The sequence below is a fragment of the Phodopus roborovskii genome, unplaced genomic scaffold (assembly GCF_943737965.1).
Source record: "Phodopus roborovskii unplaced genomic scaffold, PHOROB, whole genome shotgun sequence".
In the NCBI taxonomy this organism is placed as follows: Eukaryota; Metazoa; Chordata; class Mammalia; order Rodentia; family Cricetidae; genus Phodopus; species Phodopus roborovskii.
This window is the reverse complement of record NW_026126603.1, coordinates 90882-667597: the sequence shown is the minus strand read 5'-3', so window position 1 is coordinate 667597 and position 576716 is coordinate 90882. Positions and strand designations below refer to the sequence as shown.

At 39.5% G+C, this 576716-nt stretch overlaps 5 protein-coding genes across 9 annotated transcripts; 1 reads left to right on the top strand and 4 right to left on the bottom strand.

Moving 5' to 3' along the window:
- The first annotated feature begins 16244 nt into the window (after positions 1 to 16244).
- Positions 16245 to 41450, top strand: Pter (phosphotriesterase related). Of its 2 annotated transcripts, XM_051205842.1 has the most exons (4): positions 16245 to 16695; positions 18249 to 18514; positions 34174 to 34314; positions 40708 to 41450. In XM_051205842.1, exons 1-4 carry the CDS (start codon positions 16264 to 16266, stop codon positions 40916 to 40918), a joined length of 1050 nt encoding a protein of 349 aa, XP_051061799.1. In that variant the 5' UTR covers positions 16245 to 16263; the 3' UTR covers positions 40919 to 41450. The 2 variants fall into 2 exon arrangements, with proteins under 2 accessions (XP_051061799.1, XP_051061800.1); XM_051205843.1 differs by lacking the exon at positions 34174 to 34314.
- A 2431-nt stretch (positions 41451 to 43881) lies between these two features.
- On the bottom strand, positions 43882 to 50883 carry C1ql3 (complement C1q like 3). The gene is made up of 2 exons (XM_051205866.1): positions 49772 to 50883; positions 43882 to 44231 (listed from the first exon to the last, which is right to left on the bottom strand). Exons 1-2 carry the CDS (start codon positions 50357 to 50359, stop codon positions 44052 to 44054), a joined length of 768 nt encoding a protein of 255 aa, XP_051061823.1. The 5' UTR covers positions 50360 to 50883; the 3' UTR covers positions 43882 to 44051.
- Positions 50884 to 115368: 64485 nt separating this feature from the next.
- Positions 115369 to 299156, bottom strand: Rsu1 (Ras suppressor protein 1). Its single transcript, XM_051205833.1, has 9 exons — positions 299031 to 299156; positions 298749 to 298860; positions 267722 to 267772; positions 250913 to 251033; positions 245539 to 245657; positions 243597 to 243679; positions 243208 to 243322; positions 197141 to 197273; positions 115369 to 116117 (listed from the first exon to the last, which is right to left on the bottom strand). Exons 2-9 carry the CDS (start codon positions 298855 to 298857, stop codon positions 116015 to 116017), a joined length of 834 nt encoding a protein of 277 aa, XP_051061790.1. The 5' UTR covers positions 298858 to 298860; positions 299031 to 299156; the 3' UTR covers positions 115369 to 116014.
- A 3815-nt stretch (positions 299157 to 302971) lies between these two features.
- Positions 302972 to 505110, bottom strand: Cubn (cubilin). Its single transcript, XM_051205896.1, is given in 70 exon segments — positions 302972 to 303317; positions 304627 to 304862; positions 306534 to 306699; positions 309145 to 309326; positions 310150 to 310294; positions 312854 to 313059; positions 313419 to 313581; positions 318881 to 319089; positions 328661 to 328878; positions 331698 to 331839; positions 333895 to 334095; positions 337591 to 337740; positions 339607 to 339763; positions 345010 to 345197; positions 346286 to 346511; positions 347077 to 347198; positions 349006 to 349155; positions 351304 to 351510; positions 352573 to 352744; positions 358829 to 359010; positions 359728 to 359868; positions 360494 to 360703; positions 361829 to 362007; positions 363058 to 363232; positions 368936 to 369119; positions 369256 to 369446; positions 371924 to 372070; positions 375820 to 376017; positions 376338 to 376407; positions 376409 to 376534; positions 377775 to 377891; positions 377893 to 377960; positions 378815 to 379020; positions 381936 to 382068; positions 382857 to 382985; positions 384110 to 384220; positions 386348 to 386461; positions 388151 to 388310; positions 402575 to 402744; positions 404212 to 404386; positions 409153 to 409334; positions 426466 to 426616; positions 444816 to 445003; positions 447002 to 447158; positions 447837 to 448018; positions 448603 to 448763; positions 450834 to 451023; positions 459112 to 459242; positions 462019 to 462235; positions 462617 to 462782; positions 463464 to 463540; positions 463543 to 463641; positions 464511 to 464655; positions 473388 to 473578; positions 474362 to 474524; positions 476796 to 476977; positions 484815 to 485049; positions 487249 to 487361; positions 488391 to 488577; positions 489197 to 489315; positions 491659 to 491790; positions 492252 to 492383; positions 494046 to 494208; positions 495128 to 495254; positions 499598 to 499701; positions 500334 to 500435; positions 502566 to 502604; positions 503160 to 503255; positions 504178 to 504307; positions 504690 to 505110. Coding segments are annotated over 70 exon segments (10908 nt in total). The 5' UTR covers positions 504803 to 505110; the 3' UTR covers positions 302972 to 303209.
- A 16642-nt stretch (positions 505111 to 521752) lies between these two features.
- Positions 521753 to 568792, bottom strand: Trdmt1 (tRNA aspartic acid methyltransferase 1). 4 transcript variants are annotated; one of them, XM_051205854.1, is made up of 11 exons: positions 568710 to 568792; positions 544077 to 544186; positions 538318 to 538394; positions 536387 to 536458; positions 535792 to 535857; positions 535450 to 535519; positions 534384 to 534467; positions 532618 to 532961; positions 529400 to 529457; positions 528793 to 528922; positions 521753 to 522123 (listed from the first exon to the last, which is right to left on the bottom strand). In XM_051205854.1, the coding sequence occupies exons 3-11, from the start codon at positions 538353 to 538355 to the stop codon at positions 522023 to 522025; spliced, it is 963 nt and encodes a 320-aa protein (XP_051061811.1). In that variant the 5' UTR covers positions 538356 to 538394; positions 544077 to 544186; positions 568710 to 568792; the 3' UTR covers positions 521753 to 522022. The 4 variants fall into 4 exon arrangements, with proteins under 4 accessions (XP_051061811.1, XP_051061812.1, XP_051061809.1 ...); XM_051205852.1 differs by lacking the exon at positions 568710 to 568792 and adding an exon at positions 556104 to 556288 and having other exon boundaries at positions 521754 to 522123; XM_051205855.1 differs by lacking the exons at positions 544077 to 544186; positions 568710 to 568792 and adding an exon at positions 556104 to 556183.
- Between the last annotated feature and the right edge of the window lie 7924 nt (positions 568793 to 576716).

Here is a 576716-nt window from a genome sequence, read left to right as displayed (position 1 = left end):
AAAGCAGTTACCTATGTATCCATAGATGCAGTATCAGAAAATGTAGACATGTGAACTGTTTGGGACTAAATAAGATGTCCCATGTAAGTGACCGAGTGCTACACTTGGCAAAGAGTGATCACTTAGTAAGGATGCTATTGTGTTCATCATAGGCAAACCTCTGGATAACTATGAGCAAACCTTCTATGAACTACTTTTTATAATTGACACTGACATTCTTCAAAATATGTCTTAATGCTGCTGGCCAGCTCTTTATAAAATTTCTTAAATTTCCCTGGCCTCGGTTTCCTCATGTCACATCAACCTGGAAGCATTAGCAACAGTTCAAGGTAAGAGAAGTACTGGGCTGACTTGTAAGGGAATTTGGCACATGGAAGAAACTCAGTAAATGTGGCATAGAAAATGGGTAAGAGACACTACTGTTGTCTCAGCATCTGAGTGAGGGTGGGGCTTCCCTCATCCATTTCATCAAATCTACCATTCTCTGTCTACTACAGCACATAATAGATGCTAAATACATTTTATCAACCCTGTAACAACTGTTGTTTATAATCTTTTTGTTTTTGTGCTGATCTACCAAGGATTCCCCATACTTAGGCAAGGATACTCTGTAGTTCTGTCCTTACATAGCTCATCTTGATTTGAAATTTCTTTCCTTTGATTTCTCTTTTTCATTACACTTCGTCTTTCCTAACAATTTTGTTTGAAAAATGTCTCCTTGACAGCTCCCATTTCTACTGTTAGGTCCACACAGGAGTGTATTCAAGTGGAATCTTAGCTCTTGACTGAATTTATTGTGATGTAGAAAAAAAATGCTATGGAAATTAAAATATATCTTCAGAAAAGTGATGGTGGTCTGTATTAGAGACAGAAATTGATTAAAGTATGTAGTAAGTTAAAACTATTCTGTATAATCAACAAAAAGAATTTTTTTTTAAATTATCTGTCCTTTAGAAGAAAAAGAAGGAATTACTCACAGCATTGGATCTTTTCCAAATTTGCTGCCAGGCTTCAGAATTTCCCTCCCAAGTCCTGGACTTTTATGTGAAAGCCATTCCGAGGTCATACCACTGAACACTCAATGAAACCACTAGAATTTAATCAAACTAACCCACAGCCACTGGAAAGTATGCTTGAGACAATACCAAACATCAGGCAAGAATGGCTCTTGCAGTCACTTATTTCTATCTGCCTTTGGACCTAAGTTGGGACCCAAGCTGTTTGATTTTACATGTGATTTCAGTATAGGTGTTGACCCTTTCCTACTTTATTTTCTTTTACTGATTATAAATATAAAAGATAAACATAAATGCTAGGGAAAATATTGTGATGAAAAAAATATGAATTCTCTTTGTTTATTCTACCAGCCAACAATAAGCACAAAATTTCAGTATGTCTAGTTTTAAGCTCTCATGCAGATGTGTATATTGGGCATACATTTGTCTTATATTTTTGGTTGTGAGCCTATCTTTAATGGCTGAGCCATCTCTCCAGCCCAAGCATGCATTTATCATACTTAGTATAGTTTTGCTTTTTCATATATTATGATATCGGCATCTTTCTAAGTCATTGAATGTTCTTTGAAAATGTGATTAAAGGGCTGGCTATATAAGCATGATGATCAGAATTCAGATCCCCAGATCCTGAGTAAACTCTACATAAGCATGGTCGCTTCCCTTTTAATTCCAGAATCAGAAAACAAAGATGGAGCAAGATAGCTAGTGAGAATAGTTGCATCAGTGAGCCCTGGGTTTGATTGAGAGACCTTGAACTGGTAAATAAGGTAGAAGAGTAATGGAGAATCATTGCTGGCATCAGACTTGAGCCTCCACCTGTACATGCACATACATCACACACGTGCACTCACTCACTTGTGCCTCCACACAGGCATACACATGCACACACCACACCAAACACACACACACACACACACACACAAATAAATACATTTTTAAAAAGCAACAAAAATACCTTGCAAGAAAGTGTGTGTGTGTGTGTGTGTGTGTGTGTGTGTGTGTGTGTGTGTATAATGTTCATGCAGTGCCTGGGGAGGCCAGAAGAGGGTTAGAAGTTACAAGCAGTTGTCTCCATATGCCATAGCTGGGAACTGAGCCAGGGTCTCTTGCAAGAATCACAAGTGCTCTTAAGTAACGCTGTGCCATCTCTCCAGCCCCCAAAATTTGATGCTGCTCTAGATAATGACATAATGAAACCTTTGTATGTCAATATTTTTACATGTGCCTAGACATCTCCTTGAATCAGATTCCTAACATCAAAGTAACATGCTTCAGACTGTGATTCACATAATATTGCCGAAATGAAGCCGAGGAAGCCTTCACTTCTGCAGCCTTACAGGAAGAAGGACTTTGACATTCCTGCTTTCGTTGCAGTGGGATTTATTTTCATGAACTACTCAATGAAATGGCAGGTGTGTTGTAACTGTCATCTAAGGGAATTTTTTTCTGAAAGAACCCTACAGTGTCACCACTTCTGCCCACTTGTAAGGACTGAGTTACCATTTCCAATATAAGCCTGTTCCCTGATGAGTGAAGCAAGATTTCTATTCATGAAAATCACTGAGGGTCATCTAGTACGGCTGCTGCAGATGTAAGTTGGGATCTTTAAATGATAGACTTTAAATATCGTTATATGCTAAACAGTGCATTTTAGTTATTGTGTGTATGTACATGCATGGCAGTGCACAAGTAGAGGTCAGAGGACAACTTCTAGAAATCTGCTGTCTCCTACCTCATGAGTCCCAGGAATCAGCTCAGGTCATGGGGCTTGCAGCAAGTGCCTTTACTTGCTGAGCCTTCTCAGTGGTCTGTACCTTTATTCTTTAGAAATATTCATACCACACTGAAATTGCATGGCCTTTTCTCCTATCATGTTTTGGAGTCTTATCTGGTGGCATCAATCCCAAATAAATGCCCTACTTATCTGCCAATAGGACATTTAGACAGCTATTTGAAATAAAGAGGAGTGTCACATTATATTGTGCTACTCTTTGGAAATTGTTTTTAATATAACACGTCTCTTAAATGCTACAACAATATTATGTTCATACTATGCAAAATGGTCTGTCCAGTCAGTGCATGCCATTTTTAAAAAGACCAATTACCAAAACAATCCTGAGCAAAAATAATGAAGCAGGGGGCATTACTTTGCTTGGCTTAATACAGTACAACACTATAGTAATTACAGTGCCATGTGCTTGTATAACAGCAGACACATAGACCACTGTGAGAGCCTGCCTGATCTTCAACAAGGCTGCTGAGAATGGTGTACTGGGGAAAGGAAGGTCTTCAATAAACAATGCTGTGAAAACCAGACACTCAAGTATAAAGGGGGCATAGCAGATCTCTCTCTCTCTCTCTCCCCACATTCAAAAAGCAACTGGAAATGTAAGACCTCAAATTACCATAAGAAAATACAGGGGAGACAGGGGAGATTCTTCAGGACTTTGAAATGGGAGAACATTTTTTTTTCTTTTTTTCTTTCTTTTTTTTTTTTTTTTTTTTTTTTTTTGTTTACATTCTAAATGCACAGAACAAAAGCAAAAATTTACAAGTGAGATGATATCAAGCTTAAAAGCTTTTTTTTTTCATAGTAAAGGAAACTATCAGCATAATAAAGAGAAAGCTTTCAAAGAAACAGGAAGTATTTGCAAACTGTGTATCTGATGGGGATTGATACCCAGAATGTATAAGGAATTAAAGACTTAAAATATTTATTGAAAGTGAGTGATAGAGCTCAACAGGTGTTTCTCAAAACGTGATGAGCAAGTTGCTAACAATGATGAGAAAATTTTCTCCATCTCACTGATCATCAGGGAAATGCAAATGAATTACAATAAAATACTACCTCTCTCCAAGCAGAATACTATCAAAAAGAAGAAACAAAAGCTGGCAAGGATGGGGAGCAAAGGGAACTCTTGTTTACTGTTGGGGAAATGAAAATTAGTCAACCATGATGGAAAACATATGAATAAACCCAAGACTAGAATTAGCATGGTCTTACTGTTGGGTACATATTCAATGAAAGTCAAAAACATGCCAGCACCCTATTTTTATGGCAGTACTGTTTGCAATAAACAAGAAATAGAAACAACCCAAGTGATTAATGGATGAAGAAAAGTCATGATTACACATATGAATATGGATGTAGAGTAAAACTTAGATACCCAAACCTAGAGGAATCAGAGTACAAGCCAGACATTGAAAGGGGCCAATCCCTTTCAAGGTCTGTGAAGAACTGGGCTGGGATTTTTTTATGGGGATTGCATTGAAATCTGTAAATTACTTTTGGTAAGATTGTCATTTTTACTATGTTGATCCTACCAATCTAAGTGCATGGGAGATCTTTCCATTTTCTGATATCTTCTTTAATTTCTTTCTTTAAATACACAAATTTCTTGCTATACGGGTTAGAGCCACAAAGTTCTTGCTATATAGTTCTTTCACCTGTTTGGTTAGTGTTACCCCAAGATATTTTATGTTGTTTGTGGCTATTGTAAAGGTTGATGTTTCTCTGATTTCTTTCTCAGCCCCTTTATTGTCTGTATGTAGTAGGGTTACAGGGTTACTGATTATTATTATTTTTTTTTTTAGTTAATCATGTGTCCTGCCACTTTGCTGAAGGTGTTTATCAGCTGTAGGAGCTTCCTGGTAGAGTATTTCAGGTCACTTATGTAACCTATCATATCATCTGCAAACAGTGAAAGTTTGACTTCTTCCTTTCCCATTTGTATCCCCTTGATTTCCTTTTGTTGTCTTATTGCTCTAGCTAGAACTTCAAGTACCATATTGAAGAGATATGGAGAGAGTGGGCAACCTTTTCTTGCTCTTGATTTTAGAAGAATCACAATAAGTTTCTCTCCATTTAGTTTGATATTGGCTGTTGGTTTACTGTATATTGCTTTTGTTATGTTTCGATATGTTCCTGTTATCCCTGATCTCTCCAAGACCTTTATTATGAAGGGTGTTGGATTTTGTCAAAGGATTTTTCAGCATCTAGTGAGATGATCATATGACTTCTTTTTCACTTTGTTTATATGGCGGATTACATTGATAGATTTACATATGTTGAACCATCCCTGCATTTCTGGGATGAAGCCTACTTGGTCATGGTGGATGATTTCTCTGATGTATTCTTGGATTCGATTTGCCAGTATTTTATTGAGTATTTTTGGATCAATGTTCATGAGGGTGGATGGGGGATGGGACTGGGGGAAGGTTGGGGGGCAGTTGAGAGGGTTAGAAGGATGGAGAGGGAACCGGGATCAATATGTAAAATAAGAAAAAACAAAAAACAAAAAAGAAAGACAGAAATAGAGGAAGAAAGAAAGAGAGAAAGGGGCCAATGCCTCCTGTCATTTGCATTAACAGAGGTAGAATCATATATTAAAGCCAAAAGCAAAGACAAGTACCACAGTATCTCCCACGAACATATGGAATTTAAGAGAATTCCTCTCATGGGAGTTGAGATTAGAAGGGGGAGGTTAGAGGGGAGGAGAGAGACAAGAAAAATACTGGTCATTGAAGACTAGGCCACAGTGAGATGAGAGACAATCTGTGGAGAGCGGTTGCAGTGGTGTGCTAGATATAGCAGCAGTCTAAAGTATATTTCATAAGGCTTGAAAAAGGGATGTTGACATTTTCACCATAAAGAAATTATAAAATGTTTAACCAGACTTAGATATGCATACATGCATCACATGTGTATGGCACTGCATTAATGTGCATATTTTGTTTTATTTTATGTATATGAGTGTTTTGCCTGCATGAATGTGTATGTGCCACATGTGTGCCTGGTGCCCCAGAAGGTCAAAAGAGGACACCAAATCTCCTGAAACTGGAGTTAATGTGCCGTCATATGGGAGCTAAGAACTGAACCCAGGTTCTCTGTAAGAATGAAATGTGTTCTTAAATGTTGAGTATGTTTCCAGCCTCCCTTTTTGCTTCTAATGTGTAATTTACAATATTTAAAATGGATATAAAATGAGCAAAGCTTTACAAAGCTTACCCTTTTCATCAATGACATGAATAAGTTAAGAATTTAATATCACAACCCAGTCACAAAAAGAGGAACATAGTATGTGCTCGCTCATATATGGATTTTAAACATAGAGCAAAGGATCACCAGCCTATAATTCACACCGCCAGAGGAACTAGGATACAAGGTGGATTCTAAGAGATCCATACAAGGTCCCTCACAGAAGGGGAAAGGGACAAGTTCTCCAGAGCACATGGGGAGTCGGGGGACAGAGAGTGGAGAGGGAACTAGAAGAAAGAGAAGGGGAGGAGAGGGAAGCATGCGGGACTAGGAAGATTTGAGTCTGGGTAGGAATAGAAGAGAGAAAAGGGGGGAGAGAGAGAGAGCATAAAAGAGGGAGCCATTATAGGATTGAAGAGAAAACTGAACCTAAAGAAATGTCCAGAGACCTACAAGATTGACCCTAACTAACAATTTGAGCAACAGTGGAAAGGCTATCATAAATGTCCTTCCCTGATAATGAGATCAACAACTAACTTATCCACCATCATGGAGCCTCATCTAGTACCTGTTGGAAACAGAAGCAAACACCCATAACTAAACACTGAGATGAACTAGAATCCAGATGCAGAGGGAGAACACAAGACCAGGTTATAGAAACACATAGAGACAGCTGACCTGAACAAGAAGGAGCTAACAGGCCCCCAGACTGATAGCTTGGAATCCAGCATGGGACTGACTCAGACCCCCTGAACATGGGTCTCAGCCAGAAGGCCTGAGCAGTCTTAGGGACCTCTGACAGTGGAACCAGGATGTATTCCTGGTGCACAAAAGGACCTCTATGGAGAGACAGGAGAGAAGTCCTAGTCCCTACTTGAAATGACTTGACAGATTTAGATGACCCCTCCTGGATGGCATCACCCTACATGTGGAGTGGGGGGAGTGGGAGGGGAGGGTGGTCATGGCGCATGTGGGGGGGGAGAGAGGGAAAGAGGGAGGGAGGAAGGAAAGGAGGGAGAGGGAACTCGGATCGATATATAAAATAAAAATTTAAAAAAGAAAGAATTAATATCACAAATATTTATCAGAAAAATTACCTCAACCCTTTTTCACACCACTCAACTAATCTTCATTGTAAGTAGGAAAATTATAATTATGACTTAATTTGAATAATGTTTTTATTCTTCTAATTCAAAATATTTTTCAACCATTTTGTTGATTTGTTTTGTTTTCTCCAGCAAGCCCATGTTGTCCTCAGTTTCCCCAGACCTAGGAATCTGAACGTATAGCTTGATTAAATCTTTTAAAGATTTACTTATTCAGCATTGCTGTCCACATATGGTATCTCTTGCAGAATCACATTCGGCCTGTGTCCATTCATGAGGTATACAAGTATCAAAGAGTTTCTGTCTTACATGACAGACATGCAGCTCACATGATACTTCATAGTTCCAGAGCCCTAAAATCTAAAACAGTCCTTGCAGATTCTCTACTTCTTTGTGGATCATAAAAGGCCTGTTATCTTGTTATGTCTTACATGGAAACAGTTGCAAAGAAACTAGGAGATAAGCTGATCTCATTGCAAAGGGCCCTGCTTTCATGATCTCATGGCTTTTCCAAAGCTCACCATATCATAATACCACTCCTAGTGATGAGTATTCCATTGTATCGGTTTGGCCTGATGAAAGATTCAAGGTTCAGCCCACAGCACTACCTTAAACCAGGAGTTTCAAACAAAAGTCACTTTATAATCTCCCACAACTCTCTAGGTGTACCATGCTCTACTGAGTCATGTGGTTCTGGGCTTGTAGTCACTTGGGATCTTTGAGGAACAAAAGCATTGAATGTGGTCTCTCAATACTCTGGTACCTCCTCAGGGCTGACAGGGGCTGAATGGCTGGGAGCCTTCTCTTTCCATATACTTTCAGGACTCTCCTTCACATGCAAACATACAGAGACTTCTTACACTGTAATTCAGTTCCCCAAAGCACAAAGGAAGACGCTACTTCTGAATATTTTGGTCTCAGACTACCATCCGTTGGTCCATCATTTCCGCCATACTGTTTTAGTACAGTGAGTCACAGGTGAGCTCAGGTTCAGGGTGTCTGGGGACTACACAGGATTGGTGATGTTGGAAGGCACAGTGCTCACTGGTGGCCATCTGTGAAGACTAACACACTGTATTATGCACATTCATTTTAAAAGGCATTCTAGTCGCATTTCCCAATGGCTAATGAGGACCTCCCACAGCTTTAATCACTTTGGTGGGCATTTCCAAAAACCTAATGAGCTCTGATGTCAATCGCAATAGTCAATCTACTTTTAACAATGCTGGGTCTCAAGTGCGGGAATTCATTTATAAGCAAATTAGAGCTTCAGTTTGATTCATAAACTTCAACCCCCTATTGTTAGTTTTTAAAAAGAAAAGTTCAGGTCCATTTGGCTGTGAGTACTAACCAAATATTTGGGAAATAATTCAAAGTTTGTAATAATTCCAAACATTTAGATGGTGCTTTATAATTTGAATAGTGCTTTGGGGTATTCTCTTACTTGCCTTTCCCTTTTGATCTTGTATGGTAGTTCAGAAGAATGCTTGAGTTTTCAAGTGAGGAAAATAGCTCATCACAATCTGTTAAGTTTTCCTCAGAGAAGAAACATCAGAGCCAGGACCCATTCTCCTTGTGTTCTCTTAAATGTTGAAGGGACTGAATATGAAGTCCATCTTCCTACACTGTGTGTGTGTGTGTGCGTGTGCGTGTGTGTGCGTGTGTGTGTGTGTGTGTGTGTGTGTGTGTGTGTGTGTGAAAATACATACATTTTAAGGTCTTCCCCTTAAAGAATAAACATTAAAGCTTGGACTGCCTTGGGAATTCATCTTTCCAACCCTTCATTTCACAGTTAGGAAAACAGATTCAGATTGGTTATGCCACTTGCCCAAAGTGACACCATCATTTAGTGAAACAGCCAAGAACTATGGACTCTGAAACCTGCTAATCTTCCAGCTTCATTTGTGCCCTTCAAGAATAGATTTCTAAGTAGAATTGTGTGATGCTGCTGGGTGTGATGGTTCATTTCTGTAATCTTAGCACTCAGACTCTGAGACAGGAAAGGTAACCATGACTTCAAGACCAAACTAGGCTTCATAGTTAGTTCCAGGCCAGCCTGGGATGCTAGGATTCTGTCTTGTAAAACAAAGGAAAGAAGAACAAAAAATAAGGGAGGGAGGGAGGGAGGGAAGAAGAAGATACTGATTTGTGGTTTTCCAGGGTTTAAATATAAACACTTTAGTTCTTTAGTGATTGAGTACAGGTCAAAACCAGGTTTAATATTTGTTCAGAGTGTTGCAACTTCTGGGTGACAACCTCTTGCTGCAGAAGGCACTTCTATGAGTGAAAATCTAAGGACTAAATTCAATAATTCAATGCAGATATTTCTTTCTTTCTTTCTTTTTTTTTTTTTTTTTTTTTTTTTTTTTTTGCTAGGGAACCACCCTATGAAATGTGCTCTGTGATAGAAGTGAAGTTGTAACTGGCCTGTCTGGTGACTGGTGTGTGTTTTGCTTTCAGGACTATTGTTAGTATTTAAATCAAAGTGTTACTCAAGTATTCTCGAAGTATCCAGGGTGGAGCCTTCCCCTGAAGGAAGGGCAGAAGATGAGACTGCCATACAGTATGGACTGTTACATTTCCCCAGACTCTAGGATGTAACCAGTGCACACCACACTTCGTTTTAACTTAAGTAAAGATACCACTTTCTTCCCCTTTCCTCCTCTTGCCTGTCATTGCCTCCACCCACCACTTCTCCCCTTTTCATCTTGTCTTCATAACAAGAGTATGGCTTTAGTTGTTTTGCTAACAAAATCAACAAGGCAGTGACCACAATCTGCACATAGTGTGGTATAAAGAGTTGCCCAAGTGGCCCTTTTTAATGAATCTAGAATTAGTTAAGCCCAAGCTACATCCTCAGTCTTGCATCCCCATATAGTTCCAGCTTTCATAATATTCTACATTGTCTGTCAACTATTTTAGCCTAAAGGTAGAAAGAAAAAAAAAAACCTTGTAAGTGAAACAATTTTCCTCCAGTGGTGCTCCTTTGTTCTCCGAACCACTTTGTTGTATCTATCTCACAGTTTGAAGAATGTACTGATCTTATATGACTGAATGACTGATAACATTGCTTTCCCTCCCTTCCCCCTCTGTCTTCTTTCCTGTACAGGATATCATGCCCAGGCCTCATCCATATGCATGTTAAGCAAGAGCTCTACCATCAAGCTGCCTCTCTAGCCCTTTTTGATTATTAGCCTGAGACGAAGTCTCACTGAACAAGCTAGCCTCGAACTCACACTGCAGTCCAGACAGGACCTGAACTTAGGATCCTCTTGCCTCAACTTCTTGAATAGTTTGTGTCACTATGCCCTGCTAGATCTTTCCTTATTCCAGCATGAGTGCATGGGATAGAGAAAAAGCCATAGTTGTATGCAAGACGGACTTCTGGGGCCGCTATCAGCCAGATCCATGCTGTTTCAGAGAAGCTGTGTCACAGATTTGACCCTTTCTATGATGGAAGTATTCAAACAAGCTTTAAAAAAATATTATATAGCTGTTAAAATATTTTTATCACAAATCAAATGTCAGCTTTAAGTGCTGTGTTTATAGAGTACTGCTATACTGTGATGTAACACATAAAAAATAGAAGTGTTGTTATATTTGGGCCATTTATTTGCAGGGTATTTTTTTTAGTACCAGCAAGTCCAGTCAGAAGTCCCATCTGCTCTTCTGCTTTTTGCAACCTCAACTAGTGTCATTTCAGACCAAGCCACCATCTGATTTTTTCTTTCTTTCTTTCTTTCTGCATTATAGCGATACCCTACAGGTCTCTGCAGGGACATGGCCTTGGTTCCATTTCTTATACCTGTTCACTGAGGGTTTATTCATGGAGAAAAAAATGTTTGAAATTCAGCAGAGGGTTTCATAAAAGGCATTAGACCTTTCACTATTGTGGGAGAAGTCAGGGTAGGGAATTTTAAATCATTTCAGGAAAAAAAAAGTCAGTTTGCCAGTTTAACTGTTATATCTAAGTTAAAGTACTAATGGCTTCAATCAGCTCTAGGCTAGCACACCAGTATAGAAACAGGACAAAGTATGATGTCTACAGCCTGCAGAGGGTGTGTGTTTAAGAGTTCCCACTTGCCAGCACAAAGTATCCAGACTTCCGGATGTCTTCTCTCTCCTATCAAATGTGAAGGCAACTGTGTCAGTTACTTTTCTGGCCAATGTGGCAAAATATGACATGAATTGCTAAACGGGGAAAGGGAAACATTTCTTTTGATGCATTGTTTCAGAGAGTTCAATCCACATAGTTCCTGGGAGTCTTGATTTGGAAGTGCTGACCAACATGGCTGAGGGAAAATGTTCTAGAGGAGATTGTTCATATTTTGTGGTCAGGAAGCAGAGGGAAAGAGCTGTGGGAAGGGGGCGGGGTAAGCTATGACTTCTAAGGACATTAACCGTAGCCTTCTTTAATGTCGGCCCCACCCCTACCAACTCCCCCAAGTGACACCATTTATGAATCCTTCAGGGCTTAATCTGCTCACTGGATCAGTGCCTTTATGATGTAATTGTTTCTGAAACATCCTCACAGACACAACCAAGTGTGTGATTTACCAATATCCTAGGTGCATGGAAGTCAACTTAAGTTGATAAATTAACCATGACCATAACTGAAAATGATATTCAACTTAGACAGAATATGCTTAAACATAATAGCCAGACCAAAATAAATGTCATAACCAAAGTTATATCCAGACTTATTCCTCCCCACCAGATCTTATGCCATGAAGCATTTTTTAAATATATTTTATAAAAGTTAGTAATATGCATGTGTTTGTAAGTAATCAAATCACACTATCTGATTTCGGCTGTGGTATGGCAGTGTTGTTCCATTCACTTCCTTCTTGTCTTCCTTTTCTTGTCAATGTTCTGTTTTTATTCAAGGAACAGCAAGACTATAAGGGTTGACAGACATAGTGGCTCACACCTGTATTTCCAGGACTTAGGAGTCTGAGGCAGGAGAATCACCAAGAGTTCAAGATAGCATTTTGCTAGCTTGAAACATACCATGTTGCTCTTTATGAGACCAAGTGATACTTGGTCTCATAAAACAGAAACAAATTTTAAGAAAGATTAGAGGGGAACTGGGCAGCAGTGGTACAGGAGGCAGAGGCAGGCAGATCTCTGTGAGCTTGAGGCCAGCCTGGTCTACTGAGCTACACAGAGAAATGCTCTCTTGAAAAATAGAAAGAAAGGAAGAAAGGAAGGAAGGAAGGAAGGAAGGAAGGAAGGAAGGAAGGAAGGGAGGGAGGGAGGGAGGGAGGGAGGGAGGGAGGGAGATAGGGAAGGAGGGAGATAGGGAGGGAGGGAGGAAGAGGGGAGGGAGGAAGGAGAAGGGAGGGAGGGAAGGAAGGAGGTTAGAATGGTTATGTGTTAGTTACTTGTCTTATTGTTCAGACAAAGCAATCTGAAGAAGGAAGGATTTATTTGGGGTTAGAATGATACCATCCATCAATGCAGAAGCACTGGGACTGTGTCTGGTCAGACCACACCAACAGCAGAGAAGCAGAGAGAGATGAATGATGGTGTTCAGCTAGCTCTCCTCTATGCTCTGTGGTATCCCAGCCCATGGCTTGCCTCTGCCCACATTTTGGTGTGGGCTTCTCAACTCAGTTCAACTGATTTAGGTAGTCCTTCAGACACATGCCTGGAAGCTTTTCCCTTCCATGATTCTAGATCCTGTCAAGTTGAGGCAGTATTAACTACCAATAGGCAGTTGGTTCTGCCTGGGCTATTGTAATACTTGCAGACTATCCTTTTATACATTATTCATATTTCACAGTTGACATGGAACCAAGCTTTTGTCAAATGTGTTTATGGATCCAGCTATCCTTTTTCAGTGCAGGTGCATATAATGTGGAAACTTTCTGTGGGGGGGCTCTGGAAAACACTGGGTGCCTCCTTTTGTGTGGGTGGGCACCCCCCTCTGCCCACTGATGTGGGCACTGTCACCCTCATCCTTTACTTGTCATTCCTGGTGAAACAAGTGCTCATCCTTGTGATGGGAGATCATGATCTGCCTGTGTGCTGGCAGTGACCTCCAGACAGAACACAGGCAGAAATGGGCTCCTTAGCCACACTGGAATGTGAATTCCTTGTCTGCGCCTTGCTCCACTCAGAGATGCCTTGTCGCTTAAAGCAGTGTTGCCTGCATTTTGTTCCTTAATCTTTTCTTATCCTCTGTGTGTGTGCGTGCCATTGTATGTAATCACGGAAGAACCAGCCAGCTCTGTTTGAGAGCATTAGAGGAGTTTCCCAGAGGGGATGACATTTCTTAAGCTTTTTTTTTTTTTTTTTTTTTTTTTTTTTTTAGCAAAGACTCACAGCTTGTAAGCTTGAAGCATACCATGTTTCTCTTTCAAATACGCATCACGCATCAATTAATTATGTAGTTCGGTACTTTTCTAGTAGACATGGTGGTGTTTTATCAATGCATCCTAATTTCTGCCCCCACTCATGACTCTCCCAAACACATCTGTAATGCTATCATCCAGAAGGAAAGAAACAGAAAGTTAACACATGTAGAGGGATTGAATCTATTATTAATAGTGCGATCTCATCAACCAAAGAAGTAACTACACATTGTTTATTTTTAGTACCAAAGAATAATGCTTTGAACAGTAAGTTCCAGTCTATAATCACACCACCTCCTATGCATCTCTCTTCTGAACAGAGAGACCATCAAGAAAATATTACCTATGTGGGGACTTGCAAATGAATGGTGATTGGCTGAGTAAATACCATGTGTTCCTCATGACCTCCATGAGTGCAGTCTAATGTTGGAAACATGGTTTGCCCAAAAGCACTGTCAAACAAAACTCATTGGTCACATTGGTTACAACCCTGAAGTTCTCCATGAAAAGTATAAATCAGTCACTGATAACTGTCAGTAAATCTTCCCAAACATCCAAGTTCAAGGTCATTGAAGTGACTGAATAAAAATTGACCTATAGTTTGTAAACCTTTTCCCCTGATCTCTGACTTTGTTTTCAAACTCTGTACTGTACCCATTACATTTTTTGAAGTTTCTTTTCTTTTATTACATTTTTTTCATACAATATATTCTGATTATAGTTTCCTTTTCCCCAACTACTCTCAGCTCTTGCCCCCAAGCCCACATCCAGGTCTGTAACTTTTCTCTTACAGAGAAAAGTAATACTCAAAGTGCAAAATAATGATACCCTTCACTAATTACCAACCATGTGTCATTTTTACCAGTGTTTTATATATAGTTTCCTATCGAGTTTGACTTAATTCCTTCTCAATGTGATTCTTATGCAATGTAGAGACTCTAATTTACTTGTGAGAAACAAGACTCTCAGAAAATGATAGAATGGAGCTAGAAGATGCTTCTGTGGGTTAAGTGCTTTCCTTGTAGGTATGAGGACCTAAGTGCAATCCCCTGAACCCACCTGGGTGTTTTAGTAGGCATTAGTAATGCCATAATTAGGTTCAGTCATGGGTAGATTACTGGAGCTTGCTCTCTAGCCTTCTTTGTGAGCTCTAGGCCAAGGAGAGATCCTGTCTCTAAAAACATGGTGGATGGCTTCAGAAGAATGTCACCTGAGGTTGACCTCTGACCTCCACATAAATAGGCTCAAACTTAGGCACCAACTTCACATATACAGAGAAGACTTCCAAAGATATGGGGGGAAATAATTTTATAATATTTATTGTAGGAACACTTTGAAAGCTATTCTGTTATCAGTTCCCAGCCTGTTTCTTCTGGTCCTGTGAGCATTTCTGGCTGGTCCTCTGGGTGGAGTTTCACTTCTGGTAATGCCACAGTGGCCCTGCCCTCAGCTATGGGTACCTGTTCACCAGGTTCCTGTCATCTTCTTCTTCATCCCTTCTGTCCATCCCAGTCCCTTCTGTTAGGGATATACATTGAACATGGGAGTGCTGAAATAGGAATTCTTTGTCATTGTCACTGAAAGAAATGTAGGTGAGCACTTAATCTGTGTCTGAAAGTAAACTGTGTAGGAGACAAAGTGGTCTTTGCTTTTTTAGAGATAGCAGCTGATTTCTGTTTCAGCAGTGTTCTAGCTTCATGTCTGTTGCTGTGATAAAATACACTGATACAAAGCAACTTGGGGGAGGAAAGGTTTCTTCTAGCCCTGATTCCAGGTGATAGTCCATCACTGCAGAGACGTCACAGAGGTGGGTGCTGAGACAGTTGGTCACATCGCACCCAGTCGAGAGCAAAGAGAAATGAACACGTATACAATTGCTTGCTTCCTTGTGTTCAATTCAATTTCTATACTCTGATACAGTTCAGGATCCCCTGCCTGGGGAATCAATGTTGCCACTCGGCTGGGTCTTATCATGCCAATTAATTCAATTAAGATAATTCCCTACAACACACACACAGAGACTAACCCAGTGTAGACAATTTTGCACTGAGACTTCCTTTCCAATTGGTTCAAGTTGACATTTAACTTCTAAACATCACCAATAGCATTGTAGTCACTTTCGTTATAACAATGATAATTTATTTCTAAGCATTTTGAAGGATTACTTTCTGTGTGCACTAGATGATAAACTCTTAAAAGTGAAATGGTTTCTTTTTGACATTAAAAAAAAAACTAGTTATGCATTTCTTCCTCCCCCGATCATTTTGAGGTCATCCCCCAATGAAGCCATGAGGGTTAGGGATTTCATGTTATATTTCTGACACATAGCAAGTCTCCAACAGTAGTTCATTTATTTCAGTAACAAATGAGTAGCACCATGAGTAGAAGCCTCTGTATGTTTCATTTGGGTGAAAAGTGATGAGATAATATTAACAAATGACTAGTGTTAATGGAAGTTATCGATTATGAAGGAGAATGGCTTTTGTTGAAGTACCCAAGAAACGTAGTTATAACTGGGACAAAAATAAGTAAAATATAAATGTGAACTGAATATCAAGAAATTTTTCCAGTAAATAAATTTGGAATTGTTCCATCAGAGGAGACCTGGTGGAAGCCACTGGGAATATCTTGTCTATGCATCTCCCTTGAGGCAGATGACAAATGAGGTCATATCTCTAGTTTCATTGATTCTCCAGACTGGCACATTCACGACTCTGCCCTCTACAGGTGGATTGCATGTTTGTGTTATATGCTCTAATTCTGTTTTCTATTTCCTCTTCAGGGCAAATCCTTTGCCACTTCCAGAAATGTCTTCCTTAAGTGGAAAAGTGCAAACCGTTTTGGGCCTTGTAGAACCAAGCAAACTGGGACGCACCTTGACCCATGAACATTTAACAATGAACTTTGACAATTTTTACTACCCACCTCCTCCATGCCATGAAGCTACCTCCAAGGAACCTATCATGCTGAAAAATTTATTTTGGATTCAGAAAAATCCTTATTCCCATCAGGAGAACCTTCAGTTGAATCAGGAGACAGAAGCCATAAAGGAAGAGCTGATATATTTCAAGGCTAAGGGTGGAGGCGCCTTGGTGGAGAACACAACAGCTGGGCTCAGCAGGGATGTGCAAACACTGAAGTGGCTAGCAGAGCAAACTGGAGTCCATATCATAGCTGGAGCTGGATTTTATGTCGATGCAACTCACTCAGCAGCAACCAGGGCCATGTCAGTGGAGCAGGTAAGAAGTACTACTTATGACATTGTTTGCTTATAGATTCAGGACAGTCTTAATCTTGGAAATGCCATTGGCTCAGAAGTAACTGGATATGTGACAAAAAAAAAAAAGCTAGTTCAGAAAGACAGCTGCCAACTAGGACCCAAATTAGTGAGATTCCGTGCCTTCCGAGCGTTGAGGAAGGAACTCTCAACACTTGGGTCCTTGACAGTTCCAATGTGTTAATGCTTAGTTTGTACAAATTCTATCAGAGCTCAGTGGTTCCTCTTCAGTCTGTTTGTAAACCTTATTTTCCCATCATAAGCTTCAGCTTTCCCCTCGGGTTTTATAATAACCAGCAATGAAAATTCACAGTAGGGTGAGACCTGGCAGGCAGAGACTTGGTATGTTTGCAAATACAGCTTCTTCTCTTATTACAAGCTGGGAGGAAGGGCTATTCTCTTGTTTATAATATTAAGTAAGAATTGGCAGAAGGAAGCTAGGCTTGCAGGGCTCTGTTGCACATGTGTGCATTCTCTTGTTAAACACACATGTCAATTTACATGTGTTTATATTCAGTATGTATCCCTGTATATTTCCCATAGCCTGTTTCACAGTTACAGACTGTCAGGTAAATTCTTGTTGAAATACCTGTTAGTACTTAAAATGATTTGTTTTACATTTTCATCGGCATTATGTTCCAATAAACTTTTAAATGTATGCACTTACATTAAAGACTGAAATAATGACAAGAATTATGTACTTGTCAAACTAAGTAATGTGGATATTCTGTGCTGTGAATTTTCTAGGCCAAATGAAGGAGAGAATTAAAGAATTACTGGATAGAGTTGACAGATTCAATGGCATCCATAGATGCTGTACCCATATTGAAATAAAGACCCCCCTTTTCAGTCTGAACACACCGTCTTCCTCCTTGTTCCTACAGCATCTTTAAGTGATGGGTTTCTCAAATAGTCTCAGTAAGATACTTAGAATAACTTATTGAATTTGTAAATTAGCCAAAAATGGGTGGTTCATTAGCCAGTACTCACTAAATGAAGGTTGAGCTTTGTATGTGTGAGGGGGAAGGAAGGAGAAGAAAGGAAAGAAAGAAGGAAGCAAGGAAGAAGGAAGGAAGAAAGAATGAAAGAAAGAAAGGTGTTAATATATCTCAGGGCATGGCAGGGGATGGGTTGTTTGGAAGCTGGAGAACAACCTCAGATGCCATCCTTAGGAAAACTGTATATCTCCTTTGAGATGGGGTTTCCCATTGATATTGCACTAGAGCAGCTGGCCAGTGAGCCTTTGGCATCCATCTGTCTCTGTCTTCCCAGTGCTGGGGTCACAAGAAGGCACCACACTCCCAGCATTCTTATGTGAGTTCTGGGGGGGGGTGGAACATAGGTCTTCATGATGGTGAGGCACACTCCTTACTCACTGAGCCATCCTCTCTGCCTGCTGGCTCTGCATACAGTTTTAGAAGACTACGTTCCTAAGTAAATTTCCATTGTATAGTATGAGTTTATTTGGATGTATTTCACAATCTATAGGATGGGCTCATTCATACTCTCCCTCAGCTTACAGATGTCCTTATTAATGAAATTCTCCATGGAACTGATGGAACGACCATCAAGTGTGGAGTTATTGGAGAAATTGGCTGCTCCTGGCCTTTGACGGACAGTGAGAGAAAGGTACTTCAGGCTACAGCTCATGCCCAGGCTCAGCTTGGTTGTCCTGTCATCATCCATCCTGGAAGGAGCCCAGCTGCACCCTTTCAAATCATCCACATATTGCAAGAAGCAGGTGCAGACATCTCTAAAACAGTTATGTCCCACCTTGACAGGTAAGCGGGGTACCTTACAAATCGCTGTAAACCACTGAGCAGCTAAGGGGTTATCAAGAAGAAAAGGCAGGGATGAGATGAATGAAATGCGAATCACATAAGAAGATGCAGGGGCTACCTGGAGGGTGATTTTTTTTTTCAATTCTGAATATCAAGCATAGGGCTTCACACACATAGCTGTCACACACTCTACCACTGATTATACCCACAGTTCCTGGAAAGCAGGATTTATGAAGGCTTATAGTGAGCAGAAATTAAAACCTGTGCGCAAAGTCAGGCGTTGGTGGTGCACGTCTTTAATCCCAGCACTCGGGAGGCAGAGACAGGTGGATCTCTGTGAGTTCGAGACCAGCCTGGTCTAAAAGAGCAAGTTCCAAGACAAACTTCAAAGCCACACAGAGAAGCCCTGTCTCAAAAGAAAAAAAAGAAAGAAAGAAAAATAAAAGGAAAGGAAGGAAGGAAGGAAGGAAGGAAGGAAGGAAGGAAGGAAGGAGGAAACCATATCTATGTGTATGTAATCCTCTTCCCTCTTTTGTGTCACATTCTGTCTGAGACATTTTGTACAGTACTTTCTTCTTTTCCATAACACTTCAGCACAGGTTACTACTGTGGGCTTCATTTCTTTTTCTTACGATATCATGCATGTGCCAATTATACCTGTTCAGTATTTGCCAACAAGTGGGGTGATAAATCCATCTATAAATAAAAATAAAGAGAAAACAAATGGTTTCACCCTGAAAGGAAAACCAAAAATGTAGGTCTTATGTTTCTGCTACCTTTTTTTGGTTCACACCTGAATTTTGGAAACTGAAATTATTAAGATAATGGTAAATATGGTATTTCTGATATCGGCATATTAGAATCTATGGCTGCTGTAACAATTACAGCACATTAACCAACCCAAAACGGTAGAAAATTAACTCCCTCATGCTTCTAAATGTGAAAGTCTGAAATCCAAGTGTTACAAAGACTATGGAAGCTCAGAGGCTTAAGGGGGAACCCTCACTCGCTTATTCCATTGTCTGTCAGACCTTGTCGTTCTTCGGCTTGTGGCTTCGTAGCTAGTTTCTGCCTCTGCCTTCCCAGGACCTTGGGTTTAGGTCTGTCTTCTCTTCCATTTCTAAGGACATTTGCTATTGAATGAGCTAGAGTAAAGATCCTTAATTATAATCTGCAAAACCCCTTTTCTCAAAAAAGACCAGAGATTCCTAGGGTTAAAACAGACATGTGTTTTCAGAGTGTGCCACTCAACTTACTACATGTCACACGTAAAATGATGTTTGGCTGCTGTTAATACACAAACATGTAACAATGTTGCCAATGCTTATCCTAAACCTTTAGGTTAACTGTATTAAAATGAGCATCAAATTGACAAGATTCATAATATAATTCTACCTCTTTTTAAATATTTGTATTTCTCCTTTGGAAATTTCATGCATGTCTATACCCAATCTTGATCATATCCATCCCTCAATCTCCCCTCCAACACCTCCTCCCAAGGACATTATTTTTAATTCCTTCAGTAAATATCTGTGTTATAATGTTTAGCTTTTGTTTGTCTGAAAATACCATTATTCTGTTTTTTGTTATGGATAATATGATAGACTCAATTATCTTCAACAGAGATTCTATTTGCAAGTTACTTCCCTAAGTCCTTCAGTGATCGTCTCTTTTTAACTTTTCCTTTTGCTTGATTGACAAAATCTTTTAAGGCCATTGTTTTTAGTATTCTATGTTTTTGCTATGACTTGGCTCATTATGGTTTTTGTTTGTGTGGTTGGTTGGTTGGTTGATGTGGTTTTGGGTTTTTTGAGAGAAGGTTTGTCTGTGTAGTCCTGGCTGTCCTGGAACTAGCTTTATAGACCAGGCTGCCTCAAACTCAGAGATCCACCCACCACTGCCCCTCCATTGTGTCTTTGTTATTGTGCACTTAAAAGTCCTTGAAATTCCTGATTTAAAGATGTATCTTCCATTACTTCGGAAAAGCTCCATCATTAGCTCTTCAAATATTGTTTATTGCTTATTGTCCATAGCATACCTCCTGCCCGATTCCAGCAGGACCTTCACACCTGTCCTTCTTATCCCTGAACGTCTCTCTCATTGTTTCTCCACTTCTTTCTTTGAGTTGTAATTTCTTCAGTTTCATCTCTTCACTACGGTCTTTCCAGCAGAATCCATCTCTCTTTGGGTGTTTTGCTTATAGTATTAACATAAAGTTTTCTTATTAAATTCCACTTCATTACTTTTCAAATCAGTGTGGTTTAATTTAAGATATGTTATTGCTTTCAACACATTTTCAGTTTCTCCTTGGGGAAAAAAATGATAATAAGCATAAAGCCAGGTAGGTGGTGTGTGCGTTCAATCTTAGCAGAGGCAGGTGGATCTCCATATATTCATGGACAGCCTGATCTACACAATAAGTTGTAGGCTAGCCAGGGCCACATAGCAACATACTGTCTCAATAAAATTAAGCATGCAGGCTCTCTCTTATAACTGATTAACACAACTGTCTTTTTTTTTTTTTTTATTGGCGTGGTTCGCTATTGACTCACTATAGATGGGTCCTTCCTAGGAAGTGTTTCCATGTGTCATAAAGCAAAAATGTTTTACTATGAGCATATCTCACCCTCCTTGAAATGACAAGTGAATTATTTTTCTTCTTCTTCTTCTTCTTCTTCTTCTTCTTCTTCTTCTTCTTCTTCTTCTTCTTCTTCTTCTTCTTCTTCTTCTTCTTCTCCTTCTTCTTCTTCTTCTTATGTGTGTATTTGTTTGTTTGTTTATTTTCCAGACAGAATCTTGCTGTGTAGCTCAGGCTGACTTCAGAACTCAGACCCGCCCACCTGGGCCTTCCAAGCGTTAGACTGCAGGTGTGCGCTTCCATTCTTGGTCCTTCTGCCTTGCTTTTACTGGGTTATTTTGCTTTTATTATTGTTTGTTTGTTTTGATTGTTTCTGGCAGGCAGTTGGGTGCCACTCTCAGCTTATGCCAAATTTAAGTTAAATTTAAATATATTTTCTTTTTATTTATTATGATAAAATACATGTAACATAAGATTTATCATCTTAAATATTTGAAGCATTCAGTTCAGTTGTGTTCAGGACACTGTCTCCCCTGTTCCACTTTCCCTCTCCATGAATCTGAACACCAAATACTTCACATGAATGGGAACACACACAGCTTTCTGTGGTTGTTTACATTTCTGACAGGAGAGCCTATCCAGCGTCACACAGCCGCTGAGTTCTCGCCCTCACAGGTGGTAAGCATATGGTTATGGCTATCCATTCTCAAGACTTCCCTCCCATCTTTCCAACCTCATCAGCTGAGATGAAGACACTCTTGAGAACTCTGAAGCTCAAGATTTCTCCCTAAGCATGAACAGGGATGGATTTTTCTTTTGGTGGTAGGGCATCTCCAGACTAATCTCACTCCCTGTTTAGTCCCAAGCCCAGGCTCCCTTAGCTCTCCACACCTGTCCCACAGTACTTGCACTGCCCGGCCTTCCTGCTCATTTTCTCACTGCCTTTGTTACTTCTGCCCCTGAACTAGTCTTAACTTTGCCAGCAGGCCCAACCAAGCAGTTAAAAGCATGAGACCTTTTTTTATTTTCCTCTTCAGAGTTATTCAGTATTTTTCATGGACTCTGTTGGAAAGGTTTTCTGTGAACGCTTAGTCTACCACACTGCTTGAAACTGGATCAAGATGCTCCTTCAAGCAGAATATGACTATCCTTCTTTTTTTTCACAGTTAGACATGAAGTTAGAAAAATTATGCTTGGCACACTTAAAAAATAAGTTTTCATTGTAAATTGTGAAATAAAACTGAACTACTACAATATTTCCTGGTGTATAAAAATTAAACAATATAAAAAGTACTAATATTTATTTCCTAGTGGTATGAACTATGTTTTTCAGTAGACCTATATACATATTACATATACACACATATGCATGTATATGCTCTCCATATTAGATAATAAGAATATATTGGCTAATTTCCATTGGCTACAAGTTCATTATTTCCCTCTTAGATGGTTCAGAACTGAATGGGATTGACCTGATCCCACACAAGTCCCAAGCATATGGGTACATCTTGATCCAATTGTGCATTACAAAGAAATACATGGAAATATTTCTATGGGAAAGCAACCAGAGAAAATGGCTTTTGAAAACAACTAAAGAAAGTACCAGAAAAAAACCTCAGGCGGCAGATGTAGGTAGTGGTGGCTATTTGAAGTGACTGTTCACAGCAATCCAGTTCCAGGCTGGAGTTTCACTAGGTCAGATTTCCACCGGCTGGCTGAGCTCTGCTGGGCAGTGCATGCAATCTGATCTGTGCTGAAAGAGCAGGGGCTTCAAGCTCTTTGTAATGAGGACAACTCACCAAAGAGCTGGACACACACAATGTGGAAGACATAAAAAGGAGAGAATTCCCTAAAACAAAGCCTCTAAAACTCCCCAAACCAAACATGACGTTACCTCATTTTCCCACCATGTTTCAGAGCATAGCATAGAAGTTTTTAAAGCTGTGATTTGTTAAGTTTGGAAAGTGGCAGCTTGGAATGGCCTCTGTGCCTTTTGGCTCACTTTGGAACACAAGGGCTTTGGGCTGAGCAGAATGAGCTTCAGCCTTGACTACCTATAAAATTATTTAGTTTTCCCTCCCATTGTAGACTTCATTTGGAGGAACCCAAACAAAATATTTCAGTGTGGTCACAATCCTATGGAAGCAGTTGAATATTTCTGAACATTTTTGAAATCTACATGAGGATTTACCCAGACAGAGAGATAGGCAGCAAGGCAAGCAGACAGACAGACAGACAGACAGACAGACACACACACACACACACACACACACACACACACACACACACATCCCAGTACAACAATAAAAACTTTTGCCTGATTTTCCAAAGGGGGCAGTTGAGATGCTGAAAAGAAAGAGTTACTGGATGACCATCTCCTTGAAGACCTCTAAATCACACTATTATCATGTGACAATTGGTTACCCGCTTAAGGTCATTAAACAGGCAACAACTTGATAAAATAAATCTGCTATGTTCCAAGTCCTCCCCTAACCATCTGTTTCCCTTAAGGCACATGACTCTGCTGAAGAGCAGTTTAACTTCTATGAATTTAACCCTTAGGGACATCAAAGAGGGCTGTCCTTGAAAGTGATAGCCACCCAAAGTCAACACATATTAGAAAATAACAGCATCCCTGTGTTCTTATTTAGGCTTTTAGTGGGAAAGTCTTCGTGCCATTAAACGTTTATAATAATTTTACCACCTGCAGAAAAATGTAGCCACATGTCCAGGTGGTAGCTATCAACAGCACCACCTTGGGGCAATAGAATATGGGCTATGTGTGCTTTAAAGAATGTCCCCCCCAACAGCTGTTCTTTTTGTCATCCATTTTCAAACAGGGCTTACCAACCATGCACTATTAGAGTAGTTGTAACCATGCATATACAACAGAATTATTTCTTTACTAGAGAAAGCTCAATGGAGGAAAAAAATATGCTTCAAATATCAAATATTTGGGAACAATTTGCAAATTCAAATTTTAAGCTTGTGGAGGGCCACAGACAGGTACTATAAATGTTTTATTTTCTTGGATATCTATTTAACAAGCCAGAGAGTTTTGATGGACATCCAGGGTTTGATTAGGGGCATGATAATTAACTGTTGGAAGATAGCACATCACTCTCTTTGAAAATTGCTCCCTGGGGAAGGGAAAGGAATTTGACCCAAGGGTATATGAAAGACCAGAAGGAAAAACTCAGGAATGATCCAAAACACATTCTGTTCTATTTGCCTTTGATCACGCATGCCAAATTGGCCAAACTCTTGGAAGGATACAAATCTGACACTTTTTTCTCATGCAGTTAATTAAATCAAAAGAGTGGAATATCACTTCATTCATACAACAAATATTTGAGTGACTAATTACCATATGTATATATCAAACACTGGGCTGCAATTTTGTCAAAGTGATTATTTAATTATAATTATGGTGACTTTTAACCTCAAGATTGTCTTTGAAAAGGCACAAAAAAAATTCTGCAGGCTCCTTGGAGCTGTACACTTTTAATTTGTATAAATTCTAATGAATTAATTTGAAGTCATTCAGAAACAGTTCCAAGCAAATGTCTGGCAAATGGAAATTGGACAAAAACATCTTTGTATTGCTAAATGGTACAGTAGCATTCTTAAAAAGAATAGTTGGAGCACTGTGCACTTACAGTGATGTGCAGTGTTCAGAAGGCTAAAATGCAGCTCCATTTCTTAACAGATTGTAGTTTGGATGCATGTACATGCATTGCAGACATGATGTGCAAAGTACATGAAGAAGAATTGTGTGCATTGTGTATCATGTGCACTATGTATTTAATGCACAAGAAAAACAATGTCAGTCAGTTTGGCTGAGATCCAACCAGAGTGAGAAATTAAATAAATTGGTGCAGGCAACAAAGGATGAGCAAGTGAGAACTTTTAATAGAAAATATTTACTAATAGCACTTTCTTTCCTGCAATGACTAATGCTCACTGGTATAATACTCTGTTTTCTTTATGACAGAGGATTGATTCGCTGTTTAGTATGTAGTGTGGATATCACATGCATGATAACCTAGGTGCTCTTTAACATGGCATCTTTGCTGCTTTTGTGTACATGTGGCAACACATTTTATACAAAATATGCATTTTAATAGAGTCCTCACAGATACAAACATTGAATGTATTTTAAGTTAAAATTATGTGATGATGGGCTGGAGAAATGGCTCAGCCACTAAAGCCTAGGCTCACATTCAAAATCATGCGATGACATTGGCCACAGTGATTCTTTCATTAGTATAGCACAGACTGGACACAAGAGAGAGGATATGTAGTTAGGTTCCCTGGTTTCATGTTTTATTCACTTGCTACATGACTTTCAATAAGTTATTTAAGCCTCCAAATCTATTTGTTCAAAGGGGTTAAAAAATTATTTGTGTATATGCAGGTGCCATATGCACATGAAGGCCTCAGGAAGACATCCGGTACTCCTTGAGACAGGATCTCTCACTCAACCTGGCACTAGGCTGGTGGCCAGTAAATCTTGGTAATCCTTTGGTCTCAAGCTCCCACAGAACTAGGGATATAGGTATTGCCACACCTAGCTTTTTTATACTAATTCTTGGGATTTGAACTTGGGCCCTCTTGCTTGCACAGCAAGTATTCTCCACTGAGCCATCTCCCCAGCCAAGAAAAAATATTTTAACCCTTAAAGTGCTGTGCAAATGTCTTTCAATTATTGCTTAGCATGGGTTTTCTTTTAAGGTGAAAAGAAAGAAAAAAAGAAAGAAAGAAAGAAAGAAAGGAAGGAAGGAAGGAAGGAAGGAAGGAAGAACCCAGCCAAGCCTTTCACAAACTGAAAGGCAGCTTAACTTCTATATACAGATACTGTCCAATAAACTGTAACTTGCGATTATGCTACAATGGTATTTATAGGATATTTGATATTTTCAGTATCCCAAATTGCTGTTGGTAGATCTGCCAATATCACACCAAAAGATTGCCCTGGTCATGTGTTCTTCCCAGCCTCTTCTACCATCTCAAACCTTCCACTATTAATTTTTTTTCCTGAAGCAATTTGTCATGACTCTGACACCATTCACATGAAAGGTGATATTTTAACAAATAGGATTGTCATGTCTATGAGATTTATCTTCACTGCCCTCAACACCGTCATCCCCTGAACTGTATGTATTGCCGAACATGAAAAATGCAGCCTCCTTTGTGCTGTATGGAAGCTAGAAAGTTCCTGGTAAAAAGCTCTTCCTGGGGTATATATACTGTAAAGTATCTTTCAAAATAAAGTTTAATTTACACTTTGCAATTTGGACCCACCTTCTGGTTTTAGTCTCACAAACAAGTGTTTTTCTTCCTTGTGGCTTTCTGTTCCTTTTACTGAAAACTGAAGTCATAATATTTAAAGTGTGACATAGTTTCTTCCTATGATCTCATCAAACAAGGACTTGATCAATCAGAACTTGCAAGTGTGGGAAATGTTTATTAAAGAATAAATAATAGCAGTTGGAATTATTTTCCTCTTGGTTTTTATTCCCAATTAATTACTAGCATTGAAATCTGGCCCATAAAAGGATGTCAAAAAGAATCTTTCAAAACATGTACATTGACATTTCAAATACCTTCAAATATAACCATAAGATAATATTAATTGAACATGCCATGCTAAATTATAAGTTTGAATGAAACTCAAAATTCTTGGTAAACATTTAATTGAAATACAAAATTGTCTTAAAATTTGTTGGCAATATTTGCTTCCCGTATTTTTTGACATTTACTTTTAATTAATTAAAATTCATTATCTGGTATCTTTCATCCCTAAGGTGCCAGGAGCAGAATAGAGATTACTTGTGAGGTTCTGGGTTCGATCCCCAGAACCTTCCCCAAAATTAAAGTTTTCCAGTCTTTTCATTGAGGTAAAGCCACCACAGGCAGTGTAGAACATATATGAGGAGAGTGTTTGGAAATTTAAGTTGGATTTTTTCTTTCAATTTTTGAGACGGGTCTCATGTTGTAACCCACCCAACCTACCCTAAAATCAACAATGTAGCCCAGAGAGGTCTTGAAATCTTAATCCTTCTGCCTCAATCTTCAAAGTTCTGGAATTAAAGACATTGGCCATCAGGCCTGGATTCAGTATTAATTTGTTAGATTATTATCTTTGGGTTATAATGTTTTATATGTGCTTAAAATATCATCAAATATATTAAAATTCATTTTAGGGTACTCAATGAACATTTCTAGTTGAGTTTAGTAATTTAAAGTAGCTATTGAAATTTTTCTATAGCATAATTAAACATCCCACATACTCTATCTATACAAATATTCCTTAGCTTTAAAGTGAAAAATTCAAAGGGCCAGGGGAATAAATAAATTAGTTTTTACAATGGGCTTTCATCAAAATTTAGTTTTTAATAAAGGAGTTGTTTATATGAATGTTTATCTTTGCATGTGTGTGCCAACTTTTAAATTTTTACTTAATCAAGAGTATATGATTTTGTGGGAAATGTAGCCCACCCTTCCTCAATATGCTGTTTCAGTTAGTGATACAGAGCCCATCCACAGTTGCCACCCTCTAGCCTCCTGACTCCATAGATCCCAATGCCTGCTGACTAGGTCACTGCCCAGCATAAGGAATGAACACTGAACTTAGGTACTGGAAGACCAGGCTTGCCTGTGCTTTGCAGGATCCACACTTCAGTTTCTTTTTTGTATAATGACATTTTCATAATGTGGCATAATTATATCTTCAGTGTATTGTGTGCTTCAGAACCTGTTCCTCCCATGTTCTTGGAATCACTTAATTCAACTAATTAGCTGCCCTGGGTTCATCCCCATCCCTGTCATTGTACTGACAGCCCCCATGGCTCACCCCACTGCTTGCTGCTTTCCTCATTGGGACCAGTGTCAGTGCTGTTCACTCGGAACACTAGCCTGAGTGTTCCTCTCTTTGGAGTCTGGGCGTGCCACCTCATGAAGATCTCCAAACAGTTCTTCCTATTCACTCCTCTCTTATTGCCTGAATTCAGGCCTTTATCTGTCACCTGAGCTACTGTGAGTCTCCCCAAAAGAACTAAATTTCTTAGCCTCTCTGCAGAATCTGGTTTCTACAATCAACTAGACACATCTTCCCAAATACAACACTGACTACATTACTCCCTCTGACTTAAAACCCTTCAGTGAATACCCTCTGTGTACACACAAACTCCAAATACCCTGTTTCTTTTGGTGCCTACCTTATGCTCTACCTGATCTCCAGTAATTCTCCAGGAACTGTTTCAAGTGTTCTGTGCCTCCAGGCTCTCATAGAAATATGAGACTTTATTGTAATATCTTATTCTATTCCTTGTGTCTATTTTGGAAGAGTATTTCCATCAATATGCAACTCAACAGAGTTTTTCCTGAACCAGTCAAGATGACTTTTTGCCTTTTTCTATTTGCTAACCTCATTCTTAGAAGTACTGTTATCATGATACTGTAATTCTGTAAAACAGTTATTTGTATAAGTGTCTCTTTTCCTTAATAAATACTAATTTTTCTGAAAGACAGGACTGTGAGCTATTTGTCTTTGTTTTCCAGCTCATGAGTTATGCTAATGGGAGACCAATAATTTCTTATTAGTTAGAGAGATGAATGGATAGTTATCTGTGTATTTGTATGTATGTAAGTATGTATGTATAGATGTTTCCTCTCTCCTGTACTTCACCCCGATAAGCTATTGCCTTTCATTCAAGAGCAATAAATGCCTTTCTTAACTCTCAACAGGTGATCCTCTGAATTGAATACCTCTTATGCAACCCCTGAACCCTACCTAACTTTATGTAAATGAGATACTTCAAGACTCAGCTCAAGTGAATCCCTTCATTCACTGTTCTTTCATAATATCTTGTATTTACTTGCACTATAAACACTACAGAACATTTAATTATAATTATTACTTTAAAACATCTGTCTTCTTCCACAGACTTTAAGTTACTTTAGATGACAGCTAAGGTTGTTATTCATATTTGTATTCCCAACATAAAGGATAATACAAGACAGGTAACAGGAAATGTTTTCTAAGCTAATTCATAAGGTGTAATTGGATGTATGAAATGACATAATGTGCTTGGGAGTTCTTTGAACTGTCAGCCTTCAAATAGGAAGCACTGTTGCCATCTTTGTGGTTCCCATGAATCTTCTATGCAAGGCCCCCCAAAACCTTGTCCAAATTGTTATTTTATGCAGACATCCCTACCCCTATTCAGGATACATTTTGACATTACATCAAATCCCTCAGAACATGACAAAAGCTAGACTACAGAGGGAACAGGAAGAACAGAATCAGTGATCACTTACATGTTCACACCAGCCTTGAAACACTAGGTAAATTGTAAGCATGTTTTGAAAATGAAGGCAGGTCACTTCAGATGCCACTTCCTAGGAGGATACATCTTTTATTTAATATATATTTTATTAAATTGATGTCTTTCTATAGATATGTTACTTTGTAATATATAGTATTAAGTTACTAGCTGAAAAACAAAAGTTTGAAGTATGCAGCAGATGAAATTATAACCAGAGGTGACAACAGCAAATACTTGACTGAAAAAGGTCTAATTTTCATGCTGGAATTCCCAAGACACTTTATAAATGGCATGGAATTCATTTAATTAATCAAAAGATGAGTTTTTCATGGTGAATTCAACAGCTCATTTAACAATCACACACACTCAGTGATTGAGTGATTGATGTGTGTTTTATGTAGGCATGTATGTTTATGGACATATGCATGTCATGGTATCTGTGAGGAGGTCAGAGCACAATTTCTGGGAGCCATTGATTTCTACAACATGGGTCCCTGGTATCAGACTGGTCTACATAATGAGTTCCAGGTCAACCAGAACTACACAATAAGATACTGTCTCAAAGATATAATTTGAAAGAAGAGAGGGAGTAGAAAACAGAAGAGCAAGAAAGAAAGAAAGAGAGAGAGAGAGAGAGAGGAAGGAAGGAAGGAAGGAAGGAAGGAAGGAAGGCAGGGGAAGATTGATGGAAGGAAGGAGGGAAGGAGGAAGGAAGGAAGGAAGGAAGGAAGGAAGAGGAAGATGGATGGAAGAAAGGAGGGAAGGAGGAAGGAAGGAAGGAAGGAAGGAAGGAAGGAAGGAAGGAAGGAAGGAAAAAGGAGAGTGTTTTTGGGTCATAGTTGTGGAGTCCAAGACTGGGAAGAAACTTGAAACTCCTCTGTGTTTGGAAATACTGAATGCTATGCTGGGATTACTTAGCAAGACAAATCTCTTCAACTCAAGGCCAAACTGGGAAAGAGAGGAAGAAGGGACTGGAATTCAAATTTACTCCTTTCAAGGGGATCACCCAGTGATTAGAAGACCTGCTGTGTTCTAGTTATCTAGGGTTCTACCTGCTAATAGTACCAAGAGCTGGGGGGCAGGTGTGTCAAGCTCTAACACATAAGCCTTTGCTGAGCATGCCCTAGAACTAAACAATAGCATAGTTTATATGAACTGAGGTAGAGAAGGGTGTGGAAGCAGCCAATATGGATGGTAGATCACAAGCAGCCATCTTGTCTGACCTGATAAAAGAAGATGCCTATGTGTCCCTTAGCATGTATAAGGAGCATAGAGCAACGTGAGGCTCATGTGAAAAAGCAAAGCAACAGTCATAACTAAGGTTGTTCTTCCCCCTTGAGCATGTTATTCATTTTGTCTAAAGTAACTGGAAAGCACAGTGTTACCTATTATACTTCTCATATTAATTGTACTCCTACCTAGGAATTAAAATACTCTACAAGCTAATTTTTTCTTGCCCTTCTGGAGTTTGCCCTTCCTTATTCACATCTTCCCATTTGAGTCCCATTTTTTTTTCACACATAGTTCCAGGATAGTATTGGAGAGGAATCAGATGCCTAGCTTTAAAATGACATATACTGGGCTGGAGAGATGGTTTAGAGGTTAAGGGCATTGACAGGTCTTCCAGATGGACCTGAGTTCGATTCCCAGCAACCACATGGTGGCTCACAACCATCTGTAATGAGGTCTGGTGCCCTCTTCTGGCCTGCAAGCATACATGCAGACAGAACACTGTACATAATAAACAAATCTAAAATGACATATACTATGTGTATATCCAGGCCACCTAGTTTTTCCATTGAGTGAAAAGAATGGCAATGGGACAAGTTATGCAGTGTGATGGTTAAGAGAATGGCTTTCAGCTTTGATATGAGTTTAGCACTTTACCTTGATATCACTTCTCCAGTTCATCATTGAAATCAAGAAGTGATAGGATTATGGGAAACATTAAATGAGATAATAAAACAGCACAACTGCTGGGGAGTACACATGTGTGTAATCATGTTCTTGTGTGTTCATACATATGGAGGCCAGAAGTCAATCCTAGACATTGTGCCTTAGGGGCTTCTTGCCTTGCTTTTTGAAACTGGTCTCTCACTGGAACTTTCCAATTAGAGGAGGCTAGCTGGATGGCAAAATCCAAGCATCTGCCTGCATCCACTTCCTCAGCACTGAGATTACCAGCATCTGCAGGATACATGGATTTTTGATGGGTGTTGGGGAATTAGACCCAGGTTCTCATGTTTGCTCAGCAAATACTTTAGCAGCTTGAGCTACCCTGCCCTCACCCAGCCCCCCAGTTTTTACTTCCAATTGGAACTAAAACTAAAGATTTTCTTGTGGCTTTATACCTACTTTAGTTTTTAAGTGTATGCCTTAATGAGGTACTTAAAATGTAGAAACTTTGTTTGGGGGCATTGGACCAAAGGAAAAATGGTAAAAAGTATTAGGAACAGAGAATCTAATCTGACCTGTCATTGCCTCCTTCCTCCTCTGGCCTTCCCATCCAGTAGTTTGTGCATATTGGGTAATTAACAATTCAAATTTCACTCAAAAGAGAAAATACTAAACTTAATCTCGTCTCCTTCCTGTTATTTTTAATTGTGTATATTTTGTTTCTAAGCATGGTTCTTTGGGAAAAACAGAATATGTTTACTACAGAAAAACATATATCCTTTTAGCTTAGTAAATTTGGAAGCAAAAGTTTTGTCTCCATGGTAAGAAGATGGATAAGGAATAGTATTAATAGACCTTAGCACAGTGGTAATTTGCATTTTAAAGTATAAAGGAAGGCCTCCTCAGCCTCCCCTGCAAAAACAGTGCCATGAGCTTTAAGTTGTATTAAACTGGTGAACCAGAAAGGAGACAACAGAGTGAGTCAGTGGTCAGCCTCCTGTGTGGGAAGCAGGCACCGATTGGCCCCACAGCACAGAGAAGCTTAATTGATCCTCCTCCTCAGTTGTTTGGGAGAAAAGCTTTGAAGATACTTCTGATTGCTAAGTGGCAGAATCACAGACAGAGTCTTGCATTAATCCTTGGATCCTGAAGTTGCCAAAGTTGTAGAACCTCGGTGCACGTTAAGAACCTACAGGATAAGGATAAACTTTTTTATTTCTTCTCCAGGCCAGGGGCTCCAAGCAATCACTTTCTTTCTGTCAGCTTTTTCTCTAGGCCTTCTTGCCATGTCTAAGGCAGTTCCTCCCCCTGTATTATTTTTCACACTGTATTCTGGCAGGATCTGTTTATTCTTTCCTATTTCTCCAAGTGATTGAAAGTCTACAAAGTTACTAGGGAGTAGGATAGTGCATCCCTTCTTAGTTGATATAATCTAAATTTTTTGTGATTTTTTTTTACTCAGTTCCTCTGTTGTCCTATCTGTATTTTCTTATTTTTCCTTTCCGTTCATTTACATGGTTATATTCTAAAATAGAAAGACTTTTTAAATACATCTATTAATTTGACAAGACACTGATAAATAATATTTTTTTACAAAAAGTTGATATGCTTATATTTGTTCAAATTTTTAAGAATATAGTCTATTCCTATTAAGCTTCTAGAATGGATTTAAGTAGGTTTCCCTCATTTTTAAAATAAATTTTATTTAAAGAACATACATACATATATAAGTATACATACACACACACACACACACACACATATATATATATATATATAATGTATGTACATGTTGCTGTGAGTATGTTCACATATGTGTGCAAGTGCATAGATGGACACATGCATATGGAGGGCAGTGGTTGATGTTGAGTGTTTTCCTCAGTCACTCTCCACCTTATTTTTTGAGACATGGTTTTGCATTGGAACTGGACCTCATCAATTCAGATAGGCAGACTGGTCACTGAGATTCCCAGAATCTACTGTACCTCCTTCCCTCCCTGCCCACCCCCCAGGTCTTGGGTTACAGATACATTGTGTCTGCACTCTGCACTCAGCCTTTTATGTTGCTGGGGATCTGAACCCAGGTCCCCAGGCTTCTGTTTCAAGCACTTCACAGACAGATCATCTCCCCAGCCCCCTGAACATATTAATTTTATGACTATTGCCCCTTTGGAAAGTGTTGGAATGATACTCACATAGGCTTTGGAATTAATTTCAGAACCATTTCTCAAGAAAATCACCCTGCTTCCTCCAATGCAGCAAGAGCTTCCTGCTTTGGCTAGATTGGCATTACTAACCTAACTCGTGTGGTGAGAGACCTGATACCAAATGCCTTTGATAGCTTTCATAGCTCATGGCAGTCCTATGGGATGAAAATACAGGCTAGTAAAGATTTTTAGAAGAACAAGGAACATATCCTGAAAACATTCTAAAGGGGAGTTACAAAATTCTGCTTGGATAATTGCAGAAAAATTGATGTAAGGGCTAATTCCTAAGGACTTTAGAACTTCATTTTTTAGGTAGATTTCCATATTTCTGGTAATGAGTTGAACTTAGTTTAATTGAACGCGAACATAAAGAAGGTCATAGTTTTTTTAAGACATTTGTTTTACATGCGTATGTGGACATGTTGTTCCATTCAACAGGTTCCCTGTAGGAACCAGTTCTTTCCTTACACCATGTGAATCCTAGGGATTTGAACTCAGGTAATCAAGCTTGGCAGCTGGTACTTATGATACACACTGAATCTTCTCTCCGGTCCTCAAATATATATATATTTGTATCCACAGGATACAAGAGAGAATATGTTTTTAATAATAGCAATAGCAATATGTCTGCCTTATTTTCTCTAGGTCTATACTTAATAAGAAGGAATTGCTGGAGTTTGCTCAACTTGGCTGCTACTTGGAATATGATCTCTTTGGTACAGAGCTCCTTAATTACCAGTTCAGCCCTGATATTGATATGCCTGATGATAACAAAAGAATTAGAAGGTAAATATACTGGAGTCTCTCATCACATTCTCTTCTGCCAGCCCTTTTGGCTTGTCATATCTGGGTGAGTATTAGCAAAGATTTGGAAAATAGTAAGTAGGCTGAAGCAGCCTTGGCAGAGGAAAATACATCTGAGCTATTCCAGGGAGAAAAACTCTATAAATTATTTCAAGAAGAAAATGAGTCATAGTAAGTAGGCTAAAGCTATCAGAGCCTTAGAAGTTCAGTTCAGATGGACAGCTGACAAGAAACAGATAATGCCATACCTTTACCATGACAAGGAGAGAATGAAAGCCATTTCCCTCTTTTATCCATAGTGGGATCAGTACTTCCTTCCTCAGGTTTATCTCACTAAAGCCAAGATCTTCTGAAATTATCATTTAAAAAGCTTTATTAGATACCATTAAGGTGGTGATTACAAATTAAATGATAAAATGCCACATGTAAACACCATACATCACAACTTCCCAACATTATCTAATGTGTGAAGAAGCAAATCAATACAGTATTTATTCTTTGATGGAGTAGAAGAAGGCTATGTTGATTGGTCTTGGTCACAGGGTGACATGAAGACTGAAGACTAACAGAACCAAGATGGGGAATGAGTGAGGAGAAATACATCTGAGATTGACAAAGAAGACTTTAGCTTAGGAACATCTAAGTATTGTTATCCCTAAAATAATAACTAACATCAGCGTGTGAAGCTCAGAGCAGGGATCTGAGCTGAGACATAAAAGTAGACATAATCAGTTTATATGAACTTGTTCAAATCTTGGGAATACCCGAGATCATGGAGAAAAGAAAGAGGACAGACACCTGGAGACACAGATATTGAATAGATGGAGTCAATAACAGAATCTTAGGAAGAGATAGATAGAGATGTTTTCATCCTGATGCCATCAGGGGAAATGTAATATCTCAGTGAGAGGAGAGGCTTAAAGCCAAAGGCTTGAACATCTACAATAGACAGCGTATCAAGAAGCATCAAGGCTGAAAGATAACAACTGGGTTGCAAATTAGGAGACTCTCATAGTCAGGAAGTGTGGTCTCCGTAGAAGGCTTGAGAAATGGATGGAAGCTAAGGAAGGGGCCAGAGAATATGAAAGTTACTCTTGGCAAAACTATAGTAGTACAGGGAAACAGGGAGGAGGGCTGGGGCTAGAAGATAATAGGTGTTCCAGGGAAACTTTTTCCAAAGTTCAACAGTTTATGAAGCTAAGATTAGAAGTAGAGAGGGATAGACACAAAGAGAATGGGTCCAAAAAAGAAAGGTAATCCTAAGAGATGAATACACAATTTATATTAAAAACAGTTTGCAGAGTTTTTATATGAATGTGTTGTTCTAAATATGGAAATATTTAATGAATTTTCACACAAAAATATATAGAAAGATAATATAGATCCAGGTGCCTAAAGAGACAAAGGGGTAGAATTTGGGGAGTAGGTAGGTACCACATTATTTGAGGGAGAATTTCTCCTTTGCATTGGGAAAGCAGGAAGCAAACAGTAACGTTGATGCAAATAAATGTCTTAGCAAGAAGATCCAGAACTGAGACCAAGTGCCTTTGTGACCTCCAGTCTTCATGTGAGGCAGACATGATGGTCTTGTGGAGAACAGGGAAGAACAGGAATGGCTGCTGAGTTGGAGACGTGCTTCTGAGATCCATCCAAGCCTGGAAATCATGGCTGCATGATTGTGTTGGCACTAGTGCACAGGGTTTTCTGAGTGTTTTCCCAAAGGATGTTTTTAATATTGATAATAGTGTTAGTGAAGCATTGTGGGTCAAAGAACTAAATGTGAACACACAAAGAAATCTAGGATTGGGATTTTCATCTGAAAGATGCAATTGCTAGGGGATCAGAGGAAGGAATGAAATGAGGGACAGGGAGTATAAGCCGGGGGTAAGACATATGAAGAAATGTGCACATATTTAGAAATAATGTAACAGAAAGTTAACCTATAGACTTTAAAGATATATGTGAGTATATACAGTAGGATGAGTGAAAAGAGTATCAAGAGGTTGAATGAGGAGCATGGGAGACTGAAGATTAAGATTTCAGAGAAAGCAGTCCCGAAATAACAAGGACCCAAACTCAAGGGTTTTGTGCAGAAAACTGATGGAATGAGCAAAACTAGAACTGAGAAATACTGTCCACAAACTGAGACAGGTATCAATAGTTGAACATGCATACAGTGGGACTCAGAGGGCCATCCCAAGCCTGTTTTCATTTCAACCAAGCTGAAGATTGCTCCCTCAGGAATGTGACCTTTATATCTCTGTGCTTTCCTAGACTACTATATATTGACATTTGTCTACAGTGATCCCAGTAACAGTAAAATAATCTTCCACTTCAATGTCATTAGGTAGAGAGAACTAGCCGATATTTGCATTAGTTGTGCAAAGTGAAGACTATTCCACATAGTAAAGTACTTTCTCCAACCTGACCAATGAAGCTGTCATTTTTGTTTTTGATATTTGAACTAGTTCTTTGGAAAACCAATCCATTGCCTCTTTCTGTTCCTTTTTGTATGTCTGTGTAGTGTGCAGGCATCTTTGAGGCAATGTATGCATGAGCATGTATGCATGAGCATGTGGAGGTCAGAAGTTAATGAGTGTCTTCCTCATAGCTCTCCACCTTATATACTGAAACAGGTCTCTTGCAGATCACAAAGTATGCTGATTCAGTTAGTCTAGCTAGCCAGTGTGCTCCAGGGATCCCCTGCCACCACCTTCCAAGGCTGGTATTACAAGTAAGCCACCTTTTTTATGTGGGTGTTGAAAATCTGAAATCTGATCTTCACTCTTACAGAGCAATGCTTTATCTGCTGAGACATCTCCCCAGTCTCTATTGTTGCTTATCACTTATTTTGTTTCATGATTTTAATTTTCCTGGTCAGGAACACTGTTAGTATGGACAAACATGTTTCTGTAAGACTCTACCAATTCATGCCATACTCAGGAGTAAAACTTCTTTGTCCATAGACTTGGATTTTAAAATTATGTCCTATAGTAAGTTATCATCTTTCACTATTTCAAGACAAGACAAACCAAAACATGGGGCTAGACAGATGACTCAGCAGTTAACATCACTTCTGTTGGTGAGAATGGAACTTGGTTCCCAGCACCCATCTCAGGGACTTACAACCACCTATCTGATGGGATTTAATGCCCACCTTTGGCCTCCACAGGCACCTGAATGCACATGCTGTGCCTAAACACACACACACACACACACACACACACACACAGAGAGAGAGAGAGAGAGAGAGAGAGAGAGAGAGAGTGTGTGTCTCTCTCTCTCTCTTTCAAATAGGTCTTCAATAACTCTTTCATGATAAATGCCTTCAATGTATTTTAAATTCAGTTGGAATGATAATTTTCCACTCTTCAGTTAGGAATGAGAGGTCTCCACTCTGGATGTGCTAAAGCCATCTTTGGCCAGTGGTGTGTGTCTTTGTGTCACTGTGCCTTCTGTGAGACCTCCAGACCCCCTGCAACAAGAAAGGGGGCTGGTAAAGAGGGGATATGATAATGGGTAAATGTTTGTTGGCTTTAATTCAAGAACAAAAAAATAATAATTGTTTATCTCTTACTGTGCCAATGTAATCATTCTTTATGTGTCAAACATTGGATAATGTGTATATGTATGAATATAAAATATCTGTATATGCTGTCTGTATGTGTGTATATCTCCTGCTTATTTACCCTTAAATCAATTCCATGCATTTGTTCACTCTTCCCAGCCAGTGATCATAACTGAATGACCCCATGCACTGAGCACATGCTTTGTATCATTCATCAGTAGTCTTTTCTCAGCCATGGGAATCTGCAGTTCCCAAGTGCAGGAATATAGACCCGCGCTTCTGCCTACCTCTGGTTCTCAGAACCAGAAATTCTGTGTCTAACACCTGTTTTCAATCTTATGCTCCATTTCTCAAATCTTATTATATCTCTGCCTTTTCACACTTTGTAGTCTCTCTCTAATATTTGTTTGCAAAACATGAACTCATTTGTGTTGCTATAATTACTGTGATTTTTTGTCTTCTCATCTGTAGTGGTTCTTCCCTTCTGGCAGTGTCTTTGTAACTCTTGTTCTTCTGTGAGGTTCCATGCTATCAGAGATGAACTCTCAGGGCAGACATGTCCAGGCATCTTCCAGTCATGGCCAGCATATAATTATGTTTCTGCAACCAGAACATTATCATGTTCATGAGATAACACAGCTGTTCAGCCTTGACTTCATTGTGATTTCTAAGAGTTTCCTCTCCCTGCCCTCCCCAAAAATAAATTTATTCAGAGTTTAGACAAAATAAGATAAGAATGACTCCAAGTTTCTATTCTCATTTTTTGGGGGGAGGGGTGTTACAATTTTCAGGGTTCTCATTTTTAATTACAAGCATTTAATCCATCATCTTCTGTCCTGTGACTTCCCAATGTAAGAACTGTGTGTTTCAAAGTGGGATAAAGGTATATTATAGAAAGTTTTCTGTGTGAATGTCATTGTAGTAATGGCACATAGAAGTTCTCAGAAAAGCAACCACTCTGCCACTGCACAACAGCATCAGCTTGAAGAGGAATGGCCCAACTTTTATTGTTTTGGAAAAAATAAAATTTCAAAAATAGCCCAGGTAGGTGAGCTTGGTGTCCTGAAGCCAAGGGTAAGCCTGAAGTCCTGCTCCAGCTCTTCCAACTTCACCCTCAGGGATGCGATTACATTACAGACCTGTGTGGCTCACCATACCTTTTTAGGCAGTGCTAGAGATTGAGTCCAGAGCCCATGATGCACTAGGCCTAAGGTCTACCTGTTTTTCAGAGCTATAACTGCAGCAGGAGATACAGTCTCAGATAATAAGAAAATATGTAAAATCTTGAGAACTACTCTGGAAAATCAATCAGGTGGCCCCCAAAAGCTCCCCTTCTGATGGATGACCTTCCATTCTACAGTCATCCCGGGGACCAGCACCGCACATGTGTTCTCTCACATTTTCCCTTTGTATGGCAAATGATCATATGACTTTCTTAGCTAGTCCCACTGAACTATAGTTTCTTCAAAAGGTAACTGTAGATCAGGACTTCAGGACCAGTTTTAACAAGCCAAATAACCTTAGAGGCATAAATCTGGTTGCAGATGCCATGCCGCTGTAAGACAGACATGGCATCCATGTACCCTTGCTGAATGCTGGTTTCTTTACCAAACACCCAGATTGGCTGCATTCCATGGCACTTCCATTCCTTTGACCTTCAGGTAGGTATAGTGTGCAATTGTAACTTATTTTAAAGGTGTTCAGAGAGCAGACTTTTGTAACTTGCATTTTTGTGTGTAGTGTTCCATGAGTACTACAGTAGTTATTAAATAGAACTTATGCCTGAGAATAGCAAGAAATGCTCCTGTCTGTCTATTAAAACAAGACTTTTCAAATAGCCCCCCCCCCCCCCCGGAGCAAGAGCATGATCCACCCACCTATGTCCATTTGGTAGTCTTGATACTCAAAAGACTGTACAAGAATCCCAAAAAAAAAGTCATTGTTTGCAAGTTGCACCTCTGACATCAAATGCCATGGTGGTCAGGGATAGACACTGCCCAGAGTGCAGACACATACAGATGGTGGCTGTCAGGAGGTGACTCATGCTGAAGATTATAGCTCTTAACTAGGCAAAGAGGATTACTTTTTTTTTTTTTTTTTACAGCCAGGAAGCTTTCTTTTAGTCAACTGACTATGGTCATTTAAAGGAACAGCTTGCTATTTTAGCAGCCTTGTTGACAAGGAATATAGACTGAAAACTTTTGGTCAGTTTCATCTAATGCTCAGAGACCACCACTAAGTCAGAATTCCTGTAGACTGCAGAGGAACAGATGGCTTGAATCCAGAGAACTTTGCCAACCCACCTTCATCAACTGTATAACCACATAGCATGGACCTTGCACTTGAAAATCAGCTGATTTTACTCTAAGCACTTTATTCATATGAAGAATCCTTTTGTTTCTGTATTGTAATCGCAAACACCTACTGATTTTAAAAGAGAGAGAGAATGGTATTTCAAAATTGAGCCTAAGACAAGCATTTTAAAGAAGAGAGCCGAACATAAAATTGTTCAGTGAACTGCTATTCTGGCCATTCATCCAAATGGCCTAACCACAGTAAGCTCTAGTGCAGCATTGCCAGACACTGTCAAAAATATCACTGGGGAGAAATTTCTATGTGTGCAGAATAAGGATCTCATTCATCTTGATGTGAAGTTAACACCTGAATCGTCACCACACAGTATTCATTTAGAGTGTCCTGGTTTATATGCCACACAGCTAAAGACAGAATCTTTACGTACAGGAGTGAAAGGTAACATCTAAAATGTGAGACTGATGGCATGTCATGAGTTAACGTTTTTCTTGTAGGGTTCGTTTCCTGGTGGATGAGGGCTATGAAGATCGGATTCTCATGGCACATGACATACACACGAAGCACCGACTCATGAAATATGGAGGTCATGGCTACTCACATATTCTCACCAACATTGTTCCTAAGATGCTCCTCAGAGGAATAAGTGAGAGGGCAATTGATAAGATCCTCATAGAAAACCCTAGGCAATGGCTAACTTTTAAATAGGATGACTGTTTATGAACACAGACCTAGAGATTAAATTTGCAGAGCATATTTGGTAATTTCAAATCTACTCTGAGACATAAATCCAGTCTACACAGAACCAATGACTGATCACTTCCCTCCTGTGAGGAATTCGATAAATGTCACAGGGAACTCTCTGGTGGGGTCTGCTAGGCTTAAGTGAGTCCTATTGTTTTACCTTAATAAAACAAATACAAAAGAGTGTGTTTCCAAACAATAATTTAGAGATGTATCTCCCGAGTCATTTTGAATCTTTTTTTCCCGTGACTCTATCATCTACACTACTTGAGAAAAATTATGGTGTTTCTAGTTAAGTTGCCCCCTTCTGGAGCAATCTAATGTTTCTTGTGCTATTGATGATCCTACTAATTATCCTGCTGTTCCTTAATTAATGCTTAATGAATAATATGGCATTTTAAAATCACTTTTGCAACAAGGGAAGTTAAATTTTGAGACTTTTTTCTCCAACGAAGACTGCAATAAAATTACCAATTCATAACAATAAAAATATTTTGGAAGGTTAACTGTGTTTTGCACCTATCTATTTAAACTTATAATAAATCATTTTCACCGTGGCTTTCTGGTCACCATTTTTGCTGTTAGTTGTGTTTCATTTACAAAACCTATCTAAGCACATATAACAATAGTGAATTGTAAAAATGAAATCATAAAAGTAAAAATATAATACATAATATAGTTTAATGAATCATTACAGTTTAATAACAAAGGCCACAATTTAATTAAGTCGTAAGTTAGAATGCAAAAAAAAAGAGAAATGCTTGCCTTATATAGTCCCTTTATTTCATTTACCTTTATTTCTTTTTTCCTCAGGCCTAAACAGAGAAAATAATACTTATTTATCTAAAGAAAAGGTCAGATCTATTGGCAATGACAGTCTGTTTGTAAATGTTACTCTTTAGAAGAGATCCAGCCATGAAGTTCTTTGCTAATAATGCCTTTTCAAAAATGTTAGTTAAGATGTTTAATTGACATACACTGTTGTTTATAAGCTAATCCCTTGATCCTCACTACCAATCCATCTTTGAAAAATATATGCTGTGAAATAGAAATTAAAATTATGGCAATTCATTTATGAGTTACCTTACATATCAGAAAGGCAAAATCGAATCAGTCACTACTTTTGATGAATGGTCTAAGTGTTTTTTATCATATAAATCATGACAGTTACTCAGATCAAGGCATTTAAACACAGTGCATACCACCTTTAGATGGGAACACCATGCATAACTCTTGGAAAGTTGAAGTTTTGCTAAACTAAAGCTATTTTAGTTGAACATAGCTGATCAAGCTCTCTGTGTATTAGAACAAAAAATACCAAAGTGAAATGAGCCAGGGGAACAGCCCGTTCCTTTAAGGGGGAAAATGCAAATGTCCTTCACCAGTAAAGCAAGCAGATTTTTAAATCTCTGGTTTTGAAATCTACTTGTCAAGGAGTGTTTAAAGGCAACTGAAAGGGGAACAGATTTTCCATTGTAAGAGGGGAGGTTATGTGCTAGTAGGATGTATTCTCTTGCATTTTGATCTTTCCCTTAGATTAAAGAGATAGCTCTTGGCAGTGTGTTTTAACTAGAGAGAATGGGTTTGCACTATACTGTCAACTTCAATTCACCAGAAAGAAACGAAAAAATTGATTACTCAAATGTATATGTTTCATAAACATTACCAAGGACTCTGCTTGCTTCCTGAAGTCCCTTACTAATGGTGTGCCAGAGAATGCAATTAAAATATAGATTGCAAATGGAATACAGTGACCATGGATCAACTAACACACATGTACGATGTGGGGCATTTGAATCTGCTGAGGTTTCATTTTCTGGATAACTCTTAAAGAGAAGTCACTTTTATATTTTGCTACTCTATATATTTGTATCATCTAAAATATATTTCAATCTAAAATAAATCAAATAATTTGTGCATGGTTCTGTGTGTATACATATATACTTTTAAATTAGTTTTTTGAGCTATACAGCCACTATGCCTAGTGGACTGAAGCCTTGTATATATAATATGTCATCTAACACATATGTATATAAATAAGTGTGTGGCAGATATTTATATAAAATATATACACTTTGTTGTTATATTGGTTCTATGTGAAATGATTAATTTTGAAATAACCTCAGGCCACAGATCTGTGGTAACTGTTTGAAGGCCTTACTTACTGTCCCCTTGATGATGCATGCATTAGCTCAGATTAAACCTTCGTGCCTTAAATTATGAACAACATTTTGTTCCAAAGAAGGTAAAGCCTCTATCTGACTTCATACCAAAGAATAAATTTTTCTGACTGGTCAAGTGATTCTAAATGTATTCTATTGACAAAATGAACACACAGGGTTTTTATAAATACCGTACATAATTACATATTTTCCATACTTAGAGGGTTATCCTATATGATACAGCTTCAATCTCTAGTTTCTTAAGACTATCACCAGAAAAGAGAGAAAAAAAATTCACATGAAAAGAAAAAAAATTGTGAAAATGATCACAGGCTTGGGAATTCCCACAAATCCAGAAAATTCCAGGTTAAGGCTTGAAGTTGAATCATTCCCAGGTCTAGCTCTAAAGTTAACAAGAATACAAGGCAAACAATATCTTTGGGGACAAGCAGCATTACTTCAATTAGACCTTCTCCTGCAGGGTAAAATGACTCCTCCCCACACTACAAATAGACTCTGAGTATCTTAATAAGCAGGGAAACTCACAAGAACCAAAGCTGACACATGGATAAAAGCAGCAAGATCACAGTACACCAAAGTATCATAGATATTGAAGAAATAATTCATTGTCTTAGATTTTTCTATAAAAATTTGTGGTCTATATAGGACTTCATTCACATGGACACTAACAATAAGGAGTATTTGCTTTGGCGGTAGTGGATCACACATCTGCTTATCTTGCGTTAAATACTTTTTTTTTTTTTTACATAATGTGTCTGAGTGATACAGATGTGAGTCAGGTAGCATTTGATCTCCCCACAATTACACAACCGAGATGCCCTACGATTGGCATCCCCCGGGATCCTTGATTCACTGACGTTAGCCATATGAATTCAGCGTTCAAACTCAGAATAGCAAGCTCAGTTTCTGCATTATCAATCAGCATAAATAATAAATCCAGAAAATGTGCTGTATTTGTTGTTGTTTCCTCCATGGGCTTTCCCACCATCTAATTTAATGTAGACTTCATCTCCTGGTTCCAGGTGAAGGACCACACTGTTACTGGCATAGTCGTAATTCTGGTCAGCATCTTGGGCAATTGCACTAGCACGAACCTATGTGAAACAGACAAGAATTAGAGTGTGTAAAAGAGAATCCTCAAGTTGCCCCTTTTGCATAATAGGAGACTTGCAGCCATAGCATAGACTGTAGCACAATGATGTTGTCTTTGGTCCCATAGCTTTAAAAGGAATTGTTGTAAAAACTTCAACTATGTTACTAGAAAAGAGAAAATGTTGCTTTCATAAGGGACATTGCAGCAATCTTTTCTATTCCTTGCAAATAAAGCGTACCAATCCAATTTCCTCTTCGATTACAGCTTTTTCTAATTCCTTGAGTCTCCACTTTCAGTTACTTTTTGAAATGGAAATGGCAGTATTGTTTTGCATTTTAATCTGAGCCAAATAGCAACATCTCAACCAACTGTGTACTTCAATGGCTCATCATAATTATTAGAAAACTGGTATCCCAAGTGACAAAAAGACCCAGGGAAATACCACTCTGCTATTATGTAGAAGGTAAGGGGGAAGGTTTTTTGGTTTAGATGTCTAGAAACCTAATACAAACAAAGTCCCTGTTAAACAGGCTTCTTCAGAAGAGCTTAACTCATTTAAACATCTTTGTTTATATCTCCCACATTTCCAAATTTCCTTTTATTTTTTGTGCCTTTTTGTCATTTAGTTATATGCACCTTTAAATAGATAATTTAATCTCACCAGATCCAAAAGTTTTAGAAGGAATTAAATTTGTGACCTGACATTACAGTTCTCTAGGAGTCTGCAAGGTATTGTTGCATAGCTTTTCCTATCTGTGTGATTGTAAATGTGTCTGTTTTTGAGGATGGGAGCTGACTATAATCTGATTATGTTCTGCCGTTAGTCTCATTAGAGAGTTGATCAACATTTGCAAACAGTCAAATTGCCTATCATATCGTGTCATATGGACATTCTGTCACACTCTCTCCTTCAGCTTCATTTAGACATATTTTGATTCTGCCATGGGAAAAAAAATCTTTCAAAAGGCAGGCTTGTGTGTGATTTATTTCAGTAACACATCTTCTACTCTGTGGCTTGTTTCTGTTCCACTATAATGATATTTCCCTGAATAACATAGCAAGTGATTTAGTGGTTTTTGTAAAACTGCACTATGTAATAATGTATGACTTGGGGTATAATATGCTAGGTTTTATCACTTGGCAAAATGAGAGAAATGAGACATAAGTCAAGAATTTCCATGCATGTCTTTCAAAATCTAACTGATGGGCTTTCGAATTAAATTTTCATGGGAAGATATGTTCTCACATTAATGCTGAAATGCCATAAAAGGAGAAGGCACTTGGACACCACCGAACTTGCAAAGTAATTTGAGTAGTATTTTAACATTTTTTTTCTTTCTGAGTGTCATATAGCAAAAGGAGAGAAGGGCTTAAAGGCTTTAGAATTACTTATCACTATGCTAGCTGGCATTAATATAATGAAACCAATATGCTGCATGATTATACTGAAAAGCCTACACTCAAATGTGTGCACCATAGTGAGGTGATCCATTTTAACCATTACATAATAATGCATTTGCACTTCATAATATTTCCTAGAAATTAACCTTCAGTTTGTAGAAGCCAAAGGCTTTAGCTCATTTATTTAATCTAGTTATTAATTCCCAATTAAAAAAAAAAACTACACGACGAGAATAGCAACATTATAGTTTGACTTTTAGAACACATGGACTTTTAATGGATGTGAAAAATTAAAATACAAACCAGCAAATATCTACATAAGCAATATGTTTACTAATCATCAAAGTAATGTACTTCTCAGCTATTACTAATGAGAATCAGTTTATTTCACATTTTGGATATTTAGTATATGCTCTATGAATGTTGTCCATTATCATTGTTTTCTACATGAAACCTTTAGGAGCCAGGACCCATTGAAATCTTTGATCTGTAATCCTTTGAGACTGTAATCCTTTAAAAATATGCAGTGGTGTTTAATTCTATAGAATACAGCCTCAAAACAAAGTAAATGTTACCACAGAAGCCTGCTAATGCATTAGTGTGAATCCACACACTAGAAGGTTATCCTTAGCGTGTTTTATTTCCTTTGTTGGAAAAAGCCAATGTGGTGACTTTATAATAAAAAAGCAGTTCCCTAATATTTTAACCTATGCAGCACTAAAGGACTTTTTCAATTAAATACCCACCACCTGCCAGTGTCCATGATGTCAGTATGCCTGTCACCCATCACACTCTAAGAGTATAATGGGACTTGGAATTTCAAGCTCTGATATGTATCCCACTGACTTCAGCAATTCGTCTTTGAAACCATCAAACTATTGAGGAAGGTAATGTGTTCTCCCTGAAGGCTATTTTCAGATTCCTAAATGTGCACCTATTTCAGCATTTTGTCAGGGAGTATAATGCATCCTTTCTCAGCCTGATATACCTATTTCTTCCTAAATTCTCTTTAACATCTTTTTCTTAGTATGCTAACTGTATGGTCTCTGCTTTATCTTTAGTATGTATTTCTGCTTCTCAAGAGATAACTAATTTGGCATGGCACATCATTATTCTTTCTGACAAATGAATATAAAACCACTCTTTCCGATATAGTTCACGTCCACTGTTACCATAACTAATAAATTTTAGTAAGTGAAAGGCTTATCTCTAATCATTTTATATGACTAATCTGGCAATTTAGTTTTTATTATGGTGGCTTACGATAATGACATTATAGTAACTATACTCAGAAACTATTGTTTTCAGGTTTCCAACTAAAAGTATAAAAGCATTAGGAATTCTTCCTGTATCTATATAAAGCTATTTAAGCTCCATTTTTTTACCTTTCATATGCAATGTGATGGCCTCTCAACAATAGATACAATTAAGTGTAGGCTAATGGTTTCATGGGGAATATGAAAACCATGGTCCTTTATAGGACGTGATAGGTTTCTGAGAATATAATAGGCTGTATAGTTTTAGCATTGTCTTATTATTGAGGGATTATCATTATAGAAAATATTTACAGTAACATTTGCTAATTCAATTAATTGCTGCTGATGTTTTGGTAATTTCATTTTCATTGTACTCCTTTGGAACCATAAACAAAAGGTTAAGTGGTACATCAGGTTAATTTATTGACCTAAGATGTTTCCATCTGTGACCCTACATTCAACACAAAACATAAACAAGATGGCCCTCATATGGTTATGACCCAGTCACTGCCCCCTCCCACAGTGAAAGACTGCATTCTTCCCTTGGTGCTTCGTCTCTGTGCTTCTGAAAATCCACTTAATCCATAGAATATCAATCTTACATGGCTCTCTGAGTTTCCGTTTTTATAAAAACAAATCAGGTCAGTTCAGAGAGGGAACTGTCATTCTAAGAAACAACCTTACAGACTATAATTGAAAAACTAGGATAAAATATTTATTTAAAATAAATAATAAAAAAAGAGATTTTAGGGGATTTTCCACTTGGCACTGCCTGCGGCCAGACTTTATGAAACTTTTATTCTAAAGACAAAATTCCTTAGCCAAAATATTGCAACAACCTTTTTCTAAGACTGTCCACAATGAACTCAGAAGGATGTATATTTTTCTGAATTATCTGTTACCAACTTTTTGAAGAAGCAGCAACTGGATAAGCAGCCAGTGTTTTGCCCACTTGCTTTCCTGCTCCCCATAGAATCTATATGCTCAAGAATTTCTATACAGAATGGTTTCTTTTAACTCAAGGGTACATGCCAGGCTCTGGCCTCTAACCACCAGCGTCTGAACTAACTCCATTGTGCTGCTTCTTAAGGCTTCCTGCATTTGCGATCTTCAAATATTTTTAAAATTTCTATTTCTATATTTGTTGACAAAACAGGAATTTTAGTATATTTTAACGGATGGCTCTAAAAATATCTCCCCAGTGTTTTACAGATCCATCTTTTGAGTCAGACAGAGTCAATGTATAAATAAAAAGGTATCCCATGGCTGCCAGCTGGAGGGTTGGGGGTGGCATTCCTAAACCATTTGGTCAGCTAGACACAATGCCTCTATTTTGGTATAGTGAGCCATACCCTTTGTAGCCACATACCTGCAACTACCTAGCCTGCTGTTCAGGGAACATTTTTTATTTATCTTAGTGTTATTTGCATACATATTAACTATAATGAACAACCCAGTCAGTGCCTCCTGGTGGCCATGTTTCCTTTTTTTGTTGTTCCTGGTATCTTAAACGTTATTTAAGGGGTTTGCAGAAAAGAGGAATCAAGGGACTTTGAAAATGTGTCTCATACATTTAGGACAATCATCTTTTACCTTTGAAAAAATTCTGACACTAAATTGGGTCTTGAGGTAAACAAAAAAAACAAAACGGCCCTAAAGGTGCTCAATTGAAAATTGGGCTTTAGCTAAAATCGGAATTTCCAGGGAACCAAAGACCTGCAGCACAATAGCCCTTGTTAAGTCCAAATTACCGCCCAGAATGAGGCATCTTGAGGGCAGTGACAGGGTCGCTGGGTCTTTCTTCCTGTCAGTGAGTAAAGTTCAGGACTCCAGAACTCAGTTCGCAGAGCAGGCTACAAGCATCAAGGCCTCACCCTGGTGCCAAGGACTCAGAGTGTGCACAAAGTCCGATTACATATTTAGGTAGAAATGTATTTTTCTTCTGTGGCTAAAAGATGAAAAATGCTTTGGTTTCTCACTGACTTGCCCTTGGTTCTAGCAAAGTATCCCTGGCCCATACTGCAAACCAGTGACCTCTGTGGCACCACCCACCAGCTCTGAAAAGCTGGTCGGGTTTGGAGCTCACCTGAGGATATTTTACAGCCAAGGCAGGGCATCTGTGATCAAGAAGGCTAGGGTTAGAAAACCTCTACAAGTGTGGCCCCAGGGGCTCCCGAGTGGTGACTCTGACCTATCACCTTCCCAACAACCTCCTTGTGTATTTTCCTACTCCAAACAGCGAAGTCGGGGGTTCCGGTGTTTGGATGTAGGCTGCTGTACTTCTACAGCCTAAACCCAACTTTTCCTTTTCCCAGCAGTCCCTCCTTTGGAAACTAGCTGGAGTTTCACTGCCTACGACCTCTCGAGGACTATGCGGTTTTGCGCGCTAGGCAGTGTTGTCTAAGTCCGGGATGGTCCTGTCTGAGACTCACTCTTGGGGGCCCTTCCTTTCTCGCCAGGGTCCTGGTCTATCTTGAAGGAGTCTGGAGCCCCGACACGCCCATTTTGGGCTCCGGAAGCCTTCTACACTCTCTGGAAAGCTGTACAGGACCCTAATCTGCTCAGGATCTCACCTGCCAAGGATTTTGCTCCAGGAATCCCCTAGTACACGAGCCGTCCCAGGGCCAGATTCCCAGTTTCTCACCCCTCGAGGGTCTTGCTCACAATTCAGATTTGACACCCTAGACTCACCCTTCCCGGGCTCCTACGCGTACGACCCCCACCACTCAAGCATGTCACAGAGTCCCCCTCGCCCTCGCTCCCGGGAGCGGGTTGCCGCGCCCTTCCTCCGCGGCCTCCCACCCCCATTTCCGGGGTCTCCTCCCTCTTGCTTGCACCTTCCCGCACTCGCTCCCCGCCCTCCCTACTGCCTTCTTGCGCTCACCTGGTTGTTTTTGCAGAGATCAGCCCACATGCTGGTGCCGTCCCCTCCGCGCATCAGAACGTGGTAGGTGAAGAAGTAGATACCCGGGATGGAACAGGTGAACTTGCCCGTAGTGGGATCATAGTGGTTTCCGAGGTTGGTGACCACGTCGTCGAACTTGAGCACCTCATAGCCTTCATGCTGCCGTTTGAGGCCAGCGTAGAAGGCGATCTTGGGCACCGTGCTGTAGGTGGCCGCACTGATGGCCCCGGCCGCATTCAGGCCAGGCGCCCCAGGTGGGCCTGGCAGGCCTTGGCGGCCAGGTTCGCCCTTCTCGCCCGGGGGCCCCACGGGGCCCGGTGGTCCGGGCTCTCCGGGGGGCCCACGCGGGCCTGCCTTCCCCGGCCTTCCCGCCTCGCCTTTGGGACCCTGGATGAAGGTGGGGAGGGACTGCATGAGGCCGCGGTCCGGAGTGGCGGCGGTGCTAGGTGCCTTGGTGCCCCCGTAGGGGTCGCAGACCATGCGGCAGGTGCCCAGCATCTCGTAGTGCGCCGACGTGCCGGCCGAGCTCACCAGCACCGGGATGAGGATGACCAGCAGAAGCACCATCACCACCCCCAGCGCCCCGGCGGCGATTAGGCGCCTCCTGCTGCCCACGAGCCGGCTCAGCGCGGGCCGATCCTCTTGTCTGCTTTTGGACAAAATTTTGAAGGTTGGGCGGGGACCTCCTCAGAGCCGAAAACAATCCCCCTTCGAACCCCAACTCCCCTGGGCGGGTGAGCGCCGGTAGTTCTTCTCTGGCTCCTGCTCCCCCCGCTGAGGCTGCGGCTGGGGAGGGAGCTAGGGCGCCAAGTGACTTGATCTGAAGTCCCGACTGGGGGGGTGGGGGCTGGGGGAGGGGTGCTCAGGGCGCCCTCTCGCCTCCAGCCAGCCCCTTCGCACCTGTGGCTGCAGCGGGTGCCGGCGCGGCCACCCGGAGGGCAGAGCCAGCCGCTGCCTCCTGCGCTCGCCTCGGGCAGCTCACACTTTTATGCCGCTGCTGCCGGCGATCGACTTTTCCTTTTTTGCAGACTGCGCCAGTTCGCACCAACTTTCCGTCTGAAGTTGCCTTTTTTTCCCTGGGCCTTGCTTCTTTTCTTTCTCTGGCTGGGATCGTCTCTTGCCCCTTTTCTTCCTTCCTTTTTTTCTTCCTCTTTTGCAACCACCACAACTCTAATAGAAGCGCACCCCCAAAGCCCCTAGTGGGCTAAGGGAGCTCTGGTCGGGTGCCCCCGAGATGCGCTGAAAGGCGGTGGTTCGCAGGATCAGTGGCTCAGAAAGGCTCAGAGCTGGAGATTGGAGCTAGCCAGCAGCGGCGAGAGCCGAGCGGAGCTAGAGAGGCTGAACGCAGAATTCTGCCTGGGTACCACCTGCCAGGAGAAGAGGAGGCTGACAAACGCGCGCCGGAGCAATTTATAGGAACCCAAGGCACAGAGGAAGGGGAGCCGCTTTGGCATCTCTCTGCAGCATCTGCTCTGCTCATCCCACTCACACAGAGTTTGGCATTACTCTGACAATGTGGGATTTTTTTTTTTTTCGGCCTCTCTCTCTTTTTTTTCCCTCTCTGCAAGGGATGAACGATGAAATCCTGAATACTCCCTTGTCTAACCCAGGCGATGGCAGCTCCCTAGCTGGACATACTAGGGGAGGGACACAGCTGTGCAACAGCTCCAGGACTCAAGGGTCACACCTAAATCTATGTCCCCAGAGCCAGCAGCCCTTGTTGGAGGTTGAAGTGAAGGTTGAAAGGGGGGAGCTTTGGTGACAATATTTCTCTCCTGGCTCATCCACAATTAGTGCTTCAGGTGTTTTTCAAAATGCCATTTTTAACATAAGGAGGGCCCTTTCCAATTTTCCAGACAGTAGATGTGCGTTTTTTAACCTTAGCATTTGCCTCCACAGCCTCCTAAATGAAATAAGATGTTACCCTAAGAACAGTAAAGTGTATATTTAAAAACCAAGAGACATTTCTTGATTTAAATGAACTAGTCCAGCGTCCAAAAGGAGGAGGGCTGGTTCTTACAAGTGCCACACAATGGTGAGTGCATACAGGAGCATTTGACTGAGGGGCTTCCAATTGCAGCTGCCCTTTAGAAGATACCATCATTGCACTTGAAGTTGCATTTGCTTAAAGTTGCAACATGCAGGAGAAACAATAACTTGCCAGTATGCCTCCAAAGGTCTTACAACAAAGCAAGTGGCATTTGCATAGTGTCAGGTTCATAAGACACAGAGAGAGTTCTATAGGTGCCATAGCAGATTTTCCAGATGTGGGAAATTGGGTGAGGGGAAGTAGGGAAATTATGACAAAGAAAAGCCACCCCTAACAGTGGAAGAGCTAAATGAAGAAACCACTTGAATTTAGAGTATCAATAGATGGCCCCCAGAGTGGGTATTGGGAGGGTTATTCCACCAACAAATACATTTGACACATAGGAATGGTTTTAAATAAATAAGTAGAATTGATTCCTAAATCATACTTCTGCATTCAGGAGTAATAGATGTCAATCAAACACTGGTGACATTTGCTTGTCAATACACAATGATGGCTGGGAAGATAGTTACTTATTACAACAGTGGTAGAATCTGAAATGAGATTCAGGAACAAATAATAATATAGCAAGCAAGTAATAAATCCTAGGTGACTACCAGCAAGCAGTGGTTTTGCCTGTAGGCTCCAGGCATTCCATCTCCTTCAAGATTCTGCAGCCTCTCCTTACTCTCCCTATCCCAACAGTTAAGTTCCTTCTTCTCTGATCCAAAATTATGTAAGGTCAAGTGAGCAGACAGATAGAAATGGATTCATTGATTCCTTGGAAGGAAATGCCAGCAGCTCCTTGAGGGCTTTCTGGGAGAGTCATCACTGAAGAACTGGGCTTACTTTCCAATGGTACAGCTACCCCCATGTTCTCTCACCATCAGCCATGTAGCTGATGTGCCTTTAGCTACTGGTAATGAGAAATGGACTTCCAACTCTCAAAACCTTAACATTCATTTAGGATAACATATATATATATATATATATATATATATATATATATATATATATCAATACCTTTGGCATATATATATAGTGCAAATTTTTGTTTGTGAGCCACCCAATTTCTGTATTTTTAAGTAACAAACACAGAAGCTGATCACTCCAGGCCATAATACCACCAACATCTACCTCCCTAACACACCTTGTTCTTGTTTCCCAAGGATCTTTTTCTGAGGTGAGAAAATGGTTGACTATGATGCTTGCCCACAGTGGAAGGAATTGTACTAATAAAACAAACTTCTTTCATGTTTCAAAATGCCCCAATTCATAAAACCTTCTGAACTACTAAGAAGAGTTTGGTGGAAGAGATGTTTGAAATAAAAAGGAGTTTTTAAAAAACAGTGATAAATAAATGCTCATCAAATGTCCAGGACACAAAGGCTTTCCTGTTAAAGATGCTCATTTCATGAGAGAATTTATCATTGAGAACGTGACATGGTAGAATCAAAATCATCCCTGAGAAATCAGTCTTCATCTTCTCATGCAGATGGGAATACCCAGACCTGGGCAGTGTTGGGGCCATTGGATGAGTTCACTGGAATGATCTCTACAAATTATTAATACATCCAACCCAGCCTGAGAAGGGTGGTAACATGGGGCATTCTTCGCCCACTTCTTTTTATGACAATGCAAAGTTTGATATTGCAGGCAAGTGTTCTGACACCCTAGAACTCAGCTGAGGTTAACAAAGATGACCAGTGCTGCTTGTTCAGAATGAAGTCACCCCCTCCCAAATCACAGGCACATTTCTGAGAGCACACATGAGCATTGGGCTTTTTTGAGAAGTGAGTTATTGCCCTCTTTCCTCTCTTCAAGAAATACCCCCATCTGCACTTTGGGAGAAAACAGCTTCTGCTTCCCTGCAGTTTTCAGGGATGACTGGTAGTAAATGAACGTATGCCTGCTTAACTGTCATTTTGTACTGCTCCAGTCCACAGAAGCTTCTCTAGAGAGTTACTCATGCTTCGTCTCTTGTACTGACAGTTTGAATAAAGCATCTGATGTGGCTTCTTACTCATCTTCTTTATATATACAATGGAACCATAGAAAATGCGTCGATTAAAATATTTAGTTTTCTGTAGTGTTCATCATAAAAGCAAGTTTTCTCGTGTTTGATATTAGTCTTGGAAATGGCTATGGAGTCTCCTTTTCACAGTGTTTCTGGACACACAGAGAGAAACACGAGTAGTATTCTAGCCACTGTGTCTGAACTCTTGGGATGCTTCAGCTGAAACCTACGATCTTGGTGGGGTGGTAATCTGTGGTCTTCATCTTCCCGCCTCATTTGTGCTGCTTTCGAGGAGCTGGGCAACTCCCACACAGATGTACACAGCCATCCATTAATCTTTATTGAGCACCCACTGGCAGCATAGCTCTAGCCTGTGCTCTTACAGGCAAACAAATATTTAGTCATAAGAATGACTTCCAAATCTAGCAGCACTTAAACAGAAATAGCATTTCTTATAATAAGGAAGAATAACAAATTAATAGGTCCAAGCTAAGAAAACAGGCATAAAAAATTGTTTTTAAAAATTGGGACAAGATCAGCTATTTACCTTAAATGTCTGAGTCTTCAAATTATGTTTCCCAACATATGCTCTTTTGACTGAAAAATACTATGTTTCTAGCTTTCAAGGGTCTGTTTGGAAATATGTAAGGAATCAGTATATCCTTATGGTTTGAGAACTAGATGGCTTTTAATGTGTTCCCTGGATGTCTTCATTATGTAGCTGTGAAGTATGCTTAATGGCTCTGAGCTTCAAATCCTTTTTCAATAAAATGAGAATAAAACTAATATCTAAATTACAGAGTTGCAGAGATTGAAGAATTAATACAGATAATCACAATGGTACCCAATTTGTGAGCACTCAATAATTTGCAATTTGTCTATTATAGGGATGCTGAGGACATGCATCTATAAATTGGATGGTAGAATTTATGGTGTGGGGTGGAATTTAAGTGCAACTTAAGAGAAATGGCATATAATGGACAATTACTGTTGTAGACTTAGATAAACTTGAAAAGACCATGAAAATTCTCAAGTAGAATTGCCATGTGCTACTTCGTATCACCTATCAACATGTGGTCTAATAATTCTTTAACAGATATCCTGATTATCAGATGTTTAAATTACATTTCATAACAGTAGCAAAACTGAAGTTATAAAGCAGCAATGAAAATAATTTTATGGTTAGAGATCACCACAACATGAAGAACTGTATTAACAGGTTGCAGTATTAGGAAGGTTGAGAACAAAGAAAGACAAAACTCAAAATGAGAATAACTTCTCCAAGGTAAGAAAAAAGAAAGTTTCACATCAAGGTTATTTAGATTCATTGAAGGTTTCAGATGGAGGGTCTAAGAGGATGTACTTTTTCTCTGTAGGAAGGCCCTTTCTGAATAGCTGAGCGAGGAGACCAACCCTGAACATAGGTGGCACCATCCCATGCATTAGGAGCCCAGAAGTGATAAAGGTGGCAAAAGCATAAAGCCAGCACAGAACCTACCTTTCCCTGTCCTCTGCTACCTTGGCTCAATGGAGTGTGACCAGTGTCTGTTGTACATTTCCACTGCTCTGAACAGAGCTGTTCTGCCATGCCTTTCCTGCTATGCTAGGCTGAAACCAAGATGAAAAGTAAATAACTCTTTCCCTTATGTTATTCTCAGGTATGTTGATTTCAGCAATTCAAAAGCAACTAATATATCCTCTTAAGCTGTGGTCACATGAATACAGTCATCCAAAGATGAGGGGTGGATTCAAGAAAGCAAAATTAGCTGACTCTCCAGCAGAAAAAAACAAACTGTGCATCCAAAGACTGCTCTCATGGGAAGGTAGTAATGAAAACTGTAGTGTTCTTATTGTTTCATTTAATAATCTAGGGATGCCGTACATTTTGAAAAGAGAGATCATAGAAGGGTTTCAACAGAGTTACATTATGACAAGAGCAGCTGATATTCTAGAATCTGGTCCTAAGAGTGGTCAACCCAGAGAAAGTGTGAATGTCAGTGGTAGATGCACTCAGTTTCATACCTACGTGAGTATAACCTCATAACAATGCATGTCGCTATGTAAAAAAACATGACCCGTGAACAAATAAGATGCTTTGGAGTGCCCATGTAACAAACAGAAATAACAGCTTTTCCTAATGAGGGGAGAATTCTCAGCTGTATGCAGAGGAAAGTGGGGACAACAGTGGCAGCTTTACTGTGGTGTTTGCCTTTCAAAGTAGTTATGCACTTCCTAATTTAATTAATTAATGAATAACTTTATTTTAGGCTCCAGATTATGGGGGGTTTCCATATGAATCATACTTAAATCATAACTTTGTGCTTTTCTTTGCCTTTTTTTTCTTTTATCTCCAGAGTCAAATGGCAATAAGCTTCTATTTATCAGTATCCAATGAAGAGAATGGTTGTAACACAAAAAAGAAAAGACCAGAGACTGATATTGGAGTTCAAGCTTCAAATTTAGTATCAGAAAAGCAAAGCAGCTGGCCACTAGCTCATTCAGGTTGAAAGGGCTGATCTATGCACAAGCTCTTCTGCTGCCTCCTCAGATTGGCTGGAGAATGAATGCCTCTCTGAGACATTGCTTCTGTCTTATAGACTTCCCTAATATTAGGATTAAAAGAGTGAGCTATAAGCCAGGCATTGGCAGTGCATGCCTTTAGTCCCAGCACTTGGGAGGCAGAGGCAGGCACATCTCTGTGAGTTTGAGGCCAGCCTGGTCTAAAGAGCTAGTTTCAGGGAAGTCTCCAAAGCAATACCAAGAAACCCTGTCTTGAAAAAAGAAAAAAAAAATGTGAGTTATAATTCTCTTTTAGACTAATTCACTAATTCACTCTTGTGTAGATTTGGGTGGCCTTGGACTCACAGAGATCTGTTCATCTCTTAATCCAGAGTCCTAGGATTAAAGGTATGTACCACTACCTCTTAGTTTCTGGCTGTTGGATTAAAGATGTATGCCTGGTTTTCTATAGCTTGTGGCTGACTTTGCTTTCTGAATTTTTAGACAAGCTTTAATAAATCATAAATATATCACTACAAATGGTTCTCCCTCAGACCCTTCTAACAAGATGTCTATAGCTTGGGTTTCCAGTATGAGCCTTGTCTGATATGTCAATGGTTCCAGGTGTTTCTGCCTATCTTGGCATATGTATCTGTGTGGTATATGTACATTTGTTTGTACATTTTTTGCATGAATGTGGGCACATGTATGAACATGTTGCTATACTTCTGTGTGTGCATATGTGTGGATGTCAGAGATTGACATAGTGTTTTCCTTTATAGCTCTCCACCTTTTATATTAAGACAGCATTTCTGGATGAACTCAGAGCTTGTTATTTTGACTAATCAATCTATCTAGCCAGCTTATATAGGTGGCTCCTGTCTCTACTTCCTTTTTCCTGGGAATACAGGTGAGCCACTGTGCCCACTCAGTTTTTGTGTGGGCTTGGGGGCTCCAAACTAAGATTCCTAATGTTTGCATAATAAGCACTTAGCCAATAAGCCATCACCCAAGACCTATTTTTGTCTATTATAGCTTGCTATTGCTGTGTTTAAACCATTCCTGTGAAACAACAACTTCCCAAGGAGGGAGACAGAAGTCAGTGTTATCAGTAGATGCTTTTGTGAAAAACTATTAAAATCATCTATTAAATTAGGAGTTGCCTACACATATATATTACACAGTAACTTCCATTATGTATCTATTTATGTGTCTCCCATTATGAATTATCTAATCATGCAAATCAGTATTAAACATTTATGTGGTTGTCTCTTTTTATATATGCACATATATGATTTTTTATATTTAATCTTATTTGTATTTATAATGACAGAAGGTCCAAATGGGAAAGTAAAGAAAGCCAAATACTGAATATCTATGATGGTGTCATTTGGTTGAAATCCAATAATTTGGGCATGTTCCCCTAGAAATGAGCATATATACTGCCATGACAACACCGAATACCGACTAGCCCTTTCTGTCCATTGTCCCATGGCCAAGCATGGTGTGCATATACCTCTTGGTTTAAACTCCTAGAACAGAACTAAGGGCCCATAGAGGAACCAATTAAAATAAATTTTACAAAAAGTATATTTTTCAGGGAAAAGAAAATTACATGACAAGACTAGACTATATGTTGGCTTTTCCTTTTGAAATTCTAACTGGCTCAGAGGTCATAATCTAATGTTTTATTTAGTGTTTGACTGCATGGGTAAGAATGAGTTCTCTGGATAAGTCAGTTCTATTGTTTTCTCATTAATACATTCCATTCAATTCAATTCAATTTAGTATAAAACATGTGAGAAGAGACCCAAACACAGTCCATGTCACCCTCCACCCATTTTTTCTCATCACCTTCAGCAATTGTTCAACACCTACAATCACGGCTCAGAAATTAGGACTTGCTGGCTGTCCTTGAGGTCAGCGACTCTAATTCCCTAAGCCCCAGTGACTGGTGCAAAGCTTCTTTAAATTCCCAGGCCTGATTTGCATAACTGTCCAGTCTTCCATATCATTGGCCAGTCATCAGTTAATCGTTCCTGAAATAGCCTTGCCATTTCCAGGCTTTCCTGAGTACCCTTTCAACACCTTCCTCTCTGCTCTCCCCTCTGGACACCATTCCATCTCCCGTTGCCCCGAGTGCCTTGCCTCACTGGACCTTCCTCTGGATTTCTCAAGCATGGTCCTCTGAGAGCACCCACCTCACTGCCCTTCATTCTATGCCTTGTCTTCTCCCCTGCTATCTTGAGCAGTACCAGGTCTTTTAACCTCTGGTCTCAGGCCATGTTTTTGTCACTTGGTGTTGTTATAAAGGAATGGTGCATACTAGGAAATATATAGAGAAGAGTAATGTATTTAATCACAACTCTAAAGCTTGGAAGTCCAAGGCATAATGCTGCTATCTGTTTGACATCTAGTGAAGGTCTTCCTGCAGCATTATCCCATTGTAGAAGACAGAAGGAAAAAAAGAAGGAAGCCAAGTTCAGACTTAGGAAGGGAGGGAGGGAGGATGGGAGGAAGGGAGAAAGGGAGGGAAGGGAAGGGAGTTAAATCAGTTGCAGATTTATTCCCATACCATGCCTACAGTATCTGAACCTGTTAATTACTACAGATATGAATGTGTTACTACTTGTATTTTGTTGTTGTTTTCTTAATCTTTGAGCACATAAGAAATTTACTACTCATATCAAAATATCCAGTTTTTAAAACAGAAAGGAAGGGCTGGGGAGATGGCTCAGTGGGTAAATGACTGTTACTCAAGCCTAAGGTCCAAGCATTGAGGTATTGGACACACCAAGGCTTGCAATGCCACAAGGACAAATGAAGAGGTGTTGGAGAGTCAGAAAAGATGGAGGAGTGAAGAGGGTTTTGTTATTTTTTCCCTCTTTGTGTTTGTTTGCTTTTTTGTTTTGTTTTAATTTTTTAAATATTCATTGGGAGGGCACTGCAGGGGGGGGAGAGGAGGATATGGGAGGGACTGGGAGGTGAGTGGAATTGGGGTGCATAAGGTGAAATTCCCAAATACTCAATAAAGAAATTACATTAAAAAAGAAAAAGTGGACCTGGTGCTGTATTAACCTCAACATTGGGGGAAGGTATAGAGACTGGTCCTCCTCAACCAGATGTCTAGCCAGTTATCGAGTCCTGGACTCCATGAGATACCTTGTCTCAAAAACATTAAGATGGCATGGTGGTGAGTTATTTTATTTTTTAAAAAATATTTTATTATTTTATGTGCATCAGTGTTTTGCATACATGTATGTCTATGAACCACACATATACCTGATGCCCAAAAAGGACAGAAAAGGGCATCAGATCCCCTGGAGCTAAGTAATAGACAATCATTAGCCACCAAGTGGGTGCTGGGAGTTGAACCCAGATCCTCTGGAAAAGCAATAAAAGCTCTTAACTGATGAGGCATCTCTCTAGGCCCCATGATGATTAGTTTCAATAGTCAGCTTGTTAAAATCTAGAATCAGAGTGTGAACAAGGAATTCTCTGAATTGTGTTGACTTGTGAGCATGACCATAAGGGGATTTTCTTAATTTGGTTACTCTGAATATGGGTAGCACTGTTTCAAAGGCTGAGCCTAGAACTGAATGAAAAGGGGGAAGCCAGCTAAGCACAGCATATATGCATTCATTCTCTCTGCTTTTGACTGCAGATGTGACCAGTAAAGTCCCTACCACCTTGACCTTTCTATTAAGGTAGACTGCAACTTGGAATAAACCTCTAAAATAAACTAAATAAAGTAAACACCTCTATCTTGCTTTTGCCAAGTATTTTATCATTGGAACAGGAAAAGGATCTGAAACAGGTGGAGAGTAAGGGAGGACAAGGCATCAACCCCAGACCTCCATGGACAAGCACACACACCCTCCTTCTCTCTCACTTTCCCTCTCTCATTCGTCCTTCCCCATACAAGCGTGATTGCATCCTTTATTGGGTATAACTACATAACTATTCAGTTAACAAAAGTCCTAACAACTGCAGGCAGATGAGCATTTGTAAGGACAGATCTATTCACTACAAATGTGAATGTCACATTTCCCCCTTCACACTTTGATTTGTTACTTATAATTAGAGCATGTATTTCAACCCCAGTAACTACTTCTGTCTGTCTATATACATTGTCACATAACTAATCACCAGCTCTGGAAACATAGACAATGCATTCCAGGTAAGACACCACAACACACTTGAGACAGTCAATGAATTTTCTGAAGTTTTAAGCATGGAGTATAGTTTGAATTTTAATGAGTTTTGGCTCTTCTTAAATCCACACAAATATAGAAATACATATTGTATGATGCAAATGAACTTGAAGTGGCTTCAGTGGATGATAATGCCATCCCTGTGATGGCTGCATTAATACCCACAGCCAGAAACCACTCAAAAGGTACCACTTTCCCACCCATGAAAGATAACAGGCAAGCTGCTTTTCCCAAGCAATAAAGAGGACATAATTCAGCTGCAGAAATAAATACTCTTACATGACACAAAAGAGAATGGAACTGGGGAGATAAAGATGCAAGAATAAAAACAGGTGGTTCAAACTAGTGAAAAGGGAATCTCAATGAGAGAAAAATGATTTGCCGATTTCCTTTCTTTGAGTGCTTCACATACCGGCTTTCTTGGAATAACTCAAGTTTTAAACATGGCGGTGCATTTAAGTTCAGCCTTCAAATAGCTTATCTTCAGGGAAGGGTTTTGAAGCTGTGGAAATAGCTGAAGAACTGGATTCTCTTTTCAGTGCAATTAGAGATGACTCGTCGGCAATGGGGCAAGGAACAGTGAAGATGTGCTGTACATTCTGTGGCTGCCATTTCCTTCTACCTGGTGGGAACATGTTGTTAACCTCACTCAGGGCTTAGCTGGCATGCTAAACCACATGGTATTTTGTCTTCATCAGAAACTTGATGGATACATACCATCACAGCAGACCTGGGTATGACATAGCTCCAAATAAAAACCTGCACTCTTGGCAGTCCGGGGAATTCATTTGAGGCTGTTAGGTACTCCATCCTTTGTTTCCTGACTATTGACTCTGGAATTATTGACAACTTAGTTTTTTAACCACAAGTGTGATTGTTTTAATTATTCATTTGTGAAACTTTTAAAATTTAACATAGAAGAGTCTTTAATTGAAACTGAAATGAAGTGGCCTCTTTGTGGGAGCTGGAGTATTTTAAGGTCTTTGTGTGGCATTTACCTGCCATCACCAGAGCTTGGGGTTAGGGGATGATTGAGGTGTATATACACTGACTCAAATAGAATGTGCAAGATTGAAATTGGAAAACTTCTTTTAGATGAACTGTTCGTGAAAGTGGAAAATTACAGGATTTGTCTCAGTAACATAATATTTGGGGCTATGAGAAGACACTTCCATATTTTATCTTGGCAGTAAGAGCTTGTTACAGAAAATAAGGTGGCTGGTTTGAAGAGAGGGTCTCAAATTTGAAAGCTATTTGTTTTGTTTTTCTTAATTCTAAAGTAGGATTAAAATTATTAAGAAGGCTAAAGTAAGGATCCAGAAACTAGGGAGCCTACACCCTCTTCAATTCTCAGATTGCTCTTTGGATGGGACAAACTTGTTTAATGGGCTAGGGTACTTCAAACAAAGCTGACCTTTCCCTCTAATGTCCCTACAGTGTCTGGTAGCAGCATCTGTGTACCCAAGAAGTTGTCAGGAACAACTTTTCTAATGAGTGGAGAGAAAGGTATTTGATGCTGTTGCCACTCTAAAAGTAAAGTTCAAAGTATATCCAATGGAACATTCTGGACCAACTAAAGAGACACAAGTAGCTGCAGCAGAGGAACCTATATAGCCTCTTCATTGGGAAGACCCTGGGATGGGAGACCTGTGGCTATTTGTCCCTGAGACTGCCACCTTTATTTCAGTCCCATCTGGCCAGGTAGCTCCTCATCTCCACATGGGTCAGTCAAGTTGGGTTCTCTTTCTTGATTTTCAAAATTTGAATATAAAAGTCATGGGCTATCCAATAACTCTGGTATTTAGAAGGCAGAGACAGGAGGATCTCTGTGAGTTTAAGACTAACCAGGTCTCTGCACTGCAAGTACCAGGCTGGCCATAGCTACAAAGTGAGATCATGTCTTTAAAAAAAAGAAATAAAGGTATGGACCATTCCAAAGTGAAATAGCCACAGAGGCCTTCTGCTGAAGTTCTTGAAGCTCTCGCCAGTCCTTCAGACCAGGTAGGATAAACCAATGAGGCCCACCACTACCTTCTTATCCCACTTATTTTCTTAGTATACTACCTAAAATGGTTTTGTTACTTACAAATGCAGACCCTAACAATACAGCCATGATGGGCTTTAAGGGCTTTAATAGGGATTTTTATGCTTTCTTCTCTATCTGTGCAATGCTATCTATTAGAACTTTCTAGTAGACATGATGGGATGCCCTGCACTTGCTGTGACCATTAAGGCAGGCTCTAGTCACAAAAGACTGTTCATCACTTTAAATATAACTAGTGCAAACAAGAAAATGAATCTACCATTTTATTTATTTCATTTAATTATGTTAAATTAAAATAAGTAACTAGTGGCTCTATGTTCAGAGGTGTGTGTTCAGATGATAAAGTTCTTTTTCTCAGAGAAGGACAAAATGGGAAAGAACTGCACATAAACTGAAACAGTAAGTCATTAGTTGGCTATGAGCATATCTCATGAAATGAGGATCCAGAAGGCCTCCTGGTAACATCACACAGCGAGAAATGGTCACGAATAAAGCTGTATATTGTTTAGCTAAGAATTTATAACAATGTGTCACACAGAAGGTAGCTTAATGGAACTTGGTTTTCTCATAGTTCTAGAAGCCAGAAGTCTGACACCCAAATAACAGCGGAGTGGTTTGTGACTGTCATTCACTTTGGTTTGTAAGTAGTTGTTATGATAGTTTAAATCCAGAATGCTCCCCCGAGGCTCATGTGCTAAAGGTTTAGGACTCAGCTTGGTACTATTGAGAAGTAATGGAAACTTTCATGATGTGGGCTGTGATGGGAGGCTTTAAATCTTAGGAGCATGCCAAGAGAGGAGGAAGTTGTAAGATCTTCTTCTCTCCCTCTTTCCGCCCCCCTTTTCTATCTTCCTTTCTCTTTCCCTCTCCCTCTCTCTCTCCTGGCCTTGGCCATGAGATGAATTGTTTTTTGTTCCATCAAAGAGGATGTGATGGTTTGGATGAGAGGAGATGTTCCCCCATTGTCTGTGGCATTTGAACACTTGGTCCCAGGTTGATAGCACTGTTCATGTGGTTTAGGAGATGTGGTCATATTGGAAGAAGTACATCAATGGGGGTGATGCTTTGAGAGTAAAAGGAACGGCACCACTTTCTGGAATGATCTCTCCAATTGGTACCTATGGTTCAATATGTGAGTCCTCAGCTTCTACTCCACCTGCTCTGCAGCTGCTGGCTGCCACACTTCCCTACCTTGATGGACTGTTATTCTTCTGGAACCAGATGCCAAATTAATCCTTTCCTTTGTTAGTTGCATTGGTCACAGTATTTCATCACAGCAACAGAAAAGTTGCTAATAGAATGAGTGTATCTCTTTTTCCATGATACACTACCTCATAATACACCTAAAGCAATAGTGCCAATCAATTATGGTCATGAACTTCCAAAATTATGAGTCAAAATAAGCCTTGTCATTTTTCCAGATGACCATCTCAGTTATTTTGTCACAGTAAGGGAAAGCTAACACAGCTTTTTTTTTTCCTTTGTATCTTCCCATAGTTTTGTCCATGCCAATATCCTAATCTCTCCTCTTACAAACTCCTAGACCCATCAGATTAGGGCCCACCCATAAGTAATCATTGCACTTTAGCTGCTTTAAGTATGGTCATATTTAAAGAGTTGGGATTAGAGTTTCAGCTTATGGATTTGCAGGGACAGAATACAACTGAGCTAAAAGAAACAGTGACTTAAATATGGATATGCATGAGAGATGAGGGCAAAGAAGAAGGTTCTAGTTGCTAGTGCAGCTAGACACCTGCCATCTACTGAGACTAGGAACATTCAATCAGGATTTCCAGTCCACGTTTGCAGCACCTCATGCATTCTAAATGCAGAGTCAAATGAGCTGGAGATATGACATAGCTTTCCTTCAGGTTACCATGTCCAGGGAATTTAATGAGTGTGACTGATTTCTTGTAACTAAGAGATTTCAATGGTGATCTTCTGCTTTTTCAGATTCTTGCTTTGAAATTGTTTCTACTTTGTCTTTTTCTGCTTCAAAATGGTTTCTAGAGCACAGCTTTATGGCTACAGGGCAGGGCCTTTGTAATAGCTTCCAGCCTGTTTGGTATCCTGGCCTCCAGCTCGTCACAGTTCTCATCTTATATACCAAATTGAAATTCTTCACCCCAAGAGATGGTAACATCATTCCTCCCACTTTCTAGAGATTTTAAAGGCCCCATCGTCTCAAAGTCTCAAAATAAATCTCTAATTCATAATGTCACACTAATTATACTTTATGCCTTAAGACTTTAATTTCTATTACCACTGAAAATCCATCAGTCATCACCAGGTCCTTCCACTGACACATCTCATACATGTTTCCAGGCATGGCTCCTTGCTAGTGTTACCCTTACTTAGCATGCCTTAAAGACCACCTACTCTGAAGATTTACTCTTTTTTTTTTTTTAAACAAAACTTTCATTTAAAAGTTTTGTTTCCTCAGAAGCATCCTCTCTGTCCATTTTGTCTGAAACAGTGTCTCATCAATCAAGATCTGTGTACCTTGAACCTGATCTAGTGCAGGCTTATAATCCTAGCTACTCAGAAGGCTGACTCAGGATGTTCAAGCTCAAGATCAGCCTGAGCAACTTAATTATCTGTTGACTAAAACATTAAAAACAAAAACAAAACAAAACAAAAAACAGAGCCACCAAGATGACTCAGTGGACACAGGAGCCTGCCATTGAGTTCAAAGACCAGAGTTCAATCCCTACATGGTGGATGGAGAGAAAAAAAATCTGTTAGTTGCCCTCCATTGTTGGTCTTATGCACGCATACACACACACACACACACACACACACACACACACACACACACACACACACTTTAATTTAAAGTTAAAAACAAGAATTCTAGTTCTCTGGTAGAATGCTTGCTTAGCCTGTAAGAGGCCCTAGGCCCAAGACCCAACACTAAAATAAGGTGGTGGTGGTGAACCTGTTATATCTTCCTTGGTGGTGTTTCTGACTGAATATTCATATGATGGAGCCTTAATTCCAGTCCTTGAGAATATGTCCTTATTTATAGATTCTTTAATAAAGTCAGTAAGTTAAAATAAGTCAAGTCGATGGATCCCAAGCTAGTATTACATATGTCCTTATGATGAAAAAAGATTAGGGGATAGAGATATACTGTGGAATTAAAGAAATCACATCTTAAGTACCAGAAGGAAGAGGCCATTCATACACCAAAAGAAAGATCTAGAATAGATTGTTCCCTACAGTCCCAAAAGAATTCCACAAAGGTGACGCCCTTGTCTCAGACTTTCTGCTTCTAAAACTGTAAGAAAACCAACTTGTGTTGTTTTTAAACCACATGATCCACTTTGCTATGGTAATCCTCGGCATGTAACTCGGGTGAGTGAATCAGTATTTCTGTCTTTGTTCCCCTGCAGGCAGACAGTTTACAGCTTTATCTTAGAAGTAGAGCATTACCTGTCACATGATAGGTATTCAATAGTTGGGATGGCTCCATCAATGCTAATTCTTTGTTTTTTTTTTCCTTTCTTTCTTCCTTCCTTCCTTCCTTCTTTTCTTTTCTTTCTTTTTTTGTTTTTGTTTTTGTTTCTTGAGATAGGGTTTCTCTGTGGCTTTGGAGACTGTCCTGGAACTAGCTCTTGTAGATCAATATAATAATTTCTACAATTTGGTTGCATATAAAATTTGCAGCTCAGATCCATCCAGGCTTGGTTGGTGATGAAGATACTACTTTGATCTAGCTTTTTCTTATTTCTCAGTTGGCTCCAAGAGACTTGGTCAAGGAGGAAGGATGCTGGGTAGGTATGCTTTTAATTTCTCATATCACTCTTCATCTTGGAAGTAGTAGGGACTCTGTCAACATTTTACTAAATAAGACTTTATTTACATGTTTGCTGAAATTTTTATGATGGATTTTTTAAAGTTGTATTTATTCCTTGAAGACTTCATACATGTGCATGGTTACTTTTATTCCCCATGCTTTCCTATCTGCCTTACACTTTTATCAACACCCTCCTCTATACAGTTTCATCTCCCATGTTCATATCTTTTTGTTTTGCCTTGTGACCCACTGAGTTTAACCCTCTGTTAGCCCTTGGTATGGAACTGTCTAATGGGGCCTGGTGGGCTCACTGGTGGATACTCATTGGAAGACGTAACTTTGCCTCCATCAAAACCCACCAGTAAGTATTTAGTTCAGTAGGCGAGATAGGGTCCAAGAGCCTCTCCTTCATACACAAGTGGCTATTTGACATGTCCAGTCTGGTGCAGGATCAGTACAGGTAACCACAGATGTTGTGTGTTCATGATTGCATAATGCCTGGTGTGATCTCCAGCTGGAGACCAGGTCTCTAAGGGGCAGGGATTTTCCTAAATGATTGAAATTCTGCCCTCTTGTAGTACAGGTTTAATACATTTGCCCATGCTTCCATTCTGTGGCCCTTTTGTAGAATGTGGATGTGGATCCTGGCAATTGCCTTTGTCTGAGATTCCTCTCTCTGTACTTCCATGTCTCCTCCATGGTGCACAGAGCACCAGTGTGGAAGCAGTAAGCACCAGTGAAGTTTGTACCGCATGTTTTTGCATCCTCCTCTTGGTTGCATCCTGGGACACTGATAAACATTATACCTTGTAAAATACTTCTTCTGGGAATGTGGATTGTGACTGAGAGACATGTGACAGCATCTTTTGCTGCAAGATTTATATCCGGTGAATCTAGACAATAGACAGAAACAATCAATGCCCATGTTATAGAAAAGAAAAGGCAGATAACTGGTAAGAAAAGAATGGGTCAGGTTGATGGAAGCAGCCCTCAAGGCTTTCTAGAAGTCTCCTGGAGCCAGCTTCTGTTCCCACTCCTTCCTTTCTACTTCATACCCCTGTGTCCTTGCCCCTTTCTCTGCTTAAATTGGTTTGATTGTATTTAATTTCTAAAAACTAAACAAAATTAACATAAAAACAAAGCAGACAAAAACCAAACACAAAGCCATAGCTTTTCTCACTTCTTTGTGTTGTTTGGTTGGTTGTTTGGCTTGGTTTGTTTTTTCTTAGAAATTGTGGTGATTTCCTTCTGAAAAAGAAACGTCAAAGCTTTACTCCATGGTTCCCCTCTTGAATCACCAATTAAAGCCTGTTTACTTTGAAATAATTGACGAGCCATCCCCTGCATTAGCTGATCTGCAGCTTTGGACAGCATTTCTTTGCAATTCTTTCCAAATGGAAGGTTCTACACCTGTGCTCCAAACTCTACCAGGACCACTCAACGCTTTCAATGCTCTCTCTTCTAAATTGCCTCCTAAATTCTCACTGTTTTCAGCATCACTTTCCTCAACTTTCCCAGCTGAGATGAACTCAGGTGGTTAAACCTACAGTTCCAGGATGCTAAATCTGAAACAGGTCTTTATGGGAAGAGGGCATTCATATGTTTAAAGCAACATTTCCCAGGAAGAGATGTTGGAAAAAATAGCATGCCCGTGCTGTATGGAGTTTAGTTATAGCTTCTATTTGCTGCCATTTGACTTCAAACATTATAACTACCTCTGTCTATCAAAATGAGGTCAACTGGCAGCAAGCCCAAGTCTCATTGGAGTGATAAGAGGTAGTCAGTGTGAAATTGGTGAGATTGGGGCTTCACGAAAGAAAAAAAAACTTATAATGGAAATGGAAACTTTACATACCAATGAGAAACTGTGTGAAGAGCCTATAAAAGTGGGGGCCAATATATCATCTTTTCTGTGGATGAGTTATAAAATGTGAAAACTTGGAAAAATCATGGAGGAAAAAATTTTTCTAGGAGGAGGGAGCAACTTGCACAAGACTTCCCACTGTGAAAGACTTAGGATGGTTCTAGGTCAAAAGGAAGGTCAGAGTGACTGGCACAGAGCAGTGCCAGGGGCTGATGAGGCCTCAGAGCAGGCAGCTGAGTGACTCCTCTAGGCTCTGGTTATGTGCAGACAGCAAAGGTCTTTGACTTTGTTCACCTATGGCTTGCCTTTCTAAAAACTAACAAAACTTTAATAGGTCGTCACAAGTTGGCTCAGTTGGTAAAGTGTGTGTCATACAAGCATGAGGACATGAGTTCAACTAGTACAACAAAGTTTAAAAAAAAAAAGAAAAAGCTTCGCGGTGGTATACGCTTGTAATCCTAAGCAGGGGAAGCAAAGTCAGGGGATCCCTGAGGCTACATGGTGTTGGTATGGTCTAAGTGTCAAGGTCTGAGCTCATGAGAAAACCTGCCCCCGAGTCCCTCCCAAAAATGATGATGACACTTGAGAAATGACACCTAAGGTTGTCTTTTGTCCTCTACATTCAGATGCTCATGTGTGTATGTGTATACACATGTAGAAACATACACACACACACACACACACACACACATTTATGTACACAAGTTAATAGACCAATTTTAGGAATACCGTACACAACAAAACAGGACAGAACACATAGACTTCCAATATACTCCTCGTTCCTCATATCATTTCCCTGTTACATTTGTTATAATAGCAACATTGGGTGAATCATTACACTAATTGGACTAAGTAGGTTGTGGGGTGTGTGTGTGTGTACAACAGTTACACAGTTACAGAAGAGAATACAAATTTGAGAGAGAGATGATGGAGAGGACATGGGAGGAGTTGGTGGTGGAAGGTTAGAAATTATGTAAATACAGTGTTCTAATTATAAAATTCTCAAAAATGGTTCATGAATATAAAAATATGAGGTCATACTGGAGTAGGGAGGGATCCTGATTCAACCTCACTGTGGCCTTACAGAAAAGGAGAAATAGAAAGAAAGGAAGAGGGTTAAGTAAGCCCCAATGACACCTCAAGCCAACGACAGAGATCAGAACAAACTGCTTGCTTAGAGTTTCAGTAGCAACCAACCCAGTTGTCACTTGTACTTCTGACCTTGAAACTAGAGAAAACTAAGTTTAGGCCAGTCTGTGTGGTGGTCTGTAACAGTGTGAGGTGGTCTGTAACAGTGTGTGGTGTCTGTAATAGTGGTTCTAGGAAACTGATAAATGTGCAGTACAGAATAATTTCATCCAACCATGCAGTTTTCAAAAATTAAAATCATTTGTAGGCTACTTTTTAGGAATCCTCATCCAAAATACAAACTCCAAGAAAGAAGGGAGAAAGGAATTTGTTTTTATCAGTGGAGATAGTGACAGTCAATAAGTATTTGTCAAATAAATAAGCTATGCATGTGACTGTGTGTTTTGTCCACATTGCATGTCGGTATCCCATCACTTGGGATTGCCTTTCCTGGAGTTAAAAGTGGGAATTGCTTCCCAATGTCCCTTCCTTCCTTCCTTCCTTCTTTCTTCCTCCCTCCCTCCCTTCTTTCCTTCTTTCTTTCTCCCTTCCTTTTTATCTTTCTGTCTGTCTTTCCTTTTTCCCCTCCCTAACCCCTTCATCCTTCTTTCTTTTGTTTATCATTGCTTGTTTTTTTTCTATTTATTTTATTTTTTACTGATGTGTTAAAATGTGTTTGCTTGTTTCATTTCTTATGCGGCGGCCAGAACTCACTAAAGTAGCCCAGCTGGACTTGTACCCCTGATCTTCCTGCCTTGACCTCTTGAGTATTGAGATTGTATAAATATGCCATCATGCCCTGCTCCTTAATTTTTGTGAATAAAAAACAAACAAACAAACATGATCATGATGTGACAACCTGTAATTACAGCACTCTGGGTGGTGAGACAACAGGATTGTGAATTCAAGGCCAGCCTAGGCTGTGTAGCAAAAATATGTCTCAAAGCTAACAAATCAGAAAAAAAAGCCAGGGGGCATTGGGGTCAGTGTAATCTAAAATGAGTCCTATGTGATGCTCATATCTTCAATATGTCTCAAAAATGCTATGTGTTCTTGGGTGTTTCTGTGCCTTTAGCTTTGCCAAATTATGCATTCTCCAAAGTTGTAAAGAAAAACAAACCAAGAAGTTACATTGAGAGTAAACTCATCTCAGCTTCCTTTTCTTCACCATTACCTCTAGAGAAATCCCCAGTGCATCGGATGCTCTAGAAGAGACAAACTAGGTGATGTATTCCCTAGATACCTGTTTAATCATCTATGGCATAGTCATTGGCAGGCAGACTCTGCCAAGAAATCAAGTCTACAGAGTATTAAGGGACAATAAAAAGTGATATTTTTTGTTCTGCAGCATTAAAGGTATATTTGTGAGATATTTAAAGACAACAGTATTTATCCGTGTGTGTGTGTGTGTGTGTGTGTGTGTGTGTGTGTGTGTGTTCCCTGCTGAGAGGAAGCCAGAGATTTGTATATGTTAAACAAACGTTCTACCTCTGACCTACAAGCCCAACTCTATTTTTGACCTTAAATTACACTACATCATTCTCCATTTCTGGTCCTAGAAGTATTGAAGAACAGTGTCTCTCAAGCACTGTAAGTAAAAGTGTGTGTATCTTTGATGGGGGATGTCCTGCTGCGTCCTGTGAATATATGTTTCTATTATTGGCTGATGAATAAAGGTAGTTCAGCCAATGGACAGGCAGGATATAGCCAGACAGAAATTATAGGCAGGGCTACCTGATTAGGAGAATTCTGGGAAGAGGAACATGGAGAGTGAGTCTGGAGGGAACATGTAGCTACTGGGATGATAGGGCTTCTGCACATTGGCCAAACAGTGTATAATTAATAGAAGACTCTGTGTGTTTATTTGGGACTAAACAACTGTGGGACCTGCAGGACAGAAACTTCCATCCACATACCTTAAATACCTTCAGGAAATCAGGCTTTTTTCAGAGACTTACTGGCTTTGTTGCTGAGTCTACATATTCATTCTTTTCTTCTTTTAAAAGTTTTTTCAAAGACAGGGTCTCACTATATAGCTCTGGCTATCCTGGAACTCATTATGTAGACCAGGCTGGCCTTGAATTCACAGAGATCAGCCTGTCTCTGCCTCCAGAGTTCTGCGATTAAAGGTGTATGCCACAATACCCAGCTACTGTTTGCTCTTAAGTGTAGTTGACTCCTGTTTTGCTTTGCTTTCTGACTTTTCAGTTACTACAATCAACTTTAGACTGAAAAAAATATTAAGCAGAAAATTCTGAGTAAACAATTCATAAACATCAAATAAAATTATACTATAGTTAATTTGCTCCATTTTAATGTTAGTTACTATTAATCTAAAAGTATAGCTAACTAATTTTTTTAAGATTTATTTATTTAGTATGTATATAGTGTTCGGTTTGCATGTGTACCTATAGGCCAGAAGAGGGCACCAGATCTCATTACAGATAGTCTTTAGCCACCATTTGGTTGCTGGGAATTGAACTCAGGACTTCGACCTCTGGAAGAATATCTAGTGCTTTTAACTGCTGAGCCATCTCCAGCCCATATAGCTAACTTATAAACTAAGCTTTGTCATAGGTATGCATATAAAGGGAAAACATCTATTGAATTCTCTATCATTTAATGCTCATTAGGTATCAGATAGAAGCTCGGAAAGTATACACACACACACACAGGATGGGGGGGAGGGAGGTAGGGAGGGACAGAGAGAGAGAGAGAGAGAGAGAGAGAGAGAGAGAGAGAGAGAGAGAGAGACTTTTCTCTTTCTCATTCCAGGATTCTATACAGATGCAGGCTTCTTTCTCCTCTAAGTCCTAAGTGACCATGTACGTACATATGCTCAGGTTCTCAGTACACAGAATGAAATTTTATATGACTCTTCAAATTTGATAACTAAAAGTACTTAAATAAATTGAATATAATATCCCAAGTATGATTTTAAAATATAGAGATCTTGTAAATGAAAATCTGAGTAATTATAAAATGTAACAAGAAAGCATTGTGAGGAAAACCATCTTCTAAGAAATTAGAATGAAAACTGACATCCCTATTTCTCTTGCCACATCAGTGTGAGTCCTACAGTGGCTCACAGGACTGGAAGAAAATGGCAAGTTTCCAGGACAATTGGCATGACTCTCAGGTCCTCTCCTGTCCTTTCTACTGCAGAAGGACATACTGTCACTGTTATTGCACCTCAGACAAATGTCCTCATCCAAGTCTTTTGGCTCTATCTGATGATAGCCAAGGAGGAATAAGCCTGTCTCCTGATAAACAGAGGTAGAGGATTTCCAAAGGTATCTTAGAGCAATGAATCTGTTTCCCCACAACCTTTCTTAAACCCAAGGGCTCCACAAAGCCCAGCAAAAGGGAAACAATGGGCAAAGTACAGGCATTTTTTTAATGTAAAATATTTCACATTTAGAAAAACTGATGCTGACAGTATTCTATGGATGTGCACGTGCCTTCTACATGAGATCATCTTAGTTACTGGAAAGGAAGAAGGTGGCAAGCTTGGGAAATGGCAGTTTCCACCAAATGTGTGAACAGGAGAAAAGCTGGTTCCTTCTCCCTCCTCTCTGGATCCTATTCCCACCGGGAAAAGGCTGTCCTGTTTCTCTTTTCACTGAACACTTAGCAGTTCCTGCAGCCAGATTTCTTACAGAGGAATGAGGGAGAAGGGTGAGAGGCAAATTGTGGGATTTCCAGTCGTGTTGTTGGCACTGTGCTTGTTAAAATGGATGGCTATGTTACTTCTTCTTTTCCCAACTTTCTGAATCATCTATTTAAAAAGGATGAAAGCTAAGACAGCAACCAAGTTTTTGTTTTTATTCCCAAAGGACTCTTAGGAAACAAACCATCCCATAAAGAGACTTGTTTGCATACCCATGTTTATTACAGCAGGTTTCACAGTCATGGAATCAGCCTAGGTATGCCTCAACAGACGGATGAAGAACATGTGGGGTTTTCAGTCATAATGAATAAATGTGCAAAGCATAATGATACACATTTGTAACCGCAGTCTCTGAAGGGGAGATAAAAGGATCAGAAGTTCAAGGTCATTCTCAACTACACACCAAGTTCTAGACCACTCTGGCCTTCATAAAACACTGCAAACAGCAAAATGAACAACGACAAAAATGGGATTATGCAATTTTCTAGAAAACAGAAGCATCTGGAGATCACATTAAACAAAATAAGTCGAACAACACATTTTCTCTCACTTATAGATTTTAGATTTTATATATCTTAAACACATATGCCATGCCTCCCCCCGCCCAGCATGAAAGTTGAAGACCAGTAAAAGGAGAAGGGACTGTGGGGAAGGAGGAGAGGTTATGGGTGTGAAGAGGAGTGTTTATGAAACTCAGAACTGTGTGAAATGCATACTCACCAATAAAATAAGTAAATAAACAACTTAAGTAGGCAAAGGTCTTGACAGCCAAGGCTAGTAAACTCAATTTGATCGCTAGATGCCATGTAAAGGTGCAAGGAGAGATCTAAGCCTACAAAGCTATCCTCTGACCTTCACACACATATGCCATGGCCTGTGTGTATATATACACATCCTTCAGAGAGGGGAGGGAAGGAGGAAGAGAGGGAGGGAGGGATGGTGAGAGGGAGGGAAGGAGGAAAGAAGAGAGGAAGAGAGGAGACACAGGCAGACAGAGACACTCATGTATATAAAAAGACCATCAATAAGAAGTACTAGGCTTGCATCTTTGAGTCTAGGGCTTTGATCTTGGACTTCCTTTACTGGGACTAGGAACTGAACATTGGGCATTATGCATTGCTAAGGTAGTTTTGTTGCTGATTTGTTTTGTTGTGACCACTGAGATACCTCCTTCACACACAGAGGTACTCCTCAAACTCACAATGCTCCTGCCTCTGTCTCCCCTCAAGTACTGGAGTTGCAAGCATGTATCAGGATTATTTTAAGGCCACTCATGTTGTAGTGCTGGGAATAAAACCCACAACCATTGTCACAGTCATGCATGCTCTGTGTGAGAAGTCCACCAACCCAGCTACAGTCCCTAGTCAAATACACGTGCTTTCTTAATTAAAAAACAAGTAAAATAAAACCACCCAGCAAAAGTGAGGAGTCATGGTTTTGTCTCCTCTCTTTCCTATTCAGCCTGAATCCCTTTGGCAAGCACTTGTCTATTTCCCTTGGATCCTGTAACAACATATGCCTACTATGGTTTTCCCAGAGTATCCTCCTGGCTGTCAGAGGCTATGTTGGTAGATTCTATCTTCAAGCAGCAGTGTTGTGTTAAGGAAAAGGGTTGTTGATGGAAAAAAGGACGTTCCCTCTGCTGGGCGTGTTCCTTCTGCAGGAAGGAGAAACTGAAATCCACTCAGTGGCTGGATACTTTCCTTACTGCCCTGCTCTGGCAGTCTTTCCCATAGTGGACAAGAAGCTGGTCATGGAGTCTAAGACCTCAGAGAACTCAGTGAGGAAATGCTGGAGCAGGGCCCTCTGTGGATGCTTTCTGAGGTTGAATATCCAAAGCCTAGGACTCCGGACAGAGTTAAATTACAGTGCTCATCACTCTGAAAGGGACAGATGGCAGACCTGCCCTGAAATAGCTTTTCTGGAAGGCTAACACATGGTAAATTGCATTAATTGTAATAATTGCTTTTTATGCCTTGATGAAAAAAAAACTGGCAAGGACCTTCAAAGATCTTCTAATCATGGCAAATTAGCAGAGCTCCCTCAGCAGACAGAGCTCTGGAGTTGTGTTTTGACTTTTGTTCAGAGACTGAGAAGAACATAGGAAGCGCTTGCTACAGAAAGAGGTGGGAAGCTGAGACCCTGGACATAGCACCAGGGAAGTCTAGTTGTGGGTATTCCTTTAGTCACTAAGTTAACTGATTCAGTAATGAAATGCCTGAAGATTTTGTCATGTCTCCCTTAATAATACTGTAAAAAAGGAATGTGTTGCCCTCATGGCTTCATTCCTTAAAACTCACAGGAGCATAGATACAGAATGGTCAGACTTCCTACAAGATTTTTATGGTTTTCCTCTGATTTAAAAAAAAAAAGATACTGTGTTAGAGTTTGGATAGTGATTTTTCCCTCAGGATCGAGGTTGTGGTCTCCATACCAAGCCTGATGTGCATGGTGGAGAATCTAAGGGACAGGAATAGTGTGGGAGTTATTTTCTGGAGGGGTACACGAACCCTGGTCCCATCCTTTCTCTTTTACTTCATGGCTATAGTAAATAGGATAGTTCTTTGTCTACTATGTGTCCCAGTGGGGATGGTCTGTACTGCTCAGGCCCAAATCAGTGGCTCCAAAGGAGCTGGGTTGAAATCTCTGAATTGGAACCAAAAATCAACTGATCCTTCTTTATTTTATTTGGGTATCTCAGGTATTTTGCTACCATAGTGAAATGATGACTAACACAGAGACCATGGAACACAAGGAGGATTTACATTACCTAAAAAAAGCTTTCTAGTCTTTCCTTTTCCCACTTTTCCATGACAATGTTTATATTTTCATTTTATTGTACCTCCTGTAAGTATGTTGAGCCAAACTTTTGCTTTATACATGGTATCAGTCTACAACTTTGGATACTTGCCATTATTTTAATCTTCTAGGAATATGCATTTTCTTTCTATTTCAGCTCTTCTGCCAACAAATGCAAGAAACCTTTATGGAGAACGCAGTGGATTCCAGGTACTGTGATAATATGGAACAGTTTATGGAATGCGGGGTGGAAAAATCACTAGGAGATAACATTATCTCATCCAAACACTACTGCAAGTTCTTTTGTAATAACTAATTTAACCCACAGTACCACAGAGGTCATTATTATCCCAAGTTATGCAAACGAGAAACCTAGTTGTCCAGACATAAATTATTTACTCATGATCATACAGTACATGAGTAAGAGAACTGAACCTTGTAACTATGTAGTCCACCATCAGAGACCTTGTTCCTTTTAGTCTATATGACAGGAAAAAGTAAGATTATGACTATGTGGGTGCTTTAAATAGAATTTACATTGCTGTGATGAAACACCATGACCAAAATCAACTTGAGGAAGAAAGGATTTATTTTAGCTTACAACTCTCAGGTTACTCTGTATCACTGAGGGAAGTCAGGGCAGGAACTCAAGGCAGGAACCTATAGGCAGAAGCTGAAGCAGAGGAGAGCTGTGTACTAGCTTTCTTATGTTGTCTTATACAACATGCCCCAGGTGCCACAACCTACAGCAAGCTGGACCTCCCACCCCATATCACTCATCAATTAAGAAAATGTTTCACCAGCTTGCCCAAAGACAAGTCTTGTGAGGGCATTATCTCAATTGAGGTCTACACTTCTTAAGTAATTCTAGCTTGAATTATATTGGCAAAAGACGAGTGTGTGAGTGAGTGAGTGAGTGAGTGAGTGAGTGAGTGAGTAAACTTAGTCTCATCTAACATCCAGATTTTATTAAACGAGAGCACATGCTTTAGGGCAGTTGACAGCAAAGTGTTTATGTCAGAAAATGACTAACCAGGCTATGTGGACAAAAGGGTCTGTGGAGCAACTACTCTACATTATCAATAACACATTATCAAGAAAGGCCCATAGACAACATGCCAGTAAGTGAGGAGGCTGTATTCCAATAAAACATTATTCATAAGGATAGATGTTCTTTGTTTTCTGACAACTTGGTGTCTTCTGGGAGACTGTGGTTTGGTGTCAGCCATAAAGAGTAACCTAATTGAACTAAATTTGGACAGCAGGCAACAAGGAAGGAAGGCAGTATGCTAAGCAGATAAATGCTTAGGATTCAGGAAAGTCTATAGCAAATGGACAGATGGAAAAGTTGCAGATGTAGGGATAGGTACATATGACTTAGGCAGAAAGTAGAGAAGAGGATTTGTGCCTGGTTAAAAATTAGTGTCTTGCACACTGGGGAAGGCCTAGGCCCTTGCCACGAATGATGTGACACACTTTGATGATCCCCCATAGAAGGCCTCACCCTTTCTATGCAGCAGAAGAGGGATGGGATGGGGGTGGGTGGGAGGCATGGGAGAATGGGAGGGAACTGGGATATATATATATATATATATATATATATATATATATATGTGTGTGTGTGTGTGTGTGTGTGTGTGTGTGTGTGTGTATTTGTTTCGAATTTAAATAAAAATTAATATCTTGTAAAATGCCTGCTCTGTAAGTTACGCATTTGTTTGCAAGCTTTTAATTTTTCACTTTCTGACATAACTTTGATATTTTCCTCATAACTTAAAGCATGGAAAATGTTTCCCTATGAACCAGGAATAGTGCCACAAACAAGTAATCACAGCGCTCCAAATGCTGAAGCAAGAGCATTGAAAGTATGAGGCCATCCAGAGATACATAACAAAATTCAATCTCATAAAATACATATAAAATAAATAGCTAAGTAAGTAAAATGTGTCCATATGTAACTTTATCAACAAAGTAGGAAGAAATTATAGAAGGTCTATCATGCATTGAAAGATAGTCACAGAGAAATGTGCAATTTTAGAGATAATACACTGAAACTTTCTAGAAGATAAACAGGAGATGAGGACAAATTTTTGTCTTTTGCAAAACCCTGTGGGTGTAATTTTGCCATTAGTCAAGATGGATGTGTCCGTTGAAACATGACGGATCTTCTCAACACCAGTGGCATAACAAGAAGGCTGCAGGGAAACATCATTGCTGGTGCCATTCTTTTTCTTGGGCTGTAAGCCAACTAAGGTTGCTCGTGACAGGTTACTGATGAAACAGGATTTATTTATAATGTTCACAGCCACTTGTTCAGGTTATTAAGTTTATTGGGATGGCTACATAAGTGTGAGGGATATTAAGTTGTGTTGCTAGATTCTACTCCATAGAGTCAGGCAACATTCCCAGGGCATGTCTGGAGCTGGAGAAGATATAGTGTAGAAGATTCATCAGAGTCCCTCAAAGCATGATTAGGTTCTCTATACAATCAGGGTATTGCCTTAATTTAAGAACTATATATATTGAAGTGTTCATTCAAGTTTTAGGTAAAATTCTTAAGCCAAGATCCAAGCCAAGATGATACAAGTGCATATGAATGTGCCAGGATAGAAGACAAGGGACAGAAAGCAACATGTGGGATTTGGTTCTTGAGTGCTGTTTTCCAAGTTTCCCTTGTTGGAATGTCACCAGCTCCATCCAGCTAGTACAGAAGTTCTCAATTTGTGTGTTTTGACCCCTTTTGGGGTTAAGCATCTCTTTCACAGGGTTCACATATCAGATATCTTGCATACCATATATTACATTATGATTAATAATAGTAGCAAAATATGAAATAGCAATGAAATAATTTCATGGTTGGGAATCACCACAACATGAGGAACTATATTAAAGGGTCAAAGCATTAGGGAAGTTGAGAACCATTAAGTGAGTAGGAGGTGTTCCAGAAAAATGAAGAGAGAAACCAAGGCATCTTTTTCTCCCTCTGCTGTAGATGATTTCAGTCTGAGATCAATATACTGAGTAGAGATTGTGTCTTAGTTTGAGTTACTATTGCTGGGATGAAATATGACTAAAAGTTAGTTGAAAAAGAAAGGGTTTATTTGTCTTAAACTTCCACATCACTATTCATCAATAAAGGAAGTTAGGGCAGGAACTAAAACAGATCAGGAACCTGGAGTCAGCAGCTGATGCAGAGACCATGGAGGGGTGCTGTTTACTGACTTGCTTCCTATGGCTTATTCAGCCTGATTTCTTTTATAGTCGGGGACTACCTGCCCAGGGGTGAGGCACAATGGGCTGAGCCCTCCCATATCAATCACTAATTAAGAAAATGCCCTACAGTCTTGCCTGTAGCCTGGTCTTATTGAAGCATTTTTTCAAATGGGGTTCCCTTCTCTCCAGTGACCCTAGCTTGGGTCAAGTTGACATAAGACTAGCCAGCCTAGACTGTCTGCTCACATCTTTTTTTCTCCCTTCTAATGGTTAGAGATGTTAAATATCACCATTGGCAAAAAAGTATCCAAGCAAAGCTGTCATAGTGTGGATAGGAAACAGGTCAGAACAACATCATATAGTTGCTTGTCTTTCACTCCACTTCAAGATCCAAGAAAACCACACTCCTTCCCTCTGCCCCTGGTGCTCTCTGACATTGCCAATGTCTGCCTTCACTACACCACTGTCTTCTTAGCTTTGCATCAGTTACATATTTGGGTAACCACTCCTTTCACTAAAGACCATATTCTTTTTCTTTCTTTTTATGCTTTTCAAGACAGGGTGTAAAGAGTATGGTTTTTCTGCCCGCCGCCGCCGGTCTTGTCCCGCCGCCGCGCCAGCCCCAAATAACACACTGAGACTCTGTATTAGATATAATTCTGTTGGCCCAGGTACTTGTTTCTTATCGGCTAGCTCTGCCTTAATTATTAACCCATTTCTATGTATTTCCACATGGTCTCCTTACCGGGGAGTGAGGCAGGCGTCTGGTCACCCCGGTCTCTCCATGCTGACTCCTCCTCCCTACTTCCTATTTCCTCCTTGTCTCCTTATTTTAAAACACACTGTAAACCTTTAGATTCTTAATATGAATCTGTCTTTACTGTAAATTTTTATCTTCGTCTGGCCACAAGTCTTTATCTGTTAAACAAGAACATTACTAAAATGAAATTCATAGTTGTTTCTGCGGCAGTTTATCAAACATGGAGGCAGCTATTTTACCTCCAGCAGTGAGAGCTGTGCTTACTGCCTTGGTCTGCACTGCCATCCAGCAAGGATGCTGCCAGATTGGAAATGTGGTCACTGCCATTGCATGCTCTCGTACACACCAATAAATTGTTAGTAGTGCTTCTTAAAAGCCGTGCGGTTTTTTGCCGCTTATGCTGAGTCAGGAAACCTCTCTTAAAGGAGCCGCACAATCTGCTTGTCTCTCGCAAGTAGAGTTCAACCAAGAAAAATGCTGCTACCAAGAAACCTTGCTTGTCCCTGTTCTTTTGTTTCTAAAACCCTTTTTTAAGCTTTTGTTAAATTTTAAGTGGAAGTTTTTATTAGCCACGTGGGCGCCATCTGTAAGGAGTATGGTTTTTCTGCCCGCCGCCTGGTCTTGTCCTGCCGCCACGCCACCAGCCCCAAATAATGCACAGAGACTCTGTATTTGGTACAATGCTATTGGCCAGGTGCTAGTTTCTAATCAGCTAGCTCTGTCTTAATTATTAACCCATTTCTATGTATTTCCACATGGTCTTACTGAGAGAGGAGGAATAGCGGCTCTGTTTTCTCCAGACTCTCCATGCTGACTCCTCCTTACTACTTCCTCTTTCTTCCTTGTCTCCTAGTTCCTCCTCTCTTCCTTTCCTATTGGCCAACAGTGCTTTATTTATTAACCAGTATGAGAAACATATACAGAATGACATCTCCCATCAGTTGGGTTACTCTGTGTGGTCCTGGCTGTCCTGGAACTGTCTCTGTAGATCAGGCTAGCCTCCCATTCACAAAGATCTGACTGCCTTTGCCTCCTGGGTGCTGGGATTAAAGGTGTGTGCCACTACAACCTGGAGAGGACCATATTCTTTAAAAATTTCAAATCATTTTTCAAATAATTTCTGGTTTTCTGTTTGACCTCTGGATCTTAATTGATAAAGCATCATAACACTCTTGTGTGTATGTGAGTGTGTGTGTGACATGCACACTTGCCTCATTTAAAATATATGAAATTGTCTTTGTAAAATATGACTCAAATAAGAATAATCGGGCTATTTAAGCCATAGTGCTTTAGTACTTTCAGGTTAATAATGAACTGCTGAGATATGCTTATATTTAGTAAAATAACACATTGAAAGCATTGGGATACAAATGTTGATAGAATTTGGAACATCCAGCAAAAGTTTACTATTTAATCTATGACACAACAAATCTTAGATGTCTAGATCTCAGCACTGGATGCTGAGCTAGTCTGGGGACCCTGAGGGAGAAGTCTACATCTTCTGCACCAATCTCCCTATCTTTGAAAGGAACTTGCACCACTGGCCTGAATCCACCAATTTCAGTGTAAACACAGTGACACATGCTTGTTGTGCTTATGCTACAATGGAGACAGAGCATTTCACAAAGCCACTCATTTGTCCATGCTAAAGAATCCTGCATTAAAGTAGAGGCATTTCTTCAAAGGAACTACACTCTACAGCTGCTAGAAAAAATGTCAGCTTCATTGCCCCTTGATGGTAGAGTTTGACTGCAGTCTTAAACTTACAAATAAAACTGTTCAGGTGAAGAAGTTCAACAATCCAGCTAAAAGGAAAATGCTGTCTTTTATTCAACATTTCTATGAGTATAAAAAAATCAGACAGGGGCCTGAACTTTGGGTTAATACTTCAGGTAGGCTCTTGGTTTCTTATAAGACAAACTGCTTGGAATGGGACAGGATCTTAAGAGATAACCAGATGCTTTACCCATCAGTAGCTGTGGGCACAGAGAAGGTGAGACCCATCAGTGTGATCTACCTTATAATCAGAAGGCAGGAATAAACAGTGACAGAGGATACACAGTGGATCAGTATAAACTTGTCCTCCTATGAGTTCTAATGTATACTAACTCCCTGTCTTGGTATCACTTGAGAAAATCATTAGGACTGTCGTGTAAACAAGCATCTGCTATGATTTACCTTCAGGCAGGAGCAAGATGATCACTTGAAAATAATGTTCAGTTACAAACCAACATGTGGTGCAGAACATCCACCATTTGATTCTGAACTCACGATGATTCTGTAAGGCGAAAAGATTCACACTTAGACTCAGTGATTCTCTGCGATGCCATTGACGGAGCCCCCTGTCTATTCCCAGAAGTGGGTGTGAAAGGTGAATGAGCATAGTTCTGAGACAAATACCAGTTTTTGCTTTCATTCCTATTAATTTAGTAAGTGAAACAGCAAACAAAATATATGTCAGAGTTTTATTAATTTGTCAATGGTATGAATGACCTGCTTGCTCAATAACTTCTAAATACTACAATATTCCTTCAACTTTTTGAGATGTTTGCAACGTGCACTGTTGTAGACACACACATTTTAAAAACATGGTAAGCACACAGTTCAAAGTCTATACTTGCTTAAGTCTGGAGGACCAAGAAGCAAGCAAATTAAGCTCTGATTGTAGTGTCTGCACATTCCTGTGGTGTAAGCATTGCTTGTCATCTTCAAACATTAGATTTGACATGGAGAGGAAATAGCCATAGCTGTTATACTCAACACAGCACTTTCAGGACCCTGGATAGTTCAGAGCACAGGAGATCCACATTGTTTATCAAATAAATTAGTAGGAACTGGGGAAATGACTCAGTCAATAAGGTGCTTGATATGTAACCATGGCCTGAGTTCCATGCTCAACATGGATGTTGAAAACAAAACAAAAACAAACAACAACAAGCATACATACATACAAAGAGAAACCCAACCAAAACCAGATTTGGCAGGATATGCCAATCCTAGTGCCAAAGAGGTAGAGTCAGGCTCCCTGAAGCTTCCTGACCAACCAGTGAGAAGAACTGTCTTAAAATATAAGGAGGAGTGATATAAAAAAAAAAGGGGGGTCAAGATCAGGCTTCAGAAACCCACAGAGACAGCTGACCTGAACAAGGGAGAGCTCATGGACCCCAGTCTGATAGCTGGGAAACTAGCATTGGACTAACTCAGACACCCCAAATATGGGTCTCAGTTAGAAGGCCTGGGAAGTCTAAGGGACCTGTGACAGTGGAACCAGGATGTATTCCTGGAGCACGAAAGGACTTTGGGTGCACATTCCCCATGGAGGGATACTCCCTTAGCCTAGAGGCAGGAGGGAGGGCATAGACCCTACTCCAGATGACTTGACAGATTTTGATGATCCCTCCTGGAAGACATCAACCTCCATGTGGAGCGTGGGAGGCTTGTGGGGTGGGAGGGGGATCAGGGGGCATGGGAGGGAGAGAGAGCGAACTGGGATTGTAAAATAAGGAAAAGTAATAAATATATAAAAAAGAAAGAAAAATATAAGGTAGACAGCAATTGAGGAAGAAACTTGATATATATATATATACATCTCAATAAAACAAGGGCTGAAGTGTGGTTGGAAATAGAGTGCATTTGTTTGATGCCAAGTACTATGAGAGAAAAACAGGTATTTTCTTAAATGTTACTTTGCAGGGATTCCCTGACACTATATTTATCAGTCCCTGATTCCTAGCACACCCAATGACCTTCCACCAGATATCAGCCTGACATATGGTGCTTTAAAAGTGAGTCTTTACAGGACTTTAAGATTCTGTTAATTGACCTTCACCTTTCATTGAAATTACATGATTGTTATAATTAGTAAATGACCTGTGTGACTTTGGTTAAGGCTATAATCCTTATCGCTTTGTCTTTAAAATACTGTAAACAAGGTACATTTCATGAACTTTTGAAGTTTTATATTTTTTCAAAAACACCGACATACAAGCATTTTGACAATATACACAAATATAGAGATATATAAAACATCATGACTTTTTTCTAAAGCACCCTATGTATGCTGTGTGTTTATTTCCAGTTGTCTCCATCAGAATATGATTCATAGGAAGTCAGTTTTGGTTGCTGTTTTCTATTTATATTTACTGCTAGTACTTCAATTTCTTAACAGTGTTTATTAAACAAATAATTAAATGTAGTGTGCTAGGAGCTACTGGAGACTAGTCAAGCAGGACAATAACCTTGAAGAGAGATAGCTTATCATTAAAAATTAAACAAAAAATAATCATCAAATGATAATAGCTACACAATTGTATGTCCTTTCAATGAAAAGCAAGGGTTGAGGAATCTTGTCTTTTATTTATTTATTTATTTTATATAACCAAGTCCATTTAAATGAAAACAAACATTTATAGAAAATATTTGGGAATTTGGGTGTCGTTCTTTCCAAACTACTTCCTGCTGGTAAGGGGCTCTGTCATGGGGGATTCTAAGAAGATGCAGAAATCCTGGCTGTAGTCTGTAAGGCTGCTTTGTCCAGCTGTTTTGAATGTAGAATCACCTGGTACTCTGTTTCAGGCGGTCTGGCTTGATCAAACCACATTAGTCTGGAAAGAATCCACAGCTTTTCATTTTCTGTGGAAACAAATATAGAAATCCTTTTCCCCAGTAACTTGTCCTTGAACTTAAATTTTGGAGTCAAAGCATTTTTTTATTTAATTTATTATTTTACATGTCGATCCCAGTTCTTTCTCCCTCCCTCTCTCCCTCCCTCCCTCTCTCCCTCCCTCCCTCCCTTTTACCCTCTCTGCCCTCTCACATGCACCCTAACCACTCTCCCCTCCCATCCCCCACCCCAATTCCATATGTAAGGGAACACCATCCAGTTGGGCTCCCTCTTTTATGTTCTCTCTCTCTCTCTCTCTCTCTCTCTCTCTCTCTCTCTCTCTCTCTCCCTCTCCCTCTCCCTCTCTCCCTCTCCTGTCTTCTATTCCTAACCAGGCTCAATCTTCCTGGTTGCATGTGTTTTCCTTTCCTCCCCCAAGTTTTCTCCTACTTTTCTTCTCTCTCCATTCGCTGCCCCCCCCCACTTTCCCTATGTTCTCGGGGACTTGTCCCTTCCTGGTTCTGTGAGGGACTTTATATGAATCTCTTAGAATCTACCTTGTATCCTAGTTCCTCTGGTTGTGTGAATTATAGGCTGATGATATTTGCTCTAGGTCTAAAATCCATATATGAGTGAGTACATACTATGTTCCTCTTTTTTGTGACTGGGTTACCTCATAAAGGATACTTTCTTCAAGTGCCATCCACTTGCCTGCAAATTTCAAGATACCATTATTTTTTTCTGCAGAGTAGTATTCCATTGTGTAGATGCGCCACATTTTCATTATCCATTCTTCAATTGAGGAACATCTAAGTTGCTTCCAGATTTTTGCTATTACAAATAGTGCTGCTATGAACATAGTGGAACAGATGTCATTGTTGCATGGATGTGGATCATTTGGGTAAATGCCTAAGAAGGGGATTGCCGGGTCCTGTGGTAAACTAATTCCTATTTTCCCGAGGAACCGCCATACTGATCTCCAAAATGGCTGTATGAGTTTGCACTCCCACCAGCAGTGGAGGAGTGTTCCCATTTCTCCACATCCTCTCTAACATGAGTAATCATTGGTGTTTCTAATGTTAGCCACTCTAGCAGGAGTAAGATGGTATCTCAAAGTTGTTTTGATTTGTATTTCCCTGATAGCTAAGGATGTGGAGCACTTTCTTAATTGTCTTTCAACCTTTTTGATTTCCTCTATTGAGAATTCTTTCTTCAGTTCTGTATCCCATGTTTTAATACGGTTATTTGGTGTTTTGTTGACTAATTTCTTGAGTTCTTTGTATATTTTGGAGATCAGCCCTTTGTCAGATATAGGATTGGTGAAAATCTTTTCCCAGTCTGTGGGCTGCCATTTGGTCTTGTCCACTGTGTCCTTTGCCTTACAGATGCTTCTAAGTTTGAAGAGGTCCCATTTATTAATTGTTGATCTCAGTGTCTGTGCTACTGGAGTTATGTTCAGGAAGCAGTCTCCTATACAAATTTGTTCAAGGGTACCTCCTACTTTATCTCCTAAGAGGTTGAGTGTGGCTTGAGTGATGTTGAGCTCTTTGATCCATTTGGACTTGAGTTTTGTGCATGGCGACAGACATGGGTCTATCTGCAGTCTTTTACACACCATCATCCAATTGTGGCAGCACCATTTCTTGAAGATGCTGTCTTCGTCCCATTGTATAATTTTAGCTGCTTTGTCGAAAATCAGGTGTTCATAAGAGTGTGGTTTAATATCAGGATTTTCAATACTATTCCATTGGTGTACCTGTCTATTTTTATGCCAATACCAGGCTGTTTTCAGAACTATAGCTCTGTAGTAGAGCTTAAAGTCAGGAATGGTGATGCCTCCTGAAGTTCTTTTATTGTATAGGGTTGTTTTGGCTATCCTGGGTCTTTTGTTTTTGCATATAAAGTTGATTATTATCCTTTCAAGGTGAGTGAAGAATTGTGGTGGGATTTTAATGGGGATTGCATTGAATCTGTAGATTGCTTTTGGCAAGATTGCCATTTTTACTATGTTTATCCTACCTATCCAAGAGCATGGGAGATCTTTCCATTTTCTGATATCTTCTCTTATTTCTTTCTTTAGAGCCACAAAGTACTTATTATATGGGTCTTTTACTTGTTTGGTAAGTGTTACACCAAGATACTTTATGTTGCTTGTGGCTATTGTAAAGGGTGATGTTTCTCTGATTTCTCTCTCTGTCTCTTTGTCATCTGAAAAAAGTAGGGCTACTGATTTTTTTGAGTTTAACTTGTATCCTGCTAGTTTGCTGAAGGTGTTTATCAGCTGTAGGAGTTCCCTGGTAGGGTTTATTGGGTCGCTTATGTAAACTATCATATCATCTGCAAATAGAGACAGTTTGACTTCTTCCTTTCCAATTTGGATCCCCTTGATCTCCTTTTGTTATCTTATAGCATTAGCTAGAACTTCCAGTTTGATATTGAAGAGATATGGAGAGAGAGGGCAGCCTTGTCTTGTTCCTGATTTTAGAGGAATTGGCTTAAGTTTCTCTCCATTCAGTTTGATGTTGGCAGGTGGTTTGCTGTATATTGCTCTTATTATGTTGAGGTATATTCCTGTTATCCCTGACCTCTCCAAGACCTTTATCATGAAAGGGTGTTGAATTTTGTCAAAGGCTTTTTCAGCATCTAGGGAGATAATCATATGGTTTTTCTTTTTCAGTTTGTTTATATGGTGGATCATGTTGATAGATTTTCGTATGTTAAACCATCCCTGCATTCCAGGGATGAAGCCTACTTGGTCATGGTGGATGATTTCTCTGATGTATTCTTGAATTCGCTTTGCCAGTATTTTGAGTATTTTTGCATCGATGTTCATCAGGGATATTGGTCTGTAGTTTTCTTTCTTAGTTGTGTCTTTGTGAGGTTTGGGTACCAAGGTTATTGTGGCCTCATAAAAAGAGTTTGGCAATGAACATTGTGTTTCTGTTTTGTGGAACAGTTTGAGGAGTAGAGGTATTAGTTCTTCCTTGAATGTCTGGTAGAATTCTGCACTGAATCCTTCTGGCCCTGAACTTTTTTTTGGTTGGAAGGCTTTCGATGACTACTTCTATTTCATTGAAAGTTATAGGTCTATTTAAGTTGTTTGTCTGTTCTTAATTTAATTTTGGTAAGTGATAGTTATCCAGAAATTTATCCATTTCCTTTGAATTTTCAATTTTTGTGGAATACAGATTTTCAAAGTATGACCTGAAAATTGTCTGGATTTCCTCTTTATCCCCTTTTCTTTTCTGATTTTGTTAATTTGCATGTTCTCTCTCTGCTTTTTCATTAATTTGGATAAAGGTTTGTCTATCTTGTTGATTTTCTCAACAAACCAACTCTTCATTGCATTGATTTTTTGTATTGTGTTCCTGGTTTCTATTTTGTTGATTTCATCCATCAAGTTGATTATTTCCTGGCATCTACTCCTATGGGGTGAGTTCACTTCTCTCTGTTCTAAGGCTTTCAGTAGTGCTGTTAATTCTCTTATGTGACTATCCTCTGTTTTCTTCATATGGACACTTAGTGCAATGAACTTCCCTTGTAGCACTGCTTTCAAGGTGTCCCATAAGTTCAGGTATGTTGTGTCCTCATTCTCATTGAATATTAGAAAGTCTTTAATTTCTTTCTTTATTTCTTCTTTGACCCAGGTATGGTGAAATTGCACATTGTTCAGTTTCCATGAGTTTGCAGGTTTTCTGCTATTTGTGTTGTTGTTGAATTCCAATTTTAAAGCATGGTGGTCCGATAAGATACAGGGGAGTATTCCTATTCTCTTGTATCTGTTGAGGTTTGTTATGCCACCTAGTATGTGGTCAATTTTAGAGAAGGTTCCATGTGGAGCAGAGAAGAAGGTATATTCTTTTGTCTTTGGATGGAATGTTCTATAGATGTCTGTTAACCCCAGTTGAGACATAACGTCTGTTAGTTCTTTTGTTTCTTTGTTGAGTTTCTGATTTGTGGTCTTGTCTAATGTTGAGAGTGGTATATTGATGTCTCCCACTATAAGTGTGTGAGGTTTTATATGAGCTTTGAGTTTTAGTAGTGTTTCTTTTACGAATGTGGGTGCCTTTGTATTAGGGGCATAGATGTTCAGAACTGAGACTTTGTGTTGATGGTTTTCTCCTGTGATGAATACAAAATGACTGTCTTTATCTCTTTTGCTTCATTTGGTTTGTAGTCTAACTTGTTAGCTATTAGGATTGCCATGCCTGCTTGCTTCTTGGTTCCATTTGATTGGAAAATCTTTCCCCAACCCTTTACCCTGAGGTAATGTCTATCTTTGAAGCTTAGATGTGTTTCTTGTATGCAGCACAAGGATGGATTCTGTCTTCGTATCTATTCTGTTAGCCTGTGTCTTCTTATAGGTGAGTTAAGACCATTAATGTTGAGGGTGAGTAAGGACCATTGATTGTTGATGCTTGTTTGTTTTAGGTTTGTTGTTGGCAGTGGTATTGTGAATACATTTGTTTTGCTTTACCCTTGGTTTCTGGTGTAGTTAGATTATCTGTTGCCTACATTTTTGTGGGCGTAGTTACCTTCCTTGGGTTGCAGTTTTCCTTCCAATACTTTTTGTAGGGCTGGATTTATAGATAGGTATTGGGAAAACTTGGTTTTGTCATTAAATATCTTGTTTTCTCCATCTATAGTGATTGAGAGTTTTGCTGGGTATAGTAGCCTGGGCTGGCACCCGTGTTCTCTTAATACTTTTAGAACATCTATCCAGGACCTTCTGGCCTTGAGGGTTTCCATGGAGAAGTCAGGTGTAATTTTGATAGGTCTGCCTTCATATGTTACCTGTCCTTTTTCCTTCGCTGCTCTTAATATTCTTTCTTTATTCTGTATGCTAGGTGTTTTGATTATTATATGTCTAGAGGTCTTTTTTCTTTGGTCAAGCCTATTTGGGGTTCGGTATGCTTCTTGTACTTTCATGGGCATGTCCTTTTTCAGATTTGGAAAGTTTTCCTTGATGATTTTGTTGAATATGTTTTCGGCATCTTTGAGCTGGGCTTCCTCACCTTCCTCTGTGCCTATTATTCTTAGGTTTGGCCTTTTCACGATGTCCCACATTTTCTGGATGTTTTGTGTTAAGGATTTGTTGGATTTATGATTTTCTTTGGTTGATGAATCTATTTCTTCTAGTTTATCTTCTGCGCCTGAGATTCTCTCTTCCATCTCTTGAATTCTATTGGTTATGCTTGAGTCTTTAGTTCCCAATTTTTTGCCCAGTTTTTGTATTTCCAGCATTCCTTCGGTTTGTGTTGCCTTTATTTTCTCTATTTCAGTTTTCAAGTCTTGAACCGATTACTTCACCTGCTTAATTGTTTTTTCTTGGCTTTCTGTACTTTCTTTACTTTCCTTAAGGAATTTGTTCATTTCTTCCACTTTTTTGTTTGTTTTTTCCTCCATTTCTTTAAGGGATTTTTTCACATCTTCTTTGAGGGTCTCTATCATTTTTATGATGGTAATTTTTAAGGTGTTCCCTTCTGCTTCCTCTGCTTTGTTGTTGTGTCCCGTTCTAGTTGGTGTAGATTCCCTAGATTCTGGTGGTGTCATGCTTGTCTTTCTGTTGTTAGGAGTTTTCTTGTATTGATGTCTTCCCATAGCTTCTTCCAGTAGGTCTTAGTGGGTTCTCCCCCTCTCTCTATGGTACTTCCCTGGTGGGCTTATGTGGGTCAGAGATTCAATATCTGTAGCTCTGGGTGGTCCAAGCTCTATAGGAGGTCTCTCCGCAGACAGGGACCCAGGGATGGTGTCAGGGATGAGGATCCAGTAGATGACTCTAGCCAATGGCTCTAGCCAATGCTTGGCGGAAGAGGACAAATGCTGAGCTGAAACTTGGGAAGTTTCTGCATGATAGTCTGATCTCACTGGAAACTGGCACTCTCCAGCTGAGGCCTCTTTCTTTAGCAGAGGCCCTGCTTTGGGGGGTCAAGGATCTTGCTGGCAGGAACTCAGAGTGGACTTGCAGAGATAGGCAAATCTCTGGGAGGGGCCGGAGACTCCAGCAGAGGACAGGAGGTGGGGGTCAGAGACCAAGCAGGTGGAAATTGCAGGTGGTCCCGGGTGGATAGTCAGGTCTCCTTTGTTCAGAGTTGCTCTGAGAAGTCTCCGAAGTTGGGTGGACTGTTGGCTCCATCCTCTGTCCCAGTGCTCAACCAGAGCTGTGGGACAATGGGCAGGGGGGGGCAGGCTCACGATGGGGATGGGTGTATCAGAGCTCCAAGGGTGCTCTCGATGGGGACAGGACACAGGAGCAGCGGGATCAGGGGCCAACCCAGGGAGTTCGGCGCGGGGGGGTAGGTTTTAGGGGAGAGGCCACCCCAATTGGGCCCAGACTCATCTCTAGCCAATGGCTGGCGGAAGAGGACCGAGAAATCTAGTCTTAAAGCCTACACATGACTAACTTTCAAAATACCTGGCTGAGATTTCATGGAGGCATGTGCATAGAACTAAATAAAGAATGAGCTGGACTCAGTGACACACACCTAAAATCCTAGCTAGTCCAGAGGCTTAGATAGGAGGATCATAAGTTCAGGACTACCTGGGCTATAGGGAGTTCAAGGGCAGCTGAACAACTTAGTGAGATCCTGTTTCAAAACAATGAAAGCAAAAGGATGGGGAGAGGGGGCTGGGGTATTGCTCAGTGGTAAAGTGCTTTCCTGGTAGGGGCTTTCCCAGGGTTCAGTATCCAGTACCATACATGCAAAAGAATAATAGCTACTGGAAGCTGCGATTAAGAAGGAAAAATGTAGAGAACAGAGTATTGTGAGCCCTTCTCAAACAAAGCAGCTTACTGAAAAGAATCTGGCAGGTGATGAAAAGTGAAAATTTAAGATGTAAAAATAGAAGTGGTATGGAGGAAAAAAAATAGCCATGAACACCATTTCAAGAAAAGATACACATATCATAATATATACATATATATATATATATGTGTGTGTGTGTGTGTGTGTGTGTGTGTGTGTGTGTGTGTGTGTGTATATATATATATATATATATATATATATATATGCGCTCTGGATATTGGCAGTATAAAAGCAGTAATATAACAATGAAAAAGGGGAAGGAGGAAGTATAGAAGGGTAATTAATTGCTAACTCCCTTATGGACAGCAAGAAGTCACCAGATTCTGTTGAAAACAATAAACAATATATGTAGTTTAAAATCATGATAGCTCTTTTCTTATTGACTTTGTGGAAATCTCCATATATTCTTGATGAAGCCTGTTTAATCAAATATCTGCTTTTAAGACCAAGTCTGGTCTTAAAAGAACTCAAACAACCACCTACAGGTATGATAAACAGATTGTGACACATAGATACAATGGGATAGTGTGAGAGAAGAAAAAAGGATAAACTGAGCTTTGCAATAACTCAGGGGACCTCAATATGAACATGCTAATTGAAGTCAGGCAAGAAAACAAGGAAGAGCACAAACTGCAATTAAACTGTGTGAACTCTGGGGAACATGACCTGATCTATTAGAGACCATATGTGCTTGACCCACATGTGCTTGACTGGGGCCAGGAGGCAGGGAGATGGAGGAAAAGGTATTTACAGCAGTACCAGAAGGAGTTAGGAGTAAGTTTACAATCTTGAATGTGACCAGTTTGTTAGGTATTTGAAATGCAAAATACCAATATGATATTTATACACTTGAGTATGTGCAGATCCCTGTAGGACTACTATAGCTCAATAAAGCTGCTACACTTGTCTGTGGGTATAAGAACAAGTGTTTACACAGGTTGCTGTTAGTGATTATGCTGCTTTAGTAAATTAGTGGTTGTAGCTTTTCCTCCAATACCATGAGTTCACTGAGTATTTAGCTAAGTTTCTAGTACCAGACATGGTCTACCTCCTATTGATGGGAGTCATATGTACAATTAGGGAGCTGTTAGTTAGTGTCAAGGTATGTGTGCCACTTCTATACCCTTATGGTTACTGTATCATGCGTGACATTTTGCCCAGGTTTTTACAACAAAATGAAGCAAACTTAAGACATTTCAACAACGTATAATATAATACCCTGTTAAACCAGTTTTTAATTGGTCATTTCCATAAAAATATATTCACAAGTGCTTTTTTTTTAAAGTAAGAGACTTGTTCAATACCCCCCACACTCATGCTGGTCTGAAACTCACTATGTAACCCATACTGGCCTCAAACTTATCAGTCCTTTGCCTTAGTTTCTGGAGTACTGAGATTACATTTGTATGCACCACACTTGACTACACAGACTTTTATATATGTATTAAACATAATATATAGGATATAATATAGGATATATATATATATATATAAATGTTCATGATATATAGGTACATGTATGTAAATGTATTTTGTAGTATGAATACCTTTTATTGTATTTTATAGATGTTTATGTATTTATGTGTGTTTATTTAAGCAAGGTTTGAAGTAACATTAAATGTGAAGGATATTATTTCTGAATTTTAGGTTAGTTGCTTTTGAGTTATTTTCTAAGCTCTATACATTTGAGTTTATTTCAAGCATCTGTTCATTTTCTTTCTTTTGGTAAATAAAATGGTTATTATGTTATAACTAAGGTGGAGAAGGATTGGGGAGTCAGCTGAAGAATAGAAGAAAACATCTCCAGCAATGGGCTTGCTGGGACAACACTCAAGAAACAACAATGAAAATGAAGCTCAATTTGTGAGTGAGTGAATGGACAAAGACTAGCCAGGGCAGAGGGCAGACCTAATTCTATATGTTCTTGCCAGTGCACTTAGGATTTGGTCCTTTATCCGTGTTAGAAACAGGGTATTTTCTATGTGATTTGTATGAGTCAGTACTTTAGATCTTTCCAGGCAGCTGCTGTCTTATCAAGGATTTGGTAGGATTAAAATGATCGTTTCTAGCAAATTGACTATAATAGAAAAATATTTTGAGCATATTTGAGTTTCCCTGAAGTCAACAGTATATTTTCAGTGTGGACAGAGCTCTTCAGGAACCTTAGCCTACACCAGGACCTGCACCAAGTGGATGCTGGGCTTTGCTTTTGGTTCCACCACAACCAAAAGATTGTACAAACCTAAGCAAATGCACATTACCTGCACAACATGAAAAGCAGCTTCAGTTAGTAATAAAAGAAAGGGAAAGGAAGGGGAGGAAAAGGAAGGAGAGGACAAAGAGGAGAAAGAGGAAAGGGGAAAGAGAGAGAGAAAGGACTGCAAACCAAACACACCTGAATGAAGACACACAAATAGACAAAGGATTCAGTAAAGGAAAGGGGTCTTACAAAGAAGCTAAGCAAGATGAAGAGAGTCCATGGCAGCGGCTCTGGGTTGATCCCTTCAGGCCCCAGCCTCGCTGTAATTATTTAGCTCAGTGGGCTTGAGCACTAGGCATGGACCCCAAAGGGCTTGGATTAGACCCATCACTGTGAACAATTAGTCTCGCTGTGCTTCCTTCTCTGCTCTGAACCTTTTCATTACCTCAGGCCACAGTCTTCCGTTTTTGACCCCTCAGATTATTTCCTTATAAAATGGGAACAACAGTTTTTTTCTTTTTCTAATATGTTTTCTACCTCATGTCCTGCTTTTAAATATTTGCATAATTTACATGAAGGAATCAGAATGCCAACCTTTTAAAGAGCTCTAAGTTCAGAGATAATGTGTTTATTTTTTTCCCTTCTCAGTTTGTCAATAAATGAAGACTCACTATGGGGTTGACTTTTGTGCTCAAACAGCTGTCTTCCAAGTTTGAAACTGTGGGAGAGACAAAGAAATAGACATTATATTAAAAAAAAAAATTCCCTCTAAGTGCACAAGCATTGGCATTTAAATGACAATCTTAAAAAAATTAAAAGGCAAGATTCAACCTGAAGAAAAATTGCAATATAAAGTATATAGCTGACATATTTGACTGCGCCCTTTCTTCTTAAAGAATGAACTAAAAATATGAGCCCTTAGCAGAAGGTATATGCATGATAAATAAAGACATGCCTGAAGTCCTTCATACCCATGATCAAGTACCACACTGCCTTGAGAATGACCAAAATAAAATTAAACTAAATTAAAAGTGGCAGCATCAAGCATACGCAAATATGTATAAAATAAGTGAGATTCTGTCCACTGCTGATGAGAATATTAAATTGTTCACTTTCTTATAAAGACAATTTGAAATTTTCTTATGAAATTAAGGCTATGGTTATGCTGTACCCCACTGTGTTCATTGCTTTTCTGTCCCTGTGACCAAATTACTTGACAGAAACAATTCAAGGACAGAAATATTATTTGAACTCATTGTTTCAAAGGTAGAGCTCAGCCCATCCCTGCAAGGAAGGCATGGTAGAGGAAGCTGCTCTGACATTGTCTGATGGCATGGGATGAAGCAGAGTCTGTTCCTATGGCCCAGACAGGAAGCAGAGAAAGTGCAAGCCTGGACCATTAAAAGTCTGCCTCAGGTGATCTGGTTTCATCAGTTCATCAGCCAGAACCATCTTCCAAAACTCCTCAGCTTCCCCCAAGAGCCATCCACTAGAGGACCAAGTGTTCAAAACATGAGTTCACAGGAAGCATTTCAGGTTCAAAGCAAAATTGCACTGCACTATTTCTATATATGGAGAGGTAGAAACATGCACCCATGCAGAAACATACTCATTGTGAGTATGATGAAGCTTGCCTATAACCCCAGCACTTGTGGGACTGATAGGAGAGTTTTACAAGTTCAAGGCCAGACTGGGCTACTTGTCAAGAACCTTTCTCTAACAACAACAACAAATCCTGGTCACACAAGACTTAGTGACTGTAGTGGCATCTTGCCTTGCCAGTTAACTTGTAGTAGTGGCCATACTCTTTGGGTGTGGTTTTAAGGTGCAGACCTCACCCCTTCTGGAGAAGGAAGATTGCAACAGTTATTTACTCTTATCTTTGTAAGCTGTTCCCCAATAAACCACCTATTTATTATTTATTTTGGGTCTGGTGAACTTATTTTAACCCTGCCTTCAACTGACAAATATATAATTTTATTTATAATAACCTCCATATGTAAACAAACCAAGTGTATTGACAGTTGAAAAAGGCACAAGCAATTTAAACCTAATAAACTACTAAAAGTCTTCCCACCCCAAGAAAACCCTACTCATCCATTCAGTAATGTGGGTGAATCTCAAGAGGATTATGTTGCATGAAAGAAAATAGCTATCTTTATATAAAACTCCAGAAAAGAGAAACCCAATTTATGGTGACAAAAAATAGTTTACTATTTGGTTGGTTATGACTAAGGGAGAATGAGAATTGGGACTAAGGAGAACTTTTAGGGTAATAAAATGTTTTATACTTTGATTGTGATGGTAGTTACACTGGCATATAAATTTGTCTAAAGTTATTGAGATGTATACTTAAAATGGTCACATTTTATTGTATATGAAGAATACTTCAATAAAACTGATTTAACTTTTTATTTTTTTTTTAAAGAATGCTTACATCAAGTGGGTTAGAAATCCTCAGAAGCATTGTATCCTTAGGGCATTTTATTCCAAATTATAGCAATTTGAGGAAGGGGAGAATCCTTGGGTAGGGAATCTTAAAGCCTGCTCTAATATTAACATACTTTCTATATTAATGTTGTCATCAATCAAATATCAATCTATAAAGTGACAAAGATGCTAAGTAAATCAAGCTGCACACGAGTCCCTTCCTGACATCCTGACTACACTTTATAATGTCATCTGCCTTCAAACAAATCAAATTGTGTCCTAAGAGGTACTACTCATAATGTTTGTGCCATCAGTTTTACATTTACTGTGTGGACCGATTGATGGCAAGGTTTTTTAAGCTTAAGAGGCTTACGTGACATTTGAAAAATATCTGAGATGAAAAATATAGTAGGTGAATAATTTCCTTAATCAGTATAATCATCAAGAAATTGATGATCACAGTTTATAACTGGCTCATGGGGAATATTTTTAAAGTCTTGGGATACTATCAAAATATTCCTGTTACAGTGATCATTTACATTACAAAAAGAAGAAATGTAATAATAAAAGCTACTTTTGCATGTCCCTTCTACTCAAGTTGCTTACAGTTATGATCACCCATTTTACTGCAGAATTCTTGCCCACCCTAACATCAACCCCACCTGTGACTTGTGAAGGGGAAGGGGATGTTCCTGCAGAATGATAACTGCAGAATCCCCATGACATAGGACAGCAGCAGTATATCTGAGAGGACTTTTTGAGAGGGTCCAGGGATGATGGTGTTCCAGAGGCTTTGAACCAGACCAACATTGCAAGGAACATTTGTGAGTAGGGCTGACTGGACAAACGGGTACACTTTGTGACACACCACAACCCCCAATGCCACTCAATTGAATGAAGATGTGTTACATACCTGGAGAAGAAGAGCTAGATGGTTTGTTTGTTTTTAATTATTTTTGGCAAGTGTTTCTTTGGGGGGTTCAGAGCAGGGGTGAAGAAAAGATATGGAGAGACTTGAAGGTGAGAAGAATTGGGGTGCATGGTGTGAAATTCACAAGGAATCAATAAAGAATTATGATATACACATATGTACATACTCACTCACACACACACAAAGATTATGTTCCTGAGAAAAACATCCTTTGCTCTAGAACTTGGCTCCATCATCTCTCCTGAATGAATTAGGTTGGACTTGGCTCCATGAACCATAAAATTATTTGTTCTGGCCACACAGTATGTTTAGACATATAAACAACCGACAAACAGACAGGAAATATCCTTAGGCACCTATATGCAGGTATTGCAGGAGTTATCAGCATAGGTTATGGTCCTTCAAGGGAAGGTCAGGATTTAACCAAACTGAGAGGAATTCACATGAGAAACAACACAAAGAATAAAAGGCATGATATCACCATGTGATTCTACATTCAAAACAGCTGGACAAAGCAGCCTTGCAGACTACAGCCAGAATTTCTGCATCTGACAGTGCCCCTTACCAGCAAGAAGTAGTTTGGAAAGAATGACGCCCAAATTCCCAAATATTGTCTATAAATGTTTGTTTTCATTTAAATGGACTTGGATATATATATATAAAGGCATGACATCTGAATGTTCAAAGTGTGTACTGCAGATTAACAAAAACTTTAGGATGAGAAGAAAGAATCCAAAGAGTTAAGGAACTGAAGAGTTCATGGCGCTGTGGCTACCTTAAGTTACCTAACACAGGAGTTCAATTATCAGAGATTCAGGCCCACTAAGATCATCTCATTCATGCTTCTCCCTTTATTGTTTTCTTTCTTTCTTTTTTAAAAAAGTTTTCTCCTTTCTCTTTGTGCTCCCTCTCCCTTCTCTTTTTGGTATTTTGAGGCAGGGTCTCATGCAGTCAAGACTAACCTCTACCTCCTTGTGTAGCTGAGGATGACTTTGAACTCCTGATCCTCCAGCTCAGCTTCCCAGACGCTGGGCTTGCAGGTGTGCACCACATGTGACTTTGACTCATGCTTCTTTTATTTATTTTAATAGGTCAAGGTTTCCTAATCATAACATAATTAACATTCTGGGCTAGATAATTCTTTGTTGCTCAAAGCTGCCTCATAACTCAAGCACTCATAGTCAACTCCCTGGGCACCAGCCCCACAAGGAGCAACTTTCCTTACCTGTCCTACTGAGCTATAAAAAGAAAAAACATTTTTGCCAAGCATTTTCTGGGAGACATCACCTCCAGGAGTACTACAGTGGCAGAAACAAAGTCACTACCACTGTCCAGCCCACACTGATTTCAATAGGTCAAGAAGCCAAAGGGGACCATTTAATCATGGGCTTAAAAAGTAAAATAAGCTATCTATTTTGGGAGAATGACCAGGAAATAAGCCAGACAGAAGGAAATATGTAATGTTGAAAACTAGAAAATATGTTTACACAGACAAATTAGTGTGACCCTGAAAATGTAATATACTTAGCCACAAAAGAGATTAGGGAAGTACATTCCAAAGAGCAATATATGGGAGGTGATTAGGTCATGAGGGGAGAAGGTTCACAAGCTCATGGAAGCAATCCCAGAGACATCCATCGCCCCTTTCAACATGTGAGGTTACAGGAAGAGACACTGGCTACAGACCAAAGGGTAACCCTGCATATGTCAGTGTCTCATTCACACATTATGCTTCTCAGCTTCCAGAATGGAAGAATAAACTTCCATTGTTTATAACATACTCAGTCCATGAGCATGTGAATAGATTAGGACCATCATTAGAAGGTTGTGTTGAAGGTAGAGTGGCTTGCTTGGAATTTCATGGGAGACAGACTGGGTGCACAGAAGTAAGGTGGGGGTGGCAGTGACAGCCACAGAAAAGTATTGACAGACTGTGTGTATTTGATCAGGAACAGGACAGGAATCAGCTTGATAAGGGAGGTGAAAGAGAAAAGGAACTAAGGGTCAGCTAAAGGTTTTCCCATGACCACATAGATGTGATGTGATCTGGGCTGTCAGAGAGGAAGCCAGTGTTCTCAGATGAGATCAGACATGTCCTCATGAACATACCATATTTGTGGTCCTAATGAGCCATTCACAAAATAACTGGGCTGGACATTTAAAAATAGAAGCCAGAGTTTTACTCTCTCTCTCTCCCTCTCTCTCTCTCTCTGTCTCTCTCTCTCTCTTTCTCTCTCCTTCTTTTCTCTCTCTCTCACATACACATGCATGCACATATGTGTATATAGTTTTTATTAATGAATGTTCATTGTACAAACTAGTGGGTCTCATACTGACATGTTCTTTTCTTTCCTTCTTTCTTTTTTCTCCCCTCCCTCCTTCCTTTCCTTATTTTTTTTTTTTTTTTTTTTTGTGTTTTTTTTTGTTTTGTTTTGTTTCTTTTCCAGACAGGTGTTCTCTGTGTAGATTTGTAGACCAGGCTGGCCTCAAACTCACAGAGATCTGCCTGCCTCTGCCTCCTGAGTGCTGGAATTAAAAATATGCACAACCATCATCCAGCCCTCATACTGACATTTTCAGTCAGGCATTTTGTCCATATTTATTCCTAGTATTCTTCTGCCCCCCCTCCCCAAGTCTACCATTCCTCCTTCCAGATAATCCTTCTACTGTTTCCACATATATATGTGAGCATATAATATATACATGTACTCATGCATATAAAAATATTAAATTTAAATTCCACAAAGAAAATTCATCTTTCTGAGTTTAACTTAATTGCCTATCATGATGGCCACCAGTTGTATCCACTTACTTATAAATACTATAATTTACTTCCTTTGTGGGTGAATAAAATTCCATCATGTCTCTGTACTCATTTCCTTGTCCACTTATCTGCTGATGAATCTCAAGGCTGTTTCTAGCACATGGTTTGAAATCCTGCTTAAGTCAGGAAGCATGGGTATGTAGGTATCTCGGTGGAATACTGCTTCTGAGTCCTTTCCATACATTTCCAGGAATAGTACTGCAAGATTATATTAGGCCAAGTTTTAAGATAAGCATGCCATCTTGTCTGAGTTTTGTTCCAATGTTTACACTAGGTTACTCACAATCAACTGTAATTCCATCTCCAGGGGATCCAATGCCTCCTTGGATATTTGGGCCCTCCGGTGCGCACACACACACACACACACACACACACACACACACACACACACACTTAGAGTTAAGCTCTGAAAAGGGGAGGGGGTTCTATGCAGTTCAGACTACATGTTTGAAATATGTCAAATCCATTAATTTTCCTCCCAGAAGATATTGGCTATGGTTATGTATTTTTCAGATATCACCATAAGCAGAGAGATTTTCTTCTTCCTTTCTTTTTTTCTTTCCTTTGTTTTTTGAGACAGTTTTTGTTTTGTTGTTTTTGTTTGTTTTATTTTGTTTTGCCTTGGCTGGCCTCTGACTCACAGAGATCTGTCTGCCTCTACCTCCTGAGTGTCGCTGTATAAGCATATGACACTACCTTCCAGGCATTTTTGTAATGCCAAATTCCACCTGAGCTGTATCAGGCACTGCACAGAGAGATCATCTCAGATATGACCGTTGGTTCTAGAATTTTTCTTAAACACAAAGGCCAAGTATTTACTGACAAAATAAAATTTTTAAAGGATCCACAAACTGGGAGTGTATGCATCAGAAACAGATTGATGGAACCTAGGAGGACAAGGAGGAGTGAGCTTCATCATTACGTCAAGTAGTGCAGAAGGTTGTGCAGTGTGGAAATGTGGCCAGGGGCTCCATCACAGCACTGATTCACTGTGTGATCGTCAGCAAATCACTCCAACTCATAGAGTTTTCATCTCTCCATCTGTTAAATGTCACTGGTATCTGTTAGAGGGAGACTCACCTATTTGCTTATCCAACAAACACTGGTTGAAGTTTTACCCCCATATGTTGGTCCCTGTGGCTACATCTACAAATGCAAAAAATGAAAGTGATAGAGCTTTCACTTTCTGAGGAAGTTGCTCAGAAACAACAACAGACATTAATAGCAAGGGACGATGTCCATTAGTATCTCACTGACTGCAACTCACAAAACTTCTACTAAATTATGGCTTAATGATATGACGATATTTTAAGGAACATCTCACAAGAAAAGTTCCTAGGGTCAGTTAACTCAGTGGCTATTATTCTGATGTTGGCTCAATACTTTTCCTTTTAAATCTGATGTACTCAGTATGTTGGTTTTAGATACTAGGTTTGTCTCCACTCACGGATAAAGATGACAGCTATAGCTCCAGCCATCATCACATCTTGATACAACTAAAGATAGGGACCATGTAGGCAGGAGAGATAGATAGCTCAGTTGTTAAAATGCTTGACTCCCCCAGTAGAGTTCCCTGGGTATGGTGGTACACACTTGCAATCCCAGTGTTAGGAAGGCATCCTAGCCTACAATGAGAGTTTCAGGAGCAAGAGATCCTGTCTTGAAAGAAAGGTGAAGAATGAATCTTGAGGTTGCCTCTGGCTTCTATTTGGATTCTCACTCAGGCATACACGTGCATGATGATCCCACACATGATGGGAGCTGTGATGTGATAAGAGGAGTAAAGTGTGATGAACTCTGATACACAGAACTAGCTCAGTGGACATTAGTATTAATTAATTTTAAAAATATTATACAATGCTAAGTGGTTCCAAAGAAACAGCTTGTGTTCATTTGTGAGAGGTGCTGTAAAAAAAAAATCATTCAACATTGGGTGATTTAAACAACAAATTTATTGTCTTACTACTCTGGAGGCTACAAGCCTGAAAGCCTGAAATCAAGGTAATATGGCAGGACTGGTTTCCTCTGTAGACTGTGAAGATTCTCTTCCAATGGAGTCTTTGAAATCTCCTGATATCTCTTCACTATATCCTCTCTCTCTCTCTCTCTCCCTCTCACACACACACACCTTCACTCATGTTCAGTTCATAAGGACGACAGTAATGTTGGACTGTGGCCTGATCCTTCATGATCCATCTCATCTTAATTGCAGATAACTGCATTCACCCAGTTTCCAAATACGGTCACATCAAGGGGTCTTAAGGTCAAGACATCAGCATATGAATTTTGAGAAGTGGTTAGAACTTTAATAAAGAAAATTTACCCATGGCACTGCCTATTACTGCTGATCAGGTGTCCTCATTGTGTCCACAGGTGTCCACAGTGTGAAAGTAAAAGAGGCAATACAAAATTTGGGCTGTGTGTTCATTTCATTCACTTTTAGATGTCCCCTGGAAGTAGTAAACTCCTTTCTCTTACAATCTATGGGGAGATTTATAGGGCACGTGGAGGGGAAGCTATAGTGGAAACTTTGCACATGATGAATTTTCTCTGTAAAGAATGATGTCTGCTTCCGAATTTGCTTTTGTTGCCCCTCCCCAACCCCTTATTTCCTCGTTCCCTTTAGCAAGAGAAAAAAATATGGTATTGCATTCATTTGCATTTTGTCCCACCACGGGGGAGAATAGCAGTGCCCAACCAACAGCCTGGGAGTTTGTTCTTGTCTTGTCACCATCCTTTAGACAGACACTGGGCATTAGCTGTGGTTTATATAGAGCATAGCACAACAAAGCTGGGTGTTTTTCACCCACTCACAGTTTCTCTTAACTGAAGAAAGGCTTTGTAAACTGCCCAAAGTCTGCTTGGAGAAGCACTGAAACCATCCCCGTGGTGCACTTCCACCTACAGCCACCATCACACCACCCTTAGCTTGGATAGAGGAAGACAACCCCGAGTTTTATCTCTGGAAAGAGATGGAATCTGAGAGGGGACAAAATAGGAACTTTCCTCTGCCACTGCTCATCAGCAGGCTTGCTGGCTCCCTTTCTCATGCCAAGCTGAGTTTTCTGTTCTGGGCTCCTTTTTACCTCTGTCTGCTTCCCTCTTCCTCTTTCTCACCCACCAGACACCAGACCTCCTTCTGTTTGAGAACTGAAGCTTTTTAATTTTGTCAGTCTGAGCCATCCCACCCAAAGCCTATGGCCCTTGTGCAGTACGCCACTTTCTTTGCACCCACTCTGTGGGATGGAGAGCCTGGCACGCACCCTACCACTTGCTGTGACTCCCTCCCTGCTTTCAGTCACAGATACAGGGGCAACAGTTAACTTCTAACTAGACATCCTGAACGCCAAACAAGATGCACTTCCTTTCTTTTTAATGCTTGCCATTAATATTTTTTAAAGAGAAAATGGGGAAATTTTCAGCATCTCTGACAGTGTGTTCCATGGGTTTCCTGGTGGGAGGTGATGAAGGCATTTTTTAACTGACTAAAAATGGTTAGCCACAACACCATGAAAATATCCCAGAATGTTTTAAAATGAAGGGAAAAAATCCTCTGTGACATGGAAATAGCAATTGAGTGGGGGTCCAGGGGCTGCTGGCAGCTTTGAGTGGGTGGTTTTATTCTTCTCTGGACCTATCTCGTGATTTACACGCCAATTTCCATCTACTTCAAAAATAAAATAAAGCTTCCCAAGGTTCAGAGGGGAAAAAGTATGGGACATTGTTATTTTGGACACAGATAATTCCAACCGAGGGAGAACATTAAAATGTTTCAAGAAACACAGCCTTTGAACTATGCTATAGTTCTCATCTCTCACCAATTCCTCCCAAATGTGAACCCCTCCATCCAGGGCAGAATCCTTTTGTGACTCTGCATGCTTCAGAGTGCCCTCCCTGGATACCTTTTAAAGTAGTGGGTTTAGCCAGGTCTTGTACTGACGCTTTACAACGACTTAAATCACACATAGATCTAAGCATCAAATTATGGCAGACAACATCATTCCAAAATCTTCCACCATTTTCAATGTTTCTGAGTCAAAGAGGATAGAATTCCACTGCTTTGTTCTGTACTCCTGGCCAGAAGGGTTAAGGTGAGGGGTGGGGATTAATACCATGCCTGTCACTGTGTTTTGTGTCCATTAAGAGAGAGACTTCAGATGGTATGTCTGGAGGCCAATGTCCATATCCCAAGAGATGTGAGAGAATTCAGCATTATAAATTACTCCTTCAAATAGCACTGGGTGCACATGTGAACACCATTGTTTCAGCTGTTAATGACGTGAGATATTGCATTGATTCTATCTCTGTAGTGAGACTTTCTGTCACTCTATCCTTCCTCTTTGGTATTCCACTCTTGGATGCTCCTGACGTGGCCTATTCTAGACACCTAGGCAGCTCTTTTTTCTTTTATTCAAGATCCTTCCTTCTTAGGGAGAGGGTCTTGGAGGAACCTGTAAGCTTGCCTTGGGAATTGAGGGTGTCAAGAGCTGAAAGAGACAGCAGGGGAGGGAACGTGAAGAATGGGGGGGATTAGTTGTCAAAACCTATACTTCAGCACTTCCACATTTTGCTGGGATTGAATTGTGATGGAATGGCACACAAGAGGCAAGCACATATGCCAGGCCATACAACAACGCATTCCCTTTCCTTGCTCTTCTTCCTCATCGTTAGTTTGGCAGGGAGATCTTGTTTCAAATGCATAGGGGCTTGTGGGTTTTGATTTGGGGCATTATATCCCTTTCCCCTCTTATTACTCCCCCACACACACACAACACCGTAAGTATCCAAATAAGCCTCTTTCCTCTTTTGTAGCACATTCTAGTCACTAGGACTCTGCTTTTGTTAGTCACTTTGAAGTTGAAACTGGCCATCTGCACCCTCCATCTAATGGTGAGGCTAATTGGTTTACACTATGGCTTAGTAACTATTATACTACATTCCTGGGTTGTGACTCTTAGCTCTGATGGCTTTAATCACTCCCCAAATATCAGATTTCCTAAATCACTTAATTCCTCATCAAATAGAGAGGAAAGCCAGAAATCATCTCCTCTCATTTTGGATGAGGAACCGGAGACACATGTGTATGATTTACGAGGTTTGGACCACATCTGCGGCCTGTGCTTCTTTGTCTTATCTTCTCCAGTGTTTTATTTAAATGATCATTGATATCATGCCTGGGTACCCAGATTCTAGTCCTGAATTTGTCACTCATTGGTGATATGGCTCTTGGATATGAAGGTATTCTGCTAACTCTTGGAGCTTTTTTTTTTTTTTTTTTTTTTTTTTTTTCTTAGCTATCAAATGATTGAGTTGGCTAAGACACATCAGAGCAATTCCTTAAGATTCTCTAGAATTTGGCTTTCATAATGGCCTTGCTGAATAGAACAGGGGAGAAGGGTGAGATGGAGATACTGTTTTATTTCTCAAAGTTTTGACAACACTGGATTGGTAACTTGTATTTTACAGAATGCCCATCTACTACTGTGGCATGACATCTACTTTCATTTTAGTGTTATTGGACAGCTCTATTTTTTCAAATATGTCTCTCTGTGTGTATATGCTGTGTGTGGGTAGACACAGAGACACAAAGAAGATGTTGGATCCCCTGAGCAAGAGTTATAGGTAGTTGTATGATGCCCAGCATGATGTTTGGAAACAAATCTGTGTCCCCTGGAAGAGCAGCGAGAGGTCTTAACTGCAAAGCTACCACTTCAGCTCTGACAGTCCTGATTTTATAGTTTCTTTTTTTTTCTTCTTCTTCTTTAGTTTCTCTCTATCTTTATTTTTTATTTTTATTATTTATTTTATATAACCAAGTCAATTTAAATGAAAACAAACATTTATAGACAATATTTGGGAATTTGGGCGTCGTTCTTTCTAAACTACTTCCTGCTGGTAAGGGGTACTGTCATGGGGGATTCTAAGAAGATGCAGAAATCCTGGCTGTAGTCTGTAAGGCTGCTTTGTCCAGCTGTTTTGAATGTAGGATCACCTGGTACTCTGTTTCAGGCGGTCTGGCTTGATCAAACCACATTAGTCTGGAAGGAATCCACAGCTTTTCATTTTCTGTGGAAACAAAAATAGAAATCCTTTTCCCCAGTAACTTGTCCTTGAACTTAAATTTTGGAGTCAAAGCATTTTTTTTTTTAAATTTAATTTATTATTTTACATGTTGATCCTAGTTTCCTCTCCCTCCCTCCCTCCCTCCCTCCCTCCTTCCCTTTCTCCTTCCCTCTCTTTTACCCTCTCTGCCCTCTCACATGCACCCTAACCACCCTCCCCTCCCATCCCCCCACCCCAATTCCATATGTAGGGCAATGCCATCCAGTTGGGGTCATGTAGATCTGACAGGTCATGTGAAGTAGGGACTAGGGCTTCTCTCCTGTCTCTAGGTTAAGGCAAGGCAGTTATCCCTCCATGAGGGATGTGTTAACAAGGTCCTTTTGTGCACCAGGGATACATCCTGGCTCCACTGTCTGAGGTCCCTTAGACTGCTCAGTCCTTCTGATTGTATAGTTTCTTAATGTTGTCACAATGGTGAACTTAATCTGTACCAATTACTCTTCATGGAGAGGTGCAACTTATTACCCTTTTCAAAAAGGTAGTAGTTAAGGGGCTGAAAAGATGTTCAGAAGGCCTGGACTCCCAGCAACCACATGGCAGTTGATAACCCTCTGTAACTACAACTCCAGGGGGTCCAATGTACTCTTCTGTCTTTTGTGGGCACCAGGCACACACATGAGATGCACAAACATACAGAAAGGCAAAATACCGATATACATAAAATAAGTAAGTCTTTTAAAAATTAAAAAAAAAACAAAGTTAGTGGTTAAAACAAAACAAAACCCCTTTCCAAAGATTAAAATCAAATTAAATACTGCCCTTTAGGTCCCTGAATTCCTTCAAGCTTCTTTGGTATGAGTTGTACATTACATTACTGCTATGAGATACAATGGGTATCATTTTGCTCTCAAAGGTAAACACTAGAACTGTTCACTGAGGGGTCCACACAGCAAAGTGGCTTGCTGAAACTCTATTCCACACATTGCCAAGGCCATTGGATCCTCATCCGTTCCACCTCTCCCAGTGACACTTATCCATCTATTTGGGACCTCATTCTTGTTACTCTTTGGACACTTCATGGAATTCCTTTTGGATTTGTGATAAATTCCAAACCGTGTAAGGTTGCTGAGGAATTCCTGTACTTATTTGTCACTATTTTCTGCCCCCGAGAACAGTATCAAGTGTGCAGCAGCAGACACTGGTGGACTTTATAGCCCCTCTTCCTCTCTGGCTAGTCTCCTCCCTTTCCAGTCTCCCTTCTGCTTTGAGGTTACATACATGCCAGAGGGAGGAGGGAGAGGGCAAAGAAAGGGGAGGGGGATAAAGAGAAGTTCATATCTCTACAGAAGATCTAGGTTTCACAAATGAAAGGAATCATGTAATATTTGGCTTTCTGAGTCTGGTTTGGTTTGCTTATTATGATGACCTCAAGTTACATGATATTCTAATCTTATTTAGTCCTTATTATTATTGCTCATTTCACTACTGAAGTTTTCCCTTTAGGAGGAGTTTAGAATTTATAATTCCATAATTATTTGTGTGAATATTAGTTTCTCAGTGGTTTCCTTCACTAGACTAGATTTTATGTTGCAAAAGGGCAAGGCTGATCCTGCTTCATTTAAATGGTCCTCTATAAAGTTAGGACAGTGTCTGTATATGACTATTCAGTAAGAATTTACTTTAAAAATTGTTTTAGAGAATGCATTGACAATGAAAGTTCTAGGAGCAGTTTTCTGGTGCTGACTAAGCTGACAGACCACATACTGTTTCCTAAATACCTATGATTTTACCCACAGCCAAAGAGGAGTCTGTCCTCATAGTCGGTGGCAGTGCATGATGATAAAAACAACTCTTACATTCTAAGGTTGAAACTTTTCTGGATCATAGAGCCAGAGTTAACAATAATACACCTTGAGGTTACTTAACTCTGCTGTCCTACTGTGTATCCAACCTGTTTGTTTAACTCGTCTTTAAGAGAACAGTAATAGCCAACCTGACTTGCCTTGGATTCCCTATGTAGTCAACTTTTACAACTTAAGCTGCTGCATAGCTCTAATTGGAAGTTATGTACTTTTCTGTGACCCTGACCCAAGAGTAATGCATGCTTCTTATGATTACCACTTTCTGGAAATAAAATAGCCTTATAAATAAGTGATTTATGGTGATAAATGCTGAGAGCATGTTTGATAAACAATGATGTTTGTAATACTGTTGGTTGTTTGGGTAAGTTGGGGTCATTTAGTGTCAGTGACTTAAACACTTGTAAAACTCAAAGCTTTCTGTAAAGCATTCCTCATTCTTTCCTATGTGATGCTTTCTGTGTTGTTCAATATAAGAGAGAGCAATCCAGCAGACATACAGAGACACATAGGGGCAGAGAAAGACAGGCACGGGGTGGATTTACAAGACGGTCTTCAGGCAGGCACATATGCAATACATACAGTCAGAAGGATGGAAGACGAGAGAGAGAGAGAGAGAGAGAGAGAGAGAGAGAGAGAGAGAGAGAGAGGAAGAGAGAGAGAGAGAGGAGAAAGAGAGGAGAGAGAGACAGAGAGAGAGACACAGAGAGAGACAGAGAGAGACAGAGAGAGAGAAGTAGAGAATTCAGATCTGGACTCTTGGTTAAATGACACCAAGGGGATGTTCTTTGACTTCTTAATGTGGCACCCACACATCACTGGTGACTCTGAGTTTATTATTAATGCATTCAAACCCACAGCAGAAACTAGCAGTGGTGGATGCAGATACTCACAGCTGCCCAAGATAGAGAAAAGTAAGGACGATGGGACTTGATGCATGTAAGAGCCAGAAGACAGGGAAGGACAATGAGCACTACAAGAAAATTAAAGTTTTATTTGTTTATTTAAATACTTCCTCCATGTCAATTTCTTTAAAAGGGTATAATACTATGTATTTACTTATTCTAAATGCTTCATTCATGCAATTTTTTTTAAAGGTATAATACTGAAAAACAAGTCCCTGGCCTCTGTACCCAGGGCCAATCTCTGCTGTACTGATATATTCTTGTTGAGATAATCTGAGAACACATAAACACATATTTAACATATATTCAACAAATATTCTTTATGTGAGCACGATAATAGACTGCACCTATTATTGTAACCTGTTGTAAAAACCTTGAGGGGGCAACAAGATAGGAGCTTCTTCCTCCCTTCATAAAAGTGTATAAATTAAGTCTTTCCCAGCTGACAACAAAAAAAAAATTTAGGCAGCTTAGAAAAAAAGGAACTTCATATTGATTCCTTTTGCCTTTGTTTATAGCACTGGATCAGAAAATTAATATGAGTACAGACTATCACCTACCATCTATATAGAAATGAGAGTTCTTTAATGCAGTAACAGAAAAGTTGGTATTTCCTTGAAAAATAGAATTCCACTCTTAGAGTTTGCTAAAGTAGTGGAAGCTACCCAGGGGAGCAGGAATTCTTCAGTTCTCAAGTGCAGGGAGATGTCCAAGGCTGGAGCTGGGTGAGACATCTTCAGGTGCTCCAGACAGACACCATCCAGACTGGTAGACCATTCTATGGGAGTCAGCCACATACAACAGAATGGAATCATCAGGCAGTTTCAGGTGGTTCTGCTTCCTATTCTGAGTACAAGGCAGGTAGGTCACTGCTGGCTGTGCGTTTCTCGGTCTGCTCTGTATTGAACGCATTTGCTGGCATTTTTTTTTTTCCCCATGAGTGCTAAGTTCCACAGATACAGTAGCTTAAAATAGTGGATACCTATGCTCTAGGTTCTGGAGATAATCTTACTTTTTGGATTTGAAGTGTCCCCTTAAAAAAACCCGAGTGTTGGAAATTGGATCCTAGCTGGTACATCCAATTTCTGATGGGTGACAGTATCATGGGAAATTTAATTAATCCATGAGTGGATCCACAATATAATAGTATTATTAGGAGGTGTCACAGTTAGCTTTAGCTGTATGTGACAGAATTCAGTCACTTGGGGAGAGGAAACCCAAATTGAAGAATTGTCTAGGTAAGTTTGGGCTGTGGCCATGCCTGTGAGGCATTTTGTTCATTGCTAACTAATGTATGAGAGCTGAGCCCACTGTGGTAGATCCATCCCTAAGTAGGCAGGTCTGGGCCATATAAGAAATATGGCAGAGGGTGCCAGTAAGCAGTCTTTATCCTGGTTTCTGCTCTGCTTCTGCTTCAAGCTCTTGCCTGAGTTCCTGCCTTGACATATATATATATATATTTGCAGATCATAACCTGCAAGCCAAATAAATCCTTCCCTCCTTTAAGCTACTTATGGTAATGGTGTTTTATCAAAACAACAGAAAAGTAAATTACAACAGGAAGTTATAGAAAATATAACTAGGTGGGGCCTAGTTAGAGGAAATAAGCAACTGGTGGTGTGCTTTTCTGGGATTATAGATTCTGTCTGTCTGTCTGCCTGTCTATCTACCATCTACCTATCATATCTATCCAGCTATCATCTATCTACTCTTCACCTATCCACTATTACTACATCTTTCTCACTTCTTGGCTGCCATGGGTTGGACAGCTTTGCCCTCCATATTGTTTTGCCTCCCTATATCTCAGAAACAACAGACCTAGCTGAACAAATGTGTATGTCATAATAAATTGTTCTTCATTGTAAATTGTTTTCTCTTGGGTGTTTTGTGCCAGTAAAGAAAGACTGACCAGTCAGTATAACCATGCTTCCTCTGAAGTTTCTAGAAAAAAGATTCTCCTTGCCTTTTCAAGCTGGGGATACTGCTTACCATCCTTAGGTTTGTGGCATCATCATTTCAGGCTGTCTTCACTGTCACATGACCTTCTTTCCTGTGTATCTGTCTTCACAGATTTCTTGTGAAAGTACCAGTCACTGGTTATGGCTCATTTTAATCCAGTAGCAACTCATTTCCCTTACCTTATCATATACGCAAATACCAAATAAAGTCACATTCTCAAGTGCTAGGTGAACTTTAATCCTGTGGGATAGGGATTAATATTCAATCCAATCAAGGCAAATGAAATGCAACTAAGAAAAGCCAAACCCTGCAGTCATCTAAACATCTCTAGCCACATTGATGTTGACCTTTCTGTAGACTCTTCCTGCCAGCAGACCCAGTGTCTTCATCATTGTACTCTCTCATACCTGCAATGAAAACAACTTCTCTTTGAGATTATCAGGTCTTACATGAACCATCCTGCCATTGAAACCTACTGGATGATGTACCTTAACCCTTACCACAATCAAAGCTAAAGTAGCTGAATGTTTAGATAATCTGGAATCTAAGGCCAAGTCTTCATGCAAAGCCTCCCTTAGTCCAAGCCTTGGTCTTGCTGCTGCATTGTGTATGATGACTCAAGTAGTTCTTTGTTAAAACTGAAATGCAGCAAGCAGCCCACACAAGCAATGGGACCGCGACTGAGTGTGGCAAGCAGGCATATTTCAGGTGGTACTCTGGAGGAGTTATGAATGGATTGTGCTCCCCACCCCTACTTGCAGCTGTTAGTCATGGTAACACTTTCTTCCTGGGCTAAAACAAGTTGTTTTTACTGACAACATCTGTGTACAGAATGTGCCAGTTTTGGGATTTGTGGAATAGTAGTGTCAGTATGGGGCCCCCAGATTGGTAAACTGGTCTGTGAGTTTGAAAGTTAAGATGATTTGAGGAATGTGTGTGTGTGTGTGCACGCGTATGTGTGTATTGGGGTGGGGGTGAGAACAATTCTCAATTTCCAGGGACAGTATACTATCAGATATGTAATTTACAGCTTGCTCCATTGTTATTGGAGGAACTGATACACTGCCTAAGTGGTTGATGACAAGTCATTCTAGTTCAAGGCCTTTTCTAGTAATACTTCATTTTGGCCTGGCCTTGATTCCTTAATTTACTCTCAGTTTTTAGGTATACATGCCTTTTTAGACATGTTAGATTCTTCAGAAGGCCTCTAAACATCCCATAATGTGTAAGTGATTTGAAGAAATAGGATACTGGAAACAGCATTTATGTCATGCAGTAACATTTGAAGTATAATACACTAAAGGACTATGCTCTGTATGAGGGCACTATGATGGATATATGGATATGATGGGTTTGCTTCTCCACCTCTGACTGAACATGTAAAAATAGTTTTCCAAGTGATCTGATCATTAACAGCTTGGAAATGATCCCAAAAGCCACTCTGCATGTTTTAGGAGTTCCAATCCCTTTAGGCATATTATACTTCTTTAATGAGTTATCACTGGAAACAGTACATTTCTAGATGAGGAGAGAGAGCAAAGGTTCTCTTGAGTGAGGTTTGTCTGCTTTGGACACTATATTGCACAGCTAGTGGAGACATGCTACCATGTAACCAACATGAGGAAAAGACACTAAAACCAAAGGTTCAACACTAATAGATGGAGTCATGAATCAGCATCATGGACTTGGATGAGATCTCAGGATCTCAAAAGCAGAAATTCCAAGTAGTAGGGTGTACTGCCTATGGCAGACCCAAGAATAGTGGCTTTCAATTGGTGGGTCATGACCCCCACAGGGGCTGCATATCACATATCCTGGATATCAGATATTTGTGTTAAGAATCATAACAGTGGCCAGGTGGTGGTGGCACACACCTTTAGTCCCAGCACTTGGGAGGCAGAGGCAGGTGGATCTCCGTGAGTTTGAGACCAGCCTGGTCTACAAGAGCTAGTTCCAGGACAGCCTCAAAAGTCACAGAGAAAATCTGTCTTGAAAAACCAAGAATCATAACAGTAACAAAATTATAGTTATGAAGTAGCAACAAAAGTAATTTTATGGTTGGGGGTCACTGCAACGTGAAGAACTGTATTAAAGGGTCACAGCACTAGCAAGGTTGAGAACTATTGTCCAGGAAGCTTGATTGGCACTGGAGGGGCAACATGGGCTTTGGAAGCATGTGTATTTAGGAGCCAAATGTGTTTCCATTACACTCTCCCTCTGCCATTTGTACACCCTAGAGGAAAGTTCCTTAATTTCTCTGAGGTCACATTTCCTATCACTGATCAGGAACACAGAGTGAGAATGAAAGAAAGCATGTCAGTAAAATGTCTGGTACATGAAAGGCTCTCAACAAATGAGTGACATTATTCCCCACAGGAAAGAGTAAAACAGCAATGACAATAAATCCCAATGTTTATTACATACCAGATAAGCACGACTAAGAAGAGTTAATGTCACAATGTACTTGTATGCGGCCTTGATAGAAATGTCACATTCCTAAAGAGCAGGAAAAATTTCTGAAGTGTTACTGAATTATCCCCCATATCCGGAATATAACATATTTGTGTATACAGTAAGGGGAAAACCTGTGTATATGAATGATTAGAACCTAATTTTAGGTCATAAAAATGTTTACCAGCAAAAGTGCCACGAATGAGTGCAAGGTATGAATAGTTGGTACAGTTGATTCCAGAGCTGATTTTTATGTGTTCAAAGGCTACCTTTTGCACTGTGATTTTGTTGTTGTTATTTAGATAATGAGTGAACCTAGAGCACAAAAAGTTGTGGGGGGTGGGGGACTGGAGCTAGCTCACTGGTTAAGGGTGTTTGTTGCTCTTTAAGGGATGACAGCTCATTGCCCAGCACCCACCACAGGAGCTTCACAACCATCTATAATTTCAGCTCCAGAAGGTCCGATTCTGGTGTCTGTGGGCACCCGTAGATATATGCACCTGCACACATACATAAATAATAAAAGAAACCTTTTTATTTTTAAAGATGTGGAAATCCATTTTGGTAACAAAAAATGCTAAAATGACATTTTATATCATGCTTTAAATTTAAATAATGATCTTATTTTCTGGACTAAATTATATATAAAATAATATAACAATAGACACATAGACACATTTAATGTTTCTGATTACAAGCTACATGGTCATTATAGACGTTTAAAAGCACAGAGTCAGGCTAAAAATGAAACAAGAAAATGAATCTTAGTCCACAATTCAGGGATAATTTATCAACCTCTTCTATGTAGTTTTTACATGCACATACTACAAACATAACTTTTTAAAATAAAATTATTTTTTAAATAATTAAATTAAACAAACATCTTTTCATAGTTTAAAGTTCTTTTTGCTATTTAACCAGCTGTTATAATTAGACACTCCCCCCCCCCACTTAGATGTTGTTTATTGACTGTGGATACTCTACAATTCTTCCACTGGGTCTCCTGAATTTCCCCTGCATTTAATCATGGACACCATGCTACCAGGGCAATTCTCCAACACAGCTTTTTGTCTGTCCTCTGGCAGTGCCTTCAGGATAAATCCTTGGAAGCAAAAATTGTTGTCCTGAAGTACATAATTTTAGGGCTTTCTAAATGTGCATTATTAAAGTGGTATACCCAACCTGGAGGAAACATATTCCCTGTGGCAGCATATAAGAATGCTTATCTCACATTACTCTTCTAACATTTAATGACCACCTCAAAATATCTGCTTATTGTTATACATTGCTTATTTTTGACTTGTATTGTTTATTAATGACTAGTCAGTTTTTACTGTTTTACATCTTCATGCTTTGGTGGATATTGCTTCCTAACAAATTTAAATGCCTTGCCCATATTCATATCTACAGAGCTCATTTATAAATGTTCATATTGCTGATTTTACTAATACTTTGCTGCTAATTTGTCAGTGACCCATGTCTTTCAATCAATAATGGTGACACTGTTCTTCCCTTTACAATTTCACAATTGTCATTAAAATATTAATTGAGAAAATCCATGGTGAGGCAAACTGCTCCTGCAAGCATCGCCATCTGGGGCCTGGAATGGGGTCTGGTAGCCGGGGTTCCCCCTTCCCATGGGTAATGGTTCCTAGGGTATTAACTGGAAATAAGAAAATAAGAATTTGAAATGCAGTGTCTCAACTAAGACAAGAAATTCATGACCAAATGAATTCAAGGCCTTTTGTTCTGTTCTGGCTGGCTTAGGATATAGCTGGGAAACGAATGGCAGATATTGCAAGGAAGAGTTGGGTCTTTCTCCCACAGCCCATTTAGCGTGTATTTAATCTTACCTGTCTTTTGTTGTAAGGTCTCCAGTGCTCCCACAAAACTTGTTTTTAGGTTAAATTCATCTCCACACACACTCCTGATGGTGAGAAGGAAAACTGCCTATTGCAGATGCTCAATTACGGCTGATTAATGGCTCTGCCAAAGTGGTGTCCATGCTGGGTGGGGTATAGATCGTGCATATTTGTCTAACTTCTTTGGCATCAGTGTCTTAGGAGGATGCTTCGATGTGAACAGATCCTCTCCAGTGACAAAAAACACACTTGAGTTTTTCTTTCTCTTGTTTCATAGTCCTAGTCTAGCAGACACTGGCAAAAGTCACAGTTTCCTTTGGTGAAAGAATATTGCTTTCCAAAATCCTCTGGCAGCGTCTTCTAGAGATTTGTTTTTCTCTTCCTTCCCAATTTAGAAACAGTCTTCAAAGGAGGAAAAAAAAAAAAAAAACCCAAAACAAAAAAATAACCTGACAAACTGATGTGAGAGGAAAGCAACAATGATTTAATTTTTTATTTCTTTCGTGGGAAGAACCATAGATTATCATCTACAATCAATAACATTAGATGAGGTAAAATTTGTTTGGGGGGAGGGAGTAATAAAAATGTACATACCACAGTACTAGGTAATGTTTTTTTTTATTTTAGTCAAGAAGAAATGTGTGATATAAATTCAAGATTTTATTAAAATCATTTTGGAGTTAAATGAACACAATAGCTTGGCGGTGAAGATTTTTTTTTTTAATAAGGCACAATAATGAGTTACGTGAATAAACAGAAAGAGAATGAAAATTGTTAAAAGTGTTAAGTGTGACATTTAAGTGGTTACATGATTTTAATTATTCTTTTGATAATAGGCAGCCTTCTGACGTTTATTCAAGGAACTGAAACCTGTGCCTACCATAGAATTTGCAGGAGAATGAGAGCTTTGTTTCCTGCCTTTGGCAATTTTAAGGAAACAAATGGGAATGGATTTAAGACTTTATAAAAATGTACCACAAGAATTTCAAAAGTGCAAAGGTGAGGTTGCCCTCAAGCACTGGGAGGACAGAAAAGAACCTTTCTTTTTTTCTTTCTTCCTTCCTTCTTTCCTTTCTTTCTTCCTCTCCCTCCCTCCTTCTCTTCCTTCTCTTCCTTCCTTCCTTCCTTCCTTCCTTCCTTCCTTCCTTCCTTCCTTCCTTCCTTCCTTCCTTCCTTCCTTTCTTCCGTCCTTTCTCTTTTTAAAGTAGGCACAAGCACACTGTATTTATTTGAGACAGAGCAAGGAAATCCAGAAGAGTTAGAGAGGAGGCCAGAATCCAGAGTGTCTGCTCCTTATTTGTTCTTGGCTGCTAGAGGTTTCCGGCTGATCTTTTTTGATTTGTCGTTATTCTTCTTTGGGGGTTCTGGGTTCGCCTGCATGTGTCTGCCGTAGAGGCTAGAGAGAGGGAGAGAGAGGGTAAAGCTGTGAGCTTTGTTGACTAGTCTAAGTTTCTTCAGAAAGAATTTTAAATATTCAATCACCAGATATATTCAATAAGCCAAAAACTGTTCTGCTTACTCTGCCACATCCACTCTAGGAATTTATGATTTTACATATGTGTGTACAGACATGCACGTATGTGTATACACACTCTGCTATGGTTTTCTATCATAGACAAGGTTCCTGGTATGTCACACTTCCTTGACAGGGTGCATGAAGGGGAAGGGGTCTTCAGGACTGCAAACACAGGTCATGTTCATAAAGCCCTTCCAGAGCAGTGTTCCAAAGATTGAGAGTGTTTCCATCTACAAGGACAAAGGACTCACTGGACTGGAGAGACAGAGTACCCATTTCGTGAGGAGTCAGTACCATTGCTTGGCCTGAAAGCCCAGGGGCCGAGTAATGTGACTAAGAGCAATGGTGTTGGAGATCTTGCTAGCTGTTTATGTGTGATTGATAATGTGGTGATGCCACTACACATCAATGCCACATTAATAAGTACCACTGATTAAATGTTGACAAAGTGCCCCACAATTACAGTGGATGGCATCCATTGCCAAAAGGATTTAACTGAGCGGCAGATAGTAATTAATTCATAATTTATGAGTAATTCTGATTAAACGAAATTAAAGCCACCCTAAAATAAATAGAGCTCAGCCTTAACTCTCCTTGTTAATGTAACTGTGTCTTCCAGAGAGTTCCATGTACATTTCCGCCCTCAGTATTTCTAGAGGAAAGGCCTGGTCTCAGTTGTAGTTGCACCTGCTTTTTACAAATGGGATGAGGGTCAGCCAAGACACTCACCTCTCTATGTAAGAAGACACTGGTTCTAATGCCTAGCCAGAATCACATCCATTGTTATAAAGGTTTGTTTGGGTGTCTATTTACTTACTGATTTATTTACTGTACACTGCAGAGGATGAGCCTAGGACCACCAGCATGCTAGACTAAGTGCTTTACCACTGAGCTACACCCCTAGTCCCTTCTCCCAGTTTTGATACCAATACTATATAGCTACACACAATGACGAACACAAGGACACTCATGATTTGCACCAACACTCTGGCTGACAAGTTGAGAGGTAAGCAGAGTTGTCCCCTTGGTAGGTGGCAAGCCAGGTGCCAGCATTTTAATAGGTAACATTATGTCCTCTCTCTGCAGGCTCCCAGGTGTCAGTTTAGAAGTTGGTTGTTCCAACAGTGGTGATAGAGAGGTCTGCCCTCACAGAGCTGAGAATTCAGAGTTCACAGCTCACAGGAGATGGACTCCAGAGCCAGGTGCGGGAACTGCTCTGCAGGTAAAAGGGACAGCCATTCTCTTGTGGCAAGGAGGCGACATATCTGTACAGGTTACAAGGGAGCTTGCAGATAGGCTTAAGCTCTGTAGCAATTAGGAGCTTAGAGAGCTTTGTACTAACATAATGGTCAGAGTGGCCTGGACACCTGGGGTCCTATAACCCAGAAATGGTTTTAATGGTGCACAGAGCAAGTCCAACCTTAGATCTGTCTCTCAATTCCCATGCTTTCAATATCTCTGCCTATGTATTTCCTTCCCAGAATCCTTCCCAAAGACAATAAACAGAAAGACACTGAGCCACAGCAGGCTAGCCTACACCTCACCTTAATTTGCACATTCAGAAACATACTTTTCTATCACAGAGCCTCTGCCATCTCTTTAGCCAAGGCCATACACTCCATACTCCCCGGGGGGGGGGGGGTCTCATCTCTGATGTCCTCTAGCATGGCACAGAGCTAAGATCTGACTTTGTCCTATGCATTCACAAGGACACCCTGATCTCAGGATCATCTGTTATACCGTTTCCTTATATTTTCCCTCTGTTTTACAACCTCTTATCCCCACAAAGGAAAAAGCAATACACATGCTCAAACTCAAACAGCATTAGACTTGATGGATTAGAAAAACCAACAGAAACAAGACCATTCATCCATATGTGCTCTGGTGTGAATGTGAAATGCCCTCACAGGCTGTGTTTGAACCCTCAATCCTTAGACAATGGCACAGTTTTTTCTTGGGGGGGGCATGTCTACAGAACTATTGAGACATGGACTTAGCTGGAAGATGGAGGCCATTGGGAGGAGGCCTTTAGAATTAGACCCCGGGGTTAGCTTTGCTTCCTTTTCATCAAAGGGTGAACCAAGCCATGCCTATACCATGTTGGGTTGCTATTTCCTGGAAATAAGAGATAAAATACATCTCTTCTCCTTCAAATTGTGCCTGTTATATCAATGAGAAAGGACACTCAAAACCACGTCAGTGTTAGCAAAGGCATATCTACAACAAGAGGTGGGGGGGGGGGTCAAGAGAGCTCAAGTCCGATAGGGGACCTGACTGCATTGGCCTGAATGAAGTGAACATGGGCAAGCAGGATGTTCCCTGGAGGGGCGAGGATCCATAAAAGTCAGCCAGAAGCAGATACAAAAGCCACGTGGCACTCAGCAAGGCTCTCCTTCCTTTAGAGAAAGAGCAGGAATGTTCCAGTGCTTTAATTGCTGCCTTTTATACTTGGATCGCACTGTGTGTGCCTGGACTTCCCGGGGCTTCATAGCAACTCACCACAAAGGGCTCAGCAGTCACTGCAGATGTTTCAACCTGAGTTTTGACCCTTAATCAGTGCTGACTCTGAGCCAATGATCAGCAGCTTTCACATACACCCACCCTTTGTCAAGCCTCAGTTTCTTCCCTGTAAGTGACTCTCCTTACAGGGTAGCTGTAGGTTGGGCACCACAGCAAATCTATTGGAAGTAGGCAGAAAACACTTGTGAAAACTATGGCTTATGATGTGGCATTAAGTAGAAATAATCACGATTTGCCATATTTCTTTCGGAGTTTTTGCTGAAAAATAACGTGCTATTTTCTATCGATGACAATGCTCTAAACACTATAGAAGAAAGGTTTTAATTTCCTTTGAAGAAAGCAACCATGGCTGAACTAAATGCATTGCCCCATTTCCTCAGTGAGTCACTGAAGGGCTGGCTGATGCCTCTGTCCCCTGTGTGATCCTTTAATTCCTCTAGCTATGTGGGCAGATGAGAGTCAGCCTTATCCTGCGCACCTATCCCCACTGAGAGAAGAGACTGTGGCAGGGCAATAATGACACACATCTCAGGGTCCAAATTCTTATGTATCATTCTTGGTCATACTACTTATTACCCAGGGTGATATATATTTGCTAAGTGTGATAGACATTGGTCTGCAAAGGTGATGACATTGTATTCCTTCTGTTAGGCCTTGAAGTTTAGGGCCTTCTAGGATCTAGCCTCTTCCACTTGTCCCATTTCTTCCCACTTCTGCAACCAAGCAGACTCCAGCCATCCCTCAGCCCTGAGCACTCTGTCACTCCCAAGACAACACATTGCCTCTGTGAAGCACCCCATCGCACCCAGGACTGTAAGTTCCTGGGGAAGAGAGTCAGCTGTGTACTCAACTCCTCATTCTGGGCCACATTTAGTTTCAAATGCTACGTGGCCTTGGGAATGCCACTAAGTCACCACAGTCTGATGCTCTCATCTACAAAATGAAGATGAAATTTCTTTGTAACTTTAGAGGGCTCTAGGAAAGATGGAGCTAGACATACAGAAATGATGCTGTCCATGATGGCACATGATAGATGCTCTAATGGCTATCACCACCTTCTAATATCTCACAAAACTCATGACTCTGGCTACCTAGCCCTTCTATAAACTCTCTCTCTCCCTCCCTCCCTCCCTCTCTCTCTGCTGCTGCTGCTGCTACATCAGAATTGTGACCTGAAACCTATGTAGTGACCATGTATCCTTAGGTTTTGCTTCATGAAAGGGCTCCAGCAGGATCAATTTGGCAGTGTTGACAGAGAACCTGGTTCAAGATTATCTTTGAAGTTACAGTAACTAGTGGACAAAGTGCTCAAGCAAACTGGAAAATGGGGATGTATCTTTTACAAAGAGTTCTAGAAAATCTCACTTCTAAGGTTTGTAGAAAATAAACGGGAGATAGTCATTGAGTTAAAAACAAACAAACAAACAAAAACACCCCAAGAAAGGACATTCTAAAGTGACAGGGGAGGGTCTGTTATTCTCAAGAGACTGATAAGCAGGCCTAGAGCACGCCTGGTCAGTTTCAAAGGTACAATTAGCCTGTGGATTCTCTCAGACCATCTTGCTCAAGAACACAAGGGTCTTCCACCCTCATCTGTGAAAACCAAGAGTGAAAGGAGCAGGCCATGCCCTGAGCTACCAGCAGAAGATGCCCTGGGAGGAACTTCTCCAGGGAAGCCATTAGGAAAAGATCTCACAGACTGCTGTTGGCACCAGGTTCCTACCTTTAAAAGCAGCTTTGTTGAAGTGTGTTATTAAAGCAGTTGTACATGGATCATACCAAGTCTATGAAACTGAAAACAACTACCCATTAGTAGGTGAGACTAAATAACAAAATGTTCCAGCCTATCACATCATAATAGATTTTGCAATCAGTGTTTTTATTAAGTATAACAAGATGTGCGGGTTTTGCACTACTGAAGTATGAGTTCTACTGAATGGAGACACTGTAGTCAGACAAATCCAGACGTTTTCTGCAGTCTCCTGCTGTGAACATCTCATTCCTTCAGTGCTGTCACGTGAAGATCACCAGGGACCACCCCACTCCTTCACTCCTCCTTCCTGGAAGTTGTCTCTTGGTTACAAAGCATGGTCCTGGAATCCTCCCGATGCCTCTCTGGTGACCTCTTCTGTCCCACGTCTCTGCTTTTATTTCTTTGTACCCTCTGGCACAGAAAGGTCATCTAATTTTACAGCACCAATGACTACATCAGAGCTTTCCAAATCATTGGCCTCTTCAATCCACCTGGAGAATCAGCTACAAACTGTAACAAAGCAGGAGAGAGGACATCTCTAAAGAGCCTCCTCCAAGGGATTCTAACAACATCCTGGAAACTGGATCTGGAAGGCAGTCAAGACTGACATGATCACATTAAGGTGTTTGGAAAAAAGTTGGGGCTGGGAAGATAACTCTGGGTTAAAAAGCACATTCTGGATAAATGTGAGTATAGAAGTTCAGATATCTGAAACCCATGTAAAGGTGGTCAAATGTAATTCTAGTGGCTAAAAGAAGGAGGCAGCAGATGGCCAGAACAAGCTGGATAACTAGACTGGTTGAAACACAGAAATCTGAGTTCAATTGAGAGAACCTATCTCAGTAAATTAGGAGGTTGACAGAGGAAAATACTCAGTTTCAATCTTGCATCTCTATGTACATGCACGCACACGTGTCCACACACATTGACACCCATGCACATACACATATAAAATAAATGCTAAGTCAGTCTGAGGCCTGGTATTAAGTGTTTTACCAGCTACCATTCATTTAGGCCTCTGTGCTTTTTTATTTGTTTGTTTTGGATGAACTGTGTTATTACTGAATGCTGGCCTGGGTCCTTTTTACAAGTCAGCTTTCAATCTTATTTTGAGGCTTCCCTGGCGTTGTCACCCCTATTTTTCCCTCCAGAAGGAAACACTGTGGGATTTAGTAGGCTCTCACTATTAAGTCCTTGGTGACACAGTGACTCCTGCCCTTGGCTCATTATATCAAGGCATCAGCAGAAGGCCTTGATGATACCATGTTCATTGTACCGTGACTTCCATGAACTCATTATCCACTATCACAGATGCCCAGTGAAGTAGGTCCTATTGTTATCCTTCTTATCCAAATGAGAAAACTGACACTCTTCAACTTCAGACTTGGGTCAACCCAGACAATTACTCCAAAGCTCAAACCTGACTAAGTTATCTTGTCTTACACCATTCCACACTTTCCAGTCTTGTTTTCTTAACAGGACCACGTTTTCTTCTTGAGAGTGGGGAATGCAAACTTCACTTCTTTTGTATTCTGTATACTCAAGGCACACCAGAAACACATTGTGTGCCATGTAAATATTGTGTTTTGGAATGCCAGGTATATGCGTGGTGCAATATGCTGTTCTGTAGTCTTTTGCTTGTGTCATATGCCTCCCTACTGTTGTTTTGGGTGTTTCCATGGAAAGTCCTTATACAGACCAAGAAAAGAACCAATTTTACAACCTAAGTAGATGGCCAGCAAAAATAATGAGAAGTAATTTTACTTGTAATCTGTAATCTGATGGTAGGATGCTAAATTTAACATGGCTGCAAATAAATTTGTGGACAAAGTGTGAAGGCTGGATTATTAATAAGCATTTTCAGTATCTTTATTTATCTCATCTAGAAGCTATGAGGGGCTGGTGACAGAATTTTAGCACATAAATTGCTGAGTCCTGAAGAAAAAAAAACATATAACTATTCTCCTATTCCTAGGAGAAGTCTCATTAATTCAAAATGCTATGATTTTTTTTTTCTGAGAAGCTTCCCCACAACTTCACTAGCAGCAATATGCTTTCCCATCTTCGCCATCACTTCTCCCAATTTTCAGTGTTCTCAACACAGTGTAAAAAGAATGTATAAACATACATGTGTAAGCAGCATCCATACAAATAGCCCAAGAAATAGAGCTGCTTGAACACAGATGTGAGGCTATGCCAAAATACAATATATAATAGAAGGCAGAATTGAAAACATCCCGCACATTCCAACCTCACTCTTCCCCACTGGAGGGGAGAAGAGTAGATTCTGGAAAGAGCAAAACCAACAACACCATGTACAGAAGATGTTCATTAAACTTCATCATCCTGTCTACTCTAATGATGCTTTTACTTAATAAAAATTCCCCAAGCAGTCAGAAGGATATTAGGCAAAGTCTTTGGTTATGTATCAGAGGCCTGAGCTGTCACTGGCAAGCATGCAGTTCAGGAGGTATGTTCCCTGGGGAAGGAGCAGAAAGGGCTTCCACGGAATACATGCAGGGAAAAATCAATAGCTGCAACTTGCTCCGCTGCTTAAGCATTTAAGAAAATAGGTAATCCTTTTAAATTAAACTGCAAAGTGCTAAATGGTGCAATTTCCAAACTCAACTTAGAGGTGAAAGGAGAGAAACCAAGGACACTGGGTAGTTTCCCAAACAGGCTCGTTTTCTGACAAACATTATACCTGAAGGGACCACCTATCCCAAGAGTAATTTACTCATTTCAAAATTATTTTTTAAATTCACTATGATGAAAAACCAGTAACTTGAGTCTGGCTTTAAAAGTTAATTTTCCAAAGAGATTTTGGAACATAGACAACTAGGTGCTAATACAATAAAATACCACAAACTATTGTGACGTTTTGTTCCTATTTTATAAATCACTTTAAACTTAACATTCTGCCACTATAAAATTACCAAGTATATGAAGAGATTATGATAGTTGGACCAATGCTCAGGCACTAACCTAAAACCTGGATATATGGGAAATAAGATTACTCTTTGTGTGTTAAATGATAATCAATACAGAGTAAATCAAAGCAGGAACATGACAAGTCATCCCAAAATAGCATCAGCAGAGTCCCTAAGCCAGTGAGCTTGACCATAACACACACTCACAGAGATGGAAAGAGACCCTGTCCTCAAAAACAGTGGTCACCAAAGTAAAAAGTGGATTCAATGTAGGCAGTGGGGGACCTCTGCACCTCCAGAGAAAGGCAGCAGGGACCAACAAGCTGTAGTCTGTACACACCCATAGTAAGGCAGAGGTATCAAGCACAGTGCTACTTTTGTCCTGCATATATGGATTCTTGCCTGCATGTCCCAGCCCCTGGTCACCTCCCCATACTTGGTCAGGGTTACTGTTGTGATACAATACCACGGCCAAAAACAACTCGGGGAGTAAAGGGTTTATTTTGCTCACAGTTCCCTGTAACAGTTCATCATCAAAAATAACGAGGGAAGGCTTTTGCAGGACAGGAACCTAGAGGCAGAAGCTGATGCAGAGGCCATGCAGGGGTGCTGCTTACTAGTGTACTCCTCATGGCTCACTCAGCCTGCTTTCTTATAGGACCTAGGACCACCCACAATGGGCTGGGCCCTCCCCTAAAGATCACTAGTTAAGAAAATGCCATATATGGGTTGGAGAGATGGCTCAGCCATTAAAGGCTAGGCTCACAACCAAAAACATAAGAAAATGCCATATAGCCAGATCTTACGGTGGCATTTTCTCAACTGAGGCTCGCTCCTCTCTGATGACTCTAGCTTGTGTAAAGTTAACATGAAACTAGACAGTACAAGTTCCCTTGCCACTCCCATCCGAGGTTCTTGCCGTTTCTGACACTGGTCCTTACTTTCCTCCTGTCTGCAGCTCTTCCCAAGCTTCTCCCCTAGAAAGGTACCATCACCTTTGACAGATGAAGAATCAGAGGCACCGGAGGCTTAAATACCCCAATGAGAACATAGTCAACTCTGGGGATACTGATGGCTTTGGGAGTCATGTGAGTCAGTTCAGCCTAAGGCTGTCAAGGTGTCTTGTCACCTTGGCTAAAAAAACTGAATGACAAACAAGCAGGTGGTCTATGACAGCCAGCGAGAGAAACAGGTCTCAGGTCTGAGCTGTTGAGGGAAGAAATGCCCTTTCTTTTTGCTTACTTAAGAATGAGAAGAACCCAGATTTGCACCCCACACTGGTCTACTGTGACAGCGGATTGCCTAGGAGAGAAACTGGCACAGACAAGACGGAGAGGTACTGAGCCCAAGCCCAGTATTAATTGAACCCATAGACCATGATGTGCCTGAAACCCACTAGTTGCTCCTACTATAAAGTTGCCTCTTCCTCTTGGGCTTTGTGTCCCTTGACATTTAAGCACAGCTGAGAGGTGACACTTCAAGTATGATTACCCAGCCAAGTCTTTAACACTTTTATTGATGATATAAGCCTCCTGTTTACTGTGTATCACAATAACATTATACTGTTTATATGATTACTATTGCTTTTTACCTCACCAAAGGGAGGAATAATCATAGAGGGCAGGAACCCTTCTGTCTTCTTTCATCCCCTCTGTACCTGGCTGTGATGGACAATCCTCAATGTTCACTTGACTGATTTAGACCCACTAGGAGGCAGCTCTTAGTATGTTTGTGGAGTTGTTTCCAGAGAGGTTTAACTGTGTGGAAAAGGCCCATGATAATGTGGGAAGCACCATCTCAGGGGCTGGAGTCTCAGACTGCACAAAAAGGGGAACAAGAACAAAGACAGATCAGTGCCAGACTTCTCTTTGCTTCCTGATCCATAGAAAAGTGAACAGGCAGACTCATGCTTCTGCCTACAGCCTTGATCTACTCCTACTGACAAGCCTTCTCCACAATGATGGAATGTTCCCTTAGACTGTGAGCCAAGCTCGTCCTCCCTGGAGTGATTTTTGTCAGGTATATGGCCTGTGGTGAGAAAAATAATGAATACCTGGCAGTGTACTGTTGATACATTATAAATGTCTGCATAGCATTACCAGGATCATCAAAAGCATCCAAGTGATGGAATGATTTTCCAGATGGAACATGAATGCCTCTGGAGTCAGATTATGTCTAAGTCTCTTTTGTTTTTTTAGCTCCTGTGCCTGGTACCCAACAGTCACCAGCAAATATGGATTGGCTAGTGGACAGGAGGGAAGGAGTGTGCATGTGATGGAGAACACCATGGTGGACAGGAAGCAGTCAGTCTGGCAGGAACCGGAGGCTGGGTATAACCTTAATATGTCTGTACCTAGTGGCCCCCTTCCTTCAGTTAGAGTCTGATTCTTAAAGTTTTCACAGCCTCCCAACTGTGCCATCAGATGGGAGGGGAACACAAGTCTGTGGGAGAAACTTCAAAACAAGAGCCAGTGGGGGGGGGACACTTTGGAGTCAACCTATAATATGTACTTTATGGAACTTGAATAAAACTTCCATTATCAAACTCACTTAAACAAGGAACATTAAATGAAATGTCACTGGGCTGACATCTCAAAGGTTCACTCTGTGCTAGGTTATATCATGACATGATCCCTACCATTTAAAACAATGTTGTATTATTCCCCCCCCCCCCTTCGGCATTCAAGGATTTTTGGTGAGACAAATTACTTCTACTTACAAACTGTGAAGATAAAACCAAAACCCAAACCAAACAACTTCAGTAATCAAAACCAGAATGTCTTTGGCTACAGACTATCTATGGTGGTTCATCCACAGGCTGCCATCCAGGGGACTTCAAGCAAAGGGCAGAAAGGTAGCAGGTATGTTCTGCCATGACCCTGTCATAGCCAGGTGCCTCCTCAAAGCTGTTTCTCTGGGATGTGGTCCCTGGAGTCTCTGACACATGGCAAATCAAGTCAATTTTTGCTTCTTCATCACAGGTCCCAACTTTTGAACACCAACTGGTGATGTAAAGACATCATCAGCAGGGTATGAGTCAAGCTCTTGGTGCACAAGGGGTTCTACAGGAGTAGGAAGAAAGACAGTGGTATTGCAGTCAAGGCACCAATAATGATGGGAATCTGAAGATATGACAGCTTAACAAAATGAATCTTCAGATTTCACCTTCTTTTTAGTCTTGATGTCCACAGTTTGGTTTAAGGGAAGAAACCCTCTCAAAAGGAAGTTAACAAAATACTACAATCCTTGGTCTACTCCGAAGATTATTTATCAGGTATTTTTCTATTTTTTTTTTTTAAAAATCAGATTTTTAAGAGTGACAGAGAAACTAACAGTCTACAGAAGAAAGAAGGCTAAAACTAAGATGGTTATAGGCTGGGTTGGCTGTGCACCAAGATTTGCTAGAGGATCCCAGGCACCAGTAAGGAACCTGTGAGGAGACCCAGGGAAACACTGTGAGGAGGGGCTGACTCTCAGGACTTTTTTTTTTTTTTTTTTTTTTTTTGGTTGATGCCCCCAACAGGCAAAAACTGTGGCTGTGGGTGGGTAGGCAAGAGCTGAAACTTGTCACAACAGCCCATTGCATCCAAGAATCTCAAGTGTTTCATCTAAGAATCTCACCCACAAAACACCCCTGGAAGGTGTTAGAACATTCTATGTGCAGATGGTGAATGTGAGGTGGAGTAAAAGCGTGAGGTGGAGATGCCAGAGGCACAGGGGCTGTGGAGGCTTCTATTAGCTCTACTATGGCATGGGACACAAGAGCTCAACAACACACACAAAGGGAAGAGGACCATGCAAACGCAATAATCCACATTTGGGAATGATCAACTCCCAACTCTGTTTTATGGAGAGTCCATAAAACAGAAAGTAGCTCCTACAGAACAAGATGAGACGTCATAGTCAAGCTTCATGAGGGAAAAAGAGGCTTTAGATGATATTGGACACAAACATGACATCTGCTTTGTACATCAAATCTCACTATTTTTACATTTCTATTTCTTGGCAAAGTATTTTCTCCATGATCCTCAAACCCCAAAACAAAACCAAAAACCTAAAAATTAAAAAAAGGGTAAGATCCAAGACTTGCTGTGTGGATTACCCATGCAGGTCTTCTCACTCATTCCCGTGGTGGCTGTGACCCCAAAGTATGTAGTTTGTTTGTCTGTCTGTGTGTCTGTGTGTCTGTCTAATCCCGAAGAGAACTCTCTTAGGAGGTCACTTTTCATTAAGTTGAGGGTGTGTTCAGTGTGTGTGCGTGCGCGCACGTGTGTGTGTGTGTGTTATGCAAAAGTGTGAATAGGTATGCTCATGCATGTGGTGTGTACATGGAGAGGCCAGAGAATAATCTTATTTAAGTTATTCGGGAATCATTACCTTGACCTTGTTTTTTTTTTTTTTTTTTTGAGACAGGGTTTCTCATTGGGATCTAGGGATCAGCAATTAGGCTAGTCTTGGGAATATTCCTATTTCCACCTCCCAGCACTGGGAGTGCTTACCATCCTGGCTGTTTTTTTTTTTTTTTAAATGTGGATACCAAGAACTAAACTTAGGCCTCATGCTTGTGAGGTGAGAATTTTGAAAACAGACCCTACACCCTCAGCCCCAACATACAAATGTACAACAGGCTGCGCTCAATTGCCTTGTGGATTCTAGCTTGAAGCAGAGACCTAGATACACTTAGTGCACAGTATTCTTAGAGAGAGAGAAGAGAGCAGGAGATATGACAACTTCCTCCATGTTCAGCATTTGTATGGAAGCTAACTTACAGCAAACTCAAGTACATCATTCTGCAAGCCATCTATAATTCTTGGTAACTGGGTAACTCTGGACAAGTCGCTCAACCTCTCTAAGAGGTCTTTCTCATCTGTAAACTAGGATTGAGATTAACAATACATACATCATGGGGCTGTCATGAGGATGAAATAACACCAAGTACTGAGTATTTAGCAGGCATTAAACAGTTACTAAAAAATCCAGGCTGCTGAACATTGTACTTAGAACTAGGGTTGTCCATTCTAAACTTGGGTGAGACCACAGAATTGCAAAATGCACAAAGTTTTACACAAAAGGCAAGCTTCTTTCCAGACAGATATTTTAAAAGAGGCTGTATTATGTAGGCCTGAGGAAAATAGGAAATGGTGGAGAATACACAGAAGGTCCTTGGAAGTAAAACACCTACTAGTTCAGCCACTCATTGAGGCTGGTCTTCACCCAGTATGACATAACCACCCTAGTCAGAGCCAAAAGCACTAAGGGAGTCCGCCATGCAGAAGGTTCTGTCCAGGGTTCTGAATGGGCAGCACACCAATACTAATTGAAATCATGAGGAGGGGATTGGGTGCATCTTCCATCCTCATCTTGCTCCAGCCCTCCCATTCACAGGCTAAGCTGTTCTGGAATCTATTCAGATGGGACCCACATTATGTAAGAGTCAATAATCTTTATGGTAACTCTGCAGTGAAAGTGTCATTTGTTGTAATGAACACTGATCATAAGTTAAGCCCCTAGCTACTCTCTCTGTTATTTTTCATTATACTGTTCCTTGCTCTGTTATATTTCAGGAGTACTGAGGGAATTTATCCAACTATGTGTGCTAGTCAGCTCTTCGTTACTCAGATTACATTCTGCTAAGATGCACTGCAGCAATTTGCAAACACACTGATTCCTAAGGAAATGCATCAGACACTGGTTATGTATTCTCCTCTGCTAGTGCTAGCAGGCAGTCCTCCCTCTTCTCTTTTCTCCTGGCTATTTGTCCCCTTAATTTGCCATTTTCCTCTCTATTTATCTCCCACCCCATTCATGGTACAGTTCTCCAGGCCCAAATCTCAGAGTATTAACAATGTGTTACTGGGTAGTTTTTTTTTTTTTTTCCCAGCAGTAATAACTCTTTGTTCAATTCAGCACCAAGAATAATGTTTCCAAAATCATCATTGCCTCTCCTATAGCCCATACTTGCAAACACCACTCTGTGCTTACAGTACAGGCTTCCTTCTCTGGCTGCTTCAAAGGACACTAATTCCAAAAGGCACATAGGCAAAGAAAGGCTGGAATGCTTCCATTTCTTCTCTCTAAGCCAATATGAAAAATTCATCTGGCTTGCTGTATATTAAGCATGGAAGTAGAATTTCCATATGCCTCTGTGCCCTGTGCTCTTGTTGCTGCCTGTTGGTAGGCTGTGGTTCCCAGGGAACCACATTGCTGCCATGGCTTGGAGATCACTGGCCAGCACCAAGACATGGAGCTCTCATGGACTCACACCAAGCATCAGCTCCCTGACCATAAACATCAGCAAGTTCTACTGCTCTTGACTACATGGGGCTTCAATCTATGACGACCAGATACCAAGTGTGGTTTGTTTACACTGGACTGCTAGGGTTGATTCTATTGGCCAGGGTGCTAGGGAAGAATCTAAAATATTAAGAATAAGAAAAAAAAAAAAGCACCTAGAGGCATCAAAGGTCTTGGCACTCCATCATGGACAACTTTTAGGGCAGACTCGGCTGGGCATGTTCCTTCTTAGGGAAACTCACCCAATGAACTGAAACGCACACAGGCAAGTGTACTGTGGGGATGCCACTTTCTTCTTACTATGCTTTGTTCCTGAGACACGTGACAGAGGGGCTGAGAAGAAACGTTTAATACTATGTCTACATCTCTTTCAAAACAGCCTGAAACAGGCCCCCTCCCTGGACAGATGCATCCCTACCAGCATGCAGACCTCCCTGGGGAAGAGTGGAAAAGTGTGTCTATGCTTAATTCCCTTTCACTAGCGGCTATTGAATAGACTCAACTCTAGGTTGATGATGATGACACAAGGGCAGTGCAATTCTCCAAACACTGAAGTTAAAAGAAGTGGCTGGTAAGATGACTTAGGATCTAACAACCTAACACTGACCCCCCAGAGCTCACAAGGTGGAAGAAGAGAACTGACTTCCACCGGTTACCCCTTACCTACACACACTAAGTGAACTTTTTAAAAATAAAGACCACAGATCCACTAATTGCAAGGCTTCTTCTCTGAATGAAACTTCAGTTGTTGTTACATTCAAGCAGGTCAAAACCATATCATTAGGTCTGCACCATCAGATGTCTAAAGCCACAAGGTCTAGAAGAACATAGTTAAATAGTTCAGTTGTAGAACAGACAGCTTCAGACATTTAGATTTAAAAGATGAAAAGTGAGGGCAAGAGACAGTTCACACAAATACACATAGGTATAACCTGAATGAAAGCTGGTACTCCGCAAGAATAGACACAGGAAAACCAAAACTACTGCAGGCGAGCTTGAGGAAAGAAACATGACACTCAGTTTCCTAGGATGAACCTAAGTCTTTAAAGGATAAGCCTTTATAAGTGAGCTTGTCCTAGGCTCAAAGCTAAAGGACCCTTGATGAGAGCACTTTTAGATACTTTACAAGAGATGGCAGGAGTATTCAAGTCTATGAAGGCACACGGAGAGCTGTAGGTTTCTAGACTCAGAACACTGCAGGAGATGACCCAGGGCACACTAGTGCGTGGCTTAAGAGATCTGAAAATTTACAGACACAATTCAACACACTGGGCAACCAGGTATAAAACTGTCAGATAACTGCATAGTAGATTACATATCCAGCTTGAGAAAAGCCTTGTGATGGTGAACATTATATACAGAAGGGAGGGTATTAAAAAAAAAAGTTATAACTTCATCTTCATACAACCCCTTTTCAGTTACTAGGGACTCCAAAAACTAGAATTCAATGTGTCTTGATACATCAATGTCAAAAAAGATTTAGGAGTTGGTGATGTGAAGAGAGATATTTGAAGTCCCTCATAGTATCTCATAGTATTTACTTTAGGCACCACCTCATTAACAAACTGAGTGAGCATGGAACGTGGGCACAGTACCCAAAATCCCCTCTTAACTACCAACCTCCCCAGGTTGCTGCAGCAGGGTGTGTGTGCTTCTGTGTGACTACACGCCTATGTGTAAGCAGTGTCACAAGTACTGGGAGAGAGACTAAAGGCCTGACTGACACCCCAGCACTGCTCCATTATGTCCATCCTTGACCCATTAGCTTACTGTTTCCATCCATCTCTGTAGGCTGCCTGGTACTCTTTACTCAGTGGGAATCCCATCCCTTCCTACTTGGAGCCCAGCTCTTCTGACTTTTAATTTCTGCCCATGATTCTCAATCTCTCTGTCAAATTCCAACTTTGCAGACTAATGAATGACCCTCAAATCTAGAGAAAAAGACACCTTGCCATTGCTTAGGGCAGGATTTAATAACGTAACGTTAGGGAAGAGGCCCAGAGTTCCACTAGATGTTCACACAGATGAAAACAATATTATGACTACTTAGGAAAGACCTCCGACTCTCCTGCCCTTTTACTTTGTTCTTCTCTTATCCCTACTCATAGTGCTCAGAGCACACTCTGGCTGAAATACCAGCTCTCTGTGCACACTCTACCATTAGGTGGAGGTTATGAAGGCAAAGACAATACCTTATAAATCCCTGTCTGCTAAGCTTGGTCCTGTACACACAAAGTATCCTTAACGGATAATTGTTCCAAAGGCTGATTGATTAAAATAGCCACAGATTCAACTCCCTTCACAGGGTCAGAAGAAGAAATATACCATGAAACTGAAGGATACAGCTGGTTCCCTAATTAATATTTGTCACTTGGCGGTTCTCAATTAAGAACTCTAAAATAAAGTTCCACCTTACTCCCATGCCAAACAGGTATCACCTTCATCAGTATTGGAGTGATGAAACTGCAACTTCATTCTTTTCTACTTTTTTCTCTGCCCTGCCAGATGAGAACATTAGCTACATAGTAATTATTAATATAACAAACAAAGAAAAGTGCAGAGACTTGGGGGAATTCAGGCAGAAGTAGACCCCTGCACTCTTTCAGTACAAGCTTTGGATAAAGGGTGAAAAAAAAAAGCCTTATTTTGTCCTGTTTCTAGGAGGGAGTGGTTGTTATTTAAGGTAGGAAGCAGAGGCTGTTACCAATACTGGTTGCTTCCTGTCCCCCTGTGGGACTATTGTGCCCTGGGAGTCTGTTGTCATTCCCTGAAGTCCACCCTTGCTTACTCTCATGAAAAGTCCTACCAGACCTTGCCTCATGAAGAGACTGGGACATGCACTTTTAAAACTGGGAAAGATCTCAAAAGAGCAAACCTGTCTTCTCAAGATGGTCGTGAGGTCACTGAAGGGGACAAGGCAGGGTCCCCAGAGTGGGTGTGCCATCACTGGGAGCCACATACTACTTTTCTAGGACAGGTATGTGCATGAGCCTCAGTGGTTATCGGTTACCTCATTGAGCACTTTCTCATTTTAAAAGGACCTGAAATGGGCATCCCTCCCTACGCAATTAACACCAGTATCCATCTATGATAGTGACATCTCTTCTCAAAAAGTGAACAAATTAGGGGAAGCAAGATGACTAAGTAAAGTTACCAGCTACTGAGTCAAATGATGTGTTTGATCCCCAGGGCTCACATAGTGGAAGGAGAAAACTGACTTTCAAAATTGTCTTTGACCTTCAAACTTGGGCTATGGCACACACATGCCCACTTACACACTACATGTGTACTCAAAATAAATAGATTAAAATGTAATAAAAATGACCTTAATTGTAATGCCCTTCTAAGCACTTTACTTGGGTAATGTTGGAGAAAGCATCGAAAGTTGAAGAGGTGGATAGATAGTGCTAGCACGGTAGATATAGTTCCTTCTTATTAGTGTCCATTCCATCTCTCAGATCAGGGGAAAGAACTCTGGCCTGGGAGACTCATTTGAGTTTGGAACTGGACACTGTTTCTCACAGACTGGGTGATGTGAAGAAAGGGCCAAGATTAAACTTCCTTGATCTTATCAAGGGATTCAACATAATTGCACTGCAGGGAGTCTGGGAGGAGAGACAGCCACAGTACTGAGCACAGATCAGCATACAGCATACAGCAACTGCTCAAGAAACACAGCCACTATTAATATCACTAATATTATTGGTAACCATCCATTCTGCCTCACGTTGCTTGACAAACTGCTGGCAGAAAAATGAAATTTGCTTTCTGCCTCTCTGGATTTTTCATCCAGAAGTAAGGGAAGCAGTAACGAAGGGCATCCTGTCTAAACTCAAAGGAGATGGATTATGCATGGCAAAGTACCCAGGAGGGGGAGGGGATGATCCCCAATAGCCCTGGCAGTTAGAGGATGCTTCATTATCCTGTCCATTACAAACCACTTAAGACACACATTTATTGACAACAATCTGCCAATTGATTAAACATCTCAATATATGAATCCAACTTTACATTAATTAGTAGTTTGGAGAACATGATCCTAGAAGTTAGGGTAGACAGTTTTGAAAATTTTTACATCTCCCCCTGCTTTAACCTTTAACTGTCACATACCATTTACCTCCTCCTCAGTAAGTTACATTTCTGTTTCACTTGTTAAATAGAATAAGCCAGGTGCAAGAAGTTCTGCATTTGCTTTTTACTTTGTGCTACATGAGATATGGATTTAATAAATGTCCACAAGACAGGTAGCAAAGGCATTTGTCAACATGTGATGCACATTTGTTCTCAAAAACTAAAATCTAATTAATTACATTATGCTGTGCAAACATGACTGTCCATTCCAGAGTGTGAAGTCACAGGGGGTAAAGAGGCCACTGGCTTATGTTTTACATGGGAATTTTAACAAAGTTGTTTTCAGATATGTAAGTTTTCCTCTTCCCTCTTTTTATTAATTCTTACATTTTATTAATTAAGCCTTACAGTTTGACCTTTCCAAAAAAAAAAAAAAAAAAAAAAAAAATCTCCAACAAGTTCTCCAAAGGAGATTTTATTTTCTTCATTGAAAGAAGAAATAAATTTGTAAAAAGCCTTTCCAGTTTCCCTTTATTTGGGTGGTATTCAGGGCCTCCTATTTGTTCCTCAAGTGTCTCCCTGTCAGACAAAGCACAACCGACACCATGTAGTGATGCACTGTCCAGTACAATGTCCAACTGGTAAGGGGCTGGAACTATGGCTCAATGGACAAGGCACTTGTGCAAGCATGAGGAACAGATCTTCAGAACCCACATAAAATAAAAGCTAGGCTGGTGTGGCAGCCCAACCATGATCCTCAAAGCAACTTGGCTAGCTAGTCTAACCAAACCAGTGAGCAACAGGTTCAGCAAAGGACCTTACTTCAGAAAATAGTGGAAGCAATTAAGGAAACCACTCATGTTATCCTCTGGTCTCCACACAGACACACCTGCCCCCAAATAAATGTGAACACACTTAAACACACACAGGTACATGGAAACACACCTACAAGAACACAAGAACACATGCCTAGGAGCCCAACAGGTATGCATAAATTGCCAAACTTTAGCATATTCTGGAACTTTTAGGATCTTGTGCATGGGTAGATTAAGGGTCTCCGGGGACTGTTTGTATTTCAGATACAATACCAGAAGCTGCTGATGCTGCAAAGGAGACCAGTATGTTTGACTCTACTTTCTTTATCCCTTCATCAGAGCCACAGTTACCGTCTGGATCCATATACAGATTGGTACAGCAGAGCATCCCTTCAGCAGAAGTAGGACAGACTGAGGAGGACTGAGACTCTGTAAATATGCTGGAATTTCTTCTCCTGTTCATGAGAGGCAGAACTGGGGTCACTGAATTGCTGTACGGTAGGATTTCAAATGATGGAGAATAAGTTGAGTAATATGCAAAGAGAGGAAAGAGAGATTAGATTTGGAAACAAGAAAAAAATGTTGAGAAAGTCAACTCTAGTATAAGTGAAACAGGTTTTAGAGACTTTGATTGGCTCATTAGAGCATAATTGCTTCCTTGAACACAGTCAGTTCTGCCATGATGCCATCTGGTTTATATACCTGTTAGTGTCTCTGCATAAAAATTCCCTAGGAATTTGTTGATGATATGATAGTATACACAAGTTACTCCAAAAATACCACCAGGGCACTCCTATATCCGATAAGCAACTTCAGTAAAATAGCAGGACACAAAATTATCGAAAAAAAATTAGTAGCCCTATTATATACTATATACTACCATCCATATACAGATGTCAAAGAGACTGAGAATGAAATCAGACAATCACCCTTCACAATAGCCACAAACAACATTAAATATCTTGGGGGTAATTCTAACCAAACAAGTGAAATACCTGTATGACAAGAACTTTAAGTCTTAGAAGAATGAAATGAAGAGGATATCAGAAAATGGAAAAAGCTCCCATGTTCATGGATAGGAGGATTAACATAGTAAAAGTGGCAATCTTTTACCAAAAGCAATCTACAGTTTTAATGCAATCCCCATCAAAATCCCAGCACAATTCTTTACAGACCTTGAAAAAACAATACTAAATTTCATATGGAAAAAGCAAAAAACCCAGGATAACCAAAAGAACTGTACAATAAATGATCATCTGGGGGCACCACCATCCCTGACTTCAAACTCTACTACAGAGCTATAGTAATGAAAACAGCTTGGTACTGGCATAAAAACAGAGAGGTAGACCAATGGAATCCAATAGAAGACCCTGATATTAACCCACACACCTATGGACACCTGATTTTTGACAAAGAAGCTAAACATATAAAATGGAAAAAAGAAAGCATCTTCAACAAATGATGCTGGTATAACTGGGTGTCAACATGTACAAGAATGCAAACAGACCCATATCTATTGGCATGCACAAAACACAATTCCAAATGATCAAAGACTTCAACATAAATCCATCTACACTGAAATACAAAGAAGAGAAAGTGGGAAGTAGTCTTGCATTCATTGGTACAGGAGACCTAAATATAACACCAATAGCACAGGCACTGAGAGCAACAATTAATAAATGGGACCCCCTGAAACTGAGAAGCTTCTGTAAAGCAAAAGATATAGTCAACAAGATAATGGGAAAAGATCTTCATCAACCCCACATCTGACAGAGGGCTGATCTTCAAAATATACAAAGAACTCAAGAAACTAGACACCAAACTACCAAATAACCTAATTAAAATATGGGATACAGATCTAAACAGAATTCTCAATAGAAGAATCTCAATGGCTAAAAGACACTTAAGGAAATGCTCAACATTCTTAGAGAAATGCAAATCACAACAACTCTGAAATACTATCTTACACCAATCGGAATGGCTAAGGATGACATCTTGTGATCAAGAGGATGTGGAGCAAGAGGAACACTCCTCCATTGCTGGTGGGAGTACAAATCTGTACAACTGCTGTAGAAATCAGTATGGTGATTTCTCAGAAAATTAGGTATCAACCTACCTCAAGACCCTGCAACACTACTTTTGGGCATATATCCAAACGAGGCACAGTCATACCACAAGGACATTTGTTCAACTATGTTCATAGCAGCATTATCCATATCAGCCAGAACTTGGAAACAGTCTAGATGCCCCTAAACAGAAGAATGGATTAAGAAAAGTGGTACATTTACACGAGGGAGTACTACTCAATGGTAAGAAACAATGACATCCTAAAATTCACAGGCAAATGTATAGAACTAGAAAAAACCATCCTGAGTAAGGTAACACAAAACCAGAAAGACAAATATCATATGTACTCACTCATAATTGGATACCAGAGACATAAAGCAAAAGATACCCACCGCCCTACAGTCCACAACCCCAGAGAAGCTAGAACCCTCCTCCAGAAACAGATAGAAGTGGATGTGGAGATCTATAACTAACCATTGGGCCAAGCTCCTGGAGTACAACTGAAGTGAGGGAGGAGCAATAATATGAACAAAGGAGTTAAGACCATGAAGGGGAAACCCACAGAATCAGCTAACAGAGTTAGTGAGCTATCACTGACTCCACACTGTCAACTGGGTAACAGGCATAGGACTTAGCTAGGACCCTTGAATACAGGTTGGTAATGGTGTGGCATAGGCAGTATATGAGGCCACTAGCAGTGGGACCATGATCTAACTATAATGCATAAACTGACTTTGGAGAGCCCATTCTCTATGGGGAGACACCATGTTCAGCCCAGACATGGTGTGGGGAAGGCACCTTTGTTCTGCCTGAAGGAAGTAGGTGATGGGACAGACTTAGTTGAATCCTAGGAGAGGACTTACCTTATCTGAGGAGCAGATGGGAGGTGGGAAGGAGTGGAGAATGGTGGAGGAGAAGAAGGGGGAACTGGAATTGGAATGTAAAAAATAAAAAATAAACACAGGAATAATGTTTGCTGAGAATGGTTCATAAGTCTCTCATAGAACTGGGGAGTTGCTGCCTTGCTGCATCTCAAGTAAAACCTGAAGAGGAAGTTATGTTTCTGCCAGACACATGTAACTCATTGATAATGGCTGGCTTGTAACAGACAAATTCTTATGTAGCAACCAGTTATTTAAGAAGAAATTTTGCATGAGTTAATGTTGAAGAAAGAACATATTAAAGATGGAACCTATCAAAAAGATTGTATGAGTGTTTCTGTTTACTTGTTAATTAAAGATTATTCTAGAATGTGGGCTTGGAATCTTGTGTCTTCCAAGTGCTGCCCAAGCAATTCAGCCCATTCCCATGGGAAGTGGTGAGGAAGATTTCAGGTTCTTCCCTTTAATTTTCTATTTTGCTAGTGATACTGATCATTTCCCCTTCTTCGTTTTAAAGCAGTTTCACAATGGGTCTGAACCATTCTCGAAATGACCAAGGGTCTGTTAGCTCCCTTCCTTCCTTTGTTCTAATTGAACCAGTGACATCAATCTTGCATCACCCAGCTCTGTGAAGCCTCTACTGTCCTTTACCTCTATGCCTCATTAATGTAAAAGTTGATGGAAAAGATGCAGGAAATACTGAAAGCCAGCTTCAGACAGACAACCCCCAATCCATCCATCCCTTTGTGTGCTGGGAAGCTTTGCTCACTGCATGGGCCCACACTACAGGTGTGTTTCATGATTTCTTTTATAGTGGCCATGATCCATTTAATTGAAAACAATTCATCCCAGGTAGCACTTGTTAGAATAATTCCCCAACCTGGGACACAGTATGCAGTTAAATTAGAATATAATCAGAGTTAGATATTCCACGAATGTGTCATCTCACATTTAATCAGTGCCAGATCTTTGCTTTGCATCAAAATACTCCAAACTCAATTCCTTCTTTACCAGGAACTAATAATAACAGGTTCTCTAAACCCTTCCTCATACAATAGTTTCAACCCTCATCATAATGAACTCAATGTGTTATCACTTTCTGCTAAAAAAAAAAAAAAGTTTCATAGCTATTTACTTTTTTGCCAACAATAATAAACACATTTGTATTTCAGGAGCCCTATGGTTCCACTTATAATTAACATCCAACTGGCTGCCAGCAAAATGATTTCTGATGATTAGTTCAGCTATTACAAAGAAAACTGTGATCAGAAGCAAGGTTCACATAAGAAAGCTACAGTTGTGGTTGATAAGGCCCATGCAAAACAGTTTTCTGGAGGGATGCACTCAGAGCACAGAGGGGACTTAAAGCAAGAACAAGCTCGGGTGCCCATGTACTAGGTCCAGCTACCACGGTTGACATGCAGCGACAGCTGAGTCCATCATCAGGACCTCCTCTGAGTGTGTAGCCATGAGCTCCACAGGAAGAGGAAACAAAGCAGGTTTTTTTTTTTTTTCCCAAAGGGAAAAGTACATTTTTTGGCCTGAGGACCCCTACCTTGTACCCTACAACACTTCCCACCCCAGATGCCCCACCACCACTAATCACAGCTCACCTTTTTGGTGTGTTTTGCTATTTTCACTTAAAAGCAAGAACAGTCATTTGATTTTTAAAATGTTCCCAGGCCAGAAAAGAAAAAGAGAAATTCACCTGTTGTGACAATTCACAGAATCCACAAGTCTTTTGCTTGTCTTGCCAGGTAAGACTGGCCTCTGTCCTGTACCAACTAGTGGCCCACTGTGAGCCCAGGACTCCTTTCTTGACCTTGATATGTCCTGTTCCTACTTCAGGCCCCCCCACAGTGAGCACATGTACCTTAGTAGGGACCACAACATCTGTTTTCAAGTTTGGCTTGAGTCCAAAAAGCGGTATGAAGGGGGCCGGATCTAAACTGATGCTCAAGGTGAATGTGGGCTGGAGGTGCTGCTGGAATCTGTCCACACATCTAATTCACTGTTGCCTCAACTGGAAAGTTCTGCTGAGCCGTCTCTCATCATGGGTCCCACCCTAAAAGGGGTGTGTGGGAAATAATTCACTGCCAATGTCTGTCACACTCTTAGGACTCATCAAAAGTGCACCTATGCTACCTATCATAGCCTTCTAAAGTCAAGGGAGAAACACCATTTATTCTTTTTTCCTTTTGTATCTCTATTACACAAACAACAGAGACCAGACCAAATTCTGCCAGACAATAGATAAAATACAAGGTTTAGCATTCTCTATAAACTATGGAAAACAAATTGCTTTCTGAAACTACCAAGGGCGCAAAGCCTTTTAAAACTCTTTGGTCTTACTTGTTCAGCCTTCTCTTTTCATTGGAGGTAATGTGTCCATCTTTTGTTTATTAGTGATAAGTTCAAAGTGTTTTTAAAACCCCCCGAGACTTTTAAAATATACTTTTATTTCTTTTTTAAAAAAAGATTTATTTAGTTTTACTTTATATGCATAGTGTTTTCCTAGATATAAATGTATATATAAATATGCATACATGTATAAGAAAATATGCACATGCACACATATTTACCATGGGCTTTTTAGAAGCTATGAAGTACAGCTTATGCCAAATATGAGAACACAGCCATCATTGTAAGCCAATGTCAGATATGTCAGGGCTACTGAAGATAATATAGACACTAGATAGGGAAACAATAACCAAAACTTTATTTGTGCCTCTTAAAGTAAAAGGAGATAAAATGATTCTGATATCTACCACATGTCTTTGTCTGGGGGTGAAATGTAAGAAAACCAACCAAGGCTGCTACCACTAAGGCTGCTCCTGTCTGTGGAGATGATTTTGTCTTGAAGTCTTTCATCTGGTCATGGAAGAATGGCGGCACACCAATGGCCTGGGAAGGTGCCTTTCTTGGTGAATGTTCTGGAAAGCACACAAGTCCTACAGTGACTATGCCAAGGTAGCAAGTCCCAGGTTGCTGGAGGTATTTAAGTAGAAGCAAGGTGACAATAGGGTCAAGAGGCTGTCCACCAACTTCTCAACTCCAGGATCTCATGAGCTTTCCCTGCCTTTCTATGCTCAGATTCTTTTGGTATCTTCAGGAAAAGCTGTGACAAGCAGTGAGCAGGCATCTTTTTGTGGGTGGGTCATGACCCCAGGGCACTGAAGGGTGACTGGAAGCGACTGGACATCTATGCTGACTACTGACTGCCACCTGGTTCAAGGCATCTCCAACCGGTTTTCTCCTCCCTACCTCTAATTTTCATTAACTTGAAAGACAGATGACAGCAGTATGGGATTTCACAGTAATGCTCAATGTGTCTTTTTTAGCATCCTCTATTGATTGGGTGGCTTCAACCAAGTGAACCACAACTCTGCAGTCTGCGCCCATGTACACCTTTCCCCACACAGTGCTGGCACATGGTGCTAGGAAGCCAGATGGGGCAAGATGGGCAGCAATGCACTTAACCCCATCACAGACAGGACTGAACCAAAGATGGCGACAGGGCTTGTGCTTCTTGCCTGTTGGAGCAAACGAAGAATTCTTTGCTCTGGGTGAGAAAGCATAGGTTAATAGAATTCAACCCCAGCAGTTCTGCAAAATTAATGGAGGCATAGGCCAGAGCAATCCAAACAGCGGATGTGAAAACAGGTTTTCTCGAACCAACCAATTGCATCTTCCAGTATGTCTTGTATTTAAGACATATGGGAGTTATTCCTAAGTATACAATGTTTTATATAAAAATTTGAGTGGAGTTCTATATCACCTTCCAGTGTTTTCATTTTAACAATTTTCACACACAACTAAGTGCTTCTAAGAAGCTTAGTCTTGTTGCCTCTGCACCTTATGTTCCAAATTTCCTTACTGTGTCCACAGCATTACATAGTGCTCAACTCCCTCGGCACAAACACGTGCAGGGTTGTGTTTTTATTACTACTTGGCAGAATGCCACCCTGAATCAAAGGGTGTGTGATCTGAAATGAGGCTTAGAGGTGACTTATTTCTTTCACGTAGTCTTTGGAGGCACTGAATCCACAGATATTATCCATCAATGGCTTGCTGTGTTCTGTTATCTGCCAGGACTACATCAAGGCTGTGCGTTCTTACTTGATTTTTACTTCCCATTTGTTTTCAGTTAACAGAGTGAAGTCTTCTGTTACTTATGCCGAACAACTAGTTCGGAAAACGTACATCCATAAAAAGATTATCCGCAGCAGCTCTGTCTATAGTAAACTTCAACTGAAAGCAACAGTCACGGCCAGTGACGGGAGTGGGTGCACACACTGTGTTGTACTGAAGAGTGCAAAGTGGGTGCCTTTGAGAATACCTGGCTAGCTATCGTCAAGAGCCCCTGTGCTCTTTGCTATCCTATGTCATTTCCTCAGCTCACACATTCATAGTCTCTGTCTCTCTCCCCCCTGCCTCTCTCTATTAGCCTGTTATTTCACAGACTTTTCTAATACTGTACTCCCTGCTCCATCCATTCTCCTTTCTGTCTCTACCTGTGAATCCTATTCCACCGATGCTATGGCTGGAGCTGTAGTTGTAGCTCAGTTGTAGCAAAGATTCTGGGTTCCGCTCAGCAGCAAGAAACAAACAAACAAAAACCGAAAACCACCTTACAGGTTTAAACCCTGAGCACTGAAGGGAGCTTTTGCCTGCTCCACGTACCAATCTACAGGCCTGCAAGTGGGTCCCAGCGCTGCCACCTTTTCTTTCACACTGGATGAGCTTCAGAGGCCAAAAGAAGCCCCTTTGCGACATTCAGCATCCTAGTCCTTTCACCAGGCATGATGGTATGTGCCTGTAGTCCCGGCCACATTCAGTTCTGAAAACCATTTCAGCCTGGGAATCCGAGGCTAGCCTGGGAACAATTGCCCTGTGTCCCACAGAATCCATTTGATTTCCTCTCAGCTGGGCACCAACTTTGCACAGAGTCACTCTATTGCTGCCATGTGAAACACTCAGTGTTCTCCTCTAGCACCTGCCACTGATTCTACCTGGAGCAACACTAAACCTGTAGTGAGATATCCACCCCGCCCACACCTGTTGCGCTGGTTCAAACATGACCTGTGGAGGGCTAAGTCTGGAGTTCCAGACCCCAGCTTGCTCTCTTGCTCCCTGGTCGGGTTGTGGAGAGCATCCAGTTGGTGCCCAATGTGGGGCACGAACCCACAACTCTGAGATTAAGAGTCTCATGCGCTACCGACTGAGCTAGCAGGTGCAGGCAGGGTGGATATCTTACTACATAAACCCTTCGCAACTAAGCCAGTATGTCCTCACCAAAGCCAGAGCTGGGCTTCAGTAAGACGTCTGCATCCTATTTCCAAAGGCTATCTTTTCTTGATCCTAGCTTTCTCTGGTCACCAAGAGCAACTCTGTCTACATTCTGGAAGTCCTGGATTCGATTGGCTTCTGTAACATCATCTTCTGCTGGTCTTAACTTTAATACTAGTGGCCCCTCCTCTGTTTCTCGTGCCAGTCTCTCTCATCTCCATGGTGTCTGGGGGCTCAGTGTGTGGATGTCTTGTCTTTAAACTCACTCCTAACATGATCTCCTCCAGATTCATGACTAGCAACCAACACATCTCAATTGCCAGCCAAGATCTCAAGCCCACCCCCAGACTCCTGCAGCCTCCCGCCTACAGAGCATCTCCACTTGGATGTCTGGAGGCAGCTCACCCTTAACCATTTCTTGCTGCCCCCTCCTTCAAATCTGCTTCTCTCCCAGAAGCCCCCGTTTTAGCAAGGCCTAATTCAGTCTGAAAATTGTTCACATAGTGTGCAAAGTCATCCCTGACTCCTGTCCTCCTCTTCCATCCCACACCGAACCCACTAGCAGATTCTGTCAGCCTCCCCTAGCACTTTGCAAGTCTCATCATTCCTGCAGCTGCCACTTCTCCTGCCCAGGCGACTGCAACTCCTTCCAATTTGTTTTCTCTCTTTCCCTGCTTGTAGCAGAGATTTTTTTTTTTTTAATTTAAAGATAGAAGGTAGTAGTCACTATCCTCAATATATGAGAATTGTTTCCTGACTCTTTGTGCATAGTGGCCAAGGTCTTCACAGTGTTGCAAGAGACCTCCATGTTCTGTTCCATGACACCTGTTTGATCTCCTTCCTACACTGTCCCATAGTTCCCTCTGAAGGTGCCTGATTCTCCTTGGTGGGGGCGCTTGTTGAAACCTCTTCTAGGAAGCACCCTTCCTGTAAGTTTCTACATACACTTTGGGTACTCGAGGCCTTCCCCATCACCATGTGTTAGTTAGCAATCCTCTCCCCCAAACCTTTACAACCATCCAACATAGTATGCATACATCCATTTGTTCTTACTCCCCAACAGAATTCACTGTTCATGATGACAAGCACTGCTATTTCCAAGGAAAACAATGGGTACCATAAATACTAAGTAAATGAGTAATGGAGTAACACTATACATTTTATAAATCATTCTCTCTCCCCATCTCCCTACACCCAAGTGATAATATAGAACCCAGGGCCTCACACATGCTAAGCAAGTCCTTTACTACTAAGTAACAACCTAAGCAACATGCTCCTTTTATTCTTGAACCCAAAACATTATAGATAAACTAGAATGCCAACAAATTATCTCATAGAAACCAGAAGCAGAATTGACAGTGCTGAACCAAACAATGTAGATATTCAGTCTTGACTCTGTATGAATTAAAGTACAGCATTTTATGACCCCCAAAATGTTCAGTCAAACTTTGTGAATACTTTGCTGTGATCATGAACTAGCTGCAGAGAGAAACTGTGGAGATTACACTAGAGCAGGGTTGCTATAGGGTGTGGCATTCACTATCTGTGCAGCTGAGAACTTTTTTTTTTTTTTTTTTTTTTGTGAACTTGACTCCCTGGTAGCTTTTGGTAAAAAGGCTAGACTGTTCTAGAAAGCTGAGTCCCAAACAGCAACCACACGGGCACAATACTGGGTTACATTAATGCATGAAAACCTATTCCATCTATTGTACTGATACCAACCTTTTAGAAGACAGCACAAACAAGGCAAGGGAAGATGGCTCAATGCTTAAAAGGTTTGCTAGGAAGCATGACTTCAGGTACCCCTAGGACCTATGTAAAAAGTCAGGCATGGCAGATAGAAGCCTGTAACCCCAGCACTAGAGGGATGGAGGCAGGCATATCATGGGGACTCACTGGCCAGTCAGTTTGGCTGAATGGCAAGATCCAGGTTTGGTGAGAAACCCTGTTTCAAAAAATAGTTTGAGGATGAGATTAAGGAAGACATCCAGCAGCAACTCCTAGCTTCTGCACTTACTCACACATATGTGCAAACATGCATACACCACACACGTAAGACAAAGGATATGTAACCAGCAAAAGCTCTTGAAATGAGAACTCAAGTCAGCCATAAACCATATTTCTGCAGTTGCCACCAAACACTCTATAAACAAACAAATAAATATTAGGAAAGAAAAGACAAAGAAAAAAGTGTTCTTCTTGGTAGAGGAGAATAGAATAGGAAAATTAAACAGAAAAAACTGTGTTCTGTAAGGTGTATGGTTTTTCCTCCCGGCCGCCTGGTCTTGTCCCGCTGCCACGCCAGCCCCAAATAATACACAGAGACTCTGTATTTGATACAATGCTGTTGGCCTGGTTACTTGTTTCTTATCGGCTAGCTCTGCCTTAATTATTAACCCATTTCTGCTGATCTATGTATTTCTCTTACTGGGGAGCCGGCCGGCATACTGCTTTCTCCAGACTCTCCATCTTGGCTTTCCTTACTAATTCCTCTTCCTCCTTCTCTCCTAGTCCCTCCTATATTCCTTTCCTATTGGCCAACAGTGCTTTATTCATTAACCAGTATGAGAAACATATACAGAATGACATCTCCCATCAGTGTTCACATGCCCCTACTGAACAAACATTCAGTTTCCAAAATCAAACCCCAAATCCAAAACCAAACCAAAACAAAAACCAAAGAACAAAAGAAAGGCACCTTACATCTTACACTTGTATGGTACATTACAGCTTATAAATCTTTTCAGGGTATGATTTATTTTACACTGACAAAATTTGTGGGATAGCCATAGCACCTAACTTCTTAGTCTATGTTCTATATTTCAATTCATACTTGCATATTTATCACGCTTACATGTTCTTCCACAGAGGTTTCTTTGGTCTACAATGTTTGGGAATTGCAGAGAGCTGGACCCCTCCCTGAGGAGCACCTGATGCCCAACAAGGCCCACCAGGAGACAGCCTCACTGGGGCTTCCCAGGCCCTCTGAACATCACATTTTTCTTCTTTATTTTTGTTTGGTTTGACTTCATGCCTGTTAGCCTCTTTGGGTCTTATGCAGATCACCCTGGCCTAATTTTTTCTCTAGAATCACACTGTGGCCTCAGAAGACTTTGCAGGGCTGAAACCCCAGTGGGTCTGCGATTTAAAATAAAGCCTTTATGAAAATGACAAGTATGAACTAGCACAGTACGGGCTGTGAAGCCATCAATCTTTGTATGCTAGTTTCTCTTTTCTACACAAGGACAGGGGCTGGGGCTGTTCTCACAGGACCTCTAGGAGAGCCCATCTGGGAATGGGGTGAGACCACATGCCTCGAACTGGAAATGTATGCCTAGAGGTGAGGACACATGGGAGCTTTGCAAACCCCAAGCAAAAGCACACCACATGCCATTAAAATAAACATGGTTCAGAGAGGTTTATGTAATAGCTCTTGACATGTAGGGAAGCGTGGCAGGAAGGGAGGGGAAAGGACAGAGGACAAGGCAGCACCAACTCCAGCAACTGATGGTTTTAACAACTTAACAAGTGACGTGGACTTCACTGGATAATTCAAGCTTATTAAATGTGTGAAATTCTTGTGATTCATTGTCTCTGCTGTTTTCTCGGTGACTTTGTGAAATTCATGCTTGGCACTACCAGAAATAATAAAATGCAGTGTAAAATGATGTCATTATCGGAAGTGTCTTTAAATGCAGATCATCTCGGACACTTCCCTGCTTGGGATCTGAAGGATTGCTCCTGCCCCTAATGAGTGGTAATGTATGGGGTACATTATTTCTTTGAGACCATGCAAATGGAACTTCTGAACTCTTATGGAAATATTATTAAGTTATAAAACAACATTGCTAATAAAGGTGTGTCTGTAATATGAAGTGTGCTTAAAGTCACGTGAAACGTTCACCTGTTAACTAATAATGTATTTATCCTTAAAGCTGTATTTCATCCAGCTACTATAATTACCCTTGGCTTCTTTACTAATTGCCTTAGCAACCTGTACATTTCCCCCAAAGGCTGCTCAGATGGCCGTTACTGTTATTTGTGTTCTAGTATTGGCAATGAAGAAGACCCCGGCAATAACATTTTTATTTAATCCCTGTTTTAAGCCTAATGATTAGCAGACTGCAAAATATTTTGGCAAAATTAATGTGTTTAAAGGTAGGGGGGAATCCATGCACTGAAACTGAGGGGAATAACAATGTTTCCCATTTTTCTACCAACATATTAACTAATACAGCAAAGACGATCCTTGATGTGTCAGGTGCTGACTGATGAGTGTCCAGGGTTAAGACTTAAGCACAGAGTTTTATTGCCGAAGACACTTTCATCTGCAGCCAAATCGCCAGGGAAACACTTTGTCATACAACTCCATTCTGCATGGAGACCCTGTGACAATATTGGCATCCTAAGGATTTGTTCAGGTCCTTCCTGTTGCACCTACCTGTCTGTTCCTGGAAATATTTATGGAAACACTGCAATTCATGCAGACACTTGGCTCAGCATCTAGAAGCAACTCAGCCAGCTCATGTTTTATCTCAACAGCCAGTTTAGAATAAGAGGCCAGAAGTTGTAGGTTTTTAATATCAACAAGATAATATATTTTAGAAAGGTTTAATACCCTCACTTCACATTAATGGGAGCCGGTGGAGCACTGGGCATCTGAAAAAGTTATAGACCAAAGTTACTTTAAAAACACCCAAAGTCTTGTGTTTGAGGTGAACCAAAGTTAGGAGTATCAGGAAAATAAAGGGCAAAGGAAGGAGAGTGGGAGTGAGGGAAAAAAGAGGAGAGAGAGAGAGGGAGAGACCTGCATGCACGCTGTATTCTGTACATTTTGAGATGTACTTTTGAGTGTGCACATTTGTATACATATTTGTGTTCAAACATGTGGAGGCCAGTGGTGGATATCAGGTGTCCTTCTCAGTCAGTCTCTCCGAGATTTTGAGACAGGATATCTTATGGAAAGAACCTGGAGGTCACTGATTGAACTAGACTGGGTGGCTGCCAGTGAGCTCCAGGAATCTCCCTATCTCTGTTTCCCCAGGCCGGGGATCACAGGCATGCACTCTAGCTCCATGGACTCTCAGGATCAAAGTTGGGTCCTTGTGTTCATGCAGCAAGCACTTTAATGGACTTAGCCATCTCCTGGCCCACTTTGAACTTTTAATTTTAGACTGCATTTACTTTTCTTGCTTTGGCAACCCTCACCCCACCCCTATCTCCAAGAAATAATTCTTGCCATTTCACTGGTTATTTGAGCACCACGTATGTGACTCTTTAGGAGGCTGGCCATTTCTTTGCCCTTCCTACCTTTTCTCTAAGCATCACCCCAATCTCATTTGCATCCCTGGAAGAGCCAGGCAGCTGACATCTCCAATTTTGCATTATATATGTAGTCTAAAATAGCCTTTAAAGAAAGTTAATCTGTCCATACTCCCATGTCCTCCCACACTTGCCACTAAAGGACAAAAAAGATCCTCATCAGCCATTGGCAGCCGGAATAGATGGCTTCTGCCTAGCACTGTGACTTCACTTGGAACCAGACCCCTTAGTCCATGTTCGAGCGTCCTCCTCCTAGGCCTCACTATGTGCTGCCACAAGACCTCTGCATGCGTGTCTTTTTTCTTCTGGGAACACCTTCCAGGTTCATTCCCGGGCACCAGTTACCCACTGCTTTTCTTCATGAGGCTAGCTTTGGCTGTTCTTCAGAGCTTCTTACCTGTGATGTCACAGCCCACATTCACTGTGTGGCTCACCTTGCTTTCCATTGCTGATGAACATTACTGCCAAAAATAACTTGGGGAGGAAAGGGTTTATTTGGCTTACACATCCTAATCACAGCCTATCCTAAATGAAGTCAGAACAGGGACTCAAGGGAGAAACCTAGAGGCAGGAAATGAAGCAGAGGCCATAGAGGAACACTGCTTAATGGTTTCCCTCCACATGAATCAGTGTTTGCATTTTTATACTACCCAGGACTGCCTTCCCATGGGTGCCACCAATGAGAGTGGTCTGGGAACCTCTACTATCAATCATTACAAGTGAAAATGCTCCACAAACTTGCCCACATGCCAAACCAGTGGAGGTATTTTCTTGATTTCTTCTTCCCAGATGGCCCTAGCTTGTGTCAAGTTCACAAAAACCTCCAGCACGCTATGGTTCACAGAACACACATACTTTTGAGTCTACTCAATAAGATGTGTCTCTTACTGCAAGGTATGCTTATATAGCATAGAACCTGTGCGTCTTCAGGCACCCTTGGCTCACACAGCAGAAAGGCTGTTGCAAATGTTAAATAAGCACACAGTCAGTACTGCAGCTAGAGAACACAAGCACTAACATTAGGCAAGAGGACTTGATAACCTTTCACAATGGCCGCCAGGTACATAGGGCTCTCACACCCACAGAAGGGTGGTGACCAGACAGGATTACCAGCTTCATTTAATAAAGGTTGAGGTTGTCAGGCTCTTCTCAAAAGTGGCTTCAAGGAGTTTAAAAATGCTGTACCCATACTCATAATCATACACTCTCCTATATATGGTGTGTGATGTAGCAAGCTCATCTTTATTGGCACAACCATAAAGCTAGGATGTGGGGGGGAATGAGCATGGACGGAGTTCTCTGAAATCCTGCCAGATTCCCACTATGACTACAAGTCCCCGCTTCTCAGAGTAGGGCTGTTCGTACAATGGCCCAGATACTTTCTTTCTAATATTTCCTGTGTGTACGCACGTGGACACATGGATGTGTGTGTATACATCATGGCCAACTTGTGGAGGACAGAGGACTACTTCAGGTGTCAGTTCTCACTTTTCCACTTTGTATGGCACATGATGTCATCGCTGTTGTGTACATCAGGTTAGCTGCCTGCAAGCTTCTGGGAATTCTCTTGTCTCTACCTCCCATCTCCCTAGAGGTGTTCTGGGATTACCATGCCCCGCTTGTGTGCAGGTTCCGGCAATCTGAATTCAGTTTCTCACATTTGTGCAACAAGCATTTTCCCCACTGAGGCATCTGCCCAACCATGAAAAGCCTGGCTAATTGTGCTACAGACACGGGTACCCATTGACTGGCCCTGAGCCAGTGAAAGGCACATGTGCTTTGATAACAGACCACTTTCCTGCATCCAGGGGAGGATGTGCAGGAGAGGTGGCTAAACCTTCTTCCTGTATCTATGGGGAGATGGGAAGGACAGGTTGAGGAACCATTTCTTAGAATGGGATGTGAGGGATGTGGGTGACATGCACTTCAGAGCTGATCAGAATAAGGCTCACAAATTTAGTCCACATGGCCAAGGTGCAAAAGTGAGCATTTCCTGGAATAACTGCCTTAGTATGTTGGCTACAAGGTTGGATAATTGGTTTGAGTTACTTCTTTCCTCACTGACAACCTAAGGCATAGCTAACTTTGTAAAGTTGACTTCATACATTTGCAGCAACATCCTGCCCTTGATTTTTCTTGGATATGGGAAGGGGAATAATGGATCACAGCATTTACCAGATTGCAGTAAAATTGTTATTTTGTCATCTAGTATTTTACCTGGTGACAGAGAATTATATCAATATCCACTTTCACTTTAAGCAGTGAGATGAACAAAAGAGACAGGCAAGTACGGAGAAGGAAAGAAGTGAGCGAAGGGGGCATGGTCAGAAAAGTCAAGAAAACCAAACCATATCATTTAGAGAAGTCACAGAAGGATAAAAAGAAAAATTCATGGAGGGCATTGTAGAGATAGAAAGATTACCCATGCCTGCCTCGGCCAATGAACTCTGGTTAGCTATAGGGATATATTCCAGTGTTAGAATTGGGTCTCTAATCTTTTTTGTCAATAATTTTTCACCAACTGTCAACTGCACACTGAGGAATAAGCCACTTTCTTTTGTCTTAAAATTTCCAGCCATTAATTATGTCCTGGGTGGCATATTTTTATGTAGAAAGTAAACAGAGAAATATTATTCTTGGTTTGAGAAGGACATCATGGCTATGTGTAATTTATAGCATTATTCTTGAAACACAATTTATAATATCCTCAGAAGGATTGTGATAACAGTCTACTGTGTCAAGCTGTTTAACCTGTTGCCTAAGGTGAACCATTTCAATAAAGATGATCCTTCTAAGTTCTGTATTTCAATTCTACACAGAATTCTTGGTCATTTCTCAAGATTTCAAATTTTTATGCCCCATTTCCCATTTTTACAGTCTGGTATGGAATTTACAAATATCATTTCATGCTTACTCTTTAAATAATGGGTTCAAAGAAAGTCTTCAACATTTACAACGAAATTGTTAATCTCAAGAAATGAAATGTAATAAAGTCCTTTTTGACTATTGTTTAGTTTACTCAGCGGACAACAGAGTGATTTTTTTTTTTTTTTAATGTAGCAAAGGGTTTTATGGGAACTCACAGCTGTGTGAGGGATAGCAGAATTCACTCACACAGATAGCCATAGAGCTGTACAGAACTATGGTAATAAGAACCACAATTCAGGCTGGAGAGATGGCTCAGCTGTTAAAGGCTAGGCTCACAACCAAAAACATAAGAATCACAATTCAACATAGAAGTCATTCCAATAATGCCAAGCCACAAGGCCTACAGAGACCTGTCTGGAAGATATCAAGCACAAAAATGATGACTTCTAGAACTACTGAAAACTGCCAACATTCATGTCAAGAATTAATTTCTAGAACTAGGCATGATGGTGCACAACTATAATACCAGCACCAGAGAGGCTGAGGCAAAGAGAACTCGAGTTTAAAGCCATCTTAGGCTTCATAGGGAGACTCTAAAAACATACATGTATGCACTCCCCCATACACTCTCTCTCTCACACACAGTGTAGATTTCTACTCAATACTTGAAAAGTTAAACATTGTTTTCCAGATCCAGAAGAGATGATTTAGCAATTAGGGTGATAGAAGACCAAGTGTGAGGGCTGATATTTGGTTCCTTTGAACTGACCTAAAATCTAGGTGGGTATGACAGGCCACCATCATCACAGCATGTGGGAGGCAGAGGCAGGAGTTGCCCCAAGCAAGCTAGATAGCTAGACTAGTCAAAACAGCAAGCTACAGGTTCAGCAGCAAGACACACTCCTCAATATATAGGGGGCAGAGTGACTGAGGAGGAAGACATGTGGCCACCACATGCCCATGTGCACAGACACCTGCACAGACCTACACAAACATGAGAACAGGCACATATGCCATACACACAGACATACAAAAATATTGTGTATGTGAATAATGTTTATATACTAAATACATATCATTGAACTAGGGACCTTAGCACTTTGTGAACAAACGCTTCATAAATGGTAATGAATGCACTGTATGTATGTATATATATATATATATATGTATATATATATATGTATGTGTGTGTATATATATATACATCTGTGTACATATATGATAATCTACATACACTCTCTATATTAAATATACATATATATTTACATATATAAAATACAAGAAATCTGGATGGGAACAAGGATATAGTGGACTTTTATTATCTTGCTCATTGTGCTGGTTAGTTTTTTGTCAACTTAACACAAGATAGAGTCATCTGGGAAGAGGAAACCTTAATTGAGTGACTGCCTCTATCAGTCTGGCCTGTAGGCAAGTCTATGGGAGCATTTTCTTGACTGATGACTGATATTGGGAGGGGGCTCACTGATTGATATGGGGGGACTCACTGCAGGCAGTGGCACCCCTGGGTAGGTGGTCCTGGGTGGTGTAAGAAAGCAGCCAGATAAAGCCATGGGGATCAATCCAGGAGGAATGCTCCTCCATGGTCTCTGCTTCAGTTCCTGCCCTGGCTTCTCTCAATGGTGGACTCTGATTAGGAATTGTAAGCCAAATAAACCCTTTCCTTCCTAAGTTGCTTTTGGTCATGGAATTTTGTCAAAGAAATAGAAATCAAACTAATAAAGCCTTTATTCATTCAAGAATTTAAATGACAACTTCTGTACCAACAACTTCAAGTAGTTCAGATACAAGTGGTACCACACAGCACTATCATCATTGACTATATCACTCTTGGGAAGACGGCTAACTCTTGTTGACTCAGGCTCCTAATCTACACCATGTAATACTAACACCTTATGACTATGAAGATGTCAAAATGTGAAAATCCAAGAACAAGTCCCAAAGCCAAGTGCTACCTGCTAAGTTCTCTCAGCCAGGATGACCATGACACATCCTAATAATGGACAACCTACAGTTACACAGGAAGTCCACATGTTTTAAAATAGTCTTATTTTTAATTATATGTATGTGTGTTTTTCTAGATAGGGATGTGTGTACAAGTGAATAGTATTATCTCTGGAGGCCAGAAAAGATGTCTGTTCTCCTGGAGCTGGAATTACAGGTAGTTTGAATCACTTCACAGGGCGGCTGGGAACTGAACTCTGCTCCTCTGCAAGACCAGCAAATCCTCTTAACGGCTGAGCCATCTCTCCAGCTGGGAAGTCCATGTTTTAAACTTGATGTGTTGTTGCCTCAGTGAAAATGTTTCTTGGCATTTTCATGGACCTAACTTTAAATGCCCCTTTCTACTAAGTAGACAGAGTTGCATAATTACTGTTTACCAGATGCCCGAGGTTTCACTGTGTACTTTATATGTATTCTCTTTATTTTCAGCAAAAAATCTGGCATGTCATATATGATGTGCATTTGTGTGTGCAGGCATTTGGGCCCATGCACGAGGAAGGAGGTCAGAGGAAGATGTTGGGTGCCCTGTTCTATCACTGGCTTCCTTATTCCCTTGAGGCAGGGTCTCTCACAGAACTGAGAGTCAGCCAAGTGACCAGAGAGTTCCAGAGAACTCTCATCCTCCCATCCCAACACTCTACCGCACTGAAGTTATAAACCTAATATCAGGCATGTCTGACTTCTCATGTCAGTGCTTGGGATTGAAATTCAGTTCTTCATGCTTGTGTAGCAAGAACCCCCACCCACTAAGCATGTCCCCAGCTTCTCCCTTTGCTTTTTCTTTTTCTTCATTTTTCTTAATAGTTGCAAGTTCATTTTTTAGGACTAGCTACATATCATAGCAGTCCAAGGATGTGTCAGTGCTCACAGATGTCATATATAAAGGAAACCAATACATAAAAGTTCAAGGACTTTTTCAAGGTCATACAGTTAAGAGGAGGTCAGTCTAGGATGTAAGACAGACTTTGTGTGTGTGGGGGGGTCTAAAGTTAGCACATTAATGGTCGTGTACAACATTTTAATTTTAAATGCCAGTAGAGCTTCAGAAAGAAGAAAAAGGCAAGGAATGCCCAAGCGAACAATATGAAAATATAGCAAGTGGAAAGGATAAAAATTTCCTCAATGGTATTAATAACAGGGGTCCCTGGAAGTATACATTACAAGTTAGGGTAGGTCAAATTGTATTAAGAAAATACTAGAAGAAACAACTGAGTGCTGATTATTCCAGGACATATGATAAAAAATGACTTTTCTCACAAGAGCATTTTGGAAAACCCTGTAGTCCTCACCCAATTTTAACTGTGAAAAATAAAATTCAAGACAATATTTAACAGCTTAGATTTTGTAGTACCCTTCTTCTTTCCTTTTTCTAAGGAAAAAGAAGCAATGGTATTACAGACACTACAAGACACAGATCTGTGTTTCCTTAAGCCACCCAATGCCATGGCCTAGAGGGAAGAATCATGTTACATGGCTTTCCAAAGCATCATGTCAGAGATGCAAACTCAGGAAGCGTAAATAAGGCTTTGGGCTACTCAAAGTTGTCACAAGTCACTTCTGCTATCCATCTCTGAGAGGCAATCCTGCAGCTTTCATAAGTGGCAGCAGGGCTGAGTACAAGATTTAGTATGAAAGGTGATTTTATTTGCAGGCTTCATTGAAGGCAGTATTTTCCTGTAAAGCTATCATAAAAGATACTAGAAAAAAGAAAGAATAATAATTATGTTTTTTAAACCCTTGATCATCGAAACATCTCATTGTAGGCAAACAGCAATAATATTTGTTTCCTTCAAAAGAGATTCTTTTTCACATATGTTAAGAGCTATGGAGGTCACATCATATAAGTTGAAAATACTAAATTAAACTTTTTTGTCCAACAGGATTTTTCACTTAGATATAAAGCTAGCAAAAAAGGATGGGGGAAGGGGAGGAAGATGGTTGCATGCATTCTAAATCAAACCACACCACAATAAAGATCACAACAGCTAAACAGTCTAGCTGTTCTCCCGTGGGAGACCAGCTCTTATTCTGGGGGGGGGGGGTTATCATATGATGCACCATCTTATTTGAGAGAAAGCATGTCTTCCAGATGGGAAGGTAAAGGAAGGTGAAAGACACCAAGTCAAGAATGCTGTGCTGGCCTATGGCAGAAAAGTACAAGTTAAGAAAGAACATGTAAGGAGCCATGTCTTTTTATCCATAAGTCACACTTCTTGGTTAAGTAACTATGAAGGAATCAGGGCTTCCTCAGGGACTACTTTCCCCATCACTCCCTGTCTTTAGTGGAATCGAATCCTTATACCTTTAGGTTCCCAGTGGTCCACTCTACACTCCCACCGCAGCTCTCCAGACTTCACTAAGTGCTTCAGCATGTCATTGTCTTCTTCCTTCACTCTCTATGTCACAGAGCTATGGTTCAAAACCTTTTCCAGCTTCAGGGGTTGATACGGACATGGCATATTCCTTGATCCTTCTGAATATGTGTCTCCAAAGGTACTATTCTAGTGAGCATTTGTATGTAAAATACTATATGCTCAAAACACCTGAGTATTCACTTCAAGTTAAAAAGATGCATAAGCATTGGTGCTGTTACAGAAAAGAAGTCAAAACCACAGTGAGATGTTATGCCACCAATAAGATGGCTAAGATCAAAAAGTCAGCTAATGGAGGTAGGAAAAATGGCTCAGTCAATAAAGTGCTTGCCAAGGAAGCATGAAGACCTGATTTTATATTCTCAGCACCCGTCTAAAAAGCTAAGTGTGGAAGCAGAGACAGGCCACCTGGGGCTCCCTGCCAAACCAAACCAACCTTGATGGTTACAGAGCTACAGGTTTAGAGAGACCCTGCCTCAAAATATGAAGTGAAGATCTAAAGAGGAAGACACCAGAGGTCAGCTGTAGCTTCCACATGTATAACACTTGCACCAAAATGCGTACATCTATATGAACACACACACATGTATGCATATATATAAAATGCACACACATTGTGTACACCCACCTATACATAAAATCTAGCTCTGTACCTTTAGGTACACACCCAAGAATGAAATGAAAACATATCTATATAAACACTTGCACACAAGTTTAGCATTACTCACAATTATGATATGAAGTAGGAGCAAACTAAATACCCATAGATTTGAGTAGATAAATGAAACATGCTATAGCCACATTAGGTCATGAAAAGCAATGAAGTGCTACTCCACACTTCTTTTGCTGTGGTATCGATGACTGCAGACTCACAGGAGAATATGAGACATAAAGAAGGCCTATGTGATTCCCGTCTACACCTGCCCAAAGAAAACAGTCTAGACAGGAAGCAATTGAAGAGAACTCTTACAAACTGTGACAGAGATGCTGAAATGTATCTCTCCACATGGTTTCTGGTGGGGGTGGCAGTGGGGAAGGACTTAGTTTACTTCAAGGGGCTGACCACTGGGAGTTTGACTAGGTTCCAATGAGTAAGTACATTTGCAACACAAACTGGACTTGGTATTTTTTTTTTTTTTCTTGCAGGAAGGAGGTCTCAAAGGTGTGGAGGGTGGACCTGGGAGGACTGGGAATGAGTGTGATGGGGGTATGTTATGTGAAATTATCAAATAATAAAAATATTATGCTGAAAAAAAAAGAAAGCTACTAAAATACGCACTGACCCATGAGTTCACACAGAGGCAGGGAGAGGAATGGAATGACCTGCCTACTCCTATATGGTACTCTGAATCACTTCTACCTTAACGTTTTTTAAAGATTGCCCCCTTTAGGGAAACTGAGGCAGTAAAGAAAGTTAAATCAATGTCTTATGAGAACCTACTGTGTTGACTTCTGAACACACAGTTGTCTTGCTTTGCTCCTTTGAATAGCCTGAGCATCAAGTCAAACTTTTTCACGAGTCTGTACACTGAGATACAGCTGTGGACACCTGAAACCTCCCCTGTCTCTAGCTCATCTGAGGAAGCCAAGAGGAGCCCATAGTGAAGGAGAGAGGTAACCAGATGGCTGACACAAACAACAAAAATTCATTTTTTGTCGAAATTAAATGGCAAACTTGGATGTTCATTCTTTTACTTCATATCATTGTCTTCCAAAGAATCAAATGTACCCGGAATACATTCAGAAGGCTTGGAACAAAGAGTTTCTGTAACTCATACATTACTGCTGAAAACCAAGACTGTTTTTTAACTCTTAGCACTGCTTACCCTATTGAGAACAGGAAGCCGAAGAATGTTAAATAATTTGTCTACAGTTATGGCACACAATTTTTTATCCACTCACTAAGAGACTCTTGTCATACACAGGATTCATTTTCCTCTTCCCAATGGATGCTTTAGAAAATGATTTGATTCTGAGACGTTTAGACAGGTGAAGGAAATGCATTTAAATCTTTCTTTTAAAATATGAGAATTGTATGAACAAAGACTTAAACAACCTCATCTTTATTTTTAATTTACTTCTGGAACATCAATGCAGATTAAAACCTAAAAAGGTTTTCTCACCCTCTTTTATTACAAGCAAAGCAAGTAGCCTAAGAAAATGCAGATTAGAAGTGGCCCTTGTGAATCAGGAAGACACATTCAGCCGACTTAGAATTAAATTACTCTCCTTCTGAGATATGCATCTTATTTCTTCTGTATGCAAACAACTTGGATAACTTCCTTCTGCAAATCAATTAACAAAATTAAAAATGAAAACGCACATTCAAAGGGGAGAATCTTATCTGTATTTTACAAAGACGTTATTGCGCCTGAAAGACATAGTTCAGTAAATCCTAAGAGCTACTAAAATCAGAGCTCCAAAAGACACATTAACAGAAAACAATCTTAACTCCCCACGTGAAGAGATACAACAATGAAAGAAAAGGGATTCTCCTGCCTTGTTGTCACTATTCTGCAAGTCAAGACAGGAGCATGCCAGAGTGTAGTCCTACCTTCTCTCTTGGTTCTTAGAGGAGAGGGATTTTTTTCAGGGGTTAGACGGAGCACAGTTCTTCACAAAACTCCGTGTAAACTGTCTGCAGATAGAACATGGCCAACTGCCTTCACAAATTATTAATATCCCAATTTTACTGGAAATTACTCTTCTAGTCTTGCCTGGAGTAAGATTTTGTGAGATACCAGGCGATTTAGCTTAAAAAAAAAAAAAAAAAAAAAAAAAAAAAAAAACCAAACCAAAACCAAAAACAAAACCAAACCAAAAAATTTGTCACTCTCAAAAAATAGATGATATCATCAGACCGGAATTTTTGTTTAGAAAAGCAACCAAACAAAAAAAAAAAAAAAAAAAAAAAAAAAAAAAATGCATCCTGTCACCTGAAACTCTTTTCAAGTTCCACTTCCTTGCAAAGGAAGGTTTCGGATTAGGCCTTTCTCATCAGCAAGAAGCATGGTTGTAGAGTACTTTGTACAATTACATACATGCAATTATCTTATTAATTCTGACAATAATTAATTTGCTCTTTCCCTCAGGCACGGTCGGGAGGGATGGAATAACTATAAAATCAAACCAAATTAAAACATTTGGGTATAAGCATTCACTAAGATTAGAGACACACTCTTTAGCTTATTGTGGTTCCTTTTAAAAACTGTATTTGTAGATGTGTCAATACGTTGACAGGATCATGTGATCCCATTCATCAGTAAGGACAGAAGTTTAAATCAAGACTCAACAGTTACACAGCTAAGGACACCTTTGACATTTTGCTCCTACTCAAAACAGTGTTGAGCTACTGTTAACATTTATCAAGTATGGCAGCTAATTGGTCCTCCACACAGCCTCACTCCTACTATTAAAACAGGTACCAAAGTTACCTTTTGAGAACAAAGTCCTTCAAGGAGACAGAAAGATAATCGAGAAGCGTTTGGCTTACAAATAGGGTCTAAACTAACAAACTACAAGGCAGCACCAACAAAGACACTTGGAACTTTTTAAAAAATGTTTTTATCTCAAGGGGGATAAAGCAGTGAATTTTTCATAATACATATTTCACTCAAATTTTTAATATTTATAACTGACACACACAATTTACAAAGAAACATGTGGACTATGGAATTTGATTTGATTTACTTGAATCATCTTTATTAGATAAATTAATTTTTTATTGTCACATCTCAGGATGGCCTTGTGTGCATGAATTTTTACTGTGAAATAGTTTAAAAATTTAAATGCTAGATGCATCAACGTTTTTACTACTGAGCTGTAGTGCTTCTTTTTTTGTATTTAGATAACCTCTTTCTGATGGACGTCAAACAAAGTATGGATGCTTGAATCGACTGTCTGAGGCAACTTTCCTCATTTGTTCTTTCAGGTTAGGAGGATTCTACATTTAATGATGGAACTTTCCCATTCATTGATTGGGGCAACTTTTCACAGAAAATATATTTGAGGCGGAGCCAGTTCAGATTTACACTATTTGAAGGAAAAATGCCAAATGCACATCCTTCAAGATTATACTTTTTACCTCCCTTTTGCATAAGCAGATAAATCCTGGGTGTCACTGCCGCTGGGTACCCTGCTATTTTTATTTTCGACTGACAGAATATTCAAAGCTGACAAATGTTGTAGAGCAGACATAGTTATTAAAAGCTTCAATTTACAGCAAATAGTGACAGTTTGCTGTTGTGCTCATAAAGCAAAATCGAAGAGGAGTAAATATACAGGCAAAGGTGGAATGCATAGCACTTTACATACCTTCCCCACTTCCTGTGGGTGAGCTCACAGCACACTCCTCCTGAGAAGCCTTAGGTACAGACTCAGGATCAGAAATAAAGCAATAGCTGACAACCCTGAATACAAGCTCTGAAACCTTTAGTTATGAGCACTGTATGTAGCTACAGATAGCTTTGAGAATAACTGACCTAAACTACAATATTGATAGAATATTGAATCAGGCACTTGCCCAGAGAAGAAAAACAATGAAGCAAATAGGCAAAAATAAAACAGTTTCCTATCGAAGAAATGACTGATTTGAAACGAATTTCCTAGCATTGATATTCACTCACACTTTTACTATGTTTTGGCTGCATGCTGGGTGAGCAAGGTGTTTTTGTACACAAGACTATATAAACTCTGGGTAGTGATAAGGAAGGACCAAGTAATGTAACAGATATTTCGGAAACAGCATTAAAGATTTTATAAATGAAATTCTAAACACCCTTACATGACTATTCAGCACAGGGAGCTAAACCATGGAATGGTATACTTCAGGCACCACTTGGGAATGAGAATAGAGACATTAGAAAAAGCAAAACAAACAAACAAAAAACTAAAACCCAACAGGGAAATGCATACAGGACAGTAACACAAACTCTCTTTCCAGAAACATGTCATTAGGAAGTTAGTTCCAAAAGTCTGTTCTGAGGCTGTAGGTAAAATAAAGTCATCTTCCCTAAGGCAAGACAACTAGGCCCTGTTGGAAACAGAAACCACTCGCAAACACAGAAAAACTTATGAGCTGTTGGGAAGATTCTGTACCACAGTTATAGAGCAGATAAAACTCAGGCAGGGGTGGGTGGCAAGATAGCTCAGTGGGTGAAGGCACTGCTGCCTAGCCTCACAGCCAGAGTTCAGACCTTGGGATCCACATGGTGGACGGTGAAAACTGGCCTTTCCTAGTTGTTTTCCCATTCCCACCATGATGCACACACACATGTGCGAGCGCGCGCACACACACACACACACACACACACACACACACACACACACACGTTCCATGAATTATTTGTATGAAAATAACACTTCTATTAAAAAAAGAAAATTCATCAACTCATGCATTTGGCATGTTTATGCTAATGAATGCATTATATGCTAATGTACATACACACATATATAAAACTAAGAATATATATTAATTAGCTTTCCTATAAATTTTTACTAAAAGGTCAACAGGATATAAATGGAAAAGGTAAAAACATCCAGGAGAGAAGTAGGAACAGAGATAAACTTGGAATCACTACAACAACAAACAACAAAACATGCTTTCTTCATTTAGCTTACTTCTAATATTTCTAAATACATTAATTAAAACGAATCACCTAGTGTGAGTTTATAATAATGATCACTGACACAACCCAAGTGTGCCCTGATCCTTCCTAACCAGAGAGAAACATTTTGTATTTATTATATAATACGCTCTGTGCAATGAAATGTGCAGGTGCTTCTACAATGAGGAACAGAAGACAAGAAATGGATGGAGGGCAAGTTATTTGCTATCAAATAGCTGCATTTAAAACCTGAAGAGAAGGGTAACTATTGAGAACTTGGGCTTGGGGCTGAGAGAGGCTCTAGTTTAAAGCTGGGCTCTTCCAGCAGCCACATTTGATAAAAACTTTGGTCTCTGACCTGTAAAATAGGAGTGGTTATGGTTTTTATCTGCCTGAAAACTTACATTCAGGGCTTATCAGAGCATTTGGCATTCAAAAAGTATCCAATTATAGTATATAATGCTTATATACTATCTAGTATATAGTATATATGTTTATATAGTAAAAATACCTATAATTATTAATATGTAATAATTATACCAATGCAGATGGGCTAAAGGTACAAAAAACGGGAGGTTCACTTTCCCTTAATGTTCATCTACTTCTGAATATTTATTTGAATACTTGTTAGTTATTTGTCAAATAATAAATTATTAAAAGTAAAATGTTGGGCGTGATAGCACACACCTTTAATCCCAGCACTAGGGAGGTAGAGGTAGGTGGATCTCTGTGAGTTCGAGGCCTACCTGGTCTACAAGGCAAGTTTCAGGACAGCCAAGACTGTTACACAGAAATACTGTTTCAAAGAACAACCCCCCCCAAAAAAGTAAAATGTTATTAGATAAGTTGGATAAAAATAAAAATTAACAGGTTGCCCCAAGTTAGAGAAAAACTTACAAAAGTCTATGATCAGAAAGACCAAAACTCATACTCTTTCAGAAACCTACTGTTACCATGGAGGTATAGTCTTCAAAGCTCTTCTTTTCTATACAAATATGTACTTAGGAATAGGAATGCAATCTGCCTTTCAAACCTATGTTATGAAAATTGTCAAAGTCATTAAGCAGTGGGTAACAACACAGCTTTAACTGGTTGTGCCAGCATTCACTCATGTCTCTGCCTCACTTACACAGCCAGAACTGCTGGGCACTCTGCTGTTTCCAACTATTGTTATTACAAATGAGATTAAGCCTTTGTTGGCTTGTTTGATAAGAGGATTAACTCTCAATGTATAAAATAAGGCGAGCAGTAAATGAATTTTATTTTACCTCAAGGTGTCTGTTTAGTAAACTTGTATAAAATCAAAATATTTAGACAGGTAACATTTGTCTTCAAACTCCTTTCCGTGACGCATCCTTGAGTCTGTGTGGACACGAGCACCCACAGAATCACTGGTTTGGAGTAATGAGGTCAAGCAGGCCTGACCTATCTATCAGAAGCAACCATGTTTCCACAAGCACTTCCGCAAAGCAGGCTTTCCAGTGCAGATGTGCTTGGGCCACAGAGATGGCTGCACAAGCATGAGAGCCTGAGTCTGATCCCCAACACAGAAGCCCTAGGCTCAGTCTCCAGGAAAAAGAGTGCTCTTTAACTGTTGAAAATATGCAAATGTAGATAGACCCATGTCTGTCGCCATGCACAAAACTCAAGTCCAAATGGATCAAAGACCTCAACATCAATCCAGCCACATTGAACCTCTTAGAAGAGAAAGTAGGAGGTACCCTTGAACAAATTGGTATAGGAGACCGCTTCTTGAACATAACTCCAGGGGCACAGACACTGAAAGAAACAATTAATAAATGGGACCTCTTCAAACTTAGAAGCTTCTGTAAGGCAAAGGACACAGTTGACAAGACCAAACGGCAGCCCACTGACTGGGAAAAGATTTTCACTAATCCTATATCTGACAAAGGGATGATCTCCAAAATATACAAAGAACTCAAGAAACTAGTCAACAAAACACCAAATAACCCTATTAAAAAATGGGGTACAGAACTGAAGAAAGAATTCTCAATGGAGGAAATCAAAAAGGCTGAAAGACACTTAAGAAAATGCTCCACATCCTTAGCTATCAGGGAAATGCAAATCAAAACAACTTTGAGATACCATCTTACCCCTGCCAGAATGGCTAAAATTAGAAACACCAGTGATGGCTTATGTTGGAGAGGATGTGGAGAAAGTGGAACACTCCTCCACTGCTGGTGGGAGTGCAAACTCATACAGCCACTTTGGAGATCAGTATGGCGGTTCCTCAGGAAAATGGGAATTAGTTTACCATAGGACCCCGCAATCCCCCTCTTAGGCATATACCCAAAGGATTCACATCAATGCAACAAAGACATCTGTTCAACTATGTTCATAGCAGCACTATTTGTAATAGCAAGAACCTGGAAGCAACCTAGATGCCCTTCAATTGAAGAATGGTTAATGAAGATGTGGCACATCTACACAATGGAATACTACTCTGCAGAAAAAAATAATGGTATCTTGAAATTCGCAGGCAAGTGGATGGCACTTGAAGAAACCATCCTGAATGAGGTAACGCAGTCACAAAAAGAGGAACACAGTATGTACTCACTCATATATGGATTTTAGACCTAGATCAAATGATCACCAGCCTATAATTCACATCACCAGAGGAACTAGGATACAAGTTGTATTCTAAGAGATTCATATAAAGTCCCTCACAGAACTGGGAAGGGACAAGTCCCCCAGACCTCAGGTATAGTGGGGGAGGACAGCTAATGGAGAGAGAAGTAGGAGAAAATGAGAGGGAGGAGAGGAAGGCATGTGCGACCAGGAGGATTGAGCCTGGTTAGGAATGGAAAATAGGAAAGAGAGAGAGAGACAGAGACAGAGAGAGAGAACATAAAAGAGGGAGCCAATATTGGTTTGAAGATAAAGTTGAACACAAAGAAAGGTCGAGGGAACTACAAGACTGCTCCCAACTAACAATCTCAGCTTCCGTGGAAAGGCTATCATAAATGCCCTTCCCGGAGAGTGAGATCAACAACTAACTTCTCCATGGAGTCCTCAACTAATGCCTGTTGAAAACAGGAGCAAACACCCATACATAAACACTGAGTCAAACTAGAACCCAGAAGCAGATGGAGAGGACAAGACCATGCGGTAGAAGTACATAGAGACAGCTTACCTGAACAAGGAGGAGCTAAGGGCCACTAGACTGATAGCTGGGAAGCCAACAGGGGTCTGACTCGGACCCCCTGAATATGGGTCTCAGCCAGAAGGTCTGAGCAGTCTAAGAGACCTCAGACAGTGGAGCCAGGATGTATCCCTGGTGCACAAAAGGACTTTGCAAACATATCCCCCATGGAGGGATAACTGCCTTATTCTAGAGATAGGAGAGAAGCCCTAGTCCCTACTTCACAGGACCTGTCAGATCTACATGACCCCAACTGGATGGCATTCCCCTACATATTGTATTGTGGTGGGGGGTTGGGAGGGGAGGGTGTTTAGAGTGCATGGGAGAGGGTAGAAAGGGCAAAAGGGAGGGAAGGAGGGAGGGGAGGCTTGGGGGGAGGGAGGGAGGGAGGGAGAGGGAACTGGGATCGACATGTAAAAAAAAAAAAAAACGCAAAAAAAAAAAAGAAAAAAAAAGAAAATATGCAAATGTGTCAAACTGGCCCTTTATTCCACAGAGATTTTTTTTCTGTTAGCCTAACAAGCTGACAAAAAATATGAATGATAAGTGCACATACTTAGCTGACGGAGAACATGGAACCCGACAATAATCACATTAATCTCTCAGAGAGGTTATGTGACTTCCAGGCAGAAATACTCATGCATGCCTAGTCTCCTCCTGCCTCAAAATTTGAGGTATTTAAAAACCAAAGCTGGGAAATTTCTTTCCAAAAAGGTTTTTCTTGCTAGTTAGGGAATGTCTACTCTTGTCCAAGCATGGACAGTTTTTTAATAAGCAGGCTGTTAGGTAATAACAGCATGGATATATGCAACTCAATAGATAAGGAAATAATTTGGAAACTGAGAATTTAAAGTTAGGCAACATCAGTATTGACAATGTCCAAATTTGATTTTTAGCTTTTCCCCTCATTTAAAAAATATTACCACAACAACTTCATCAGAGCCAATACAAAGAACCACTTTGGGTTAGATTTCATCCTTCCAGATTTTTGTGTGTTCTTGTATGAGCTGTGTATTCTGTGAGTGCTGCAGATGTCATCCTTCTAGAAGGCTCTGTATCCATGACATTGATTCCTTTCTCCATGGTCCATGGCAAGGCACAACTCTTAGGGATTCTTTTAGGAGATAATTGGATTTTGTGATGTAATTTCTCTTCCAGTTAAACTCTAGGAATTTTAATGGTTGGTGTTTTTCCCTTATCCTAATCACTGTATGTCTTGTTTACATGCTGTGTCCTCCAAAGACCCCAGATGCTGTGACCCCCAAAGACCCCTGGTGCTAAGTGTCCCCAAAGGACCCAGGTGATGTGTCCCCTAAAGGTCTGTGACAGGAACCAAAGGTCTTCGTTCCCAGCCCACAGTGCTGCTGGGAGATGGTGGCACCTGCAGGAGCCCCTGAGAGAAAGCTATATCACTGAGACATGACTTTGGTAGGGGAGAAAGGGATGGGACCCTTGCTCCTTCTTATTCCTCATTTTTGCTCCACGAGATGAGCTGTTTAACTGAGCCTCTGCCACCATGTGCCAATTCACTACAAGGCCCAGAGCAACACAGCCAAGCAACCAGAGTCTGAAATCTCCAAAGCAAGGAGAAAAATAAGCTTTTCTTCCATAGAAGGTGGTGACTGGCACCTTGTTCTGTTTGAATTATAAAGATATTAAGCAGGATACACTAGAGCTCAGCTTCCTAAATTATGGGTCACAACTCCATAAAGGGCTCTATAATTGTGTTTGTGGGTTCACAAGAAACTTGGCTGCAACCAAACACACTTACACACTGTGAACACTATTACCTCTCACCAAGGGATGCTGCCTGAGGTAGTGCAGCTCTGATTTAATACTCTTATATGTTATCACTGCAGTGTTTTCACTGCACACACAAAGTTTTTACAGTTTATAAACCTAGAAACTAATTTAATTATAGAAAAACCAAGGCTTAGTAGTTTCCTATTTTCACTCCTCAGTGCCTATCAAACTGACATACCTGGATTGTGTTGTGTTAGAATGTTTGATTTTTAAAATGACTGTTTGGATTCTGACTTGATTTTCGTTAACAACAACAACAACAAAAATCACTCAGTGAATCTTGGCTTGAGATTATGTAGGACAGAGTTTGAGCAATTTCTGAAATGGCCCCAACATAGTTCAGTCATTTCCTACTATATATTTAAGTAAAGTCATTTGTAAGCACTTGTAATTATCAAAGTGGGGTATTGATCAACTGTGGAAAATGCTGAAGCTGCTATGATTTCTGGTATCAGATATTCTGCAAGATTCAATTTTTATGTTAAAAACAATCACATTCACCTTTTTAGTATTCTCTTCCATCTTTCATAAGTAATAAAATTACATGTATACTAAATTCTTGGGTCAAAATAGATCTCTTTATGATTACCAAAATGCTGCATTTGTATTTCTGCTTTAGATGCCTCTATGAAAAGGGTTACATAAAACTTTCTCAGGGGACATGAGTTGAAAGTTTGAGAAAGGTTGCCTTAAAGGGCCACTTCTTCTAGTTCTCTCTGGAGTAGTCTAAGAAACAATAACAACAACTAAAAGGAAAACAAAGCAAATCAAAACCTCAAAGCCTCTGTGATGGGAGATGCCATTATGTATATATGTTTCTCACACTGGTTAATGAATAAAGCACTGTTGGCCAATAGGAAAGGAAGATAGGAGGGACTAGGAGACAAGGAGGAAAGAGGAAGTAGGAAGGAGGGGTCAAGATGGAGAGTCTGGAGAAAGCAGAATGCGGGCCGGCTCCCCGGTAAGAGAAGACCATGTGGAAATACTAGATTAACAGAAATGGGTTAATAATTAAGACAGAGCTAGCTGATAAGAAACTAGTAACGGACCAACAGAATTATATCAAATACAGAATCTCAGTGTGTTAATTGGGGCTGCCGCGGCGGTGGGACAGGACCAGCGGTGGGAGGAAAAACCTTACTCCATACACCTGTGTGTGTGTGTATGTATGTGTGTGTGTAGTAACCTACAATCCACACACTCAGGATGTTGAGGCAGGGGGAGTGTGGATTTTAGAAAAGTCTGGGCTACATAGTGAATTCCAGGCCAGCCTAAACTAAGGAGTGATAGCCTATGTACAAAAACAAAACAAAATCATATAATAAACAAAGAACTCAATGCACACTGTAGATTTTTCTCTGATTGCAATTCTCTCATCAAAATACAAAAGACTTTTGTCTGAATATTCAATATGTATCCCAATATGGTTTTTAAAAAGTGACTTAAAAATACATATATAATACTTCTTAAATTATCTTCTCCCTGTGTTTAATGTAATTTATGAGAATATAGAGTGTATTTTTCTGCCTAGCTTGTTAAAGACAAGGAGGCAGAACATGAGAATTCTTGCATGAGAATTCTTGTAGCCCCATATCCTTGCTCATAAATGGCACTATTCAAACCTACTTTCCCACTGATTAGGTATAAAACCATTACCATTGTGGATTTATTGTATAGCACCCTGTTTAGTAAAAAAGTTAGTTATTTTTCCTGAATATTAGCCCATTATGTGTGCTGTCCTTTTAAAAAATTCTGTCAATTTTCATTTCACTTACAGCACACAGTAACTCATCTCTCCTTGAAGACTCCTGGTGAACAGATGTAACACACTGCAGATACTTTTATGATGATATGAGATGATATCATGCCTAAGTGAGGTGGACAATGTTAGGCTATTCTGTAAAGGTTACTTGAACATACATACTGTGGAGGCCTGACAGCTCTGATAACCAATAATGTACCAAGTGGCTAACGGGTGTTTAGTATATTTACCATAGATATGCCAGACAAAGGGATGACTCACATTCTGGGAAGGACAGAGTGACATTTCAGCACACTACTCAGAACAGCATGCAATTTCAAACTAATGAGTTCTTTCTGGAATCTTCTATTTAATAGTTTTGGACCACAGTTGGCTCATGCTGCTTGTGCTGTGAGAAAATTAAACTGTACAACGAGGGACCGAATTTCTCAGTGTTTTAGATGGAGCATTATCATTGTGATTGTGATCCACTCTCCCAGTTGCATACAATTTTAATTTAGTTTGGTACCCTTAGATGAGGGGGAATATATATTTTAATGCTACTGAATTTGTCAGTGGTTCCTTTAAAACATTTTTTATTTTGTTGCTTATTTGGTTTATGTTTACTTGTTATCCTCAGAGCAAGAAATATTTCTCCTATATGTGAGCAAAAAGAAATTCCCAGGGCTGAAGATGAAACTCATCTGTAGAGCACCTATTAGCATGCACAAGGCAGTTCAGGTTTGACTCCCAGAAAAGCAAACAAGACAAATAAATACTTTCTCTTTTTGGTTCTTTGAGTGTTCTGTTGTTTTCCTTTCCTTTAAGCATGAGCTAAGTAGTGCAATATTTCATGAACACAGAACACTTCCATGTGTTGTGCCCTGGTTTCAATTACCACCCCACATGTGCCATCTGGCAATTGCGTCTTTTATTGACCTACCCTCTCCCGTACACCTTCAGTCTTCATTCTGTCCTGGAGGAGGACGCCACATATGTGTGTGACACTCTTTGAACTTCCTTCCCTTTCCTACTGGTCCTTTCTCTATGCCCACATTACGCATGGCACTACCATACCATCTTGATTATCACAGCTTCATAACAGGCCTTGAGATTTACATGATAGGACATTCCATCTTCCCTACTCTAGATCTCCTAAAGGTCTTATTTATTGTTGATTGTTCACTCCTCCAAACAAACAAAACCAAAACCAAAACCAAAAACCAAAAACAAACAAACAAACAAACAAAAAAAACCATGGAATGTAATTGCCCGGTTCTATATTTCCTCACTGGTTACTTTTAATATCTCTTGTTTTATCTTTGGGCCTACAGTCTCAAAGTAATAGGCCTCGGTATGTATTTAACTACTTCACTGGGTACGTGATATATATCTTCTGAGGGTTCCAATGCTTAAAATTGGTGAAAGTCTTCAAGTCTTTAAACTTTAAGCACATGACCTCTGCCACTGGTGAATCTCCCTGCAAGGGACAAACACTTTTGTGTGCTTTACGGGCAGAGGCAATGGCCATGTAATTCTAGAATAACTTTCAAAAGATATTTGAAAGATACATATGGTTGCTCCTCTGAGCAGAGGGTGAGTCTGTTCACTGTCTAGGATGCTAAGGGTAAGGTCTGCCTCAAGAATAAGCACACATCTGTTCATAGCCCACTTTATTTTCCTTTATTGAAAAATGAATTTTCATACAATATATTCATAACATGGTTCCCCTCCCTCAATGTGTCCACCATCCTTCCTATCTTCTCACTCACCCATCTCCATTCCCTTTCTTTAGAAAAACAAATAGGCAAACAAACAAAATCAAACGAACCAGAATTAAACAAAAACCAGTGGAAAACACAACGTTGACACACACGCATGAACTTAAAACTCAAAAACACAAAATTGAAAACCACAATACATATAATCAAATGACTAATAAGATTAAGAGAGATATGTCTTAGACTACTGTCCATAATAACACTAAGGTAGGTATAATTATCAGCATGACAATAACGTCTCATATCCCTCATAGTTCTTCGTAAGAATCTATGTTCAATCCTGTAGTGTTGTGGAATTTCAAATAATGTGTGAAAACCTTGCATTCTACCATCCCATGTTTTAAATTCTCTATTTTTCTGCTTTGTTTCATGTTCAAAAATTTTTTCATGATCTTCCAGACCAACTTCTCTTCAGCTGCATATAAGCATATACTTAATATATGAGTTTTAAACCATCATGTACAATAGTTAAGAGTTGCTATCAACTTGACTAAATTTGGAATCACCATCAAGTATATGAGGTTGTTTTCTGCAAGGTTTAACCTAGGGAAGAACCATTCTGAACACAGGCTTGATGGAGTTCTGGACTGAATAACAATAGGGCATGAGCTAAGTGACAGAGGCTTGTCAGTATTTCCTATGGACAAAATGTGAATAGCTGGTTCACATCTCAGTCATGACTTCTCCATGCCTGTAACTGAGCCTGAATACCCTGCTCCTTGCTAAACTGCTATTGTCACAGCAAGTAGAAAAGTGACTATGATACCATTATTATATTTTTCAGTTCTATGATTCTATGCAGTCAATTTTTTAAATCTGGACAATTTGATGGTCTCATCCTTGCTTAATTGTTAAATTTTCTGAAATAGTTCTGGGAGTTTGCCATATGCCTTTGGGTTCCATGCTACACAGTCTTTAGGTCCCTTGACGAACCATTTTTGTTGTCTTTCAAGTCCAGTGACATTTATAAAATTCCATTCTTTGCCCTGTCCTGTGTCTAATCATCTATCTAGTAAATGGGCTTTTAGGATATCTGAGTCCCATAAACTATCATTACTTTTTCTTTCAGACACCCACAAAATGGGCATTTTCCCTTTCCACAGAAGCTTCTTAAAACTGGCTAAAGGTAGCCATCCAGGAAAGACTTTGAGCAATACAACTTTTCTGGAAATTACACAATTTCCACCAAAATTCATATTGTTTGGCGGTGTTAAGACCTCATGCACTGATCAGATATATATATATATATATATATATATATATATATATATATATATTTACACAGGCTTGTGACAATGAAAGCTAAGACATCATCTTACCCCTGGACTCACAATATCTATAACTACCGTGTCTCCCTGAGAAAACTGGTGAATTTCTGATGAAATGAAGTACTAGTTCATTACTACTACATACTCTAAAGTTTCAGGAATAGGTACCATGGCCTCTTAGGACTCTGTAAAGCTGTCTATTGTTCCTTTCCCAAAAGAATTACACTGTGACCTTGCCACTTCCTATGACATGGACTGTCTAGCCTCTCAGAGCCCTTAACTGACTTGTGAATATTTTAATTGTGGCAAAATGTAATCATGGCCTTAGAAGTATATTTTTTGGTAGCTTGAAACCCATTTTTAGACACCTCAGAATGTAGGAACTAAGAAGAATCAATAAGTGGAAATGCAGTTGAAGCTCCATTTCTGTTTAAAGCAAAGAAGCTTCCAAACTTCAATCAGTTAGACACTCTCTGATCGTTCATATGCTGATTCATACAGACTTATTTTAATTAAAGAAAAAATTGGGTTACATTTTTGTTCTGCCATCTTAAAATTAAAAGATAACATCATCAAAGAAATCAGGCACACGATAACATTAAATACTCTGTGAAGTTAAAGATGAGATTAAATTTGACTATATAATCCAGGACTGATGGAGTGAGAAGTTGCCAGTGGTAATAATAACTTGAGGGGGGCATCCCTCTGCAGTCCTTCAGTAAGAAATAACTTCTCTATGTCTGAATGGATGAGAGCTTGTTTTCTTTGTATAAAAACAGAAAGGAGCCAGAAATAATGATGTTTAGAAAAGCCCATTCATGCCTCAGACTGTTGTTTCTGCTTCATGATGCCTAACTCCCTGAAATATCTTCCAACCAGATCAGTATGTGCCATGGCAGCCTGGCAGACAGAGTTAGCAGCACAGTGATAAATTTATTCAGGACAGTCCATTCAAAGCCTTCTGTTTCTAAACAAAAGTGCTAGATGTTCATGCATTCTGGGGGAGGGGGTCATTTGTGATGCTCAGGCTTCTTCTGCCCCCTCCTCCACCCCCACTCCCTCAGAATGAAGAGAGGAGTCTTTATTCTGGAAAGATGAAGGGACTGAACATAAAGATGGATGATGATTTAAGGTTATAATTTGCTTATTTGGGTATCTACTTTCTTCAATTGAAGGAGCTGCAGCAAATCTCTTTGAACATTTCCTCCTAATGCTCTTGATAATGGGTCAAAAATATTCTTCAATTAAGCCTCAAAACCACTCCATGGAACAAGCCCGACTATTATCCCTCCATTGTATGGTGCAGGAGACTCTCTCTGTAGGCTGGGAGACTAACGACAGCCAAAAAGGTTACAGGGAGAGCCACTCACTGTGCAGAACAAGAACTTGTGTCGTCAGCAGACGAAGGTCATCACTGGCCTTTCTTAATTTCCCACATGGTCACCAGCAAAATACAGAAGATGCAGGACTTCACCATACACATTGCACAAATGGGGATGACGACAATCCTTTCACTTTAACCTTGAAGACAAAACTGCAGCCATGCCGGAAGAGACACTCCTGATCGCATGCCGTTTAACAGACAAAATCACATCTTTTCAGATTCCTACTTAGGGACAAGCCAGTCCCAGAGCCAGGCACAGTTCAGCTACTGCCTTCTTCCAGAGCTGACAGGTGAAGGGTTGCATCAAAGAAAAGTAGTTAGTGAACCTGCTATAGGCTCCAGGGACCAAAGAAGGGACTTGGGTTAAATCTGCCACTACAAACACTGTTTATGGTCCCAACACTGACCTTTCCTTTATTGAGAATTTTATGAAATCCACTAAAACATACAGCATAGAAGCATCGAATGCAGCTCCTTTATAAGGAAGAGAGGCTTCATTTTAATCTTAGACATTTATGAGGACCCCAGGGAAATTCTAGGGACTCCAGTGCAGATACTCTGAGTGTCCTGCATCTTCCTATCTGCAGCTATAGCTGCCAGCCTGCTTAACAACTCATCTGCAGCTTTTACCTGCCCTGATGGGGAGGGAGCGAGCTACTCATTCTTGATGATGTGGAGAGCCACCTCTGGAAGGCCAACAGTGACAAGAAGACCAAGCCAAAGAAGCAAGGAAGTGTTAAATACTGGCCAACATGTTGTCACATCTTAGCTCTTAAAACAATCACCACACTTAGGAGTTCAACTGTTGCTTCTTGTGAATAAGACTGTGTTTTGATATAGTCTAGAGACGAAGCTGTGTGCTAGTCTCTAGCTGGGTAATCCTGAAGAGGCCACTTCCCACAGGGAATTGCATTCCATCTATGCAAAGAGAAGGCATCCAACTGCATTATCTGAGGTGTCTCTCACTGTTGTTTCACTATTACATTCTCAACTAACAGTTTTGTCTGGTCCTTACCAACTTAGAAAGAAAATATTGGAGAAAAATACCATTTTAATCACATATCCTTTCCTAAACTCAAGCTCACACTTCCTGTGACATTCTGTGATACACTATGATTGTCACTTAATGTAACTATTTTATTTTTACTTTAAAAAATAATTTTATTTATTTTACATACAGCAGCAGTTTCCTCTCCCTCATCTCCTTCCGGTCCCGGCCCCTACATCCCCTGTGTTCCCATCCCCAATCCACTCCCCCTCTGTTTCTGTTGAGGAAAGGACAGGCCTCCCATGAGTATCAATAAAGCATGGCATGTCAAGTTGCAGTAAGACTAAGCACTTCCCCTTGCATTAAGGCTGGGCAACACAACTCAGTATGAGAAGTAGCATCCCCCAAAGCCAGTAAAAGAGTCAGAGACCACCTCTGTTCCCACTGTTAGGAGTCCCACAAGAAAACTAAGCTACACAACTCTAGCATATATGTGGAGTGCCTATGTCAGTCCCATGCAGGCTCCCTGGTTGCTGGTTCTTCTGTGAGCCCCAAAAGCCCAGCTTAGTTGATACTGTGAGTTTTCTAGTGGTGTCCTTGACCTCTCTAGCACCTACAATCCTTTCTTCCCCTCTTCTGCAGGGTTCCCTGAGCTCTGTCCATTGTTTGACTATGGGTCTGCATCTGTTTCCATCAGCAACTACTGTTTGTTAAATGGTTACCACATACCCAACTCAGTTTTCAGGGACCTATAATCAACAACTGATATCAAAAGTTCTGACAGCAGACTGGAGAGATGGATCAATGGACAAAAGTGTTTTCTGTACAAGAATGAGGACCTGAGATTGAATACCCAAATACCCACAGAAAAAAGTAGGTATGGCAATATACACACCTGCCTCCTCAGTGCTGTGGATGTGTGAATAGCAGGGTCACTGGGGTTTACTGACTGACAGTCTAGTTCCAGGCCAGTCAGAGGCATCATCTCAAAAGAATGAAGCAGAAAGTGACAGAGCAGGACACAGGATACTCTCCTCTGGACTCTGTTACAACTGTATATGGTAGTGTGAGTGTGTATGTGTATGCATGTGCACACGTATACACACACACACACACACACACACACACACACACACACACAGGAAGTTTAATAAATAATATCATGGGTTCAGAATATGAATCAAAAGCCAACTGTCTCCAGAACTTACGATCCCATAATTTTAGGTAAGAAGGTGTATTTGACACCTAATTACCAATCATATAACAATAGCTTTTACAAAAATAAAGATTTCTTTTTTTTTTTTTTTTGGTCCAAAGCTTATTCTTTAAAGATAAAAAAACTGATTTTTTAATGGAAATTTACTGTTTTTAAGTCTTAAGTAAAAGATCATATTAAACAAAACAGAAATGATAAAATTTGGATTCAGAAGATGCTGATGTTAAAATATTTCACAGATACTGTGAAATTAAGACAAATTTCTGGCTTTATGCCATGATAAAATGGACAAAATTATATATTGGGGACAGAACAAGACCTCAACAGTTCATCTAGGCAGCTATGCAGTTATGAATAATTTTAATAAATATGCAAAGCTGATATTCTGCCACATAAAATAGGTAGTCAATTGTGAATTTGATATATATTTGTAGACTATAAAGTGTCCTTGGAATTAAGTAATTAATTGTTCCTTCCATGAATACCACTATCTTTTGAATCTAGGCTGTCTGCCTTTTGTCTGGTACTTTTAAAGATTAATTTTGATCTCTTCAGCATTTTGCCTGTGAATGTTACAGATTAATTTTATAAGTCGTTTCACTCTATAGCTAGATTCTACTGCCTACTAGAAACAAATTGCAGAATCCCTGCCAAATTCAGTCCTATACCTGAAATTCTGATGCCAAACTATTTTCAAGGATACAATTTGAAATAAGAAATCTTAACTATGTCTTTCAAAATAACACAGAAAGATTCAGAACAATCCATATACATATAAATGTACATGGCAGATCAAAGAAAGGGTAAAGACACAAGTGTTCATGTCCTGCTGTGACAAAGGAAGTGACTACGTGGATAAACAACCTAGCAATGGAAACACATGTGAGCTTTTCCTGGGGTCCATGTTTGGAATGCTTCTTCATGATCACTGAATCACAAGATGATGTGTCTGTCTTGATCTCAAGGATGAAAGTGACATTTATCAAAGATAAAACATACTTGGGTTGTCTGTCTAGTTTAGAATCCAAACCTGGCTCTGGCAAACATTTCTAAGACTTGTTTTTATAACTATTTTCATGATAGATAATAAAAAATAAGGAATAAAAGTTAGGAGTGGGGGGCACTTGGGCTTAGATTCTGTGTCATGTTCTTAAGCTTTCTTAAATATAATTCCCTTTACTAGAGTAATACATCAGGTCCCAATGCTTGCTCGCTCTTACAGTGATTGCATACTTACCAATGAATATGAACCACTGAGCACTTTCTCTATTTAATCCTCAAAACACTGCATTCAGTACTATAACAAAAACAAAACAAAAAACCAAAACAAACAAACAAAACAAAACATGCTATAATCTCCTCCATTTTTCACATGATCACTAAGCTTCCTGAAGTACAAGGACATTTAGTGAAATGACTAGTAACACAACTGTCAACTTATTCAAGTGCTAGGAGAGGTACAAGCAACCTGATTACAGACTACATCTTGATCCCACAGGCAACAGGAAGTGATCTGAGACACAGGTGTGGCTTGAGCATATATGCTTCCTCAAAGCCTATCCCCACAGTAACACATTTCCTCCAACAAGGCCACACCTCCTAACAGTGCCACTCCCATTTGGGGACCATTTTCTTTCAAAACACCACACATGTATTCACAGGATAGGCCATCTCATCCCTTGTTAATGATTTATTTATACATCCAATGTCAAAACATTGCAAATGTGATGGTCTGTACCCACTCCTAGTATTAGTTCACAGACTCCTGATAAGTTGTCTAGAAAATAGAGTTTGTTAAAGCAGAAACTTGCAGCTGGCACCAGAACAGAAAGGAAATGTCAGTACAGCATTCGGCCACACAGGGGACATTTGCATCAACTACCCTGCCAAGACTCAGGAACCATCACAGAAGAGGGGCAAAAGACTGTAAGAACCAGAGCTCAGGGAATACCAAAGTACAACACTGTGGTCTGGACACGTCATAACTGTGGCACTCATGAAATCACAGAAGCTGTGGTTGCCTGCATGAGATCTGGCAGGTCAACATTTTAACACGGAGTAGGGGGAATTCATAAGCCTCCATAGCTAAGTGAGGAGCTAAGACAGCTGATGGCTTCTGAGTGGGGTGGAGGAGGTTTTCTTTAAGAGTGTGGCTCCTACTGTGTCAACCATACTCTATTGGCTGGTCTCAAACTCAAGAATACACATAAATTAGACCTGATGAGTTAGTAAAACAAAACGAGAGCATGAACTGGGGACAGGGATGTGGGAATTGATCTGGGAGGAGTTAGGGGAAGGAATGAAGGGTGGATATGATAAAAATACACTGTATGAAATTCTCAAAGGATTTTATGAATTTTTTAAAGAAATAAAATGGAGTTTGGAGTTTTTCTCAAAACACTGTCTGGGTCCACATTTTATATTATAAAACAAATATTGAGACAAAGCTGTTTCCACTTGGGTACATAATGTAAGTCTATTCAATGAACTGTTTCCTAAAGCAGATCATGTTGTGGGTTTATTCCTACTGCTTATACTAGAAACAACTAAGGAGGTAAAGGTAAGCATATTTCAAGTTCACAAATTTGACTGTGTGCCTGAAGGACTAATGCCCATCCCTGTTCAGTGAGTTTGCTGTACATGCTAAGGGTACCTTTGCAGCCCATGGAAATATCCAAAATGAAATACTGTTTTCTGACATACCAGAACCTCAAAGCAGGAAAGATTGCATACCTGAGCACTAGGCTATTCAGACATGGGCTGATGGACAAAGGTTCTAACTGTCCAAAGCATGAGGCTCAGAGGTAAGCACCATCTCTAGCTGCAATGCCCTGGTCACAATGTGAGGTTGGAAGTCCAGTGTGCAGTCAAAGCTGGGGTTCCTCAGATGCTAAGCAAAAGGAAACAGAGCACGGATTCTGCCACAGAACCACTTCCCACCTAGAACTCACCTCACTTAAAGGTATTTAGAAACCTCAAAGTCAGTTTACTGGAGACTGAATGTACCTTCCATGTCACTGTCTTCCTCACTGTCTCGTTCCCTCTGCTTTCTCCTGGTATTTGTTTTGTTTTAAGATCTGTGTGTAGGAGGAAGTAGCTTAGGCAGACCACAGGCAGGGAGGATCTCTAATACTAATAAGTCTCACCAGGGTGCTGCCTTAGCCTTTAACATACCTAAGGCCTTCTCCTTATCCTATTATCTTGTGTGCCAGAATTTTACATATGAATATGGTATAAACACACTGAAACTATGAACATATAAGATACAATTAATCTTAGTACTATACTAGTAAAATCAGAAAAATCTTCACAAAAATTTAATAAATGATATAAATACACTTGTAAAAACCATCACTATTAACCAGAAAACTCATTGTCACTATTAATCAGATAAATGAGTAATACAACCATAAAGAGATGCTTCCTGATACATGGAACAGCAATAAATGACTCTCAAAAAAGAATAATAAAAAGAGCCAAAATTTTTGTTAAAATGGGTGTCCATTATATGTCCTGGGGAGACTGCAGTGGTAAGATTAAACAAGGAGGGGGTTGGGTGAAAGAGGTAAGAGAGAGAATATGGGGAGGGACAATTAACACTAAGGATGATTTTAGGGGTCATACAAAAACCTACTGCTAAAGAAGTTTACTAAAATAAATACACCTATGAAAAAAATATAAACAGAATCATCAAATAGCAAGGGAGACAATGTTCCAACTAGACATCTTTCACTACCAAGTGAAGCTTCCAATGCCAGGAATGGGTGACATCTGGTTGAAAGGAGCCCCATGGAAAACACCAAACATCACAGGCTATTGCCAAGATTATTAGATGTACCCCCACAAGTTTTTGGTAAGGCCCTATTGCAGAAGACAACACCTCCATGTCTTGTTGAATACAGATGTTGAGCTGCTTCCTAATTAGAGCCTTCACCCCTACTGACCATTGTTCCTGGTATTAGAATGTTTTCTGCATGCTACAAATCCTTCAGTCTACAATGGTGACCTGCACGATATGCTGGCAGGACAATGGCACAAATGCTGTGGGAGTTACCACCCACTCTCTGATTTGAGTTAAGGCCACACCATGAGATGGAACCCATACCTGACACTGCTCATGCCATTCTGCTATACCCATAGATCAGTGCCTCACTCAGCCATCATCAGAGAAACTTCATCTTGCAGCAGATGGGAGCAAACACACAGGCCTTAGCTCTCAACCTCACTAATGCTGTGACCCTTTAATACGTTTCCTCATGTTGTGGTGACCTCCAACCATAAAACCATTTTTTTTTATGTAATTTTGCTACTGTTGTGAATTTTGATATAAATAAGATGAATGACTCTAAGCAAACAGTGTCTTCCAGACACTACAGGGATGATGTACATATGAGCTCACAGAGACTGTAGAAGTATGCACATGGCCAGCACAGGTTCAAGCCACATGGGATTCTAGCACTGAGAAGCAGAAGCGAAAATGAGTTCCCATACCTACCCGAGAAGATTTCTACAACTGACACACCCTTTCAAAGGAAAAATTATTTTTTTCAATGAATTAGCAATGGGTACACTAACCAAACTTAAGGGCAGGCTCCACACCTTGCAGTAGATGGAAAACAACAAACAAACTCAATAGACATTTTGGTGACATTGATTTGGGGAAGCCTTTTCATTTTCTCTTCCTTTCCTCTCCTTTTATTTTTATTTTATTCTATTTATTTATTTATTTTTATCTTACTGGCCTTTTGCCTGCATATTATGGTTTTTGATCTTTTTTCTTCTTTTTTTTTCTCTTTTCATTGCTTCTTTGAGAGAGAGAGAGAGAGAGAGAGAGAGAGAGAGAGAGAGAGAGAGAGAGAGAATGAGTTGGGTGGATGGGGAGGTAAGAAGGATCTAGGAGGCACTGCAGTGTGGGAAAGCAAGATCAGAATATAATGTTTGAAAAAAATTTCAATAAAAAGAAAAAGTCTAAACTATTGTGCAGTCAAAGTAGGTTTGTCATACCTGCAAATATGGGTGCATAGAGGGGCGTATATTGGTCATGTGAGGAAAGAAAAGCCTGGGGGGGGGGTGATGAGCATGTACCTATCTGATTCAGTCAGCTGTTCCAGGAGTGTGACATCCAACTGTACACTTTAAAGATCTGGATTATTGTAGGCCAAGTGTTCTCTAATAGATATGTTCAATTAAAAAGAAAAGTCACAGCTCCAGTATGACAATAAGTAAGATTGCAGTTTGAACCTAGATCAATTACTTGCAGCCTCTAATGGTCTATATTTTACATAAATTCCAACTTCCTCCCAAGGCTATCAAAATTTCCAGGGTGGCACCTGTTCAACATCCAGTGTCAGAGCTCTCCTCCCCCAGGGTCATGCCCAAGTAGCATCAAGGCATTTCACAATTGGTACATGCTTCTTTTGTGAATAGATGTCCTCTGGCTAAAAATAGTGACTATCCCAGCTGGGCATGAGGCTAAGGCAGGAGGATGATTAGTTCAAGGCAAGTTTCAGTTATACAAGAGTGCTCTGTCCTTAAACAAAAATGCCTTCTCCAGGTCCCCAAGCACTGCTGGAAAAGATATACCTCTAGAATCTGCAAAGGTTCACTAGCCAGAAACAGGCTACAGATGGCTGTGGGTCCAACAGTTTCAGTGCAGTGGCTACATCTCATTCATAAGGCAAGCAGTCACATTTGTTTATTAAACCACATGCGGCCGGGAAAGGAGGAATTCTCCCTTAATTCTAGCTATAATTCCTCTCTCTACTTTCCTTCAGCTTCCTGCACTCTTCTCTCCCTGCCTGGTGTGCATAAATAAGAGAAATTCACACTATTCATTTTAGGAGAACTATAAAATGCCACCCCCTCCACTAAAACACTTAATTAACAATGAAAATTTAATTAGGGGAAGTTTTGTAGTAACAGAGACATTAATCCAATCTGTAAGAAAATTTAATACTAAGTCTAGAGCTGTGCAATGATGGGATTCTTCCACAAGAAAGCAAGCCAAGTATTTAAAGCAATTATCATTCCACAAATTTTGTGTCCCTGATTTAACAGGTCAGACTGTTCCACAGGTTACAACAGCTTGGGATAAATAACACCATCTACTGCAGGATACAGCTCCTTCTCAATATGGACCAGGAGGCACCAGTTCCTGAGGACTGAGCAGTGCCTGAGGGAATTCCTTGTATCTTTCCCCATATACATTCTCAGGTTTATAGTACAGAATCTGGGTACTTTTTCTGCCTTGTGATATGTTTGGATCTGAGTTGTCTCCTCCAGGCTGATGAGAAATCTTGGACCTTGTTCTCCAGCTGGTGGAGAACTACTATTTTAGGTAGCTGTACAATGTTTTGAATGTAGGGCCCAGCTAGAGGAATAGTGGAAGGGATAAATAAGTTTCAAAACCATTTTCAAAACAGTCACATGGAGATCTACCCACTACTGTATAATCTTGTGTGTGTGTGTGTGTATACATACATACATACATACATACAAAATGGAGTTAATCTACAATGGGATGATAATACCCATAGTAGACACTATAGGATAACAACTTAAAGGCCCAAATGCCAGGAATTGGCTACCTCATTTAGAGTTGGCTAGAATAAGTTTCATAGAACCCCAAACATTACATGCTATTGACAATGCCATTGGAACCTTCAGAACCTGACAGTAACACATTACCAATTAAGACACAATATACTTGAGTCCCAGAACATGGAGATACCAAGCTGGTATGAACATAGAAACCCCATCCCTAATGGCTAGCATTTATAGTAGTGGAAGGTGCTATGTATACTACCAGAGGAGGAAATAATCAACAGTTCTGAATTCTGTGGGCTATAAAAAAATGTCTGGCCTGGAAAGATATGCCCACTGGTGCAATAGAGGCATAGACATCATGGCAGTAACCAGCCACTTTCTGATTGGATTTAAATCCTGCTGCACAAGATGAAAACCTTACCTGACACCATTTTCAGAAGATTATATTTTCAGTAGACGTTAAATAACACAAAGACTCATAACTTGCCAAGATGCAGAGAATAAGACTATGGAATGCTTAACCCTAAAAATGATATCTTTATCATATGTCTCCTTCCCAAGGCTCAGGAATCATCGTAGAAATAAAATGGAAATAGTGTAGAGCCAGAGACAGTGGGTGAATACAATGAAACAGTGTCTTCCAGACTGAACAAGGCAGCCACACACATGTATATACAGTGCTTTGGGGTTTTCGCATTCTAGTGCTATTTTTCACTTCAATGAAAGAGGACTCTTGGAGAATAATCATTGCTAGGGCAAGCAAATTAGAAAGTGAGGTCTACAGGCAATAAAATAAAAACAAAAAACAAATTGTGTGAAGATTCTTTAGGTGTATTTACTTCTTGTAAAACAATCTGATACCAGATGATCTGTAAAAGGTCATGAGTTCATTATAAAATTCGGATGAGGAATCAATTCTGCTACAGAACAGTCATAGCTTGAGCTGATGATGGCTCAGTCAGTGAAGTACTTACTGAACAATCATAAGGACATGGAGTCTATCCACTTAAATATCCAAGCCCAGTAAAGAAACACTTGTAAATTCCAGTACTGGGAAGGTGGAGGCAGGAGGATCTCTAGAGTTTGCTAGCCAGCTGATTTAGCAGAATCGGTGAGCCCCAAGATTCTCTCCAAGTCCTACTGAGAAATAACACCCTATAAAACAAAGCAGACAGTGCCTAGAAAGCATCAATACCTGAGGGGGTCCTCTGGCCTCCATAATCAAGTACACACATGAACACTCATGTACCCAAACTCATTCTCTCTCTATCTCTCTCTCTCTCTCTCTCTCTCTCTCTCTCTCTCTCACACACACACACACACACACACACACACACAAATTTCCTAACTAAATGAACAAGTAGAAAGAGCATATCTTACAGACATAAGTGAACTACAAAATACAATCATGTAGCCAACAATTAATATACACACACCCAGTGTGAGCCAGAGAGTATAGTTGAACAGAAAATTGTTTTTTACCTATTGCATCAAAACAACCCACCCACAAAAGAGAAGCTAAATCAGAATCAAGGTGAATTATGGAAGGATGGGTTTTGAGAACTAAAGGTGGAGAAAAGGAGATCCTGTTTGGGACCCTGGCACATTTATCTTCAAGTATTACAGAAAGCATATGGCTCCGTAGGACAGTGAACTGGTTCAGAAGCAGACCAGCCAAGTGATTATAAACCTCCCACTGATCTCTATACATTGACTTCCTATGAAGTTGTATAACAGACTTTTAGTGAACCAAACAGCTGAGAAAAAAAACCATTAAAGGAGAAAATATTTGTTATGCCTTATTCCTATCCATCATTCACCTGCTCTATAGCTATAGGTTTGTGCAGAGGCATCAGGGTGGCAGAAGTCTATGGTAAAGGAGGCTGCTTACCTCATGACAGTCAGGAAGCAGAGATGGAGCTAGGGAACCTGGGGCCAGATAAAGCCCCAGTGAAATGCCCTGAGTGACTGACTTTCTCCAGCTAGGCCCCAGCTAAGGTGTTCTACCACCTCCCAGCGATGCTATCAAATTATAAATCCATCAACAGATGAAAACAATGATTAGGTCCTCAGGATCTAGTCATGTCACCTAAACCAACAACTAGCTCTTAATATATGAGCCTTGCTGAGGGGGAACCTCATCTAAAACCATAACAGACTGATATCATTCCTTCCTAGATCCTAAAGCAGGATGGAGAAAGAGGTTCACTTGGGAAATGTGTTTTGGGGTTTTAGTTTTTGCATTCTGGTGCTGGTGTCTACTTCAGGGAAAGAAGGACCCTTGGAAAGGAGTTGTTTAAACAGGAGAGACTGAATTCAATGCCTGGCCCTATCCAAAGCTCCACTTATCAGCTGTTTTCTCTCTCTTGTGATTGTTTTACATCTGCAAGCAGAGGTCAATGCCAACATCTCTGAGCCACGCCTTTGGCCTTTGAGGGAGATGAAGCCCATAAATGCAGATCCTTGGGAGTCTACTGCATAGGTGAAGGTCAAGGAATGTTGCTTCTCTGCTGTGTGTGCAGCTGGACTAATCCTGTCCCGCACTAATCTGCTTTGGTATTAGCAAAGGAAGAGAAAAAACTTGGGGGCAAGGGTGGGTGCCTCCTGCTCTGAACTTTCTTAGTGAAAGTTGCTCAGGGTTCTTGGGTTTTTCACATCTGAACCACAGTGAAACCAAAATCACCCTGGAAAACACCTGATGGGCTTCGAGGAGCAATTTCCACTCTTTGTAATTATATCTTGTCTAATCATATTTCTGTGTAAAATAGGAGATTTTCCTTCATGGCTAGTAGTTTTCTTGTCTCTCAAGTGAAAAGTGAAAGACAGCAGAGCCTTCCTTCAGAAAACTTAGAAAAGAGAGTTTCAAGACTTATAAGTATTATCAAACAAAACTTTTACTGACAAAATTTACATTCCTTTGGAGCTATCTAGCATTTAGTACCAAAATAAATTTGCTAGTTGCAAGACACATGCTATTAAAAGATCACCACTCAGGCAGTTTTTATCAAGCACACATAAGAACAGATTTAAAATGCTCACCATCTCACATAAACAGTCGGAAACACACATTTCATCTTAGCTTACAGCCCCCAAAACTAAATGAGATAGGAAAACAGTCCTTCTCGAGTATGGGAGCAGGACTGACATTTCCACAACGCATTCCTTACTCCCACCTGGTGTGGTCTTTAAATGATAGGAAATGTCCACTATGAATCCAAACTTACAAAACAGTGACAAGAATGTGACCGCCCCTTACTACATTAACTATTTTTGTGTTTTTTCCCCCTCTAATTGTCGGGTGTCCCTCAGAAATACTCCATGAGCTTACAAACACATCCACATACTACACAGTCCTAGGGAATCCTCCAGTGACAGACAAACAAAGGCTGGTAATAGCTGGGTAGTGATGGCACATGCCTTTAATCACAGCACTCTGGAGGCAGAGGCAGGAGGATCTCTGTGAGTTCGAGGCTAACCTGGTCTACAAAGAAAGCTACACAGAGAAACCCTGTCTCAAAAGAATCAAAACAAACAAAAGAAAACAAAACAAAAACAAAAAAGGCTGGCAATTATAAACCCTCAGATTCACCCAGTAGGTCTCTCTCTTTGCTCATTTACAGGTTAAGAGTGATGCTTGGAAAATAAGAGGGCTATGAAATCGAGACGAATCCAGGAAGATGTAATGTATTTCACACCACATACTGAGAACACAGTTTTCATGTTTAAAGTGTTATTTAGTGTCTCCCTGAAAAATCCAAGTACTATACCCTTTGACCACATGAGACCTCAGGGTGGTGTTACCTTGAAGACATCCTGGTGACCTATCAAAGACTCCTCTGCATGAGATGGTTCATTTACATGTTAAGTCACTGAGAGCATACCACATGTAAAGCTACATAATCAAGAAATCATGGGACTCACTTTCAAAAACATCACAGGTATTTAAAGGAAAAGTGGGTGTGTGTGTGTGTGTGTGTGTGTGTGTGTGTGTGTGTGTGTGTGTGTACACATTACTCCCAAGGTATGTGTAGTATTCACAGTAATGAATAGCACACATAATATGTAAGAAGTCTGGTACCTGGGGAACATTTACATATTATAGCAATTATTATAACCATCATGATGACTGCCACCAGGAAAAGGCAAGGTCCTGAAGAAATATTAAAAGGGCCTTACAGCAGACAGGTAGCAATGGCCCTAGGGAAGCACAATTTAGGCTGAAAACTGAATACCTGAGCATTCTATAGGCAAGGATGGAAACAGAACACTGTGAGCAGAGAACTCAGCCTACATGAAGACCTGTGGTAGAAATTAGGTATGTATTACCGGATACGTCATAGCCCCAACATCCTAGGTCCTGCTCCAGTGGCTCTGCATAAAGGCTCTGTCATTCCAGCTGGGCCCAACTGCCATGGTCCCTTTGTCCTCGGGATCATGATGTACTGATACATTGGAGACAGGATTAGGGATAACACTGAAATTCCTTTCCAGGTAGCTCATCGCACACTGCAGAGCCAAATCTGTAATTACACCTCCCAAAGAAGATCAGAATCCAGTAAACCGAAGTCTGCTTCCGTTGTTCAGAAGGAACAGATGAAATATATCTACATGGAAGGCAATTTGAATACCACCCCTTTCTTCTTGTGCCTTTGCCACCATGCCCCAAGGCTTGGCCCCAGTCATTCTGTGATGAAATTCAGAAGAAAGGGCCGGTCCTATGCCTGTACCACCCTGGAAATGACGCCTGCTACATCCTGTTTATTTAGCATTCTGAGGTTCATAGTTATGCCAAGCACAATATTTTTCTGGAGAAAACCAGAATTGTTGCGCCCAAGAAGATAACAACTGCCCTGCTGAATGTGTGTGTGTGAAATTATGAATAAGTTCTCTGGTATTGGTTGTAAATATAACACACAACTGACAAGAAGCACAGCTTTAAATGGTTCTTTACATGCCTCTTTCTCTACCCTATTAAGATGCTCCTTGTTTCTTTGATTTATCTGATAATAAATTTTTGATGACTGGTAAGTCTCATAAAATCGCTCTGGTGCTGACTGCACTGATTAATAAGTCTGACGAATCGAAAGTGTCAGGAATTCATGTGTAAGAATAAGTTACTGCCAAACATATATTAGATATTCCATAAAGTATAGAATAAAAAGGTTGATCTGGTAATTTTATCTTGTATTCATTTTCCTGTAACAATTTATATTTGGGGTCATCATTGTCTTCCTTTGCTTAAAAAAAAAAAAATCAATAAAGGAAATACAGACTGTATGTTAAAACCAAGAATTAAACTGTGTTTAAAAAAATAATGAATTGGTATTAACAAAAAACCATGTTTTCTAGAAAAATTAAGAACTCAGGAATAGTTGCTGGAATGGCCCTAAAAGATATAATTAGAAACTACCTCACTGAAGATGCAGAGGCTTGGTGGGATCATTCATTAATGCAGAATTGAGACAAAAGCTATGGTGTGTGTGAGCATGTGTGTGGGTGCATATGTAGGGGGGTAGTTGTGTGTATACATATGCAAATGAATATGTGGAGTCCAAAGGTCCATCATGGTTACTGTTTCTCATGTGTTGTCTACCTTGTTTTTGAAGCATAGCCTCTCACTGCCCTGGGAACTTACCAAGTGTGCTAAGCTGGCTATCTAGAAATCTCCAGGCATCTATTTATTATAAGGCAAGGCAAGGCAAGGAACCTTAACCAGCTTTTGGTTCTTTTTGTTTTGTTTTTGTTGTTGTTGTTTTGTTTGAGGGAGTATTTCTCTTTGTAACAGAACCCTTGCTGTCCGTGAACTCACTTTGTAGACCAGGCTGTCCTCAAGTTCACAAAGATCGCCTGCCTTTGCCTCCCAAGTACAGGGATTAAAGGTGTGTTCTGTGGCTTGAATTTAGTTTATCAAGCACTTTAGAGATTGAACTATTTCTCCAGCTCTTCCTTGAAACTACCTCTAAGACCAACATAGACTTTAATTATCTCCTTAAAATTCATGTGTTGTTTCTAGACTTAAAAAGTAAGCCTATCATTAAATAACTAAATAAAGAGAATCACTTCCCAGAGTCTTTCTCCTTTTTTATGTCTTTGGGTTTCACAATAGGGTCGCTATGACTTTATGACATCATGTTGCATAGTATGAAAATCCTAAGTCCTCTATCTTTGAAATGGCTGTGTTAGGAAAACAGAATCATTTAATAACAGGAGAAGAGAACTCTATAGTGCTCTTATCTTGGCCATTCACCCAGGGATTGCATGAGTCAAAGTGAGAATGATTTTAAAAGGTATGAGGATTCCAGTTATACGTACTGAGAGAACAAGCTGAGACAGACTTCAGCCTTTGCACTTATAGGAAAATCCAATGGCTGTCAGATAGGGCTGAGAACACCCCCAGAAACAGGAGTCCATGTCTACTGGGAGAGTTCAGGTGACACAAAAGCCCTTCAGACTGAATCTTTGTCTTTGTGACTGGTGTGGAAACACCTAGGAGATTATTGAGGGACCCCTGCAGATGCATCTGTGATAACACTTTTACAGAGACTAAGGGGTGAGGATATACCCTAAATGTAGGTGGTGTCAGTCTCATAGGCTGGGGACCTAAATAGGGTGAAAAGGAACACAGGAGAACCAGCCAGGCAAGCATGATAACCATTTCTGCTCCTTGGCCATCATGCTGTCAACTGCTTTGCTCTGCCATTATCCCAGTGTCATGATAGATTGGTATCCCAGAAACCAAATCTTGAGCAAAACAAATGTTTCCTCTTATGTTATCTATCAGATACTTGGCCATTGGGATAAAAAAAATAAACTAATATATTCCTTATATAAGGAACAGAATAGTGTCCAGTGGGTAGTGCTCTATGAAACTTTGCTTCTTGAATTCTCTAGCCAAAGACGGGGGTTCTCTTCGCTTCCTAATTCACAAGGTACCTTCAGATTCAGAACAGAGGGACATACCACTCCGAGAGTCAAACTTGATGCATGAGTCCGAAAGCAATGGAAGAAGGAGGAGATAAGAGTCACATTCTATTTTGTGGCATTTTAATAACAACAGCGTTATGGAGTGGGGAGGAATGTCCTCTCCCATAAGCCTTATTATTTGTCAAAGATCTACTAAATCCTACCCTAACTTCAGAATGTAACCATATTTGAATACAGCATTTTTAGAAGAAATCAAGTTAAAACAACACCATTAGGATAGGTCTAAACCCAGCAGGACTGGTGTTCTTATTTAAAAAGTAAAAAAGAGTAAATTTGGTCACAGAGGCAGAAGTTCATAGAGGGAGAAATAGGTGAAGTTAGGCAGGGAAAGAGAGCCACCCATCCAGCATGATGAGAGGAAGGCCCCACCCACACAACAGGGAAGAGAAGAATTCATATACCAGGGCAACAGGCTTGAGCAGTTCCTCCATTCTGGCCCTCAGAAAAACAAAACAAAATAAAACCAAAACAAACAAGCAAACAAACAAAAACAAAAACAAAAAAACACCCCCCACTGATAGCAGACATGGAACTTTTGACTTATATTATAGTAAGCTAGATGGCAATGCCAATAGTTAAGGTAAAATTATCAGGGGAAGAAAACCCTATGAAAACACAAAATAATAATATTTTTTAAAGCCAGAGTAGCTACTCATTTAACTTGCCATGCAAAATAACCCAAACTCTCAATGGTAACTGACCACTAAACAACCACTGTCTAACTTAGCAAAGACTGAAGCATATGCTTGCATATTGAAGATTTTTAAAGATAAGAGAATTATTACAATACTAATATGGGCTTCACATATTACTATTGTGAAGCTAGTTAAGAATAACTATAATAGTGGGAAACTATTGTCTTTACCACAAACATTTTTAATACCATAAATCTTAAATCACACGTGAAACAATATGTAAGCACATCAGAATAAAACATAAAAAAATTATCTCCCTGATGCTTGATGAGTAAATTGGAACCCTGTCAAAAGCTTGTGAATATAACTTATGTTTAAGACTTTTATCTGATAAAGTTGATTGAAACTTCTTTCATAACATAATTCATTCTGATCCTAAATGCCTGACAACAAGGAAAAACATTTAGCTGCCAAAAATAATAGTAATAAATAAATAACACCTCCAACAATGCCCAACTAGAATAAGAGATTGGAGTTCGGTAAAAAGCTAGCATGCAATAAAATAAGATACAACTGTGTAGAGAGAATAGAAACCAGAGGCAGTTTAGTTTGATTATAAAAGTGCCACTTTTTAATTTATCTCTCAAATAAAAAAAGCAAATTCAAGCAATAATTCATTGTAGTTGGAGAGAAAGCATCAAGCATTGAGTGCTAAGCTTTGGGAGGCTGAGAAAGATTATCAATATGGAGGGCTATCTTTGTCATTGAAGATGCCAATATCTTATAGGTCAATGTGATTATATCTAGTGACTACTATCAAATCATGAACTCAAAACAGTTCCTCTTGAACAGGCAGTCATCTGACATATTTCCTTTGAGTAATGTGGATATTTTCTTTCTATCAACTGTGAGAAATTATACATATGTATTATATATATATAGTATACTAATCTTAAATTGATATCAGTGTAACATGCCACATATCACAGGCTGCTCAGTGCAAGTCAGGAGATAACAATAAAGACATGGAGTGAAGGGGAGAGAGAATTGGAAAGGGGAGGGACACTGAAGCAAAAGGAGAAAGAGAAGGAGGAAGAAGCAGGGGGAGAAGGAAGGAATGGATGATGGAGAGGAGACTGAAGGAAAGAGGAAGTGGAGGGAGAGCAGGAAGAGAGGGGAAGAAGAAAGAGAAGAAAGGAGAGGAAAAAGGAGGAGGATGGGCTGGGAAAAGAGGAATGGGATGGGAAACAAGAAAGGAGAGGGAGAGAAAGTAAAAGGAGATAGGAAGGAGACACAAGGAGAAGAGTCTGCTCCACACTTTCAAATGTTAAGTCTGTGCAGAATAAACATCTCCTCACGATAGAGCAGTTGCATGCCCAAGGAAACACTGCAAAGGCCAACATGGGCATCAGAAGGGACCATTTCCGAAGACTGAGTTTCTGTCTAAGCATGTGAGATGTCTAAGCATTCCCGAAACAGAATATTACCAAGTGGCATCCTGTACAGATGCTACCTAGAACACTAGCAAGATTCGAAAGGCTGGTTTGTAAGTATAGGAAGGCTTACTTTTGGGCTTCATAGCTGTGGTGCATGGAGAATGTCAAATGTCACTCAGAAAATATCAAGGCATAGGAAATGTCAAACGGAAAGCACCTTTCTTTATAAAAACCGAATCATTTTACATGAGTATAGAAAACAAAATCTTCATAAACATGTTTTAAAGAATAAAAGAAAAACCTGTTTATAGACTAAATTGTGAATATGCCCAAAGAAAGAATATTAGTTATATATGAAACTTAATAGTTCTAAGACACAAAGCAGAAATGAAAAAACAAAACAAAACAAAAACCCTTCAAATGCTAAGCATATTAAGTGATTTTTCAAAAAAGATGGGAGAGAAAAATTATCACACATTTTTCCTTAAACAGTCTATATTTCTCCTGTTACACTTGGGGGAAAGTACTAATTTAGTAGTACAATTAACAACTATGACCAGATACAGAAAGAGTTGAGCAACTAAATCAAAGATTGAGAGTCAATGTTACATCAACATTCTTGAACTCTGTGCTCACAGTCCATTTGCTCTGTGGGGAAAAAGCTATGGGATTTTATGGTTTAAAGCTATTACCTTAGAACAAAACCAACTTAGTAACACTCTAAGAGAGTTACATTTTTTTAGAGAGAAATAAAATCATCACTCAGGAAAATAAATTCATACATTATTTTTTAAAAAGATTTATCTATATTATTTATTTAATGTGCACAGCTGCTTGCTTTGGTGAGTTCATGTGCCCATGTGTGCAGGAGCCTGCAGAGACAAAAACAGATTGTATGATCCCATGGACCAAGAGTTATAGCCTATTGGATGCCACTCTGTAGGTTCTAGGAACCAAACCCAGGGAGGGAGAGGGAGAAAGGGAGGAGGGAGGGGGAGTGGGAGGGAGAGGAGAGAGAAGAGAGAGGGAGGGAGAGATGGAAAGGAGGGAAAGGGAGAGGGAGGGAGAGGAAGAAAGAGCACACACATGCGCTCTTAATTGCTGAGTCATCACTCTAGCTCTACACGTAATCTTGGAAATGTCCTTGGAAGTATTACAAAATGGAGGCTATTAAAATTTAAGAAAGATGGTAATGATGTCATGCTTTTATGATTTCAAATGACTGACTCTTTGTTCTTGAAACCAATCCTCACAGGTACCAATATCATGATTCTTAACTCTCTGAGGTGTCACTATGTTTCCTTTGTCTTTCTCTCTGGCAGTGATAAACTATTCTGCTTTATTCCTTTATGAGAGACACACAATGGTACAGTGTACCAAGCTGAGAACTCCAAGTGGGAAGAAAGAACTGGGGCTGTCTTGAAAGCTGGCTTCTGAAGGTTCAGAGCTGCAGCTTAGATTCACTTGCACAGCTGTCATTCCCCCATTACTATGTCTGAGAAAATCAACATAAAGGGAGAAAAGATTTATTCTGGCCCACAGTTTCAAGGGGGTAAGTCCACACTGCTTGGCCCCATCGTTGTGGGTCCACAGCACACAGAACATCACAGTGAACTTTGGCTTTGTTGTCCCTTGACAAAATAGAGATGTGATACAATCCTACCCAAAATAATACCTTTAATGCCCCCCCCCACTCTCTCTTCATACTTTGTAGCAACCCCTCCTCTCTTGGTGTTTGTTTGTTTTTTGAGACAGCACTTCACTCACTGTGTAGTCCTGGTCATCCTGGACCTAGCTCTATAGACCAGACTGGCCTTGAACTCACAGATATCTGCCTACCTGTGCCTCCTGAGTGCTGGGATGAAAGGTATATGCCACCACTGGCTGGCTGGCTGTAGCAATCCTTGTTAAAGGTTAACACATCTGCAGACAAACTAGACCAGAGGTGTCAAAACTGAACCTCACTGTATACTATGGGGAGAATAAAATGACATATTTATTAAATTTAAATAGGAAGCTATATATATGCAGCAACTATAAAGGAAATATAAATGACAGGAGTCGAATATAGTCAACTTTCAAGATTAAAAACAAACTCTCTGTGAAAGCTTTAAGGGGAAAAATGGTCCTTCCTGTTCACATCTACTGTACAGAAATGTTGTTTTCACATGGCTTAATTGGAGTTATTTTCAGATACAATTTTTAAAAGGTCTATAATGTTCTGCATACTGATTACCAGTGTGTAAAATTCACGGAGGAAAATAAAATAAAAGGTCCTGATGGTTCAACTCTCTCCCTGGCCTTTCTGAAGATAGTCATAAAACCATCTGCTAGCTTTGTGTATCCATTTACAATAACCCAGAAAAATCTAAAAGGCTTACAGTTTTTTTTTAGATATGGTTCCCTGCTACACATAGTTTTCTTAGAGTGAAAGAGCCCACATTCTGGATTCCAGATGTGTAAGTAAGGATTCACAGACTGGGTACCAGATGCATAAGTAAGGATTCACAAACTGGGTACCAGATGCATAAGTAAGGATTCACAAACTGGGTAGCAGATGCATAAGTAAGGATCCACAGATTGGGTAGCAGATGCATAAGTAAGGATCCACAGATTGGGTAGCAGATGCATAAGTAAGGATTCACAGATTGGGTAGCAGATGCATAACTAAGGGTTCACAGACTGGGTACCAGCTGCATTGGTGACTTAAAAAAACTTCTAGGCTACTGATTCAGCAGCTATTAGGAGATTTGGTAGCTGATTAATAAAGCTCATTTATGTCCATTACACCCTGGGACAGGTTTGCCCACAGTGCAAAAGGATGGGTAACTTTGTTTTAATTCTACATGCAGATAAAATAACTAGTCCTCATAAATCAAGCAAGATGACTGGTTTTGCTGGATTCCTAGTGAAGAGAAATAAATCCTTGGCGTTTTTCCCCTAATTGCCCACCAGCCCTCAAGCCCCATTTCCATTTACTCGTATGAATGAAGAATCCCCTGAGGGGGCATGTTTCCACACAGTAGAAGAATGAGGAAGAAGCATCTTTTGTGACAAGCCAGGTTGCGAATGAGGATGAAGATTTGCCAAGCTCGGCAAATTGCACCCTTCATGGGGACACCCATGTTGCAAAGGCCTCTTTCAACTAACACATTTTTCAGCCCAGCATTTGTCAAATGTCTTCTTTTGTTAACTTGTTGACAAGAGTGAACTTGTCAGCTTTTAAAATGGCTGCTGTTGCTGTGTGCATGTCTAGATGAAAATGTGGCAAATATGAGCTTCTACCTTTCACAGTGGATCTTGTCAAGGGCTTAGACTTCAACCTGGCTGCTCCTGAATCAGGGGGAAACAAAATTCTAAGTTCTTGAAATGTAACAAGCAGTGATGAGTCCATCAAAATTCTACAGAAATAAAAGAAGTCAAACAGAAACAAATAGGTCAATCTGTAAAATCCTAAAGAGTTAAAAGGTGATGTGTAACTCAACAACAGAATGAAAATGCTACTGGGTTTGAAATATGCTCCCTAACTCCAGACTCAGCCACCTGTTTTATATTAACAGCGGAATGAGACACAGTGGGTAACGCAATGACAACAGTCAGTATGTTCTCCTGGAGGGAAGAAGACAAGTGAACACAGAGCAGCCTCCACCTGAGAAATGGCTAAGACCCAATGAACATCCAAAGTGTATCCTTCAGAACATCTCTGAAGAGCCCTGTGGCAGACAAGGCTGGTGAGATGGCTCATGGAATGGCTCACTGGATAGGGGTGCTTGTACCTAGGTCTAACAGATGGAATTCAATTACTGGACACTATAATAGGAGAGGATCCATTCCTTACAGTTGTCCTCGTACATAATATACACACACGAGGACAGTTGTCCTCGTCATAAATATACACACACGCACACACAAATCAGCATCCTAGCTGCCTACTGCTCTTCGCCCTGCTTTACTGACCAAGTTCCCTTCTGCATCAAGTGAAATCATCTCAAGTACCTAGGGTCATTTCTACCTAACACCAAATTCCCTGTTCAAGTATCCATGTCTCTTCTCATAGTTCACCAGAGCCTATAAATTGGATGACCCAGCCTCTCGGTTGTCACTCCCCTATATCCAGACAAGCTTAAGGATGTGCTTAAAAATGACAAGGGTGCTGGGAAAGTTTTTCAAGGACCATCATGAAAACAAAACCTTCTAGAATGTTCCCTAATTCTTTCCTGGTTTCACCTAGGTAAAAGATGAAATGGATTGGGGGAAAAGGGCTTCAAATTTCAAAATTTTGTCGGGCACTGATGGTGCATGCCTTTGATCCCAGCACTTGTGAGGCAAAGGCAGGCAGAGCTCTGTGAGTTCAAGGCCAGCCTGGTCTATTTCCACATGTAAAACTTGAAAAGGTGGTTTGAGATCTTTTTTTTTAAATAACCAAGTCCGTACTAATAAGAATATTATTGTTTCTGAAGGATACACTACAGTATGTAATGGCTGCTTTGGCAGTAAAAGATAGAGCTTGGTTCTAAACACAATGAGGATGCACAATGTATCTGTTCCTGTCCTTTCAGAGGTCCTCAGGCTGCAAACGACACTGTATATTAACACGGGGGTGATGACTGGTGAAACAATGGTGGTGTACAGGTAAGTGTTTTTTGTGACTATGATTTTGACTCTGTGTCCTAATTAGCTAATGATTACAAGTTGTAATGTAACTTATACACGATGCTAGTTATGATAAGAGAATAAAGTTTAAAAAGCTAAAATAAAGGAAGCAGTTAACATTCTCTTCTGTCCCAAAAAGGGGGGAAGAAGTCATGGGGCACCCTGCTCTTCAGCAGTGAATAGGGTAGTGAATGGTCCCCTAAAAAGGAGACAATGTCTTTGTGAGGTTAATTACACTTCTTAGTGTTGACTTAATTCTACTAAAGATGATTTACTTTGCCATGGTTAATCTAACAGAAAAGATAGTTTACAATACACAAACTGCTTCATTACAGCAATCCTCAAGAGAAGGGTGCTAATAACAGAGATAAGAATATAAACACCAGGGCTGAGGAGATGGTTCAATAGGCAAGTGCCTGCCAAGCAAGCATATCAGATCCTTAAAACCCACATAAAGCCACATACAGACACACCACGCTCACTAGTGCTCCTATGGTGGCATATGGGATAAAAACAGGAGAATTTCTACACTCCCAGGCTGGTTTGTCTGGCATACACAGCACTGATGTCCCATCTTAAACAAGGTAGAAGGCAAGGACTGACTTGATACCCATTTGCAAACTATGGTATATATGTACTGCCCTATAACACAGGCACACACACAAAGGTATACACACACATATGCATACACAAATATATGAATATATATATTCATACGCACACACATATATATGTAGGAATATGTTACTGATGAAAAGCATCATGTATTAAGTTTCAAATAACTACCAGCGATCTAAGCAAACAATTTACCTCTTTTTTTTTCCCCCAGAATCCTAACTATGGCTTATGGCTTAAATCAATTAAATCTATTTATAAGATGTATAATGGTGATTAATTGCCTAATAATGACTCTGAGGTACCACAAACCCCAGAGACTCACAAGTTAATCTTTATAAATGAAATTCAACTTAGTAGCACTTTCATACACAATGAATTCTAATCTTCTGTAAATCATAAATTAATTTAGAGTAAATCAAAAGTTGTTAACTGGAATGAAAAGCAATGTTTCCTCTACATCTGGATTAATACTGGTGTGGGTACTTTTCTGTATATTACCACATATAAAAGATTCCATAGTCTTGCATTTGCTAATAGAAATGCTGTGAGCTAGGAAAACAAAAACAAACAAAACAACAACAACAACAAAACCAATAGCAATAATTACCAAGAAGCATAAAGTAATCTGTTAAATTGAAATATTTTCACACATACCTGACAGGTACCTACCTAATTCTGAGGGCTTGCCTAATAAATGGCTCAGTATTATCTAAAAAACTTGTAGTTGCTTTACCTATAAAAAAGTGCTGCCATTTTGTCAATTTCTATGTAAATTCTGCCTTCTGGGGCCATGCTGCCACCTAGTAACATTCCATCCCAAAGTTTAAATGTATTTAGTTTTCTATTTAGCATAGTCTTCTCCACAGCACCCCTGCTGGAAGACTGCAGAATGTCAGCTGGCCATTTACTGAGATGGACTGTCCTGGTACCTGATCCAGATCAGGTACAGTACAGACTTGATAATTAGTGTTTTAAGTTGGGAGTGGGGGTGGGGCTTTGATTCTCAAACAGAAAGCAAGAGACTCTTGAGGGAACACATCCTTTATTGATGTTGTTCTAGTGGTCAGGGTGCTGAATTGGAGCTGAAAATAGAAGCAAATTAAAATACTACTGGACTTTTCTCAAGTCTCTTTGAAGATGATTAAAACTACACTAGCCTTCTATTCTATTGGGATTCAGGTAGCACAGAGACAAATGAACATCTTAGGAACTAGGAGCTAGGGTAAGATTGAAACATGACAGAAGACAGAGCTCTAGCAGGTGGGAGGTGGGAGGATCCCTGTGAATCCTGAAAAATAGAGGAAGAGAAAAGTGGGGATAACTAGGTATTGTGGGAGGGGCTTCCCATGGTCCCCCTTAATCATAAGGGGGGGACTTGAAATATATTGAAGCCATGATCTAAGTTGGCTGCTTCTTTCTTCCTTTCCCTCCTGCTGTTTCCAGAGGAGCTTGTTTTCCCACTACAGTAAAACCCTCTAAGCAATGGAAGACACTGTCCTGGTATTCTCCACAGATTTTGTAAGTAAACGCCTTAACAAGGTTTCCTGTAACTCTTGCAATTCTCCTACCCAGAACAATAAAATGGTGCTCTGGCCTTAATGTGTCTGGAGTTCCTGAAGTATCATGGATATTCGACCAATTTAATATCTTAAAAATTCTCTACACAGAATAGGCAAAAATACCCTTGAACGGGTCAAGTAAAAATTATTATACATACATCAAAGACAATTACCACCTGTAGTTTTCAGGAAAACATTTAACAATGCTACATGTTCACTGCTAACGACTGGAAAAAAAATCCCAAGATGATTTTTAAAAACACATTTAAATATTTTTAAAAATCACTTGGATATTTTAGAAAAGCACAGTTTACTTACTACTTGTAGGTTTCAGAGCGGATATATTCGAAAACATGGGACACACCAAGCTGGAACTGATCAGCAATTGGGGTAACCCAGGGGTTGTTCTCTGCTTTGAAGACCTGCTTCTGACCTGTTAAATCCAAGTTGCCTGAAAAGATGAAAAGATGCAAAAGGAAGCTGAAGGTAAGCATGAAGAAATCCTTATGTACTTTGTAAGTCATTTTTTATATGTTTTAAAGCTCTTAGCCCAACACTTACTGGCACACACAAGCAATGTTGATGGTAATTTCCTGATTCAAGAAATTGATACCAAATGGAAGGAGGAAGGAAAGAGGGAGGGAGAGAAGGAGGGAGAGAGAAAGGGGGGGAGGGAGGAAGGGAAGTAGGGAAGCAGAAGAGTAGAAGAAATAGAAAGTTTCATTAAGAACAAACCTGAGGAGATGCTTTGTCCAGTATAGCATGCCTTATTTTTCTAGCTATTTACTATAGAGACTAAGAGTCTGTTCAAGATTGAAAGAGAGGCTAGAAAGGTGACTGGGAAGTTAGGACAATACACTGCTCTTGCTGAGGGCTCAGGTTTGGTTCCCCACACCCACATAAAGTGGTGCACAATCTCCTTTAACTCCAGTTCCACGGTAAACCAACACTTCTGCCTTCTAAGGGTACCTTGCACTCATAGCCATGGACATATCCATCCCTAGACATACCCATACCTGTACACATAATTGAAAACACAGAATAAGAAAAGATTGAGAGACATTGAAATCCCTGATGATGCTAGTGCTAGTGGATCTAAGGCAAATCAGATCAGTGGAACTTTCTTCAAGTGCAAAACCTAGTGAAGCAATTGGAGCCATTACACTAGCCACATTACTCTGTATCTATTACTCACGCATGATGAACACATCGAAAATCAGGCCTAAGTGAGAGCATTAACACGGTGATGATGGAGGCTAAACACTTGTTTTGCTCTAAGCAGTTTACAAATTACCTTAGAAAATTACTTTCTTGTTTAATTTTCTAGCAGTCCCTAAGGCCAGTTATTAACATCACTTTATAGGTGAGGAAGTGGAAATTTGGGTGAATGAACTAATATGCCCAAGATCAGAAAACCTCAGCATGGGAATCTGAAGCTGGTTCCAAACCCAATCTCTGTGGCCAAAGCAATCTATCTGTGTGTCCATCTAGATCAATAATGTGCGTTAATGGAACAAAGAAGTCAGTAAGCCCCCCCATCTATCTACTGCGTACTATCCATCTACTCATGATCAGTCTGCTCTCCCTGCCCCAACTTTTGGTATCTTCAAGAATGGAAAAGGAAATGTGAAGGCACTTCCTCCCACCTGCCAGTCTATGGAACATGAGATCAAAGACAACACTTCCACAGCAGGAATGAATGTGGCCTCCCCTGGATAGTCCCCCCTTTTCTGAGAGTTTCACTGTGCAAGTCCAATTTCAGTATTGCAGTCTACAGCCCAGGGCTGTTGGAACAGAGATTATCAGCAATTATCCTTCTCAGGACACTTCAAGTGACACCATTGTCCCGTTCTGTGGCATTACTGGCATTTTTTTCAAAATTGATGGTAAGGACAATAAAAATATATTCTTGAGATGCAAGTAGACCAACACAAATAAGTTTATGGCTCATCTGAGCTCTGGGCATGAATGAATAAACAACAAAAAATTATTTTCTTTTGTGCTGTATAGTGTATATAAGTGTGTGTGTGGGGGGGAGGTCTGTGTACACACATGTACACAAACATGTATGTGTGTAGGCTAGAAGCCAATGTTGGGTGTCTTCCTCACTCTCCACCTTACTTTCTACAGAGCATCTCTCACTGAACCTGGAGGTAGCTGATTCAACTAGCCAGCTGGCACCTATGATGTTGTCTCTTTTCAGTGTAAGGATTATAAGAATGCATCATCATGCCCATGCCCAGCTTTTTACACAGTGTTGGGAACTTGAGCTGAGATCCCCATGCACATGGGGCATGTACTTTACTGTTTGTGCCATCTCTCCAGCTCCAAAAATTCTTACTGGGAAGTGGATACAATTGCTTCTTATAACAAAGGATAGGTACTTTGATTCTTTCCTTTTTGTTACAAAAACAGGAAAAAAATAGAGAAAGAAAAATATTAGTGAAAAAAGAGGCCATGATATTGAAGGATGAGGGGTATATGGAAGATTCTGGAAGTGGGGAAGGGAAGGGAGAAACATTGTAATTAAATTAAAATCTCAAAAATAAACAAAAAAACAAATCATTACATGCTTACAAATAACTTTTAAAGAAGGCATACTACAAAATATTAGAGAAGTAATTTATCACATCTTTCCAAAGAAACTGATTTTGTTGGTGTAAAGTGCGAAAATAAGCAGATACATTGCTGCCCAAGATTATCAATATTGTCAATTTCCTCATCTTAATGATTAAACATCATCAGTCAGCTTTTACATCACTTGAAAAATTAATGAGCTTGGTTCTCTAAATCATGAGTCTGGAGCTTCCTGGAATAAATAGAAGTTCAAAAGCTGCAAATATAATGTTCAGCTAAGCAGAACCTGGTCCTGTTGGCAAGGACGCCACTCATCTTTGTGTTCATTATTTGTATCTCGGGGAGGGAGTGTTTTGCCATTCCTAAGCGTGAGACTAATATCTTGCTTACATTTTTTCTGTGACTCTGGTTTCCTCTTATGGTCTGGGTTTTAAATTCCTATGTCATCTCTCCCAAATCATTCTCTCACTGACACTTTTTCTCTAGAGTTCCCTTATCCCAAATAAGAGGATGACACAATTTTTTTGAAAACAAGTCCATATTTCTTATGTGTTATATCTTTCATGAACAATACACATTCTACCCACTGTCTTTAGGATACAAATCCATCTACAGAAGGTCCCCTGTACCAGGTAAGAGTCACTACAGTAACAATTCCCTAATAAGTTGAGGATGGAGGTGCTACAGGTGAACAAACCCCTATAACACACACATCTGAGATGTAACCTAAGCATCTAAGTCTATCCTATTCACTCAGCCTGGAGTCAACCATGAAACAAGTAACAGTGTTTGCTGGAAAAGCATGTGACATAGAGGTGGAGGGGATGAGATGATAAATATTAAAGACTGATTGAATTAGGATATGAACTGATTTCTAAACAAAGGGGACTCCTCCAGCAGGAGGGCATTCTGTGAGAATCCTCTTCCCTTTCTGACCCTAATGCCGATCACCCTGTTGGGAAATAACGTGAATTTCACTTGGTGCAGTTCTGTTCTGCAGACCCAGCATCCAGGACATTGCACTATTCACACATTACCATGAATTAAGGCGACATCAATGGCTTCCTCTGAGTGTGTGGTTTAGAAAGGGTCAACAGGAATATAAGATTTTCATCACTTTGCAAAGTGGAGCAGGGAATTCTAAAGAAGGAAGCTGTGCTTGAAGCATGAAGGATTTCTAAATGTGCTGCTTTTTCAGGGCCTTAGGTCAGTGTGAAAGCACATGCATCATGGCAAAGACTGGGTAAGATATCGTGGACCAGCATCACTTACTCAAAATTCAAATTTGACTGACACAGGCAGTGAGGAAAGGGGTCTGGCTTCCTTCCCTGAACTATATATCACCAGCCCCCTTCTGTTGGGTTCCAAGGCTTGCCCCAGTAACCTGAACACACAAGGACAAGCTGGCATGCTGGTTCATATCAACAATTCTAGGGAGAAAGACTGAGGCAGGATGATTATGAGTTCTAGGTTAGCCTGGTCTATACAGACACTCTGTGTCAAAAAAAAAAAAAAAAAAAAAAAAAGTAAGTATGATACAAACTTTCAAAAATGTGGCATTCTTAAACTTAAGATTCAGGTACACATTTTTGCAGGAAATAAGAATCTAGTCTACTGCCAACTAACTACCAGCCCATTAAAGCATGGCATAGTCTTTGGTTAACTACTTGACAGTGCCATACAAACCCTGCAGTTTTTAATGGCAAGTTTCTGAAAATAATGCACAAAAATCCCATGCTCCCTCACCGCCACACTTGGAAGACAAGCCTAAGGGGAATAATGCCAAGAAAGGTCAGCCATACCCTTCTGTCTGAAGCCCACAGCCCCCTGGAGATCTGTCAGTCCCCAGTGATGTCTCTATTTAGTGCTGTCAGTGGAGACGAGAGAGGCACAGAGGATTGCTAACGACTTCTGCTAACTGGAGCACAAAGGAGATGCTGAATGTAAGCTAGACATGCTCCCTTCGGGAAAAAGGAGTCATAACCTGATGTGTGAGAGTGAGAGGAAGCAGAGAGGACCATGGGATATTATTCATCAGCACCATCATTTCCATCACTTTGAATCCATTCTGTTGTGCTGAGGAGTGGAGAGGGAGAGCCGAGATACCCTATGCCCTTATCTTTTCTCATTTTCGTATTAAACAGTGCTGCTGAAGCAAACACACAGGAGCCTCACAGCCCAAGATGAACGGGGGAGGGAGTTATCTGATGGAAAAGAATGGTTCAAGTTCACTGAAGAGAAAAACAAAACACCAGCTTCATGTTTGATGCAAAGATGATGAAGACCACATAGACAGTACAATAAACCTTAAAGGAGGAATCAATTACCTGGGACCAGGATGGAAATTACAGGTGATTTTAAAAGAGCAACATCTCCTCAGAATTATCATGGGAGCCTGGCATAATGGGATGAACATCTTTAGTTTTTCAACTTAATGTCACTGGTCGTTAACACAATCCCTGCTTCTGTGTGGCTGCAATCCGCCAGTGAGCTATCTGTCTCTGGGTTCTCTTACCTCACTCTGCACCAGCTTGGCATGCCACAATTTCAGAAGAGGGCTAATATAATTAGAGTGAAGATGGCCCATTATACTGTGAGAAAAGATGACACCTGTCTCATATTGGCCTAGCAACAAGTTCCCATCGCCTCGGCTAAGCTCGTCTGTCAGCTGTCTGGGGTGTGTTCCCTTTTAAGTAATAGCATGCAGGCAGCATCTTATCCCGCTGTCAGTCAGCTTGCAATCGCCCTCATGCTGCACGCTTCAGTGCATACGGCGAGAAGCCCTCCCCCGACCCCTTTATTAGAAGGCTGAAGAGTGCTCTGGTGGTGTTCTAACAAGGACCAGGCAGCAGGATTAAGCACTGTGACAAAGAGGATCTAATAGGCTCCAAAGTGGTGCATCGACAGACACGCTGGCTGGTTCCCAGACATAAACTCACTTTGCTCACTCCTCAGTCGGGAGGTGCAGGCCACTGGGAAAGCCAGTCAGCACCTTGATTAGCAGTGACCCTCTGACCGATGCTGCTATGAAGATCATCTATCACTCAGAGGCTTATTCTGCTATTGCAAATTGGATTTTCCATTTTATTACCTGCAAAAAGGACCACATATGCTTCTTTCCCAGCCCCTGGTACAGCCAGCTTAGCTGTGAGGTGGTAATTGTGTAAACTCTAAATCATGCAATACAATCATTCCTTGCTGGTTATAAATGTGATTGAATGCAATAGGCAACCAAGGCCCCATTAATAAGCATGCTCATTTTCACTTATGGAAATTGGTTGTTTCCCGTAATCGCACTGTGAAATTTCTTCCTGAGAACTCCAGATCCTGACACATGTGGAAGGGAGCACCATTTATCACATAGCAAGCAAGGCGGGGGGGGGGGGGGGAAGCTGGGTAAATTTTTCACGTCATCAAAATGGCATTTCCTCCCACCCCAATTTCACAATGATGCCACAGAGAGCTTTTAAACTAATGTACTCTGATAGTAAGGTTCTCCCTCACTCATAAAAATCTAAGGCCACAGTCTAACAAGGCTAAACTGGAAAAGCATAGCTGACTAGGGATTCCATCGTTGGGATCACAAGTCTACCCAAGCCCAGGTAACTGATGCTCATGAAGGAATAAAGGGACTCATGAGCATCAGGAGCTGGACACCCCCCCCCAACCTGTCCCTACCACACTGATGAGATGCTGCCTGCATGCTATTACTTAAAAAAAGGGAACACACCCCAGACAGCTGACAACACAAAATAAAAGCTGTGCTTACAGCTGTCCCATATAGAGACTATATATATAAATCTTTATAGTTTTCAGTACAATGTGCAACTCTGGTAATTATACAAATGTATGATTATAGCTGGCTAACTATGAAAAGTTGCTCTGGTTTCAATTCTTTTTTACTGAATGAAAAATAATAAAGCTTATAAAATGATGCCCATGTTGCCAAGTAAATATTTGTAATAATAATTCAGGGACCAGAATGTGCACTACCAGGTGATAAGGAAACAGTGATATTGTTAAATGTGATTAGCAATTAAAATAGACAAGTGTATGGACTGACCTGGAAAGAGGACACATAGTCATTTTTAAAAAGTACTGGTATTCTTTTTCTGGAGACAGGGTTTTTCTGTGTAGTTTTATAGACCAGGCTGGACTCGAACTCACAGGGATCCCCCTACCTCTGCCTCCCAAGTGCTGGGATTAAAAACATGCATGCACCACCACCACCCAGACAAGTACTGGTATTCTTATTTTTTTTTTTTTAAACAAAAGGCAGAGGAAAAATAACCTCATGATATGTGTATAATTAAACTTTATGTGTAAAATGAAAAGAAGAAAGGGATACATCACAAGACATTAATGTTGGTTTCCTCAAACAGGAATAATTAAGGTGAGACACAGATGTGAACTAGCAGGAAAAGGAATAACATATTTTCCCTTTCAAGAATGCAATGTTGAGCAAGTGTGGCTAATTTTCATAATTTAAAAAAGATTAAAGATGAAGAGATGAAAGGACATTGAAAGAGAATTTGTCAAAAACAAATTCAAAAGACACACACGGTCCACAGTAACTGTTACAAACAAGAGCCTCATATTGGAGAAGGCATCTTCCCATCACTGTGAGCAGTCGGTCTATCAGGCTCTGAAGAGATTGAGAGTCTGGATCTGAGGTTGCCTCTCTTTCTGGGCATCATCAGCACAATTAAAGTAAGGCAGGATGTGCCCAACAGCTCACAGATTTATTCTGCAGGGAGTGCAAGGCCACACCATCATTCTGCCTGCTGTCTGTTTAGCCTTTCTTGGGCAGGGGCAACCTGTTTTGAAAATAGGTATTCTCTTCATTTCAGGCATGCAATGCATGAATGCTTTATCATGCACGCTGAAATAAACAGTTATTCTTCCTGGCTAGTCCAGGGGAAGGGTATAATCTAAATTTTAAAAGATTACAAAATAAAACCAAGACACCCTGGCTGCCGAAGGGATCTAACAAAAGCAGCTCCTGACTTATGTGTGTGCTGGAACAGATAGGTCTGGAAGCCTTTCCCAGTAAAGATCACATTTCACATTGTTTTCACCTCACGCTCTTCTTGGCCATTTTATATCTGTGGTCCAGAGTAATATGGGACAGGAGGAGCTCTTGTTTGCTTGTAGGTATGATTACCTATCAACAGAGCAGTGAGTAACCCCAATGCACACCACCACAGTGGCTTTATTTTGCAAGTGAATATGGCCATTAATGAATAATTCATATTCTAAACCCGGCATTTGTTTAAGACCTATCATTCTAAACATGGGAAGCAATACAATTTATGTTTGATAGAGTCCTCTTGTATTGTTCACATAATGTCAGATCTTATAGAAAAAAGCTCATGGTCCTAGATTCTGTTTAACACACAACATTCACTGACTTAGAGATCAGGACACTGGGAAAATCCTGTGATCTGCAGAGCTTCAGTTTCCCTGTCGGCCAAGTGAAAATAGTCATCAGTGGATAGCACTGAGGATGAATGCCAAGGACTGTCCATGAGCTGGTTCTATGGACTACAAAGCACCATAGGATTATAGGACATGTTTTTCTTATTATTTTAAATGAAACCTACCATGAGCATTTGACAGACATTTACCTAATTCTTTGAGTCCCCTTAAGTAATTGACATGTAAACTCTGTAAGCTGCCATTATTCTGAGGGTAGGGTCCTGCTCTTACAGTCTCAAAGACTGGTGATCAAGAATAGTGATAAGGGATTGCATGCATGCCTGTACTCTCAGCACTTAGGGAGCAGAGATAAGAAGACCTTTCTTGGGCAACAAAGGGAATTCCAGGCCCATCTACATTAGATAATAAGACCCCATCTCAAAATAAAGTAAGGTTACAATGAAGTTTAGAAACAATGGTTGTATTTTGTTTCTTTGAAGACTGAGAGATTGCTAGTCAATAGTGGTCTGTTACATCTTATTGACGGACATCCCGAAGAGCACTGGCTATGACTGTCTTATTCACCATGATACTCTTTCTCATCAAAATCCCTTGCTCTTGGGGCTACTGAAGGCTTCCTTCCAACCTCTTGAGAAACCAGAAATGTCAATCCTAAAGAAGTCTCTGGTAAAATGGAAACCCAGGGAGAAGTAATTTAATAAAGCAATATAAACTAATAGCATATTTCAATAATATGTTTCTGCATAGCCACTTTTATAGAATTGATACAGCTGTTATCAACCCATTTTCACCACATCCATTTAACTTAAATATATAGGATGTTTTCCTCAACAACGGAAACTTTTATAGTTCAGTTAGCATACTACCTCAGGTAAACCCTTAACAGCAGAATTTAGTATTCATGACTGTCACTTAACTGCTGCTTTCTGACATAAATAGAAACTGATTTTCTCTTCTAAGAATGTCCACCAGCCTTTACTTCTGAGTAGCTAGTTCCAGACAGAAACACAGTCCCAGACAGAAACAACTTCAAGGAAGAAGGATGTACTTCAGCTCATGATTTCAGAGGACTCAATTGGTTATGGTAGGGAAGGCCTTTAGAACATGTTCATTCACGGCAAAACAGGAATCAGCTGGGGACCCACCTTCAGTGACCCACTACCTCCAGGTTGACTTTATCTCCCAACATCCAGAATCTTCCAAAATCATTCCAGTAGCCCACGGGACACATTTAGCCTTTTGAACCATATGTATTCTATCAGAATGGTTTAAACCTAAAAGTACTGTAATTCCAGGTGACCAGGGTTCTAGAAATGGATATTTTCCCTATATTGCTTATCAGAACATCAAATGTATCTGTTTTCTCAAAGGCTATTAAAATGCTCAGATAATCTGACTGAAGAATTTGCATGGTGGTAAAGACATAAAACAAAATTATTCTGAGACATTTAATATAATAAAATTTCGATTTAAGTATTACTTGCATTCTCCCTTAATGCCTAAGACTTAGTTAATAAATTAAGAAACACTCATAGATGGCATAATATAGGATCACAGGATTTAAAATGTTTCCAAATGAAATTTAATGACAATGTCATGGTCATGACATTGAAGGCTGAAAAGTAGGCTGCAAAACTCAGAAAACAATCTTAATTTCTACATAGTAGTATGTAGCATGTAGACATGGTAGTAAGAAAGAATAGAATATACATATAAAATGCATGATACAGATAGAAAAAACAGAATTAACTGCATTTAGGTTACTAATTAGTTATTTTTTGATGATGGGATCATGAGTACTACACATTTCTATGCTTTTCAGGGATTTTAGAATGTTATCGTTTACAACTATTTTCTCCTCCATTCTGTTGGGCACCTTTCCACTGTCTTCTCTTCTCTTCCTCTTTCTCTTTCCTCAGTCTTGCCATGCTCCCCAGGCCACTGTGGAACTCCTCAGTTCAAATGATCCTTCTACTCCCCTCCCCCCATGCCCACCCCATACTGGGAATGCAGCATTTTCTGTAACTTCTGATGATACTGTTTGTCTTTTGACATACATATTTTTTTCAGGGAGTTCAATTTTTCTGTTCCCTCTTTGGTTGTCGATGTCTTTGGAATCATAACTGAAAATCACTGAAGCCAATGTTTTGTTTTATGTTTTCACTGGAGAGTTTTACTGTTAGTTGTAGATTGTCCTGGTTAGTTTTATGTCAACTTGACACAAGCTAAATTCAGGTAAGAGGAGGCAACATCAATTAACAAAATGCTTCCATAACATTGGGCTATACACAAGCCTGCAGGACATTTCTCTTAATTAGTAATTGATGGGGGAGGGCCCAGCCCATGTGGGTGGTGCCATCCCTGAACAGATGGTCTTTTTCAACATTTTTGATCATTTGGGGCCATTAGCATTTCATGTGAATTTCAGAACTTTTCTTTTATTTCTATAAAAGGTATTGTTGAACCTTGACAGAGATTCCATTAAATCCATAACAGCTTCCAGGATTACGACACAATTTTATTAACAGGGCAGAATACTGAATATTTTTACCAGGCCACATTCATATGGACAAATGATTCCCAATGTAACAATCACAACACAGAGATATGATACTTTTATGTAATTTGACAATGCATATGCTCTTTAAATGAATCATATTTATGTAATTGTAGACTTTGAATGGGATATTATCTTTAAGATAATACAATTTCATTAGGGGGGACTCACTTATAAAAATCAACATACAGAGATAATCTCTCGGGCGGCTTTTCATTAGCAAGGAAAGACAAGGGAAAGATGGGTTTGAGTCTTAGGAAGGCAGGGCAGAGAAGTCACTCAGGGTAGGGCATGGGTGGTAAGTACAGCATAGTAGGACTGTGCTATTCTAGGGGAAGTCTGGAACTCCTGGATGCTGACGTATTCTATCTTCATCCATTTATTTTTCAAATGGAACCCTCTGTAATACTGCAGAGAAATGTGACTCACACTTGGCAATGATTTTATGACTTTGAGAGACCCTGAGTGTGTGTGTGTGTGTGTGTGTGTGTGTGTGTGTGTGTGTGCACGTGTGTGTAAATTTTGAATGTTTCTTTTTTATGGAAGTAAGGGTAGTCCTACTTCCTCAGTGGTCCTTATAACTAACAAAGATCTGGGAACCAACAGAAGGCAGTGGCCAGACTTGACTAAAAAAACCCAGAAGACTTCAGTTGCCTAAAGCCAGACTTTGACCTTTGACAAGCAGCTTCCTGCACAGACAGACATGTACTAACTACCATATTGCTTCAAAACTACCATCTAGAATTGTGTTCAGTGGCAGAACCCTTTCACATAGGGATGTTATCAAATATAATTTTCAAAATATGTAGAAGGGGAAATAATTTACCTGATAACATCAGAGGAGATAAAGTGCCAAACAAATACAGAATAATGCAACAGGCTTGAATATGATCCCTTAATCTGAGCAATAATCACCTCAATAATGTTCCCAATAGCAAAAACTTACTTTTCCCATGTCTGACCTCATATACACTTTCCAAGGAAGAAGCCGGGCTGTGTTTCAGCCAATAAGATGGAACCTGAAGTTCGAGGGTCATTGTAACACAGCTCAAGGCGCTTTCTCATAAGAAAGCAGAGAATGAAATTAACTTTATTTCTTATTTATATATAAATACCATTGAATCCAATTTTATTAAAGGTTAAGTCAGGGATCATCCAACTACACAGAACCTAAACTTAAGTTATATGTAAAAATGGCTTTGTTTCGGCTTTGCTCCATGCTCGAGAGCTTATATTTTTATTACCTTGGTGCTATGTGTTATATTCTCTGCAGAGGCTGTGGATGATAAGGGTGTGGACATCGTGTCACATAAAATATGTACTAAGATAATTAACAATGGTGAGTGACACAATCGCTAAGTCTACAGGTAAGACTGTAATTATTATAACTTAATTTTCAGTGAATTCCAAATTTTCACAAGGAAAAAATTGTTTTTAGGCTATATATTAACAATGCATTTTAATAAGTGTTGATGAAATTTATTTTCACTGATTATTCATTTATTAGTATTAATAAGGTTATCTAAAAAGAAAAGGCAGTGGTGGAATTCTGTTATGTGCCCTACATACATAAAACAGATGCACAAACATAGATCCTACTTATAAACATAATAAAAGCAAAAACTACATAGTACAACAGACTACTGGACACTTCTCTTTTAAAATGGAACTTTAAGTTTCTACTCATAGAGACAACTATATTCTTTTGCTTCCAGTATGACAAAAGGCAATACGCATCTACAAATTATTATGACTTGAGTATGAAACTGCCCACAGGCTTATCTGACGATACCTGGCCTCCAGCTGTCATCACTACTGCAGGAGGCTATGGAAACTTTAGGAGGTGGGGCTTATGACAGGGGAATTAGGTCACCAGGAGTAGGGAGACATGATTTTGAGAGTTATAACCTGACCCCTAATCTCCCACTCCTATTCTAGACTTAATCATCCTTGCCCTGCCCACCATAGTGTTCTGCCCAATCACTTGGGGCCAAAAGTTTCAGGGGGAGGTAGGGTGAGCACCCAAGACAATAAACACTCAGCAACTATGAGCCAAAGTAAGGCTTCTTCCTGTGAGTTTTTGTCACATATATTTTAGTTAAAACCATGTAAAAAGTCACTAATACACTAATTTAACAGACATTATCTTATTCTCTAGTGTTAATCCATATCCAAGCAGAATACAAAGGCATCCACTAATACAGTCTGAAACTCTTTTAACAGTAAGGCATACAAAATATAAATGCAAAGCAAGACTCAAGGGAAAGAGTCTACCACACCTCTCATGGATTTACTTTGGTAATTTATGAATCCCAACATAAGAAAAGCATTGCTATAAATAGCACAGTGAAAATGGAGTTCTACCACAATTTTGGATGTGGGTGAGAATGATTACACTATTACATCATGAATTTGTTTCTAGTATTTTTGGAAAGCCAACTGCTTCAGGTTAAAAATATGAAATACTGTCACGGTAACAATGAACAAAAAAGGAAAGTACTATCATACGCTACTCAAGAAGAAAACAATCAACAATTACAAAATCATCTTCACTGTGTGAAGATGTCTCTGAAGCTCAGTTTATTTACACGTTAAAAAAAAAAAAAAGAAAAATACCTCAAGCTTGAATGAGTCAAACTACGGTTTAGTTCCAAGCATTAGCACTCACAACTAACTTTTCTGGTTGCAACTGGTTTCCGCAGCCTTGTCAACCACCCCCCCCCCAAATCCCAGTGGCTGCTAGTATTTTCCAAACTCTGACCCTTCTGGCATTCCTGATCACCACCGTAACACTGGCAACACCTCTTTATATTTCCTCCTCTTCATGTCTTCGCCTTAGCTCAGTTTCATGCCGTGTGTGTGTGTGTGTGTGTGTGTGTGTGTGTGTGTGTGTGTGTGTGTGTCCGTCCACAGTTGCTGTGTTCATGACTGCAATGGCCATGTCATTTCAAGAAGATGGCACTTGGTAGTGGACTCCCCCCATCCTCTGTCTGCTGCGTTCTTTCCACCCCCTCTTCAGCAATGTTCCCTGGGCCTCTGTGTGGGCGGTGAAAGATGTCCCATTTAGAGCTGAGCACTCGGCAGTTCCTCAGCACTTTGACAGGATATGAATCTTTGCTTTGACCAAAATAACAGCTTCAAACAGTGAACCAATTCTTTCCATGTGACATTTTATATGTTATTCCTATTTAGCTAATATTGAGCATAAGGAGAGCTAAAGGAACTTTTTTTGTTTGGTTTGAAGCTACAAACTGTGAAGGAAGAGCATTCAAGGGCCAAGTCTCTTAGCTGACATCATTTAGAACAGTCAGAGGAATAACCTGGGGTTCACAATGCTACACTCCATAAAGGGTTCAAAGTCATGGCTTAAATTTTAAACAACTGCTCCTTAAAACACAATGTCATTCAAGATCACTACAAGAACGGTCCAGAGAGTCATCTTGTAAATCACTTTCCATTAGAAGACATGTGGTTTGAGTTCATCTGAGTTGACTTCTCTCTCTCTTGCTCCTGAACCCATTTCCTCAGTTTTCTAATCAAACTTAACTCTTTAATCGTTGCTTCTTCAGAAGGTGACTTCCGAGGTGCCCTACTCCACTGAAGGCTGGATGCTATTCCTTTCCTGGGCACTTGCTTGCTTCCTAAAATTCACTGTGTCGCACACCCCTTTTGATAACTATCTTTGTGTCCTAGATAATTTCATGTAAACCTGACACAAGCTAGAGTTACCTGAAAGGAGGGAATTTCAATTCAGGAAATGCCTCCGTAAGACCTGGCTGTAAGGCATTTTCTTATTAGTGATTGATGGGGGAAGGGACCATCTCAATGTGGGTGGTGTAATCCCATGGGTTGGTGGTCCTGGGTTTTATAAGAAAGCAGACTGAGCAAGCCATGGGAGCCAGCCAATAAGCAGCACTCCTCCACGACCTCTGCATCAGCTCCTGGCTCCAGGTTTCTGCCCTGTTTGAGTTCCTATCCTGGCTTCTTTAGCGGTAGACTATAATGTGGAAATTCGAGCCACATAGACCTTTTCCTCACCAACTTGCTTTTTGATCATGGTGTCTCATCACAGCACTAGAAACCCTAACATGAGTAAGTTCACAGGGCAGAGGATATGAAGGTCTTGTTAAGCACAATGTCTGGTACCATTTCAAGCTTCTGTACCCACAAGCTCTCTAAGGTTTGCTTAGAAAGATCTGTGCTTGTGCCCCTATCATGTCACCAAGCCCAGCTGGGTCCTCTGCAGTGTCTTTCATTGATCATGCAAAAAGAAAGAAAGAAAAAAAAAAGATGCTTGCTTTAAATGACTATAGATAATTCAAGACTGAAGAAGGTACATTTTACATGAACGAACCAGAGTCCAACCCAGTCAGTTTCTGTATAAGCACAGGGCTCAAAGTGAAGTGCACACTGGAGAAGGTGCTTTACAGTTAAGAAAAACAAGGCTAAGGAAGGGCTTCCTCATGCTGAAAAGCCCCACAGCCAGCAAGGGATAGAGCTGGACTTCAAACCAAGCCAATGTCTGGTATAGAGACTGGAGAGGATCAGTGTTACAAAGGACCTGTTTTGTTTTTCTTCTCACTCTTCTTTTCACCCAACCCCTGCCTATCATTCCTTCCCACCACTTCAACAGTCAATTCCCATTGCTAAGGAGCCTGGACAAGACAATTGGCTGAGTATGACTCGAATAAGGCAAAACTATGATTATGACAAAAAGCATATGCTCTCTCATGTAAAGAGTTCTGGATAGCCACTGAACAAAGTGTTTCAGAAACCTCCTGTACATAATAATATGGAGAAATCTATATCAAATAGAAATACATGTACAGTCACCAAACACTCTAGAGAATGACTGCATTATACAAATGATCTGTGAATGCTTCAAAAGACAATACAACATCAAAAGAGTATTTAGGAAATGCAAGACTACTAATTTCATGGTTGGTTCAAGATAAGTAGAAAGTTCTCTGCTCTAGCTCTTGTTAAATATGTCCTTATTAATTAGAGTTTCTTTCACACTCCATGAGGAATACATTCTCTAAGGACCTAACAACTGCAGTTCTCACATCAGCACAGGTATCACATATATGTAGCCAACATACATCCCCTCTGGCTATTGCACAGGTTTTATTGTTTGTTTGGTGTGTATATGAACACACACCTAGGCATACTACAAAGTTTCACTCTATCCCAGGCTGGCCTGGAACTTACTATGCTGCCAAGACTTGAACTCATGAACCTCTTGCCTTCATCCGCATATCACAGTTTCTCACACCCACCCCTAACTGTGTGGCAGCAGCTATGGCAGCCCCCTCCTCCCTGGTCTGGCCCCATCTCCAGCTGATCATGTTTATCTTCTCCCCACTCATCCCTTTATCCCAGTCTCTAACTCCAGCAGGAATTAACTCATTGAGAACCAGTCAGCCAAAACTGCCAGAGAAGCAGTAGGCCAGTGAAGCAGGTTGGCTAACTACAGAGCTTCACTCTCCTCCCTCTCCTCCTACTCAAACCCCCCATAGTCTCATTCCCAGATCTGTGGCCTCTCCTCATTCTCTGTCCCCATTCCCAGGGAACTAAGCAGATCCTGGTGGAACACAGTGCTTTCCTCCTTTCTGTGGACCCTCTAAATTACCCCATTCCTCATCTATCCACCATGGATTAACACTGAATAGCATCAACAACAGAAACTACACAAAACTTACAAGCTCATGCTAACTGTACAACTCACTACTGAATTTAAAAAGGGGGAATTTAAAAAGGTCAAGACAGAAATTAAGAAAGGAATTAAAGGCATCTGAGAATTGAATGAAACTGAATACACAGCATATTCAAGCTGATGGGACACAGTAAGGGAAGTTCCATGAAGTAAAGATAAAAGCATAAAGTGCCTATATTTGAAAACATTTTTAAAAAGAATTAGACACATCTAATCCAGCAACTTAACAGCACATCCAAAAGTTCTAGCACAAAAAGAAAATCACATGCAAAAGGAAGAGATGGCAAGAAATGATCAAAGATCAGAAATCAATAAAATGGAAACAAACAAACATAGGAATAAAGAGTTGGTTGAGAGAACCAATAGGGTTGACAAGTCTTAGACAAATTAACTAAAATGCAGAGAGGGAAGATCCAAATTAACAAAATTAGAGATGAAAAGGGGGGAGATAATAAAGACCTACTTATAAACCTGTAATCCACCAAATTGGAAAATATAAAAGAAATGGGTGACTTTCTCCATACATACCACTTACCAACGTTAAATCAAGAGCAGATGAGCAAATTAAAACCCAAATGAAATAGAAGCAGTGATTAAAAGTCTAACAACTGAAAAGAGACCAGGGCCAGACTTTTAGTGCAGAACTCTAACAGGCTTTCTAAGAAGAGCTAATGCCAATATTCCTTAAACTATTCCACAAAACAGAAACAGAAGGAACATTGCCAAATTCCCTTCACAAGGTCACAGTTACCCTGATACCTAAACCACATAAAGACAAAACAAAGAAAGAGAATTACATACTAATTTCTTTTATGAACACAGAAGCAAAAATTCTCAATAAACTACTTGCAAACTGAATCCAAAAACACATCAAGGAGTTCATCCACCATGATCAACAGGCTTCATCCCAGGGGTGCAAGGATGGTTCCAACATACATAATCCTAAAACATGTAATCTACCATATAAATAAACTGAAAGACAAAACCACATGATTATATCATTAGATGAAGAAAAGGCCTTTGACAAAACCCAACAACCTTTCATGATTAAAAACAAAAACAACAACAACAACAAAAAAAATCTGGAGATATAAAGGATTCAAGGGACATATGTCAACATAATGAAGACAATTTACAGAAAACTTGTACCCAATATCAATTGAATAGAGAGAAACTCAAGGCAATTCCACTAAAAAAAATGAGGAACAGGACAAGGTTGTCCACTTTTCCTATACCTATTAAATATAGTCCTTGAAGTCTTAGCTAGAACAAAGACAAACGAAGGAGATCACGGAGGAACAAATTGTAAAGGAAGAATTCAAAGTATATTTATTTGCAGAATGTAGGATAGTACACATAAGTGATCCTAAAAGTTGCCCGAGGGAACTCCTACTGGGGATAAAAACTTTCAGCTAAATGGTTAGATACACTAAACTCACTAAAATCAGTTGCCCTCCTATATACAAATGATATAATGAGAAAGAAATCAAGGAAACAACATCTTTCACAATAGCCTCAACTAATATAAAATTTCTGGGATTAACTTTAACCAAGAAACTAAAAGCCTTGCAGAACCAAAACTTTAAGACATTGATGAAAGAAACAGTATAATATCAGAAAATGAAAAGCTCTCTGGCCATCCCATCAAAAGCAATCTACAGTTCCAAAGCAATCCCCCACCCAAAATTTTAACATAATTCTTCACAGATATTTAAAGGGCAATTTTCAGTTTCATAAAGAAACACACAAACACACCACATACACACACACACATACAAAAACAAAAACAAACAAACAAAAAACCAAATAGAATAGTTAAAACAATCCTGAATAATAAAAAAAAAAAATTGCTGGAGGTACCACCAACTGTATACATAGCTATAGCAATGAAAACACCATGGCATTAGCACAAAAACTGAAACGTTGATCAATAGAATTGAACTAAAGACTCAGATATAAATCTGCATGCCTATAGACATTGGGTGTTTTTAAATTAAAAAAAAAAGCTAGAAATATAAGCTGGAAAAAAAGAATCTTCAATAAATGGTGCTGGTCAAACTGAGTGGAATGTAGAAGAATCCAAATAGACCCATAGCTATCACCCTGTACAAAACTGAAGTTGAAATGGATCAAAGACCTCCACATGAGGCCAGATAACGCTGAACCTGACAGAAGAGAAAATGGGGAATAGCCTTGAACTTACTTGCACAGGAAAAGACTTTCTGAACAGAACAGTATCAGCACGGGTACTAAGATCAACAACTAATAAATGGTATCTCATGATACTGAAAAGCTTCTGCATGGCAAAAGGACAATGTCATTCTGACAAAGTAACAGCATATAGAATAATGTGAAAAGACTTTTTCCAACTGCATATTTGATAGAGGAATAATATTCAAAATATATAAAGAACTTTTTGACTGTATATTAAAAAAATCAAATAACTCAATTTTAAAATGGGGTACAGATCTAAACATGGAATTCTTGAAGAACCTCATGGCTGAGAAACACAGAAATGGTTAACGTCTTTAGCCACTAGGAAATGCAAACCAACTACTTTGAGATTTCATCTTATACACATCAGAATGGCTAAGATCAATAAAAACAAGTGACAACTCATGATGGCAAGTATGTGGAGTAAGGGGAATACTCATCCTTTACTGATGAAAGTATATATTTGAACAGCCACTATGAATTCAGTATGGTGGTTCCTCGGGAAGATAGGAATTTATATACCTCAAGACCCAGATATATTACTCTTGGACATGTACCCAGAGATCACTTTACCCAACCACTAAGATACTTGCTCAACCACATACATTGTTTCTCTATTCATAATAGCCAAAAATTGGAAATGACATAGATGCCTCTCAATGGATGAATTATTTTCTTAAAATATGGTACATTTATGCAATAGAGTATTACTTAGCCATTAAGAAAATGAAATTCCTATATTTTTGGTTTTTTGGTTGTGAGCCTAGACTTTAACAGCTGAGCCACCCCTCCAGCCCTGGAAATCCATCCAAAGAGGGGGAGGAGGGACTATATGATCAAGGGAGGTCAAGATACTGATGGAGAAATATACAAAGACAGCTGAACCAAGCTGGAAACTTGGAACTAGTGGAAACTCATAAGCTCTAGACTCAGCTGTGGAAACACCATGGGACTAAACTAGTCCCTCTGTATGTGGGAGACAGTTGTGAAGCTTGAACTATCTGAGGGGGTCCCTGGCAGTAGGACAAGAATATCACCCTAGCATATGAGCTAGCTTTTTGGAGCCCAAACCCTATGGTAGGATGCCATACTCAGCCTTAATGCATGAGAGAGGGGCTTGGTACTGCCCCAACTTAATGTGTCAGACTTTGTTGACTCTTCCTGTACCCATGAGGCCTGTATCCATGAGGAGGAACAGACAGGGAGTTGGGGTGGGGAGGGGGTGGAGGATTGAGGTTGGAATGTAAAATGAAACTTAAAAAAAAAAAATGAAATTCTCAAGACAAATGGAGCTAGGATCTAGATCCAGAAAGACAAAAATATGGTATGTATTTGCTTATATGTGGATATTAGTGGTTAAGTCAATGAAAATGAAGCTACAATTCATAGACCCATTAGAACTATGGAGATTAGGTATAGTATATGGAACTAGAGTATACAGATACATCTCTTTAGAAAATAGAATAGATAGGTATGGATAGATGGGGCAGAGACTGGAAAGGGAGGATCAAATGGGTAGGGGGAAGGTAGAGGGGATCAAAGGAGGGAATATAGGGCGAGACAGTAAAAAATACGAATAAGAGCCATTTGAGATATTATGGGAACCTAACATAGTAGAAGGTTTCTACAATATAAACATATCTGAAGGCTATTTAAATGAAATCCCTAAACAATGGGGGAGTCATAACCCCAGATGGACACCTTGTCACCATATGAAGGAAGCTTCCAGTACTTGGAATGGGTTACGTCAGAGTTGTTGGCCAAAGTGATCCCATGATAACCCCCCAAAGAACCCAAGCTGTTGCCAAGACTAAAGGTTACTCTTCACAAACTGACAGCAAGGCCCTACTGCTGAAGACAACACCTACACACCTCATTGAACATGGTGGTGGTACCTATGTAGAGCTCTCACTCCTACATTCTAGTGTCCTTGGTATAAGGGAAAATGTAAACACCAACTTAGATACAAACCCTCTAATCTACAATGCTGTCCTGTCTGTAAGATATGCTAGGGCAATGATGGCCCAAAGCCTTTGGGAGTAAATCAACCTATATCTGATTTAACCTAGGTTTACTCAATGAGCTGGAACTGCTTGGGTGACCAAGAACCTGAGTCTAGATAGCCAAGGACTTAGAGCAAAAACAAGTACTACTTACTAAACAAATACCAATAAAATGACTCCTAATGACATTCTGTTATACTCACAGATCAGTGACTTGCTCAGCTATCATCAGAGGTTTCTCCTGAAGCAAACAGGAAGAAATACAGAGACCTGCAGTCAGACAATATGCAATGAGAGAGAGAGAGAGAGAGAGAGAGAGAGAGAGAGAGAGAGAGAGAGAGAGAGAGAGAAAGAGAGAGTATGAGAGAGAGAGAGACTGAATGACTTTGGAACATTCTTCCCCACACAGGTTTCTCCAGCAAATCCCTCCCCTTAGGCTTAGGAAATTCTGCAGAACAGGAGGGAGAAGGAGCGTAGCAGCCAGAGGGGATGGAGTACACCAAGAAAACAAGGCCTTCTAAATCAACATGATCAACACACATATGAACTCACAGTGACTAAAGCAGTATGCACAGATCCTGCATAGGTCTGCACCAGATGGGGTCCTGGAGCAGGAAGAATGGTGGACACAAGCCCCCATACCTAATCCATAGGCTATCTCCAATTGATCACCACTGCAAATGAAAATTTAATTTTCTCCAAGGAAGTCACACAGCAGAAATAAATTACTCTTGAATGTAGGCTGCATTCTCAACAGTAAATGGCCAATAAAATATCTAACTCAATGGCATATATGGAGATTCCTTGTCTCATAATGTTGTGTTGAATTTTTTTCTTTGGTTTGATTTCCTATAAATTTTAACTTTGAAAGAACTATTTATTTAAATTTTATATATTCCGCTTTTTAACCTATAGGTTCACTGTGTATAGATCATGGCTTCCAGATTAGTGCTTTTATGAAATTCCTAAGTTTGTAAACCAGTGGATTTCTGCATCTGTATCTGTTTCTTGTAACCTTTCTTGAGCTGTTTTCCTTCTATTTGTTTGTTTTGTCCTTTCAAATGTGTTTTTGTTCTATCTTAATTGTATTTTATTTTACTGTTATCATGTAAACAAACAGAGACCTCTTTGTTTTCTAATGAGACATAAAGGGGTGGATCTGGATGGGAGGGGACTTGTGGAGGAACGAGGAGTAGAGGTAGGGGAAACTGTAATCAGAATATATGAGAATAAGGTCTATTTTCAATAAAAGAAAAAAAAGAGACATGGGCCTATATAATACTTATCGGAATGGCAATTAGAAACTATTTCTGGGCAATAGCAGAGAAAGAAAATCAAGGCATCTGAAAAGCACACTGTTTTAAATACTTAAGGTGCTAATAATAAATCTATCTAAACAACAATATATACCATACAAGTTGGAGATATTTGGGCTGAGAGAGAACAGTACATGAGGATCTGACTTCATTATCCTTGCTGGAATGTTCAACTGTGGGTACCATTTTGGTGGGCTAGAAAGGAAAGGATGCAGTCAAATATAAAGGCTAAATATCTTAATTATAAAATATCCACTTTTATTTCTGCAGATAAAAATATTTCTTCAAAAGTAATGTTGTCGCTTAAAATCCTTAACATGTGTGTATTTTTTAAAGAATGACTGTGTCCTTTGAAAAACAATGGCTTTATCTTTAGGGGAATGCCACATTAGCCCCAAATTACACACATAACAAAGAGCACCTAACTACAGTTCAATGAAGCATTTGTGCAGGAGCCCTCATGGCAGTTTTCAGATGCTCTTTGATGATGAATGAATAATACTCAGAGACTGCATACAACAATTCTCTATTCCCTAATATTAAAAACCTATAAAGGAACGTAAAGCTAGCCTCATATCATAATTTACTCCCTCTGGTTAAAGCACTTCTTTGTGATAACTCAACTCAAAAAATGAATAAGAGGTTTCAGGGACATTGGCAGGTGTCAGGGCTAAATCAATCCAGTCATTCAAGAGATAGTCCAGCCAGAACATGACTCAAAGGTAAAGAGGGTCGAAGACAGTTGAGTTAGGTTGCGCTGAAAGATATGTTATCTATAAAATTTACTTTGTGTTTGTATGTGTGTGTGTGCGTGTGTGTGTGTGTGTGTGTGTGTGCGTGTGTGTTTAAATAAAGTGTATCCTAATATAACTTAGGAAAGAAACAATAAAATGGGATAATGATTTTTCTATATCATCCTTCCTCAGTTCAGATAAAAGAGAATTGATCCATAATATATCATTCAGACAAAGAAACAAATGGTCATGTTCCCATTACCACAAACTATAACAAGCACTAGTTGAGTGAAGAGAGATGTAGAAGAGAATGGGGGAAAACACTCATGTGCCATGCAGCTCTTAAGAGTTCCACAGGATTCAGACTGTAGTGACAGTAATAAAGGCCTCTCAAGTCAGTTTTTGCATAAGTCCTAAGAGCTAACGTTTCAAGCTTGCTGGAAGGAAGTCCAGGAGAACAGTGGGCATCTCCAGAGTAGTCCCGTGGGTGTGAGAAACAGCTTCTCATTGCTAGAGAAGGAAGGAACCACCATGCAAAGGGCGTTTGGGGGTCCCACAGCACCATACCAAGAGTCTCTAATTTTGCTACTAGTCCCAAAGCAGAGAATGTATGAAAAGTGACAGGGCTGCTGCTTAAGCAAATATGTCATCTGAATGAGAACTGGAGCTAGTAAATAGATAACTCATATCATGGGAGCAATGAAAACGAATGAAACACAGCCTCAGGCAACAATATGGATAGATCACAAGTCATAATGCCAAATGAAAGAAGACAGAATGCATGCTAGATGGTAGGGCTTTATATGAAATTCAAAACTAGCAAAACCAAAAAATAAAAAAAAAATACTAAAAGATAAGGTAGAAATTACACATATGTAGAAAGGAAGAGACCTTTCTACTGACTGCAAGAAGACCACAAGGTACTTTCAAGGCTCTGAAGGTAGTCAGTCTATTTATTGATCTGTGTAGTTAGTGCTTGTCTTCACATGGCAATAATTCCTTTATAATATTATAAAGTATGTGTGAGTATGTGTAGTGTGTGTGTGAGTGTGAGTGAGTGTGTGTGTGTGTGTGTGTGAGAGAGAGAGAGAGAGAGAGAGAGAGAAGTTAGATGCAAGAAAAAACACATGGATAAATATTATGGCAGTATATGGATAAGAATAAATATCTATGGGCATCTGAGTTAAAAGTGCAAGCTAATAAGAAGCAGACAAATCAAGATGGCTTCTGATACTGCTTTAGCAAAATTCACAGTGATATAAGTTGTTTTGTTTTGTTTTTGAGACAGGGTTTCTCTGTGTTACTTTGGAGCCTGTCCTGGAACTCACTCTGTAAACCAGGTTGGCCTTGAACTCACAGCTATCTGCCTGCCTCTGCCTCCTGAGTGCTGAGTGCACCACCATCACCCAGTGACACAACTTTTATTCTTAGACATATTATCTCTGAAATATACAAAGAACAAATATTCTCAAATGTTATGCATTGCATGTCTTCTGAAATTCATGTTGAAACAGTCACCAATTTATGGTATTAAGAGGTGAGGTTTTAGTGAGGTAATTCAAAAGTGAAAGTGGAGTCCCTGTGGATAGGACTATATGCCCTAATAAAGAGGACTGAGGGAGGGATCATCCTTCCTGGTCTTCTGTTACCTGCAGAGTAAAGACATAATAGGTTGCCTCTCTTGACATGCAACAGGAAGTAATCATCTTGGAAGCAGAGAGAAAGTCTGCTTCCAAGACACCAAGTCTGACAGAGCTTTGATTAAGGACTTCTTAGGCTCCACTGCTGTGAAAATGAATCTCTGTTTTTTAAATAACCCAGACTCAGGTACTTTGTAATAGCAGCACAAAATAGACAGAAGCACAGGATATATAACAGTGGCCATTTTGGTTAAAACACCTACAGACAACTGAATCCAAGCAATGAAACAACATTCATAAAGACCAATGAGTCTACAGTTTGAAATAAAATTACAATTTAACATTCTAGAATTTCTATCTTTATGTTAATGCTTTGGTAATTGAAAATGCTAGTATTCTTGGTTAAGTAGCAAAGTTTGAGAAATTTGATTTTATTTTCCTTTTTTAAATTTAGATAACATTTACTAAATTAAATAGTTTATGAGTTTACCAAATTAGGTTATTAGTCTAAATAATATATACCACTTGTTCATCTTCTGTCTTGACATATATTAAACATTAATCAGAAAAATATAAATAATTGTTATTTAGGGGTGGTAGAATATTGAGTAAGTTATTTTTAGCTTCTTGAATTCTTTAAAGCTATAAAATAACAAACACAGACATTTTTTTTTCCAAACTGATTTAGTAAGTTCAGAAGCTGAGGTCTTTCTGCCCCTAGTATCTGCCCTGCCTCACACATCCCACATTTTATTATCCCCACTTACTCAAGGACTCCTTTTGTTCACTTATGGGGGAAAATGTAAGCAGTTAATGGGGTGCAGGAGGAGAGGGTGTCATGTTCCAGGAAATACCCCCTCTGTTGTCCACATAAGAAGACATAATTAAATTTAGGGGGTCAAAAAGGAAAAGAAAAAATACCCAAGTAGGGTATCTTTTGGAAGAGGGCTGCAGAGAGAGAGAAGGGGATGTGAGAGTGAGCAGGAGATAGAAATGCCCAAAATTCAGTGTGTGTGTGTGTGTGTGTGTGTGTGTGTGTGTGTGAGTGTGCATATGTGTATACATGTGTCTGTGTGTGCATACCTAATATGCTAAATAAATAAAATAAAACAAATAGTTTTCCTCCCTTCTTGCCGCTTTCCTCCCCACTCTACCCAAAAAAAAAAAAAAAAAAAAAAAAAACCATATTAGCAAACAAAACAAAACCCTTAAGATATTTAATGTCTAAAGATAATCCTCTTCTATCTCTGTATGTAGTGGAGGAAGTGAACCGAAGTCTCAAAGCAAGTCAAATCCCCTAATGACAAAACAAGATCTACCAGCAGCAAGGAGCTATGTGTGACCTTCTCTACAAACAAGATGACATACTCAGATACCTGAACTTGTTTTTCTGTTATCAAACCAGCACTCTGAACTCCACAGTGTTTTCTCTGACACTGCATCCCCAGTTAATGAGGAATGTGTTTCAAGGAACTAATTAATAGACTCCCTCACAACACAGGCTCTCTCAGACATGTCTACCAGGCAGAGAGCACCAGGACAGTCCCCTGTTACCTGCAATGACAGCTGTCTAGGGCTTGAGAGTTCACTCACCTGGGCAGAAAGTGAAGATATTCCACCTGGTTGCACATTTTGATATAATTATTTGGCTCTGATATTTTGGATGGAGGTAGATGGGTATACACCCACCCAAAGCATCCAATTCAACTTTTCTAACTAAACTAAAAACAAACACCCTACTTTTTCTCAGGTTAAAAAGAAAAAATGGTTTTGGTCAATTGAAATTCAAATACAAACTGGAAGAAATTTCTTTTTCCTTGGCAACAAACAGCACAGAGATGTCCAAGGATGGACCACAGCTATGCACAGGTAGCACCATCCATCATATAGGTACCAATGGTGCTGAAACATCCAAGTTGACATATCTACAAACCTAGTAAATATTCAATGGAGGCCATCAGTTTGGGCCTAAATTCCAGGAGACCCTCAGGGAACATTTTCACATTCCTTACTCTGCCTCCATCCTGGGAACCCACCCTGAAACCTCCTATGGCACCATGAGTAAACAGAGAAGTGATAAAATAAGAATTTTAAACAGTATTCAAGACACCCCTAGCCAAACGGTGTTGTGCTAATGACTTCTACTTTTAGCTGACAAGTCGTGCTATTTAAACAACCATATTTTACTGCGAGACAGCCTTCAGGAACAGGTACCAAGGCAACCAGGCTGCTGCTGGGCTATAGGGATCTGTGGGGAGCTGGGGGAGGAAGGATGCACTGATAAAGATCCAAGTCACCACCACAAACTCAAAAAATTATCTGAAGGAAAAACGAAGAACTGGACTCCATTCAACATCCATCTGGTGTCTCTGCCAGGAAAGAAATAGCTTAGGGCTCCCAGTCTTTAACCAATTTCACATTTCAGAACGGCACGGAAGGAAGATGCAAAGCTGCTCAAAGAGATGATTTGAGAGCGATTTCTGTGGTTGACATTTTGGTGATATTTCTGGACATGACATCTTTGGTTGATGACTTAGGTATAGAATGTGGAGCTAGTAATCCCAATAACCTACTCCTGTTAGAAAAGTTAAACACATAACACTGCTGCTGTCAAAATACGTCACCATGGACTCATATGTCAAAATAGTTTTATGTCAAAAGCTATTAATCATAATGTCAATATATAGAATGAGGGAGGCAAGCAATATAAATTTCATTTCTTCCCAATATGAATAATAAAATTCTGTCACATGTACACCTACATTTTGAATCAAACCCCAGAACCAAGTCCTGAAAGTAAGCAGAGGCCCACACAAGTGCAGCCTGCCCTATTGGAGGATGAGACCCAGGCCCACCACATGGGAAAAACACTCAGCAAACATCTACCCTACTTAAGAGGTAAGTAACACTTTGGATCTAGCTCAGAAAAGCTGACTTGTGAACTTACCTCCAGAACTACAAGAAATTTAACTAGCTTTTTTAGCCATTGAGTTCAGACAGTCTGTTTAGTAGCAAAAAGGAATTAATACGGTGATGGTTTATAAAACAACGTTGTGCCTTCCTGCATGGGCTCTTACAATGAATAGCAATGCCCCCTTCCATTTTTATTGGGCTGCTTCCAGTTTTCAGGCTCTATTGACAAAAATCTATGCTACTTGGTGCCTCATGTTACAAAAAGTAGAGTAAAATGAATGCATTTTTGTCTTGGCACAGAAAGTGTACACATGCATGTGTTTTGATTCTTACTGGACACTACTGAACATTATTATTGATATTACAATACCTGAAATATACTTCCTAACCTTTTTCCAGTTACATTTTGCCTGACAGTGGCTACCTTCCTCTTGGTTTTCTCAAAAGACAATGAAAAGTTAAAGGAAGGGTTGGAAGGATAGTTCAGTGGTGTTTGTTCATGTTAGCATGGGGGTGTGAGTTCAGAGTCCCAGAGCCCATATGTCTTAGAGTTTTCATTTCTGTAAAGACACGCTATGACAATGGCAACTCTTACAAAGGAAAGCATTTAATTGGGGCTGGCTTACAGTTGCAGAAGTTTAGACCTTTATCTTCATTGCAGCATGCAGGCAGACATGGTGCTGGAGATAGAGCTGAGAGTTCTACAACTTGATCCACAGGCAGCAGAAGTAACTGTGTCACTCAGCATGTCTTGAATATATATCAGACTTCAAGGCCTGCCTCCACAGTGACACACACACTTCTTCCAACAAGGCCACACCTCCTAATAGTGCCACTCCCGATGGCCTAGCATTCAAACTCATGAATTTGTGGGGGCCATACCTATTCAAACCACCATACCATGTAAAAGCTGGGTAACCCTAATGAGGGGCAACAGCAGACAGGTGGATCCCTGAAACTCTAGAAAATTAATGAATAAGCACCACATTCAGTGAGAGACCCTGTCTCCAAAATAAAATAAAAAAACAACAAAAACAACAAAAATAGGTGGAGAGTAATATTTCGATTAACATTCTGGCCTCCACATAACACATGATTGGTACCTGCATGCATACATGTACACATATACACAGAAAAACAGACATACACACACACACACACATACAGAGAGAGAGAGACAAAGACAGAGAGACAGAGAAAAGCACAAGATAATTGCTAAGTCTATATACCTAGATACTGACACTAGAAAAGCTAGCTGCATGCCATTTATCTGTTTATAACTCCCTTTCCGAGCCATAACAGCCAGAAAGAATTTTTCCTTTTTACAAGTGCTGGGCATTGTTATGCACATCTGTGATCCCAGTCCTCAGAAGGCTAAGGTAGGAGGCTAAGAATTAGATGTCAGATTGGGCTACTTGGTGACTACCACAGAATGGGCTACTTAGTGGTTACCATAGTTGGGCTACAGAGTGACTACCACACCTGGACCTTGTCTCAAAAAGCACCAAAAATCAAAATAAATTTTAAAAAAAAATAGTAAACTTTTTGGGACAATCGAGTGTTACAGGATCCTAAGAACACTTTAAACTAGAATTTGGGTGAATTGGGCTTCTTCCTTCTTCCGTTAGGGCATTAATTCATTGTTTATGTAAACATAGTTACTGAAATAGCTCCAACAACCCCACACTCCCCTCAACACCACATACTTTGCATATTGGGTCTGCATTTTACTGTGACCATTCTTTTGGCTGGTGGGTCACTAGAAATGTGATAAGTCAAAACACTGGAAGAGCCGGGGCACCTGAGTGTACAGCTTAAGCACATGACATATAACCTGTGGCATGTTCTAAAGGGGTCACCACATAAGCAGGACTCAGGGAACCCTGAAAAGGAAGAAGAAACTGGAACAAACATGGTGTCTTCACTGATAGCAATGTAAGCCCAAAGACATACAAGTGAGATGATCCCGGATCATCCTTTTTATTTTCTGCTGCTATAAAACACAACACCATAGGTTGGCTGGACACCTTATAAAAAAGATACTTTAGTCACCATTCTGGAAACTGGGAAGGTCCATATCAAGCTGTGGGCATGGGATGGGAGCCTTCCTGATATATCATCCCACAGTAGAGAGCATTGCACAGTAAGAAAGCAAGGATATCTGCTGCTGCTGCTTCTTTTTCTTCCTGTTTTCCTGCCCTCTTCCTGCTCCTTTCTTCTCTTTCTCTTTATAAAGCCATTAATCCCACCTGGACCTACAAGATCCCATCTAACAGTACTTCTCACGGGGTTCCATTTCAAACACCACCAGCATACACAGGACTAGAGAGAGTTTGTTTCCCTAATGCATGAACTTCAGGGGAAGTCATTTATAACCAGAGCACTCACCTGCCAATCAGTAAGTCCCCCTGGCTGACCAGATTCATGAAAGATCCAAGGAAATAACAGCCAAGACAGTTCTACTAGCTAGAACTGTGAGTGAACAAAAAAAGCTATAGTCAACATTATGGCTAAGAACTGACAGTGAACAATGCAATAGGCAAGATAACACATGAATTTGTGATAAATTGGTGTTCAAAGAACTGTTAAAGAAACAACACAGACCAGAAAATTTCATTCATACACAACACAACACATCTCTCTAAGGAGCTAGAGACAGTTAATAATTGGTAGGAGAAGGCAGTCATATTCAGTGGTAGCCACTGGTAAATTGCTTTTGCTCAAGTAAATAACCTCTTACCCCCCACCTATGATCATGCAAGCAAGCCTCATCCTTTAGCCACTGTCCTAGGAACACAGAAAGCAGAGAAATAACATTCGCTTGGATATCAAGTTGGGCAAGTCATTTTCTGCATCCCCTTACAACAAATTACAGCAAGCTGAGTCTTTGGGATAGCAATTGCTTTCACTCGAGTCAGTCAACTGAAATGACCAAACAATGAACCTTTAACACTGACCATTGATCTTGTTAATTGCATGTGCCACTACATTTGCTTCTGTGGTTTCCAGTCAGCCTTCTTTCTTCACACGGTTCCAATTGCTAAATGGTCAGAACACATGAAGTGACAGATTTAGTGTTTCACCAGCAATTTATATAACTGACAGCTACCCAGTTGTTGTAGTGAATTGTGATTTATTTGTCTCACATTGTAGCCATGACCTTTTAAATGTAAGAGGAAAAGCCACCTCCTTTTTAAAGCTTAATATATGACCATCTACCACTTTAACCTATGAACTGATTTGAAAGAGAAGGGATCAAGTGAGTGATGTATTTCCCTTCCTGCAGCTCTTCAATCTCGGTGCAATGCATTCATGTATGGGGTTCCATTACTAATTTTCATTTGCACACTGTACTTGAAGGGCAATAGGCTACCAGTTGGCTAAAAGAACCTAAAAGTTAAAACAGGACTGTTTGGGGGGAGAAATGTTATATTGAAGGATATGTGGGTAATTATGGGGCACCTTAATAGTTCCCAAATTACACATAAAGCTTCCCAAGTGGAAATGTACTTCTAGTTTCATGGGTTTCTCAAAAGAATCAACATCTTCTGATAATTAACAATGATGGCTTCAGATATAGCCAGTAGCTGTTTAAAGGAACTAGATAATGGTACTCAAATACTGCTACTGACAGCAGTCTGTAAGCAAAATGTAAAGCAGATGAGAATTGCTCAGGTCTGCCTCCCCCAAATTTACATAAGGCCCAGTATCTCAGAATATGGCTGTATTAGAAGACAGGGACTTTATGGAGCTGATTTATTCAAAATGGTGTCCTATGAGTGGATATTAATCCAGTCTCCATGGTCCCCCAAGGTGAGGAAGACATTTGGGCACAGACAGAATGGTGCTGTGAAGACATGGGGTGAGGAGGATAGAGGGAAAGAGGTATGGAACAGATCCTTCTTCTACAACTCCAAAACCCAGAAAGATCCAGCCTTCAATATAGACCTGCAGCCTTCCCAAAGGAGAGGGAGATCAGCTTCTCTTATTTAAGCTACCTGAGTTGGAACACAATGCTATTTAGAAAACTAACAAGGTCTTACGTATATGGTGAAGAGAAGGCTTAAAAAGCAATTAAGACCCAAAGATTATGCTGGGGGTTTAAACTTGAGAGGGAAATGACTTCAAAAGAAATGCTTAAACAATTATAACTAGATATGTACCCTTCTGTGTCTGTGATGAAACACTGCCAGTGAATGCATGGTTGAAAGAATAATATCTGGAGGTTGTGTAAACAGGTAAGAAAAACACACTATATCCCTGTTCTCCATGGGCAGGTATCAAAGGGAGAGTCCAGATTTCTGCACCTAGGTATGGTGACTAACTAGACAATAATACAGTTAGGTGCTTCTAAATATCAAGAAAGATGCAGCTTGGGAGTAGACCCATAAGAAATCCCATATGCATCCTTGTTTTCTCCCACAAGTGTTTCTAGGTAGTTATGACCGAAGTGATAGATCACACAACATGGTACAGCTGAGCTGAAAGGAGATAAATCACAATGTGTCTACAGAGGAAGCAAGGCAGCAGAAAACAGCTAGAAGAAAAAACACCAGAGCCACAGAGGGATTACTATGAGTCACTGACCAAACAACATTGATGTCTACTACAAGTGTCCTCAAATCTAGGAAAGCAAAACAAAACTCACCATGGAGGAAGAACTTCAAATAAATGTAATTGAACCATTGCCATGATTTATGAAGGACCAGAAACTATGCCCAGAACATAATGTAGAGCCCTTACTGTAAACACAGACACATGGAGGAAATCTGTCTAACTGTGGTATTCTAGTATGCATGGATTGACTTTATCAAGCATTAGGAACATGCCTTGAAAGAATGTCCTTGCTTGCAAGTAAAGTTACTCTTCCCTGGACTTCAGCTCAATGGCCTGCAAAGGATGATAACAGAGTTTACATACTGAGAGACACAATGTGTCGGGCTGTGATAGAGTTTGGTCTGCAGTGTACTTGTCAGGCATGCAGGAAGTCATTCGATCAACCTCCAGCATCCCATAAACTGGGTGTGGTGGTGCATTTCTGCAAGCCCAGGAATAGGGAAAGGGAAGCCAGAAGCTCAGAAATTCAAACATCCTAGGCTACACAAGAAGTCTGAGAGCAGCCTGGGCTACATGAGCCCCCGTCTAATAATTAATTACTTTAATTAAAATCATATGTACATGATATTTATGGCATTTATATATTTATCCATGTTGTCTACTATGTAATTGGCCATAAAACCAATCAATGGATTTTTAAGGGCTAAAAAGACATAGCTAGAAATTCTGCAATACTATAAGACTAAAATCAGTAATAAAATCTCTCAGAAATGGCAAATTCTGAAAAATCAAAATTCTCAGTTTTGAAAGAATTAAAAAGTCAAAGAAGGAATCAGAAGAGGGGGTTAGAAACTATTTTAAACAGAAAGATAATGAAAATACAGAATATGCGACATGAAGCTAATATAGCAGAAGGGAAATTCTTATATCTCTAAATGCTTATTTTACAAGACGCATGGAAAAAAAAATCTAGCTTTTCACCCAAAGCTTAAAAAACAAACAAATCAAACTGAACTGAACCCAGAGTTAGGAGAAAAAAGAAAATTAATAAGAAATCAAACATGGTGTAAAGAAACTCCAACTACAATGCCAGTTCTCTGAAATGACTAAAACAATAAAGTCCCATCTGGACCAATCAAAGGTGGGAGGAAGGAGATGATAAATGCAAATTCTAACTCTAGCAAACAAACACAGACAGCATTGATTTCGATGCTACATATTATCTTAAAGGATGCACACACGATTTCTGAGATACTAAATTTACCATCAGACACTAGGATAAATAGAAAGTCTTCAGAGAATTGGATGGGTAAGACTATTGCTAAAACACCACTCACCACTGCTAGAGAAGACAGAGAAACTATACTGATACTAAGCTAACCCTTCCTCCCTCTAGCTGGCCTTGATAGAACCAGACATGGCCATCTAGGCTGGAGAGGAAGCAAGGTTTTTCTCTAGGTAAGAGCTGTTCCCTGATACAAGGTTTGAGTACCTGAATACCCCCACCCAACATAGGGGGGGTAGGAGAGAGAGGGAGAGAGAGAAGGAGGGAGGGAAGCAGTGAGATTCTAATTAACAAGGTGTGGCAGTTTGAATGTAATTGGCTCCCATCATCTCATAGGGAGTGGCTCTTAAGCGGTGTGGCTTTGATGGAGTGGGTATGGTCTTGATGGCCTTGATGGAGGAAGTGTGTCACTGTGGTGCAGGCTTTGAGGTTTTCTATGCTCAGGATACTGCCCCATGTCTTAGTCAACTTCCTGTGGCTCCATAGCAAGATTTGTCTGCCATGCTCCCCACCGAGATGATAATGGACTGAACCTCTGAAACTACAAGTGAACCCAGTCAATTAAATGTTTTCTTTGTAAGAGTTGCCATAGTCATGGTGTCTCTTCACAGCAACAAAAACCCTAAGGCACAAGGTGATTGCATCCATTTGTGGTTTCATAAGAGCACCCTCCCCACTATGGACAATTGACAAGAAGGAGCAAGGAGGCTATATGACACCATGGGGGAGGCTGTTTGAGGTTGAGCAACCCTCATCTGAAATCCCTGGGTTCAGAAATGTTTTAGATTTCACATTTGTTTCGGAATATTTGCATTTACATAATGAGATATCTTAGGAGTCAGCCCAAATCTAAAATTGATTCATTTATATCTCATTGCCACCACAGACACAGCCTGAAGGTAATTTTATACAATAGTTTTATGATGTCTGTATATGGACTTCAACCTGTCATAGGCAGTCAGAAGAGGGGTTTTCAGCTGATGGTTCTATGTTGGCCTCCAGAGAGTCTCAGACTTTTAGATTAAGAAAGCAGAATGTACATAGCAACCCAGGTAAGAAATAAAGGAAGACAACAGGTGTGTCACAGGGGAGTCTACCACAGTCCTGCAGACTGAGACACTAATTATCATCAATTTTTAACCATTTGCTTCATTACTTCCTTCTTGCAGAAATTTTTGTTATGGGGGGGGGTGTTTCATTTACAACTGTTCACCCAAACCAGCAGATGTAGGAACACAGCCTATACAGAAACTAGTATGAAAAAGAAGACTGGGTATGGCTGTCTGGAGAGGTGGTACCTGAAGCCTAGTATAAGCCCAGGCCTTCTCATTAGTATAAACATAATCTTAAAAGTTGATCTGTGAAAAAAAAAAAAAGTTGATCTGTAATGAGTTATGCTAAAGCTTAGTTTGCATTTCATCACTAGTTCCCTGGTGTTGACAATATGAAGGACAACCATTCCCATCCTACTCCATTCCCAGATCTGGTATCCCAAAATGTCCACACTCACAACTAATACCATCTGAGGTCAGACTGAGCATAGCATTGCTCATTGTCTTCAGCTAGGAGTAAGACACAGGCGATGCTTTGAAAAGAGATGCCATATAGCTAGGAGACATTATATATGTATTCACATCGTAAGAACTGTGTTTACAGACATGCCTGTGGAATAACAAAAATTAAATCGGGGAGCTTGGTTACTGCCGGCATTTCTCCCAGGGCAAGAGCACATTTAGTGTCCTATTAAATCAAAGGATGCCCACTGCAAACAGTGGCATGCTTTACCAGCTGGTGCTAACACAGATTGATGCGCGTGTTCAATCACACTGAACCTGACATGCCTCCTGAAATTTATACTGCACAGCGGAAACATTTGCTATGATACGGCTTCCCACTCCCTTTAAGGCAGTAACTCACCAGGTAGAAATACAGCTCACTTAGCAGTTTTAAAAATCCACGCTTAAAGTATTTTCTGGGGCCAATGATTCACTGGAACAGAATATATAAAGTGGGACTTGTTAAAAAATATCACAGAGGAGGCTTGAGAGGGGGTCATTTTTGATTATCCACTAAGACCACGGGGAATCAAAAGATATGAAAAATGACTTTTTGTGAAGTCTGGTGAAAGATATATTACCAACAAGAATAACATGTAAGAGCCAGCCAGCAGTACATCCAAGTCAAAATTCAAAGTTTAGCAAAAATTTTTTATTCCTTGCAACTCTTTTTTTTTTTTCCAAATGAAATTAGGGAACATATTTGGGATCATTACAATTTGTCATCTAATGGCATATTAAACCTCCTCATTGGCTCACTATCATTGTGTTTATAAACTACCAGGAGGAACACTTACTTTTGAAACTGAGAGATATGAACTAAAAATCAGATCCTTTTAACAACAACCTATTTCAATGATGCAGGCAATGATGGGACAAGTCACAGTCCATTTTGGAGTCAACTTTACAAAGAGGCCAGAAGGCTCTCCTGCCAGAGAACACAGAACTGACAGTTTAGAAGACCATTTTGTAAATAGAGATATTTGGGTTAAAAACTCCCTTAACCTAGAGGCAGGAGGGAGGATCTAGTCCCTACTCCAAATGACTTGACAGACTTAGATGACACCTCCTGGAAGGCACCACCCTACATATGGAGTGGGGGGTAGGAGGGGAGGGTGGTCAGGGGCCATGCGAGGGTGGGAGAGGGGGAGAGGAGGAGAGAGGGAGGAAGGGAGAGAGAGGGAACTGGGATCGATACATAAAATAAGAAAAATAAAAATAAAAAACTAAGGTATTGTGTAATTCTATTATGTTTAAAGATAGCCTTGAAATGTGAGTAATCAACTTTGTTACATACACAAAGAATAAGTGACATGGCTTTTGGCTGAAAAAAAGCCTTTGCAGGGGCAGGTATAATTTCTCAGTGGTTAGGAACACGTTGTTGCTCTTGCAGAGAATTAAGTTCAGTTCCTATCACCTGTGTGTGTGGCTAAAACTGCTTGTAACTCCAGTTCCAGGAGTGATCTGACACTCTCTTCTGGAACCTTCACCTAAATGCACACACCCACACATACATATACATAATTGACACATTTGAAAGAAGGAAATAAAGAAATGAGACAGACAGAAAGTAAACCAGCCTTTGTCACTTGGTGACATCCTCATCAAGCCATATGCCAATCATTTTACAGACTTAAGTCTTTTACAGTATCTTTATTAACCTGTAGAGCTTTTAAAAACAAGATGTTCATTATACAGACCAACTTATATGTTACTCAGTTTCTAAACAGCATAAAACAAAGAGGCCAACAGCCCAGGGTCCTATCTTTCTCAACCTGGTGAACTTAGTGCACACAATGGCCTGACTCCAGGTCCTAGTGTGACTCCTTTTATTAGTCTACTTTTCTCATAGCTATGACAGAATACTTGACAGAAAAAAAATTAAAGGAGAAGAGGTATACTTGGGCTCAGCATTTTGAATGACACAGTCTGTTATGGAAGTGAGGGCATAGTGGAAGAAGCAGCAATGTGTTTAGTAGCAGGAGCCTGTGGCTGCTGATTCCCACATTGAGGCTGATCAGGAAGCAGAAAATAAGCTAGAACCAAAAGTGGGTGTACCCTTCATGCCTCTTCCTAGTGACCCAATTTCACCAGCTAGGACTCAAGCCCACAAACTTCCCAAACAATGCCACCCACAGGGACCACGTGTGAAAACATGAGTCTGTGGGGCTCATTTCAGGTTTAAATCCCGACACCTCCCATGGGTCCTTGGCACGGCATTCAACCTCCCAGAGCTTTCTGCTACTTACCCACTAAATGAGGAGAAGCACCCCAATTTCACCAGGTTGCTGGAAGTTCAAGTGAAATGATATGTATAAAGGTGAGTAGGCACATTTTCATATTCAGTAAATAGTAATCTCTTATATTCTTTATGGATTCTTCAGAGCAAAACAGAAAAACTGAAGTAATTTTTAAATGAAAAAATATTTAGCATATCAAAAAGGGCAATATACACAGATGCTCAGGAACCTCTTGGCTCTCATTTCTTGTCTCTTTTCTTCTCCCTTCTCCCTGGCTCATCTTAGAAAACCTCTACCCACTTACCTATGTGTCTCAACTACTTATGTGTCACTACAACAAATACCTTACAACAAAAACTCACAAGAGGAAAGATTCATTTGGACTCATGGTTCTGGAAGCTGTCATCATGATTGAGAAGGAGTTCATGGTGGTAGCAAGGGCAGGAAGCAGGGGCTGCCACAACCAGGGACTATAAGAGCCAGCCCCTGTGTCCAACTTACACCAACCCCTTAAAAGTTCCACAGCTTTCCATCTAGAGAATAAGCAAAAATTCAGCACATGCCTGTGGGCACATTTCAGATCCAAACTGTAATGCCTTTCCAAAGTCCCTTTGTCATGTTTATCAAGGCGGTCTATGCCTTTAGTAATGTGTTTTTGTTGATTCTTGCAGATTTCGTATGGTGCCATCAAGGCCAGAATTAAGTCTTTGTCGCTTCTGAAGGACATAGAGAAACAAAACAGAACAAAATAAATGCTAAGGAGAGTAAGGAAAGAGTCACTGCATGGAGTCCCCATGGGTGAATGCCTGCTAGGTGGCAGCACTGCCCTCCTCTGTGTGGAGTAGCGGAACCCAAGTCAGAGAGTAGTGGCAAGATCTGCCAACTCAGGTATGCATAGGCAACAGTGACATAAATATATCAGGCAGGACAGAAGAAACATTATGAGTTCATTAAGGTCTCAAGGGACATTCTTGGTTTTTCTACAAGGGAGCTTGAAATGAAGAGTGTCTATTACAAATTTTAACTACCATCTAGATGAACTTCTGTGCATTAGTATTCCATAAACTAAATATCTGAAACCAGGCAAGCATCTAGTAAATAACAGAATAATAATAATTACTATTATTATTAATTATTTTTTTTTGTTTGTTTTTTGAGACAGGGTTTAATCTGTATAGCTTTGGAGCCTGTCCTGAAACTTGTTCTATAGACCAAACTGGCCATGGACTCAGAGATCTGCCTGCCTCTGCCTCTCAAGTGCTGGGATTAAAGGTGTGTGCCACCACTGACAGGTCAGGATAATTATTTTTGATGATATTAAAAATTACTTTTTAATTAGCACTTTGAAGTTGACTGTGAGTGAGGCCAGGCTAGGCTTCCTTAAGGCCTTGTCCACCAAAAGTTAAATTAAACATAAAATAAAATAGAAATTGAATTTAATATACATATTCATGTATGTGTATATAGTACTTGTTGGGTAATACTTTCATTTTCATTTGACCAGAGACAAACAAAGAAGGCAGCTTGGGTTACGATTCTAGTGAACTAGAGTTAACAATATAGACAGAAGAGAGTCAGCTGTTAAGTCAGATTTAGCAAGTGATTCACAGGTGGTTTTCTTCATCAAGTTCTCCTGTGTGGAGACAGGAGCTGAGGCTGAGTCAAGCTCACATGAGTCAGGCTCACCCAAAGTATCTCACTCCTTGATTCAATCTCAAAGGCATTTGTCTCCATAAGTTTGCAAAAACAGTTCACAACAAGGGCTTTAGATACTTTCCATGCTTCTCAGAGAGGCTTCAGTAGCTATAACTACAGGTGGCAGCAAATTGAAAAACCTATTCCAGATACTTAAAAACTCATCCTTAGACTTCTGTTGCTGTAGAACCACTTCTGGTACCAAAATCTGTATTAGTTTTGTTCTCTAGAGGAGCAGAACAGATAGAAGGAATCTATCTATAAAAAGAACTTATTAGCCCAAGGTCCAGCTAGTCCAACCATGGTTGTCTACCAATGGGAAGTCCAAGAATCCAATAGTTGTTTAGTCCACAAGGCTAGATGTCTCAGCTGATCTTCAGTATACTCTAGAATCTTGAAGAAGTAGGCTCGTAAAGGGATGGACTGGCCAGCAAGAGTAAGATCACGCAGGCAAAGAGAGAACTTGCCCTTCTTTCAACTTCTCTATTTAGGCAGCCAGAAAGTGTGGCCCAGATTAAAGGTGGACTGTCTCACCTCAGAAGATCTGGATTATAAGTGGGTCTTCCCACTTCCAATGATTTAATTAAGGGGAAAAAAAATCCCTTACAGAAGTACCTAGCCATTTAGGGTTTAGTTAATTCCAGACTTAGTTGATTTGACAACCAAGATAGTCATCAGACAGGATAACCCACGTTTAAACCATTTCCACAGAGGTCAGGTTGGTTGGATAAAAATCTGCTCTCTTTGTGTGTGTGCATGTGTGTTGTGCACAGGCATGTTCCTGTGTGCATACAGCTGTGCAGATGCTCTTACATGAAGTCTACATATCTGGTGCTTGCTTTGTTGAGGCAGGGTCTCTCACTGAATCTAGAGCTCACTAACTGGCTAGAAAACAACAGTGACCCACCTACCTGGGTCTGTCCTCGCCTGGTGGTGAGGTTACAGGTGCATGCCTCTAGGCTCTGTTTCTATGCTGATGCCAAGGACCTTAACTCAGGTCCTCATATTTGTACAACAAGTACTTTACCAATTGGGATTCTTTCTAGCCTCAATGAATAATTGTTCATGCGCAATAACCTTGAAATCCTTAAAACCAAACTATGAGGTGCGTACTACATTACCTTCACCTTTACCTCAGGTATGGAAGATAAAAAATATCGTGTCTTAAGTCCCAGAGCAAAGAACTGGAGTGGTGAGCCTTAAACCCTAGTCTGGTGATGAAGACCCAAATAACCACTATATTTTCTAAACAGGCACTGGCAAGTGACTGTAATCAGCGACTTAACTGACTAAACAGACAATCAATGTTCTCCCTGCCTGTCTCAAGGAAAAAATTATTCCTTTCCCTGTCAATGTCCACAAGAATGAAAAAGTTTTAATACAGAAATATTAGAATAGATGAATAGATGTTTATAATCCTGTCCATTCTGGACACTTTAAATGAGAAGGAAGGTTCAATCAGTGACACTTATTCCCTAGAAGGGACTTATATTAATCTTCACATTTTTTCAAGTCAGAAAGAATACATACAATGCTCTCAGTTACTGTAATAGAACACACTAACACTCCCCAATACACACAGTGGGACACTGAACCAGCTCACCCTGGGCAACCCTGATATCACCACATATACAACCGATGGGCCACTCAGACATCCAAAGTATCTTCCCTGATGTAGACCCATGTCAGCAATGTGAATTTTTTTTTTCCTTCAATTGCAATGCCTATGTGATAGATGCAGAGGGAAGGTTCCACGGTGGTCTAGATTCCAGAAATGGCTCTATAAAGAGTAAGTCAGCAAGACGGAGGAACGCTGAGAAAGGATACATGTGCCAAGACACACAGTCCCCAACCTTAGGCAGACCCTGCCAGAGCTCCATTGTTCTCTGTGGCTCCACTTGTACCAGTCTCCTAGCACAGCTGTGACAAACAGCCAGGAGCAGCGAGCAGTCTGGAGCAACAGAGATCCATTTTCTTTCAGTTCAGGGCTCACAAGTCCGAAGCTCCTCATAACAAAGAGGAAGTCAAGGTGTGAACCATGTTATATCCTTTCTGGATGCTTTAGGGGCAATCTGTGCCCTTGCTGCCTGCACTCCTCAGCTCACAACCCCATCCCCAAGACCCCAACCTCTCGGGGTCATCACCCTTTCCAGGACACCCCTGGACTCATCCAGGTAATCCAGGATGGTTCTCCATTCAGAGATTCCAGCTCCACTGGCAAAGGCCTACCCAGCCACCCCCCTCCCCACCTTATTTTCTGACCACACAAGGTAAGAAACCTACAAATTCTGATGGTATGGCTAGAGTAGTGGTTCTTAACCTTTCTAATGCTGTCACCATTTAATATGGTTCCTCATGTTGTGGTGACTCCACAACATCATTACTATGGTGCTACTTCATAACTATAATTTTGCTACTGTCACGAATCATAATGTAAATATCTCATGTGCAGGATATCTATCTGATACATGACCCCCAAAGGCCCACAGGTTGAGAAATGATGGGTTAGAGGTGTTTGTGGAAACTACCTCCCTTGGAGGAGAAGCTAGCATTCTGACAAGGGCTTTCTCACTTGTATTTGGAATTGTGGCCTGCAATTGGTGACAACTGTTTGGGGAATTTATGAAACCTTTAGGGGGTGGAGTCTGCCTGGAGGGAGTACTACACTGTGGGAAGATTGGAGGTTTACAGCTTTGCCTTACTTCCTGTTCTCTCTCTCTCTGCTTCCTGTGTGTAGATTTGAAAAATATGGCCAGCCGTCTTCTTGACCCTGCCTCTGTGCCTGCCATGCCTTCCCTGTCAGAATGCACCATCTACCCGTCTGGAAGTGTCAGCTAGAAGTATAAGCCCTTTCTCCCTTAAGTCACTCTCGTGGAAACCCTCCCCACCCCCACACATCTGTTACATTCACACACCTTTTCCTGTTATTTCCCCCACAGACGCCATATCAGGACCGCCCTCCCGCTGATCCCTCGGGAAGGCTCCTCCCCCCCCCCCCCGGCCTTGGTTAAATGCACTATAGGTGAGGCATTCTCAGATTACCTCTCCCCCTACATAGCACTTTGCTCAGGCTTGATTTTCATCAACATGTGTGATACAGCATCTCTCCTCACTTAACTACTTTCTGTCTTTCTCAATTGTCTGTATGTCTCTTTCCCTTCCTTCCCTCCACATGGCATGCTCTGTCTCCTCTTATGATCCCTAGAAAATATGCAAAATATGGGTTTATAATATTTGTTGGGTAAGTAAATCCTACTTCTTGGGAATGTAAGTCCCTTGGAATTAAAAATCCACTGGTCTAAAGAAGGAAATAAATAAATAAATGCTTGAATGAATGAGCAGATGACTCAATTCCCAATTTTTATCTAATGGTCTAGAGATATTATTTTTGCATCATGCTGAAGAACTACTTAACAGAAACAGCTAAAGGGAGAAAATATTATTTTGGCTCTTGGTTTCGAAGGGGTTTCAGTTCTCTATGATGACAATGGCAGTCAGGTAGTAATAGACTAAGAAGCAGAAAGAGCTGAATGGGAAGAGTGTTTAAAATCTTCAAAGACACCCTGTCCTTGCTGGCCTAATTCTGTTAGCCAGGCCCTATCCCTGAAAGGCTTCACTGCTTAAAACAGTACCACAAACTGGGTAGTAAGTGTTCAAACCATGAGTCTGGGTGACATTACTCATTAAAACCACTATAAGGTATATAGACTGACATGGAAGCAAGTATTTTATACAGTTTAGAAACCAAACATACAGTCTAAGGAACACATGCAAGGAAAAGAAACATCACAGAATTCCAAGCAAGCCCCTGACTTTCATTTTGCTTTGTTCCTTCATGTCCTTGGATTGCACAAGTCAGAACTCATCTGGATTCCTTTGCTTAGCTAAAATTCTGTCACTAATGAGGTTTCAAATTATATTTGAAAAGATTTTCACACAAACACACACAAAATTTCAGGAGGAACATTTACCTTGCTTATGTGAAAAATAAATAAACTAAAAGAAAATCAACACACACACTTTAAAACATACCCAGGGGCAAACCTGCATCCAGTGGGCACTCCGGGGACAGAATGGACGGGCTGAATGAGAGATGGTCACCTCATGTGCACAAATGGAAGTCATCCCTACTGCAATGCTTGCTTACCCACAAGCAGCCATCCCCACAGTGATGCTTGCTTTCCCATAGGCAAGAATCACACAAAAGTTCAACTGGCTTGGTATGAAACAACAAGATAGCAATTCATTTTTCCAAGCCCATCTCAGGCACACTTTGCATAGTACTCCAGCCTCACTCATAGACCAGCAAAGTCAGCCACGAGATTGGCCTTTCTGTCTCAAACTTCCTCCTGTACCACCTTGAAGGGTTGTTGTCTTTTGGTTCAAATGCAGAAATGTATGTCTTGGAATCTTCTTCCTACCATATGGGTGAGTAGGAGCCCATCAAGATGATCAGAATGGGGGCCTGGAGGATAGACTGACAGGTTCAACTACTGTGACTTAACAAACTGTGCCCTTGTGGGCATGTCACAAACCCTTCCTCAGCCTCAGTTTCTCCATCTGTAAAAGGTCTGTTCACCATTCTCACAAGTGATGGAGAAAGACTGCATGGAAAAGTATTTATCATGGTGCTCTGGTATCCAAGGCCTTACTAGCTATTATTATATTACTAGGTAGTATATTGTCCTTGGCTTTTAAAATAACCAGTGCTCAAAAATAGGTGCCTCAGGGTCTTCATCATTATTTTAGATTAGTAGCTAAGGTTTGAAAATAGTTTGTTATCCATTTAAAACTAAAGTGTTCACTTCAAAGTAGAAAAAAAGACTACCAGACAGACATGGACACTGTTTTCTAGGTATGGCTGACAGAACTGAGGTCATGCAAAGAGTTTTATAATTCTATTCCTAAGGAAAAAATATACACATGTTGCTATTGAATAGTTCAAAGGAACTGTCAGAAAATTATGAAGGCATAGAATATTTATGTAATGGGGGTAGTGAATGGAGAGAGAAGGAGGAAAAAGAGAGGGGGAGGAGAGGAAAACACGTGCGACTATGAAAATTGAGTCAGGGTAGGAATAGAAGACAGGAGAGAGAGACAGAGAGAGAGAGAAAGAGAGAGAGAACATAAAAGAGGGAGCCAATATTGGTTTGAAGATAAAATTGAACACAAAGAAAGGTCTAGAGACCTACAAGACTGCTGCCAACTAACAATTTGAGCATCCGTGGAAAGGCTACCATAAATGACCTTCCCAGATAGTGAGATCAACAACTAACTTATCCATGGAGCCCTCATCTAATACCTGTTGGAAACAGAAGAAAACACCCATACCTAAACACTGAGTCAAACTAGAACCCAGATGCAGATGGAGAGGACAAGACAAGGTTGCAGAAACACATAGAGACAGCTGACCTGAACAAGGAGGAGCTAACGGGCCCCTAGACTGATAGCTGGGAAGCCAGCATGGGACTGACTCAGGCCCCCCTGAATATGGGTCTCAGCCAGAAGGACTGAGCAGTCTAAGGGACCTCAGATGGTGGAACCAGGATGTATCCCTGGTACACAAAAGGACCTTGTGATCACATCCCCCATAACTGCCTTAACCTAGAGACAGGAGAGAAGCCCTAGTCCCTACTTCAAATGACCTGTCAGATCTACATGACCCCACCTGGATGGCATTGCCCTACATATGGAATTGGGGTTGGGGAGTAGAAGGGGAGGGTGGTTAGGGTGCATGGGAGAGGGCAGAGAGGGTAGGGAGGGAGGGAGAGGGGGGAACTGGGATCAACATGTAAAATAATAAATAAAAAAAAAGAATATTTATGTAAACTAAAAAAGGAATAAGGCTTAAAAATACATAGATAGGCCCATTCTGGTTTCAATGAGGTACTTTTCTAATAAATTATCCAATAAATAGATTGCTTAGCCTAATACTTTATATTACCACATTGCTTGAAGAATTGAAAAAGCAAGTAAAGCATATTTGCTTTTTCCAGTCTTACTAATCACACTAACTGAAGACACACGTCAATAGCACTGAGTGAGCTCCAGCCTGTTACACAAGGATCCGTCTCACACATGGAGTTTTGATTCAATTGTGTAGGAGGAGGTGAGTTATTTATGTTCTGTAAAATGTCCCCAAGTATTGCTAATGCTAAAATCCATGCTTAACAATTACTGTCCCAAGTCTTTTCTTAGGCAAGTTGTTTCATCTTAGAAAATTTTCCCTTTGAACTTTTGTATTCCCAGACAGGATCTATGAAGCCTAGGCTGGCCTTGAACCTGGGAGTCCAGCATCTCAACTGCTAGGTTTACAAGCTCATATAACCCAACAAGTTTTTTGTTTTGTTTTGTTTTGTCTCCTATGCTTTGTTCCTTCCAAAGAAAAACCTGCCGCCTTGTAATTCAATGAAGAAAAGGTGTTAAGTTACTCCTGAACTCTGAAAACTCATAAAACAAAATCAGTTCTCGTAATTCCAACAAAGGGGCTGAAGGAGATGGAGAAGTGGGGGTGAGGTAACTGGGATTCATCCTAACAAATCAAGTAACGGCATGTCTTTAAAGCTTTTTCTTCCTTCCTTTCTTCCTTCCTTCCTTCCTTGCTTCCTTTCTTTCTTTCTTGGACTCCTATGAGCTAGAATTACTGGTAGTTGTGAACCATCTGACATCGGTGCTGGGAACCAAACTTGAGTTCTCTGGAAGAGCAGCAATGTTCTTCCAGAGCATGATCAGCAGTTTATACAGCACTGTAGTCTCCCATGTGACAAACATGGCTGTGAAACCTCTGACCTGTGGTTGGTGGCCTCTGTGCTGGGAGCACAACTCTAGACAGAATTTAACTGTATCTGTCACGTTCCTAATGCCTTAGTATCCAAGAGCATCACTTTGTTAACTGATTCAGTAGGTTTTATTTAACAGGATACCTTCTGCCAGGCAATGGGGTGAGCGTGGCAAGGACAGAGGGGAACAGATGTGAAATGCACTTACTCTCATGGCATTATAGATTCCCATTTGTAATAGATGGCCTTTGAAAACCACCAGTCCTATGGCAGAATGGTTTTCTCCAACAAATGTGAGTCAAATAAAATGATTTTTCTGTTGTTTGTTTGTTTAATGTGCCATTTTGGTGTAGAGATCAAAGGACAGAAGTGATGAGAGGAACTGAGAGGCCAGTGAACCCCAAGGTTTTATTGTTTCTGTTTAAGAAAGGGTCTCATGGTGTGACCCAGGGTGGCTCATTATTGCCCTGGCTCCATTCCCCAAGTCCGTACCATTCATGAGCTTTTTGGAGAAGGGCAGTGTCACCTCAGCAGTCAAACTGTGGGTTCAGAGGTTACCAGAAAGTGATGAGAGACAAGTACCCAGGGCCACAAAAAAATAAATAAATAAATAAATAAATAAATAAATAAATAAACAAACCTGAAAATTAGCCACCAGAAACAGGACCAAAAGAGTTACCAGTAAATGTACATTTAATAATGCTCACTAGAGATGGCATCAGATAATCAGACAGAACCAAATCCACCATTGGAAAAGGCATTTTCAGGTAGCTATAACAAATAACATCTTTTATCTTGTGGATGAAAAATTTTAGATGGCAGGAAAAGATGGTGAGCATTGCTTTGCTAAACTATTACTAACTCAACTGAACAAGTACACAAGGAATTCTTTAGAACTTCTAATCCCATGCTCCTCCCATTACACCACCCTGTCCAAGGCCACCCCCTCCATCAGCAATTTCTGAGATGCTGCCCCCTACAGCTATAGCAGAGAGTCAATTCATAATATCTAGGCTCTAGCCAATGGCCCTAATTTGATCAGAATGGGGTGCCCGAGTGAGCGGAGAGTGAGTGCCAAGGAGAGGAGAGAGGCTGACCACAGCTGCAACGTTGGGGTAATTATGAATTAAACCCAGCCCTAACGCTGTTGACAAGCAACCTTACCTAGCTCTGGAGGCAGAACAGTCAGGCGGTTCCCCTGAATGTGGAGCTCCTTCAGCTGGGTGAGCTCGCCGATTTCCTTAGGCAGTGAGATCAGGTCATTATCCCTGAGGCTGAGCTAAATACACAAAAACAGGGAGCTGTCAAAACAATTTTTCATAAAGAGGTACTCAACAGAAATTCACACCGGCACCCAATGCCCTCTCTTCCTTCAAGGCTCAATCTTTTCAATTCATTTAAACGTATCTGAGGCTAAACAAGAAACAGAAACAGGAGCAGTGGTTCATTCCTGCAAAAACAAACCTTACTCCTGCTCAAATTGACTTGATTCAACTCCTACAAGGGCTGCAGAAGTGAATTGATTTTTCTAAGAATTTAGATAAATTACTTACTATCTGCAACTTTGTGAGCTTCCCAATATCTGGAGGCAGGATTTCAAAATCGTTGTCACTTAGATAGAGTGCACGCAGGGTGGCTGCAAATTAAACAGCAATATATAAACAGGGTGGCATGGAATCCAGCCATTTGAGGTCTGATCAATGCAAGGGAGTCAGCTTTGATTAATAACCCTAGCGTGGTGAAAAGCCCTTGACATACCTAGGGCTCACTATAATAACAAGCAGGTCAAACCTAGATTCACTGGTTGATGGTAGTGCTGGTATGTCCAGGAAAATGTCTGTATCCAAGAGGAGTAACACAATTAATGAATCTGGACATTTCTCAGAGTTTGGCAGTTTCAATGCTTCCAGAGAAGATGGCTATTTTTCTCTATTACTTCAGGTTCACATTTATTACACCATTTGCATTTCAAGAGAAAGAAAGACCACATGGTCCCACATGGCCACCCACACCTGAATCCAGAGCAAAGGGCTCTTTCATCAAAGGGGATTTACGTCAGCCTAGAACTTTCTTATACAAATAGAGCAATGTTAAGAATAAATACACGAAGGGCTTTCCAGTGATGGGCACCACCATGACTTAACGTTTCCATAGTCAGTCTGATTACTGTTACTTTATTTTAATCACTTTGATGATGAAACTATATGAAAACAAAGGTGCTAAAATGAGGGCGTGGATTTAAGATTAAAGCCTAAAGTAAGCAGAGTACCAAAAGTCATTTCATGAACAGATTATAAAATGATGGCATGATCCCAGCCACTGGATTCTAAAATCCTTAAGTAGCTACCAACAACAATAACAAAGGATGTTTAATTAGATGCACTTTAAAAATTGGCTTCACAGCTCCCTAATCACATACTAACATTGGGGAAAAAAAGGACAAAATTGTATGTTAACATATATAACAAAAATAATTTCCTCCATGGACCAAGAAAACAATTTAGAATCCGTTCCATATGCTTCACAATGTCTGGTAGAGGGCACGAAAAGAAAGTAAAAAGTGAAAATTTATTGGCTGGTTCAGCAGTAGCAGATTTTTCTAGTATGGGCATTTTGACAAGTGGTTATGGTAAGGAGAATCACCAATAGTGTGTGGCCAGAGTGGTCTCCATAGCTAGTTCCAGGTCAGCTAAGACTATATAGTGAGATGTTTTCTCAAAAGTAAGTGAGTAATATAAAAAACATGCCCAGAACATTGTAAGTGGAGTTCAGCAGAAACTTCTGCCTACAGAACATCACAAATAGAATTCCACAGGACACGGAAGTCACCGTTCACAGGTGCAAATTACTAACTTAACACACAGCTCTTCTGAGTGTTTCCTAAGCCACTGGGATATCAGCCATCCTAATTTTTATATGTATCAATAGCAAAAATAATATGAAAAAATAAATGTGACCATCTGTGATGAACAATTCCATAATGGTTATATACGAGACAGAACCAGTTTATGGCAAGGAGAGCTCTTCAAAACCTAAATAAGAATCCGAGCTGTATATTTAAACAATTCTGCTAGCAGCTTGTGAATGCACTTTTTTTTCTTTGATAAACAATTTTCTGGAGTATCTTTGAGTAGTGCATTGCAGAGAACTAACAGAAACCAGGGAAAACCTTTTCTTTCCTTCATTTTGTACTCTTTACAAAGGAAATCAAGAATCTTAGCTAAATGGGAGACTTGATCTCACTGAGGAACAAAATCTCTCTTGGAAAGTTAATATGACATTACTAAATTGGCTTCTGCCTAGTGGTGTCAGCTACCTATACATCAAATATAAATCCTGCTGAACAATGGACGAATATTCAAAAGGACTCTGTGATGAAACTATATACACATACCTAATAATTTCTCTTAAGAATTTTGGCACTAGCAAATAAATTTTCATTCTTAGAACCAAAGTGCCATGTTAAAGAGATTTACAGAATTAAATGTTTCTCACTGAGGTAGAAGAAGTTCCCTGGGAGAGAATGTTCGTTCAGGTTGTTGTAGGTCAAGTCCAGGACCTCCAGAGCTGGGAGAGAGCCGAATCCTCGAGGCAGTGTGTTCAACCTGTTCATGCTGCAGTTTGGGGACAGAAGGAACACATCACTTCCAGCAAAGCACAAATTCACACACTAGAACACTAGAAACAGTGCAAACCCAGATCAACAGAAGAAAAGCCCAGAAGCCTGCATGATTCTGCATTCACAGACTGCTACTTGATTTTTTCATTTTATTTATATAATTTAATTGCCAAAAAAGAAACTGTCACACTAATGGTATATACAACATGCTGTCGGGAAATACGGACACAAAGGAGGAAACACCACATTAAGGTATTTAACATATACTTGATCTTAAGAGCATTCTGCATGTGCTGAGAATGTACTGGGAATACAAATGCACACAAATCTAGTCTCTGAGCAGCTTCCAAATACAGCAAATATTGTTAATTCTAGTTACTGTGGTATATAATAATCTCTTGAACTTATTCCTGAATAACTGAAACTCTTGGTCCTTTAACATCTTCTTAGTGAACATAACCCACTGAGAGGACTTTCATGTTTTACCTCACATATGAGATAACACACACTAACTAGTTAATCATTTTATTCAGATAACCCATGCTCACGAAATGTATGAACATTTCTAGTTGTCACTTCCTCCAACAGGAACACTTGAATACCACTCTATATACAAATGCACAAAATACCTGTCTGTCTGAAGAGAAACTTCCTTGAGCATATAAAAACAAGAATTCAAAGCATGCATTCCAGGTATTCGCTTTATTTCATCCATTCATTTTAATGGGAGGGGAAACCAATTTCCTACTCAACAAATATATTCTATACTAATGATCAGAATTATCTCCAGTTAGAGTGTTGGTTGCCAGGGCCTGGGGCAGAGGGAGGGAAATTTGTTGTTTCAGATTTGCAAGACAAGAAACTTCTGAAGACTTCATCTGTAGTAGTGTGAAAATAGCACTCCCGAACGGCATGCTACAAAAAGATTAAGATGGTCAACTCTATGATACATATATCCACATTTATATGTGTGCATTGTGTATATATATGGTGGCTAATGTTACTTGTCAACTAGACACACCTGAGAAAAGGGAATATTCCCTGAAGAATCGCTTCCACCAGACTGAACTATGGGCATGGCTATGGGGACACTTTCCCCATTGCTCACTGGTATAAGAATGCCCGGACATTATGGGTCTTGCCATCCCTCATGTAGGTGGGCCTGACCTGTATAAGAAAGGCAGCTGAAGAACTCAGAGGAAGCAAGCTAGTAACCAGGTTTTCCCTCTAGTTTCTGCTCCAGTTCCTGTCTTGAGTTCTTATCTTGGCTCCCCTGATAATAGACCATAACAATTTGCAGGCCTAATAAACCCTTTTAGGTCCTACACTGCTTTTGGCTACCATTTTATTACAACAACAGAGAAGCAAATTACATACATGAATATACACACATATATGTATGTATATGTAAAATCTAGGAGAAATTGTGATATTATCTTTTATCCTTCAAGACCAAGACCTTTATTTTTTCTTATTGCAGCTGTCTTCGGGAATACTTAAAAGTCAGCTTAAAAACAAGTCAGTGAAAACTGGCAGACAATGGAAGGGAGGAGATACAGTGACACTGAAAATCAATCCAATCATTGCCAATTGTAATAAGAGATAAATGTTGCCCACTCTTCCAACCAGGCCTTGTGAGAAATAACTGAACAAAAGGGAACCCAAGAGAAATGTGGGTTTACACGTCTCAGGTTCAGGGAGTCTCAGGCTGACTTTACTCAAGGCAAAACTATCTTCTGAACTACTGGCCTCAAAACAGAGGGTATGTCAGCATTCCTGTGACATTATAGTCTGTGAAACACAACCATGTCAGGCCTTCCATCTAATTCACTAACCGCCAAGTGCTGACAAGATGGATTCTAGCAACAAACTAGGCTGACAGTCCAGAAGAGTTGAGTATGGTCCTCTACAGTGACACTAGGCCAAAACCTATTACCCTGCAAATTTCAAACATTCATGTTTTTTATTTCTTGTAAAATATACAATGCAATGTGCTTTAAAAACTAAGAGCCAGTCAAAACTTTCTCTTATGAGCTGGCCTAAAGTTCTTGCCATGCTTTAGAATCATCATAACAAACAGCAAATACTACATAACTCAAAATTTGTTTGGTTGAGTTTCTTTTGGACCATGAATACATGCAACTTAACCCCTGGGCCAATGGTCTCGCAAGTGTATAATTTCATCCTACCTGCTTATGCCAAGCAGTCCTCTCCAACCTACCTTCCCCTGGCCTTAATGTGCATGTATAAGTCTTTACAACATTCAAGAACAAAAACTCCTTTATTGAAACCCATCTTAATTTCTTTCGCAATGAACTAAAAGTTTTGTTAAAATAGCAACTTCTATATTCATGGAATTAAACACTGGAAGTTTTACATAATCAATAAACTTAGAGCCAAAAGAGCAAGCAATTCCAAAAGGGCAAGGATGTAACTAAGGTGCATGTTCGTCAAGTTTACCATTCTATCCTAAGACAGCCCAAACTCAAATGAACCAAGCCTGAGTTCATGTTCTTCCCAAATGTGTCTCTGTCTCAAATTCCATGCTAGCTGCCCAACACCGAAATCCGCATTGCATCCCTCCCACCAGTAACTGTCTTGGCAAGTTTTCTTCTACACAGGTCTCAATTAAATCCCCTGCCCCCATCTTTTCCTCTACTGTCGCTGATTCAGATCACCTGGGACACAAATGTGGCTTCCCCACTGGCCTGACCCCAACTCCCATTAGCCCTCTTCACACTGAGCTTTCATACAAAACTGCTCACATTTCATACCCACTATTCCGCAAGACAAATTCCTTCATCATCAGGGTGATACAGTCTGGTATCACAGTTCTATTATATAAACCAGTGTAGCACCTACGACTCTCTGCCATCACTGACATCTATTTGTTTACTACTGGTGTCCCCACTGTAGTATGAGCTCTATGACAGCCAAACTGCTATTACCTAAACTGGCACCTGGTGGCCAGCTGGAATTCAACAAGCACCCATTAGGTAAACAGCAGGCATTCCCAAGTGTCTGGCTAGACATCACCTGACCACCATCTGCCTCACATATTACATTCCGTCACACCAGTGAACACTGTCAATGAACATTCCAGAATCTGTAGCGCTCTGCGCTTTGAAATGTGTCCCTTTCTCAACCTGAGATGCCTGCTTAGTTGTCTAGGTCAGAAACCCATTTGCATGCATGGTGTGGGTTCCAGTGCTCGTCGTGTGTGAAGCCTCCTGGGGTCCCCACCTATAGACAAATGCTTTTCTTGTCTCTGATTCTACTACAGTTCAGTCAACCCTAGCACAGCTGTGACCGCACTGTGTTCACAGACAGTGCACCCTGCCCCTGTCATAAGGTCCAAACCATGGTCTTTATTCTTGATCGCCATCAGCAATACTGACATAGAATAAGCACTTACATAGTCAAGAAATAAATGAACAAATTAATGAAGCATTGATAAGAATTATCACTAATGCTGTGTTCTGATTAACACATACTAGGTCATGTTCCTAATTACATGTTATGCAAATATATATTGTACATTAAAATCCTTGTAAAATGCTAATATAGTAACATGTATGCATATATTTTATAACTTTACAAATGAACAGCTTAACAGTAACAATATTATTAGCATTTAGCACACAAATTTACCATATGACCTAATGGGATTTTTGTGTGTGTATATATATGGTTTATACCTGTATGTGCTCCTGTACAGGCCAGAAAAAAGATAGAAAGCGAGTGTCTTCCTTAATCATTCTACACCTTATTTTTTTAGACAAGTTTTCTCACTGAATCTAATGCTTGCCATTTTGGCTAGGTTAACTAGCCAACAAGCTCCCAGGATCTACCTGTGTCTATATCCACACCCCCCAGTGCTGAGATTACAGGTATACAAGGCCAATCCTAGTTTTCATATGGGTACTGGGGATTTGGACCCAGTCCCTCCTGGTTTTAAATCAAGCACTCTTAGCCACTGAGCAATCTCCCTAGTACCAGGACCAAATAATCTTCAAACTTGAGAAGCAAATGCATAATCCTTTTCTGTTTCACACTGGGGATCCAGTGTGAGGACTATCAAGGGAAAACTGCCATTTGAAGGAGGTTGCTTGTGCTTTCACTCCACTTCCTCTCACACATTAGCAAGCAGATGCTCACAGATCTCACAAAGCTGGTCTCTTATCCAAACTGAGCTTCAAAACAAGAGTATCTAACCAAACCCCTGATGGGAAGAATGGACTAGCAACAGTTTCATAAACTCCTTACTAAGCTGATTAATACCCAGCATGCTTCCCTTGCCATGTAGCTCACTAACATAACTATAGCATCCAGTGGCTACAATTTAATGAATGCATTGGCTTGCACAGAGATGGAAACAGCAATAGACTAACATTCAGCTAACAGCTAGAGCAATGAAGATAGAATTCAAAAGCCAAAGTTCTTTTGCCATCCATGGGATCTGATGTACCCAAATCAATGGAGGTCTCCACCTCACTTGGCCACTGAAGTCGGGGGTAATCAGGAGCAAATGGCTCATCCCACTTCGAAGAGGTTGGCTGCCGCCTCTCCATGTAAGGAAAGTGCTGAATCATGACCTCTCTGCCTCACAAACAGGGACAGGGTCAAGTGAGGTACAAGAAATCTGAAAGCTGCCAAAGCAATACGTGGGATGCAAGGTACTATTACCATTCACTGATGCTTGTTTCTGCAGCCTCAGCTCAATCACTGTCTATTCTTCACCTCGGTGTGAAAACATAGGATTGTTCCTTACTCCCACAGCACAGAACGATGGCAAGACGTCCCAGTGCAACACGAGGGACCACTGCATGGAAGGAATGTGTTTTTCAAACTACTTCTGTGTGATACACAGAGAAAACAGTCCAACCATAGTGCAGCTTAACTAAACAATGTTATACAAGTCAGCACTTCCCTGGCCGACACAATAGGAATAAAATTTTATTGGAAACAAAATATCTTGAAAAATAACTTCCTTATTGTGATAACGATTAGCTTCTTAATTAGTGCTCAACTAGATAGGCCCTGAAAGGAAACATTAAAACAGTAGCCTTCTTTAAGCCTGAAACATAAAAAGGAATTAGAAATCCACTCCTTCCGTGTGCTAGTCATATAAATGCTGCCTCTTGCTTACCCACACCCTGTATTGCCTTTACCTCTCTGCCTGGCAATCATTTCTCTTTTTTGTTTGTTTGTTTCTTATTTTACATAATTTCAAGCTTGTCCAATACTCACCCCAGGTTCAGGTGTTTGAGTTTCTGAAGGCTGCTGATCTGGGTGGGGAGTTCTTCAATCTGGTTATTGAAGAAGTTAAGCACCTCCAAGTTCTTCAGCTCTGCTACATTTGGGGGCACGGCTACGGGAATAGAGACACTACATGTCAATTCAAGTGCAAGGGATGTTAGCTGTGCATCCTTTCGAACATGAGTTCAAACTCCAGTGTGGTCCACATACAGGTCTGATTCACATTTTGTAGACTTACTTATTTCCGTGGCTAACAATTCATGACCAAGTGAAAGAAATTAAAATGTTTCCTTTATGTGGCTGGGTAAAATGACCCTGCATGTATGTTTCAGTTGTACAGAGAGGGTAAAAGCAGGAAGGGAGGGAGGATGCCCCACACCTCTTGCAGCCTCCAGGAACAGTACGCAGCACACACTTCCTTGCCACAAGTCTCCAACAGCAGACAGCCAACCGGAATGAATGAGGGTACATTCAAACTTCTTAAATAATTCTATAACTGAGAAGCCATCATTGTTAACACTGAACTCAATCACAGTTTGAGCTCAACCTGAAATAGTACAATATTCAATGATCCTCCTTCCTATTTTGTTCTTTGAAGTAATGTGTATGGATACACACACACACACACACACACACACACACACACACACACACACAAAGTCACATTAACAACTAATCAACATATTCTTATGTGAAAATTCAATGAGCTGATGCAGCAGCATGCTGTGAAACAGTGGTGTAGTATGCAGGTCACAGGTGAAGAGAACCACATGAACCTGCAAGGGGTCTCCTTACCTGTGGTCTATGCCTTCGAATACAAATTAAAAGCCATAAACGTACTGCCAATCCTTAGTATCCGCTACTTTGAAGATAAAAATGTTGAACCCAGGATACACAATACACTAGTAGCACCTTTTCCTTTCAAATGGAAGTGTCATGGTGCTCCAAAGTAACCAACTAATTCATATATAGGCTGGTTTACTTATTATTAATTCACATCTAGGAGTCAATCAACCAAAGAGAAAATACTGCATCTGTACTGATTTTATACAGCAAATCTTTCTTGTTGTTACTTCCTAAGCAATGAAGGTTAACAAGCATTTGCATCTCAGTAGATATATGTAATCTAGCAATAATTCAAAGAGTATGGAGAATTCGTATACATTATGTGCATATACTATGCCCTTTTACATAAGGGACTTGAGAATCCCTGGATTGTGTTAACCAGGGCTCTTGTATCCAACCTCCAGTGACACTTAGAGAAAAATGTTTGCTACCATTTTAAAATGGTAGCAAAAGAGAGGAGGGGGAACCTTTCCAATATATTATCACTTATTTATCCTACTTGCTATTTAATTTTCTATATGCAAACACATGTAGCTTGTCCATGGCTCACAGAAACTATACTTTCCAGATCACTAAAAATCTCACTAAAACTATCAATGTGGCCTTGGATCCAGCACAAGCAAGTGGGTCATGCTGAATCAGAAAATTCACTTCCCACTCGAGCAGCTCTCTTCTCTTCTTCTGACTCCCAAGGCTGGGAAAGTCACTTCGCTGGCCAGCCTTCCTGACTCTGGGTTAAGTCTAAACTCAGAACCAGGAATGCTTGTGCTTAGGACCGTTGCATGGCTGTATGAAAACTCCAAACATCTGAGATATGGATCCAGACAGCCATTCCTAGAACAGCACTTGACAGCTCCCAGGCAAGACAAAGTAAAGAGGAGGGGTATCCTGTTCACGTTCACTCTGAGTCACTATTTTCAACCTGAGAAATACCCCAGGTATCAATGACCCAATTTCTATGATTTTGGTTGTGAGCCTAGTAAGGGCTGAGCCATCTCTCCAGCCCTGTGGCCTAATTTCTTTAAGAGGGACTACTTGGGACAATGAAAAGGAAATGTTTTCAATGAAAGGAGGGACATGAAGGATAAAACTTGGTGTATACTAGAGCCACAGGCAGGTATCAGTGGTCCCATGATAGAGCCTTGCATTACCTCCCAAAGTGGATGGAGACAAAGGCACCAGTATTTTATGGAATAGTCTAAGCAGCTGGGAAGAATTCCAGAGTGACTTGCGAATACTAATAGAAATAACTAAGAGCCTAGCTTGTACAATGTGATTGCAAAAGCATGTTTTAGGTGTATTTATTTTCATGTAAATAAGTGGTGTTCACTTTATATAAGCAATTACAAGAAAGTCATCAAACTTTACCCCATGTGCCCCCCACCTCACCCCACCCCCTCACCCCACCCCACCCCCAACAGACCAAAGCTAACAGCAGCTATGGGAGACCTAACCCTTTTCCCTTGTCCACCCTGGAGCTACGAGTAAGCCTCCTCACACTACAGTGATCTGATTAGCTTGAAGAGCAATAAAGAAAGTTACTGAAACCAAGAGAAAATGATGATCTCAATTTAGCCACAAACCAAGAATAATGTGGCCAGAATTACTGCCACCTCCCCAAACTTACTCTGCCAATGCAATTAAATGCTGGTCTAAAGGTATCGCCTCTTTGACAGGATGAGAGATTATTTCACTCTCCTTGCTAAAGTGGTCCAATTTAAAACCACCAATTATGTTAAATGTGATTTAGGACTTTGTTTAGTGGACACAAACAATAACCCTGCATTCAATTTACCAAACCTCTCTCAGCCTTTTGGTGTGCATCTGAATGTGTCGTGTTAAGACTCCATTCACCCTGGAAGTGAAGAGCCAAGTGTGTGGCTATTATTTTCCTGTAAACTACAGAATGTTTTATCAACCATGGTAAAAATAGAAAGAATAACAATCAGATTTATCTGGACAGAAGACCACTTATCCAACCAAAATTCAGAGACTGCTAACCAAGTGCAGCAAGGGACTGTACTCTTGACGTCTAGCACAGTGAAGCTCTGTGGATGAAGGAAGAGACTTGCTGGGCTATTTAAAGGAAGAAAGTTACAAAAGAAGGCTTGTCATAGTCTAACGTGGAAATGGAGCCAGTATTTAGAAAGCCAGCTAATCCCCAAAAAAACCATGACAAATGTAAACGGTTAGCAATACAAAGCTGTGGTGAATAAATCACATGCACACATAGCACAGAAGATCCCAACCATTATGAAAAGGTGGCTGCAAAATTTCACCAGGCAAAAGCCTCTCCTGGAGGATTCCAAAGCATCTATGGGACACATTAAGAAGCCCCTGAAAACATAAGGGGTGGGGGGGGGGCGCTGATGAGATGGCTCAGCAGTTAAAGGCACTCCCCAAGGCTGATAACTTGTATTTAATCCTTGGAGATCCACGTGATGTCACGTAAGTATCGAACATGAACCCAGTGCAGCACTGAGCTCCAGGACACCCACATGATGTAAGGAGTGACTGTGAAGGTTCTCCTCTGACCTCTACATGTACACTGTAGCATGATGTGTATGAGTGCACATATACTCAGACACACACACACACACATACCCCAACAAATACATACAATTCAAAAATTTTTAAAGAGATATAATTAAACAGTGTAGATCAACATGTCTTTTATAACCACTTGGAAACCCTGCTCCATCTGCCTGTACAGCACATGATCTGTGAGCAGCAGGTCAACAGACCATGTAGAACTGTGCAACTGAAGCAGCAGAGGAACACTGCGGTATCTGGTCGAAGACATCATAGGCTGACTCAGTTACCGCCCGATTTTGCCCTGTCCTTACTGTATGTCTCCTTACTTAATAGACAACCTCACTGGGACTCCTTTTCCTCAAGAGTGAAATGAAAAGCTGGATTGTGGTCATTTTAAATCCTCTTCTACCTGCTTTTAACATTTTATGAGTCTGAGAAGTATTGTGAAAATCAATGATAACAGATTTAAATAATGCAACACTGGGGTCCCCAATTAGGATGCTCAGTCATGTAGAACTTGGCTTGTCACTAAGAACTTAGTAGCATTTTCTGTCTTGTCAGTGACAGTTCCTCTAGTTTTGAGAATTCAGTTGCTAAATTTGGGAGGAAGGCCATAACTGTTCTCTGCTGTTCCTCTGCTCCCCAAGGTCACACTCTGTGGGAAGACCACACCACCTCTGTGGATCTGGTGGGGCGGGGGAACTGTTTTCAGAGTACTCTCTGGAATTGCTAACAATTTCAGACAAACCAACCCAGCACAGCCCTGTTTCTTCCTTTGAGTTTTACTTAATGAAAACCAAACCAAACAAACAAAGAAACAAAAAAAAAAAAAAAAAAAAAAAACCTGAACAATGTCCTAGAGATCTGTCTATCTCATAGTATGGCTATCTTAGAGGTTCGTCTATCTCATATTCTGACTCAGGCTCAGCAATTCAGACAATATTCTCCAAAGTATCTAGAAGGTTCCACAAGAAATCCTGAGGGACTTAAAGGTCCCATTATCTTGTCCTTGATGGGGTTCCATCAGAGCCAGCATAGTGTCACACACCTATAATCTCACCACTTAAAAGGCTAAGACAGGAGGACCAGGAGGACAGCAAGTTCAAGAACTACAAAGTGAGTTCCAGGCCATTACAGAGTGCCTTGTATGGCCTTGTACTTGCCTTGTATGGCAAGAAGCCCATCCTATACTTCCCTCTCTCCACCTCACTTTATATATCACAGGCTAGAGCTCCAGCTGCTAGCAATCAGTTACAAATTCTACTCCTGAGGAGGAGTATGACTACTAAGAGGACATTTTATCGCTACGGTATACATATTTTTAAAATTTTTGTGTGTGGATATTTTGTCCGCATGTATGTCTATGCATCACATGCATGCCTGATGCCTTTAGAGGCCTGAAGAAGGCATCAGATCACCTGGAACTGGAGTCATAGACCGTCACGAACTGCCATGGGTACTGAGAATCAAACCTGGGTCCTCTGCAAGAGCAGCCAGTACTCTTAACTACTGAGCCATCTCTCCTACCCTCACCATCTTGTATTTACAACCGGCAGAAGCTACATGGCCAATCAGTGACTCTTAAGAGTTTTATTCAACTAGCTGGCAAGCAGCAAACTGTCCCCAGCAAAAGGAGCTCCACTCTTGAAGAATTCAGGTCTATGATGTAAAATTAGTAATTCTGTAACTGATAATATATCCTAAAACATTTTAGGAGTTTATCCACACAGTAACAAAATTTCTCTGGAGCCAAGCGGCTGATAGGTAACCACTATTTCATATGTATGTTTAAAGCTTAATTAGTCAAACTGGAAAAAAAAATACTGCTATGATTAGGGTCTAAAATTACCTCAAAGGCTCATGTTTGAGCCTTGTTTCCTGGCTGATGTGACTGTTTGGGGAGGCTGTGGAATCTTGGAGAGTTGGGCCTGGTGGCTGTTTAGTTACTGAGGCTAGGCCTAGAGGATGACAGCGCAGTTCCTGGTTCAAATCCCACTCTCTCTACTTCCTGGTCCACAGCCATGTAAAGTTATGCCACATGCTCCTGCCACCATGAACTGAGTCACTCCACCATGCCTTCCCAACTAGGGCAAACTGAAAACCACTGAAACCATATAGGAGAAGGAACAGTTCCTCTTTAAGTTATCTCCATTGCACTTTCATTGTTTGGCCATATTGGGAAGAGCTGGACAATACCATGAGGCTCGTGGTTTCTATATTCCTTATTTCCACCTCTATAGAGTGTTCTATTGGGCAGTACTGCTCTAGGGCTGCACTCTTAGGACACAGAGTACAAATCTTGGGAATCCAAAGATTCATAGATGGGGTGGTCTAGATTTTTATCTCAGTGGTGTGGGGATGAGCATGCATTTCCCGTCAGTTCCAGGGGATGTCAATGCTGTTGTTCATAGAAAGCTTTTTCTAGTTTGGAAAATTTTTACTCTATTGGTCCTTTGAAGATTACTTCTTCAATGTTTACAGTAAAAGTCCTATAAGAAATCTTACCCAAGTTAAGAATGAGCCTGAGGGCTGATGAAAAGTGGAAAAAGGAAGACAACAATAAAAAATACTTTGAGACCAACACACCCAACCTGGTTGCTACCGTGACAACATTTCTAGTCAACTCTTGCTTCTCCAACAGAGATTCTCCTGGTGAAAACAGCGGTGGGTAGGATAAACTTCATACACACGTAGAAATCCTCTAGTCACTGAATTAAGTCACCCAGGGGCAAATTCACCATGAGCAAATGTGGTCCTGTAGAGACAGTTCAGGTGTTGTAGTCTAGCACCAGGGCCTGACCAGAGCATGTTGGATAGATGAAGACAGATCACACAGACTGACTTGTGTGAGGACAGTTGTTCTAGGGGCTTTTTGAGCAAAACATTTTGCTACTCCCCCTCCTACCACCCAAGACTAAGAAACAAAACTGTGAAGAGTGACAGGCTCTGGGAACAGTAGGCATAATGCAAAGCATAAGGACGGGAGTTTTGCCTGGGTGCAGCCCACAGCAGGGTCAGGAGGCCAAGCTTTGGTCTTTGGAGCCATATGGTTAGTACTGACAGTGGTTCTCCTATAGCTCCAGAAGGGCAGTTAATAAACCATGCACCATGTTAACACCCACGCTTCCAGGAAGCCAGGAGCAGCACAGAACATGTGGGTTTCCATCAGAAGCAAAGGCATAAAATCCGGAGATGACCTTCTCCCACCCCCACCACCAAACGTCGTGGTGGTAAGAGCTACGTGGTAACGACTTTTGCAGAAGCACCACAAGCCGTTCTAAGCTCCAGTGATTGCTGGGCTGGGATACAGAGCCCAAGGGATCCAGCCCTCACACAGTTTTCAAAGAAGCTGATTCATGGCTCGGCTTTCACCTCCTTTATGGGAAGCCACTGATGGAATGTGAAATCCCACAGGACAAGAAGAGGGAGAGCCGGCGCATGCATCTCACCGGGCAACACAGGGCTGGGAGCAGCAGACATTGGGGTGCACATGCCTGCTGAGGCATAAGGCAGAACACTGTTACCACCTTTCCATTTCTGGGGACACAAAGGTACCACCTAGCCTAGACCTAATAGCTCCAACAATATCATACTGGAGGGGATCAAAGCAAGTTACAACAATCAGCACTGTTTCGAAAACCCTAATGCAATAAAAATGTGTAGTGGGGGCAGCAAGACACTTTGTGGGTAAAGCTCTTGCACAGAAGCCCACATAAAAGGAGGAGAGCTGCCTCCACAAACTTGTACTCTGATCGCCACATGCACACCAAGTGTACCCCAACACACACACACACACACACACATACCACACATACACCAATAAAATTTTTAAGTAAGTATTCTGGCTACTGCCACAACAAATGAAAATATATGGGCTTATTTGTTTGCTTGTTTGTTTGTTTTGGGGGAGGGTAAGACGGAGTTTCTGTATGTAACAGCCTTGGCTATCTTGAAACTCACTCTAGACCAGTCTGGCATCGAACTCACAGAGATCCACCTGCCTCTCTCTCCCTGTGTGAGCACCATCACCTCCCAGCACTGTCTATTTTTTACACTCTAGGCTTTTATGGCCTTTAATCCTTACTAGGGGAAAACAGCCCCTAGTCCCACCAGAGGCAATGTCTAGGCTCATTATGTACATGCCAATTCCTACAGTGAACCAGGAATCCTAGCCTTCAAAGCTATTCCAATGATTCCGTGTAAAAAAGAGATCTTTGTTCTCACATGCAAATACCTCTGCTCCTTGGAATTTTATATGCAAATAAAAAAAGTCATTTGTACTTATGGTGATTAATTACCTTTGTTTTCAGTCCAAAACAGCAAGGTGGATAATGAAGTAATTATATGTTACTGTACGAGTTTGAAGTTCCCAAGTACACTAATCACGTTCGGCTTCACAGGTTTTATGGGATTTTCTCCAAAGCAGCTATTAAAGCAGTGAATTACAGTAGTTACAGGTTATTTAAAAACATAAAGTTTATGAAACACTGAGGCAGGTTTTCACTTAAAAGGTTCTAGATGTCCCTCAAGGTAAAAATAAAACCTGCCAAGTATTTAAGCCTCCACCTTAAATGACTGCCACCCACCTCCTCAAACATTAGCAGATTTATAGGTAACTACAGGAATCCCACCTGTGGCTAATCAACAAGGATTTGCAGACCACATGTGCCCAGGGGCACACACATGTCATGGGCCTCCTTAGGATTCTGCAGCTTACGTAGTTTTATGAAAAAAAAAAAAAAAATCCCTGAGTTAATCACTGCACAGACACAAAAATATGGTCTCCCTCTCAGCATACAATAATTAGGAGGAAATGGTACAAACAAGCAATAAGGTAGATTGTTTAATATGAAACCAAACATGCAAAATGTATGTCTCTGAGCTATAAAAAGTATGCATGTACAACAAGACTCCTGAAGAGCCAATGAGCATGGACAGCTTCCCATCTGCGCAGCTACAATTTGGTCAGTGCCCGACGCACTAACTTAGCAGAGAGGAAAGTGTGGACTAGTCCTTGACATCTTCAAGAGGACTTAAAAACCCCCGGTCCTGCTGGGAAACACAGTCCTAATTATACTTGGTCTGGCTTCTCCACTAATTCGGTCACACATCAGCAGATAGCTTTAATTTGGGAGTTAGGTAAAACAATTAACACTCAAAAGAGAAAAAGCGGCACTCAGAGGCAAGGCGAAGAAGTGACATCTAGTGAAAAGGAAGAAAAGAACAGCAGCCCTGCTAAGAAAAAATGCCCCAGAAGTTCAGAAACATCAAGAGAAACAACAGAAAACAACAACACAAAGCCATTGGCAGAGGAAGCAGGTTTGGGGGCATAAAAGAGCCGCTTAGCTTCTTTGATGTGCATGCTTTATTATGCATAAAGTATAATATATAGTACAGTACAGCATACATAGTATAGTATATGTATCATATATATAGTGTAGTATATCTAGTATAGTATATATAGTAGAGGTTATATAGTATATATAGTATAATATATGAACACATGCATGGTTCATGTGTGCTTATTAACAGTGAGAAGCAAACAGTACTTAAACCTTCAACACATGCTCAGGACACGCTTTGCCAATACTTTCTGTCTTCCTTTACAATTGAGAATTAGTTCAATAATAGGCCCATGGGGTTGCTTCTCGTGCTATCAGAGCATATGTTTAGAGGCTGAGGAAAAGGGTAATACTATGATCAGGGAAGGAAAGGGAATAGAGGAAGATGCCAGAGATACAAAAGTACATACAACCCAGCCAGTGGTTTCAAACTCCTTCCTCTAGATGTAAGGCCTACCCTCCAACCTTGGCAATTCTCCCTCTTGTAATAGAAACAAGGAAAGATATAGAGTCACAGAAATTCAGTTTCACCTGACTGGGACAGGAGAGGCAGTCGTGGACATGGAACTCCAGAGACTTGGGCCGCAGGAAGAGGCAGACCCTTCCGACCTGATTATTTAACCACAATAAGTCTAGTTTGGTTCCATGAATGGTATCTCCTGCCTCACTTAATTCTGTTCATTTTTTTATGTGGGGTGTTGTCCTTCACAGCCCAATGGACTGTGGGGTCCCTTCTCCTTGCATGCCACACAGTCATGGCTCTTTCTGAGGGAGTAGAGGGCTTCATGGAAACGGTGGGAATTCATCCAAGCTTTCCGAGGGATGGCAGGTTTCAGGAAAAGAGAGGCCAGGACTTCAGAGATGAAGACAATAACATAAGTAGAACAAAGAACATACAGGTGAGGAGAAAGGATACCAAAATAATAATAATACTGAATTTTTTAAAAATCACACAAAAGACAGTTCAGATTGAATATAAGATCAAAAGTCTGCCAACTGGTAATTGATCACATAGGCAATTCTGTCCTCATAGGAAGATTTATTATTTAAAAACGCATGCATACATATATATGTATAACCACATTTCACTCAAGACTGGGGAGGGGTGGCTATACAGATTACAAATCCTTATTCTGAAATGTAAATTTAAGCTGTTTGAACATAATCTTTTTAAAGTTCTGGGGAACTTTCTTCAAGAAACAGCATCAGTTTTTTCCTGTCCTGTCTTCCCTCCAGCCCGGGGTTTCCAAGCCCGAGATGTATGGCTTAAAGAACTGATGTATGGACAGAGCAGGGCCCAAGGCCAGTAAAATCGCAAGCACCATGTGTACTTCTCCAGGGATTATGATCAGCTTTCCTTTGATCCTTAAGTAATAATGATAATAAGAACTCAATGATTTGAGATAGTTAAGAGACTTTTTTAGATGTGCATACCTGTATATTGCACATACTAGGCTATGTACATACACTTTTATGAGCTCCCTCTCGTGCGTGTGTGCATGTGTGCGTGTGTGCTGTGCTTGATTTAACCTTGGCTGGCTCATGAACCTAGGACATTAAACAACACTATGTGCATATCCTATTTGGCTATTAAGTCACTTTCATTAAACAGACATTTAACTGTAAAGAGAAAGAAAAACTGTTCAATATCAACCCCTAGAATGGGCTAGCTATGATGTGGAAGCTAACAGACTCCTCTACCCCTTCTTATTGTTTTCACAGTCTGTCACCCTTCTCAAGCTGTTATTATGAACGATGTCCTCCCATTTAAAAGTGTACCATTGGAGAATCACTACGCTACATTTTAAGTAGCTTCCCCCCAAAAAGGATACTAAAGTAGGTACAACTGGGGGAGGTGGGGCTAGCAGCCAGGGTACCTAAAGAAATGTGGCCCAGCAGCCGAGGGTGAGATGTCACGGGAGCCAACAGCAAAGGGACCAAAAGGAACAAGGCCATTCAGCCGAGGGATGGCACCGAAAGCCACCTCCTTTCACTGCACCCACTGCCTGTGGCCTGGCCTGGGGCTGGACCACTCTCACACACACGTGATGACCTCACATGGCTGCTTACTGAAGCCAAAAATAACAGCACACTGTCAACGGCAAGCAATTTCTCAAGGTAACCTGACGACCGGGACCAACAGGGAGATTTTGTTTAATTAATAGCTGTCAGGTTCAAAAATACTATGTGCATACTTTTTCAACTCCAATCTTTCAAACGATGGCACAATAACAAACTGATAAATGTGCACTAATTAAAAAAATAAGCTATTGATCAAAGCCTCTGCGTTATAAATACAGTTGTGCTCTGTTAAAATGCAAACAGCAAGTTGTTTTGATATTGTCACAAGATAAATTCATGGCACAGGAGATTTATTTTGCATATCCCCCTGCCCCTCCCCCCCATCATACTTTAATTTCATCCAAGCCAGGAGCAGGGATTTTTGCATACCAGATGACAAACAAGCTATGAAAGAGGGAATAACTACAGATCTAGGAGCAGCAAGGTCTTGAGAGAGTGGTGAAGGTCATTACTATAAATTGGGACAGTTAACTGTCCTCACTCATCTAACAATCCATTGTTGCTATGGGAAAGGTTTTCAATTTATCCCACTTTAAAAACCTGGCCCATTTTCTTCTTTACAGCTGGACCTATGCACATTTTCAGAAGGCTGTGTTTTCATCTTTACCCTGCTCAGTTTGTTTACAAAGATACTGGTTGTACATATTCTATTGCTCTACTGAAAACTTACAAGCATTGTCCTAACTCTCTATGTACTCAGAACACCACCCTTGGTTTAAAAAACAATGAAATCACTAAAGGAAATATCCTAGAATTTTCTTGTTCACTATAATTTCAGATTCACATCTAAGCTATCACTAATAGGAAATAACCTTTTCAAAACTTGTATCTGGCCATAATACTTGGGTTTACTATCTGACTAGCCATTTCTAATGCAATAAATGACAAGATAAAGCTCACAGCTAAGACCCAAAATTGCAGCCATAACTGGCAATGCCTCAGGAAAAGCCCCACCTGACAGTTAAAAGTTCAAAGCATCCAACCAAACTATTTCATTGAGAGACACATGCCTAGAGGACACTGTCCAAAACAGAGAGCTGCTCAGCGATTGCAAAGATAAGAGATGTGATCCGAGTTCATTGCTCAAACTGATGATGGCTCCACGCTCGACATGTAGGTGCTGTACAATGAAACACACTGTGGTTTTATTTAAGCTGCTTGCAGTATCTACAGGCAGGTGCTCATACAGGATCACTTTCCAAAATTAAGAAAAGTATCATGTTGAAAATGAATGTCTTTCCTCACTCAGGTTGAAGTAACCGTTGTCATAACTCAGTGTTTTCTTCCCTACACAGTATTGTTTATTAACATAAAAGTCAGTATAAATGTGAACAACATGAATATTTCCCAATTCTCATACTTATTTGTAAATTAACATCTGATTACAGTATATGTTGAACGTCCTTGCTATAGAAAAATCTCAAATATACCCAGTACAAAACAGTGTATAATGTAACACATTTCCCTCTATTTAGACATATTGGTGAAAGAAGAACTCTTTCTAACTCAAGAAAGCAGCAATAATAAACAGTGCTAAAAAATGGTGTGTGGTGCTGAATATATATTTCAGTTTTAACAACCAAACATAAAAACCAAATACCTCTTTTGATAAAGATCTATTGTAAATGTAACAAAACTGCACTATGTAAACAGCAACAGCAACGTGTCCTGTGGTACAAAGCCAAGCCAGAGAGCTGCCAAAAACATTTCTTCTGACAGCATAAACTTGTTTTTCAATCTTAGGTACCAGACCTGGGGGTACTGGAATCAAATGTGTGTCTCAACAGTGACCTCTAGTGGACAAGCCTAAAAATGATCGTCTCCCACGGAAATCCTTTTCAATAATGCTATAACATCTCCCAAACATGGGAACCAAATTAAGAAGCCAGCTGGGGAAGATCCAAAACTAGCACTCACGGAGGGTGGCTTTGTGAAGGTCATGGCAAAGGTACTCAGGAACAGACAACTGTGATAAACACTTGTCTCTCTTATTAACTTTGTTCCTTGGTCGCAGCAGGCAGGTCCTTGGCTAGGCCTCCCAGACAGCTGAAGATTAACACTTAGTTACCTATCCCATCTACTTCTGGACTGGTATTGCATCAGTACCTACTTCATACTTAACATGTTTTGAGTACTTCTGTAGGACACAAGATGAGAAGATGGCATGTCAAATCCCAAATGAGTAATTACACACACACACACACACACACACACACACACACACACACACAGAGTGAAGGTGAAGGAGAGAGTGCTAATTTTGACTCAGAAAAAGGAGAGCCCAAGGCGCCCCCCTCCCCAATTACAAGAAGTAGAACACAGAAGCAAAGCAGAACCCAGCATTGCTGGAGTGATGTCCACCCCAGCTTCCCCTGTGTGCAAGTCCTTTAGAATATTCTAGCACAACCACAAGACAGCAGCCCTGAATGATGAAGTAAATCCATGACTACACAGATGGAGTACATATCACATTCTAGGACATGATGCAATGCTCCTTCAGGGTGCTAAAATCCAGTGTGTTTGAAATGAGAACAAGGTGAGGAAGACCGAAGTCAGTGGCAGATCCTACACCAGCAGTCCACGAGAAAACCCTGTGGCTCCAAGTGTTTCCCACTTAATTTCAGCCCACTGTTTCCTCTCAAGCCTTCCCTATCATCTATCCTCTTCCTTTGAGCAACCCTATGCATTTACCCAGGTAAACTAGATACAGAAGCAATCTTTGCTTCCAAACAAGCTGACAGATAGGTGGAGTGGTGCTCAGGAGGGGCACAGCACATCCCCAGCAAGAATGAAGACCTAGCTTCGCCCCAGAACTACAAAAATAAATACATGAACATGACTCCCTAATGTTTCTTTATTCTGAAACTCTGGCCATTGGGCCAGAAAGAACTCCTGATGTCCCCAACTCATATCTACCCATCTCAGCAAAGGCAGAAGAAAAAAGAGCAACTTGTTTCTCTTCCACACTCCTCTTTAAAGATGCCACATATGCATCTTTAAGGTCTGAAGAAGTTACTGCTAACACTAACTCCCTAGGTGACCGCTCCAAATCCATCGACACTGCCCTGGTATCCCAACTTTACACTTAAACAGTGATGGAAATGAGTCTTCAACAGTTGAACCTTGGACCTTGGGTTTTTAATTTTTGTTGTTTCATAGTTAAAGAAGACTTCAAGAATCTGTTTATAGACTCAGGAATGTAGCTCATATTGGCAGGATGCTTGCCTGGTATGCACAAAGCCCTGGGTTTCATCCCCAGCACTGCAAATGAGCAAACAATAGCTCCTTAGAAATAAGTCAAATTCAGAACTACATAAAGAATGAATTCAGGTAAAACAAAAAGTTAAAATACAATTCTAGGGCTGGGGTGATGGCTTGAGGGGTAAAGTTAGACTGTGTAAGCATAAGGACCCAAGGCCAGATTCCCAACAACCAAATAAAGACCAACATGGAGGTTTATCCTTTTGTGATCCCAGCATGTGGGAGAGGTGGAAACACCTGGCTCTCAGGCAGCCCAGTGTGCCTAGGCAAATAGGAGAGGCCCAGGTTTAGTGAGAGACCCAGATGTAAAATGTAAATAGAAAACAAATGTGGAAGACACCTGGCTTCAACCTGCAGTGTTGTGTGCATGCACACACACACACACACACACACACACACACACACACACACACACACACCTTGCACACAAAAAATATTAGATAATAAAGACCACCTTAGGGTATTTATAACCTTACTTTTATTATATTACCCTACATGGATCATCAAGGTCAAAGCTCCAACAGGAAAAGAGCTGTCAAGCCAGTGTCACTGTGATCAGGTGTCTCTGCAGATGTTAACTTAGAAGCAAAAGGTGTCCCCAAACAAGGTCCCAGTTTATTCTGAATAAGCTAGTCACTTCCTTCCATAAGCAAAAGAAAGCACAAATGTCAGAGAGCAGTGTAATTGGCACACTGGGAGAAAAACACAAATACTTTAGCAAGATAAAAGTAAGCAGAGCGGAGGGGCTTATGTTTTGAGTCCCGGTGATTTTATTTTAAAGTAGTCTTGTCAGCCCGTCCCTATTAAACAACAATGGAAAGTAAAAGACACTGATTAGAATAAAAAGTGACAGGAGGGTGGGTTCAGCCACGAACATTTAATGCATATTTATATTTCCATCAAATGGACATATTTACTATAAACACTTGAAAAACCACAGCAAAGTCATTCATTTAAATGCCAGAAAAATAGTAAAAGATGCTAATTTGACCTTAGTGGAACAGATCTGGTGTCACTGACACTACAGGATAGCTTGAAGCAGAATCTACCAAGACGATTAATTAACGCTTTCTGGATTAGGTCAAGAGTGTTTCAAATGGAGGGAGAAGAAGCAAATGAGGAAGAGAGGAAGATGAAGTTTAGATTCTTCCACGGTCAACCTGTTACGGTTTACCACATTTACGTAACCTCTCTAACGTATCTAAAATCCTATGGCTTGGAGAAAGACTGATCTTTTGATTTCTAAGGCTTCAGTCTCTGCAGCTATGTAAAAGGAAGCAAATAACAGCTATTGGGATGCCTTTTTAAAAGGCTAGATCAATGAGTGATCTGTAAGAATGCAACGTACCCCCGACTGTCTTGTGTAAATGTAAGTGAGCACACAGAAGATCTACTGATCAGCCAACCCTTTTTTATAAACTGCAAACTCAGTGTCAAGAATTCCTATTGGAAAATCCTAAGGAATTGTGAGATCATGCTGTGGTGCACTTTTCAAAAATCAATCGCAAAGCTTTTCTGAACTGGAACAGTGGTCGCCAAGGACAGCAAGACTGGGTACTATAAAAGCAAGGCAACCAGCACATCACCTGTTACAACAAAGATTACCTATGACATGTAGATCTCATTTTCATTTGTGGTCACTGCTACTGAAACATGACTGTGGTGCCACTCTGCTTTTCCTTACAAATATGCACTTTGCCTAAAAATGAGCTAATCAGCTTGTTTCTAGCACATGAAGGGCCCTCCTTCACTGCCACTCTTAAGTCTCAATAATCAAGAGTTTGGTGACATTGCCTCCGGCTATGTATAATGGACATACACACATAAATTCACAACACAAATCCCTCAACATGACATTCCGCTCAACTTCATTGGACCCGGAAAACCCCCTAACAAATGTTTGCCACATGATTAGAAAATCATTCAAGTCTGCAGGAAATATGGTAAGTGGAAAGAAGTGACAGTCAATTAGGAATGAGAAAGGAGAGTGGGTCCTGGTCATTAAAGTCTTTAAAGCCTTAGCGCCAAGGAGAAAATGGACCATCATTCACTTTCCATATTCCTTTTAAAACATATTAATTCTACCGTGTGTGAATCACTCCAAAATACCACCGATGCCCAAGAGAATCCTGCAGAAGGGGCCAAGGAAGCAGTCCCTCAAAAAATAAGAAAATGTGCTTAGTGTATAAAATTTATGGATGGAGATATTCTCCATCCATAGAGCAGGAACAAAAAACATAATCAACAAAATCTTCCCCATTGGTGGAAAAAATATAGATGAAAATGACTTTTATTCTAATATGGTTTTGTTTTGCTGTTGAGAGCTGGGGGTGAGGGAGACCCAGGATTGCACCCTAGGCTGGACTCGAATACCTCCTCTTGCCTCAGGCTCCTGACTAGCTGGAACTACAATTGTGCACTGCCATGCCCAGCTCAATAGTTTCCTCATGAAATGCAAACTACTAGCCAGGCACTGCCAGTCACCACAGCACTTACTACCTTAGGTAAACAATCAGCAGATACAAGATAGAAAAGAATCTGCAAGGTAGAGACAAGCACAGAATACACAGAGAGAAGAGGGACATACTTATCTTTGTTGTCACCTAAAGAAACTTTAACATTTTTCCCAAGCAATCACTTATCGTTACTTTCTTTAATAGAAGAAATAACAGAATCAGCAGCGCTGTGACGATGTAAGAGGGAGCCCATGGAACACAATAGATGCTTCACTTACTTGTTAGCTTGTTGTGACTCAGCACCAGCTGTGTGATATGGGCCAAGGAGACTGGAAAAGAAAAAAAGAACAGAACAGTCAAGAATGTTTACAGTTGCACTCCCTTCTCTCCCATGTAGGCTGCAGAATTCTTTTCCAAGAGGTGTCCACCACCCAGAACACAAAGTAGGACCATGCAAACCGGCTTCTCAGTGTTAGACCAGATGAAGAAGTCATGCAATGGGGTGGGGCAATTAGCAAAGCAAGTTGGAACTAATGAGATTTGTGTCACAGGACCAACCAAGCACTACAAGGACCACTTAGCTTCACACAGTGAACTGGTCAGGTGGCCTAACTTAAACCATCCATTTCAATATGGTGCAGCTCAGAAGGAGGGGCCCAAACAGCAGGGAAACTGGATTCATATCCAACTGATGTAAGTAGACCAGGAGTGTAGCCCTACTCTCACTGTCCACCCTGGATTTCCTTTGCACACTATTGCAGGATTAGATAAAACTTCTCCTGGACCTCCTCTAAACATAATTTAGTTGATGTGTCCCCAAGGAACTTGCCATGTTCTGCCTTGGGTTCTAAAATTCTACAGAGCGCTCAGAAGCACACACACACACACACACACAGTAGTTGACATTTTTTAAAGGGATGGAAAGAACAGATCCCAGCTTGATACAAAGACAGTGAGTATGCACTGCTCCTAAGCATAACCTTTGCTGTTTTTCTAATGATCTGTTTCCAGTCCATCACTTATAGAGGAGTTTGAAATACAATTTAAGGACAAACCTTCCTAGTGTGGTCCACTGAGACCAACTGGCTAACGCATAAACTTAGGGAATGGGGTAGCCGGTGGGAGTGTCCTACATGACCATCAAAAACAAGGTCATGGCCAAGTGTAATCTCAGCTCCCATCCAATAAACACCCCGTTTATTTACAAGAAAGGATCCAGCTTTGAATCCACACTGCATGGTACTGCCAACCTTCCTCAGTGTCCTTTAATCAGGTTATCTCCTGTTCTTGACTTTCATGACCTTGGTGACTGAGAATTGCAGGCCAGATCATTTTCCATCATGTGCTTTGTATGGTTCCAATGAGTCCCTGCTTTAGGACATGGGCTTTGAGTCTAACATGTGACTCTGCCATAATGTACACTTTCAGAAAAGGGCCAGATGATGGGTTTGCACAGTCTTGGACTTGAGTCTCTAGAACTGTAAGACAAAAGTTTGGATTTTCTAAGTAAAGTGGGAAGGCAAAACAATTGCGGATGCAGTCCCTCTGCCTGGACTCCCCCATCCATTAATCTTCATGAGTTTGGCTGTCTCTCTGACAGGAGCATGATACCAATGCATTCACACTTCTCCCTACCCATCAGTGATAATGCCCTATCACCTGGGATCTTTCTGTTACCACAGGGTTCCATCATCAATTTTGTTCTTTGTAATTAGCAAGCATGTGGGGGAGAAGGGCTATGAAACTATACCCAGGCCCAGCTCTTCACCCAACTTTAAACTTGCTTGCTTTTCAGTTCCCATCTGAGGCACATTTCCCTCACACAAGCTACCTGGTAGTGACTACAGGCATTGCTAACACTGTGCCTAAGAGAATCAAAAACATTTTATATGATTTTCATTAAATATTTATTAGACAGCAATGGTCTAAATCATTGAAAATGTCTCCTGGAATGCCAGGGCCCAGATCTATATCTCCAGATTTATGTGGCCATGACCAGTCAAACATGAAAGATACCACACATGCTTACCCAGGTCCTCCTAGAATTGTAACTCCTCCCTCACACACTTCATGAGGGTTAATAATCCAGAAACAAATGTGTCTATATAACTGAAAAACAACCGCGGTTGACTGTACTAAGTCAATACAGACTTAGACACAGTGCTTCCTTTCTCCTCCTGAACCATTTGGCCTATGCCTTTATTAAGTCCCAATGGGTAACAGACTCTGGGGACATGACAAATTCATCTCTGTGAGGAGAACCTTCTTCTCCCACCTCTCAACCTGTCTCCCTCCTCAATGGTCTCAGATCAGCATCTGAGGGCCCAGCCCCTGGCTGCCAGATGCCCTCTTACTAATAAGGTTGTCCTCCTAGTCATGCCTGCCCACACTAGTGACCTGATGCCCCGAATGTTTCTGTTCCGGTACCATGTAATGATTTTGGAGGAACTGTTGTCGAGGAAAGAGATCAAGGCAGATCAGAGCATGTCTGTAGTTTGTAAGAGGAATCATCACGGTGGCCCCACGTGATATTTGAGGTCGAGGATGTGATATTTGAGGTCGAGGATGCTGTGGAAAACCTCACACATTTTTACTGGTAAGAGCTCAGATTTTCTTGTCTACTAGATAAAGTAGTCCTCTGTTTCAGAGGTGTAGAAGTCTGACATGACAAGAATCTCTAAAACCTCCCTTGCACCAGACAAGTCTCACAGATGAATGTAGTAAGATTATGTTCTGCTTCGTGTTGAGAGAACATAACAAATGGTAGGAATCCCACTGTGCAGTAGCCTCTCCAGCACAATACACTAGCAGTCCCAAGGTCCCTTGGGAGCCCAAGCTTTGTCCTCACCCTGTATGGGCTAAATGTTTGTCTTCTCTCACGCTTGTGTTGAGGCACTAATCCCCCAAAGTAGGTAGGGCCCCGTTAGCACTTAGGCCATGAGGGTGAAGCCTGCCTGAGTGGGATTGATGTCTTTTGACAAAGAAACACAAAATAGATGACTTCCCCACATCTCTGCTGCCATCTCTAATCAGTGAGGACCACATAAGATTGTGACCCTCTGTAAGCTAAGAGAGGGGATCTCATGAGGCACCAAATATGTTAGCACCTAATCCATCAACACGTTTAAGCCACCCAGCCTATAGTGCATTTATTTTAATAACCCAAGCAACGAAGAGATACGACATGATACCAGCTGACTAATTGAGGTCGGCCATCACACCTCCATTCCTCCTAGGAAGGGGAAAGAGAAAAGCAAGTCTTCTAGACACTTCTGAGAACTTGTATATGTTCTACCGGGCATTCCATATAGAGACTATCTACCTCAGGGACTGCTGGAAATGCAGCCTGTGTTCCAGGCAATCACTAATTAGCAAGAAAAAAAAAAGTGGAGGTTTTACTACCAAGAAAGAGCAAAGTAAATCTAGCAGATAAATAGCAGTCTCTCATGCTGACATCTGAATGTCACAGGAATCAATTCTGATTACAAAAGAAATATGATAATTTTCCTATCTCCTTGTGCCTTAATTTTTTCTAAGATATCAACAAGTAACTAATTAGAAGGGGGGAGGGGGAACCAATCTGTTCTTCTTAACGATGGGCGAAGCTGACAGTGACAGATTTAATTGGGAGAAGCCAACTCTTTTCAATCATTTCATCCGGTTCTTCCCACCATCATTTAGCAGGCGAGAAGGCAGCAGAGCTGAAAACTTGAGCTGTCTCTTTAATCATAAGTTGTTGCTTCCCCTGACCGAACCACTAGGGTGTATTTTCCTTTCTCACTATTGTTACAGGGCTCCAAGCCAATGGAGGTGAGGGAGAGAGAAATTAGAGCAGGAAAGAAAAAGTTTATAAAAGAGCTTTGAGGAAAATGTTTAGGGCAACAAAGGGCTGCAGGCTGAGTCTGCAGGGAAGGCAGTTAAGTCTGACAGGATCAAGAGAAACCCGCCAAGCCTACAACAGGGACAGACCAAGTGACAGGGACATATTTATCCAACCAGCCACTCCCTACCACTTGGGAAAGGTGGGTTCATTGTGACTCTAATAAGACAACTGCATGGCTAAAAGAGAAGAAAAGGTTTACCACAATAGAATGGGCTATTTCAGACTACAAAAGCCATCCTGTTAAACATGCCAAAGAAATGGAAACAGGCTGTACTCCCTGACCTGCTCCTGGTACCTCGCTGACCATAATCACACCCAGGAAGATTTTCTGCTGTGTTAATAATACACTCTAAGGGTGGGCTCTGCTATTCATACACTCCACCAGAACACTGGGAACAAACTGCTAGCAAAATTCCAAAAGCAATATTCAAGTGTGATTGCCCTGGTATTTGCAGAGTCTATCAAAATTCAACTACAAGAATGAAAATGTACCACAAATTATGTTACGGTGCCTTCACTATTCTTCCCCTTCAACCTCTTTGAACTGTATTGTAGGGAGGTACTGTAGCAAGCTTGGGAAGTCCTGAGTGAAGACCTATGGTTTCACATGCACACTGCCATATCAAGGACCCCAGGGCCTCAGTCACATGGAAGTAGCAAAGCCTTACCTAGGAGGGGCTCAGAGAGACAGACAACAAAGCCTTCCTCTGGTCCCAGTATGAATGTTGATAGTGTGTGCAGAAAATGTCCACCATAGCTTTCTCTCCCTGGGCGTTTACAGTCTGAAGACTCAGATTGGCTAACCCTGCCTCCTTGTTCAGCTGTATGTAATAAACTTGCTGCTACTTCTCCATCAGAGAAAGCCCAGACCACCTAATCCCAGCTTTTCCCTAGCTGTGTGTTTGTCATTTCTTCAATCCCTTGTCACTCTCGGTCACGTTTCCAAAACCCAAGCTCTGCAAGAATGTAGTAGAATAGTTTATTCATGTAACCCTGGCTGACTCGAGAGTGGAGACAGGAGTATTACAAAGTCCAGGCCAGCCTGGGCTACACAATGAGCTCTACAGTGCGATGCTATATCAAAAAGGAAGGCAGGGACGAGCAGAGGTGTAACTATTCTATAACCAAGAAGAGAACAAGCAGGAAGATGCTGAGGAGTTGGCTGGATCAATAATCTCATGAGAAAGACAATGCAGGCCTCATTTAGACACTTACTAGATATTTACTGACAGAACCCCAGCCAATGATCACTACTTCAGAGATTCACTTAGTGTCTCTTAGAAGAACCCACCGATTGCCCATCCTGGTTACCCTGGGATGGTCTCAGATTGCATCTGCTGTCCCAGGATGACCACCCAATTTAGGAACACAAAGCATGCTGGCAGAAGAGGTTCACAGACTCAAGGGAAGGAAAGAGGTCTGAAAAGAGAAGCAAAGATGCTCCTCATTGTAAGGGGAGGGATATCAAGAGTTGCCTTCCTCCAGGACACCACGCCCTAGAGCTGGCTCTGGAGAACAGGTGGAATCACACGGGCTGTGTGCAGAGTTGCAATGTGGGGAGGAAGGGAAGCAGAAGGAGCTCATCCAGGATTTCAAGGCTGCAAATTCAGGAAAACAAACAACTAACAAAATCTCTTAGGAAGGGGGCTGGAGAGACGGCTCAGTTGGTAGTATGCTTGCTGAACAAGCATGAGGACCCACGTTTGGAATCCTAGTATCTGTATGACATGGACCTGGAACTCTAATGGTATGGGTGGCATGGAGACAGGCAGAGCCCTATTTCTCACCAGTCAGTGAGGACCAGCTTTATTGAGAGGCCCTATCTCAACAAATACGGAGGTAAATGATTAATGAAGTCGCCTGACATCAACCTCCAACGCACACATACATATGTGCATGCACACAATAAATGTATGCATGCACTAAACCCCCAGCCCCCCCTACCCACACATACACACACAAATAAAATCCTGGGAAAGAATCACCATTTCCAGGAAATCATCTGTTGTTGAAAACAGATTCTGCATTTTTCTCACTTCTTCAGCATATAACAGACAACAGGAGAACAGGAAAATCAGCAGGGTAAAGCCATCACACCTGTGATGACACTGCAGAGTTATTTGCAAAGTGACCCCACATATCATGACCATGTGGTACACTAAGAGCTGTCTCCAAAGATTTCTGTTGAGAAATTAGGAAGCAAATGATTCCTTCGGTGGCACTTTACATCTGGAAGAGAAGTTCTGGCCTCACACAATGACATTTACATCCAGAAGGAAAGAATGCAAGGCTGGAAAACACCTAAAGTGGCACAGAGCCTGGAGTGGTCATGAATTCTGTCACTGGTCAGAACTGGCCTTCATTGGTTTCCCAGTGAAAACTCCCGTGCTTTTGGTAACAATAACAGGACCTAAGCCATTAGTTCATTCTGGAGGCTGTGTGCTATTTGTAGCAAAAGCATCCGGGAGGCATTACTATCACCAGAACACAAATGGCTTACTGAATCTTGGAGGCTCTTGTGGTATAAAATGAAACATGATATATCAAAAACATACCTCCCCTCAGATATTCAACATGGTCCCCATATTTTACAGTAAGGGGCGCTGTTAAAATTCTAAATGTTCCACTCTGAACAGCAATATCATTTGTAGATGAGCACAGAGACCACCCTGCCAATACAAACCACTCAAAGTTGTAAGTTGTTTAAAGAAGAATTTCTTTAAACTTTGCATGTAAGATGATCCCAATACCTTTTTTCCATTTTGGTGTCCCAGTGGGTCAGAAATTGTGACATCCACACATAACCTTGGTTCAAAGATGCCACAAGAATATGGGCACTGGCCAATTGTCAGTACCAGTGAGGACCACCTTGAGTTCTGCATCTCTGTAATGTGAGATTAAAATGCCTGCCTGTGTCACCAGCTGAAGTTATTTCACCCCTGGTAGTAGAATACAGATTCAGCCCTTCTTACGAATGCAGGCTTTGGCAATATATTAAAATGAAGACAGACAATAAAATGTCAGATACTGAGATATAACTCAAACATATTCACTAACACACTAGGAATCATAAAAACATTTGTTTTGGATTCTGCTCATAAGTTAAATCTTCAAACAAAAATCAGTGTGATATGAAATTCTTTTCATTTTACAACTAATTATTATGCAGGTTTGCAAACTGGTTAGGTTTTTTGTTTTTTGTTTTGTTTTTTGTTTTGTTTTGTTTTTAAGGTTACCATTTAATGTAAAGGGTTTCTCTATTCTGGTAAACTTGTCCTTCATTTAACAAGAACACAGATTATTATAGACGACAACTGACTAAAAATGTGACACCTGGAACAAGGAAAAGATCATGATCAGGTCACTAACTGAGAGCTTGGGGTTTGCCAGGACATCAAACATCAACTGGCTTGTTCGGGGTCAGAGCAGAACAAGAAGAGAGAGGAAGGGTGGGTTCCCCTCTTCTAGAGCTAGCACACCCATTTCCAGTCTTGCTCATGACATCTTCCAGCTGCTGAGCCTTCATTCTCTGGGACTATGTCACTGATCACTCCCCTTTCTCTGGGGTTAAATCACTGACCCCTCCCATTTCTCTGGGGTTATGTCACTGACCCCTCCCCTTTCTCTGGGGTTATGTCACTGACCCCTCCCCTTTCTCTGGGGTTATGTCACTGACCCCTCCCCTTTGCCTGGCTCTTCAGTCTTAGTCTGGTTATACCACCAATGTCTCTAGCTTTCCATCTTGTGGAATGGCAGACCATGTGATTCCTCAGCCTCTATAACTCTCATAATAAATCTCATCCTAAGTCTGTACATGTCTGTATAAAATTGACTATTTCTGTTTCTCGGGAGAACCTTACTAAAATATAGACAAGTAAAGGATAGAAGAGTTTGTTAAAAGAGAAATGCCTAAAAAGAACATCAGTTAAGACAATCTTCAAGAATCAATATGATTCCGTGTCTGCCCCCCCCCCCCACATTTAGAAACTATAATAGTTACTTCACTGGTTAGCTTTCTTGTCAACTTGCCCCACACTAGAGTCTCCTCCTAGGAAGAAGGAACCTCAGTTTAGGAACTGTCTACATCAGCTGGCCTGCAAGTGTGCCTGTGGGGCATGTTCCTTGATTACTAATTAACACTGGAGGACCCAACAGGTTACCCTCGGCAAAATCATCCCTAGGCAGGTGAACCTGTGCTGCATAAACCTGCAGAGGAGCCAGAGAGCAAGTCAGCAAGCAGCATTCTTCTGGAGTTTCAGCTTCATACTCCTGCCTGAGTTCCTGCCTTGGCTTTCCTCGATGATGTAAGGACAAATAACCCTTTTCCTGTCCTACTTGCATTGGTCATAGTGTTTATCATAACAACAACAACAAAAAAAAAAAGCAAAAAAGAAGCCATGAATTTGAGACAGAGAATGGGGGAGGGGACAAAGGAAAGGGGGAAATGATGTAATTATATTATAATCTCAATTTAAAATAATTTATTTCCCAAATCTAGGCCCAAATCTACATAGGATTGCTGACTGCATAATCCATAGCAGAAAGCAGAAGGACAAATTGAGGGAGAGCGGAAGGAACAGAAGAGTCAATTCAGTTTTCTAACAACCTTCTCCCAGGAAGACTAGCGCACACCTGAGATGGCATTCACTAATGAGAGACTTCAGAGTTCAGTCACCTCTTCTTAGGGCCCATTTCCCAACACTGCAGAAGCTGGATGAAGCTGCTGGCACATGGAGTTTGGGGGACACATTCAACCTGCAGCACGTTTGAAATCTGAGAACATCAGATCCCTGTGCAGGCTTTTTTTTTTTTTTTTCCTGAGTCCACAGAGCACTAGAATCAGAGCTGAGACTAATCTTGAGTTATTTTTTTCTAAATTGGGAGGATAATATTCACACTTGGCTGGAGTGTTCTTTATAACACAGTAGAAAGTCTTATCATAATAAAAGTAGTATAAACCTGAATGGAAAAATTCTACCTTGAAAAAAGTATGAGAGTTACATAGAAGAACTGAGCTGAAGTGGAGGGTATAGATCCAGGCAGTGTGCGGCCACTCCTGGTGCCATGAGAGTCTGAGACAATCACCAGATCTCCCCCACTACAAACTCCTCATGGTAAAATGAAAGGTATTAAAGTATTTAATTCTATGACAGGAATGAAGGAAAGAGGAATTAATATTTGTACAGGACCCATGACATCAATACACTGTGTTGGTATAATAATGATACTGCTTACCAAATGTTCACAACATGGCAGGCTTTTTTAATTATTATTATTTAATTTAGAAACAATCTTATTTTACATATTAATTCCAGTTCCCTCTCCCTCTCATCCCCCCCCCACTAATCTCCCCATCCCATCCTCCATCTACTCCCCAGGGAGGATGAGGCCTTCCATGGGGGATCATCAAAGTCTATCACATCATTTGGGGGAGCGCCTAGGCCCTCTGTGCATCTGGGCTGAGAGAGTATACCTCCATGGGGAATGGGCTCCCAAAGCCCATTTGTCCACTAGGGATAAATACTGGTTCCACAGTCAGAGGTCCCATAGACTGCCCAAGCCTCCTAACTGGCACCCACATTCAGAGGGTTTGGTCCAATGCTGGTTTCTCAATGCTTTTTAAAGCTATCCAAACAAGCTATCCCATAGTGTTGGTTTGTAATACAATCTGTTGCCCCCAAATATGCAATATACAAATTCGCCACTAAGAGCATCCCCAGTTCACTCAACTGTTTGTCATGCAAAGGATAAAAGAGAGCTTAGATCCACTACTGTTGAGTTCTTGCTGAAGTAAAGCCATCACTACCATCAAACAGCATAGTGTTTCCCAATCCCGTGGAAACTCACAAACATACTGCTGTTGTGTACATGGGGGCAGAGGTTCTGTCTTAGCAAGTCTAATCTTGACATTTCTACTCATCAGTTACCTTCCCTGGGCTATAGCTCTCTGCCTTTACTTCATCTTTTTTCTACATATCTCACCTGAATACAGTCCATATTTTCCTGGTAAAGGCAAGCATGGACAAAGAATCAGGAGATGGAATTTGAACTTCTAATGTCACAAAAGCCTTGTGGTTCTCAGAGGAGGGTCTGTAGATTCAGAGCAATTCACAGCAGATGAAACAGAAGAAGGAACAAGAAGAAGGATCCAGGTTAAAACCATCCATGGCAGAACCCCAGTGGCACACTTCCTCCAGCTAAGCATCATCTGTTAAGGTTTCTACTACCTGCACTAACAGCACCACCGTCTTGGGACCACACACTTAAACAGATGCATCTGTAGGAGAGAATGCACATTAAACCCTAACAGTGCTTCTCATAATGGACTGAGCCCACTTGAGTCTGTTTTTCCAGCCCACAGACCCTCCTCTGATTTCCTTTCTACATACATCTTCCCCCACAACCCTGCTACAATCTGATCCACCTGCCTGTCCCCCTTAACACATAGAGATCTCACAGTGTTCATGAACTACTATCAAATCCTCAGCACTCAGGTATGCCTGCCCCATGCAGATGTAAAGTGCCACCGAAGGAATCGGCTTAACAGATACAAATGTAATGATGAATCTTGATAAGGATGCTAAGTGCCTGCTCTGCACCAGCTATTACAAATACACAAACACATTAGCCTGCATCTAAGGGGAACCATACTTTTCTCATCTCAACAAAGATGCCATCAAGGACAAAGGCACAGAGTGGGACATGGAATGACATGTGACCAATAATAAAGATGAGATAATTAATGAAAGATGATGTTGTGGTTTGAAATATGAACTAGTCCACATGGGCTCACGTGTTCAAACACTTGGTCTCCAATGGCTGGCACTGTTTTGGAAGGCTGTGGAACTTTAAGGAGATTTTCCTTGACTGCCTCCTGTAACGAGTATGGTTTTTCCTCCCGCCGCCAGTCTTGTCCCGCCGCCAGTCTTGTCCCGCCGCCGCACCAGCCCCAAATAATACACAGAGACTCTGTATTTGATACAATACTGTTGGCCCGGTTACTTGTTTCTTATCGGCTAGCTCTGCCTTAATTATTAACCCATTTGTGTTAATCTATGTATGTACACGTGTTCTTCTTACCGGGAGCCGGCTGCTACATACTGCTCTCTCCAGACTCTCCATCTTGACTCCTACTTCCTACTTCCTATTTTCTCCTTGTCTCCTAGTCCCTCCTATCTTCCTTTCCTATTGGCCAACAGTGCTTTATTATTAACCAGTATGAGAAACATATACAGAATGACATATCCCATCATCCTCCCCTACTTTTCTGAGCACCACTGTGATGTAACCAGCCTTGTCATGTCCCTACTGCCACAAACTCTCTTTCATGAGGGGCTAAAGCTTTTCAAGTCGTGAGCCAAAATACCTCTCTTTCCTAAAGATGTTTCTGCCAGGCACTCTGGGCATGACACCAAAAAGTAATGAATTCAGACCACAGTGAACTTCTATTTAAAGCTCACTCTTGCAGTCAACTCTATAGGCACTTGAAGAAACACAGAAAGAATCAATAAAAAAGCCTGAGTCTTATTTTCTCTAGAGAGGTTAAGATTCTAACTAGGAATGGGTGACTGTGAAAAGCAGAACAAGGATTAGCCAGTTTGTCTTTCCTCCCCAAACTCACTTTCCTCCCCTCCTGTAGTGATGTTTCAGTGGGAGGTCCAACTATTTGGTATAGATGCCAATACCCAGCTCCCTCCCCTACAGCTTCTGGTGGGCGTGGTCTTGTGGATACCTTGCAGTATCCATACCTGGGAGTGAATACATTTCTGATGTTCTAAAGAAGCAGGTTTGTGGTCTAATACAATTGGCTTTAAAGACAAATGTTAAAATCTCAGCACCTAGGAGAAAAAGAGCAATGGTTTACACATGAAATAAAATGAAATTATCATCAGGCTTTTGGACAGCAATAGCCTTTGCCAGAAGAGAATGGGATAAAACAGTTACAGTGTATCAAGAAGTTGAATATTTACATATAGTTAAACAGGCTTTCCAGTAAAAGAGTACAGATCTGTGTTTACCAACAACCTGCAAGGACTCTAGGAATACTGTTCTATTGGCCCTTCTAGATGAATCTCCTAGATATAAGGCTCACATCAGAATAACTTGAGACACTGACCACAAGACAGAACAACATAACCATGGTCTTCACAGTGAATTCTTACCAAGAGAAACTGAAGCAGGTGATCTAGGTCCCTTCCAAACAGACACTCCACATTCCATCAATTTAACAAGTTAAGACTACCAAGGGCGGGCCACTTGCCCCAAGCTACACACAAAGGAGCCAAGAAAGAAACTAAGATCCCTGTAGTAAAACAGAGATGTTTACTGACTTCCAATGGCTGTCTTGGACTCTGACACAAAAGAAAACTGTGTTTTCTTCAAGTCATCATTTACTGGTCTCTTGTGTACAAAGTGTATCCTGGACTCCAGGTAACTTTTATCTCACAGCAAATAGAGAATCGCTTAGGAAACCTCACAGTAGAGAATCTGTGCTGCAGAGCAGGAGACTGAGTGGATGGAGCAAAAGATTACAGGCCCCAAATCTTAGGGAAAGGGTGTGACAAGGGGCCTGCCTTGAAGGGGGCAGTAGGGACGGGACAGGAGGGAGTGACATAGGGCCTGCAGTAAGGGAAGACAACAAACAACTCCTACCTGTGCTAGGTTAAAGAAAAGCAAGAGCTCTGAGAAGACGGCAACAACACAACTTAAGGACCAGCAGTCCCCACGTTCAAATGCACACAGTAACTAGGTGGGGTGGCTCAGGGGGTAAGGATACTTGCTAACAAGCCTGAACATGTGAGCTCAAGCTATACACTCAAGCACACACAATAAGCAGGTAGGATGGCTTGGGAGGTAAAGGTGCTACTCCCTGCCAAACCTGATGACGTGAGTGCAATTCCCAGAATCCACATGGTGAAAAAAAGCCAGCCAGGTACTGCAGACTGTCCTCCCAACTCCACAGGCACACCTTACCATAAGCAACACCCATCTCACACACACGCACAAACACACACACACACACACTACACATGCACCATAAACACATACGCCACACTTAATACATATGTGCAGACACTCACACACAGACAGACACATACCAAAAAAAAAAAAAATACTAATAAAACAAAGAAAATTATAACAAAACAAAGAAAATTCAAAGTCTAATATAGAGGAAGGTGGGGAGAAACCAAAGCCACAATATCAATGGTATTAGTATGGGTGTAATGAAGGAAAAACAAAACAGTATCTCACAACCCTGAGAACAAAGAACACCATGAGAGTCAACCAAACCCACTAAAAAGGTCAGCAGATGAATAAAGAGCAGTTGAAATGAAGAGGGGATGGGTGTCCGTTCCAAAAGCAGGGGAAGGCCCATTAGAGCTGGGGAGTGGGGCACATCTAGCCCATGACCTGGAAAATGACCAGGAGCTTCCGATCAAGACAGAGCCTAGAATCGATACTGGGCAAGACAGAAATTCTAGAGACCTGGCAGAGGGACAGTACAGAGGGGAGGAAGGCTGAAATGGCTCATCTATTCATGAGCTGTTACGTTTTTGGAGACAACAGAAGGTGGAACGTTTTAGTAGTAAAACTACTTAGGAAAAAAAATATATATATATGGAAATGAAAGTAAAACCCATACACTTATTAAAACGAAATATAGGACAGAAATCAAACATAGTATTCTTTGGGCAGGGAGTCCTGTACTGGATAGAACAGAGTATGTAAGCTGAACTCACATGCCTGCAGTAAGCTCTCTGAACACATATGCCTGCTTGCTTGTACAGTTCTCTGAGCACACATGCCTGCATGTATAGCTCTCTGCTTTTCAACCCTGGATACATGTACTCACTGCTTTAAGTTCTGGCCACCCGAACAGGGAGCCAGAGTAAATCTTCTCTCTTTAGTTGCTTTTATCAGGGTATTTTACAACAGCAACAGGGAAAGAAGCTAAGACACTCCCAAATGCACAGAAATTATTAAAGAGGATATTCTTGTCCAAAGGAATGAAGAACTAGAAGCGGCTCCAGGTGTGAATAATCTGAGCTTGTCACAGTAACCACGACAAGACTAGCCTGGACAGAAGCAAAACTTACTTTTCAATGCAAAACTCAACCCTGGTTCCACATTCAGACCTTCAGTTCTTGGTCAGGGGTATGGGCTGCACTCTACAATCTTAGTAGTTCCCCAGGTGACATCGATGTACAGCCCATGTTTAGAAGCCTCCTGTGTAGATCAGATGGACTTTAAAGAGAGGAATCTGAGATGTGAAAAGCTTTGGAAAGGGGCCATATTCTAGAAAGTGCCTTGCTTGGCTTGGCTAGTGCCAATTTTAAAACCCACTATACATTAAGAGTGCTCAGTGTAGGTCAGCCATATACTTCTCAAAGATTCCCCCTATTTTGGTGACTCTCACTTTGTATTTTCAGAAAGCATATGGGTACACATTCCACCACCCAGCAATTTGCTCCTTGGTATTTAACCAACAGAAGTGCACACATATGTTCGCCAAAACATGTCTCCATATGCTCACAGCACACTGTTTATAACAGCCCTACCTGGAGAATACCTGTGGTGGGTAGCTCTGTGTTCTGGACTGATGAAATGCACTCCAGAATAGGTTGACCTGGGTTCACATTCTGGAGCTTTCAGTTCCTGGCTGTTTGGCCCTTGTGGATGTTTGAGTAAGAATGACCCCCAGGAGGCAAGGCCTTGTTGGAGGAAGGGCATTATGGGGTGCGGTGGCTTTGTAGTTCCAAAAGCCCAAACCAGGCTCAGTCTCTCTATCTGGTGCCTACAGGTGAGGATGTATGTCTCAATCAGTGCCAGGTAGGCTGTCATTCTCCCTGCCATGATGAGAATGCACTAAGTCTCTGAAACTGTAAGCAATTAAATATTTTCTTTTATAAGGGTTGCTTTGGTCATGGTGTGATGGGAGATGTCATTCTGTAAATATGCTCCTCTTATTGGTTAATGAATAAAGCACTGTTAGCAAATAGGAAGGCAAGATAGGCGGGACTAGGAGACGAGGATTCTGGGAGATGTAGGAGAGGAGTCAAGATGTAGGGACTTGAGAAGAACTCTGGACCCTCTGTCTAGTAAGATAAGACCATGTGGAAATACTTAATACTTAGATTCATAGAAATGGGTTAATATTTAAGACAGATCTAGACAATAAGAAACACTAGTAACAGGCCAACAGCTTTATATCTAATACAGCATCTCTGTGTGTTATTTGGGGCTGCTGCAGCTATGGGACCAGGCTGGCGGGGAAACTGCTCGTAACAATGGTGCGTCTTCACAGCAATAGAACAGTGTCTAAGACAGTCCACAGTCCCACAGTTCATTGCTTTGAGGCTACAGCAAACCTGCTGAGATCCTGGTTGGGAAATAAGAACCAAGCAGAAAGTATAGCACACTAAAATCCCCTTAAAGGGTATGCCACAACGGTTGCCTTCCTTACTGCCTACTTGCATCTTAAAGTTTCTACCACCTCCCCAAAGCACCAGGACAGGAATGAAACCTTTTGGGGACATTTCAAATCCAAACCAAAGCACTACTCAAATGCCCATCAATAGTGGGCTGGTTGAACAGACTGTGTCTACAACCAACTGCATAAAATGGCAAGCATGCAGACATCCTCAAAGGCATACTGACACTGAAGGGCATACTGTCTTTGTTTTGCTTTTTTTTTTTTTTTTTAACCCCAGTGGTAGTCACAGGAACAGGTAGCATTCATTTATGCTTCTAAAGTTGGGAGAGTAGTATTCCCTGAAGGGATGGTTGCTGTGGATTAAACCTGTTGAACACATTACGTACAAATATGTGTTGTTCTCATTGTTAATTAAAAGCTGATTAGCTGATAGCTGGGCAGGCAGAGATTGGGTGAGACAGCCTGAGACAGACAGATTGCTGGGATGAGGAAGGATGGAGTCAGAAGAGAGTCTTGAGAAGTCTAGAGAAGCAAGAAGGGCATCCTGTACTGAGAAAAGGTACCAAGCCACATGGCAAAGCAAAGATAAGAAATATGGTTTAATTTAGGTGTAAGAGTTAGTTAGTAACAAGCCTGAGCTATTGACCAAGAATTTATAATTAATATAAGCCTCAGAGTGGTCATCTGGGACCAGGTAGTGGGGACAGGAAACTTCCCAGCCTACAGATGGTGACCAGGAGTGGTTCCTAAGATGTGGCCAATGTGCTGTCTTTGGCTGTGAACACTGGAATTGCACTGCTCTGAATGCACAGAGCACACAAAGTCTTTAGTCCAGTGCTTATGATGGCATCTTTTAAAAGGCATGTGCAAACATTTGAGAGAAAGAGTTCCCATTTCCTCAGCTCAAATAATAGGAATGTGGGTAGGTCAGCATCCATGAATGCATTCCTAAATGGATAGGAAGCCACCAGCCCATCCAGCTTGGAATCAGGTATTACATTCACTAGCTCAGTTAGTCATTTATCTTCTTCTCTGCCACAGATTTGTACATAACTTGTCAGAAAAGTTCAGAGGAATAAGGAAACAGAGGAAGCCAAGAATGTGGCTCCCTAGATTCTGGAGGCCTGCACTGAAATCCTTCTACCACAGACTAGCTGTTGCTTAGGCTTGCTTAATGTATTTCTCCTGCCATTAATTGGATCATCATTATCATTACATGGGTCATGAGTTTAAAAAGTAATCTGTAAGAGAGTTTACACAGTGGTCCATGACAAATATGAGCCCATGTTAATACACTCTACAAAGCCAAGCAAGGTGAAATATGCTTGTACCAGCATCCAGAGGAAGATACAAGAGAATCATGAGTTTGACGACAGCCTGGCTACATAGTGAGTTCCAGGCTAGCTTGGCTGTCTAGGGGAGAGAACACACACACACCACATACATAATATGCATAAAAGCAAACATTTACATATATACTTGGCATGTTATCTTTTTTGTTTGTTTGTTTGGTTTGGTTTTTCCAGTAACAGCCTTCAGCTGACCAGGAACTCTTTTCAGACCAGGCTGGTTTCGAACTCACAGAGATCAGCCAACCTCAGCCTCCCAAGCACTGGGATTAAAGGAGTGCACCACCACCACCACCCAGCTGCATGTTATCTTCTTAACAAAGAGCACAATTTGTAGAAAACAAATACTTATGTTAAGTAAGTAGTCTGACATGGCCTGAGGACTTAAACATTCAATGCTGGGAGGAAATAAGAATGTTTTCAGGGTTAACCATCTAGCACTGAATAACCGGTTGGTATGCTCTTCCCTGAGGAAGTATTTCTCCCACTCTCAGCCTTCCTTAGCTGCCCATAGATTTTTGTTTATGGATAAGGCCTCCTGGGTTTTCCCCTTGCCATGTTAGCAGGTTTGTTGTTGTCCTTTTTCAACTCATATTTAGGCAGTCACACTGGTGAAACTTTATGGGTGTAGCCTCTGACATTACTGGGCTTCATAACCTCACAGCAAACTCCCTATTCTGGCTCCATAATCTTTCTGTCCCTCTTCTTCAATGATCCCTGAGCCCTAGGTTCAGTTGTATTGCAGATGGTCAGCCCTGAAAACATACATACAAGCAACTGTAGTGCCCGCGCTACCATCTTTCCCACGAATTGGGCGAAGGCCTAGAGATTGAAATAAAGACAAGGCAGCGGGTCATTCGTTTAATGGCAAAGTCGGAACGCCAAATGTCGAATGCCGTTTATTGAGGGGCAAGAATAGGCTTAAATACCGACTTATACTATAGCACAGTAGAAAATTACAGGAATTTTTTGGCTTAGCTCCTCCCTGTGTTGTCACAAGGTGTGCTGTCATGGGAAGAGTACCAACAAAAGCCTTGGGGCAAAGAGTTCTGGCCAACAGCTTCAGGCTAGCTCAAGGCGCCTCAGGGGTCCATGCAGGGCCCTACAAGCAACATTATTCAAACTGAGCCGGTTGTACTTAAGTGTGTGTGTGTGTGTGTGTGTGTGTGTGTGTGTGTGTGTATATATATGTAACAAGAAAAAAGAGGCCATAATTGAAAGAAAGCAAGAAGGTGTATATGGCACGGTTTGGAGGGAGGAAAAGTAAGAGGAAAATGGTATAATTATATTACAATATCAAAAATAAGAAATAATTTAAAAATATAAAAATTTATTAACATGAGAGAACAGTTGAAGCTACCATTTATTTATTGAGGTCTATATAATAATCTCTGAAAAACTTAGAAACTGTTAGGTCTCAAACCCAGTACAAATGGCTGAGATGCCTATTTAACAGATCAAAGCAGACACTGGTCCCTGAGTTCTCCCTACATCCCTAGGACCACTACCTGTTACAGAGTATCACTGGCATACCCCCATGCCCTACCTTAAACTTCTCCCACCCAGGGGCTGGTCTGCCCTTCCCTGTATAGCTCAGCTATTTGGGTCAGCTGGCCCTTCCCTCTCTGTTTTAGACCAGTCTCTTGGCCCAGGCTGCCCCTCTTGGTCTGGCTGCTCTCCCTTCTTCCCTTCCCCTCTTCTCGGCTCAGAGTCATGTCCACTCTCGACTCTCCCAGAAATTAAATTCCCTTTCCAATGAAATACATTCTGATGAAACATACCACTCATTTTGCCCCATTTATTTTTAATATTAAAAACTCTTCTGCATCCAAAGGACACAGAGAAGCATGTGGGAACAGAAAGATCTCCAAGAGCAGTGGTTCTCTTCCCAATGCTGTTTCCCTTTAATACAGTTCCTCATGCTGTGGTGACCCCCAACCATAAAATTATTTTCACAACTATTTCATAACTGTAATTTTGCTTCCATTATGAATCATAATGTAAATATCTGTGTTTTCTGATGGTCTTAGGTACACCCTGCCCTCCCTGTCAAAGGGACGCCCGACCTCCCAAGGGGTCATGACCTACAAGTTGAGAACCACTATTCAAGAGCTATAGGTCATTATGATTCACTATCATTTGGGTTTATTCTGTCAGCACAGGAACCAGTATCTTCCCAGGGCACACAGTCTTTTCTAGCACCTTAACCTACAGAATGCCACAAGCTCATGGTCTAAGTTTAAAGACAAGGAAAAAAAAATGAATTAAGATATACAATAGAAAAAGTTATCACAGGCTAAGTTATTAAATAAATATCTCACATGTCATCATCAAACTCAGTGAGGACTGATGGTTTCTCAGGAAACCCCAAAGCAAGGGGTGAGGGAGCTGGGGAAACCCCAAGCAAGGGATGGGCCAGGGGCTCTACTCTAATGAAGATTACACTGCTTCTGTGTTTTCTCCAACACAACATTCTGTAATGACTGTATAAACCCAAGTGGCTGAGCGAGCTGGAGGCACATATTTCATAAGCCTAACACAGTGTTTGAAGGGAACTAAGCCAAACGTGGTGAGGTGGATCCTTAATCTGTCTCTCAGGAGGCCCAGGCAGAGAATAGTAAAATTCATGTACTATCTGGGTGACAGAGTAAGTCCAAGCCACCCAGGCTACTTATTGAGATCCTAACTTAAACATAAACACATTTTGAAAGTGACCATGACTATAGTTCAGCGGCAGAGTACCTGCTTCCTCGTAACAAAATGGCGCCTACAACGTGGGGCCCGACTTTCACTTAAAACTTGACAAAAGCTTAAAAGGGGGTTTTAGAAACAAAAGAACACAAACTACAAAGGCTTCTTGGTAGCAGCAATTTTTTTTTTCGGTTGGACTCTGTTTTGTTAGAGACAAGCAGAGATTTGTGCGGCTCCTTTAAGGGAGGTGCTTGACTCAGCATAAGCAAACCCTTCTAACCTAACTTAATGATATGTACGAGAATTGGTAATGGCAGTGACCACATCTCCAAGCCAACAGCCTGCTGCTGCATGGCAGCTTAGTCCAAGGCGGTGAGCATAGCTCTCAATGCTGGTTCTAAATGTACCCCCGCCATTTGAATAGACCTCGGCTAACACAGCTGTGGCTTTAATTTTAACAATGTTGTTTAGCAGATAAAAGATTAGTGGCCAGAAAAAGATAAAGATTTACAGTAAAGACAGATTCAGATTAAGGAAAAATCTCTAAAGGTTTACAGTGTGTTTTAAAATATACGTAAACTTGGGAGAGAAAAAGAAACAGGATGAAGTGGTTTTAAAAAAATAGAAAGAGTAGCTGAGGCAGTGTTGGCACACACCTTTAATTCCAGCACTCAGGAGGCAGAGGCAAGCGGATCTCTGTGAAGTCAAAGTAAACCTGGAGTACAGAGTGAATTCCAGGGCAGCCAAAGTTACACAGAGAAACCCTGTCTCAAAAAATGAAAAAAACAGAAGTAAAAGGAATAGAGTAATAAAAGAAAAAAGTTACATAAAAATGGAAAACACACAGAGTCTAGGTACTGTATGCTATTGTGTTGTCTTTGAATTGCTTAATTGCTAAGGAAGGAACAACAATACACTTGCCACAATACACTTGATTATCAATGCTGCTGAATTAATCCAATTTATATATTTTAAAAATGCTTTGACTTTAATATTTAAGTCTAGAGACAGGTTACTGAGGAAAAGAATTTCTATTTTTGTTTCCACAGAAAATGAAAAGCTGTGGATTCCTTTTAGACTAACATAGTTTCATCAGGCAAGACCCCCTGAAGCAGCATCCCAGGTGATCCACCATTCAAAACAGCTGGGACAGGGCAGCCTTGCAGACCACTACAGCCAAGATTTCTGTGTCTTCTTAGGATCCCCAAGACAGTGCCCCCTATGAACAGGAAGCAATTTGGAAAGAATGACGCCCAAATTCCCAAATATTGTCTATAAATGTTTGTTTTCATTTAAATGGGCTTGGTTATAAATGGTTAATGATCACAACCAATCTCTTTTTAAAGGTAAAAAGGGGATTATGGTATAGAAATGAATACTTTGTTTTGGAATGGATTTTCATTTATTGATACAAACTTAAGGGCAATTTTATGATATGTATATTTCTCCTTTTGTTTAGGTATTGTGTTTATATAGTTCATTTAAAAATGTAATGTATAACGTATAATTCAGTGCAGATTATAGCACTGTTAGCAAATATGAAAGCAAGACAGGCAGGACTAGGATACAAGGAGGATTCTGGGAGAGGTCATAGAGGAGATTCAAGATGTAGACACTTGAGAGAGAAGAGGTCTGGACCCTCTCTCTGGTAAGATAAGACCACATGAAAACACTCAGATTAATAGAAATGGGTTAATATTACAGAGCTAGCCAATAAGAAATGCTAATAACTGGCCAACAGTGCTTTATTCATTAACCAATAAGAGAAACATATTTACAGAATGACTTCTCCCATCAGTTCACCCAATGGTGTCAGGAAAACAAGAACACTCGGGGACAGTTCAGTGAGAACCTCTAATGCAGAAGGCAGAGATGCCATCATGTGTCGCAAACCCCTACCTGAGCCTGGAGCTCTAGGTCCCTGGAATAAGACTTGCAGAAATGATCTTTACAGCTTGGATAGGCCCTGATCCAAGCTACCACTGTCCTCAAGAGGAAAGGAAGGTGAACACAGACAGCAGGAGTACACATGGTCAGAGGAAAGGCCATCTGAGGACAAAGGGAGAAGACAGACACCTGCCAGCCAGGCAGAGATGCCTCAGGGCAATAAACCCTGCTAATGGCTCAGCTCGAACGTCTTATGAGAAACTGCATCTGTGGTTTAAGGAACCCAGTCTTTGGCAGTTTATTATAGCAGTCCTAGAAACCTAAGAAAATAGAATGTAGCATTTTTCTTTTTGACTTTTCCAACACTCTAAATTCAAACTACTATATTCCATAATTAAGCATCACGCCCCATCTCCACCCGACTCCCCATGGAAGCTGGAGAGTCTACTGGATCAGGATCCTCTTGTGATGAGGCTTGAAGGCACCAACATGGAAGATGTTTCAGACCATAGTCTTACCATGGGAAAGATTCACCTCACTTGTGAGGTGACACAGGTGATTTGCCATCTGTGGTACAAAGAGGAAAGGTGAGATGCTCACAAAGAAACCCACAAGGCAGCAGCAGGGCTCAAGGAGACACAGCCTCCTATAAGCAGATCAACACTGACCCCTACTGCTCAAACTGTGACACAGCCGGACCATTCCTCAGCCACTGTATATCTTCTGCTTTGAAAAAAATCGAAAATAAGTCAACCTGTGCCAATTCCCTAACCAAAGACGCAGGAGGCCCTTTTCAGCCATGAAGTCACCTCTATCATCCTCGGTGTCTTAGAAAATGTCACAGACAGAGAGCAGGCTTTCTTTCAGGAGAGTAAAGAAATGTATCAAAGGTTATTTTAAACCGTTAGTCAAGCCAGCTCTAACAGGGATTCACATATAACTGCAAAGTTCATATAACTGCAAAGCAGTGTGCGGCATGATGTTTTATGATTACCCAATGCCACGCTGTATAGTCTTAATATAGTAAATATTAATTTGTCATGGATAAAGATTCAATATGAAGGCAATCCCTGAGAGGAGTGCCCAGCGTGAAAATGCACTCAGTCAGCAGCTGCGAGCATTTTAACTAATAGTTGAAAACTTGCCAAGTTGTTAAAGTACATTTGTTATTTTTCAACAGAACCCCAGCACATCATAGCTAAAGTCCTGTGGATGGTCCCCGATGCCCACTATCAGGTCCTGGACCATCACAGCTCTGAACTTGCACATGCAAGTATACAGCTGCTTCTGACGCTGGCACACAGTAGATGGCTGTTCAACTTCTGGAGGTTTTGAACCCGGTGAGGAATAGAGTAAGCCAGGGCCAGGGTGGTGAGAAACTTTGAGCCACCAAAAAGCCCTGGAAATGCACCACTCCTCATACTTCCGAGTCATGAACACGGCTGTCAGTTTTTATATAATCACAGAACAATTTTAAAAATAACAGCGTGGCCATGCAGTGGTGGCACATGCTTTTAGTCTCAGCACTTGGGAGGCAGAGGCAGGTGGATCTCTGTGAGATCAAGGCCAGCCTGGTCTACAAGAGCAAGTCCAAGGACAGGCTCAAAGCTACAGAGAAATCCTGTCTCGAAAACCAAAAATAATAGTAATAATAACAGCATGGAATGGCAAGATGGTTCAGTGGATGAGGATTTGTCCACAAGCCTGAGGACCTGAGTTCAATCCCCAGAACTCACATGGTAGGAATCTAGAACCAAATCCAGAAAATTGTCTTTAACCTCCCCACCCACGCTGTGGCAATACACATATGTACATACATACATACATACATGCTCTTAGGAGAAACTGCAGCCAGCCTACCCAAGCTGCAGTCACCCTGTCCCCTGTGCCCAGGCCAGCACTCAAAGATCTTCTGGCCAAAGTCAGATCACCAAATGCTAAACACGACCCTCATTTGGCCCTAACTGCAACCATATTTTCACTTAAATTTCCTCACATTCGATGAGAAGGGCCTCAGCCCAGCATATAAGCATCGGGCCTTCTTGCCCAGAAGCACGCCCCTTCCTCTGGTACAATGGTGGGACCCTATCACCTGTCAATGTCGGAAGCCTAACCCAATGTTAACCTGGGGACACATATGTTTTTCCATGGGGCACAACCTCGTCAAAATGGATCCCTGCACGACATGTGAGGCCTGTGATGAAGAACCCTGAGGACATCAAGGAAGATTCTCAGGTCCTGTCCCCTGGCATTGGGTAATGCTTATGATCCTGCCTTTGCTGAGGAGGAATCTTTGATCCCCCACCCCGCCCCTACTGGTTCTACAATGCCTCCTTCATTCCCCAGTATTAGGTCTGTGCTCCCATGCTAACCTAGGGGATACAATACTTGAAAATTGGGATTTTCGTGACTCAACCAGTAGTTTAGACCTTTGACCCCTTGCCTTCATTCAAAGGAGCCTTTATTTTACTGACACCTTTCTATGTACCAACAAACACTTCAGGATAATGGACCAAAGCCCTGTTGGTTAATGTTGCACAAATTGCTAACACCACATGGAGCCCCACCCCAGGCCTGTGTTTGACCTGTTTTTTTCCTATGCTTTAATGGGGGTATTGTCTTATAACCAACCACTCTCGTTAAGTGTTTCCTACAGTGCATTTCCACACTCCAGGTTCTCCTGCCACTTCAACACCCGGAACGGAACGTGGCCCTCAGTGGGAGGTCTCTTGGTCCTGGCTCACAGAAACTCCAGAGGCATAGTTTGACAGGCATTCCTCGTACCTGGGTGTGCTTCCCAGAGATGCCATCATTTGAGGGTAAGAACCTGTGAGGCAGGCCAAAACCTAATACAGCCACTGCCCATCATGCTGGATGCTATCTGAGGCAGGGACAACAAGGCTGAAGCTAGAACTTTGACTCCCACAAAGCCACATTAGAAAAGGAAGGAAGGAAGGAAGGAAGGAAGGAAGGAAGGAAGGAAGGAAGGAAGGAAGGAAGGAAGACAACAAAAGAAAAGAGAAGAGAAAAAAAGAAAAGAAAAGAAAAGAAAAGGAAAGGAAAGGAAAGGAAAGGAAAGGAAAGGAAAGGAAAGGAAAGGAAAGGAAAAGGGGTGGGTATGTAGGAGAAACAGCCTTTGGACAGCCTACCCAAGCCACCCTGTCCCCAGTGCCCAGGCCAGCCCGCATGCACATGGGAAGCAGGCATTTCCTTCCTGAGCCAAGCCGCTAAGCCTGCCTCAATGCCCAGAGACCCCAGAGACGCAGACAGAGAGACACCCGACCCAGAGACACCAGTGAGGAAAGGACATGCAGCAGAGTCAGTGCCTGAGCCAATGGGACCTTGGGACAGGGCATAAAGGCAGCCTGACTTCCTGAATAAAGAAGTCTGCAGCAGGCTCTGCTACTCACTGACTCCCAATGCCTGAGTCACTGGTGTTGTGTCTTCTTACCCCCTCCCCCTAGGGGTGTCCGAGCAGGGTAACCCACAACACACACACACACACACACACACACACACACACACACACACACACACACACACACAAGTAAATAAATTTGTAAATGTGGGGCATACATAGGACTTTAGCTATGATGAATTTGTGGCTCAGGTTTTGTTACGATGCACAAATACACTTTAAAAACTGGGTAAGTTTCCAACTATTAGTTAAAATGTCATACATTATGTAGCAGCTACTGACTGAATGCATTTGTATGCTGGGCACTCCTCTTAAAGGGCTTCCTTTATACTCCAAAGTGGTATCCGGGCACCTGTGGGCCCTAGGAAAGAAAGACTAAATATTCTCAGTTTATACATGAGGAAGCCAAGGCTCAGAGCAGCCTATTGATTTGTCTATTTACCTCAGCTAGTAATTAATAATAAACAAATAAGAATTTTAACATGCCACAGCTAAGCATGCCAGTGTATGGAGATACTGAAGCAGAGGGATACAAACTTAAGTCCAGCCTGGACTCCAAAGGCATTCTATTTACAAAACAAAGCAAAAAGCCACTGACAATTGGAGTCCAAGTATCAAACACTTAAAAATAGAAAATGCCATTACTAGTTCAGGCATACCAAAAGGTCATATCTTCTCTTTATTGTCATTCTTCTTCTTGATGAAATGTTTACAGTTTTTAATGATGTGGAGACACATCCACATCATTAAAAACAAAACAAGTCATAAAAACAAAACAAGCCATTTAGAATCTTATCCTGATGGTTGTAAACTATGCTCTCTAGAAACTTGGAAAGGAATCTCTCTGGAGAGACACAGCTGCTGCTCACCTCCCCTGATTTGCTATCTACTGCAATGCCTCTAAATTTCTTCACTAAGTCTCAAACAACCTCAAAACAACAACCCAATTTTAAAAACAGGGTACAGAACTAAGCAGAGAATTCTCAAAAGATAAAACACAAACAGTCAAGAAATGTTTAAAGAAATATTCAACATCCTTATCCACCAAGGAAATGCAAATTAAAACTGCTTTGGGATTTCATCTTACACTAGTCAAAGATAAATAAAACAAGTGATAACACAAGCTGGGTAAGGACACAAAGAAAAGGGAAAACTTACAGCTGGTGGGAGTCCAAGCTTGTAGGGCCACTATGGACTATCCATGTTGTGGTTCCTCGGAAAGCTGGGAATAGATCTATCTCAAGATCCAGTATAGCACTTGGGCACATACCCAAAGGACTCTATATCCAACTACAGACATATCTGCTCATCCATGTTCACTGCTGCTCTATACATAACAGCCAGAAATAGCTGAGATGTCCATCAACTGATGCATAGAGAATGAAAGTGTAATGCATTTACACAATGAATACTATTCAGCTGTTTAAAGAAAGGAATTATGAAATTCCTGTTTAATTGGATAGAGCTAGGAAAAAAAAAAAATTCATCCTGAGCGAGGAAACCAAGAACACAAAGGTAAATATTATAAGTTTTCTCTTATGTACGGATGCTTGCTTTTAGGTCTTTGGTATGCATGCTATAATCCACAGTGGTTTGGTACCTAGTAAGGGACTTGGGGGAGAGGAAGATCTCCCAAGGAAGGGGAAACAGAATATATTGTTACAAAGAGACAGGGGGAGGGAAGTACAGAGTGGGAGTATTAAATGAGGAAGGAGATGAAAGAGGGGGTAAGGGAGGGGATATGGGGAGGGACACTAACACTAAGGGCCAGTATACTACAGAAGCTTCCTAAAATATATATGAAAGGGAAATAAGTAGAATAGCCAAAGAATGGGGGAGACAAGACCCTAACTAGAAACCTTATACCATCAGGTGAACCTTGCTCCATCTGAGTCTTTGGCAAATCCACAAATATCTCAGGCTCCTGCCAGATCTAATGGCTGTTCTCCACAAACTGACGGTAAGACCCTATTGCTGAAAACGTCATCTGAGTACCTCACTGAATGTGGGGAAGGTGTGCTGGTGCCTAACTGGAGCCCTCCCTCCTACTGAATAGTGTTCACAGTACTAGAAGGTGCCCTGCACGCTGCCAAAGGAGAAATGCAAACATCAGTCCAGCTGCAAACACTGCAACCTGTAATGGTGACTTGCCTAGGAGACAGGTTGGGAACTCACAGACTACGCCAACATGCACAGGGTCTGCACAGGTTCAAGCCAGCTGAGGCCCCAGCACTAAAGGGAGACAGGACACAGACTCCCACTCCAAAGCAAGAAGCTTTCTTCAACTTGTGCTTGACTGCAAAGAAAGAATTCATTTTCCCCAGTGCTTTGTCACTGCGTTTATTAACCATACTTCAGAGTAGGCCCCACGTCCAGGAGTATCTGGCCATGTGTATGGGTTTCTGGGTTTGTCTGTTAGTTTTGTTTTGAATGATTAATTTTTAAAGAAAGAAAGGATGTGGAGTTGGTTGGGCGGGGAGGCTAGGGAGGGGACAGAGGGAAAACGCAAAGCAGAATACACCATATGAAAAACATTTCAAATAAAAATTTCTTACCTAAAAGCAGTAACACTCTTCATTTCATAAGCACCTTCCCAGGACTACACTAAACACAGGGGCACAGCCAAGCGTCCTCAGCCCCCACAGGAGGCGATACAAGAATGGGGTCACTAGGAGACAAGTCATCAATTCTCTCTCTGGACAGCACTGACGGACAAAGGGAGGGAGGGGTCAGCAGGAGGGAAGGAAAATCGCAGGAAAATGTGCATCCCTGCAATTTTCAGACACAAGCTGGACCTGTTCACCAACTTACAGGAGGGGGAAAAATTGAAAGATCAGAACAGATTATGGCTAAAATCCCTCACTCTTCCACAGTCTAAAGATGGCCAAGATCCACAACATGTTTTCTCAACAGGACCGCCTAGCACAGGTCTAACAGACAAGCTGTTCCTGGCTGTTTATTTTTCATGTCCCTTTAGATAAGTGGTTCTCAACCTTCCTCATGCTGCAACCCTTTAACACAGTTCCTTATGTTGCGGTGACCCCAACCATAATTATTACTTTCATTGCTCCTTCATAACTGTAATTTTGCTACTCCTATGAATTGTAATGCGAGCCAGGCAGTAGTGTTGAACACCTTTAATTTCAGTACTTGGGAGGCAGAGGCAGGCAGAGCTCTGAGTTTGAGGCCAACCTGGTCTATAGAGCGAGTTCCAGGGACAGCCAGGGCTACACAGAGAAACCCTGTCTCCGAAAACAAGCAAGCTCACAGACTGAGAACCATTGCTTTAGAAAGAAACAACCCCCTCCCCCACAACCCCGGCTGCCAACCCCATGGTTTACTTGTTAGAGATTTATCTAGAAGATATTTTAATCTAACTAGGAAAAAAAAAAAAAAAAGAAAAGAAAAAGAAAGGAAAGAAGACTGGAAATGCTTCAAGCACTCAAAAACCAAACTTGAAGATATTAAAAAGACACTAACAATTTAAATAAAAAAGAGACCCTACAAAGTCCCTGAGTACTGCTGGGATTCTTGGCCTCTTGGAAGCTGACATGGGAACCCTTAAACACAACTGTATCAAGACAGGTGCTCTAGGGAGAGCTTTTCCATGGTGTAAATAAACAGCTTCTGTTTTTGTTTGTTTGGCTTTGGGCACGATCACACTTGGAAACTTTGAGAAAGACTTATTAGGTAGAAGAGAATTTTAAATGATGAAATAAGAACAAACTTCAAAAGAATAGCAACCCAAGTCACAAAGGTGCCAAATGATCTGGTCTCAAAGGGAGCACACAAAACAGCAGGGATGGGGCAGGGATGCTTCACTGAAGTCTAACTAATCATGCTGGGTGATAGGGCTCACCTCATGCCTCTCTGCTGATATTAGCATCCAAATGCATTCCTGGATTTAAAATTAAATCAGTCCTATGAAGCTTGGGGGCTGGGGGGGGGGGGAAGCTGAATTCCCAACCAACAAGGAGTATTGTGAGGTTCAGAAGATAAAGTATTTGAAACCATTCTGTAACTTCAAACCCTTGATCCTATTAAGAATCTCCCAGGGTAGGATCTAAGTGTCCCTAGTCTGCTCTGGCAGAAAAATATGGAAAGCATCTAACACTGGTCTCCTACATGGAAATGTCCCCCATCAGAAGATTTTGATATAAGCTTGAAGCATCTTTCAAAAAGTAACCTACTTGCTGAAGGTGGAGCTAGGTTAGCATAGTATTTGGCTAGTATGTAGGAAGCCCTCCAATCATTTCTCAAGTACAGTATAAGCCTGGTGTGTGTGAGGGGGGTACACACCAGCACTTGGAGATGGAAGCAGGAGGGTCCTCCTTAGCTACAAAATGAGTTGAGTTCCAGCCATTCTGGCCTACATGAGACCAGAAAAAAAAAGAAGTTAACTCACCACATGTAAGGAAATACTTCACTACGCTCATTATACATCTCAATCTACCAAACAGGAATACTGGCATTTCTACATAAATACTTCAAAGAAACAAGAATCCTCCCTTATTACCTCGATCATTAAATTAGTTTTAGAAATTAAATGCAATAAAAAAGGAAAGCTTAGTATACAAAACAATCACTCCTTGCATGCAAGTTAATTTGTGTCCCATGTTTAATCAGGATACTAACATACAAAACATCATAGCGGCAGGTAAAGTTGGCTAAGTAAAAATGTTTGAGTATTCTCACAGAATCCTCAAAGTAAGCTGTCATATAACACACACATTGTATGCTGGACTGATTGCTGCTTCCAATGTGTTCCTGTGGTACTGAGGAGAAACCCTAGAACTGCCATACATTTTACACAAATGGTTGACCACTGAGCTCTAGTCCAGTGATAAATAAAGCCAGTTTAATTACAGACTTCCAGTAAACATTCTTGAATCTTCCAGGTTCTTGGGGTTCCTGATGGAAGGAGGTCAATACATGCAGCCCTTCCTTAAACCACACCATGGGAGGGGGTGAGATTTCCAAACATCCACTGATCTTTCCAAGAAGTACCAACATTCTTCCTTAGCTTCTGGTTTCAGCAATTACAGAATGACTCTGCTCATTATCCCCCAGTGTTAGGCCAGAAGCATTTTGTTTTTCAGGAAGCAAGTGGCTATCTTTTCTTCTACAGTAAGAGCCAAAGCTTCAAAGAGATAATGGAGCTGAATTTAAATAGCTAAGCTACTCTTGCCATTTGTTAATATTACATGCATTCTTGTCTTCCAAAACAATGTAAAATGGATCTACCCAATTCTGAGTCATACTTCAGCCCATGGGGAAGGTATGACGCAGGCAGATGACTGGGGGGGGGGTGTATTAGACAACAAGGGGGTGTGCAGGGCAAAGATGAGCCAGGTTCCCTGCTTTCTACTTAGCCTCTCCTTCCTCTACAGCAAAAGGACCAGGATCAGACCAGAGTAATAGGAGTGCATCTATATCATCAACAGCCAATTCAGTGCCCAAAATCACCACAAACCCATCCTTACTACAAGAGACCAATGGGCGTTGAGCAAGTCAAGACGTGGTTGAGATGCTAAGATGCTAAAACTTATGTCAAAGCAGGACTTTTCATAATGGCCACCAAATGGAAGATGTCTGAAGCTCCACTTCTGCCTAGGTGTATCGATATTCAGCCCTCTGTACCCCAAGTGCAGACAATAAACTCACAGTAAAATCGCTTTTACCCTCTCCATGCCTAGGAAGCTCTCCGCCACTTCTCTGGATAGCTCCTCTAGCTGATTCTCTGCTGTTATATCTGCTCTGGCTCTTACTTGCCTCATTCATCAAGTATTTTAAAGTACCTACTGTGCTGCAGACACTATTCTCACAAACACAAGAATATTGCACAGCTTTGGGTCTCCTGGCATCTGAATCAGGAAGAGAGACTACTGCATTAAAAATAAATCAATTCAAGACTATGAACCTTGAAGGAAGGCCAGTTTCACAGGTGGAAAGAAAAGGCTTTTCATAGGCTGTGATGTCTGAGCTGACTCTTGTAAACATTATGAAAACTTGGGTTTTTACTTATTTATTTTTCTTTTAAATTCTGGCAATACTGGTTCAACATTCACACATGGTGACAACTATCTGGATGTGAAGGGGTGCTGCCCCTGCCAGAGGGGCACAGGCCGTGGAATGCATGACCATTTCTACTTGTACTGAGTTTTACAGCTGAGTTAACACAATAAAATAGGTGTCACACAAATTTAAAGCTGAAAGCAACGCCCTGATTAAACAGGACATTTAACTGGAGGCAAGGTGATGAGCTTGGAGCACAAGAGTGAGCAAAGCCTGAACACAAATGTGAGAATGGCCCAGAAATAACTAATGAAAGGGAAATACTCCTGGCACAGGAATTCTTACTAATCGTGTAATTTTTGAGTGCCACCGGCTCATGATCCATATAGTCAAAAGTGACTTCCAAATTAAAAATATAAGTGGCTATTAGGGGTGCTGCATAGAAAATCAACTTCGAAGCCATACACACCTCCTGTGTTTTTACCAGTCCCAGCAGAACAAACTAAGCTGTGCTTGCAAACTTTCTGAGCCAGGCTCCTAATAAGCAGAGGTGGGATGGAAGCTTTCCGAAACTCTCCTCCCAGGATGGCAGTTTCTTAGCAAACTTAGCAACCCTCTGGGAACTTACACAAGCCGTTGACATCCAACATACTGGAGATGCCCCTGTCACTCATGTCCACTTCCGGCTGGTTCTTCTCCCTGCTCTCCTCCACCAGCTTCTTCAGTGACTTAGACATGTTCTGCAGCAAAGATCAACAAAGCACGTGGGCAATGGCAAAAGTGTGTGGGGTGGGGGCGGGAGGGGGTAGGAAGGGCAGAGGCCAGGGCTGGACTCTCTGGGGCTGTATGGGGGGAGAGTGGGCATCGCTGCCGAGTCCTGAGAGGGAGGGCCCGGACCCCGCGCACTCACCACAGAAGGCAACAGCTGGCGGGTGTGCGTGAGCGCCCGCAGGGGAACCTCGGGGGGTGAGCGATGCACTCGATCCACCAAAACCAGGATCTGGGAGGAGGAACACACCCTGTCCCGGCGATCGGCGCAGGCGCACACCAAACCCGGCCAACCCCCACGCCCCTCCCGGCCTGACACTTCCCAAATTAGGAGAACTGTTTCCTAGCCGAGGCTCCCGGCGAGGCTCCGCCCATAGAAGAATGTGAGCCCCGAGGCCGGCCAATCATACACTATTTTAGACACAGAGACTCCACCCCACACTGAGGGACGCCCATCTTCCTGGGGTTTGAAACTTGGATTGGACTCAGCGAGGTGCGTGCAACCTAAATTCTGCACATGCTCAGTAGATTAGCTGAAGGGCAAAGTTCTGTGGGCGGAAGCACAGAAGTTTAGAGCGGTGATGCTGGAAAAGTGGCAGTATTAAGAATGGAGAATAGCAGCCAGGCAGTGATGGCACTCGCCTTTAATCCAGCATTCAGGAGGCAGGCGTATCTCTGTGAGTTCAAGCCAGCATGATCTACAAGAGCGCTTTCCAGGACAACCACCAAAGCCACAGAGAAACCCTGTGGCTGCTTCCAACCAGAGGAAGACATGATTATGATCATGTCTTCTGAAGACAAGAATTCTGCCAAAAGACATGATGCCCTCAGCTGAATACTCATGGTTTTCTTTGTCTGCCTGTTTGCCTCTGACCTTTGTCTTCAGCAACTAAAGGTTAGATGCTAACAGTCAAAGAGTCAGAGTTCCACCAGAAGATGAGAAGATCTGACACTGTGAACCACAGTAAATTCCTGTCAGGTGTTCTGTCATGGGTAACTAATATAATCATTCAAATGTAAAATACAAGAGCAGGTGGACAGCCTAATGAGGAAGTATATAGGGCAAGGTTTGGAAGAGTCTGAAAAATAGGCTGGAAGTGGGTCTGGGTCTGTCTGTGTGCTCACCCACAAGGAAGCTCTCTGAACCCAGTACTTACTTTGGAATGTGGCCCATACAGGCCTTAAACTCACTGGATAGACAAGGCTGGTCTTGAACTTGTGACAATCCTGCCTCTTAAGTGCTAGAATTACAATAGTACATGATTTCTTTACCCCGTTTAACACCGTTGAATTCTCTTGCTGCTGTTTGCAGAGGGCTGAAATTCAGGTCCCAGATCCCAATGCTGGGCAGCTCTCAGCAGTCTATATAACTCTAGCTATAGGGGATCAGATGTCTTCAGATGTCCAAAGTTACCAGCACACACATGTGTACACACACACACACACACACACACACACACACATATCTTCAAAAATTTTCCAATGGGTCTATGGCTGCAGATCAACTATCATATTTAATTAGTCATGTCTAGTCCTTTGGGCTAGATAGGAGACTCTTTTCCCCATTGTTACAGGGATTAGGACCTCAACTCTGTCACTATGAGTCCGTATTTGTTTTCTATAACTCATTTTTCTCATCTGTAAGGTGGGAGTGATGGTTCCTACTGTTCCAGTGAATTATATGTGTCACACGGGGAATATTTGTGCCTGGCACAGTGCAAGGGCTATGCTAAAATTCTCTCCCTGGAACTACATGGAAGACTTCTAAAGAAACTCTTCCTGTTAGCCGAAGTTCAAGTGGCATAAGAAGTTTTGAGTAGTAACCCTATGTCTATGGAGTTTCCTGATTTCAGATAGTTGTGACCTATATTTTCATTGGATTTTTGTCACAAGAATGCCTCAAGTCTCAACAGATTCCATTGAGCCTGTCTTTCAGCATTTCTGTTGCTGTGATAAATACCATGACCAAAAGCAGTTTCAGGAAGAGCGGGCTTATTTCATTTTACAATTCCCGGGTCACATTTCAGCAGAGAAGGAAGTCAAGGTAGGAATTGAAGCACAGCCCATGGAGGGGTGCTGTTTACTGGATTGCTCCCTATGGCTTGCTTAATCTGCTTTCTTATGCTATCCAGGCCCACCTTCCCAGGGATGCAAAATCCACAGTGAACTGGGCCCCCTACACCAATCGTTAATCAAGAAAATGTCCCCACACTTACCTACAGGAAATCTGCTGGCAGCATTTTATTTTCCCAGATAACTCTAGCTTATGTCAGGTTGACAAAAGAATCAACCAAGACAGGGCCCTGTGAGAGTCTATGAGCCTTTGAGAAAGGTATCCCAGCTGGATCCTAGAGGCCAAAATGTCTTGAATGTTAAAAGCAAGCTTAAGTTAGTTAATAGGGAGAGGAAGATCAGGGGAGTGTGGAAGGCTCGTTTCCTCCAATACTACCCCTGACCCCAGACTATGAGAGAATAGGTTGGATCCCAGGGGACTGAATGAGAAAGCTGCTTGCGATTCTATATTAACCTGCTTATTGCTGGACCACGAGGAGGCAGGAAAAGGAAGTGGTGCTGGTGGTGAGACCTTGTTTTCATGACCTGTCCCATCTAAGATAGGATGCTATAAGTTCCCATTTTTCCCTTGGGTTTTTCTCAATTCTGAGAAAGCAGACACTTCCTTTTTATTATTATTTTTTTTTGAACTACATTTGTACCTCTCTTGAGTTGCTTCAGAGCCATGCAGAGTACAGCTTTCCATTAATTCAAGATAAGGCTATCTGTCACTTACCTCATACCCATGCATTTTACATTTGGACTTTATGGTCTTCTATTTAGAGCCTGGAAGGAATGTGTGTGTGTGTGTGTGTGTGTGTGTGTGTGTGTGTGTGTGTGTGTGTGTGTGTGTGTGTCCCAAGCAGTAGAATGCCAGTGGAAATAACTAGTTATTTGCCTATATGGGTTTTGATAGATGGTAATGAAGCTTTAGAATGAAGCACTCTGGGAATGGTAAGGAAAAAATGAAGTCCCTTGCCACTTTCTCTGAGGAGTTAACTTAATGTAAGTTTCAACAAATAAGAAAATTGAGGCTGAGTGGAGTAACACGCACATGTAATCCAACACTTGGGAAATTGTTTAGTTTGATGCCACAGGACAAATTTAAAGACTGTTGAAGAATAATGTGAAAAGGGAAGGAGAGACATGGGGGAGGCAGAAAAGATGGGGGAAGATGAGAGGGGAAAAAGGATGTTGCAGGAGATTTGATCACACATTGTGAAAGGTGCCTTCTAATGGTTTAATAGAGAGCAGAATGGTCAGTTGCTGGGCAGGAGAGAAAAGGTGGGGCTTCTGGGGAGAGAAAGGAACTGGAAATGAATGTAGGATCATGAAGACACCAATGAGAGGCAGAACAAATTGGACATACAGAATGGGAGAGGGGTAAAAGCCACATGGCAGAATGTAGATTGATAGAAACAGGTTAATTTGAGTTATAAGAGCTAGTTGGGAACAAACCTAAGCTAAGACCAAGCTTTCATAATTAATAATAAGCGTCCGTGTCATTATTGGGAAGCTGGCAATTCTAAGAAAGTAGGACAAGTCTAATTATAAAAAAAAAAAAAAAATGAAGGAGGGGAGAAAATGGGAGAAGAGGGAAGGGGAGGGGAAGGTTCACAAAAGAACCCAGGAAGGATGGAACTGGGAAGTCTGTGGTATAGAGAGGTGGCAGTTGATAGAAAACTATGGCTGTCTTCATTTTCTTCTCTGTGTTTAGTGTGTGTCACAGGGTAGACTTCAATACACATTTGTAAGAGAACAAATTGTAAAGTAGAACTGGTGATGAAAGCCGGGGGTTCCTCGGAGTGAGTTCATGATGGAGAACAGTTTCAGAGGTCACAGAAAATCCTTCTACCCCAAGCCACAGTGAAAACCCAAGTTGCAATGGGTTAAAAATGAAGACAATGGAACTTTTAACATTTTCAGTAACATTTACTACCTTGACTTTGGCTTTTATAGTGAAAACAATGCATGTATTTGTATCACCAGCTTTTAAAAATGTATACCAATATGCCCCGTGGTAAATTCAACCCTGTAAAGAACTTTTTAAAAGTTAAATAAATGGGGTATCCAGTTAGATTGGTGTATACAGCCGAGTCAAACAAAATTATATTCTGTATTTAGAACATCAAATGTACAAAATAGGTTCCACACTGTCTCTGATAAAGTTCATAGAAGTTCAGTTCATGTTTGGTGGCTCAGGCAGAGATGGGGATGAGGAAGGCAGAATTCTGGGTAGGGTGGCATCTGACGATTCATCTTTCCCAATTTAGCTGTCCCACAGTATCTCGAACCCTGACAGCTGTGTTGTATACTCAGCATGAAATCTTATGAAGACTTGATTTGATGAAGTTGTGAGGGGGGCTATCCTAAGGTCCTAAAATTGAAAGTGGGGAAAGGTTAGTTTTTAAACTGAACACATTTCTAGAAATGTCAGTATTACCTATAGAAGCATCATAGAGTTTACATTCTGTAAATTCTAATACTGAACCAACATGCATTTTTACAAGTAACTTGCCAATGATGAATGCATTACTTAATACAAAAGAATGCTTCCAGGGACAGGAGGCTGAGAGATGATGGTGGGGAGGTATGATAAAGTCCCATTTGTCTTTCACTTTCTAAAATTCTGAAGGGAGTGTGAACACTGATGTGCATCTTTAGCGCAACATAAAGCATATGCAGATCATCACACAGAAGCTAGCTACCAGAGGACCTGACGTTTTATGCTAGTGTTTTAATTTTCTTCTTTTATTCCTATGCTTTATATTTTGGGTCAACATTGTAAAGCATTAAAATATATTGGCAATGCCTTTTGTTTAATGAAATAAAGGGAAAATGGTACGCATGGGAGGGAGTATATTTTGAAAGCACCAGCATACCCAGGTATATATACTTAGATTTAATGAGACACTGGTCTCCATGGGAGTCATCTGCCTCCTAATGCCCTGGTTCTCCTGCAACTACAAAGTTCAGAGTCAACTGTCCTTCCTGCAGCACTGTCCGCTGTGGGATCAAATGGAGATGAATGCTTGAAAGACACTGAACTACACAGGAGCCATACAAATGCTAAAAAATAATTTTTTGATTCCAAGATCAAAATTCTCCCCAAGTAACCAACTTCCTGTGTGAAGACATAGTTATCAAAATGTTTCCTGAAGAAGGAGCAGGTGTAGTAGTCAATAGCTAAGGACAGCACAGGGTCTTTGCTAAGTAATCCTGGCTGTGCCCAGGTAGGCAGAAAATAAAACACCGAAAATGTATCTAAACCGGTGGGTGTGGTAAGGTATTAATGACAGATTGGTAAGTGACTAAACAGTATAAAATATGCATATATGTGTATATATAGTCAACAAACAGTTCTGGTAATAATAGGTAGCGTTCTCAAACTTTTAGATTTGGTGAACTTACTGATATTCCTAAAAATAAAATTTTACAACAAATTTTAAAGTAATTTATACAATTTTAATTCTCTAGATTTCCAGTGATATAATTAGAAACATGCTGCCCTAATTTTGTAGGTTTCAGGGGTGAGTGTAATATAACATATCTGCCACCAGATAGCGCTCATGGCCCCAGAATAGAAAACCATTGTCTTGCAACTTTGTTTTTTGCTTATACCTGTACTGTTACCATCAATGTTAAAAATCACATGTGAAAAATCTAATAATGTTTGCTTTACTCACTTTTCCACAGTATGGTCCAAAGGGCGGTGAACTGGCATCTGGCCCGTTGTAGACAATGAGGTAGTTGTGGGCACAATCTCCTGGAGGGTTAATACTGAAAAAGGAAAACCTGATGGTAACAGGTCTTCCAGAAGGAGCAAAGATAGTCCATTCACAGTGAGTGTTGTTTGAGTAGCTTCCAGGATAGCCAGGGCTGGCGAATATACCATTGTTACCAAAAAGAGTCCCTCCACAGCCTGCAAGGAAGTAATAGAAAAAGGTTGTGTTTAGCAAAAATATAAACCATCCAGCTTGCTTTCCCACACATTCAGGCAATGAAAAGGGCAGCTTTATCTTCTTAAGAGGGCAGAGAATCTGCAAAAGTTGCCAACAAATGCAGAAAACCTCCTCTTGGGTGACAGCCCCTCCAGGCTCATTCCCACTGGATATTCCTTTCTCAATGGTCTATGACCTGAGGTAACTTCCCCTGGAACTGCTCTTTACTAACCTCAGGCTGGAAACAAGCTGGAAAATAACACAATAGTTACCCAGAAAGTCAACTTTCTGAATGCTTTGAGAGTAGGCTCCACAGCAGAGTAGGTAACTTTGGACGGGCAGCCAAAATCAAGTTCTATGGCATGCCCAGACTGATATCACAGCTTAGATGCTACAAAAACCTGATTTTTCCAGGCCGGAGCTGACACTTCTAAGACCTAATCAATTTCTAAATCTGGTGTGATGCCGCCTTTACCAGAGTCTCCTGTGTATAAGAGCAACAGGGTGCCTATTGGTCCCAGAACCAAAATTTCTCCCCAAGTAATCAACTTCCTGGGCAAAGATAACAGTTAGCAAAATGTTTTCTGAAGTGTGAGCTGTAGTTATGAAAAGCATGCCTGAAGTCAAAGCTCACTTTATTTGGTTTGTTCGTTTATACATCAAAGCTGCCATTAGGATCCAGAAGAAACTGCTTAGGGTAACTGTGATAGAGCAACTTGATTGTCACACTTTATTTCCTGCTGATTTATTTTGTTATTTGCTTTTTATCTCTCCACTCTCTCTCTCTTTCTGAATTTTATTTTTCTCAAAATCAGTTTTTACTAAGTTTATGACCACACCTCCTCCCAAGTGGAAGACTGTAGGCCTGTAATGCAAACACATCCATTACTTCCTCCTTTTGTCTCCAATATGGGCAGTTATTACTGAGCTGCCTTTGGGTATAAAGACCTTACTATATAGAGATTATGCATGGGACCCTTTCTTAACCCTGTGTACACTTAAAAGATTCCTTTTATGTTTCTATTTTTTAGGTTTTCAGCTGTTACAGAACTTTCATAAAGGTATCCCTCCTTTCTTGAGCTAAGTGTGCTCACATGATTTATATTTCCTGCCTGTTAATAAACCGGCAACCAAACATTCAGGAAGATGATTATCATCGTAAAGAAGCAATTATGATAAATGACTGCCACCAAATGACAGGAACTGGGAAGGGCACAGCTACTCATATGTGCATACCACCAGGAGCTTCTATGAACACACAGTGGGATACTCATTGTGTACTCAGGTGGCTGCTCATGTACACGTGGATGTGTTCCTGATTTGGCCTTCTTGTAATTTCATTCACTGAATTCTCAAAGAGAATTCCTTGGTGATCAAACCAGAAGAACAAGATAAAGTTTATACAGGAATGTTTACAATGTTTACATCCTCAAGCCTTCTACATGTAAAATGCAGTCTTATATCATAGGAATGATAAATAATTGTAGTATTTTGAAAAATCAGTACTTTGAGCATTAAAAATCTGAATTGTTTTACAGAAAACCATCAGGTGCAGATCTAATGTAATAAAGGCCGTTTAATCTGTGATCCTATTTCCTGTGGACACTACGTCTAGCCATGGCAGGGGCGGGGCTTCCCTCACAGGATCTTACCAGATGGAGAGGAGGTCCAAATAATGTCATATCCAGGTAAGGTGACTGAGATATCAGTTTTAAACCTCAGATACAGTTCATTGCTTTGAGAGAAGATGGGGGACGGCAGGAGTGATCCACAGTACTTGTTCAGCAGCGGTGAGGTGGCGGTGCTGCCGTTTCTTACCTGTTAAAACCAACCATTAGTTATCTCATCCATACTATTCTTGCTTCAATTTATCAATGATACGTGAGGCAAGTCCAGTAAGTGTTTTCTGGGACAGTGTCTCCTCCCTAGCTCAGACTGGCCTCAAACTCCCATTCTTCAGGTTCCAGAATACTAGAATGAGGTAGGTGGTGGGATGTTTCCCACTGAAAAGCATAAATCAGTAGCAATGTACAACATACACCATATTTCAGAAACAGGTCTTTTTTCATGTGGGAAGGGGAAATGGCCCCATGCAGCTATAATATTTCTGACCCTGTTGAGTTTCTTTTCCTCTTAGGGATGGAGGAGAAACAAGAAATGAGATGAGGGTGGGATGGGGTTAAGCACATGTGAGTCCAACTTCAGCCTTATATCATGCTTCCTACCGTGTGTTCTCAGAGCACTCTAGAGGCTTCATGTGTGAATGGTTACAGGCAATGAGTAGGCAGTGCATGGAAGAGTTGGTTTTAGCATCTATGTGTCTAGAGTCTGAGAAGCCATCTGTTAGCCTGAACCACCCAGCCGCTGCAAAGGTGCAAAGGAACTGGTGCAGAATGAGCTGGGAAGGCTTCTTCTAGACCGGCACAACAGCAAGTGTTTGAATATTGTTGGTTCTTCTGCTAAATGTTTAAACAAAATGGCTCTGGCCAGAACAGACTGGTCAGTCATCTCTAAGGCCTTGGGAGAGCTGCCATATTTAAAAATGTTGGAAGGTGGGACCTGACACCCCTGTACTCTTGACTTTGATTTTGCTTTCCTTGGGATCCTCTTTTAAACCACTGCTGAGGAAGAGAGACATACAGCTTAGAGCTTAATCATATCCATGTTTCTAAGGAGGATGGAGTAATCAGAGCAGAGACATATCTGAGAAATTAAAGAGGGAGTTGGATATAGATGTATTCACAGTAGCGTCTGGAGCAGGGCCCTATCTGCTAGCAATACACTATAGAGTCCTCATGCAAGTCTTCCATTCCCGCTATAGATAACTTGAATGGAACACTAGGGCTTCCTGTACACAGTCTCCTCAGGAGCAATGGACTTGGATATGTTGAGGTCGTGTTGTAGCTTCCTATTTCTGCTAATGTAACTGGAAGTTCCCCATCCATTCTCTGGAATGGAGGAGGATGTCTGGGTGGCATAGTTCTTACCCTTCAATGCTAAAAAGCAAGTCTTCACTTCCCAGCATCCAGAGGACAAATGACAAAGGCTAAGTTAGGGGTGGCTCAGAGCTAGCAGGGGAGGGAGTCCACCCTTTTCTGTATTCTGCTCTCTTGTTTCTGTTTAGTACTTCATAGAAGCGTTTGATTTAGAGGACGTTAAGCATGTAAATTGAGTCTAACCCCTGACTAGCACTGACTAACACTGACTAGCACAAACCTCATAGCTTCTCTCTCTTCATTTTCCCCCCTTCTCATCTCCTACCATGGAAAGTATCCCATGAGGAAGACATGAGCTTTCCCTGGGAATTCTCTGTTTGGGATACTGATTAACAACAGATTTACTTTAATTCTATATGGGAAACTTTCCTATATAACAAGCCATCAGGAAGCTTGTGGGAGCTGAATCCATGGGCAAAGACCATCTCCTGGAACACCATTCTCCCTCAGGTTGAGGACCATACACACAGGGTGGGTGGGATAGGATAGTACAGAAACAAGACAGCTGGGCATGAGCTGGTGACCAGAAAGGCAGGAAATCTGTTAGCATTAAGAAGCAGCAGAAGACAAGAAGCTGATGGAAAAGAAACATCAGGAAAAAAGGGGCAGCATGAGCCTGAAAGTTGTTTATCCCGTGAAGATCAGGCAGTTCTGGAGAGCTTATTTGGAATATAAAGCTAATCAAACACATAAATTTTAGCTACCCAGAGTTGGTTAATATGCATGGTATATGTGTTTGCAATATCATATTCTACCCCAACTATGTGCAGTTAAAATAGTGATTAAGCTTTTAAGGTCCAGATCAAAGCATCAGTAACAAAAGAAATAAATCTTTGAGTCAGGTGTGGAGGCTGTGGACATTTTTCAGAGCCTTTTCTGTATGGCCATTTGGGATGTTTTAGATTCAGTGTTGGCAGAACACAGGTGTGGCACCCATTTAATGCCCCTGGGAACCAGTGTATAAAAACCTTCACACATAATCGGTGTTATCAGCACCTTGGTGTTCACACTCATCCTGTAGGTCAGTATTCAGATCTAACTTCCTTGAAAAACTCTTCTCTGTTCCCTTCCTGAATCAACTGACTACGATATTCTCATCCATACTCTACTTCAGGTACTGAAACTAGAATATCCTCGGTACACATTTATAGAATGAAAAAAAAATGATTAACTTAACAAAAGGAAGGGAGAAATATTGGATTAACATTCTTAGCAATCCATCATCTTTTTATGTCATCCATTTAGATTATTTTCAAGTATATATCACCTCCAAGAAATCATGTTGACATTGTATTGAGTTTTCCAGCTCAAACCAATAGAAAAAGAGGGAAATAGTGTGGTTCTGTGGGGCTCTGAGAATAATGATGCAGTCCAGGTTATTATCATATTCTTGAGGCCATCCAGGACTCTTCAGATTGCCAAATCCTTGGTTGTATTCTCTGTTGCAATCTAAGATTTTAAAAAAAGCAAAAAAAAATTCATAATTAATGTACATACCCACATATTTCGTGTGCTTTCTTTCATCTTGACAGCTCAGCATTTAAACTCTACTGAATCTGAGCAAAGTTCAGAAGCTACTTCTGCCTCTTGGCTGATGTTTGAGAAAAATGGGACGTGAGACAAGCTGAGAACTGCATGTGCACAGCTGCAGGGCCATGCCTGGCTGATGTGGGAGCCCCTATGTGAAAAGTGTGACATGCAAGCACCCTCTGAAGAACACTCCAGCATCTTCTGGACTTTCCTGCTCACTCAGAGGAAGAGTCAGTGGCTGACATTTAGACTTTTTCTAGACCCAAAGGTTCAGTCTCCCAGACACTACCTGCAGAATTGTTAGTTTTGTTACAATTCACATTTTTTCTTTTTGCCATTTGTTTTCTTTTTCTTTTTTTAGTAAAATAAAGACCAGAAGTAATTGTGTCTTTGAATCAAATGCTGCTTTAGTTTTACTCAGGTTCAAAACAGTCCTTACAGGAAATAGTCTCTGCAAACACTAACTGCAAGCAACTTCTTCATTAACAAATGCTATTTACAAAACAATTTCCTAAGATAGAGTGATTTCCACCATTGTGGCCACACCAAAAATCACTGAGTTGTGAATGTCAGCAAAGAATGTGCCACTGGAGATACCTTGAAAAGCTTAGTTTTCAATTGTTGAATCTTACTTCTGATGGGTATGTGTTACCTTAACAAAACCTGATGTACTCACAGCAGTCAGTTACAGCATTCCTGTCACCAAATCTGCTTTCCCCATAAAAAGAGGTTGTAGACTCACCTGCAATCTGATAGCTGAAATGCACTCGAGAGTTTGTGTTTAATACTTCAGATTTGAAAATGACAATTGTGGTCCTCGTTGAAGAATAAAATGCTGGCAAGGCTGTAAAGTTGGCACCACAGAACTGAGTCACTGGTCCATTTCTCTGAAATGAAATAGAAGCCACATTGCCTCAGATTTGGTTTCAGAAGAGGGCACCCAAACCAGATAGTAAACTGTGTTTATCATATGACTTTAGTATCCAGCTCGTGTCTCAAGTGTCCTGCAACACTTGGCATTAGCAGTGTCCCACCTTCCTAGAGGGGTTGGGATATCAAGCAGAGTTTCTGCTGCTAAACCCATGAGCAGATCACTTCTCTACAGAAAACAAGGTCTTTCCCTCTGGAGCCATATCACAGCTAGAGCCTGTGTTTTGCTGGGTACAGAGCAAGGCTGTGTGAGCACCCTACAGGTCTGTTACCCCAGTTTCTCCCACAGTCTATAGAGTTCAATTTAGATTAGCTGGAGCTGGTCGTACTCCCTAGAGTACCTATAATAAGGTCCCTATTCTCTTCAGCAGCACTTTGGAACCATTGTTCCCTCTCAAATGCACAGGGCAAATGTCTAGTAATTTCTACAGATATAAGCAAGTAAGTACCCCAAAGGCAGCACCTAGCAGCTCCTGTCACATTACACAGGTGGCTGAAATACATGCAGTTCTTGGACTCTGTCTGAAGGCACACACTCCAGCCCTGCTTCCAGACTCCTGCTATTGGTCTGTGCTCCTACTCCTGGGCTTAGCCTACTGTCTTCTGTATTGACCTTACCCTAAGTTTGTCTGATGTAACCATTGCTTAAGTAAGCATTACTTAACTCCCCAGTGTTTACATCCCAAGACTTTTGACTTTGTAGTCTCACATGAATCTCAGGTCTCCAGCACCCTCATGAGGCTTTCTCCACAGTTCACTGGGTGAGAGTGGTGCAGAGTGGTGGGGAGGGCTCTTCAGGGTTCTTAGGAGAGCATCTGCCCTCTGTGGTGTCTTAGCTCATAGTGACTGTCTATGTCCTAGGTCTGCTCTGAGCCCTTAGAGGCTTTGAGTATTTTTATAGGCAGTGCACTAAACATCCTTACTTTGAACTTTACATGGGTGATACTCATTTCCACTTTATATGGTTTTCTACTCCAGAGCCAGCTATCCACCCTACACTTTCTCCAGTGTTCACACACCCTCCAAACAAGCCTTCCATGATCTTCCAACTAGCTTCTCCTTCTCCTCTTGAGTACTTCGAGAGTTCCGGTTTTTCCCCAGCCCATCTATCATTTTTGTTGCTGTTATTATCTTTATTTCCTGTTTGTTCACTGTATTCTCCTTTATTCATTCAGTTTGAGCATATTGTTCAGTGATGAGAAGTGTGTATTTCTCATTACTGAGACCTTTAGAGGCTTTGACTATTTTTATAGATAGCACATTAAACAACCTCATTGTATGATTTGAAGCTAGTTCATATGCTCTTGTATACCTCAGTTTCCCCTCAAACCCCCTTTATGTGCTGATGAGGGATCTGCCCCGATCCCCCTTGTTCCAGCTTCATAAAGACCTTTGACCCAAGGAGTCTCATTTCACTTGGCTCTAAGTCCTTCTTGTGGGACTTCCACTGGGAAATAGGAACTCTATGCTGACAACCACTGTCAGTGGAATGTCACTAACCCAGCATCTCAACCACCTCAGGAGCCTAAGAATAACCTTGGTCTCTAGGATCTACATGACACTCAGATTGTTCTCTAGCTTGTGAATCTCTGCATCTCGGCCCCTCTACACCAAGTCAAACTAGATTTTTGTCTCCCCCAACAAGTTAGGGACATGTGAAAAACCAAGGAAACTCAGTTTTTTTTTTTTGTTTGTTTTTTTTTTTGTTGTTGTTGTTGTTTTTTTTTTAATGTAGAGGGCCTTGAAAACCCAGGAGGAGAGCCCTGTTACTGTACTGCCAGGCCTTCTGAGAGTAAACAAGTTAGCTATTGACCCAACTGCAGAGACCATCCAAATGCTTCCCAATAGTTTCAGAGTATGAACTCAGCCTATGAGCCCTGAATTTAAATATTTTCTCTGGCCACCTTGTTATTCTCCTTGTTCCAACTATCTATCGAGGACATAATGCTCAAAATCTCTAGGTCTTTCATGCACCAGCTGTCTCATCATCTTTCCCCATGTGAAATTGAGACTGGGATATTTATCTCCTTGAGCTCAGACAGCTTCTGTTTCACCCCCTTCTTTATTCTCTCACATTGCCATACGTGTAGCCCCACTAAGCCAAACGGACTCAACTGGTTTTCCTGTATTTTGTATGGATCCCTTCAGTTCATCCTTACACACCCTGCTAGCCACATATGTGGCTCTCCAGGCATGACCATGGAGCTCTGGGAATGGTGACAGAATACAAGACATGCTCATCACACTTTGATTAATCTGTTATGTAGATGTCTCGGTGTCTAAAGAGAGCCCTACAAATGTGTGTTTTTAACAAGATACCCGGATGATCCTTAGACACAAAATATTTTGGAAGCCTCTTTCCTACAGGACTACATTTAACTTTCTCAGTATGATGGAAAGGAGGGCTTTTTCTCCTGTTGAAGACAATAGGGTCCTAGAAGTAACAGGGACTTTATTCAGGTTGACTTTACTTGCAGGGGTTGAGGATGTGATGGCCATTATCCTGAACTCTTTACCTGTGGTGAATCTTGAAGTTCTAAGTAGTTCTGTGAGCAGTCTTGTGAGGTCAGCTGTAATTCCCACACAGTTATCTTGATCTGCTTGTGGGGAGGAGCCTCAATGATCCAAGTACAGGTGGAATATGGACGTCTGATGTTTGACAAATGAGGTGATGAAGTGTTTTGTGGGGTCAAAGTTGCAACATGTGATCCCCCACAAGGCCCTGAGGAGAGGAGAAAGAAAAAAATACAAACATTTTAATCATATCATCTTTAAAATCATGATCTAGCCTGGCCAACAGGAAATATTTCATTATTCTTTTAAGAATTTGAATGTATGCCCTGGTGAGGCAGTGCTATAATCCCAGCCCCTTGCAAGCTTGAGGCAGAAGGATGAAGTTCAAGGCTAGCCTGGCAGCTTAGTGAGACTTCGTTCGTTAAAGAAAAGGAAAAAGCAAGCAGGGAATGTAGCCCACATGTGTTTAATAATCCACTGGAATTATAATTAATTTAGATATAATAAGCATGCATTCTTGTAAGTGCCCGAGGACTTATGTATTTCATAATGCATTAAAATACTTACTGTCCACAAAAGTATACGTAGCATTAAATCCTTGTTTTTCAAAAGTGACATCAGAGACAAACTGTAATGTAAGGAAGTTTCTCGAAGAGATAAAAGGGGCAGGTATTTGGGTACCACAGAATTTTCCACCTAAATTTGATGTTATGCTCCTGCCATCTGCTATCTGGAAAAAAATGAGTTCATAGTAGTGAATTACTAGAGGAATTATTACTTTACACTGAGGTCACCACAGATCAGTACTAAGGGTCTTTATATTGCTGTTCTTACAAACACGGTTTTAATTTAGATTGGTAATACTATAATGGCTTTCAGTAAAAATCCAGTATGATGCCAAATATATTTTTTCTCTTAGGAAAAGTAGTATATAATTTAAAAACAAAACAACATATGTCTGTGGGCTTCTCAGACCATTCCTAGTATCTCTGATGCCTGAATTACTACCAGAGGTATTTCCGGAGGCTCTTATTTATCTTCTTTACTCTCAAGATGCCATCCAGAGGTTGCTGCTAAAATGAAGTCAGACCCAGAGCTGCCTAACTGCTTTTTACCCTCTTAATACAAAGGCCATGCCCATGATAACAGTTGTCCAGGCCTAATGGGATGGGCTCTCCTCTCACCTCAGACCTCATGGGTCTCTTTTCTGGCTGTCTGCTTGTCTGAGCTCCTTGAACATCCCAGGCTCAGTCCTGCTTCACAGCCATAGCATCTGCCTTCCTTTGCTGGACCACTCTTCCTGTATCTGGAATGTCTTTTCTATGATTCCTTCAGTTTAGCCCCATGTTTCACACACTGGGTCCCCTGACTTCAACAGTATGTATGGCATAAACAATGTTTCATCAATACCTAGTAAGTGCTTTGATTATTCACCCACTATCCACCTGCCTTGGTTTGTTTTGTCAAATTGTGCCAAAGTACTATAGATAAAATCATTTATGAACAAATAAGTTGATGTGGATAGTGCTGGAGGCTGAGAAGTCTTCAGAATTCCAGGGCTGCCTCCAATGAAGACCTTTTTACCTTCTGACATGAGAGTCTCATATTAAGAGACAGCAGGTGCATACCAGCTCTGCATAGCTCTATCTTGTATGAAGTCATTCATACCATCCTAGAAACCCATTGTCATGACTTCATCTAACCCCAAGTGTGTCTCAAAGCTCCCCCAATACCATTAGCATATGGATTTGAGGTTTGTGTTTCTAGGGTGATATGCTCATATCAAAGCCCACTCGTCCCTAAAATGTTCTCCCCAAGCCTTCTCTATCTCTATAAACAGCTTAAGACTAAACTTCAGTCGTACCCAACTCTTCTCCATTTCCACTATAGCCATACCTGCTTCTTTCCACCTTCTAAAAATACATCAATGTTGCATCACCCTGTGCCAGCAGAGCACGGCTCACCAATCAGCTGCACGGAGCACCCACAGAGTTCTCCATCATGCTGCCCTGGTGTCTGATGACCTAGGTTATACTCTTGTTCTTCCTGCAGAGCTACACCTTGCACCTAATGCAGAGTTTTCGCTCTTTACCCCTATCTGCAAGCCCTGGCCAATAAAGCTGCAATGTCTCCTCTCACAGCCCTCCCTCCCCGCCACTGCCTCTGGCAATCTCCCCCCTTGGTGGCATATTCTCTCTTGAAGAATTGATAACTTCTAGCCAGGGAGCCTCAGCTCATAAGTCACCTCCTCAGAGAGGTCAACCCCACATCCAGTATCATCCTGTTTTATTTTACTCTAATCAAACTGTATCTTGTTTATTGCTTATTTGCTTTAACCAAACTCCCTCTCTGCAAGAATGTGAATTGCACACATAGAGGCGTGGAGCTATGCTCAGAAGTATCTCTGGCACTGAGAACCATCCATGGCTCTTACAGCCCTTTAAAAACATCCAAGAAAATAGTGATGGATTAGATGTCCCTCAAACACCTGTTAAAACACAACCTAGGATTTACTTTCTGTTCATATGTCACCGATTTTAACTATACTTTAATAATGAGTTTCTGTGCTTATGTAGCTCAGATATGAGCTAATACAGAACCATATCAGATCAAAGATCTTAGAGCAACGCTTCTCTAACATTGTTATAAAATGAAGGTGCTGAATTTCAAAATTAAAAGTTAAGTAAGCTCACCACTAGATGGCACTGTCTCTCCTATATGAACACAATGTCAATTCCTGCAGAGTGGAAAAGTGTTCTGCAATCTAATGCCCTTGATTTACAGAAAAGAGTTGCAAGTTTAGGACAATATGCTTTTTCTGACAGAAAATGGAGTTTCATTACACCCACTGTGGTCTTCACAATCATCAAAAGCTTTTTCACTTTTGTATCATGTGCCTGGCTTATGTTGGGTCTTGTGTGTACCCAAAGGCATAAAAGCACTCTCTGTACCTTCACAGTGTTCACTGACCAGTGAAAAGAGCCAAAAGTAATTTAAGCATATGTGTATATATGTATTTATATATTTCTCTATATAAATATTTTTTACAATATGTATGGGGAAATACAAAAATATTAAAGAGTTTAAAAATAGAACATACTATAAAAAAATAAGTATGTTGGGAAAGACCATCCATTTCATGCCAAGAAGCTTGGGTCTCACTCTATAAGATCAGACATGGGTTTTAAATAGAGAATGGTAAATGTGAAAGGAAGTATGAGGAAGAAGCCCATACTGGGTAGAAGGTGGCCCTGTGCTGCAAAGACATTCATTCAATCACAGTTAAAGTGGGAGTCTTGCAACAGATTGGAGGTACATAGTTACAATGGCATGGCTCCTAGACTCCCATGCAACCAAACCCAGCATTCTTTGTACCTCTCTTCTGTTCTATGACAAGATCAAATCTCCACCCTGAGGGACCCTGCACAACACTGGGGCAGGATTGCATGTCTATGGTGTCCTGAACAATAACCCAGCCACACTTGCTTCCTAGAATCCTTTGTTTCCTGGTATCACTGTGACAACATGCCCAACATGCCTATAATAATCAGCTCAAGAGAAAAATGATATACTTTGTCTCTAGGTCTCAGTCCATGCATGACTAATCTCTATAGTGACATAGTTACAGAGCTTGTTGTCTGGGGCCTGTAATGAGGCAAAGCATCCTGACAGGACATACTGGAGGAGGCTGCATGCTACATACTGTGTTGAAGAGAAAAAGGAGGAGTTGGGGCTCAAGTATCCTCTCAAAGGTTGGTGTCCTCAGTAACCAACCTTCCTAAAAAGTACCTATGTAGGCAGATGTGCCTTTTTAACAGCTAGGTTTTGGTGGGACATTCAAGACCCAGAGACTGTCATAGTAACAGTTATTTAATCCTTGTGGTATAATCTGGCTTTCACACTATCCATAGAGTTGAGTCAACTTAGCTTTAATAGAGTGTGGTTTTATTACAATATTTAATAGACAATTTAAAATGTGATAGTAAATATTGATATCAACTTGACAAGATCTAGAATAACTTAAGAGAGCAATCTCTCCTCTGGGCATGTCTGTGGGGGAGTTTCTTGATTGGATTAGAAAGACCCCACCCTAAATTGGGTAGTGCCAGTCCATAACCTGGGGTTCTGGACAGAATTTAAAAGGACAAAATGAGCCAAGCATCAGATTTTATCCCTCTCTGTTTCCTGATTGTGGACATAATGTGACCAGCTGCCACATGCTCCTACTCTCATGGCTTCTCTGCCCTGATGGGATTTGTCCTCAAACCATGAGCTGGAATAAATTGCTCCTTTCACTGCACAGGCCTATCCCTCTAAGGAAGATATCTCAAACTTTCACATTTCCAGCACTCTCCTTTCTTTTGTCTGCCAGTTATTGGGAAAAATTCCTCTTGATGCTGCTATTTCTGTCAAAATGACTTTAGGAAGTTCATATGGCCACAAGTTCTTACATATCAGCAAATAACACTCACAGAATGGCTCTTAAGAATCAAGTCAACTAGGCAGTAGTAGCACTCGCCTCTAATCCCAGCACTGGGGAGGTAGAGATAGGAGGATCTCTATGAGTTCAAGGCCAGCCTGTCTACAGAGCAAATTCCAGGACAGGCTCCAAAGCTACAGAGAAGCCCTGTCTTGAAAAAAAAAATATTTATAATCAAGTCAACCAATTTACCTCCATGCAGGACCTAAGATAACTTACTGAGTTCAGTTTCTGCTCACTTCTAAAACAATCATGAGGTGTGTGTGTGTGTGTGTGTGTGTGTGTGTGTGTGTGATGTATGTATACAAGCATAGGTGTGTGCATGCACATTACAGCACACCAAGGACTACTTTTCACTTTGGATTCAGGCTTATGAAGCAAGTGCTTTTACCTGTTGAGGCATCTCGTCTACCCTTTTTTTTTTTTTTTTTTTTTTTTTTGGTATTTTTAAGAAAAGGAAATTCCACAATCTCTATGCCTACTTGGAAATAACCAAAGAGGGGGGGGGGGAATGGAAGGAAATTGGTCAATGAATCATTATATAACACAAGGTGCACCCTAATGCACATCATTTTTATTCTGAAAATAGCCTTGAGAGTAGCTACTATTGTATGATTATTTTAAATTAAAGCAATAAGAAGTCATGTTATCTAAGAGTCTCATTTGGTAATAAAACTGGGTTTGAATCAACCTAATATCTACCTTCAAATCTTATTAATTTTCCATAACCTAGAGAAGTGGGTTTTTAATAACATCTTAAGCTGTTCTGGCTACTTGAGTCTCATTTTAGAAAAGGATTGAGCTTGAATTGACACACATCATACCACACTTTGTTATCTCTAGTTCCTCATGAACTCCCTCGGACCAACTGGCTTCTATCCCAATGTCTTATTAAAATGGTTCTCATCCAGTGAAATAACTTTCTTGATCATAGCCTTTCTTGGCCTGTAACCCAGCTTAACAGCACTGGCTACCAACACATCACTTGGAAAATCATCTTCCCTTGACTTCAGTGCATTGCACTGTTCACCGCTGCTGCATGCTTTTCTCACTCATCTCTTTTCTTCCCTTCATCTTCTATCCTTGCATTGCATCCCTGGGTATCTTTCCTAGAACTGAATGGGAGCATGGCTGTCTAGCTTCATGCTGTCTAAAGAAGCATGATTTTTGGAACTTTTTAGGAAGCTTTGGATGGCATTTACATAAATAGGAAGAAAGAAAAACCCCAGACCAATTAAGAGGTACTTCTTTTTGCACTTCAGATGTCATCTATATTAGAAATTGCCAAATTCCATTGAGTATCTCATTCCATATGCCTATCTTCCACTCCTCACAAGGCACTGAACAGAACAAACTAAATCTTGAAGTGAATGTTAAAAATCACTTGAAGTTTGAGTCATGAGAGCAGACATGAACTTGAATAGGAAACTAGCATCTGTAATACATACTGAAGCTGCTGTGAGCAACAGTGCTCCCATTTTGAAGACTTCTAGATGGTAAGCTGGAACAGAGTGTTTCAGAGTAGATTCTTATAGTACAGTAGTCTTACCTGCACATAATCATAGTTGCAGCTTCCCTGTGCTGTTGGTGACTCCAGAGAAAACTTCGTGAAGGTGAGATTAATGAGTTTGTTTTCAGGTGCAGTTATGTACCATATGCAGTTTAGACCTTTGTCATAGTATCCATTTGAATCAGAATCAGGAGAGACAAAAGTATTGTTGTCATCTGTCAGGTATCCACCGCATCCACTCTGTGGTCCTATGAAAGCAAAGACACATCAGTGTGCAGATGAACAATAAGATCTTAACTTTCTTGTGGAAGGTTTTTGAAAAGGGGAGGTTACATTCTCTACCATGTATTTGTGAACATTATCTAAATGGTTCCAAGTATTAGCAGGCATGCACATGTATTCCTCAGCTTTTCTTGGCTCCTTACTTATTGTGGTCATTTGAAAGAAAATGGCCCCCAAAGCGAGTAGCACTATTAGAAGGTATGTCCTTGTTGGAGGAAGTGTGTCACTGTGGAGGTGGGCTTTGTGGTCTCACATATGCTCAAGCCAGGCTGAGTGAAATCTTGTTGCCTGCCAATCAAGATGCAGAACACTCAGCTACTTCTCCATTAATATCTCTGCTTGCATTCTAGCACATCACACTGTAACGATAATGGACTAAACCTCTGAAAATATAACCCACCCCGGTTAGATGTTTTCCCTATATAAGGGTTGCTATGGTCATTGTGTCTCTTCATAGCAATAGAAACCCTAACTAAAACACTCTCTTTTTATTCCCATCACCCACTCAAGTTGCCTCCTTTTCAGCATGCATAGTTACCTGAGAGCAAGTAACCACATTGAGGTACATGCATGTGCTTCTCTTAAGCTATTCATGTGATTTATTTGAGCTTTTCCCAACCTTAAAATACTCAATTTTCTGAAAATTGAGTATTTTGCATAACAAAGCTGGTGGAAAATGTGTACATGTCTGACTTTTATGCTCTACTTTTGTGAACCCTGCCAAAACTGAAAATTTAATTTATGAAGATTTACCCAATACCTCTAAGAAAGTTGTCTCCCATTCCGTTTTTCATTTAAATAGTCTGACAGAAATAGACTGTTAGCTTTGTAGTCTAGTTTACATTAAATTACATTCTCTGTATTTTTTACTTTTCCAGCCCAAGTCATGAGGAGACTGGAGAACAAAAGAACTTCATTAGAGAAAAATTGCCTACATTTAAATTCAACAATTAGTAATACATAACCAAATTACAGGAAACAGAGTACTCTACTGATACCTGCATGTCTACTGGGTGGGGGGGAGTAGAAACTAAACCCCTTGGGTTTAGGTTCTGTCGATTCTACAATCTAGTAGGTATATTAGAAATGACACAGGAAGAACATAAAATGAAGGAAAACTTATTAATGATTTCTAAAGAAGGCAATAGATTGAATTAAGTTCAAAGTCATCACAGTAAAAATAGCATAAAACTAGTGTTCAAATTAATGTTCTACAACTTGCATTAAACACAAACACAGCTAACTTCCTCTGTCATTGGCCTTCCATCTGTTTCATTCCAATTATTTCTCTACTATCAGTGAAAAGATTACCCTCCACATTAGGGGACATTCAGATGCTTTTGGACTTGATGAGAAGTAGAAACAACAGTAGCCTTTCTTAGCTCTATCCACAAAGTACAGAGGGGCTTTCAGCACAGGCACATGCCTTGGGAGTCCAGGCTGCCCTGTCCGCAGCTTCTGAGCCAGGTAAAGCTATAGAGTATTTGCATAGCCAGGTATTCTCTGGTGTTGAAAACTTCCAAAGGCCTGATCCCTGATACAGCCACATCTAGTATATAGGTCAAAATTAATCTGAAACATAAGTACTGCACATAGTCACACTGTGTGCTGCTGGTGGGTCAGCTCATGAATCATGCCTGAAAAATACAGAGAGAACTGAGCATGAGCAGCTTTTATCCTGTTGTGGGCTGTTACATAAGGGAACCAATTAAGCTTATTGGCTTGCATAGCATGGAGCAACAATTACATTATTAATGAAATAGAAAATATGTTTAGTTAACACTTCCTTAATATTCAAGGAAGTGTACTTAGGATTGAAGTCCATAGAAGTAATAACAAACAAATAATTATAATACTGTGAAGATAATTAGATTCCTTAAAAAGGAAAGGGAAATTTTAATTTTGCAAGACATCATTGATTAGTTGCTATAAGGATATATAATGCTCCAGTACCATATTCAACTCAGGCCTTAAGGCTGCATAGAATAAGAACATGTAGAAATAGGATTGAGATAATCTAGTCTAGGCTGAAAGAAGCTCCTCATCCAATGTTAAATGAAAAGTATGTGTAGGAAGACACAATTTTGTTCTGAAAACCACAAAGCAAGTGGAGGAACATAACAAGGCTCAAGACTAGGGCATGAAAAGCCTCTGATTTTATCCTATGGATGGTGGGAACCCACTTGGAAGCCTCCCCCCCCCCGATAAGATATATATAAATATATATATATATATTAAGATATATATATATATATATTTATATCTTATTTATTGTATTGTGAGTGCAAGGTACATGTGTGCAAGTGCCTGTCAAGCCAGAGGAGTGCATAGTTAGTTAGTTATCTTGGAGCTGGGATACAGGCTCTGTGAACCGCCACCCTCTGTGGGTAAGGGAACATACGATTAGGCATGAAAAACAGAAAAGAGCACAAAGGTTGAATGAAAACTCACATCAGTCATTTCATTGCATACAACATATTAAATGCTAAATTCCCCTATGGGAAGAAAAAGCCAAACACCAAATATGCTCTTCAGGATTAAGGTTAGATGTGAAAGGGTCAACAAATGTGCTGTGCAAATATATATGCACACGTATAAACAGTTTTTAACCAAATGCCCTTTGGGCCTGAAAGAAAGCTATGCATATTATTCTAAATCAGGAAGAATTGAAATTATTATTAAGGTGTTTTCAAAAGTTATTGTATAATAGCATGATCTAATCTCCCAGGAGGATAGAGTAACTTTAGGCATGATTGTTCTTTATAGGATGCATGGATCCCAGTGAGTGCCTTTCACAACCTCCCAAGATAAACCTACTAGTTAGAGCTGGGATTTCTTGACTGTATGAAGGAGTTTTCAATTTAATCAACACTGCAACCCTATAATTTTGTAAATTAGAAAATGAAGACAGAGTAGCTAAGCACACTGTCCAAGGCCGAACATGTTAGAATTACAAACTGGCTCTGGTACTCCAAAGCTTACACACTGTTCAGGAGTTTATCAAGCACAGGACTTGCTAGACTCACCATTACATCCTTCAAATCACTGCACAATAAGTAAATAGGGAATATTGTAAAAACAATGGAGGAATACATAGAACACAAACAGCTATTAGATGAATCTTTGCCTTCTAGTATAGGGTTAGAAAGAGAATTTTTATAATTAAATCTATTTCTTGGTTTATAAAGTTGTTGTTTTATTATGAAAACGTATATTTGCACACATACATATACATATATACATTAGCAAAATGACTTTTAGCCTAGAGTGTTAGCCCATTTTCAAAGACATTTTTCTAACTTTCATGCCATATTTGACTACATCATTCAGCAGAACTGCAGTAAAAAATTCACCAAAAGACACAAAATAATGACTATATAAGACAGTGTAACAGGTAGTCTCATAGTAGGGAACTGCTTCTTTTGCAACAACAAATGATGCCATGTTTATTACTTAAGGAATCTTAGTCTCTGAGTATTGGTGTAGTATGTCAGTAGGTAGAATGCATTCCTTAACTTGCAGAATTCAGGACATATTAATAAACATACTCCCTTTTTAAAGGGAATATGATTTTGCTGGCTGCTGACAATTATATAAGTTAAAAAGTTTAAAAAGGAAAACATTCTATTTAAAAGAAAGCAAAGTCAATAGTAGTGTATTACTTGGATGTCCCAAGACTGATGATGATATGAGGTAAAATTTGTAAGATCAAATCCAACAACCAATAGTTTTATAATAATAATTTAAATAAGGCAATGGAGTTTTTGTTTTCATTCATGTGTTATCTCATACTAAATATTTAGCTGATATTTTTTTTTAAACTTTCACTACCCTGGTGTCATGCTACTTGACAGTGACAGAGATCCATTCCCCTTCTCTTAGAACTTACTAAATGACCTTGACAAGTTGTTTAATTCCCTTGTGACTTAATTCACCTACTTTTATACATGACTATTTGACAATTGTACCAATCAGGGTTACACCAACAGAATAAAATATCTAAATCCCTTTATTGTTTTTCAGAACCCTGAGGTAAAAAAAATCATTAAATTGAAGTCCATAATTTGGAGCTACTTATCTTTTTGTCATACAGAGTTATTATTACTTATTACAATATAGACAGACTGTGCTTGGGTCTCACTATATTTACAATTATTTAAATTATATTTAAAGTATATTATTTACATAAATGTAAATGTATTTAAATATCACATATAACAAATTATATTACATGTGACTATGAATAGGAATACATAAAGGTAATTATGTTATAAATACACCATATGTAAATATATAACTATTCTATGTGGTAGTATTATGCAGTAATAGCAAAAAATAATGAATGTACTATTCAGGACTGGCATCTTATGATTTAAAAACAGAATCAAATGAAAAGATGAACACAGCTTGGTTTCTAAAAGCCATTTGCCTTATTTGCTCAAGGACAGACAATCCTATCCTTCCAGACTTGGGTCAAATGTAGTCATTCAGGGGGCAGGGACACTGGATGTAGATGATACCGGAATATGTTTACTAAAAACCTTTCTCTTACTTTATCTAATATTTAACTCCTCTCTCTCCTACATGATTCTGTAAGGTTTTGATGAACTCTGCACTAGCTGCTTTCTTTGTCCCATTCACACATTCTAAGCTACTCAAATGCAAATACTCTTTTCAGTGAGTCCCCAAAGAATAAGCTGCAGATACCCTTTTGTTTAGCTTTATCCTCAGGGGACAGCTGATCAACAGTGAAAACAAGCAGGCTTGCAAGGGGCTGAAATGGGCGTAGTCTAGCTTTCTTTAAATGGGTTTACAGTTTCGGTTCATCTCATTCTCAGGCTTCGTAAAAGGAAGCAAATGACATTAAGAAACCAGACAAATAGCATCCCTGGCTGCTTTCAAGTCATACCCCACCCTTGCTTCCCTGAGATTTACGTGAGTAGTGATTTATCAAATTATTCAACTGATAACCTGGCTATCTGACTGCACTTGTCTTCTAGAAGTTGAGGCAGTTGGCAGCCTGTCTCCAGCTGCTCAGAGGCGCCTAGAGAAACACACACATATTTTTAATGTCAGTGAATGTTTGAAAGTGCATTCTTTTATTGTCACGCTACACAATTTCAGAATGCCTCTCAGAGTTTAAACTTGACACCACAACTGGAAAGGCTAAATATAACTAGAAGTGGAATGAATTCTCAAGTGGGCATGTGAGAGTCCCCTCCATTTGCTGAGACCACGCCCTTCATTTCTGTGGCCCCAGGCTCTCTGCAACCTCTGCCTTTTATATCCCCTTTAGAAGCCAACCATTTTTTTATTCCTCCACCTTATTTCCACCCTTCACATTGTCTACACTTTTGGCACATTTGAGAGATGTATGATAACAAGAGTATGACAATAGGTCTAGAGACCAAGCTTATGCAATTAGATATTGAGTCAGATGCAGTATCTCCAGAACTGGATGAAATGATTCCACGCTCTTCCCTGTAAAATAGCTTAATTCTATAAGTTGTGAATCAATTGAGAGAATAAATAGGTATAATATATAGTATCACATAATATATAATATTAGGCACATATAAATGTAATTTCAAAGTAGGCATAATTTACCTATTTATTCTTCAATTCATTCACACAGCCACTATTGATGGAATAAAGTTTATATCAGAGGCCTCTACAAGCCTTAGGATTTAATTAGAATTTAAGTTCTGATTTGACTTAAGTTATAAAACATACTTTAGGACAGCTACGGTATGTTCCAGGAACTAATCTACTTTACCTCTAATAGATTCTTAAGAGCTAGAAAATGGTAATATTTCAAGCTGGTCTTCTTTGGTAGATAAAAACTGAGCATAGAGAGGTTAGGGTTTCGCTAAAGCTCCATCACAGGCAGTGGTATAGTGAGTCACTGGGTACCTGAATCCTGCCTGGCACACAGCTCTTCCCCTTTGGCCACACTCCTGCCTTTGTTGACCTCTGATTCATTCTATCCTGGCTGGACATGTGTTTTTGTACTCATGCTTTTCTCTCACAGCAGCCCCTGAGTTTGCCCTTAATGCTGCCTGACTCACCTCTACATGACTAATAAGCCAGGTGAAGGAAGACAGATAAGGAGTGACCTCCATCCTTGACATATTTGCTATGACCAGCAGGAGGCAGAAAGCTTAAACATGTGATTCTGGTCATTGAGGTCCCTGATATAGTTTTTTTTTTTTTTTTTTTTTTTTTTTTTTTTTAATCCAGGGACAGGGATTTCTCTCCTTGGACAGCAGGGACTCCTAATGGTCTCTGGGGCTACTCAATGACTCCTATTCCCCAAAACATTTCTGGGGGCCAAGTTTAGTATTGTACTTTAGTAAAATGCATTTAGGGGATAAAAGTGAGAGCTAGGATGGTGGCTGAGTAGATAAAAGTACTTGCTATGCAAGTATGGGGCCTGGAGCTGGAACCTAATTACATATAGATGCTGGGCTGACAAGGTAGCCAGTCTGGAATCACAGCCCTTGGGAAGACTGATTCTAAAACAAGCTGGCTAGCTATACTAGCTACACTGGTAAGCTATGAGCCAATTGAGAGACCCTGCCTCAATGTATAAGGTAAAGGGTACCTGAAGCACAGTCCTGCTTCAATCTTGTGCCTCCATATACACACATACATGCATATGTATCATATATGTACACCACACACACCCAAACTCCTCAAGAAAAGAGAGAATAAAAATGAAATGGCAATGGTACATAACGTACACACCTAGCTCTGTATCTAGAAGATCTGTGTGTAACATAACGAGTAGTCACAAAAGACTCAGTGAGACACTTGGGTATGAGGTCAGTATAGTAAGGAATGGAGGCCATGAGCTGTAAAAACATATGCTCAAAGATGAAGTGTTTCATTTATAACATGTAAGTTAGTGACATCTGAAGTGAGCCCTGCTGGCAAAGGAGAAGCTAAAACTAAAGCTATCAGAAAGTTATTAGGGAAAAGCAGAATGTTTTCAATGTCAGTTCTGGAGCTGACACACATTTTCCAAACACATAGAAAGGGTGGGATTTCAGAGCCATTGGTGATCTGATAAAGGGTGAGCACTTGGTCCAGAAAAATGCTCATCTTTTTTTTTAGATAATTTCATTTTCCTGGGTCCTGGAAGCTCAGCACAATAATTTCTCTGACTTCCCTTCTTTCACAATTAGTTACCCATGTTGTATTGACACTCATGGGAAATACGAGAAAATTTTATGTCATGGTTAGATGCCAGCTCCTGGTGTTTGCTTTGCCTTCACCTACTCACACACTTGAGCAACAATTCCACAAAAGAAAGGAGACTCCATTTCACCATCTATTAACTACCCACCATGGATAGTTCCCCCAGATTCCCTCGGTAGACAAGAAACACAAATGTAGCAAACGTGTAGGAGATGTGCACTGTCAAATAAGTGCATGAGCCGATTTTACTGAATCTTGGAAAATTAAAGCAGATATGCAGAAGTTATCATCAACTGTATAATCTAAACAGCAAAGCTGCAAAAGCTGTAATTAGGGGTCTAGTTGAGATAAAACTGAACAGAAATATCAAGAGTTACAGTAGTCTCCTCTTTACACCAGTTGTTTACCCAGGGGAGGGGTTGTTTTCCAGGCAGTTCAATAGCCTTGGAAACAAGCAACCAGTCTGGTCCAGAGAATAGGTGTCTCCTTACAGAAAAGATGGGGTGGTTTAAATGGATGAGGTAAAGAGAAAGGTGTATGCTATTAGGCAAATTTGACCTTATGGTTTATTATTATTATTATTATTATTATTATTATTATTATTATTTGTTAAATCAGTAACAAAAAGATTCTAGAGACTCTAGAACTGCAATGACATTTGTTAATTCTTTTTCCTCACCACACAAAATGACAAAAAAAGCTGTAAGTTATTTAGACTGGCCAGTACACTTAGTTGTGTGAGCTAAAAAGCTTTGTAAGGCCCAATTAAAACTTAAAATACTCAAGTTCTCACTGAAAAATACAATCAATAATTAATTCATTATTTCCTGAATATCTTCAAGTGGACAATGGCATTTACACAGATAGAAAAGTGGTAAAATTTTTCACATGAACTACAATGGCAGCCCCAATATGTGAGATCCTTCATGCAAAGTGGGTTTTTCTTTTCAAATAGCCTATACCATTCTAGTAAGGCTACATTCTGTATCCTGTGAGACTTGCTTTCAAGTCATTCTCATGACAGTTGAAAAGGGTAAGTGACAAAGCACCTTTCTAGTGCAACTGTCACCATGTCTGCCCTCCAGTGTTAATGAGGCTTCAGAGACGCTTCATAGTCAAGATCTCTTGCTGTTTAATCACAAGAACCTGAGACACAGAGTTTGGATGCTAGTACCTAAATGGTGCAGCTCACAGATATCCATAACTACAGCTCCAAGTACCTTTGTCTGGCCTCTGAGAACATCTCCACATGCATGTGCTCATACAGACACGTGCATATATGCACACAAATAAATAAATAAAATAATTAAAATAATAATTCAGAAAAGCATGACTAGAAATGTAGTTAAAAGTATTCTCTGTTTTCATTCACAAAGGTGGAGGTGAATCAGGCCATGGGCAAAGAGAAAACCTGGGGAAAAGGAGCCTAAATGATTTATTGTGGGAAAGTCCTCCTGTCTTTCTGATTCTTCTCGGAGAATGGGATTTGTTTGAAGACGTGTTAGATCACAGAACATTAATCACAGCCATATTCAAGGAAAAATAAAAATACTTCCCTGAGTCAAACAAAAATTACACCATTTACACAACTAGTATTAAAAAGAGAGCTGATTATTTTAAACGACAGGCATGCCTGTGCTCGTGTAGACAGATAATAATTATCTTTCATGTGCAGTGGCAATAAACTGGGCTGTTGTTTTCACTTTATCCTCATACTTAGCCATTCTGCTATCCCACAATGACTCTGAGACCACCCTATCTGGCCCAAATGTCTTTTCAACCATCTCTTAGATACCTCTACTTATGTACCTGACAGGCTCACCAGCTCCAAATCTAGCAAACTAAATACAATGTTCTTCCTGTACTAAGAATAGACTTAGGTACTACCTGGGTAGACAAAGGTAACATCATCTAACAAGTTGCCCTTGAGGCCACATCTTCAACTTGCATTCCCTTGTAGTATCCCAATATGCTCCAAATGCTACATTACTGATGTATTTGGCCTTCTAATGACCTTTAGTACTTCAATCCATTCTTTACCTCCATTCCCACTTGTGCTAGTTAGAGCCTTGGCCATCTGGACTTTTGTCCTAAGGCTTTCTGTCCTTCCTTTGGTTGTTGGGCTATTGAAGCATTCCTCTTTTTTACAATCATAAAATCATTACATACATTCTCAAGAATCTTTACCACTCTAGGAATAAAGTGACCATAGTCAATGAGCCTTCCATTTGGGATTCCTCTATGTTTAAATAAAAATCATCTGGGATTAGCTAGGGGAGGGGATTAAACAAAGCAGAAAAGGAGGAATAACCCCCCCCAAAAGTCTCAAATACTCACCTAATGTCTCCCAGAAATATATTTCCCAACCTCTTGCAGTTTGAGAAGAATCTGTCTTGAACAACAGGGTCAGGCTGTTATTGGTGCTCTTAATATTCTGTGGAATCGTGGAACCACAGAACTTTCCCAAAGACCGATTTCCAATGCTAGGACCATCGAAAACCTCCAGGTGGTCATTTTTGCAAAAGAAGGAGGGAGCCACTTCAAAATTGTTGAACCTGTAAAATAACCTAGTTATTACTTATGCCCTCATTTATTTGCCCTTAAAATTGTACCCATAGTTCTTATGAAATTAAAACACACACACACACACACACACACAAAGCAAAAGACTGACAACACAGTATTCAAGCTTCACTTGGAAAGAAAACTTATAAGCAAGACATTACTAATTTATTCAAATGTGAGGCCAATATTTGCTGGGTAACTGTAATATACTAATAGTTGTGATAGGAGCTAGGGATGTAAAGATGAATAAAATACAGTTCTACATTTCAAGACAATCTAGGCATAGGTTCACGTGAGGTCAGTTTTTAGATAATTTTTTTATTCTTCCACAATTCCATGCATACATGATATACTCTGATCATATCTCCCCATTGTTCTCTCTCCCACCTCTCTCCTTCTGAATCCCTCCTGTTTCCAACAATCATCTCACCATGTTCCTATCTTTTTTGATGTACCCTATAGCATTTAACTAAAGTTGCTTGCATAAGTATGTGTGGAGGGTTACTTCTTGAATAAAGGCAATTTACTGGTGGCTACACCTTCAAGGAGCATGACTCCTTCCAGCATTACTTACCATTACCCTCCTATAGCTCCTAAGATTGAGTATTGACAAGCTGGCCTATGTTATCACTTCAATAACACGCTAGGTTTTTTTTTTTAACCTCACCTAAAATATACTCTTCCTCTTTTTTCTTGTGTTGTATGATAAGTGTCATTGCTGTCTTATTTTTTATTTATATAAAAAATGCTAAGACAAATGGAAGAAAGCAGGTTTATATAAGCTGGATGGTGGTTCTTTCAGTCTCTTGTTTCCTTCTTTTAAAATGAAATTTATAGAAACACCAAGTGCAACAATATGATATAGCCAAATTACTGTATCTGGTATACAGTGTGTCCTCAGTATTAAGTTATGGTTTTATAAAATAAGACTATGGAATAATCGTGATTCTTATAAAATATGAAGTAGTGATAACAAAGAATGAACTATATTCTGTTGTGTCATTGGACTGATCTAAAAAAAAAAAATGTTCACATATCAATCCCTACATTGATGAGTGGAGGCTCCTAACACAGGCCCTGCCCTGCCTTTCTAGCACTGCATAGGGGAAACTGAATGTGTACACATCGAAGGCTGGCGTGGAAGCAGGGCCTTCCCTGGCTATAGAAATGCCAGCAGAGTAAGGCACTACTTGTTTTAATATACAGTCATTCTGCTGCAGTGAGGATCACAGGAGCAAACACAAGCGTGAAGATCCCACCTGCCCTGTTCACTGAGTGAGCACAGTTAGTCAAATGTCTTCTCATCTATCCTGAAATTACTAAAGTTAAGACTCTTGAGGGGATTGGGTTATGAGAGCATTGTCTTTGTGGATGGAATTGGTGTTCTTATGAATGTGTTCTGAGAATGCCCTCCCACCCTCCACCGCTGAAGGACAAGTCTGGCACAGCTAGGAGGAATTTTCTTCTATGAACCAGGGAGTGGATGACCATGTGATGCTGAAACTGCCTATCTTGAACCTCCTAGACTCTAAAACAATGAGAATTTTTGTTGTGTCATTTATCTCATGCCATGTTGTTATAGTAGCCTGTACATCCTATACATGTAAAAAACAAACACTACCACAAGCAGCCTAGACAAGCTGTGCCCATACTTCCATTCTGGGATGGGTAAGTCCTTCTGTGGCCTCTTCCTCCTAGTAGTCTGGTAGATTTTGTTCTTTTAATCCTAAAACTTGTAAGACCTTTATCCCTAGAGTACATTTTCTTCACAAATAATCTCAGGTGGGATTGACATGCTCTTTTTTCTTGTGGAACTAAATCAGTTTGATGAGACCTATTTTATATGTCATGAACCCAATGAAAACACAAAATGCTGAAAGTAAACTTCAGAGTTCATAATCACGGGGGAAGAAGCTATCATTGACAAACAGGGAACAGATGAGTAGTCATTGTCCTAGCTTGTCAAGTTTCTATATGGAAAACTGTATACTGCCCATCAACTAGTCTTTCAGATTTCCTATTACATGCTGAACATTTTAGGTACCAGGAAATTGAAGAAATGGGAATAAACCATCTTAGGAGAAAGAAGCTTAGCATGCTATCCCTCTGGACAATGAAGGCTGTATTCTCTTTACCAGTTTCACTTGCAATAAGTAGAATTATAGAGATAATTTACTAGTGACTAAATACATATCACATAAGGCAACAATTTAGAGTTGCTTTGATTCACAAATAAAAATAAACTTTGTGGGGTAAAGTTTTATCTTCAAGAGACAAAAGGTGGTAAAATTACTCAGGACATTGGTTCAGAAGCACACTTGATGTGGGTCCAGATTTTCACTCTTCATTTAAATATATGTTACTTTCAGGAAGCTTGTGTGACCTTTTCCTGACACATATACAATTATGCTTGCATATTTCTCATTATTGCTTTAACAGCACAATAAAACATCTGAGGAAAGAATTGAACAATGCTTCTTGTATATAATAAATGTTGAACAAATGGCAACAATTTTTCCTAGTCCTTTGTATCCTCTTTGATGGTAAGGAGGGCTTGTGACTTGACAACTATTATATGTAGCTCTGTTAAAATTGTTGAGATGTTACAAGGACAGTTTTAACTGGTCAAGCTCACATTTCAACTTCAATCCCTCTGGATCTTGTGGAGGCTTTCTTGCCATATGGAACCTCTCTACCTTTCTTTAGATTCCAGCTAGGCCACTATGAGAACTTATGCTTGTGATCAGTAAGGAAGCTTTCCTGTGATCAGAGCTGAAAGTGTTTTATAAGGCAAATGTGTCTTACATACCTAAGCAGAATCACTCTGTTGCTTCTTACATAGATGCTGTAGACACAGTAGATGTTGTTGGGGTAGCTAGTGGGGTAGCTGGTGGATGAGTCTAAAGGACTCCTAAAGAACCCAGCAGATTTATTGTAGATTCCACCACAGTCTGTAACAGAAGACAAACAAATGTGCACAAATGATTATTACTCATAAAATGGGCAAATCTTTGGGGAAATAGTCTAAGCTATTGTTTACTAAAACAATACGAGTTCGTACTGATTGTTCTTTACATGACCTAAGCCTCCTCACTGTGTTTATGAATCATTTTGAGTTTGCCAGGCAAGAGAAAAGGGAGAGAAATGTAGTAGAAGAACATTTTAAAGCACATTTTGGAAAGGAAGAAGTCTAAGGGGAGAAAAAAACAGAATTAAAGCAACAAGCAGGAACATTTCATGTGTTGGGCTATGTCTGTCCCTTCACTTTAAATGACAGGTACAGAGAGATGGCATGACAACAGGATTCTCAAATAAGGCAGGGAGAATCCCATGTGTTTTCCGTTCATAGAGGAAGATTATGATGTAGAAATCCCAGTCGGCACAAGTCCTCTCTGGTAGGTATACAAGTCATACATGAAATATTAGAAGTCAGTTAAAGGTCAAATGCCTCACTCTTAGGTTCTACAGTTTTGTATTTGGGTGTAAGATTAGTAAAGCTTATACTTGCTCAAATTTGTGTTATTTGTCTTCAATAAACATGAGGATATTTGTCCCATTCCCTACTCTAACTCCAGCCATTAACAGCTCATAGCTCTTTGTTACACTCAGTAGTCAACAATGTAATCACCACAAAATATAATGTTCCATTATAACTAACAAGGTATCATTTTTCCACAGATTGCACCTAGCAAGGATCAGATGTTCCCACCTAATGATATATTCCCATGAGCATGTTTATTTGTTTTATGATTCTAAAATTATTCGAAGCTTGTATGTTTTTGTGGTGATGTTTCTCTGGTTACCAGTGAACACACTCCACTAACATATCACCAAGATTAAATACAATTTGTAACTTTTTTTTTGTAGGGCTTTTGTTTATTTAGCTTTGCCTCAACTCTGCCCATTTGCAGGGCAGATTCTTTTCTGTGCCAAGTCTTCATACATTCAAGCCTCTGGACCTAACAGTCAAATTAAATGTCAGATGGGCAGAAACTGCTTTATTTCACTCAATGTCAATTACATGATCTCTGAAAACTTGTTAGTGGCCGAACAACTTCTCCACACACTACCAAGATCTGGAGCCTGTAGCAACAACATTCTTTAAGTAAATGACCCTGAAAGGGGGATTGAACCATGCTCACTAACTATACTTCAGGAAAATAAGGGGTAAACAAGTACATGAATAGACATCAGGTTCTTAATTCTCCAAAATAGTCAAGAGTACAACAAATCCCCTTCCTCTTATCCAGACAATGAGGGAATATATTTTCTACTTTATTGATGTAATCAGGCATAGGACACATCACAGAATCTCCTTTCTGGTTGCCAAGGCTCAGAAGCCAGATGTCAGTGACTGATAACAAACCATGAGATTCTTTCCATGTGTAAATACATATTTTGGTGTTCTCTGTAGATGGGCAGATTACTTTATTTGAAGAGAAACAACTTTATTTCCTACCATTAGCCATTCATGTGGCCATGCAAAGACAAACCAGACCCAGGAACAGTTTTGTGTTCTGGTTTCACTGAAATGGCTTTGCTGGATAACACTGTGACAAAATAAATGCCAATTTTCTGTTTTATTTTCAGATGGTAACTTTTAGCTAAAGTTCAGGGTGTCTACTTTTAAATTATGTATACATACATATATATTTAACGTATGCATATGTGTGTGTGCCTGCTTGTCTGTATTTGCATTATATGTATATACTGCCCACAGAGTCCAGAAGAGGGCATTGTGAGCTGCCCTGTGAGCACTGGGAATTGAATCTAGATCTTTGAAAGAGCAGGAAGTACTTTATCCACAGAGCCATCTTTTCAGTCCCCAGTGGTTCATTTTTAAAGAAAAATAATTACTTTTGTATCATGTACCTAGTTGATCATTTCTTTTTGCCTTAATGTATCTGAACCTTTAGGTTGGTTACATATGATGAATCTTAACAAAATCTCCTTATGTAAATTACACAAGAAAAACCATTCCAAATGACATCAGTATAGTTACTCACTGGTGACTCTGTAGGAAATCTTGAACCCAAAGTCTGTGGTATATGCATTAGAATAGAAGTTAAGTAACACTGGGCCATCCACGGTGAGAGGACTTAAGACTTCAGAACCACATATGGTCGCAAGAGGAGTGGAAGACAGGTTGTGACCTTTGATGATGTGCAAGCCATCATGATCACAGTTTCCAGTAATGGCCGAGCGATCTACACAGAGCACAGAATGACCAACATCAGAGCAGAAATGTTGTGGACACATGATGCTATAAACAGATAAAATACTACAATTCTCTAATTGATCCAGAAAGTATAATCAAAATTAAGAGATGGTTTTCTACATCAATATGTAACTTCTACCCCAGATAAAATGAATATTTATCTGAGACAAAACATGGATAGAAAAGAGAAAGCAGATAGAACTCCATAAGTAAATTCAGTTGTTACTCAGAATTTCCTTCCTCTACAGAATCATTCTCTTTACCCAGATATTATAAACCAGAGACAAATGGCCTCCAAGGGGAGGTGTGATATCTGAAGACATTTTCACTGAAACATTGGAGAACGAGATAGAGGCCAGGGAAGCTGTTAAACAGGTTTTAATACAAACGGGACCATTTCCATACTGAGTCCTCCTACCAAAACAAAAACCAAAATATAAACTAACAAAAACACCCATACCCAAACCATGCAGCTCACAATGTCAACAGTCCTGCTTTTGAGAGAAACTTTACAGAGTGACCATGAGCAGACCCATGAGAAATCCCTTGATGCTTCCTGACAGATCTTTCCGATGTTCACAAAAACATCAGTTTCAGGGCTTTGGTGATTGTAAATCACCAAAGTGTCTTCTAATTTGAAGCAAAGGTATGCTTGATCTCCTCCCTTCCTGTAAGTCAGCATAAAACAATTTTCAAAGCCACTAAGTGAATGTTTGCTGCTGCCGTGTACTTGTGTTTGTAGGTGAGTGCTACTCTCCAAACATCATGGGAGTACACTTACTATGACCTGATTTTTAATAATATAAAACAGCATCATATGTAAGTAGGTAGTCCTCTTAGACATTTTACTAATGTATACACTAAGTTCTAATGTAAAAGTTATCAACCTATGCTCAATTAAACCACTATGATCAATACATTGTTTTAACCTTCCTATCTATGACTCTTGTGACTAAACACACTATAAAAAGTATATCATTGTACATAAACATTTGAACAATTTCTTATTACTTTAGAACATGATTTTTGAGTTTAAGTTATTAGAACTAAGGCAGGAATGTTTTCCAGGTTTCTCCAAAGGCTTTTTGGCAAGGTGTTCCCAGTTGACACTCCCCTATCACTTTAAGGATGTGATAGTCTTCTGAATTCTACATTCTGAACACCATACAGAGAGACCAGTGTCCACTGACAATTAATGCTTATCTCTTCTGCTCTTTGTACTACAGTCCTAGCTCCATGAGATTACTTTCCGTATATATTATTTCTTTACTCTGAACTTTTTGAACAAACAGAATCATGGAATGTAATCTTTTGTGTTAGGTTTGTTTTATTTAGTCAATCACATTGACTACAGAAATATCTTTAGTTAGCAAAAATGTGTAAGGCTGTAAGGTCGCACAATTCAGGGAAGCAATGCTGGATTTGATTCCTAATCCCACATTAGTTCAGTGTGCCTTTCAGATTTGAAGATGCAGATGTATCTTGACAGAATTACAAATTAATTGTAGTCTATAAATATATGATTTATGAGAAAGGATAAGTATGACCCAAGAGTATGTGAAAATTTCCATCCACTTGAAGGGATTTCTATTCTTGTCTTCAAAATTATCTAGTGTGTATTATCAGCCACAGCCTGGTTTGAACCAATCTTACTGTTTATCTACTGACAGCCCTTACTCTAGAATTGGAAAATGAGCAGACAAGAAATGCATGTTCTTAAAGGAACCTTCCCACTGAGGAATCAGAACTTAGGAGGTGAAGATCACAGAATATAGATGAAAGGATTCTCCATGGTGCTATTTCATAAAAGCAGAGCTGACTCTAATATTATCTACCTACTCACTCATTCAGTATTGATTGAGTACCTATTCTGACTCACAGAATTGCTTCTCTCACTGGATAGTTTTCGGCAGATGTCTGATTGTATGCACGTGTATAGAGTATAACTGTAAATGAATAAATTAAAAGTGAGCCTGACATAATGGCATAAACCTGAAAACCCCAACTACTTGGGAGTCTGAGGCATATTGCAAGCTTGAGGCCAATTAAGTCTATAGAGCAAATTAATGGCCAACTGGGGTAGTTTATCCATACTTTATCTCAAAACACAATGTGAAGTAGGCCTGGAGACTTAGCTCAGTGGTAGATTACTTGCCAAACTTGATGTATATCCTTCAGTTCAATCCTCTGTGCTTGGAGAAAAAAAAAAAGATGCTATGTAAAATATAACAGGCTTTAGATGGTGCCTGTGTCTTTAAAGTTATTATTTTAGTTTTTCAGTTCTGGATGGAATATATAAAATGCTACTTTTTCTCTTCAAAAACCAGAAGGAAGCCAGGCCTATGACCTCAACTTCTCTGAAGACAGAGGCAAGAGTTATATGTCTGCTTGATTGATATAAGAGTTCAAGACCAGCTTGTATAATTTAGTGAGAGCCTGTTTTCAAACAAAAATTAATGGGTGGGAATATAACTTAGTTGTACAGTGCTTACTGCTCCTGCTCAAAGTCTAGTCCTCAGTATAAAGATTTTTTTATTTGTAATTTGATTTTCATTTACACTATAGTTCAGAACAGGTTTATTATTGTCTTCAATAATTTTAGAGCACTCTGGCTACATCTCTCTCATTAATGGCTTAATTATTTTTGTTTGCTTGAAATAAATTGAATCTTTGGCTATTATCAAAAGACAAGAGATGTGTAATGGTGAATATGTGGCTATTTAAACTGGTGTGGCCATTATGAAAAAGAGGACACTCAAAAAATTAAAAATAGACCCATACTATTCAGCAATTCCAATCCTGGGCATACACCCAGAGGAAATGAAGTCAGTGTATTGAAGACCAATCTATTCTTCCATGTTTGCTGCAGAATTATTCATAATAGCCAAGACATGAAATCAACTCAAGAGTACTTCTCCTGATGAATAAAGCGAATGACACGCATAGACAGATGGTTGAATGAGAATGAAAACAATGAAGTACTATTTGGTCTTTATGAAGAAGGAAATACTGTAATTCATGGCAATATGAATAAATTTCAAGGCATTGTACTAAATGAAAAATAAAAAGATACACGGAAAAACAAACAGCACACAATCTCATTTCTCTGTGAAATCTAAAACAATTGAGCTAGTAGAGTAGAACAGTGGTTACTATCTTCAAGGATTTCAAGGATGGGAAGATGTCTATCAAATATCATAATACTTAACCCTATTCTTTGGAAGGGAATAAACTCAGAAAATCTTCTGTACAACATGGAGATTATAATTAATAATGATGTGCTTATTATCTGTTTGAATATTTCTATGAGAATAAATTCTAGATGTTCTCACAATCAAAAAGCGTATTTTATTAGGTATTTTAACTAGCTTGGCATAGCCATGATGCAAGCTATCCTTATCTTTATCCAACCCCTAAATCAACACTGTAGATATATGCCTTTATCAGTCGAAGTTAATTAATTTTTGGAGAAGAATAGACATACCTTCCAAATGGAAGGACACAAAGGTCAGGATGACCAGAGACTGAGAGTCCACATCTATGAAGTAGGTGCAGTTCATATTGTTGTCATATGGCTTTGGGAAGTTTGGAGAGATGATGTCACCGTTGGAGCCATTGAACCTACGTCCACATCCTACAGAAGAACAACAACAACAAAAATCATCAGGACATTCATAATCACCCAGAGCAACTATTTCATAAAGAGAAAGACATTTTCATGAAGTCTCTACAAAATATCTCTTCCAATACTCCAAATGGAAGAAGGGCACCAAGAGAATAACTTTGACTTATAAGGCTAAATGGTAGAAAAATAAAAGCTGATTAGAATATCATGAGGAATTTGAGGTGCCAAGCAGTATATATTTTGTCTCATAATACACTTCCAGTCTCACAATATTTTTAAGAAGATAAATTATCAAAGATTAAACATAATTCACATAAACAAACAAAATATATGAAAGTGAATTGCAAGCCTGGGGAAATGACAGTCTGTCCAGTGTTTGCCTTGCAAGCATGAGGACCTGAGCTCAGTGTTAGAATCTAGGTGAAAATAAAATCAGGCTTCCTGGTGTGCCCTTGGAATTCCACATGTGGGGTGAGAGAGTAAGGAAGATCCCTGGGGCTTAGCTGGCCAGCCTGCCCATTCAATGTAGTGAGTTACTGGCCAATTCAAGATGTTCCATCAACAAAACAAACAAAAAAGGTGGATAGAATCTGAGGAATACCCAAGTTGTCCTCTTGGCTCCATATGTACTCATACACATATACACCTGCACACACATGCACAAACAGTGTGATATATCTCCAAGTATTACTTTGTGTTTTATTTGAAAAGTATTATATTAATTGCCTAAAGAGTTTATAAAATGTTTTCTAAATGTCTATTAGAAAACACTCCCTTTTAAATCTAAGAATAATAGCAATGACCATTGTTTTTCAAAGGTAATTTAATATGCTACTCATGATATTTATCAGATTGTCACATGAATCCCAGCTGCCCAAAATACAGATACAGAAGGCAGGGGCAATAGTACACACCGGTACTCCCAGCTATTCTGGAAACAGCGGCTCCAGGAATGTAAATCCAAGAAAAGCCTGGGCTGCACTGGAACTTCAGGGCTATCTTAGGCAACCTGGCTAGACACTGTGCCAAAACTTAAGAAGTGGGGAGTAAAAGGCTGGGAACATAGTTCTAAAGTAGTGCTTTTCTGGTGTATAAAAAGCTGTAGGTTTATCTATACTATACAGGGACTAATACCTTGCATTATTAAAGAGGCATTTGTTTTCATCTACTTCTAGTTAATGTAGTATACTCTGACTGGTAAATTATGACAATATATGTATCCTTTTACACTGAATGAATCTCTTTTTCTCTCTCTCCCCTCTCTCTCTCTCTCTCTCTCTCTCTCTCTCTCTTTCTCTCTCTCTCACACACACACAAGATCATCCGAATACTCAAGCTAGATCATAAGTTGGCCATCATTACTCCCTATTCATCATCCTTGTTCTTTTATTCATGTCTGAAATATCTATTCACTGCATTATTCCCTACAATTCTTTTCCCCAAGCTTCACCTTGAACAATGTTTTGCAAATAGCGTTCATCTGATTTAGTTTAGCCAAATGCACAGGTTTGAAAACGGCTCCAGTTCCCACTAACCTCATTTGTGCTCTGCAGTCAGAGCGGGGAGGGGGCCTTTTGGATCATACTTAGTTGACCTGGCCTTGAATTTAGCTCCAATAGCATTGTATTTTTCCCCTAAACTGGGTTCAAAGTTCAGTTCATCCTACCTTTGCCCTCTCTATAACATAGACACATACAGCCATGCCTGAATCTCATTGACTGTTGAAGGAAGAGTGTCCCTCCAGGATTAGGTGGCTCATTCATGTTCCTTCCCAGGATCTCTATCAAGCCAATCTCGGTGGGACTTTCCTACTGTTCCCCAAGCCAGTCTGAGGCAGCTGCCCTTCCTCATGGTTTAGATTCCAATGCTACTTACGGCTTATGAAGGATGCAGAGAAGCCCTGGCCTGGCATCTCCTCAGACTGGAAGACAGCAGTGAATATGTTTCCTGTTGTGACAATGGGATCTGGAGCCACATCCCCACAACTTGTGGCTAACAGGGTATCATTGGTCTTCAAGGTTCCTCTCCAGACCTGATGGGGTCAAAAACATGACTTAATGCTATCAGTTTTCACCTGCCAATAGTTTAACAGATTTAGGCTTGAATATAATTGTATTAAATTCTACAGAAAAAGACAAAGAAAGAAAGAAAGAAAGAAAGAAAGAAAGGAAAGGAAAGGAAAGGAAAGGAAAGGAAAGGAAAGGAAAGGAAAGGAAAGGAAAGGAAAGGAAAGAGGAAGACTAAGTAAGTCGCACACAAATCTGGAGTATGTTCTTTGGGGAATACTTTTTAAACTTGTTTTTAAGTGGTTTATTTCATCCTGATTGCCATAAGGAGGTTGTGTTTGGTTTTTGAAGAGCTGGACAGTGAAGATTTCCTCTGATTGGTCCACTTTAGGTAACCCTACCTTCTACATGGGTCTTTGACCAGGAAAGTCTGATTTGGTTTCAGAGAAGTAACTAGAGTAAATGAGCTGAGGAGGCTGTGCACAGTCTAAAAATCATCTACAGGAATACACTGATCTCTTTTAATTCTAATTTACATGCCTATCAGACACTGATGATTTGTGTTGTCACTTTTGATTTTTGTCAGCCTTGCAATAAATTTATCAATTTTCTTGATTTTTCCATTGTATTCCTATTGTCAAGTTCATTAATTTCTATTTTCATCATTATTTTCCTGATTATTGGCTTGGCTTTATTTTAAAAATGTACGTGAAGTCTTTAGTGTTATCAATCTACTCCTAAGGTTTTTTCCATAATCTATATACTTGTTTGACCTTATTTTCTTTGATTTCCTTCTGTGTGTTTTTAAAATTCATTTGAGACTTCTTCTTTGACCTGTAGGTTATTTTAAGGTGCTAAATATCACTGTATTGTGTCACACACTGTATTTTGTCTTTGTCAAAATCCTGTCTGAAGTTTTAGGCCCAGCCAATTACAGAAGTGTGACCTGCCACGCCCTCTGTCCACCTTCTTCATGTAACTTTTCCATAGCCAACATGTTCCAGTCACTGAGGTGAGTTACTGTATGGGATTCAGGCCCTGGTGGCCAAGCATACTCTTATACAGAAGTGCATTCGGAGCCCAGGCACCTTCCTGGGAAGTCTTTTCCAGCAGCTCCCAGCTGGAGGCCTACATGGGCATCTTTGCCAAGACCTCTTGTGAGTGTAAAGGAGAAAGTTCAAAATGCTTTCCTCCACTCTAACTCAGTCCTCAGGATTTTCTGTCTTTTTGTTTGGGGCTCACACAGCTGTGAACAACTCCTACCTTGAAGCTGACCACTTGACCCTTTCCACGAGTTTATCAAAAAGTGACATGGGTGGAGCCCACACTTTTGCCCTTTTCACCTCTTGATTATGCCATTTCAGGAAGTAATTAAAGACTTGATTTCTCTGCTCACTTTGGCTGGCTTTTTTTAGCTGACTGCTTATTCTGGTGTGTGGAAGGCCGGCCCTTTTTTTTTACTATTGTTTTGTAGTTTATACCATCAGAGAAAATATTCTCTGCAGTTCTTTGTTTTTATTGAGGTTTCATTTTGGTTTTTTTTTTTTTTTTTTTTGAAACAGGGCTTCTCTGTATTGCTTTGGAAGGTGTCCTGGAACTAGCTCTTTTAGACCAGGCTGGCCTCGAACACACAGAGATCATCCTGTCTCTGCCTCCCCGCCCGCCTACATATCTCAGTTTTATCCTATTGCTTCACAGTTTCAGAGCTCCCTTGCATTCCGGTGCATTGTCTAGCTGGCTGTCCTATGAGCTATTGAGAGCAGAGTGTTGAAATCTTAACCCAACTGAAGAGCTATCTCCATAGCTCTATCAAACTTTGCTTCTCATCCTTCAGGAACTATTGTTTCAAGAAAGAACATTTAATCTCACTTTGTATTCCTGGTAGACTAATTGTTCTATTCTCATGTAAGATGTCTCTTTTCTAAGAGCAATATTTTAAAGTTTTGGATTCCATTTTAGCAGTGAATATAGCTATTACAGCTTTTTTTTTAAATAAAATATTGTTTCCATGATTTATGATTTTATATCCTTTTAACCACCTGTATGGTTGGATTTGAAGTGAATTTGTTTCCACTTGTATCATGCTTTAACTCCATTAATCTGTCTATTTTAATTGGTGTAACTAGGTTATTTAAAACACAAATTGAACCTTCATTTTCTACTTTCATCCCATTTTCTTCTTCTATTCTTTGATCCACTGTGTGTTTTTTCTTGATTTTGTATATATCCCATTTTTATTGAAACGTAATGTTTTTCATGGGCCTTCATATTCTTTCTGATAATTTTTATTGTTCTGGGTATTGAAATGTATACATGTTTACTAAGGCTTACTCCAGTATTCACACTGGGCCATTTTGAGGGGAGTGTTGAAATACAACCTCCACTTAAGTTCCATTGTCAGATAACATTATAGGCTTGTTTAAATCACTAAATATAATTCATAAACATATATTCTATGTATAGGTATATTCTAACCAGATGCACACATTTCTACTCATTTCTTGATTCCTTCTTCTTTATACTCCAAGGTTTTTTTTTTTTTTCCATACCATTCTGTGTAGTTTGAGTAAGTTCCCTTAAACAATCTTTAATGGAAATTACCTTATGGATATTTTCTTTTAGCTTGCTTTTGAAATGGAATTTTAAAAATCTACAATGTATGTTAACAGTGATTTTCAAGATGCTAAATTTAATGTTGACCATTCTTTTGTTTTGGTATTTCATTATTTCTTTAACTATTGTCAGTTGAATTGTTGTCTTTCTTTGTAGGACTGCAGTGGTATGAGTGTTGGATAGTTCATTATTGTTCTGTTCAGGTTTCTTTTTATTTTAAAGTCTATTTTTCCTTTATTGTTCCAAGGGGTGACTTCTGTTGTTCTCTCCTCAAATTTACTGATTCTGTTCTCTGTCCTTTCCACTAAACTATTGAGATTAAACAGTGAGTTATTTCTATTGTGTTTTTAGTTCTATAATTTACATTTAGTTCCTTACTGTAACTGTTTCTTTGCCAACATTTTCTATTATTCATTTGGTCATGAAAATGCTTTAAAGAGAACTTCTTAGTGGTCCCTGAGGAAGTTTTATGACTTCAGTACTGACATATGTCCATCATCTATTTCATCTCAGGGTTGACATGATTATTTTTCCTCACTCAAGTTGTAATAGTCTTTGTTTCTCTTGGGATGGGTTCTTTATTGTTGCAATCTAAACATTTTATCTACTATATTAGTAGGGTATGAGTCCTATTTCAGTGTTTTATTTTGAAGAGTGTCACCATGTTTATGTTCAGTATATAGTTTTACATACATTCTTGCACTCTGTTTCTAATGGTGATTTGATTTTCTGAGTATCTGTAGTATAATTTTCTTCACCTTGATTTTTATGGTATTTTTGGGATATTACTAGTATTTTCTTCCTCTTATTTTTCTTTAAACAAGGCCACATGTGGATCAGGCTGTCTTTAAACTCCCTATGGAGCCAAGAATGAGCTTGACACTCTGATGCTCCTGCCTCTACTTCTTGAATGCTAGGATTATGAGTATGTAAAGCCATGCCTAGTCTACTTCAGCTAGTGCTTCCCAAGGGTACAGAGTCCTTTACCTAGGGTGGCTTCTGTGTATTTCTCCATCAAAGCAGGAGGGTTGAATGGGATTCCCCTATTACTACCTTAGGGTCTTTGGGAGGAGAAACATCTCTAATTTTGAGAACAAAAAGGGTTTTTGCATCTTTGACCATTCTATCCACCTTCCCTCTTGTCTATATGACAAAGAAAAGAGTCTTTGACTTAGAGACACCAAGGACCTTCCCACTCCAGGTAGTTTGCTGTCACTGGGTCCCTTTCCTTATTACTTCCATCTATACAGAAGCTTCCTTTGGCATAAACAAGAGTGTTACAACACAGTTATCACAAGTTTGTCAATGGAAAATCTCATACTCAGCTAAATATAGTGTTTCTTCCATTACTTATTTTTGGTAATTATCAATTTGATATCATTTTCTGTCAGCACTGGGATTTGTATGACACTTTCAGAGGGACTTCCATTCTATCCAGAGGAAGAATGATCCCAGTCAGTTTTCCAGATTAACTTTTTCCCATCAAATTACTTATAAGATTTAATGTAAGTTGGCACACTTTGTGTTGATTCCTCTTATGAAAAGAGAGCTCTCATTATGGGAAAAGCAATTAAGAGAAGTATATATTAATTCCATTTTATTATGTGCACATTTTGTAAGGATTAGATTTTCATTTAAATAAGATGAACAGATCAATATGAAATAAAACAATTTGAAGGATAATATGAAATAATAGTATTGACTTTAAAAAGGCATTCCCATTCATTGGATGAGTTTTATATTCGCAAGTACTAGGTAGTTTTTTATGCTATCGTGTCATATTCTAATGCTTAATTCATTAGTAGAATCATTCTCTTCATTTTATAGTTAAATAATTTGAAGCTAAAAATATTAATTAAATCATAAAACACATATGGGTGGCAAGTATGAAAGAGATGAATATATTTGTAGCTAATGGGACTTAGACCAATGGCTCTTTCCGCTAAAAGGCATAGTTTCACATTGATGCAATATACAAGATGTGATACAGAATGGCTAACGTGAACTTATAATATAGTTATGGTTGTGTCAATAGAAAGTGAAAATCAGTGTCATATGAGCAGGAAAGCTGCTTTGGAGGTAAGCCTCCTGTCTAACCTCCTGTACCATCATTTCTTAGTTTAGGTCTCTCATGTTGTTTCACAGTATGAAATTCTAATATCTGGAACAAAGGTTGTCATTGGCTACTTCAATCTCCTGTCATTTTTATAGAATTTATTAAATTTTCTTTGAGATGAGACCTTATGTGTTTATACGCTGATTTCTTTTAGCAAAAAAGACAAGAAAAGAGAGAGAGAGAGAGAGAGAGAGAGAGAGAGAGAGAGAGAGAGAGAGAGAGAAGGCAAGGATGGGAAGAAGAAAGGAGGGAAGGAATGAGGGAGAAAAAATGAAAGAGAAAAGGAAAAAGCATCCATCAACGCTCATGACAATTTAAGAAGGTTAATTTATTCACTTTTCCCAGCCCAGAAGATGAAAGACTATAAGTCAGCATGTACTTGGTGGTTCAAATCTTATCTTTTAACAGTTGAAGTATCTTTCTTTCACATCTAAGCAATTCAAGCAATAAAACTGTATTCTTTGCAGCTTGAGAAACAACTGAGTCCTCTGTAGCCAAAATGTTTATAGTTATAAAACCAGTCAAACAAACAAGCACACTAACCTTCACAAAGCTGTTCCCACACTGGCTGTCACTACTGGGGATCCGGAAATTTCTGTTAAAGCTAATCTCCCAGTGTTTACTCTCATGTGTGATGGCAGTCCAGGAGCATCTGCTGTTCATGGGGAATGGCTGAGGCCAATGAGGAGATTTGATTGTCCCATTATCTGAATGGAATGTTCCACCACAACCTGGAAATTTTCCATTAAAAAAAATAAATCTTCAAGATAAAATATGAAATTTAGAAGCCAAAGATGGCTAGAGAATATTTCTAAATGTGAGGACATAACTCATCTTTTATTGTCTTTGGGGTAGAAACTAAGTAGGAGCCCATAGATATGAAATGCTCTAAAAACAGAAGGCTGTCACAGTTTTGGGATACAGTGAGGTCCCTTGATCTGAGTCTTGTAGACTGGAGTGATAGACCCCCCCCCCCATTCTGTCTCGGAACAAGTCATCTTTTCTACTTTCCTTGAGACTGTATAGCAGGTAAATAGATAGCCAGGCCACACTCACTCTACATTTTCTTACCATAAACAGATGCAAATACAGCTGCGCGATCTCTTATACTTTTAGTCTACTACAGAAAACTAGAGAAAATGTATTTTTTTTTTAACTGGAAAGTCATTCCACTAAGTAACCTGGCTCATGTTGAAAGTGATTGACTGTTCTGAATAAATCATAGAAATACAAAGCAGAAAATCTAGAATTATTGTCATAACCTTAAAACACATACCTAGGAGATAACAAAGAAACTTATAAATTAAGCACAGAGTGAAATTAAATAAAGGGACATGGCCTCAATCTTTTGCTTTTCAGGCAGTGGTTCATTTGTAACTGCCTGATAACTTCAGGAGTAGCTAGTGGCTTAATGAGAATATGGAGAAGATTCTGTAGAGATCTTCATATTAATAAACTCTTCTACAAGGGACTGTTCTGTGATGGTTAGAATTTACTAAAATCCTAACTATCCAAAACGAATACTTATCACTTCTGAGAATTTTTCACAAGGTTCATATTTGACTTGTTAAAGTAGCATTGTACCTATGAAATATCTTTTGATTACAAATAGTCTAGAGATAATGTTTTCTGGAGGACACTCATACACCATGCACAAGTACTGCATCATATTGCATAAAAAAAAATTAGCACTTGCAGATTTGTTTACTGAGTGGAGCCTATCCCCTTCAGTACTAAGAAATGACTATACTTTAAATTAGTTATGAAAAATAAATGGTAAGTATAGAGAAGGTTTTGTTTGTTTGTTTGTTTGTTTTACCTAAAGTGCTTGTGCTCCATGTAGCATAAAATCCACGGCTTTGCCCTTGATGGTTTGTGGTAAAAGTCACTACAAGCTTGTTGGAACCAGATTGTACTGGCCCAGGGACTGACCACCCACAATACCGTCCTATGATGGGTGATTCAGGGTAGCCACCATTCCTGACAGTAACTGAGTCTGCAGAACAAGTTGGTTCCTCCTCGAGATGAAAGTCACTAAATGTGAGCTGCAGAAGAAAAGAGACATGATGAGCCACACTGAGCTATAAGGGAGTTCATCTACCTCCATCATACAAAGTTTCTATAAATTCTTTCATTTTGTCATGATTTTCATAGTTTAGTATTTATGATTCTTTATTTTCTCCTCTTCATTCTGTTTTCCTTGTTAAAAAGTTCTCTTGTGAATTTAGAAAGAGTGTATTTTTTTTTCATGTAGTAGAGTCATTTGGGAGAACCCCAGCAACTTATTAGGCTAGAATGACACTTCTTGTCATTAGCTTCTACATATGCCTTTTCCTAATTTGAGAAAAGAAATAGTCTTCATTGATTGTAGACTGATAGATAACAATATATCTACTCTAAACAAATAATTTTAAAGGAAAAATTATCGATTATAAAACCAAAGTCTACTCTAATCACTTATCTACAAATACTCACACACACACACACACACACACACACACACACACAGAGAGAGAGAGAGAGAGAGAGAGAGAGAGAGAGAGAGAGAGAGAGAGAGAGAGAGAGCACACACTATTTCCATGATCTAGTAACCAAGTTATAAGAACTCACAGTGATGATGTGCCCTTCTGGGGCTTCCAACAGCCATGAACATTGAGTCCATCTACCATAAATGTTTGGATAATTAGGACTTGAGATCACTCCACTCTCGCCTGTCTGTATCCCTCCACAATCTGAAATTATATTTGCAAACCTTAAATAAGAGAATAAAATACTCCCAGAGACAAAACAATACTTAATAACCATCATTCTTCCCAGTAAAAATGAAACCAGTCAATCAATTGATCAATAAATAAAAATCTGAGTGAGAGCAAAGTTGGGGTTAAAGAATAGAAACAAATGAATTGAATTCCAAAGTTTTCACCAAACAGAATTCCATAGTACAGACAGCCTCAACTTAGCAGAAAATAGGAGTCTGTCTTTACTGTAAATGGAGAGTAGTTAGCCACAGAATAGCTAACAATGTACTATAGACAGATGAAAAGACATTGACTTTCCTGAGAACATCATACCATGGGTATATATAGGTAAGTCTGAAGAAACGATCTGCCCCATGATCAAATACATTATTTTATAACAAGCACTTAGGTTTCAAAAAGCAGATCATTTTAGCAGGTTAAAAAGATGGCACAGGCCTATAACATCATATGATGTATATGATCTGCCTTCCAACATACACAACACTGCTTCTTTGTCTGACTCTTCTTTCAGTGGGGTGAACAATAACCAATGGACTTAATGCTTGCACAAGAAGATTATGTCTGAGCTTATTCTCTCCTTCAATCATGCATTTGGTTGTTGTGGAATAATCTTTTGGTACACTGTGAACATGTGTTTTTGCCCAGGCAAGTTCTGATGACTCCAATAAAGAGATGAATGGCCATTAGGCAGTCAGAAAGAGATTATATGGGATTTCTAGGAACAGAGAGCTCTGGAAAAAGAGAAAAAGGGGAAGTCGCCAGCCAGATATTGAGGGAGCAAGATAGGCAGTTCAGATTAAAGGTAACCAAGCCACATAAAAGAACATAGGTTAAAAGATATGGGTTAATTTAAGAGCTAATGGGACAAGCTGCCGTGATTAATAATAAGTCCCTGTGTGTGTGTGGTTTTTGTTTGTTTGTTTGTTTGTTTGTTTTTTTTGTTTTTGTTTTTGTTTTTGTATTGTGAGCTGGTGGCCCAAAGGACAATCTGTCTGCATTTGGTTATAACATAAGGAACATACATAAGACTACAGCAAAGTGTTTGTTGATTCCCAGTCAAACTCAACAGAAAGAGAAGTGGGATTCTAAAGTCTGTCGACATGAAGTAACTCAAACACAGAGGAGCAATGCCAAATGGAAAGTGTGGCAGATGCAGAGGGTTTTGAGGAAGACATGGACTTAGGGTGGGAATTAAGGTTTTGGAGACAAAGCAGGAAAAGGAAGTATGATTTTAGACTTTCACAAAAGGAAATATTGTCAAAAATATGAAAGGATTACCATGCTAGTGAAAGGAGGTAGAACAAAACAAAAACAAACAAACAAAACAAAACAAAAGAAAAATCTCTGGTAAGCAAGATAACCCACCTCTGAATTTTTACATAGAAACTCTGAATGTCACACATAAAGGTCTAACAAAATTATTAGAAATATGCAGAAATCTGAATAAAACATAAACTCTGACCATGGAGGATTTATCCTAAAATGTAAGAATGGTTTACAAGAGAAAACATGTCAATGTAAATTGGAGACCAAGCTTGGAGACCAAGCCAAACCATATAAAACAAAACAAAAAGACTGTAGATTGAAGAAGACAGAATTGTCTACACAGAGAAACATAGGGATCAAAGTCATAAAACTATAAGACTAGATTAGGGTCCCTGGAATAAAGACAAATATATAAAAACATATAAAACCTGAAATATTTTACCAAAATTATCAATGAAACTATTGTATAAATGCATAAATCTATAAAGCTATATGTAATATCTTTCAGGCTTACCTGTAAAGGAGTATTCTATATTGAATCCAATATATTCTACACGGTCGTTGGTGACAAAGTGTATCCACACCTGGGAGTAGGGGATAACCAAGGGTACTGCTGGTGCTGAAAAGCTGCAAAACTTCTCTATCAGGGGTCCATCAGCATCACCTGGTCAAAATATGCCAAGTGACATTATTTGCAGGCTTTCAGACAAATACCTTTAATTAATAGGAACAAACAATAAAAACAAAACGTACTCCTTGATATTTTTTCAATCCTAGTTGAGTAGCAGACATTTCAAAAGAATTTTTGTCAATTACACACAAAAGAGTTCTCTGACACACTGGGTGCCTTGACTATCAGTGCCAATCTATGTCTTCAAAACAACTTCCACATATCTAAACAGAAATGCAATCAAATTAATACCCCCTTTAGCTATGTGGTTTGTAAGGAGAAGGAATGTAATGCCAATAGTGGTAACAAATACACTCCTAGGATAAAGGTGATGATTGCTCAAACTTCTCAAGACTCTTCACTGCATTTGATCATCTAAAATGAACAGAATACTCAGCACTGGGGCCAAGAACTGTCAGGGTTGACTTGAACAAATTTCATGAAGATTGCTTTTCCCAGAAATTAAATTAACATTTACAGAGTACCTGGAGAGTGCACACTTATTTGCTCCCTATTTATTCTGTCAGATGGACACCACTGACCTTATAGATCAACAAAATAGAGTATGTCTACTCTCTGTAAATCAAGGGGCATGAAGAGAAGATCAAGTTTCACTGACTGAAATTGAATATTATGCAACTGTCCTCTTAATTCTATGAATGGCCTGGCAGCAGGTAGAGGTAGCGTTTATCAGTGTTTCACAGACAGCATTCTTAAATAGCCATTTCCATATTTATACTCATGGGCCTCAGAGAGCAGGGATGATTCTCTTGTAAGAATCCCTGGTCTGTGACCCAAGATTATATCAAAGCCCTTCATAAAAGCCCTGCTTTCCATGTTCTCAAAGGAGGCCATCAGTGACTGCCAGATGTTCTCAATGTCAGCCTTGGTGCAGGGTTGCTGCGATCCATCTCAGAACTACCTTGTTTTATTTAAGACTGTATAGAAATGATCTTTAAAATGTAGAGGAGAATGCATTCAGTAACCCATTTGATTTCTTAAATTTTATTTTATATGCTACCCATCCAGACAACACCACACAATTATAATCATCACATATGATATTATACCATTTTTTTCTGCATAGACACAACTGATTCTTACTTGCTGTTTAATATCATTTGTGTAGCCACATTAACATTGTTACTCTTCTCTGTAATTCCCCTATTTCTCTGCCACCCAAATGTTTATGAAAGACCTTTGCAGAATAACTTCCTCCCCTAAAATAAAAGGTGTTAAAAACAACACAATGACAATAATAATATATAGTATAGTATATAACATATGTCTACATTATGTGTATTATAAATAAATACCACTGGTTATTATAGCTATCCACTTTCAGCTTTCTTTTCTTTAGTGTTGGGCATTAAGGAGAACACAATCAACATTTGATGGTATGGAGCACTGTACTATTATTTTCCTCTTCTGACTACTTATTTTCTTACAAGGAAGCATGTGTCAGTGTGACAATGGAGGAACCCTTATTGCATCATCTGTGCCTGAGCTCTAAGAAGGAACTGTCCATAAACACAAAGTTTTTAAAAAATTCCGAAGAGAAGTTTGATTCATCAGATGTGCCTTGATCTTTTTCTATCATGAAAAAAAAAAAAAAAGAACAATGACTTTTTGAGGATAATTCCCCAAACATCTCCCATGGTACAGTTCTAAACAGTCCCCAAAACAGTTCCACATTGGTACAGTGTAGGAGGTTTTTAAAATTCTAAGGCAAAAAAAAAAAAAAAAAAAAAATTAAAAAAAAAAAACAAAAAAACAAAAATTGAACAACCTCCTTCTGAATCCTGCAAGTTCAAGAAATGACTTCCAGTGTCAGATCACTCCAAGCTTAGTTCCTGAGGGCTAGTGGAGCACACTAATAGGACAGGGACTAGCTGGAAGCCACTTGGGTGAGCCTCCCACACAGGAACCCTGAGATATGAACTCTTCCTGCTAAGGCCCCACTTCACTCACAGTTCTTGGGTCACATTTCCTATCTGGGAACACAGGATTTCAGCTTTGCATTCACAAAGCTCCTTTGTAACTTGTTTACTGAGATAGTAGCCATTTGACTCCTGCTATTGTCTCCAGGAATAGGAAGAATATGCAGATAAATAAGAAAACATATTCTTTGATTGAACTCACCCACTCGAAACTCAAGGACATCAGATGCACAGTCTTGATGACGTTCAAGGGAAAATGTTACAAAATGGATAACAATGGATGAATTTTCCCGATTTGGGTTACTGAGAGTCCATTCACAGTCTAGGTTCTTTGCATAATCACGGATTCCATTATAGCCAGGAGAAGTGAAGTTTCTACCAGAGACACTTGGAAGAGATCCACCACACACTAAGGTAATAAAAGGCACAGAGAGAGTAATAAGATCCATGCTGTAACAGACGATTTCAACAATCAAGGCTCAATGAATGAAATAATAAACAGTGGGTTTGCTTTTCTAGATGTAGTCAGGTTTATAGACAAAGGATATACAAACTATAGGAAGAATGCCTATGAGTCCATGAAGGAAAGATACACAAAACAAAGTTCCTTTATTTTGCTTCTGGAATAGAGAAGATGGCTGTGGTTTGATTGTGTATCAATATCTCCAAGTTTACACGTATTATTCATTCAGTATTTAATTTAGAAAAATACACAAACACTGGTAGATCATTCTGGCTTTTGATGAACAATTTTCTATTTGATCCAATAATTATTTGCGTCAACTAAATAATATAACACTGGAGTGCCAACAAACCCACTCTTTTTAATATGGTTATGAATGTTTCCTAAACCAATAAAATAAACAATTTTTTAAAGATGTATTTACTTTCTTTCTTCCTAAAATACAAAACCCTTGGATAATGGCACCAGACCTAAAAGGCAGTGGATATTTATAATCCAGGCCACACGTTGTTTAATTTTGGGATAATCTATACTAAATACAGCTTGGCTTATTCATTTCACTGAATATACACATGTAGGTAGGTGAGCAAAAACCAATAATGTGTATTCAATTATCTGTGGAATTAGGTACTCTGTGGTACTGTTACCTAGGAAGTAGGTATTTTCTTGAATTACATAATGAATCAGGGTCTGTGCATTCAGATTCAATTCTAGCAGTGATATTACATGGAATCATGCTAAAAAAAATAATCTAATAAAATTTTGTTGTAAAAAAATTCAAAATACATTTTTTTTTCCTGAAACTACAATGGTTGCTCCCCCAACCCCCACAAAGCAAATTTTCTGCTCACTCAAAAATGTTGCTCTTGTGTTGAAGAGCCCAGGTATACTTTGACCACTGCGGGGGGGGGGGGAGACAGAAGGCTTGGGCTTGACTGTTTGGGGCAGTGTTTGGGGGCCACTGAGTGAGTCTGACCGAGGGAGGTGTTTTGCAGCATCCTACATTACCTGCGTCTTCAATGGAGGTATAGGAAGCAGTGAACCCTCCATACGGCCGGGATCCATCAGTGAAAAATAAGACCTTCATTGTGTTTCCAGTAGATCTGAACTCAGTGGTTACATTAACACGGCTGCACAGTTTCTGTAGCTGTGGTGAGTTACTTCTAATGCCATTGAATACCTGTTAGAAAAATAGTTTGACTTGTAGCTGTGCTGCAATATCCCTCAGAAGATGACCATCTCAGCCCAGACTCATCCTTCTAAGGAGACCACAGTCAACAGCACAGAAATAGTTCTCTCCTAGGATGGCAAGCCACTGAGCTGCCCCAAGCATATTCTTTGGTATTAGGGTCATGTCAAGAAAATGAAAGATTTGTAACTGTCCTCCTCCCATAGGTCACAGATGAGAGGCTGCTCTACATGTGAAGTAAATGTGCCACTCTGCCTTCTTCATAGTTCTCAGTTTGCTGACATGCAGTCTTGTTCATTGTGCCTTGGAAACTTTAACACACTTAAGTTGAAAGTTAGCTTTAGAGGATTTCTACTCTAAATACATTAAGAAGTACTTTTAAACGATTTTTCTGTGTTGCTTTTAACTAGGTGTACTTGTGCATATCTGGGTGTGGCTCTGTGCATGTGTGTGCAGGTGCTAGCAGAAGCCAGAAGGCCAGGGCCATTGGATTTGCCTGGAGAGCTGGAGTTATAAGCAGCTGTGATTGCCCAAAGTGTGTGCTGGGAACTACTCATGTACTTAATCACTGCACCTTTAAAAAAGCAATTTAAAAATTAAATCTATGTTTGTGTAGATATAATGCCTCTTTCTTGATAATTTACAGGTTCAAAGCTACATTCTTAGTCACTTGACTTAACTTTTTATTTTAGTCTTTATTTTTGAGATTATAATATAATTACAACAACTAATTGGTGTGCTCTTACTCATTTGACTTTTAAAAACTGTATTTTTATTGGTATCAAAGTACAATTAACAGTTTCAGTTACAACTGGTTAAGGTGACTGCTTCTGCACAAAGCCTTGTGAACCCTTTTCAGCACTCAGAAGAGTTTCTAAAAAAAAATAAACAGCAATTTACTCAGTAATTGATATGTCTAATCTTTAAAAGGATTTGAATGGCTCACAATTGGTAATATCAGCCTAAAAGCTTTGAGGAAGAAGGACATGCTCTACTCCAAGGGCTGCAAGCTTTTCCTCTTACTGTAATTAATGACTGAACATAGCTCTTTGGGGGTTTCTGATTTAAAATGCCTTCTAGCTACAGGGCCAGAGGAAAGCTTCCCATCATTTCTTGTGCAGACACAAAGCCAGATGCTGCTAATTGCCTACTCAGATTATCTTATCTCATCATTACCATGCTGCTCCCTCTCAGACATGGACTAGGACTCCACTTTTCAAATTCAGACAGTACAGAGATTTGTAGTTTGCTGAAATTCCAAGAACTAGGAATATTTGAATTTGGAATAAAATTCCAACATCAAACCACAAAGCAAAGGCAGCAAAAGACAATTCATAGTTCATCCTACTATGAACAAGACTGGGTAATATAACCCAAATACAAGACTGATGAAGCATGTTGTAGGCAATGATCAATGGTTTTTGCTGCCTCCTTATGTATCTGACCCCAGCATAGAACTGGAATGACTAGAACATGTTCAGTCACCAGTTAGTATGTGGACTTCTTTCTCCAGTTAGAAGCAACCAGAGTGTGAGCTCCTGTCTTGTCCTCCAATGTCTTTTGTGGTCAGAAACTACAAACCTCAGAAGACATAAGGAAGGAGCAGACACATGATAGTCAAGACAAGATATGAGCTGCTATGAGCAGGAACAAAATTGGACATTCGTCTCATGATCCCCCACACTGTGTGGCACAGCCTTTCATTTCCTCCTTCTGAGTCATCAGATTGGTTGTTGGATTTGGAGGACTTTCAAGTTCAGTCCAGCTGGGTGTGGTGTTCAACAAATAGCAGTATGCTTAAAGCTCCCCCATGCTACTTGCAGATCTTAGGTTTTCTTTCCTTCTTTTTGGATAAGCATTCAAGTACACAGAGGGTGGCAAAAGGCAACTCAAACACTTGTTTAGAACAAAAGGCAAAAGTGAACACCAACACATAAACATGTTTTACAGAAATGGAATTTGGACATCCTCCTGCAGAAATGAAGAAAGATCTGAAGCTGTGATATTTGCAGATTGCTAATTACAGGACAAGGTCTGTAACTAGTCACTTCCACAAAGTCCCAGTTACCAGGTTCAAGTGTGTGTGCAGAGCTGCCAGTCAGCTTCTGCACACTTTTCTTAAATATGAATGATGACCAACCAGAGCTCTGGGGAAGCATATAATACAAAATGCAGAGACCAATATGAATAGAGATGGAACCTGAAGGAAACATGAAACTTAATAGCAGTAATATGAAACTTCAAATTACAACTAATATGTGCATTCAAATGATTATGGTACAGCAGGAATCATACAAGTATTCAAAAGTTATCATTCACATGCATGTCCTTAGGGAGTTCCAAGAGCATATGTTTCTCTCACACACACAAAAACAGGAAACTGACTAAGAAAGGAAATGTACAGCATCATAAAGCCAGGAGGCCAGTCCAGAAGGGAATGAAGAGGCTACAAACATGATGGTACCGGGAAATCCCATAACAATAGCTCCATCAGGATTGCTACAGATGGACAAGCATTTGCAGAACAATTAGTGACTAACACCCATAAAATGTTAATGCTATTTGAAAAATCAAAAGGAAATGTGGCCACAGCATATTGCCTGGCTTAACTTGAACACAGTTTCCATAATCACCCAGATTTAATAGCAAAGGGCCACGACTGTGGAAGCTATATGACATGTGTGTTTTGTAGGGAAGTTGGTAGAATATGGGAACTGTGGGTTCCCTGTGTGCTCATCTCATGGGAGGGAGCTAACTCCTCAGATTCTTTAGAAGGATGTGGGTAGATGACATCCTGTTGGGGCCTGTAAAAATGACTGCTTCATCTTGGCTCAAGGGAGAGAGTTCAAAACTGTCCTTAGTAAGTCATAAGACCTAAAGGTCTAAGGCATGGCTTCAGTAGGATGTTTGATCTTGGCTTTGGGTGTCTTATCTAAATAACAACAGTCTTGGTATGAGGTGTGGTTACTCTTGAACTTCAAAGCCAGATAATAAGAAATTGAATCTAAAGTGTGGTTACTGAATCTTTGGAGAATTGAGGAAGAAAGTCTGTTTGTTCCATATGCATGACACCATGTTCCCCTGTTTTGGTTAAAGTATTTAAGAATGATGAAGAATAAACTTGGGGTGTTCAGTATTCACTGTATTGCCTTCCTGACTCTATCCTGTGTCTCTGTCTTTCTCTTAAGCATCTTTATCTGCCCTTTCTCAATCCATACTCCCCCACTCAGGTACAAATCAGGGAAAAATCACCTGATTCTGACTGAAGCTCCCAAAACAGCCCCCCCCCACATATGGCACAGCAACATGCCATATATGGCTAATACAGAGCCACAACACCCAAGACTAATTGAAGATGTGCAGAATAGGAATGTTAGCTGGATACAATGTCAAAAATGCTACAAGAAATAGCTAGACTCCTAGAGAATGGATGCGTCTGGCTTCAATGATTAGGAGCAGAGAGGTCATAAGTAAGAGCTAGTTTTGCAATCTGTATAAATTTTATTTTATTATTTGAGTTCTAAAATTGTGACTCATTTTGTCTTTCCTGTAGGTCATGTACAGACTAGTATTCAAGGGAATTTATATTGCTTTGTTAAAACTACATAAAATTATGCAGGAGCCAGAAAAAACATTCAGTACATAAAAATATAGTACACTGGGAGTGTTTAATCTCTTTTTTTTCTCCTTTGTCTTTGTTTATATACTTATGCAATAAGTAATAGGAAAACTATTTCTTTATAACTAACAACTTTGGGCCACAAAATGGCTGAGTATTAAGGTGTCTGTCTCCGAGCCTAACCTTCACGCGAGTGATATAGCATGTAGACTTCCATAAACATACATGCACAATAAAGATATAAATAAAAAGTAATTTAAAAATCAACAATCCTGTGATGGTGACATAATTCAGTTACTTAGAATGCACAGGGTCCTGAGTTCAATTCCTAGCACCATATAAACAGATTTGTGGTGCGTTACTCTGGAAGTGTGGAGCTGGAAGATCAGAAATTCAAGGTCATCCTTGGGTACAAATTGAGTTCTAAGCCAGCCTGGGCTACTTGACACCTTGTCTCAAAAAAAAAAAAAAACAAAAATAAAAACAAAAAACAAAAAACAACAACAACAACAAAAACCCCTAAAAAACAAAAGACAGATAGAGAGAAAACTAAAATATAATCCAGCACTTCCTGGCTCTCAAACATTTGAAAAACATACATACTGGTTCCATGCTGAGTATCTGGGAAAAAACATTCCAGCACTTTAGCTATTAGAACTTAGACAATAATCTGAAGGCTAACTGAGGTGATTTTAGAGTAATAGAGAGTGATGAGGGGATGCCATGGGAGGCTTTATCTTTGGGATTTACTATTCAGCAGCAAACAACTAAACTGAAAACAAAAGTGCTTTTTTATTTCTTAAAAGCCAACAATGTTATTTCTACAATTCTTTCATTAAACTTTTATCTCCAGGAGTATAGAGGCCTTGGGAATTCACTGAAGGAAACTGAGTTCTGGCCCTCAGAGCTGGCATGAAATACTATGAAGGACAACACAGGGGAGGGCCAAGTGAAGGTGGGGTTTGCTTTATGTAGGGTCTTAGTGAGGTGGTGTGGGTCAGTCACTAGAATAGAGATCCAAAGGAAGTGAAAAGTCAACCAGGCAACCATATTGGGATGAACAATTTAGATAGAGGCCATAATGGACCATTAAGGCCTGGTATTGGAGCCTGTTAGCATAAGCAAGAGACAAAAGAGAAGCTTGGGTCATAGGAGGTGGGGGCAGGTAAGGCAGAGGGATAGGAGATGGAGGACTGGCAGGTACTGTCTGACTGAGTGGGCATTGATAGAGTTTGGGATTCATCAGAATGAGATGAAAGATCATGGGAGGATTTTTCAAAGAGAAAGTGATATGATATGATTAAGCATTGCTTTTCCATTGCTTAGGGTTGAGCCCAAGCCTTTATACAAGCCAGAATCCTATACTCAATACAATTTTGTTTAGATGGGAAACCATTATTCTGATTGCTGTGCTGAGAATGTGGGAAGACAAAGCTAGAAACAGGGGCCAGCTGCAACTGTTGGAATAGTTCAAGTGAAGAATGATGCAGTAGCAGTGGGTAGACAGATGTTAGAGCTGGTTGTTTTCTAAGGCACAACCAATGGTTCTTGTGTACAGATGGCTGTAAGAGCTATAACTCCAAAATAAACATCAAGATTGTTTCCTTGAGCCATTGGAAAAATTATTTACTCAGATAAGAAAGACTTAGTAGATCAGACATGGTGGCACATGCCTTTAATACTTTAATACCACTCAGGAGGAATAGGCAGGTAGATCTCTGACTTTCAGACTAGTCTGGTCTAGAGCAAATCCCAGGACAGTCAGGGCTACATAGTGACACCCTCTCTTGAAAACACAAAACAAAGAAAACAAAACAAAAAAGAATGAAGAAGAAAGCAGGATGGGTAGAGAAGTATACTAACATTAGTTCCACTTGGTAGCCTATTAATCTACATACAGCTACTTTGATAAGTACATATATGTATGCATATGTGTTATACAAATGTATATGTTGATACACACACACACAGAGTCAACACACACTTTCCAGTCAACAAGGTATTTGTTATCCATACTAATGGGCCTCATTTGTTTTCTTCAGCTGAGGGGAGCTAAGAATGTGGAGGGCATGCCTCTCACATTTGAAGTTGGCTACAATGCAGGCTTTCTACCCAATACCTCTGGTAGAGAATGAGATTATGTAGGAGCACTCATCTGCTTGTGCTGAGACCGATGAAGCTTGCCTGTGTGCTTAGTTGTGATCTGCTTATTCTTGTTCATCATATGAAATGATGGTTTGCTCTGAAAACTATCTTTTAACCTTTGTGCATACAGTGATGGATGACAGTCTCTGAAAGCAGCATGTGCTGATTGTGTTCTACCTAAACTACTCAGAATTTGTCTGAAATGTACTTACACAGGTGGTAATAGTTTGATTGGGTTTTCATATTACCACTTTGGTGAATACACTCCAAACATAATGGCTCACAGTGCCCGGCCTGCAGAGAACACTTACTATGAGGTGCTCATTGTCACAGGATGGATGGTTGGTCAGCCTCAAGTTGGTAAAGGTTAGGATAACCCTCCTGTTTTCTGGTACAGTGATTGTCCACTCGCAGATCCAGGCATGAAGATTTGGGTTTGGGTAGTGGGGAGAAGTAAATGTTCCAGTAGTGCCACGCAAATTCCCACCACACACTGAAAGACAGAAAGAAAAAAAAATTAAATCAAAATGTCTCTTTTCATAAGAGATGCTTTTAAAAATTAGTTCTTAATGACCCATCTAGACAAAATTATTGGCCACATTTTTTGTCTTCACACATATGAGAATGCTCATCTGTATTCATTTATTGACTGCTTGTATTTATATCTGCATTCAGTTCTTGTCTCTGTCAATACTTAACATTTGCTTCCATGGAAAACAGTCCACTGGCAGAACTTAAATTGTTATCAGAGCTCAGGATGTATAAAACACACACACACACACACACACACACACACACACACACACACACACACTAAATATAGCAGTATAGCAGACTTAGGAAAGCTAAAGTCATTATTCTGTTTTTCTGTGGGACCTTTGTTTCACCTGAGTTCATCAGGGCATTTAGGAATATGAATTCTTAATAGCTCTAGGGAATTGCAATGTACCAGTCTCTCAAGGTGGTTTTTATAGAGAAGCCATGTCTCCTCTCTGCATCTTTCATCATATGTTACTTTCCTTTGCAGCATTCATTCCAGTGGTAAGTTTTCATTAATTGGTAATTGCTTATTAGCACCTGGCTTTCAGCTTCTCAAAAGAGTCAAGAAGACAGAATCGCATTTTGTTTTTTCAAATCATTATGATATCAGTGCCTAGTGAACTGCCTATCCTTTAGATCAGTACTTTTTCTAATAAGTCATTGAACTTACCTTCTCTGCTGGACTTAAACTGCAGCCTAAATCCCGAGGCAGTGACAGAGCCATCTGTGACAAACCTGACTGAAGCGACATTGCTAGAAGTGTCAATACTGCCAGGAATGGAGTTTCCACAAAACCTGCCCAAAATATTTCCTGTAATGGCCAAAGAATTGATTACATACATGCCCAAGTGATTTATTTCTGTCAGTGTTTACTTAAATTGTTTTGCATAGACACAGAAAATCTTAAGAGATAATCCTTTGTCCATGAAGAAATGGCAACCACTGTTATGAAAATCATGAACAAAAGTCAATATATTCAAATATATGCAGATGTATAAAGAGTAGAGCCAATTAGGGTAAGTCTATCTCAGCCTAGTGAGGAAGGCTGCTCATATGGTTAAAGAAATGATCCAAGTGCCTCTTGCACTGTTATATGATATGTACTATCTTTCCCTGTCCTTATGCTTCAGGAGACTCCTCCATTAACCACATGTGGCACATTGGGGCCGCCACAGGAGGAGGATGGTGTCTCAGTACAAGGCTCTTTCAGTGTGCTCTCCTAGATGATTAAAGAATGGCTATAGCGATAATGAACATCCATTTTTATCTGTTAGAATCATGGAAAAGATCCTCTGGTCTTGATCAGGGCCCATGAATCTGCATTTATCAGATGACATCAGATACATCTTTGCCCTTCTCAGAAGAAAAGATACTTCAGAGGTTCAATAAATTGATTAAGAAGTAAACACCCCCAAAGAAAGCAGTATTTTACTTACCAAAGGTATGGTTTTCCCAGATCTCCACGAAGTCTTTTGCACAACCAGGGGATCTCTGAAGATTAAAATCTTCAAAATGGATGGTAAGATAGTGTCCTGGGATGCCCCGGAGATGCCACTCACAAAACACATTGTTTGGATAGGGAAGGGTTGGATATCCAATGCTCTTGATCACTCCATTTTCCCCTGAGACTGTTCCTCCACATGGGGCTGCAAAACACACATACACAAATGATATTCTATTATGGATTACAGAATGAAACCTGTATAATTTAGAACTTTTAGGAGCCAAGTGAGCATTAACAGAAGTTGAAAAAAAAATCTGAAAATGTTTGCTTAAAGTTTTCCTAATATTTAAAATCTACTGTGGATAGAAAGAAAAATACCTCAAATCTACTCAGTGTGAGAAATGGAAGATGACTATGGAATGTCACATTCTGTAACATCACATCCATTCTCTTGGTACAGCATGTAAGAACTATTACTTGTATGTAAATTTCATCCAAGTGGTAGGGTAAAAAGACCTGCCTGGTACCCTTTGCTGCTGATTCCAAACACTGTCTGCACTCTTCTGGAAGGGGCAATGGTTGACCAGTAATTGCTGGTGTCTACCTCTCTAGGTTAACTGTAAGTACATATTGCACTGTAGTAAATAGTATCTTAGAGCTTGAAAATTCCTGTTTTAGTTATTGTTTATCAGTTGAATGTGAGATCTAGATTAACATATATATATATATATATGTATATATATATATAATAAAGCTTAGGATATAAGGTAAATTGTACAGATTGCATACTGAAAACTAGACTTTCTGAGCTTTTGCTGATTTACATACTTTTTGAGAGTTCAGACCCACCTGACACTAAATTATATATGATATGTGGCATTATATACTTGGAGTGAATCTGCAATATATATGTTTATAGCTCATTTTTAAAAATAAATAAACCAAACTCCAGGGGAATAATGTGGTTTTCATTGATGACTGGCTTGGCATTAGATATTTGGAAGGAAAAGGCTGGACTATTCCATGGATGTTTGGTGTTCTAAGTCATCGTACAAGTGTAATTGTGGTAAGGGATAGAAACATAGTTTGATATAACTGAAATACCTTTTATATACAAGCTAGGGAAATATAAAATACTAAAGTTTAAATAAAAATTGCACTTTAATGTAATATAAAGTAACTTAAAAACTGGTGATGACATTGTGAGTTTACATGTAACCTTTTTCTTTCTTCCGAGTCTTAAAATTAGGCAGATGAGAGGCAGGGTGTGGTTAGTCTTTAGTGTTTCCCCAAACCACTGTTTTCCTGTTTGAAAATAAAACATTACCTATGGAATACTTGGCTTTGAATCCCATGTAGCTGGAACCACTGTCAGTGTGGAATTTCAGGTACATAAGTTCTCTTGACGATACCCAGCTACTAGGCAAGGAGTGCCCACACAATTTGGAAAGCACACGTGCACTTGAGTCAGCTCCATCGCGCAATTCAAGGTAGCTCGAAGAACAGCTAGCAGAAATAAATTATCATTTTTACAAAACCAGTTACTTGGACTTATATTGTTAGTCAAGACTTCTTTCTTCAAGGACAATATTTAGTCATCATTTCTGTATTATAAGATAATGTGACTAAGGCTCTTTAAGCTTCATGGCAGTTTTAAATGGGAGATAGTTCTTTACATACTCTGTATTTGTCTTGCAAACATAAAAGTCATTTCAGAAGGACTATGGATTCAGCTAAAGTAGAATTTATGAGACATGATACTTAGGTATATTCCACATGAGAAAGATGGACCTCTCTTGGAAGCCCGATGACTATGGCTACTATGGGTCACAGCTGTACTCTCTATGTTCATAAAAGAAGACAAGCTTTTACTAATGTTTCCTAATAAAGTCAAACTAGAGAGTCAATGCTAGTTTCTGGAAAAACATTCAGTGTCACAAAAATGACGATCAGTAGCTGTGTTGTGACATGCATCCACTCATGTAAATGTAGAAATATTTTAGATAAAAGAATAAACAAACTATAGATCTTTGTGTCAGCTTGTAATTTTGCTTTGTTGTCACAGACTATGTAATTTTCCTTGGTTTTCAGCAGAGTCATACATGCCCCTGAGTAGTGACCCTTTAAGAATCCTGATGCAAATGAGTCTGGGAAATGTAGAGTTCTTGCCTTAGTGCTGTTTGTGGCACTGGTGGCCTCTAGTGTCACACCACACAAATTATTTGTTAAGCAGGTATCTATTACCTGTGACAATATGAGTCTGGAGAAAAAAAAAATGCTTATCTAAAAGAGGTTGTATTTTTTTCCCTGTGGGAGGAAGAACAAATGTCATCCATCTTAGTCACCCCCAGTGTCTCTTGGAGGATGTGTTGAGGGTCAACATGGGTGTAGCTGCCAGGCAAGGCTTTGAGGCTTCAGACATTTACTTGTCTCTTTGTCTCTACATTTTTTGGGCAGGGTACCCGCTGAGCAAAGAAGAAATAAGTTGTCTTGGACATGGCAGCTAAAAAAGTATTAACTTTGGGTTGGAAGAACATTAAAATTTAGGTGACCTACTTGGGTGTTTCTTCAATATTGAATTGATCTTCAAACTGGAGCTGTATACTTTTCCCAGAAGGAGCCTCTAAGATCCAAATGCATTCAGCATTTTGGGGATAATTAGCAGGGTAGTTCGGGGAGGTCACATATCCATCCGAGTCGGCACCGTGAATATAGATGTTGCCTCCACAGGCTGTCAAGAAACAGTTAAATCAATCTACAGTCTGGGGAATGAGAACATAATCAGCTACACAATTGCTGTGTACAGTCAATTTGTCTTTATTTTTCCTGTCATCTGAATTATCTTCATGTTCTTTTTAAGCAAGTAAAATTTGACTTTCCTATAAAATGAGATACCATGTATGTCCCTCTTTATTCTGTCAAACCATCTAGTCTGTTTTGTTGTTGTTGTTTTGCTTTTTTAGGGGGAGTCAGGTCAGGTGTTTTATTTTGAAATGTGTATATGTGTGGGGTTGCTTGTTTGTTTTTTAATTTGATTTGATTTTTTACCTTTTTTGTATGGGTGTTTTGTCTACATGTATGTCTATGCACCACATGCATGTTTGGTGCCATTTGAGGTCAGAGAGTTACAGACAGCTGTGAGTTGTCACATGGATGCTGGGGATTGAACCCAGGTCCTCTGGAAAAGCAGCTATCACAGCTACCACTCTTAACCACGGGCCCATCTTTCTACCCCATTTGTTTGCTTTTTGAGATAGTCTTGGCTAAACCCTGTCTGTCTACGTCACCAAGGCTGCCTTGAATTGTTGAACCTCCCATTATAGGCACACACCACGATGCCCACATCCAAATTATCTATTCTGATTGAAGATTGTATTTTTCATTAAAGCTAACAAAATCATAATGCAAAGTATATGCAGCATCACACAAACACATAAACTGAAGCTCTACCAAGTTGATTGCCTTGTACAACTTCCAGGATTGCAGAGCTGGACTGTTGTAGTCTGGAGTCAAATCATCTTGGACTATCTTTAGCCTCCTTAGTAGTCACTTATTGTCCACCTGTGTTTGATCTAATGTCCATTTTCATGGCTATTAGGTAAATCCTTTTGAAATACTAATAGATTGCTAGCCTCACCAACCCAAAGGTTAGGAATGTCATACGAGCACCTGAGGACAATAGAAATTTCCTTTATTATAAGCCATCTGCCTGTTGTTCCCTCCAATGTATTTGAAAAGTGCCTTGATCTAGGACTTTCTTTTGTTCTGTTACTATAAAATCTCCATGAAGTCGTTACTATTTTGGAACAAAGCATTTGAGGATGACCAAATATGGTCAGTCATATTTGGAATCCAGAAAAATATTCTTTATTCCCTTTTATATGAGAGCTGTGCTTCTGCATTAATAAATACACCTTCATCATCACTTAGATGACCAAGGAAGTATGCAAGCAGCCATAACTTCCCATTGAAAACTCAGGTCAGTGAGCTTTCACCTACCACAGTCCTGGGATCTCAATATGTTTAAAGTCAGGAGAGCACTCCTCCACTGCTGCTGGGAGTGAAAACTAGCACAGCCATTTTTCAACATGGCAGTTTCTAAGAAAATTGGAAATCAATCTACCTTAAGATCCAGCAATACCACCTTGAACATTTACCCAAAGGATGCTCAGTCATACTACAAGGGCATTTGCTCAACAATGTTCATAGCTGCATTATTCATAATAGCCAGAACCTGGAAACAAGCCAAATGTCCCTCAACTGAAGAATGAATAAGGAAAATGTGGTTGGTACATCTGTGCAATGGACTCAGTGGTTAAAAAAAAAAAATGATGACCTCATGAAATTTTCAGGCAAATGGATGGTAAAAACCATCTTGAGTGAGGTAACACAAATTCAAAGAACAAACACAGTATGTATTCACTCATAAATGAATATTAGATATAAAGCAAAGGATATCAGACTAAAGTACACAGATTCAGAGAACAAGATATCAAAGAGCACCCTAGGAAGGTCACATGGGTCACCCTGGAAAGAGAAATTAGATGAAATCTATAGGGCAAACTGGGGGCAAGGAGTGATAAGGGGGAGGGGAGGAAGGATGAGAACATGAGGGAATGAGATGGCCTCAGGGGAGAGAGATATGGTAGAAGAGCAATGAAAAAGATATCTTAATAGATTGAGTCACTATGGGCTTAAGGAGAAACCTGGTGCTAGGGTAACTCTCAAGAATCCACAAGGAGGACCCCAGCAAAGACTCCTAGCAATAGTGGGGAGGATACCCTAACTGGCCTACCTCTGTAATCAGATTGATGAATACCCGTCATCATAGAGCCCTAATCCAGTCTCAAGACTGTTGAGCAATCTGCTAGTTACTTCTCAAACAAACTTCAGCAGCCATTCAAAGAATCTCTTGTTAAACCTTCTCCCTTATCCCTGTATCTATGTTTGGATTCTTAGTACTACATGCAATTATATTTGAGACAGAAAACAAATCATCTAAGGGTCGTGCCAACTTTTAATCCCTCCTTTGTTATGCTTCAGAATAAATTCATTTGCAACTGTCAGCTCTTCCAATGACACTCCTGTATCTCTGGATCATCTTCCCTTCCCATCTACTCCCTTTAGAATCTTACTGTACTTACATATCCAACCTCTTCTTTCTCCTCTTCTCCTCTCTTACTCCTTCCTCTATCCTTTGTTCATTCCTTCCTTTTACTTTTCCTTCCTTCAAGTTTATCCAGCATGCTTATTTCACCCCCTTGTCTCCTGCAAGTTGTATACTCAGATATGTCTTCTCTATAATTATGGTATGATACCTATTGCATTTAATATGATTTCCTTCTTTCCATCTGTGACTCTAAGCGTATCAAACATCAAACTCTTCTTTTACTTCTATTCGCATTCCTTCTCAGGCATCTTGTGTCTCCTGCCAGGGCTTCTGGACAGTGCTGACGAGCCCTGGGAATCTTTCTGCAGGTCTTCTACCTTTCCATTCCAAAGAATTCCTTGGCTGTCTCATATCTTCATGGTTTAAAATGCTACCCACACTCTATCAGTCCAGGCTAGACCAAACCTTCTCATCTCCTTTTTCCAAGCCTACCAGACATCTTCAGGGTATGTAATTCAAGAATTTCAGGATGAACATATATCAGTCCTGCACCTTGTTTGCACCTAGCTGTTACTCATACTCTTTCATCTCCTCTCTCTGCTTCCGTCTTCAAGCGACCTGAAAATCCACTGGATTCCCTACTTACAACATCTTTCAACATGGCCTCTTCCCTACTTTCTTACTGACATTGCCTTAGTTCAGGACACTTTTATCTGGGTTCTTCCTTCTTCCAATCATGCCTCTGTTTATGTTTCCATTCAGTTCAAGCCAGAGCACTTTGCATTTAAAGCTTTCAGTATTTAAACCTTATCTTTGGGCAGTTCTAATAGGCCTTAGCATCAAGGCACATGTGCGGTTCATCACCAGAGTCACCTCCTTTTGACCCTATTCTCCCACACAGTAAATTCTTGAAAAACTAATTTGTCTTCTAATGCTGAGCTGTTTCATGTTACATTAGTCTTTGCTAAAGTACAAATCTCTGCTCACTCCTTTCTTCTCTGATCCCATTGGTTGAATAGATCGTCTCTGATGTGGGATGTCCTTCTATATGCCACGAATATGCATTGCTTTTATTGGAAGATGAATAAAGCTTTTTAGGACAATGGGCAGGCAAAATATAACTAGGTGGGAATTTCAAACAAAGATGCAGAGAGAAGGAAGATGGAATCAGGGAGATGCCATAAACCCACCAAAGGAGTAACATGCCAGAACATTATTGGTAAGACATAGCCTTGTGGCAATACACAGATTAATAGAAATGGGTTATTTTAATTGTGAGATCTAGTCAGTATAAGCATAAGCCATTGGCCAAAGAATTATAAATTTAATATTAGCCTCTGAGTAATTATTTCATAAGTATCAGTAGGTACCCAGTAGAAAGGAGAGAAACTGGTCCAGTGGAATTGGGTGAGACAGAGAAAATATCCAACTACACTTTATCCTGTAATTACAGATCCTGGAGCATTTTTCCATCTGGAACTTACTATGTTGCACAATAACTGCCTCTGCTTGTCTCCTTCATTGCATGGAGTCTCTTGATGGAACTAGTAGTGTGTGCAGTGTGAAGCTCTTTAGAAATGTTTAGCTAACTAATTAACAAGCCAATGAATCAGGTGAGAATAAAAGACATTTAGCACAAGGCCATAGAAAACTCAATCAACTACAGAGGAGACAAAAGTTTCTGGGGAAAGGTGGTATATATAAAGCTCAGCAAGTGATGCTAAGAGCTATTCACACAAAACATAATTTAAGACATAGGAAATGGTATGAGGTAGACACAATGGGAAGAGACAGGGAGAAGTCTGGCTTAGGAAGTAGGAGGAGACAAGCAAAGCATGACCATATTGCTTGGGGCTTCTGCAAAATAATTTTTAAAACAAAAAGACCTTTGTTTGATCTTAATATTAAGAACAGTCATATGTGTGAGGAAAGGCAAGGAGATGATAATGGCAACTAGCATAGATGCATGACTGGTGGGCCTAGAAAGGAGCTAAGAAGGAAATATACTTAGTCCATCTGAACTTTCACAGAATTAAGGTTAATCCTATCATTAACAAAGTAGAAAAGTGGGTCTTGCAGGGAGTTTAAACCAGCCCTTTCAAACTCACTATGAATCCCAACACGAAGGCAGGGATATAAGAGAAAATTTCAACCTTGAACAGCAACACAGCTGCCCTCAGATTGTTAATAGCGCTTAATGCACTAGGAGGTGGACTGCACACACTGCTTGTCTTGGGCCTTGCACAAGTTGTAAATGCTTTGGGGGGATGATTAATAGAGATTTCTATTTCCTTCTCTTTTCACAAATGAAGAAATGATGCTGCCATTCTGAATTCTCTCACATCTTGTGTAGTAAAACACAAGATTTCTGTTGGGCACATGCTTACAATTCCAGTATTTGGGGCATCAAGGTAGGAGGATCATGGATTCAAGGTTACCTTCAGATACAGAGAGAATTCCCAGCTCCCTTGGGCTATATGTGGCCCTATTTCAAGCAACAGCAGCAGCAGTAATAGCAACAACAAGAAACAAAACAAAACAAGCAAAAAAATCCATTTTCATTACGATCAATTCACCTTTTGAAGCATATTCAAGAATCTATGATATTGAATTTGAGGGGACAAGTAGAGATTTAGTTGTGCTAGTAGAGCATTTAGTTAAATGCTATTAAAAAGTAAATGTCATAAAAATCAAATCATTACAGTAAAATTAAATACAATTGTAAATAAGCATAATTAAGTAAGGATGATTACATAAGGATTGCTGCTGCACCACAATAATACATGAGTAATAACTGAATGAGTAATAATAGAATCATAGACCAGCATTTACTACAAAGGAAGAACACAAAGGATGATGAAGGGGGGAGGGTCAATCAAAGCCTTTACTGTGCTACAGTAACTAAGTTTAACTTAGACATTTCATCATAGAAAGAGTTTAATATTTCAGGGGCCCATTAAGATCAGTTCATTTTCTACACGTGGAAAATTCACTTTGCCAGTAATTGGAAAAAAACAAAATAAAACAAAACAAACAACCTGGAAAACTCAAAGCCTCCTTTACTCACCTGTAAAGTAGAAATGACTACACTGTACTCTTCTTTACAAGCATCGTGCAGAATAGTTAGTGTACAGTGGCAGCATGCTCTAAGTCCTGGATTGATCATAGGCAGCTGTTCTTATTAATGCTACAACTTTTACCTCAGAAAATATGGCATTTTTCCCCTAAAATCTATCTCAACCAAAAAAAAAAAAAAAAAAAAAAAAAAAAAAATCAAGCAATCTCAGGCTAAATTTAGATATAATTCTCAGGGGAAGTACTTACCTAAACTCTTTGCTTCATATTTGATCTTAAATCCTTGCCCACCATTACTATTATCAGAAATGAATTGAACAAACATTTCATTGTCTGAGGTGAACAGAGTTGATGGAGTATAAATTCCACAGAAACGACCATTTCCTCCAGAGGGTCCCAAGGGTGGAGAATGGATATCTGGTCCATTTCTTAGCTGGAAAGAGATTAAAATTGTGCAACACCCTTTATATTGCAAAAGAATGTTAAATGTCCTACCAATTTGCATAATAACAATGTTAAAATTAAGTCTGCAGAAACAGTTAACACAAAGAGTAACAAGCATGACCTACCATCAAATAATCCCCCTGGCTGCAAGAAGAGTCTCCATTTTGAATCTGGAAAGGTTGCTCAAAATGAACAGCGATGGTCAGACCACTCTGGACCAGAACATGCCAGGAGCAGTTGAGATTGGGAAAGTAGGTATCTGGGTACTTGGGGGATGTGATAATCCCTCTGTCTGCATGCAAATATCCACCACAGCCTTCCAAAGAAGAAAAAGAAAGGTAGGTTATTTAAATAATATTGACAATGAGGTTTTCCTACTTTTCTACCCACCCCAAAATTGGGGATTTTTAAAATGTAAGCAACAGATGAGGAATTTGAAACTGGGATCAAAGTATAAGAAATTACTAGAGGCACAACCACTAAATGAGCACACACTGTTGGATACTGACAGTGTTGTGATTAAGATTAAAGCCATGGAAAAAAGACCATTTATTTAAAAAAAAAAAAAAAAAAAAAACTGGCTTTACAGTATACTATGTGAAATAGTAGTAAGTAGTAAGTCCAAGAAATAAAAGTGAGGGGAAAACATACTCTGATGCTAGGGAAGTTAGAGAGTTAATAGCTGAGCAGAGACCTGGATGGAATAAGGAATGAAACTAGGCAAGCTTAGCGAAGACAAACATTGTAATCTAGAAAACAGTGTAAAGGCTCGATGTGATAAGAGGGGAATCACTGGGACTCAAGCTAGATGAGGTAGCATAAGCAATTCAGAAAGTAGCTTAGTGAGCTTATATAAGAAACAGAGCAGACTTACTCCACTGTGTAAAAATGGAAAGGCATTGGAGATCATCTGTGTATCTATCATCTATCTAGTAATCTACTCTGTCTAGTAATCTACTGTCTGTCTATCCATCCATCCACCCATCTATCACATCTATCAATCAATCATCTATCTATGCATCTGTCATTTTTTATCTGCTTGTCTATCTGTCTATAGATTTGCTATATCTATATTAGACATTGGGAGTTCAGGAAGAATGGTGAAGCAAGCCTTAAGTTGTCATCGTCAAGTACTAGGCAGCATATCATCAAGTACATGAAGAAACTTCACACAAGTTAAATTGCAGAGGCAGACATTTGTTTGAGCTCTAATTCCAAGGCTCACTCTTGATCCTCTGCATAGCCTGCTTCCATTGAGTGTAAGGTAGATCAGTTTCCTATGATTGCTCTGTTCTGATAAAAGCTATATCTAAACAGGAAAGAAACTACTAGATTAATTTTAATATTAGGTTAAGAATCCATTTAAATTTTTTTTCAAAGTGACCGTCTTTCAGTACTACATAGACAATGTTTTTAAGTTAATCTAGCTGAGCTTCAAAGTTATTACAGACTTCACATGCTGTCAAGTATTGAGAAATCTCAATGATATGACACATTAGAGCAGTTCATATACTACATCCATTCTATGACTTCTCAAGCCCCTATGATTTCAACCAAAGCCTTCATATAGGTCTCTCCTATGTCATGTTTACACGCTATTTCTTAAGTTGGATAAGCATGTATCTATAGTTCCTTAGATGGGCTATAAATGTGTAGTCTCTTCTAGTCCCAACTCTTAGCCAGGGTGAAAGCTATTTGAAAGATCTTTTTCTTGTGTCTACCATAAGCACACTTCTCACAAAGTGGGGAATGCCACTCAGCACCTGAGAGTAAGAGACACTCTTGTACAACTGGACAACTCTGGTTTGTCTGTGGACTTGGTACCTTACACCATGATGTAACAGGTATCTGCGACTTGATTTATAACTTGTGTCTTAGCATGGGAAAATAAGGTGGGTGATTAGGTAGAAAGAGAAAAGAAGACTAGAGGAGAGGGAAAAGGAGGGGAGGGGAGGAGAAAGACAAAGGGAGATGAGAAAAGGGGAGGAAGGAGAAATACAAGAAAAAGAGGAAAGAAAGGTGCACAAAAGGACTTTGCATACACATCCCCCATGGAGGGATAACTGCCTTAATCTAGAGACAGGAGAGAAGCCCTAGTCCCTACTTCACAGGACCTGTCAGATCTACATGACCCCAACTGGATGGCATTCCCCTACACATGGAATTGGGGTGGGGGGATGGGAGGGGAGGGTGTTTAGAGCTCATGTGAGAGGGCAGAGAGGGTAAAAGGGAGGGAAGGAGGGAGGGAAGGAGGGAGAAGGGAAGGAGGGAAGGAGGGAGGGAGAGGGAACTGGGATCCACATGTAAAATAATAAATTAAATTAAAAAAATGCTTTGACTCCAAAATTTAAGTTCAAGGACAAGTTACTGGGGAAAAGGATTTCTATTTTTGTTTCCACAGAAAATGAAAAGATGTGGATTCCTTCCAGACTAATGTGGTTTTATCAAGCCAGACCACCTGAAACAGAGTACCAGGTGATCCTACATTCCAAACAGCTGGACAAAACAGCCCTTCAGACTACAGCCAGGATTTCTGAATCTTCTTCGAATCCCCCATGACAGTGCCCCTTACCAGCAGGAAGTAGTTTGGAAAGAACGACACCCAAATTCCCAAATATTGTGTATAAATGTTTGTTTTCATTTAAATGGACTTGGTTATATAAAATAAATAAATAAATAAAAGAATTGAGAGAAAAGAAAGGTAGGGAGAAGAGAAAAAGGGTGAAGGAGGAAGGGTAAAAGGGAGAAAGAGGAGTGGGGAGGAAATTAAATGGAAATGTTTGGCCACATTACTCTTGTGAAAGGAGGCGTTGAAGCCTGCGCTAGTGATGCTGGAGTCTGATGTAAAGCGGATGTACATGTACTCTCCAGTTGACCGGATGGGCCCGGGAATATCTCTGCCACACAGGACAGCCAACTGCGGGGATAAGTTATTGTCTCCTGTGGCCAAAGAAGGAAAATGTCAGTGCAAAAAATAAAGTCGTAAGAATCCACTTCCCCATCATTTGCAGCCCAGCCAGAACTACTCACATATTTTTCCCACAACACCCAAGTTCCTAGGAGATAATAGTGTTCTCAGTAAGAGAGACAGTCAGCTTTATATTGCCCTGGCTCCAGCTTGTCATGATCTGCCTGCCCTTTTCTTAACCCTTGTCAATAAAAACCTTTGGGACAAGTCTTTCTGTCTTCCTAAACCTGGCGGCCAGATCTTCCTGGCACTAAAACTCAGAAAGTACGGAGCTGAGTCTGGAAAGTGATCAAGGGCCATGTTTATGTGAATGGGAGTTACAGAGTCTAATCTCAGCTACTGTGGTGGCTGAAGACCAGTTATCCCAGGAGAGAGAAAAACTGGTCCCTCAGCCTAGATCTGAGTTCATAGAGGTTGTTCACAGGGAGGCGAGGAAGCTTCATTTGACCATTGCCCCACCCAACAATTATTTCATTTTTGATATTTTTAAATTTTTGTTTGCTTTGTGGCAAAAGGACCATGTTTATGTGGAGGATGAGAAAAGTTGGCCTCAGCAAGTGTTGTCCCCAGGAAGAGACACAAAAGGGTGTCAGGTTATGTGTGGCCCCTTTTTCTTTTGCTTCCTTTGGATATACATATCCATCAAACCAACTGTCAGCTGTCTCAACCAGAAGCTGACTCTGATTCTAGCAGACTCAGAGTCATTCATTGGCTGGGAAAATGATGAAGGCAGAAAATTGGCAGATTTCAATCTTTAAAAAAATAAGAGAATTTGAAACATGAGGAAATGTGCTTTCAACAACCAGCAAACCACACACACATACACACACACACACACACACACAGTGAATACATAAATATATATGTATGTTCAAAAATGCTGAGAAGTCAGTTTCTACTTTTATATAACTAGCAATACACTGACAATTATAAATAAGAACTTTTTCAAGAAGCTTGGAACAAAATTTTTGTTGACTTTCTGTAATTATCAAAGCTACAAAATTTTGGTTCATTTATGTCACACATGTTGTACTTCTCAGTGACACTGGGCCTTACCTATTAATTTTTAATTATTTTCTAAGTACTGATGAAACACATGTTTATCCCTACATGATTATTTATTTAATTCATTTATCAGTTGTTACATAACTTAGTAACTATAGTATTTTTCACTCATCTTTCTAGTCTCCAAAACTAATTCTGGGGCATTTTGATAAAATTGCAAATAATAAACATTCCAATTTCAGACCCAAAACACATCTCTAAAGGGGAAATAAGTCTGGGAACCATAAATATCAGGTCTAGAAGACAGTTTGGTGATTCCCTAGGCCAGCCCGACTATCTTAGAGATGTGGAAACAGGTACTAAGATTATAAAAACCTGACATTTATTGAGCAGTTACTATGAACCCTTTTAAGTGCTTACATATGGTTTCTAAATTTTTTCTTCACAAAAAACAGTTAGGTAGGTATTATTATCTTCATAACCAGAGAAGGAGCCTTATGAGGGATGCAAGTTTGGTTACCATTTGTAAGGGCACAGAAGTCAACAATGACTCTAACCCTGGCAGATTAACTCTAGCTACCCCAAACTTCCTCTACAAGATGATATGTCTGGTAAGACTACAAGAAGGAATTACTGGTTGATTATATTTGGTTTTGAGACTGTCCTGATTATTCCAGGCTCAAGTTAAACCCACAAGGTAGCAGAGGATGACCTGGAACTTTTGATCCACTTACCTCCATTTTGGGAATCCTGGGATTACAAGTGTGTGTGGCATTGGGAACTGAACTTCTTGAATGCTAGGCAAGCACCCTATCAACCAAGCTGTATCCAAGTCCAGAATTACTGACTTCTGATATAATATTCATCTCCCTCTCTCTTCTCCTTCTTTCCTCTCCCCATTTATTCCTTCCATCCTTTTCTGTCTTCCAAAAAATACTTTTTATACTCTGCACAGTTCTATGATTTTGTTTTGCAGAATATTTAGTAATAAAATTTGGTGTGTGTTGTCTTTAAGAAAATGATTTGGTTTTGAACAATAAAAAGGAATCTTAGCTGGGAGACTGCTGCAGGACCCTGTGCCATCATTATGGCCATGTGCCAAGGATTTATGAGGACTGACCAATTGCATATGATGTCTATGTCATTATTTAATGATCAATGAACTTTGTATATTTGCTTTGGAATGTCAAACATGCCTACTAATCAAAAGCAAAATAACTAGTGGGGCAAAAATCCAAATACATAAAATAATAGGAAAGTAAAATTTAATTCCATAGAATTTTAACACAGTGGAAGAGGAAAAAAATATCCAAAATACCCAACAACTGAAAAGGTACTCAAAATATGTTTTTTTTTTTTTTTTTGGAAGCAAAAATCAGATGAAGAAGGAAGGAAACTATAAACCATCTATTCATGGTCATGAACAAAAGAGACACGTGCATCTGTTACCCCACTGATCTAAATACTTTTGTTGTTTTGGCACAAAGCGCAATTTCTGAGCTCCTTCCATTCACCCTGTGAGCAAGAAAATGGATATATCATCTCAGCAGAGTCTACTTAAGTAAAGCAAAGCTTAAAGGATTCTGTAGCTACAAAAATCTTGAACTTTTGTTAGACTTTTACATGTATTGCCTTTTCAGATAGTCATAAAAAAGCTGCTGGGAAAGAAAAGACCTCAAGAGCAGCATTCATCTCTTTCACAGATGATGAAACAGGCTTGCACAGGTCATTCAGGGTGTATGCTTTAGAGTCCAGGCTTCCAAAACAGGCAACTCAGTCAATGGTGACTTTTAAAGAACAAGCAAGCTACTCCATTGATTTCTAAAAGGTTTCAATTGTATTGTGAACACTCAGAGTCATATGTGCTGGGATGCACCCATTGAATTACACTATAAAAAAATTTAGTATCTGCAGGGATGCCTTGATGTTAGGAAAGAGGGAGGTATTCTGGACATGTGCTGAAAGCCAATTGTTCACAGGACAGAAGGTCTGTGAGGGCATGATTGATTATTTCTTAGTGCATCTCCACCAAGCAATGTTTCTCACTGGGAGGTTTTGTACAGATGGGACCATAAAAAAGCAATTTCTTGAATATTATAGTCAAACACCTTTGCTGTTATTGACAATCTGCGTTTCCAGGTGATGCTGGCATTGCTATTCTGGGGACCACTGAGAAACTCTGTTATGGACAATGTAGCCTCTCAATTGTCCTTTTGTACTTAGTTGATGTAGAGTAGGAAGGGCAATTGCATGAATATGGTATAGTCTCAAGGTTCATGCCCCTTCATCAATGTATAGCAACACCACAACATTTTCATTTCTAACTCTTCTACCCACAGATCCAGGATAAATGGACACATTACCTATCTTAGATACTTCTTGGTTTTTAAATTTAGATCTTAAAGCCATAACTACAAATGTAAGTATCTATTTTCATTGTATCAATAAAAATTTAGCACAGTCTGGAGTTCCAGACTGTGTCTCCCCTCAGAAAGCCTTTGTTTTCCCTGAGGAATGTGCTATCCCTGTCACTTTGTGATAGGTAATATAGTACTCTTCCTACATTCTCTAGACATTGTGGCTATTTCTTTTATTTGATGGCTTTATTGGTTACAGTATCTATAAAATTATGTACAAACTGTGATGGAGCTAGTACACAAAGACAACTAATTGTAACTGTGCATAAGAGTTTAAACTGATTTCTACACTTTCTCACCGTCTTTTATGATCAGCCTGTCATAGTCACACGTTGACTGAGATTCGATGTCCATGGAGATAATGTTGAGTTCCACAGTAGAATCAGGAGCATAGATGATCCATATACAGTCAAGACGATTATCATACTGCCCAGGCCAGCCCGGGGAGAAAAAAAAGACAGGAGTATCTCCTGTCACCATATAGCCTCCACAAGCACCTGTAGGGTAAAAAAACCAACATCTTTAAGCCCTTGTCCTGGAAGTACTTCAAACTGGCTGCACTCTGGGGCTGAGAGATAATACACAGTTAAAAGCACTTTCTACTTTCCCAGAAGACCTTCGTTGGGTTCCTAATACCCATGTCAAGCAGTTCATAACCACTGTGACTCTATCTCTAGGAAACTCAACCTCTCTTCTGGCATGTTAGGGCACCAGTACATAGTACACACACACACACACACACACACACACACACACGCATGCACACACACACATGAGAGAGAAAGAGAGAGAAGACTTAGAAAGACCCCAAACACACCTGTAGCAATGGCAGGAATAAGTCCAGGAGAAACATCTACTGCAAACCACTCTAGAAGGAATCCCTTCCCCTGAGATGGTGGAGTCAGAAGAAAACTGAAATGTCATAGAGTTTCTACTGGAACTAATAGATTCTAACAACTGTTTATTGCAGTAAGTGCCAATCAGGTGGGAATGGATGTCAGGCCCATCATAAATCTGCATGTTAAAAAAAGAAACACACACACAATAAAGCATCATAACTAGCCAATTATCTATATTATTCTTCATTAAAAGTGAAATTTAGAGGATGGTTTGTATTTTATAATTTTATCAGAGTAGGAAGAATAAGTAGAAAGAATAATAAGAAAATGCTTTAATTCCGTATAAAACAGAAAGTTACATTAAATATATTGTTATGAATAATTTAAGGTGTTCCATATAGCTTTATTTTAGAATTATCTTAATAAATATGCTTGTGGTCTATATAATATTTAGTGGCTTATAGTCAAATCTGTGGGTGGGAAAGTATAACCTATGGTAAAGAGGGTCTTACTCTAAGAGAGAAAAGAGTTAAAATTAATAACAAAGAAAGAACACAGCTCATTGAACTCCCATATTCAAAATATTTAGTAAATCTATTACATCTGCCTTAAAAATACTATCTTGCCTATTTAGAGACATTTTATGATAGTCTCCAAATAACTGTTATTCATTTATTGTCATGATCATAAAATCCTCTATTAAGCTCCCTTCTTTCAAATTACGTCCTAATTATTCCCACAGCTATGGGGTGTCATGTCACCAGTCATTAGCTTATACTTTGAGTACTGAGATCCCAAGAAGAGTGATTGGATTGTGGCCATCATTCGAGGACATGATAGTGTCCTCTGGAATTCACAGAGTAGCCAATGAATAGATGGCAAAAGCCATCATAGTTTCTCCATTTGTATTTTCATATTTTTATGTCACCCTTTCAGGTTTCAAGACTGTATCACTAGAGCAGACAACTCTCCCTCTCTCAGGAAGTCTGCTGCATTTGAGTATACACTGTGCCCCCTTCCTCTCTCTCCACCTTAACGCTGGGGCTTCCATCTACAGTAAAGACTTCTCTTAAATTCCCAACTTGCTTCAAGAAAAACAGCAAAACAAGACAAACAAATAAAAGGACAAACAGGAAGACAGGATAGAAGAAAGAATAAACACATAACTAGATCAAATAGGTATGCTTAGACAAAGTCGATAAGGAAATTATAATATTGCTTAAACTTCATTTTATGTAGAATAGAAAATAACAAATATAACATAAAAATCTCTTTATATAGATGATGGTGAAGCAGCAGTTATGAGAGGACCATCACATATGTCTTTTACTTATTTAAATGGGTATGAATTTGGACTTATTTTTGTCATTAGTATCCATCAAAATATATAAACATCCCCTCATAAAGAAACTCACCTTTAATTTGTCAAAATTGCAGTTGGATGTTGATTCCATGTCTATCTCCAAGATTCTAGCCTGGATAATTTGAGATGCATTTACATTTACTGTCCATACATAATTGGAGTTATGGGGGGTAACTTCCAGGCCATAAGGGAGATGCGATTTTCCCATGACTTTCTGCAATATTATCATTGCCAAACACTAGGAGGGAAAACAGAGTTGTAAATCAGACCTATTTAGAATTGTTCTTTAATTAAATGAAAACAAAAAACAAAACAAAGGGCAAGACTGTTGGGAAGGACAGGCTTTTAATTGACTGGGATTTCTTTTCTGACCACTGAAAGAAATACTGCTTCCCTTTTAGTCTTCTGGGCTATTAGCTCCTGGAGAAGGATGGCTCTTGAATGCAGCCTTAGTTGGCTGCAGGGTATGAAAAGAAGGGATAGCTTCCCATGAGAAAAGGACTTCTCCGAGGCCAGGGGACTTGAGGAATAGGAATGCCATTTCACACCTTAATTGTATTTTTACCAATTTTGCTTTGTTTTATGAAATAAAGCAATTTTTCCTCTCCTTTTAAAAGTTCTATATGTGGATCAACACAGAGAATACCATATCATGGCAAAAACTCGAGTTAAAGAATAAAAATAATTAATACTTTATCTGTATCGGAAGAACAGCCCACGTGTTTATCTAAATGCTTAAGCCAACCCCCAAATAATTCTAAAGATCTTAATTTTAGAAATAAATTTAAAAGAACAAATGAAACATGTTTGACAGAACTTTATCTACCAGGACCATATTAAAAGGTCCATTTGCATGATATCATAAACATTATTAGCAGATGGAAATTGGAGCCTAAAAAGAAGACTCAAAGCATCAGCACATTTCCTTTTCTTTGAGTGAAGCATCCATAAATAGTTAGGTCTTTCTACTATATTATTCTACAATCTGAGAAATGAATACTGAATATAGGATTATTCTTAGTTAATACATTACCAAAACATTTGTCATCGTTCCTAGTTTGTAGGATACATTATGGAAACAAACCAACTTACTCTGATTGAACCTGGCCTGGAAGCCCATGCCATTGCCTGAACCATCAGAGACAAATTTGATCCAAAGAGTATGCCCCTTGATGGATGAGTAATTGCCAGGGAGGAAGTTTCCACAGTATCTTCCCACCAAGCGGCCTGTGGCATTTCCCTCTCGGATTTCCACAAAATCCTTGTTACAGTTTGGAGAGTTCTCCAACTGGAAGGATCTAATTTGGAAACAAACAAACAAAAAGGAACAGAATGAACTGACAGAATAAATTTGAGATTATCCTAACTTCAGTTTCAAGGGAGCTAAATCCCTCTTCTGGCCCTGATGGGCCAAAGTAGTTCAATACTGAAAATGTTGGCTATCATTCTTATTAAGAAAAAAAAAGAAAACTCAATTTCTTTCTTTATATGCTAAAATTAACTCAACAGTTTTCATATATGTTCTCAAAATGTTAGAAATATAAAACTCTTACAAGAAAGCAAACTATCATTGGAACTTTGAGATAAGAAAATGCAAAACAGTATTACATATGAGACAAGCAGCATAATTCAAGCTCAGTTTTATTACACTTGTGTTATGGCTAGTGCGATCTATATGCTGACATTGTTTTACTTTGCTTCTAAAAAAAAGAGAAAAGTGAATCCTCTTTTCTCTCAGAGGGTAACTCCCCAGCCTGGCTCTCAAAGCATCCTACCCTGGCATGGTGTGTGGTCCAATAATCATAACACCACCTGAAAGCTCATCTGAAATAAAGAGTCTGGACCCCACATGCTTTGTCTGTACGTTTCTTTCCTTCCAGTACAGGTCCTTTGCTTATGTGTTATAGTTTCGGATTTTGTTTCTGCGGGCCTTCCGTGTGTAGGAATGTGTCTCAGATTCTGTACGTGCTTCTTGTGCTTCTCCTTCCCCTCTTTTCTTTTCTTTTTTCCTGTTGGTTTTGTGCTATTCTGGCTTGCTTGCGTGTATTTACTTATAATAATTATTAATTTAGGTGACTCTCTCTAATGAGAGAAAAGAAGATGTGCATTTGGGTGGGTGGGGAAGTGGGGATGATCCAGAAGGAGCTGGGAGAGGGGAACCAAAATCAGAATATATTGTATGAAGAATATTTTTTTTTTAAATCAGATAATTAGATATTCAAGAGGTAGGGGGAGAATCTAGCCCTAAATAGTAACTGACTCTGGACTTGAAATTAAGCAAAACTCTGGTGATCTAAACACTTGCTAAAATTCTGACCAGTGGTCCCAGACATCACACAGGCAAGGTCTTTCCTAATGATCAGATTGTCTTCCAGGGATAAACAGCAGGGAAGGCTTTCCATCAGGGATTACAGCGGTGATACTTGGAAGAATCCAACCAAACTTCTTATGAAAGCTTTATTCTTGGAAGTCTTTGTTTTAGACTGGTATACTTTATAAGTGAATCTACCCTTTGGCTAAGATCTGTCAGTAAAAATATAATGTGCAACAAAAATAATCTACTTTCTGTTTCCCATTATCTCATTTCAGCCCTGCCACTAGAACCAACAGTTTCCTCAAAGCCTTTTTCCTGACATACAATACATTTTCTGTTCATTCCTTTGAATATCTGTTTCATAGAAATAGTAAGTTTTATTTCTCCCCTCTCCTTTTCATTGCAAATCCAACCATAATTTATCCATTTTTTTTTCTCCCTGCTCAGTTTCACCACACTATCCATAATTTAAACCCTGTGTGAGAACTTGATGCACTTCAGATGCTTCTGACACACCCCAGGGAAGAGGGCTAGTCCACATCTGGAAGTAGTTTAGATCAGGGCAGAAGTAACTCCCATGCTTTGCCAGGAACGCTTTCTCATTACCATTAACACACAGCAAAGGCAGCTTGCAGTCTACAAAGGCCACTTTAACAATAAAACTCAAGCCTGTAACACAGAGGAGTCAAACTTCACAAAGTGAGCAAGGAAACAACCGAGTCACTAAGAGTTCTCTATTCAGAAATCACATTTAATGTCTCTCAGCTGGAAAAATGGATGGCACTTTCTGTCCTTGTTTGATTTCTGTTGTTGTGACAGACACCATCACCAAAACTAACTTGAGAAGGAAAGACCTGGGTAGGGGCTTAGTGTTGGCCAAGGGAGCTTGGTCCTGAAGCACCACAGGAGATTCTTAAGACATAGCAAATACTGAAAGTCTTCACAGAACACTGCTATATCATGGTCTTGAGCTAGGTATTTTAAAATTTAGTATCCTTAACACTAATGGGGATCCTTCAAGTTTATTAATGTCCTTCTAAGGTTGGAGTAAACCTTTTGAGCTTTCAGTTCACTAGCATCTTGAAGATGATTTTTCAATAAATTTGTCAAGAACGGAGAGCATATATGTATTAAATATCCCCAGTATCTACCTAGTTCCTGGAACCACTGAACATCAGAGGGGTAAACAACATGAGTATGGTAGAGGTGGGGGAGGAAAAAGGCCAAAACGTAGGTTCATATATTTGGCAGTTATGAAGTCCAAGCTCCATGGAGGATCTTGGCTTCATCACTGAGACAGGAGAGCACTCCTCTCATCGCTGTCTGTAAAGCACCCACAGGGATGGATTACGTCCACTTCGTGTTCAAGGTACCAATTAATATATGCCGAATAGAAACACATGTAATGTAGAGATTATTATATGGATATTTGTTTAATCTCTTATGACATAAGAAATGTCACAATTTCAGTGAAAACAAAGGTGATGCAAACATTCCCATGGCAGTTTATAGTTATATTGCCTTTCAGATATAGGAAGAGAGTCTTGCTTAGCACAGTGCCACTTGTACCCTGAGGAAGCATGGTCTGGTGGATTAAAGAAAGCAATTTGAAAGATTTGAGCTTGTCTCATTTTTAGTCAGTTCTTGTTGTATAGATGGGCGTGTTTAGGGGGAAGAACCAGAAAACATTGTTCTTCTCTCAACATGGAGGAATTTATAAAATCAACAGCCAGGTATTGCCATGCATGCCTGTTATCCCTGCATGGCAAGGTGAGGCAGGAGGATCACAAGTTTGAGGCCACTGTGGGCTACACAGTGAAGACTTGTGACCAGGATGTGACCATCCTCTCAGTAACAGTGCTCACCAGTACTGAGACAACACTTTTGCAAAGGACTTACAGAAAGGACAGCTGCAGCTGGTTTCCAGGAGAGCTGACAATGTTCCAGACACATTCTACATTAGGATGGTAGTCTGCTGGGTAGTCGGGGCTGTTGAAGATGCCATCAGCTATGTTGAAGGTTCCACCGCAAGCTGGAAGGCAAAGAAACAAAGGGAGCTTCAGAGCAAAGACCAAATGAAGGACATCATGAGATACAAGAGGAAGAGCCTTGGAGCCATATACAAAGAAGGACATGGTACTTCTATCTGACATTAATAATCAATCTGTGTCACATATAGGAATAGAGGGAAGATTCCAAAGCCAGAAAACCAAGAACTCTACAGTATGATTGGCCAGAAGGGACCCTTTTCTAAAAGTCTTTCTCCATGTGAACTAGAAATGTAGGTTTAAAAGGACTTGTTTTGAATCCTGCAGCCACTTGGTTTTTTTGGCCAGGGTGATTTTCAAGCTTGCCCTGGAAGAGAAGGTACTTCCCAGCTTTTCCTTCTGAGAAGAGCACTTGAGGCACACTTGGGCTGCATCAGCCTCTCCTGGTCAAGAACTATAGTGCTGGGTGGCACAGCACTTTTCCATCATGTGCCTCACTGTACGATGGACGTGTCAGCATCCAGACCTACCTGACCCTACCATCAAATGCAGAATACAGAAGAATAACTGTCATGGCAAACATTGCTGTGACCCCAGAGAACAGGTCTCCAGGACTGTAAGGTGTAGTTAAAAACAGCCCTGTTTCCAGCCTGTTCTCCTCACTTGCAGATTTCATGGTTATGAGAATTTACACAACATTAAATTATAAAGAAGGCACTTGGGAAATTTTAGGAAACTGGCTTCCAACTTTAAATTAAAAGAGTCCTAAATAACCAACCAAAGATTCCCATCCTGATATACCTGCAGTCACATGGTAATGCCTTTTACTCACCTGATGTTGATGCGGAATAGAAGGCATGGAAGCCCTGAAACATGGCGAAAGAATCAGAGACAAACCTCAATGTAAGGGCATTGCCAAAGGATGTGATGGGACGGGGCAGGGAGGCACCACAGTAACGGCCTAATGAATGAAAGGAGTGAAAAGGAGGTGAATAAAGAGCCACAAGTATCTATTCCAGGCACACATAAATAATCATAATGAGAACCACTTACATCAGAGTTTTGTTTTAGACACTGTCTGGCCATTAAACATAAACTCTATATATAACTGATATGACCAGACTTCAATATAACTCAGGTAAATATTTCCAGCCAAGTGGGGACCAAACAATAATGCACTGAAACTCTCAGTACATTGTCACAGAGAAGAGGAGATGGTGGATCAGATTACGTGGATTCTATGCCTAGCTTGCCAGTACTAGCTATGCAACCAGAGACAAGTTACTTGGGGTCCTGTGACCTAGTTTCCCCATGTGAAGAGGGGAACGTACTAGAAATAACTAAACCCATGTCATAAGGATATAAAGACGGGGTTACCACTTACAGAGTACTTAGAATAGTACTCCACAAGAGGTGGTTGGATAAGAGTGTGTATTATTTGTGTCTTTGATACAATGCAATGAGTGGTGTGCCTAGTGTTTCATTATGGGCACAGAAATCAAAGCAGTCTCCTCTGACAGAGCTCACCTTCTGCAAGGGAGACACTCCCATGACCAAATACAAACAAAGCTGAATGCATCTAAGGTTATTTTGTCTGAACCATTTTAAAAGCAATGTTGCACACATTTTAACTTCATTGGGATGCCTAACAAACAAACTGGTGAATCTAATTAAATCAATTAATTGATTTTAACATCTTTTCTTTCCTTTGGAGACAGAGGAAACATTTGGAATATAAGAAGTATTTTAAAGTGCTAATCAGAAATTTCAGAATTTTTTGTTTAATGATGAAATGATCTTTGTTCCACTACTGCTTGAGATTGTAATTTAGATTCTGTAACCCACACTTTAGGAACAAACTAAAATACACACTAGTTTTGAATATAAGTTTCTTGAGCCTCATATTACACCGCTTTCCTACTCTCTGATTATTATGTGGGTTCTGAGGCTCTTCATGCTTATTGGAAACACTGTAACTTTGAATGTCACTACACACACACACACACACACACACACACACACACACACACACACACACACACGCCATGCCAAGTCTACACATGTAAATGACTGAGTCTCTGGTACCTTGGACAGGTGCGTCATAGTCCTTGCCATCCAAAATTTCTAAAAAGTCCAGTGTACAATCTGTGCTGTCTTGAAGTTGAAAGTGGCTAAAGGAGAGGGTAATATGATTGACTGTAGGAGAGAGAGAGAGAGAAGAGGGTTGGTTATTTAACAAAACACTGGCAAGAAGAACAGAGAGATTTTTGCCTCTGGTACTTTCAGAGGAGGGTTTTCCAGCAGGCAAGCAAGGAATTTGGCAGCTTTGCACAGGACTGGAGTGGGTAAACAGAGCTAAGGGCTCAGCCTCATGCTTAAAGGGCTTCCTTTGAAGAGTAGCAAAATCAAAGCTTTTGAAAATGCCTGTAGAATCCCAAATGCCAGTATGGTCAATCAGGACTCTTGGGTAAGTTCATCTCAGAGCCTTTGGGGAATGTCTTTCTGGAAAACATAGCTTTGGGCTTTTGTTTTGTTTTGTTTTATCAGCCATGGTTGTGTTCCTCTCATAAGTATTTTCCTCCACAGATTAGTTTTCTTGGATTCTGATTCCTTACTGAGATTCCTTCTGATTCCTTTATGGAGAGAATCTTCTTCCACAGCACATGCCTCCTAGACACTCAAGCTTATTTAGGGGTCACAACCAGTGCCCTAGAGCTTCTGAATCATCCATCAAGAAAGCTTTGAATCATGTAAGGAACAGCAAGTGCCTGGGTACATTTTCCTTTTGTTGTCCTTTCCAGCATCCCTAATCTTCAGAATGAGATCTTTTCCTGTTGCTGTCCTTGCAGCAGGAACTTTCATCTGGATGTTTTTACAGCTCATTAGAAAATATCCAATAGGCACAAAGCTGCTGGGCTCAAGGCAGGGGGCTTCTCTTCCTCTGCTTTGTTGGGCCTCCACCCTCTCTATCAACAAAGACTAAGAATTACAGCACTGGCTCCCACATCTCAAGTATGGCCACAAAAATACTATCAATTTGTGAAATTTTATTTCACAATGAATAACAACTAAATTAAATTTAATAATATTTAAGCCCAGCTCTTTTGCAAATTATTTTGTGCTGGGATCTGCTTAGCCTAAGTGACTGTCCTATTTTCACACAGGTCATTAACTGGAGAGCAGAGAAGAAAATTTAATCACTTTCCCACATTGTGTCTGAAATCACAAATTCTTCCCGGAAACATTAAAGGAGGGCAGGGTTCAAACAAAATGGGATTAATAATGGGACCAGGATCACTCTTTTTGGAGCCACTCTGCCATGTTTATAAGGGCTATCTCACTTTCTCTGCCTGTAATAGAATTCTAAGATTTCAAAAAGAAAGGAAAGGAAGCACTTACTGAGTGCTTCTAGGCCTGTGCTGGGATTTAATATGTACACAGAAGGAGAGACTGGATTTTTCTATTAATTTCCCCTTTAGTAAATAATAGCTTGTGACATCATATTCTCCAACTGTAAGGTATTTCTTCAAACTATACCCTTATTATTCATGCATTCATTCAGCATCTACCACACTCAGCAATACATGTCAAGATCTGTTTGTCTATCAATTACTTTTTAACGACCTCAATCTCACATGCCTGCCAGTACAACAAAGATGTACCCAAATACTGTTTAACAGTGCTGGGAGTCCAACCTAGGGTTTCGTGCATGGTAGGTAGGAAATGTTCTCGGAAACACAGCCTCAATCCTTTGTCTTGCTTGTTTGCTTGTTTGTTTTTGAGACAAGAATTTCACTGATCCCAGATTAGCCTCCAACTGGATATGAATAGAAGGTGATCTTGAACTTCTGATTCTCCTACCTCAGTGTGTGTTGGCATGACAAGCATGTGCCACCACTCTTGATTCATGTAGTTCTGGGCATCGAATACAGAGCTTCAGTGCTTATACTCAGTCCACTAATCTATACTTTGAACTCCCCAGCCCTTGCATTTTTAGAGACAAGATCTCCTTATATTACTCAGGCTGGCCTTGAACTTACTGTTGAGCCTAGGCTGTTCTCCAACTCATAAGTCTTCTGCATTAGCCTCCAGAGTTTTAGGATTACTACATTCAGCCTTAAAAATTCCTTCAAATTAATATGAATCAGTTTGCTTACTAGACTAGAAAATGACTGTCTTCATGCATTCCAGGAACCAGGGCTTCAAGCAAAAGAGGTCAGTTATCAACAGTTACCATGGGAAATGTAAGCACTCCACTGACAGCCATGCCTCCCAAAGGTATCCCTTGCCCCAGACTCCACCCTTTTTAATTTTGTTACTTACATGGAGGTGTAGCTTCAATTATCCAGGTACAGCTTTGATTGTTTGGATATTTATCAGGAAACAATGGAGAGGAAATAGTTTCAGAAGAGTCGGTGACGATGTAGCCTCCACATTCTGGAAAGCACAAAAACACACATTTTCAGATGACTGAAAATTGTTATTTCCACCATGCATGCCAACAAAGCTTTCTGTGGAAAGCTGCATATAAGCCATCAGATAATGAGAAAATACTTCACAGTTATAATATATCTCAATGACAGGAAATGGGACCATGGGCATAGAACAACACCTTATATGGTTCTGAATTGTTTCAATCATTCAACCAATACTTTGGTCTTGATTCACTTACTCTGGTCCCTCATAAGTTACAAGAAGGGTAATTTGTTCATAAATAAACTTCATTTTCTCTAGAAAACATTCAGTTTATAAAGGTGACTGCAAGTTAAACAGAGAAGCTCAATGCTCTGTGGAAACAAGGAGAGGAGAGTGTGTTATATTGTTGAGTGCCCAGGATCCAGAGAAAGCAAGACTGAACCAGGACCTGGAGGAGGAGAAGACTAGTGCAGGGACTGGGCAGCCTGACATGGAAAGGGGCTTAAATCATATTGCAAGTAGCACTGTAAAAGAGTCAGGGCAGGTTTGGGGACTGCAGTTAAGAGTGGGAGTGGGCTGTCTTTCTAAGCCACACAGAGAAAGGACAGACATGAGGAGTCTCTGTAATCAGAATATGTCTCTTACAAGTTATTTTGGAGAAAGATGGAACAAGAGTGGGTGAGTCTGAGGGGGTTGTTATAAATGTTCACATAGGGATGATAGGGTACTTTAATTCTGAAGCAACACTTAAGAGCATATTAAATGTAAAGAAAAATAATGTTAAATACTTCTTTTCTTTGAAATCACTGGGAATGGTACACTTGCACACTATTGTCTTGCTCCAATGTCTCTGAGAGTGCACCTTTGAGAGACAAGACTCAGAAACACTCTCCATGTAGGACTGTTTACTAATATGATACCAGCAAGTCTACCTGTATGAATGTTAACAGGCACAGGCTAACCTTATTTGAGGTGAGGCCAGTGAGATGGCTCTGTGGGTAAAGGCATTTGCCATTAAGCCAGAAGACATGAGTTCAACCCCTAAGATCCACATGGTGAAATGAGAGAACTAAGTTGCCTTCTGATCTCTACATGTACACATGACACATACACATAAACACATGTGCAATTTTTTTTTAATTAAAACAGTTTTTGAAGTAAATGATCTGTGTCATCAAGATAAAAATCATGGCCCCATTCAAACCAATTTAAATCCCTCCAAGCTCTGGGTTTCTTTCATGTCTGACAATTTGATTCTCTGAGAAAAATCTGGTGAAAGGCAATAGGTGAAAAGGCTTGAGAGAAGAAATTGAGAAGTAGTGACTGAGGACAAGAACAACAGAAAACTATGGGATTCAGCAATGAAGTGAGCCACTCTGTGGAGACATAGTCTGACTCTACATCACAAACAAGTCTTACAGTTTTATATCTTCTTGGATAAGTGCCTAGGTAAATTTATTTGGCTAATTCTTCTTTGTATATCACTGGTACTGTACCATTAAATGTTATTCTAAAAACATAGTGCTTAAGAGAAAGATCCTGAGACATCATCACCATTTAAATAGATGAAGATATGTAAAATATATGAACAGCTACAATACTTGTATTTCTGTCTGAACATTTGCATATTAAGTTGGAAACTTTGATCAACTTCTGACGTCTGGTGTTATTAGAGCACTCCAGGGCTTAAGTGACCCACGAGATACTTACCTTGTCTGAATTGAGCTCGGAAGCCCTTGCTCTGTCTGGAAGACCCAGACTGGAATCTCACAAAGAGGCTGTTTCCTGAGGAGGTGATGGACTTTGGTGGCTTCTGTCTTCCACACACATTGGCAACACGGGTATTTACGGAACTTGAGCCATCATACATCTACAAAGATGGAAGACAGAAAACTCTCAATACTGCAAGTTTACATCTTTAAGGCTTGTATTCTGTGTACCATCTGTGTATCAATAAACCAGTAAAACATTGCATTGGCTGGATCTAGAACAATTGGCTTTATTTCATTGTCTTGTTGTAGAGTTTCAAGGGCATGTCTCGATATTTGGTTATTTCTAGAGACAATATACAGATTTCAGTGTGAGGTTTTCTGCTAACACCACGACTACCTCTATAAGTTCTGATCTCCAAAATGCCCTCCTTTTTCTCATGGCCATTAGTACATGTCCATGATGTGTATTGAAAATACTTGATGCAAAGTTGAACACAAAAGCAAAGGTCAGAGATAACAAATAACCATGCATTGTTAGAAATACAACCTTCTTGGAACCCTTTGCTCCTCAGAGGCTCATAGATAATGAGCAAGGAAAATGGCAGAATTTTTCTAATGTGAGTGGGACTAGCTTGATTTAGGAAATTAACTCATCCAAAGACATTTTTGGATTCCATCTCTGACCAGTACTGTCCTGGAACTCCTTTGACACACCTTCTGTGCCAGTGGAGTCAAGGTCCAAATTCCTGCATCATTCTGAAAAAACTGGAGCTTACACATATGTTTGGTACTCTAAGCTAACATGAGTTCTTGAACACTTTTATGTATAAACCAGGGGTGAACAAGTCCCTTAAGTTTGCACGGTAACACTTACTACTAAGTATATACTCTGTCAGAAATCAGATTTAGCCTTTCTCATGTGATCTTTCCAACCATACTCTCTACCTATATCTTTATCAACAAATTCATAGACAGTCTTACTAATGTATAAGTTACATAATTCCTAAGAGGGAACAAGTCACCTTGAGTCTGAAAACTTGATTTTAGGGTCTAGAATTGAAACTTTCATTTTGTCCAATATAAGATATCTGTTGAACAGGGTAGATATATTGCTATAAGGAGAGTGAGTATCTGAAATAAATTAAATTATGACTAGTTCATTCAAAACTAATGGCTATTTATATTTTGCTAGAAAAATTGGGGGAGATAACAGAATATTCAGGAACCTAAAGTAAGGGAGGTATTCACAGGAAAATCTAATGATGACTATATCAGAATTCTATTAAAGAAGCAGGCTTGGGAGTGTATTCTGAATTGATTTGTGCAAGCACATGAGTCAGGTGGCAAAAGGATTTAAATTCTCAGAGGAATGGAGCAGGGTTTTACAGTAATAAATACAAAGTAACTGTGGTTCTAGAACAATACTTCTTTCTTCCCCCTTTCATCATTTAATATTCATATTTTAGATCCAACCATTCAGAAAATAAAATGTTAAAATTATTTTTATTCAACAAACATTGATAGACAAATGAATGATGTTCTGCCAATTTAAAATATGAATTTCAGTTCTGATCAGTTTGACCAGTCACTTCTTTTCTGCAGGGAGTGTTCAGCCATAGGACATCTGTGTCACACCTTCTCCCCTAAACTCAGAGTATATTTAAGAAGAGGGTGGTAGATATGACTGTGAAAGTCAGAGGATGGAATGACTGCCAAAGAGCAGTGTGTTCTGGACATGACAGGGTCTTTGCATACATGAACTCACACAGCTGTGCTTGCTTTCCCAAGATCTACACACAATCAACATGGATAAGGGAGTGACTCAAGATGCTTCATCCCTTAGCTGAGAGGCTACTGGCAACTGATGACTGATGGAAAAAGATATGTCAGTTTTCTTCAGTGATATGGACCTTGTTTGTGCTCCGGTATATAACTCTATACTCATGTATGTATGGGTGGCCATATACTCACTGATTATTGTCAGACCAAAAACTAACTAAATAACCACTAATTTCCCAAATCCAAAAGGCACTCCAAATGCCCTGTGGTAAACATTTCTATGGGAAAGGGGTTCTTTTCAAAAGGACTGGAGATGGAATGAAATCACAAGATTCTAGCATACACATTTACTAAGTCAAAATGTAATTTTAGTATGTAAAAAGAAAGAAAAAAGTACATAACCTGGCACATAACAGCTAGTAAAAGTTAGTAAATATGAGATGTATAAATCTCAAACATATGTCAGTCTATAGTTTCTAAGGACAGAGGGCTGGGTTGAGGGAATCCTTAAGTTAAGAAAAAGCTGCCTTCTCCTTTATGAGGTGGATTATAAACAAAACAAACAAACAGACAAAACAACAAAGCAGGCTCAACTGTAGGAAGCTCTTCACAGAGGGTAGAGGTCCCCTGTGACTGCTGTCATGCCAGGTTTACCTTATCATATTCTGGACCCAAGAAGTGAATGGCAGGGGTATTGTCACAGGACACAGCCAACCCTACACACTCAACTCCCAGGTGCCTTTCCCTCAAACTGTGAGAGAAGGAGAAAGGAAAAAGGCTGGCCAAGGGCTTTGAGTTTATCCCACAGCCCAGAGTATCTCAGAAACAGGATTAGTTGCAATGCCTCAGCTCTTTCCATACCCCAAGCCCTAGCCAGAAGCAAGAACTGAGCTAATGGACTGGGAATTTTCATATTTGGTATTTCAATATCATGAGATTTGAGTAAATGTCAACCATTGTCAGGTTAACACATGTCTCCCTTGTCATATATTGAGTGGCATTAGGAAAAAAAATTATTCAAGTGAGAGACTGACATCACTTCTTGATGACATTTACAGTTCTGGGAGGAGGGACTCTATGTTAAGAGTCTTACAGAGTGGCCATTTGAGAAAACACGATGATAGTCTTTTAATTTGCTATGTATAATGTGTAGATGAAAAAATCATTATTGATGAACTGTATGGGCTACTGAGACATTAATAGCAGAATGTTTTAAGAGGGAAAGACAATTTACTTAGTAAAACATCTTTATAAACTTCAATGTGAGACTGAAATAATGTAGATGATGTTTCATGTCTTAGGGGACAAGTTTTTCCCCTTCTTGTGCTTCCTAATCATTGTCCAGACACTTACTCTGTGAAATGGAACTAATATTAGTGTTTATCAAATATTATTTGTGAGAATTAAAAGAATTAAGTAAAAAAAAAAGAATTAAGAGAGTTCCTGGTATACTGCTTGTGTAACAGATAACTATTTAATAGCACAAATCTTCATGACTGAACATTTTACATCTCTCCTCTATTTCCCAGCCTAATGGATCAGTATGCTGTCAGCCTTCTCTGATGTATCTTTTGAGTCCATCTCTTCTGCTCATGCTTGGAGGCTCCCTCTGGGTGCTTTATTATTTGGATCTTGCCTTGATCACTTTTTTTTTCTGCCTTGGCTTTCAAGTCAGTCTTCCAGTGACTGCCATTGTGCCATGTGCTGTCTCTAGAGTATGAAGTCAAATACAAAAGGCGAGCTGAACAGCCCTATAGGTTTGTGAACTTCATCAGATAAGCAGTCACCGGTGGCTACACTTGAGAACTGAAGAACATGTGATTGATGTGGATGCTAGCAACGATGCTTTAGCCTGTTATAATCATACCCTGGAGTGATTAAACGGCTCATAGAAATATCAGTCACTCCTTATGGCCCAAAGCTCATGACTACAGGGCAAAAATGAATTTCAACTATGGCAGTAACACATCTTTTACTTCTAAAACTGCCAAGTTGAGCTTTCCATGAAGAAAAAATGGGAATAAGTATTTTCTTTTCATTTGTGGCACTATACTTTTTGTTTCCTTAGCTTATTTGCAAACCTTTTGGGGAAAAAGCAAAATAATGCAATTGCAGCCTAACAAAATGTGTTGGGTGGGTGGCTCAGCAGGTAAAAACAGCTGCAGAAAAGCCTGGTGACTGGAGTTTGATCCCTGGGACCCACTCACATGAAGGAAGGAGAGAATTGGTTCTAACAAGTTGTTTTCTGACCTCCATATGCATACACACGTACACAAAATTAATACATAAAACTGTATTTAAAAAGTTAATTTCATTAGGATGATATATTGAAGACTAAAAAATAGTTATATATCTTTTAAATTGTAAGTGCTTAAACACAAAGGGCGATGCTTATCATTTAATAATGATAGTGAGCAAAAAGCTGAAGATTCTGAATTCAGTTCGGTGTTCCTAAGGTCCACAATGTAAAAAGACAACTAAGACCTTTTACATAGTGTGACTAATTATGTTAGAGGTAGTGGCAATGGTAAACTTAGTAGTAGCAGCAGAATGCAAGTATGATATATATATATATATATATATATATACATATATATATATATATATATATATGGTACTTATACATATTAAATTGTGTGTGTGTGTGTGTGTGTGTTAGTTCTTCTAATAGCCTCATTATGCAGTTTGAAAACTTCAGACTTAGAAAATGTAAGTGATTTGAAATCAAACACTTACTAGTAGCTCAGAATAGTATAAACCCTATCTTCCTGACATCTTACTGATTATCATTAAACCAAGGGGAAAGGTAAAATCAAGTTGCATTCATTCAGTTCAAAGATTAAGAGGCCAGAATTCTGTGAAGCTAAGTGAGATTCCCCATGACCTTTAGGAAAGAATTGTTGAAACTTCTTGATCATCTAAAGCTTCAATAAAGCATCCTTAGGGTCTGTGATCTTGGCTATCAACTTAACTTTATCTGGAATTAACTAAAAGCCAATCATCTGGGCACACCTGTGAGGGTTTTTTCTCGGTTGCTTTATTTGAGGTGGAACCCATCCTCCTCTGGATCGTTTGAGGTTGGAAAACTCACTCAAATTCTGGAATACACCTGGTAGAAGAAGCTCACATAAAAAAGACAAAGAAGAAGGAAGCTTCTCCTTCCCACTTGCCCTCATTCTCACTGGCAAATTCATCTCTCTTGTCCCATTACATTAGGAACCCTGAGGAACACAGGGACATTTTAGGAAGTCTTGTGTTGGGCTCCTGTGGATTTCAGCGTTCTTTCATACACTACATTCCGCTAAAGAGGTACCACATTTCGGGCATGGCTAATTCAAGGAGGTGTCTAATAAACAGCCTAGTATCTAGGCTAATAAATAAAGCTAAAATTTATATCCCTGACTGCTAAAACCGCTGTGCTCTTAGAGCTGGGTGCACTAGTAACTGTATATTTCCCTTCTCAGGCTTGATACGGATCCCTTGCCCACACTCTTCGCTCTTGCCACCCTGACTTCATTTGGCCACCTGGTCCTTACTCTTCATTAAGTTTTAACTCTGGCAACTCAAGCCTCCTGCTTCAAGTGCTTTAAATCTTAACAAGGTGAAAGAGATGTGGGGGAGGAGAACACACTCAGGCAGTAAAAGAACTAATTCATAACTGTCAGGTCCAAAAGAGACCTATTTCCCAAACTCCAAAGTGTTCTCCAAAGATCCTGAATTGAGCTCAGCCTGGACTGTGGGAGGGTTTCTGAGGGTTAGACAAAATCCAGCATTCCTCAGGAACTTGTGAAGCAGGTTCCCTTCTGCCAAAAGGAGACATTTCCCTTACCTCCAGCAGAAGGGACAAATGGATCTCCTATTAACATATACCTCTGGCACCTCTCAGCATAATCAGGATCCATGTTAGCTTTCAGGGTCCCTCAGTCCCTACTCACAAGTGCTTGTTAAACATTTCAGTGCCCCGTGCCAGTCTCCTGGCCCTTCCTTCCCCTTCTTATAACCTGGATGTTTGCACTGTTCCAGACCCCTGCTTCTGCTATCCTCACTGTGATTTCCTATTCTCTACCTCCTGCTATTTTCCCCTTTCTTGTAGATAGCACTTGTCATATCCACTCTGCTGGCCATGTTCAGTCTATTTCTCTGGACTCTTCCAGATGCCTCCAGATATTTTCTCTTTCCTCTGCACAATAAAACCATCCTATGTTGTGGAGTAGTCATGTCATTTGTTTATACACTATCAAGTATAAAATCAACTTTAAGAACAGAGAACTCATGAACCACCTTCACACATTATATATGATAGCATAGCCGCTAATGGAATTCCCAGCTTCAGATCTGGCTCCAAGATAGTGGAAGCACTAAAGGACAAGGGGGGGGTCCCTCAGGACACTGTCCATGCTGTTAGCCACAAATATAACCAGGGAAGGATATGGAAGCATGAGTCCTTGGCGATTTTCTTGAGGGGAGAGGGAAAGGAAGCCTGGGTTTCCTGGGCAATGACATTTCCCAGCACACTGCTCTGAAAAGGAATACAGTGTTACACTCACAGCTTCACATCTTTTGTGCTGTTATTCTGTCCCTAGACTCACTTTTCACATTTTCAGAAGACTGTAAGATGTAAAAAAATGTGCCAGTGTCTGAAAACTGTGACTTAGATAGCCCTGAAAAAGAAAGCATATGAAGAGACTCTGAGCCAAAAGGAACACAAAACATGGTAAATACCCTGGCCCAGGAGCTGAGAGCCCTGGCTTCAGCTCCACTCCTTCCTTTGCTTTGGCTCAGCTGCTGGAGATTGAATTGGCATGGGTGTGGAAAATGGCTAAGCAGGTTATCAAAGGTGAGTCACAAAGTAAACACTTCAAAGACCTTACTCAAGCAGCTCAGGGCAAACTAAGATGTTTGATGGGGATAAGGGAGGAAGGGGAGAAGGGAAATAAGAGGGGAGAAAGGAGAACACAGGTGTGGGGGTTGGGGGCTAAGGAGGAAGGGGGAGAAAGGAAGGCTGACTAGTCTGGATTCATTTGTAAAACAGTAAATATTTAGAGAAGGCTCTTTCCCTTTGTCTCTCTGAGGCTCCAGCCATCGGTTATTCCTGCTTCCCTTTGGCTCATTTTGAGAAACAACTGTTTTAAAAACAAACATATCATGAACTGTATGACAAAACAAATAGTAAGACAAATTATGGGTGCTGGATTAGGAGCCTGCCCTGTTGCACCCTGGGTGTTGTAGGCAGATACTATGAACAACAAGCTCTGCTAAAGTGAGGCTGGGGGATCTGGATTGTTTCCATTCAGATCAGACACTTAGCTTCCTTTCCCCTAGATAGGCACCAAAAGCTTCACAACAGAACAAAACACACCCAGTTAGGGCTTGCTTGTCCCCCTGCAGCCCCAGCTGTTTGTCTTAGTGTGTCTTCCCTGCAAATAAGAGACAGGATGGGCTTTCTTTTCATGTGCACGGATTCCCACAAGGCAGACATTCCATTGCTCTGAGCAAAGAGGCTGCTGGAAACAGAGGTCAGCCTCCAAGGGCCCTGGGCGGCCCTCAGCTGCCCTCCCTCTTCCCTCTCCTGTCCTGCCCCTCCCCTCCTCCTTCTCTCACATTGAGCCCAACCATTTTCTCCCAGATCAATAAGAAAGTGCAGACCCACAGCATCTAATGCTCAGAAGGGAAATTCTAATGAGGAGATTAAACTGGCAGTTAGAGGTCACTTTAACTCATAGCCATCAGGATGGAAAACATGATGGAGCCCTTTTCCCCTGCTGAATATATAAAGCCACTCCCCATAGCAGGTCCCACTAATGTCTAACTCATGCTATATGGTTCCCCTAAACCAGAGGAGAGTTAAGGTCAGGATAGACAAGTTACCAAATGTGTTGACACCCAACTCCTAGTCTACCTTTCAGGTTAGCTGTGTGTGGTAACCTCACCATTTTAATAGATGTTTTTAAATAAATTGGCTTCCCTCTGTTTGTATTCTAGCAGGATGAAGTTCTAGAAAATCCACCTGGGCCATGTTTTCTAAGTCCTCATGCTGCTCAGAATAATGAAGTTCTATATCAACAATAGTGCAGGAGTGAGCGGATTGCAGAACAATCCCACAGGTGTCTTCTGATCCCAGCAGGAGGACAGATGGCAAAGACTTGTTCACTCGTTAGTCACCATTGGTCTACTAGAGATTCACCCATCACATTGCTGCCTGCCTTTGGGTGCAGACTGCTGTGGGTTATATGAGAGGAGATGGGCAGTGTTTATTACTTTAGTTAATTGTGCATCCCAGGGATAAACACCTGACAGAAACCACTAACGGGAGGAAACATTTAACTTGGCTGATGGCTCTATTTTTAATTTGTTTCCTCTGCATGCTGAAGTTTGCCTTCCAGTCCCAGTGCTGTAGCTTGGGGCTGATGGTGGGCTCACTCTACCTCTAGATGAGCTGCCATCTGTGTGCACAGAAGAAAAAGGTGAGCATGTCATTCATATCCCATGGACTTGCATTCTAGAGACTGAACTTGAGAGATCCCATGGGTCAGATTTGACATGATGTTGTCATTACTGTCCATTGCATCCACTTTTCCCTCTTTCTACTCACAAAGGCAAGGCATCAAACTGGACGCTAGTCCCTAGCATTCCAGGTTCCCAGAGCCCTTAGAAAATTAAAATCCTCAGGACATTCAGAGAGGGGGGAGGAGAGGGAGAGGTAGGAGAGAGAAGAAGGAAAACAGAGAGGGAGAGAGGCCATACTCAACACCAAGTGGATACACATAATTAGCACCTAACAATAAATGAATGGGTGAATGAATGAATGAATAAATGAATGAGCCAACCAGTCATTGTCAATCAATGGAATCTAAGCCTGACTTCTGAGGACATTTTACACTCCATATTTGCATTTCTAACATTTTTTTCTTCTTTCAGTAATAATTCAAGTTCAGATTCATCAGAAATAGAAGTCAATTTTTATATTTTATCAAAAAACTTATTCTTACTTTAGGGAGTATGAAGAGGGTTTCCTCTGTGTGCTGCACCTTGAACTAGACCCTATTAGTCTCTTTCTTAAGGATATTTTTAAGGAGATGGCACTAAGTGATTCGTAGTCTGTCCTGACTTCAGCATCTGTATCTTTATTAACTCCACGACTGTTGATATTTCCATTATAGCCATTATAATTTTTTTCTTTTTACAAAAACAGGAAGACTTGTCTCATTTAAGCCAGTTTACTAAAAATGCCCTGAATACAACCATTATTAAAAGTATCATTGGCTGCTGTTTTTCCCCTTTGCTAATGACTCTGAGCAACAGGATCAAGAAATTACCTTTGGTGTCTCCAACATGAATGATTGGCTTTGTATGGGCTTCAGCTACAGAGATACTTATGTAAGATATTTGGACATTGTGGTGCATTTCACATCCCGTGTCCATCTGGCCATAAAGATAAATGACTGGGGTCTCAATGCTGGCCTTCATGAATCTCTGGACAACTCACTGTATCTTGCAGCCAAACTTCCAGCCTTACCAACGCATTGCCCTGTCTGCTTCCAAACCTCTGCAGGCATCCTGTTCCCCTAATCCAGTGTTCTTGGTGACTGTGCACAGCAGATCTCTTTCCCAACTTACCTGTGTGCTTTTTTTTTTAATACTTATAAATAAGTTGTTCTAAATTACATAAGAAAGGATGACTTGGCTTATACACAGCTTGTGTCATTAACAACAAAAATGTATAAATCATAAAGAAAACCCAAGTCATATGTTCTAATGTCTCTTTCTAGTGATGTACAATTGTAGGACCCATCAGGGTCATTGCGTTAGTTAATTTTGTTAGTGACATAACACCTGACAGGGCTAGCTGAAGGGAGGGAGGAAGGGAGGGTTTAACCTGGTTGATGGTTTCACAGTGACTTCAGCTCATCATAACAGAAAAGGCATGGTAGTAGAGGGGCTCCAACTTTGGTGGTAAGAGCATGTGAGGTGAATAACTTGTATAGCATAAACCAGAAAACAACAGAGTGCAACGTTTGTATGGATGTTATAGTAACCTACTTCCGTTGGCCCATCCCAACACCCAAAGGCTCCATAGCCCTCCAAATAGTACTACATACTAGAAGCCAAGCTATTAGCCTTTGGGCTATACCTCAGATTCAAACCATAACACTGTGCATCAAGTCTGTGTTTTGATAACAGTAATACAACGATTTCTTTTTCTCTTACATTTGGCTGCTGTTTTTTCACACACATCTCATCCTTGGGGGAGATACATATATATATATATATATCTCCTAAGTGAGAGTGAGAGAGTTTTCCTATGATTTTAAAAAATCATTTTCCATTGGTTACTTTTATCCATAGGTTATTACTTTTTATCCTTCCACATCATTTATGTCTATAATTCCTTGGAACACTCAAGAAGTTCTGTACTTTCTATCCTGATGTGATCTAGAGTCTTTACCCCTGCACACACTGACCTTTTCTTTACAAGGTCATCAAACCCAGTGACTCTGTTTCCATCCTTATATTGTCATTTCTGCTGAATGTGGCACCTTTGATTGCTCACTCTTTACCTTCAGCTTTGCCCTAGGTCTCTCTGTAACCTCTCTCTCTCTGGTTCTTCCTCTATGTCCCTGGTATTCTACTCAGCTTCTGTCCTCTGGGCTTTCCTTTGTCCCTTGAATGGTAGGATGAGCCCTAGGAATTTACCCGGTTCTCCTGTAAGTGACCACACTTACTCCCATGGCTTCAAGAGCCACCCAACTAGAAATACATACACAATTACATAAATATCTCCAACTAAGACCTCCACCTTTACCACTGAGCTCAAACTCTGAACTCTATAGGGTAATTATTAAACACAAAAGCTTCCTATCAAACCTAGATAGCTTACTCTTTACTTAATGAAAGGCATTGTCACTCACCGTTCTTCACTCCCACCCTCTATTACCTACCCACCTTCTACCATATAATTGGCCCACAGGTCTTTCATTATATCAGGCCTCTAGTATGAATGGTCTCTTCTTTCCTTTCCTAAGACAAGTATCTAGAATAAGACTTTGTCACTCAAGCATTTCCCACTTATTCTCAATGGTCTTCATTGAAACCTTTTCTTTCTCTGCCAACTCATTCTTAACGATGCTCGTTGTAAAATATAGCCCCGAGTAAGTCATTACTTTGTTATGTGGGGAAATATACATGGACTGAATCTACCTGTAAGATAATTTCAGTTTCTTTTTAACTAGGACATGGAAAAGGATTTGACTTGGATGGCCTCTGTTGGCTTTGGTCCCAAGGCACAAATCTTGCCTTTTCTGTTCTAATGTCCATGTGCTATTTTTCTACCCATCCTTCTCTGGCCACCTCATTTACCCCTTGCCTCACTGCATGCTGTCTGTCATTTAACTGTCACCTCTAGTGTGAAAGCTTTTCCAGCTTCCAGAACCAAATGAGTCACTCCCTGCTGCTTTCTTGTGATTATTATGGCAGTGTGCTGAGTTGTGGGTACACTAAAGTAGAATTCCATTAGGAAGATTCATAAACTTCTGCATCTAAAGAGTCTGAGGCCCAGTGTCAAAGAGAGGAGCTTCCCTGTTTGTTCCTAGCTCATTGACCCTCCTAATATTGCATGTTGCCTCTTGTCCTGCTCATTGAACACACCTGTCTGAAATCACATCAGTAACAGAAACATGCTGAAGGCTACAGTCAGAAGCTTCTCTTTGACAGCAAGCATGTCTTCTACATTTTTTTCAAATAACCCAATATAAGTATGGCATACCCCCCCCTTTATTAACCTAGTCCAGTCAATGAGACTAAAGCTGAATGCTAAATTCTTCTCGAGCAGCACAGGTAATAATGACCACATCTGGGCTAGATCAAGCTTCATCCTACCAGAAAGGCAGATCTCAGAGCCACTACACTACAGTAACTCTCAGAGTTGGTACAATTCACTAGTTATGTCATAACTCGCCAAGTGCTTCAGGATATCTGCTTCTCAACACCCATCTGCCCACCTCCTAGACTACTCCAGCTGTTTCATACTGACAAGGTGTTTGGATGATCATATGTTGTGTTCTGATGTCTCTGACAAGCTAAATCCCTCCCAGAACCTGTCTGCCCATTTACTAGCACACCTCCATCCTCTGATGAGTTCCCATTTAAAGTTTTTCTCCCTCTTGCCCATTCTCTCATGGTTGCCATGGTTGGTTAAGCCAAGACCTGCCATGCATGGAGATGTGTTAATAGTTAACACAAACTTTTATCTGTGTATTTATCCCAAAGGTCCATGGAAAAAAACATTTCATGAACACAGGAAGGAAAAACACACCAAAGTTGGGTGTGCCTCTATCCTGGGCTTTGATCTGATCATATTCTGTATGTTAAGCTCTAGAGATCATGGATATGCGAAGGAGGAACTATATCTTCACTTGTCTACACTGTGGGTGCTAAAGGAAGAGCAATGGAGAAGTGCCTGTTGTCCCTGCCTGTGGGTAAACAGTATTCTTTCAGCCCATCCTAACTTCTACCGGAGATCCTTCTTTGAATCAGTATTTATTCATGTTTTGCTTGTAAAGAAATTTTGCAAGCCTCTAGGGTTTCTTTCTTTAGGCAGAACTTATAATTATATTTGCCTTTCATTTGTTGGCTTGCTTCTGATTATTGCTATAGAAAGTCAGCATTTAGTCTACAGGATTCTCAAAGTCAGTCTTTCTTTACCCCTTGCTTTAAGTCTTTCTTAAGTAACCATGTCTTTCTATTTATTCTGCTTGTAAATTTAGGTAACACTGTCATATTCTTTTCTCTCCTCCTTCTAGGATCTGTTTCTATGCCTCTCTAATATGTCTGAGCCCCTCTTCTGTATTTTAGTCTTTTGTTCACCTATGCCTTTCTTTGTGTTCATTATTCTGACTTGTCTTACAGTTCATTTTTCACTTCATTACTCAATCTAATTTTCCCAAACAACCTATTTTGGAGTCTTTAATTTAGATAGTATAGGTCTTTTGGGAGTGGAGGGTTCTAAAAATTTGCAGTTGGCTCTTTTTAAGGCTGTGGTGTAGCTTTATATAGTTTTGATTCTTTACTGAAATATTTTAGTCTGATTTTCATCTTCAGGAGCTTAGTGTCTAGTGACCTCAATATTAGGCATGTCATCCAGTTTGTTTCTGTTACTTGTTGTTCTGCAGTGTCTCATTTATGCCTTCAGCAGGCTGCACATGAAAACATACAGGGTGTCTAGGATGATTCTCTCTCCCCTTAAACAAAACTTTAGAATGCTTCTCCCAGTGTCCATACCTGAACATACAAGCAATACAAATTTTGCTCTCCTTTATCTTGAAATTTGTGGGGACCACACAGATGACTTGAAGCTGGGAAGCAGTCACTCACCTTTATTTCACTTAGGGAATAATGTTTTTCTCAGGACCTGTACCTAACTGGGCTCTGAGCTCATTGTCATCATTGCTCCTGAAGCCCCACAAGTACTGTTGACCTTTTTTGAGTGGTCAAAACCCTTATGGGCAAAGACTGTTCCAAATACTGTGTTCACATTTCCCATATTAAATGAGGCATTACCACATTCAGAAAGATGTTTTTAAATGTCATCCAATGTTAAATACTCTTTTCCAGGACAGTTGGTCCAAATTAGCATTAAGGAGAATGGATGTCCTGCATATACCACCTTGCCCACTTGGACTCTGAAGGTTTGTTTAGGGGGTAAGTACACAGTCATGAGTCCAATGAACTTTTTCTAATGATCCAACCTTGTACAATAATACTTAAAATGCACACTTGATGATTTTGAAGCACAGAAAACTTGGATTTTCTTGAGTCAAATTCAAGAGAAGCTAGCCAGTTGGAGTGTGTATACGGAACTGTCAAGAAGCTAAAATAGGAAGATACATTGACCAAGAAAGCCTAGTTTATATTAGCATGAATTACCTATAAACAAATGGAACATGAAAATCAGTAACCAAAACTTTTTAACGTGCAAAGCTGAAGAAAACCTCATCCATTCTTACATTAACTACAAAGTATTCATTTCAAGTCAGAAAGCTTTAGTTGTTGGTAGGGGCAACAACTCTATCATTAAACCCACTAATAGCTGCATCCCTTTCTGTACCCCAATCTCCCAGCCTGTTTGGTCCTATCAGAGTATTGATTTGTTCAAGTAGCAAACTGAAAACTTCTCTTGGAACCACAGAAGAATAATGATGACCCATCTAAGCTAATTATAACAAGCCTCCAAATGGGCTTCGCTGATCTAGTTTGTGGTCAGTCATGCCCATAAAGAGGCTTTGTAGAAACTCCCCTACACACACACACACACACACACACACACACACACACACACACACGAGTCCCTGTTTTCTTTCCCTAGATAATGGACTGAGATAGAGCTATTGAAGCTATTTGTTGATATGAAACAAAAATCAAAATAATTATAATAATAATGGTAGAGCAGGGATGCAGCCCCTGAACAAAACTCTATATCATCTGCCTCCTGGTTAGATTTTAAGCAAAACAAACAAACAAAAATACAATACCCTTATGTTTAAAGTTGCTAGTAATTAGCTCTCCTATGACCTGACATAGAAAACATTCATAGCTAGTAAGTACATCTTCAAAATTAGTAACAATGTTTGAAATTTGTGCCTCTTACCATGATACAGGAATCTGCGGCTTCAAGGTCAAAATCAGTGATGTTGAAGAACACACGGTGATGTTTTTCAACTTGAATGACCCAAGAACATTCAGTATTAGCTCTGTAGCCATTGGGGTAATTTGGAGAGTGAATCTCCCCTCTGGGTACCTGGAAAATCCCACCACAACCTGCAAGAAGGAAACCCAGTTCAGCCATGAGAGGGATCCCTGTGACATAAAATTGTAAGTCATTTGGGTCTAACACCATGTATCTGATCACATTAATTCATTCATCCTAAGTTAAATAAGGGGACATGGATAATATGAGTAGAATACTTTAAATACTATAAACATTGGTGTCAAAGGTAAATTAAAATAATAATGTTGGGTATAATTCAGTTACTAGAGTACATAGCCATGCATCCTATAACACCAGTATTTCAGAGGTGAAGACTAGAGCCTCAAAAGTTCAAAGTTATTTGTTACTATATGGAAAGTTTGAGGTCAGCATGGTCTAAATATGATCATGTTTCAAAAAAATAAAAATAGCAAAAATAAATAAAAAATGAATTCATACTTTCACAGACTACAAGGTATCCCTTTGTTGTTTTCTGAAATATCACATTCTCTAAGAATTATCTTTGCCTTTGAAATGTTAGATGGTCCAGTAGCATATAATATTATAAATTCCTTAATGTCTGTCTTTGAAATTGTTAACATTCCATATAGAGTACATTATTTAAGATATGTTTAATTCTTACAGTGTTATCAAACATCTGTTAATGCAAAGTCTACCAATGTAAACAATTGTTCCTTGGATTTATGATAATACAAACAACTGATAGGCAATTCCAGCACTGTTTGCTGGCAGCGGGACTAACTTGACTGCTCTACATATAAATTGGTAATTCACTCTAAGAGAGATTTTACATAGCTCCACACTATCTTGGTATTAAGGAAGTGGCCTAAGGTGGCCTTGTGTCACATCCCTGCACTAGCATATAGCAATGGGACCTTGGGAAAGTCATTGAGCTCTCTAAGCTGCCTTCCCCTTCCCTGCTTGTCAGATGAGGGTATACAATAGATTTCCCTCACAGTATAAATTGTAAAGATTAAATGAGCTAGAAAAGTACCTATGATGTAGTAACTATTGTATGAATAATACTAATCACAGCAACAGTGTGAGTGTCTGCTAGAAAAATGTGATATAATGCGCAATTTTAAAAAAATCTGCCATAGGCAACTTATTTTGACAACCTAAGATCCTGGGCAGAAAATCGCTATTGCAACATTTAATTTTGGATTTGACACATTTAATGCTTATTTCTTTTGACATTTTCTAAGAATCCGAAGTCCACTCTATGGCATGATGCTTACTGATGTTTAAATGTGACCTGGGGAATAGGAACTAGTCATGTGTTCAGCAAATAAGTCTCTCCAATCACCGCAATTCTGCTTTTACATGGGCTAGCCTATTTATATCCTGAGAAAGGTAACCCCACCAAGGCCTTTAAGGAAGACCATATATCAAAGCAGCACTGGCTACTCAAGAAGTTTACAAAGTGTAACTTTGTATAACTGTCATGCCTTCTTTAATAATTTTGTAAAATTCGAATTCAGCTCAAATGCTTTCAGGATATTTCCTGTATCACTTACCTCCAGGGACTGCTCTCCATGAAGCATTGAAACCTCTCCCATTTAAATTGCTGTCAGTCTTAAATCGGATTGCTAGCTCATTGTCAGTACTGGAGAGCTGCATGGGGTTCGCTGACGATGTTCGGGAACACAACTGAGCTATTCTTGGAGAGTGAAAATCAAGGCCTGTATAGATCTAACAAGATGCAGAAAAGAGAAAAGGAGCTTAGTTAAAAGATACAGTCAGGCATTTCAGCTTCTTTTTGAGCTGTTTTTTTTTTTTTTTTTTTTTTGCAACAACTCTTAGAATCTATTATGATTAAAGATTGTACTCAGTTTCCCTGGGTGAGATGAAATACAAATTTGAACTGAGTGTTTATAGGCACCCCTTCTACCTTAGGAACACAAATTTTCAATCACCCATTGCTTCATGAAATGATTAAGTTTGAACACACAGATTATTCCAGGATTTTCCCTATATTTTCTTTTTTCTGAGAATTCTTGCTTTCTCTGACAGAGGCACTGCATATAATACAGTATAAAGACAGATTTTCTAAGTTTTGTAAATCTCAGGATAAAATTGTTTTTGTTTATAAATATTGAGCTCACTTAAGGCTTTTGATTTTCTAGTTACAATTGTAGAAAATTCCATCTACCCTCAAAATTGAATTTTATTAAGATTAGGAATCAAACATAACAGGGAGTCAAATACAACCTGCAGAAGTGTACTCTGAACATCACAGGAGTAATGTGCGATCTCCCACACTCTCAAGAGTGTGGCCAGGATTTCCCACCGCCCATGTGGAAACCCTCCAAGTCTGTTCCACATGGCTGCAGGCCTCCCAGGCACCTCCAAGTTTGCCCCACTGTTATGTCGGACTGGAATCCCTCAACTCAGTGGCACATTCTGCTGCAAAGGGTTTCCTTTCCTCAGCCCTACCTCCAGGAGAACTCACATGCCGGACACTCCTTATCTGAGGTGTGTGTAGGACTTGGGAGTGAGGGGACAAAACAACTTAAAAAGAAGACACTGACACCCTTACTCCCATCTTCAAGGTGTTCTCAAAGTTGCTTTGTAGAAGACAGAGCACTTTGGGTGACAGTTTTCAAGTGTAATGATGTCTGAGCCTGTCACAGCATCCAGCCTCAAAGCCAGGAAAGCATCTCTGGGTGAGATCTCAAAGGGCAGCATCCTCTCACCTCTGCAAGCTGGGCCTCCTTCTCCTGCTCACCGCCCCCACCCACTTCCATGCTCACCCTCAAGCCCTCAGCTGACTGATAGGGAATTCACTAAAGACTTCCCTGGGGAGACAGCGAGAACAAGAAACCCACTTTGGAGGAGGAGTATATGACTTGAATCTATAATGATTTCTTTGTCTGATTATTTCCCCACATCCCTCCCACCCCCAGCCAAGCAGGAACCGTTAAAGAAAAAGAAACTGCTGTTCCCCAGAGGGCTGAGCACAAACACAGTAATTGCAAAGGAATGAAGCAGGCAATTGCTCTGGGCTTATTTTCACTGGGAGGAACTAATGTTTGCTGTTGGTAAGGCCCTGAAAGTGCCATGAAAAGCCGGGCTTTGGGCAGAGCCTCTGTTGTTGCCTCTTTCCATGTATGTACAGGTGAACCGAAGCTCATCTTGCTAAAACTCTTTCTCAGGTCTGTCCTTCCTATCCCAGCCCAGATCACAGTCCCTAGCACATGCAGCCAGCAGCATGTGTTCCTAATCTGAGGAGCCAGCAACCAGTATGTATTCCCAGAGAACACTGCATTGGCGCTAAGTACTGACAAAGAAACCTACAAGTCAGCAAAATAATCTTTGTTTTCCCTGTTCATGCATCCCCTTGAGATCACAAACATAATGGGTATGAGTTGGCTAGGCCTAGAAGCCTCCAAAAGAATAAACACTGCCACTTTGAACATTCTTTGCCTCCCCTGGCTCTGGGCTCAACTCACAAATGACCATTGCTGAGAGGTCTGGCTGTGCAAGCTGCTCACACCAAGCAATTGTTTTGTTTTATTGTACCAGGGTGGGGATTTCCTCTCCAGGTTCTGCACAGAGCTTTCTTGGAGACTGAAACAAAATCAGCCTGGGATTTCCATAACCAAAACAACAGGATGGTGATTTTTGGTTCCCAGAAATAAAACTGATAGCTAACACATGGTCAAAGTGGGAAAGGATGGAAAGAATTTCTGGGTGTGATTCATTCTACTCCAGCTTGTGACTAAAAGCTGTGGGGGCAAGCAATGGTACACTGAGCAGAGATTACCGAGTGTTTTTAGCAAATGCCCAGGATGGGGGAGTACTTCAAAGCCTGCAGTTTTAATCTGCTCTGAACACTGTTTTCTGCTCTGTTAGCTCCATTTATTTTGAAGATCAACTCAGCATTCCAGGGTTATGAGTAGCTCTACGGCTGTTGCTTTGTGCAACTGGCCACTTGTGGACAATGATTCATTAAAGGATGAGGTGGCTCCCAGTAAAAATCAGTGGATCCCAGACAGTCCAGTGTCTAGTGACAGTGAGTCCTACTTGGTTGTGCTCAGCACGATAGGAAATGTGAGTGTTCAAGTTGAGAAAGTTAGCCTTGTTTCTGGAGTACATACCCATCCTAGTAACAGATTTAGAAACCTACTGTCAATGTATTATCAGTGAGACAGCTCCCCTGCCCTACCCCCAGCTGGGTACTGGCAGAGAAATAAAAAGGGTTTGTAAACTAAAGGCCGAGGAGTTACTCATTATAGCCTCCAGGCCTTGACATAGTCCTTCAAATTGTGCTCCTAGCAGAAGTTGTGAGCCCACAGAATTGTCAGTTTGTCCTACTAAACATAAACCCAAGGAAGCTGCCACCTCTTGTCACAGATATTTTTGAGCTGGCGTAGGTCCGCCCACCCCCAAGAGTGCTGCTTGCTGCCTGGAGTCTCTCATTTTGTGCTCTTGAGGGTGCTTACAGAGAACACCACTTGTCTCCTCATTCTCACATAATGGGTATGACAAGACCCAAAGCACAATGAATCCATTTATATTTTGCCAAGTGGGCACCAATCACATGTACTCTGAAATATGAAGATGAAGGGCTTGGAACCTAGAACCGTGTATAGTGCTGCAGAGAATCAGCTGCCAGCCCTTTTTAAGTGTTAAGGGTTTTATGCAATCAAACAGTATCCTTGTTGGTAGAGAAATGACTTCAGCATCCCTCAAGTCTTTCTTCAAGCTCTACGGTGAATTTTGGGGAGGCTCCTTTGTTCTCACCACAGAGAGGGGTATGGATTTGACCCAAGGCCTCTCAGTTTTGGCCCTGACTCCCTCTCACCACTGCTTCCTTGTAAAGGGGACTGAGTTGCTGAATGTAATTCCTTGTGACTGTACACTAGGGCTTGAGAACTCCATTTCTTCTTATTAAATAACTTTCAAGGGTTAAAGTATTCCTATAAAGCCCTCTGTGTTATTTTCAATCTTCACTTTATCTGGGTTTGCATAGAGCTGTGAGTAGTGACTGGATTCATGGCTATGTTTTGTAGACCTTCCATTTGTGGAGAAAACTATATCAAAATTAACACATGGAAAACAGCAGCTGCCAGAGAAAGGCTTGAAACTCTTCCCTTCCTAGCTTATAGAAGAGATCATGCCCAAGGAAAGTATACAAATGTGGGAGAGGCCTGAGCTGTGTGCATGACCTGTGAAGGTGATGAGCACCGGGGCCCACTACTCTCAAAGACATGCCTTTGCCTCAGCTCTCTAGCCCACTCTCATTCCCTTTTGTTAAAAAACTGTCTCTATGTCTATGTATAACCATGTATCCCTGGTCTAATTCTTTGCCCTGGGACACATGAAACTGTAATCTTCATCAGGTGCCATGGCTATAATAGCCACCACCCAGATGGTCATAAAAAAAGGCCATGAATGTGGGAGTTGATTTGGACAACTATAATATGTGTACAGAGTCCTCCTTGTCTTGCATGGGACTATTCACATCCAAATGTGAATGTGGTTGTGTACATTCATTGTGATCCAAATGTGTATCATTACCACGTGTTAATCACAGTTGTGGATGGATGCTTTTGCTCATTTACAAATATCGGATGCTTACTCTTTGCTTGGCATTTGGCACAATGAATACAGGGTATAAAAGGGACAAGCCAAATGCCCCAGCCTCGTGAAGTCTACATGTCATTAGCTGTAGAATGATGTGAAATAGGAGTTCCCATAGCTGAGGTGATGGGGGAATTTGCATGTGCCTAGAAACCATTCAATTTGCTGATATATCCAGAAGTTGATAATTACAACCCTTAAGGCCCAAAATTCTCTAAAGTTGTCTTAATTTTTTGAGATAAACTCTTGAAGTAGCATTGGAAAGTCCTTATCTACAAGGACACACCAAATGACTTAAAGGACAGCCCCCCCCGTAGCAGCTGCAGCTGTACCTCTAGCAGAACAGTGGGCAAAACCCCCAGACAGCAGCTGCAGTTATGAAAGCAATATGCTCATGGTCAGTGTGTGGGGGCCTATCTTCCCACTGACTTCCAAATGTGCAATGATTTCTCTAAGGGAGAATCCTCAGACCAGAAGTAGAAGTGTGGACTGCTAAAAACCCCAAGTATAGCCTTTATCAACACGGACCACAGATAGGGGACCAATGAATCAGCCCTAAAAGGGATCAAACCCAACCTGCCCACTGTGGTTCCTTCTGTCCTTTCCCAGCTCTTTACTCATGTTGTTCCCCAATTGCTGCTGGTTCTTCTTACCTCCTAGTGAACCAGCCCCAGCCAAGGCCCGCAGGCACTACAGAGAGAGCTCCAACTGGCGTATTAATCCCATATGTCTGCTAACACTATCCACAGAGAGGAGATACTTATTAGAATGTCTAAGAATAGAAAAGGGACAGCCACTGGAATGAATATGGGCTCTTTCTAGTTTTACCCTAGATTTTTGTAACACACTGAAAAAGCAATCTGACTTCCTACCTCCAGGGTGTCATAGTTGCAGTCTGTGTGATATTCCACATCAAAATCATGGATGGTGAGCTGAATGATATTCCCTGGGGCCACGCGAATGTTCCAGATACATTCCTTGTCAGGAGGATAGCTGTTAGGGTACCCAGGGCTGCTGAAGGAGCCCGTGACTCCAGACATCTCCCCACCACAGCCTGTTGAACACAGAAAGCTTAGTTAGTGCAAGGGGCAACAGTGGCCAGAAAATATTTAAACTTTCATCTCATCAAAGGTGATGGAGGATGTGTAATGCCTCCTATAGGAGAAAAGTTACAATAAAGTTTAATTTTGCCATCATAAAGCAGTAAAAAGAGTGTGGGTATAGCTAAGTGGTAAAACACATGCTTAGGATATACAATGCCTGGGCTTTAATCTCTAGCATAAAAAGTCAAGAAAAGGAAATCATAGTTATTAAATGTATTCTTTTGAGGTAGTGATTATTATTTTATTTCTATAATAATGCTGAGTTCTTATTCCTACCACATCTAGATTTTCTTTATTAGTTTTAGGTGAAAAGACCTAGGGAGAAGACAATGGCTTCTGGGAGTGGGGATCCTGAGTCAACAGCAGAATTTCAAATCTATAAAGGACCTGATTGTAGCCAGGCATGGTGGTGCATGTCTGCAATCCCAGAAGGGGAGGTGGAGGCAGGATCAGAAGGACAAGGCCAACCTCACTCCCACAGCAAGTTTGAGCCCAGCCTATAACCCCTGAGATTGACTCAGGAGAGAGGGAGCCCCTGATTCTGGCTCAAGTTCCCAAAAGTGCTAGCTAGCGCCTTCTTTGTGTACTTTTATCCTACTTCCACTTGAAACTTTAATTCCTAGATTTTAAATCTGTAGCTCAAGGCAATACCTTTCCTAAGTCTTATAACATTTCTCCTTTTATTTCTGGGGGGGGGGATAAATCTCATTTTGAAAAAAAAATCTATTTAAACATATGGACATTATTTTAGACTGTAGAGAATGGTCTAAAAATAAACATAATCAAAGACTAGGAAAGATTTTTCCTACTGTAAAAACACACTGAAAATATTCCTGAAGCTAAAACCAGCATAGCTTGTACAATTCTTCAATATGTCTGCTCAACTCTAGAAGGCACCAGCCACAGTCTATTTACTCTGGAATTGGTACTTCCTGAGCTAGGGCAACACTGGGTCCCATGCTATGTTCAAACATGGAGCTTTCCCTAAATTACAAGTGAGTGAAGCCATTCTGTTTACATGGAGGGTTCCTGAAAACCATTTTATAAAATAAACAACCCAATGAGAAAGCCCTTTGAGAGGATCTGGAAGCTCAGATAGTGCATCTCTGCATCTTTACTTAGGTTCAGCCCATCAGCCGATCGTATCCATTGTTTTAAAATAGTTACCAATCTAAGCCTCTGAATTATATTTTCCCATTGTTCCCATTGTTTTAGGTTCCCTTGTAAATTCTTTTGCACCTAAAAGGATGCTAACACCGTGACCTGTCACTGTACACTGGCATGATGATATCAGATTTTTTTACTCCAGTGTGGCTTTGAAAGCCAAAGTTATAGCCCTGTAGATCCACAGTACCATCTCCTACAGTTCAAGACTGATAAATAAGCAAGGTTTGTTTAATAATAGAAGTAAGATATTGTTTTTAAGTATCATTTTATGCTCCCATCAATAGTGTGTGTGTGTGTGTGTGTGTGTGTGTGCGTGCGTGCGTGCGTGTGTGTGTGTGTGTGTGTGTGTGTGTGTGTGTGTGTCTTTGAAGAGAAATTCTAATATTTTCAGTTTTACTCTGTCAGGAAAGTGTGATTATGGAAAAAAAAGAAGAGAGAGACTGTTAAAACTTGAAAATTATGTTTTTTCTTCATGTTCTCATTACTTCTGTAGTTTACCATATTAAAAGGGTAATATATTTGACTTCAAAGTTCATGTCAAATATAGATTAAAATATGGAATCTAGTTGATTTATGATTGAAACCATAAATCCTAGAAAATAAAGTCAACTCTGATAATTATGTTTAGAAACGTGATGACACCTTTGTTATTCTCAAAAAAGCAAAGTAGTTTTCCAGTTTCCTATATTCTCTTGTTCACTTACTGAATGAGTTATTACTAGGTATATACTTTAGAAGAAGCATTTAATCTCTTAAGAAATAAATCTATGAACATGCATGTTTTTAGGGTTATACACTAGTAAACATTATTGCTTTTTATTTCATTTGCAAAGAATAATTTATTTTATTAAAAAATAACAAGTGAGCTGCTTTTTATACTTTATTGATTAGTTTTTCAAAGCAGGACTGTAGCCAAGAATCTGATATTATCTCAGTGCCCAGTGAGTGGGCAGGGTGTTACTATCTTGCTAGGTGCAAAGGAATTTACAAGGGAACCTAAAACAATTGGAACACACAATAGGAAAATGTAATACAGAGGCTTAAGTGAGTCAACTCTGATTTTAAAACAATGGATACGATTGGCTGATGGGCTGAACCTAAGTAAAGATGCAGAGATGCACTATCTGAGCTTCCAGATCCTCTCAAAGGGCTTTCTCATTGGGTTGTTTATTGATAAAATGGTTTTCAGGAACCCTCCATGTAAACAGAATGGCTTCACTCACTTGTAATTTAGGAAAAATACCATGTTTGAACATACCATGGGACCTAGTGTTGCCCTAGCTCAGGAAGCACCAATTTCTAGAGTAAATAGACTGTGACTGGTGCCTTCTAGAGTTTTATACTTTTGTTTTTTGTTTTTTTTTTCATTATTATTTTGAGATAGGGTTTCATTATGTACCCTTGGCTAGCCTGGAACTCACTATGTAGACTAGGTTGGCCTCATAAAGATATGTCTGCCTCTCTGAGTGCTGGGAGCAAAGGTGTGCCCTACTACACCCAGCTCTTAAATGGTATTAATACAAACAAGAATGAATGAATGATCATGTCATAGGCTTTTAGACTAGTGACTTCAGGTATGAGACTTAACATCATAGGAAGGGATTAGAAAGTGAACCCTGAATATGAAAAGATTCATGACAATCAACATTGTGTGGTCATGTGTTTGCGGTTGAATGAATAATAAAATATAGAAGAAATTGGGAGGTTTTTTTAATAACTTAATATTTATGACTAAAATAGATGAAAGTTGACTTAGGAAAGGCATGTCAGGGCTCAACATGAAGAATCTGACAACATGACAAAAATGACAACTAATGAGAGTTTCCAGAGTTTCAAATTTAGTAGAACAGTGATGTGGCTTCTTGCAACCAGTTTATCAAAGGCTTTCATGGGGAGAACAATATTTGTAACTGTTCAATTAACATGTTAGATCAAACCCTTTGGAAACAGTAAATGGGTTGAATGTGGGTTGTGACATTAGACAAAGTGGGCTTCAGTTCTGCTATGATACTTCATGAATAAATAATTTACTATCCCTAACCCTCAGGTCAGCTGCATGAATATTAGTTCCTAACTCATGGCATTTTTACATAAGTTAATAAAAGAGTCAAAATAAGAGTCGTGGATAGGACAATTGTTCGGCTTTTACTACATATTGTCTCCTAGCAAGAGTTTACTAGACATGAGAACACACTATAAAAATCTCGGGGCTAGGAGTAAAATTATTGGCTAGTAATTTAGGTACCAATAGAGAAAAGATACAAAATGTGTTGTTCATTAAGTTGTATGCTTTTAAGTCCTATACATATGTATATGGCAGTGTACTTTTCAAAATGCTTTTAATAATTACATTATCTTGTTTGAAATTTCTAACAGCAGGAGTTAGGCAGGAATGGTATGTAAGATTCACTTTAGAGATGGTCTGTGAGTTCACAGCACTTAATGAATTCCTCTAGGAAAAATTCTCAGTTATTCTGATGCACACACACCTCCTCCCCCTCTAATTCTGTGTTGTCTCTATGCCAAAGAGACACTGCTGTAGTGCTGTAAGGACCGCATTGGATCCTGTCCTCAAGGCTGCTTTGCTCACTGACTAAACAAGGAATTACCTCAGCAACCTGCATAAAGGAAGCAGAGCAAAAGCTTGTCATTGACTTTGAGGCAAATCTGACACTGTCCAGTACGTTAATGTCATAGGCAGCTGCTGAGCAGGACTGCAGTAGGATATTGAAGTGACTCACATGTTTCTCCAGCTTTAAACAGCTAATCTTTAGAAAACCATTACCAGTGACTGATAATCTATTTGATTTTATTTTCCTCCAAATCCCAGTCATCAGCTGAAAGGAAGCATTTACCTTATCAGCAGGAAGCACACTGCTCTATGGTGCTCTCAGCAAGGACAAGTTGAAAACTGTTGCTAAGTCTGTCTATTTGGATAAATAATTAAACATTCTGTTCATGAAATAACTCACCTAATACCATTTGTGTTTTGAGTTTCTAAATTGCAGCACAAAAGTACAGTAAGGGTCTCCTATGTGTATTCTGTCTTTAGGCCAACTATGACTGGTATTCAGTTCACCCTCTGGGTCACTCAAAATTGTCACCTCTTCATGTTTGATGTTTTCCTAACACTATAATCCACAAGCCAATTTGTCAGGAGGGGTGCTTGTACGGAACAAATACGGCCAAAGTCCACTAACACTGAAGAAACTGGGAAGCCAGCTTTCAGGGTACCCTCACACTCTGTGCTCTACTTCCCGAGGGTCATGCCTGAGAAATCAGCAGTTGATGATACAAAGCCTAACAGCTGGAGTATAGTAAAAACAGCAACTACAATAAAAACAAATGTTAAACACAAAAAATTGAGAAGGTTCACATACTCAACTGAATATTGATTTATAATTTAATAGTCTTTCTGTGACATAAAAAATGCAGACTTTTGTTCTGTAATACCTTGAAATGGGTTCATTGGCCAGGTCAACTTATTTCTATAAAAGGACTCTTTGTGCCTCTGCCTATAATTGGCTGACTTACCACTGGTTTATTTTACTGAAGCTAATTTTATTTAAAACACACAAGTACAAAAGCTTGAAGGCAGAGTATCCATGGAAGAGCCTTATTTTATTCTCTGTACTGGAATTTAAAAAGTCATGGCTTATGTCAGCTATAATTAAGACAGTATTAAGTGAGTTCTGTTAGGAACAACACTTTTAGTTATCTTCAAAAGAAAGCAAGTTCAGCAACAGCCAGAAAGGACAAGAAAGAAGGTCTGGAGAGGACTGGGGAAGACTAGGGACTTGGCAGTGATGATCTGATGGAAATTAGCAATGAAAAGCTGGGAATTTAGGGAAGGTCCTAACTGTGCTAAGGTAACATATTTCCTGGTTCTCTTGTTCTACTTAATTTCATAATTATTTTAGCTCGTGTCCTCATTCTCATAGATAAATGCTAACCCACAAATATTCCCTAGAAAATTAACCTACAAATTCTAAAGTTTGGGAGATTGTTTTTGCCTGTGACTTCAAAGACAATAAATGTTAGAGTTTCCTAAGGAAAAGTAGAAAATGAAAAGACAGAAACAAAGAAACAGACAAAGCCATAGAAGAAGAGTTGTCCAAAGTCATGGAACAAAACATCATGGAGTAAGCAGAGTCATTTCCCAGATTTGTGTCCACCAGGAACCTGAGCATGTGACAGGCAGGTCTTTGCTATGTTGTCCCCTCAAGGAGACGTTACTGGATTAGGATGAAGCTGAATTCTAATATGACTGATGTCCTCGTGAGAAGAAAGTGAGCCCAAAGGAGGCACCCATGTAAAGTTAGAGGTAGAAGTTGAGGTCATAGTTGCTATAAAAACCAAGAATTTCCAGCAGACAACAGAAGCTTAGAGAAGAAGGAGGATTCTTCCCCAAGGTACCATTTTGTGGGATGGCATTGTCAGTAGCTTGAATTTAGATCTGTGCCTTCTAGAGTAAAGAAATAAATTCCTTTTGTCTTGGGCCACTGACCCTGGGTACTTTATTACAATAGCCTAAGAAGCTAATACAACTCATTCCTTTGTTAATAAATGAGGCGCCAAACTCCCACACAGGCATGAGGTGGCAGTGGCTCTGGGTGTCACATGGGAAGGAGGATGATGTGTAAGTTTCCCTCCCTCATCTTGTACTGACTTTCTATTTATCTTCTTAGATATTAGATGATGGTTAGACAAGGATGAGGTTAGAAATAGGAAAGATCTACCATTGAAGAAACCAGCAACAGATACTCACCACATTAGGGGGAAACAAGGAGTTAAAGCAATGACTAAAAAAAAGAGTTAAGAAGTCATTAAGAGCTAGAAAATTTCATCCTCCATGTGAACCTCACTCCTACTCCACACTTTTATGGAGAGAGAGAGAGAGAGAGAGAGAGAGAGAGAGACGTTTACTGTTTTTAATACTAGATACTAGAGACCAAAACCAAACCAAACAAACCCATATCACTAAGTGTGTGAATTAGACAAAACAAATAAGAAATTCAAAATCAGTACTACCTATAGTTATAAAATGACATGATCACTATGTCATGCATAGTATAAAAGATTAAGCCAATAACAGCATCTATCTAGGATGTCCTGGGTCTGAATATTGAAGTTCTTCACCTTAGCACACCAGTAAAAGAAATGAAAGAAATAAATCCAGACTGTCCATACTTTATATAAAATTTAATTTCCTGTCTATAAAGGATAAACATCTTTCATTTTATCCCAGACAACTATATCCAGTCTCATCATATTTTTGTTGTGATGAGCTATAGCCTTTTCCTTCCAATCTACTTACTTCTATTTTGAATTTCTAGTCAGATTGGAAATGTTTTCCCAGTGGAAATTCTCTGCTTACAATTCTCTAGGGTAAATCAATCCATTGATTACACTTATTCTATCTATCTCTATCATCTATCTTCTCTCTGTCTCTCAGACAGTTTTGAAATTATACACGATTTCTAAACAAGGGTAGTATAAAATATCTGCAAAGGAAATGAAATCAAGGAAATGGAATAAATGTCTTCCAAAATAAAAAGTCATACATCATACTACTAATAACTACATCATAAAACCCTAGGAGCAAGAAAAGATGGAGGAGTCGTGCCCTCATGCATTTGCAAGTTCAACACTCACACATCTATTTTAAAATATTCATAACCTTCAATTCTTCAATGTCATTGTGTTGGACAACTTTTTCTAGGGAGAAGTTCAAGGAGCCTCCAAGACTGCCTCACCCCTTTCTGTCCAATTCTACCGTTCACTTTGCCCTCAGTTCCCAAACTTTGCTCCGCAGGGAGGTTGTTCCATACCAGAAAATGCACAAAAACAGGCAGTGTCATGTTGATGGTGTTGATAACACTTGATGTAGTCAAAGAGAGGCCACCACCTTACAACTGGACTCAAGTTCAACATGGCTGTCCCCTAAGAGGGAACTTTAGAAACAGACATACAGAAGGGGAAAGGCCATGAAAGATGGCAGCAGCGATGTGGTTATAGGGACAGATGAGTCCAAGACTGTTTTCTGTTAATATCACATCCAGAGCTGTAGTAAGCCAGCCAGCCAGCCAGCCTAGGTCCCTCTCTAAAGGGAAGCAAAACAGCAAAGTCAGCAAAATCCTCACACACTCTATGCTGAGCCAATCCAGTCCCATCTGAAGACAGCTACCACCTCTATTACTGTAAACTAACTCTTCTTTGTAAGCTATTTTTCATCAGTCCTGTGTAGTGCTAGAGCACATGTTAGCAAGCATGAGTGTGACCACCGATGCACTGGAAGACGTGTGGAAAGGTAGACAGACATGGCTAGTTTGTACTAGTCCTTTGCCTGACAGTGTGCTAAGACCTCACCACTGAACTCCATAATTTATTGTTACTTGAATAGAAAGACAAAATAAATAATGTAATTTTGAAGGGAACTCTTGAAACTAGAACATAACTTATGTTGGGAAGAGTCTAGTCTATAAATTCTTTAAAATGTTTATTGCTATGGAATGCTCTTTTAACATTAACTACTGCAGGCTCTGAATTTCTTTATATTGCAGGGTAATGTCACTTTTTCACAATGAAACTTGTGGGAGAAATTGTTGATTTCAGACAGCAGGCATCTACTTAAAGCACTGACTTCAGGTCAAATGCCAAAGGTTTGTTTGTTCTGATCCTACCATCTCTGGACTTCTGAGTCCGAGTTAGTTGCTAAAGTTCTTGAAGGTGCATTTCTCAGTCATTTTCTTCTACAATATGAGACAATGTTGCTTCTTTCACAGAATTATTAGAAGATATGAGATAATATTTTAAAGTACTCAGTCATTTTTAAATAAAAACACCAAGTAAAATGCCAGTAAGGTCAGTGTACTAAGTATTTAATCACATTTTAACTTAACTTTCACAGGCCAGTTTAGTTTATTTTTCATAATTAATAACTTAAAATAGATTTACTAAATCACAGGTAACAGTTTTCTGGCCATTAACATAGTGGGAAGAGGGGAGGGAACTGACTCTCATAAGTTGACCTCTGACCTCCACATGCATACTATGGCATACACTTATACACTATACACATAAATAACTGGATACTATAAATAAATGAAATGTTAAAAAAAAACAAAATGAACTTACAATTGTTCTTAGGTGGTCAAATCTACATTGTTTAGGCTATATGATGAGAAGAAAAAGCATTAGAAACAAATGCTTTTATATTACGTATTACATATATATGCTATAGATATGAATACTTTGTTTTGGAATGGATTTTCATTTATTGATACAATTTAAGGTCAATTTTGTGATATGTATATTTCTCTTCTTGTTTATGTATTGTGTTTATATAGCTCATTTAGAAATGTAATGTATAATGTAGTACAGATTATAGATAATTACCTATGATAGTCAAAGCTTAGAGTTAAGTTAGTTAGGTTTTTCAAGATACACAGAGATGTATTTGAGATAGATAGGCATTCTTCAAACCTTTCAAAGACTACAGAGTATGGCATTTAAAATGGTTTAGGGTTTTTCTTGACAGTGAGACATAAATGCTCCTGGCAATACCACCTACGTCATAAAGAAAGATGGACATCGAAGAAACAAGTTATGAAGTTTACTTCCAATATGGCAAGACTAGCCACTTGGACAAGATACTGCTTTTGTCTGGACTGTTTGACTTTATGCTGTATAAACTGGATATGCAGGATCCACAGAAGAGTGACTACTGATTCATGATGGACATTGCTACAGAGTTCCTGCTTCATGGAAGAGTCTGCCAGACAGTCTGTAGGACACAGAGAAAAGTGACTGACAAACTGCCAATACAAGAAGACACTTTAAAGTTTCCTGCTTTGCGGAAGAGTCTGCCAGACACACTATGGCCTATGGGCTGAAGATGGAAGATTACAGAAGAACTTCAGCTGACTGACCAGGCAGTGAGTTGTCTCTGTCATTTCTAGAGTTTATATACTATCCTTCTGTGGTCTTTAAAGGAGTTGAAGACAGATAGTTATGGTTATAGTTTTCCTTAGTTAGGATTAAAAATAAGTTACTTAGACTTTAGACACACAAAGATAGAATAGATGATAGAATATTTTCTTGAATCTTACTAAATGTTAATGGACTAAATATTGTTAACTGTGATTCTTACTTGATAACTGTTATGTTATATATTTTGCTATGTTAAGGTTAAAACCTTTCTTTTTATTTAGACAGAAAAGAGGAGATAATGGGAGATGCCATTATGTATATATGTTTCTCATACTGGTTAATGAATAAAGCACTGTTGGCCAATAGGACAGGAAGATAGGAGGGACTAGGAGACGAGGAGGAAAGAGGAAGTAGTAAGGAGGAGTCAAGATGGAGAGTCTGGAGAGAACAGAACCGCCATTCCTTTGCTTTCGGTAAGACCACATGGAAATACATAGAAATGTGTTAATACTTAAGACAGAGCTAGCCGATAAGAAACAAGTAACTGGCCAATAGCATAATATCAAATACAGAGTCTCTGTGTGTTATTTGGGGCTGGTGCGACGGCGGGACAAGACTGGCGGCGGGAGGAAAAACCTTACTCCTTACACATATATACATAATATAAAATTTCACTGACTTCTACAGTATCATTTCTGTCCTACACCACAGATTCTCTTTATTTAGTGCAAGGAAGATAGCCAGTGTTAATTTTGCCTAGCTCACAGTGATATTTTCATAAAAGTAATCAGTAGACATGTAATGGGTAAGAAATATGGATAAAAATTAATGTTCCATGTTGAACATGATGACTATTATGTGTGATTTTGGTCATTTGTGTTTGTTACAATATTTGAAGTTGGAAAGAAATAACCTGTAGCTTCCTTTTTCACATTGTGTAAAAAACTGGAATCTCCTGGAAAAAATGTGCAATTGCTATCAAGGATGTTGCTAGGAAACAGAACACAAATAGAAGATTTGAGAAAACTCTCCCTTTGGCCCCAAATCAAGGAGTGTTCTAAATTGTGCAATATGTGATTTGGGAAGGTCATGATTGTTTGTGGGTTATTTTTTTCTGTTTTTTTTTTTTTTTTTTATAACAGTTTGAATGAGCAGCAGTGGAAATTGAGCTCATATGTTTTCAAACAGTAGCAATGTGGGAATTGGGATATAAGGCACTAAAGGCCCTGGGTACAGACTCAGAGCCAACATTAGATGAAGGTCAAGGGTGTGTGTGTGTGTGTGTGTGTGTGTTTACCACTGTTGTCAAGGAGACAAAAAAGTCATGGTTTAGCTATTCCACTAATTGTGAAAGATCTGCATATGTTTGCCATTACTTCTGATCACCACAATCACAATGAAAGCTCTGGAGCCTAGGGCAAAACCAGCTGCAGAACTTTTTTGAGTGAAATTATTCCAAAAGCAGTGTTATTGGGAAACAAATTTGTTTGTTTGATTTTGAGACAATATTGCTCTAATACTGCCCAGGCCAATCTCAAATCAAGAGCTCAAGTGAGTTCTTGCTTAGCCTCCTAAATATCTGAAAATACACACAGGCACCACTGTCTGTCTTGATGAACAGATTTTTAAAATTAGCTACATTCATGTGTTTTGAACAAAAATATAACTGAGAATTTGACCTCCCCCCCCAAAAAAAATTCAGCTACGGCATCATAATCAAACTCTGAGCTTTGTTCTATACTAATGCAGTATTCATTTCTATTCTTCACCTCTAAAAATATTTTAGAGTATCACAAAGGCTGAAGTCTAAAATGTCAAAGTGGGCAAAGTACAAATACACATTTGCATTATGTGTCTAGCATGCGTAAGTCTGAGGGAAAATTTAGTGAGCCGCTAGGCTACTTACTACCTTTGGATGTGAGCTCAAGTGTGGTTCTTCCTTTGCTTTTTTCTTAAATCTCTATTGAAACCAAACAGAATTTATGTGACAGCAGCACACTATAGCCATAAAAGCAACTACAGGATTCCATTTCTTTTCACAACTTTCCAGTCACTGGCTTGAAGGTTTGATGCATGAGTGAGGTGTACCTTGATCTTAAGTGAGGCTCCTTTACAGATAGAAAAACATGTATGTTCTCACTTCTCTCTGTGTGATGTTAAATTTGTCACAGCTTAGCAGGAAGTGACACCATGAAGGTAATTCCATCATCAACTGAAAGGAAGGGCTCTCTCAGAGTGGGTGATGCACAAGGCCAGTTTTGTTGATTGGGGTCTTTGCTGACCACAATTCATAAAACCACTTTCATTGCAAACACCATGAACAAAATAGGCTCAAGACAGATGCTAAAGAGCAATCATGAAATAATTTAACAGGTCCCCAAACAATGCTCAAACATGAAAATGTCAATATGATTTCCAGGCTATAGCTTTGAAGGATGACATATCAGGGAAAGAGAATGTGGCAGGTGCTTCTGCACTAGCATTTATTACAGTGCTAGCTATGTCATTGCGGGCTGTGTCACCCCCCCCACCCCCCGCTTCTTTGCTTCTTTGTTAAGGACTCAGTAGATCAGTAGCTGTCCTTGACCCTCCATCTCTGTCTCTTTGTGTGCATTTCTGTGTCTTCTTATCTATATTTTTTTAGTTTTAGGTTGTATTTCTATGTGTATGGGTGTTTTGCCTGCAGGTATGTCTGTGTACCATGTATGTGCCTGACAGCTACAGAGGTCAGAGGGCACTGGACCCACTGAACCTGCAGTTACATATTGTTGTGAGCTGCCATATGGATGTTGATAATTGAACCCAGGTGCTCTAGAAGAGAAATTAGTGCTCTTAATTCAATCCATTGTCTCTGTGTACCTGTGAAATCCCACCTACCTTTATTATTATTTCAAAATGTACATCAGTGAACTCACTACATTTTTGACTTAGTGCCCAAAATACAATCCATTTCTGGTGATTAGGGTTGCACTGAGTGAAGCAACAGATTGTTGCCTAGCATGTTGAAAGCCTTGAAATTCATCCCTAGCAATAGGAAACAAAACAAAAACAAATCTAACTATGTTCTTTCTCTGGTGGCAGCAAAAATTGTGCATTTTTGTACTTGTCTTTTATCAGTTGGATATCCAGTCCTATCTTAATTTCTATCATATGCTTTACTTAGTGTTTCCCAACTTTCTGTTCATTATTGGCCCCCATGGAGCCTTTTAAGATATTTTCTAATTTTTCACCTGAGGCATTTAATACCAAGATATCCTATCTTCTGTGTACTGCATGTGCCTGTGCTATGTTAGGATGCTGTTATCTGTATATTCTAAGAATAAGACTGTTTTCTTTTTAAAACAGGGATCATATATGCTGTGTGCCATCCCTCTGCAACTACCCACAGAGCCCAGCTAATTTACTCTAAGAAACGGAACACCCAGCATCCATGTTTGCAAGAAAAAAAAAAAATAACAGAATCATACAGTTAAAACTTGAGTGCCCCCAGAAGACCAGCTCACAATTCCAAGTTACAAAAACAAGTAAAAGTGTTAAGTTAGAAGGAACTCCCCTGAAAGACCAACAATTGCCATAAGCTATTATCAAGAGTTGGAATGCGGGTTGAAAAGAATCATGGCTTACTTTATGGAGGTTCCTGGCTAGCATTTTAAAAGTTACTTTGAGAAGTCCAGTTAACCAATGAGGCACTATCTTTCAAATCTAACCACTCATGGAGGGCCTTGAAAAAATGATTTAAAATGTTCCCCCAAACCAATTTCTGAAAACTCTTGGGTCCCAGAAATCTCATTAGCAACTAAAAAGAGAATAGAATGGAGTGGCCCCCATCTGAGAGGATGATGTCATCTATCTCCCCAAAGAAAAAGCCACACTTTCCATTGTGGAAGTTCAGGATGACATCACCTCCTGCTCACATGGCTCTTAGCTCTTTCCCCTGCTGGCTCCATAAATGAAGTGCCTGCTGCCTTTGCAAATGTCACTCTCTGTTCAGAAAGCTCCTTGACCTTGTTTGTATTCTGTAGTCCTCTGCCAAGTGAGGGGAGGCCTCCAGAGTGGCAGGGGAAGAGCGGAGGGGTGTGTGCAGCTGGCTGGGACCTCCTATTCATACAACTTATGGAAAGTTCTATACACCTTCAGCAGCCCAGACCCGGGCTCCCAGGATAGAATTCAGCTTCTGAACAATGCTGTCAATGTTAAATTCTGTGAACTGATTAGCCTGGCAGGGCGGCCATGGCCATTTCTTTATTTTTAGGGTGGGATTCTCTTTGAAGATCTGCATAAAAGGGACTGCAGTGTGGGCTTTATCATGCAACCACAGAGCCACTTTCAAAATGCACCCACAGAGAAAGCCCGCTTGTAGATCCATTTTCTTAAAGTAAACAGAAGTTTTGTGCTGTTGAAAAAAAGGCATACTGGGTAAACGGATTTATTTATTACTGAGCAAAATGAATGGAGTGTGTAGGGTTCCTGAGCCACAGTGTTCAGGAAATGATGTCATTGTCAATGTTGTAATCTGCAAGCTTTGCTGAGCTCTCTTATAGCATAGTCTGGAATGGAGCCAGCCAGTGGGGAAAGGACTTCCTGTGATTTGATTCTAATGGAAAGAGGAAAGAGCTTTAACATCACACATCTGGCCAGGTGAGGAAGAGATACTTAGGGCCAGACCAGGCTAGGGATCTTGATACCTCTGCTGACTGAGCACAAGCCCAGAAGGACAATGCAGACATTTGTCTTTGATTTTTGTCTACTGATGTGTTATATGCATTTGTGCACACACAAACATATATAAGAGCATCTGTATTGCATGTGAAGACTGAGAGTCACATGCTGCAGGGTGAATTTCAGACAAGGATGGGCAGCACAAACCTGGATAGTTCCACAGATTATGTCACCAGGTGACCTTGTAACATTTTTCAGTGTGTGAACACTGAGATGTTCACTATGATGAAATGAACTAGCACTGCAGTGCTTGAAACATGCCCCTGTTGTTTAGTGATAGTGACTATGTTCAGTTTGCATTTTGTATTGTATCCTGTATTTTAAGTTCCACAATTTGTCATGCTTCTCCATCCTTGGGGGTCTTACCCAAGACCTGTTTTTATGAAGAATAAAAAATTGTCATGTTGGAAAACACTGGCCTCTATGGTTTGAGTTTGTGCCTTATGGGACCAGCTTGTGGTAGCCACTGCTCAGCTTTCTAGCCTCCTCTAGTGCTTCTTCCTTTGACCTTGACCTAAACACCTATGACTTGTTAGTGCCATCTTGCTCCCCCTGCATATATATAAGGATATCACTGGGTCATTCCTTTCTCTTCCTTATTTTGCCAGAAAGCACCTGCTTATTTTTCAGGATTTAGTTCAGAGGATGCAATTCCATAGAAGACTTGTCTGCCTGCCTGCCTGCCTGCCTGCCTGCCTGCCTGCCTGCCTGCCTGCCTGTTCTAAAAGCACCCAGTCTCCTTCTGTGTATTCCCTCAGCCCTTGCCAGATTTAATTGTGCATATTCATTTGCAGGCTTAAGGCATTCCCTTACTTGCAATGGCTGTGGGAATTGAACAGTTTCAGTGTGTGCACATAGATCTGTATCCCGAGTCATAGCATGGTATCTGGTATGAAAACATTCCCCAGAATGTTTGTATGTTTGTCTTCAGGTTTTATCTAATAGATAATCAGGGTACCACTTTCAGTGAAGACCTTCTGCCTGACTTACTCTGTTGACTCCTCCTCTCAAGCCATGTCAAGTTACATGGTTCAGATACAGGACATAAGAAAAACAAGTATGGTATGATGATAACATGTGACATTAATTAATTTTGTATTGATTTAAACTGTTGATGATTTCCTTCCAGAAGATTATTGTCAAATCCCATTTATATACAGAGGGCAATACAGAGTTTTTTTTTTTTTTTTCATTTTTAGTCCTAACTAGTAACATACTGTTGCATAACTAACTCTGAGTTTAGCAAATTTTCATCAAATGGGGGAAAATTTTGCAATAATAAACAGGAAAAGAGAATAGACAGAGGGTGTCTTTGACTCTCTTAAAAGAAGACAGATTCCAAATAGAAGTGAAAGAAAAATCTTGGCTCAACAAAATGTTAGAACTTTCAGCAGAGGACTTGGCATGCTGGCTAAAAGAAACCAATGACAGAGTAAGCTGGGTGTAGCCAGTAACGACCATCCCATCATACACTTAGGGTGGCTTCTAGCCAGAGTGGCTAGAGCCTAGAGGGGAGGGTGAGCAGCCTCTTGAATAAAGAGAACAGTTAGCAAAAGCATTGCCTGCAACTCTCTCTCCCTTCATCTCTCTCCCTTTCTTCCTCTTTCTCTCTCTCCCTCCCTTCCTCTCTCTTCCTCCCTCTTTCTCTTTCTTCCTCCCTTCCTTTCTCCTCCTTTATCTCCTTCTCCTTCCCTCACTCTCTCTCCTCTTTTTCTCTTCCCTTTCTTCCGCTGTCTCCCCCCCCACTTCTCCCCCTCTTCCTCTTTGTATCTATTTGTTTCTGTGTACATTTACTTATGCATGCTCATGACAGGGATGCATACTACATACACAACCAGGTAGAAGTCTGAGTACAATAGTAAGAACTGGTCCTTAGAAATTTCCCACAAGGTCTCTCATTGATCTAGAACTCTTCCAAGAAGGCTAGGCCAGCTGGTTAGTGAGCTCCAAGGGTCTGCTCATCCTCACCTCCTATCTTTTCATCACTGGGATTATAAGAGAAAGCTATTGTGCTTGGCTTGGGTTCAGGGATTTAACTACATTCTCATATTTGTGAGACAAGCACTTTACCAAGTGAGACGTTTCACGGGGCCTTTCCACTGATTTTAATAGGAGGATTACAGTTTAGGCATCTGCTAGACTTCTGGTGCAGCATTGCAACACTATGTCTCTTTGATTTACTGAAGTTCACCATGAATCCTAGCACTGTGGTTAAATGGTTGAGAATTACTGCTCTTATGCTCTTTGGAAGTTGGATTATCCTAGATAAATAGCTTTTAAATCTTAATCACCAGGGAGCTCAACTAAGATACTATTCTGGGCCTACTTGCATAGGGACTAAGAATTTGCATTTTTGTAAAGTTCCTTGCACTGTTACCAGAAAGCATGGTTTGAAACCATTGCTCTGGGACCATCCACCTGTACATTGGCCCACAGGAGATCAATTTTGAAGACTCATCTCTCTTGTTAATACTGACTTTTAGAGAAATAATTGTCTCTGCCTGCTTCTTCAACCACTCATTTGTAAGTGGGCTTCAGTGTGTCCCTACTCCATTTAGCAGATACAAGGCATGAGCCTGGACTCTTGCATCCAACTCAAATTTTCTGCTGTTTCCCTCATTCCAGCCCTTCTTTCCCCCTTTGTTGACCATTCTGACTCTCATTCTTTACATTATCCTGATCATTCTTTCTCTGACAAATGTCAAGGTGAGCCTTAAGTCACTTTCTTATCTATTGAACCTGAGAGACTTCCATGCCACTTTGTAATGTGTCTGTTCTAAGGCAGATTATTATACTACCTGCTCAAGCAGTTAGTTGTCCGAGTTACTTCTGCTTTAATCATTTCAACCATTTCTTCTCAGAACCCTATCAAAATTTAACTCCCCATATTCCACAACTATCTCAATAAGTTATCTTAAGCCTAGCTCTTGCTACTACTTTGCTTTCATTATTTTTTTAATTTAATTTAATATTTTACATGTCAATCCCAGTTCCCTCTCCTTCCCTCCCTCCCTCTATCCTCTCTCCCCCCTCACATGAACCTGACCATTCTCCCCTCCAATCCCCCACCCCAATTCCACATGTAGGGCAATGCCATCCAGGTGGGGTCATGTAAATCTTTCCAGTCATTTGAAGTAGGGACTGGGACTTCTCTCTGCTTTCATTATTTGTTGATGCTACTGTACCCAAGGATAGAATAGATAAGGAAACAGTTTTTGACCAAATAAGAGTCACTACAACAACCGAGACCAACATACGACTTACCATGAATGAACCACTGCATCTTAAATCCTTCATGAGGTGATATAAGACCATCTGTATAGAACAGTACATGAAGCTTGGAGCCTGTGGTGGCCCCTGATGGGGGGATATCTTCTCCACAGTAGCGTCCTATCTTTTGTGGTCCATCATAGAGCTGAAACCAAAGAAAAATTTCACAAAGTAAAAACACTGCACATGTTTTTGTTTCTTTGTTTTCAAGGAGAAGGACTAGTTCAAAAGTTAAAGGCAAATCTGCTCTCATGGGCTATTATAAGATTTAAAGATTAATTGCCTAGACAGTGTTTGAGAGAAGGATTAGATTACTAAACCCAATAAATGTGAAAATTAAACTACTAATTTTGGTTTTCTATTAATCTGCTGAATCCAAATTAAAATCCAGAATAGGGAAATAGGCTGACCCTGAATTAGCTATGTAGCTAACAATGAACTTCTGGTTCTCCTGACTCTATCCCTCCAAGTTTGGGATGACAGGTGTGCAGGACCAAGGTTGATGCTGTGTTGGGATCAAACCCAGGGCTTTGTGTATTCCAGGCAAGCCCTATACAAACTAAACTATATTGCCAGCACCAAGTGAGAGCTTTCTTTCACCAGCAACAAAAAATGTCAATGATATCTTCATTGCAATTCTCCCATTCATTGAAAATGGCTTCTGATTTTTGTTAATATAAATATCTGATACTTTAAAGGTTTCTGTTAAAACTTCCAATAAAGATTCCAAAAGTATACTTTTTGGTGTTTTGTAATATTATTAAATTTCTTAGCAGAAAGTTTGTATCAAACTAAAAATCACACCAGCACTTTATAAACATGTTTCTTCTATGGAAGTTGGCTAAATTTGACAGCTATTATTTTTAATTCTTTTTTATTTTCTAAATATTCCAATTATTTTACTTTAAAACAATGTCTTCATACAATATATTCTGATTGATGTTTCCCCTCCTCCCTTTCCTCCCTTTCCTCCCTTATCCTCCCCACTTCCACACCCATCCAACTCTAAGCTCTTTCTCTGTTTAGAAAACAGGCCAACTATAAAACAAATGAATCAGAATTAAAAAAAAAAAAAAAAGGAAAATAACTGCCTAAGAAGCACACACACACAAACGTATTAAAACATAAAATTGGAAATGCTAAGAATGAAAAACTGCTTCTGCAATTATTGCCATTTTTGTTAGGCTGACTACAACAAGACTAAAGCCTTTTGGATTCCCTCTGCACATATGTCTAATGACCATTTACATTTCATTACATGGAGTTTTCTGCTCAGGTCATTGCTCATCATTCCATGGACATATTTCTACAGCCTTCTTGATGTCTCATTTAATAAACATATCACTATATAGAGATAGATAGATAGATAGATAGATAGATAGATAGATAGATAGATGGATGGATGGATGGATGGATGGATAGATAGATACCTTACTTAAAAGAATGAGAAACCCATTTTTCTCTTTCCACTTAGGAAAACAAATGCCATCCTCAAAATGTGACCTCCTTGTGGCAAACCATTATATTTCCTCTTCATCTCCAGGAATCCAAATTAATCACTTTGTTCTGGTTACCCTTAGAAAGAGCTGCCTGTGATTACAAAATGGAACATATCTGCAAAATGAAGTTCCCTGATTACTCTTTGTTGTTGTTTTTGAGAGTCTCTCCATATAGTTCTGACTGTCCTGGAACTCACTCTGTAGACCACGCTGGTCTTGAACTCAAATCCACCTGCCTCTGCTTCCCAAGTGTTGGGATTAAAGACTGCTGAGTCTGGCCTCTGATTAGTCTTCTTTCCAGGATATTTTCCCATTGGAGATTGGCCTGTCTCATGTGCCAATAAGCACTCTGTCACCGAGCTTTATCCTCAGCCTTCCCTGGGTACCAGTTTTTAGTGGCTGCACTTTTGGTGCCTCTATGAGTACATGGCTAATATGAACTCAATGGCTTTCAAACTGATGAAGTTACTTTCATTAAATAAAATGTGATATATGTGCTTTAAACACATTGACTCAGACATGAAAACCTTACATCCACATTTTACAAAGTACTTCAGTGGGCACCTTTCCTAATTTCAATAATTACATGTGAATCTTTTTCACCTTTGAATGAACCTTGGGTTTTTATTTTAGTTTGTTTTAAGACAGGGACTCCCTCTATAGCCCTGAAAGGCTGAAAATTTACCATGTAACCTAACAAGGCTTAAACTTGTAGCAATTCACCTGCCTCTGGTTCTCATGAAGTGGGTTTATAGCGTTGAGCCACCATGTCTAGTAAAACCTTAGCTCTTGGCTTGTCCTTCTTCTAGGCAGGCAGTCACATCCCCTCCCTTCCCAGTGCAGAGCATGGTATCACCTCTTACCCTTCCCTTGTTAGTGATGGGCACAGAATCTCTTGCCCCTACTGACTATGAGTTTCCTTAGGGAGCAGGCCACTCCTGGATTTCTTTTCCCTCTGTTAAAGGCAGAACATTGTGAGGGTGGATTCCAGTACAAATCCAGTGAATGGACACTCTGGTTTCTGCCACCAGTGCATTTACTTTAAGGACTTAATTTGTACTACTACCTCTGTATCGTTAGATAAGAATTTGAATCATACAATTGTAAATTGTATCAGTCTAATAATTTTGTGCAGTAAAAGGATCACTTTGAAGTTATTTTGCGGAGTGGGGACCTAGGCGTCATCCTATTCAGGGTCATAACAAATAATGATTTCTGAATGTTGGTCCATCTCATCAAATTCTCAACCAATTGTTCATCATGCTTGTGAGATGTGAGGAAGGTCTGCAAAGATTTTAAATGGGAAGCAGAATCCAATATGCCATTCACCACTTGGTACTAAATCCATGTGTTTTAAGTAAACAAATAAGATAATACTCATTTCTCAGGTTTATTATTTTACCTCTCTTTTTGTTAATAAATACTCTTACTTTAAAAACATAATCTATCAGGTTTCTAGTATACTACATGTACTGGGTACTTTTATGTAAACTTGACAGTCTAGTCATTTGGGAGGATAGACCCTCACTTGAGAAACATCCTCACCAGACTGGCTTCTTGGTAAGCCTAAGGAGGGAGCATTTTCTTGATTAATAATGTGGGAGGGGGCAGCTGACAATGGATGGTGCAATCCCTGGGCTGGTGGTCCTGGGTGCTCTAAGAAAGCAGGCTGAGCAAGCCAAGAAGAGAAAGTCAGTAAGCAGTGTTCCTTCATGGCCCCTGCTTCCAGTTCCTGCCTCCAGGTTCCTGCTCTGACTTCCCTCAGTGATGGACTGTGATGTGGAGCTGCAAGTTGAAATGACCCCTTCCTCCCCAAGTTGCTTTTGGACATGGTGTTTTCTTTAGTAGTACAAACTCTGAGAATACTACATATTGACAAGAACCAGACAAAGGATGGAGAGTGAAAGAAAGAAAAAGATAAGAAAGAAAGAAAGAAAGAAAGAAAGGAAGGAAGGAAGGAAGGAAGGAAGGAAGGAAGGAAGAAGGAGGGAGGGAGAAAGAAAGAGAAAGAGAGAAAGGAGGGAGGAAGGAAGGAAGGAAGAAGGAGGAGGGAGGGAGGAAGAAAGAAAGAGAAAGAGAGAGAAAGGAGGGAGGGAGGAAGGAAGGAAGAAGGAGGAGGGAGGGAGGGAGGGAGAAAGAGAGAAAGAAAGAAAGTAAATGCAACAAAAAATCAGAAAAGAAGAAATAAAAGCAAAAGCCCTTCATTTCAAGTCTTGGGCTCTGTCCCCTTCTGCAAACTGGAGGTAGGGGCAAGAGAAAGCCAGGCTGTACCGGGAGTACTGCCCTGGGAGTGCTCCTGAGTCACTGTCTCATTGCAGAATATTTCTCTCAATTTGAGAGTTTTCATTAATTTTATTGCATGAAGTCTGCTTTGAAACTGAATACAAAAATACACTGTCTCCAAATACTGACATAATAAACAAGTTTTTCACTTAGAGTCTCTAAACCCAAGAGATTCTAACTTTGGGTTGTGGTGTAATGACGAAAGCTGCAATTACTTCATCTTTAACTTGCAAAACTTAAGGTAAACTCCTTTATAACCATAAGAACCCTCAACATGGTGGATTATAGTAAGCACTGGATAGCAGCAACCCGAGGAACATACAAGGATCCATACAAGGTCATTATACACTATAATTCAGTATAAAGCATTGTTTTCCTCCATTGCTTAACAGGGTTAAGAGCTGTGTCCTTTTACATGATGTAGCGGGAAATTTTTCTTCTGTTTAATGGGATTTCTTCACCAAAGAAGATCCCCTAAATGCAAGAAGCCAGTGGTCTTAAAGTAGTGCATTGTGCATGGGACTGGGCAGGGCAGGTGGCCAAGGAGGATGGGTTTTTGGCAACTCTGATGAATGATAACTAAGTGTCTTCATCATCTGGGAAGAATGGAATGATACATTACAATAAACATCAAGTGGACAGATTTGAAAATGCTTAAATAAAATGTCAGATAAATTAATGAATTAATTAGTGCACAACAATTCTTTACTGGGGGGGCACCCCATTCCCTCAGTCTTATGTCCTTTTAACATTTATATTTAATTAAATCAGATTTTTTGTTTATATTCACACAGATGGCTAATGTCACCTCCACAATTTATTCCTGAGTAAACTCACCACACAAAAAGTAACAGTCATTTTTCAAAGTACACAAATACCAGTCACCATGGAAACCAGTTGGTGTCTTGCTGCTCTTGATTCTGTTTTCAGTACAGAATGTTAACCACAGGACATTCCAGCTGTGACTCATAACTACCACCAGAAAACTTGCTGTTTTGGGCCTGGTAAAAACCAATGATTTCTTCTGCTTTCAGCGAGCCTGAGGTCTATTCCACAGAACCACCAAGAAGTTCTAAGTAGGAAACTAAAAACTGAGGGTGAGATTTCCTCACCTTGAATATGAGTTCTAATTTGTATCACTAAAAGACTCTTTTAAAAAAATTCTTGAAATGATTCTTACTTTGTAACTTTGGCCATCAAACACTTTTCAAATGTGAGATTGTGTATCATAAGGTTTTCTGTGGTCAATATTTTCAGTTTTTCTTTTAGGAATACAATTCATGTATAATGTCTTTGGTTCAAGTTTCCCTCACCTCCACTCCAACAACAACAAAAATCTCTACACTTCTCCAGACACACAGAGAAGAGGGAATTACTTGGCCAGGCTACATTTCCCAGCATGCTGGGCTACTGGGTTACTTCCTCTCTGTGGTTGAAAATCTGGGGCAAACACAGAGACCATTACCAAGTTCAGACTTCAAATATGAAATGATCCATGAGACCCTCCCAATATTAAGGGTCACAAAAGCAGATGATAAAGAATTCAAGACATATATAGCATGTTAACATATGACAGAGATAGTTCAATTATTGTGAGACTAGGGCTTCTTAAAATTTTATTATTTGTTTACTATTTTGTGTTTGTGTATGATATGTGTGCATGAGTGTAGGTATGCAAGTGAAACATCATGCATGTGGCGGCTAAAGAAAAACTTTCAGAAATCTATTTTCTCTTTCCATCACTTAGTTTCTGGGGATTGAAGTCAGCTCATCAGATATTCACAGCAAGTGCCTCTTACCTACTGACCCATCTCACTGACCCACTTAAGATAGTTTTTTTTTTTAATTTGCTTTATTGCATGTGTATATGTGTGTTTGACGTTTGTATGGGATCATGTTTGTTGATGTACTTCTGGAGGTCAGAGGATGAGGTTGAGGAATCAATCTTCCCCTTCAACCATGATACCTAGGAATCAAACTCAAGTTGCTACACTTTTAGAGACAGGTGCCTTCAGTTGCTGAACTATCTCACTGGCCCTGGAGATTAAAGGACACTGCTTTCAGGCATGGTGGCACACACCTTTAACACCAGTACTTGGAAGGCAGAGGTAGGTGGAGCTCTATGAGTCTGAGACCAGCCATGTCTACATAGTGAGTTCCAGGAAGACCAGGGCTACATAGATAGATCCTATCTTAAAACAAAACAAAAAACAAACAAACAAACAAAAAACCTAACCAACCAATCAACAACAACAAAAAAACTTCCCTGGCTTTGTGGGCACTTTTAGAATCACTGAAAATAGGGTTCTAAGTGAGCAGAGCCTTGTGCAACATGCTCTGACCACAGCAGCGCCCCCCCTCCCTTCACTAACTCCAAGAACTCTCACAAACATGTTTTTCATGATTCTTGGTCTTCCAGACTGCCTTATTTTATGATGCTCTTTGGTAACTTTGAAAAGTTGTGACTATAATGAATGAAAACGGTAGTTACATACCCACCACATATGAGTAGATCAATAGATAGACATTTTCCTAAATCTTTTAGAATGGGAATGAGACCATTGAAGCAACCCTCTCTACTTCAGGTTAACACAGAATTCATTCTTTGTGTATTTTTCCTTTCCTTTTTACTCCCCCCCCCCAAATGATCCTAAAGCTCAAATCCAGCATCTTACCAATGCTAGGCACATACTGTACCACTGAACCACAACCACAATTAAAAGTATTGTTTTCTCATTGTCTTTAAGAGTGTTTAAAAGTAAACCTCACTTTTCTCTACTGCAGGAGATTAATTTCAAGACAAATAACGAAAAGTAAGCCTTTCTTGTATGATACCATGAAAATTGGAGTAAACTTGGAAAAATTTAGTTCCATCCTATTATATATAAATCTTGAAACTTCCAGTGAAAATGCCTTCAAATCTGAACATGTAACTGAAATAATTTATCTGGTGTGAAGAATTCAGGTGCAAGCAGAGATTCCCCTTTCTCTGTCTAAAGAGAGACTCTAGTCAATGCAAGGAAGTTGATTAAACTCCTGAGAAGGAGTTCTTACATGGGCCTTTGAAGTCAAGTGTAATTGATGGAAGCAGTCAAGTCACTTCCTTTTCAGGACACCCATAGTCGACGTGGTCAGAGTCAGGCATAGTCTAGCGATAGAAACTTTGTATAGCACACAGTCTTGAGGAAATTACTTAACTTCTTGAATCTAAACTTCCTTTATGAATGTGTAAGTTTGGTATCACATGGTTCTTACAGCTTTGTGACAAATGACAAGGCCTGACATGTTGAGTATGCTTGAAATGTTCTTCAACTTTTGATCAGACATAAAGGGAACCAAATTAGTTTTTTTTTTTCCTAAAGAAACCACCCAAAAGTAGCTTAGCAAAATGAAATATGAGTCTAGACAGCTGAAGCTGACTCATGTGTAGCACTTAGAATGGTCACTGGCTAATAAAACAGGGAAGAAATTAATCAAGCCTGGAAATGAATTGTCCTTTCTTGCATCGTGTTACTGTGGCAACCACGGCTTGAGTGGCCACTGCAGCCATCCCTGACATTCCTGGGTGTAGAGTGAAGTGCAAATCATTCTATGTGTGGTGAAGGAAGTAAAGTGTGTGTGCACAGGAGTGGGAAGAAATGTGGTCCATCATAGCAGAGGATGGCCCTATAAGAAATAGGACATCAGAAGTTGCTGAGGCTAGCATGATGAGGTGAGAAGGGGCTAGGCATGCTGAAGCAAAATAATGCTTTTCCTTTTTTAGTGACCTTTCTCCTATCTACTCTGCAGCTCCTGCTGGTCTTGGAACACTAGAGGGCTGGAGCTGCTAAATTCTGGAGACACCTGTTCACCCATCCCCCACCAAACAAACAAATAACAACAACAACAAAAACAAAATCCTGTACAATGCCTATGGTATTGACTCATTATTTTTCCAGTGCTGAAGATGAACCCAAGGTGTTGTACAGGCTGGGAAAGTACACCACCTGGGAGCTACATCCCACATCTAAAGCACAAGAGTAATCCCAATGGATGTTGTTAAATTTTACACACATTATCTCAGTAAGCATGGGATCTTTATAGGTTGTTTTATATTGTAAGGGTTTTGATATGCTTCTGTAATTCTGACAAAAGAAAATCACAGGGTCAGATACAAAGTTGTTATCAGGAATGGGAAAAACACAGGGTGAGTCTGGAATATATCATTGGGCTGCAGAAGGTAAATTAGATAAATGTTGAAGAGGGCTGATAGTGCAGGATACACACAAGACTGTGCCACTGTGGCTCTTTGGAGGCTTGGTACCTCTCCTGACAAGCAGCTACTCACTCACAGTACACTGTTGTCTGAGGCTCACACACATCTCCTCACTATAGGAAAAGCCATGCTGCCATGTGCTGTCCGGGTGGGGCAGGAAATGTGAAATACTCATCTAAAGTCAATGATTACTCATAACGCCAGGCTTTGCATGTGAGGAAGAGGCCAGCAGAACACCACATTCCGAGTTATTTTGTACCACTTTGAATTAGAGGTTTATCTGAAGTCCAGATGGCTTAGTGGCCTGTCTGAGGGCTGCCTGGTCTCTATCTACTCTTACTGCATTTAGAGTTTTAAATCCTGCTTTCTGTGAATCACATAAGAAGCCAAAAAGGTTGATTTTGGTTTTTTTGCTATGTTTTTTTGCTTGCTTATTTTTTTCTGTTTTCTTTTCTTTCATTTTTTTTATTTAATCAGTGTATAATCATAGGTTTAGGCTAACTTTTAACTATGTAGATATTTATCTCAGAATTGTTTAGAAGAGTGAAAATTGGAAGGACAGTAAATGTCCCATGGCAGGCTGCACTGTGGTAATGGAATGAGATTGTATAAAAAAACAAATATAATAGATATGTCCCATAGAAAATTGTCATAACAAGGTAGAATGCATGAGATTATCTATAAATATAAAAATAAAATAAACATAAAAAGAGAACAGGAAATACTCTTATTATTAGTAATGGTACAACTTAATTTTTTGTTTCCTCTAGGTTTTTCTATGTTTTCTCAATCTCCTGCAATGACTGACTGTGTGTTCTTTTTTGATTAGATGAATTTATTTTTAATGCATTATTTTGGGGAACTATTGACATCATAATGTAATTACATCTTGGTAATGTTTTCCCTGTGCTAGAATTCCACACTCATCTGGCCCACTAAAAATATTCTGCGATTTTCATATCTCTTTTCTGCACTCAGGCTCAAACATCAGCATTGTTGTACTAAAAAGTTGTATGGAAAACAATCTGTTCCAACATTATCTTCAAACTATATCTGTCATGATTATTTCCTTTTTCATGGTAACAAACTTTTCATTATTAATTATTGTAATTCTTCATTAACAATTAGTAGTCTAGAAGCTAAAGATCTTCATAAATACTGTTTTTTATAGCAACTGATGAAGCAGTGAATGCCTAATTCCTTCCCCAGGGCAAAAGGAAAGGCTTTGAAAACCAAGAATACTCTCCTGTGACTATATAAATGGTTAATTCCATAAGCTACAGCCTTCCTCCTGCCAAGTGCCTTGCCATAGTGAAACACTAAACGCTCTAAAATTATATTATTGTGTCTTCTAAAAGTCTCTGCATCTGCTGCAGATGGACTCTGGGACAGAGAAAAGTTCAGTTGATAGAAACACATGAAATCATAGTGCCCTGAGCCTTAGAGACCTGAAGTGTGTGTACCTGCCTTTTCCTCCAAGTTGCCACAGCAGAAAGAGGAAGGTTGTTAAATAAGAACTGAAATTAAAATGCCATTACATGTTCTTAACATGAGAAAAGAAAACACAGGGGGGAACTATGGAGGGGGTCCTGCCAGGTAGGCTAAAATGGTTATGACAATGCAGTGATTATTCTACATGCCAACTAAAAAAACTAATATATATTGTATATATGTATTATAATACCTATAATGCTCTAATTGGAGATCTTACTAATTTTAAAAATAAACCAAAATCCACAACTGATATTTATAATATTTGAAATTCAGCCTTGTGACTGCAAATGTGGGTCTACCACCGGTACAGGTACAGTGTGCCTGCGAACATGGTCCTACCAGTGCAGGGTACCTACAAATATGGTCTTACCGATGCAGTGTGCCTGCAAGCCTGGTAGCAGTCTCTATGCTTTTCTGCCTTTGGCCTGAGTGTGGGGGAAAAAAAAAAGAGGCAGGGACAAATCAGGAGGGAACTGTTGTGGGAAATTTTAAGTGGCTCAAAGGTATTTCAGGAAATTATCAGGTTTGGTTCTTAGTCATCTGTATCCCTTGCTTCAAATCTGAGAGGAGATAGAGAGCAGGAACCGTAGCTCTTTTGAACCCAAGAGCAGGCTGTCTTTTGAGGGCTGGTGCCTCTGTATAGCACATTAGTCACTTGAAAATTCTTCATCATGAGGATCATCAGAAAAGAGCAGCTTTCCCCCCACCCTCTTTCCCTAAAGACAGGGGTTTTATGTAGTAGTCTGCCCTTAAACTGATCCTCCTGCCTCAGCCTTTGGAGTGCTTTGATTATAGGTATATGCCACCAGACACCATTCCCTACCCAAGTATAATTTGGATCACATTAAAATAAAGGTATCTTAAATTTTTAAAATTAAAAAAACTCACATTTTCCCCCCAGACAACTTGGAGTCAACATTTTGTGTAAGTTGTGCCTTGGATTGCTCTATGACATAAGAGAGCGCGGCCTTCTTTGCTACACTTCTCAAAAGTTCTGAATGTAGATTATCCTAGCAGAGTGCGGGCTTCTCACAGCTGGTGTCAGGAGAAAACTGAATGACTGGCATACAGCTGCTACTTCCACTTGCTTGTGAGTGACAGGTGGCCTACTTCTCTGAGCCACAAGCAGGCTGCTGAAGTCCTAGAAGCAGACTTCCCCTAAAGGACAGTTTTAGGAAGTGACTCATCTGCTCAGGAAGTGTGCAAGGAGTAGCCCTGCAGATGAAAGAGAATCAGACCCATTGCTGCTCACACAGAATCTCCTTTGCTTTTCTGCTTTGCTCTAACCAGGAAGTGAGGTTTTAATTACCAGGCTGCTCAGATTCATACAGAGCAACCCTGTGTGTGTGGCCTTTGTAAGGTTGGAGAGGCAGAGGGAGGGAGCCCTGGTCTCCACACATGGGGACACTCCTGTGTCAAACTCCGTTAATCATAGTTAGGAACACTGTCTTGCAGACTATTGTCTGCAGGGTGGGTAATTAAGTTTGCATGTAGAGGGTGTTTTCATGACCGTGTGGGTCTCACTCAGTCCACATGTGTGCTGCTATGTTGAGGCCAGAGACCAACACTGGGTGCTTCAGTTGCTCTCTATATTTTCAGACAAAGGTTGGCTGGCATATCCATGGATGCTCCTATTTCTTCACTCCTATCCCGCAGGGCTAGGATTACAGAGATGTGAGGTGTGTTCTCACATCCAAGCTTCTATAGAGGAATCTGAACTCATGTCCTCATGCTTGTGTGACAAGCACTTTAGTAACTGAAACAGCTCTTCAGGTCTCAGTTATAGCTATTTACTTAACACAAAAGGTTCCAGACAGCAAACGATACTCTGTGAGATTCGGTTCATGCTAGAGGAACAATGCACTGTTTCTGGGCATGTGTTCTCTGCTGGGCATTATTCTAGGTTAAAATGCCTAGCAGCTCTGGAACGAAGACAGTATTGTCATCTGTACTGTAGAGTTCTGCAGGCTGAGATGTGTTCAGGTTTAATAATGTGGAACCATGAAATTCACTAAGTAGTCAAGGAAAAATATTATTGTTTCCTTCACCAAAATTTTCCTTCTAAAAACAAAAATTGTTAAGTTATAAGCAAAAGTCCTCATTCTCTGTTAAGGGATTATAGAAAACAACACAGTTTTTAGAGCTGTAATGACAGTTTCCAAAACTCCTAGTGTGTCAATGAAATCTTCCCTTTCTTCATTGTATTTCCTCAGAGCTTCAGTTAGAGACATAGGTTAGAATATGGTTGTTGTGCCCTACCATGTGTCCTTTGTGAAAAGTGCCAACGTGCACTAATGAATGTGGCTGCACGAGGAAAAGGATGAACCGGAAGAGGTGCTGTTAATTACCTCAGCCTGCAGGATTGATGTTCTATGGATCCCTGTGTCTGGCTCAGGACCAGCATTTCCATTACTGGCAGTAACAACAGGCAGCATTTGTTTGTTGTGTGCTGTTCTCATTCTCCATGCTTCTTAGCTCATTTACTCTAATTGTTCTATTTTACCAAGGAAAACGAAGCACATAGAATCTGAACAACTCACCCAAGTTTCCCTAAGCTTAGGGTTAAATCCAGGCTCACTGGCTCTAGAATTTTCTTTCTGAACTATCATGGAAAGTGCCGAGCAGGACTGTATAGGGTCCAATGACCAGGCGCCACTTCTGGCAAAGGGATATTTGAAGAACACTGTTTCCTTCTTAGCAGCCCACAGCAATCAGCAGTTTAAACTGATTTGATTATGCCTGCTTAAACAGATTCCGTTCTGGTAATGTGCTCTCCAACAGCATAAGAAAGAACTATTTCCAATAATATTTCCATGGAGAACTAAACAAGGTTATTATTTATCTTGAAACTAGAATTTCTGGATACTGAGCAATTGTTCTGGAGTCCTGCATAGAAGCGGTTATGTAGTCATGTGGTCAGCATCAATGCACAAATACAAGCATCTTCTTTCACTTCCCTTACTGGAGAGGCTATGAAGAAAAGCTAACTGGATAAAGGAATTTTGTCTTTAAACAGATCCCAAGCCCAAGAAAGAAGGAGAAGCCAAAGTCCTAAGCAGAGCTGAATATGTGGAGTAAAAGGACATGGAAGTTAAGGATAGCCCAAGTGAATTGTGGGAGCTGCTGAACAGCCCCACCCTGGGTCAATAGGCAAGAAAGGATGTTGTAATAAGAGTGGAAAACATCTTCCTCAAATGTCTTGAGAAGATTAGGAATAGCCAAGAATGGTTGTTAAGCTCTCTCCATGAGTATGGAGGAAGAACAGTCAAGAAAACAATTCTAGAGCAAAATTCCTCAATTTGAACATTCTTTCTCCATAGCAATACAAGACTTGGCCCCATCACTCTCATTTTCCACAGCAAGCCCCCTAATGGAGCTCCATATTATTCAAATAGCTAGAGTCATCTTTTAAAAATGTCCATCCCACAGTAGTATGGTGGCACTTAGCTGTAATCCCAACACTTAGAAGGCTGAGAGAAGAGAATTAGGACTTAAAGGACAACCCTGGCTCAAAATACAAACCACACACATACTCACATAAAGAAAATATTATAATATTAAAAATGCCTATTGAATATGCTATTTCCATGATCTGGCCCTTGAGAGACTTGCTGTTTGTAAAAACAATGAAATGCTTGGCCTTTCCACAGACACATTGCAGGCCCCTGTGATCTACCTTCGGATCTGTAGATATTCTTTCCCTTGCCAGTCCTAAACCTTTCTGATACCTAGGTACCCTTCTTCCTTGGGTTTGCCTTCTCTGATCCTCAGAAAAGCTTGGTTGCTTCCCTCAATGGTGCCCTCAGAGCAACCAATCAGCTTCCCCTCTCAGCAGGTAGCACATTTTATGGCAGTACTTACTGATTATAGAAAGAATTCTTGGTTGTTGTAAAGTGTCTTAGAGTGACAGCAGAATGATGACCCTGCTCAGAATGTTTGCCATTGCTTAGAGACACATGTGAGGAGTGCTGCTCACACCACTTTGAGAGTTGCCCTTGTGTATGCAAGTTGAAACCCACACCTTTGCTGCTAAGTGTTAAATGCTGAGCCACTGATTAGAAGTGTTTGCCATTAGTACACTGTGCACAGTCATGACTTCAGTGTTTATGTTGAAGCTGCAAGGACAAGGGTGTAGAAACTCTGTGGAACTTTTGAAGGAAAGTGGGAACACCCATTGAGCAGCAACAGAGCTTCACAAAAGGAAAGAGGGCAGAGAGTTCACTCTTGGGCCTTTCTGGGACTCTTGGGCTCTCCTGTGTGGCCTATGCCGCTCACATCTGCAACCCCACAGCAAACATTACTAGTCCTTTCACCTGCCTTACTGTGAGTGAGATACACCTGTCATGACTATTATGCAGAAAAATAAATGTTAGAAGAATAACCCAAGTTCTATAGAAAATGTCCTTCAGTTTGCAAAATATAGAAAAATTTTGTTCTGACACCTCACAAATGAATTAGGTTGACAGGAATTTCATCTGATATTCTAAATTAGACATTGCAAGTAATTTTAGCATATACAAATAAGTTATTACTATTATAATAAAAGACCATTTCTGTGAAAAAGACATGGTAAACAGCATCTATCCCTTTTGACAACAGTGTCAGAACAGTAGATGTGAGGGACTCATGGGCATTTCCTCATGATTTCTGTGATGGTAACAGAAAGTTAGGGAAGAGCATGTATGATTTGTGAAGAAGTGTTGCAGTCAATGGCACTGGCCCAAGGCACAGTGCCTGGTGTTCAGCATACCTGCCTCTTATTACTTAGTTACTATGGAAAACTCACATCTGTAGAACTCTTCTTACATGTAAAATGGGAACGCTTCCTGTGTTACCCAGCTATAATATATGCTTAGTAAATAGTAGCTATTATTATAACCTGGGTTTTAAATAGTGATAGCCCCCAAATATTCAACACCAGATATATTTAAACTAAAACCAGTGTATGAGAGTATTTGAAACAGGTGCCACCCTGTGTGACATTTTTATCAATTATTTTTTAATTGAAAATAATTTCTTTTCATATAATATATTCTGATTATTTTCCCCTTTCCTCATTTCTTCCAATTCTTTATCATTTCTAAAGCAGTTATATGCCCTTAAGTAATGGATAATGAATAATGTTCTAAAGAATAATGGATATGGGTTTAGGGGGATCATGATGTGAAGAAATTCCCAGACATTCAAACATAACTTATTAGGAGCAATGCCCTTTGTGACTTTTTAAAACTTTGTTGGCTTAGGTGAATGAAACTTATTAACCACAAAACTTACCAGCTATAACAATTCACCCAAGAAGCAGCTGGGAGATTACATGTCATGATATAACTTGGGTGGTAACAAACCTCATGTAACTTCTGCCTATACTCCTGGGAACATTTTAACCAGATAACATCCTCCCAGGGAAGACATCTCTGCCCGGGTAAGTGGGGGTTCTATCCAGTTCTGGAGCCACATTTAGGATACTCCAGCATGCAAAAGATCAAGTAGAGAGGGACTCCCATGGAAGTTTTCCACATGAGGACCAGTTAAGGAAATGTGTGAAAGGGTTACACAAAAGAGGTCCTGGCCTCCTATGCTGGTTTGAGGCAAAGAACCCAGTCCCTCCATTTCTGCACATTATGTCTCCTCATGGCCATCTGCCTCCTGCTAATCTACAACACAGCCCTGTTCAATCACACTGATTTTCTCACCATTGACTCCTCTAACCCCCCATTGACCCAACACCTTTAACCCTTGCCAGGGGCATTTATATATCAGTGTGCTGATTTCTCCCCAATCGGTTTCTCCTTGTATCTTCAGTCGCCTGTTGGGAATGTCTTCTAAATGGAGACCCAGGACAAAAATGAAATTACCTTGTGAGACACAGCCTGAATCCTGAGATTGACTTCATATAGTTGCATGGCCAGTGTCCAGCTTCCCTAAACAAAAGCCCTGCACTCCCACTGAGGTTTCATTTCTAAGCCATGTGTTTTGTTTTGGTCAGAGGAAAAACAATAAAGGGTAGGTTCCTTTCCCAGTGAGGTTTGGGCTGGACCCAATTCAGTCTCTTTATAGTTTCAGTTTTATTACTTCAAAATAACTAATTTCTGGGCCCAGTAATTGTCACTCATTGGGAGAATTGACTAAGTCACTTGAAGAAAAAAAAAAGAAAAAAACCTTTAACTAGAATTTATTAAAATAATGCAAGCTAGAGATTTTTCTTCTTGTGGCTTTTTTTCCCTTAAATGGTTGGGTTTTTTACATTTTCCATCATAGACCAGCCTCTGCAGCTATGGCTCTGGTCTTGCCCTTTGGCTTATAGCAATGGAAAAAAAAGCTCTTTCCTCTGGCAATAGTATCATTCTTTGGAAGGCTTTTCTGAACTTCTGTTTCTCATTCTGTCTTTCTGCACTTTTACCACCAACGCTGTACAAGAGAAATGACGGGTCTGGAACGTGACAGGTACACCATCACAAGGGGCCTCTAATGAGCTGTTTTGTAGCTGTTGAAACAAGTATTCTTAATTGAGTTTTCAAACACCTCTAAAAATTACTTGATGAGATGTTTTGTTACCATTGTACCCTCAGACAAGTCCAAAGAAGTGGGTGTAGTTCCTGGAAATGTTCATTTCATTTACTCCCTATGCTTCCTCCCAATTAAAGACTAGTCTTTTCACTTCCTCTTCTCCTTAGCTGTCTGCACTGTCCCAACTCAGATTACAATGGTGCCCACTCAGCATACTGTTTGTTACACATCCAACATCTGACTTCTGTTGCATGCTGTGGTTGATGCTCAAAGCTGTAGGACTGGACTAAGTGTTTAGGAATTTGCAAAATATTAGTGTGGAATTCAGCTCTTTCTCATTAATTAGTAACTATCATTATACTATAGCTGAAATATGGTTGTGACAGTTTAATCTTAGTTTCTTAAATTTGTATGAAGTCTCAATGTAAAGTAAGGACTTAAAGTTAATATCAAACAGGTTGCACTTCAAGAAGTCATAAGTTCAGAATAGGACAAGAGTTCTAACTTGTGAAACTTGCAATTTAAATCATGAGTAAAATCTCATATGTGGGGAAAAGTAATACTCCAGTTGCATAATTGAAACAAGGTAGTTCCTGAGATCCCAGAGGCATCAGCCTTGAGGGGAAGTTAAGCGGATCTTGAAATCATTGACACACCAGCCATTATTTGTACCTACAATACCCTCATTTCATTGGTGGAGGCAGCAGAAATAGGCTCTCAAGGCCACCTGACCTACAACAGGAGACCCTGTTCTGAAACCTAAAAGCCAAACGACAACAAATGCCATTCGAACATCTTGCCTGTAAATCTGCCGTGTAGTGCACCATATTTTCTGATGAAAACTAGTATATATACCTTTCTAATGTGGGAATACTATTTCTACATACTTTTTCTTCTACATATAAAACGGGGGGTGATTTATGTTTGCTTGATTGTTCTCCTTTTTCCTGTGACAGAATCTTCCTGCCCCAGCCTCCCAAGACATGAATCTGTAATCTGGATAATTTTACCCACACCTGGGTAAAATTTTGATTGATTTTGTTGTTGTTATTAATCCAAAAGAACTTTCCCCAAAACAAAGGAATCTCCTTATGTTCTTGACTTCAAGCAAAAGTCTCTCTCCAAAAAATAAAAATAAAAAGTTGTTCCTTCTTTATTTTTAAAGCTAATGAAGTATTTGGAAAAGGCACGGTGATCTCAAAAGATAGTATAATCACATTCTTCTTTTACTAAAATTGGTGAAAGAGAGATAGGGAAGTTTACAAAGGTTGCTTCCCTGGGAATATAGCCTCAGCTTATAAGTAAAGCTTTGCAGGGGAGATGTCTAAATATCACAAATCATGTGTATTTACAACAAGTATGGAACCTGGGACTTTGCACATTCCAGGTGAGCACTCTGCTACTAGCTACATCCTCTCTATAATAATCTTTTAAAAAAAGTCATATAGTTGGTGGAAACCATGGGAAAAATGGCCTATATAGTTAGAGTGGGTCCCCTTCACTTCAGAAATGATTTCCAGTGAAAGCAGCAGATGTGGACACAGCGACACAGCAGTGTGTCATATGTTAACAGCAAAGAGGTAAATAAAATTAATATGCAAACTAACTCAACAAGTGATGTTATTAACCATAGAAAATAGATGTCAAATATATGCCAATTGTTTAAATGAAATGGTTGTATGACACATGAGAGTATAAACCAAGATCTAAATTAATATTAACTCATGTGGATATTAATACTAAAACAAACAGAATGAGTATCTTCTTAATTTTTAAAATATATAATGTTGCAAGTTGCATATAAAAGTCATCAGAACAACTTTCTTAAATGAAATTTCCCATGATAAAAATAGCAGATTACCTCATATTCTACATTTAATACTAAAGGAACTTCTACTGCATAAGATTGCATAAAGAAATTTGAATTAATGTTTCAGACAGTTATTTTTATAACAAATAAAATGTCTTTTTTGCAAACTGAATATTGACTTACGTGAACTTAAATTTTAAAATATGAAAATAATACTTAGTACCAGGAGATTAGGAATCAAACATATTCAAACATTTTCTCTTATGCATAGAGATAAAGCATCAAAATAACAAACAAGATAGTACTTTTAGGTTAAGATTAAAATGGTGCAATGAGAGGCATGAAACACACCCATTCACATAACACTGGTAGTTGATATATTACAGACACACAGGCCATGATTAGGGACTAGATTATGAAAAAGATGAAAAACTTCTAGCATAGTTTTTTTTACTTGATATGAAGACAGAATTTTATTGAGCTTCAGAACACTTACCTCTAAATAATCCAGGGAGCAGTTTACACCCTCTTCTACATCAAATTCCAGAAATGTGTAGTTCACAGTGTTTCCTGTTGTTGCTTGGATGGTCCAGTTACAACGCTGATTAAGGTCATAGGGCTTTGGAAAATTTATGCTCTCCAAGATGCCATAGGTTTTATTCACTATTATTACATTGTCACATGCTGGGAAAAAAAAAAAAAAAAACAGCCGTAACTGTTAAGAACAACTTCCACATATGTTATAATGTCTTTGAGATGTATATGGGATTCCTGTTTAAGAAGACATTAAGATTTTCCAACTTTTCCCTCTAGATTAATAAATATATATGTATACATGGCATGCCATTTTATGCTGAAGGAGTCTCCATTTAGAATAATGTGAAATAATATTTAGATGAAGCATCAAAATGTCATGAAAATGGAACAATTATATTAAAATAGATATTAGTTCCTATAGATTGTTCGACCGTAATGTGATTCTTCTTTGATCTCTCTGCTGAATTTAGAAACATGTAGTGAGCCCTCTATGCTTCTGTTTTCTACCAGAAACATTTGGAATAAATGATCATTCTGACCTTTGAACTCAACAGTTAGAACACACAGCTTTTGTGAATGGTAATACCTAGAACATACAGCTATCTGCATGAGTCTCAACAAAATTACTCATTGTGAAATTCCTAGTGAACAGAAGGAGCCCAAAATAGGAAAGAAGAAATAAAATTCCTCGATTATGAACAATTTGCTTAAAATGAATTTTCATCAAAACCACACAAGCAGTTCTAGCTATCTAATCCTGGGATCAAGCACCAAATCAACCTATCAAAATGACCTGAACAAAGTAAATGCATCATTCTTTTTATTGTTTATATTTTTAAAAATTATTTTCTTTCTCGTTACTTATGACGTTCCAGTGCTGTCTCTGCGATGGGGTTCCTAGATTATTTCCTACTCCACCCTGAATGTGGTGGCACTGCTTAGAGATTCGGGCACAGCATATGGCCCTTCGGATTCTTCCGTTTCTGTAGCAGGCATGATACGCAGTGTATTGTCCTGAAAGCCTTTAGGCTACACTTTTGTTAACAGAGGATTTCTCAATAATTTTTTTTCTTTTAGATGTGTGTGCGAGAGTATGGCCATAGGCAACAGGAATCACAGGACTGGTGGCCAGGTCATAGCAACAGTCTGTATTCCAACTCCACACAGGTGGCTCTCACTTGTCACAAATCACACTGCCTGAAAACTAATTTCAAATGGCAAGTGGTTTTTTGTTTTGTTTTGTTTTTGAGCAAGGCGGGGTGGGGGACAAGAGCTCATGTAGCACAAGCTAGCATTGAACTTGCTATGCAGTTAAGGATGACCTTGAACTTCTGATCCTCCTGTCTGAACTTCTCAAATACTGGGATCCTACACACCTGTGAACACAATTAGTTTTATGATGTGTTGGAGATGGAATTTAGAACTTCATGCCAAACAAGTACTCTGCCAAGGGATCTACATCCCCAGCCTCTGCTCTGTCTGTAAGGACTGATATCCTGTGTATAAAAACTATTAGAAGGAAAACAAACAAACAAACAAAAAAAAAAAAAAAACAGAGAGAGAGGCTTTAATAACCTGATAATAACCAAGAGAAAGAGAGGAAAAGCAATAACACAATTAAAGGAACTACCACATGCTCAATCAGATAAGAAGCTGTTTGCATATAAAATAATGATTAATTTCTGAAGAACAAAGCTATACATAAAAACTCAATATTCCAGGTAAAGGAAGTGGACAAGGAAGGGAATGGAAAGTTATGGCCCACAATAAAGATCATACCTTCCCCATACAAGCTTCTCTATTTAATAAAACTAAGGCAGAAGGTAGAACATAGGCTGTGAGGTAACTTTGTTCATTAGACCAATGTCTCATTAAAGGATTGTAAATTGTGCTACAAGTGAGAACTAGCAGTCATTAGAGTGTTACATGACCCTGGGCTGAACTACAGCTGTCTCTGCATAGCAAAAACTATCCTGAGTTTCCTGGTTTACCAGACATTTTAGTGATATGAAATTGGGTTTAATGTGTACACATTTTTCCTTCCAATGACTCCAAAGTTTTCATGTAAGAATCCAAGACTAATTTCAAAGACTCAATCCAGCTAACGCTCTCTGGGGGTTCTCTGCTGTTGGAATTTGTACTTACTCTGTGAGTATTTTACTTCAAAGCCACGTCCTTGCTGGCCTTCATCTGTCCTCAGTTTCAACATTATGCTGTCTCTACTGGAACGGATGGGAGCTGGTGTGGTATCTCCACAGAGTTTACTTATCAGATGGGAGCTGGTACTTGGGCCATCATACACCTTTAATAAGACATTTTGCACATTAGATGATCAAGGCTATGAATGTAAAGGACTTTTCAGTAAAGAAATGGCAACATAATATATGTATTCTTTAACTACAGAATAGTCCTAACTTATATCAATGTGTCTCCAAACTTGGGCAATAAACTGAAATATGTGACAATAAGCAAGTGAACTGAGATTGAAATCTGAACATGCAAAATGGAAGTTCGGTACAGACTTTGAGACCATAAGTGATAATTATAAAATGTGTGATTTGTGAAATTTCAACCCATTTTATTTATAGGATTCTAGAGGAGCATAGTAAATTTCAGAAACTATAGGAAGACATAGCTACATGAGTTTACTATCTACTCTAGTTTACCTCAATAAGTTTTCAACACATATAAAATGTCATATAGATATGGTCAGGATAAAGTCCATAACTACTCAGGATATTTTTACCAAATCTTTATGGTTATAGTAAAATACCTTAAATAGTTAATGCATCAAATTATTCAGTACATTCTATGTAGAAGATTGTCATTTTTTCCACATTTCTTTAAGGTTTTACTTTGTTTAAATCTTTTATGTGAATGCTCCTCTTAAATCCTTTTGAGTCTTAAAAAAATTTTAAGTGCATCTTGTGTGCTGAGTAAGAGGGGAGCATCAAATGGCACAGGGACTCATTGTACATACAGCCAAGTAATCCAGGGAGCAGCTGGGGTGATGCTCCAGGTGAAAGTCTTGGAATTCCAGCAGGAAAGGGCTGCCATGGCTGGCTTCCAGCTGCCAGTAGCACTCAGAGCTATGGTAGTAGGGCATCGGGTAGTTGGGGGATGTGAACAGCCCTGTGGAGGTGGTGAGTTTGCCTCCACAGCCTGCAGAGGGAAAACAGTGAATGAAACACAGCCTTTTCTTCCTGCAAGATTAACCTTGGCTAAATCATCCTGCAGCTACTCAGCTCTTCTTTGCATGCTGACCTGTCCAGTGCTGGGGATGGAGCTCAGAGCCTTACACATGGTAAGCATGAGCTCTACTACTGAGTCTCACACCTCAATCCTTTGTTTTTCAGAGACAAGAACTCGTTTTATAGTTCAAGCTGCCCTCAAATGTGGGATCCTCCTGCCTCTGCCTCCCTAGAACTGGAATTAGAGGAATTTGCCACCATGCCCACCCTGTGTTCTTCAGTAAAGCATCTCAGCAGATCAAGTAAAGTTCTGTTAAACACTGATAGACTTTCCTTTTTCTAGTGAAGATGAGTAACTTAATAAAATTTTCTGGGGAACTAGAACTTTCTTCTTCCTTCAAAATATATGCTGCTATTAATCCAAAAACATTTCTGATGTTAGAATTTATAATAAAGAATGATGAAAGTTAACTAGGAAAATGGACAAGTAGCAACATAATGAAGAAACTTACCAGTTTGGCTTCTCCCGTAAAAAGCCAGGTCTTTGCTACTTACCTGTTGATGATCCAGCCCAGGAAGCAGAGAAACCAGAGTAGTTGTCTGTGCTGTCAGTCTTAAACTTTAGCCATAGCTTGTTACTGTGAGAGATGATTGGAGGAGGCAAAACTGAGCCACAGTAACTTCCAAGGAGTGGTGAAGTTTCGTAGCCTCCATCTCTGTGACAGGTACAGAAATGAAAATGGGTTAACTTACAGTTTGCAACATACAATAAACATACAACATACTCAAAGTACAGGGAGGCAGATGCACTGCCAGTCTCCTCAGCTGGCATCTCCTAAACACGACTTTAAACAACACAAGGTCAAGTTCTCAAGTCTCACTCTTTACTGACTAGTCTTTGAATGACTTCATAAAGAGTGTCTGTTACTTATGGCTTGTATGGCTTCTTTATACCAGCTGCAGAGATGATGTATTTGAGATTCACCTTATCAAAGCCTCTAGCAAATAGACCAGGGAATGCAGGATATAGAACCAATTATTCAAAATATAAACCAATATTTTTAATTTTAAATAAATATTACATATTTCATACTGATTTAGAAATCTTCAAGATGTAATATAACATATACATATTGGTAATATTTGGGACAATTGTAGAAATAATTATTTTCCTAAGAAGTTTTGAGGATTTTAAATCTACAGGTATTTTTTCAAAAAGATGATTCATTGAATGTTAACACCAAGTACTTAGTTGGCATAAATTAAGAAAATTAAGGTGAGCATGAAAGTTCACATCTATAATTATAGTACTCAGTAGGCTGAGTCAGAAGGACTTCTGTGAGTTGAAGGCAGCCAGGACTATCTAGTACATTCTGAACCACCTTAGACTATAGAGTGAGACTCTTAAACTCCCCCTCCCATCAAATAAAATTATGTTGGTTTAGCCTGATATGTTCAATTATAATTTGTTAATTGAGTATCTTACTTTACAGCAAAGAATAAAATTTATTATAAAGTATTAAAAGATTCCAAGTTTGAAGTAGCAACTAAAATATTTGATACAGTTGCTTACCAAAATACTCAGCCTAATATCACTTCATGTAATGATATAGAGTATATATAGGTAAATATATACCAATATACCATTGCCAGTAATACAATTTAAAAAAATACATTTGTTCAGAGTACAAATAGTAAATGAAAATTTTAAGCACAATTCTAGACTTAATATTTTTTTAAAAAATATAAGGTTACTATTATACCAGTGATTCTAGTGATATAATTAGATTAAATAAACAGCAAAGACCCAAATACTTAGGCTGGTTTTACATAAAGAATGAAGGTATTTAACTATGATGGTAGGTATTGATTATCAACTTGACACAACCCAGAATCATCTGGGATAGGAATCTTAATGAGGCTACTGCGTTGGCCTGTGGCCATGTCTGTGGGGGTGTTGTCTTAATTAAATTAACCAATATGGGAAGAATCAGCCCACTATATGTAACACCATCCCCTAGGCAGGGGTTTCTGAACTATATGACACAGAGAAATAGAGCAGAGCACAATTATGAAGTAAGCTAGCAAGAAGTATGCATGCATTCATTTCTTTTTGCTCTTGACTGTGGGTATGATGTGACTAGCTGAGTTCCTGGCACCTTGCACACCTGTTTTGACAGACTAGAACCTGAAATTGTGTGCTACAATAAAGCCTTCCTCACCTAAGTTTCTTTTGGTCAAGATATTTTATCACAGCAATGGAAATGAAATTAGGTTTCATTAATAGTGAGTATCACATTTTATGGTGTAGTAGTATTTCTGTTTCCTTCCTAAATAAAATCTGAAGTTTACTGCAAAATATTCCTGATGTAAGAATCTGAAATAACTATCAGGGATTGAGAAAATGACACAGAAGTGAAGATTACTTACTGATCTTACAGAGGGGCCAGAGTTGAGTTCAAGTCCCAGTATGCACAATGGATAGCTCACAACCACCTGCAACTCCAGAGGATCCAACATCCTCTTCTGGCCTCCACAGGCACCACACTTCCATGCACATAATCACACTCACACACAAGCATGTAAACATAATTTAAATCAAGAAAGTAAAATCTCAAATAACTATAAATCTTGTAAAATTTCTCCTTCTATATCATGCTTAAAGGGACAAATTTCATGTTGTGATAAAGAATGTATAAGATAAATTTGCAAAACTTTCTGTTTCCTTTCATCTTTTCTGAGATTATTGATGAAAATAAAGGTTATAATGATATAAAAGCCCACACCTGATTTCCACAAAATCAATACAATATTTCCCCACTTTGTTCTCCAAGTCGAAGCTTGTAAAATTCAATGCAATCTGTTGGTTGAATCCCACTGTGATCCTGTAGATGCAATCCAAGCTATTGGGGTAATTATGGGGGAAGTTGGGGGAGATGAGTGTCCCAGAATCATCTGTATATTCTTTTAAGCACACTGTGAAAAGAAACAGAGAGAAAAATTTGAAAACATTATGCATTTGCATGTATCCAGTAATGTGCCATGCATTAATTTGTGTCCCTGTACTTGAATTTCAGCAGTATTTTCTTAATGTTCAAAGACTGATTTCATTTTGAAAAAATGTTTTTAAAATTTCAGATGCAAGGAAATACTAAGTTTTAACAATGTTGCAAACACAGTTGCGTATATTTTGACAGAATAACAGTTTTGGTCCTAGAAGTGTTACAATTTTTCTAAATTATGTAAATCACCATAAACATTAAAATTAGGTTAAACTATGCAGATATAAGGGAGTTTAGAAATAATACAGTTCTGTACTTCTCTTCATAGTTTCCCTTTATAAATGTGTGTGTTTATGATAAATGATTAGGTAGCCATGGAGGAGGTATGGAAACCAGAGCTAGGTGTAGTAAGCACACCTGCCATTGAAGGGACATTCCATCAAAGCCTGTCTCAGGTATAGACATGGTATGGAAACAAGCAAGCCACTCATCTCCTGATCTCAGTTCTGTCATTTCTATGATGGTAGTGGTTACTAACTTTGGGTATTGTTTTAAGAGAATGAGATGATGCAGCTAAAGTATCCACCTAAACATAAACATATGGCAATAGTCATCATTACATTTCAAGACAGAATGGGTCTAAGAAAAGTATAATTGTGAAGTGTATGATTAATTATTACTATGGAATAACTAGCAGCCAACCTGGAAGGCTGCATCATAATTAAACAGCAACTTCTCCAGTGTGTTTGAACTTGGCCTGTTCAGTCTTTTCAGACTCTGCTCAACAAAAAAAACCATCAGTCCCTTATGCCCTTACAATCTGAGATGTTTTACCAACAAAGTCTAGTTTAACTGTGCTGTAGGAGAGAATGAGCTATTATATTTTAGTTCAAATAAATAAATGCTGAGGCTGTGTAATTACATTTCCCCAATTGTGTCATATATTTATCCAGATAGGGTGAAATTATTGGTATTGGGAACACAGGATACATGTAAAATGTTATAGGATCTACTATCTATGTGGGTCCCATGAAGGGATATTTATCAAATACTAAAAATGAAGGCTTTACTTAATTGAGATGGCTCACAGTGATAGTCCGCCCAAAAAGGGAGGCAAGAAAAGACCAAGAGAATGAAGATAAAGGGAGGAAGATGGTGAGGATGAGAAAGAACAGTACAAGGAATGGGAAGAGGCCTATTCTAAATGTTCAATACCCAGTCATGAACATTACTATATAAAATTCATTAAACTAATGGATTATAAATTTTATTTAGGACACAGTATCCCTCAAGTAACATAACGGACAAACCCATGAGTCCACACACAGTTTCTAGTGTTAGCCAGTTACTCAAATTCTTAAAGCAAATCATCTCTCCAATTAGAAAACAACATTAGTTAATATTCACCCACAGAAAATAGAAAAAGAAAAGCAAACAGGACTTGAGGGCCGTCTGCTGTGAGGACAGCTGTTTAGGTGGACAGCCCCCATCCCCAGCAGCATGTGTGTCCATCCCTCTGTCCCACTTGAGCTCTGGATCTGAGGAAATCCCTATGTAACAGAAGACAGAGACTACCATTCTATAGTCAAAGGGAAGACAAGCTTCATGTCCCACCTACCAGAACTTTTGAACAAGCTCTCAAGAAAAATAAATTAAATAAGTAAATCAATAAAATACACAGATGAGAAATGAAATCAAGTGAAATGGAATATAATTAAAGAGTGAAAAAGGAAGATGCATTAGAGTCTCCAATCAATAAAAGACCAGGCTCACAAAAACAGTGCAAATAAATTTGACAAAATTGTTCCCAGCCACAAACTGCCATAGTTGACTCAAAAGAAAAAAAAGAGCTTCCACAGCCTCAATCCATCATAGTAATACAGTGTATCATAAAAAAACAGTTCTATAAAGAAAAGAGTGTATAGTGTATAGCCCCTAGTGATAGTCAAGCAAGGGACTATTTACACTAATCAGGTTTAGAAATTAAGAGGAGGCCAGGCATAGGTGGCACACTCCTTTAATCTCAGCACTCAGGAAGCAGAATCAGGCAGATCTCTGTGAGTTCAGGCCAGCCTGGTCTAGAGAATCCCTATTTTGAAAAACAAAAACAAAAACTAACAAACAAACAAAAAGAAATTAACAAGAGGTGTCTCTGTAGTTCATTTTGTAAGGCTAAATATTACTGTTATACTCAAGCAAGACCAACAAAACACTAATTAAGAAAAGCAGTTCCAGATGTAAAGACCGTGTTATAGCAAGTATTGCTCACACTAGGAGTATAGGACTATTTGTTGCTGGAAAACCAAGCAACTTAATCCACCATACTAAATGGATTTTAAACAACTTCTGATTACATCATTTGGAGAAATAAGCATCCATTAAATATAAATAAAATAGTAATCTATAAAAACCCCAGAACTAAAGAGAAGATTAAATGTTTTCTGACCAAAATGAAGAATGAGAATATGTCTGACCTCACCCTTTCTGTTAAGCATCATGCAGTCCTACTTTCTGCAATAGGAAGGAAGGAGGAAGGAAGGCAGTGTAAAACAAAACAGTAATTCACAATTGTGACAATCTATGTAGGTTATGAATCAAAAAAAATGTGCTGACACTAAAACCTGCATTTCAAAAGTTTACATAATTAAATATAAATGTCTAAAAATCAATTTGGGATGGTGTATCGGCCAAACTGGGATGCACAAAACAGTATACAAGAGCATAAAGCACATGCTGATCTGAGTGAAAATGAAAAAGTCAACTCTAGGAACTTTAAAATAGTGCTCATAGAAATAGAGGAAGTTTGAATAAACAGCAAGTTAAAATATGTTCATGGAATGAAGACAGTTTGAGATGCCTTGTAATCTCAAATTGATCTATGAACTCAATAGGATTTCAGGCAATTTAAAAAAAATAAACCAAAAGACATAGTAATACAAAGGATCTAAGGTCGCCAAAAGAAAATTTTTGAAAAGTATATATCACTCTACATTTTCATAGAACAGGAGCTTATAATGTTATGTAATTGACTATCCTTTTTCTATAAAACACCATGTGGACATCATGGCATTCCAGAAGCACTCACATAATACACATGGACAACTGCTGCCAGCAATGGCTTAAAGGGAATTCTGGGGAGGGGTAGAATTGGGAGAAATAGGGTCAAGACACTTCCTTGCACAGCTGAATATAATTTTTTCTAAATGAATGGTCTTGGAAACTTAACTTAGACCATACTGGGAAATTTAGATGAATTGCAGACCTAAAAGTTCAAACTATAAAACTTCTAGAAGACACACAGAGGAAGTCCTCATAATTTTGACAAGCAAGCATTTCCTAGATAAGAAACAGAAGCCCATTACCATAAAAGGACAAAGATTTTTCCAGTCAAAAGAATGGGTTATGTGCTCAGCCTGAGAGAAGAGAGGTTCAGTGCTCATCTGCCTTTTCTTTGTCCTCACAGACAACCTATCAGATGATCATGAATAGAGGCAGAGCAGCTATTACAGAACTGTGTGGGCATAAGCAATCCCATTTTAAATCTGGCAAGGCCCTGGGCCTTTACATACATAAAATTATTTGTGTGTCCCTGTGTACACATGTTCATGTGTTTGTGTGCATGTAAAGGTCAAATGTCAATGCCAGTGTCTCCTTCATCACTTATCCACCTTAATTATTTCAAACAGGGTCTGCAACTGAACCCAAAGCTCACTGATTCTGGTAGGCTCACTGTCCAGCAGACTGCAGGAATCCTCCAATCTCCTCCTTCCCAGCATTGGGGTTGTAGGTGCATGAGATCACATTTATGCCTGGCTTTTTTACATAGGTGGCAAGGATCTCAACTCAAGCAGGCACTATATCACTGAGCTATCCTTCCAGCCTACTGAAATGTAATTTTACATTGAATGTCTCATTTTACTTTTCTGTGTACTGTGAAACAACATAAACATCCCCTCTAGTCAAAGAGGTGTGGAAGGGGACTGAGACTGTTTGAAACTAAGTTTTAAAAATTCTTTTAGTTTGTATACAAGATAAAACTTGAACTCTTCAAATCCTGAACTCTTTAATAATCTCAGTTTGTGGGTTTGTGTGTGTGTGTGTGTGTGTGTGTGTGTGTGTTTGTGTGTGTATGTGCACAAGTGTGTACTTGTGTGTGTGTGTGTGGGGTATGTGCAGAAGTAGAGGTTGACTGTCAGATGTCTTCTTTGATCACTTCTCCACTTAGTTTTTGAGAAAGAGTCCCTTATTTAACCCAAGCTTGCTGTTTGTTCTAGCAGCTCCCTGAATCTGGCTTGTTCACACTCACAGCACTGAGATGATAGACCAACAGTCTTAGCTTTACTTTTTTACATGGCATCTGAGGTTTGAACTCAGGTCCTCATGCTTATGCAACAGGCACTTTGCCCATTGAGCCACCTCCCCCTTTCTATAATTCCTAGTTTTTTTTCTACAGAGTAAATGTCTACCTAGACTGGTAAGGGACTAAAAAATATGACAATTAAGAACTGTTTTCATTCTAAGAACCAACACATAGGTTATTACTCTTGCAAGGGCATGCACACGTACACACACACACACACACACACACACACACACACACACACATGCCTAGAAGACAAGTGCTAGGCTATTTGTACATACAAACGTAAGAAAATACTTGAGATTTACTAGCTGAAACTATTTTAGAGATTAATATATTTGAAAAAAAATCTTCCCAAAAAACATCTGAGTATGTAATATCAGAAGTTTCAGATTGAGGTATACAATCAAGGGAAGCCTGACACTTCCAAGTCAAGCTGGAACTAACAATGAATAGACTTTCCTTGACCTTACTTTTAGTCTAAGTGAATAGGACCTCCAAACATGAGCATAATTAATTATTATGTTATTTTGTAATAGTTTTTTATGTACTATAAAGATGAATTCAATTTGATCCATGTGAATTTCTCAGTTAAAGTTTACTCTAGACCTTAATCAGAATTTCTAATTGAACTCTGGTAGCTGAGTTTATAAGAAGGCAATCTCCTCTTTCTGAAGATTTAAAAAAAAAATGACCAGTAGATTCTGAGAATGTTGTTCTTACCACATTGAAATTTAAAAATAGAAACAGAATGTTCTCTGCCCATTTCTTGGAATAAATTCCCTGTGGCCTTCTTGCTATCATTTCTCAACTTCATGCATTACCTTTCTGGGTCATTCCAAGGTGATGATGAAAACTAGCACTAAACACTCACTGGGGTGTAAGAGGGAATGAGATGGGTAGGAAAACCCAGTGGATTCACCTTTTTATATTTGTTTATAATATTGCAGTTTGAACCAGATTAGCCACATCTCTGTGTAATTGTGAAGCTCTTCTCTTTGCAAAAAGTAAGAAACATTCACCACAGTTCTACTGTGGCCTTGTCATAAATGACAACAGAAATGAACTGAATAGTGAATCCAGGCTATTTTTTTTAGATGACTGCTATCTGCTATCTGCCTCACTCATATATTAATTGGGGTAGACTGTGCTTTGTACTTTATTGACACATTATAAAAATAAAATCCCATCATGCCTACTGAGATTTTTAGATAGTTTTCATGACGAGATGCCCAACTTTGTATGGAAAATCTGATACTTTCCACTCTTTTTTTTTCATCCAACTCCATTTTTAATGAATGAACCAGGAATTAGTTTGAGAAATAATGGAGTAACTGCTAAATAGATATCATTTAGTCTTAAAAGTTTAAGTTCATTTCTGCTCTTGTTTATATTTGTAAGTTTCTTTCTTATTAGTTTTATATTTGATCAATGGACAAGTAATAGATGTTAATAGTATGTGATTACAACTTAAATGGTAAAGTGTACCAATTATATTATTTCAATATTTAAATATTTTCTACTTCATGCAAGTAAATGCTGAAAGTGGTAAGGAGTTCTGATGAGTTTCTACCGAACACTGTTATTTTTGTTGTCTTTTGTTTCTATCTGTCCAGGCACATTTGAATGAGAGCTACAGCAGAATGCCTAGGGAGGAGTCAGAGTATGAACAACAAGCCAATATCCTTCCTCCCAAACACATATTTAAGGGCTGACATCATGGTCTTATGGCAGGAGCTACAGATGGAAGTGTAACTGGATTCAAATCAGGAAATTTTGACTCCATCAAATGACGGCAGGACAGATTCAGGGGGAAATGTCTGTAGGCTGTGCTAAGAAACTAGGCAGCAGTCCAAGCTATCATCATCATTCAAAAAAATAACTTCTGCCAAAAGAATAAAATAGACTACAGGCCAGTGATTGGGTGTCCTCTGGTTCTTCTATCTGACATGATTTTAGTTTACAGAAAATACCCAGAAAAATATGCTACCCTAGAAGACAGTCCTCACCTCTATCCTTCCAGCCAGCAGCTCCCTTCACCCAGGCTCCTGAGAATACTAGCCAACTGCCTGGTCACCATCCACTTAACCTCCATTCCCATCTCCTGAGCCAGCTGTGTTCTGAGTCATACCACAGGGCTGGCCTTAGCAACTCATGCAATCCAGCTGCCCAAATGACTTTCTGGGTCCCATCATCCAATTGCTATTTTAAATGGTATGACTGTGTTAACCAGTTCTATGAGTTCATCCAGCAAAAGGCAGACACAAAGTGAATAGTCAAGAATCAGAAAGAATGTGCTCCCTTGACTGTGACTTCAGCTCTGTCTGGACCAAGTGGGGGCTGGAGTAATGACTAACACAGAGGAAGCAGGACGGAGGGTCTTTGCAGTTGCTCCTTCAGTGTCTTCTTTCCTGAGCCTTAGTTTTTCTCTCCTCTCACTTCTCCCCTTTCCTTTGTTCTTCTGTATTAGAGGGGTTTTAGAGAGACTGAGCCCAGCCATGTATTCTGAGCATACATAGTAGTTGAGCATATTCCAAACTCTGGTTCCCCATCAGTTTCCTTCCTGTCTAGTTTATCTGTTGCTTTGTTGAGTTTTGCCTGCATCTTATCTTTATGAACAACTTCATCAAGTTTTAAATTTGTCTTCCTCAGGTTCCATTAATGGCTCTCAGCTGTCACTTCATACTGCCTTCCAAGCTGACGTGATGTTAACACAAGCATTTCAGTCATTACAGACCTATGTTTCATTTTGTATATTATTATGAAGATCTCCATGATATTTTCAGGAGGCACTGCCTGAATTGTGTGTTATTTAAGATATTTAAGAGTGTATTCATGCAGCAAATTAAAATTATGTTCATAGAGTATTAGAACCAGAAAACATTTCCAAGATCATCACATCTAATCTTTTAATTATACAGATGAGAAAATTGTGCCTCATAAAGCTCAACTGACTTACTCTAAATCTAATATTCAGTGTGGTTTAGGGCAAAATATACGAGAGAGATGAAACTACAGAAGGATGGAAAATTGCACACACACTAATTTCCTGAGAAATCCACTTTGGTTTTTGGCTGTTAACCACCTGAATAAGGCCAAGTTAAAAATGTCAATTACACAACACAACACACTATATTTTAAATCCTCAGGATGTGATTTCCCCGTGTGCTTGGGCTAGATAATGAGCTATCTGCTAAAGTGAGTTCCACCAAAGATGGACATATACAAGTCTCGTGTACTCTCAATTTCTAAAGCCAATGTTCCAGAACACAGAAGTTGAACTATTTTTGCCTGGATCAAGGTACAATGACCAAACTCCCTGGAGGAGAAGAAAGTGAAAAGCTGGCTAGAAACTCGGAGTGGGAACTTTTTTTTTTTTTTTATTATGAGAGTAAGAGCTGTAGAGAAGATGGCTGGACACAAGGCTCCCAGAAAGAATACGCCCAGGCCCAGAAATGTGCAATACTTAGCAAGTAGACAGACCATTTGCCTGCTGTGAATATGCACTGTATGCTACTTTACTCCATCAAGTATCTTTCTAAGTATACTATAAGGATTAAGGCCCAGAATTCCTAAAATGGCACCCAGCTCAGATAGCATAATTACCCTATATTTAATAATGTTGGCATTGTTTTTATACTTTATTTCAGGTATTTCTATGTTTTAGACATTAGATCTCTTTTGCAATAGAAACGATGTTACCTGATGATGCATCAAATGCTTCATACTTTATGGAAAATCCTTCATGTGAAAGAGCAGAGTCGGACACAAACATCAGCTTTATTGAATGGGAACTGCTGGTAAGAGAAGGTGGGATGGATTTTCCACAATATCTGTTCCAAACAAAGAAAGAAGAGATAAACAGATTTTTTTAGACACATAGTATATTTGAACTAATATTCCAAAATTTAGGACATGTAAAGATGATATATCAGGCTATTTTCTATTTCCTACCAACCTTGAAACCAAATACATTTCAGTAACAGTATAAACACACTTATTCATGATTCCCTAACTGAAAGAGTTGTGTGTCCAGCTGAGTGCCTTGACATAAATGGGAAGTTAAGCAGGGACAGCATTAGCCTGCTGTTAGCATACTATACTAAGGAACTCATTCATGGAACTGTAATATAGAGAATCAATGCACCTAAACTCATCCAGCACAAGCCCCAGCCAGTCCTGTCACTCAGGGGCATCATGACTTTGGGCACATAGCTCAATTTCTCTGCCTCATTTTCTTTGTCTGCTTCACACAGTTCTTAACATCTTCATCAGTTACTATACTGTACATAAACATTGAAAACAGTGTCTGGACAGTGACCTCTTGTATAAGGTGCCTACTGTCTTTTAACAGTTAGCCCGAGGAGAGGGAAAGGTATAATTAGTCATTGTTCCTTCATAACAAAGGAGGCTGGAGAAATGACTCAGCAGTTATGTGCACTGTCTACTCTTTTACAGGATGGATTCAATATCCAGCATCTACGTAGAAATTAGTAAATGTATGTAACTCCAGTTCCAAGGGATCCAATTCTGGCCTCTGTGGGCACATTCATGTGATACAGCCAATAAAATAAACTGGTACAAATAAATAAATATTTAAAAAGCAATAAGAATAACTCTGCTTTCAACACAAACATAATGATGGAGACTGAATTTAACTTTGCACTAAAAATTCTGAAACTGAGGGAGAAATATATAAGTGGCTCTCAAGACACTATCAAAGGAAGAGGGGAAATTGTCAAGGGCAGAAAATAAATGAATTAAAGGGAAAGGACTGACTTTGATTCAAGTGACTTAATAATATTACAGGACAAAATCCAAAAATATTTTTATAAGAATTATAATGGTTAGTGTCCAAAACATAAAATTGAAAATTCTTAACAACCTATCAAATATCAAGTCCAAAAGGAAATAGGAAAATATAACTCATAATGAGAGAGAATAATCAACTAAAACATAGTATGTAATTACATAATCATTGAATGAGTAAAGAAAGACATTAAAATAATTACAATTGTATTACATAGATTTAGAAGGTCTGGAAAAATCAATATATAGATAGCAGCACAGATTCTGCATAATTATGTGGTACTAAATGCTGGGCAACATAAATATGCATATGCAGAAAAAATTAAATAAATAAAACCACCTCAAAGTGTGTTAAAGAATTAATGTGGGAAGTGGAGTGACTAGACTAGCGAGACACAGGAAAAACACTTTATGATATGGGTCTGGACAAGGATTTCTATAGAAAGCACAGGCAAGTCAAGACAGACAGATGGAACTCTAGCAACCTATAAATGCTCTGCATAGCTAGGAACCCAGCAGAATGCATATTCAGCCAATAGAATGGGGATTACTGGAGAAACAGTTAATACCCAAGATATATGAGTAATACAAAACACTTAGTAATGACAATTGGAAATAATCTGATCAATATAATGGGCAAATGCCCTGAATGGGAATTATCCCTAACAAGACATAGAAATGAGTCATGAATCTATGAAAAAAAGGGGGGGGGTTTATTACTCATTAACAAAGAAATGAAAACTCAAGACCCAATGATATGTTATCACTGTCTTAGATACTGTTCTATTGCTGTGAAGAAACATCATGACCAGGGCAACTCTAATAAAAGTAAGCATTTAATTAGGAGCTTGGTCACAGCTACAGAGCATTCAAACATAGGAGCCTATAGATCCATTCTCATTCCAACTCCATCCCAGACTCATCCTGTTATGATGACTGTTATAAAAAAAAAAAGAGAGAGATTTTGTTATTGCTGTTGTTGGGAATGCAGAGAAAAAAGTAACCCTTATGCATTGTTAGTAAGAATGTGAACGAGTTATTGTGGAAAGCTATATAGAATTTCTTCAGAAGTTAAAAATGTAACTATCTTATGGCCAAGTGACTGTATCTGAAGGGAATTAAATCAGTATGTTGCAGACGTAACTACACTTTTGTGTTTATTAGTGCCTTATACACAATAGCAAAGATATAGAAACACCCTGTGCCGTCATAGATAAATGAATAAAGAAATTATATATATATATATATATATGTATTATGGGATACTATTTTATAAGGAATGCAGTCTTGCCACTCAGAAAAAAAAGTAGGTAAATTTAGAGGACATTATATTAAGTTAAATAAACCAGGCATAGAAATAGTAGGACCACATGATAGCTCTGATATATGGATTCTTAAAAAGTAGATAATGTAATGATGCTTACCAGAGCCTAAGGATAACTGGGGAGGAAGGAAAGATGCTTGTAAAAGGTAGAAAGGAGAGGACATCCCAAGATATCTATTACAAGGCAAGGTGACTATAGTTGATGACATATCATGATATTTTGTGTTATTACCAGTGAAATGATGACTATGCTAAATCATGTATTTGTCAATAAGATAGTATATAAGGTCAAACAAAATATGTTGCCAATTTACAACACAGACTTGAGAATATATATATATATATGTGTGTGTGTGTGTGTGTGTGTGTGTGTCTGTCTGTCTGTCTGTCTGTGTGTGCAGTACTGACTTTGTCTATGTACAAAAAGTCTACATATTATGCTTCAAAGTTTAGCATAAACAACAGAACATTCTTACCTCCCAAGAGACATCTGAGCACCAATGTCATAAACTTCCAGGTAATCATTTATGCAGCTGTAATGAAACTCCAGGTAAAATGACTCAAACGTCAAACGAATCAGTTGGCCTTGCTGGACTACTATACGCCAAGTACAATTTACACCACTTGGGTAGATATTTGGATAACCAGGACTTTCAATGGTTCCCATTGCTGCTGTAAGAACTTCTCCACATTCTGTTAAAATAATAACAATAATAATAACAATAGTTAATGAATAAGGTACACAGGTCCCAAAATAAAATGTGCTTATCATAATTTATTAAAAGCTCAAAATAAAACTGTTGCTTATCTGCCATATATGATAATTTAGTCTTCTATTAATGGAAACATAATAACTATTGGTAAGTATTTGTTGAAAGTATAGTCTTTGTTTTTAAGTGTACTTCAGAATTTTTCACAGAATAATTGATTTTATATAATTCATTTATTTTATGAAATTGCCTTTCCAGAGGTGGAGATTGAACCTAGAGCCTTATACACAGACAAACATCCCTAATTTAACTGCCCATTTATTATGATAGAAGCACAGAAGGGGATAAAGAGACATGTTCTTACCTAAATTCTCAGTACTGTACTTAGCCATGAAGCCACGATTTTCCACAGAAGAACTTTTCATAAATGTGACATAGAGAACATTATACACAGATGTATACAATGATGGTATGTTTGTGCCACAAAACTTTTCATTTCCAGGAGATCCTAAGACCGAACTGCTACCAACCTTAGGAAAAGTAGATATAGCCAAGTTAATTTTTATTAAATGCCTAATTTGGGAAACTGTCACCCTTGGTGGTGAAGCTATTAGCAATCAATAAGTGTGTGTGTGGTGGTAGGGCGTGCACAATCAGTCCCTTTTGGGGACTGTGAATAGAATAAGTATTATTTCTTCTTTCCATTCAGGGTGCATTTTATTCTTGCATCATTTCTCTAGCAAGAGTTTCCATTATAGTGCTGAGCAGAAGTGATGAGACAATATGTCTGTCTTTCAACCAATCACGGAGGTGAAGCATTTAGTATCTCCATCACTGTATATGATGGTATGTGTATGGTTTTGGTGCCCTATATCAAATTAAGAAAGTTTCTCTTTCCACAGTTTTTAAAACTGTTTTTATTATAAGAAGCAGTCAAATTGTGTCAAGTGGTTTTTTTGCATTTTATTGAGTGAATATATTGTCTATTCCTGTTATATTCTGTACTATAATGTTCCCTGATTTTTCATGCTAGTAAAAATCCCCCTTCATCATGATCTATAATCATGTACATAATGTATTCTATTAAGTAGTGTTCTGCTAAGAAACTTCATATCTATATTTATGAGATATTGGTCTGTATAAGCAATAGTCCTTTTCATATAAACAGCATGTAGTGGCTTTAGTGGAATTCAATGGTATTTCACTCTTACCTCGATATAATCAGTATCGCAGGGGGCAGAAGTTCCAATCTGGAAGTCAGTGAAGTTGAGGAGAACAATCTGTTTGGGGGTTGGGAGATGGTCCACCTACAGGTTCTTTGTCCAGGATATGCGTTAGGATGAAAAGGTGAGTGAATGACTCCTTCTCCTGTTAATTCACCCCCACAAGCTATAAATGGAAAAACAACCATGTTTGCTCAGAAATAAACTTTTAGCTTCAGTGTCATTAAAAATCTAACTCTGATTAAGGAAACAGCAGAATGTGACATCTTTGGGAATATTTTCTATGCCATTCAAAAACATACAATAACTAAAATAAACTAAAAATTAAAATGTTAAAATAATATAAATTTAACATTAATAAACAAGTAAAAAGGACATTAAGGGGCTAGAGGGATGGCTAGTAGTTAAAAGCACTGGCTTCTCTTAGAAGATCTGGGTTTGATTCCCAGTACCCCTGTGTCAGCTTACAACCAGCTTCAACTCCAATCCCAGGGAATCTGACACATCTCCTGAACTCTGAGAGCATCAGGCACACATGCTGTGTTCAGACATTCATGTAGATAAAAAGCCCATTCACATAAAACAGTAAAATAATTTTTAAAAAGATAGGATTGAAAACATGACTCAGTCAATAAAGTGCTTGCTGCATATGCATGAATTCTGTTCCCAAGCACCCATGAAGCTTGGTACAATGGTGTGTGTGCAATCCCAGCTCTAGGGTGGTAGGGGATAGGGTGAGCACAGAGAGAGATGGCACCCTAGAGCTTACTGGCCAGCCAATCCAACTGAATCATAGAGTTCTAGGTTCAGGGGAGGACCCTGTCTCAATAAGATGGAAAAGAATTGAAGAAGAGATTCAACATCAATGTGTTGGCCTCAATAGGCACAACACACACACACACACACACACACACACACACACACCACACATACGCACACATGCACACAACCACACACACGCATGTGCACACATGCGCACACACACGCACACACACATGTGCACACACACAAACAAGAAAGCAGAAGTTTCCTTACCAACTTGATAGTCAGCTCTGAAACTCGCCTTCTGGGTTAAAGCATCTATTCTCAGCCTGATCCAGACTTTGTTAGATATTGATCTAATGGGTAGCAGGGTTGCATTGCCACAGACCTTTCCAAGTAAATTGTTGTGGTCTCCAACCTAAGCAGAAAAGTAAAGAAGGATTTGTACAGTTAATCAGGAAAGTCACTTTAGAAGTCGGGCAGTATTTGGAGACTAGTCAATGGCACATCCAAAACAAATAAAAGCTTAATTTAGGTAGTGTCTATATAATATTTAGAAATAGTACAAACTAGTAGTACTAAATATTGATAAAAATCTTTAGTGACTACAGTTCATCACTTCATAATTCTTAACATGTGCTAATAATTTCCACAATATCAAAGAGAAAATAAATCTGTAACTACAGTTTCCCCAAACAACAAGAGCCAAGAATATAGCATATGAAAAGATAAAAGTTCAACTAAGTCTGTAATTAAAGGAATAAACTGTGTTTATTACCCCCCCAAAAAAAGTCAGGAGGAAGGAAGGGGAAAGAGATATACATAGAGAGAGAGCCTAGTGAATCAATACAAAACAAGAACAAAACCATTAAAATGTTTAAAAAAAAACATAAAAACTAACACTAAAACCTAATAATTAAAATATTAAAGGAAGCAAAGAACAGCTTTTTAAAAGGACAGTCAAGAATGGGAACACCAAAGGCAAATTTTAGACAAATGAGAAAACCAGAAATATGTCTAAGTATATAAAATAAAAATTATAAACATTACAGAGTCTAAGAAATAAACAATGAATTAACTGTAATTCTGTGTACAGTCTTTGCCAGTCTTTGAAAGTTCAAGATAGATTATTTTCATAAAATTATATAAATTTTATGGGAATTAGAGGAATACTGCACCACGGGCAAATGGAGTATCACTAACCAGTTCCTTCACCCCACCTTCCCAAGAAGGAAGCACCGTAAGAAGATGATGTATATTTGCTAAGTCTTTCTCAACCTTTACGGAACAGATAACTTCCGCATAACACTTGTTCAAAGGTCCCCAGGCATGGCACAACTCTCTACTACCAAATTCTAACATAAATAGTAAAAAATAAAAACCATGGATCAATTTCACTTATTAATATACAGACTCTAAACACAGTTCTAGAAAAATAAATTTACAAAGCACAGACTCAGTGGGTAAAGTGCCAAGCCTGAGGACCCAAGTTTGATTCGGCAGGGCTGACACAGCGAAAGCAGAGACCTGATTCCTGTAAGCTGTCCTGTCCTTCTCACATGTGTGCTGTAATGCAACTGCCAACACATACACAAACAAATAAATACATGTAATAAAATTAGATCAGTGCAGTGGCCACAAACTGTGTCAATGGCCCAGTTCTTGTCCCCATCTTTCATCACCCTCCTGAATTGATAACCTTAGCAAGTTACTACATCTAAGCCTAGATAATGAGATGGAAAGGGATCTGTGAGATAGTAGTTTCCCAACACTTCTGGTAATAAAACATCAACTAACGAAGAATTCTTGTTATTTCTGACATTTCTAAAAGTGGAACACTGGAGATTCTCCCCCACAGTTGGGAATTGTACAAAGAATACACAAGAGACTTTAGTTCCATGAAATTATTCTGCAGGATGGCACGCCCCTAATATTAATCTACTCTCAATTAGCATATCAAGGTCTCTGCAAGTACTATGCTGGCAGAGTGCCCTAGGACAAACTTGAGACAGGCACAGATACTCTCTGAAGCTGTGGCAAATGTGATGCTAGTGTAGGACCAGGGCTCAGCACAGTCCCTTAACCTGTGCTAAACACAGTGGCCACTATAATTAGGCATTTGGGGAAATGTTAGGGCATTTTTTTTATCTATTATTCTGATTTTGGTGGGGAATGACAAGCATAGAGTAGTTAAGAGTCTGAAAGGTAACAGTCACACACAAGGATTCTCTAGCATCCTGTGTGATTTTCCCTTAGGTGAAAGTTTTGCTGTTGAGCACAAAATCTAGTCCACTTTTACATATATAACATAAAGTACTTTTGAAAATTTATAATATTCACAATTTTCCAGGATGACAAGTAAAATACAAAAGTACTTTCATCTTCCTTCCTGAGAGCTGCCAGGAGGATCTCACTTTTCAAAGAGATCAGTCACTGGCACATCAGCCTGCGTTTACTCAGGAGAATTCCTGGTAGTGTAGGAGATAAACAACTGACTCCGTTCTACCTCACACTGAAGCTTGTCCAGGCCTTTCACATATTGCAATAAATTTTGTTGCCTTAATTTTACTTGTAACTTAATGTTTTTAATATAATGTGTAGAAATATGTATAGATGGATTTCATTTCAGAATAGTAAAATGATAACATAATAGGATGTTATATTAGAAAAGCTCTCTGTGTGCAGGGAGTTAAGGAATACTCGGGAGACATAACTTTTAAAGCTGAGGTCAGTGAGAATTACTTAGGTTAAGGGAAGTGGGTAGTAAATGAGAGGTTGGTGGGATATTATGACATTGTTCCTCATCCAAAACTGGTAGAAGTGCAAAGGTCTGGAAGGGTACCTGTCAATATACAGAATTACACCGCAAATGCTGTCATAAGAGCATCTGAGATGCAGACAGTTTTGTATGTGGATCCATAGCCAAGGATGTTCTGAGAAGAAAAGAACTAGAACTATTTTAAAGGCTTGGCCACATGAGGTAATCACATTCTGTTCCACTGAGGCAGGCTCATCCCAGTTCTTTACGCCAAGCTCTTGACATCTACAACACAAATTTCTTAGTCTTCAGTCAAATTACACTGTTTGACCAAACAACAAGTTTCAGAGGGAAGATAAAGTGTCCTTTCAAGTATCTAGCAAAAGCAAAACAACCAAGCAAACAAAACAAAACCTCCTGCAGGGAGGTGCTTACAGTATTTGACAAATTCTTTTTTGTCAGTTAATGTGAAACCTGTGTAATCTAACAATTCAGTCTTTAACAGGGACAGAATCCATACTTCAGCTCTTGAAGACTAAAATACATGAAATACGAGGAAGATAGTGTCCTGTCCTCTAATCCCCCGGGGTTCTATTTGCTCTGTGATCATTGTCTCTCTTTTCTATTAGTCCATTAAAAGATGACAAGAAGGAAGAAAAACATCAGAGCAAGCTGAAGTGGGCTGGTCCCCTGGGTTCTGATTAGTGAAACTCAAGGACATTAGCAAGGAGAATGCAGCTGCCATCCAGATGTCATACAAGGAACTTACAGGCCTCAAGGGCCCTCAACCTGGAAGGTGCAATTGATTTTGGCTGTGTTTCTCTCCTTGTGGAAGGATACATTATTAATTCTGGAAACCTGTACTCTTCCTGGATCCAAGGCATAGCAATATTTAACCACCACATTTTAAACAGAGATACTGGAATAAAACTTACCAAATGCTCTAACTGACCCCAAATTCATTTGTAGTTAATATCTTAGGATTTGTAAATTCATATTCTCATCAAAACAAAACAAAACAACAACAGCAGCAACAACAACAACAAAAACCCAACCAAACAAAAACAAAAACAAAAAAACAAAACAAAACAACAACTCTTTTCTTTTTCTTTGTGCTTGGAAACTAGAAGAAACAATTTCATATTTCATAATCACAGGCTTCTTTTATGTGAGAGAATTGAATATCTGTTCTCTGTGTGAGACTTGTCATGTCTCCTGATGGAGCACTAACACTTAATCCTTCCCATGACTATGAGGTTCACTGCAGGAATTGCTCAGCCTTGAGGAATTCCAGTAGATAAGATGAACCTATTTCCTTGTAGAGGCTCTGGCTGTCATTGGGTGACTCAATCATCACTGTTTATTCTTTCCTCCCCAGAGACCAGGGGCCTTGGCCAAAAAGCCAAAGCCCTAGGAGACAGCAGCAGAGCCTCAAGCAAAACAGATCCCAAATGGACATGTTGACAGGGACAGAAAATAAACATAGTATTGAACCATGGGATATATTCTGTTTGTTATCATTTTTTTATTTGCCTAAGCCATGTTAATAATTGCTTATTATAGCACAACCTGAAGAAGGATAACTAATATTGAAACTGGGTTTTCAGTAACAAAGTTTCTCTTCCTTTGAGAAGTCATGAATGCCATGTAATTTTCACTTGCAGGGGAGCACAATAAATTCAATCATTTAGTGGTCACATTTACAAAGGAATCACATGGTCAATGCAAGATGCTAGTGTTCTATGACCAGGGCTCAAGTTTTTCAAGGGTTTATTTTGTTTCACTGTATATGTGTAGGTCCTTGTGTTTACACAGGTGCACATGTATGTGAGGGTGTGGTGTGTGTGTGTGTGTGTGTGTGTGTGTGTGTGTGTGTGTGTGTGTTTGTAAGAGCACAAGTGGAGGTTGAAGGACACCTTAAGGTTTCATTCTCAGAAACATTATTTACCTCCTTTGAGATGGTGTCTGTCCCTGCTCTGGAACTCACAAAGAGGTTAGACTGACTGACTTCAGGGGAGTCTTTTGTCCCAGACACCCCAGTGCTGGGATTACAAATGTGTGCCACCATACAGTTTAGAGATCCAACTCAGACCTTTATGCTTGCAAGGTAATTTCTTCACCAACTGAATATTGCCGTCTGCCTCTCAAGGATTTATTTACTCATTTTGTAAATACTGAATGTCAGAACCCCAGGATATAATGAGCAACCCTGGCTATTTAGCCTATGAAGTATTGCAAATGGCATTTATAGGTTGAATTAGCTCCTAAAGAAAAACTACCTTTTAAACATGGGTTCTTATAAAGGAACTACTTCCTGTACAGAGAGCTAAGATTAACTGGGCTGCAAAACATAATTCATATGTTATAATTCAGGTTATAGAGCTGAGTAAGCAGCAGACTTTGACATCTAGAATAGATCAGATCTCCAAGCCATGCCTTAATGCAAATGTGCATTTCTGTGTGTGCTAACTATCCGAATTTGTTTTTATACCTCAAATCCTAAAATCCATTTAGGTATGAAAACTTAATTCAAAGCAAACCAAATATGCTAAAACTAGGAGGTTTGCCCTATCCAAGGGCTGAAAACAGAAAACAGAATCTGACCATATGATAACATTAAATATGTTAACATATTCTCCGTGAATTGAACTGCAAGATGATCAACAATTTGGTGGCAGAGGGACTTGATCTTAACAATGTTTGGCTAATACAGGTAAATGGAAAAGGACTGGTTCTTCACCCCAAATAAAAGAATGATACGCAAGGGATAGAAGATGAATGATAATAGGCATGCCTATTTATATTACTATTATCATCATTATTATTGGCTATTATTTTTTATTCTTCATTAGCATGTTTGACCATTTTGAGGCTAGCATTTCAGCATTTTAAGAACATTTGAGATCTATTAAATAGTATTGGCTCCAATAGCTCTATCAATAAAATTACCGGATTTTAAAATTTAGTTTATAAAATCAAGAAAATACAATCTATTTTTTCCTAGACTATCTTCTCCCCTGATTCTAAACCACAGCATGCAAGCTTCCCTTTCTCCTTCCCATCATTCTCATCATTGTTTTGTAATAACCACTCACTAGTAGGTACTGTGCTGAGAGTCTGCTAATAATCTTCCCAGGCTCTCAGAACACAACCCAACCTCTTTATCACAGCTTGTATGGCCACATAGGATTAATGCTTGCCTAATTCTTTTCTCTTCTTTTTTATGATTCTAGTCCCTGTAGTCTGTAAGGTGTATGGTTTTTCCGCCTGCCGCCTGGTCTTGTCCTGCCGCCACGCCGAAAAATGCACAGAGACTTTGTATTTGATACAATGCTATTGGCCAGGTGCTAGTTTCTTACCGGCTAGCTCTGTCTTAATTATTAACCCATTTCTATGTATTTCCACGTGGTCTTACTGAGAGCAGAGGAATGGCCGTTCTGCTTTCTCCAGACTCTCCATCTTGACTCTCCTTACTACTTCCTCTTTTCTCCTTGTCTCCTAGTCCCGCCTATCTTACTTTCCTATTGGCCAATGCTTTATTCATTAACCAGTATGAGAAACATATACATAATGGCATCTCCCATCAGTAGTCTGTTTTCAGTTTTTTAGTTTATCATAAATTATATCATTCAGTGTCTGGGGTTGTGTTATCCACTGTACCTAGCATCCCCTTTCTCTTGGATATTTGTCTTGCCAGCTCCCAACCTGTAGACCCAGAAAAGCTATTGCAGACCAGTTATAATAGTGATGAAGTCAAGAGATCCATATTTTCCTCTTATTTCACTCCTTTATAATATTTTTTAATGTTTAATCATAAATATAGAATTTATGGGGAGTGGAGGAAGCCCTGAGCAAGTAAAGTCCTGAGTGAATGTGCGCTGTTGACATGGATATGGCCACATCAAGGACCTTAGCCTCAGACCCACAGGAGAGTGGCAAAAGCCTTCCCCTGGATGAGTCTCAGAGGTATGGCAAAGCCTTGCTCTGGTCTATGTGCAGATGCTGGCAGTGTGTGCAGAGAATGTCCACCATAGCTTTCTCCATATGGGTATGTATGGCCTGAAAGGCTGCTCTTCTATAGAGACTGTTCCTACTGAGGTCAGCTAAACCTGCCTCCTTGTTAATTGGTATATAATAGTCTGCTTCCTTTTTTATTTGTATATAATAACCGATATCCTTGTTCACCTGTATACAATAACCCTGCTTTTCTGCCCAACTGTAGATAATTAGTGAGTTGTGCTTCTGGGATGCTTCATTTTCTCCATCAGAGAGCAGAGCACACCTGATCCCAGCTCTTCTTTATATTGGTGTCTTTGCTTTCTTTCATTCTTTCTCCATCCTAATCAAACCTGGCCCCTGAGGCTGTGCGGATACAGGACAGTTCTAAGAAGGCAGATCTTCCCAGAAACCCTTCTGTTTCTCTCAAATGCATGCCCTCCCATTCTGTCAGCCTGTCCTGTAATGATCCTTTTCCAGTTTCCCTGAGTGAAGTATGGGGAATATTGTTTGGAATATAAGTGGAATGTAAAATTCCATTCATTTCCCTCCTTGGCCTGTTTTAAGCATCAGCCTTAATGTCATATACTTTAGACATTCTTACTCAGTCTAAACATTTTCTGGAATAAAAATTTAAACTTTCATTACTATCCTGTGTCCTTCATTCAGAGTAGTCCTCATGGCTTAAGCCACTTATGATATATTAATGAGAGACACGGCTTTGTGTTCTAGAAAGATGTTTCTGTGACATCTATCATAATGTTGTATATAATTTAAAAGCTCTGTTAGGCAAGAACAAATGAACTAAAAGTTAATCTCCCTTTGAATTCTTCTTTTTGTAACCAGGTCACACTAACCATAGGCGAAATGTGTTTTTAAGAAGTCGAAACTTTAGTTGAGATGTGTGTGTCTGTGTGTGCATGCCTGTGTGTGTGCATGTATACATGCTTGTGTGTATGCATGCACATGTATGTGTGTGCATGCACATGTGTGTGTGAATGTGGTTTTTTTTTTGTTTAAGATAACAATGTTCTTTTATAATCTCCATCAAAGCCTTATGAGGTGGTGCACACATCAGAATGTAAATACTTACATGGCTGGCCATGAAAGAGTCTTACTGGCTGATTCTGGACTGAAAAGATCGGCACAAAAGCGAAAATTTGGTCTAGGAGACCTTATATTTTTATAATGCTTTGTAATAACCTATAAGGCTTTTTACTTATTCCTTTTCTTGATTTTATTCTCCCAAAGGTTAAAGAAATAGATACGGCATCTTACTGAAGTAGGAACAAAAGTACTCAAAAGAACTGTCCAAGGTTTCACTGACCTCTAATAACAGAACAAAGTAATAATTTAAATCATTGAACCCAGTCACATTCTAACTACAAAATATTCAGCCACTCTGCTTTGCAAAATTAAGTAGTCGGGTGCCAGTTTTGTGATTTTTGCCCTCCCCCCCCCCAACATTTTAAAGAATTCGGTAGATGGGTAGAAATTCATGGAGTGTATTCATCAAAGACACAAAGGCTCTATCATTCCAGATGTGCTGATCCTATAGCCAGCAGAACAATCTCTGCAGGAATGCACAGAAACTCTGCAGAGTCCTTCGATATCACAGTGATGTTTTTGTTTGTCTCAGACAACTACTGTGTCTACCTATGTAGTCTCCTGAGACTTGAGAGTAGGGTGTGAGATTCACAGAGTCATCTCTCTAGAGAAGTCTAAGCTCCTCCATGGTTAAAGGCACACTACTACAAGTCTATTCTTGCAAGAGACTAGTGCAACTCTTAAATTCAAACTGCTACACACTAATCAACAATTGTGGGCAGGTAACTTAACTTCTCTGAGCCTTGAATTCCTGAGATTAAAACAGGAGGCTATGGGGATTTAATGAGTTATCATAATTCTGTGTAAAGACTGACTGGGCAATATGGGCAAATATTTGACTTTCTCTATGTTGTGGTGTCTGACACATAAAATTGCTATAGGAAATTTATCTGAAATTATGATCATATCAGTAAATCGAGTTGCATTCACGTGCATGTGCCTTAGTGATTAGAGCTCCATTGAGCAGCTTATGACTCATCACTATTATGAGTTTCTAGTTTCAACTCTCCTCTTAGTGCTTCTTTGGCTCCCTTATCAAGCTCTTGCTTTACCTTCTTTCAGTCTGTGTTAGACAGATTCTTTTAGATGCCCTAGAACACCTGCTCTTGAATTCTCACTTCATCTGACAGCTTCCCACTCCCCCAAAGTGCTGGTTCAGAAAAAAAGGTATAAAATGCCATTTCTGATAAGCTCTCTGATGATCTTGACAGCCATTTGAAGACCACCACTCTACGGAATGTGAAAGTTGTAATGAGTGTCCCAGAAGGAGAACTAGGTGGAAACGTTACCTCGATGTAAGTGTGAGTACAGCCCATTTGGCTCTCCAGCTCCACGTGGGTGAAGCTGATATCTATTTTCTCTCCTTCAGGCTGTGTGATGAGGTAGACACACTGTCTGTTGTGATTGAAAGGTCCAGTCAGGAGAGGAAGGAGGAGCTCACCCTCTGCGCTTGTGTAGTTTCCACCACAGTGCAGATCCGCTGAGGAGAATAAAGGAGAGAAGGAATGGTCATGGGGATTACATCCCTCTGGCTTGATATATTAGATTCAGTTTTCAAAACTATACCCACCCTGCTTTGTCTACCATGTGTAAGTCCATGCCACTCATTATAAGATTACATATGTGTGTGGACATAACTGTGCATTCAGCCTGAAGCCAGAGCAATGGAGGAAGGGGATCAATGAGAACCCTTACTGTTTTTCCTGATATGGAGATGTACAAGGCATTTACCCCATGAGTTCTCACCAAGAACACACTAACAGGTGTCAAAAGCAAAATTCTCTAAAGAAGGTCATATAGTATTTCATTTTTGTTCTTTGTTTCTAGGTATGAATGTAACTAAAAGCATCATAGCTATGTGTATGGAAGCGAACTCTAGGTACTGGAATGGCTTCCTGGAAGTTGGTTTCTGTGCACTGGGCTTGATCCAGGAATGAAGCTAGATGTTTCTCAACAGCCTGCACTGTTCTCATGAACAATCTTGCATGCAGCAAAATAGGCAATGTTACTAGAGAACTGAAGTTCTGAATTAGTTAGAACTATGGGTCCCTTAATATGGATCCCATAATTGAAGGGTTAAGGGGTACTGCAGTACTTAACATTGTGGAGATAAAGAATGAATCTAAAGTGGTATGAGAAATACTCACAAAGCCATGTCACAATTCTAAGAAAGCCTCCATTTTAGGCATCGCCACAGGATGCAGCTGTGACCATAGCACTACACTCCCAGTATACAGCCAGTCTGCGTGGGCAGGGTACTCACAGGGTGTGGTTAGATAGGTTATGTGGAAGCCTTTGTCAGTAATGTCAGCATCAGAATGGAAATGAATGCTGGCAGCAGGGCCTGTAGTCTGGAGCGGTGGGGTAGACAGAGAAGTGCAGAATTTTCCAAGAATGGGGTCTTGTTGGAAAGGACCATCTCGAATCTAAAACAAAAGAACAAGACATTATGTTGGAATTAGTCAGGTTCTCACTAACCAAGATGCTTGGGACATAAGTTTCAGAAAAAATCTGTCATTTAGGTATGGTAGCAAGGCATAGCAATCTAAAGTACTGGATTAACAAAATCTATCATATCATTTAGGAAGTTTCCCAATCATATACATGACTAACACACAGTCAGTGTTCAGTAAAGAATGTGTCTTCATGGTCCTGTCAAATTCCTCATCTACTGCTGGAATTTCAACTCTGGGGTAAAATACATGCTTTGGATTTTTTTTTTAATGGTGATGTAAAGTTAGTGTTTTCTTTCATGGTTCCCTATTCCCTAAAATAAGAAATCCTAGTAGTTTAGAAGAATAAAATGAGTATTTCAAGGAAATGGAAGATTGAAAAACAGTGCTGCGAAAGGGTCTGACACTTGGGTGAGTACACGGGTGTGCAGAGATGCAGGTGGGAGAGAATAAGCATATTAAAGTGATGCTTTAAAAGCTGTGATGGTCATTTAGCACTATATACAGTAGCATACTGTATGCCAACTGTGCAAACTTACAAATTCTTTTCCTATGTTCTCATGTGTGTGACTTCTGTGCCTGTGAGAGTGTGTATGTGAGTTACAGGTATAGGTGTATGTATACACACTCGTGTGTGTGTGTGTGTGTGTGTGTGTGTGTGTGTGTGTGTATGTGTGTGTATCTATAAGTTTGCATGTGTATTGTGGGCCAGAGCATTCTTATGGAGGCAGAGCACACGTTCATTAAGTAGTTCTCCCCTTCCATTTTCAGATCTGGTAATCAAACTCAGGTCCTCAGGCTTACTGAACAAGTGCTTTTACCAGCTGAACCATTTCATCTATCCAAACTCTAATGATGTAACCTCAACTCTATAATGTAACTTCAACTCAATGGTTTCCTCCTCTCCTCTCCTCTCTTCTCCTCTCCTCTAATTTCCTCTCCTGCATCCTTCCCTCATCCTCACTCTCCATTTTTTAGCAGGACTGCGGCTTGAACCTAGGGTCTTGTGTAATCTCCATTCCTTAAAAACTCTTGTTGGCTTTTTATGCATTGAAGAAATCACATTGACTACTCAATGATTCTAACATATTTACAAATATATATATACTATATAGAACACCATGGAGTGAATAAACTGAAGAATATTCTCATATGGTCAATTTCATTTACTCAAATTAATTTTTCCATTGGCAGCAAATTTATTGGGCAATGCTACTTTATTTTTTTACTTGTAACTAGTTCCTTGAAACACTGAGGGAGTTCAATATTGTCCCGATGATTGATACTTTCTATAATGTGGTTTCAGGAATTAATATGTAAGAATAAAAAGGCTTTAATCTTAATTTGATAGGATTTATTGAATATTAATTTCACAATAACTCACTTTTTACTGTCAGCTTTTAAAAGGATATTTTGCTAAGACTTTCCAAGGAGAAGTTGATCTTTGAGTCATCCCCAAAGGTTTCAAATCCATTATTACCACGGCTAATGACTAATGACTTCAGTTTTGGAGACCTGCTTGGCAGCTGCATCCTTCATCCTTTATGAATAATTCCACAGCACTCCTTCCTTTTCTAATGGGTTGAGAAAGGCTCACTGTCTCTTTAGCAGTGCTATGGGGTACTGAGATTTACAGTACAAAATTACAGGAAGCTCCTAAGGACTCAATCTCCTTAGTGACCTTTCCACTCTACAAGTGGAGAGCTACCTTTGTGATGGATCTAATTGTGTATGGAATTTGAATGTAACAGGCTCTTTTCTCATCTATATGATAAGTCTTTGCTAATGGGATAGAGCAGGCTGACTCTGCTCCTCTCAAGGGTGATTTTCAACATTTTCCAGTGAAATTTAACACTGACAACACTTCCCACAGAATCATTATGACCCACTAAAATCAAGTGGCAGGACACCCTGAGGGCTTGCCTTGGACAACTAAAAATTAGAATGTGTTGGAGGAGACAGCCATTGCTTAGGATTTATTCTCACTCCAGGAGCCTGAATCTCTAGTTAGGGATGGGGGAAGGCAAGGCACATACTTCCACACTTAAGGCAGACCTAGAAATGAAGTAACAAACTAATGTTATTGAGATTAAACATTTAGCATCAGCTGCCTAAGTATTGGTAAAAATCCAGGGCCATCCATGGGCATCATTAACCCGTGTCCTGAGTGCTAATCATACTATACCAAGGCCTATCTAAATGCAGGGTTTTTGTTTTGTTTTGTTTTGTTTTGTTTTGTTTTACCTCCAAATAATCTTTGCTGCAGTCATTGTGGCTCTCCAGGCTCAAGGTCCCAAAGGTAAATGTTATCAAGGAGCCAGGACTGACTAGAATGTGCCAGACACAATCTCTTCCTGGAGGGTAGTTTCCAGGATATCCCGGAGATGTAATAGAGCCATAATCACCAGTCAGTGTGCCGCCACACTCTGAAATAAGGAGAAAAATGACCAAGTTCATATGTGGACTAAATTCACACAGAATTCTCATAGACTCTGCTGTCAGAAGGCAAGATCTTTTATATCACTATGATGAAGTTAGATTAGGAGGCCCTCATAAATTACATAGTCCTTTGAGCTATGGTTTCACACTATAAATCTACCATACACTGATAAGTAAACAAGTCATCCATGCAGGAACTCTGTACCTACAGAACATTGTATGGTTATGTGATTTAAAACACAGAGCTGAGCCTTCTAAGACATAAATAATGAGAATATAGATTCAGATCTTTACCCTAGAAGATTAGTTTCAATATATTAACTATGAAAATTCTGGAACTTCTGTCAGCCCCTACATCTTTCAACAAACTACAACACTTTATATTTCAAAATAGTTAAGGAACACATAATTTTCTTTTGAGAAGGATTTTCATATACTATAATGAATTATTATATTTGTATATTATACAATTATAAAATAAATTGTCTTATATAAATCATAAATTATATAATATATAAATTATAAAATAAATACATTGTTCACTTTATAAATGAAGATATTTAAATGTACAGGGTGATTAAGTCACTATCTCAAGAATGAAGCAAGTAGGGCACTGAATTGGGCTTCGTGGAAACATCTCCAGCACACCATGCCAACTCCTTCTGTTCTGGTCAATGACTGGAAATGTTGAGAAGAATTCTTTCTCTTTAATAGTCACATTTGATAAAGAATCTGTGGTGGTTAGTAAGGAATGTTATTGTAGAATCAAAAGGTAGAAATGCCAACAAATCCAGACTTTGATACATATACTTTTAGAAAGAAATGAACTAGCTGGATGTTGGTGGCACACACTTTTAATCCCAGCACTCAGGAGGCAGAGGCAGGCGAATCTCTGTGAGTTCAAGACCAGTCTGGTCTGTAAGAACTAGTTCCAGGGAAGCCTCCAAGACATAGAGAAACCTTGTCTTGAAAAACAAAACAACAACAAAAAACAACAATGACAACAAAAAAATAAAAAGAAAGAAATGAACTAAGGTGACATTTTAAGTATGTAAAATAAGATATTCATGTGACAATACACACTACTCAGACAAATCTTTTATTACCAAAGCAAAACCTGAAACAGTTATACAGTTTTCATTGCTCCTCAACAGGGAACATCCAAGTACATTTTATAAAACTTAACTTAAATCTACTATGAGTATAAAACTTCTTAATTTGTAAAATAATATAATGAAAAATGTTAAAGATCAGATGTAGATGTAATACATAACAGTTACCACCCATAATGTAGAAAATTTCAAAACAGAGTAGTAGAATGTAAAGTACACTGAAAAAATTCCAGTGTCCCTTATACATGTAGAAAAATGTCCAGGATCTCTGCTACCACTCAACTAAGGTTTATTGACTTTCAAGTGATGAAAGTCCAGACTTTTTAAAACAAATTACTAGACTGCCTGTGAAGAAATAGTCACTGTCCCCCATTATTCTAAAAATATAGAATGGTCTGACCACTGCAAATTTGTGCAAAAATGTCATATAAAATAACAAAACCTTATGCATGCTTTTTGACTGAACAATCCCAAAGGCACAGAGGAAAAGTTGGAATAAGGCCAATATACAAGGTGTTTGTTGCACCGGTGTGGGGGCAGTATGGAACAGGAGATAAAATGAAGAGGGGGATGAGGGATGGAATACAAGGAGAGACCGCTAAAATTAAGGACCAGATAGGGAGTAGTATAGAAGCCTGATACAGTAGAAGCTTCTCTCTCTCTCTCTCTCTCTCTCTCTCTCTCTCTCTCTCTCTCTCTCTCTCTCTCTCTGTCTGTCTCTCTCTCTCTCTCTCTCTCTCTCTCTCTGTGTGTGTGTGTGTGTGTGTGTGTGTGTGTGACTGGGCATGTCTTGTCACCAAATGAAGTTTCTAGTATCAGGATTGGATTACATCTAATTGAGCTGTTGGTCAAAGGGGTCCTACAGAGTCCCAATCAACCCAGGCTGTTGACAAATCTGTAGGTTGCTCTACTCAAATTATGGCAAGGTTCCATTGCTGAAGAAAGTACCTACACGGCTAACTGAACATGGGGAAGTTGAGCTGATGCCTACATAGAGCTTTCTCTTCTATTTTTCTAGCATCTTTAATATGGGAAGGTACCCTACAAGCTATCGAAAGAGAAATGTAAACACCAAGCCAGCCACAAATCCTTTGATCTATGATGATGTCCTAACTACAAGATGTGCTAGAGCAACGGTAGCACAAAGCTTGTGGGAGTAACCCACCAATAACTGATTTACTTAAGGCTCACTGCATGAGATGTAACCAATACCTAGCACTGCTTGGGAAACTAAGAATCGGAGACCAGGGGAAAACCAAATGCTACTGTCCTTAAAAAGGAAAAGAAAAGAAAAAAAAAGCATCAATGAAATGACTCCTAAGTACAGTCTTCTACACTCATAAATCAGTACCTGCTCAACCATCATCAGAGAAACTTTTTCCTGTAGCAAATGGGAACAAATACAGAGGCCCACAACAAGACATCATGGAGAGAGTTTGAACTTACAATATTCAGACATAAATTGGATATCTCAATCAAATCCCTCCCTTCAGGGCTTAGGGAACCCCATGGAAGAAAAGGCAGAAAGAATCCAAAAGTTAGACAGGATAGAGGACATGAGGAGAACAAGGCTCTCTAAGTCAACTGAAAGCTCATAAGAACTCACAGAGACTGAGGCAGCAAGCACTGGGTCTGAATGGGTCTGCAAGGTCCTCTGCGTACATATTATGGTTTACAGTTCAGTATTTTTATGGGATTCCCGAGTGTGTGAGCGAGTGAGTCTATATTTTTGCACCTTTCTTGGGCTATTTTCCTTCTGTTTGCTTTGTCTAGGACAATTTTAATTTTTTTTGATGAGTTAGTTTTTGTTTTATCACATCACATCATATTTATATTATATTATATTATAGTCCCTTAGAAACATGTTTGTTTTCTTATGAGAGACAGAAAGGGAATGGATCTGGATGGAGGGGGAGGAGGAGAGGAGCTGAGAGGAGTAAAGGGGGAACTGTAATCAAGATATATAATTGAGAAAAATGTCAGTTTTCAATAAATGAGAAAACAAAATACAAGAAGAAAATTAAAATGTGCACTCTGCAACAGAGAAATCTTTAAATGGTGACTTTTAGCATTATATTGGACACAGCAGAAGACAGGACCTTGTAGACTTTGGGAGCTCATTCCCCATGGAGGGATACTCTCTTAGCCTAGAGGCAGGAGGGAGGACCTAGTCCCTACTCCAAATGTCTAGACAGACTTCAATGATCCCTCCTGGAAGGCATCACCCTACATGTGGAGTTGGGAGGGAGGGATGAGATGAGGGTTGGGGGGGGGGAGAGGGAACCGGAATTGATATGTAAAATAAGAAAAATAATAAATAAAAAGAAGAAGAAGACAGTGTCTTGTATACCTAGACATTCCAAAAATTCCAAAAGGAAGTAAACAAATGAATCAAGGAAGAAAAAAAAAAAAAAAAAAAAAAAGAACTGATTGAACTGATTGAAAGGGGGAAGGAATAAAAGAGAGAGAAAGCAGTGAAGTACAGCCGTACAGCCATGACCTTTTATATATTGAGAGGTGACCAGGATATTAGAGGGCAAGGCATGGAAACTAAGTATTACAATTAACTTTCCAGAGAGAAACTATGGACAACAGAGACAATGAAAGGGCAGATTTAAAGGCTGGCAGAAAAGAAACTTAAAGTCTCATGTATGATAATATTCATCTAGGGTGAGAGTATAAAAGTGACTGACTGGTCCAGTAAATACCGATGCCATCAGTAGTGGATATGGTCTTAGATGTATTAAAGGGTGTGCTTGAAGAAGAAGTGAAATAACCCTATATAGAATGCAAATTTCTCTCTACTTGCAAGAGATGTCATTTTACATACAAAAAAAATCCCTAAAGACTTCAGAAAAAATAGTTAGATCAATAAAATATGCTAATAAACTAATTCAGGAAGGTTACAGGTTATTCATTAACACTGCACATATTAATAATAAATTATCCAAAATAAGAGATTTTTTTAAATTCCATTCAAAATATCATCAAAAAGTGATTCACCTCATGAGGAATTTAACCAAAGATGTGGAAATATCTATAGACTGAAAACTATAAAATACTAAGTGAAATTGAGTAAAATATAAATAAATGGAAAGATATACATTAAAAATTAGAAGAATTAATATTATTTTAAAAACCACATGGAACCCAAGGTGATCTACAAAGTGAATGTCACCTCCTTCTGATTTCCAATGCTATTTTCCATAGAAACAGAAAATCAGTATTGTAATTCATCCAAACTACAAAGGCTCCAAATGAGTAAAACAATCCTGAGTAAGCTGGAGACATCACAAAACTTGGTGTTAAAAAATACAAAGCACTTCTAATCAAAACTATATTAGGAATTTATAAACAGACATCTAGTTCTATGTATTAAAATAAGAAACACAAAATCTGTTTCCTACTCAACTGAGTTTAGAAAAAGATGCTAGGAGCAATCAATAGAGAAAGGATAATCTAATTATAAATGTTGATTGAGCTAGGTCTCCATTTGCAGAAGAATTAAACTGACCATTATAGAAATACAAACGCAAATTGGACTAATGATTTAAATATATGGACTGACCCTATAAAACCACTATTAAACCAGAGGGAAAGATTCATAGGATAGATCTGAATAATAATTAATTTTGAACATGACTCCAAAAAGCACACAGGCAGGAAAAGTCTATAGTTAGTAGGAAAAATTGAAACATCATAATACAATGTTTCTGCACACCAAAACAAGCAATCAACAGGCTAAGCAGAGAGCCTGGAGTGGGGATAAAACATCAATAATCCATATCTTATAGGCTGGTGTGGCATTGATGGCTGAAAGAAATAAGGAACACCAACAACAGCAAGTGGAAAAACCCAGGAACTAGAATGGCCATTGTCAGGGGTACGCCAGGGAGCAAGTGCAGTAAATTACACTGCAGGCTCAACTCTGGACCACTAATACTCAGCACGGTATCGATAGTTAGCACAACATGATGATTTAACATTTGCTCAGAGAGCAGTTCTTATACCTTCTCACTACATATAAAAAGAAAAGGAAAAATAAATATTTGAAATAAGTAGAAAAGGAAAATCAAATAAAATATATTAAGCAAAGTTGTCAGAAAAAAATAAATGAGCTCTATAATCGCAGCTTGATATCTCAATGCAGTTCTCGCATCAGTAGAGCAAACATTTAAAGTCACTGGAGAAATAAAATATTTGAACAAAGCTACTGACCAAATTCACTAAGTTAACATATGTTGGTGGTCATATCTAATTATTGCCAAATTCATGTTTTTCCTCACCATAATGGAAATACCAAAATAAAAACATTAGTCCATGAAGCAAATTTCAAACACTTGATATACTGCTTCATTACTAAGTGACCACACGGATAATTAACGGTCATTGAGAAACCAAAATAAAAATAGGAAAAGATCTTAAACTGAATACTATAAAAATTTACATTAAAACCTATGGATAAAGGTAAAATCAAGTAAAAATGCTCCACTTCAGTGCATACATTAACAAGTATTTTGTTGCATGTGTGTATGTGTATGTGTTCGAAGAGGTCAGGGCTTGACTTCGGGTATTTTTCTCATCCACACTACCTTATGTATTGAGGCAGGCTTTCTCACTTGAACCTAGAGTCTGCCAATTTGGTTCATCTAGCTAGCCAGCCTACTCTGAGGATCAACTTTCTCCACCTCCCAAATGCTGGGGTTATAGGCAGGTTGTCACTCTTGCCTTGTAATTTGATAGCAAGCACTCTACCCACTAAGCCTCTCCTCAGCACCTAAAAAGGTATTTTTAAAGGTCAGAAATCACTTTGCAAACCTTTTAAGTCACAATTGAAGGAAAATTATAAAAGCAACAGTAAGTTAAGCTTTCTAAATGTAAGAGAGAGAAAAAGTTCACCTTTGATATAAGTAGGTTTGAGATGAATTCAACACAGTAAAGAGGTAGAAATAAAACAACATGACTTTAAAGAACTGGCTACAGCTGTCAGCACCTACCTGGCTTTTTTGTAGGGCTTTTTCTGGGAGATGGCAATAGACATAAAAGAACACCTATAGAAGGGCAACGGCCTGATAGACCTCTCATTGAAAAGAAAATATTGTTGCCCATATGACAAAGGCTGTTTTCCTTAGTGCTGGGGCTCAAACCTAAGGCCTCGCATTTCAGACAAGAGCCTGATTTATCAAGCTCAAGTAATCCATTTTTACTGTGTAGACCACTTGGACCTTCAGAGAACTACAGAATTAGCTAATACCTTTCTAAAGTTCAGGCCCACAAAATAAACTAATTAAGATTCCATAACCCTGAATTTTTTAGTCAAATGCTAGATAGTAATTGGAATAGGAGGAAATACCCTTGATTTGATAAAAGTCACCTACAAAAATTTACATTTAACATCGTATTCAATGAAAAAAAATGTTTACCCTATATAGTTAGTAAAAAGACAAAAACTCTACTCCCTACTTTATCTTAGCATCATATTACAGGTTTTAGCCAAGGCAATAAGTAACAGAAAATAAGAGTTCAAAAAATATGAAAGATTAACAATATCCTTCCTTATAGATGCCATGGTGGCACGTGAAAAATAGAAAAAAAATCTTAGAAAGATTTAGAACTTAAACTGAAATCTATGAAAGCTTATAAAAAGTGGATCTCAACTGAATATAAGAACAACAGCTGAATCTAGTAGCAGAAACTTTCAGCTCCCTCACTTGGAAGACAGAGGTAGGAGGATCATTGTGAGGTCAAGGCTAGCCTGGTCCATAAAGTGAGTTCCAGACTAGCTGGAACAAAACAGTGAGACCCTATGTCAGAAAAGAAAAACAAACAATAACAACAAAACATGGACAAAAAAACCTAAGAACAATGAAAAAGAATTATCAATTATCAAGAGGTCATTAAAATAAGAACTATTACAAGAATGAACAGAAAACGTCCCCAGTGACATTCTTGCAATAAATTTACTAGAAGTTATAAAAATGGTTTTCTGATAGATGGTGAGAGCTTATTGATGAAGACACTACATCCTTTGGTCATAGGGCATGGAGAAATCAAGTTGGTACTAATCAGGAAGTTTCCTCCATGTTGGCTAGCTTTCATAGTTCTAGAAGGTTCTATGCAAGCTGCTGGGACAAAATTTCATCTAGGAACCCTATAAACTACAATAATGACCTGTACAAGATATGTTCATGGATGCCATAATGATATGAATCAGTTATGGGGCAACCAATCACATTCTGCATGGATTTAAGCTGTGCTCCATTAAAAAAAAATACAGATTTGATGGGCTTTGGTGACACCCCCAGCAGCCCCAGGGAGGACTCTATCTCTAGGAGTATGTAGGGCACAAATTGAACTTGAGAAAAGAAAGTGACATGAAGTTGAGCAAGGTAATGGTGGACCTGAGAGAAATAAGGGGGAAGAGAGGAAATGAATATATTAACAGTAAATTGTATTAAGTTCTGAAATAATTAATACAACTACTATATTAAAACAATCAAAAAAATTCTGTATAGCAATTTAATAAGGACCTCACTACTACTCATGTGTTTTAAACTATGTGCAACACACACCATTTTTTTTCTGTTCTCAGATTCGTTATAAAATTATTAGTTCTTAAAATAATTATCTAAAAGGTTACATTATTTCTAGGTCCACAAAATGTCACAACATCATGAAAATCTGTTTTCCTTTCTCCTCATTTTGCACTTACCTGGCTGCTTTGTCTCCCACCTGGCTGCAAAGCCTCTCCCAAGCCTTATGTGTTCAGAGTAGAGATGAAAATAGAGAGCATTGCCGCTGCTGTGGATGCCCTGTGGAGGCTTGGAGCCACAGTATTTCCCAAGTGGGAAGGCTGCTGAAGAATCTCCATCGTGGATCTGAAGAAACTCCCGGGGACAATTATTTGACAGTTCTAAGTCAAAAAATGTAAAAGTGACATGCAGAACCTGGAAGAACAGAAAAGCATTTCCATGTTAATGCTAAATTGTTTCTTCCACTAGCCAGCAAACATTTACATAAAGAGATAGAGCCATAGAGCATTAGTCACTCTCAATGTATGCACCAAATCTACATGTAAAGGGCTGACTTTAAAATCACTCAAACCAAATTTTAATTCATATAGAAATATGAAAAAGTCTCTGAGGAGTTGAAATGCTATTTACCTTAAATAATTCATTATATATTGTATGATTCATCAAATGATCGTGATCATATTGTGTTCCACAAAATAATAATAATAATAATAATAATAACACCATGAATCAACTTGAAAACTCTGAATGAAATCTAATCTATCAAGTAGATGGTCAAGAGTGTTTTGTTAATAAAAAAATGAAATGTTCATTTGAAAAAAATATACTTTAAGTCCAAATGTCTGAGATTTACATTCCTGAGAATCTACCCCGAGCCCCTGAAGAATCTGTGGAATGTGCTCACACCCACCCCATATTGATGCCACAGGGGTCTCAGGTTTTCAGCCCAGACTAAGACTCAAATGTGTGGTGAGTGGGCCTGGGGAAGGTCTTCAGGAGCTAGATACCATCAATGTGAAAACAGTACCCAGAGATGAAAACAGGAAAAGGGTAATGATGTTTAAACTACAAAGCACAAAAGTAGAATGGAGCAAATAACTGCACATTTTGAATGTCATAAAATACAAAAGATTTTAAATTTTAAATTGATAGCCCCATTTTAAAATAAACATCTAAAAGGAGGTTGTTAGATTTAATTTTCACCAGAATCTAAAATCACAATGCTATTCATCTAGGATAAAGAATTTTAAGATGTTTTTAAAATTCTATGTTAGTATATTTTAATATATCCTATCATTACATTATTTTCTAACTGGATGTAATTTAAATAGAAATCAAATATCAATTAGTTGTTTATGTTTTCTATTATATTATATGTTGATATATAAATATATAAAGAGAATATATAAAATTATATCATGAAAAATGGGATAAATTTTCATAAAAATGGTAATGTACACGTAAAAATTTTCACATAAAATCTTTTCCATGGAAAAATATATTTCAATGTCAGGAAATGGAATTCACTAGAACTAAATGGAAGGAAGGAAATTCACACAACATACCCAGTGGGAAAGTTTTCTGGAATTTATTCTATTGTGTATTAACCAAGCTGCCACTTGCTGTCTTTCCTTAAGAGAAATACTATTTTCTGACCCTCATACAGTGTTCTCTATAGTATTATTTTGTTGGGGAAATTTAATGACATTTCAAGGGAGAATTTTACCTATTAAGTCATACCAATTTAAGTCTAAGAATTGCTTAAAAACAAATACTTTGGAAATCTGAGTTTTAAGGAATGATAAAAATCATGGGCTCAGATCATAGTTTTAAGTGTTCATGTAGGAGCTCAGAGTCATGAGCTTTGGAATCAGATGGCCTAAGGCTGTTTCTTAAAGACCATATGTTACAAACAAACAAACAAACACACACACATATCTAGACAAATATCTCAAACGTTCTAGGTCCCCTTTATGTATGTATAAAATGGGTTAATAATTCCTAGCTCTAGAGTTTAAAGTACACTGATGTGTATGGAACATATGGTATCAGCCATAGAGCAAATACTTCCTAAGGAAGCCATCTTAATACTAGTTGTCACCATTTCATGATAGTCCACTGAGGTCTGTGGTCATCTTCAAATGCTACTTTTGCAGTAAAAGCATGGTATTACAGATTAACTACTGGCCTACAGCTAGACCACCAATGCTGGGAATCCTTCCTTACCAGAGGTAAACAAACAAAAAACTCACAATGGACTCTAGAACCAAACTTGACTTGAAGATTTATCTATTCCTCTTATAAACTAGGTAGTACTAAAAAAAAAGAGAAAAAAAAAAAAAAAAAAAACAGAAACCCACAAAGCTTCTATTTTTATTATTTCAACTATAAAATATAGATATTAATCATTTAAAATAATGTGTATGAAGTTAGAGAAAGATGAACAAAATGTCTAGCCCAAAGTCCAGCACTCACCAAATATTCAATATGTGAGAGTTTAATTATCAACATAAATACTTTATATATGCGTATACATGCCTATATATATCACAGGTATGGAATTTTTAAATGTAGAAGTGAAATCTGCTTATGGACAACAATTATTATGTTTACCTTTTCCTCATCAGTCCTGACAACCCAGAAACAGTTAGCATCATGGACAAAGGTATCATTAGGGCTCTGGTAGGCAAAGTTTCCTTGAGTCCCTGAGAGGATCCCTCCACAAGCTGGAAAAAAAATGAACTATGTTTTTCATAGATTGACAAAAGGGCATCTTCCACTCTGAAATTTCCTCTTCTTGGATTCCTTTTGGTTGATTTCAGATCCATCACATTGTCTACAAACCACTCGACTCCTTTATTTTCTTTGGCTGCCATTCTCCAAACCTTTACCCCATGATTCAATCACATCCAGTAGTTCTGCCATCTCTTGCCCTCTTCCTGCTGCTCTGTGGCAGTCTTAACTCCCCGATTATACACTGAGCAGATAAGTGAAGATGATGCTTTATGCTTTGATATTTTATCATTGCCCTAACATGTAGTAAGACCTCAGTAAATGTACTGATTGCAATGCAGGAATTAAGAAGAGAGAGTATGGAGTAGTTAGAGGAGTCCTGGAGAAGGAATCTGATTGTGCTGTCTAAGTAATAGATGCTTCCGGATGGGAAATAAAGGAGGGATTTGTGGGGATCATCAGGAGAAACAGACCAAATAAAAGAACACAGTGATAACACTCATGGGGTCCATGTTGTCAAGTGGCAAAAGAAAATTGTCTGACTTGAATGAGAGAATTTCCAGGAAACTAGAGAAAAAAACATGGTGACATGGATAGAATGAAGGTTGTTCATGGAAGATTAATGAAAAACAACCTAAACCATGATTAATTAGACAATGAAGAACCAAGGCAGCAGCAGCAAATAGGAGAATGGTAACTAAGATAGAAGGGTATTCTGTGAACATTAGATGCCTTTCTCTAGGAAAACCAAAAGGGAAGGTCAAGTATATGGTACATTCTGAAAGAATATAACAAACATGAAAAATACTAACAATATTTTTGAAGAAAATGATTCTTGTTTAAAACAAGGTTTATAAATATCCACCTTGTGAATTCTATGCTATTTCCGCATGGAGAAATCTATGTCTTAACATCTAAACTGGTAAGAAATCAGGTTACATTGGCAAATATGCAAAAGTCTTATTGGAAGATGGTGTCCCTAAGCTGAGAGTATCTGTGGCTCAAGGGATGTCTCCCATTACCTCTCTGGGGTGTCTGGCAGTAATACCCAGTCCAGGAGCTTGTGCAGTCACAAGTGAAGCCATTGATGCCATCGATACAGGTGCCTCCATTCAAACAGGGGTTGCTCACACACTCATTAATGTTTTCTGTGCAGTTGGTTCCAGACCAGCCTGAGTCACACTTACAGAAATAACTAGATACTGTTTCCTAAGGAGAAAATAAATGCATCATATTACAAAACAAAGGGGCAAACTATATAACATAACCAACCCAAGTCAAGAAAAGTAACAACATAAGGTATATATTTAATGAAAATTAAACTATAGCATATATTCTCCAGTAAAGAAATTCATTAATTACTAAGCATAATTAGTAATATTTATCCCCATAAAATATAGAATTCGCTTAATATTCTGAAAATAATTGATAAGAATAAGTCATGGCTGAAGATATAGCTCAAAGTTACAAAGGGTTTAGTGCTTTTGTAGAGTGTCAGGATTCAATTCCTATTACCCATATCAGGCAGTTCACAACTGCCTCTAACTCCAGTTCTAGGAAATATGACACCTTCTTGCCTCTGCAGACACATACATGCTAATGATGGACACTAGTGCATGCAAGGGCACACATATACACATAAAAATAAATAAATCTTTAAAAATCAACTTATTGGTTTTCCTGCAAAACAAAGTTACTACCTATTTGTAATCTGTGAATGAGAGACCTTAGCATAAAGTTTAAATTGTTATCTTTAAACTTACAATTCATACAGATTAAATAGTGATTATTTGCAAGTTTTTAATATCCCCGGAGGAGGAAGACTCACTATGCACTGTCCATGAGCACAGGGGTGACTTGAGCAGATATTACTGAGGGGTACACATCCATTTGGCCCAAAACCATTTCCTGTATATCCCAGAGGACAGGTGCAGAGAGGCAAAAACCCTGTTCAGAAATAAAAATGGATTTGTAAGTGCAGGGATCCTTGTTTCAGAAACTGTCATAAAACTCAACTCTGGTGTCTAGACAAGAATCTATCAAGGTCAAGTGAATCTTTTCCTACAGTCAGGCAAGAGGAAGCAAGAGGAAAAACGATGAAATTCTTTTGCTGAGGGAGTTCCTGGTTAGGCTCCAAAGCAATACAGAGAAACCTTGTCTCAAAAAACAAAAACAAACAAACAAACAAACAAAAAACAAAACCAAACAAAACAAAAACAAAAAACACTCAATGTTTCTAATTTCTTGTATATATATTTGCAATCATGCTATCTTCTCATGTGACAGATGATCTTGAGGGTAAGGGAAGGTGAAGAAAAGGAAAATGCGATTTCTTCATTAGGAAGAGATGCTTGGTAGAAAATAAGAGTTTTATGGCAACAGTGTTTGCTGCAAATGTATGTGCCTACACTTATAGAGAGATTGCTCAATCCTCTAGACAACCCTATAAACAGATCTTGCTATAAATATTTATATTTTTACAATAAAAATAGAGCATTTGTAGATTGTCCTGACCAAGGACACACAGTGTGAATATAAGGGTCCAGAGAAACTTTATGGATGTGGCCTCAGGTGTAGCACAGGATTAACACACAATGGGCAGCCCTCATGTTCTAGGCACATGCACATGCAGACCACACCTGTGTACTATTTCATTAAAAAATGAATTTAAGGCACTCAAAGGAATTTTCAGTGAAGCTACAGATTAAAATAATATAGTAACATGATCAACAAAATTCAAACATTGACGTTTCTTCAACAATTTTCCAAGCCCTTTGCCTCTATGTTACAAAATTCAAGCAATGACAATTTAAACAGAGGAAGACATTGATAAAAAACTGTAAAGTAACTGAATCTTTCAGTACCACTAATAATTATGACATGAATGAGATAAAAGCTAAAGATAATATTAAAACGTGTACATATATATTCTTATCTACATGTGCATATTAAATATGCATTAGTAAAAATAAAAATTTGAAAAATCAAGGAAGTTACATATTATTTAATAGATGAGGTTAGGTCTATCCATTTGGACAAAAACAGTTTGGGTTTCCATTTGTTGCATACATGAACAATAAATTCTAAAACTGTTGAAGATCTGGATATAGCGAAAGAAAACATAAGAAAAATACAACTTGATGATTTATAAAGAGTTCAATGCTAACACAAGAAAGATAAGAAAACTGATTTATTCTTGGCCTACGAAATTCTTAGGCCTCTAAATAGAAAATACCAGTACAAAATTACAAGAACAACATGATATGAAGAAAGTACTGGGAAGATGATTTCCTCAGAAAAATGAAAATTGCAAATTAACAAGGAAGCAAGTGAGCATGTAAAAATCAGAAAAGGTGATCAATAAAAATGTGAACATTATTATTCATTAGTCATACAAAAGCACAGTTTAAGAAATGAGCAATAAGCTAGGTAGCAGTGGCACACACCTTTAATCTCAGTACTGAGGAGGCAGAGGCAGGCAGAACTCTGAGTTTGAGTCTAGCCTGGTCTACAGAGTAAGTTCTAGGACAACCAGGGCTACACAGAGAAACCCGGTGTCAAACAAACAACAAACAAACAAATTTAAAAACAGCAATTAACGGTTGGTTATAAAATGTATCAAGACAAAAAATGATAGCTGTGATTATCAGAGCTGGGATACATAAGCATTTCACCAACTATTGGCTGGGACATACAATAATATAATTCCCAGAGAGGTGTGCTGCTGCATAGATGAGCTGGCCCTCTTTTATGCAGTACCACAACTATACAATAAGATTTACTTCCCCTTTCCCAGAAGTAAACTCCTTATTTTAGCTGGATCCATGATGCTTGAAATAAATGCTATATGTTCTCTGCTGCAAAGTGTAGCCAGATGGCAAATTCCAGCCAATGACACAGAAATAAGAGCTATAAAAGAACGTGGCACATCCTTCCCTTTCTCTGTCCTGTTAACAAAAGTCATTAATTAATTATTTGGGTTAATTATCATTGGAAACAACATCTAATTAAAGTAGATCATTCAAGGGTATCAGATTCTTTTTATTTCAACATGCATAGCATTTTGAAATGGTTGGAATTTTGTTGGAAGTTCAAAGTAAGAATTTTGACAGTTGTAAATGGTAGTTCATGCCTATAACACCAGCCTTGGGAGGCCAAGACAGGAGGATTACATGATTTCAAGGTCAACTGGGCTACAGAATGAGACTTTTCTCTCTCCCAAAGGCATTTCAAGGAGAAAAAAAATCTTACTTTTAGAATATTTAATTGTTGAGAGGGTTTGAGTGAAACATCCAAGGACAAAGAGGGGAGAATAATTACCTATACCAAGAGCTGAGGAGCAGGATGCATCTGGGTGGCAGCCTCCGTTATTGATCGAGCAGATGTCCAAGGGTGTGCACTCTTTCCCATCACCGCTGAAACCTGGCCAAAGCACACAGAGGCTGAGAAACAATGTCAAGAACTTCTTGGAGACTAGTTCTATTTAAACTAGAGGATGGACAGAATAACCACTTTCCACAAGAAAAAGAAAACTAACATGTATGATGTCTGTAAGCCTAATCTGTGAATAGTCCACAAGTGCATGTATTAAGTAAATGAATATGTGTGGTAACACTTGAGTGATGGATGGAAAGATTCTCACAGAAGTATTTCCCTATCCTGCGTTTTCTCACTGCTTGCTGCTGACATTGTTTCCCATCCCTTTCTTACTTTGCTATACTATTGCATGCTGAATCTACACCTTAAGTTAAGCATTCTGGACCTTTCCTTTCCTTTCCTTTTCTTTTCTTTTCTTTTCTTTTCTTAGAAATCATTCTAAAGTAAGCACAGATTCTATTCTAAGCATACTGGCAGGGGTGGCATCAGGAAGCCTGGTGCAGTACCTGGTGGGCAGTTCCCACAGGTGAAAGATCCAGGCGTGTTATGACAGGGGACAAATGGAGCCACAGAGCAGCCGCCATTGTTTATCTCACATTCATTGATATCGTGGCATTCATAACCATTTCCTTGCCAGCCTAGAAAAGAATATTGAGAAGATTTGCAAGATTAGCACTGCTAAATTAGCAAGGAAAAAAAAATACAGGTAGTTAAGATGTACACAAAATAGTTCAGGGCTCAGTAGTTAAAGATGCTTGTCACTAAGCCTATCGTCTGAGTTCAATCCCTGGGACCCACATGATAGAAGAAGAGAACTAATTCCAATTTGTCCTCTGACCTCATAGGAATGTTATGGAATATACCCCAAATGCAAGTTAATTAATTAATATTTAAATATTTAAAGAACAATAAAATTAATGAAGAAAATTTTGTTTTACACAAAACTATAAATTAAAATCAGAGATTCCTACCAGGTTGTCCAAAAAGTGTTCTAAATGTATAAAATATAATTCTGGCAAGGTGGTGAGTAAAGGGATTTGTTTGTAGACTAATGATTGGACATTAATAAAACTATGAATTACTTAAAACTGTATCTTTGTTTCTACAATCTAAGAAAATGGAGGATGAGATTGAAAGTCAGGAGAGAGTCATTAGATATTTGTGTTGTAATCAATCATGATAACATTAGTATTAATCTCATGATTCATTATCATATTAATCATGTTAAATGTCTTCAAATCTTTAGCATATTTATAATGTTGGATCTAAGTGGGGTATCCCATCATATACTGACAAGGAAATTATCATATCTGAGTGACAGGATGGTGTGACAGCAACAGGGTGCACTGTAACTCATCTCAGATCTAGGGCCAGGCAGACCTGGATCAGGATCTGTCCTACTGCATGCTTTGTGTACTTGGAGAAGTTATTTAATCTCTCCAATCCCCAACTCCCCATATCTAAAACATCAACAGTCTTTTTACCATGACTTGGCATTTGTTGCAGTTACAGAACTGTAATATTTGCCTATACTTACATGGCACTTTAATGGCATTTTCATGCAAGAATAGATGTTGTTATGGTCTTCCATCTACGAGCCACTCTCTAAGTCTATCCAGGAGTAGAAAGTGGTCCTATAAGCTCCCTGAAGTCCGGGTCACAGCTAATCCACATCCCAGCACAGTGCTTTGCTCATGGCACATTCCCTACAAATCTGTGCTGAGTGGTAGTGGTGATCATGTGTCATTAAGAGAGGAAGCTTGGGATTCAAATTTGGGCCATCTCTAAGTACCTGGTTCAAATTCTTCATCAATTCAACACAATGGCTTCCCTTAAAGATTCAATACCCAGGCCAGAGAAAACTGACCGCCTCTATTTATAGCAGGGATATAGAATATTCAAGGACACATAAAAGCAAGAACTACTGGTTTATAGCAGAGACACAAAATAGTCAAAGAAGTTAGCCAAGTTTACAAATAGCTGGCTAGTAGGAGAAGTGGGGCCATAGTGCATGACTTTTAATCACTGATCTAGCCAGTTGACAGCCACCACAATACAAGACAAGACCCTTCAAATTCTATGTCTAGTTGTGCCCCAAAGTAGGATGTTAGCACTTTGACTTATCTCTCAGCTCCACCAGGGACCTGCTCTAGCAGTGAGATGATCTTGAATAGGACATGTAGCTAGGTTGAGACACTTCCAAAAGAGGATCTTCTTATCCACAATTAGTAGGGGGAAATTGATTCTGGTACTGTGTCTGTGTGATATTCAGAGTCTAGCATGTATCCCCAAGAATGTACCTTTTGGGCAGGCCCCACAATAGAAAGAGCCTAGGGTGTTGAAACACTGCACATGGTCTGCACAAGGTGAAGGTTGGAGGCTGCATTCATCTTTGTCCTCTGTGCAGGCAATGCCATTTGGTGCCACTGTCCACCCAGCATCACAGATGCAGCTAAAATTTGACTGGCGGGAAAACAATAAAGTAAGTAAGCAACCAGGAAGAAGGGAGAATCTCACCAAACCCCAAGCTGTTTACTGTTTAGCGTTCATTTCCACCAGGCCAGTGGAGTGGGTTCTTTCCCTTTCCATATGACTTAAGCATTTAGACTAGACTGTGGAGAAGGGAACATCTTTATTTCAGGATAAGAGGATCCTATAATTTATCCCAAAGATGCCCAGGAAAGAGCAACAATAATCAAGAGCTATAATTAAAGTCAATGAGTTCAGTTGGCTATGTTTTTAAAGGGATAAACACCAAGTAGGCATAGACTTGGGACAATCATTTCTGTTTTGAAAATTTTTTCTCTTCTGCCCACCCCTCCCTTTATTCCTTTCCCTACTGCCTTACTGCTAGAAGGAACTTCTTTCTACCACACAATAAATTTTAAAGTGAATTAAGAATAAATAACTAAAAATTTTATGAAAAGCAAAACTGGTCAAGCTACCCTGAGCATTAGGCATACAGGACCTACAGCACAAAGGTACACCAGAGATGTAGACCCATAAGTCTACACCACTCATGGGGGGAGGAGGGACTCAAGACAAGAATGATTCAGACATAAGGTGCTGTTGACAAGATAGCCTGCAAGGTTTGCATGTTTTGTCACTATTAGACCCACAGGTCAGGAGGCCATGCCTCATGGAGAAACACATGAAGAAATAATAAGAAGCTTCATGTTTTACATGACAGACTTATTTTCTATTTTCTGAGTCCAAGTTTTTGTATATGACATCTCCCTCCTCCCCTGTGTGTCTTCTTAAGGGACGGAAGTGACTTCATCTCTGTGGTCACTCCCAGCCTCATGCTGGTACAGAGTTACCAACAAGATGTGGAAAGACCAACTGTGCCTTCCACAAGGAGCACTGAGAGAAAAAAACACACCTGTCCATGTTGCATTCGCTCTAAGTCCTCACAGATGCCATGCTTACAGAGCTGCTTAGAGCCCTGTTCACAGTCATTGTATTTGGATGCACACTGGGGTCCATATGTATCAGGCGTGCAGTCACATCTGTTGGTTATACAAGAGCACAGTGTCAGGGTTTGTGTTTTTATTACCAGAAGCTGTTTATTAGCATCAGTAAGAAATATACACATTGCAAACCAATACTGTTAATGATAAACCAGCACTACGGCTTTGTCAGCTGCAGACATTGACTAAAAATTTCCAGTTCTTCTCCAAGCAGAACATTGAATGAACATCTTTGCAAATCAACTTAAAGAGAATCACCACTCAATGTCACCCATGGATTACAGACATCCGACCTTTGAAAGTGCTGTTTGATGAGTTGGGATTAAAAGAATTTATTGCTGCAGCTCCATGAAACATTGAGCTTATCTTATACATATTTAAGCATTTGATTCATTGCTAAATATTTTTCTGTTTTATCCATACATTTGACATGTAAAAAATATCAGAACCAATCATTATAAGTTTTTTAAATGTAATTTTTAACATAAAGGATATCTGAATGTTTGGGAACATCTGGGACAAGGTGACACAGAATTAAGTCTTGAACAAACATATTTACTGTTCCCCTCTGACTACTACCAACTCACGACCCTTCTAAAGGCATTCTTCTCTAGCAAGTATGTTTGTCTTACAGCTAAAGACTTAACCACTAGAAAATTACTTAAGATGGCAGAGCAGATTATGGCCATGTACCCGAGGGCAACCTTAATTCCCACTGCCTTTGGCCCAACTATTATTACTTGGAAATGAGTGTATACTAAACTTAGACTCTTTTTAACAAAATGCAAGGTAGACTTCTTGCATTTAAATGTATATAATAAGAGGAGGAAGAGGAGACAGAAAATAATCCAAGTAACCTACAGGCTTCCTTGTCATGATCTTCAAAGGCAAGTACTTTAATCTTATTTTTACAGATATGCATTGCCGGCCACAGAGCTAATATCTGAGAGAAGCCAAATAAAAACTCAAGTCCATTTTACCACAGCTCCATTGTTTTTCCATGTCACAGTTCTGTTCTCATGGGTAAAGTAAGTATTAAGACTTTACAACTGTGTCTTTTTAATATGACAGCATTTGCATGTAATGTATGTTTTCAAAGTGATTCAGTATGGCTTTTGAAGGAAAAGGGTAAATCATCATATAATACCTGTGAATCAATAATAAAAGCCATATGTATTTTAAAACCACCTTACTGATATTCCTGCCTTTGATATAAATTACTTTTAAACTTTATTTATTGTGTGTTTATGTGTGTATATGATGTGCAGGTTTGAGTGTGGGTATGTGCATACCACGGTGTGTGTGTTGAGATTAGGAGTCAATTTTCTTCTGTCATAGGATCCAGGAATCCTGTTGGTCAGCATCTTTTTTTTATACCCCATCCCAGGGGTATTCACACACAGCTCTTCATAAATGAACACCCATGTATGTGGAAGGCAAAGCCTTTTATTTCCAGTTTTATTCTAGCAGAATAACACTAGGCTTTCCATTTCTGAGGAACTATAAATGTACCAGTCAATTGAGAAGATACCAGATATCCTTCCATAGTTTTAGATAACTTGTTTTAGAGTCCATGCCTCAATATCAGTATACTGAGTAACTGAAAGAGATAATAAGTTTAATACTTAACTAACAGGATTATGCTTTACAATCTACCAAATGATATAGAGATAAAATAAGAAATACTGAATCATTTTCATGTGCCTGGGGAACAAACACAGTATATTTTCTTCCTAGAAAGCATAGTAGAGATACATGCCAAGTACAAATACCATCTACAGATGTCAATATGTCAGACCCCATGAGATGTCTTACATATAAAACAAGTCAGGAAACAATCATAAATGTTTACAACAAAAATGAAAGAATAATACAAAGAAAAGAAAAACCATCTTTCTGTTAGCTCTCACAGTAGCTGGAGGCAGAACTCAAGCCATGAGAATTAGTGTGAGCAGATAAATACCTCATCCTACTCTTGCCTCTCTAAAGAATTTTTACCAAAAAAAAAAAAATGCCTATTAAATAGGGACTCCAACTCATCAGGATTGCACTGTGCTTCAGCTTCTCAAAGGTATTTATAATTATACATGATTAGTTTTGTTAAGATTAATTGTTAAGAATTCCATTTCCCCCAACTAAACTGACAGTTTTTAACTTGAGCTGGCTCTCAAACTGGAGCCAGCTTTGCCTACCACACCTACACACTGCAGATCCAGATCATTCTACAGCAGCTTGCATCTTCCTTAACAAATCCATGCAGTGGTTTCCCAAAGGGATTTCTAACCTTAATGAAACTAGTGATTATTAAACATTTTAACCTCACATAATTAAGAGAATTCAATAAATGGTTAAGTGTTCATTGTTTTATTACATACTGATTCACAAAGCAATAACTAAATTTTATGCTCATGAGCATTATATACCCTATTTTATCCCTTCAAGGTGTTATTCAAGGATAGGGTTATGGCTTAGCCAGTGAATTGTTTGTCTTGTAAACATGAAGACTAGGGTTCCATGCTCAGAATCTATCTTTTCTTTAAAAATGTGTAGGCACAGGGGCTTGTGCTTATAATCTTGGTCTGGGAACAGGAGAGAGAGAGTTAGATCCCTGAGTCTTTCTGGATAGCCAGCCTGATCTACATGGCATTTTCCAAGCCAATGGGAGACTCTGCCTCACAAAACAAGATGAGAGGCTAGAAAGGTGGGTGGGCACTTAAGAGCACTTACTAATCTCCCAGAGTATCTGGGTTTGATTCCCAGCATCCATAAGGCAATTCACAACCATCTGTAAATCCAAATCCAGGGAAAAAATACCTCTTTGGCCTCTGTGGGCACCAGGTATGCATGGTGGTGTACAGGCATACATATAGACAAAGCACTCAGGCACACAAAACGAAATAATAGTAAAACTTACAAAAAATTAAAAAAAAAAGAAAGACAGAAAAAGAAAATCAATGTAGGTGGCACTTGAGGAGAGATATCTGAGGTTGTTCTCTGGATTCCACATACATGGGTGTTCATTTGTGAAGAGCTGTGTGTGAGTACTCACACACAGTAAAACATATACACATATTATGGGATATACCTGAATTCATGTGCTTAAGATGTTCGTACTCAACTGGGCTTCTCGAGGCCTCATAAACTATTCACATACCAAGAAGAGGGCATAGCTCTCTAATGCTCCCCATCAAAGCCATGAGGGGTAGAGACTAGAAATAATGAATAGCCCAGAGTTACAAGAAGTCCCTGGGCTTTTCTTTACACTGGGAAGTCTAACACTATTTGCAAAGGGACACTACCACCAAATGAGAAACTTACCATATAATTGGAGGAATCTTGAATTTTTACACACTCAACAAATAAACTCATCTCCCTTTCTCCATCCCGTATCACTGGCTCTCTCATTCTCACCCTCTTCCTCTCACCTTTCCTTGTGTGTCTCATCCTTGACATGCAATGGAGAGTTGTGAATTATGTAGGCTACAGGCTCCCATCCCCCTTTCTACTTTTACAGGGGTAGAAGTAAAAATGAATGCTCTGAAAAGCAATAGCAATGGCTCATGTGGATGGCTCCTGTTCCACCCACACAACCTTCACTCTACTGGCACAGAATACACCAAAGGACAGTGATGATAAAGAAAGATTGGAACCCTATCTAATCTCTAGGACATTACTAGACACTGGGGAGGCAAGCAATTATGTATGGTAGGAGTTAAGTTGGGACAGTCATCACTGATATCTCCAAGTGGAAATTTTGCTTGATAGATGCCCATAAACAGAAACCATGAAATGATGCTCTCAAGGGAATCAGCTGGAGCCAGCAGGTAAATGACAGCAACAACATCAGCATCTATCAGTTAGATCCAAAGTCCAAACAGCAAAGTCCTCAAATGAGTTCACTGGTTGTCCCTTCAAAGCTGTGGCCCTTGCTAATGCCTCATCTCATGGTGCACTATAGTAAGGCCTCTCAGATCACATAGTATTAGACTTAAGGCAGAGGTCACTGTGGTTTTTGCACAATAATTGGATTTATAAGCATGTCTAGCAGAAGTTTGCATGAGTGGAGTTTATTAACATAGAGTGTGCCCTTAAGGCTCTGCCTCTTGTTCAGGCATCAGCTCAGCTTTTTTTACCATGCCCTGTTGACTGCTCTATGGCAACTATAGTGGCCTTCTTCTTTAGAGATGCTTCCAAAATGATTTCTTCTTAAGGCAAAAAGTTTTTATTCATTTGAGCAAAAATAGCTATGGTTATGTTCAAAAAAGTCATGTAATTCCTATGGGGCCCCTAGTTTTCGTGGTGCTATAGATATTAATTTTGATACTTTTATTATTGGTGTTCTTCTCCTTCAGAAATACACATGCCATTTTAAAAACAGTTACCTGAAACTTCCCATTGTATTCACACAGGTGGATCCACTCTGACAGCCAAAGGGTGTTCCCGAGTAAATTGCACACTCGTTAACATCATCTGAGCAGAAAAGACCCTGCAGATGTAAAGAACTCAGTCAGATGCCACAGGACATGGGCTTTTATGAAATAATATTTACATAATATATTTAGTGACTTATATGTGGGTGGTAACTCCTTGGTAAAGCCAAATACAATATTAATAATATTAACCTTGGGCTAAGTGTCCTCTAGAGCTCAGATTGGACCCAGTGGAACCAAGGAGTTCCTCACAAGATCACAGTGACCACATGAGGAGAATGCTTTCATAGATGAGTCCTGGGATAGATAGTGATCTTTGTGTTAAAGTCACTAGCAGTATTCTTACTGTTGCTTAAAGGGGCCAAGAGTACTTCCATATGCACTCCAAGACCGAGTCCATGCTCTCTCCAGTGCTGAACTGCTGAAGTCAATGCTAACAGAGCTATCATGCCCTACCTTTTATTTATCCATTTAAGAGAGCTGCTCAAGGTGGCCCAGGACTCAGTGGGTTAAGTAGTCAACTTTCCCTCCATTTGGCACAATTCAACCTGACCCCTGAGGTCACAGAATCCCAGAAACTGGTGGATAATTAGATCTGTCTGAATGAGTCCAAAGACACCAATGCTGACCCTGATGACTCACCTGGCAGTAGTTCTGTGAATTTTAAGTCAAAGACAACGTGACTCACCTCCCACTGCCGAGGGCAGATACAGAGAAAGGAGTTGTGCAGATTGACGCAGGTGCCACCATTGCGGCAGGGATTGCTACTGCAAACCTTCCTCTCAACATTCTGAAAACAAGGCAGGCAGCAAAGTCAGTGAGAGAATGGTACTGTCCTTGGCACAAAGTGCAGGGCAGGCTTCAGTTCAGGTGAGGGTTTCCTCCAGACTTCCTCCAATAACTCACATTTCCCTTCAAGTAATTTCTCTTGTGAAAATATCAATCGTGCTCATTTTTCTTAACACTTTACATACTTTAGACATGGATGGGTAGATGATTCCTTGTTCCTTAGAAACATCACTCATCTGAGAAATGCATGCTACTAGATAGGAATAAAGCTTTCAAGTGTGGACGTCGGCAATGGATGTTCTATTGCACTAAGAAAATGAAAAGGAAATTTCCATCCTTTTGCCTAGTGGTCTTATCTCAGGTACTTCTAGATAAGCCTTTGAAAACTGGTCATCTTTTATTACCACCCCTCCTGCAATTGGCTCAGATGACTGAACTCTTTTCTCTCCAAGCCCCTTTGTTTGAAATGTGGCCAGCTAAGATACACCTTCCGCCCTCTGCTCACCTGACTGCCTTTAGACCAGCACAGCAAACAAACTTACCTTTGTTCACACAGAGGTAGCTCCCACAAGGGGATCACACCCTTTGGTCAGCTACCACTTTCAATTCCGTAAAATTTGTTAAGACTTGGGGATGTAGAGGTAAATGCTTCATAGAGGACAAATAATGATGCAATCAAGGCAATTTAGTATAGTGGATTTAGCAAAATTCTGTTTAAAACAGGGTCAGAGTGTTCCTTGTATCCTTATGCATGTATAGCCAAAGGCTCAGAGGAAATTGACTTCAGTCTGTGGTTAAATTCAGAGCTAGATCAGCAGCTGTCCCAGTGCTGTTTCCTGCATGGCCCATTCTTTCTCTGCCCTTGTCCTGAATCACAGGACTGTGTGTGTATCTCATTATGAACTCTGCTTTCTTCCCTCATTTGATTTGTTTTTGTTCCAGAACCACAATAAGCTGTGTCCATTAAAGGATCAAAGGACATTATTAAGAACAGTTGCCACAAACAGAGCAATGGCAACTCTGTCTAGTGATTAAAATGCCAGAGATTGTGGGGGTCCAGCAGGAAAGGAAATCAGCTAACAGGAGGAGACAATGCAGAGGAACTGTGCTGACTGTGGAGCCCTGGTCCTATCCAAAAACAGAAAGAAGCTGACATTTGAAATTGATAAAAACTCTTCCTGAGTGGTGGGGAAGTGGATGGCAGATGCTCATTTTGATCATAATCTTTGGTTCTTGATCAGTAGTGAAACTGGCAAGCACTGTAGGAGTTAGAAAACTCCCATGCTGCTTTGCTCCACAACACACACTGTTCTCTGCTCATTCTCCTGTGCACAGCTATGAAGAAATGAAGGTTGAGGTACAATCCATTGTCAGTGGTAAAAAGGAAGCATGAACCTGTTCATCAAAGTTAACTCCCAAAATAGGAGACAATGCTTGAATGGCCATGGAAATAAATTGTGATGATTAGAGCAGATACTACTGATTGGAAACTGCAAAATGTCATATGGAATTGTAAGTATTGAAAGATTCTATCCATTTTGGGGGCAGAAGGTTATGGTTTCAGCAGAAGCCATTAGTCATAAGGTGAAACACATAACCTTACATAGTTAGGCATACACATGGCAAGGTTAGAGGGTATATGCTCTGGGGAGTGCTTCAAGCTGAATTGTCAGCTCATTTTAAGGAAATTAAGAACACTGTGCACACCCCCCCCCCCGAATTTGAAGCTCAATGTGAAGAGGCTATGTGACTTTTTGAAACCCAGTTATTGATGCCAGTTAGGATATCACTAGGTCACAGCAGCATGGCTAAAGGAGGGGGGGGGGAGGCTGAGGGCTGAGAACTAAGAAACACAAGTTGGATAGGAATCAAATAATGGAAAATCAAATAATGGAGTCTTTTATTGGCCATCTTTCCCTTAAAATAGACTATTGACTTCTTTCTTATTTATTTATTTTAATTTTCTCTTTTAGGAAAGGTCACACTAGCTGACTTGTAACTCACTGAATACCCCAAGCTGGGTTGAAACTCTCAATCCTCCTGCCCAATCTCCTGAGCACTACTAGGGTTACAGTGGAGTAGCAGCCATATGTTTATATATTTTCAGTGAACGTCTAGTCACAGGACTTACCTGCTGAAAACTCTGAAAATTTCTCTCAAGATTCACAAGCTGTGGAAGGGGGGAAGAGAGAGTATGAATTAGCTAGCGAAGACATCTCACATGTGATGTTGACCTTTGCTGTGATTCTCCCCTAGGGACTCTGCTTTGTTCTGGTTTTTATTCATCACTTTTCCCCTCCTTATTCCCCTCTCTTCTGGGGTTCCTTTCCATCCTATTCCTCCTCCTCCACACCCCCCTCCGTAAATTCTTAAAGTTCTTTTAAAAAGAAGTACAAGCCCTGATAAGCTGACTCGCTGCTTCTTTTACATGGTGATTGTGGCACAAATGACAGTGATAGCCCCCTGCATCAGTAAGGAAGATGCTATCAGGAAGCCAACAAAGCCGAGTCTTGCAACTAGTCCCTGCCTTACTGCTTACTGCCTTCTGCCTGCTACCATTCCTTACCATTCAATACATTTATGCCACTTTGTTCACAATTATAATGATAAAAATCGAAAGATGGAACAGAGCTGATATATGAAGTGAAAAGTGTATTACTTACAAAGTCAGGTTAACAAGAACTCATTTTTTTTATGGTATGTGCAATGTGTGTGCCAGCCTTACCTTGGAATTAAGTTGATGGACTTGACTAAGTATATTTTGAGGAAGACCAGTTGCATTCCTCTTTAAGTCTACAATGTCATCTTTGTTTCTCTGGATCTAATTTTAAAAAGAAATGAAAATTAAAAAAAAAGGAGAAGGATAACAGTAGGGAAAGAGCATTTCCATCGTATAAGAACAAGCATTAAAACCTTATCTATTATAAGTCCCAGAGCAATGCCACATGGAATAATTAGACCAAAATAGGGATGGCATAATCCTATTGACTCTTTTCTACTACAACACACCATGCATTCCCAGGATCTACTAACATTTTAGGCAGTCTATTATTAAGAAGCACGGTGGATTGCAGATATAGCTCAATGATAGGGAACTTACCTACTATGTGAAAATACTGGGTTCAATCCCCAATGCCACAACAATATATGGTTTTGAATGAGACTTTTTTGAATTTTAAATCTTGCCCAAATTGTTCATTGTGCATTTTTGCTATTAAAAACTGATTTAATCACACTTGTAATTCGTAAGTGAAGTAATGATAAACAGCTTCATGGGGAAGTCCTGAGAGTCAAACGATATAATACAGAATCAGTGTGTGACCCAGACACAGCTCTAACAGCTGGCTCCAACATTATGGCTGACACACAGTGTGCTGTCATCAATTCTGAGTACTGAAACATTCAATACAGCATGAGAGTGAGTGATCCCTCTGCTGTGGCTAAGGGGCTGTGGAACACATGTGTACCTGCCTCTGGTCCTCTCCTCCTTTCCCTCCCCAATGGAGGAGTTGTGGTTTTTCTTTCTGGATCTGTTCTGGACCGTGGAATCCAGCCCTGCACAGTGAACCTCCTCTTCTGGAATTGATCTCTGTCTTCCCACCATGAAGCCTTCATAGGACTTCTTTCTAGGAACTTATCTTCCAGTTTTGTTCTCTATGCCCAGAACTTAAGGTGCCCATTAATACAAAGCTAGACAAACAGCAGATGGACAGAGCAACATCTGTATCTTTCCAGTGCATTACCTGATGTATACATTCACCAAGGTCTTCATCGTTTAATTTGATTTTTCCCAGGGATCCAGTTTTAAATTCAATGTTTTGGGCAGAGCTTGTAAGAAACACCAAGTTTCCCCCCTCTGTAGTCATCCGAGGCCTATACAATTCGAGAGAATTTGTCAGTAATTAGCACATCTAGTTTTAAATTTTAAACCAGTTTCTGGCTAAATAGCAATAGATTTTCTCTATCTTCACCTTGCATTCCACCCAGCCAATTCTTCTCTGTCTATCATTCGTTTTCTGAGGATTCCTTAATGATATTTCCCAAGAATTGCGGATGGGACTCATTTGCAAGTGGGCAAAGAATAATTGTGAATAAGAATCAATTCCTTATACCAGCACCACTCGCCTCCTTGTTGGCTTTCCACCGTCACGGCTTTCCTCCAGAAACACTGCACTTCTGCTTCTCCTGTTACTTGTGACAGACTGCGAGGACATACCCCAGTCCATTAGTAGAAATTAGCCCTGTGTCTACTTACTGGTGGAGATCAGCAATCCTTTTCTGTCGATTCTGGTCAAGTTCTCCGGTTGCGCCATGTAATATGGCTATTATCAATAAAGTAACAAAACCCCAGAGAAAATGTGAGGACATGTTCCTCACCAGCCTCCCAGCTCGCCAGGCAAGAGGGAGACCGCTCCAGCCAACTGAGTCTGGGAATTTGAGAGCGGCGAACCGGAGGCTGTACTTTGATCAGCAGAATATTCTTTAACTTTCCGGGCTTTCCAAGAAGGCTTAAGTTATTTTGTCCTTCCTGAGATGTCAATGATCTTAGATCTCCAGTACTGTTCAACTCGTAAGGGGTCAAAATCTACCTTAAGTGATGTACGACTTAATCAGTATTTGTTTAACCTTTGAAACAGTAACCAGCAGCTTTAGAAACATCCATGGAAAGAGTCCTTGCTTGGAAGACACTCGGCCTTTGGCAAATAGTGCTGGAGAAATAGAATTTCTGCAAAAGAAGTTGATTTCTTATCTCACACCATGCATAAACGTTACTGCTAAATGCACTATAAAAACTAATAGCAGAAAACAGGGGGAAAATAATGCCTCTGAATTTGGAATAATTTCTTGTCCCTGAACAACAAAAATAAGAGCAGTAAAAGGAAAAGAAAGCCAGAAGAGAAAGATTCTGGGTCAAAATTCAAAGCTGTTGCACACCAGAAAGGGCAGTTTCCAAGACAATTAGAGGGTGACTTCAGATGGAACCGCCTTTCATCAGGGGAAGCAACTATAGAGGAGCTTGTGCTCCTGGAAATAACCCCTACCCATGTTTCTGTAGGTTACCCTAATTAAACTCAGCAGGTCACATCCACAGAAAAGCATGAAAATAGGAAGGGAGCTTGTTAGAAAGAAGAGACTCAGTGAGAAGAAGATAGGAGAGGGCAGTAGGAGTGAATATGATCAAAATACAAGGCACATATATATGAATTTTCCCACAGAAGAAATAAAAGTATTTTTAAAAGAATTGGAGGAAATATTTGGAGACCATAAAATACCAAAAGATTAATATCCAGTATTTTACATTAATTCCCACAATTCAGCAGCAAAACAAACAACACAATTTTTAAAATGAACGAAGGAACTGAATGGGCATTCCCCCAAACCCCCCCCCAGAAAAGACTTATAAACATTCACAAAGATATGGTTGACATCTATTCTCATTGGGGGAATCCAAAAGAAAACCACAATGAGCTGTAACTCCATACCCAGTAAGCTCAATATCATTGAAAAACAGAACACAAGTACTGGCAGAAACTGAAAGTTTGATGCATTAGAAGAGAAATGGTGTTGTTCTAGAAAAAAGCACAGGAGTTCCTCAGAAATTCAGTGATGCCATCACATATGATCCAGTGATTTCACTTTCAGGTTTACACATATAATCATTGAAAACAGAGACTCAACAAGATACCTGCACTGCAATGTTCACAGAAGTATTACTTCCAACAGACAAAAGCACAGTCAACCCAAGTGCCCATTCACAGATGACTCAATTAAAAGGGGTAAATACAGATGATAGGATTTTGATTTATTTTATTGTGATAATGTAGGCTAGGCTGGCCTCAAACATGTGATCCCTCTGCCTTCACTTCTCCAAGTGCTGGTTTATACTGCCATACCCAATGTACAATAGAATGTTTTAGAGCCATAAAAAAAAAAGTTTGATAATTTTACAATGTGGATAAACCCAAAAGATATTGAATTAACAATGCCAATATGAAAAACACCCCGTAAGATATTACTTATGAGGTGCCTGGATTAGACAAGTTCAAAGATACAGAAAATGGAATGGTAGCTCCCACAGAGCAGAGTGCAGGAGAGCTCACTGTTTCATGCGTGTGGAGATTCACATTGGACAATGAAAGGCTCTGATGAGGGATAGAAGTGATGGTTGAAATACCAGCATGGGCACTTACTACACACTCAACTGCAAAACTAAAATATGGTCATGTATATTTTCCCATGATTTTTATATTGAAACTATAGATAGTCCCATGTTTCTGCCATCTATAGATGTTGCACTTGATAGACCAAAGCTCCCAGAGCCCAGAAGACACTCCCATGAGGCATAAGTCCAGGGTCTACAGGCTCAGCAGGCAGTTACTAGCATCGCTCCCAACTTCTCCATTTTAGCATCTCGAGGCCTTTGCCAGAGCTCTGGTTCAACATGGGCTTTGACCAAGCCAACTGAAGCTCAAGGGAGCTGGACCTACCTGGATTGACTGTAAAAATAACTCAACTTCTAGAGATTTCTGGAGAAGAGTCATCTTTGCCCCAGATTGCTGTTCTTTATGTCCATTCTTCTGATTTCTGATTCTTTCTCTTCCTCTTTGGGAATCACAAATATCCAGGTGATCTGGATCATTACCCACCTTCTCTCTCTCTCTTTTTTTCTCTCTCTCTTCTCTGTCTCCCTCTCTCACACACACATTAAATACATAAATAAACCTTCTCATGAAAAGAAAAAATGTTACTTATCTAAATTCATTGTTCTAAAAAATATAGAATGACAATTTAAAATTTGAATTTCTATCTAAGTTTTTAAAATATTAATTTCTCAAATACAGCTACACTGTTTGATATAACGGAGAAATGTGACAGTGTTTGACTCCTGTCCTATTTGACCACTATAATTCAACTAACATAAACCAAAGAAAATATATTTCAAGCGGATTTTTCTTCAAGCTGATATTGAGATCAAATGGTGACAGGTTTGGTTGTTTATTTTAAGAGATAGATGTGATGTAATGGGCTAGAGAGATGGCTCAGTGGTTTAGAGCATGTACTGTTCTGCCAAAGGGCCAGAGTTCTATCCCCAGAACCCACTTTCAGTAGCATATAACTGTCTATCTGTAACTCCAGCTCCAAGGCTTCTTACCACTCTGGCCTATGTGAACACCTGTACATGTGCACACACTTGCATGCGTGTGCATAATTTTAAATACAAAAATAGCTTAAAACAGAGAGATAAGTATAATAGAGTACATAGTATTTGAGGCTGAACATAAAAGTTTTAAAATTTCAATTAATCCAAAATTGCAATTAATTATTTTGCTGTATTCAAAATCACACAGAACTGAAACATCTCCAAAACTATTAGAACCTAAGACACCTTTTAAGAATTAAATTATTTCAGGATTAGGCCTTTGGTTTAAACTCCAACATTCATGGGCCATGAATAGAAAAATGAGAGAGTAGCAAAAAGGTTGAGTAAGTAAAAGGTTTTTGTTTTTTGTTTTTTTGTTTTTTTTTTTGGCAAATAAAGAAAAATAAAATAATTAGAGATGGAGCCAACAAAGTGGGTATGCCTTATGCTATTGCTATGGTGAGGGGATCTATCCTTATCACACAGCCTTTGTTGTTGCTACAATTCTGGGCTCACTATGTGCCAGTTTCTGTGTTGGAGTTTACATGGGTTCTATCAATTCACCCTCATGACAGACAGAACATTTTTCTTAGAGGTTAATTTCTAGTAATTTCTTCAGACCTTTACTATTACCTCCTAATCTACTCTTAGTTAATTGGATTTTATTTTATGAGATGATATTTCTAGAACATGTAAGTTATGTGAGTATTATTCATTGGGAACTGTCAGTTAATGCAAGGAACTTTAACTCTGGGGCAAAAAGACAATTCTCAAGTAAAATAAGTGGGATAAAGGGCGATAAGGCATAAAGAGACTTGGGGGAAAAGACATACCTACCATAGCCGGCAGGATAGCATCCCTAGGAGGTGGTACTCAAGGAAACTCCTGAAAATTGTTGACACATACTAGTATCTGTGAATCCCCATCTCTAGGTCCCAGAACTATTGAGTTTTCCTCTTCTACTAAGCCATATAGACTGACTACAGAATCTACTACTCAGCTTCCACACTGGGCTGGACTCTCTTTCAGCTGAATGACATAGTTTGAGAGCATGGAGCATACATGTTCATCTGATTCTGTATGGAAACTACAAGAACTACTTGGAATAGTGAAGGGTGTGTTAATGTTGTATTTGGAGAGGTCTTGATCAGTATCAGTTATTGATGTACTCTAACCTTCCATTAACACACAGTAATACATATACAAAAGAAAACAAAACCAAATTTGAGATTTGAGGAACAACCACATTAAAAACTCAACTCTAAAGATATCCCTTGGCAATTACCATTGTATTGATTAATATGCACAGTTAAATGGATGCTCTGTGGTTAGGGATGATTACACAGTACAGTACACAGCATATTTTGTCTATGTTATTCAGATATTTACTACTTTTATTTTGGTTTTAAAGTCTTCTGAATTTCTCCTGCATATTTCAGTGTTGCTATTTTATCTTGTTTTTTGAGACATGGTCTCACAATGTGAACTGCTGGCCTCATATCTGAGATGTTTCTACTTAAATATAGCAAATGCTGACATTACTACTGTATGATCATGGGCAGAACTGTATAACCTTTAGTTTTTAGTTCATTCACTAAACTGTGTCTTTTGGAGTTTACCCTTTGGTTGGTTTTTTGCTATGGATTGCATTCTTTTTATTATAGAAGATCATTTCAATATATTTCTTACTCCTGCTTACCTATCCAGTCATCAAACAAACAAACAAACAAAAACTGAATTGGTTCCAGTTCAGTATTATAAATATCTTAGAAAGTCTATGTGTTGATATGCATTTTTCAATCCTTTTTGTTAAATATTAAAGGTGATTGCTGAGACATGGTAAATTATTACAGCTTTATTAGCATGTATGAAGCTATTTTTCTAAGAACCTCCGAAATATGTCTGAGTGCTCAGTTGTTCCACACTCTGCCCATAATTTGGCATTGTTGGTATTTAACTTCTGGCCATTTTAGTTGGTATGCAGTGGTATCTCATTATGATTCAAGTGGTAGTTTCCTAATGATTGGAAATATTATAAATATTTCTATTATTTTTGTTATTTGTACATCTTATTTGGTGAATTGTCTGTTCAAATATTTTGTCTGTCTTTAATTACACTACAATTACATCATTTCACTTTCTGCTTTCCTACCTTCAAATCCTGCCATGTTCTTCCTGTAATGTTTCCTGTATGTATGTTTTCAGTGCTGACCATTTGCTATCAGATAACTAATGTTATTAAGAGTTAATATATCTAAATTCAAGTCTTTCCAAATATATATATCTTGCAAGTATTTTTCATAGCATATATAAAAGTATTCATTTAAGAGTATTTTCAAGTAGTAATCCATAAATGAAATAAATAAGACTTATAGTGATTCCAGATTGTATCATTCAATATGAAAATATAGAAAAGACAAAACTATATTAATAGAAACTAATCAGGAGTTGTTTGTGGTTGTGTGGAAAGCATTGTCAGTAAGAAAACATGAAGGGATATTTATGATAAATAATAAATACTTGATACCTTGTTTATAGATTTATAGAACTGCATGTTGGGAATAGAGAACCTCTTGTGAGTGTAAACTTACTTTTTAAATGACTTAAAATGATTTGTCTTATATTTGTAAATGCCACTGTATTTACAATGCTTTCCATTGCTGTGATAAACCATAACGGAGGCAACCGATAGAAGGAATGGTTTACAGAGTCACCTGACCTGAACAAGGGGGAGCTAATGAACCCCCAGACTGATAGCTGGGAAACCAGCATTGGACGGACTCAGACTCCCTGAACATGAGTCTCAGTTAGAAAGCCTGGGCAATCTAAGGGATCTCTGACAGTGGAACCAGGAAGTATCCCTGGTGCATGAAAGGACTTTGGGAGCACATTCCCCATGAAGGGATACTCCCTTAGCCTAAAGACAGGAGGGAGGTCCTAGTCCCTACTCCAAATGACTTGACAAGATTTTGTTGATCCCTCCTGGAAGACCTCATCCTCCCTGTGGAGTGGGGGGGTGAGATGAGAGGGGGTCGGGGGTGGGGCATAGGAGAGAGGGAGGGAGAGGGAACTGGGATCAATATGTAAAATAAGAGAAAACATATATATATATATATATATATATATATATATATATATATATATATATGAAAGAAGGGTTTATTTGTGTTTGTGGCTCCACAGGAACAAATGTCCATCAGCATTATGGTGGATAGATAAGCATGACAGCAGGCATGCATGGAGGCTTGAACTACAAGCAGAGAGAAGAACTGGCCATGGTAGGAATCTTCAAACTTTCAAGGCCTGCCTCCAGTACTTTTTTCCACCAAGTCTACAATTCCTAAATCTCTCCAAACAGTGACAGCAACTAAGGAGGAAGTATCCAAATATGAGATTCTACGCGAAACACTCTCATTCAAACCATCACAGCTGCCATACAAAAGGATGATATGAAATACTGATGTTAGTATTGACTGCTATGAAAAACACCCAGAAGCTTTCTCATAAATAATAGCAGATAAATGTTACACAATGACCCAGTGCTTGAAGTTTAACCACTGGTACAAAGATAAGAAGGAAGTTTGACAATGGAAACTATTCGGCAAGTTTGGACAATGATAAGACAGGCTGATGTTTTCCTGTACCGAGGACAATTCCGACTCTCTAGGTCTGAACAAACTATTTCATCCCTGACACAGCAGATTTTTCTAGTGCCAAAGTCTCCTGTGTGGTTTTAATTAAAAACTCCCTCTTTTACTGCATTTTCCCCATTTTAATAATGTGCTTATTATTCAGCAAGGTGAAATCCTTACTCTAATTCCAATCTAGGTCTGTGACTCTTAACCATCTTTTATGTTAGGAAACAAACCCTAGGAAAATTCTTTCAAGGTCTGGCTGACTTTGAGGAAGAGTTGGGATTTTACATGCAGCTCATTGACTCAGCTTTTCCTCAAATCAATACGTAAGTCAGACCTCTGTTTCAGATGACACTGGAAGCAATATAAAAATCAATCGCTCACTCTAGGACATTATCACTCATTCTGTTCCCTTGCTGTATGCAGAGCTCTTCAGCAAAAGCAAAACCCTTTTACAAAGCATGACCTTCAGAAGGACCTCCTCTCCACAACCATGAAATTCCAGCTTTGCCTAACTAAGAAAGCCCCTACCTACTCCCAAATCCAGAACACACATGCCTTTCTGTATCAGCCACTTTCCCGAAGCTACAAATTTAGTATAAAATAAGGGGAAGTTGCTTTCCTCCAAAGGTTCACATCTAGAGCATAACATCCAGCTGGTGGGGTTCTAAGGCTCACTGTCCAGGTTCACTGGCCCCTCTCATTTCTTCATCATGTTTTCACATAGCAGAAAGGGGATCACAGCACTAAAGAGTCATAAAACTGCAGAGTACATTTAATATGTGGTATGTAAGAACTGTTCACCACATGTGCAATGTTGCTATCATGTCATACATTAATAAACAGATGTAATTTATCACTGAGTCTCCACCTTCTCTCAGGTTTAGGTTCCTTAAAGCAAAAAGGAACAGATGAGTAGACTAACAACAAAGTACAGAACTCATGGTTGTTCATATGTTAATGTGAGAAAACATTAGGTACAAGTAGGAGTGCATGATCTTTTGTAGTGAATTCCAGAAGAGAACCATTCATTGTGGACTCCAAGTGAAGAAAATAGCTGAGCTGAAGATAGAAGAGTAGAGCAAAGGTCAATTGCTGTCTGAAGACAAGGCACAATGGATCCGGAAAGTAGATAACAACTCTGCCTTAGGAGACAGAAAGCAAGATTAACTTCAGTCTAAGTATCTTCAAAAACAGTCAGTTGGGCCAAATAGGAGACTCAAAAACAGCATGGAGCCAATTTTTCTTCAGGGTGCTAGCAGCTGGGCCTTTGAATAAGGAAGATTTACTTTAAGAGCTACTAAATACTGGGGAAGGGAACTGAATGTGAGATTTGTTGCCTAAAACACCCAAGAATTCCCCCATAAACATCTTTAATCCATTAAAATAAAAAACTATTGGGCCTGACCAAGTTCTTAATGATGCTTATTATACTTGACGAACACTCACTGGCCTCTATTCTCTTTCATGCCTTTAGCCAAGTATGTGCAAATGTATTTTGCTTTGTCAAAGATACCAGGTGCTATATGGGGCTCTGGTGCTCCATCCAAATGGTCAGTGCATTACTAATAAATCAAGAAGATTGTTATATATTATTGAGAGCTGATATACTTTTGGTTTTTTAACCCACAACAATCCTGCCAAAAATGTTACAAGAATAATTCAAAAACTCCTAATTAGAGAGGAAAAAGAAGAAAATAAAGTTTTGGATATCAAACACTGAGGTATTGATGCCATGTGTGATAAAATGCCACGTAATATAGGCTTCCTCAGTTAACATGTTCCAGAAACATAAACAAATACTGGCAGTCTCCCATCACTGTAAGGAATTTCTTACAAACAGGGAATAGAACAAAATCAATGTAAACTTCTGGCATCTGGGGCTTCAAAAGCTACTTGAAAATAACACAGCTCTGTACCTGCTGCTACACCTGGGACCAGTCAAAGCTGGATTTCCATAAAGTTTTAAAGCAGTAAGGTAAGGGTTATCTTTGGTGGAGACATCCATGGATTACCCCATAATAATCCCTTCCCCCCAACTTAAAAGGATAAAATTAGTTTTTTGCTCAAATTCTCACAATGGAGTAAAGGTAGATACCATTTGTACTATAATTGAAGATGCCTGCACCTAGACTCCAGTGTGAATGACCAAGTGAAGGCAATAAACAATGGCAAAAACACAGTGGGTATGATATTTTCTGAAGAGGATAAAGTACATTTTCAATAAATGTTACATTTGATGGTAGGAGGCAAGAGTATCTCTATGGAGGGATCAAATTTCACTGATCCTGGGCACTCTTCAGACCTCTTGTGATTTTAATTAAGAAGATACACATAAATGTGGCACACAGAGGCACCTTTATCTTAGAGGAAGTTTTGCTTAGCCCGTGAGATCTATGATGGGGTCACTTAACAAGGCCAATGCTTTCCAAAGGCCTGTCATTGCCAGTGGATTTGTTAATTGAAGAGCAGCACCAACCCATGGGAAGATTTAAGACGTTGCCATCAAGGGCAGGAAGAAGGATGGGTTGATATCACCTCTAAGTCTTTTCCAGTATCATTATTCTAAGATCTACATAAAACAAAACCTTTGCCCCTTTGGATGTTTTCTTTATGGTGGCTTGGTCTATATTTATTACAGAGGCACTTCTAAATCAGGCTTTGTCAACAGTTCCTAGACTATATTTAGAAGAGTCATAAATAATCCTGTAAGACGTGTACATGATTTTGGCAGTAAATACTTTATCCAATAACATCACCTTGTCCCTCCTGTGTTGATTGACTAATAGACTTATTAAAAACTTCCCCAAGTTATGAAAGAAATTACAATGATGTTGCCAAGCACATTCATATTCAAGTTAAGTAACCAGATTATTTATTAGGCACCCAATACCAGCAGCTGAGAAATGAGCCATGAGTACAGAACTGGGAAAGATGCAGCCTTTGTCCTCTAGGGAAAATGTCTAGGAGGTAGGAAATTGTATTCTGTGAAACCACAATGGAAATGAAACTGAAAATTAACTAGCTTTCTCAGCATTTGGCATATCTTGCTATTGTCATGTCTTTCTCATTCAAATTGTGATTGTCCTTGACTTCAGATTATTATATGTTATGAGACTATGGATCCTATTTTATTGTTGTAGTTTCGAGACAAACCCAGAGTAGCCTGGAACTTCCTTTGTAGTCCAGACTGGTCCCAAACCTGTAATCGTCCTGTCCAAGACTGCCAAGTGTTGCATTTACAGGTATACAACTGGGTCCTACTTTAATCTTTATTTTAGCAGACAATTTGTATATTTATATTCACTGCAGAGGTCTTAGCTTACATTTGTGAGCTATTATTCTGATGGCAGCTTACTTTGTAGGGTTTTTGTTATTTTGGTCTGCTCGGTTTATCTGGTCCTGACGGGGTCTCAATGGTTCATTGATGCTACTGCTTTAAAGTTGCATATTCCTTGGCCAGGCTAACCTGGTGACTCTGATAGTATGAACCATAGTGAGCAAGACTTCCAGGGTCAGGGATCTCTGTGGTTTGATCCACTTGTCAGTACCATTGGCTAATAACTCTTGAGCAGATGTAGGATCTGGGAAGCTGGGCTTGGATGCTTCTCCATGGGGCTTTGAACACACTGGTAGCAGATGATGCCATTGTCCTGGTGTTATGAACAAGATGCAGTTCTATCTGGAGTGGTTGAGCTTCCCCAGCTGCCTTCTGTTTCTAGGCTGTATGTTAGAGACCACTAACACTGAGTCTCCCCTTTTCTGTGTGGCAGAGATGTCAAAAGACATCTTGTAACTGTCATTCCTCTTGCCAATGCCAGCTTGTGTTTCTCTTCCCATCCAGAGTTTTGCTACCTCTTGTCTAATTATATAATTACATTTACACACAGTCTAAAATCATACTGAGAGAGAAACAAGCATAAATTTGCATTCTCTGGTCAAGCCCAGAAACCAAAACACGGTATTGTAAGATTTGTTTTTATCTGTATATATTCCCTAAAGCAAAAGCATATCCTAGAGGTTATTATACAGTCATGTGTTCCAAATTTGAGTACCTGAAGATGGAAAAAGTGACAGTAATAGGCTGCAAGTCTAAACTTCACATTGTGATACCCTCTCTGTAGCTTTCAGTCCATTTCCAGTATAGTCACATGCATTCAGCCAATATTTCAGTATTATCTATGTGACAGTACTACTAGGTAAATAGTAGTGGGGGAAAAGTGTTAAAAGCATCTTCCCTGCAGGCTGAGAAGCTGGCTCAGTGAATGAAGAAGCCCTTGCTGCAGAAGCACAAGGACCTGAGTACAGATCTTAACCACCCACATTTTAAAACCCCAACATGTGTGCCTGTGACCCCCAGGGTCAGGGAGTAGGTAGGAATAGGCAGATATCCCTGGGCTTGAGGGCAGCCAGTTTAATCAAAAATGATGAGCTCCAATTTCACTGAGAGATCTGGTCTCTAAAAATAAGGTGGGCAGGGGTGGAGGAAGATGCCTGATGCTGAACTCTAACTGTGCACACACACACACTACCCACACAGATCTCACTCTCACAGCAGCTTATATTCTCTAGAGCACAAGTCATGTCTGTTCATCAGAGAGTTTGCACTGAAAGGCCACTTTTAACTGAAGATGATGAATGGGATACTGAATGGCAAAGGAAGTGACCAGGACCTTGGTATCTGGTGTGTGAACTTGGTAGGCTAGAACTAACGTACCATAAAGAGAACTACTGAAGTCATGAAAACTTATTTTAGAAAAAAAAATGTTTAGTTTTTTGGTCTCTTGCTAAATTTGATATTACAGTATTCTATCCCAGTTGAAAAATGCCTAGCATGAAGATTCTAGAAATGCCTGATCTGGCTCATCTGAGTGTCATCAGTAAAGAGAAGTTCAAGAAAGGATGAGCATCTCTGAGAAGCAAGCGGTCTCTACAGTGAGGGATAGTCTAAATCTCCAAGGACAGTGCAGCTCAGACCCGTCCTCTTTCAGCATCTCCCCCTCTAGGTGATCTCATCTAATTGTAGAGCCAACTCAGCTAAATAACCACTTCCACTCATGATTTCAATCCTTCCCAGTATGAACAGGCACCAAATGCCACCCAAATGCAGATGAAGTACACCATGAAACTATGTGCATGAAAGTGAAGCTATGATAGCAGGGTAAGGATGAAAGGGAAAGACTCCTCTGGGAGCAACAGCCTCTCTTCTAGTGTTCATAAAACTCTCTATGTTCTCCTTTATAGGGAAAATAAGAGTTTTTGAAACTTTAGGAATCAGCTATGCTCTATTTGAGGGAAGTATTGGATGCAGCTGAAAGTCAGACTCGGGGCCAGCAAGATGACTCAGCCACCAAGCCCGGTGCCCTGAGGACCCACATGGCAAGAGAGAACAAACTCCTACCAAGTTGTCCTCTGACCTTTACGTGCATGCCATGGAATGTGTATGCACTCAAGAACACACAAAAAGACACAATAAATAAATATAAAGGTTTTTGTTTTGTTTTCTTTTTTTCTTTTTCTTTTAGAAACTAAAAGAAGACTCAGAAGCTATGGTAAGTAGAAAACAAATTTATTTGAGAACATGGGGAAGGAGACAGCAAAACAGCTTTCTGCACATGGTTGTGTTTCTTGAACAAACACGTTTAAAGCTAAGAAGAAGAAGAGAGGATAATGAGGGCAGCAGGGTGTGTAAGTAAAGTATTTATATGCATGTATCAAAATACCACAATGGAATTCACTATACTGGAGAATTCCTACATGTTTTAACAGAGGCAGTACCCCAGTGGAGTGTTGACTCTGTAGTACCATAGACCCTCCCTATTAGTTTCCTTTTGAGGCTTCAGAATTTAACTATGCTCTAAAGTGAGTAGAAAATCCCGGAAACAACCTCCCCGCCCCTCCCCCTGCCAAAAGAAAAAAAAAAAAAAAAAAGGCAGAGAGAAAATATCTAGCATGAACTGTTACAAGCAGCTTCCCACCAGCCTGTTCCCAAAGCCGCATTAGTCCCAAAAATAACACACAGAGATGCTATATTAATTATGGATCTATTGGCCAGTTACTAGCATTTCTTATTGGCTAGCTCTGTCTTAAATATTAACTCATTTCTATCAATTAAAGTGTTTCCACGTGGTCTTCTCTACCAGAGAGAGGGTTTGGACCTCTTCTCTCACATCCTACATCTTGACTCCTCTACTACCTCTCCCAGATTCCTCCTTGTCCCCTAGTCCCATCTATCTTGCTTTCCTATTGGCCAACAGGGCTTTATTCATTAACCAATAAGAGAAACATATTTACAGAATGACATGACCAATCAATGTACTACTTAAGAATTTATTCTCTCCAGGCAGTGAGCACACCTTAAACCTAGTCCATGGGAGGCAGAGACAGGAGGATCTCTGTGAGTCCAAGGCCAGCCTGGTCTACAAAGTGAGTTCCAGGACAGCCAGGGCTGCTACACAGAGAAACCCTGTCTCAAAAAAGGAGGAGGAGAAGGAGGAGGAGAAGGAGAAGGAGAAGGAGAAGGAGAAGGAGAAGGAGAAGGAGAAGGAGAAGGAGAAGGAGAAGGAGAAGGAGAAGGAGAAGGAGAAGGAGAAGGAGAAGGAGAAGAAGAAGAAGAAGAAGAAGAAGAAGAAGAAGAAGAAGAAGAAGGAGAAGGAGAAGGAGAAAAGAATTGCTTTTCTCACCATTGAGGGGTAAAAGGAACCTCAACACTCAAGAGACACTAGAAAATGCTTCAACGTTCTGGTCAAAAACAGTCAATTTAGAAATAATGTGTAAAGCTTATGAGCAATATTTTAAAAATATACTATTTCTAAGTAAGTTTGCTGTAGCCCCAGTCAACAGAACATTAGGATTCTAATTCTCCAAGTATCTCATTAATCAATACTTATAAAGAGTATATTTTTGTATTTTACAATTGAGAATAAAATTAGAAACAAAATAACAGAAAAGGTCATATCTGATTAGATGAATATATAGGATCTCTAAAATTCTATTTGTCTAAAACCTAAAAGTTGCTGATAGTTTCTAAGGAGTTTCTCTGATAAGTTAGACTGGGATGCTGCTGAAATCTGCCTAGTGTATGGATCAAGTACTGCTTGGTCACCACCCAGCATTGGCTGAAGTTTTCCCCAGGGCCATTGTGGAGGTTCTCATGACTATGTTCAAGGTTAGCTTCCTATCAGGAATCCACAGAAACAGACTCTCTCCTCATTGATGTGGTCTCTTTAATAGACTCATGACTTTTCTTTCCTAAGAATGTTGGCTTCCAGGGAGCCACAGTGGGTTCTACCTTAAGAGCATGCTGATTCCAATAGGATTTCTTACAGACTATATATTCACCTCAAAGTGACTGGCCCTTGTCTCCTGAGTTTTAACATGGAGGTCATAAAGATGCAACTAATATGTACTAAGGAGCAGAATTTTGTTCAGATATTTATTATTTTATATTCCTGTAATCAATATTTTATTTATTTTGTTCCTTTGAGACAGGATCTCTCTACTTAGCTCTAGCTGTCCTGGAACTCACCATGTGGACCAGGCTGGTCTTGAAATTACAGAGATCCATCAACCTCTGCCTCTCTAGTGCTGATATTAAACATTTGTGAGACCATATCTGGCTGAATATTTTAATTCTTGAGGTAAAGTAACTAGGATAAATTGATACTAAATTTTAAAAACAAAAAGATGATATAGTTCAAATAATGATTGTGTATTTTCAAGAGCATACATATCTGGTGGTAAAATGTTCCAAAAGTCCCAGAGGTAGAGACACTCAGGGAAAATATTCTTTTATTAGAAATTTCAAATTTTTAGTAGCAAAGAGAAGAGGGATAATGGTGCCAAGAGGTTGACTGTTATAACCTGAAGTGGGAAAATGCATGTGGTGTATATTGTAAACCATGTAAAGGATTCTTCCAAATGACATCTTACAGGTATATGCTAGACACAGTTGATGAATGAGGGGAAAAAAATCAGACCAGGAACTCTTGTCAAGTCGACATGAGGACTGTATGCTGTGCACATAGGCAGTAAATGCTGACAGGAAAGATGAACTAGTCAAGAGGCCCAAAAGTCAGGTTTTTAAGAATAATCTAAACCATCATAATCAAAACCTTCAAGAGACTGCTCAACCTGCAACTTTCATTCCAAGTCCAAAGCCACAGGCAATGAATGCTTCTTAAAAGTTACATAATTAACACAGCTCTAAGCTGAAGGTCAAAGTCCATGGAAATTATTCTTTATCTCCTACTCGGGGTTACAAGGATGCTGAGCTCACTGTCACTAAGGTACAAGGGCAGCATAAGCCATACTTCTGTTAGCAACATAAACAACATAGGAAAACACATTTGAATACTCCATGTGAGCTCAAAACTGGGACCTTGCTAATTTGACTTGGCTCGTGGAAACTTCATGATTCTGCATAATGACATAAGCAGAATAACTGGTTTGGATGGAAATACAATAATGTATCACTTAGCACATGTGTGATGCTGTCTGAAGAGTGATGGCTGCTTTATTCTGTGCTAAGCTAACTAAACTAAACCAGTTTTAATTCCCATAGTTTCATTTCTCCCTCCTCAGAATTCTCCTAGCTAACTCACTGATCTGAGTGAGGCTCAGATTTAAGCCAAAGACAGGATATAATTTCTTTGAAAGAATCCTACCCTCTAGCTATGCAACTAGAGCTGCCTGCATTGGGCTCAGAAACACTCATCAATACATGGGTGCTTAGTAGGTATGCAGGCTGTTGGGGCAACTGAAAAACTTCTCCAACAAATACATTTACCTTGTAAAAAACCCAAATTGGCCTAGGGGTGTACTTCAGTTGCTCATGTTTGCCTCACATTCATGCCATAAACTAGGCACATCTTCCTCATAGCCAGCTGTGGTAGTACAAAAATTGTGATCCTAACTTCAAAGGATGGGGTAGCACCATATAGAAATGGTGGCAAGTTTTCTTTCTATAACCTTCCTGCCACATGAGCTGTAATGACAGACAAATTTAATCCAAAGAAAAAACACTCTGGTAATAGCAAACTAGAAGGAAGGAAGGAAGGAAGGAAGGAAGTGTGTGTAAATGAAGACAGAACAATGGTTTTTTTTTTTTTTTAACTTCAGATAAAGATTAAAGAAGAGGCTGAGATAGTAGTACTGGCCTTTAATTCTAGCCCCCAGGCTGGGAGAGATGGATCTCTCTAAGTTAGAGGCCAGACTGCTTTATATAGCAAGTTCCAGGCCTGCCACCAGGGTTACACAGTGAGACCCAGTCTCAAAAAAAAAAAAAAAAAAAAAAAAAAAAGGATTAATGAATGAAGAGATAGATAATTCACCTGCATTTGTATTTTCTAAGGCCTTTTGACAAAGATACAATTAAGAATTTATGAGCATTTTTATAGTATATTCTTCAGACTGATGTCTTATTTAGATGATAATTTGGTTTAAAATGCTTTCACTTGTCTAAAAAAGACTGGAACTAAAACATTCAATAGGCTAGAATTAGAATAAGTTTTCAGCTAGAACATATTAACTTTAAAACACTTTTATCTTTTAAATCCTTTGAGAATGTTGTACAATTTATTTGGATCATATTCAACCTTCCCACCCTACTGCGTTACTCTGTTTCTTCTTCCTTTTTTTTTTTTTTTTTTTTTAAAGCAAGTCCAATTTGTGTTGCTCAAATATTCTTGAGTATAAGCCTGCCCTGGAGTGTGATCCACATACCAGGAATCACACCCCAACAGCTATCAAATGCCAATAGCTTCTCAGGTAAAATGTGACTTGATACCCACTTTAGCACTCTGGGGTCCTTTATGGGATTGAAGCTCATGCAGGTTATTGTGAATGCTGTCACAATGGCTATGAGCTCACATGTGCATTTATCCTTCTGTGCCTGGAAAGCACTGGTTTCCTAAACTGCTTATAGTTCTACAATCTTTCTGCTCCCTCTTCTGCAATGATCCCTGAGCCATGCATGGCAGAGTGGAGTGTGAGCTGTCCCATTTAGGACTGAGCATTCCAGTCTCTAAGTCTCTGCATGCTAACCAGTTTTGGGTTTTGTATTGCCATCTACTGCAAGAAGCTCCCCTGATGAATGTTGAGGGAAACACTAATCTATGACATAATAATAAACCGCCAGTAGGTTATCCTCTAGGGTCCATGACCTATCTGGCCACAGGTTGTTGAACCAGACAACAATGCCAGGTATGGATTCCATCTCATGGATCAGGCCTTAAATCAAACCAGAAAGTAGTTGGTTCTTCTCATAACATCCATGGGCACATCCTAATGGGATAGTCATTATTGTAGCTCCCTGGGGTCACAGCTAGTTAAGAATGATGATTGTTTTCCTCCCAGAAGCATGCATAGCACCTTCTGACACTATGAAAGCTAGTGAGAAACGATGGAGCTTCCACGTCCATACTGCTTGGTTTATCCATACATAAAACAACTTTAAAATTAACATACAAAATGATTATCTAAGGATTGTTATATTATTATTCATGTCATACTTTATAAAGTACTAAAATGATAAAAATTTAAACATTCTTAATTTGCTTGTAGCATTATGTGAAAGATATTTAATATACATACTTAAAAGTTTTATAAAAATATTTGCCCATAAGGCAATACAGCAAATAAAGTTTTGGGTATACAGTAATATAAATTTAAGAAAACAACTTGAATGCACTGCATACATTCTCAGTTAAAATAATTTAGTTAAATTTTATATGAATTAGTTCAAATTAGTATTTTAGAATTACTGTCTGGAATTGGAGGACTACTATGACACCTCTCAGAGGTATGTCCAAATTATTCACACAGGATTGTGATGAGTTTTGCTACTACATGCACATTGAGGCTGTTGCCAAGGAGACGGTAACGCTGCTTCACAGTTATCTTCTCAGGAAATCCTAGAAAACAGAGGTGGTGTTTACAGTACAGTCACTCACAATCTTAATTTCCAGAAATAGAAGATACATTTAGTAAAGGCACAATGGTCATTTTATAAATACATTCACATATTCTTGGTAGTGTCATGGTCAATGAAGGCCCTATGCATATTGGAGCACCTATGCAATGTATTACCTTGTGACATTGTAGTTGTGTTTGTGTAAGCATACTCTATGATGCTCACACATGAAATTGCCTAAGGACACAATACTCAGAAAGTATACTAATAGTTAAAGACAAAAAAATGGTAAATTGCCAATATGACCATAAAGTTTCACAAATAAATAATTTGGAGGCCCGAATACTGTGTAACATCATGCTATAATGTCACATAATATTGGAGTATGTTTAATGCAAACACACTCAGAGTTCACAGAAATATATGATATTACACTTTGGAAAAATGGTTGCTACTATTTTTCTTGGCAGATTTATTTATTTAATAACACGTTCCTTACATACCATGAAATTTACCCTTTTAAAATATATAATTCATGAATTTTAGGATAGAGTTCTCAAACATCTTCATTTTCATTACTTCAAAATAAAAAACCCTTACACCCATCAGCTGTTGTCACTCCCTGTTCCTTGTCTTTGTCCATTCCCACTCTCTAGTTTTTGATGCTACTACAGATTTGGCTATTCTAATTAAATTATTATATTATTGTTCCATGTGTAGGTACATGGAATCAAGGGATATGTTTTATGTATGTCTTTTTACAGTTATATTTTTAAGGTTCATTCACATCATAGCAAATGCCAGTACTTACTTTTTATTACTTAGTAATATTTTAATGGATAAGACAAACTTTATTTATTCATTCATTCACTGGAAAACATTTGAGTTGTTTCTACTTTGGGATATAATATATAATATTATATACATATTATGGAAATTTTTTCTAGGATATGTATCTAGGCAAAATTGCTGAGTTATATATTAGTTTAATGCATGCAGAGATGTTAGCAATGTTTCACTTCACTCTGGTAGATAGAAGAAATATTTCCCTGTGGTTTTACTTACATTTCTCTAATTGATGGGGGTTGTCCTTCTGTATATGTATTTCTATTTTTAGTTAATGAATAAAACACTGTTCTGCCAATGATGCAGGAGATAGGAGGAACTAGGAGACAAGAAGAATTCTGGGAAAGGTAGGCAGAGAGGGCCTGCCATACAGTTGTCATGTAGGCTGCCAAAGGAGTAACAGCTTCAGACTTTTCTCTGGTAAGATAAGACCACGTGGAAATACTTAGAGTAATAGAAATGGGTTAATAATTAAGTCAGAGCTAGCCAATAAGAAGCCCTAGTCATTGGCCAACAGGTTTAAAATTAATAAAGCATATGAGTGTTTATTTGGGGTTTAAGAGCCACAGGACCAGCCTGTAATAGTCAGAACCTGGAAGCAACCTAGATGTCCTTCAACCAAAGAACGGATAAAGAAAATGGTACATTTACACAATGGAGTAATAGAGTACTACTCAGAAAAAAAAAAAAGACATCTTGAAATGAAATTTTCAGGCAAATAGATGGAACTAGAAATGAGGTAACCCAAACACAAAAAGAAAAATATGATATGTACTCATTCATAAGTGGATATTAGACATAGAGCAAAGGATAACCAGCCTACAATCCACAGCCCCAGAGAAGCTAGGAAGCAAGGACCCTAAGAGAGACATACATGGACCCCAGAGAAAGGGAAAGGGATAAAAATCTCCTGAGTAAATCGTGAGCATGGGAGGGAGGAGAAAGAGGAGAAGAGAAGGGTGGAGAGGAGAATATGAGGGATCAGGAAGGTTCAGTTGTGGGAAAGAACAGAGAAGCAGAACAATGAATGAGATACCTTAATAAAGGGAGCCATTGTGGGCTTAACAAGAAATCTGGCACTAGAAAAATCTCAAGGGATCCACAAGGATGACCCCAACTAAGGATCTAAGCAATAGTGGAGAGGGTACCTTAAATGCCCTTCCCTGATAATGATATTTATGACTACTATAAATGCCATTATAAAGCTGATGGAAGTAGAAGCAGAGATTCACAACTAAGCACTGAGCTGAACTCCTGGAATCCAGTTGTAGAGAGGGAGGAGTGATAAGCAAAGGGTCAAGACCATGCTGGGTAAACCAACAAAAACAGCTGACTTGAGCACGTGGGAGCTCATAGAACTCAGTCTGACAGCTGGGGAAACCTGCATAAGACTAAACTAGGCCCCTTGAAAATGGGTGTCAGTTGCGGGCCTGGGCAGTTTATGGGGCCTCTGGTAGTGGAACTAGTATTTATCCCTAGTGCACAAATGGACTTTGGGAGCCTGTTCCCTATAGAGGGATACTCTCTCAGCCTGATACAGGGGGACAGGCCTAGGTCCTGCCCCAAATGATGTGACAGACTTTGATGATCTCCCATGAGAGGCCCCATTCTCCCTGAGGAGTGGATAGGGGGTTGGGGGGAGAATGGAAGAATGGAACAAAGAGGGAACTTGAGTTGGTATGTAAATTGTTTTTAATTTAAATAAAAATTAATTTTAAAAAAGAAGAGTATAATATCATATATTTGTAGTGAAGGACCATTATGTAAAGTAGCTTCACCAATACTAGACTCTATATTAAATGTAATAAGATAACAATAATTACTACAATAAAGCTGTCATCTGCAATTAAGCATGATTGTAAAGCTTATATCCTACAGATAGTGAGGCACAGGTAAGCACATTACTGATCTCAAAGATTAGATCAAAATACCAGAGATACAAATGTGTTTACAAATAACCTTTTACACTATCCCAGGGGATGATCCTTTGCAATATTAAGACTACACTAAAAGGAAGGATGAGTTTAGAAACAGAATTCTATTTTATACAGATTAATTAAAGTCTAAACTAAGAGATGGGAAAATTATAGTTTCTAAGTTAAATGGTAATTTTTAAAAAGCATAGATATATTAAAGTAATGACAGTCTTCAGAAACAAAACCACATATACTGCACAAGGTCAAGATAGTTGCTTTCTCTCAGTAAAGGTTGTGTCTGTCTTCTAAAGCCAGCTAGTCACAAACATGCTAGTTGTCAGTCACAAGATACCAGGACAAAATAGACAGAAAGATCGATATGAATCCATCATTGCCAGGGGGCAAATGGCTCACACCATGTCCAGTTTTGTATCCACAGCCAATGTTGGAAGCATACATGAAGGACAGCTCTGTTGTGTTTTATGGTAGCATCTGGACAAGATTGTCATCACAAGCATATCATATATTTTAAAAGAGCATTCAGCAATTTAAAATATGTATCAATAACAAGAAATAGGCCATGAATTTGAGAAAGAACAAGAAGGGGACACATGGGGGATTGGGGTATGAAAGGGAAGGGAAAAATGATGTGATTATATTTTAATCTAAAAAGTGTTAAAAATTAAATTGAATAAAAATTGAAACTCTTCATATGTATTTATACACATATATATATATATTTGAAAAACATCAAGAAATTCTATTGTATTCACCTCAAATTTCAAAAAAGAAAAAATATTGATGAAATTTACAAAATAAAAAGTACCCATCTCTAGGGTCTACCAAGATGGCTCAATAGTATTACCTAAAGACATGAGTTCATAAGACCCATAAGAACCAACTCCTGCAAGGTATACTATACATACACAAATACACAAGCAAAGAAATAAATGAAATATTTAAAAATTATATAACTTAAAAATTAAAATCAATATAATTTTCCTACGACATCATATATGCATTTAAACACACTAACTCAGTCAACTGCCATAAAACATCATAAAGTAGATGTTATAATTATCTACATTTTACAAACAAGTAAACTAAAAGAGAAAAGTTAATCTAAGGTAGAACAGGTGAACAAAGATTCCAAATTGGTCTGACTCTGGCCCTCCAAATCCTTTCTTTCCCAAGTTTGAATATTACCATGGTGGCCACACCTCTAGAGTGTACTGAGATTTAGGAACTCATTGATTAGACAATCAATAGTCTTTCTTTTAAGAAGTGTGCAGAGTACATCTGTTTGTTCAAAATATAAAGAGAATATTAACTAGAAAAGCAAATTGGCAGCCAGAATTGAGTCCAACCCTCATCTCCTACAATTTTCTCACTTTATGACATATACTAAGACGAGAAAAGTCTGCCTTTATTTAGTAATGATCTCTAAAACTTTGAGGATCAAATGAGATGACCAAAAAAGGGGAAAAATAAGAAAATAATAATTTTTTCATTCTTAAAAAAACAATATAATTACAGCATTTTGCCTTCCCTTTCCTCCCATCTATCTATCCTATGCCACCGCCCCTCCTCCCTCTCAAAATTATGGTCTCTTTTTCAGTTGGTATTGTTACACACACACACACACACCTAAATTTGTAAATACAAACTGCAACAATGATAAACTTTTAAAAGATAGGGAGGGGAAAATCAGTCTGGTAGCTGTGATTATGCTCACAGAAGCAAATTCTGAGAGCAGTTAAGTGGTATGGTCGGCTTGTTGTCAGTGGACAAGGGGCCTGGGTTCCAAGACCTCATCTGTAAGTTCACCACTTAGAATCTGAAACCCAATGTCTTTCGCTCATTATTCACCTCACAAACATGCACCAATATTAACTTTACTGGACTTAATAAAGTCTCCCTTCTATATTCAAATCCTCAAGCAGAGTTCTCAGAGGCAGATTTCCTCCTCCTCAGCCCTGGAGGCATGCTGGGTAGCTCTAGTTTTTCCTTTGGTTGTTATGGGGAGCACTCTGAGCCCCTGTGTAAGAAAACATGGATCTCTTGGAGCTGAGAGTGCTGGTAACAACAGATCAGGGCAGGGCTTGGGGCCACTGTAAGCACACAGGGCAGTTTCCAGGCTTCATGGCACTAATCTCTGGATTTCCAGCACAAAGGTGGAGTTAGGACTTTGTCTTCCCTCTATCTTTGCTTTTGTTTGTGCATTCCCCTGCTGTAGATCCCCTAAAGCTCTTAAGTGCCCCTTACATTCCTTATAGTAGAGAACAAAGGCAAATAAGTGATAATGTATCTTTGCTCAAGTGAAAAAATAACCACAAATACAAACCCTGTCCAACAGCTGGTTAACTTAACTAGCCTTTACTTTCTTATTGTGAAAATGCCAGTGGAGCCTAGCTGAGCCTGCTGGTACAGCCTATAATCCCAGCTACTGAGGGGGCTGAGGCAGGAGGATCATGAGTTTTGAGGACCATTTGGGGTTTTAAAAAGCAGGCCTGGTCAACTTAAAAAGAGCCTGTCTCATAAAAATAAATGCAAGTCTCCCAGAGCACATGGGAAGTGGTGGTGGTGGTGGGGCAGTGAATGGAGAGAGAAGTAGAAGAAAGGGAAGGAGAGGAAAGCATTGCGACTGGGAAGACTGAAGATTGAGTCAGGGTAGGAATATAAGACATGAGAGAGAGAGAGAGAGAGACAGAGAGAGAGACAGAGAGAGACAGAGAGAGAGACAGAGAGAGAGAGAGAGCAAACATAAAAGAGGGAACCATTGTTAGTTTAAAGAGAAAACTGAACCTAAAGAAAGGTCTAGAGACCTACAAGACTGCCGCCAACTAACAATCTGAGCAACTGTGGAAAGGCTACCATAAATGCCCTTCCCGGAGAGTGAGATCAACAACCAACTTATCCACCATCAGGGAGCCCTCATCTAGTACCTGTTGGAAACAGAAGCAAACACCCATACCTAAACACTGAGTCGAACTATAATCCAGATGCAGAGGGAGAGGACAAGACCAGGTTGCAGAAACACATAGAGACAGCTGACCTGAACAAGGAGGAGCTAACGGGCCCCTAGACTGATAGCTGGGAAGCCAGCATGGGACTGACTCAGGTTCCCCTGAATATGGGTCTCAGCCAGAAGGACTGAGCAGTCTAAGGGACCTCAGACAGTGGAACCAGGATGTATTCCTGGTGCACAAATGGACCTTGTGAACACATCCCCCATGGAGGGATACTGCCTTAACATACTGCCTAGTCCCTACTTCAAATTATCTGACAGATCTACATAACCCCACCTGGATGGCATTGCCCTATATGTGGAATTGGGGTGGGGGGATGGGATGGGAGGGTGGTCAGGGTGCATGTGAGGGGACAGAGAGGGTAAGAGGGAGGGAGAGAGAGAGAGGAGACTGGGATCAACATGTAAAATAATAAAATAAATAAAAAAAATAAATAAATGCAAAAGAAAGGGCACAGAAATGTAGTTTGGTGTAGCATACTTAAGGCCCCGAGTTAATAAAAATAACAAGAACATAAGTCAATTGAAGGGATTTCCCACCCCATCCCACCCCAATCTCGTTGGAATTATCAAGTTCAGACCTATGGAAACAAAGATGTAAATAGAAAGGGGATTCTACCCACTGCCTGAGGGAATTAGTAACCACCATTTTGCACCTCAGCCTGAGTGGACTGACTCACTACTGGACTTAAAGGAAAAACAGGGAGGGAACTTACTGAAACATGAATTAAGTGATGACAAGTAAGGAAAATGCCAAAGCTATCACAGCAGAAAGGAGGGAGGATTCATTCATAAAATACACAGATGAGTTCCTAATAAAATGCTGAGAGCTTTAATAAAGAAAGGGAAGAAAGCTGTGATCTACATGGATTCCACATACCGAATTCTGGAGGAAATCCCTGGAGATTGGCAATTTCTCTAGGTGTGAAATATCGCAGTTTAAGTGTTGACAACTTAGCAATCTTTTCTTCTGGAGGCAACTCATTAAGAGATTTGAAGACATTCTCAATCTGTTAAAATCCATGAGATGTTAAAAAATACTCTAGGACCAAACTTAGCATTAAGAGCAGTGAACAAGCAATCTGCTGGGACACATGGTAGCGGAATGTATAAGTGTACACCTCTATGCAACAGCTGTATAAATGGCTCAATAATAGCAACAGACATGGAAAAAGAAATGGCTCACATTAAACAGATCAGGAAACTAAGCCACATTAGTAAATATATAAATTAGAAAATTATAAAAACATATAGGAAACTGAGTCAACTAACAAAAGAAATTTCATAATGCTAACAAGAAAATCAGTAAGTAAAAGAATAACCTCACAGAAAAGAAATTGTGTGTGTGTGTGTGTGTGTGTGTGTGTATTAGCAACAAGCACAGTCTCTCTCAGTTGAACATTTAAGATTATTTTAATGTTCTTAAATTAAATATTAAAAGTAATGTTATTAAATGGAAAGTTTTAGTTTAAAAACATACATGGTACCTGCACATCCTCTGCGGTCTGTAACACTGAGCCTGTCCCTTCAATGTAGCTTCCATACCTGAAAAATGGACATGAATAATACATAACACCTGATGTATTTTAATGCCAAATATTTCTCTCTCTCCTGTGTGTGTGTGTGTGTGTGTGTGTGTGTGTTTGTGTGTGAGTCTGTGTGACTGCTTATGTATACATAGATGTGCATGTTCATGCATGTGTCTGAAGGTCCTAGGACACCTCTGGGTATCATGCAAAGTCCAGTGTTTGGAGACAGGATCTTCTGCTGGTATCAAACACACTAAATAGGTTAAGATGACCAGCCAGTGAGGCCTAGGGATCTGCTGGTCTCACTTCCTCAGAGCTGAGATTGTAGGCACATACCACCATGCCTAGCTATATTTGACATGTGTTCTGGGGTTCTAATGGTTCTAATGCTGGCCTTTGTGGCTATTAAAGACACTGTACTGACCCAAGAATCCACTTAGACCTTTTTCTAAAAAATATTTTAAGTGACAAAATATTTCTTGAATGACATACATTTATATTCTTCTGAAACAACTTTAATAGTATCACATAAATATACTTTGTAATTTAAAATAAGACAAAAGACATAATTCTATTTAAACTTCTCAGAAACTAAATGTGGCAGTTGAGCTATATAAACACCACTGAATGATGTATTAGCATTTTTGTATTAATTGTCATATATGCAATGTTACCTGTTAGAAAGTATACACTATTATTACAAAGGTCCCTGCCTCATTAAACCAAATGCACAGATGAAAACGTATTGCTATTATTTTTATAATGCCTGAATTATAAGTTGTCTCAGCATCAAAAATATCCAGCTCCCTAATACCACACAGACATGGTTCACTGACCCTGAGTTTAACTCTCACTAGTTCAGTATCCTTTTACTATCGTTTTCATTTAAGAATTAGTTTTAATCCAGATGGAGAGAGGGAGGACAAGACCAGGCTATATAAACCCACAGAGACAGCTGACCTGAACAAGGATGAGCTAATGGGTCCCAAACTGAGAGCTGGGAATCCAGCATTGGACCAAATCAGAACCCCTGGACATGGGTCTCAGTTACATGGCCTGGACAATCTAAGGGACCTCTGACAGTGAAACGAGGAAGTATCCCTGGTGCACAAAAAGGACTTTGGGAGCACATTCTCCATGGAGGGATACTCCCTTAGCCTAGAGGCAGGAGGGAGGACCTAGTCCTTACTCCAAATGAATTGACAGATTTTGATGACCCCTCCTGGAAGGCATCACCCTATGTGGAGTAGGGATAGGGGATGGGATGGGAGGGTGGTCAGGGGCAGGGAAGGGTGGGAGGGAGGGAAAACTAGGATCGATATGTAAGATAAAAATAAATAAATTAAAAATAAAAAAGAATTAGTTTTAAAATTGTATAAGAAATATAAAATATTTCAGAAATGAAAGGTAGAGTATTATTTTTCTGATGTTGCTAAGCTGTCTTTCCATCACATGAACACTCCCTTTTCACAGTAAGGACAATTTAAACTATAGACTAGAAAAGTACACCAAGGGAAAATAACTGTTTCACACTGCCTTTTCATATGTACTACACAGTTAAACATGTGTGTGCCATCTTCAGCAGAAGAGACTGCCACAGTAAGGCTTCTTTATGTCATCATTATTACAAAGGAGTATCAAGGTTGCTTTTTATTACTATTTTATGAGAGTCCTAAAAAGAATCTATTGGACTTGATAACAGACAACAGCTGAGTAGAGTCTTTTAAAGTAATAAATCCTTTCTCTTAGAGGCATGGGGCACATCATAAAATCAACCTGAGTCTACATAGCTGTAGGAAAACAGTTCCTTTTCCACATACTAAAAACTAGCAGGCAAAAAGACAGTTTGAACTGTCACATCACACAACTGCCTACCCAACAAATGAAGTTGAGGGGCATGTGTAAAATAGAGACAGCATCTTTAGGTTTTTTTTTTTCTAAAAAGCCTAATTTCCTCATTATTCTGTTTGTTCTTTTAATTGTCAAAATTTGTCATAAGTCAAGGAACAACCCAAAGCAAAACAAAAAATTTTCAACTATAGGTAACAAATAAAACCAAATAAAACAAATTATGATCCTCTTTTACCACAAACATAAAATATATTTTTACATTACCAAGACAATAATATCCAAAAAAGATTAGGAGTGATTGATTCATCTGTGTTCTCTTACGAAGAGCCCTCCAGATGTGCCTACTGACTGTTTCTGCCCCTGTGGGGGTGGGAGGGTCACAGACTTCACCTGCCCATGCACTGTTCCTTATAGCTTGTTCTGTGCAACTCTGCCTTCACTGCACACGGCACTGGGGAAACTACAGTACATAGGCCAGGGAAGGCTAGATACTGGACCCTCCATCTGTGAGATACAGGCAGGCCATCATCCCAACTGGGTAAAGACTTTCCAGGTATAGCGTGCTGGGGCTCAGGAGTACCCACACCCCTCTATGTAACCCCTCACCCATGCTCTGAAAGGAAATCCAAATGACTCACTGGTTCTCAAGAGTAAACTTTGGTGGAATCAAGTCACAGTTTGTGGCTGTGACATTAGGAGTATGGGCACTGTTGACATGGTAAAAAAAAAAAAAAAAAAAAAAAAAAAAAAAAAAGTTCTTTTATGTTCATCTCAAGAAGCAATCACCTTTGGAAGGCAGAACAGTACATTGATACCACAGGCTCGTAACAAAAGACACTAGATGGCCATGAGACAGATGTAGTAGGAGTTTTATAATCTTAGTAACTTTTGAATTTTGTAACATGAGAATATATTTAAAGGCTCATTTAAGTTTTAAATTGTAACTGGATGATTCGATTTTATTTCTTTAAACTAAAATATAATTTCTTTTGATATACTGATAGACCTCACTAGGTTTGAGGTGTCTTACAGAAAGAAAGGTGGTAAAATTACCAATTCACAAACTACAGAAATCATGTTAAGACAAGTAACTAAGCTGTACAAAGGTCCTTCACAAATGACTTTGTCTTCCATAAACACTTTCTGGGTGGTGCCCAGAATGTTCTGCATGAGGAATGTTCACTTGTGTTCTACTGGCAATTAGGAAAGAAGTCAGTCTAAAAGAAACATTTTATCAAACCCTTCTTGTTCTGAGAAAAACTAAAAGACAAGCTACAAAACATGATTTTTAGACACAAAATAGAGGGAATTGATTTCAAACTTACCCTTTGGTAAAGCACATGGACCTTCTGGAAGTGGGCTTAACAATATCTAGTAAAAGAGCATATCGAAGCAGTAACTTTGGTGGCAAAAAGTACTGATTTGTGTCCTCATCTTCAAGAAAATCTTTCAGCATCTGCACAGAGAGGTCGTTGTCCTGCTGGTGCTTCCTGTCAATTTCTTCTGCAGTTTCAAGCTTAAAAAGAATGGTATCTTTTCCGGAACACTGTGTGCTGCTGGTATCAAAGCAGGTGCTTGGTTCAGGTCTCTTCACTCTTAATATATTTTCTGCAACTACTGCATAGCTTTGCGGCTGTATAGTTGCAATTTTAGGAAATTCCAACAGTATCTGGCATTAAATTAAAAACAAATACAAACTGTCAAAAGTTTTATTTAATGATATGACAGACTTTGAAGACTCCCCAAAGGAAGTCCTCACCCTCCATGGGAAGCAGAAAGGGGATGGGATCGGGGTTGGTGGGGGAAACATGGGAGGATGGGAGAGTGCAGGAACTGGGAAGAACTGGGATTGACATGTACAACAAGCTTGTTTCAAATTTAAATTTAAAAAAATATCAAAAAAGTTTTATTTAAAATAAGAAATAAATCAATAGTGTCAACAGAACACATGGAAACCTTTTTAGCCTCTATAAGGTTGACATTAATTAAAAAGGCAGACATTGTGGTTTGCTTGTATTTTTATGAGTTATTGTCAGAAGTTATTAATCACACAGCTGCAGAGGACTTATTTCATGGAATTCCTGTTTGGAAGGCAAGCTTATTAGTGGGAAAGCTCACAAAATATAAACATAGAAGCACAACTGGAAAAGAAGTTTAAAAAGTAATGCTGGCATTGGAGAATGTGCACTGAACATTACCAAGCTCCTTCATTAAAAAGGAAATGCTGCAGCATCCTCAAGTGTAAAACAAAACTGCTTTTCACTCAGAGTACTTGGTCCCATGGGGAGGGGTGGGCAGTGGGGATGATTTGATTTGGGAAGTCATGATCTTGTATAAACTTCTATTTTAAAAATGAGAAAAATACTCAAGAAATTTTTGGTGATTAAGTCTTCCTTAATACACTTTTTGCATTGTTTCTGGAACTTTCCAGTACGAGAAAGACCACCTGTCATAGGAGTCAAGGCTGTAACTAGTTTTCACTAGCAGATTGCCTGGCTGTTGAGCTTTACAGGTGATGGCCATGCAGAGCAAAGTTCTTTGAGCCACTGAAACTCTGGTATCTTCTCTCATTTCTTATGAAAACACAAAATTATTCATCAAGAACCCCAACTTGGCAGTTGGGAATTTGTATAAGCAAATGATAATCATTACTACATTTTAGCCAATTAAGATAAGTAATATTGGCATCAGTGAAAGTATAATAAATATGTTTAAACAGGCCATTTTAAAGTCAGCACAAGAACAATTTAGCAGAATCAATGGCTTTAACTGGGAAGAGAAAATAACAAATATAAAAGTCAGTGGTCCTTGAAGTTATAGGGGAAAGAAGAATAATAATACAAATGATAATTTTTAATCTTACAAAGGTTTTTTTTTTTTTTAGTTTTAGTTTTATTTAGTTTAGCAAAAAAGTAAAGAGAGGAGAAAGATAAAAGCAAACACTAGAAGAAACAGAGGCCTGGCAATGGACATGAAGATGACCTGTATACTCTATAGGCACAGAAGCCCTAATAGTTACTGAGAAGAAACAGGCAGACTGAGACTCATTCACAAGTGAACAGTAGCAGCAGCAGCAACAACAACAACAAACCTGACCAGGGGCCTGAAAAGGTAAAGGCTCTGACTGAAGCTTTGCAATGAGAAAATATCGGAGCCTTGAGTTTGGAATACCAAGCTGCAAGCAAAACAGAAAAACAGAAAAAGGTTAGTTACCATATGAAATGGGGGGATTTGTAGCAACTTCAGCACTTAGCATAAAGAGGCAGACAGATATGAACCTCATGTCTGCCAGAGCAAATGCTGCTACTAATTTTTGGAAGACTTCTCTATAGAGGGATATAAGCCAGCTACATTGCTGCTCTGTGCCTTTCAATAAATGATGGTTATCCCAGCCAAGTCATGTATTTATGGGTCATAATTTACAATTAAGAAGAAATAAAGACATTTTGTATTTGTTATTGATAATATAATAGTAGTAAAGCATTAAATTCAAATATAGATATTCTTATCATTAATTTTACTTTTAAAGAGGATTTACCATACTCTAGAAGAGGCAATGATTTGAAATAAAGTTAAAAAAATCAGTTAGTTACACTGTCAGTTTTGACAACTTATATATTAAAAATTTCAACTAGATTTTCTTTTCATTTGTGGACAAAGAACTATATAATATAGTTAATGATGACAAGAAACTAAAAAGAACAATAGCAAATACAGCAACATTTACAAAATCAATCTTTCAAATAACAAGTGCTTTGATTTCTGACATAAAATGAAACCAGTGCTTGCAACCTAATGTCATGTAACAATAAGGAATTACAAATAATAGGTCCACTTTGCTTTCAGTCTTGGGTTACTTTAAGCATTGCTTCATACTAGGCACCTAATTCAGACATCTAAGACTCCATTCATTTTCAAAACTTGTAGTTCTTTATTTTCCAAAAGAAAAATGCATGAGATTTAATGAATCTATTTTATGTACAAGCAAATCAACAAGCATGCACCACATTCCTCAGAAAGTAAGAGCCATGTCTGGGCCAATTTAACACTTAGATGAAATATTAAAAATACATCTATTTTGTTTATAACATCAAATTCCCAGTGGGGGAAGCCCTTAAATGATCACTTATGTAAGGGTTTGTAATTGTGATACCTACGGAGGAAGGAGATAATAGAAACTCTTGATGCTGAAAGCCACAGGCTTCTATCGTTTGTATCAACAGCTCTCTGTAAAGAGAAAAGGAGTCAGAGAGAAAAGCTCCCAGCCCTTGCTGAGACATGGCATTCTTATATAACAACACACATAGCACTTCATCATCAAGAAAAACCCAACTTTACTCAAGCCACTTAGAGTCATTACTTGAGAAACTGCATTTTATTTTTTATTTATTTTTTCAATTTAGCAAATCTAATTTTTAATCTTCTATCATATATTACACCCTGACCACACTTTCCTTCCCCAAGTCTAAGACATATGCAAGACAAATGTATTTGTTTACCTTGTAGATGATACTTCAAAGCCTTTAACATTTTCTAAAAGAATATACTTGGGTAATTTTTGCAATCTAAAAATCAAAACAAACATAAATACAAATATTTCATTACCAAGATGTAAAAACAAAATCACAACTTGTGAAAAATGTGGGTTTAAGTAATTTTCTAGATTTTTTAAAAATAAATTTTAAGTCCTATTTTATTCATTTTCCCCAAGGCATGGTATACTTGAAAGCGTTTACAAGAGCTAACTTCCACTGAAGCACATCTCAACATCTGGCTTTCACAGGGCTTCCACACAGCACAGCTCAAGGGCTGTAGTTCAGCCACGGTGGCAGTGTTCACTAGCACTGGCAGCAACTGCATGACTAGAGTGAATGCGCAGAGGCAAGAAAACTTAGCTGGCTGCTGATGGTTTTGCCACTCACTACAGAGGAAAGCACGAAATTTTGAAAAATTTACTGTCATTTTATTAGCTGAGCTATGACAAAAGAAAGGTGCATGTAGCAACTGCTAATCTCTACAAAATGACAAATATTATACCCTTCCATACTCATATTTTCAAATTTAAGGTAACTTTACAAAAATCCACATTTTTACCTTGGGAGAATATCTAGAATATACAAGAAGCTATTAGTCCTTGGATCCGTCATATCCCCCTGTAAGCCAATTCTAAAAAAGCAAAGGAAACACAAAAAAGGTTTATCAAAAGTTTTATAAGATACCAAAAAGACTTACTTAACTAAGAGAACTTAAATAAGTTGATCTTCACCATAAGAAACAAAACAGAAAAGGAAGAAAAACAAGCTGGTCTGAACAGATGACACTGGCGATAACCACCATTTCAGCAGACTAGATAATAAGGGATACTGAGATAATCTTGTCCGGTGTAAACAGACCCTTGATCTCAGGGTTTAGACAACCAGCACATGGAATCTGGCAGCACTAGCAAACAAACCAGACAAAGTTCACAGCATGGCTAAGGTTCAAGCAGAAAGAAACACTTTGATGGTGTCTGAATAACAGGACCAGAAGGTCAGGCCTCCACTTAGATGCTCAGTAGCTTCATGGTCCTAAGCTGAGTGACATCTCTGTCAGTCTATCAGTGGGTCTGAGGCTTAAAAGCTGGGGATTAAAATGGTCTTAAACAGATTCCTCAGAAATCTTCAGTTTTTATATTCTGTTCTTTTCCACTGAGAGTTCAGATAACAACTATAGAATCAGTCCTGACATCAGCAGGGGGAATTAGTCTGACATACAGTGAAGACCGTAGGAGGTAAGGTCTTGGGCACACTGTAGCAGTACATACACTCAGGCTGAATTCTGCTCTCTGCACATTAGGACACACTCTCCCATATGCTTAAAGCCACCTTCATATGCAATGCCCTCTGCCTTCTCTGATAAACTCTCACACTGCTTTTCAGACACAGCTCTGATGGCAAGAATTCCTCTCTCTGGGCATGACGTGTGTAACTTTCTCCTCAGTGGCACTTTCACAACTCTGACAGTACCAAATGTCACAATTATATAACACTAATTTATGAGTCATTCCTTTCAATTATAAACTCCAAAGATCAGGAACTATAGTATCAAGCATACTGTATGGCATAAGGGCACAATAACCCTCAGGGAGATAAGCTTCCTCAAGTTCAAAGATGTTAAAATATAGCATAGGAATATTCATCTAAATTATTTGTTACATATAATACTTCAGCTAGTAATACTAATACAAACATAAATTATTAATAAATAATGGTTCTGATCTTTGTCTAACTGTATAGTCATGGGAAAGTTAACCTTTCTATGACTCAGTTTCTAATCTATAAAATAATAACAATAAGATTCTATTAATATGGCTACTTAAAATAATTTACTTTATTTAATAAAGAAAATTAACTTGGCTTAAGACACAATTCCTTGGAACATATTGTTAACAATTACTATATTAATCTAAAATGGGAAATTATAATGTGGCTATGAAAAAATCTGAATTATAATGTTAATTTTGAGAAATACACAATTTGTAAATGTATGCTAAACTTTCAATTTTTTACATAAGTTATTTACAAATGAAATATTTTTTAAGGAAATTCAGTTTCACTAATCAGAATCAGCTCTGAATGCTCAAAAGCTCAAGAGTTAAAAGCGATAAAAGCAATTTGAAACAAAATAAATGTACCTTAGGTATACCTATAACATCATTACACACTTAATGTTGATCAAATTATCTTGCTCTTCTGACTACATCTGTCAATTCCTATGCTCAATTATAAATATGAGTGAATGAAAGGTAAATTTACAAAGTATTTTAAAGCTATGAAAATCTTATGGTCTTCAAAGTTCTTTATTCTTCCCTTCTCCTTTCTTTCCTCTTTGTCTACCCTGCCTTTTATTTGTGGTGAACTGTGTATATGTGTGTATGTTGTAATTTGAACCCAGGGCCTCATGCATGCTAGGCAAGTATTTGCCACTGAGCTATACCCTCAGCCCAAACATTCTCTTCTATAGTAGAAAATATTTATTATACATACCTTGTAAATGGCTGACATGGAGGGCTCATTAAAATCATATTGAAAGACAGCTTGTCAAACTCTTCCAGTGAAATACCCTAAGGAATGAACATTTGAAAGAAAAAACACACATAGAATAAAGAGAAAAATACTAAACAATCAGAACTAAGGATATCAGCACAGTGTTTCACAGTTCAGCTTCAGTTATACCAACTTCCCAAAGCAATCTTGTCTGGAAAAACAGTGGCTTCCTTTACACTTTCCTATAGCAGGTCTCAGGTATAAATGCTACTGTTTTTGGACTTGACCAATTAAAACCTTATTTTGTAATTGACCATTTTTGGCAAAGGTCTGGGGAAACTTTTAGCATCTATCTATCAATGTACTTCTCTGTTTCTCAAGTGTGATGTAATGAACAGCCAGGATATTCAGTTTAGTACTTTGTCAGCTTAGCAGAGTAACAGTAATAGGACAAAATTAATTAAAATGGTCCCTAATTAGTTCCATTTACACATGCACATAAAAACACACATGTGTGTACACATAGAGGATAAACAATGAGAAACACATGTCAGGGATTTGCCAATTCTCATTAAGCAGTCTTGGCCAGAGATGTAAAAAGAATAGCCCAGTATCACAAACTCCCTAATTAGAATAACAAATCTCTAACACACTTAAGTGTTTTGATAAAGCAGGAAATTTTATGCTCTGAATTCTGTAAAGAGTGAATTAACCTGGAAACGAACATGTCAGCTATCTCCACTGAATTAAAAATTTGTGACATGCATAAGGCCAAAAAATAGCACATGAATCTTAAGAAGTGCTCATTATTTTCTAATTTTGCTACAAGATAATAAAATGCTCAGAAAAAGACACCAAATTTTATGAAGGCTTTCAGACATAGTTTTCTTCTTTTTAATAATGATCTCATTAAATCAGCAATAGAATCCTTACTTTTGATACTGGTGCATTTCTGAAAGAAAGCCCACCTTGGGCACACTGAGAGCATCCTTCAGATGTGTTTCTGATTTACTTGCTCATGTTTTATTTGTAATAATGGAGTCTGTACTCACAAGTCAATAGCTTTTCTATCTTGTAGCACAGACTTGATAAACAATGAAAACTTATGGTTGGATATTTCTTATCATTTCCTGCCCTGTGAAGGTATTTTGTGAACCAATTACCAATGAGTCATTTATCTAATGTCAGCTTTGAACCCCCTTTTATCCTTTATTAGTATTTTCCTGGTATTTCTCTGTTCACTGTATAAGTACAATATGTTCATTCATTAAGCATTTTTTATAAATCAACTCATTATTATTTCTGAGTACCATTTATATGACAGGTATTGTTGTATACAACAAATAACAAGCTCAATGAAGTGTCTGTTCATAACATTTACACACTAGCCACTAGTAACTTCTCACTTGCTAGTTTTCTAAATTAGCTGAATACTCTGGCTTTATCTACAGCTTTCTGACTAAGGAGTTCCACCGCTGGTTATGAACCTATGTGTAATATCTCAGCCTGATCATGGATGACAACAACAGCTTTTCTGGCAACCTTTCTGGAGAAAGCTTGAGACAGACCCAGTGCACAGCCAAGACTGTATCCCAGTCTCTGAAGGGAGTTGCTGTCAAGGTCTTGCTACCCTGAACAACCACTAGCTACTGTTTTAGTTCCAAAGTGTTCATTTATTATAAATGAATTCATTTATTCGTTTGCTTATCAGAAGTCACCTGCTACTGCCTGCTAGAGAGAGGAGAAGACCTAGAGAATCTCGCAGGACCGTGCACTCTTCCTCTTCTTGGCCTCCCACTCACCCTGTCCTCACACTGTGATCAGGGAGACAGCCTCTACCTTGGTGCTGATCCACAGAGACACAAGATAAATCAGTGTTTTCTCTTAAGTTAGATTCTGGCTGATACTTTATGACCTCACCTGCATATGTTAAAAGAAAAAGTCAAACTCATAGAGGCAAAGAGTAAACTGGTTGAAAAAGAGTGGTTGAAGAATACCAAACCTCAGGTAAGCCACCAGAGTGAGTTTGGGTGATCTATTGGACAGCATGGTGATGTACTTTGTACCCTCCCAGCAGTTTCACACAAAGTAAGAATGCTGGGGGAAGAATATGCCAATTTGCTTGACTTAACCATTTCATAGCATACATATGTGAATACATAAAAGTCATATGTCATATATATATATATATATGTAATTCTTATTTCTTGACTGTACTATAAAATAAAAATAATCCTCTTTTCCCCTTATAAACACACAAATTAACGAACTAACTCTCCTTCAAGTGAGCTAGAAGTGCTTCCCCAACCCTTTTCTTGTATCTAATAATTTTATAGACTGTATATATATTGGTTTATCATTATCTATTAGAGCTAGCAAGGAAATATAATTAAAGTTTGAATCCCTCAAACTTCTATTTATACATATCTGGGCATCTTAATAGATCCAAATATACGTAATTTCTCATTATTTCTCGTAAAGAGTGCATCAGGATATTGAATTGTTGAAAATAAAACATCCAGTGGGTATTATACTGAGAATTTGTTGATTTGAGTTATATTTGGTTACATCTACTTTAAAATATTTATATTAAATTTGTAATGAAAATTTTAATAAAATAACCAGTGGTACCATTTGCTATCTCATGGAAATTATGGAACCTAAATATACCTAAGTCTGTTTGTTGAATCAATTCAGAATTATATATTTTGGGTATCCTTATTCTGAATGTGTTTATACTGCTACCTTCATGATGAGATTTCTATACTGATTCTGGTTGGCCATGGTGCTTATGAATTGTACTTTTATTAGTTATTATCATACCTTGTACTGTAATCAAGGTCAAAAAATCTGTAGCTAGACAGCTTGTGGTTCATAGGTGAGAACCTACTACTATTACTCTGCTAAATTGACATAGTACTAAACTGACATCTGAGAAGCCCCATCAGAGAAGATGGAGGAGTAGATGGAGGTTAACAGAGTGCTATGCTCAGCCTTAAATGAGACTTCTATAAAACACACAGACACACACACATACACACAGACACATACATAGACACTCAGACACAGACACAGACACACACACACACACACACACACACACACACACACAGGTCAGGGATCATCTTAAAAGGGGGGCAGAAAGGTTGAAAGAACCTGGCAGTGAATAACTACAATGAAACTCTGTAAGAATTTAAATTCTAACAATTTAAACTTCATTTAAAAACAAAACAAAGCAAAAAACAACCTCTGAAGCCCTAGAAAGCTGTATTAAATGTAAGGAAGAGCTACTTCTTTTTGTAGATAGTCAACTCCAGTTGGTTCAGGCTACCATTGCTGGGAAGAAATTGAAAAATTAAAGTGGGATCTTACAATTGCCTCATAATAAGTAATTATTTCTAGACAGTGGTGAAAGGAAGCAACTCCCAAACAGAACCAAGTAATCTAACTAAGTGAGGGAGAGACAGAAAGGAGTTCTGGGATGGAGATCAAGATGACTAGAATGTGTCATGGGATGAAGGAAGCAACACATAATCTGCACAGCTGTGCCACTGAGTCTCTAACTATCAGTCTGTGCACACAATAGTCATGACACCATACGATGGAGCAAAGAACATCTGGCAGGGAAAGAACAATTACTGAAGAGATATAATGGTCAGATTTTACACAAGATTAAGAATCACTTAGTACCAAGTAGAGAATCTAGGTATGGCAGTATTTAAACAGAATTAACATTGACTGTATTCAGTGTGTATTAAAAACTACCGCCATCAGTCGGGTGGTGGTGGAGCACACCTTAAATCCTTGAGAGACACAGGCAGGTGGATCTCTGTGAGTTTGAGGCCAGCCTGGTCTACTGAATTGGTTCTAGGACAGCCTCCAAAGCTACAGAGAAACCCTGTTTTGGAAAACAAAACAAACAAACAAACAAAAAACCTACCACCATCAAAGCTGCGTGTTATTGAATAAGAATTGACATAGGCATCCTCCTGAGAAAAGGTCCCGGAAATGCACCCATATATATGTGATTTATTTCTTATAACATGTCAGGGAAACTGACTAAGAGAAGACTACTCTTTAGCAAATGATTGACTTTACATTCACTTAAAGGGAAAAAAGTTTAACCTATTCTGCATTCTGTATGCAAAAAGTAAGTCTGAATAGATCATAGATCCAAATCCTAAAACCAAATCTACAAATCTAGAAAACAAAACAAACAAACAAACAAAAAACAAAAAACCAGAAGATTTTGGAAAATGGAAAGGTTTCACAGAGTACACTAAAAAAAGTCCCATGAAGGAAAATCAAATTCCTATAACTTCTACTCTTTGATGGAAACAACTAAAGAAATAAAAAGACAAGCTATAGATTTAGAGAAAATAATTATTATACACATTCTGAAAAAATAAATTTAATCCAGAAAACATGTGTATCTCATATAAATAGGTAATACAAACTGCACACCTTGCCTGGATGCTACTTTACTGTACATGATCGGATGGCTTTAGAAAAAATTTGTATGTAAATTTGACACAATAAGAAGTTGAGGCCTTATTTTCATAGTAAGAAATATTGGTCTCTGTTGGGTTTTCCTATTCCTTGTGTGGAAAAAACATCTAGGAATGGAATTACTAGGCTATATGACAATGATCTTCAAAGTTATGAGATAAAAAAGTTTGCCACAGTGCTCTAGCACCTTACATTACTTTCATCAATGTCAACGGGAAAACTCAACTATCAGCTGACACTTGCTGCTGCTAGTCTTCCACAGTAGGGTGTGGGCAAAGGCACCTACTTGTTCCCGAGCCTGATGTTCAATCCTCAGAAGCCACATAGTGGAAATAGAGGATCAATACCTGCAAGTTGTCCTCTGACCTACACATACACACACCATTGTATGCACAATTTCTCTTTCTCACACACATGCATGCACACACACAAACACAAACAAACATACAAACAATAGGAAACAATGGGATGTTTATGTTCACATTTTTACTTATTATTTATTTTTATTGAAAATAATTCTTTCATACAGTTTATTCTGGCCATGATTTCCCCTCCCTTATCTCCTCCCAGACCCTCCCGACCTCCCTACCCATCTAATGACATGCCTTCTTTCTCTTTAGAAAACAAAGAGGCCAATAATAAAAGTTAAAAAAGAAATAGAATAAATGGACAAATAAAAAAGAAAAGAAAGAAAAAGCAAAATACACACACACACACACACACACACACACACACACACAATCCGTAAAAACAAAGCATTGTAAGACAAAAATCTCTAAAAATACCATGGAGTTCATTTTGTATTGGCCATCTACTGTTCATAATCTGTTTAAAACAGAGTCCATGGTAGGTGAACTAAATTAACTCTGACAAGTTTGCTAATGAGTATTCTAAAAGTAACAGCCAACGAACTCCTTCCATAGTGTTACCATATGCTGTATGTATTATATAACTAGTAACCAACCGTGAACCATTGAAGTTTACTGTCACCACAGAACCAAGCATCTGGAAGTTAAGTGTGGTCCTGTCAATCTTTTCTTTTCAGAGAACAAAATCTTGACCACTCTCTTGAAGTGAGATTTTTACATAATTTACTCTTTTACTTAGACTTTAAAACATTCATTCTTCTCCTAAACTTTCATTTGCATGATTTATTTTCCAAGTAAGCCACCAGAAACCAGTATTTAGGAATTGTTAGAAATATGCATTTCACTGCTATTATATATATTAAAATAATAATACTTACTCACTTCAATTGTCTTTGCTAGCAAGTGTGTGTGAGGAAAATTATGCTTGTACACTTCATTAGCGACAGTGTTCACATCAATAGCAGCCACCACGTGTGCAGGGACACAACTCTCTGAAATGACAAATGGAATATCATCAGCCCATCAGAAAGGAGAGCTGAAACTGCAGGGTCCAGAAGCACACTGACATTCTCTCTCTCTACCCAGCTTGATCTCAGACCACAGTAAAGAACCAGCCAGGCAAGAGTGCAGGCAGGAAGTGGGGGCTTCCTATCTCCAGGTCACTCTGGCAGCAGGCTGAGTGCTGAGAATGAGACTTCAACTCTCTCACATTGTCCCAGATGATAGCTTTCCTTTCTCATTAAGCCACATGTTTATGCCAAACACAGCTTTCATAGTTAAAGAAAAAACAGGAACATATAATACACTCTAGAAACCCTATTATTTAGAACTTTATATAAATAAATGATGTCTTCTTAACCTCCCATATTAAGAAAAAGCTGATTCATGATACCTCTGAAATTGCTTTTAATATGTTTATTTTGTAATAATAGCTTCACTGAGATATAACTTACAACAGAACCGCCTGCTTAGAGTTTTAAATGATGTCAGTTCATTGGTGTCTAATGTAAAAGGATCAGAGCCTAAAACTGTATGTCATTGACAGAGCATAAGAGACTGACTGAGGAAGTCTCTCAGCCTAAATACACAGAGGAGAGCTAGGTCCTGCCCCAAATGATGTGACAGACTTTGATGATCTCCCCTGGAAGACCTCATCCTCCCCAAGATTGTATGGGGGTGGGATGGGAAGATGGGGGAGGAATGGGAGGATGGGAGGATGGGAAGGAGAGAGAACTGGGATTGGTATATAAAATACAATTATTTGTAATGTAAATAACAATTAATTAAAAAAAAGACTGGAGAGGAGGGGACACTCATATTAAGGTACGCCTTGCTGCTGAGGAAATACATTCTCAACACAGCTTTGGATTCAGAGAATATGAACATATTTTTGGTTGTAACTAAAAGTTTGAACTTTGTAAGGGTGGCTGTTGTTAACAGGGTGGCTACCACCCTGTTTTCTCAAACCATGTACAAAATCAATTATGCATAGACCTTGTTCTAAATCAGTAGAAAACATGGGACTTGTAAACATTGAAGCACCTGAAATTAGGAAAACCATTGGTTAACACAATGAGATTACCAGTAGATCCAACAGCTCTTTTTAGTAGCCATTTGTTAACTAACAGTCATCAGCTTTACTTGGTTCAGACAATTAAATAGAAGGAAAATCAGGGTCAAAGGAGCTAGAACTCACAAAGCAAGTTCCTGCACAGAACGCAGAACAAAAGGTAGAGAAAGACCTCCATGTTCAGAAAGCCACTGCAGCCTTACACTGAAACCTAGAAAAGACAAGCTCGAGAGGAAACAGGGGCATAAACATCTCCAAGTAAATATTGTGTCTGGTAGGCCCAAATCACTTAGCTATCCTGCAGGTACTTCCTTTCTGTGGAAAAGGACAGTCCTCTGTGCCTTATACACAGGCACTACACTTCTTAACCACAGGTGGCTGTCTCTGGCTGACTTTAAATTTAATAGCTAGTTTCTTGATTTAGGATATATTTGAGGCTATAAATTATATCCTTGTTAAAAAACACAAATGACTTCAAAACCTAAAGCAAAAAGGTTCCTAAGCCAAAAGGTATACAAAGATTAATTTTAAAAATCATGATACTTACTAGTTCTAAACACTAACCACTACAAGAACTCAGAACCCAACTTTCCTAAATAAAATAGATTACAATCTTCATGGTGCAGCAGATCTCCACCGAAGCAGGCATGATGGCCTGGGGGATGGTTAGCAGGACTTTCATCTCTTTTCAGGGTGACTGAAAATCTAATCATGTGCTGAATCTATATCATAGTCAATAAGTAATTTTATGTTCTTGTGTTATATGCCCAGGGGACATAAAGCCTGACAAAAAGCAATTGCCAAATGAGTGTTTCATGTGATGATCCAAAACCTGATGAACTGAAAAGTGATTCTCAGAAAAGAGTGGAGATTTAAAGTCAATAAGCAAATGCACTGCTCTTGTGGCCTGGTGCACACATTTTACATTGTTAAAAATTAGAACCTACTGCACTAAAAAGTATTTCTATCAGGAAAAAACAAACAGAGAGAGAGAGAGAGAGAGAGAGAGAGAGAGAGAGAGAGAGAGAGAGAGTGAGTCTGAAAACCAGGCATGTTTCAGATTTTGAAATATGTACATATACATAGCAAGATAGCTTGAGGGTAGGACCAAGTATAAACACAAAATTTGTTTCCTATATACCTACATAACTTGCAAGAAATTTTAATTTAAAATTTTTTACTTATTTGTTTGTTCATTTATTTACTATGTTTGTAAGCCTTTACTCATTCAGCCACTGCTAAACCATTTCAATGGTCATAATTTTATATAAAATTGGTTTATGAACATTTTATTTACTCCAACTAATTATATTCGATAGAGTGGAATTTTCCACTTGAAGAGTCAAGTTGACTGTTAAAAAGTATTTGATCTTGGAGCATGTCACAGTTTACTGTTTAGATTGAGATGTTCATCCTGTACTAAGATATTACTACAGCTAACTTCAACTTGATTTAAAAACAATTGTTTAGGTATGTTTAGGTATTTAAAATATATTTAGGTATGCCTCTTAGGAGAAATTAAACTCTATACAACAATAGAAAAAGCAAGCTGATCAGTTTTGGCAACATCTTAAACTGGACTTTAAAGAAAGCCGTCTTAATATTCTCTAATAAAAATGTTTCAAATCCAAAAGCCTTTCAGCAGCAGAGACAAGTTCTGAAACTTCAAAATTGAAAATGTAGAAGTGGAATTGTGCCATGGGAGCTCTCTCACTTGAGACCCATGAGTAATTCTCAAAGAAGCTAGAACTGGGAAAGGAACCCTGCAGGGTTCTGGAAGCTGGGGGGAGTATTGGGGGGCAGGGGTAAGGATGGGTGGATGGGTGGGGGGAGGTGTTGGTGCTTTCTGGCCTTTGATCCAATGTTGTGCATGGGTTTTATACATGACATTTCAGTTAATCTTCTGGATTTCATATTTTTTTTTTTTTTTTTTGGTGAGACATTTTTGTAAGAGAAACACAATGCACACCGTTGATGGTCTATATGGGAATGACAAGAATATTATGTTCCCATTTCTGAAGACTGAAGTTTTGAGTGGCAATAGTCTCCTTCTTTTCTGATTGAGGATTCTGGAGAAGCTTTAGGGAAGAATTTAGCTGAAAGCAAAAGCTGCAAATCATTCTATGACTGGCCTAATAGATAAACTGTTCATGAATAGTTAATATGTGGGAGAAATACCAATAGTTTCTAAATTAAAATGTAGAATTAAGCAGTTCACGATGAAATAGATACTTCTTCAGAACTTTTGTTTTTCTTTATCATCTACCTTTTGACCTGGCCCAGATAAACATTGGGTAAATGTTTGAATGATCTCAAACTCACACCTGAGACATTTAATCAGGTAGGTATGTTAACACTGACCTCTAGTTGTGAAATGGTAGATCGGATGAGTGTATTCCAAGGTCTATTCTTTTATTCAAAGTGACAGCTTAACTGGGAATAAGAACAGTAGGTATAAATGGACCTGTAAAGACTCTTAATTTAAAATATTTGTCAACTGGGGTCATTGAGACAGTTGCAATGGCATCACTGCTGTCTGAGCCTGACACTTGATCCCATGGACCACATAGTGGAGAGAATGAACACCCCCACACAAACGAACATGTAGCACATACCTCCCAAAATATATACATACATACAAAACACATAAAAACACCTTCAAATGTTTTTACTTGGCTTTTCTTGAAAGTTGTTTACATATCTAGACTCTAGACACTGCTAAGAAATTATTTCAACACAAAATGGAAATTAAGCCCCACCCCTGCCATACACACACACACACACACACACACACACACACACACACACACACACACACACACACAGTTTCTTCTGAAAACCTTATAAGTTTAGCTAACTGACAACCATGTTTACTCTGGGTCAAGGCCCTCCATAGAGTACTTCTGCCAACACCCCACTGGCTACACCATGCAGGAATATGCTGAAATATGTGGCTGAAATCTAATTATGTCCTTAGCACTGCATTTTAGAACTTAAACATTATTTTTCAATAAAATAAAGAAAGACAGAGTATCTGAAGAATTGACATGGGAGATGGCAAGTTACTGTTAAAAAGGAACACACAAGGGTGCTTCCAGGCATAATAACTAAAGATGTCACATTAGAAAGTACAACACAGTTCAAAAGAGCAGGGATGAATTCTGAGGGGAACTTCAGAAAGGAAATTGAGGCACAAAAATTATTTTCCTGGAAGTGTTTGGGAAAGCTCAATTAATGCAGTGTTCCTGTGAGGAAGCAGCCACTACAGCCCCCCTCCCATGCCCACACTGTTCCTCAGAAGATCAACAGAGAAAGGTCACTCAAGGGTCTGATTTATCCAGGCTATAGAGTGTGACACAGCACCAACACCACCCTTAGTCCTCAGATATAATCCCAGAGGATAAGGAGTCTTGATTTCCCAGGGCAGACATTGCCCCTAAAAATTTTGTTTCTAAATATAGATAGCTAAAATTAAGAATTGACCAAAGACACTAAAACAGTTTCTCCACCCAATGGGACTCTATGGTGGATGACAACAGTGACATTCCATATTTGCATGGTCTGATATGATACACATATGGGTAGGTATTAAGCAGTTAGCCTGAGACCAGCACAATTAAGGAACTAAATTTCTCTCTAATGTCATCTTAATTTAAATGTAAACAGCTGCATTTTGGCTGATGACATCCATACTGAGCTTATAATCACCAGGCTCATCAAGAGAAATCCTGGCAAGCAGTCAGCACTGTACAGTGGGCAAACAGAGGAAGAGGAATCCATATTGAAATTCTCCCAAGCTACACAGTGTTGGGAAATAAATGTACTAATCCTCTAAACTTCAATTTCCTCGTTAATGAAATGGATATTTAAAACAGTTCCCATAACAGGCTCCTATTAAAAATAAATGAAACAGAGTCAATAAAATCTCTAGCAACAGGAGATACTTGGTAATTATTAAAAATCTCACTCACCACTTAGCACTTATCTGAAAAAGTTACAGACAAAATAGTGATAGTGGTGGTGCAATGTTTATCATTATTAAAGCTAGAATACTAGACCAGTGAGAAAATTTAAGTTGCAACTATTCAGAGACAAATTTCAGAAGTGTTTTTTTTTTTTCACATGATTTGAAAGTAGCATAGGCAGAAAGCTTTTGCAGCAGTAACTAGAAGGCTTTAACCACCACTATAAATATTAAGTAAAAACTGACTAAAGTATGACCTCAGAACAGTGCTGAGAAAAGCAAACTTTCCTGGCCTTGCTATCAACCCACAGGCAGACAACAGAGACCTGGGAGGGGCGGGGCAACCCTTCCCCACAGAATATGTATTATTTGTTTTGTCTAATTTGCAGGAAGATAGTCCAAACAAACAAACAAACTTCTAATGAAACTTTCTGTTCCCAAACTCAATGAGTATTTAGGAAAAGTGGGTGGATCTTCAGATCATCTTCCATGACCTGCAATTCTTTGACTCAGACCTCGGTGTCAAATTCAGAGTTAGAAGCAGAAAACTAATGCAAGAGGAAAATTCCTTTACTGTCATTGTCTATTTGCTTTTCCTAACAACTATATTGCTAACTACACAGTAGGGTGTTGGGGAGCTCCTGAGATGATTCACTGGGTAAGAGGTCTTCTTGCTCTGAAATCATGAGGGCTTGAATTTGAATCCCCAGCTCCCACATAAAAATCCAGGATGGCTGTGCATATGGCCAATCCATCTAGATTATAACTGAGATGTATAAATAAAGAAAATAATTCCTAGTGATATAGTTTGGGTCACTACTTCTACCCCAAATTTAGAAGCAATCTTTAAATGAGTCTATATTTAAAACTTTTATGCCAACTACTTTGAGGTGAGTTTTGTCATTTGCAGAAAATACTCCTAATACCCACTCAAATGAATGCACATTGACACACCTTTGCTCCTATGAGGAAATGCATTTTCAATGCCAGCTCCCAAGGCAGGACCCTATCATCACAACAACCTGATTAATCAACTAGCTACACATCTGCAAACAAAAACACATCTTTTAATCAACATTTCCTAGGTGCCCTAAACTGAGTTAAGAAGGAAGGCTTCTTCAAGATGGAAGCAGGAACTTCACCAAAGACCAACTCATAACCTATTTCTATATGTGGACACTAAATACAGTTAAATAAATGGTATCTCTGATATTTTTAAGGAACATGTAATATTTTCAGTCCTACAGTCTACACATTTTTCTAGTTATTAGACCTAGTTACCTGGAAATTAGTACTAAAGAGAAATGTAGACAAGTGTGAAAAGATATACATGTAAACTGCATGCATGCATGGGAACAGATATATTTAAAGACAATCCACATCTATTGATACAAAGAAAAAACTATCCCATTCACTGCCAAAGCTAATTACAGAATATCCTGTTGAGTCATGACCCAAGCATTGAAGTCTACGTGTGTGGTTTGTGTATATCCCAACAGGGAAAACATCAAATGTTATCAGAGGCTATCTTCATGATGAAATTTGCAGGAGATAGAATCTTTGCCTGTTTGTACTATTCAATTTTTTAAAAAAGAGTAAGAATGAACTTCTTCTTAGTTTGTTTATTTTATTAGGTCTAAATTGGTTTTAGAGACATGCTCTCACCACGTCGCCCATGTAGCCCACACTAACCTTAAACTCTTGATCCCTGGGTTCATATTCTGAAAGTTAGGATAACAGGCATGCCCCACCATAACCCAGAAAATGTACTACTTTTACAATCAGTACAAAGCAAACAAACAAATTAACTTTTCTGATATTTGAATAAAAGAATTCAATGGTCTTATGAACCTGAGAAATAAGAAAAATATATCAAACATAAGCAACAAAAGATACTCCTTAAAACACATCTTTTAGGCTGTGAACACAAACAAAAGCAACAGTAAAGCAAATGATTTTATCCCACTGACTCAATGAAAATAAAAAATAAAAGTTAAAGTTCTTTTCAGTCCTTTACAGAGAGGAAAACAATTAATGTTTACATACAGAATTCAAAGGAAATAAACTATGTAAATAGTGAACAAGCAATATAAACACATGGGATCCAGTCGATTGCAGACTTCAACAATGAAGATTCTGGATCTGTATTTTGTAAATTTGGTAAATGGCCTCACCACTATAAAATATTTACAATGTTCTTTGCTGATGTTTTGTCAATAATCAATAAATTCACAATGTTTGACATATTCAGGTAAAAGTTATTGAAAACTATAGGAGAGCACAAAGTACTATTCCATCTCTAGTTAACTATCAACACTGCCATAAAATATAACTTTAGGAGCTGGAGAGATGGTTCAGTGGTTAGGAGCACTTAATTGCTCTTACAGATTAAGTCCTGTTCAGTTCCTAACACCTATGTTGAGTGGCTAATGAACACCTGTAACTCCAGCACCAGGAAATCTAACAACTTCTAATAGCCTCCTTCAGTACCCACACACACAGACACACATATGCCGTGTGTATGTGGAGTATCATTCATTAAAAAAAAAAAAAAAACAAACAAGCAAACACCTCCCAAACTAACCTCTGAAAATCCTGTTTCAATTTACCATTCTGAGTCCTGTTTGCTTAATAGTTAATTCCTTTGGAAGCATATGCCTTCCATCAATATTAACTTGGCATTTCAAACTCTATAATACAAAATTTCATGAAGTTATCATAATTATGAACTTATTTTATCAGTAAGACAAAACACCACAGTTAAACCAGTTAACTGGGGGAAAAAAAAACAAAAGAAGAAAACATTTACTTAGTACCTTTATACTTCCTACATTTTTTCCTTATCTCTCACAATGCAGTCCATCTCACAGATAAGGCATCTACACTCTGAAACAATAACTTCCAAATTTTCACATAAGCATTATGGAGCCAATCATTATTCATATGACTTCAAAATAAAGGCATGATTTTATTTCTCAAAGAAAGACAAGATATTGGAAGGCCAGGTGTTACTTTTAACAAAATCTCAATTGTTTGATTTTACCAATAAAGACTTTGGAGCCAGGCTAGGCAGTGGTGGCACATGCCTTTAATCCCAACACTTGGGAGGCAGAGGCAGGCAGATCTCTATGAGTTCCAGACCAGCCTGGTCTACAAGAGCTAGTTCCAAGACAGCCTCCAAAGCCACAAAGAACCCCTGTCTCAAAAACAAAACAAAACAAAAGCAAGACTTCAGAGCCAGATGCTGGGGCAAAAGATGCTAGCTTTAGAGAGGTAGAGATAGCACCCAGCTGATCTTCCTCCTCTGCATTTGTTCTAGAAGCCTGTCCTGTCTAGAAGCCCATCCCTCCCCCAAACAAATATCCTCAGACTCATAGTCCCTCCCTTCTACTTCCTGTGCATCTCTCTGTTCATCCTCCTCACTCCCTCTTACTCTCTATGGGTTTTTAATTAATAATCTTATGTTTACTTCCTGTCAACTGGTTACTCTGCCTTTTGACCTTTGGTTGACTTTTTAACCCTGTTTACAATATTCAAGCAGAAAGGTCTTGGATTAAACCTGTGTTCTAGGGCTGAGTCATGTTATTCCAATTCTAGAAACATGTTATTCCAATAAATAACACAATCTCAGGGTTCATAGTGTGACCAAATATCCTTCAGCAGTCAGGCAACTTCAAATATTTATCAATTTTTCTCAAAGATTATTTTTTAAACAATATGTAATAACTTTCTATAACTTTATGGCTCATGAGCAACAATAAGTTGCTCCATATGTATTGAGTTCTTCCTACATTTTAAGCACTATGTAAATGCCTTGTCCGTGTGTGCATGTGTGTGCTCATGTGTGCATGTGTGTGTCTGCATGTGTCCATGCACAGAGACCATAGCAGGACGATGAGTTTCTTCCTTCATTGCTTTCCATGTTAATGCAGTGAAGCAGATGTCATTTTCAGCTACCAGTGAGCTCTTAGGATCCCCTGTCTTCCCCTTGGAATGCTGTGGATTCAGGTACATATAACCATGCCTAGCTTTTTACATTGGTGCTTGGGTTTAAACTCAGGTCCTCTGGCTTGGGGAACAAGTGTGCTTGCCCCCTGAGCCAACCCCCAGGCCTTTAAATACTTCTTTAAAAATTAATTTATACTCTTACAACTCCCTTCTAATACAGAGGTATTTCTGTGCTCTCATTTTATGGAAGAAGATACTGAAGCAGAACACATTTGGGTTTGTCCATTCTTAAGAATACACCCAAGAAAATACAAAGCAAGAATCCAAACATATATTTATATGCCAATACTCAGAGAGACATTATTCACAATAGCAAGAAAATAGGCTGAAAAATTTAAACATCTACAAATAATGAATAAACAATATTGTTATATATACAACAATATATTATTCATCCATAAAAAGGGATGAGGTATTGGCAATACTACAACATGGATGAGTTTTGTAAACATTGCGTGAAGTGTTAAAATAAGCCAGACATCAAAGGATAGTTAGATGATTCTACTTATGAGATACCTAGAATAGACAATTCATAGGCCAAAGTAGAATAGAGACTTCAGTAACTTGAGTAATGGGTAGAGGAGTGAAAAGATATTTTTAAGTGGATGAAATACTTCTGTCTGGGATACTGAAAATGTTCTGAAAACTAATATTGGTAATGCTTTTATGACTTTATAAACACAATTGTTGTTGCTAAACTGTACACTGAAACACAAGTGATACATTTTAGTGTGAGCATGTATTGTGTATAGATACATGTTTACAACAATAAAATGTCTCATTGCAAACATGGTCTAGAAGTAGACAAATGGGCATTTAACATTCTTACTCTTCAAGTTAGTAAATGGGATCAATGATGGCATCAGAGAATGGTTAAAAGATCTGATAGACAGACCTAAGTTGGGATACTGGGTCTGCCACTAAGCTAGCTTATTACAGAGTCAGAACAGGTCCTGACATAATAAAAGTCAAAGCCTTCTGTCACTGTTATCAATCTTTATTAGCTACATAAATACAAGAAAACACCAGAGTGTATTTAATTACAGACTAACTTAAAACTAAAGTTCCTCAAACAGATAAACACTAGAAAAATATTTTCATTAATATGATCAAGACCTCTTTTATAAGTAAACCTCAAACAAGAGATGTAGGGGGGAGTATAAAAGCTGCTTTGGGCCGGGCTTTGGTGTCACATACCTTTAATCACAGCACTTGGGAGGCAGAGGCAGGTGAATCCGGTCCAAAGCAATACAGGAGAAACCCTGGCTCAAAAAGCCAAAAAAAAAAAAAAAAAAAAAGCTGCAAGCTTCTTTGGACAACATGATGGCAGGCATCTCTTAATAGGTCATATAATAACTGAGTGGGGGAAAAAAAGCTATCACAGAAAAGTCTGGGTATGCAACACCCCAAGTGACAACAACAGCAAAAGTAAAGGCTAAGAAGGGACTTAGAAGAGTGAAGGAACATTGACCCCACAAGCCTAGACAGGAGGGTGGCTAGGGAGCCAGAAAACAGAGCTCATAGTCCAGATAAGAAAAGACTGTGATTCTAACCTTCATTGTTGGATGACTTAATACAAAATTCATAAGCACGTTTTAAGAAAAAAAGAATCTCAAGATTTACACTCAAGAATTTATTTGCAGCACATTGTGGCTAAGGAAAAAAAAACAAGAGAAATCTACAAGTTCAAAATGTATTATATAGTTTATATTAAAAAAAAGTACTAAGTGGCTTTTAGAATTGTGTTAAAAAGTTTCAAGATATGAAGGAAATGCTAACATGTATGACTGTGCAAAATTAGTAAATCAGATAGTACAAGTTTCCCTAGCTTGCTTAATTTTAGTATGATAAATGAGTGTAAAAAACAGAAAAAAGTAGTAAAACATTCAATATTCCTAACCTAGTATAGATTCAAAAATCACTATTTGCTGAAAAGCATGTATAACCTCAAACCACTAGAAGCTGTGTGCTTCTTAGCCCGTCATTACTCGTGCTACCAAAAAGGGAAGCAGAAAAGTTTCTGTTTTGTCCCTGTCTTAGCAACTTGAGAACACAAACACATACACATCCAAAGTTTGTTACTACAAATAGGTGTCCAGCATAAAGAACATGGCAATGGAGTTCACGAAGTAAGTGTTTTTGAGCCAATATCACGGAAAGTGGATAGATGGCAAAGAAACTAAACACCCTCAAAATGAAGGTGACAGCAACCTAATTCCTAAATAGCTACAATGTGTCAGTCACCTTACTCTATCTTTAATTCTCTAGGTCCCTTTCTGGGAGTTCTATTTTACACATCTAAAACCAAATAACATGTTCGAAAATGTAAGGCCAGAGTGGCAAAACTTGATCTCAGTTCTCTGTCATTTGGGTAGGTCTGCCAAAGGCACGTTTCTTTCCACAGATTTAATTATGCGCCCTCCCCTTTTTGCTACCTACCCTAATATTTGAAATTTTCTGTCTTGAATTGTAGTTATCGCCTTGCTCCAAACCACCCCCTCCCGTTTTCGTGACTTCCTCCGGGGTCAGTGACAGCCAGCCTAGAATTTAGCCCTTGGCACTGGACAAAGGACTCGCCTTGTCCTTTAACTTTGAACCAAATTGGGTTCATTTGACTTCACAGGCCCAAGAATCCCGCCTCACAAACAGTGCTCTGGGGCTCCGGGCCCTCTTGGGCTACAAAGCTTGGGGCCAGAGTAGGGGAGTCGCTGCCTTGAGGGGCGGACCAGGGCGGCGCTGAGGTGGTTTCCAGGGCAACCGAGGTCGGCTGCTACCAGGTCCCGCCCCGCCACTCCGCCCCTCGGCGGCGCGAGAGCCGGAACCTGCGGCACGGAGTGAATCTGAGAAGTTTTCTGTCCGCTCTCACCTCGCAGCGCGTGGTGCATGCCACCAATGCCACTGTAGAGCTCCAGGACACGCAGAGGTTCCATCCCTTCGCAACCGTGACCGCGGCCTGGAAACTAGGCCTACCGGTCCTCCGCTTCTCCTAACCCCCCTGTCCGCTCCACCCCCCTCGCTTCTGGTTCCGCGGCTTTTCAGTTCCCCAACCTCCTGTTGCTCAGGCCGCAGACTAAGAGCCTAGGGGCTGACTGGGGTGAGGAAGCAAAGGACGTCCAACTATAAATAAGGCCTACCAGTGAGAGGCAGCCTGCCCATGGCCTGATTTGTGTTTTATCTTCCTTGTTTGTTGTTTTTTGTGGCCTTGAGTGGGAAGGAAACCCTACAGTGGAGAGCTTTGAAGTGAATTGCTGATTAGACAGAGTCCTGTCCCGTTCTTTTGAAGTCTGAACTGATCAAGCATTTCTATGAGGACTCAAGCACATACTACATGTTTCCCTGTGTGCCTGTGTTAGGGTATGGAGTTAAATCCTGGCTACTTTCTCTAGGGGTGTGATTCTCACTTTGGAGTTAAATCTTACCAGGCTCTTCCAGAAAGAAGGCTCCAGAATTAAGTACAGTAGAGCCCTGGAGGTGCATTAATAATAGAAAGATCCTTGCTTATAAATAATAATATGATTAATTCTATTTTACCTTGGGAAATTCCCCCAACATATGCTGTTTTTTCTTTTATTGAAAATAGTTTATTTTTCCCCTCACATAATATATTCAGATTACAATTTTCCCTCTCTCTACTCCTCCTATCTTCTCCTACCTCCCCTCTCATTCAGATCCACCCCTTTCATGTCTCGCATCAGAAAACTTCTGTGGGATAATAATAAAATAAGATAAAACAAAAGCTACCACATTGATACTAAGCAAAGCAAAAAAAAAAAAAAAAAAAAGAGCTCAAGAGAAGGCATGAGAAACAGAACTACTTATTTGCACTCTCAAAAAAAAAAAAAAACTCTAAACTGGAAGCTATAATATATATGCAAAGGACCTTAATAAATAAAAAAAGAAAAACTATATAAATAAAAAATATTAGGATAATTTAAAAGAAGAAGAAGGAAGACACAATATTATGAGACAATGAAACTCCAAAGATGCCATTGAGTTAATTTCCTGTGGGCCATGTACTGCTTGGCATGAAGCCTACCTTTAAGAATAGTCAAACCTTTTGCTCTACCATGCTGTCCTTCATGCAAGTTATATTAGTGCAATAGTGGCACAAATTCTGTGAGAGTAACCAGCCAGTATCTGATTGACTGAAGGCCCACTCCACAAGATGTAACCCCTACCTGATCCTGCTGGGGTGACCAAGAACCTGAGACGAAATAGCTCAGGGACCTATGGTAAAACCCAAATACTAGTGTTCTAAAAATTAATTAATTTTTCAAAGACACACATATGCTATTAATATCACATAGCCATGGTGTTTTTAGAATTCCAAGTATTAGAGCTATGTTCCTCAGTATATAGTCCCAGACTGATTTGTGGAGGCTACACTTTACAGTGTGACTAAGCAGCCATTTGGAGAAAAGAAAATATTCTTATTGGGAAGAGCATCTTTTATTTCTTCTTAATGTTGCCATAGTTAAAAGTCTTGTTAGGAGAAATTTGAGAATATGATTTGTAATAAATATGTCTGATCCATTAGAAACTTTGCATGTTGACTCATGACATTTTGTTACTAAAAGTACACTAGTATGTCTGAATTTTAGAACTGGTTGTCAATATGACAAACATCTTACTCAATAGGGAAAAGCAGTACATTCATATATGGCAAAGTTAATGAAAATAATAGCTCCCTGAGGGTCAAAGGACCATACTCCACAGTGGCTGGTGACAATGACTTTTGAGTGTCTTCACAATCTGGTCTTAACTTCCTCTTCTTTCTTGGTCTCTGCTATTATAACTACTTGCTACTCCCCAAACATCCTTTCTCTTTTCTTTTTATATTGTTTGCTATGTTCTTTGCCTTGCCTAGACATCTTGTGGAAATTTTTTTACTAGACTCAGGATAGAAAGTCCAGTACATTTCAATTACAGGGGCTCCCTTGCCTGATGAAATGTCGACCTCCTTGTTTCTAAACTAAACCCTTTCCATTTCCCCTAGCCCAATTTTCACCTCACATGAACCATGTCTTTTTTTTTTTTTAACATGATATTTATCCTCTAGAGTTAATCGCATGTGATAGTTACTTAAAGAATGGAAACTAGGGCTAGGGAGATGGAGGTAAAGGTTTTTGCCACCAAGCTTGACAATCTGAATTCAATACCCAGGACCCACATGGTAGAAGGAGAGAACCCTGCTAGTTGTCCTCTAACCTTTACTCATGTTCTGTAATGCAAATGCACTAATACATGGTACATGTACATTCATGATGGTACATGCATTGGTGGTACAGATTTGTGTTCTTTGAGGGGCAATAGGGAGGCTTGGTTAGTGGCAACACAATGGGAAGTCACTGAATAAGAATGTATGTAATATTAGTAGATAGAGGAGAAAGTTTAAATATAGAAACAAATACCAAAACTTTGAATTTTTAGTGAATTTTCTCTTACAATGGAAAATCTCTAAATCAATGCAAATGAACACCAAGAAAATAAAGTTAATGTATGTATTACAAATAGTTAAGGACACAATATAATCACAAGGAGTATATTAAAATAATAACAGCATACACTCAATCATTGAGGGGGTTCTTTGAATGTCTTGGAATCCTTATTTCTCTCCTGCCTGTCACTAATATCTATCAAAACTTACTGATGTCTGCCAGATGCTTAACATAATTTTGGCCATCATTTTCCGACTTTTTGTTATCCAAGTGACTCTTTGCACATGAAATGTGATTTGGATGGCATTGATATTTTCCTTCTGATTAATACTCCACTGTGTAAATGTACCATATTTTCTTTATCAATTCTTTGGTTCAGGGGCATCTAGGTTGTTTCCGGTTCTAGCTATTACAAATAATGCTTCTAGCCAGGCGGTAGTGACACATGACTTTAATTGCAGTGCTCCAGAGGTAGAGGCAGGCAGATCTCTGTGGGTTCCAGGCCAGCCAGGTCTACAGAGTGTGTTCCAGGACAGGTTCTAAAGCTACACAAAAAAAACTTGAACTCCTCCCCCAAAAAAACAAACAAACAAAAATAATGCTTCTATAAATATACATAGTTGAGCAAATGTTCTTGTGGTATGATTACACATCCTTTGGGTAAATGACCAAAGTGGTATTGCTGGGTCTTGAGGTAGATTGATTCCCAATTTTCTGAGGAACCACCATACTGATTTCCAAAGTGGGTATGTCAGGAACCATCTTTGTGGGGCTGCAATCAGAACCAGCTGAACAGCCCCAAGTTCGTACCTGTGAGTGGGAGTGTGTGGATGGGGAAAGAAGTTCATACCTGAGTGGGGGGTGTGCAGCTGAGGGAAAGGCTAGGTATAGACAATAAAGAAAAGGCAGTAACACAGAATAAAAGTCGGGAGGGCAGATAAGTCAGTGCTGAAATGCCATGAGTTACCACTCTTATATACCTTATCCAAAAAGGGTAACACAGTATCACATACATGGAACAAAGAAACTTTTCTGCATCACTTATTCTAAGGGTTCAGTAACCACACCTTAGATTCAACTTCTTGTTCCCTAGCCTTGAGGGTCAGGAGTAGCCACACCTCAGATTTAGGTCTGTTGTTATTTAGAATAAGACAGCCAAACATCCTACTGTAGCCATACCTTTGACCTCTAGGTCTTATGACTTGCTGAGGACAGTTTTGAACTCTCTGTTCTTGTGCCAAGATAGAGTGCAACCATCTTTATGGGCACCCACAGCTGTATAAGTTTGCACTCCCACCATCAGTGGAGGAGTGTTCTCCTTACTCCACAATCTCTCCAGCATTAAGTTGTTATCTATGTTTTGATCAAGGTATCAAAACAGACATTTTTATTTGTATTTCCCTGATGACTAAAGATGTTGAGCAATTTTTGCAGTGACCCACAGCCAAGCACTGGGCTGATCTCCTGGGGTTCAATTGAAGAGAGGGGTTAGGGATCACGTGAACAAGGGAGGTCAAGTTCATAATGGGGCAAACCACAGAGCCATCTGACAGGAGCTAGTGGGAGCTCACAGACTATGTACTGACAGCTGGGGAACCTGCATGGGGCCAACCTAGACCCTTGAAATATGGGTGGCACTTATGATCTGTTGTGGGGCCCCTGGCAGTGGGACCAGGACCTATTCTAGGTGCATGAACTGGCTTTTTTGGAGCCCATTCTCTATGGTGGAATACCTTGCTCAGCCTTGATATGGGGTGGGGTGGGGTGAGGAGGTGGGGGGTGTTCCTGTCTCAACTCAACTTGGTATGCCAGACTTTGTTGGCTCCCCAAGGAAAGCCTTACCCACTCTGAGGAATGGATGGAGAATGGGTAGGGTGGGAAGGGGGGGAACAGGAGGGTGGGAGAAGAAAAGGGAGGGGGAACTGAGTTTGGTATGTAAAATGAAAAAAACTTTTTTTAAATTAAAAGAAAAAAAAATGAGTTTTGGATTCCTATATAGGCCCACATCTCAAGAGACAATACCCTGCTATGCCAATTTTAGAAAAGATCAAGTAGCACTTACACATAAAAAGAATGGTTCTTATAGATTGCAGAGGAAATGAGAAAGTCATCATTTAGAATAAATTAACAATAACTGTCCTCAGGAGAGGAAGTTATATTCAGAAGAAATGTTCAGAAGTTACTTTTAGAGTATGCCTCTGTACTGACTTTGAAGAAATGATTCTGTAATGAATTGTGTTATGGATAAGAATGCAATCTCAAGAGCTAGAATATAGATGGAAATGACAGCCTTGAATTTCCTTCCAGTGTGGTTTGAGGAGAGTCATTTAACTTCTCTGAGACCAAGTGAACATAAAAAATTCAGCAATAATAGATCATGGGGTTTTAGATTAAATAATGATTAAAATACTTAGCCTAACATTATTATTTGGAGATAAAATGGCCCCAAGTGCTTTGTGTACAAGGATTGCTTCCTGTTGGTGTTGGTACTATTGAGAAGTAATAGGAACACGAGGATGCTGACTTTGTCAATAGACTGTTCATAGGTGAGTGGACCATTAGGTTGTGAGAACTAAGTGGGAGGAAATGGATCATTGGGTTTCTGTCTTCGACATGCACATCTTGTTCCTGGCCCCTCCCTATCTTTCTTCTGCTTCCTGGACACCATAAAGTGAACAGCTTCCTCATATTCCCCACTCCCATGATGTTCTCCCTCACCTCAGAGTTAAAGCAATGGCTCCAGTCACCCTTTGCCTGAAATTGTGGAACTAAATGACATTTCATATTCAAACAGTTAATTAATAGCTAGACACTGACTGTCAACTGAACACAGCTACCAACTGGACATTGTCTAAAGTCACTTGAGAAGGAGTCTCAATTGAGGCATTTCCAAGATCAGATCGGCCTGTAGGCATGTCTGTGGCAGATTGTTTGGATTATTAGTTTATGTAGGAGGGCTCAGCCCACTGTGGGCAGCTCCATTCCATGGGTAAGTGACCCTAAGCTATATATATATATATATATATATATATATATATATATATATATATATATATCCAGATAAACACGAGCCTGAGAGAAGCCAGCAAGCAGCCTTCTCTCAGTTTCCACTTCCAGCTTCTGCTCAAGTTTCTACCTGATTGTCCTCGATGATCCATTATGACCCAGAACTGTAAACACACTATCCTCTCCTCCCCTAAGTTAAATCTAGTCAGTATTTTCCCACAACAGAAAGGAAACTAAACATTATTTTAAAATAGGTATCTCAAAAAATTATGGAAAAAATGAAGGCAAGAGCATTTTTTTTCAGCAAACATTCCATCTCATTTCCACTGTCCTTGCTAATAGTTGTCACCTAGGAAAAGAAACAGGAAAGGAAATGTATTCTATCTGGGACAGGATAAACTCTCATGAGAAAAAGACCAGATGGAAAATGAACTTCCTGATGACTTTAAGGATAAGAAATTTCCTGCTGAAAAGTATATTCTACAACATACAGCTGTGAATATTACCATCTCCTGCTTCCCACAAAGAGAAAAGGTAGACTCCAAAGGAAACTTACAGTTTCTCTGAAAATGTACAAACTATGAGCCTGATTACTTACCTCAGTTATAGGTTATAATGCCAATTTTGTTCTTTGATGTTTCTGAAATTCTTAGTTGAAAAATGTTTCATGCAAATTTTAAGGGTTGTAAAAATAATGGGAGTCGGTCTTCAAAACCTTTTTCAAGGGCTCACAGAAAATTTGAGGTAGAAGGAACCTCAACAATTTTTTGGTCCAGTGTTTTTCCCAATACTTTTTAGAGATAGAACATTTTTTTCAAAAGAATTTTTATTTAGAATCAGTGTAGAAATATATGGTTAAACAGAACAGGTTCACACATGGAGATACACACAGACATACATATGCATGAGCATACATAGAGCTGCACACACAGAGACATACATGTATAAGAACAGACATATATGAACAGACATGTATACATATACACACATGCACCCAGACACAAATGCACATAGACACATGTACACAGACACACACACACACACACACACACACACACACACACACACCAGACTAATACTAGCACACTGAGAATAATACCTGATCACCTCTTCTACCCCATCTGGCTACCTCTAAATGGCTTCATGGGAACTAGGTTGTAAATCACTGATTTAATCTATTCTGAGCTGTCGAGATAAAATACAGAGACTCTGAAAGCTTGTGAATCATGCCTGATGGCACAGCTTTGGGGAGAACTTGGAAGTCCAGCTCATGATTCACCAGAATCTTTTCTGCAGCTGTTTTATTTATCTATACATATTTACTAGTGTATATGTAGGGGGGGTTGATGTGGGTGTGTGAATGTGGTTATGTATGAGTGTGTATGAACACCCACATGTGTGGCAATATATGACAATCAGCAAGAAATGATCCTCTCCTTTCATTATGTGGGAATCTGAGATTAAACCTATGCCATCAGGCATGGAAGCAATCTCCTTTACCTGCATCTTTTGTATTTTCTAAATGACTTTGCCATAACATATGATTTAGCCCATTTTTTCGAATAATACTGTAGCTTATTGATAAAAGGAATGTATTATATTCTGAGGGTATAGTTCAGTGATAGAATAATAGCTTGCCTAACATGCACAAGGCTCTGGGTTCAATTCCCAGCACACACACACACACACACACACACACACACACACACACACAAACACACACACACAAACACACACACACACACACACACACACACACACACACACACACACACTGCCCCAAAGAGTATATTACCAAGAGGTCAATCTGTGAGTTACTTAACAAGACATCTTCCCTTATTATATCCTATTACAGCCTTCATTCTTCCAAGTGGGGATATTTGGCAAATGTTGGAACTACAGTAAACAAAGCCTCATGTCATCAAGAGCTGTTACTTCTTTGCTCTAGTAAATTCACCTGAGCATTTAGAATCCACTAAAGGTAACCAACATACAAGCAGACCCAGCAGTGTGTGGAAAAAGAAACACGCACATGCACAGAGACGCCATAAAATCTTTTCTTCTTCATATTCTTCATCTTCAGATTAATGACTACATTATCAAAACTAATAAACTACAGCCCAAAGAAAGATTCTACACAAGAGTTGACTATTTTGCCCTTGTTTCTTAAGTATTAGTTTAGATATACAGCAGTATTATTTGGCATTATTTGCATATGTCCCAAGAGTTATATAAAACAATTAAAATGCAATAGCACTCACTTCCTTAGACCTGGCTTCATTATATCCCTTTACTCTATATAAGAAAAGCTTGCATTAATTTTTATTTCTTAAAAGTGATGTTTAAGTTTCCAAGTAACCCATATGAGCCTAAAACAAACATAGCATTTTCTCAAAACTGCTTTTCATACTTGCTACACAGAGACCATCAACCCTTATCTTGAAGAATCAACTTTTTGCTGCAAATGGACTATGAATTCCTCCTTTCCATTTTAGGTAGTTGCTACTAAGTTAAAATATCTAAATTCCCCAAAGAGACTTGGACTGAGTGGCTAAAATCAGCCACATTTCTATAGTTGGCAGAAGAATGTTCTACTAAGCTGACATCAAGTTAAACAATATTCACTAATCTGTTAGGCAGAGAGGGCCAGGCAGTGGTGGTGCATGCCTTTAACCCAGCAAGTGAGAGTTAGAGACAGGCAAATCTCTGTGAGTTCAAGGTCAGTCTGGACCAGTCTGGTCTACAGAGTGAGTTCCAGGAGAGGCTCCAAAGATACACAGAGAAAACCTGTCTTGAAAGCCCTCTCCCCCAAAAGAGGGTAGAAAATATTAAAATGTTTATTAATATCAATCTTTTTTTAACTTCACAACATGTGATTTTTTTTTTAGGAAGAGAAAAGGCTGAGTGTTAGTTATCATGATAGTGCAAACCTGTTATCCCAACATTCTGCCAGCTCAGGCAGGTGATGATGACCTTGAGGCATTAGCTACATAGCAAGATCCAAGCCAATCTAGGCAATGAGACTCTGTCTCAAAAACGAATAATAACAGTAATAGTGATAGTGGTAACAAACCTAAAAACACATACATATGTAGAAGAATGATGGCTGGTGAGGTTCAGTGTTACAGTGCTTGCATAGTCTATGCAAGGCCATGGGTTTGATCAATAGCACTACAAGAAAATAAAAAGGAATGTTAAAAAAAAAAAAAAAAAAAGGAAGAAAGAAAGAAAATGTTGTGATTTGCTCAATGTCACATGAATTGATGTTCACCAGGTTAACAGATTGATTTATAAAGAAGGAAAGTGATATGATAACACTAGCTATGAAAAAAATATGAACATCATCCACCAACGATGGAGAAGATAGCGTTATTTTGAGGAAGAATTTCACACTAGCAGTTCAAGATGGTTCTGGTTAGGAAGGAATGTCAGGAATCTGCAGAGCACAGATTTCTGAACTTTCAGTTGAGAACAAATCATAGAAGAGTGTGGGGAGAGGGAGAGAAAGAGCGTTGCCTATATACCCTTGAAAAGTTTCTGATTTTGAAAATGCTAATAATTAATATCATTAATTTGATCCAGGCTTTTTAAAAGTCTCCTAAAAGGCACTGATAAACATACACCTGAAATGCACAGAGTGTAGGAAGCTCAGTCTCAATTTCTCGCATCTGCCCATTCTCTCTCCATTTAGTAAGTGATAAAGCACTCATGCCGTTGTACTGCATTTAGAATACAGGGAAACATATAAAGAGAAAAGGAGATGTGAGACACCCATGGCTGACATTTTAATGTTTCTCCTTAATTTGTACTAATTATCTTTTACCCAAATCAGAATCTTTTTCCTAATACACTCACTCACACACACACACACACACACACACACACACACACACACAATCTCAGCCTCTTCATATGTCATCATTATTGGCTCTGCACTTCATTAGACACATCAACTTTTAAATATTATCTTTACTGCCTGTTGTGAAGAATAAAACAAATAACACAAGTGTATAAATACAAGGACATCTTCTGTAAATCTCAATTATGTCTTGTCCTCTCATGGCCGTTAATTTCACATATTCTGAGTGCATTTTACACCTTGTTTTGATGGCTCAAAAAAACAAATATATTTTCCTATTTTCTTAGTATTCAATTATTTAGGAAATTCCCTCTGTACAAAACTCAGCATGAAGGAACATTCCCAATTATTAACATTCAAAGATTTCTGATATTTTCATCAGGTACTCTAAAATTAGGGAGACTTTGTAAAAAAAATATTATTTCCTAAATCTGTGAACAGACTGATTTTCAGAAAGGGAAGAAACCCAAATCCTTCCAGCAATGACAGGGAACTATTGTCTTCTACATCCATTTAAACAAATGCTTTCTTTTATAAGCTAAAAGATGAAAAGTCATGTTTTGTTCACCTTGTTTTGCATTGATATCAAAGATGCTTATTCATTTATTGGCCATATGATATTTTTTATTTTGTCAATTACTAGATTTTTGTCTTTCCTCTAATGGAATAATATGTATTTCTTATTTGCTTATAACATTTTATTTTTACTTTTTCTCTTGGCTGTTCCTATATTAGAAACAATCCCTCCCCCATCATTTTCCCATGGTTTGTTATGTTTTATGATGCACAAAATATTTCATTTTCTTAGTTAAATAATGTACTTTTCCTTTGCCATCTACTCTGCTGTTTCAGCGTAGAAGGTCCTTTGGGAAAATGAGCAGAGTTCGTGTCTACATTCTCCTTTTCCATATTTAATAAATTGATTTTCATACATAATTAATGTGATAAAATGAAATGAACTTTTTAATAAATATCTGGTTTTCTCTTCTATATTGGTTTATGATACTTTTTTTTTGGGAACCCTATATCCTAATCCACATAGTTGCATGAGACCTTTTCTTTCCTCCTAGTATGTCAGGAAGTGTGTGTGTGTTTGTGTGTGTGTGTGTGTGTGTGTGTGTGTGTGTGTGTGTGTGTGTCTCCCTTTGAGAGCTATCCCTATGTCTGCTGCTTTCTTTAAAATTCATCTCAAGTCCCTATCTCCCCAGGAAAGGACAGATGGCATATTTACCAGTTGAAACAATACCAATTTTAGATTCTTTCATTAATGAAATGATTGTGGATCTCCCCCATTTCATAAGAAATGGAAACATTCCACTGAAGCTGAATTAGTACACGAATAAACACAGATAATCTTTGTAATCATAAAATCTGCTGATGCACACACTTAGTCCCAACTCCTGGATGATGTCATTGTGTCAACATTCATGAAACTTCTTCAACCCACACAACAAATAACAGACCCCCAAGGACAATATCTAAAAAATGGTAATGTCTGCGTTTTCAAAACTGCCTTCTCATACTTATTTAATTTTGTTTTCACAATGATTATGTGAGTAGCTTTCATAATGTAATTTTTATAGAGAAATGAAAATAAGCAAAACATGACAAAATAAAACCTTAACGTTACATAGGTCACAGGGAAATTAAAATAAGCAGGTAATTTTTGTGTCTATTTCTAATCACTCCCTAAATGTCAGTGTTTATATGAATCATTCTCAATCTTTATGGTTTTCATTTCTTGGTACTCACAATACTGCACAGTGTCTCTCTCACACACACTGAATCCCTTGTCCCATTCCAATGAGATAAGTCATGGAGAATGGTAATGCATATGGTCTTCAGATGTAGAAACTGGAGTCTCAAGAGACAGATGGAGTTGGCTAAGTCAGTGGAATATAAGAATAATATAGGATTTTATGAAGCTGTGTTAAATTTCTGTCCTAATATGGAAAGGAATGCATTTCAGGTTTTTTTTTTTTTTTTTTTTTTTGTTGTTGTTGTTTTTATGAGACAGAGTTTCTCTCTGTAGTCCTGGTTGTCTTGAAACTTGCTCTGTAGACCAGGCTGACTTCAAAGTCACAGAGATCCACCTACCTCTGCTTCCCAAGTACTGGGGTTATAGGTGTGCACCACTGCCTGGTGGAATGCTTTTTTCTTCCTTCCTTCCTTCCTTCCTTCCTTCCTTCCTTCCTTCCTTCCTTTCTTTCTTTCTTTCTGTCATAGTATATGTTACAATTACCTATTCATCTTGATTGCCATCTCTGAGGTTCATGCAAGCAACTAGTCAACAAATGAAAGGCCAGATGTTTATTATTTATTTTCTATTTCAATAAAAGCCTTTTAAAAATACATTTTATATTTTTGAGATAGAGCTTCGGGACTGATGAAATGGCACTGCCAGTTAACTGCTTGCCTGGCAAGCCTGAAGATCCGAGTTCAGATACCTAGAATCAACATAAAACATCAGGTATAGCTGTGTTTGCTTGTGGTCCCAATGCTGGAAGAGGGAACCTAAAACAGGAAGATGGTTAGCACGTACCGGCTAACCTGTCAGCTGCCATCAATGAATTCCAGGTTCAGTGAAAGAATCTGTCCCAAAAGGCATAAGATGAGAGTGAAAGAGGAACACACCTGACGGCAATCTCTGCTTCCACACATATGTGCACAAATGAATGCATACCTACAACACTAAAAAATAATGCATGGAACACACACACACACACAGACAGACAGAGGGGGGAAGAGGAAGCGAGGGAGGGAGGGCTAATATAGCCAAAGTTGACCTGGAATTCACTGTGTAGTGTAGTGGAGGCTGGCTTTGAACTTCTGGTTCTCCTGCCTTTAATCTCCCAAGTGCTGGTATTACAGATGAGCCCACCCGCCCATAGTCTGCTTTTTTTTTTTATCATTTTCCTTCCTTCATAAGCATTTTTTCCTTCCTTCATAAGCAAAGACTGACCAATTTCCCTCAATGTCCAACCACAACATGATTCATACTCTATATGCCCACGAACACCAATGATTCACTATGATCAAGGTTCTCAGAATCACACTGATACTGCCCCACCCAGGTTTGTCTGAGATGGGGACTGTTTCTAACAAATCCCCAGGTAGTGCTGATGTTGACCATTAGGGTACCACTCTTGGAGAACCACTGCACTAGTACCTTCCCACAAGGGTTCTTTCCATAGATTCCCTCCAGAAAAGGCTTCAGAAGGCAAGACTCAGACACATCTCAACCACATGGTTTGGCTTCACACTGGAAGCCTGTATCTGGAAGAAAAAAAGAAATGTTTGTCATGACGCATTGCCTCTTTCAAGGTTTTCCAGCCACCAAATTAGAAACAGAAGAGTTCCAGAGAAAGCTCCACAGTACTTGCTAAAGTGACACTGTCAAGATTTCGGGATCTTAAGACATGGTTCCTGAAATGAGTTCTAATAGGGAGTCACCCCAGCCACACTGGAGGGTGGTACCACAAGGCTTCCAGCAAAGCCAAAGCCCAAGTCAGAAGATTCTTGAAGTGAGTTCAAAAGCCAGCTCATATTCTTGGCTTTCGGCTCTTTGTAACTGTCAGGGGTAAGATTTTTTTCCCTAGTAATTAATCGAGATATATCATTGAAGATACATTGTTTTTAAATAATAATTTTTCTACAATTTCTTTAGTGTTTTTCACAGAAAAAAATCTCAATTGTTAATAAGCAACATCTATAAAATCAAGTAGGTAAATTAAATTCTGGAGAGTCTGGCAAAGTAATATCCTTAGCATTACTTTGTGTAATGATCAACTCTACACACCTCCCAGGGGAGATTTTTAAATCCATTTTTCATCTCTGTAGAGGAAAATGAGGCCTTTTATGCTATGTTAAGAAACAACTCTACATTGTAATTATCATAAGTATGACTACAATTTCAAATAGCATATTACATTCAGCACAAAATGATTGATAGGAAATGTTATCTTACCTCTTGTTAGGAAATAGGTATCTAGCAACAATATTAAAACATTCACATATTGCAAGAACCACTGACCTTTTTATTCCAATCGTCATGAGCCCATTGCATTATGACATATAGGTCAGTCAATGAATAATATGGCATCCAAATGTAGTTTTTTTTTTTTCTGCCTTAGTCCAAAGAAAGGAAAGGAATAATAGTGGTAAAGTTAGTGAACACTCAGATTTTTAAGTAAATCACTCTGTATGAGGATGAGTCACAACTACTTCCTTAGTGATAAAAGTTGTCTAAGTAACAGAGATGCTTCACTATGTGAAGAATGGGACGGTATGTTGAGTTTCAAACCCACTAGTCATTTCCTTTTCTTAATTGCTAACTGCACTTCCCTAGCTGCAGTTTGGAGGTTGTGTTTGAGCTAGTAACCCAGCAACTAAGACTCACACTGTAGTTTGCAAAGGAGAACAAAACAGTAAAGTTTACATTTCCATGGATTTGGGGAGTAAAAGTCAGTGTTATTTCCCCAGGGCCTTATGACTTTATGAGGAAATTCATTTGGATCTCAATGTGAACACATCATTATGCAAGTCTTAGAGACAAATTATTTTATAGAAATGAAGGAAGTAGAAAACACAGTATCTAAGAACATTTTTGTGTCCTTAGCAGCCAGCAGAGAGCCTGGAACATGTAAGCACTCAAAACACATCAGCAGGCAAGGGGTTCTGGTCCTCTCAGCACAACCCAATCTGTTAGTAATCATGCCATTATTGCTTTGGGATTTCATGGGTGTTTGTTTTAATATACACATGTGTTCTTTTCCCTTTATTTATCCCTTACACTGCTGTAGGTGATGGTTGTATCCTTCCCACATGCCCAATACTTTAAGCATGCTCTATATTTTAAAATGTTGATAAGCATTCTTTAGGAAAAACCTGATATGTAAAAGCAACAAGATGAATGAGAAAAAAAAAATAAAACTAGATAACAAGTCTACAGGGTCTATCAGTAATGCTTTGCCTTGCCTTGAACACTCCTTGCTGTCCTTGAACTTCTTGAGTCTCCTCTCATTTCATCAAACTCTTGCATTATTCTTAGCTTGTGCAATATTAATATCCCGAAGGACTAAAAAGTCAAAAAATTTCTCCCTCCATTCAAACTAATAGAGAGTGGGTAAACAACAGGACTGCTCTTGCTTGTAGAAGTAATAAACTCTCAAATTCTGTCCCATTTATTTCATTTCCATTAACAAACATGGACCAACATTTTTATTCATTTAATTGTATGCAGGAATCAAGTGACATCACTATCAACTCATTCTGACTGGTTGAGTCAAAAGTAGAAAATGAGGTTTACACAGAAAACCCTAAAAAGTCCATAATTCTATGATAATTCTGTAAAGGAACAACATTCTCTGGACTAAAATGAGTCCTGTTGCTTCATCAGAGTAGGGGAAGATGCAAAGAGATAAACACTGTGCTAAGAACACCAAAAAATACTCCAGCATCCCTCCCTCCCTGCTGATGAGCATTCATCCTGCCATAAAGGTGATATGAAAGCTGCTGGGGGAGGAAACTCATCAACAGTACCACCAAGCTATAGGATACGCACACTACAGTATTGACACACCAAGCATGATGTGAATACTGGTGTGATAGTGGCACTACTGTTTGATAGACAACCAACAATTTTGTGACTGGCTTGGATACCTATACGTACTTTATAGGAATGAGTACACACCTGGTATTATAAACCTGGCCAACAGACTGCATCTGGAGATCTCACAGACTAAAAGAGGAATGGGTACTAATGTTGTTTCCCTGAAAGGACATATTTTTACATTGTCTTCTAAATATTTGTATTTATAACCATAGACTAGTGTCACTCTGAATCTGGAGCAGAAATGCTTCCTTTTGCAAAGAATGACAGTTAATTTAGAAACTCATATATAGACAAAGTGCTGAAATTAAGCAACTGTTGAGGTACAGCTCTAAATGTAACATTTATATCATCTGTGACCCCCTAAAGCATGGGGTACATCACAGAACAGGAAGTACAATTAACAGCTGGGAGATGGAGAAGAATGCCATGAAATGCTATGGCTCAATGAATATTGCAATCATGAACACTAGGCAGCTATGGTTACTTGAATAAGATTGGTCTGTTCAATGTTTCATAATGGCTGGAGGAGGTGTCCATGATGGCCCGTCCTATTCTAAGCAATAATTGACTGTTACTGGCAACTGGAGGAGGGGTGTGATTTTCTTTCATGTTGTAGCCACTGGGGAATTAGAAGAGGTTCAGAGGGAAAGGAAGGGGTTATAGTAGAGGATAATGAGGGTGTTAATATAACCATAATACAGTGCATATGTGTATGAAACTTTCAAAACTAACAAGAATGTTTTCAGCTCTGTAAAAGAAAACTGTACTACAAAACAAGTGCATTTTATTATTACCTGATTTCTTACATAAATGCTTCCAGGACCAAAAAAAGCAATTTCCTACTACTTGGGAACTATATGATTTCCACAAATTAGTAATTTCCCACGATACCAATGTAATTGGCATATTTTCTAACATTAGCATGACCTTTTCCCCTAATCTTTCCCCCCCTTCCCCCCACACTGGCTGCTTTATTTACAGGCTTGTGAGTGATAGCTGTCCCCAGTCCAGCCCCTACCTTCTATACAAAAGCAAATGAAGATGAAAAAGGGCTCCCTGGCAAAATCCAGCCAACGTAGCTGGGTGGTCAGCAGCCTTGACTCCCAGATCACAAGCACAAAGAGGTGGGAAGGACAGGAAATCCAGCTCCCCAAGGTAAGGTGCTGGTGAGCTGGCTGAGGAAACTGGAGGTCTCACAGCTTTCCTTGTCTGGGATGTCAGGAAATTGTCACCAGAGGAGTCAGGTACCAAAAGCTTGGGGTAGAGGTAGCATCTGAAGAAGGGAGCAACTCAAAGGTTTTTTAGAGGCATTTAAGGCATAAGATTCTGAAGTCTGAGGCTACCCTGGGCAGCATGGTGAGACCCAGAATCTCCTCACCTCCACCTCATTTACAAGGGCCACCATTACAGCCACATACACATCTATTCATTCACATCCACTCCGTGCTCATAGAGGGAGGGCTGCTGTCACAGCCCTGAACCTACATCCTGGAGCCCTGGAATGTCCCTGGATTGGTACCTAGGCACAGGACTGCTGAGGAGAAGGTCCTTGATTTGCTGTTGATTGGCTGCCTTGAAGGTGTTTATCTAATCGCTGTATACATGGTACTGGTTCTGACAGATATGTGATAGGTGTCTGGAATTCCCCTAGGCATATGGTACAGGAGATGACGTCAGTGTTGCAAGCATGGTCCATTTTCACATCACATGACTTCTTGTGGTTGCAGAAGGGGCAAGTGAACTGGGTCTCTAGGGTTCACCTTCTTCTTGGGGAGGGGGAGCTTCTGCCTGGATTTCCCTCTTTCTGTGGCTGCAGGGATGAAGCCTGTACTACCCCTGCCTCTCAGCTAAGGTTGCTTCAGCTGGGAGATGCTAATTTCTGGCCCTTCCCCAATCTGTAAAAAGTGATGGGAACAACACTATAAGCTACTGGATAAATATGCATTAGTTTTGTTACAGTAGTCTCGATAGGTAATATACTACAACAATTTCATTTAGAACATTTTTAAGTGGCATCTCAATTTTATAACTGGGCTGGTGTGGACTTATGCCCCCCCACCCAGTCTTCTGTCTCTTCTACTCTTCCCTCCACCTCACCCCCACCAGTAAGTGGACAAATTCAGAAAATTCAGCTATACTTTTCTCTGCAACTTTTGCTGGGCAACATTTACTGGGACTGTTTTGATATCTACACTAGGTTTCCCTTCTGTACGGCAGGTAAATGTTTCATTCCGTCTACCCACTTTCCACCTTCTTTCCTCTACTGCCAATTGTAACAAGGCAATTAAGAAGTTAGACTTTATGTATAAGTCTGTGGAAAACTATCTGCTTTTCCTTTCCTAAGTTGAAAGACATGTCTAGAGAAGAAGTATCTTGAAGTTTCTTTGTCCTCTATTCTTCTAAGAATAGTGTAGAGATATTAAAGACACCCAAACTTTCATCATCATAGCTATGAAAACTAAACACACTAAAAAGGAGATAATGGGGAGTAAAAAACAACTATCATGAACTGTTCCTGGAATGGGTAAGAAAGGATGTAGAGTGAAAACAAGTCTACCTCACCTTTACAAGATTTTAATCTACACTGATTAAAATAGTAAATACATTGTTTTGGTGAGAGACATTAATGAATAATCATTTTCCTCAAATTAATTTTCCACCTAAATTGCCTTGCCTAGAATATACTCATTCTCTTAATTACCTTGTCCAGAAAGTCCAGAGATGCTTTTGTGTTTCCTGTAACTCCGGCCTCTAAGAATCACCTTCACTTCAGTTTCCTTTATCTACTGCAAACAGTTCTCAAGTCAGTCTACCCAATTCATCAACAACATGCCATGGTAAACCCCTAACATGCAGCAACAAGTATGCCTTTCTCCTCAGAAACCACAGTGAATTCCCACCGCCCACTGCATCGATTACCAACTCCTCTCCCTGGCATTTGGTCTTCCAACGCATGGTCCCTTGTTAGCTTCCAGTTCCATTCCCCCTTCCTCTGTTTTATAATCCAACGACTCTTGGTATTCCTTAGAAGCTCTTATTTTTGCCTATGCTGATTGGCCAGCTTAGGAGATACTTTCTCCACCATGACCTGCTGTAGAAACCATATCATTCTTCAAAAATATCTCATTGCATACATTTTCTGGTCTCCCTCAAATTGGTTTGATTTCTTCATCTAAACCCTCCAACATTTTGTTCAGATCTCCACCATGGTTCTCACTTACTATTCATCACACTCTATGATTTTTTGTTGTTGTTTTTTAAGAAAGGCTCTCACCTGCTCAGGCTGGTCTTCAACTAGGTATGCAGTCTAATACCTCCACTTTCCAAGTGTTGGGATTATAGGCATTGCCACCTGCTTCTTTTTTCCTGCTTCTTAATTATTCTCTACATGTAGGAAAAGTTTCTGACTTACCTTACTTGACTAAGAAGCATGGGATACAGTTTAGAAAACAGATAAAAATTATTTTTTTAATCTGTGGTCATCACGGTCTTTATTACAGTTTTTAAAAAATTTCTTTGAGTATTGTCTCTGTTATATCATCCTTATAATCACACAGCCTCCACATAATGCTGCAAGAAGATATGGACCACACTTGTCTTCTCCACTTTGTGGCAGCATGTCTAGCACTGGCCAAATATTCAGTAAATATATCTTGAGTAAATTAATAAAATATATAGATCATAACTTCCCATAAAGTTTGAATTCAATCACATCAAAAGAAATGAGCATACTGAATGAATGTAATAAATGCCACTGAATATTAGCCTTACTCCCTTTCTTTCCTTTTATTCGCAGACTCAACAAGCAGTCTCTTCTAGCGACTAGAAACAGAACAGTAGAGAAAAGTGAAGGCACTTTTTGTCTCATACTGCCTATGTCCTAGCAAATGAATGAATAATCCTCTTTAGATCATCCTGGAATTCTGAAAACAAAATCTTGAAGAAAATGAGGTTAAGATCCAAGACAGATGCATTGGTGCAAGTACTGGACATCTGGATGAAGTGGAGATACAAGAGGACTCAAACACCTGAACTTGAGTGACAGCAATGTAACAGATGTGTGGCTGCAGGTATCAGCGGGACACTATTCCCTTTGCACCCAAGAGATGCAAAGGTAAGGGAGTGGCAATGGCAAAGTGTCCAGTCCTGGTTCCTCACTGAAATGCCCCAAAGAGTGAAGTTGGGGATTCTGCTGTGAGTGGTGGGTTTTAGATGAGCTGCCTAATTTTGTGCAGAATACTACTGAAAAAAACAGGGCAGAGTTAAGGTGAAAATGTTTAACTCCTTGGTAAAGATATTCATTTAGAGTGAAGACGAAGACAAACCCCACCCATTACAGATTATGTTCAGTGGCAAAAATACCTCTAGAAGTCTGGTACCTACCAGAAAGATATTAAGTAATTACTCTGCCTGTTTATTTTCTAGGACATAGTAAATGCCTCAATGTTATTCATGAATTGAATTAGGTTGATAGTATGATAACTATCACCATGAAATCAAACAGAAAGACACTATCTGCCTGAATGATCAATGTAATACAATATCTACCATCAAGTAGGTATAAAAGTCAAAACACTTTTTTATTATTTATTATCTTCGTTATCATAACTTAGGTTTTGTCATGTTTTTAGCCTCTTTGTTTATAATTTTTATGTATAAAAGCTACATATGTCTATAGGATACTATGTGATACTTATGCCTTTGTGGGTATTTTGTTTGTTTAGATAGAGAAAAGAGTGTCATGGATCCCAGGCTGTCCTTGAAATAGCTATGCAGGAAAAAAAAAAAAAAAAAGCCTTAAAGTCCTGATCTGCCTCTATCTTCCAAGTAATAGGGTTACAGGTTTGCATCATTACACCTCATTTTATTTGCTTTCTCATTCCTTATATCCACCCAGAAGCTCAGCAAACTGCAGTCTTCTTGACAGGACCCTCTGTAGGCAGCTTTCCCAAAGTCCCCATAGGCCACTAAGCTCCCATCCACACAGCTGGCTGATCTGTCAACTCAACTCACCATGTTCAATTGACACGGCCAAAGCTTGCAAATTCCAAAACCAACGTTAATACTTTACATGTGATAGTGTTTTGCCTGGCCTACAGATCATATGACCTTTAACTTATTTATATACAAACCTGCATCACACACAAGTCTAGCATTTAGAAATACTTGAGATAGACTTTCATAGTAATTAAAAATAAATATGAAAACTGAGAAAGCTGTGTTCATAGACTGTCTAGTTTCAAAAGTGAGTACATAGTGAGTGATGGTGAAGATGTTCATTCTGACACACTGACTTCTTTCTATCTTTTGTGAATTTCACTTACTGGGTCCAGTGCTGTATAAGACCCCCCCCCACACTCATTCTGTGCATGTGTGTGCACATGTGTGTGTCATTCTCTGTGTCCGTGTGTGTATAGTGAAGCAAATTATTTCCCTACTCTCATGATTTCTCCACGTCTCCATGAATGAGTAAAAATATTTTTGCAGTAATTTTCACTTGTCTATCTACACCTTCTAAAAACATCCAAGAGGAAGAATAAATTGAACAGTGAGTGCTTGTAA

Coding starts and splice junctions, on each gene's coding strand:
- Pter (XM_051205842.1), top strand. CDS start 16,264: ATGTCTTCCTTAAGTGGAAAAGTGCAAACCGTTTTGGGCCTTGTAGAA. Junction 16,696..18,248: donor GGGCCATGTCAGTGGAGCAG/GTAAGAAGTACT, acceptor ACTCTCCCTCAG/CTTACAGATGTCCTTATTAA. Junction 18,515..34,173: donor GTTATGTCCCACCTTGACAG/GTAAGCGGGGTA, acceptor TATTTTCTCTAG/GTCTATACTTAATAAGAAGG.
- C1ql3 (XM_051205866.1), bottom strand. CDS start 50,359: ATGGTGCTTCTGCTGGTCATCCTCATCCCGGTGCTGGTGAGCTCGGCC. Junction 44,232..49,771: donor ATCTCTGCAAAAACAACCAG/GTGAGCGCAAGA, acceptor TGTTTCACATAG/GTTCGTGCTAGTGCAATTGC.
- Rsu1 (XM_051205833.1), bottom strand. CDS start 298,857: ATGTCTAAGTCACTGAAGAAGCTGGTGGAGGAGAGCAGGGAGAAGAAC. Junction 251,034..267,721: donor GAGTCACAACAAGCTAACAA/GTAAGTGAAGCA, acceptor CTATTCCCGTAG/CCGTGCCCCCAAATGTAGCA. Junction 197,274..243,207: donor TGTTCTGCCTCCAGAGCTAG/GTAAGGTTGCTT, acceptor TCATCTTTTCAG/GCAACTTGGATTTAACAGGT.
- Trdmt1 (XM_051205852.1), bottom strand. CDS start 556,167: ATGGAACCTCTGCGTGTCCTGGAGCTCTACAGTGGCATTGGTGGCATG. Junction 534,468..535,449: donor TTCTATTATCTCCTTCCTCC/GTAGGTATCACA, acceptor TTTTGCTTGCAG/CTTGGTATTCCAAACTCAAG. Junction 529,458..532,617: donor TCCATGTGCTTTACCAAAGG/GTAAGTTTGAAA, acceptor TCCATTTTTCAG/GTATGGAAGCTACATTGAAG.